At 37.1% G+C, this 576716-nt stretch overlaps 2 protein-coding genes and 1 pseudogene across 6 annotated transcripts; all 3 read right to left on the reverse strand.

Annotated features, from left to right (window-relative positions):
- Positions 1-42962: 42962 nt before the first annotated feature.
- Positions 42963-359732, reverse strand: Rp1 (RP1 axonemal microtubule associated). 5 transcript variants are annotated; one of them, XM_047561198.1, is made up of 30 exons: positions 359626-359732; positions 313595-314221; positions 312911-313082; positions 286348-286511; positions 281922-282008; positions 278520-278652; positions 266732-266883; positions 252617-252695; positions 227406-227481; positions 226490-226566; positions 226356-226387; positions 226057-226186; positions 204107-204210; positions 202131-202307; positions 198719-198931; positions 185879-186056; positions 179327-179458; positions 169758-169957; positions 165607-165693; positions 152141-152273; positions 150608-150759; positions 147422-147576; positions 136507-136565; positions 136140-136184; positions 122463-122626; positions 81546-81765; positions 65974-66128; positions 61517-61595; positions 54820-54901; positions 42963-43693 (listed from the first exon to the last, which is right to left on the reverse strand). In XM_047561198.1, exons 2-30 carry the CDS (start codon positions 314207-314209, stop codon positions 43594-43596), a joined length of 4152 nt encoding a protein of 1383 aa, XP_047417154.1. In that variant the 5' UTR covers positions 314210-314221; positions 359626-359732; the 3' UTR covers positions 42963-43593. The 5 variants fall into 5 exon arrangements, 4 of the variants coding, with proteins under 4 accessions (XP_047417154.1, XP_047417181.1, XP_047417172.1 ...); XM_047561207.1 differs by lacking the exon at positions 42963-43693 and adding an exon at positions 53933-54039; XM_047561225.1 differs by lacking the exon at positions 198719-198931.
- Positions 359733-417068: 57336 nt separating this feature from the next.
- Positions 417069-417574, reverse strand: LOC124984273 (NADH dehydrogenase [ubiquinone] 1 beta subcomplex subunit 9-like; annotated as a pseudogene).
- Positions 417575-453122: 35548 nt separating this feature from the next.
- Sox17 (SRY-box transcription factor 17) lies at positions 453123-455535 on the reverse strand. Its single transcript, XM_047561246.1, has 2 exons — positions 455013-455535; positions 453123-454421 (listed from the first exon to the last, which is right to left on the reverse strand). Exons 1-2 carry the CDS (start codon positions 455317-455319, stop codon positions 453487-453489), a joined length of 1242 nt encoding a protein of 413 aa, XP_047417202.1. The 5' UTR covers positions 455320-455535; the 3' UTR covers positions 453123-453486.
- Positions 455536-576716: the final 121181 nt, after the last annotated feature.

Consider the following 576716-nt stretch of genomic DNA (forward strand, 5'->3'; position numbering starts at 1 on the left):
AATTTTATTCAGCCAAATCTTTTAATGGGTGAGATTTCCAGGGTTTAGTTCTTAGGTAACTTCTGTTCTCCACCTGCACTCATTTTCTTAGTGAGTCTCTCCTGACCCTGGCTTTGTATAACATCTATATGTTGGTAACTCCCAAATCTACCTCTCCCTGAATTGTTGATTTGCATATTATGTTATCCATTCAGTATTTCCAGTCACTTGCCTAAGAGAGATGTCAAAATTAACATTATTCTCATCTCAGGTTGAAGGTAGCCCTGTGTGTCCAGCTAAATAAGTAAATATTGGAACCATTATTGGCCTCTCTGTATCTCTTCTCCTCCATACATAAAATAATCAGTTTTATTGAATCTACTCTCAAAATGTACCCAGAATTCAATCACATTTTACCATCTCTCCTGCTAATGCTTGGTCTAAGCCATCAGCATCATTTGCTTGAATAACTACAAAAAGTAGCCCTGGTTTTTTATTCTTGTCCCCTTAACCTTCTACAATCTATTTTCAAAAATAATAATAAGCAGAGTAGTCCTTTTAAATGATAAACTAGACCATGTCATTTCTCTGTTAAAAAAAAGTGAACAAACTTTGCCTCCCATCATACTTTGTTAAAAGTACAAGTCTTTTTGGTAATTTATAAAGATATTGTCAGGTCCCCCTTACTACTCTGACTTCTAATCCTATGGCTCACTCCCCTTCAGATCACTATAGCAACCCATCTTCTTCATGTTTGTTGAAAACTTCTGACACACAATTGTTTGATGGTCTGTGGTTCTTGTCTACCTGTCCTTCTACCTGGAAGTAACTTTGAGTCTCCTTTCTAATCTTACTTTTTCAAGAATCATAAGTAAATCACTTCATTTATAATTCCAGTTTTTGCCATCTACATTGCTTCTTTTCCACAACCTCTATCACTTTTTAATGTAAAATAAGAATTGATAATTTATCATACTTACTGTTTTTTGCCTATCCCCTACCACTAGATGATAAAATGAAGGAAGTCATGGGATTTAAATTGTTTTATTCACTGAAGTTTCTGAAATCCTAGGACAGTAAATTGTTGGTACTCAATAGTTATTTGATGATGACATTAAATTTTAAAAAGTATTGTCCCATCTCTAAGCCTTGCTTTATTTGCTGAAGTTATGACCAGTTTTAGAGAAAGAAGATAAGATGATTTCCAAAATTTTATGCTTAAACAAGAATAAAGCCATGAAGCAGACGGAATGAGAAAACTGAAGGTGGAAAGAACAAGTAAAAGGCTGAGGCAGAAGGCAAAGGGAAAAATTAGAATCCAGGGAGAAATTAGGCAAGTAGGAATAAGAAACTAGGAAAGTATAAAAATAAATCTTAAACACAAAATATGAAATGAAACCAGAAAATAAAATGCCACCAAGTTCAGATTAAAAGTAGAATTAAACTAAATCTCACCAAGCTGTTTAATGCTCAGCTATTCAATTCTCACCTTGATGTTCTAATCTTTACTTATTATAAAAGAAAGTATATTTTCTTCTTTTTAATATAATCATGGGAAAAATCAGTCTTTAATCTATTCAGTAGGAAATTGTACTTAGTGTTGAAGCATTATAACCTTATTTAAAAGCTTCTTGATACCCAATGTGTATTTATATTTACTCACAAATTTAGCAATTTCCAATGCTCTTCTTTTCTCTGCATGGATCTATTGCCATGTGTGAAGGATTCCCTTTAATATTTCTTGTCCTGAAAATCTGATGCTAGTGAACTTTTTCAGCTTTTGTATATTTTAAAAAGTATTTCACTTTCATTTTAAAAGGCATTTTAACTGTGTATAGAATTGTAGGTTGACCTTTTCCTCTTTCTCGCTCTTCCTTCTTCCTTTCTTCTTTTTTCTTTTTCTTTCATTCCCTTGCCTTTTCTTCCCTTTCTTTTCTCCCCTTCCTTTCTCTCATTTTCTTTCTGTTGCCTGTATTCTTGTTTACCTTGTTTCAAACCAGAAGTCTACTGTCATTCTATTTGTTGTTCCTCTATATGTTATGTGCACTTCTTTCCCTCAAACTGTTTTTAAGATTTTTCTATATACCACTCATTTAAGAAATTTCACTAATAAAAATTTCATAATTCCCTATTTTTTTTCAAAATTACCATTTTCTTTTTTATTCTGGCTCACTGAATTTCAATGCTGTAAATGGTGTTAAAAAGAGCACTCTGCTCAAATTCCTCATTTTTATAGATGGAAACTTAGAATAAAAATCTGTGATTGCCAATGCTATTAACTGATGTAAAGAAATTCTGAAAAGGAATGAATCTGTAATGTAAAGATTAGAAACAGAGATGTAGGTACATGTTAGGTTCAAAATGTTGGCAGAATATTCAAGTACATCTTTGCAATAGGCAGCTGAAAATCTTAGAATGAAATGAAGTCTAGTTTCATATACGTGAATTTCTTTCAATTTCCCCAAATGTATAAATTTATTTGAATTTCCCCAGAGGAGAAAGTGATAGATTTCAGAACATTAACCAAGGAACAAGATCCAAGGTAGATTATAGAACATTAACCAAAAAGAACATCTAAGACTGAGGAACAGAAAGAGAACATTTGAGGAAATGTCAGAAATGTGGAAGACAAAATATAATATAAAAAAATCAAGTGAAGAAGTAGTACTAATTAAAGAAGATGTTCTGAGAAAGAGTGGGTGCTCCTCAGTACTTGGAATAGGTGACAGAGCAGTAAGAAGGTTGAGGTTGAGAACATAATGGAATCTAGCAAGTGATGTTTACTTATGACCTTCAAAATAATAGTGTTTTAGAAGGATTGGAGTAAAAATCTATACTCGAGATTAATATAAATCAATAAAGAGTATCATTTTACTTAGTAACACGTATATAATGCTTACCATTACTCCATAAACTATTCCAAATGCTTTATAAGTATTAATTCATTTAATCCATATTCAGACATCATTATCATCCCCACTTTTCAGATAAGAAAATTGAGGCAGAGATATGTTAAGTACTTGACCAAGACCACATACCTCACAGGTGATAGAACCAGGATTTAGATTCACACCCTTGTGGTCTTGCTTTGCTGCAAATCTGTACTTTTAATCATTAATTTGCAATAACTCTCTGGGCTTGGGAAGAGAAAGCATAGATAAGTCCTGTTTATTACTTTCTTTCTTTGGAAAAAACCTAATTAATAAGAGTTGGAGATTTGAATGTACAGAATGGAAGAAGTTACATCACATTAAAAGGATTTTGTCAGTTTCTGATCAATGTAAGACAAAAATGCCTAAGAAAATTCTGTACTTAATTATTAAGAATCCACAATTTTTATTCCAACCCAAACTTTTATAAATGATATGATTTTTTTTCTAGGTCTCAACTTCTTCAAGATTGTGGGACCAGAAGGTTGTAATTTGTGTGATAATGTTTTGTAAATCTGCAAATAATACACTGAAGTAAGGTATTTTGTTACAAAAATAAATTAAAGAAAGTTCAAGAAAAAAAAGCACAGACTTGTTGACATCCTTGGATTAACATGAGTGGAAAGACTTAACACTTGGGGAAAAGCATGATGGTGAAAGAAATAGACTTAAAACAATAGGGGTCAAGTGGAATTCTTGAACTAAGTAATATAAGTAATTTTCTCCAGTTTAAACAGCTCATCATGTCGGCTCATCTATAACTTCATTCAATGCCAAAGGGAATGAAAACACACAGACCCTGGGATATCCTAACTCCTTACACTTTTTGAAGACTTAATTTTTTCAAAGCAGTTTTATATTCATGATGAATTAAGGGGAAGTACAAAGATTTCTCCCTATGTACTCTGCTGTCCCTGTGCAAAGCCTTCCTGTATGAACATTCCCCACCAGCGTAGTGCATTTGTTACAGCTGAAGAAGTGACATTGACACATCATTTTTACCCAAAGCCCAGAGTTTCCATTAGGCTTCACTCTTAGTGGTGTATATTTTATGGGATTAGACAAATGTACAAGTATTAATTATCATAGTACTTTATAGAGTAGTTTCACTTCACTAATGCTCTTCTGTGCTCCTTTTCCCCCAACCCCTCAAAACTCTAATTTTTTTTTCTTAATATACATTAACAATTAATTTTATTCATCCTGTAGACTGGGATATTGGCATTATCTTTTATTTTTCTTTTAACGCCTTGCTAAATTTTTTCTTAGATTTGGCACATATCAGAATTAAGCACTTCTTAAGAACACCTGAAGGATTTTATAAAGGCTTATTATAATCAAATAACTCACAGTTGGATTATACTAACTACTTGCCATGCATCTTAACCAAGAGCACAAATTGTTAAATACATAATTTCTAACAGTGGCTCATGTTTTTTAATAACACATGCCATCTTTTAAAAATATTTTTATATCTCCCTTTGCTTATCTTGAGGTCCCCATGATAGTTGCAAGACTTTAAAATTGAAAGGATTTCTCTCTTCTATGGTTCTTTCCAGTAACGCTGTTAGTAGTCATCACTGTAGTGCTAGCAGTACTGGTAGTAACAACTACTCTTTTACTTCTACTGCTAGGTCTCTATAAATTCTACAGCTTCTACCATTCTATTGTTGCTTTTAATTGACAAGTAATAATAACACGTTTTGAGGGAATGGAGTGATAATTCTACACATGTGTACAATGCATAATGATCATCAAACCAGGGTAATTAGCATTTCCCTCTTCTTAAATGTTTACCATTTTTTCTATTCTTTCTTCTAGTCATATCTATGTCATAATTTTTTGAAAACTATAAGACCTTACTATGATACATAACATTGAAATTAATTCCTCCCATCTAACTATATTTTGGTACCTATTATTTAACCTCTTTCTATCCCCATTTCTCCTATTCTTTGCAACCTCTGGTGACTACTATTCTGTTCTCTGCTATGAAATGAACTTTTTTTAGCATTCACATGTGGGTGGGAAAATGCAATATTTGTTTTTCCATGCTAGTTTATTTCACTTAACATAATGTCTCTTAATGTGAGAGTATAAGTGGTATTTTCCACTCTCAAAATTATGGAAAAATTGAACTTAGACCCATTATTAACACTGGGAAATACTGCATTCACATGAAAACACTTACTTATGAAAACACATAAGCAAATCTCAAAAGAAGGTGAAAATAATACAATGAAGTACTCCATTGATTTGTGTCAAACTCTGCTTGACAGTTTTCTGTCTTCACTGTTATTTTTACCTGATAAAATGTTGTGGTCCTTTCTCTCTGTGAAGAATGCTTTGACTGATCCTCTGTCTTCCCAGTTAAGACAGAAAGAGAAGCTATAGTCAAAGTGCACTTCATGTTTTGTATGTTGCTTTTTTTTTAATTTGAAAAGACTTCAAATGCTAACCCTCAAAGTCCACTGAGGCATCAAACCCAAACCTTGTACATGTCTCCCACATCCAAGATGCAATCTAGAATAGGGTCCGAAAGAAAGTGGGCAAATTAACTGATCTGTATTAACAGTGGTTAGTGATAATCTCAGACTTTGGAACACCATAACAGATGTCTTTAAAAGTAGTCTTCATCTGATCCTCACAATAGCGCAGCAGTCTAGGCCCTATTGAGCCAATTTTACAAGGGAAGAAATCAGGATTCAATTCTAAACAGAATAATTAATACTTATACTCTGGTCATTCTTGACCCCCAAGAAAACCAGCTGACCAAGCTCTATGTCTATTGCAGTCCGTCGAAGTTACAATTCACATTAGTAGTTGATTGTGTCTTATTAGAATTATTGAGAAAATACTTTATTTCTTTATTAATTTCATGATTAACTGTCTTTTAAAAATCTGTTAGACCAGCAGGCCACCAGAGCAAGGAAGGTCTGTAGCATAGCATGTATTTCTGTGGGTAAAGTATTCTGAAGAAATGCAATTGAGTGGTTCATGGAATATTCAAGGGAAACCCTGATTAGGTATCATTCTACTAACTACTGTTATGTAACTATCTACTGCTAGTTATCACAGTGGGAAGCTTACATAGGTCAATACTTGTGAAGCTGTGTATAAATAAACGATGTTATTCTGAGCTGTTTTAAATTAAATTCCACCAAAATTTTTTTCCATAAAATTGGGGCATTATAAAAGACATCTCTTTGAAAATATTTATGTGCTCTAGGACACAAACAATAAAAGAAAAAAGGAATAAGTCAGTGAATCATCAGAGTCAAAGAGAAGGTCATTGTGTCTAGTTCACATGGAACCGTCCACCAAAAGTTTGGTCTGAAGCTTGCCTTTCTTGCACAAGGCAGACAGAGAAAGTAGCCCAGTTTAGTCCCTTTCTTTGCACTTGTGATTTTAACCATTACGGGTTTGTGTGTTACTTAAAATACATTGAGCAGAGCATGGTGGTTGCCCTTTATGGTGCTGGTGGTTGTTTATGGACAGATTGTAGAAGCTTGTTGGAGAAATGTACTTAACTATTTTATCCAACTAAGGACTTTTTTAATTAAAAGCTCAGAGAATGCCAATTTGTTAGATATTAAGTGGCTCACCAAGATTTAGGTTTCTTACCCATGTAACAAACCATCTGCACACTTTAAATCTTAAATTGCTGGAAAGTATCCAAAGTAAGGCTGAATTGATAAACAAAGTACAGGGCTTCAGTCTCAATCTGGAGGCCAGCATTGAGCAGAAAGCCACCATACACCACCTTTCTCTCCCCACCCCATGGGAATGCCCTGATGCTTCATGAACTTTGAAAAATTGCAGAGGTGGTTAGCACAAATGACCTCACAATTTCCAGGACAATTCACAGATTTTGTAAGTGGTACAGTAGTTTTTGTAGCCTCAGAACCACAGAACCTCAGATGTCTCTGAACTATCATTATTCACCTTGTCTGTGGCCCCATGTTAACAAATCTATGAAGAAGAAAAAGGGTCCTTAAGATAGTGATGGATCTGTTAATTCCAAATGTCTCTTTAGGGACCTGGCAATGTGGTCAAAGACTTGACAATTTTTAGTTAAAATTAGCTCCAGTGCAGTGTTCTTTCTTTAATAAAACATCAGTAATAGAGATTTGTAATCACAAATAAAACTATTCTCAGCATCCTCCCTAACTCCAGCAGTGTCAAGATCAGAAATTCTAGCAGTGTCATTGAAGTTCCAACAACAATTGTTTTGGGGGTCATACTGTTCACTTTTGTGCAAAAAAAAAAAAAAGTTATTAAATACTTTATAGTCATTGTTTGTAATTTTGTTAACAATTCATATATTGAATAATTAACATGCTACTGCTAATCACACCATTATGATAAATTAATCATTTATGGGTATCACAGTCATTTTTTCACCCATTATTAAGCAAGTGTGGTGGCACATACTTGTAATCTCAGCTTCCTGGGTGGCTGAGGCAGGAAAATCACAGGTTTAAGGCTAATCTCAGCTACTTAATGAGGTCCTAAGCAACTTAGCAAGACCCTGTCTCAAAACAAAAATTAGAAGGACTGGGGATGTAGCTCAGTGGTAAAGCATCCTTGGGTTCAATCCCCAGTGCCAATCAATCAATCAATCAATGGAAGAAAGAAAAAGCTTGAGTAGCTTTGAGATATAGACAACTTCATCTTACTACATCTGACCCATCATGACCTGATAAATCATGAACTAACAATGACCATAAGCCTTTAGGAAATGTGTTCTTAGAAGTCACACTTCCCAATAAACTAAATTTTGGCTATTCAGTATGACAGTTATACTCTTTTATTTTACAAAATGGTTTTCAATCAAGGGTAAAGCTAAAAGTGAAGCAAATATTAACAGATTGCATACAAAGGGGAGCAGATATTGAAGCCATGAGTACCAACCAGCACTATAGTTAGCTGTGCCCAGAGAGAGATGGGCTGTCCTCACAATGAGACAAGGAATTTAAAAATAAACTGTTATGTTGACTATCATATTATTATTATGAACATTTTCAAATTCAAGAGCAATTCCATGCACAGCCTCTCCTTTAACATTTGCTGTAAGTCCAGAGAAGTCAATGATATTATTTACATATTATGGGGGAAACATAGAGATGAAATGATTTACTCAAGGCCACTTTGCTGACACATTTTAGGACTGAGAGCAGATCATCATCCTTTCCATCCTCTTGGCCAGTTTTAGGAAAAGTGATCGCTCCCTAACAAAGACTGAAGTGTCTGCTCCCAAGCTCTGGGTGTGGAGAAGGCTGGTACCAGCACATATTGAGGGAGAATTTGTGGGACTCCGAATAAGAACAATTGTAACTAAGGAGTGATTGCTTTTCCCTGCTTAGGGACGATATGCTTTGTTAATAGGCGTTCTGTCACTCAGAATCTTCAAAAGTGTTTTATAAATTAAGGGAAAATTATAAAAAATCACAAAACAGCTTTTTAAAAACAACTATAAACAGAAAAAGTAGTTTTGCAAATGTATACCTAGGTGCAAACAGAGTAATACAGTCTGGGAACATTTTCAAAGGGTCTGTTATGCATTTTCTCCCATAAATATGGTTCTTATTTAAAGGCAAATACATTGAACTGTACATATGCTTCCCCTGGGGACTCCTAAAACCCACATTTTTCACTGTCCTGAACTCAGGTCTCCACTTATATCCCAATGATCACGCTGAATTTTTATGTATTGGAATTTCTTTGTTTAGGCAGATAATGAATCTTATAGTCAGTCCAGTCATGAAGGGAGACACCTTACAACCCAAGAGTCATGCCCTGGGCTTCAAGTTCTTACTAATAAAAGGAATTTTGCACATCGATGTCTTCATGGATTTGTTTCCCCTCTTTCACAAAAGGATGCTGTCACAGACATTGCATACCAACATTGAAAAATACCTGGAAGCCATTTAAAAGAATATTTTGTTGTACTCAGTGACTTGGATTGCTGTCGAAATGGCTTGTTTTGTTTCGTTGTTTTAACTTGGCTCCCCAAAGTCATGGGTTTTACTTGGTATTTTTCACTGCATTACAGGCACAACAGAGACACATTTGCAACAAAACGTCCCTCCTACTCACTGATTCTAAGATGTTCTTAAAAAAATAGATTTTTACGCTTTACTATTTTAGTTAAATCCATCAGCTTTGGCCCCTAGCTATTTGCTAATCACTTCATTTTTTTTTTTGCCATATTTTTCTTCCTTGACACTTAGAACACTTCAAGATTTTATTTCATAAATAAGCTTTCAAAAATTTTGTCTAAGTTACTCCTTCTCATCTTTATTTTCTTAGGGATACATCCTATTTTATCATGCTAGGGCTTTAATCTGTGAGTTAACCAGATCTGTTCATCATGGCATCAGTTTCAATCCACAATTAAAGACCACAATATGCCAAGTACTCCATGTTTCCTTCAGAAATGAAATGAATATTCGAATCCCCGTAAAACCTTTATTGATGAAGACAGCAAAAAAAAAAAAAGAAAGAAAACAATGAGGTAGCATGTGTCAATTATTTCTAACTAGAATGCTTTCCATGAAACATTAACTTAATGTTGCACCTGCTGTTCTGATTATTATATCGTATTTAAACATTGATAAAACATCACAATTCATTCAGGAGGAAAATAATCAGATTAAAAAGCAAACAATCGTGTTGAGGATACAGATGTCCTAGTAGGATCATGGGCAATGACGCAATATATGTCTTTTCCTCCTAGTCTTGACCAATAAGAACTGTGGCATTATGTTTCCTAGTGGCCAGGGAGTTTCCTCTCTAAGTGCAAATGTGGAATAAGAGCAATGTCATAAAGATAAAAGTAAAACAAATGTTAACAGTTTGCTGAACTGTCTCCCCTGAAGGATGATTCAGAGGTACAGAACTGCAGCTGACATCTCCAACCAGAGAGCTATGAGGCTGGGGAAATCTAATCATGTTTTCTGTCCATTCTGTTTTATGAAATTCTCAGGTCGCACACTTTTTATATGACAACCGGACCATGAAATAACCTGAAGTCATTTATGAGAATTTCAGCAACCTGGGAGTAGGGAAGGAGAGTGAGCATCTTACTCCTTGTTACTCTGTAGGGTCTGAATGGGCATGAGAGCGGCAAATGAATGGAGAAAGGACATTTTGCAATAATACCTGAACAAGAGGCGGCTATATGGTACCTCAGTATGGGCCAAGGTCAGTTTCCTTGAATGGCCCTTCATTATCACCCAGGGGAGGAAAGCATTTTCTGACCACAGTAGGAAAGGCCAGTTTTGGTACACGTTAAAGTTTCTATGTTTTAGACTTTGTTATTTCAGCAAAGACAAGTTGTTATGGTTCAGAGATGAGTTGTCCCCAAAAAACTCATGTGTGAGACAATGCAAAAAAGCTTAGAGGTAAAATGATTGGGTTGCAACACCTTAACCTAATCAGTGCATTAATCCACAGATAAGAATTAACTGGTGACTGTAAGAAAGTGGGCCGAAGCGGGTTGGTCACTGGGGGAGTGCCTTTGGGGCATATATTTTGCCCATGGTGTCAGCAGTCTTTGCTTCCTGATGCCATAACCCCAGTTGATTTTCTCTGCCACACACTTGTAGCATGATATTCTGCCTTACCTTAGGGCCCACGAGATGGAGTCAGTCATCTGTGGACCAAGACCTCTGAAAACATGAGCCCCCAAATAAACTTTTCCTCCTTAAAATTATTCTTGTCAGGTCTTTTGATCACATCAGTGAAAAGGCTGACTAAACACAGGGGTTCAGCAGAAGTGGCCACGGACTAGGAGAGGGCTTTGAATAAGGACGCTACTAACCTACTACTTTTCCAGTTTTTTAAAAAATAAATTATTGGGTCTGATTTAAATATGTACATAATTTAAACATTAAAGATATTCAAGTTGGAAAAGGGATGGTTATCTGATCTGCTAATGAGAAATCACCTCATATTCAATGATTCATCAAATATTTATGGGTCCTTACTCTGTGCCAGGCACAAGTCTTAACCTGGTAACTCTGCATGGAGTAGGACAGAATCACTGACCTTACGTTGAATGTGTTATACTGGGGGTGGGGAGAACAAATGAATACTTTAGTAAATATGTACTGTCACAGAAGGTACATTCTACAAATAATATATAGCAGAGTAATGGGATAGGAAGTGACCTTGGGCAGGGGATGACAGAAAGGGCAACTGGAAGAGGCCAGAGAAGTCCTTTCTGTGGAAGCACCTCAAGAGGTGATACCTGATGAATGAGAAGATGGAGCCATGGAGAGATACACAGTGCAGGTCTAAGCAGAGATCCTGAAACAGGGTCAAAATAAGTGCTTACATGTTGACCACCTGTTTTATTAAACACTCCATCAAATGTACCAGAAATTAAAACATGCACATACAACCTTGGAGTTTTCATTTTACAATCCACAAAATATGTACAAATGATCTGAATCTAAAAAACACCAAGTTTCTCCCAATGAACTGCTTCTTTTCATTGATGCCCACAATATAGTATGCAAAGAGTATCCCTTATTCACTTATTAGGAATTCACTGGTATCTCCAAGAAGAACACCTTGTTCTACATTGACTGATAGTGATGATGACAATGCTGCTGCTGCTGTTGATATGATGATCATCCCTTTTGAACTATAAGCAACCTACGTTCTCCTACATTCTCAGGCTTCCACAGCATATTTAACTGTCTTAACTTGGTCAGACCTTTCTCTGCTTGACAGGTATGAATGTTCTTAGTATTTGTCAGCTTCAAGGACTTTCAGGCATAATGATCCATCATTCTTGTAATTTAAGAGGGCTCATAAAGTTGAAAAAATGTGAAGGGGGAAATATCATGTCAAAAATTTAAATGGACTCCAGTTTAATGTTGTAAGTTTAAAATATAATTAGAAAAATATTTTCTAAATATTTATAATTTCTAATTGTGAATTATCAATTATAATTCAGTTGTTCAAAAAGCATGTGTAAGTACTGCATGTTAAAGAGAAAAGGCTCATTTCTGAAGACCTTCAAATCTTATGACGACAATGTTGGCAAACATAAAACTGTAAAATATTCTAGATCAAATTATCCCTATATTCAAAATTTTGTTTGCTTTCTGTGAAGGATATATTTTGAAAAGTAGCATAGATGAAGTATTAAAGAGAAGAAAGACTGAATAAAATTTTCTATTTTTACTCAAAGTCAGAGTAAAGGAAATAGATTTGACACAGATAAAGGTGCTCTGGGGGAAATTTATAATATAGATATTTCCTTCCTTCTTCCCATAGGAGTTTATTTTAATCTCCTTGGATCAGGCATGTGAACTTCCAAAACTCTAATACCTCAATACCTGGTATGTAAATATTGACAGAAAGAATGGAACTGAGGGAGTGAGAACGACTATCTATAGTACGTGAGTTTCCAATTGTGTGTTGAGATCACCAGGATCCAGTGATAGTCCTTATCTCCAGTGGGTTCCAAACAAATTGAGAAAAAGACACAGTAACTGATGAGAAGCAAAATCTGAGCTTTATACTTAGTAAGACCGAATGAAGAACATAGCCCCAGTGCAAGAGTGAAATATAAACCAGGGACTCACCCATGGGGATGCTGGGTAACCAGTGCAGACTCTTCTGAATCAGTTGAGTGGATACTTTCTCACTGCTTGCCTTTCCTCACTTAGTCATGAGGGTAGAAACTAAAAGAAGAGTCTGAAGGGAGAAAAGCTACCCACTCAGAGGCCAAACCAGTCTAAAGGGGAGCAGAGATGACCATTCTCTCCCCCATATGCCCTATCCATATTACCCAACACAACCCACATAAGAAGGACTGAGCAAAGAATGGAGAATGCAAGAGTGACCGCATGGAACACAGTGGGACTGGGGATATGAATCCTGATATTTTGGGTTACAATTTCCAAGAATTCCTTTCTGTTTTTTCATTATTTTAAAAATAGGTATGGGACTGGAAAGGAAAAAATTTTCTCATTTTAAGCTTACAAGAAATCCAAGGATAGAGATATAAGTATATCCTCTTCTTGATCGATCTCTGAAAACCAAGGAAAGATACTTTAAAATGAATTTTAACCTAATGAAAAAAAAATAGGAAAATATTTGCAGTCATACCACCAAAGAAAAGATACAGATGAAAACTAAGCATCCAAAATGCTGCATAATATAATTAGTCACTAGGGAAATGCAAATGAAAACCTCAATGAAATATCACTGCATACTTTAAAAAGGCTAAAACTGAAAGTACCAAGTGTTGTCAAGAAGATAGAATAACTTGAACTCTCATACATTGCTGGTGCATGCAAAATGGTACAACCACAGTGTGAAACAACTTGGAAGTCTCTTCTACAGGTATACATTTATCATGTGAACAGGCAATCCCATCCCTAAATCTATGCTTGAGAGATATGAGAACAGAGATCCACACAAAGACCTGTGCACAAATGTTTATAGTCATTTTATTCATAATAATAGCCCCAGAAAAAAATCAGTTCAAATGTCCATCAACTGATGAATGAATAAATAAATTGGGGTACAATTATACAACAGAATGTTACTAAGCAATAAAAAGAAATAACCATTTATGGGTATTGTCTTAAGTGAAAGAAGTCAGACACAAAGGATTCACACTGTATGATTCTACTTATAAAGCAGTCACAGAAAGGCAAAACTATAGGGACAGAAATAGAAAATAGATCAGTGCTTGTGAGAAGCTGGGATTACGGGAAAGGATTGACTCTGAAGGGGCACAAAGGAAAATTTGTAGTGATAGAAATATTCTACATCTGTTGTGTGGTACATATGTGACTAGATGCTTTGTCAAAATTAATCAAATTCTACACCTAAGAAGGGTAAATTTTATATGCAAGTTATACTTTCCTAAATCTTTTTATTACGACTTTTAAAATATAAGCCTTAAGTGTATCAGATTGCATTACTCAATTAAACAAGCTGTCTTTTAAAGGGAGTTGGGATTTTTTAAGTTAAGTAAAAAGAATACCAGGTGAACATCATACGAGAGAATCGAATATGTTCATCGTGCAGAGCACAGAGCTGGTAGATGCTCTCAAGTGGTCAGGTGAGCTCACAAAATAAACAAGCAAACAAACATTTCCTATCTGTATTTTGACTGTGTGATAAAACCAGAGGATTTCTTTTGATAAATCAGGGCAAACAGTTTGTAGCTTATAGATTGTAATAGGATATATATTTGATAGGTTTCTCAGTAGATTGCTAATGTGACATTTTAAAAATAAATTGTACTTATAACTTATCTCTTATGCTTGATTTAATCTCATGTTGTTTTATTCTTCATAGACTCAGGAGCAATAGACTCTACCATGTATATACCATATAGCCTGGCCCTCAGGGTGGGGCTCTTACCCAGACTTCTGCTCTTATACTGTATAACAATGTCCCTTTAGTCCTTTTAAAATTATTCTCATGCTTTGCTTAATTTTACTTGTCCCTATTCTACCGTAGAATTTGCCCATTGATTCATTTTAATTCTTTATTTATTATTCTCTCTGCAAATTTTCTATTTTCATTTCAAAATTCCCTGATCCTTCTGTAAATATGCAAAAACCGGCCACAATATGGTCATAGTTCATGAGGTTTGATGGTTCTGTCCTCCATTGTTATGGAATGTAAGCTCTTGTCTTTAGAATTCGTTCATAGTACCAAATATAGGAAGATACTTTGCATGAAAGGGCAACTTTTGAAAAGAAATTCATTTGAGAATGTGAAAAGGTGTCTCCTCATTTCAACCTTTCTTACCATTCAATTAATGCCATTGTAATGAAATATATTTAATAAAGACATAGACTTGGAAACTGTAATTTGGAATGTTTAAATAAGAGAAGCTTGTAATTTGGGTGCTGTTCCATCCTACAGGTGACTTACAAAAGACATTTGTTTATTCTCAAAAGTCAATAGTCACAGAGATTCCTCCCTATTGGAATAATGCTCATAAATGGGCCAGAATTGATATCACCAATGGATCATTTTCACCATGTTGTTTTCAGATGAATACGGCAGGTGAGTTGGTACCCATTTCAGGACACTGAAAGCAAAGCAGTACAGATATAGCTCAGGGAATTAGAAGAAATTAAGAAAGATGTCTGTGTTTCTATTTGAAAACAGATTTATTTTTCCTACATGTTATGAAGGGGGTAAAACCAATCAGAATCATGTATTTTGCTTGCAGCCCAAATATGTGACACCTCTGCTATAAAAACCTGAGCAAGTTCATGCCAGGATTGGGGTTGAGGCTGTGCCTGGATTTGCCGCTGTTCTGTATTGCAGTGTCTCCTTACTTTTTAAATTACATTCATGCATCACTTAATGAGGGGACAAGTTCTGAGAAATATTATTAAGTATGCTGTGGAAATATCATAGTGTACTTACACATATCTACCTGTCATAGCCTCCTACACACCTAGGCTGCATGCTAAACACACACACACACACACACACACACCTCTTTATATATAGTAGAGTCTCTTGTTCCTCAGGCCATGATGAACAAACAACATGAGGTTAAAACAAGCATAAAAAGAAAACAATGCAATTAAGAGACTGGTAAATGAGATAGATGAAGTCACTGCCTGTGTGACCTGGTATCATGTTTTGCAGAAAAGTTACAAATAGGAGCATACACTGAAGTAACAATAGAAAGTATAACAGTAAACATACAAACCGGTAACATAATCATGTATTGTCATCAATTATTATGGACTGTACATTATATTACTGACAGCACAGTAGGTTTGTTTGCACAAGTGTCAAGGCAACAAGTGAAAAATGCATTGTGCTATGATGCTACACTGGCTTCAGTGTCACTAGGCAACAGGAATTTTTCAGTTCCAGTATAATCTTATGGGACCAACATGGCCCATGTGATCCCGATCATTGACCAAAACATATTTATATGTCGCATGACTATATTTTTTTGAGAGCACATTCAGTCGAAATAACCTAATTTTAAATTGTTTTAGAAACTTTAATCAAAAGCTGACTTTTTTTTTTTTCTGTAAAAAAAAGCAAATGGTTTAGGCTTTTCAGGCATATTCTTCAATTTTGTTAGCTTGTTCATTTTGCCACCTTTTCAAAAGTTAAGAGCCATTCTTAATCGAGATCCACACAACACAGGCTGCTGATGAGGCCCTAAGAAATATAGTAAGACCCTGTCTCCGAAAAAAAAAAAAAAAAAATAGAAGATCTGGAGATGTGACTCAGTGGTTAAGGCCCTCTGGATTCAATTCCTGCTACAAAAACAAACAAACAAACAAAAACAAAAACAGACTCCTGACTCAATTATGACCCTCAAGTCAGTAACCCAACTCTGCTTTAAATCATGATTATTTTAGTGGTAATATAACCTACAGCCCCTGTTTTTTGCAGAGGTAGTGCACCTTTCTGGTGAATGATACTGGAGGTTTGGAGTTGTGCTTCTTTGACTGTGTGGTCAGTGGGGGTCACAGGATTTCCCTGTCTACACAAAGAAACACATTTTTGAAGCATTCAAAACAAATAGTAAGAAAAAAGTGAAGTCAATAACTAAACTATGGAACCAACCTAGATGCCCTTCAGCAAATGAATAGATTAAAAAAATGTGGTACCTGTACACAATGGAATATTACTCAGTCTTAGAGAAGAATAAAATTTTGGCATTTGAAGGTAAATAGATGGAACTGGAGAATATCATACTAGGCAAAATAAGTCAATCCCAAAGAACCAAAGGCAGAATGTTTTTTTTTAATATGCAAATGCTAATTCACAATATGGGTGGGGCTAGGGAAGAATAGAGATACTTTAGATTAGATGGGAGTCAGATGGTGGGGGTAGGAAAGGTAATAGACTGAATCAGACATTATTACTCTGTGTGCATATATGATTATATGACTGGTGTGATTCTACATCATGTACAACCAGAAGAATGAGAAGTTAAATTCCATTTATGTATGATGTGCCAAAATGCATTCTACAGTCATGTATAACCAATTAAAACAAATTAACAAAAAAAAAAAAAAAAAGAAGAAATCAAAGTAATGAAAAATAACATGCTCCAAATAGAACATGCCTGGTCAGCTATTTCTGTCCTCATTTAACTCTTCATATTTACAGTTTTGGGAGTTTATTTCCCAATGAGGGAAGCGACCTGTAGACAACAAGGACTTTTAAAATATGTGTTCTGTACATCAGTCTTCTATCTTTAACACTAGAGAGCTGGATCAAGAGGGGAGACAGAGCCTGCTCTTCCCAGCTGTCCCCAATGCCCATGAATGAGTAAAGCAGGCAAATAAAGGAATTTACACAAATAGTGCCACTTATTGTTTTGATATGGAATGGCCCCCAAAGGTCCATGTGCTAAAGACTTGGTCTGCAGCCTGGGGCACTAGTGGGAGATGGCAGAAACTTTAAGATATGGGGTCAGCTGGAAGAGTTCCAGTCATTTGGGACATGCCCCTGAAAGGGATTTGGGACCCTGGTACCTCCTCTTTCTCTCTCTTTGTTTCTTGACTGCCGTGAGATAAACAGCTTCCTCTGTCATGTGCTTCCACCATCATGTACGGCCTCACCACAGGTCAAAAAGCAATGGGACCAACCAACCATGGCCTGAAACCTCCAAAACAAACTTTTCCTTCTTATAAGTTGGTTATCTCAGGTGTTTTTTTATAGTAACAGAAGGCTGAGTAATACACCACTTTAAGGACAAAAGCACCTGATGTTATTTTCAGTTTGTCCTAACAATGGAAATACAGTAGTTTAAGTCTTATAAAAGAACAAAGTCTGTAAATGGTGAGAAGACATATATATGTATATATATCTCAGTTTCCTTGACTGAGATCATAATGGTCATTATTACATATACATACATATATTTATATATATATGTGTGTGTGTATATATATATATTTCAAATAATTGATATATACGTATATCTATGTATATATGTGTGTGTGTGTGTGTACATATATATATGTATATATATATTTCAAATAATTTCCCTCTGACAATTGTCTGTCCAATGTATCACAATAAAGAAAAACCTCCTATTAGGAAAAAGACCATGCATAACATGTAATAATGACCATTATGATTTTTGGAATGCTCAGGACATAGTATTCTTTGTTCTTAACAGTCAATATGATTATCATCCCCATTCTACAGTCAAGGAAACTGAGGGAGAGAGATAAAAAATGGCCTGTGTCACCTAAAGATAGGTGGTCAAGCTTGTACTCAAGCCTTAACCATTGCTTTTACAACTCAAAGAGGCTACATAACTATACAGAGACTAGGGTTTCAGTGTTTAGATGAATACATTTATAGGCTGGACAAGAACCTCAAAATGTCATTCCCTGTCGTGTAACAGTGATTACAAAATGCTATCTTAAGAGAAGTCTTTGAAATAATTAATCAAACCCAATCAAATTTGTTCAAACTAATAAAATATAAGCAGTAGAAGTAGGAATATAGTTGCTTCAATTTACCAACACATTGGGGCTGGGGAGATAGTTCAGTCGGTAGAGTGCTTGCCTTGCAAGCACAAGGCCCTAGGTTCGATCCCCCGCACCCAAAAAAAAAAAAATTACTGACACATCAAAAACACTAAAATAATCTAAATTGTAGATCCAGGCTAAAATATTTAAGAAATTAAAAAATCCTAAAAGTTGAATACAATATCAAAATGTACAAAGATTTTGGAGGATATGTTAAAAGGAAATTTCCCAAAACATTACTTCTATTTGTGGAAGTACCTGGTATTGCTGCATTGAGAGTTTTAGGTATTTTTATAGCTTTTTTTGAAATAAATTAGTCTTGAATCAGCTGTACTAACATGCACTGGAGATTAAGATGACTACTGCTTAAGAAGATGACATTTAACCCTTTATGCTAAAGACAGCATCACAGTAGAATCCAAGTTGAAATGGCTTAAATTACTTTTCTTTAAAGTTTGAGATATTTTCCTTTTAACTGTATGGTAGTTCTTTATTTGTGTTAACTTTACACAAAATGTCTCAATGTTTCCTCAGTCATCCTACTCAATATGATATGATTGACCAAGAATATACAGGACAAACCTAAGACCCTGTAAAGGCTAAAAAAACACTGGACTGTTGAATTGTTCACTTAAAGGAATAGTAAAAAGGAAAGTCAGATTTTAAAAGGTAGTGTAACTTTGAAAATGAAGACATTAAAAATGGATTTCTCAAAAAATTAAAAATAGAACTACCACATGATCCAGCCACACCTCTCCTGGGTATATAGTCAAAGGAAATGATGTCTGCGTATTAAAGAGACACATGTACACTGATGTTCATTGTGGCACTGTTCACGACAGCTAAGGTATAGAATCAGGGAATCAGCCTAGGTGTCTGCCAACAGATGAATGTATAAAGAATATATGTGATATATATACACAATTGTATATTATGCAACCATAGGAAGAACAAAATCCTGTTGTTTGCAAGAAAATGGATGGAACTGGAGAATATAATGTTAAACAAAATAAGCCAGGCACAAAAAGACAAGAATTACTTGTTTTCTCTCATATGTGCAAAATAATCATAATGAAAAAGATGATCTGAAAGTAGACAAGGGACAATTAGGGTGGAGGGAGGGTTGGGGGATGGCCACAGTAACAGAAAGTGTGCAAATGATCAATATACCCATCTATGGTAATGTCACAGAAAAATCCCTTCATCTTTACAATTGTGTGTAAAGAATTATAATAATATAAAATGGAAGCACAAATTCCACGTGGAGATTTAAGGAACACTGCCTAGCACACAGAAAGAAGGAATATCACATTCAAGAAGGGTTGATAGTTTCATTTGACTTCAGTATAAAATGTGTAGGAAATTAATTGGAGGTCACTGAAGAGGGAGATGGGGACAGACTGTGGGGTCCCTCAATAAAAGATGAAGTAATCGTGTGTGTATCCCTAAGAAACCACTCCACGCAATGAAGAGGTGTCAAAAGTTTAGCATTGGAAGCAGAAAACCTGAGTCTGAATCCCAGATCTTCAACAGCCAACTACTTAATAAAAAGAGCAAATTTCTTAGTCTCTGTGTGCCTTGGTGTCCTTGTCTTTCCCATAAGTGAGAGTTTATGACTCTTGAATTGCAGGTTAAATCAGATATTTCAGGCACATCATTTAGAACAAGGCCTTAATGCAAAGGCCAATAAGTGACTGTTATGATTTAGATACTAGGTGTTCCCCAAAAGCTCATGTGTGAGACAATGAAAGAAAGCTTAGAGAGGAAAGATTGAGTTATGAAAGTTTTAACCTGATCAGTGCATTAATCTCTGGTAGGGATTAACTAGGTGGTAATTGTAGGCAGGTAGGGTGTGGTCGGAGGAGGAAGGTCATTGAGGGGCTTGCCTTTGGGGTATACATCTTGTCTGTTAGGCAGAGCTCTACTTCCTGGGTGCCATGCCTCCACCACACCCTTCCATCAGGATGTGCTGCCTCACCTAGAGCCCTGAGGAATAGAGCTGATTGTCTCTGGACTGAGACCTCTGAAAACTTGAGCCCCCAAATAAACTTTTCCTCCTCTAAAATTGTTCTTGTCAAGTCTTTTGGTCACAGCAATGGAAAAGCTAAATAAAACAGTGACTGAGTCTGCTCCAATTTGTGAAGAAAATGTGACTATTTTCTAACTCTTATCTGCATCTATGATACAGAGGTGTTTGCAGCACATCTCAGATCAAGATCCATGGAGCATGTGTCACACTGTGATTAAGAACCCTGGACCACTGCAGAAAGGGCTTTTCAATTATCACTGTCTTTGGTAATCCCAGGCACTGTTAGGTCCTTGGGTTAAATCCTTAACACCTTTAAATACTTGACTCCACTAAATCAGTGGCCCCACAGGGCTTGGTGTGGCTCCTATCAGAACCCAAATCATGGCCCCACTGTGTGTGCTCCCAACATCCTGCTCTTAGAGCTCCCAAGACAAGACCACACATGTGTCAATGATGTTCCAGCATCTACCCCAGCAGCAAGCTTATGGGACACACTTTGTACTACTTATTTTACAAGTGATTGGATGAATGCAGTGGCCCCTCTAAGCCTGTGGGTTCCACATCTGTGAATTCAACCAACTGCAGACTAAAACCATTCCAAAATAAAATTGCTTCTGTACTGAACATGTACAGATTTTTCTTGTTTATTATTCCCTAAACAATGCAGTATAACAACCATTTATACAGCATTCATATAATTTGACATAATAAGCAATCTAGAGATGATTTATTAATACTTATCTTTAAAATTTGATTAATTTTTTTCTTTTTAACTCAGTGTGATCATTTTTGTGTGAACTTAACAGATAATGTGATATTATTTCTTTAATAACTATAATTGAGTCAAAGATTTGCAAAGCAAGCCTGAGTCCCTATAAATGGTAAAGGGAGGATGTGCAAAGATTATATGCAAATATTTTGACTATTTGACATAAGTGACTTGAGCATCCACGGATGTTGGTATCTCCAGGGGTCATGGAACAAATACCTCATGAGTACCAAGGGACCACTGTACAGGAAACCACACCAAAAGAGTGTGAGCTGGTTGAATGCTAAAGAGTGACCTTTGTCAATATTTCCTCTGGGTCCCCCATGTCTGAACTCTCAGAATGCTGTGAGGTTTTCATGGGAATTCTCCAGACTGCTCACAGCATTCTCTGGAACCAGGGCTGCAAGAATCAGGGAAGTTGATGGAGAGTTCACACGCTGGGTGGTTCATTTCTTTGTTGATAGAAAACCTTTGAAAGATCCAGACAACCCAGGAGTGGTCAGTACTGGGCTCCTTCAGAAGAGCAACCCTGCATGGTGACAGAGACCCCACGCACCAGGTTTCAACTGCCCCATGTGTGTGAACTATGTCCGTGGTATCTGAAAGGGAGCTCTAATAAATATTCCATCAGGATCAATTCCCAGAGAAATGAGTGTCTTATTGTCTGACACAGTATGGAACCCTCTTTTATTTATTTATTTATTTTTTGCCTCCTTTTGCACTGTCAGTCTTCAAAAGAATTTAGACCACAACCTATTTTAGGAACTACAGTTAAAGTGATAGAGTGAATTCTTTCATTAAAGTAACTGTGAGATGTTCCATGCTTTCGTGTTTAGGGACTTTGTGACTCTTACTTGAATTTTCTAATATTGTGAAGCTGTGTTCTTCAAATTTGTTCTGGGTTCAGGGAAATTTGGCAGTTTGTTAAGAAGAAAAGTAACCTAGTCTGACCTACATGCTTTTCCTTAACCTATCTTCTTTCCAGGTATGTTAAGAAAATAAATCAAAATATGCAAATACAGATGTGCGTGTATGTATTACTAATCTACAATACATATGCATCAATATATTATATATATATATGTGTATCAGAAATAAATCAGAAATTTTGCAAGTTTACAAAATAAAAGCAAACTTGCAAAATTTCTAAATCTTGAGAAATGCAAAGGTAGTATGTGCACATTGTCAAAGTCAACATTTACCAAAGGGATAAGTACAGTGACAGTATCAATGTCACCAAGATGAAGCAGGGAAATTCCTAATTCAATGGTTGCCAAATGCCAGCCCAGGGACCAGCACCTGCCAGATTGCATAGGAATCACTCTGGACACTTCTTAATACACAAACAAGTGAACCAACCAAGCTCTCCAGACTTCACCTCCAGAGAGTCTGGTACCTTAACTTTGCAGTGAGACCTGGAGGTCCATGTTTTAAATCACATTTCCAGGTTGTTCTCATGAATGTACACATTGGGGAAGAATATCTTGATCAGAATCACACAGGGCTAAAAATATAGCCTCTTGTAGGCTTGTTTTTTAAAGTATTTGGAAGCATTAGATATGATTCAAAAGGGATTTAAAAATCTTTTCAAGTGTAGACCCTGATTACCTGCATTTAGAGACTACAAAGAGAAAAAAAATGATAATCTTTGTTTATTAAAACAAAAAATCACATTTCACTGCATAATCATCACAGATGATAGACCCAATTATTTTGCAAAAAAAGTGAGGTGCGACTCTTAAGTAAAGGTTTAAAAATTGTGTAGGTATTACTTAACAGTCATTTATTACTAATCTGTCCTTTGGTGTAAGAATAGGATGCATGGAATACTTGTGAATATTAATGAGGTGGCAAGGATTGTGCAGCAAAATATGGAAAAATGTGCAATAAGAAACCAGAAGTCTTGATTTCAATGGGTGTTTTGGGCACAAAGTTTATTTCTTTTCCTTTGCTTTGGAAATGGAAGCAAAAGTTTGATGAATAAAAGCAAAGAGAATGTGTCTTAAATATAAATAAAACCAAAGCTACAAAACTCAAATGCTAATTGAGATTAAACAAACGTATGAAAGGTGAACCACATTTGACAATAGAATTCTGATCCACAATTGCTACAGCCATCAGCCCAGAAAGCCAAAATACAACTTCCATGGCCATGCCACCAAAAGGCCATTAGATCGATAGCTGTCAGCTTCCCTACATTTTCTTCTCATTTGCAACTTAAAATCAACCAGAAAAAAAAAATACACAATCCTAACCAATTTCATAGGATGTTCCTCTTCTAGTTCGTCTTTCTACAGCTTCCCCAGGTCAACAGACTCCACTTAGGAGCCTCCCCCAAGTTCCAGTATAAAATTTTCCCATTCCTCTCCTGCCTGTGAATCTGTGTCAAAACACAAGTAAGGGTGACTGACTCCCTTACAGCAGCAGGCACAGAGAAAATAGCCTTTGCTTTTCTCATTTGGCTGATCTTTGCTTATTTCCACATATCAAAGTAATAAAAAGTAGCAAAAACCCTTTACCCCTATTATCTAAGAACTTGCTTTCTGAAGTGTACACATTAAAAATTGGAGGTCTAGGAGTGGTAGAGGGAGATGATAAGGGGATAAATAATTGGTGGTGTGAGACAGGAGCCCATATGCAGAAATTCCTGCATGGATGAAGAGAAAAAAGAAGAGATGGTTCAGTAAAGTACTGAGTTAGAAAACTCCAATTGCAAGAAAGAATAACTGATGCTGGATATCCTAAGAATTGTAGGAAGGTAGTTGAGGGGACTAGATGGTGGGTACGAGGATAGTGTCTAGAAAGGACCCAGAAAGCTCACTTGACCTCAGCAAACATATGCTCTAGTTGGGGTGAGGATTAGACTATGCACAAACTCTTCTTTTGCTATAACGAAATACCTGAGGCTAGTTACATTATAAAGAAGTTGATTTAGCTCACAGTTTGGGAGACTGACAATCCAAGATTGGGTGACCCTATCTGTTTGGTTTCTGGTAAAGAGTTCATAGTTGATGACATCACAATGATGAGAATGTAAGCAGAAGAGATCACAGGGTGAAGTAGGAAGCTAAAGATTCCTGGGATCAGATTCTTTTTTTAACAACTTGCTCTTGTGGGAACTCACTCACTGTAGGAGATCAGTATTACTCCCTTCTGAGGGCAATGCCCCCATCATCTAATTACCTTACACTAGGTCAAACCTCTTAAAGTTTCCAGAACCCTACTTCCATCACACTGGAGACAAAGACACTGCATCTCAATCTTTGGGGGACACATTCAAAACATATCCAAACCATAGTAGGCTCCATACTAATGTTTTTTGTGTATGGTTTTTTTTTTTTTAATCTCTGCCATTTGAGATTCAAAGTGTAAGTATTTTCTTTGCTAAGGTCCTAAGCCTTGCCTCTAGCCAAGAGAAAGCAAAGGGATAAAAGAGTACAGTCCATTATGGTTAGAAGAGCTGATTCCTCAATAGTCTGAACCACAGTGCTAATAAAGAAGTCATGGTATTGAATTTAACACATCATCCTCTATTCATACCATTAAATTTAAAGGGTGGGAGGATTTTTCATGGTTATGGAATCCTAGATTCATTTGAAATGTATAAGGGACTTTGTGATGTATAAGTGCTTAAATCTGGTTTCACTCCAACAATCACCAATTTTATTGTTGATGTTAAAGAAGCCAGTAACAATTATTACAGGGATATAAGCAGTAAAATAACTTAATGAAGAGTCTCAAGATTTATGACAATAGAATAATAGCAAAATTAAGCAGAAAAGTCAGAAAGTCTTCAGAAACAGACACTTGATAAGCCAACTTCAGGGGGTCATCAGTGGAATCTAACTAATTGGTACATAACTCCAAGGAGTCAGACTGCATTTTCGTGGATCAGTTAAGATATTATGTTGAGCTTCACCAACCAATTTTATAATTTCAGAGCACTCTCTAAGCACTCTGACCCTCCCTAGCTGGGACTGTCACTTCATGATACATTTTTAACCTCCTAAGTCTTTCTGAAGAACCTGTCCCTTTCTATTAACTGCCAGTGACATTGCTAAACAAGCGACTTCTCGAGTCTCTTTCCTGACAGCATCTCAGTAGATTAGCAAAGAGTCACAAAAACTGTTGGAATAAAAAGAAAGCAATGCTTACATTTCCTAAAACGTAGTATTTCCATTTTCCAGGTCTTCCTATTAATCTCTATGAGTCATAAATATGTCTCATTTCTAATAGTAGGACCATGTGATGATTTTGTGTGTCTGCACTGACCCCAGCACTGAGCTTGAGAAAACAAAGATGAATGAGATAAAAATACCTGCTCACAAGGAATTCATCAAGTGGGAGAAATAGGCAGATACAACAGCAAAATCACTGAGCTATTAATTCCTGACTTCGTTCATTTGCTCCTTCTTCCTCCTTTTTTTCAGGTAGGAGAGGAGGCTAGAATTTTGGAAAGGAGGAAAGTTCCCTATCCATTATGTATGTTGGTAGTGAAGGTACTCCCCACTTGCTCAATTTATTCATTCAATCTCTACTTTTAAATAGGTGGTAAATTCAGTGATTCAAAACAATTAAACTGCATGAAAGACTTATTCCTATCATCCACCATCCTCCCCATTCCCATCCCTCCCTGACCACAAGAAATCTTTTCTTTTTTAAAGTAGTTTCTTGTATGTATTTCTATAGTGTATTTTTCTTTTTATGAGTTATAACATTAAAATCAAAGAGCATATAAAACACATGATAATAAACCAAATATGGCCTAGTTGTACAGTAGAATATTACTTATTTGTCAAAGGGAATGAAATTCTGATTCATGTTTCAGATTAACCTTGAAAACACTGTGCTTACTGAAAGAAGTCAGACATGGAAAGACAAATATTATAAATTCAATTCATATGAAATGTTCAAAATGGACAAATTGGCCAGACAAAGCAGATCAAAGGTTAAGGGCTGCTAGAGGAAAGGGAGAATTGGGGATGGGAGCTTCAATTGAATGATGAAGTGCTAGATGTACATGGTGGCGATAGTTGCACAGTCTTGTAAATCTACTTAATGCCATTGAATTGTACACCTAAAAGTGGTAAATTTTGTGAACTTTATGTTACATTTGTGTTATCACAAAAGACATGTAAGCAGAGAGATCCAAGATGGTGGACTAGAGGGTGACTGTATCTCTCGTCGCTCTAGAACCCAGGATTCAAGAAGGGGAGGCACTGAGAGACTCGGACTAACATATAGTCGCAGGGTGAGTCTCTCCCACCGGGTGAAGCTTGGCTCAGGCGGCAGGCCCAGACAGGGGCAGCCTCTCTGAGCAGGGCAGGGCAACCAGAGTCTTCTCCAAGCAGCCCTGCTCCCTATGGGGGCAGGCTCGTTCCACAGCCAGCTCCTCGGAGCAGACCTGCCCAGTAAGAGCTTTTCCGCACAGAGACAGCCCCCAGACCTGGACCCAGTAGCGGGCTAGGGGCAGCTTTCTTCGGAAGCACTGCATTACCAAGTTCCTCCAAGACTTCAGGCTACTGAAGGCTGGGAGGTGAAACACTGGAAATCTACAGGGACACTATAAGTCAATAGAGGAAATCTGCAATATCTCTAGTCCCACTGACATCTGACCAATATGAGGAAACAAGGGAAGACAATGTCCCAAACAAACCTAGATACTATATCAATAAAACCCAATGACAGCACAGCAGAAGAAATGTCAGAAAGGGAATTCAGAATGTACATAATTAAAACAATCAGGGAAGCAAATGAGGAGATGAAAGAGCAAATGCAGGAATTGAAGGAGGAGATGAAAGAGCAAATGCAGGCATTAAATGATCACACCAATCAACAGTTAAAAGAGCAAATATAGGAAGCAAAAGATCATTTCAATAAAGTGTTAGAGATACTGAAAAAAAAAAAAAAACAGAAATCCTTGAAATGAAGGAAACAATGAACCAAGTTAAAAACTCCATAGAAAGCATAACCAATAGGATAAAACACCTGGAAGACAGAACCTCAGACATTGAAGACAAAATATTCAATCTTGAAAACAAAGTTGGCCAAACAGAGAAGATGGTAAGAAATCATGAACAGAATCTATAAGAATTATGGAATATCATGAAAAGGCCAAATTTAAGAATTATTGGGATTGAGGAAGGCTTAGAGAAACAAACCAAAGGAATGAACAATCTATTCAATGAAATAATATCAGAAAATTTCCCAAATCTGAAGAATGAAATGGAAAATCAAGTACAAGAGGCTTATAGGACTCCAAATGCACAAAATTACAACAGATTCACATCAAGGCACATTATTATGAAAATACCTAACATACAAAATAAAGACAGAATTTTAAAAGCTGCGAGAGAAAAGTATCAAACTACATTCAGGGGGAAACCAACACGGATATCAGCAGATTTTTCAACCCAGACCCTAAAAGCTAGAAGGGCCTGGAACAACATTTACCAAGCCCTGAAAGAAAACAGATGCCAACCAAGAATCATATACCCAGCAAAACTTACTTTCAGATTTGATGACGAAATAAAATCCTTCCATGATAAACAAAAGTTAAAAGAATTTACAAAAAAGAAAGTTGGCATTACAGAACATTCTCAGCAAAATATTCCATGAGGAAGAGATGAAAAACAATGATGCAAATCAGCAACGGGAGGAACTAGCCTAAAGGAATAGCCAAATAAAGGAGAAACCAAATCATGTCAAAAAACAAAAATGAGTCAAATAACTGGGAATACAAATCATATCACAATAATAACCCTGAATGTTAATGGCCTGAACTCATCAATCAAAAGACATAGACTGGCAGACTGGATTAAAAGGAATAATCCAACAATATGCTGCCTGCAAGAGACTCATCTCATAGAAAGAGATACCAATAGACTAAAGGTGAAAGGATGGAAAAAACATACCATGCACATGGACACAGCAAAAAAGCTGGAGTATCCATCCTCATTTCAGATAATGTGGACTTCAAGCCAAAACTAGTCAGAAGGGATAAAGAAGGACATTACATACTGCTTAAGGGAAGCATAAATCAGCAAGACATAACAATCATAAATATCTATGCCCCGAACATTGGCTCATTCATGTACGTCAAACAAATCCTTCTCAATTCCAGAAATCAAATACACCACAACACAATAAAACTAGGTGATTTTAACACACCTCTCTCACCACTGGATAGATCTTCCAAACAGAAATTGAATAAAGAAACCATAGATCTCAATAACACTATCAACAATTTAGACTTAACTGACATATATAGAATATACCATCCAACAAAGAATGAATACACTTTCTTCTCAGCAGCACATGGATCCTTCTCTCAAATAGACCATATTTTATGCCACAAAGCTAATGTCAGCAAATACAAGATGATAGAGATACTACCTTGTATTCTATCAGATCATAATGGATTGAAATTAGAAATAAATGACAGAATAAACAACAGAAACGTCTCCAATACCTGGAGATTAAATAATATGCTATTATATGATGAATGGATAACAGAAGACATCAGGAGGGAAATAAAAAAATTCTTAGAAGTAAACGAGAACAAAGACACATCATATCAAAATCTCTGGGACACTATGAAAGCAGTACTTAGAGGAAGATTTATTTCATGGGGCGCTTTCAACAAAAGAAGTAAAAATCAACAAATAAACAACTTAACACTACAGCTCAAATCCCTAGAAAAAGAAGAGCAGACCAACACCAAAAGTAGTAGAAGACAGGAAATAGTTAAAATCAGAGCCGAAATCAACGAAATTGAAACAAAAGAAACAATTGGAAATTTAACAAAATAAATAGTTGGTTCTTTGAAAAAATAAACAAAATTGATAAACCCTTAGCCACACTAACAAAGAAAAAGAAGGAGAAAACTCAAATTACTGAAATTCAGAATGAACAAGGAAATATCACAACAGACACGAATGAAATACAAATACAAAACATAATTAGAAGCTATTTTGAAAATCTATATTCCAACAAAACAGAAAACCTCGAAGACATCTACAAGTTTCTAGAGACATATGAATTACCTAAAGTGAACGAGGAGGACATACACAACCTAAATAAATCAATTTCAAGCAATGACATAAAAGAGGTCATCAAAAGCCTACCAACAAAGAAAAGTCCGGGATCAGATGGGTTCTCAGCCGAGTTCTACAAAACCTTTAAAGAAGACCTCATTCCAATCCTCCTCAAAGTATTCCATGAAATAGAAGAAGAGGGAACCCTCCCAAACTCATTCTATGAAGCCAATATCACCCTGATACCTAAACCAGACAGAGACAAATCGAGGAAAGAAAATTTCAGACCAATATCCTTAATGAACATCGACGCAAAAATTCTCAACAAAATTTTAGCAAATCGCATACAAAAATATATTAAAAAGATAGTGCACCACGATCAAGTGGGTTTCATCCCAGGGATGCAAGGTTGATTCACCATCCGGAAATCAATAAATGTCATTCACCATATCAACAGACTTAAAGTTAAGAATCACATGATTATTTCAATAGATGCAGAAAAAGCATTCGATAAAATATAGCATCCCTTCATGCTCAAAACACTAGAAAAAATAGGGATAGTGGGAACATTCCTTAACATTGTAAAGGCCATCTACGCTAAGCTCATGGCTAATATCATTCTAATGGTGAAAAACTGAAAGCATTCCCCCTAAAAACTGGAACAAGGCAGGGATGCCCTCTTTCACCACTTCTATTCAACATCATCCTTGAAACTCTAGCCAGAGCAATTAGACAAACCAAAGAAATTAAAGGGATACGAATAGGAAAAGAAGAACTCAAACTATATCTGTTTGCTGATGACATGATTATATATTTAGAGGAACCTGGAAATTCCACCAGGAAACTTTTAGAACTCATAAGTGAATTCAGTAAAGTAGCAGGTTACACGATCAATGCTCATAGATCCAAAGTATTTTTATACATAAGTGATGAATCTTCAGAAAGAGAATTTAGGAAAACTACCCCATTCACAATAGCCTCGAAAAAAATAAAATACTTGGGAATCAATCTCACAAAAGAGGTGAAAGACCTCTACAATGAGAACTACAGAACACTAAAGAAAGAAATTCAAGAAAACCTTAGAAGATGGAAAGATCTCCCATGTTCTTAGATAGGCAGAACTAATATTGTCAAAATGGCCATACAACCTAAAGTGCTATACAGATTCAATGCAATTCCAATTAAAATCCCAATGACGTACCATACAGAAATAGAGCAAGCAATTATGAAATTCATCTGGAAGAATAAGAAATCCAGAATAGCTAAAGCAGTCCTCAGCAGAAAGAGAGATGCAGGGGGTATCGCAATACCAGATCTTCAACACTACTACAAAGCAATAGTAACAAAAACGTCATTGTATTGGTACCAAAATAAACAGGTAGATCAATGGTACAGAATAGAGGATATGGACACAAACCCAAATAAATACAATTTTCTCATATTAGACAAAGGGGCCAAAAATATGCAATGGAGAAAAGATAGCCTCTTCAACAAATGGTGCTGGGAAAACTGGAAATCCATGTGCAACAGAATGAAATTAAACCCCTTTCTCTCACCCTGCACAAAACTCAACTCAAAATGGATCAAGGACCTAGAAATCAGACCAGAGACCTGCATCTTATAGAAGGAAAAGTAGGTCCAAATCTTCAACATGTCAGCTTAGGATCAGACTTCCTTAACAGGACTCCCATAGCACAAGAAATAAAAGCAAGAATCAACAACTGGGATAGATTTAAACTAAAAAGCTTTCTCTCAGCAAAGGAAACTATCAGTAATGTGAAGAGAGAGCCTACAGAGTGGGAGAAAATCTTTACCACTCATACTTCAGATACATCACTAATTTCCAGAATCTATAAAGAACTCAAAAAACTCCATACCATGAATACAATTAATCCAATCAACAAATGGGCTAAGGAAATGAACAGACACTTCACAGAAGAAGATATACAAGCAATCAACAGATATATGAAAAAAATGTTCAACATCTCTAGTAATAAGAGAAATGCAAATCAAAACTACCCTAAGATTCCATCTCACCCCAATTAGAATGGCGATTATCAAGAATACAAGCAACAATAGGTGTTGGCGAGGATGTGGGGAAAAAGATACACTCATACATTGCTGGTGGGGTTGCAAATTAGTGCAGCCACTCTGGAAAGCAGTGTGGAGATTCCTCAGAAAGCTTGGAATGGAACCACCCTTTGACCCAGCTATCCCACTCCTTGGCCTATACCCAAAGGACTTAAAATCAGCATACTACAGAGATACAGCCACATCAATGTTCATTGCTGCTCAATTCACCATAGCCAGATTGTGGAACCAACCTAGATGCCCTTCAATTGATGAATGGATAAAGAAACTGTGGCATATATATACAATGGAATATTACTCTGCCATAAAGAATGTTAAAGTTATGGCATTTGCAGGCAAATGGATGAAATTGGAGAATATCATGCTAAGTGAGATAAGCCAATCTCAAAAACCAAAGGACGAATGATCTCGCTGATAAGCGGATGATGACATATAATGGGGGGTGGGAGGGGTTAGCGTTAGGGTTAGGGTTAGGTTTAGGGTTAGGGTTAAGGAGGTGGGAAGAATGGAGAAAGGAAGGACTGTATAGAGGGAAAAGAGGGGTGGGAAGGGTGGGAGGGGTGGGAGGAGAAGGAAAAAAATAACAGAATGAATCAACCAACATTACCCTATGTAAATTTATGATTACACAAATGGTATTCCTTTACTCCATGTACAAACAGAAACAACATGTATCCCATTTGTTTACAATAAAAAAGAAAGACATGTAAGCAGTGTAAAACATACTTATAAAATTAAAACTCATGTAACTATAAGAAAAGGCCATAAAAGAATACTGTCAGCTGCGTGGCAGGCCTTCCTGTGACTTTTTCCTGGCCAGACCGTCTCTCAGACTTCCTCATCTTTCTGATATTTTTGGTCATAATTTCTAGACTTTGAAAAATAGTCTAATCCATATATGTAATAAAGTATTTTGCCTAAAAACTTTGCCTTATTTTCATTTTCTATCAAAGGAATTATGTTTACATATTAGCATTTCTGGTTTATTTTGCTCAGGGTTGTCTTTATGAAACTTATTTATGTTACTGATTTATCTATAAATCATTCAATTTCATTACTATTTTATGGCCAAATACATGTCCATTTTTAAAAATAAATTTTTATCTGTTCCTTTTAGTCATACATGACAGTAGAATCTATTCTGATATAATTATACAAGCATGGAACGTATCTTTTTCTAAATAGGATCCCAGTCTGATGATGCACACAAAGGTGAGAGTCTCTGTGATGTGTTCACACACATAGGAAAGTTAGGTCAGATTCATTCCCCTGTCTTTCCAAGCCCCTCTTATGTGTCTCTCAAGTTCCTGAGGTTGCTGCCCCCGACCTCATTTCAGTTCTAAGCTTTCACCAGCCCTGGCCTGGACAATGTTGATCCTGCCCCTTGGAATGCTCTTTCTTCCACTTTTTGCCTGACTGATTTCTACTGATTTTTCTCAGGTCTCAGTCGAAATACGCTTTCTCATGGAGCCTCTCCTCGCCTTCCTAATCTAATTGGAACCCTTTTGTGTGCTCTCTTAGTTCCTCCTCTTTTCCTTCATTTCATTTTTGTAATCTATAATTCCAAATGTTACGTATCCATTTACTGACAGCCTTGTCACATGAGTTCAATGAAGTCAGGGATCATTCATGTCTGTCTCATGGTTATAAGCACAACCCAAGTCCCTGCCTTCCATCCAAGGTTCTCAATGTCTCTCTGTAAGAAATATGTACACTCATTGTACTATAACTGAGTACCGTTGGAAGGGGAAGGAGAGATGGTCCCTACAAATAAAAAACACTTAATCATCTCAGCATCTTAGTGGTGTTATAATTTTGCTACAATACCTTAAATGGAATTATTATGCCCTTTCTAATTGTCAAACTCAGATGATGAAATTTCTAAAAACCAAGATCTTCTCTTTTTTAAAAATTTTATCTTTATTTGACAAATGATAATTGAAGATATTTATGGGCTACAATGTGATTATGTCTCTTTTTTTAAACATCCAGTAACCTAATTTATTCTATAGGTTTTAACTCTGGTTCTGAAACTGTCACTATGAGCAAATAGCATGGGCACCACCTAGGAATTATTATGAATACAAATTTAGGATATGTATCTCATTCCATTTGAATCAGAAACAAAGCAGGACCCTGTCCTCTGTTTAATGAACTCCCCCACTCCCCGGGAGATTCTTTTTCATTTTTCTCTTATTTATTCTATTTTCTTTCTTTTTTATTTTTTTTAATTTGTTCTCATTAGTTATACGTGGCAGTAGAATGCATTCTGACACATTGAACACAAATGAAACACAACTTGTCATTCTCCTGGCTGCACATAGAGCAGAGTCACATTGTCGTGTAATCATACATGTATAAAGGGCAATAATGTCCATCTTGATCCACCATCAATACCACCCCAAACCCCTTACTTCATTCCCTCCTGCACAATCCAAAGTTCCTCATTCTTTCCTACCCCCATCCCCCAAACAATGGTTCAGCATTTGTTTGTCAGAGAAAACATTAAGCCTTTGGTTTTGGGGGTTTGGCATATTCCACTTAGCATGATATTCTCCAACTCCATCCATTTACCAACAAATGTCATAATTTCATTCTTCTTTAAAACTGAGTATTATTCCATTGAATATATATACATCACATTTTCTTTATCCAGTCATCTGTTGAAGGGTATTTAGGTCGGTCCCATAGTTTACTATTATGAATTGAGCTGCTATAAACATTGATGTGGTTGTATCACTGTAATATACTGATTTTAAGTCCTTTTGGTATGAACTGAGGAGTGGGATAGCTGTGTCAAATGGTGTTTCCATTCCAAGTTTTCTGAGGAATCTTCATACCGCTTTCCATAATGGTTGCACCAATTTGCAGTCCTACCAGCAATGTACGAGTGTGCCTTTTCCCCCACATCCTCACCAACACTTATTATTGCTTGTATTTTTTATTATTGCCATTCTGACTGGAGTGAGATGAAATCTTAAGAGTAGTTTTTGACTTGCATTTCTCTAATTGCTAGAGATATTGAACAGTTTTCATATATTTATTGATTTTTTGTATCTTCTGTGAAGTGTCTGTCCAGTTCCTTAGCACATTTATTGATTGGGTTATTTGTGTTTTGGTATTAAGTTTTTTTTAGTTCACTATATATCCTAGAGATTAGTGCTCTATCTGAGGTGTGTGTGGTAAAGACTTTTTCCCAATCTATAGGCTTCCTCTTCATATTATTGATTGTTTCCTTTGTTGAGAAGAAGCTGTTTAGTTTGAATCCATCTATGTATTGATTCTTGATTTTACTTTTTGAACTCTAGGAGTCTTGTTAAGGAAGTCAGATCCTAAACCAACTTGGTGAAGATTTGGGCCTACTTTTTCTTCTATTAGGCTCAGGATCACTGTTCTAGTGCCTAAGTCTTTGATCCACTTTGAGTGGATTTTTGTGCAAGGTGAGTGATAGAGGTTTAATCTCATTTTGTTATATATGGATTTCCATTTTTTCCAGCACCATTTGTGAAGAGGTTATCTTTCCTCCAATGTATGTTTTTGGCACCTTTGTCTATTATGAGATAACTGTATTTATGTGGGTTTGTATCTGTGTCTTTTATTCCGTACCATTGATCTACATGTCTTCTTGGTGCCAATACCATGCTGGGTTCTTTCTGTTTTGTTTTGTTTTGCTTAACTATTGCTCCATAGTATAGATTGAGGGCTGGTATTGTGATGCCTTTTTCTTCACTTTTCTTTCTAAGGATTTCTTTGTCTATTCTGGGTCTCATTCATTTTCCAAATGAATTTCAAGATTGATTTTTCTAGTTCTATGAAAACTGTCATTGAGATTTTAATAGGAATTGCATTAAATCTGTATAACACTTTTGGTAGTATCACCATTTTGACAATATTAATTCTGCCTATCCAGGAGCATGGGAGCTCTTTCCATCTTCTAAGGTCTTCTTCAATTTATTTTTTTAGTGTTCTATAGTTTTCATTGTAGAGGTCTTTCACCTCTTTTGTTAGATTGGTTCCCAAGGTTTTTTTTTTTTTTTTAGGGTATTGCAAAAGGGATGGTTTTCCTAAGTTCTCTTTCAGTGGATTCATCACTGATGTGTAGAAATGCATTTGATTTTTGGGTATGGATTATATCCTGCTACTTTGCTGAATTCATTTATTAGTTCTAGAAGTTTTCTGGTGGAATTTTTTGGCTCTTCTAAATATAGACTCATGTCAGCAAATAGTGATAGTTTGAGTTCTTCTTTTCCTATGTGTATCCCTTTAATTTCTCCTAAATGCTCTGGCAGAGTTTCAAGGATGATGTTGAATAGAAGTGGTGAAAGTGGGCATCTCTGTCTTGTTCTACTTTTTAGAGGGAATGCTTTCAATTTTTCTCTGTTTAGAATGATTGTGGTCCTGTGTTTAGCATAGATAGTTTTTACAATGTTGAGGTATTTTCCTATTAACCCTGGTTTTTCTAGTGTTTTGAATATGAAGGGGTGCTGTATTTTGTCAAATGCTTCTCTGCATCTGTTGAGATGATCATATGATTCTTGTCTTTAAGTCTACTGATGTGATGAATTACATTTATTGATTTCTGCATGTTCAACCAAACTTGCATCCTTGGGATGAACCCCTCCTGATCATGGTGCACTATCTTTTAAATATATTTTTGTATGTGATTTGCCAGAATCTTATTGAGAATTTTTGTAAAGTTGTTTATCAGGGATATGGTCTGAAGTTTTCTTTCTTTGACGTGTCTTTGTTGGTATCAGGATGATACTAGCATCATAGAATGAGTTTGAAAGGGTTCCCTTCTTTTCAATTTCATGGAATATTTTGAGAATTAATAGTATTAATTCTTCTTTGAAGGACTTGTAGAACTCATCTGAGACTCCATATGGTCCTGAGTTTTTCTTGGTTGGTGGACTTTTGATCGTGTTTTCTATTCTGTTACTTGAAATTGATGTGTTTAAATTGCATATGCCCTCCTGATTCAGTTTGAATAGATCATGCCTCTAGAAATTTGTCAATATCTTCAATATTTTCTATTTTATTAGAGTTACATGTCCGATTTTTATTATGTTCCATGTGTCTCTCAAAAACAGTGTGCATCTGGTGTTTGTTGGATGCACTATTTTATATCTATTAGGTCATTTGTTAATCATGTTATTTAAATCTTCTATATCCTTAAACTTTTTTCTTATTTTCTCAACTCCTGAGAAATGTATGTCTTAAAAATCTCCCAATATTATTTTATTTGTGTCTATTTTTGCTTATACTTATATTTACTTCATATTTTGAGCTAATAATATGAGTAACAATAATTTAAAGTTTTAATATCTTCCTCACGGATGAAACCTTTCCAACTCACTTACACTGGTTGGAAATTTTATCTTGTTTTCTTTCAGTGGTTACACCAGAAATTCAAACAGACATACCTTTATCTTCCTTTTTGATAAAACAAGGTCTTTAGAAGAGAATGCTTCATTTGCCCCAACCAACTATATTCTAATTTTAGTTTTCATCCAGTGTTATTATTTTAATGCAGTCAGTGTTATTTTGTTATCTTTAGAGTTTCATCTTTCTTTAATCACCATTTTTTTCTTGCTTCTCAGTCCCTTCATTTAAAAATCACTTTCCTTCTACCTCAAGTAACTGCCTTGGTATATTTAAGTGACACCCTAGTGCTAGATACATTAGTGCTGCCTAATGTGTCTGTGGGTTTTTGTATGTTTGAAAATATCTTTATTTCGGCTTCATTCTGGAAATGCATCTTCCCTAGATACAGAACTCTAAGTTACTGTTACAATGTTTCAACACTCAGAAGGGGCCACTCCATTCTCTGGTTTCCTGAATTGTTCTTGAGGCACCATCTGTAAGTGTTTACTCTGCTTCCTTGAAGGTAACTAACTTTTCTCTCAGACTCTTTATTAAATGTTCTAGGTAGAACACTTACTATATTGGCTTTAAAATATGGCTATTTTTTCATGAATACTGCTGAAAATTTCTGGTCATCTAGCAATTGAGGAATCTGTGAAATGATCAATTTCAACACTTCTGGAAACTTCCTAACTATACTGTCTTCAGATATTGCTCTTTACATTCTTTATATTCTTTCTACTCATTAAATTAGATATGTTAAAACTTATCTTTTCGTATCAAAGTCTTTTAAGATCTCATTCTGCATGTTATTTCCTTTTCTTTCTCTACCACATTATAGAAAACTCTTTCTGTCCATATATATTCTGGATAACAAATTATTTTTTCTATGGAGGCCAATTTACTGTTAAACACTCACACAACTAGACTTAAATTCCCAGCATTATATTTTTTAATTTCCACAAATCCTTGTGGTTGGATATTTTTTCAATTTATTAGATTAATTTTATATTTTTCCACTCCAGCAGATATTTTTAAACCTGTTGCTTGTTTTTTAATGTAATACTCTTATTGATTTTTTGTTTGTTTGTTTGTTTGTTTTAGGGCTGCCACATTCCTTTTTATTATTTCTTTTTAACTCCAAGGTTTTTTAAATTATTATTATTTTATTTTTACAGACTGCTTTTTGATTCATTGTACACAAATGGGGTACACCTTTTCATTTCTATGGTTGTGCACAATGTAGATTCATACCATTTAAGTAATCATACATGTACATAGGGTAATGATGTCTGTCTTTATAATCTGTGTTAACAATTCCAGTATCTGAACGTCTTTGTTGCTCTATCTCTGCTATCTGTTACTTTGGCTGATACTCATTAATGCTCCCTAATTATTTTAGGATTTAACTTTTTTATTGTATACTGTTCATTTTCCTTGGCAAGTTATGGGGACTCTTCAAGGCATAATGAGAGGGACCATCCCTACTCAACCATCCTCTACACAGCTTCTACTTGATCTCAACCCTCCTGCATCTACCAGGCTCCATCCAGGTGCCCGTTCTAGCTGTTGTAAATAGAAAGCTTAGCTGTCCTTCCAGTGGACCACACACTCTTTGCAAGTAGTTTCAGTCAGCACTTTCTGAGACTTGCACTGCTTGGTCTCTCAAGCTTCTGTCTGGTGCAGGTATTGGCAGGCCAACCCGATGTATTGGGGAGTTTGCAGGTGTTCACTGCTTCATAATTTCCCTGGAATTGGAAGCTATGCATTTTTAATTTTCTTTGTTAATTTGAGTAAGAATAACAGTCGAAAGATTCTTTTCTCTTCTATCATCATATTCATACTAGAAACAAAGTCCAGTTTTCTAGAAAAGTCAAAACACATTAAAAAAAAAAAAAAGATCTTTTGCTGGTTGTACTGATGAAGGAGGAGAGAGATATGAGAAGTAATGGTGTCAGAAAAGAAGAATTTCATTGACCAGAAAGGGAGGGCTGTGTGCCATGAAGCAGTGGGGTTCCATGAGATTTGTCATTTCCCTGTGTCAATCAGTGTCTGAGGAGAGGGCTGCATAGCAATCTAGAAGGGAAGGACCTGGTACACTCAGCTTTCCAACCTTTCCAAAATTTCTATCACTTTGTAAGTGGCCCAGAGGCTGAGGGAGAAACTTAACAGGACAATGATGGGAGATAGGAAGAAGTATTTCCCTACTTTCAAATAGAACATAAGCCACCAGGATTCTGTTCCTCCTTGGAAAGAAGAACATGCCCCTAATATAGTTGAGAAGGAATTTTCTATCAGTCTATGTGATGGACATAAAGTTGGCATACAAAAAGAAAAGAAGTAACACTTGTCACACCTCTGAGTTTGTGAACTAAGAAACATGCCCACTCTGAAAATGACAGTTTTGAAAAGAGAGGGAGGACAATGTGACGTGGAAACAGAATGGAAAGCCTTGATTCTGACCGATGCTAATAATTTCAAGCTTGGTCTTAGGAAATGAGTAGGAATTTTCTACGCAAGAAAGAAAGGACCTTCCAAATCAACAAACCAACGTGGATACAGGCCTAGAGAACAGTGTGTTTGCAGTTTCAACCAATGGTATATGGCTGAGTTTGCAAATATTAATCTTGGCCTTCTAATAATGTTATTGTCATATTTATAAGCTGACTAAACAATTTAGTTGGTACTCTCTAGCCACCATCAAATAGAGATCCAAGGAAGTTGATGTTGCATCCCTGGAACTTCAGACTCATTGTGGTAGAGAATCCAGATTAACTCTTGCATGTGAGGCATTGTTTCATGTACTTCATCCTATTAACTGAAAGAATTAACATGAATATCCATTTCTAAAACTTCACTCTACTCAGATGTGGAGGGAAGTCTACTTTGTGGGGTTTCTTTTCTTATAAAAATAACTTAAAATGTAACTCTTCAAAAGTATTATCAGTCTTGATAACTGAAATATAGACCTAACTCTGGTGGGCTTTCTGGAAAAGACACTCACTGTATTAAAGAACAATTAACTTAGTTCTCCAATTGCATTACCTAGAACCTCAAAGAAATTAGATTATGGCCAGGCATGGTGGTGCACATCTGTAATCCCAGCAATTCAGGAGACTGGGGGCATTGTGAATTTAAGGTCAGCCTCAGCAACTTAATGAGATTCTGTCTCAAAATTAAAAAAAAAAAAAAAAAAAACAGAAACTTAAAGGGTTTTTGGATGTAGCTCAGTGTTAGAATGCTTGAAGAGACCCTGCCTCAAAATTTAAAAAGAAAAAGGTTTAAGAATGTAGCTAACTGATAGAGAGCCCTTGGATTCAATCCCTAGTCCAAAAATAAATAAATAAAATAGAAATTTGATACAACAAATGTAACACTTGAATGTGTTTGCAAGATTTGTATGAAAACACATCAGAACTAGAAGGCCATCCTCATCATGGCCGATGGTCTTCGATCTGTCTTGTCCTTAATGCAGAAGAGTGAACCCATGAAGAACCAAAAATTGCAGTAGATGATTGTGATGTGCCATGAAATGGACCACACTGTTTCCCACCCTTATTTCTACACTGTTCTTTCATTTCTCAGTATTTCCAAATGATACACATGACAGGTTTTCAGATAAAGGATTCATCTTGTTCTTTCAACAGAAAATGCTTTTCTCCACCCAAGTTTTATTTTAAGAATCTATTTGCTGTCTTTGGGCTATATACTCTGTTAATAATTTTTTGTTTTCTCTGAAAGCCGGAAGTGAATACAACTTCTTTATCCTTTTTAAAATTTTCAGGGAATAGCCTGAGCTACATTCCTAAACCTTTTCTTTTTCTTTTTTAAGTTTTGAGACAGGGTCTCTAAGTACTCTAACATTCAGGTACATCCCCAAACTCTTTATGTTTTTTTCTTTTTTTTTTTAAGGGGCTATATTGAGAAAGTCACCAAATCTGGATAATGTCTAAGAAAATGAGCACTATCCAAATAAAATAAACAAGAATCAACACAAAATGGATCAAATTGGTATTTACACCACCACTCCCCTAAAAGAGACAGATTGTAAATATGCTTCTGGATAGAACTGGGAAATACCCAACTCCAGTCTTCCTGGAGAAGGGCAGGATTATATCAGAACTGCAATATATTATTGTAGAAAAGTTTATTAAAATAGAACCACCAAGTACAATTATTTATGAGTACTAATTGCACACAAATAGGAACTGTATCTGGTATGTAAAATTCTGATCACTGAAACACATATCATATTTTAAGGCAGAGATAATTCATGCATTTAACAGACACAGAGCACTCATTATGAGACAGGTGCTATGCCAAGAACTAGATATTCAAAGTGGAGCACAAAGCAATCTCACCTCCAAAGACTCGAGGTCTAGCAGAGAGCAGTACTACCTGTGTGGAAGAGTGTATTATTCATCCAGGTCCACCAGAATGCCAGCCCCTCTGAGGACAGAAAAATGACTATGTTGTTTGCCTGATCATGTGTCTGGCACAGGGGAGATCCTTAACAAACTTCTTCTAAATTAATAAATATGCTATTTCAGTATCTGCTTTGTGTTGGGCACCATGAAATGAGTGTCAGCAAGGGCTACGTTGATTCCCTAAGCTCTCCCATAGCATGAATGCAAGGACTATTATTTTTACCCTCATCATGGTCTCTGGGCCACTTTATTAAAAATCAGTGTGTTACACAGGTTTCCATTACTATAACAGATACCAGAGATTATAATCTGATAGAGAGGAAAGAGTTAAGCCACGTGCGGTGGCACATGCCTGTAATCCCAGCCAGTTGGGATGCTGAGGCAGAAGGATCAAAAGTTTGAGACCAGCTGCAGCAACTTAAGCCCTAAGCAACTTAATGAGACCCTGTCACAAAATAAAAAATAAAACAAAAAGACTGGAGATGGGGCTCAGTGGAAAAGCACCCCTTGGTTCAATCCTAGTACAAAAAGGAAGAAAGAGAGAGAGAGAGAAAGAAAGAAAGAAAGAAAGAAAGAAAGAAAGAAAGAAAGAAAGAAAGAAAGAAAGAAAGAAAGAAAGAAAGAAAGAAAGTAAGTTAGTGTGGCTCTCAGTTTAAAAGTTTTATTCCATGATACATTTCATGATCATTTCATTCCATGATTGGCCCTGCTGCTTTGTGTCTCTGGCAGAGAGTCATGGCTGTAATTCAAGGTGGAACAGAAGCAAGCACTTATCTCCTGGCCTGGAAGTGAAGGAGAGGGGGCTGGGTTGCACAATTCCCTTCAAGAGCATGCCTCCAGTGACCTAAAGGTCGCCCACTAGGTCCCACTCTTAAGGTTTTCACCACTTCCAATAGTACCATACTGGGGACCAAGATTCTAACCATTGCACTGAGTACATTCCAGATCCAAACTATAGCAAACTGTTAACTGTAAATCACTGAAACTCTATTCTTGACGTGTTTTTATTCTCAGATATAAAATGTGTAATTAGGCATAATTTCTAAGGGCTGGTAAAAGGTAAACCATGATAACAATGATTTATTTAATTGAAATGTCACTTACTGATCACTATGTGCTAGACTCAGAGTGAAATATGCATAGATATGTTCCAAATGATGAAATGCATAATTTTGGATGTTTATAATAAATTATATGTTGTAAATAGATTTACCTAAAAGTTCTATTAGGTATGAATTCATTTAATGTGTTTTAGGAAAAAGTAATATGACATTAAATTAGTGATATCATGGATATTACCAACATGGTTTTGGGCAAGGCTCGGCTCTCCTCTACCACCAAATTACCTGATTTAAACACAGTTTAAAAAAAATAAAAAACAAGATATAATAGTTTAGGTTATATCTGCATATTATAGAAACCATGAAGGTAGTGAACCAGATGGGATTCTTTGATCCCTGCTTCATGATTTCATAGGATACTAAAAACACATGGAGAAGACAATATGGTGGGGAAAAACATGTATGCTCATAGGCTGGAGTCAGACCACTGGGTTCCAATCCCAGCTTTCCTGTTCATCTCATTCTATGAGTTAGGGCTGGTCACTTGGCCCTTCCAAGTCTCAGCTTTCTCATCTGCAGAGTAAGGATGATGAGATAGTCACCACTTCTCAGTGGCAGGATTGACACTGGAACACAGATGTCTGTGATATTATAAGTCATGCCAAGACCTCTCCTGGACTGGCAAAGGGGTTATATCTCATGTACCAATTTGAAGGATTGTATGAATCTGCCTGTGGCACATGACCCATATTTGAGACTTCATGGAGAAAAGGGAATAATGAATGTCAGATATCTGCCTCCACATATAACCCCTGCATGATGCTCTGTTGCTGTCTACCTACAGACCCAACTTCTAAGCTCACAGAAGACCCAGTCCCACTAGGACCAGTGTGTAGGGCCATGGGGACGCAAGACAACCAACCAATTGGTTTCTTTTTATATTTTCTTATTGATACTTCCACAAATTCTAAGAGAGACATACCATCAGTTAAAATTAAGACTTCCACTTTGAAATCAACATATGTTGCAAAATAGTATTTTACATTAATCAAATGTTATTAGTTAATTCTTCACTTACTTTCTACAAAGTATAGCTATCTAAAAATTTCAGTAAACTCAGTAGTCATCTAATTTTCTGAAAGAAGAAAGAAGGGGAAGGAAGGGGAAGTTGGAAAAGGGAGAAGAAGGAAGAAGAAAGAAATAGTAATATGCACAGTCCAGATATCATAGGCTGATCCTGGTCAATCATTGGTTGAAGTTCTCAAAAGCAGAGAATGTGTCCAGCCTGAACTGACCCTCCTAAGTGTATGCTTCAGTCCAAGCAAATGCATGCTCATGATCAGATCATAGCCACTTGAAGCTCAGCGGAGTGATGACCCCAAGTGTCCCCTTTCAGGAGGTGGTTTGTCCTGTCCCTCTGCCTTCACCATGGCTATTTTCTGCAAGCAATTCCAGCTGTGTCTTGCCATCATCTTGGTACTCATCTAGCCATCTGCCATGGAAAGAGAGGAGATAATTAATAGAGAGGGTATTGAAAGAAAACACATTACTGAAGAAAAAAAGTAAAATATAAAAGGCATTAAAGAGGCCTTTGGGCAAAAGCTCAGAATTTTTAAAAAGCATTTGCAATTTCAAGTCACATCAAATTGTCTTTAGTTAACTTCAGTGAAACTGTCCTACACTTGAGTTGCAAGGTCACATTAGTCACTCTAAAATTTTGATTTTTATAAAAGTCCTCTAGCAACATTGCATATATTCTAATACATCTTAAAGTCAGTAAATATGTCTCATTTGGAGTACTGTTTGTGACAGCCCTTATATCTCTCCTGGCATGTAACTTGTAGGTGTATATTGTGGCCAAACCCTCAGACTCTATTATGGCACTCTGCAAGAGAAATAGGACAAAAACCACATATGTGAAAAATAAATAAAATAGGGGGAAATATATATCTTAATATTTTTCATTTTTATAAATTCAGAAAGATAATTTCAACATATAATCAATATGAAGATTGTGCTACATTCTTTTTTGTGCTATGTCTTTAAATTCAAATTAGCCACACTGGAGGAATTTGCTAGATATATGTGACTGTGGTTTCCATGTAGGGGCAGACAGTTCTGGATTTGGACATGTTTTGAGCTGAATTCTGATTCCATCAACTTTGTTTATTATAATTATATAATTCACCAATATTTATTTTTGGTAAAAAAAAAAAAAAAACTTCCTCTTTTGCCTCAATTTCCTTGTCCGTGAAATAGAAGCATCACAGAGTCCACCTAAGCTTTACTGTGAGGATCAAGTTAGTTTGTGTGTGGAGTTCTGGCTTTACCTGGAGGCCTACCCCTTGATAAGAGTTAAGTAAACACTGTGATGAATATTCTAATTTTCTCCCTGGCAATACAGACAGTTTAAATCTGGAATGTCTCCCAAAAGCTTGTGTGTTGGAAAGCATGGTCCCCAGTGCATCAAGGTTCAGAGTTGGGGCTTTTGGGTAGTGATTGGATCATGAGGACTCTGACATCATCAGTGGATTAATTCATTGATGATGGAATGGATTACCAGGCCCTATTTGTTCAATGGGACAGTACCCTGGAAGGGTCTGTCCCCTGGCCCCTTCCTCTCTCTCAGCTTCCCGGCTGCCATGAGCTGACAGCTTTCCTCTGTCGTACCCTTTCATAATGTTCTGCCTCATTTACAAGTCAGAGCAATGGAACCAGATGCCCATGGCTCCATGAAACCTCAAAAATCATGAGTCAAAATAAGCTTTTCCTCTCAGTGATGAAAGATTGACTGACACAACAGCCATGAAACCCTTGAGAGTCTCACAACAGAATAAATCTGTTCTTTTTTTTTTTTAACTTCGCAATAAAGCTATAAATAACTTTTTTCTCAAAGGCCTTTTCAATCCTCATAATTAAAAGGGGATTTTAATTTAAATGACTGATAAACTCTGCTGAGAAGATAGTAAAATCTGGGTCTTCTAAAGTCTCCAAAATGTAATTAGAATTTTCAGACCAAACGATTTTGTAGAAAACTCAGCATTTTGTGTGGAGATCTCTTCCTTAAAGGACAAATACACAAGATGGTGGTGATGTATGGAAAAAAAAAAAACAGATTGATAGACACTGAATTGAAATTCTACAGAGTGCAGGGACACAGAGACCCAGCTCTCTGGCTAACTCCTCTATGAGTTGTGCATGTTACTCATCTCTTGAGAAGTCAGTTTTCTTGTCTGTCAAACAAGGTATGAAGTATGCTGTCTTTGGTTTCTTCCACCTCTGATGAAATGGCAAGAAAATTTTTCTCTTTTTGTACTTATCTAACACTGGGTCCTCAGAGAGAATTAGCAAGGAAAACGGTTAATACTGCCATAGTTTAGTTAAGGGTCACATTGCAATGATAAACCTGTATGTAATATTTAATTTGATGTCATGTTGAACAATAAGTTATCTTGAGTATTTTCATCTGCATCATTTTGTTCCTATAAATCCAATTTCCAAAGTTTATAATTATTCAGAAACATAGGAATAAGTCACCTCCATTTTGACTTCTACTCCTTTTCCTTGCTGGTAAAATTAATTTTGGCTCTGAATAGAATATGACTCTTATTGTCTCAGAGTGATTCTTTACTGTCTTAAATGTGACACACTTAAAAAAATCATATTTGATTTATTTTTTAAATTTTTAAATTTTATTCTAATTAGTTATACATGACAATAGAATGCTTTTATGCATTTTGATGAATCATAAGTCATACATAAATGGAGTGTCATTTTTCACTTTTCTGATTGTTCATGTTGTAGGATCACATCAGTCATGCAATCATTTATTTATATGAGTTAATAAAGTATATTTCATTTTACTATCCTTCCTACCCCCATAAACCCTACCTACCCTTCACTCTCCTCTACCTAATCTAAAGTAACTTTATTTTTCCCTAGAGCATCCCCCCTTATTGTGAATTAGCATCCACGTATCAGAGAAAATATTCAGCCTTTGGTTTTTTTGGGATTTGCTTATTTCACTTAGCATGATATTCTCCAACTCCATCCATTTACCAACAAATGTCATAATTTCATTCTTCTTTAAAGCTGAGTATTATTCCATTGAATATATATACATCACATTTTCTTTATCCAGTCATCTGTTGAAGGGCATCTAGGTTGGTTCCTTAGTTTAGCTATTGTGAATTGAGCTGCTATAAACATTGATGTGCCAGTGTCACTATAGTATGCTGATTTTAAGTCCTTTGGGTATAAACTGAGGAGTGGGATAGGTGGGTCAAATGGTGTTTCCATTCCAAGTTTTCTGAGGAATCTCCATAATGCTTTCCATAATGGTTGCACCAAATTGCAGTCCTACCCACAACGTATGAGTGTGCCTTTTCCCCCACATCCTCACCAACATTTATTATTGTTTGTATTCTTGATATTTGCCACTCTGATTGGAGTGAGATGAAATATTAGAATAGTTTTTTGATTTGTATTTCTCTAATTGCTAGAGATGTTGAACACTTTTTCATATACTTATTGATTTATTGTATCTTCTGTCAAGTGTTTGTTCAGTTCCTTAGCCCATTTATTGATTGGGTTATTTGTGCTTTGATGTTAAGTATTTTTAGTTCATTATATATCCTGGAGATTAGTGCTCCAGCTAAGGTAAAGACTTTCTCCCAATCTGTAGTCTCTCTCTTCACATTATTAATTGTCTCTTTTGCTGAGAAGAAGCTTTTTAGTTTGAATCCATACCATTTATTGATTCTTGATTTTATTTCTAGAGCTTTAGAGACCTTATTAAGGAAGTCAGGTCCTAAGCTGACATGGTGAAGATCTGGGCCTACTTTTTCTTCTATTAGGCTCAGGATCACTGTTCTAGTGCCTAACTCTTTGATCCACTTCGAGTTGATTTTTCTGCAGGGTGAGAGATAGCGGTTTATTTTCATTTTGTTACATATGACTTTTCATTTTTCCCAGCACCACTTATTGAATAGGCTATCTTTTGTCCAGTGAATCTTTTGGTGCCTTTGTCTACTAGACAAAAATGACCATATTTATGTGGATTTGTCTCTGTGTCTTCTATTCTGAACCATTGATCTACATGTTTATTTTGGTGCCAATACCAGGCTGTTTTTGTTACTGTGGCTCTATAGTATAGTTTGAGGTCTGGTACTGTGAGGCCTCCTGCTTCACTTTTCTTACTAAGGATTGCTTTGGGTATTCTGCATCTCTTATTTTCCAAATGAATTTCATGATGGCTCTTTCTAGTTCTATGAAGAATGTCATTGGTATTTTAATAGAAATTCATTACATTTGTATAATACTTTTATATCACCATTTTGACATTATTAATTCTGCCTTTCCAGGAGAATGGGAGGTTTTTCCATCTTCTTATTTCTTTCTTTAGTGTTCTATAGTTTTCATTGTAGAGGTGTTTTACCTCTTTTGTTAAATTGATTCCAAAGTATTTTTTTTTTGAGGCTATTGTGAATGGGGTAGTTTTCCTAATTTCTCTTTCAGTGGATTCATTACTGATATGTAGAAATGCATTTGATTTTTAGGTATTTATTTTACATCCTGCTACTTTGCTGAATTCATTTATTAGTTATAAAAGTTATTGGTGGAATTTTTTTGATCTTTAAATATAGAATCCATGTCATCAGCAAATAGTGATAGTTTGATTTCTTCTTTACCTATTGGTATTCCTTTAATTTCTTTCTTCTGTTTAATTGCTCTGACCAGAGTTTTGAGGACAATGTTGAAGAAGTGGTAAAAGAGGCCATCCTTGTCTTGTTCCAGTTTTTGGAGGTAATACTTTCAATTTCTCTTTGTTTAGAATTATGTTGGCCTTGAGTTCAGCATATATGGCTTTTATGATGTTGATCTATGTTCCTACTACCCCTAGTTTTTCTAGTGTATTGAATATGAAAGGGTGCTCTACTTTGTCAAATGCTTTCTCTCTGTCTATTGAGATGATCATATGATTCTTCTTTTTAAGTCTATTAATATGATGAATTACATGGATTGATTTCTAAATGTTGAACCAACCTTGCATCCCTAGGATGAACCCCACCTGATTGTGGTGCATATCTTTCAAATATATTTTTATATGTAATTTTCCAGAATTTTATTGAGAATTTTTGCATCTATGTTCATCAGGGATATGGTCTGAAGTTTTCTTTCCTTGATGCGTCTTTGTCTGGTTTTAGTATCAGGGTGATATTAGCCTCATAGAATGAGTTTGGAAGAGTTCCCTTCTTTTCTATTTCATGAAATACTTTAAGGATTCTTCCTTGATGGTCAGGTAGAACTCAGCTGAGACTGTCTGGTCTTGGGCTTTTCTTGATTGGTAGGTTTTTGATGGTGTTTTCTATTTCATTGCTTAAAACTGTTCTGTTTAAATTATATATGATCTACTGATTCAGTTTGGGTAGGTCATATGTCTCTAGAAATTTGTTGATGTCTTCATTATTTTCTATTTTATTAGAGTATAAAATTTCAAAAGTTGCTAATTATTTTCTGTATTACAGTAATGTCCATTGTGTTATTTCCTTTTTCATCATATATTTTAGTAATTTAGGTTTTCTCTCTTTTTCTCTTCATTAGCATGGCTGGGGGTTTTTCAAAAATCAATTACACTAACTTTTTGTTTTCTCAATTTTTTCAATTGTTTCTTTCATTTCAATTTTATTAATTTTAGCTCTGATTTTAATTATTTCCTGTCTTTTACTATTTGTGGTATTGATTTGTTTTTCTTCTAGGCCTTTGAAATGTAATCATATATAATAAAGGTCATTTATTTGTTGACATTTTATTTTAACAAACAAGCTCAATGCAATGAACTTTCCTCTTGTTATATCAGTATTCTCATTTACCTCTATGTATTTTTTTAATTTCATCCTACTATCCATTCATCATTCAACAGCATATTGTTTAGTCTCCATGTGTTTGAGTAACTTTTATTTTTTATTTTATCACTGATTTCTAATTTTATCCCATTATGAGCTGATAGAATACATGATATTATTTTCATTTTTTTAATATTTACTAAGAGTTTCTTTGTGGCATAAGATATAGTCTATTTTAGAGAAGGATCCATATGCTGCCAAGAAAAAAGTGTATTCACTCATTGATGGATTAAATATTTTATATTTGTTTGTTAAATCTAAATTATTGATTGTACTATATAGTTCTATAGCTTATTTAGTTTTTGTTTGGAAGATCTTTCTAGTAGTGAGAGAGGTGTATTAAAGTCTTCCAGTATTATTATCTTGGGGTCTATTTGATTACTGAAATTGAGATGGGTTTTTTGATGTACACAGATGCTTCATTGTTTGGGGCATAAATATTTACAATTGTTGTCTTGCTATACTGTACTATATAATGTCCTTCTTTGTCCCTCTGATTGTTTGGCTTGAAGTCCACTTTATCTGATATGAGGATGGAAACCCCTCCTTGTTTAAGCAATTCATGAGTGATACATTTTTTCCACATCCTTTTACTTCAGTCTATGAATGTCTTTGCCTATGAAGTGAGTCTTTCAGAGACAGTATATTTTTTAGTCTTATTTTTTAATCTAATCTGCCAATCTATGTCTTTTGATTGATAAGTTTAGGCCATTAACATTCAAGGTTATTATTGAGATATTATTTGTATTCCCAGTCATTTTGGTTTATTTCTGGTTTTTTATTTGATATACTTTCTCCTTTGATTGACTATTCTTTTAGCATAGTTCCTCCCTTTGCTGGTTTTTACTTTTTTTGTTTTACTTAATCCTCATGCAATATTTTGTTGAGAATATTCTGTAGTGTGAACTTTCTTGTGAATTCTTTTAACTTTTGTTTATCATGGAAGGTTTTTATTTCCTCTTCAAATCTGACTTAATTTTGTGGATATAAAATTTTTGGTTGGCATCCATTTTCTTTCAGAGCTTAAAACATGTTGTCCCATGACCTCCTAACTTTGAGGGTCTGGGTTGAGAAACCAGTTGAGATCCGAATTGGTTTCCCCTTATATGTACTTTGTTTTTTTTTTTTTTTTTTTTTTTTTTTTTTTTTTTTTTTTTTGTGGTGCTGGGGATCGAACCCAGGGCCTTGTGCATGCAAGGCAAGCACTCTACCGACTGAGCTATCTCCCCAGCCCTGTACTTTTTTTTGTTTTGTTTTTGTTTTTTTTTTCCTCTCACAGCCTTTAAGATGTTATCTTTATTCTGTATTTTAGCCACCTTATTGTAATGTGTCTTGCTGTGAGTCTGCTGTAATTTTTAAATGTGGGGTCCAGTAAGCCTCTTGTATGTGATTTTTCATTTTATTCTTTAAGTTCAAGAAATTTTCCAATATTATTTCACTGAAAAAAATTGTGCATTCCTTTGGTTGGAATCTCTTCTTCATCTATCCTGATACATCTTAAATTTGGTCTTTTCATGTTATCCCATAACTCCTGGAAGTTCTGTTCATGAATTCTCACCATCTTCTCTACATGGTCAATTTTTTTTTCAAGATTAGATATTTTGTCTTCATTGCCTGAGATTCTGTCTTCTTAATGGTCTAGTCTGTTGGTGATGCTTTCCACTGAATTTGTAATTTGGTGTATTGATTCCTTCTTTTCAAGAATTTATGCTTCTTTTCTTTTTCAGGATCTCTATTTCTCTATTGATCTTTCACTTCCTGTATTTTCTCTTTGATTTCACTCTTTATACAATCTTTTACTTTGCAGATCAGTTTAACTACATAAATTCTAAATTCCTTCTTGGACATTTCTTCTACTGTGTTGTAAGTGGATTCTCTTAAATATATTGATTTGTTTGGGACACTCTGTTCCCTTGTTTTTTCATGTTGTTTGTGTTTTCCCACCTAGTTGTGTGGATCTGAGGGAATATAGCTTCTACCCCATAGACTTATTTTGTCCCTGAAGGTTTCTAGTACCTTGCCTTTAAGGGGGAGACCAGTATCAGTAGCACCCAGTGTAAACAATATATACCCTTAAACCTAATAGCTCCTACTAAGGTGTTCATTGTTTTCTCACAATAAACAGAAAAGATGAATTCAATCCCTGTCTGCAGTATAAACTGAAAATTTGCTAAAAGGATTTACAATTTCAAATGGTGGACAAAGAGAGAACAGAAATAGTGTAGAACATGATGTTCATGAGAGAGGAAGAGTGAAGCTAGAAGTAGAAATCCACAGGAAGAATGGAAGAAGAACCAACAGGGATTGACTATTAGATGGAGAAAAGGTAGAAAGAGAATACAGGAAAACAGACAAGAGAGAGGAATATGTAAAAAGAGAAAAAAATTTAAAATATAAGAATATACAACAAAACTGCAAAACGCCATTCATACATCACCATCCTCAGCAGATGCATGAAAAATACCTTGCTCCAAATGTGGTGGAGAGAGATGTTAGAAAAGAAAAAAATAAAAATAAAATAAACCTCGATGGCAAACTGAACAACTGTCTCTGTGGGCAATTGAAAGTTTCTCAGCCCTTTCTCTGACTTCTCATGGGATTGCCTGGCCCAAACAAGCCCTGGCAGACCCATTCACTATCCCACCAATCTGGGCTTCAGATATCCCAGGTTTGGCCACATTGTAGTCTCAAGATCTCAATGCCTCTGGAATTTGCACAGAGACCACCAGGGATATGTTCACACAAAAGAGTGACCCTGAGAAGCAGCAGCAATATGGTAGACCACCAGCACTCCCAGCAAGAAGACACCAGGTGCAGCCAAATCTGTAGGCACCCCCATAATGAACTTCCAGGTCCTGGTTGGTGTCCCCAGGCAGTGGTGGCTGGGCCCTGAGATGGCAGTGGTGGCAAACCTGCTAGCACTGTGACTCCCAGGCCCTGGCCCACATCCCAAGAAGGATGCTGCTGTGTGCAACCAAACCTGGAGCCTCCCTAGCAGAGGACCTCTAGGCGATGGTGGAAGCAGTAGTGGTGGGGTCTGTGGCAGCAGGCAAAGTATCAGCAGCAGCTGTTAATCGGTGGCTTTGGCAGCAAGTGGGGGAAGTTAGGGGCAGTGGCGGCAGCTGCAGTGGCACCCAGAGAGAACTTCAGGCGACCTCCAGGGGGCATCAACAGTGTCAGCAGTAGCAGGGTAGAGGGCAGCAGCTTCGAAGAAAAGACCTCCAGCCCTCAGCAGCAAGGTTATCAGGGGCAGCAGTGTCAGGGGTAGCTGCACCCAGAGAGAAGACCTCTGGGTTTTGGTGGCAGTGGTGGAGATGGCAGCCACACCTGGAGAAAAGAACTCCAGGCAATAGCAGCATCAGCAGTGTCTGCTCTTATATTTATTTTTATATCTCATAGTCACATCTCATTCAAAGCAATAAAACTATATTGCATAATATTAAACATAATTTCATATGATATCAAATATCTAGATGTGATATAGAACCAAATGTTATCTGTATGCTGGCCAAATTTGAACACTTAATATGTAGCTAGTACAACCAAATAATTTTAAAATTTGATTTGATTTTAATTAATTTAAAATCAAATGGTCTTATGTGGCTAATGGCTACCACATTGGAATATGCAGATACAGATTTTTTTAAAAAGCAAAAGTTAGTCAATTATTTGGAGAATTCTAAATACGTGATATATTATCTAGAAATAAAAGTGAGTTTTCCTGCATCATTTGGATGTTTGGTCTTGCATCTGAAGATTTCTTATATTTATAATTACTCCTATGACAATGACATTTGCCATCCTAGAGCTTTTAATAATCACAAACCATTTTTGCAAGTACTTACGTACATTGAAATCCTCAAATAACCCTGCAAAATAGGCATCATTACTGCCATTTTACATAAGAATAACTGAAGTTGTCAGAACTAGTTAGTAATGAGTTATTCAAATCTAGTTCTGAAAACCATCAATCTTTGCTCCTTTCACTCTTCTTTAATTAATTAAAAAGATTTCTTGCAAGGTGTCTTCTGAGAACTTGAACTTTGTAAAATTGCAATAACTACTATGATACACATGCATTTTAAATGAATGTGTATTGGGTTGAAAGAAGATCAGAGAAGTGTTTTAAATTTCATTCATAAGGAGCTGGGATGTGGCTCAATGGTAGAGGGCTTGCCTAGCATGCAAGAGGCCCTGGGTTTGATCCCCAGCACTGCCAAAACAAACAAACAACAACAGAGTTTTTAAAAATCATGTCAGGAAATAAATTTCATTCACAGAGAATGCAACTACTTATTAAATTTCAAAAGAGTAAATATTTCCTAGAATCAAAAACAGTAAAGTAAAATTCAGTCAGCCACCCAATGTGCTTCTCTGCAAATCTGATAGAGTAGAAATCACTTTAGGGAACAGTGATGTCAAACCATCTGCTAAAACCAGCACACCCAGCTCTCCAGCTTCATTTAGAGTTACATCCCTCCTCCCTTATCAATCATCAAGTGAGAAATCTTTGAAGATAAGAGATCTTTATTTTTACCTCTGTATATCCAGGACCTCGTATAGTGCCTGATACCAAATATTTTCATCTGCATTATTTTGTTCCTATTAATTCAAATTTCCTTGCCATGGTTTTGAATGAATAATAGATGAATAAATTAATATACAAATTGCAAGGCATGAGTTCTCCAGATTGAAGGAACATGTAATCACATACATGTAACATCCTGAAACCTGAATCATCACAGTATATTCAAGTCTTTCCCATGACCCTTAGGCTAACACTAGTACTCATGTGGGAGGTAAGAAGTCCCTGCTGAGAGAGATAGGACTATCTTATTGCTGGGCCTCCAATTTCTTCTCCACTTCTTGATATGGCAGGTGGTCAATGCCTGTTGCATAGGGACTTAACAAATGGATCAACACATTCAAAAGCCTAGTTGATAATGAACAGAAAAAGGTAAAATTAGCATCAAATATACCACTATGGTAACTTTGAAATAATATTTGAATATTTATTACATTTGCAGATTTAAAAACTGTGGCCTAATGGGTTAATTTTATAATGTCAATTTTTAGTGCATTTTATCATAAGATATACTTGATATTCTATTTGTACCAACTCTGTAAAGTAAATAGGGAAGGTTTAATCTTTCTAATCTTAAGATTTTTTAAAACTGGGAATCAGAGAGTTTAAATGATTCACCTGTGGCCACTTGACCAAGAAATCACAGAGCTGCCCTTGCAGTTTGAGTCTCTTATTATTACTATACCATTTTAGTATAATGGAGTTCAGAGTTCATGCACATAATTTCATTTGAATTTAAATGATTCAAATGAACTAGGGAAATCAAGCATTATTCCTGTCTTACAAATGAGGACAATGAACCTGAGAAAAGTTGAAAGAAGTACCTAAGTTTATAGAACTAGAGGGACCTTAGCAAGTATTTGAGAAACATAAACAAAAATCTTTATTTTGAGTCCTAATCCAGTTTTCTTTCCATTTCAGCGTCTTTATTCCAGAAGATAAAAGTGTTGAATATTACAAATAGAGAACTATTAATGCTTCTAGGAGCAGCTTCCTGAGAAGAGAAGACCTTCAACTTTGGTTTTAAAGGAAGGATTGATGTACACCAACAGCTGGGACCACACAGCTGAAATGAACTGGCCAAGGGAGCATAACTTTGCATAATTTTGCATAATGATAACTGCACACCTGTTGCATGGAAACAGCACCTCCTGACTGCTATCTTCCTCTTCAGACTTAACAACAACACTCTTGAGAAACCATCCATTACCTGTGTAAATTGACAAAGAAGATTACTTTAACTCTTTAGCACAAAATGTACTAACATTGTGATTTTATTCAAACTCTCCAAATGTTCTCTTTAAAGTACACTTGTCAGGCAATTTGGCTACAGAAATATGCACATCTAAATTATACCAGTAAAGAAATGAAAGCATGAGTGAGTGACCTAATTACTCAATGTAGTAAAAGCAGAAGGAAAGAGAAGATTTCCTGTTAGGGACACGGGTTATCTATAAAGTTCAAAAAATACTTAAATACACATGAGCCAAGAAAAAAGAGAGAAGCAAATTCACATAGATATGCTTACATAAATACAGTTTTATTCAGGTATACATGATTGATATGTTTGTACAATATGGGAGGTCACAATCAATCATCATGCTTAATGGTGAAAAATTAGAAGTTCTCACTGATTACAGCATTCGTTAGTGAAATTTAAGAAAGAAAGGGAAAATGGGAGGGAGAGGAAGAGGGAAGGAGGAAGGATGTGGTAGAAAAAAAAAAACTGCTATTACTCACAGATGACAAGACTTAATTAGGTAAGACCCAAAGAAATTACAGAAACTTACTGGAATTAGATGGAAAAAATGGTTAGATACAAAACATATAAATAAAAATCTAGTACATTTCTATTGACCAGCAAGAAACAGTTTAAAATACATAAGTTAATGAAAGTTATTGCCAAATTGCTATCAAAAAGCTAGGAATAAATATAAAAAGAGTTGTACAATTTACAGAAAATAATCTATGTTTAAGGAATGACAGCAAAACACCATGAAGAAGTAGGGCACAATCCCATATTGATAAGTAGGAAGACATTGAAGAGATGTCAATTGCTCATAAGCTAATGAGAACGTAATTAAATCAAGTTCACCACAGTGTTCTACAAGAAAATGAACAAACTGATGATCACATTTATGTGGGTGACAAAGACCCAAGAATATCAGAGGTGCATCTGAATTAGAGTAAGGTAGTGGGTTCAACCTGCTAGTTATTCAAATTTCTTATAAATCTGTACTAATTAAGGCAATACAGAATCAATGCTGGCATAAATAAATTGACTATGGAACAACTAAAAAGATTGACCTATACCATCTGTATATATAAATTTGATGCATGTAGTCCTTGCTCTGCACAGTGGTGTAGAACTACAAAGCAAACTGCAAACAGAAATCATGACAAGCAATCTTAATTATCAATGGGGAAATTTGCAATTGCTAGTTGACTTTTAAATGTTTCTTTCAGAAAATCAAAAACTCTCTTCTGTTAGTTAAAAATGTATTTGAAAATGAAAAAAAGGGTAACACTAATACTTAGTACCCAGTCATTTAAAACATCAAAAATTAAAGAGGTTTTATTTCTTTATGCAAAAAAACTTGAGTAATTGAATGTTGCTTGCCTTTTGTTTTGTTTTTTTTCTGTCAAATAATCTACCATACAGAGTAAACATCTTTTCTGTGTCTTTCTAAATTGTCAAATTCCTTTTTTAGTTTGCATTAGTTTCCAACATTTTATCCTGCATGTTTTCAATGTCATAAAATCCTATGAGTACTCCTTTAATGAAAAGTTTTTATCAAAACTTTCATTCTTTTATTACAACCACTTTGCTTATTCATGATGTTCAGTACTCTCACTGGTTTCTGCAGGTTGCCTAATCACAGCAATGTCAACATACCTAAGACTGTTGAGTTTCTTCTAAAATTCAGTTTATGTTAGATTTGAATTTCACTTACATTATGTTCACTTTTCTTGTTTTTTCACTTTTCACTTCTTTGTTGCACTTTCATCTTTCAATTATACATTTGTTATAAACTGCCAAATGGGTTCATCACATATAAGAAGCCAATACAAGCACACACTTCGCTGTCTGGACATGACTCCAAAACAGCTGTGCAGCGAACCATCCCCAACAGACTTTGAGAGAGGTGACATGATTGGTCATTCAACATGATGTGCATCTGTTAGTCACATAATGATTTGTGAACTGAAAATCTAGAAGCAAAATTTGCACTTGATGCAGTTACAGTTAGTTTAGGATGGTAACTGAAATTTGAACTGTGTGAGTGGGGGATTTGCATTATTTAAATCATCATAACTAAAATTTGTACACACAGAAACTGAAACTCAAGAGCTGCCTATCTACCATAAAGGTGACTTTGTAGAGTATGTGGGTAAATACGGAGTAGTTTATTAACAACTTGAAGGTACTGCAGGGCGCAGTGGCACATGCCTGTATTCCCAGCAGTTTGGGAGGCTGAGGCAGGAGTATCACAAATTCAAAACTAGCATCAGCAAAAGCGAGGCCCTGCATATCTAAATAAAATACAAAATAGGGCTGGGGATGTGGCCCAGTGGTAGAGTACTCCTGATTTCAATCCCTGGTACTGCCCCCAAAAAAACTCACCAAAAAAAAAAAAATTATATACATTCGAGGAAACATGGAAGTGAACTTTTTACCCTCATATCATAGGCAACAATTAATTGCAGATGGAGTAAATATTTAAATCTTAAAAACAAGATTTAAAATATATGCATGTGGGCTGTGGAGATAGCTCAGTTGGTAGAGTGCTTACCTTGCAAGCACAAGGCCCTGGGTTCAATCCCCAGCACCGCAAAAATAAAATAAAATAAATAAATATATGCATGTGTATGTTTAAACATAAATACATGGATGTGAATATTTATCTACCTATCTATCCAATTATCTATCTGGAATACCCTAAGGGCAATGAAGATTTTCTTAAACAAGACACTAAATGTGCTCATCATTCCAAAAAAAAAAAAACTTACCATGTTAAATTCAACTGCACTAATAAATTAGGAATTTCAGTCTTCAAAATGTACCATAAACAGAAGATACTGCAGCAGTCAGTGCTGGTTGCTCTCTGCCTTTGGACATCTGTGCAATGCTAAAGTCCACATTTGCAAGGTGACTTTGCAGGTATAGGTGAACTATGTGACTAATTTCTCAGTAATGAAATGTAGCCAGAAGTCCAGCTTCTATCTGACTTGCTTAAAAAACATTGTTTCTAGGGATTTTCCTTCTTTCTCATGTGCTGTGACCAGCTCTGAACACAAAAGAGCATGTGATGCCATGATGGGAGAAAAACAAGCTGGAAAGACCCCAGATCCCTCGTAGATGCCACAGCAGAGTCTCCACACTGCACACTGGGGCTGTTACCTGAATATGAAGGAAGCTTCTATCTTATCTATTTTAAACTTTGTCCACTGCTTTTTATTAGAGGACTTTTGCTTTTACCATAAATATTACAGACAAGGGTATATATTTCCACATTAGAGGAAATTCAAAATACAATAAAAAGATAAAACAATGCTCGCTTTCCCTAGAAATCAATATAATGTAAATTAAAGCAATAATGAGATTCCATTGTATGCCCACTGAATAAAGGCAAAAATTAAGTGTATGAAATGCTGATGAGAATATAACATGCCAGAAATTCCTACACACTATAGATAGGAGTAAAACTCTATCACTTAGAAACAAGTGATTTGTCTTCTAAAACTGAACATGACCATATCCTTTGCGTTAGCAGTGTTTCTCACCTCATCACAAAAGACTTCATACAATACACCACAAGTTTTTACAAAGCACAAAGGTATCAAAATTATTTTCAAGGGTGAAGACATTATTAGCAAAGCCTTTTTATAATCAAAGATTATTTTTTAAAATCAATAAATGATAAAAAAAATTCAGAACAAATACTTTGGGGTGAGTGTAGGAGAGGCAAATACAGGTAGAATGACTGGTATTGATAAGTCTAGGCTTCAGCTAGGGGGTGATAGTACAGATTTGAAAAACAAAGGAAAAATAAAACAGCTTAAACTCTCTGTTATAGCAATGCTTTTTTTTTTTTTTTTTTTTTTTTTTTTTTTAGTTAAACATGAACAGAATGTAGGAAGGATAGTCTAGTTGAAGAATTTCAAAATCACATTACAATGATTATTTTCAATTTTCCCTGAGTTTCAAATAGCCTAATTCTATCAGTCAGAGATGTTCATCAAAATTCCCAAGTATCCAGCCAACATCTGGCTCTTACCCCAGCCTACACCATCTTCCATCTCTCCATGGAACAGGTTTTCATGTTCTGGACTCCCCTTAACAAAGGCACAGTAGCACTCCAAAGGTCACATTCAGAATATTTATCATACTTTATTATAATTTAATAAAATTATTTCATACGTGTCTGCTACTGCTGGGCCTGCCCATGAGCACAGAGACCACCTGCTTCTTGTTCACCTTCACAAGTCCAGCCTCTGGCAAAATGCCTGGCATATAGCAGCCCTTGATCAAGAGCTTTTCCACTGGAAGCCAGTCCAAGGACCACATCAATCAGGCATTTGTATTAAAACAAACAGAAAAGCATGCATATTTCTGATTACTTAGTACTCACTGGATCAGAATCTCTGGGAGTCGATCCAGGAGCCTATTTTACTTGCTTTCAGATACCCAGATAATTCCTAGATATTCTAAAATTAAACAATGTTTGCTGCAAATTTGGTGTTTTGCTAAAGCTTTTCACTTATCTTATGCACAGATAAACTGCATTCATGTTAAAAGAATGATGTTGCACATGCCTTCTTTTTAAAAAATGAAAAAGAAAAACAAGCCTTGAGAATTTGCTGGAGTCTTTCGCATACCTGAACAGGTGGTTGTTAATGAATGTTTCACAGAAAGAAAAAAAATCAATATTTTATAAGTTTGTTGCTCTCTCTACCGAAAGCCTTTTCTGTGTGAGTAATTGGGTTCTGTAAACATGTTTAAAATCACAGAGTTGCCTTCATTTTTCCTTCCGTAGTTTTCATTTTTTTGTATCAAACATTCTAATGCCTTCTCATTCAAGGGTTCAGTCCAACCCCAAAATAAATCCCTAATTCTTCTCCCATCACCCAGGATAGCTTTCTGCCCTGCTGTTGTCTCCACAGCACCTCAGCTTTGGCTTCACAGGGTGTGGGTTAGGCCTTCTATGATCATTTCCTTCCCTCATCACCAACAGGAGGCTCAGAATCATTTTTTAAGAGTCTGTTTAAGCCTGGAATTTCTACCAACCGCTCTGCTCTGATCCATGCCGAAGTCACAGTCCTCATTCTGATCAGCCATTCTGCAAGTCCATGCCCAGCATGTGGGGGAGATCTGGGGCAGTGCAGGAAAACTCTGTGCACATTTCTATTCTTCATGAAAATAACTAAAGGCACAGATTCTACAGTGCCACTCCTGTGCAGTGACTCCCTCAGATGTGACACACTGTGCAGTGACTCCCTCTGCTGCCACACCCTTTTCAGTGACAACCTTGTGCAGTGACACCCTCTGCCATGACACACTCTGCAGTGACACCCTCTGCCATGACACCCTCTGCGGTGACACTCTGCGGTGACACCACTCTACAACAGCCCCACGTGTAACAGGCAGCGTTTTATGTTATTCCCTCCTATATTCAGTTTTTTCCTCTGCCTCTCTCTAAGACTCTCCCCCATATAATCCTGAGCTTATTTACTTAAGTGTCTCTTTTATTCCTACTGGCTACTCCCTTCGTCTCTCTTTTTCTATTCTCTTTGGGTTTTGTCAAAAACATAAACACTTCTTTCTGAGATGGCCATTTTAAACTTTTCTGATTATTTTTAAAAAACATTACAGATAATCATTTCATTCATTTAAACCATTTACTCAATAAATGGCCATTAATTAAACTATCTATCCTGTCAAGCTCTGTACTAGGTCCTAGGAGGATAAAGATCAGTGATAAGTAAGTCTAGTCTTCAAAAGTCTAAATCGAGCAGAAAGGAAAAGGAATATAGGAAGAAACACAATTAATGGTTTTGCTGCAGTGATGCAAGTTAAAATATGTAGTTGAACTTATCTTTAAAGACTATAATTCCAGAGGCAAACAAACAGAAGTAAATCTAATAGTTCTAAGGAATTAGTTTTTAAAAAGGTATTAACAAGCCATAGTTAACAGGACTCGGTTAACATATGTGTCAGGGTAAAATTCAGTGAGAGTAGGAAGGACCAAGAATAATCCCAAAGCTTCTGGTTTGCTGAGGGCTGAGGGATGTGGGGTGAGGGAACAGGAAATACATCTGTGAACACTGCCCAGTGAGTGTAGACACATGCACACACACACACACACACACACACAATCAGTGTGCTTTTCATTCCTAGGAAATTTCCCTCAGAATAACGTAACTGTCTGCTTTTGTAAGTCATGATAAGCTTAACCTGACAAATCTCTAGTAAACTTTTTTAGAATCAATTATTTTCTTTTTTTGGGGGGGAAGGGTTACCAAAGATTGAACTCAATGACACTCAAGGACACCACTGAGCCACATCTCCAGTCCTATTTTGTATTTTATTTAGAGACAGGGTCTCACTGAGTTGCTTAGCACCTTGCTTTTACTGAGGCTGGTTTTGATCCCTCTGCCTCAGCCTCCTGAACTACTGGGATTACAGGTGTGCACCACCATGCCCGGTTTAGAAGTCAATTATTTTCTAATCTTAGCTTTACATGATATGTATGTTTCACCTATCTTTTATATTATTTTTAATGAATTAGCAAAAACAACTTCTGACCAAGAAACCAAACCTTACCTGGACCTGTGCCATCATGAGTAATCAGAACTTTCCTCAATTGTCCAAGAGACACTGCCTTAATGGAAAATATATCAATCTGCAAAACAAAAAAAAAATGAACTCAGTGACCAATGGAATAGTTCCTTTCTTTTTAGAAAAAAAAATGTTATTACTATATTGCTACATTACATGTTACTATACACTACTGCTATGCTATTATTATTACTACTACTATAAAATTTCAAAGTTTTCATGGATAGTCTTTTCTACAAAATGTTTTGTGAGGCACACAAACATGGAGCATATAATTCTTTCTCTCCTTAATTATACAGTCTGTAAAAATATTTTACAGGTTTAATAACGATAATAATAATTCACTGGACCCTTTCTATGTGACAAACTCAGTTCTAACTTTTTTTTATATATTAATTCACTTAGTGCACAGAACAACCCAAGAAGTGAGTACTACTCACTTTCTCATTCAATAGTGGAAGAGATTAACGCACAGAATTAAGGTACTTGTCCCACATCAGCTGCTAGTGAATAATGGAGCCAGGACTCTGACCCAAGGAAGCTGCTTCTAGAAGGCATCTTCCCACCATTACCGCTCTGCCTCTCAGTATGTTATTTTTTTAAATTAAGTATGTATTCAAATATATATAAATAAAAATATGTACATATAATTTTATTTATATATGCATATAGTTACACATGTATGTGATTATATGCATGTAATTACATACATATGTATGTATACATATGTATGTGTATATAAGTATATATTATATATAAATACATACATATGTATACATACTTAAATATATATGCTTATATATACATACATAGGAAATTTTAAAATGGTGAAATAAATACAAAGTGTACAAATTACAAATGTGCACTCAATAAACATTCCATATAATTGTTGGGGCTCACTACTCTATAGTCTGGCACTTTGGCAGACTGAGCACTTTGAACTAAAGGAGATTGGAAGGCCTCAGAAGCATCCCCAGAAACAAGTTCCTCTGCCCTCCAGTCCCATGTCCCTTCTCTCCCGAAGCAGTTATAGAAACCAGACTTTCTTTTCTACAAGGCAGGTAACGGAAGCTAGAACTTCTCTCCCTTAAAGCAAGCTGTAAAATCTGCAAATATTACTCTCACATCTCCTACCTTTCTGTAGGGCTGGCCATGAAGAAATTCTCTGACCTACTTTGCTTCTAGAGAGGTCCTGTGCCACACTAAAGAGAAAGACATGCTTCACAGAGAGGCCAAGAAGATCTGAACAGACAGACCTTCCTAGGTTGCCCCCTCAGCCCATTAACATCAGATCTCACTCATTTTGATGAATCATATTTCAACACAATTGTCCATTCATAATTAAATTTGAGAATAAAATTGGACAGTTTTCCCTGGGTCTTTGGTTCTTCCACTTATAGTTCCTGTGCCACATAAAATGTTAATTAAGTAAGTGCACTGTGTTTTTGTCTTGTTAACCTGCCATTTGTTATAGGAGTGGCTGCTGTGACCCTTATGATTGGTGAGGAAAGAGATCACAACTCTCCACCCCTCCCATAAGCAGCAGAGCATTAGCTGCATCCCATGACCCTGGCGATGCCCCTTCCCACACACTGTATACCCTAATAGTATCCACTATCCTGTTTTTCAACATGCCTAATTAGTTTTGCTTGATCTGAAAACACTGTAAACAGAATAATCCAGAATAATCCTCTCGTCTGACTGAGTTCATTCAAATGTGTGTAAAATTCATCTGTGCTGTTTCGTTCAACAGAATTTTATTTTCATTATTAAATACTATTTTAAATTGTCCATCCATGTTGCTATTTATAGACAACATTGTTTCTAGAATAATGCCTTGCACAGTGTTCTTGAATATATCATATTATATTTGCATTCATTTCTGTTGGGGAACCGGTTTCATATGCTCAGCTTTCATGGATAGTCTCAGTTTTCTAAAAAGCTTATACAAATGTACACTCTGTATGTGCAGTATGTGTAAGTTTATAGTGCTCCGTGGACTACAATGCTTGTTATTGTCATTCAATTAAAGTTTAGACTTCTTATTGTGCTCAGTAACACTTCATTATGGTTTTCATTGTATTTCCTGATTGCTAACATTTTTCATGTTTATAGGTGATTTGGATAGCCTCTTTCGTAGAGTACAAGGTCAAATGTCATGCCCATGTTTTAAATCAGGTTATCTGTCTTTTTCTTGTTGATCTGTGGGTGTTCTATACACAGTCTATAAACAAGTCTTTTGCCATTACATATTTTACAATGTCTTCTAGTATGTAACTAGCCTTTTTACTCTCTTAACAGTTTCTTGAAGAACAGAAGTCTTTAATATTAAAATAGCATAATTTATCTGTTTTCCCCTTTATGCTTAGCACTTTCTGTTTCTGTCTTTAAATTTTAGTCTGTAATTGTCCACCCATGTTCATAGCAGCCTTATTCACAACAGTCAAAAAGGCAGAAGTAACCCACGTGTCCACTGATGGGAGAGCAGATGAACAAGATGTATATACATATGAGAAAAGTTCTGTCCTATGCTACAATGTGCACAAACTTGAAGGACATTATTCTCAGTGAAATTAGTCAGCTGAAAAAGAGACAAATAACTTCATTTATATGAGGCACCTGGTCAAATTCATAGAAACAGAGGGTAAAATATAGGTTGCCAGGGGCTGAGAAAAGGAAGAATGGAGATGGTTCTCGGATGGCTACAAAGTTTCAGTTTTGTAAGATAAAAAAAGAGTTTTGGAAATGAATGATAGTGATAGCTGTACAATGATGTAAATGCAATTAATACCATTAAAATGTCTGTATACTTCATATCAGCATGTAAATAGTAAATAACAAAATTATATAATTATTATTTCGATTTTTAAAAAAGAGTTATGATAAATTTTATGAAATGCATATTTTGCCACAAAACTTTTAAAATCTTAGTCTATCCCCAAGGTCATGAATTTTTTTTTTCTGTTATCTTCTAGACATCTTATTATTTTACCCATATTTAGACCTAATTTTGTGATGAATTGATTTGGGGAATGGTGTAGAAAAGGGGTCATGATCTCTTTTTTTCTTTAATGATATCCAAGTTACTATAAAAAGTTATTGAAAAGACAAACCTTTCCCTGATGCTCACATTAGAATGTGGGAGCTGTTGCTGGATTGTTTCTCTGCTCTACTTTTTATGCTCTATGCAAACTGACACTATCTTAATTACCTTAACCATATAAGTTTTGATACCTGGTACTGTAAGTGCTCCAATTTTTTTTTCTTTAAGATAATTTTGAGTTTCTGACTCTTTGCATTCACACATATATTTTAGAATTAGATTGTCAATTTCTACTTAAAATAATCTTCCTGAAATTTTGATTGGTTTTGCATTAAAACTGCAGATCAATTAAAGAGAAGCCAGTACTTTCTAATATTGAGTCTTCTTATCCAGGAATACAGTTTTAAAAGAATATCTCTATTAATATATGTCTTTTTAATTTTTTTCAATAGTATTTTATTTTTCCACATGGAGGTCTTGACCATGCCAACCGTGCCTGTTGTACAGTGGTCCCAAGGATGGAGTAACTATGGCAACGGGGCAGGAAGCTCTCTGTGAATGGCCCCAGGACTGATTCACTCTCCCACAACGGCTCTAGTCACTGTTGCTACGGTGCCCAGTCTGTCAAATGAGTTCCTGGAGGAATCCAGCCCCTGCTGTCAACAACAGCAGCCCCTAGAATGTATACTTCTATAGGTCTTCTCTTTCTCTTCCTCATGCTCTCATTCCTTCACTGCTGCCTCTTAGTGTCACCTGCCCTCCTGACAGCCTGAAGAACCTGTCCTGGCTGTTCTTTGGGAGGGTACACATGAAGCTCTTCACTTTTCAGGTGTGGGTTTTTGAAGAACTCTATTCACTGGTGGGGTGGAATCCAGGCCCCATGAGTCCTAAACCTCTCCATAGCATCTCACCCCCTACTGCCACCTTCTGGTTGGCTTCTTGTTTCTAAGCATCTGTTGACAAATGGTGGAAGGCTCTGCCAGTACCAGGTTCTTATCTGCACTCCTTTCTCTTCAGAATCCCGGACTCTCAAACTCTAATTGACTGATAGCACTCCAGTGCCTTTCATACTAATTTGAAAGACGTTTTCTCAAATGTGTCTGGTTGTTCTTAGCAGGATGTTCATTTTGTCACAAGCTTGTCTTCCCTATCTGGAATTTGTTTTGTTTTGTTTTGCTTCTTAACAGAAGAAACCTGAACTCACTTACAGCTGTATCATCTGTGGTAAAGTCCACGCCCACTCAACTCTAGAATAATAATATGCACACTAAGAAATGACCCCCTTGTACCTCCTAAGAGGTACCAAATGAGTATCGCAGGAAATTTGTGTCTCAGTTTTAGCAAAAGAAATTAGAGGAAGACTAGTGAATAAGAAAATTAGTGAAGATCTTTGCATTACCTGTCCACGCTGAAACCTGGTTTTGTTGCTTTTGGATTGATGAAGTTTCCGATTCCCTGAATCTCCTCTGGTGCCGATGAGGTTGATAAATACATTAGACTCTGTTTCTGCCCCTGACTTTGTGCCAGTGTATATGCGAATTTCATAAACCACCACTGAAATGTCAGAAATATGATATTATCTTTCTTGTATTTATTTATATCTTTGAATACACTTAGATATTCTGTATGGGAATCAGAATGTTTCTGAATGATATTTCCCCCAATTCCTTTCCTTATCCATACCCCCATTCAAACATACTCTTGGCTACTTAATGTTTACCTCATTCACAGAGACTCTGGCTATTCCCAGAACTACTGTTTCAAAATAATTATTGTTAGCAATTATGCACTTTCATTAACCACTACACTAACACAGTTATTATGAGAAGTTGTATTTGGTGGAGGGGGGAACCTCCTCTCTCCTAATTAGATGAAAGTGGCAATTTTTCCCCTGAAGTTTGGCTGTTCTAATCACAGCTGGTCACTCGTGCTGCTACTTCTTGGAGATTACTATTCCAGTAATGGAGATTTTTAATAGCCCTCTTGAGAAAGAAAAGATACAAAGATCCTAGAGAGATGCAAATTTAAAGATAATTTTTAAAAAGAGTCCAGTTGAGGTTCTAGAAAATTATAATACACTACATTTGACCTCAGAATTAAGGCCATTTCTGAGACACTGTTAGAAATCACTAATTAGAAAAGAGATTTCTCTCGCTGATACTACTAATATGAATAATATCTTGGGTACAGTGAGCGCTTTGTATTCCATGATCCTAGAACTCTTTATAAATCATACTGTGCAATTGAGCAGTTGCATTTATAGAAATTCACATTAACATTTTCCAAAGAACTCAGACATGAAAATCCAACAAGTAAGAAAACAAGGTAAGTGAGAAACATTGCCTGTTTCTCTCATGCCTGACCTTTAAAAAGACAAATGTGGTATATTGGGAAATGGTATAAGCAGAAAAGATAAATCAGTTTCTTTGTGCAGTCTTACATATTCTAAAATACCCCAGAGTGAAACCCAGCAGAGTTTAAGCAGAAAATCAGAACACTTCTCATGAATTTAGGACAGCCAAAGAAATCTTTCAAACTTCCTACAAAGAAGAACTGGACTGACAAACTCTGAAACTAAATAGAATTAAATCAAAACTTTGGCTAGAATTCTTCATGGAAATAAGCATAAGGACAAGAATAATTTGATGTCTTTGTAGAGAAATCAGGTTTCTGCTTTACTAGAATTTTTCTACTTCATAGGAACAATGAAATTGTACATAACTATGTTATGAAAAACATTGACAGACATAAAGTAAGACAATTAAATGAATAGTTAAAGTTTTTAAAAAGTACATATCAAAAAGTATTTTGGACACAAGCCACACATTTACAGCACCAAGAACAACACTTAGCCTCTCCTCAGCTATGGTTCCTCACCCTAATTCCTGCTAACGTGCACGTGGCCTCAAATACTTCCAAACATAGTGTCCCAGATGCTGCTATAAGTTGATTAGGTTAAACACACACACACACACACCAAAAAAAAGAAAATGAAAACAACATACACACAAGAAAACTTACTTTCCTTCTAAAATTCAAAGGAGAAATAAATGTACCCTACATTTAGAACAAAGTGGTTATCAAAGTTGAACACTTAATTTTTTTCTCAAATCATGTCAGAAAGAGTTACATAGTTTAAATTGGAAGATGGAGGAAAACACAACCTCACTTTCCAGGAGAGGCAGACATTTGCTCAAATCTGTAATGTTGCCTTTATATAAATTATATTCCATAACATAGCTCACGAAGTATTTGCTATAATTTTATAATGCAGTCATGGATTCTTTCTAAAATGTGAAATTCAGAACAATAAATTCTATATCTAGACATTTTCATGATCCTTAAGGCAATATAAAATTCTAACTCCTCTAACTTAACCCAAAGGGAGGATTTAAAGCATGCTTAGTTAACATGTCACTTAGATGCACCCTAAAATATTACATGTTTTAAAGGAGTTCTAGCAAGCAAAGACTGCAGTGAATCCTTCCTTGGACTTTTCTCCTTGGACGTGAAATCTCAATGTTCAAGGTGTTGCTCTAAAGGCAGGACCATATGTCCTAGCTAACAGATAATCATTCTGCTGTAAAAATGTACAAGGCTAACAAATAATCTTTACTCCAAGAGAGGGACACCGTACGCATAAGGAGATGAACTCCTTGTGGAGCCCAGTGATAAGTTTAAAATGTAAGTTAGAGAGAACTTTTAATTTGCTCAACTTCTTGAAAATGACAAGGATGGGTTTCAAGATGCCAGATTTGCAGATGGAAGAGATCATTTTACCTGAACATATTCAAAGGTAAGTACTATTAATCAGTCTTCCTGACAACAAATAATCATCCCTAAAGCACCAGTTTTAAGAAGTTGCAATTAATGTGTCTATTACCATCATTTAGCTAACAGAACCTGAAAGAGTTGACTCATTGGCTTGGGTTACCTATGTATGTTAGACATTTCTGTCAACATATTTTTAATGTTCTTTTTATCATCATTGCTGCAGGTTTTTTTTCTCTTTCTGACAATTAGTTAAGTGCTTCAGCTGCTTCTGAACAACTAACTCACTCTGACAGTCCTCCTGAAGGGCAGAATAAAATACTTGTCTTTCCGTTTGCCACAATTGTCATCCAGCTCAACTGATCGCTACACTACATATTGTCACCAGAGTTTTCACTTGCATCTGCAATGTCATTGTCTCCAATGCTCATTCTCCTATTTACCTATTATTTATTATCATTTCAACAACTTCTCCAACTCCTGTCTCTCAGGGAAAACCTGGGATGCGTATTGGTGTCAAAGTTCAGCATTCTTTTGTTGTTTGCTTTCTTTCACTTATTTATTCTTTGGAACCCATAAAAGTGTGGCCTGTATAATAAGATTGAACATGATCTTATTAGTGACACAAAAATCCTTCAAAAATCTTCCTTGCAAGTTTATTTCCAAACACCTCTGAGGTCCAGAATTTTTTTAAAATGTTTTTATTAGTACATTATAGTTACACATAATAGTGGGATTCATTTTGACATATTCATACATGCGTGGAATATAATTTGCTCCATTTAGTCCCCAGTATTTCCACTTTCTTTCCCTCCTTACCTTCCTCCTACTGTTTCCCTTCTTCTACTTGTCTTCTATTTTTTTTATTGTTTTAATTGGTGCTTTATAGATATGTAATAAGATCAAATTTGCTGTGATTTACTCATGTATATACATAGCATAATTTAGTCAATTTCATTTTGTAATTCTTCTCTTTGACTCTCTCCTCTCTCCCCACTTTACTTCAATGATCTCTGTTCTATGTTCATGGGATTCCTCCCCTTTTGGTTCCCTACTTTATTCTAACTTTCTCACATGAGAGAAAACATTTGACCTTGGACTTTCTGCATCTGGATTATTTCACTTAGCATAATGTTCTTCAGTACTACCCGTTTACTAGTAAAGGCCATAATTTCATTCTCCTTTATGTTTTTTGAGTTAAAACAACAACAACAAAAAAAAAATATATATATATATACAATTTTTATATTTGTGCATTTATATATATTTATATAAACATATTTATATATGTATATAGATACACACACACACACACACACACACACACACACATACACACCACATTTTCTTTATCCATTCATCTCTTGACAGGCTTCTGGACTGGTTCCATAACTCAGCTACTGTAAATTCTGCTGCTCCAAACATTGGTATGTATGTACCACTATCATTTGTTGATTTTAGTTCTTTTGGATAAATACCAAGGAGTGGAATAGTAGGGTCATATGATGGTTCCATTCCTAGTCTTTTGAGGAATCTCCACTGCTTTCCAAAGTCATTAATACTATTTTGTAGTCTCACTAACTATGCATGAGTTCACATCCTTGCCAGCATTTATTATCAGTTGTATTCTTGATGATTGTGCAGAATTTTTGTCAAATATCTGTTAATGATGATATATTAGCCTCAACTTGGAGCATTAATATCTTCCTAATAGTATTCTTAATTCTTGGATTCTTCAGTCTCTGCTAACTGCAGCAAACATGGAGCTTGAAAAAATAAGTTATACTTGCTCAATACAGGAATATTACTGAATCACAAAGATACACTCAAAATGCCACATGTCTGTCAGGAAGTTGGCTAAAATAAATTCCACTAATATGATTTTTTTCACTGGAAGGAAGAGGGGTGTGTAAAGCATTTGTCCAGGAATGACAATTTAAAATTTTTCTTCTAGTCCAGTTTGACTGCAGGAAATGAATAAAAATGCTTAGACTCCTGGTTGGCTATTAAACCAGTAAAAGGTAGTTTTCATGTTTACATAATAATCCACAGATGAAAGACATCTCTCTTTCAAAGTTCCATTGTTGACATTTCCTGAACTCTGCCTGCTTTATAGGCAGTCTTAGCATTCAAGGATGTTAACCTGACGGAGCATCTTTCCAGGCTATAGCTATTAGTCATTATGAATTTCTCTAACAATACAGTGCTGGGAAAGAGCTGGTCTTCATTACTACCATCTCTTTTTTATGTCTTTCAGAATATTCAGTGTAAGTCTTCAAAATTTGGTTTCTTTGCTACAATGTCACTGAATCCAGTTTCTTGGTTTCCTTTTGGAACAAAATAAATAAATAAATAAATAAATAAATAAATAAATAAATTGTGCTATGCAGGGCTTATATTATTTTAGCTGTAGTTCTTATTTTCCTAATGGTCCAGCATTTTCTGTCCATCCATGTGGATGGGGGAAGAGCCCTGAACCAAATACATGTTGTGTCTTCTGCAGCTGTTTTCTTGGACCCTGTTGTCACAGCAGAAGAGATGTCTCCTAAAAATAAGTCCTGGCAATTCCTGGGGAGAAGGGGAACTGGACTTAGGATGAGTGGGGTTGTTTTATGTGATAGAAAAGAATTTCAGCATGCACCAGTCAGAGGCATGGATAGAGGTTTATTTAGGAAAGCTGATACACATTTAAGGGAGAAGTGGCATGATCTTAGGAGAGATGCTGTTTGGGATTAAGCAAGAAACACACATCAAAGGGGAATGGCAGGCCATTTCCAGAGTGAGATGTATTTTAAGGTTCCAAGCTCTTATTTTAAAGGAAATTTGGCAAGGCATGGATATGAAAAGTTAAGTAAGAATGATATCAGTCTGGTGATCTCAACATGGTTTATGCTGGTCTTGTCAGTCAGGGGTCCTTAGGCCAATGTGGCCTCCATCATCTGATCAGTAGATAGCCCTGGAAAGTCCCCTAAATTATAAATTTCTCAAAATATCATATCTCCCTGTTTTTAATCTATTTATTGGAGGAATTAATGAAGAGTGAACAAAATACAAATGAATGGGTTTGTAGCTAACTTTAAGATACACAGATTTCCTAGGAATTTGGAAGTGCCTGGCCTAGCAAAGAGACTGCCTAAGGAGTGACAGGCCAGCAAAAGTTTGCAGAACTTCTGAGTTAAAAATTTATTCCAAAAATAAAATAAAATAAAATAAAAATGTATTTCCTTGTCCTTCCTTCATGTTTTCTTTCTATAGATTTACTTTTTCTATCCTACCTCACAATCAACACCAGATAGGAAAAGAAGGATGATCTTGAGGCAGGAATGCCAAGATCCAGAAAAACCACAGTTCATCTCTCCTTACTATTCCTACAAGCACTCCATTAGGACTTGTTCTCAGACCAGAAGAAGCAGGTTAAGAAGAAACACTCCATAAAACCAAAGGGCTCCACCAGCCTCAGGGGCTCAGCAGGAAATGTGCAGAAGCAGGTGGAAATTTCCCAAGACTTCAGTCCTACATTCTTCTTCAGCTCCTCACACATGAGGGCATCTGCACTCTTCCAATTTTACTGCTAAGGATCCCTGTGTTGCATGTCTGAGTCCTCATTTAGGTGGACCAAGGAGAAACAAGGACAAAACTGAAACAAGAGAAAGAAGGAAAGGAAAAGAGATAGAGCAAATCCATCTATCTGCATGTTGTGGGAAAACTTGTTAAAATTAAAAGCAGATTAAACCAAAAGAAAAGTTATGCAGTTTACAAAACTGGTGTCCACAGAGCCATAGGTTGTAGAAGTAAGAAAAGATGAGCTGGGAGGAGGAAAAGATGCAATTGTTTATCAAGAGGCCAGCGTGGTGCCAGATTCTGAAGCGTGACCCTAAATGGTGTGGGCCACATACCACTCCTAGAAACTAACCACACACCTACCTAGGGTCAGGGTGCTAGGAAACATGGTACCAGTGGCCAGAAAGTGAAAAGGAGCATTGTAGCTGAATGAATAACAGCAGATTGGAAACGACCATAGAGAATCAAACAAGAGAATCTCCAAGGGCCTGGCGGTAGCCAAGAACAACCATGGCATCAATGGCCTTCTCTCAACCACTCAACCATTATGTCGCCTAAAAACTAGGCAGCCAGCACAAAGCTCTGCTTTCTGTCACTCAGTGCTGGAATTCTATCTGTGAAGAGATTGTTGTTCATCATCATTCCCACGAACATCAGGACATTATGGTGAGATTGTAACTGAGAATTTTCTGCATTTTCTTTTCACCCCAATGACATTAAGCCTCCAGGGAGTGGCACTTATTGTTTGGGAGAAGGCTGTTTTGGGAAAGTTCTAGAACAAAAAGGTCATTGATTTCTGGAACAGATTGAATGAATTTTAGGAGAGACATTGTGAGATTCATGACTGAATTTTAAGAGTTTTGGTGAAAATACTATTTTTAAAAAAATGTGAAAGAGAAGTTTGTTTAATCTCATTTCTGTCCCCTTCTGTTTTCCTTCTCTCCTTCCCATCCTCCCTCAATAATTTGGGGCTGGTTGATGGGCCAGAGAATGACTGAAGGTCGAGTCTTAAGGGAAGTCCTGCAACAGAGTCTTGTTTTCCCCAAGCAGCCAGGAGTGGTATGGGGAAGGTAACAGAACTCCCTCATCAACCCTCACCCCATGTTACCAAGAAAAACATGGAAATGACTGAGATCAGGTTAGAGTCCCGAAGGAGTGCATTCTTGGTTCCCCTCAAAAGGAGCACAGGGTTTGTGGGCATGGAAAACAAAGTCATGGTGGGATGTTAAGACATCAAGAGGGAGGATGTGACGCCGAAACACCAGTATGATGAGATGCTTCAAGGAGGATCAGAGAAAACAAAGTGTGTCCCCCATACCAGGTGTCCCCCTCCACATACAAGGATAATATCCAAGAGCTACAATGTCCATGTGCATCAGGAAAAGGTAAAAAAGAATTGATCAGCCTTTGACCAAAAGAAACCAAGCTTTATACAGGAAGTAGCTGACCTTATTCTGAGTTAAAATAATTAATCTTTCTACCATCAGTGGAAAGAGAAGCTTGGATTATTTTTAAATCAAGTTCATGGAAGTATAATTTGTATGTGGTAAAATTCACTCTTTTAAAGTGTACAGTTTGATGAGTTTTGATGAATATTTACAATCTTGGAGCTCCTAGAACAATCAGAGAGAGAATGTTTCTTTCACCACAAAAAGTTTCCTCTTGAGGTGGATGGATTTGGGTCAGTAATGAAGAATGAACCCCCTCAAAGTTACACTTGTGACAATTCAAATCTATCACATACATGATGGTAAATCAATGCCATTATCATAACCTGGATCATATTTACAAACATTGTCTTTTTTAACGAATGTTTAAGGAGTTGAGGCAAATCAACTATGTATAAAGTATATTTAGTATAGTTCTATGATTTTCATTTATATCTCATTTGAAGAATCACCTCCTAAAATCCTATGGTGTTGAGAAGTTTTTCATTCCCTCCGTGACCCATTTCTTGATGACCCAAGGTCAAGTGAAAGCTGCAGATCAGTGATGATAAGGTTCTATGCACAAAGTTAACTGGAATACAGTGCTTAAATAGTTAGACATCACAAGTTCACTTATAGCACTGAATTGAGTCTTTCCCTATAAGATTCCCATGTGTGCCTTTATATACCCAGAGCATTAAGGATCAGCATATGTTTCAGAAGGAAAGAGCCACTGCTAAACCAATCTAAGATGTTAGGACTGAACATAGAAAAGAAATACTGAGGCCAAGATAATGTCATTCCCAGAAGCAAAGACCCAGATTGATATATCATGATATATCATCCACAGTCTGATATTTGTCAGCTTCAGAACATAAATTAGGTGAGGCAGGAAAAATTTCTCCTAGGAAAAAAATTTAGGAAGTTATTGTCCCCCAAAAAATGTCCTAGAAAGAAATGTCCTCAGTTTAGGATGATTTTGAATAAAGCATAAGAGAATATTTGGTCATCCTGTTATTAAAACTTATTAAAAGTCTCCTGAGCCAGGTGTGGTGGTACACACCTGTAATCCCAGTGGCTCCAGAGGCTAAGACAGGAGGATTGCAGGTTCAAAGCCAGCCTCAGCATCTTAGCAAAGCTGTAAGAAACCTAGTAAGACCCTGTGTCAAAATTTAAAAGTAAATAAAAAGGGCTAGAGATGTGGCTCAGGGGTGAAGTGCCTGGGTTCAATCCTGGTAAGTCACCTGAAATTATAGTTGATCTTTCATGCATGCAATGGTGAAATCTGCAGCATTATTTGTAGCCCAAATTGACAAACCAGTAAGAGCTAGCAAACTACTGCAGAAATATGTTTATCTGCTAATGGAACATCCTGGTCTCCTGCTCCTAAATGCCATGCTTCCCAAGTGCAGGTTTCCTATCTTTTCAAGGTTTAACCCTAGTTCCAAGCACATGTAAATATTTACTAAATAAGCGAATGCTTATTTATCCATCCATCATCAAGGATTGTGTACTTCTCTCTGCTGGCTGCCCAAGTCCACTCAAGTGTGAACCATGTGACTGTGCTTCACCCAGAACTATGCCTTTAACCAAGCACACATTCTCAGGCACTATGGTGATGAACTTGTCTCTTCATTTCCAACTTGGATCTTGTTCCCCAGTTCATCTCAGAGTCAACCCAGTTTCTGGCCCTTGAATTTGGTCTCTTGTCTTAGGCCCTATGCATGGGTGGAGTGGGCAAACCAGACACTGACCCTCTCTAAGAAATGCCTTCCACCAGTCCATGAGTGATTGAAGAAGTCAACAAGGAGTTAGAATTAGCATCAAGTGCCCTTCATGCCAGACACTGTACCTGAAGGACATCCTAAGGGAGCTCGTTTTAAAATATCCCCCCATTCCCTTTAGACAGTGTTACCCTGAGGAGTAATTCACTCTTTCTGTCCAACCATCCAAGATTTCTCAATCTGTTCTGAAAAAAAATCTTCATTTGTCAAACAACAAAGGAGTCACTTGAAAAAAACTTTCTTCCAGCTGCATCTCTAATGTTGCAGACTTCCCTTCTCCTAACAAGACACTGTTCAAATTTCATTGGGAAATGACCTATGATACTAACCATGGGCAAACACATGTGCTCACATGCACTCTCTTTCTCCCCTCTCCACTCTCTCTCTCACCTCTCATTCTCTCACCCCCACCACCGCCATGCCCTGATGCCTTGTGCTAGCGACAAACACCGTTACAATCTGAAGACCTCACCTCTTAAGTAGGTCCCTAACTGGAAGATGATATACTCAGGTCTTTCCAAATATTTAAGTTTCCCAATTTAGAGATGGTGGTATGAAAGTTTCTCTGGGCCAGCTAGCTTCCCAAAACTTTCCAGATGCAAATCATCCTAGGCCATGACCTCTTATTACCTTTTCCTCCATTCTGGGAAACAAGATCTGGACACATTTCAGGTCCTCCCAATCTTGGGTGACATGAGCAATTAATGGAAAAGTCAACGAGAAGACTAGAAAGTCATAAGCTTTTCATTTATGCCCAAATCCTTGCCATAGTGCACACAATATTTTTAGTGAATGCCAGTTTGCCTTTTTTCCTGGACACTTTTCTAATCGGAAAAAAAAAGAAATGCAATTACAAATGTTTGAGGAACTTCCCCAGTCCTTTATTTTCACTCATGATGCTCAAATGACCGATGCTCAAAGGTACCTAGGAAATAGTGGAAGACTTTTCTGGAAGGATCTTCATGTAAAGGAACCAGTCCTTCTGTGCACATGGGAGCCTGAGCCGGAGCTGCTGTGCACAGTGCCCGCTGCAGGACACTGCAGAGAGGAGCCCTCGTGGGCACCAGTTCCTGGGTAGCTCCACAGGCAGCACCACTGTGCTTCCTGAAGACAAAACCCTAGGCAGTATTATTTGTTTGATTTAATTAATGGGCTGTTTTAGTGCTTTCTCTCAGGTTTTCAAGAATTAAGCTTTCTCAGCATTCATTGTGGTGGGATCCTGTTGATACAAACGGCCCAAAGAAATCAGAGCTTGGAAACAGATGGTAAATGAGATTCAGCGTTAAGCATGTGCAGACAGTTCAGATCCAGTCTGTGCTGAAGTTTTGTGGCCCAAGATCATAGTTTGGGGCTGAATCTACATGTGCCTCTTGGTTGAAATATTTATCTTATTACTGAAAAAGGACCTCTAACCTGCAGAAAGGAAAAGAGGGACCAGGGTAGGGAAAGGAGTGGAATTTCTGGCTATTTTATGAAAGTTTACCAGGAAGGCTCCCTGGATCACAGTCCTGACCAAAGGTGAAGGATTTGGTCGCTGAGAGGCCTGCAGAGACTAGACAGATGGGACAGAAAGGACAGAGGGCTATGGGAGAGCACGCAGGTACTATCAGGCAATGTTGAGGCTGGAGTGGGGACACGAGTAGGGTAGAGGGCAAAGGATAATTCACTGTGCATTGAGTGCATCCTGTCTGACACACATATTCTCTCCTTATTCTCTGACATGCTTCTATGGAAACTGCATGGGATGACGGTGATTCTAATTTGCCTGGAATGGTCTAAATGTGTACCTGTTGTCCTGGCATAATTGTCTCCAGAATCCTTCTTCACTCTTAAAAAAAGTCCTGGTTTAGATGATAAATAATGTGATGACCACTCAAGAGATAGATATTAAACACCCCCATTTGTCAGATAAAGTAACTGAGACTCAGAAAAGCAGTCTCTCGTGCCCCAAGTCACAAAGCCAGGGATGGAGATCAGGATATGAAGCCAGATTCTGCTTTTCTGAGCCATGATTATCTTGTGGATAAAAGGGTCTCTGTCATCCAGAAGCCCACATCTTGCCCCTGAACACCAGTGGGTATTGGGATAAAGGCAAAAGCATTTTAAAAAAGCTTGAGTTTCTTTCTTTCTTTTTTCTTTTTAAACTTAGTTCGGTTGTTATCTGAAACTTACTGTGGATTGTCAGCAAGTGTTTCAGAAACATGTATTTTTCCTCACTGATAAATGCAAATATTTTGCAGAAGACACATTTTAATTGTGATGGTGCTTTCACTTATCCTCAGGGAGTTATTTCTTGAATTAAAATAAACCACTAAGCACACCTCCTGCCCACTTGCCAAAGTCTAGCATCAAACACTTCATCACCCATAGATGTAGCCTCAAACCTCACCTCCTGTTCCCATCCATCTCTCCTGCAGAGAGTCAGAAGCTGGAACTACTGAAGAGACCACTGTGAGCTGAGTCGGCATTCTTATCAGCCCTGAGCATCCCTGCCAGGCCATTAACTAAAGAGTCTTAAGGACAACAAACCAAGGGCAAGCTGCGTCTCCCTGGCACTTCTCCCTGCCACCACAACAGACGGTGAATAAATCAGAGGAAAGTGTAACTCCAGCTCAACTTGGCAGTGCTAGCCTTGGGAGGAGATTGTTCTGATCCCACCAGCAATCTAGCTCAGCCTCCAAAGAATGATGATTTATGAACTAATGTTCTCAAATACCCTTTCTTTAAAAAACTTTCCAGTAATTTTTTGAGAAGAAGAGGCAAAGTCACAGAATTGGTTGAGAGTGAAAGTGCCAACTGCCTGAAGAGCCACTCTTTGTGCCACTAAATTTTTAAAAAGTGAAAAGAAAGAGAAAATACAACCCTTGAGACTATCTCTAGGATGCTATCCAAGACAGCAACTCCAAAATCAGTACCAATAGTTAAAATTTTTTACAAAAGTAAAAATTCCTCTACCCACCCTCATCATTCCTTATGTTCTTCCTCTGGGCCAGCTTCAAAATGCTTTGACCAGCAAGACAATCTCCAAATATTGAAAGTCAAGCCCCCATTGTATCTATTCTAAACCTCAACCAGAGAAGCATTAGTTCAGAGGTTTGAATCTACTATGCACTTACTCAGTGTCACAGGAATGGTAAACAAGACCCTCAATGGCACCAAGAATGATTTTCCAAAAGGTGACATTCAACCTATACAGATTGCTCCTTGCTCACCAGTAAGTTTTGATCTCCAGTGAATTCCTGAACAATGAGGTATCATTATATTTGCATCTTATCATTTTAATGATGTTCTCCTAAATGAGTAAATATTTCAACCTGGGCAAGGAGCTGCTTGATTGATAAGAAGACTGCATAAAATAAGAAGACTTCATCAGATTGACTCTAAGTATCACTATTCTCTTATATTATTTTGTTGGAGAAAATGCCATAAGAACTGGTTGGTGTGCTTCCTGTAAGAAATTACCCCTTGAAATGGGAAATGCTAATGGATAAAGTTTCATTAGCTAGTTTGGGGAAAGAATGAACAGAAAGATACAGGGAGACATGCTGAGCCTTTATTGCTGCTCTAGTTAAATGAACCCAAAATCAATAGTTCATTTAAAGTACAATGCAGTTTCTTTGGTATCTTAGACTTTTTTAAAACTCACACTAGTGCATTCCACAATTTCTTGCACATAACAAATTGTGCATACATCAAATAAGAGGTAATTGTAAGAAACACAAATAGTTGCCTAATAGAGTTTAAATAAAGTTCATTTTAAAATAATGCAGCCTCTGAAAACACCACACATTGAGAAATAACAATATAGCAGGCCAGTAAGAGTCTTCTGTTCCTGATCAGTACCATGGATTTAAAAGTTCTTTCAAATATCATCTTTTAAAAGCAGAATGGAGATATGACAGGTGTTAGTAACTGGGTGAATAGAATAGATCAGACCTAAGATGTACAGAATAAAAGCAAGGATTCTAGTAGAGTGCTTGCCTAGCATGCATAAAGTCATGGATTCAATCACCAGAACAGAAAAAAAGAGTCAGGATTCTAAATTTAAGACCCTTTAATCTCTTCTACTTCATCCTTGGATGCCACTATGATCCTTGCATGACCACAGGGCAAACAGGGGCATGTGGAGATTCATATGTTAAATGAGATTTTAGTGAGATTTTATATGAGAAAACATGCTTGCAAGATATCAAGATTTATAAAAATTTAAAGAATTAGTGTTATTATAGATTTCTCCTACCATTAAACTAGTTTTATCCCAAGTTGTTCTTCTATACCCAAATTAATCAGCATGTATTTTTCTGGCACACAACCATGTGTTCTGTGCCATCCATCATTCTAAGAAGGACTGAGAATACATATGATGGAGTCCCTGCTGTCTAATCAATATGAAAGTTGTAGAGAAAAAAACTAGACTCTCTATGAAGTTTAAAGGAAACTGGCATTAAGTGGAGGGTCAGGGAAGGCAACTTCAGTTAGAGATGTGGTAGACTCAAAGCATCAGCAAACTACTGAGCAAAGATTTCCAGGGGAATCGAAAAGAAGAAATTGTTTCAAGGGCAAAAAGAGTCCTTAGACTGAAAATGATAATAAGAGCCAAGAAGATGGAACCACATCTAGAGAATAAGAACCACATCTGAATCATCTGTATGCCCTCTGGTGCCCATTACTGCTGGCACACACTAGGTGCCTGGTACCTAGGCATGAGTTTATCATTATATATGTGCAATGGCTGAATGAGTGTGTAATAAAATGGTGCATTGGGCCAGGTGCGTGCCTGTAATCCCAGTGTCTCCGGAGGCTGAGGCAGGAAGATCACAGTTTCAAAGCCAGTTTCAGCAAAAGGAGGCCCTAAGAAACTCAGTGAGACCTTGTCTCTAAATAAAATACAAAATAGGGCTGGGGATGTGGCTCAGTGATAGAGTGGCCCTGAGTTCAATCCCTGGTACCCACCCCCCCCACACTCAAAGAAAAAGATGGTGCATTGGTAAACCACTTAATGAAATACTGGGTCTCTAGGTAAGAAAGAGGACAGAGCTGAAAGTGGAAAGACACTATTCTTCTGTATATAGTTGACAGTAGAAGTTAGGAAGAGGCTCAAAGTTCAGGAAAGAATCAAGCATTTCAACCCTCATGTTTAAGGAAAGATGACCATGTGGAAACAGTGATAGAAATACAAAAAAAAAAAAAAAAGATGGTTGACAAACTGGATGGTATAATATGACAGAGGTCAAGGTTGGAAATACATTTAATAAGGACAATGATGATAATAGCTAATATTTCTCCTGTGATTACTATGTCCTGGGGACACAGCTAAGTACTATATGCTATTCTATATAATGTGTGTGCATTATCTCATGTTCTGAAAACAATCCTATGAAAAAATTACTATTTTTATTCTAGTTTTATAAGTGAGACAATGGTGGCTAACTTGGGCTAAGTAGCTCACCAGAAGTGACCCAGCTCAACACATCACCAAGTCAAGTCTAGAACCCATTTGTCTAACTCCAGAGCCTCTAGAGCTCTCTGCCTCTTCTAATGAGAAATTAACAGTATCAAATATAGCAGAGAGGTCTGGGACACTAAGAACACATGCATTCATACACACTTATGTGCACACACATTCTCTCATACACATGCTCACTCACACACACACACACACACACACAGATACATAGACTGACATGTACATACATATAGTCATTTGATTCTGAGCAAAGAGACCATCAGTGTTCAATGAGAGAGATATTTTCACTACAATGGTGGAAGAATAAAAACAAAGTGATTCTCAAAAACACAGGGAATAGACAGAATGAAAATAAAGGCAATATATGAATTTACTGTTAGTCAACCACAAAAAAAAAAGTGGTAAGGGAATTCAGGTACTCCTAAATTTGAAATTGCTTACATTTATTATTGAAGTATAGCTAAAAAGAAAGTCACATTGCAATGGGTGGCAAAGCAACTTAAAGAAAGATGAGTTGGCCACATGCACTCATTCTTGAATACACTTTCTCACCTCTGAGCAGACAGAAAGCCTAATGCTCTACAGCAAGGGTAGGCAAAGTCATACTTTGTTTTATTTTATTTTATTGTGGTAAAAATCCAGTCACTTGGGTTTTTGTAGTACTGGAGCTAAGAATGCTTTTTATTCTTTATAATGTTTTAAAAACACCAAATGTAAGATACTACTTTTTGACAAGTGAAAATTACACAGAATTCAAATTTTAGTGTCCACAAAATAATGTTTTATTGACAAACAGGTGCCATTTACTTATGCATTATCTACAGCTGCTGCCCCACCACACTGGCAGAGTTGAGAGGTTTTGATGGAGACTTCATGGTCTATAAAGTATAAGATATTTAGTGTCTAGTCTTCAGTTGCTTTAATTTTGAATAAATATCACAAAGGAAATGGAATCATATACCTGGTAATGGAGCTTTATTAGTTCTCACAATGGGCACTTCTTTCCATGTATCTCCATCATTTTCATTCTCGGCTATCCAGGAATCAACTGTTAAACAAAATAGCTCATTTGTGACCAGATTTTCAAGTCTCACTTCTTCCAAATACCACCTTGGATCCTTTCCACTATTGTCATGTCCAATGCGTATTTTATAGATTTCACCAATATCTTTAAGCTTAATCTGCAACATAAAGGTGAAAAGGAAAATAAAAATCCTGTATCTTTGATTTCAATTTTCAAATTCCAAACTCATACTTAGTTTTGAACTCAATACCTACTTTTTTGTCAGATACACTCATACTAATTTCATTAGAACTAGTAGTTACTTGTAATACCATGAAACGGTGTTGTGAATAGTAAAGCTTGAATCCACTGACCATGGACAAACAAATAGATTAGCCTGGCATGGTGACACATGCCTATAATCCCAACAACTCTGGAGGCTGAGACAAGAGGATGTCACGTTCAAAGCCAGTCTCAGCAACTTAATGAGACCCTAAGCAACTTAGTGAGAAAAAAATGGCTGGGGATGTAGTTCAGTGGCTAAGCACCCCTGGGTCCAATCCCTGGTTAAAAAAAAAAAAATCATACCATATTACAAAAAAAATGTTTTATTGTCATTATTGATATGCAATACTTACTGAGTGGTAAGGCCTAAAGAATAAAATAATCTAATTCTCCAGTGTTTATAATAGGTTGTATTTTCCATGAAGATGAGATCCTGAGGAACAGAGACCATTTGTTCTCCTAGATTTAAACTAGGGTTAACCAGACAGCCCTGAAACAGACTGAATTTTGAATTGGACAGACTATGATTTTGCAACAGTGTTGGCAATGTGATCTTACCCCTTTGCATCCTCCCCCAAAGCTTCTAATCAACTGCTATAGTAAATATTCTAATGTATTATTCACTATCCAGAATAGGAAACGTTTTTCTTTTGAACATTCCTACAGGGGTCATATGAAAAATAATCGATCGATTATATACTTCACTAATTTTCCATTTGAACCATAACAAATTATCACAAATTTGATGACTGAAAACCAGATCTATCTATTGTCTCCCAGTCCCATGAGGCAGAATTCAGGCACTGTATGAGTCAACTCAGTTCAGTCCTGTGTATGACCTCACAGGCAGAGATCAAGGTGTTGACTGAGTTGGGCTTCTCTTGGAAGCTTTGGGGAAAGATTCTCCTTCCAAGCTTATTTTGGTTGTTGGCAGAATCTAGCTCCATGGGGTTGGAGCACTGAGGTCCCTGTTACCTTTCACATGGTACACTTCATCTCCAAGTCAACAAGGGCACATCAAACCCTTTTCATGCTTGGAATCTCTGCCTTTCCCTCTGCTACAAGGAAAAAAAATGTTCACTTCTGAAGGTGCATGTGGTTTAGATTATGCCCACTTGTGTAAACCAGCTAACCTCCCAATTTTAAGGTTAGTTGCCTAGTAAATTTACCTACATCTGTAAAATTATTTTGCCACGAAGCATAACATTCATAGAAGTAATACCAGGGCTAAAGATCATAAAGCTAAAATTCTTACTGCTACATACTATAATCAGAGACAGTTTGATCTGCCTTCTGGTATTTTGTCACCCTGCCACCACCACCACCCACAACATCTGTTCTCCCTTTTGATATTATCATAAACGTTCATGTCACCCCAGGAAGTTACTCCAGAGTTGATGCAGATCTGCCACCTTTCTCTACTAAAATATTTTATTGGTAATATAATTTTGGGTTACTGTATTGGTGATAAACGTTCTGAAAAAAACCTGTCCTGTTGCCAAAATGCTCTTTGTCAGGGTATGTAAGGACAGATTTTGACAGTCAAGTTACAGAAATGAGCCCTTCTATTATATCTAGAACAACACAGTTTTAGAAATTTTACCATGTAGAAATATCTTTTTTTAATTTTTTTTTTATTTTTACAGACTACATTTTGATTCATTGTACACAAATGGGGTATATCGTCTCATTTCTATGGTTGTGCATGATGTAGATTCATACCATTCATGTAATCATACAAGTAGATAGGGTAATGCTCATTCCACCATCTTTCATGCCTCCCCTTAGTACAGGTATGTAGACTCCTAAAATCCTCCCCAAAATTGCAGATAATAGAAATACAATGGAAAACCAAAACCAAACTCCAACATGCACCCAAAGTCAAAGTAACATGGGAGCAAGTAACTCAGTTTTGATATCAGACATACCTGGTTTTGAAAGTTCCTTCTGCCCTTGCAGCTCTGCAAACCACAAATTTCTCAACCTTTTTAAGCTTCAGTGCCTCAATCTGAACACTACAATTTAGGTTGAGCATCTCTAATTCAGAAATCCAACATCTGAAATGCTCTAAAAATCCAAAACTTTTGGAGTGCTGACAAAACTCATGAGTGGGAAATTCCACATCTTTAAACTTTATTTCTTATATAAAATTATTAAAAATATTGCATAACATTATTATAGGCTATCTATAAGGTATATATATAAAGTATATAAGAAGCATAAATGAATTTCTATTTAGGCTTGGATACCATCCCCCAAAATATTTTATTATGTACATACAAATATTCCAAACTGTGCAATATGTCTGATCCAAAGCATTTCAGACAAAGGATATTCAGCCTATAGTGCCAATCTTATAAAGTACTACAGTGTTCAATAAGTATTAGCAGCTATTATTTTGTCAATCAGAATTTTGTTCTAATAACAAAGAAAAATGCCTAAAGCTGCATATTCTAAAATGGGACAGAAGATTGGTACAGTGCTCACAGAAGGAAATGAAACTATTATTTGGCTATCATAAGTTAAACAAAAATTAATAAACCCTATCTAACACTGCTGATTAAATATTTGTGAATGCTAATGAATGATGCTCTGGTACAGGAATTACATTACTCATACACCATCCAGACCTGGGTGGACCAATAAAAACTAGAACTAAAATGATCACACCACAGCCTGGCTTTGTGATAAACTGCTCCTAAATCACTTTGAGTCTTTCAGGCAACCTGGTTTGGAACTTTTAGTTCTGGTTTAACTCAGTCAACCTGAATCACCTCAGCCTAAATCAAATAAAAATATAATGTCAAAAATTATTCTTGCACATAACTGTTTTTAGTTTCTGCATTTAACTTCCTACATTTGAGGGGAAAAAAGGACAGTGATTCTAAAATGTAGGATAGCTTTCATCATAAAGATGGACCACACCAGGTCTCAGCAATTCCCCACATAAAGAATGATGCTTAAAATGGGGCACAAGCACAGATTAAAATAAAATTGTTTTCAACCTGAGGACCAAAGGGACATATGGACCCAGAGAGACAGGGTCAGAAAAAGAGAAAGGCAGAGGAATCTGGAAATATAGTCCATTCCCACTGTTCTCATGTCACTACTGAAAGTTGAAATATACCATTAAACTCCTACTATATAACCAGAACATGAAGACAAAAAAATTACTGTTAAAAAATGTCTGATTTGGGCAGTTGAAATGCCTAACAAAAAGGCAATTCTATACTGAATTTAAGGAAGAAAATAAAGCACTTTTTTTCTCTATAAGAGTTTTAAATAACTCTGCTTAATATGTATACTATGCTGTATAATACACAATTATATATAATATATGCAAGAGTGTTATTTATGTGTTGTGAGTAGATACACCATTTTAACATTTGTAAAGTTCATTATGAATGAACCCTAAGTAAGAATATAAAAACTAAAAATACAGGCCAGGTGTGGTGGCACATGCCTGTAATCCCAGTGTCTTAGTGGGCTGAGGCAGGAGGATAGCAAGTTCAAAGTCAGCCTCAGCAACTTAACGAGTACCTAAGCAACTGAGCAAGACTGTGTCTCAAAAGAAAATTTTTTTAAAAAATGGCTGGGGATATAACTTAGGGTTAAGTGCCCCTGGGTGTTCAATCCCCAGTACCAACAAAAAAAAAAAAAAAAAAGGGAAAAAACAAAATAATCAAACCAGAGATACAAGAAAATATGATGAGATGATTTGGTACAAGAAACAGAGACAGCAAGTCATCTAAATCTTGAGGAATCAGCAGTGTCTTCTCAGCAGAGGTAATGACAAGAAACAAGACAAAGAGGAATGAAAGTACTTCTAGAATCTTACTTGAATTTTCCTGAAATTTAAACCTCTCACATTCTTTCTGTTTGAACAGAATCTAGTATACCTCCAAATATGAATAGGTAATTACAAATGTTGTTGCTGCTGCTAAGAAATAAACCTGGAGGAGGTGTTATTACAGTTGTGGGAGATGAACACATCCAGCCTAACATCTAGGAGCCAGGTCTGGAGACAGAGGGGTCCATAAGCAAACCCAAGCATTGAAAACTTCTGGCACTGGGACCCTGGGCAACTTTAGTGTTTTTCTACACTTATTTTTCTCATGTATGTAATAGGATAATTAAAAAACCATTTATTGGGAGGTTGTAAAGACAAGTAATACATTATATTATTAGCAAAATCAAATAAGCAAGCACATATTAGGCCCTTCATATGTAGTGGTGATCACAGTAGTTATCATTATCATTATTACTAAAGGTAATCAGTGGGAAGAAGGTGATTAATACAAAGAGCAACACTTACTTTAATTCCATAGGTGCTTCGGGTTTCAAGGCTTTGACCTTCCCATACTATGATGGATGTTCAGAGGGGATAAAGAAGCTGAGAGAGACCAGTGCCCTCCATCCAGGTATATCCTGACTAGCCCAGTAGCATGGCAGGGGCTCTGAAGGCAATGTCTCTCCATCATGGAATTCCATGATGGGGTAGATCAAACCAGGTCGGAGTCATTTTGGAAAGCAGGGTGTGAGATGAAAAGGATAGAATTTATAATTTAAAAATCTGAACGGAGTTCCAAGTCCTCTCAACTTTAAGTTCTCTGCCTCAATTTCCCTTTTGTGAAAAGAGGGCTTTTATAAGGACAAAATTAGATAACCTTGCAAAAATACTTTGAAATTCATAGAAGGGCATCCTGTGCAAGGTGTAGGGCAGAGTGCAGGGCAGAGAAGAGAGAAGGGTGGAGAGGCTTCTATGGAACAGCTAGAAGACTTATTTTGGAAGCTCATGTTCAGCCTCCATGGGCCTTCTCTTGGAGTTCACTTAATTGAAATAGTTGGAAAAATCAGATAATAATTTGAGGGCTACTTAAGAGAGAATTTGAAGATAATCACAAGAGGACATTTTCGTTTGTTAATGAAAATGGAAACATTTTGCCAAAAATAGCCAAAAAGATTCTCAAAGTTGAAAAATGAACTTCGATAAAATTAATTTCCTTGTCAAATTGCACAGTACACTGTGTATTCCACATTTTCAAATATGGAGCCTTTTCCTAACAAAAATAATCCCCTAACATACTGGAGGATGGCCAGATACAGAAATGTGAAGGAATATCCAGGGTTACTATATATACAACACTGATATAACAAAAATGATGTCATTTTAAAAAATTCAAAGAAAGGATTTTGAAAGTTTTTACCTTAAAAAACTAATAAATGTTGGATATGTTTAACCTGACATAAAAATTACATAATACATACATAAATCAAAACATCACATGGTATCCCACTACTATGTATAATTTTCTTTTTATGGATCAGTTAAAAATAACTTTAAATAACAGTGAAAGAAAATAAGTTTCTGAAAAAATGGAAGATAAATAAAAAAATCAAAGTTTAAAAAAGGTACTTATTGGCAATTCACTATAATTAGTAGAGCCTGGGTGATGAATGACCACATCTACTAGTTAACTATCCTCTGTCACCTGGCTTTTTCACCATGTTCCAGCACACTCTTTCAGTGGGCTCTTGTGGATGTCCATAGGGTTGAGTCAGTTGATCCTTTCTTGTCTTGGTAGAATTTCAACTTTTTCTTGGGATTGTATGAATTACTTACAATTTTCTGTGTTTTTCCCTTCTTCCCACACAGAATACAAGTATTTTTTTTGTACTTATATGCAGAGATACATAATCAAACAAGAAGCAAATACTCATATATTCAAGATATTCATAAAATTAATGTGCAGTTTGAATTTTAATACATTTTAGTCTATAGAAGATATAAATAATTTGCAAAATGTAAAAGTGATGGAGCTTACTTGTGATTTGAACTAAATTATTAATGATTCATTTTTCTCTAAATTCCTTTTTGTAATATTCCAGGTAATAAAAACTATCCTATACTGAATGATATCAGTATCAGTATCCAAAATCATCATGTATAAACTGAAAGATAAAATTCCTACAGTCAAATGGGCTTTTCTCTGGGTAAATTTTCTCTGTAGCATTTTGCAGATTGTTTACATATTTTATAGAACTGAATTTATTAAAATTTTAAATGGCACAGGGCTTTACAGGAATCCCATTTATTAACACTCCTTTATTTATTAAAATCAATAAATAATTAAACATTGTTATTATATATACCCTTTCTTATATTAAACTACATTTTGTACATTTTATACTCACTTTTCTCTTTTGCATATGATTACTAATTCTTGGCTTTTCAGAATATCAGTTTGTTTCAATTAACTAGTGTGACTATTATCACTATTATGATGATGGCATTTGCCTGTTAGCCAATGGAAGATCCCTTTACGCTTGCTCTTCTGTCCTTTACCTCTGCCCTTAACATTTCTGAAGCTATCATTGGTTCTAGACAACGAAAGAATATTTCTACTGGAGAACATGGAATCAATTTCCCTTCCAGGTGCCATGGCTATTTTGAGAGCTTTGCATTGTTAAAGACAAAATATGGGCACTTCAGGATACACGAGAGTAGGTGGAAGGTGAAAGAGCAGCTTCTGTTAACACAATTAATGGTGACAGATTAGAAAATATATCATGAGTTCAAACTGACTTTTCCACTTAATCCATCAAGTTGTTGTCCCTGCTTTTCCTTGAGTCTGAGATTTCATCACCAACTGAGGATGTCCACACTGCAGGTTGATCTTACAACCTGCATAAGAAATATTTATACACACTTTGTACAGATATCCCAAGGTTTGGAAAGTGTTCAATTGGCCTCTATTACGCAGTAAAGCTGAACATGGAGCCCAAACTCAAATTCCTAGAATTTATTTTACACAAGTTTATTAAAATTGGTGTAAGTGTGTTCATGTTAATTAGCTATACAGTTTGGCAGATTTATATGTTTGGGTAGCCCCCTGTATGATTTTCCTTAGCATTCCAAAATTTACCAAGTTTTATCTGAATATACAGTTCTCTTCTTTCCAGTGATTTTTTTCTTGATTTATTGATTGATTGATTGTACCAGGGATTGAACCAGGGCACTTAGCCACTGAACTTCATCTCCAACCCTTTTTATGTTTTGTTTCAAGACAGGGTCTCAAGTTGCTTAGGGCCTTGCTAAGTTGCTGAGGCTAGCTTTGAACTTGCAATCCTTCTGCCTCAGTCTCCCAAGTCACTGGGATTACAGGAACATGCCACTGCACCCAGCTTTTCACTGGTTTTGGAGATAGAGCCTAATAAGCCCTTTTAATCACATATGATCGTCCTTCTATACCTACAGCAATTTGTTCCCTTCATATCTTATGCTTATTACTATGTATTTCATTGTTTCTTCTTCCAAAACATTTCAGTTCTCTTTTGCTCTCAATCCTCTATACCTGCCTCCTTTCTCTATTTCCTCTGTGTTCCTTTTTTTTTCATCCTGGGGAATCATTTCTGGCACATCCTATGTCACTGATTTCATCCTCGGAAGTCTTGCTCTGCACTTGTCTGATCTAAATATGAAGTTTCATGCAGCTTTGTGTTTTTGTTTCTAAGCCATGTGCAGCTTTATCCCTCATCTTGCTGTTTTGTTTTAAGATATTCTCTTCTTGCAGATCTACCAGTGTTCTTACAGATCCACCAGGTCTTCTTTTACTTTTTGGATCACCCCAAATGACCTACTGAATGTGTTCTGGGTCCTGCAGTGCATTTCGCCTCCCCTCTCCTTCCCAGTGCCCACCCCTTCCCTAGAGGATGCTGGTGCAGCAAGCATTGGAAAAGGCAGGTTTGAGATCTTAGCAGTAAAGGATCTCTTAAATTTAAATTTTAAAAAAAAAGAGTAAATAGTAATTTACTTCTAAAACAGTCACTGTTTTAGTCAGCTATTTTGCTGCTGTGACTAAAGGATCTGACCAGAACAATTTTAAAGGAGGAAAAGTTTGAGGGTTCATGGTTTCAGAGGTCTTAATCCATAGTAGGCCAGCTCCATTCTTCAGGGCTCCAGGTGAGGCAGAGCGTCATGGCAGAAGAGTGTGACAGAGGGAAACAGCTCACATATTGATCAGAAAACTGAGAGACTCCACTTGCCAGATACAAACATATACCCCAAAGCCACGCCCCAATTTCCACCTCCTCTAGCCATACCCTACCACTTCAGTTACCACTCAGTTAATCCCTATCGGGATTAAATCACTGATTGGGTTAAGACTCTCACAACCCAATCATTTCTTCTGTGAACCTTTTAGCATTGTCTCACACACGAGCTTTTTGGGGACAACTAACATCCAGACCATAACAGTCACATAGGGCCAGAGAGGAAGCTGCTCATTTCCAGCAGGTATACACCCTGAGACTCAATTTCAGAGAATCAGAACAGGGATACTGACAGTCCTTTTCTCTACTTTTCCTTAAGCAGGCTCTCTTGGTAGGTAGAACTGAGCCTGATGTCCTAGTTCAGCCCCACTTAGAAGTCCTTCTGCATCAAGAGGTCTGTTGTGGTTTTTCTATGTTGGGATTTTTCACTGTTTCTGAATCTTCATATGTTTGATGTGAGATAGAGGCTATTTTGAAAGAGTCTCAACCTAAATAAAACTGATGGATTTTTATAAAATCGCATCTCTTAGGGCTGATGGAAGTGAGAAGATAGGAAATCTCCTGTCAGAGCAGGCCATGGTTAGCATAAGCCTTATTTCAGCTACAGTTTGCATTTTTAAGACACTATTTATTGAATCCATTTCACAGTTGAGGAAATTGAGCTAAAGTAGCTAGTTCCAGGTTGCATAGGAAGCATGCAAATGAAGAATTCTGGCCTTCAGTGAACATTCAGTTCAAAACTGTCAGTCAAATTCACTCCTAATCAAGGCAGCCTAAGATGACCTTGGCATAAAAAATGACCTAAGTAGTTGTTAACATATGGCATCTCTGCAATATTAAAAATAGTTTAAGAGTTTTTGGGACATGTGTGTGTGTGTGTGTGTGTGTGTGTGTGTGTGTGTGTGTGTCTTATTTTATAGAAAAACTCTCATTGTGGATATTTAGTTTGGGCCACCTTGCATGACAGGAAATACAAGCTATATAAGAGACTGTCACATTTCTCAAATATGAAATGGCTTTCATAGTTCCTTTATGAAAATAAAATGAAGTAAGTTGCATATTATGACTTTCTCTTTCAGCAGAATTTTGTGATACTGCACCCCAGCATAATCAATTAAAAGGAAGAGTATATATTCTTTTTAGAGAAAAAAAATTTACTTTATGGATATCATCTGTGAATGAACATCAGTAGAATTATTACATGACATAATGAGGTGTTGTAGAGACATGTAACCAAAAATACTTCCTATAATGGTTAGGAAATTGTTTAGAAATTAATTGTAACATAATTGCGATGAAACTATAACTTAACTTCCTGTGTATTAAACATAGTTTTATTTTGCACACATAAAAATGTATACTCTATGTTCTGTCTAGTTTTCAAATGCTCCCCACCATTTCTCTGACCCCAAACCATTTAGTCACATTCCCCACCAATCTTGGCCTTCCAGATTGGCTCATTTAACATCATACATAATGGCTGTGGACGTTCCTCATTGTCATCTTTCTGCCTACCACTCTCCTAGCCCACACTGCCCAGGTCTCTCCTCCATCTTTCCAAGCCCTAAGCAAAATTCCAACTTGATTCCACCACCCACAAAAACATCCCCAAAACACCAACCCTAACCTGTGCTGATGTCCTTTGTCTTTGAATTCCCCCAGGTCTTTCTTTACCCCCAGTTCTGGGGATCCAACCCAGGGTCTCATACATGGAAGGCAAGTGCTCTACCACTGAGCTACACCCCTGTTCTCAATAACACACATTGTTCTAGGCTCTGGGAAGACAGCAATAAATAGACAGGCTGCCTACCCTTGTTGAGCATACCTTTTGATGGGCTGAAAGAGACAATAAACACATATAAGAAAGAATGCAATGACATGCTCAGTCCTCTACAGAGAATGAATGGATTATGGCCAGTCTAGATAGGATGGCCAGGAAGGCTTCTCAGAGATCTGAGTGACAAAACATACTCATCTGGTGGATATTAGGGAGGAAAGCATTACAAGCAGAGGGACCAGCTACATAATCTAAAGGCCCTACAGTCAGGATGAGTTTGGAGTTTTCAAGATTGCAGCAGATGGAAGTTCCTTAGCTGTTTTGACCCCAAAGAAGCACATAATGTGTGAAGGACAAGTAGGTAGACAGGTACCATCAGGCAGGTGTGGGCCACTCAGGGATTTTGAATAGGAGATCACACAACCTGGTGTATGTTGGCTTCTTTTCCTTGTTTCCTTTTCAGGGCAGTGAGAGAGAGAGGGAGAGAGAGAGAAAGAGACTAGGGCTTGAACCCAGGGGTGCCCTACCACTGAACTACATCTCCAACACCTTGCCCTTTTTAAAAATTTTGATACAAGTTCCTAATACATTGCCCAGGCTGACCTTGAACTTGCAACCCTCCCTCAGCCTCCAGAGTAGCTAGTATTACAGGCATGAACCACCATGGCCCAGGCTGAATTGTGTTTTTTAAAAGATTTCCCTGATGTTCTGCAAAGGAGGAATTGTAAGGAAGTAAAAGTAAAAGCATGGGAACTATTGAAGAGACTGGTGCATTAATCTGGGTGAGAAAGCATGAAGAACCTGACTGGAGTGTTAGAAATGGAAATGGAGGGAGGAAAAGGTCCTAAATATATTTGGGGTCAAATACATTCCACACCATATATTTTATCTAACATTATCCTCGGTTTCTTGGACTGAAATGCTTCTTATTTGCCTTCATATTTCCAGGTTTTGGATCATTCAGTAAACATCCAGGCAGGGTTCAGTAGTTCTGCATTTTCTTGGCTTGCTTTCCTGTTGTCCATTTGACCCAAGCAGGGATTCTGCCCCTTCAGCCCTTCCTTGTTCTTTGCTTTCAGGGGCTACTAGCATTTTCCACATGCTCTCACTGTATAAGGCTTTAGCCTTATGGAGACTTTTCTTCCATGCTTCTGCTCCTCATTTTTATGTGCTTTTAATTTTGCCTATTTATGTACTTTAAGACAGTTTTCAGAACTTTAGTTCTTTGAAGAAAATACAATATAGTCACAGTCTCTTGATTAAGTAATTTCCCCTTTTCTCTTCTTGGAAATATATATAATTGGAGAGTCAGGATGGTACTTTTAAGAATCTACCTTCCTTGTAAGCCAAATCCCCCAAGGTTTCACATTTACACCTGTGAAAAACGAAGTCAGGACCCAGCAGTCATCACGAAGCCAGCAGAGGACAGAGCTGTGACACTCAGACAGTGTTATGGTCAAATTGCAATAAATCAGTATGTTATGGTTTCATATTCATGTTGCATCAAAATTTCCAAAGTAATAATATTACTAGAAGCAATGATAAAATGTGCACGTCTAGGCAGAAGTTAATCCCCTTTAAAACAATTAGCTACGGCTGAGCCAAATATGAAATTTCTTTCTGAAAAAATGTTAACATTAGCCAATAGAACTTTAAAGCAGACATCTATTTTAAAATCTAAAATATTAGACTAGTATTCTTCATTCTTTTTCTTACAACCAGACACACACAGCTGCACACACACACACACACACACACACACACAGGCACATTTTTCTTTTTGTACAAGAGCTCCAACAATTAAAGGGTTGGAAAGGACCTTGTAATGCTATCCAAACCATCTGTCTGCCATTAAGAGGACTAAAACTGGGCCATCCAGACATGAAGAAAATTCCAGACTTCCTTTGTAATTTATCTCAATATTCACATTTTAGGCAGGAATATTATTACCAAGCTACATTATGTGGAGTATAATAAATCAATATTGGCCTTGTTTGTGGGCTAGATTATGAAAAGTGCACTCTCTCCTTGAATTTGTACAAATACAAAATCGTGGTTACTAGGTTATTTCTGTGTTTCTCTTAATAAAAGTACAAGAAGAGAGTTTTCATTTCTAATAGATTTATTGAAGTAAAAATGATGCACAAACCCTGCACATGTTTAACATGTACAATTTGATAAGTTGAGACACATGCAAATGCTCAGGAAGTCACCACCACATCAAAGCAGTAAACATTTCCATTACATCTGAAAGAAGAGTTTTAAGGCTTGATTTTTAACTTGAAAGCTAGTTTTTCTAAGACTAAGAGTCCATTCAACAAGAATGTCGTACAAGTAATCTGAAAATAATTCTGGAAACTACCTGATTTATAAAAGAACAACTTAGTTGCAAAGGATAGAATTTGGTGGCCGAGGTCATGGTGGTGCCGATGCACAGGGGTTTCAGTGTGCACAGGTGAACTTGTCTAAACTAAGATAGAAACACTAGACCATATGCTGAAGTTCTGTTCGCAGGCAAAATTTCCACTTTTTCAATGGAACCATGGGTGCTGTCATTTTGTGATCAGCAGCAAAGCTCTCCAAACACAGGGATAAAATAGCTGAAGCAATTTGGGTGTCATCAAAAGTCAGCTTAACAATGTTGACAACAGACCAAATAAAAGAGTATTAAGTAACCAGAACACCTGAGAGCTTTGCAAACAACAACTAAAGCCCTTACTTCATAGCCAAATTGGGAAACTACACTCCACATCCACTGCCTCCACCAGCATACAGTCCCATTTCAGGACTAATGTGCTACAGAGTTTTCCTGGTGAACTCTAAGAAAATATACCAGACTTTATATGTTCTAATAATTCTCCATCAGGGCATTTCATTTTCTACAGACATAGAAACCACCCTCCACTTCATGCTAAACAGTACTTGTATTAAATTTCTGGAACTAAAACAAAATACCTGAGATAATCAACTTATAAAGAGAAAAGGTTTATTTTGACTCATAGTTTTGGAGGTTTCAGTCCCTGTATGGTTGGACCTATCCTTTTGGGCCTGTAGACAGGCAGTCCATGGTGGTAAGAGCTTATAGAAGAGCAAAACTGCTTACCTCCTGAACAGGAAGCAGAAAGGAGAGGAAGAGAGAGAGGCTGGAGACCCCTTTGAGGGCACATTCCCAATGACCCAGATCTCCCTCTAGGGCTCATGTCTTAAATGTTCGGCCACTGTCTAACAGCGCCACCCTGGGAACCAAATCTGTAATACATGAGCCTTTGGGGGACATTCAAGATACAAACTACAATAGTACTATAATTTGAAATTCTTCCAAGAGATAGAACAGTTACTGAGTTATTTTGAATTGCGTGTTAGATGTTTACTTTTAAATGATTCGAGTGTTTATTCATTTCTGACTGGTGTGTCACTTGAAGGCTCATTCTTAGTATCCTATGAAATTTTTGACACTTTGGTGGGTCCATTTATTTTTAGAATTATAGCAAGAAAATTCCTTAGATATGTGCCTAATGCATCTAAGAATTTTAACTTTTCACTTTCTTACACCCAAATCAGGTCAAGATTGTAGGTGTTTGTTTTAATTTCCCTGGTGGTCTAGTGGTTAGGATCTAGTGCTCTCTCAGGATGCATATCTACTCTAATACAGATAAGAAGGGCAAGAACAGCCAGGGTTCTTTTAAATACAGGAACCTTATAAGAGTCACATAATTCTCCCCATGAACAAAACAGGAAAGTGGGCTTCAGAGAGGTTATGTCATTTGTTCAGAGTCCCCCATTCCCTAAGTCTCAAAGCAAAGACTTTAGCTCAAAAGTGGATTTCATAGTACATTCCCTTTTCACCCCCATGGTACACAAAAATATGATCTGAACCTGGTCTACCTGGAAAACAAAACAAATAGAAACAGTAAACTCCATTGGCATGTCATATGTGTCCATCAGTTAGCTCCTCAATTCACCCTCCCAGTCCCTTCACCTCCTACATAATCCCCCCTGTGTAGACACAGCCTGTGTTCAGCACATGAATGCATGGGGATGCTGTGCACAGGAGTGTATATGTGTGACTGTGCTTGTGAGGGCTGCCTTGCATATATGTTCCAGCATTTTCCAGGGAATTGGGCCATATTTTTTTTGCAAAAACAAATGATGGAACAATGTTAACATTGATTCAATTAAATGTCCATTCTCTCTCTCTCTCTCTCTCTCTCTTTCTCTCTCTCTCTCTCTCTCTCTCTCTCCCTCTCCTTGAGGAGTGGAGATATTTTCCATGTTTCTGAGTTTCAGCAGGCTGAAAATGTCCATTCAACAGTCATCCCCTCCCCAGTAGTGGCCTGGTTTTGCCATGGCATTGTATTTCTAGTTGCACTAGGGGCAAGAGTTAACCATTTTTATAAGTGTTGGCACTAGGCTCCTGCATGCTTTTTAAAGCGTAGTCATGATGCCACAAAAATTAAAATAAATGAGTAAGATAAAAAAAAAAAAAATCTTCTGAGCCAAAGACCCAGCTTGAAGGCAGAAATCTACAGAGTAAAGGGTTCAATGAAGAATGAGCAGATGATTTTCCAGACCTCTGGGCAGACCGACCACTCATGGAACACAGTCCCATAAGACAGTCAAAAGACAGTGTGACAAACCCAAAGGCCAGGATTCTTTTCTTAACATTCTTGATTGCTATGGATTAACACAATCTCTCAGTCCAGCTAAAGGAGAGTCAAAAGAATTCCCTGGGAAACAAGTGGATATTGATCTGATTGCCCACTGTCACATGACTTAGGAAACTGCTTGAGATAATTTAGGTGTAATTAGAGCTCAATGCCTAAGGCTTTGCTTTCATGCTGAACTATAACTCATCTGCCTGGCCTGCAAGCCACAGAAGTTGGACTAGGTTTCCCTGAACACCTCCTCACCATTACCCACAATAAGATTCTCACAGGAAATGAGAGCAAAAACTAAATTTTGACTTGTGGCACAGAAATGTTAATACCAATAAAATCCGTTGGCCAGATGGATTAGCGGGAATGAATTACCACAGGCATTTAAGAAACTGAAATAACTGTAGCAGGGAGCTGCTTAAGTCTTTGTAGGATTCTTGGGCATATCATTCTTACTTCCTTTGCTTTCTACATCAAAATATAAAAGATGATAGATGAGAGAGAGAGAGAGAGAGAGAGAGAGAGAGAGAGAGACCTAGACTTATACAAATCAGCTGCACTGTTATGCTTGAGACCTAGAAGAATTTCAAAAAGGTAAAATTAACATGCGCTTATGAAGCAAAGGAAAACAGAATTGGAAGTGAATACTTTAAAATTAACTAAGTTTTTAGATTTTTCTAAGGTTGATTATTGAGAAACCCTGCATGTAGATGAGATATTTTGAACATGATTCTGTGTATTATTATATGACTGGAATCAAAATAGCAGAAAAATACATACATTTTAAAAGCAAGTAAAAATCCGACAAGGGCACGTACTTCTCATTGCATTGACAATAACTGTAAGTTTGTCTTGTACTTTTGATAGAGCACGATTTTGCCCACTCTGTATTGACTAGTTTTAGAGAAGAGGATACAAACTGTTCTTAACACTAAATGCAGAAATATTGTCCATTTATAAAATGTTCTTATTTAATTAGAACTCAGCTACCTCCATAAAACTCCAGGTCAGGTCTATAGTGAGGAGCAATGAGAAGTTGATCTTTGCTAAATACTTGAAAGGAAGAAAATAAGTTTTAAGTGAGCGTTCTATTTTAATTTATCTACGCAACCCTGAGTTCAATTAAAAAAAGGTCAAAACATCAAAAGTAAGCTGTAAACCTGAATTGATTAAAACCTGGAAACTTTAGAGGATGCTTCTCACACCCAACCTTTCAAATGCCTGGATTCTGCCAATTTAAAAAACATCTAAATGTATCTAAACTTTGAAATAGGTAACCAGCACTCACTATCCCACTCAATTTTACCCCTTTCACAGACATAGTGTTAAGTACTGGAGAAAGAAGTGATGTATGTCACACACACACACACACCCACACACACACAATTTTACATACACACATGTATGGTCATTAATGTGATTAGTAATACAGGGATGGCTGCATAGATATAGAAAAATCTTGACTTAAAATAGTTGAGGGTATTAGGGTATATTACATTTTATTATTAAATTATAAATAGTGTTGATGATAATTTCCGGAAGGTGGGGTTTGGGGATAATTTTGAAAAGTCTGGCTGGAGAACCCTGTAATGTGGATGCTGTGGAAGTGCAGACTTGGGAAGACAGTCTTGGCTTGAATTTGTGGCAGAAACAACTTCAAGCTGCATTGCACATAGCAACAAAGCAAAATGGATAGAACCTCAAGTTATGCACTCAGATAAGGCCAGGGGCATTTCCCTTCTGTATCCTAGGATTTATTTGTATTACTTTAAAATAAGCAAAGAGGAGTAAATCTCACGGTAGCAAGAGACAACAAGCATTTGTTCTGCCACCTTTTAATTCTCTCTGCAAAACTACACTTCGCAGCATTCAAAGATCATCAAATTGGGTCTGACACTCTTTGTGTGTTTCAACCTTTTCCATGTATTTGCATAGATTTGAACCTTTTGCATTTGGGGTGGCAGAAACAGACAAGGCATTGACCTGCTAACAGGTTTTCCCTAAAGCCAGTGGGGTGGGTGGTTCCACCTTTTCTAGAATCAGTCATTGTAGGCGGCAATCATCATGCCATGGTGGACAGATCCTTCCCTCTTCTCCAGAGCAACACTCAGTAGTAAGTAGGCACAAGATTAAATGGGAATGCTCCACAGCAGCAGTGCCATCGTCACAAGGCACACACTCTTATCAGTGGGAACTACTGAGAACATAGTTGCAATTGATTTGCTGATTCCCGATGGGAGGGAAAAAGTATTTCAATGTGTGGTGAATTTCAAGAGATGTCATACCTATGGAGGGAATCTGATTGGCTTTTGGAGACAACAATATGACAATCAAATTTAATAATAATGAAGGCAAGAAGCAAAACTTAGAATTGTGAATTTTTAAAAACTATTTAAAAGTGATCACCTACTCTATATAAGGAAATAATTGCCTAAAATAGAATTAATATTATAAATGTTCAGAAGGAATCTTATTTAAATCATTGTAGTGGGATCAGCACAGTCACCTGAATTCCCATATTTTGTCTCAATTGCTTTATGAGACAGGGCTCTCCAGTATACAATTCATTTAAAAATATTGCTTAGTATCATTTTTATTCCAAAATAATTACAAGTTCATGCTGGTGCCACATGTAAATTATATTTCTTTCTTTCTGAAAACCACCGCAGGGATTTTAGTGATGTTCACTGGAACATATGGTCAGGTGTGTGCATTATTCTGAAAGGTTATACATATATGTTTTCCAAACACAGGTGCATACTGTTCCAAGTAGTGGAAGTGTTCATTGGTCTGAGCTTTCATCTGTTTATTTCACTTTCAGATGAGATTTCACATTGAACTCTCAGCAGTATTGACTTATTAAAATGCTACTGCTTGCCAACTAGAATACTGTCAAGCAGTTTTTTCAGCTTTCTTTTTTACACTGCAATTCAGAAGAAAATGCTCTAACTCTCACACTGCATCACAAATGACTTTCTTATTCCCACCTTAAGTCATATTGCTGAAGTTACCACTTAATTTCAGCAGCAACCTGACCGTTGCAAATACCATGTGTGCAGTCCTTGGTGTCAAGTTACGTTGCCCATGTTGCTCCAGGAGAGAGTGCTTTTTTTTTCTTAGCAATGCTTCAAATGAAATAGATTTTTATTTCTTTCTTTTTCACATGAAAAAGTTGTTTATAAATGTTTATAAAGCGTATAGTACAATGACTGTGAAAGAAACAGTCATCTTTATGTACAGCATGTCTTTCTAGCATAAGGCTGAAACAAATACAAAGAATATGTTTGAATTTAAGGCTTTTATGAACAACAAAGTCCCCTACTACTTACATACTGCATGAATCTAACTTTCCATAATTCCGATGCCAGCAGTAGACTCCAACCCTTCCATTGAACCCATATTGCTGATACTATCTACCAAACTATTTTGATATCCTGTGAGAATTAGGCCTCTTTTGGAAGCATGTATGTAACTCCCACTGATACTGATCCGAGTTCTGCATTGCAGAATGAAGAAAGAGAATGCATAAGTAAGATTTCACCGTGTTTATTTATGACAGCATAAGGTGTTAGCAAGCCATATGTACACCTGAACTTTAGAAAGATCTGCAAGTTAATAAAATCAAATCCAATCTTGCACAGACTCATATACCTTTCTTGATAAAGGCAGTGAAGGAAGCAATGTTTTTGCCAGATTTTAGAAATGAAGACAGGAAAATGCAGGTAAACTCTTAAGTAATTAAGTTTGAAGTATCAAGTAAAATCATTTGTATAAATACTGATGCTATTCACATATTTACTTGCAGAGTTTTTAATTTCATGGGTAGATCATTATTCTTCATTAGTATTATAAAATTATATTATCAATTGCTTTTGCTATACAGCAAATAACATTGGCAGAAATAAAGAACATAACAACTTTAGAGGACTCTGGAAAACTCAACTAGGTAGAATGGGGTGTGACCATCAAAGGCTGCTCTAGGAACATAATGGACTGAGTTTAGGAAGAAAAGAACAGAGAGAAAAGTGAATGAACGCCAGTGTCTGTTCATTAGACCCAAATTCTGTGGGCACTTGTGCTGAAGTAATATTTTTAAAAAATGGTTGACCTTCAGTTGATGAATGGATAAAGAAACTGTGGTATATATATATATATATATATATATATATATATATATACACAATGGAATATTACTCAGCCATAAAGAATGATAAAATTATGGCATTTGCAGGCAAATGGATGAAATTGGAGAATATCACGCTAAGTGAGATAAGCCAATCTCAAAAAACCAAAGGACAAATGATCTCGCTGATAAGTGGATGATGACACATAATGGGGGGCGGGAGGGGTTAGTGTTAGGGTTAGAGTTAGGGTTAGGGAGGGGGGCAAGAATGGAAAAAGGACTGTATAGAGGGAAAAGAGGGGTGGGAGGGGTGGGGGGAAGGGAAAAAATAACAGAATGAATCAAACAGCATTACCCTATGTAAATTTATGATTACACAAATGGTATGCCTTTACTCCATGTACAAACAGAAACAACATGTATCCCATTTGTTTACAATTTAAAAAAAATGGCTGAGTGAAAACAAAGGCTTGGGAAAAGAGTCATGCTCAAGTGTTCTTGATTTATTAGGAATTCCAGTGGTAGAGTCAATATCTAGGGCCCCCACTCCATAGGACACAGCCAAGCGTTCTTAGATCAGGATTGTCTTCTGACACCTCTCCTATCCTTATAAGTTAGCAAGTTTAGTATTAAATCTCAACCATTCAAAGCTCAACTAATAGTGAATCTGTGGAGAATACGAGAGGATGCCAAGATGGCCACACTCACACCCTTAGCTCAGCAATGCTGGACAATGAGCTAAAGGAATGCCATCTCCTTCCATCCCCCCAGACGTCATTAAAGGGTCTATGGAGCGCTATGGGAAGTCAGGCTATTTGGTATGAAGGGGGTAAACCTCCACGCAGTAGATCCCAGTTTACAGAGAACAAAAGACCTCTTGAAGGATCAGACAGTGTCCACCATTTCCCTCATCCTAATTCTAGGAAGAGAGAGACTTTCGGGTAGCTCAACGAACCCCACATTCTATAAACTGCTCTTCGTTTGGTTACCAAAAAAAGAAATTTCAGGATTCTGACAGTTAATTTTATGTGTCAATTTGGCTAGGACATGAGGCTCAAATATTTGGTCAAACATTCTGGATGTGTGTTTTAGATGGAATTAGATTAAATCTGTGGACTTTGAAAAAAGCATATTACCTTCTATAATGAGAGTGGGCCTCATCCAATCAGATGAAGACCTTCATAGAACAGAGACTGACCTCCTTCCAGTAAAAAGCAACACTGCCAGGAGACAGCCTTTGGTCTCAAGTCCCTGGATCTCAAGTCTGCTGTCCCAAGCTGCAGATTCCAGACCTGCACCTCCACAATTGCAAGTTTGTAGAGGTACAAAACCAACTCCTTAAAATAGATAAATACCTCTCTCTTTCTCCATATATGTATACGTATCTGCACATACATACTATTGATTCTGGTTTTATACACACCCTGTTGGTTCTGTTTCTCTGAAGAACCATGACAAATATGGGACCTTACATTTAGGTATCTGTCAAGAAATACAACTCAAACTCAAGCAAATGAACAGCAAAGCGTTTGATATGCATATTCAATACATCATACTTGAGGTTGAAAAAGTGAAAAAACATAGTGAGATATTCAACCTATGTTTATGGCATATTTTAGCAAGGTAAGACTCTAACCATGCCACTACCATGATATCTAATGACTAAAAGAAGAAATGTATTTCCAGTTCAGAAAAGTTTGCTCTTTGAAGAACAAGGAATACTCTCCTGCCACAAGCCCTAACCCAAAAAGGCAATGTGCTATAATGAAAGACTGATGAAATTTGACAGACTTAGACCCACAAATGTGTGTACCCATTGCTCTCTACAAGTTACCTGTTCTTTTGCATTCTACCTCTTAGCAGGCAAAGAAAATATAAATAGATGAGACATGTAGAATACCTCAAACAAACCTAGTTCTTTGCAGGTGATCAAAAAATATTATTATTCACACTCTATCATGAAAACAAGAATGAGATACCTCTGCCACAAAGAACCTGCCTGCTTTATTTTAGTTTTCTCTTGAAAACCTAATTCTGTGGTAAATCAAACTTCAAAGACAAATGCAATTTAAATTGATGCACTCTCAGCTTATTTTGAGCACAACATGGTCAGCATTTGGTAACCTTAACAACGGTATTGTCTCAGAGTGAAGAGAATTTTCCATCTCCTCTTGAGGTACTAAATGTTCCTTCTCATCCATTACTGACAACAATTTGTTTTTCATAAAAATTTAAGAAAGGAAATGGAGGGGAATATAAGTTTTTATGATGGCCAATATTCTTCCTTTAAAGTTATTACCAAATAAGTTGTAAGCCTAATTATATTATGAGTTCTGCTATAGTTTAGATCTCAAATGTTTCCCAAAGGTCCATGTGTTCAAGACCTGGTCCCAAGGGTGGCGTTATTGAGAGGTGGTAGAACCTTGGAGAGGTGTAGCTCATTGGAAAATCCTTAGGTCACTGGATGTATGGATTTGAAGAGGATGGGTGGGACTGCAGTTCCTTCCTCTGTCTCTTTGCTTCTTGGCCAAGAGGTGAGTAGTTTTTCTCTACCATGTGCTCCCACTATTATGAGCTGCCCCATGCCCATCCCAAAAGCAACAGAGTCAATCAATCATGGACTAGAACTTCTGAAACTATGAACCAAAATAACCTTTTTCTAAGTTTATCAACTCAAGTATTTTATTATAGCAATGAAAGCTGACTAACACAGCTCTTAAAACATATGTTCACATAGAGCAAGGTGTATAACTTTAGGAACCATGTTGATGAAACAAATGTTGGAGTGGAAAAAAAAAATAGACACCTCTGTGAAATTCCAAACCAAAGTCAGTACCATACTGCTTACCAGAAAGCAGTTATACTTCCTTGCTAAGATGTAGCCAGGGAAACCTTCTAAAGAGAGACGACTTTTGATTTTTTTTTAAATCAACCATACCTAAGACAAATGTTCACAATTCCACATGGAAATGATATCTATCTTTAAACTCTACAATTGACTCTATATTGAGGTTAAAAAAAAAAGGGACAATCGTTATCATCTTCCTTTTTATGACATAAACAGTCTGCAAAAGAAGACAGGCTCCACTCAGAGAATTGGTGTTTATCTATCTGCACCTAACACGTATCCTGAATGCTGCGGGGAAACACACACTTGATGAACTAGCCATAAGGAGCCATCATTCACAAAGTTTCAGATGCCTTATGCAATGGCTGGATTGCCTAACAGCCTGGAAATCATTGACAACATTCATTTGCCTTCTGTGGCACCTGCAGACAATGAAAAAATCTAAAGAAATGAAAAACATTTCCACTATATGCGCATGCAGCTGGTATCACTGCCAGGATGTTATAACTAATGTACCGACAAAATACCCAGGGTTCAACCAGGTTGCTTGCATTTTCCAGTGGTGTAAACTCAAGTCACTTTTTTGAATGAAGTCCAATTAACTTGGCCCAGTTTCACTGGGCATAATATACAACAAGCAAAACCATTTTTAAGAATAGGATACAAGTCATGGAGGTCATTTTTTTAAATAGTATCATTTTTGTATCTCTACTTTTGTGGAAAAGTTGAGAGCACAAATTTTATTGACTATGATGCTAGAACTCAATATGCAAAGTTAGTAAAGAATGTTAATAATTTTGCTTTGATATAGATATTTCATCTGAAAAATCACTTGGAGTTAGAAATAAATAACCAGCCAGGTATAACTGATACTTAATATAATGATAATATATAGATGCATTTATTTTAAAAATATCCAGAAGATGGTTAAATGATCCTGGCAGAGAAAAATCAAGGAGGCTTATAAATATTCCATCTGAGAGGATCTGAAATAATCTCAGTATCAAACATATTTAGTTTTCTTTCAAAATGCAGACACTACCAATGCTTTGTTGATTCTGTCTCCTTTGTCAGTGAACTTCAAATGTGGATGAAGCTCAGAATAACATAAGCAGCTTTTCAGACCTCAGGATCATATGCTTCTAAAGGGAAACCCAAGCACCTGTACTTGAAAGTTGACAAATGTTTCTACTGGCACCCAAATTTTTAACAATTCCATGCAAATTTGGAAATAGAAAATTCTCCATTGTCAGGATGTAAAGTTTAATATGTAAACTAAAGATCTACTTTACTTATTGCCTTGTTAGATTTTTGAAATATAATTGCTTGCTTTTGTTCAACTTGCCCTGTCTTGAAATGAGTCATGCATTACAAACTGGGTTTGTATCTAAATCCTTGTCACTCTTGTTGTATATAAGTGATTGCTGCATTACTTGATACATTGGTATTGCATCAAACATAGATTTTAACATTACAAAGTGTTGATGATTTTTGGCTTTAATGGTTTTTTGTAGTTAAAATTATAGCCCTTGCTTATCTTTCCTTCCTTCCTTCCTTCCTTCCTTCCTTCCTTCCTTCCTTCCTTCCTTCCTTCCCTCCTTCCTTCCTTCCTTCCCTCCTACCTTCTTTCTTTTCTTTTTTCCTTCTTTCTTTCTTTCTCTCTCTCTTTTTTGTTGTTGTTCTTGTTCTTGTTTAGCTTAGTAAATTTTTGTCTATACCCTTCCATTGCTAAACTTTTTGAAATTACTGAAAAAATTTTAAGTGGTTCTCAATGACACAAACATAATTATTCACATGCTTTATCCCACATTACACATACAACAAATTCATATTGTTCATATCAAAACCACCAACAACCAACTGATAACTATCTATTCTAATAGGGTTATACAGTCAACTTGCTGGGGCTTAAAGTGACCCGGAAAACTTCCTGCTTGTGTGGCCATATCACCTGCATAGATAGGTTCATTTGTTTCATTTTCCTTTCACTTTTAGGAATTACTTTTTCAAAATTAATTTTTAAATTAGATTAAATATTTATGTCTCCAAATCAAAGCTTCAAAACAAAGTTTATTCCTGAAAGTATAGTTTCTGTTCCTGACCCCTCTAACCTAGTCCCTACCTCTCACATACATAATTATTGATGATCATGTGGTATATCTGTCAAATTTTTTTCATTAAAAAATGTATGCATGCATATATGTGTATATGTATGTATATATTCATACAACACTCCTTTTCTTAAATAAATAGTATTATATATGTTTTTCTCCACTTTTTTCACCAAATAATATATTGTAAAAATAATTTTTAGTACATATGAGCATCATTTGTTTTACAACAAGCAACTCTTCTAAGGAAATTATTCAACATCATCTTTCTCTGAATAACACCTGGAGGACAAATACTGTATTATGCATTATTTGTCACATACTTTTCTTCTTAGGCAAGTTATCTCAATTCAGCTGACTATTCTAAGAGTCAAAATAGTTTTCATAGTTCTTGGAAGACTCTTCATAATGCTTGGAGCTATAGGGTAGCCTATGTTGACCTTGTCAACAGCTCCAAAATTCTATACATGTGTCTCTCTCTAATCCTCTCCATAAGATAATATTGTTGGACATATTGTTATGGAGTCTAAGTCCATGTATCACATAGACCCCCTGAAGAGCTGAGAGAACTAATTTGACAATTGAACTCTAATTAGACTAAAATATGACAATTTTTTTTTTTTTTTAAAGTTTGTAATCTTGGTTATCTGGCCAATTTAAGAGGAGGTAAGAAAGAATAAAGGGATAATGGTTGCTGCACTTGGAGTTGAGAATTTTATCCAGGAAGCACAGAGAAAATGTGAACTATGAATCCAAAGAAAATCAAAGCTCTTTTTTTTTTTTTTTAAAAAAAAAAAAAAAAAAAAAGCTCTTTTTTTCTCTTGAGCTTAGTAAGCCACCTTGCTTCAAGGGAACACAGTTTTAACACATCCTGATCCCAAGTTGAAAGATCTACTAGTCAAGTACTAGTAAAGATTACACTTTGACCAATCCAAGAGGGTACTGCAAATCCTTATTCTGAGCCCCTAAAGCATTTTGTAGATGCAATGCTTAATGGGGCATTAACTCATAACATTTCTGGAATGTTACCTATTTAATTTATATATGTCATTTCCCATTGATGCAATTGTTTCTTATTTTATGGTTGTGTACGTTTCTGAGCCCTGTTGAATAAGTGGTGTTTATTGTGTGTACTCTAAAAGCACCTGCTGAACTACAATAAAATGAATAATGACCTTTGAACACCCTGCTTTTAGAAGGGAGTACAAGAGGCTTAAGGTGTAGTTCAGTGGCAAAGAGCATGCTTATCATGCAGAAAGCCCTTAGTTTAATCCCCAGTGTAAAAAAATTAAATTAAATTAATTAAGTAAATAAAAAGAAAAGAAAAGAAACAAGAAAGAATTTGGTCTTCCTACAATGCTTTTTGAGAAGTTGAATAAAACGTTTAGTTTGGATTCTATCTTATTTCTCCTAAGAATTTTGATAGAGGTTTTCTGGTCTACCTACTCCATATTAACATGTGAACATATTTCTCCTTTTGTTTTCTCTTTTCTCATTAAAAAAAAAAAAAAAGCCTGGATTCTCAGTGTTTAATACTTTCTATTGAATGCCATGGTTACACAGTTTTTTTATAGATCCATTTTCTTACTTATAGGTTGGTTTCATCTGAATCAGTACATACTAAAAATGTTCCAATTATCAGGTCAGAGGAAAAAACTACAGTAAATTTTATTCCAAGGATATTTTTCCTTTATTATTTAGAATATAATTCTTGAAAATAGCTTTAATTCCTTTTGTTAGTCTATGTCATTTACTCTCCACTCAAAGAATACAGGCAAATTTCTATTTATGCAACTAGTTATTGAACTTATATACATTTTTAAATTTTGTATTATCTGTAACTCTTTAGTGCCCATAGTTCTATAAAAATCTAATAAAGATGAAATAAATCTACTTACACATCAAAATGTGCTTAATTTGAGCTCAGAGATAAAGAGTTGAAAAGAATGTCACTGTTACCTTTACAAGGAAGAAAAACCTGGACATGCTGCAAATTCATGACTTTCCCGCAGAACAAGGTTTTGGGGAGAAAAAAAACTAATCTAAACTCCTGAGACAGGTTTCTGCAGGGATAAACCAGATCCAAGCATTTGTTCTTCGAGGACAGATGCCAACAGATGTCATGTAAACCAATACAAAAATTCACCTAGAAATGTTCGACGAATTGGTTAAGACTGGGGTATGGACCTATATAAGGATGTGCACCCTCCTGCAGACATTTCCTCCAGGAACCCCACCAGGTACCTGCAGGAAAGATTGGAGTGTTATTGAGAAAGTTTTTTTTTTTTTTTTTCATGGTGCAGGCTGGGAAGAGGAACAGCAGCCCCCGCTGAAACCCTGAAACTTATATCCTTTTTTTCTCCTGTAGAACAAAAGATTTGATCTACAGAGGAAGCAGCAACAAAAATAGTCACCTGAGGGGACTAGTGGAAAGCCACTGAATCTGGGGCAGGGAAACATGAAAAAAAATAAATTGGAAAGTCTCTCATTCTGCAGGGAGCAGCAGGAACTCATACTGGGCCCACTGCATCTGGAAGACAGGTGGAGACATGTGGGAAGGCCACATTCTCTAGGCCTACGTTCACAGTGCCTGGCCAAGACAGGCTTAATCAGAACTTCAGTGAACACATCTCACACACACACACACACACACTCTCTCTCTCTCTCTCTCTCTCTCTCTCTCTCTCTCTCTCTCTCTCTCTCTTGCCACCACGCTAATAAATGTTATATAAAATTAACAGGACAATACAGGTGGGAGGGCTGCCAAAGACAGATCAGAAGGACCAAAGCTAGGTAGGGAGGCCTAAGTCAATTGGGGAAACAAATATTGAGAAAAGCACTCTGGCAAATTAGGCTACACTCTAAGCATAGGTATTGTTAGATGAATGTGAAGGCTATGATATACTAAGGTTAACCTCAGCACCAACATCAGTGACATAAGACAAAAGACGGGAATCTCATAAAAATGGTAGCACAGTTTTACACATGAATAGCTAAGTAACACATAAACGCTACATAAAAGTAGTGCTTTACCTTGAATAGATGTACTGTTTGCTTGTGGAAGGAATGTGAAAAGAATTGTAGCTTGTGAGTTACTGGCAAGTTGTAGAAGAAGGACTATCTGGAAATGGAAGGAATGTTTTAACACTGTATGTGGAGAGGTGCAGCTCCTTACACATGCAGTAAGCTGAGGTAGCTGGTAGGTTTTGAAGTGTGTGCATGTATGTAGTTTCTATGGTCCTGTACAATCCTGTTACTCTGGGTGGAGTTTTTAATGTTCACCCTTGTGATTCTCATGGACAAAATGTATATAAGCTCAAATTGTACTTTAATATATTGACCATGATGAAACAAATTTACATTTTTAAATAAACATTATAGCCAACTGATTACCTGTTATTATATCCACATCTGTTATTATAATTATTAGACAGGTTGCAATCATCATAGAGCATGAAATGGTAAATAACTGCCCACAAAACATTCCACTAGTCAGAATGACAAAATTTGAACCAGGATATCTGAACCCAGTATTCATATTTATCACTTAACAATATGTTCAATAAGTCCTTGGCTACTATATCAGGATAGCAACTGATGGAACAATCAGGACTTTACTGCTGATCTTTGAAAATATGATTTAAATAAGGCAATAGGAGAAAACCCCAAACTATGAGAGATTTAAAAGAAAACAGAAAAAGAGGTGAAGCAACTTGTGTGGATTGGTGTTTCAAAAGTTAGGAAAGAAGAGAGGGAGGAAGGTCAACCATTCAAGAATAGAGTAAGGGTAATGCTGAGAACAGGGAAGATGTAAGTATATTGATAGGCTGGTAGACCAAAGGCAAAGGATAAGCAGAGTCATCCTGAAGATGCAAGAAAGAATAAACAAGCCTGATGAAACAATCTTGAAAGACAAGAGAAAGCAAATCAAGTTCACAAATCAATGTTGGTCATTGGCAGGAGGAGTTCAACAGAGAGGGATTAGACAAGAATATTTTTTTCTTTCTTGTTTCAGCTATGCTAAATTTCAAGCATCTAGCTCAGAGTATATACTAGACTCTTACTTTCTCCTCCATGTAAAAGTTTTGGGCTATAGATAAGTAGATATTCTTTCAGTACTACTCCAGGAAATAAAGAATGGCCAGTAGTGTGTTTTATTTAACTTTAGCCCTTCCAAGAAAAGTTAGCCCTTTTGAAATGCAATTATCTATTTTCCATATTATATTCTGCAAAGGGAGTTTTTAGGGTATATTCTTCTGCTTTACTTAGTAATTTTGTTTTTAAATGATTTTAGTTATTTTTCAGTTTTACTGAGGTTTATTAAACAAATAAACAGTACATATATTTAAGGTGTACACCATGATGGCTGGATGCAAAATCAATCACGTTAGCAAATTTCAGATTTACAATATATATCATTAACTACAGTCTTCAGGCTGCAAATTATGTCTTAGGAACTTATACATATTATAACTAAGAACTTATGTCCTTTGACCAACATCTCCCCATTTGTTCTCCACTCCCAACAACTATAAAATATCATTGTGCTCTCTGTTTCTTTGAATTCAACTTTTTAGATTCTATGAGTGAGATTATATAGAACTTATCCTTCTCTAACCTATGACCCTCAAGTTTCATCTATGTTGTCTCGAATGGCAAGATTTCCTTCTTTATATGGCTGAATAACATTCCCATTTTGACTGTGTTACACATTTTGTTTATCCATTCATCTATCAATGGACACTTGGATTATCTCCATGACTTCACTATTGTGAATAAGGCTGCAATAAATATGGGAGTTCAGACACCACTTTAAGATATTGGTTTCATTTCTTTTGGATATCTACCTTGTAGTGGGATTGCTGGAGTATATGGGAGTCCTATTTTCAACTTTTTGAAGGCCCTCCATCCTGATCCTATAGTGATGGTACCAAATTAATCTCCCCACCAATTAGTATACAAGGGTTCCCTTTTGGCCATATCCTTACCAACACTTGTTATCTCTTGTCCTTTGATAGCATCATTCCTAACAGGTGTGAGGTGGCATCTCACTGTGGTTTGATTTGTGCTGTTCTAGTGATTAGTGATATTTAATACCTTTTCACATATGTGTTGGCCATTCTTATGTCTTCTTTGGAAAAAAAAATGTCTATTCTGGTCCTTTGCTCGTTTTTTAATTGGATTTTTTGACCTTTTGTTACAGAGTTGCACGAGTTCCTGATATATTTATTTTGCCTATTAACCCCTTATCAGATATTGGCAAATATTTTCCCCCATTCTGTTAGCTGCATTTTCATTTGTTGATTGTTTCTTTTGCCGTGCAGAAAATTTTTAGTTGGATGTAGTATCACTTGTTTTTGTTTTTTGTTGCTTGCACTTTGGGCAGCATATCCAAAAAAAATCAGTGCTAAGACAAATGTCAACATGCTTTTTTCCATTTTTTTCTTCCTATGAGTTTTACAGTTTCAGGTCTTACATCTAAGTTTTTAATTTTTTAATCCATTTCAAGTTAATGTTTGTGAATGGTATAAGAGTTCAATTTTGTTCTTTTGCATGTGTGTATCCAGTTTTCCCAGCATCATTTATTGAAATCACAACCTTTCAACATTTTGTATTCCTTGTATCTTTGTCAAATATTAGTTGAGATACATCTGTGAGTTTAATTCTGGGCTCTCAATTCTGTTCTACTAGTCTATGTGTCTATTTTTAAGTCATACAATATTGTTTGGAAGATTACAGCTACTAAGCTATAGTTTGAAAGCAGGAATTGTGATAATTCTAGCTTTGTTCTTTCTGAAGATTGGCTATTCATGGTCTTTTATGGTTCCCCAGGAAATTTAGGATTTTTTTCCCATTTCTGTGAAAAATAACATTGAGATTTTATTAAGGGTTGCATTTAATCTATAGATTGCTTTGGGTATGCACATTTTAACAATGTTAATTCTTCTGATCTATAAACATGATATCTTTCTACTTGTATTTAGTTTCTTTCATCAATGACTCATAGTTTTCAGTGTAAAGATTTTCAATTCATTGGTTAAATGTATTCCTAAATATTTTACTGTTTCAATCCTATTGTAAATAAGGACTTTAAATTTTCTTTTCAGGTAGTTCACTTTCAGTGTATAGAAATGCCACTAATTGTGCAGCCACTCTGGAAAGCAGTGTGGAGATTCCTTAGAAAACTTGGAATGGACCCACCATTTGACCCAGCTATCCCACTCCTTGGCCTATACCCAAAGGACTTAAAATCAGCATACTACAAAGATACAGCCACATCAATGTTCATACCTACTCAATTCACAATAGCCAGATTGTGGAACCAACCTAGATGTCCTTCAATTGATGAATGGATAAAGAAACTCTGGTATATATATATACAATGGAATATTACTCAGCTATAAAGAATGATAAAATTATGGCATTTGCAGGCAAGTGGATGAAATTGGAGAATATCATGCTAAGTGAGATAAGCCAATCTCAAAAATCCAAAAGACGAATGATCTGGCTGATAAGCGTATGATGACACATAATGGGGGGTGGGAGGGGGGCAAGAATGGAGAAAGGAGGGACTGTATAGAGGGAAAAGAGGGGTGGGAGGGGTGGGAGGGAAGGAAAAAATAACAATGAATCAAACCTCATCACCCTATGTGAATGAATGATTACGCAAATGGTATGCTGTTATTCCATGTACAAACAGAAACAACATGTATCCCACTTGTTTACAATAAAACTAAATTAAAAAAAAGAAATGCCACTAATTGATTTTTATGTTCATTTTGTATACTACAAATTAATTGTGTTTGTTAGTTATAAAAGTTTCACAGTGTCATCATTAGGATTTTCTTTATAGAAGATCATGTCATATGGAGAGAAAACTCAATTTCTTCCTCTCTAATTTGGATGCCTTTTATTTATTTATTTATTTTTCTTGTCTAATTGCTCTGACTAGGACTTCTAGTACTATGTTGAATAGAAATGGCAAGAGTGGACTTCCTTGACTTCTTCCTTAGCTCAGAGGAAATGTTTTCAGCTATCTATCATAGAGTATGATATTAGCTGTGGACTTGTCACATTTCACTTATTAGATTGAGATACATTTGTTTTATATGCAAGTATGAAGAGTTTTTATCATTAAAGGATGTCAAATTTTGTAAATAAAAAATATTCTGCATCTATTGAAATCATCTGATTTTTATCCTTCATTTATGGGGCATCTCACATTTATTGAAGTGTGCATATTAAACTATCCTGGCCAACCTAGGAGTAAGTTCTACTTATTCATGGTGTTTTATCTTTTAAATATGTTCTTGAATTTGGCTTCTAGTATTTTGTTGAGGATTTCTGCATTTATGTTCATCAAGGATATTGGTCTGTAACTCCCTTTTCTTACAGTGTTCTTATCTGACTGGTATTAAGGTAATGCGTTCAGAATTTGTTCTCCATTTCAATTTTTTGTAAGTTTGAGAAGGATTAGTATTAATCCTTTCTTTAATGTTTGGTAGAATTCAGTGATGAAGACAGCGTGTCCTAGTATTTTCTTTGTTGAGAGATTTTTGATTGCCTATTCAAACTTCTTACTCATTATTGTTCTGCTCGGCTTTTCTATTTCCTCCTGACTTGGTCTTGGTAGGTTGTATGTGTCCAGGGATTTATCTATTTATCTATTTCCTCTAGGTTATCTAATTTGTTAGTCCATAATTGTTCATAATAGTATTCTGTATTTCTCTGATATCAGTTTTAATGTGTCCTCTTTTACTTACAGTTTTATTTATTTGGGTCTTTTCATTTTTTACCTTGGTTATCAATTGTGTTGATCTTTTAAAAAAACAACTCTTAGTTTCATTGATCTTTTTTATTTTTCTATTCTTTATTTCATTTATTGTTACTATAATTATTACTTTCCTTTCTTTTGCTAACTTTGGGCTTAAATTTTTCCAGGTTCTTGAAGTGTAAAGTTAGGTTGATTATATCTTTCATTTTTCTTAATGCAAGCTTTTCATTTATAATGTTTCCTCTTAGAACTTCCTCTCTTGTATTCCACAAGTTTTATTTCTATCAAGTTATTCTTTTATTTCCCTTTTGATTTCTTCTTTGACTCACTCGTCATTCAGGAATATGCTGAATATCTGCACATTTGTGAATTTTTTAATTGTCATCCTATTATTGATTTCCAGTTTCATACCAGTAAATACACCTGATCTTATTTAAATGTTGAATTTATTAAGGCTTATTTTGAGGCCTAACATATGGTCTATTCTAAATAATGTTCAAATGACCTTGAAAAGATTATTACTCTGCTCCTGTTGAATGAAATGTTCTACATTTGTCTATTAGGTTCATTTTGTATATAATGTCATATGTATATAATGCTTGTTGATTTTCTCTCAATATCTATTCATTATGTAAGGTGAACTACAAAAACCTCCTGATATTGTTTTATTGCTATTTATTTCTACTTTCAGTTCTGTTGGTATTTTTTCTAAATATTTAGGTATTCTGATATAGGAGTTTAAATATTTATAATTTTTAAGTCTTCTTCATGAATTCACCCTTCATCATTATATAATGATCCCCTTGATCTTTTTGTGTTTCTTTTTTTTCTATTTTGTATGATGTAAGTATACCTAGTCATGTTTTTTCATGGCATATACTTCTCCATCATTCTATTTTCATGCTACTAGCATCCTTAAAACTAAAGTAAGTCTCTTATGGGTAACTTTTCACTGGATGTTGTTTTCCTTATCCATGTCTTTTAGCCACCCTATCCATGTCTCTTTATAAAATTTAATCCACTTATATTTAATATAATTACTGATAGGCAAGTACTTACTATTGCCACTTTGTTAATTACTTTGTTACTGTTTTATATTTCCTTGTTCCTCTGTTAACTTTCTTACTATCTTTCTTTGTGACTTGATGACTTTTATATCATAAAATTTTGACACCTTTCTCTTAATCTTTTGGGCATCTATTATAAGGTTTTCCTTTATGGTAACTATGAGGTTTACATAAAATACCTTACAGTTTTAGCATTCTGTTTTTAGGCTGATAATAATTTAACTTAAGCACACACAAACACTCTATATTTTTTACCTCTTCCCCCTTATGTGTCAAGTAATTGATATCACAGTTTACCTTTTATATGTTTAATAGCAAATTATTGTAGTTATAATTTTTTTTCAATATATCTGTTTAACCTTTATGTTAGAGTTGAAAGTGATTAGGCATCACTATCACGATACTAGAGAATTCTGGCTTTAACTTTGTATTTACCTTTACCAGTGAGTTTTATATATTTGTATATTTTTACACTCTTAAATATCATCCTTTCATAAAGAAAATGTGGTACATTTACATAATGGAATACTACTCAGCCATAAAGAGAAATAAAATTATGGCATTTGCTGGTAAGTGGATGGAGCTGGAGACTATCATGCTAAGTGAAATAAGTCAATCTCAAAGAACCAAAGGCTAAATGTTTTCTCTGATGCAGATGGCAAATCACAATGTGAGGTGGTAGGGAAGATTAGAAGTACTTTGGATTAGACAAAGAGGAATGAAGGGAAGGGAGGGAGAATGGGAATGGGAAACACAGTAGAATGAATGAATCAGACATTACATTCCTATGTGCATATATGAATACATGACCAATGTAATTCCAAATCATGTACAATCAGAAGAATGGGATGTTATACTTCTTATATGTATAATATGTCAAAATACATTCTACTGTCATGTATAACTAATAAGAACAAAAAAAAATCATCCTTTCCTTTTATTAATTATTGTAAGGCAGGTCTATTAGTGACAAAGTCTTTTGCTTTTGTTTGTACGGGAAGTCTTTATCTCTTCTTAACTTCTGAAGGACAGGTTTTCTGAATAGTATTTCTGGTTGGCAGATATTTTTTTTCAATGATTAGAATATATGATGACATTCTCTCCTGCTCTGTAAGGTTTCTTCCCAGAAATCCTCTGATTGTCTTATAGGAGCTATCTTATATAAGATAAATTCTTTTTCTCCTGCTGTTTTCACACTAGTTTTTGAGTTTTGACAATTTAATGTCTCAGTGTATAACTTTTTAAGTGACCTTTGGACCTCATAAATCTGGCTATTCCTCTCCCTAAACTTGGGGAGTTTTAGCCATAGTTTCTTTAAATGAACCATCTGTTTTTCTTTCTTTCTTTCTTTCTTTCTTTCTTTCTTTCTTTCTTTCTTTCTTTCTTTCTTTCTTTCTTTCTTCCTTTCTTTTTTTTCCTCATAGTGGAATTGTCTAGGCAGCATAGCATTCAGGAAGTGGCATGAATATTGTTGGTGGCTTTTAGCCAAATTTATGGTGATAGTCAGGAGTAGAAAGCAAAGCAAAAGATTTTAAAAGGTGAATTTGAAAGGCAGGAGTAAAACTATGGCCAAGGAAGTTGCAGCTGTTAAAGACATTACTGCCACTAAAGGAATGCTAAAGACTATGCCTACAGGCAATGAGAAAGAAGGCTTGAGGGTATCTCAGGGGCTGGCAAGGCCACATCCATCTCAAGCTCAGGGAATAAAAGTGAAAATTCTCTTGAGAAGAGACCAGTGGGGCACCCTTCCTGCACAAGGGAGTCTAGGAAGCTTTTTCAATGTGCTCAGTCACCCAGACCCTCAGAGGCTGCTGCAGCAAGGGCCCCTGGAGGCTTGGCTACTGTTCCAGATGGCAGCAGGCTTTGGCATCAACCACAGGGTGCAAGTACTGGAGGAATGCAGGATGCTGGAGTTAGCAGATTATGGAGGCTTCCCCAAGATTTCAAAGGAAGGCCTGGGAGACCCAGCAAGGCGCAGCAGGGTTGAAGTCCTGTGGGCACCCTCTGAGAATTCAAAGTATGGAGATGTGAGGAGGAAACTGGGGGTTGCAGTGGAAACCCCCAAGATTAAGAAATGCCAGTAACCTGGGACATAGTCCTAGGAAAGCTGCAGGAAAAGAGCAGAGGTAAGCCAACAAAAGGCCCCCTTTGGCTGCAACCAACAAGGCCACAGGGGTGGAGCAAAAATCCTTTGGAGAAAACATCAAGATGCTATCCCTGTGCCCCAGGTGCCAGACATGGAGCTACAGGACTTATTTGCCCAGTTGGATTTCATCTTGCTTTGGTCCTATCCCTTCTTTCTATACCCCTATTTTTGTAAATGGAAATGTTTACTCAGTAACTTTATATGTTGGATATTTGTAAATTGCTTTTAATTTTATAGGAGCTCACAATGTGAGATTGCCTTGAACCTCAGAGAAGACTGTGGACTTGAACTCTGAGCAATCTCAGAATTATTCAGACTATAGGGACTCTTGAAAATGGACTAAATATATTTTGCATTGTCAGATGAGTGTGAGCTTTTGGAGACCAGGGGTGGAATGTTATGGTTTGGATGTGAGGTGTCCCCCAAAAACTCACATGAACTCACAGGTTCAGATGAGGAATTATTGGGTTTTGAGAGTCTTAACCTAATCAATGAATTAATCCCTGATGGGAGTAACTGAGTGGTAAATGGAGGCAGGTAGGGTGTGACTTTGGGGTGTATACATTTGTATGTGGCGAGTGGAGTCTCCCTCTGCTTCCTGATCACCTTGGTATAAGCTGTGTCCCTCCAACACCCTCTCCCACCAAGATGTTCAGTCTCACCTTGTGCCCCAAGGAATGGAGTTGACCTTCTATGGACTAAGACCTCTGAAACTGTGAGCCCTCAAATAAACCTTTCCTCCTTTACAGTTGTGCTGTTCAGGTCATTTAGTCACAGCAGCAAGATGGCTGACTAAAACAACTAGACTCCAACATCACCTCTGACCGGGTGGGAGAGTTTACTATTCCCTATCCAGATAGTGCTGTTGGCTGGTCTCCACATTCAGATAGACAGGTTAGGTTCTGAAGCTGAGTGTGGCTAGAGGCTGGGCTCTGTAATTGAGTGGAGTTTCTGTTTGCTGTGCCTCATGGTTAGGCAGAGACACAGGCTGGGTTCCCTGTCCATGCAGAGGCTTGTACTCCACAGCATTCAAGGTTAGTACTGAGCTCCCAAGTTAGTAGGATCTATAGAGTCAGACCCACAGTTAGGCAGGACTATAAGTTGTGCTCAGCAGTTGGGTGGGTCATGGACTGGAATCCCTGCCCCACTGGGTTATGAACTGTTCTCTGCAGTCAAGCAGGGCCATGGGTTGGGTTTGGTGGGGGGGCCACAGTCTCGGGTCCATGGTTAGACATATTTTCTGGTCTTACTTCTTGGTCACACTTGGCCTTAAGCTTGTCTCACAGTGGGCAAGGTCGTGGCTAAGTCCCTACCCTGCAGAGCCATGGACTGGGCTCTGTGTCTGGGCTGCTTGGTCAGGGAGGGATGCAGGCTCTATACTCCATAGTTCAGAAGCCACCAGGTTTACTTGATTCTCTGACAGGGATATAAGTTGGGCTCTGTGGTCTGGCATAACTACTGGCTGGGTAACCAAGCCAGAGAGAACCACAGATTGTATTCCCTGCGCCGCTCAGGTAAGGGTTACAGATGGTTGGGTGATGACAATTCAGCCAGATGCAGTACTACTCTAGATCTGTGTGCTGATCACTCTGAGCCCTGTCTCTTTTCTTCGTTCCTGTCTAGTAAGTCTAGCCCTGCCAATTCCCTCAGTGTTCCTTGTGAGACAACACAAGGGACCTCTTATGAAGCACCCCATAATAATGAGGAAGCTGGATGTTCACTTCAAGCTTCCTTTTACCCACTGGGGAAACCGCAGGCCCAGGGTAGCCCTCTTGGTGTGCTGTGCCAGTCTGAGGGAAGGGCGACCCAAAGTGTCAAGCTCCCCTTACCCTTCTAACGCTGCTGTTCTAGGGTTTTGTGGTCCAAGGTGGGTGCTTCAGCCTCACGCCCAGGTTCTAGAATTTTCACAAAGATGTTCTTGTCTGCGGGGAGTTGCCAGTTGCTCTTTCTGTGAAGGGTACTGGAGCTGGGTAACTCCTATTCTGCCATCTTTCTGGAGTCACTCCATTGGAGTTTCGATGTCCAAGTTTATTCTATTTTAAAGGAGAACAATTCCTTTGACTTCTTTTGATAAGAACTCCTAAGTGAAAATTTGTGACTGAGGGAAAAGAGCAACTTAAGTTGTCCCTAGGATCTGCCCATCCACAGGGAAGTCAACTGTTCTACAGGGCATGGCTCAGTGCTGCAATTCCTAAACTTCTGAATGGAATCAATGTGAAATATTACCAAATTCCAAGTTTCAGAACTGCCATAAAAAAAAAAAACAGGAAAAGAAAAGAAAAAAGAAAAGAGAAAAAGATTTAACAAAAGAGGAGGAGGAGAAAAGAGACAATTAAATGTGAAAGTCATGGAGTTATGCCCAAATCAAAATGACATGCTGACATTCATTTAGCTAATGGCTAATAATTTGTAGGTACACATGAACATCTGACCTTTAAACATTGAAAAGGCCCAAGATAAATGTTCCTGATATTACTTACATACTCAATGATGGGCTAGAGCAAGCCAATCTTGGCTCCCTCTGTTCCTTCCTCCTACTGCAGCCTCCAGACATTTCTACACAGACCCCCATGCCAGCAATAGCCACCTACTAACCATCTGCCAACTCTGCCTTCCTGCCTTCATTCATCTGAAAAATTGTCTTAAATCCCACCCCATCAGGAAGCCTACCCCAATTTGTGGGCAGTATCAGAAGAGTCAGTCTCAATATAAAGATAAGAATGTTTTATACTTTTAAGTGTTTTAATTTTTAACTCTTTCCATCCTCTCAATAATACTACAAGGTAGTATTAAGCCCATTTTGCAAAGGAGGAAATTAAAGCTTAGAAATGTTAAGTGATTTATACATTTCCTTACATGGCCAAGGGTAGAGTGGGAACTCAAATACAGGTCTTCTGATTGTTGCTGATATAAATTGCTTTTCAAAAGGCAAAAATGCATTCTTCAGTCTATTCTAAGGAATAAAATGTATAATTAAATTATTGTGCAAATGCTGTATGAGCTCAAAATTTATATTAAACCAGCTCATCTATAATTTTTATGTACTTTGTTCTTTTCAGATATACATGACAGTAGTGTTTTGACATATTATACATACATGGATTATAACTTATCATCTACAAAATTAATTGACTTTATACAATGGTAAACTACTTTTCAGAATAAATGGCACAGGCTCTAACTTTTTTCAAGCTATAGAAAGTACTATTAAGTGTTTCTATTTGCAAAACTACAATAAAATTCCCTGTGAAATCTCTAGGAAATTCTGTAAGTAAATAATAACCACATAAGATACATGGGATGCCTTTGTGACAGCTGCAGGGTAAGAATTATCACAGGAGGAATTCAACAAAGAGTGCCCTAAGACAAAGCAGCAGATAGTAAACGAATTTTAGACATGGAATTTTCATTAAATTTTCAAGCTTTTAAAAGATGTTATTTCATGTCTAGTCTGTTAGACAGTGGATAAGATTTCTAAATTAACTGCTGAAAGAGGTCCAGCCCCGATCTCCAATACTCCTCTCTGACTGCTCTCTCCAAATGTTCTGCTATTATGGACTTTTAGTTATTAGGAAAATGTATGTGAAAAGCACAGTGAGTGGCTGGGTATGTAGCACAGTTGGTAAGTACTTGCCTAGCATGCACAAGGTCACGTGTTCAATCTCCAGCACCACCACCACCAAAAGAAAAAAAAAAAACAAAAAAACAAACCCACACCACAGAGAGGTACTTCAGTGAGATACTACTTCACACCCACTGGGATAGCATTTTAAAATAAAAGATGATAATGAATGGTGGTGGGGATGTAGAAAAAGAGGAAAACTTACACAATGCTGGTGGGAACACAAATATAGTGCAACTGCCTTTGGAAAATAGTTTGGAAATTTCTCAAAATGCTGAACACAGTTTCCACAATCCAACATTTCTATTCCTAAATATATAACCAAGTGAGATGACAGCATATGTCTACACAAAAACATGTACAGATTATTCATCATAGTACTATTCATAATAGCAAAAAAGTGAAAATGACCCAAATGTCTACTGGTGGGTGATGGATAAAATATGATACAGTCATATAATGGAATATTATTCAATCATAAAAAAGACTGAAGCACTGATACATTCTATTGCCTGGATTAATAACTTAAAACCATTATGCTCAATAACCTGAAGAGAGAGCCTATAGAATGGGAGAAAATCTTAACCACATGCACCTCAGATACAGCATTAATCTCCATGATATATAAAGAACTCAAAAAACTTAACACCAAAAGAAACGTAACCCAATCAATAGATGGGCTAAGGAACTCAACAAACACTTCACAGAAGAAATACAATCAATTGACAAATATATGAAAAAAATGTTCAACATCTCTAGTAATTAGAGAAATGCAAAGAGAAACTGCACTGAGATTTCACCTCACTCCAGTCACAATGGCAATTATCAAGAATACAAACAGCAACAAATGTTGGCAAGGATGTGGGGGAAAAGGTACTAAAAATTGGTGCAACTACTCTGGAAAGTCGTATGGAGATTCCTCAGAAAACCTGGAATGGAACCACCATTTGACCCAGTTAGCCCACTCCTTGGTTTATACCCCAAGGACTTAAAATCAGAATACTATAGTGATGCAGCCACATCAATGTTTATAGGAGCTCAATTCACAATAGTTAAACTATGGAACCAATCTAGGTGCTCTTCAACAAATGAATGGATAAAGAAAATGTGGTATATATACACAATGGAATATTACTCAGCCTTAAAGAAGAATGAAATTATGGCATTTGCAGGTAAATGGATGGAGCTGGAGACTATCATGCTAAGTGAAATAAGCCAATCACAAAGAACCAAAGGCAGAATGTTTTCTCTGATATGCAGATGTTAATTCATATTAAGGGGGAGTGCTAGGAAAGAACAGGAGTACTTTGGATTAGAAAGACGGGAGGGAAGGGAGGAGAGAGAATATGGGGGTGAGAAGGACAATGAAATGAGACACTATTACCTTATGTGTATATATGATTACATGAGCGATATAATTCTACATCATGTCCAACCAGAAGAATGAAAAGTCATACTCCATTCATGTATGATGTGTCAAAAATGCATTCTACTGTCATGTATAACTAATTAGAACAAAAAAATCCATTATGCTAAGTCAGTCAGACAGAAAAGTCCCCATGTTTTATGAATCCATTTATATGAAATGCCCCGAACAGGCAAACTTACAGAAACAGAGAGTAGAGTTTCCTAAGACTGGGGGATGGGGAGTTAGAGTCACTGCCAATGAGCTCTCTTTTGGGGTGAAGTGTGGTGGTTGTTGCAAAAATCTGTGAATGTGGTGAACTTCATGAATTGTACACTTAAATGGGTGAATGTTATGGTGTGTAAATTGTATCTCAACAAAGCTCTTTTAACAAAAAGATAAGAGCTGAGATAATTTCCACAGAGGCAGAGTCAGGTAACATAACTTTCAGGGGAGCTGAGAAATGTTAACTAGAAGATATTAAATGCTACATATGGCAGGAATAAACCATAATTTGGTGTGTAATAGTGATTAATAACAACAAAGATTTATCATTTTTCCCTATGTCCTGGTAGGCAAGATACTCTATAAAGCAGACTCTTTTAAAAAGTAATTTGTAAAAATGAATCAAGAGTAATCCCAGTTCTCATTTCTTCATATTTCTTGTGTAAAATATGTAAGGATTCTAACAAGAACTTGGATGGATATTCGCAAACAAAAATACTCAGCTTGCTGGTCGGATTAGTAGTAAATTTTTCCACATTAAACTCTCTAAAGTGTGTATATTTTTTTGCTTTTTTATGCGAATAAAAATGGGGAAGAAACTGAAATCTTGTATTCTTATGATGACTACTGTTTCCCAACTCTCTCAGGATAGAAGTTTTCCATATAGCAAAAAAATATATAATGCTCATGCAAGACCAACATAATGAAGTCATTCTCGAGTCCATTTTAGGGAATGTATACCATTATATATCTTAGCAAACAAGTTATAGCCTTGTTAGTCTTACCTTGAACATATCTGCACTGTTGGAGCTAAACAGCTGGTGTTTCCCAGATCCCAAAATAATAGGACCTGAACATCTTGTTTCTCCATAGACATAAAGGGATACTGTTGCTGTGGTGCCAGCATTTTCAAGTTCCCCAGTGACAACAGTTACCTTCCAGTCTCCATCTGCAAAGGAAAAAAGAAAGCAATATGAAGTTCTGAAGGAAAACTCTCTTAATATTAGGGAAATGTAGAAATCTAGTTAGGCTCCTTAGTTATGAAATAAATAGTTTGTAAAATCAAGAAGTACTAAAATAGTTGTTTATAAGAACCTCTGCTTTGGAAGTTAGCATATGCAATAGTTTTGGAAATATAGCATCTTAGTTGCAAAACAAATAGTTGTGGGCTCTCAAGAACAACAGAGAGGGGCAAAACAGCTGAGTTGGAGGCAGTTAGCATTCTGGCTGAAAGATCTAGGAGTTTGTTGAGGTACCACTGTTGAATCTTTGGGTGGGGATGGAGTAGAATCGATGTATTAAAAGAAAGATAAACATCTGCACTGGTTGCCCGACTGGTAGAGGCCATTGTCTATACCAGCAAAGAACTCTGTCAGGCTGGTATTAGTAGCACAGTTTGGTGATCCTAGAAGAACAGTGGTAAGGATGTAGAAGACCTTAAAATAAGCAAAAAAGAGCGAAGGTTTTTTTTGTTTTGTTTTGTTTAGTTTTTCCCATGAAAAATTGCTGGAGTACCCTGAAAGTTGGAATGAACCAATGAGCAAGAGGGAAATTCTGTACAACATAAATAGGGTCTAGCAAAAAAGCTGAGCTTGTGGGGAGGAGGATGGAGGGAAAACGAATTGGGAATAAAAACTATGCATCACGTAAGCAGCATAGATAATTGAGCTTCCTGCCACAGTGAAGCGGCAGGAGCACAGAAAGGTTGAGACAAGCTGAGCATGACAGAAAACATCTTTTTAAAAGATCTATGTATTGTTCTGTGATTGCTTTAGTTGGAAAGACAAATTGAGATTGCATTCATTTTAGCCTTTTGAGTATTTCTTTGGGAAACTAGCATCAAGCCCGCAGCAGGAAACCCCTTCGGCACTGGGTTCACACCATACAGTCAAGCATAACAAGGATACAGTTGTGCCTGCCAGAACTCTATGTAGGACATGCATCTCTGCACATTGCAGGCTACCCCTGGAGTGCAGGAGCAATTTGAAGACAACTTTATTGTTATTTTCAAAAGCTCCATAAATACATGCTGCCTTGTGTGTGATTTTCAAATTTACAAAATGTAGTTAAAACCCACCACCATTCTGGACACGCAAGTTCTCAGTAACTCCTCCACTAAGATGTTCATTTTTTCTTTTAATACATCAATTCTACTCCATTTCCCTGCCCGTATATCCATAGACATTCTCTGAAGACTTCTAACCAATTTGCTAAAACTTGCATCAAGTCAATCTTACATAATACTACATTTAACAATAAAGATGAAATTTAAGCCTCAGTACCAAAATACCAAAGGAATAGTAGAGCCCGAAGGGATGAGCTCTGCGACCTCTACTCTGTTGCCACTTTGCATTGAGGAACTTGGACTCAGGGAAAACAGAAATCGTGCATGCTTCAAACTATGATCCCACTGAGAACCCTGTAATGATCCTAATTCTCACCAAAAACCTCACACCTGTGCTTTGATGCATAATGTAAGAAGTTAAAGAAACTCTTTCCTTTTGTATGTCTTATTTCCTACTTCATTTTTGTCTCCTTACCCTGCCATCTGAGCCTGCCCCGGGATTTTGATCTTCTGCTGTTGAGGCTAAACCAATAGCTTTGAGTTTATGTGTAGGCTTGAGTTCTTGTTCTAAAACAAAGACAAATAGCAAGAAGCCACCGGTTCACATAATATTTTTGTGTTCCTCCTTTTTGGAAGTAGCATGTCACCATGACATAAGCTTCAATGGTGGAATAGCTAATGAAATATTTTCTGCAGTTATTTTTGCTAATTTTCAAGTTTCCCTGAGCATATTTTTTCTTTTCTGGCACTAGGAAAAAAAAAGTCTGTTCCATAATTTCTACAATATACTTTTTAAAATCTGATCACTTAACCTCTCTAAGAATGTCACACTATCTGAAATATAAAATGGGAACATTTGTAGAAAACAACAGAGAAACATTCTGAGTTTATATTTAAGTTAGAAGTTTCACTGTCCTGTGAAACAGTTTATTTATAATAGGGCTAAAAATATGTTTGCAGTCTTTGTTTTGCTTATATATGTGTCAAATCACAAGTATTTTTTATAATTTTCTAAAATTTTCTTCACCAAAAATAAAAATGAGTTCAGATATTTTGCCTATACAATCATTTCTTTTTTTCTTTCCTTGTAGGTGCTATTTTATCCCAAATATGCATGTCAAAAAATACTGTCATCTGTTTATCTCTTAAGAAAACAACATCTATTAAAGCTCTCAAAGAATGGAAGAATGGAAATTCCATGTAACTGAAATCTTAATATTTATCGTATATTTACTAGTGTTCTCAAAGGTTTAAAAAATAGTTTATTGGTTATGCAATGAGCCATTACTGACAATTTACTTTAGACTGCCCCACTTCATTCCCTTTTCATTGGCTCTCAAATTTAACCTGATACCATGGCTTCCATTTGAAGAAATCCTGCTGTAAAAAGGGGATTTTTTTTTTTTATAATACATCCTAGGAAACTTATTTTCCTTCTGTGTTAAAAATACTCTAAAAGTAGTCTAAGTATATTCTATGATCTTCAAATATCCCACAATAAATTTAGATTTCTTCTCGATAATGAAATAAAGTTGAATAGGAACTTCCATTTACACAGTGAAAAGTACATGCTCTGTCATTTTCATTATCATGTAGCTGAGTGCAATCAATCAGTTCAGGTGTATTTGAACTAGAAAATCCTAAACTTCAGTATAGTCTGCCATGTCAACCATTGGAATTCAATTAATATTTGCAGAACAGCTGACTTATAGATATTAAATGTCCATATTGTGCACAAGCATTGTGTTGAACATTCAAGAGACTTTAAATGCATATCACAATCAAATCAGACTTAACACAGTTTATAGAGCATACCTGAAACCAAGTTTGCTAATGATTCAATAGCAAGATACAGAGCAAACACTCTTCCTTTGGAGGTATCATAGACCAGGGATTGGCAAACTTTGGCCCTTGGATCAAATCTTGCCTTCTACCTGTTTTTGTAATTAAAGTTTCACTGGAACAAAACCAGGATCATTTGTTTACATGTTATCTATGGGTCTTCTCCCACCACAAAAAGAAAATTGATTCTTTTTAGTTATATGTGACATTAAGATTCACTTTGACATAATTATAAGAGAATGGAATATAATTTGCTGTAATTCAGTCTCAAGTACTTCCCTTTTCCCTTCCTTTTTCCTCCCTCTCTTCCATTCCCCTCTACTTTACTGATCCTTCTGCTACTTACTTAGTTTTTTTTTTTTAATTGGTGCCTTGTGAATATACATAATGGTGAAATTCATTCTGGTATATTCCCATATGTACATAGGAAAGAGTATAACTAATAAAGAACCAATAGAAAAATAAAATAAAATTGGAAAAAAAAAGAAAGAAAAAACAAAGAGATGAGAAATTGCAACAAAGATCAAGTGGCCCACAAGGCCTAAAATGTATATTATCTGGCTCTTTATCATAAAAGTTTGTTGATTTCTCCCCTGGACCACCAATATACCTCAGAATTGTCCTCTCTAGCCTGCATTTGAACCAGTGCTTCATAACATAAAAGCACTTAATCCTACTGAGCTGAACACTTGAAAAGGGTTAAAATGGCAAATTTTATGTTTTGTATATTTCATCACAATCAAAAATAGTCACATCAAGGGGAAAAAATAAATAACTATAATAAGAGAAACACATGACAAACAACAAAAAAGGGCTGGTTCAAATTTACGTTGTAAGGTTTAAGCATTGGACACAGAGCTATTAAATGTCACTGATTTCCCAGCTCACGTAACAGTCTCCAGTCATGTCCCATCAATACATAAATACCAGGTTAATTTACAGTAGGCAACATAGATGGATCAGATATACTCTGCAGTGGAAGAAAAAAATAAGTCCTCATGATATCTGCCAACCCATTTTCTCTTTTGCAAAGTGATCATTTTAGTGTCTGTTAAGAAGTGGGGTTTATTTCCCCTCTTGCTGAGTTCAGGCTGCCCTTGGTCAATACAATGCAGCAGAAGTCACATTCTTGGAGGCTAATCTGCCTGGGTCTGGAATGAATGAATACTTGAATGAATACTTTCCCTGGACCCTGGTCAAGCTGTGAAAAACTAAGGCATGTGGAGAGATGCCCATGTAAGTTTGTAACTTCAGTTCATCTTCCAGTCTCATTGACTGGCAGCATGGGCAATCCATCTCCGAAGTCCAGTCACATTCTCAAATGTCTGCAACTGCAGCACTAGCCAACTAAGATCACAGGAACTTATAAACTTTCCAAGAACAAATCACCTAGGAGCCACAGCAACCCACTGAAAGATGACAGATAATAGCAAAGCATTGTTTTAAGCTACTAAGTTTTGGGGTGATTTCTCATACAGAAATAGATAACTGGAACAGTTGTTGAGAGCATCTCACATATAAGTTCTCTCCATTCTCTTTTTACTTATAATTACCATTAATGCTTTTATCAGCAGGTCTGGTTATTAGCACATAAGCAAAGGGATTTGACTGAAGCACTATTTCATGTGTCCAAAGTCAAGGATAAAATTAGGTCGCAGGCCTGTCATTAACCATTTCCTTCACAGTGTTTTTTTTTTTTTTCTTTTTTATTATTAATTGGAAGTTCATTTTGATTGGAAGTTATTTTGGTAAATAAAATCACTATACCTAGTGAAGTTCCTTAGCCCTTCTTTAGATTTTAACATGTTATCTTTACCCTATTCTATGCATTCTGCTACAGGGGTTGCATGTGTTTGACTTTACAGCCCAGAAAATTAACCCTGTTGTTGAATTTAGAAACATCTGCATCCAGACATATTTTCAGTTACTTGGCAACTACCCATGGAATACTCTGAGAAACACAGAGAGGATACATGTAAATTAAGCTCTTACCATGTAATTGCTAGTATGGAATACTGAGGGGGGGAAAGCTCCTCGCAGCTGCCTGCCCTAAGTCACTGCAACACATAGTAAAAACTGTAGGCTGGCCATGCTTTGCCTGATGGCTTCTTGGACAGAAAATATGGCTCCATAATGCTTTCCCTAACAAAGCAGCACCCAGGAAGTTGCAGGGAACATGAGAAAAACCAGTAGGCCTCTGCAGATTGCAACCTCTGACTCCCCGATTACAATCAGGGGTGGATCACCACAGACTAACGATATCAGTGTGTATACAACGTCTGTTCAGGCTTATTGATGGAGAGGTTGAGTGTTGTGGTGAGGGAAAGGTGGAGAACTGTGGGCAACTTGTGAGGGGAGCCCTAAAGTTAACTAGATCCACCCCCACAAGGCCCTCCAAGGTTTCTCCAGACTCTAGGTAGTGAATCAACCACACTCTGCTCAGTGAAAGAGGTCAGGATAATAAAACTTTCTGCAACATTAGATGGACATTACTTAGAAACATTACCACTACTTACAGATAAACATGCCTAGCAAAAGTTTTCTTCTAGCTCCTCTCGTATACTGATGCCCACTTCCCAAATACACACCACAAAGCACCCTCTGGCCTCACTGGAGCCTCCCTCTCACACCATGAACTACCTTGTCACATCTTCCAGCCATTCTGAAGGATCTTTCTACCTTTAGGATTTTGCCAAAATCCCTCCGCTGTGATACCCTCTTTCCTCCCTTCCCATCTAGTGAACTCCTTATGTTTGCAGGCTCAGCCTGAAGGTCACCTCCTCTAGGCAGCTTTTTCAAACATCCCCTCTTCTGTAACCAGAACAAACCACTCTCTGCTTTGTAACTCTTTTGGATCCTTGTGCACTTCAATCTTTAGCTGTGCAAATACTGTCTGCACAGATCAGGACCCTCCCACCCCTCTACCCGCCCAGATTGCAGGCCCCTCCAAGGACAAGTTCTTTTATTAGTGTGTCTGTGTCATACAATAAGCACATAGCAAGTGAATAAATGATTTATAAAACATTGTGGAATCTGTTAAGGAGTATTTTGAAAAGCAAAAACTGCTTGCTTAAGGAAGGATATTCAAGGTATCATTAAGACTGTTTCAGCACAATGCATAACTATTTCTTAATTAACAAAGAACAAGTCCTTCAGAGGATGTGTTGTGTGTCATGACAAAGCACAGACATCTGTCTCATGATTGGTCTTATTATTAGCACAAAGATAATGGAAACAATATTGGCCTTGTATCACCCCCATTTTGAAGGGCATGTAAATATATTTCAATGAGATTTAGCAAAATACTGCAAACAAGACAGGTTATTACTTTATTCTAATTTTCAATAATGTTATCTCTTAATAAATCTATGTATCTAAACTCACAAGTCCTTCAAAATACAACCTTATAAGAGGATCATGAGATTTTTTTGGATTTTTAAGTACTTTACAAATATTTTTATTTTTTCAAAAGACAAATATCATTAATCCTATTATACATGTAAAGCAATAGAGAAGTTATGGGCTGACTACCACAGGAGCTGGGATGAACTTGACACAGAATTAGAAAGAGTTATGCTTCCTAGAATAAAATGGTTTAAAACAATGCTCAATTTTCTCTACTCTAAATTCAGAAAATAACCATAAAACATTATCAGAAAGGAATCTATTACATATTTTAGTTCAGTATTAGTTTAGGGTGAATCTCTTGTCATTCCTGTGATTCGGTTTATTAGTTATTATTGTTTAATGGGGTAAATGATATCCCTTCTTTATAGGGCTGAAGGAAAAGACTAAAAAAAGTGGTAGAGAGAGACAATGGGTGGGATGTATGCCTCTTCCAGTCCAAATGCATGCTTGGAAGGCCTGTAGCAGCTGGGTGAGGTTGGTGGTACATTCCTGTGACCCCAGCAACTGCGAAGGCTAAGACAGGAGGATCACAAGTTTGAGGCCAGCCTCAGAAACTTAGTGAGACACTGTCTCAAAATTTAAAAAAAAAAAAAAAAATTAAAGGTATGGGGAATGTACCTCAGTGGTAGAGCACACCAGGTTCATTCCTCAGTACTGCAAAAAAATTTTAAGTTTTAAAAAGATTACTTAGAGGGACTTCATCCAGAGAGCCAGAGTGCTCAAAATTGGGATATACTGAAAAACAAAGTTTAAAAACTAACATTAATTGGGCACCTAAGACCTAGAAGACACTTTTCAAGGTGCTTTGTGGATATTATTTTATCTAATCTTCACAGCGACCCTAAGAGACAGTTTTTAGTATTGCCTATGTTCCATAGGAAAGAAATTGAAGCACAGGAAAATCCAGCATATTCCCCAACCTATGTAGGAAGTAGGTGGTGCAGTCCAGATTCAGAATCTGCACTGTTAGTAGGATATCCAGTGGCCTCCCTGCAGGTTGGAGCCTACTACTGAGGAAGGATGACTTGGCTACAGTGTGGTTTACCACTTACACCCTGCTTGTGTCTAGTTCCCTCAGCTCCATTTCAAATCTTGATCCTTGTGATGGAAAATAGCATGGTTGTTAAATACCAAATTTCTACCAAGTGCCCCAGGGTCCCAGTGACCATTTTCAATGCAGAGCCAGGTTCTCAGCAATAGCAGTTCTACCTTGTCCTTACCCCAAATTCCCTTGATATTTGCTGTCCATCTCCTTTTCCTTTTTTCATCATCCACTTTTCCTTGGTTCATATGGAAATCCTGATTTGCCTTTCTTTGGATATATGCTAACAATTCTTAAATACTTTGTGCTCCATCCTACTAAGCTATCAACTTTCAGAACCACATTACAGTGTTCTGGTCACTAGGGTAACTACTCATGATCCTCCACATACTTATAATCCAACTCTTGACCTATGTATTCAGGACTACTTGCACTACTCAGTTCTACTACTAGAGTTATCCATTGCTGCATAATAAAACATCCTAAAACTCAGTGACTTAAAACAACAATCTCTTTTGCCAATGAATCTTCAGTTCGAATTAGGCTTGGTCACAAAGGCTCATCTCTGCTCCACAGTGTCAACTAGGGCAATGTGGGAACAAGAAGATCTGCTTCCAAGGTGGTTCTTATGTTACTGGCATATTGGTGCTGGCTGCTGAGCAAAAGCTCACCCAGGGCTCAGTACAATGACCTTTGTGTATTCCAACCTCTCCAAGTGATCTGTGCTTCTTCAGCATATGGTGACTGGGTTCCCAAGACCAACATCTGCAGAGAGCAAGGCAGGCAGATGTGGGATCATATTTAATGACACAAAAGTGAATAGCAAAAATGACAATAGGATCATTTCTGCTATGCACTAGTAGACAAGACAGACTCAAAGATCTGCCCTGGTTGATTCTGTCTTTTGATATGGGATTGGCAAGTTTCTGAAAGAGCACAGGGGACAGAACATGATGTTGCTGTAACAGACATTTTTAGAAAATAAGATCTGCTATGTCTACCTTCTGAGACTTGCCCCACCTTTACACTCCTCAGCACACTTTACCCAGAGAACTATCTCTCTAGGTCAGTGCTTATCAATTGAGGGTGATTTTGTCTTTTGGGGACATTTGGTAATGTCTGAAAACATTGTTTTTTTTGTCCACCACTGGGTGTGTATGAAATTGTCATTTAATGGGTAGAAGCTAGGTCTGCTGCTAACCATCCTGTGATGTTTGTGAGATTTTTAACAGTTCCCCCACAACAGAGCTATTTGGCTAAAATGCCAATGGTCCCAAAGTGAGAAATTTTGCTTTTATTCATTCTGATTGAATAATTATATTTCACTCGAAAACATACCATGTTCTTGGTGAGTTATCTGTAAATGCAAATTTGTTGAGGAATGGGTTGCTTGTGGCAGTATTTCTCTATGGCTGTGTATGTTCTAAAGATGCTGAGAATCTAGTATCACTGTTTCAATGTCAGTCTATTCATTCCATTGCTATGTTGAATTGTAGGTATTCTGTCTGAGACAGGGAAAGGTATGAACCAATGTTTACAGTCAATGTAGCAGAAATGAAAATTCAAATACTAGCTATTAAATGTCAGGAGAAAATAAAACAAAAGACACAATGAGGCTGAGACAGCACCACATCATCCTACTGGTTGCTCAGTGAACTCTTCCTGGCCTACGCAGGTCAAAGGGTTAGACACCAAATAGGAGACATAGCAAACATCTGCCCTCTGCTGGGGAGAGTTCCTCTGGGTTCCCTTTTTCCTCTTTTGAGCCCAAACTCTTTCACACTTTGGCTTCTCTTTTCCCACTTAGCTGCATGGAATTTGCTAACCCAGTTCTAGGTTCTGCACTTGGGGATGGATAGGACAGTCTAGAAATGGTTGCTCTGGTGCCTTAACTTCACACATCTGAGACGCTGACCTCTCAGGACCTCCCAGGCTCTCACTCACCCATAGAATATCTTTATTGGCAAGAAATGCAACTGACCCAACAGGCAGAAGACTCAAATGCAGGAGGTAGGGCAACCTGATCATTATCCTGATCACTACAGACAAGTGTGCCCTAAATGATTCAGAGCAGGGGCAATTCAAAGCATCTATATTTTATTTCAAATGCATAATGGTGGTTTAGGATATTTTATGTTCTTAATTTTATTTGATTGATACTACTCATTAAATTTAATTTTCTTTCCTTGAGCAGACACTGTTTGGGTAGTGAGGCTAGTCGAGCATGGTTGGGCAAATAGAATTGAGAGGAGAAAATATTTTAATAATCTTTACCACAGATAATCTACCAAACTGCTAATAATCATGCTATAAAGAATTACCACTGCCTGAAAATAAATGGGTAAATGCTCCAAAAATTTTAAATTCCCTCAAGTCAGAAATCCTTGAACATAGGTAGGGAGTAGTTTAGTACTATGGTTAAGGGCTGAATTCCAATACAATTCTTTCACTTACAAACTGCTAAACTTTGGGCAGAAGTTTAGATTTCTGAGCCAGTTTTCTGCCATAGCATTTTTAAAGCCCCTCCCCATAACACAACTAGATTTTGGAGAAATTAACAAGAAATGTCAAAGTTCCATTTTGAAGAAGGTTAAGAGATCCCCCACTGCCAAATAACAACTATGAAAAGGACTATGAGCATAAACTGAGTCATTAGTATTCAGCAAACAAGAAGGCTGAATGTTGTGACTATAATGATGCCAAGGCTGCAGGTCAGAACAGGAGAGCCTGGCCCACACAAGAGTGGGAACTGGACCTGAATTCATGAAATAAGCCACAAGGGATGATAACCTAAGCCAAAGATTGGCCTCCAAGTAAACTGCAACAAAGGAAGCTTATCAAAAACCCAATCTGTCTCCGTAAATGTTCTGAAATTGGAAAAAAAAAAAAAAAGATTACTATGGAAAACAACAATAACAATTACAACCTCCCCTGACAATTAAAAACATCCTTTACCTAAAATCAGCAAACTACAGTAACACAGCCACATCAATGTTTATAGCAGCTCACAGTTCACACTAACTAGATTGTGGTATCAATCTAGATGCCCTTCAACAGATGAATGGATAAAGAAACTGTGGTATATATACACAATGGAATACTATTCAGTCGTAAAGAAGAATAATATTATGGCATTTGCAAATAAATGGATGAAACTGGAGAATATCATGCTAAGTGAAATAAGCCAAGCCCAAAAAACCAAAGGCTGAATGTATTCCCTGATAAGTGGAGGATGATATATAATGGGGGTGGGGGTGGGGAATGAGAGAATAATGGGGGAACTTTAGGATATGTAGAAGGAAATGAGAGGGAGGAGAGTATGAAAAATGGTAGAATGAGACAGACATCATTACCCTATGTACATGTATGATTACACGAATGGTATGAATCTACATTGTGTACAACCATAGAAATGAATTATGTACCCCATTTGTATACAATGAATCAAAATGCAGTCTGTTAAAAATTAAAAGCTAAATAAAAAATAATAATACTAATAATAAAAATCCTTTCACTTGGGTCTGGAACAAGGCTGAAAGCTAAAGAACTAAAAATCTAGCTTAATAAACTAGAAAAAATAACACAACAAAATAAGTCCAAAGACATGGAAGATACATGCTCACACTTTTATATTGCTAATGACTGGAAGCAGTTAAAAGCAGTTACTATAAAGAAAAAAACAGTCCAGATTCTGAAGACAAACTACAAAACTACTTGCATTCAAATTCTAAGTCTGCCATATGACACCTGTGTAACTTTAGGCAAAAAAAAAAAAAAAAAAAAAAAAAAGAGAATTTGAACCCCCAAAAAACACCTCCCAGGTCCTTTAATGATACTACATACCTCATAGGTGTGTGAAGATCAAATAAAATTGATTTAGCATAAACACTTAAGTTACACAGATCTAGCTAAAACATTTAGAGTATGTAGTAATTCCTAGATATATTCAGTATTAATGTTACCATTACTGCTTATATTTCACATTGTACCAGGGACCTCTGTAGAAGATTAAATCAAGAAAAGATGTCATTTTTAATAGATGAGATGACTGTCTTTACAGATCATTCAAAAAGTATTATGAGAAAATTTATTAGAATTAGTTTATTATAAGAATATAAATTTATCAGAATTAATGGGAGAGTTCAGCAGAGTAGCAAGATGTAATTGCAAAATGCAGAAGGCATTGCTAACATGAAATTCAATTCAGTGATGCATATTAAAATACCTACTCATGGTGGCGCATGCCTTTAATCCCAGTGGCTGGGGACTGAGGCAGGAGGATTGCAAGTTCAAAACCAGCCTCAGGAACTTAGCAAGGCCCTAAGAAACTTAGCACCACCCTGTCTCTAAATAATTTTTTTAAAAATGACTGGGGTGTGGTTCAGTGGTTAAGCACCCCTGGGTTCAATCCCTGGTACCAAAAAAAAAATAATAATAATTAAGCAGTAACTCCAGTTAGTTCTACTATGAAGAATGATTTTACCTATATGAATTATAAATATTCAGGGTTATGAGTCTGATTCAATGAACTATGATACATAATTGTATTTAGTGTTTATTACCTCAACATGAGGTTTCCATGAGTTCAGTTGATTCTTTCTTTGTTCCCTCCACTCTTAAATTGAAATAGCATTTTAGTCTTTGTCCCTACCCCAACTGCCTAGAAAGGCATGAATGACATAAACATGCTTCATATACTTTCAAAATCTACAACTCATGCTTGCTTTCAACACTCTAAACCACCATGTAACCCTGCTCCAACAGATTGCTGCACTTAACCTCCCCAGGTTCTTTCCACACCATAAATTAGCTCATTCCCATAACTGTGAGACTACTAATGTATTTCAAGAATCACATCCCAAGAAGTATTAGAGAAAATATTCTTCAGAGTTTAAAAATGAAATAAGAGATCCATTCACAGACAATGATAGTGTCTCATGAACCAAGGCCTGCGAGTCCACTTTTGCATTACAAGAAATGGACATTTTAATGAGGTCAAAAAATAAACAAAGCAACAAAAATAATTACAAGAAAATAGGTAAGAATGTTTTATTTTAATCAAAATTATACTTGATGAAGTAGATCTAACCAACTCCTAGGTAAACACCTCTCCTGTAAAATTCAACTTCATTATGATCAGCATCACAGACATGGATTACGTAGCTTACATTACTGATGAAGGACTTTGGACATTTCCAGTCTCATTTATAATCTTTAATTTAAGATTATTAGTCTTTGTTACTCACATATACCCACCAAGTTCTAGAAGTAATGGATAATTATTTCTACTTAGAATACCATGCAATTTTAAGCCTTTTTTTCAAAGGTTTATTATAAAATACAGACCTTTAAAGTTCCCTTAAAATTACTGAGAGATTCTGGAACACTAGTAAACTTATTCCTATACTAACAGCCATATATATGTATAAACCTTTCCTTATAAAATAAAGAACAAAGTAAAATGGAAGCTGAAATACATTTTCTAATATAAGTAAATGTAAATGTTAGTTTTAAGCTAGTTGTCACAGTGAACATCAGCTATCCTAATCAATAAAAAGACTTTAAGAATATAATAATACTAGTACTGAATCCTGCATAATTTCAAATTACTGAACAAAGTATACATATTTTTAAAATCAAAGGTTTATTAATCTGGTATGCATAATAGTAATCTGTATTCATCCATCTCATTCAGATCAACTTCAAAATGTAAACATATTAATAACACAATTGCAGGTCAATTTGAAGATGATATAATAGAAAAGGCTAATCACAAAAGACTTTAAAAAGAAAACTTAGTAACCAATAGGCAAACCAATAAAAAGTACAATTAATAGAAATTAATCATTTAGAAAATGATTATTTTCCTTATATATTTAAATTATTGAAGGGATACATAGAGAAAAAAAGCATTTGGAGATAAAGTTGCTCATGTTAGTTTTTTTATATAAATCAAACTATGATCTAATGCTTATTCCTGCATTCATTTAAAGTATTTTTTAATCGATAGTTTAAATTCAATAAGAATATGACATAAAAATATGCAAGGCAGGTAATCTGGAAACAGAAATAGATTAAAAGATGAAAAGTGACAACAACATTTACCATTTGCTTCCTCTTGTATTTTAGGTTGATGATTTATTTGCATTTCTGCAAAAATAAAAGTGAAGTGCAGTTAATAATAGATCTGTCTGATGACATTATAAGTGGGGGAAATAGGAAGTGTGAGTTTAACTCTTCAACAGTGGCAAATCCTGAAGTTGATTTTTTAACAAAGAGTAAAGCATGTAACATTACCAAGACACATCTTTACATGTATTTTCACTGCAAGAAACACTCTATAAATCTTATACAAAATGTAAACTAGCAAAGGGGGATATTCTGGGGGCAACGGGAGAATCATCTTCCATGATGTCCAGCTGTACAAAATCATCTTGTACTTTCTTCTACTGATGGTGTCATTAATCCTCACCTTGAAGGTAAAGTTCAATTTCTGAATGAATTATGCCCTGAGACATGAAGGGAAGCCATCTGAAGAAAAGGGGAGCGGGAAGAGAAGAAAACAGAAAATAATTTTTTATCTTATTGATTTTTACAATAAACTTGATTTTGCATTAATTTTGCACATTGGAAGGTAACTACAACCTGTTATCCAACCTGTTACATACTCATCATTGTGCTAAGAATGACATCACGACTGTGGCTTGAAGAATAAAATATACCCCAGATTTAACGTCCACAATCAACAGCATGTAAACACCATTGGGGCTGCAACAGAGCATGCAAAAGACCAAGTTAGACCAGGGGCAAGGATGGGTTTAAGATCTTGTACCTGGTCCCTGGGTCAACTTAGAAGGTGTGACCTGACCATTGATTGGAGGGCAACTTGTTATGGAAAAAATAAAATTTCACCACTTTAATCTTTCCACTATGGAAGTCTCTATCTTGATTTCACATAGCTTCCTCTAAAATTTCTTCCTCAGTGTCTGCAAAAATAATCATAGTACCTTAAGACCTGGTGAAAATCTCACCAACTCAGAAAATGTACTTAGGGTAAGTAATAGCTCATTACTGGTAACTTCCCCCTAAATAAGCCAAACTTCTGTGTTAGAAGTGCCCTCTTGCAGAAAACGAACTTTCTAATCTTTCCTTTGTTAATTTTTTCCCAGATGCTGGGAATTGAACCCAGGGCCTTGTGCATGCTAGGCAAACACTGTACCACTAAGCTACAACCCCATCCTCTTTTACTTTGAGACAGTGTCTCAATAAATTGCTCAGGATGGCCTCCAACTTGTAATCCTCCTACCTCAACCTCCCAAGAGTTGGGATCATAGGCAAGTGCCACTGGGTCCCACTACAATCTTAACCTCCTTAGTTTGTTTGACTAAATTACTTGCCTCAATAGAAACAGAGTGAAGTGGAAATTAAAATACCTCATATATGCCAGACACTTTGCTCTGTGCTGGGCTACAAGAACAACGACAAGGTAGGGAACCTGACCTGGAGGAGCTTCCAAGTAAAGGAAGGGAACTGGCATGTAAAGATATAAATGCAATGAACTGTGGTGAGTGGTGGAAGAAATAATAACAGAAAATAATAGCAGAAAAGGAGACTAGCCAGCACTTAATGGCAGGAATGGGAAAGTGCAAAGGAATGAAGAACAAAAAGAGTTCAACAAAGAGGATACTTGAGCTGAAGGTGGCAAACAAGAGGCCAGAAAGGGCACAATCAAGGGAGAGCGGAGTTGGCTGAGGTAAGAGGATCCAATGGGATCCCATGTAGCTAAAGTACAGGAGCTTACTGGACAGGACAGGCTGTGGGGTGAGTGTGCAGGGAGGTGTAGGTGGTGTGGGGCTTACTTATGGGGAGATATCTGAGAATGTTAAAAAACTAAGAAGCAGAGCTGTAGGGGCAACTCTACCACACTACCCTTGAAATTACCAGATGATGGCCAGATATGGGATGTGAAGGTATGGTGTGAGCTCCTGCAGTCCTACCCAGTGGTCAGGATGGCTCAACTCTGCAGTTTTCAAAAGTGACAAGAGATCTCATTTCCTTCTCACCACTGCAGATCACAGTGTGCTTTCTCTTCCTCCTCTGGAATCTAATGACACATACAATTTATTATATACAGGTACTTAGTTCCTAATTCTGCAGTCTTGTTTACTAGTTGGTTTCTATTCATATATCCCATCTTTCTAGCTAGAACATTTCTATAAAGAGTTTATAAATCAGAATAAAGGCCATTAGCTTTATGCTTAAGAATACAAATTCTGGATTTAATGAAGCCAGACTATCTAACTTTAAAACCTATTAGTTGTACAATCTTAACCCATATTCCTGATCTCTTTAAGTTCCAGTTTCCTAATTTATAACTTATAGATAATACCTATACAATAAGAATACAGAGCTAAATATATGTAAATTTATTATTATGGTTTCTAACATGTAATAAATGTCAGTTACTACTGTTTCTTCATTGCACAACATGGTACCTTGTACATAGTTGGCATTATAGCAAATATATTTGAGGTGACTTTCAGTCAGTCAACAATGATCCCTCCTTTTTCAGATATGTTGTAGAGAGATAGGCCTTGGGTAGTAATGTTTGTGCCAGGGGACCTGGCTTTCCTCCTACTTGTCTGAAAGAGGAAGGGACACCTAACCCAGACTTAGTCAATCAGATGTTCTCTCTTAATCTTGTGACCCAAAAGGTAGAGAAACAACATGGAAGCTCCACACTGTTGTTGAGGAAAATTGGCACTACAGAACCCAAAGTCAGTCACAAGCCAAATATATGGGTAAAAAGAACCTTCCAGAAGAAACTGGTCTACGAAAAGAAAGATGGAAATTTTTTATGAAGAGGCAGCTTGACAATCTAGAGAGTAAGTGACTCTTTGATGGCTTTCTGGTTTGTAATGTCCAGTTTTATTTTTTTCCAGCTTTATTTCCTACTTTCATAAGAGCCACCTTTAAAATTGTCCTTTCTAAAACTGGCTGTAGTGAATTTTTCATTCTTGCAATCAAATCAGAGTTTATTGACTAGTTGAAATTTTCCAAAAAATTGTGCTGTCTTGTCCTGTCTCTTATGTAGTTCATTCCTGAAAAATCTATTCTACATTTTTTTTCTTTTTTCAGAAGATACTAGACAAAGCAATGCTATGACACTCAAAGCTACAGAGATAGTAGAATACTAGGTACCTATTAAAAATGATTCCCTTTTGATTACTCTAGTCTGAGATTTCTTACCTAGATGTCCTTCAATTGATGAATGGATAAAGAAACAGTGGTATATATATATATATATATATATACAATGGAATATTACTCAGCCATAAAGAATAATAAAATTACGGCATTTGCAGGCAAGTGGATAAAACTGGAGAATATCATGCTAAGTGAGATAAGCCAATCTCAAAAAACCAAAGGAAGAATGATCTCACTGATAAGTGGATGATGACTAATAATGGGGGAGGGAAGGGGCAAGAATGGAGGAAGGAGGGACTGTATAGAGGGAAAAGAGGGGTGGGAGGGGTGGGGGGAAGAGAAAAATAACAGAATGAATCAAACAACATTACCCTATGTAAATGTATGATTACACAAATGGTATGCCTTTACTCCATGTACAGAGAAACAACATGCATCCCATTTGTTTACAATAAAAATACATTTTAAAAAAATCTTGAAGTCATGAAACTATCTTTAATTTCCTTTAGTGACCATCATTTCTATTTTTTTAATTGTTTAATATTGCCATTATGTCTTTACTACTGAATCACTTTTTTTTCAAATTTGTCTGAACCATTTTTAATGAAGAAGACAAGATGGATTTTAGTTGCCCTAGATGACAGTATTAGCAGCATGTACCTATTTTCTTCTATATATAGGTTTTCACATACCTTCCCAGGCATGTGTCCAAGCCCATCCTTTTGTATTTTAATTTCTACACCAAATGTCCTGCAAGAAACCAAAAAGAAAAAAAGAAAGAGAGAGAGAGAAACAAAGCCAAAGAGACCTAGCCAAGGTTAGCAGTTAAAGACTGAGGACTCTGAGGACTGTATTTCTGTACTAGGACATTAGACCCCAGCAGATGGGAGAATTAGAGCAGTATACCTTGAGAGAAACAATGGTGATATGAAAAGAACAGGAAAAAAGGCAAGGAGAAGCTAGTTTATCCAAGAACAACATGTATATTATGCAGTCATCAGCAAAAGAATGCCTCAGACCCCCAGAATCACCAGGGGGCTCCCTGTCACTGTCTCACCCAGGAAGCACAAGAAAATTTTCTAAGTCTTACAAGATTTATAGTAAACAAGCCAAAGAATGTGTTTGAGTGGTCCTACCCTAAAACATGTGGAAAGGGGCTTGGAAAGGCAAGGGCTGATATAGGTTAGACATCAGAACATCTAAGGTACAGTTTAGGTAGGGCAACCACTCACCCACATTGAAGATGGTGGAAGAAACGCTTGAAGGTTCTACGTCTCCACCCCCATCCTGAAAAACGAGCAAGACTCATCCCTGCGCCTCATTCTGTCAGTTTCCCACCATCACTACTTGTCATTTTCGCACCAAGGAATGGCTCAAACTGACAAAGAAGAGCACAGAAATCTGCAGCAGCACAAATACATGCTCAGAATAGCAAGAAATGATTAATAGTGGCCTCTTTCAGGAAAAAAAAAAATCAGTAAAGTTAAATGATTGCTCACTGTCTCATGATAATTTTTATTCTGTTCTCCCTATAGAAATAGTATTTTAGATTTCTGTACTTGATCAAAATTTCTACATCCCTTTTTGTCTGTATTATTCATCATTTCCCCCTATTTCCCAGAAAAGGAAAAATGTAACCTTTTGTACATAGGTTAATTATTTTTAATGAGGCATCTGAGGAGGTTATAGAAGGAACTCATGTAAAAACTAGGTGACCTCTAAGTTTTCTTCCAACTTGAGATTTCATTATTCTTTTCCTTCCTTCCTTCCTTCCATTCTTCCTTCCTTTTCCTTTCTTTCTTCCTTCCCCTATTTTTCTGTAAATATTGGTCAAATCCCTTCTTGCTACAAGAAACCATACTGGACAATTAAAAAAGGAATATATGAGACCCTACCCTTAAGAAGTACCTGAGAAAAACACATTCAACATGACACTGGATGATATTATATGGCAAATGTTGCATAGATGTCTAATTCGAGCCTTGGAATATTTTAAAGAGAATAAAGATGAGCCAAGAAAGTTTCATAGAATGGATAGAGGTTTGACTTGGGCCTTGAAGAATAAAGATTTCAATAAGCAGACGAAAAAAAAATAAAATGAACTAAGTCACATGATGTAAGATAGTACCAACATCCTGGAAGTAAGTAAATAAAAGGCACTTTTATGGAGAGAAATGAAAAAGAAGACTGAAAAGCTCAATGGCCAAGGGGTGGTGGTGTAATTCATTTTTGAACTTGTTACTACAAACTAACACCTTCATGCAGAACTGGCCAAGGTGTAAAGTTCCCTTGCCAAGTGTACTGAAGCAAAAGAAGGGTGCTGTTTCAACAGGGATGTCCCTGATTGTATTCCTGTCCTTCTCCACAAATAATACACTCAGTACTAATCTGTATGGGACTTAGTTTATGACATAGTCATTGATTCACTTATTTAATACACATTTCTTAAGCATTCACTATGTTCTGTTTGTCCTGTAGATAATGAAGGTCTTTGGTTATAACCTCCTAAGGTCATGGGCCTTCATGTGTAATATCCTTGAAATAACCACCAGAGTTGGCACAAAACAATAAAGCAAGAAAAATGCTTCATGACTAATGATGGAGTGACATCAGTCTTGCAGAAGTTCAAGAATTTTATACGTCAAGATGCGGCCTTGAAGCTTCAGTAATGGAGCAGTAGAAAACATGACACTCCCTGACAGACAGCCAGGGTGGGACGTCACCATCATTTGCTTGAAAATTTACCTCACTGGATTTTTTTAAAAATGCCTGTGCCATCCAAAGAATAATTCTCTGGCTCTTTGTTATCATTAACACTTAAAATGGGAATTAAATGATCTCTTTGTTTGTATGTGTCTTAGAAAGATTAAGACATAGTTAAACCTTTTAGATTTCATTACCTAATTCCAAATTCATCCTTTACTGTGCTTCCCTTAGGCTTATCCTGTCTTGGTTAGTACATGCCTATTGGTTCAATTAATACACATGTAAATTTAACCTATTTATTCCAAGAACTATGGTAGGAATCAAAAGTAAAAAAAAAAAAAAAAAGTAGGAATCAAAATATAAAACAGATATGAGGAAAAGTCTACTGAAAGTTGGAGATGTAGAGTAGACAAAAAAACACACACATCTAATTCATTATAGTAAGCACTGAATTATCATCATGTGCCTTGCAAAAGATGTACAAGGAAGTGACTTCTTAACCTTGAAGCTTCAGGAAAGACTTCTTGGCCAAAGTGACACAGTTTTCGTCAGTTCACCAATGCATATAGTAGCAAGTACCTATAGGACTCCAAGCATCAGGGAAGGTTCAAGACAGGTGAGCTCAGAGAGGATAGCACCAGCTGAGAACATACTGAAGACCAAGAACAGAGAAGAGCCCTGTCGGCCAGGACCTGGTGTGGCCGTGGTCCTGCTCTGTGGTCAAGGCTGGCTTTAGCTGCCATGGAGTCCTATGTATATAAGGAAGGCTTCTTTGACCTCCCCTGCCCTAGGCTACCTCGTTTGCCCACAGGGACTCACAGGTATTTTAGCTGAACCTCAGTCTCTTTTTTAACAATTTGTAACACATGCTGAGGACTCTGTGGCCCTGAAGTTGGCATTCCACTTCCCATCAATCCAGGATTAACTGGTGGTTGGTTAAATCCAGAGTGAAAACCTCCTTAAGTCTTTTTTTTTCTTCTACTCCACTCTACCCAAGGAAATGATCTCAACCTTTCTGGAAAAAAAAAAAAAGAGTACAGAATGCTAAATAGAAATGAAGCAAGAACATTTTAAAGGTGTTAGTTGAAGTATCAACTCTAAGGAACACTATGCAACATCTTGTCTTCATTCCTTAGGTGAACATGCCCCAGGGTCACTTCCCTTATCCTACTGTGATTTCATTTTGAAAAGACAAAGCTGGTCATGCTGCTCTTCCTGGATGTCACAGTAGCTTTAAAAAAAAAAAAAATCAGTTATTTGCATTAACTTTTCAATTCCTGCATCTATAAATTCTCCACATATTTAGAGAATTGCCCCAGATAGGGCCTTTATTCAAATAACTTGTTCCTGTGAGCTCATGTCAATGTCTTCTCCAATCAGGAGTAATGAAGGGTGACAGACAGACTGGGGGCACATCTTGTCTTCAGGCTAAAGAGTTTGGCTATAACCGTCCGTGTGTCTAGACCCTCCTAGGCCAAGTGGGCTAAGAAATAAATATCATAAATCACATTGTTTCTGTTAAAAGGTACTTTTTTAAAAATAATTTTATCATTAAAGTCAAGGTTCACACATATACACACAAAGACAATACAATAACAAGTTGGTAACACAGAAAACCTGGCGACCCCTAATATGATGTTAACAAACTTTGCAGTGCATTGTACTTTATGAGATTCACTCAAATAGTATACTGGATTAAACACTGTCCTTCCAAATTCATAGCTACCTAGAACCTCAGAATGTGCCCTTATTTGGAAACAGTCTTTGCAGATGTAATTAGTTAAGCTGAGATCGCACTGGAGTAAAGTGGACTTAGTTCAATAACAAATATCCTTATAATAAAAGATACCCAACATACCAAGGGAAGACAACTATGAGACTATAGCAGCAGACACGGGAATGATGCAGACCCAAGCCACAGAAAGCCGAAGACTCTCAGAAACCACCACAAGATAGAAGAAGTAAGGAGGAACTGTTTCACAGAAACTTCAGGGATAGCAGTGCTCTGTTGACACCTGGATTTCCAACTACCAGCCTCAGAAATTGTGATAAAATAAATTTTTGTTATTTAAAAGCACCAAGTTGCTGGGTGCAGTGCACATACATCTGTAATCCCAGTGGCTCGGGAGGTTGAGGCAGGAGAAACACAATTTCAAAGCCCTGTTTGAGGCCCTGTCTCAAAATAAAATATAAAAAGGGGTGAGGATATGGCTCAGTGGTTAAGCATCCCTGGGTTCAATTCCTGGTACCAAAAAAAAAAAAAAAAAAGCACTAATCTTGTGGTAATTTATCTCAGCAGCCATAAGGTATTAACTCAAATAATAAATAAGAACATTCAAATCAATGGATAAAGTCTCTTGAATGTTGACCTTATTTGAATATAAATTTTTCTTGCTCCAAACCTCAAATGGCCAATGCTTCTATGGTAGAAATTCACTGGTTATACAAAAAGCATAAAAACAGTATTTCAGGTATAGAAGTAAAATAAAACCATATGGATGTGGGTGTTCAGTGGAAGAGGGAAAAGATGAGATGAAGGTTAGAAGAAAGCACCCTCCTCACTGGTCGGTTCTGTATTTCACCTCAGCGTTCCCTCAAAAGTTCATAAAACCAATGAGCACGATGCAGTCTTTCACCTTAATTCAGGTGTGCTATAATTTTTTTGCTCTTTGAGGAAGCTCCCAGGAACATGACTGAGATTTTTTTTTCCTTTTCCTTTCTGTATTGTGTTCATTTCTACCTCCTACTTTCCAGAACAAAATTACTCATATTGTGCCCTTCCGAGCTCCCTACCAGGACTACCCAGAGCAGCTCCTGTGTGTACCCAAGGGTCTCTTCCAACTCCATCTGCCTTAGAGGACATTATCCTTGACTTTTCACATGCAGAGAGAAGGCTCCAGGAGCTCAGAAGCCACTGTAATTGGCTTCAGAGTCTTTTTCTATTGTAGAAAGGAACCTGTTGGGCCCTTTTCTGCTCCTGGATCTACACTCTTGTGCTTCTTTAAAAGAATTAGGGAAGCAGGATCTGTCCCGTCTCTTTACAACTACTGAATAGGAAATAATGATTCGGGGCAACTATTTTCTTCATCAGAGTATTGCATGAATGAGCATTGGCTACAATTTCTTTAAGATCTTCTGTGTGCAGGGCCTCAAATGTCAACATTTGATACATCAGGACGGTGCATAACTATTATATTATTATTGTTCACTTCATGTATTCTGTAAATAATTTTTTGAGATACAATCCAATGGCATTAATTAAGCTATCACTCTGTCTCCTCCTTCCAGATGAGACCATGTTAGCATCACAAATTAGAAGTAAGGAATCATTAAGGGGTGGGTGGAGGCAGAGGGGTCACGGTGGTAGGGGCCACACTGATGCGTGGAATGCATGAGCAGTCATACAGTGGTGGTGAATACATCTAAAGGACCCCTGGGAGATTTCATATTTAAGAAATTTCAGCTGAATTGATATGACAAAGTATGTCAGAACATAAGGAGAGAGCCCTGAATGGATAACTCTCTGGTTCTTTGATGTGGCAACTAAGATACATCTGCCACCCAGCCCGCGAAATGCCCAGGCCCTGCGGGTGGCAGCAAGGTCAGAAGAGATGCTCGAGTTCTCTTCAGTGCTGCCTGTCCTTGTCAGATGGGGAGGCCTGTGCTCTGCTAAGCTCTGAGTAACCTTGGAAGATGAGAAGAACTTTCTGGTTGGGCCTCTCATGCTAGAAGCTGAATCGGAATGGGACCTTAAAGAATTGACTGGGTTATGACGAGGATAGGAGCATAAGTCAGGGTGTTCCCGAGAAGCAAAGTAGAACGGAGCTTGTTCAGCTCCTGACAGGTGGTCTGATTTGACTGAGATCTGGTAAGAGGACAGTTATAAAATTAGAAGGGGGAAATGGAGTCAGAAAATAGGAAGCCTTCACTGGAAAGATCATGCTATTAGCTGTTGTTTTTGTTTTGTTTGCTTTGTTTTTTTTGGTAGGTACTAGAAATGGTTGAAGACTTCTGAACAGGGGAGTGACGTAATTTCAACTTTAAGGACAATATTTTCCCCTGCATTTTTTTTTTCTTGAAAAGTCTTAGGGTAAAACTATCCAATAAAAATATTAAACAATAAAATTCAAAATGAAGAAAATCTGGTAAAATCAGAATAATGCTAGTATGTAATCATGGTATAATTAGCTCGGAAGTGCTGGGTAGGGAGGACTGGAGAAGAGTAAGAAGACTCCTGTGATAATCTAGTATTGATGAAACAAGGGCATCCGTAAGGGCAGAGGCAGTAAGGGAAAAGAAGGGTGAACTAACAGGCCCTCTGGAAGAGGAATTGATTGAACTTAATGACTAAAGAGACAAAGAAGAAGGAGGGCTTACTGTGATTCTCATGGCTCCTGCTCATCTAGTGTCATCTCCAATCCCCTGGTGTCTGCAGTGTTGACTGGCATGACCTTAGTGTTTTTAGTTGAATCACCTCATTATTTTTTGTTCAACTTTTTGCTTAGTACTTAAAGTTACAATTGTCTTGGCATCTCCAAATCCATACCCTTGGAATTTCCAATTGTTTTGCTTACCTATCTTTGCTTTGCTTTGTTTTCTTTGTTTTTTTGTTTTTGTTTGTTTGTTTTGCCTTATTTCCTATTGATTATCTGTTTGGAAAAGTGGGTATAGGGCAGCACACAACATTAAATATTCAAAATTTCCAAAGTGTATCCCAGTTTCTTACCCCCACAATAGATTGATTTTTATTGCAGAAAGCTGCTCATGCGCAATCCCATTCTTGAGACTGAGGCTTGCCCATTCCCTGTGACCAAGAGATCAAGAAAATAAAAATGCCAAAGCTGAGAGTTTTCTTGGGATAGCTGGACTCAGCAGACATCTGGAAAGCAAGGCTTCTCCTGAGAAAATAGGTCCTCTTCCTTAAGCAAGTAGATGTTGAATTTCTGATGAGCACAAGGGAGTATATGTGGGCTCTGGGACTCAGGCCTAAAGGCAACAGGGCAAGGTCGGGAATGAAGGAAGTTCCTTCCATGACTTACCTTTATGGGGCCAATGGACAACACAACTTGTCTAGATCTGACTCCCTGTCTTCCACATATTCTGTTCTAAAAGTTCTTCTCTCTAAAATTCTCCAGCCTCGTAACACTAATTTTTTAGTAATGTAAAGAAATCAACATTTTAAACAGATATTCTCATTATTTATGCAGTGATTTCCAGTATTAAACTTTGGAAACTCTAGCGACATATAATATCCTGACACTAAGTAATTACAAAATAAGACTTCCTTACAATGTTTTGCAAAAGACCATTTACTTAAGCAATCAGTGCTGTATAATGTTCAGTACTGAGTAAAAGACACAAATCCATGGACCCACAACCTCACACACACACAAGTGTGCACACACATAAACACACGCACACCCGCATACCCACACACACTCCTTTGAAGTACCATAGGTCTAGACCCATATTACCTCTCACAGATGAAGACAAACTCGGATGGTGTACTGGGCTCTCGGACTATGACCTTGTCACAGTACCAGTACTGTGATTTGTCACTGGCCTCACAGTGCAATAGCACCTTCTGCAGCTTTCCGAGCGACACTGCTTCGACTTGAAATTTATCAATCTGGTGGAAGAGACAGAAAACCCCATGGAAATAACTAGAGTCCAGCAAATGACAAATGTTGGCAATAATAATAGCCCAAGGTTGCCAGAAACAGCACAGTACTTTAAAAGAGATAATGTTACTACCGTTAGCATCAAAAGGGGCAATAAAGGAAGAAAAATAAGCAAATTACTTTTTTATCTATTAAAAATATTTTTTGGCTCTGTTTCTTTTCTCTCTTGCAGTTTTATTTTCTCCATTGTAGCATTATACAGTGTAAAAAACAAACCCTAACAGAAAAGCTTCCAGTCTATGGCTTTTCTCTCATTTCTACCCCTCCCCCTGAGAAGCAATTCACTGGGTGGTCAGGCTGGCAACATGTGGCACAATGTGAATGTTTCCTTTCCAGAATGATGAGATACTTTGAAGCATGTGGACAATTTTCTCTTTCTCACTCTCCTTCCTTCCTTTCTTTAATAAATCCCTCTCATGCACTTTCCTCTGTAAATAAAAATAGAGTTTGTTGTGAAAGGGAATTCTGTAATCCTCATTCCTAAACAGAATTGGTTTGTCATGTCAAAAATGCACTGACGTTTCCGGAGAGATGTAGGACCTGAAGAAAATGCTATTCTGATTGGAATAAAAAAGAACTTCCTACATAGATTCCTCCTATATTGTTGTTATTGAGAATAATCATCCTAAAATTATCTGAGGAAGAGTGATGAATTTCATTAAATTTGAGAAGTATCCAGAAGGCATAGTAAACTGTTAGCCATCATTACCCTGTTTTGTGGTAAAAATAAAAATCCAGTATTGTTTGTGTTGCCAAGATGAGATGGATTGCCTATCCTGTCTGCATTGCTACCAAGTTAAATTTCATTTTGGTAATTTCAGATGCACTACCTGCATCTCAAATTGTTGGTCCGTTATTGTTGATGGAAATTTGCCCTGGTTTGAGCCAGACGAAAACCATTACTAGTTCAAAGGTGATGTTTCTGTAAACCAGCTGAGAATTGTTAATACATCTTCCTGGGTGTGCCTTGATACTCTTATTTTCACTATCTCTCATTCCTACTGTACCTTTGCAAGGGGACATTTTATAACACACATCACCTGTTGTAGCAGATGCAGATGATGTCCCTTCCCATGTCCTCTGGGACCATCCCTAGGTTCATCTGCTGCTTTGGTTGATAGTTCGGGATTATTGACCACTTGCCAACTCAGTCTCCTAGGTCTCCTATTCATTTTTCTGAAGGCTTCACATGATGGGACAGTTCTGAGGGATGTGCCCTGGGTTTTCTCCGAAGGTCCCAAGTACAAAGCCCCACAGCAAGCAGCTCACTAGTGCCTCTATGTTGGCCTCTCTCCCTTTCCTGCCTCACCATCACCACTCCCTCACTTCTGTGGGTTTAGTGGATCATTACCCAGATAAACTACCTGCACCCAAGCCTGTGGCTCATGGTTTGCTTTGGGGAAAACTCAAACTACAATATTTTTCTTGCATCTTAAACCAACCTCAGGTTGTAACACAGAATTAAATAGGGTCCGTTACTAACATTGCTGCCTTTGTTGACATCACTGGACATCATGGAGAGAAAATGACAATAACCAGTCCAATCAGGGTCTTGTGATGTGAGTTGTGGCTGATATGGAATAAAGCTAATAATAAAACACCAAGATTGTTACCATGGTTTCTTGACTACAGGCCTCTTGAAACCATTTGGCAATTCCATTATATTCCATGCATTGAGGGAAAATTTTTTTAAATGTAAAATAAAAAATGAACCAAAGAAGAAAAGCAGTTTTGTATTTCTGATTCTAAAACTTTCGAAATTGATACCATTAAACCCAGACTTTTACTCTTGTTTATACCCTGACGGCAACTATACCTCCTACCCAATTTTAATTTCAGTCCATAAAATACCCTACCAACTCTCTGTTAAATGCTGTACACAATGATGCACTGAAAATCAATCATGAAGATGACTTGCAACATCTTAGCAACTTCACACGATGCGGAGCTGCCACCAAATACTACATGCTGGCCAGTCAGTTAGCAGGAGCCAGGAGTGGCAGAGCCAGCACCATTTATCACAGAGTGGGAGGGCGAGGAGTCTGGGGCTGATGCAAAACTAGCAGTGTCTTTCAGGGGATAATGTCACTGATCATTTAGCATAATATTAATAACATCACAACATCTAGAATTTTGTTTCTGTTCTAAATTAGTTCAGGTGTGATAGCAAAAAATTACGCATAATTTTGTTTTTGTCTCACTCAAAGCAGAACTAGCTTTCCTATTTATTTCAGTGAAAGCTTCTGTCCAATTTATGATGACAAATAAGGGCAGAGATGAGCTTGAAGATCTTTGATGTTTCTTTATACTTCATAAACTACAACAAAGGTCTGGGAGACAGCAATCTCTAACTGGTTTATGGAATTTTCCTTCTTAAAGATATACCATTGGGTAACTATTAATTTCAGATCTCTAAGTACTTCCTTCTTTCCATATGCAACAAGTAACATTAAAAATTAGGTTAATAGATTTCCCATTGTAAATTCTCAAACATCTAATATTTAGAAGGAATTATGCATGCAAAAGGGAGTAATGAAGAGTATTGAATGTAAATAAAGTTTCTTAAAGTCCATTCATATAAAACATGAAATATATGAAATATCCTATAATGGTCCTTCTGTGATCTAACCTTTTAGAATAATGCTTTATAGCTCTCAATCCTGAGACAGCATGTTTTCCTTGACATCTTCTCAATTCACTTTGTTCTTTTTCTTACTTTATCACTATATTTTAGTCTTTTTAAATTTTCAATCTTTTTCATTGTTCCATTATTCATTATAGCTTTAGAGTGTCCCATTTTTCTTTCAAGAAGAATTTCTAAAACACAGCAACCTTAGGAAGAAAGGTCAGGAAACATGTATTAAGATGTCACCAAACTAATACTTGAAAAGTGTCTAACATCTTTTAGATCTTAAATCACATGTGACCAGCAACAGAGAGGATGCCAAGAACCTGGAAAAGCCCTTCACACAGCCTTACCTGTCCTCTTTGGAATCTCATGGGCATGTTGGATTTGCGCAGCAGCCGAAGACCAGAGTCTCCCCTTTCCCCATAAAGACAGAGGGAGACCTCAGATTCCGTTTTGTCTTGTTTTAACAGTCCAGTATAGACATCAACATGGTATCTCACCACTGGCAAAGCAGCAAGGAGAGAAAACAAGAGGAAATCTATTACCTCAGAATTCATACGAACAGAAATCAAATTCATGTGTCCTCAGATTGTATTTTTAAAAACTATATGATAAACCTTTTAATTTGTACATTTTGTATTTATTGAAAGACTTTTGTCCTTGGATTGTTTTCCTCCACGTTTTTTATTGGTGCATACAGTTATACATAATGGTGGGATTTATGGTTAAATATAAGTATATGCACAATGTAACAATATAATTTGATCAATTCCCTTCCTCTCCTCCCAACCCCGGTTCCTTCCTCTATTCTACTGCTCTCCCTTTGCTCTTCATGAAATCACCCCCCACCCTCTATTCCTTTTCCTGCTCTAGTTTCCACATATGAGAGAAATATATGACCTTGACCCTCTGAGTTTGGCTTATTTCACTTAATATAATATTCTCAAGTTCTATCCATTTTTCCTGCAAATGACATTAATTTCACTTTTCTACATGGCTGAATAAAACTCCATTGTGTATATGTACCACATTTCCTTTATCCATTCTTTCTGCTTTTTTTTTTTTTTTTTTTTTTTTTTTTTTTTTTGCGGTGCTGGGGACTGAACCCAGGACCTTGTGCTTTATAGGCAAGCACTCTACGAACTGAGCTGTATCCCCAAACCCCTTTATCCATTCTTGATGGAAACCTAGGCCATAAACATGGGTTATGCATATATCACTATAGTATAATGACTTTGAACGTTGAACACTTTTTTATATATTGGTTGACCATTTGTATTTTTTTCTTTTGAGAAGTGTCTATTTAATTCACTTACCCATTTATTAATTGTTGACACTTGAATTTTATGTTTAGCTTTAAATGGGTATTTTCACATCATGAACAAATGTGCAGAGTGTTTACACATTTTTCAAAAGGAAAAATGAAAGATTTTTAAAAGGCTATTCTTCCACATATGACATAGAAGGACATTTTATGCTTATTATTTTAGAAGTAAGGATGAAGATGATATTGTACACAATGCTTAAAGTTTAAAACGATGTAAGTTTTGATGTGGAAATAAATCAAAAGTGAGGTGATGGCAGGAGGGGATCAGCTGGCCCCAGGCAAAGCCAGGTGAGACACAGCCATGACATTTCTCATCTTTCACAGCCTCAGCCTCTGTGACACTTGTTGGACCATAAGAACCATTTTGAGATGTGTTTAATTCCAGATCCACCACTGACTTATGCTGAAACACTGAAAAAGTCACTTCTCAGTGGATAAAACAACTCTTTTAAGAAGCAGGAAAAATATTCTCCAACTAAATAGTTCAAAAGTAAATTCAAGAAGCTATAAAGCAACTTAAATGTGTAATATATGCTTCTGAAGACTATGAACACACATGGAAAAATAGGTTGTCCATCTTTGATTACAGGAAGCTCACAGACAATGTCCCCATCTGCTCGGATCCCAGAAAGACACACGTTGGCTACAAAATCTAGCTTCTTCTTGCTCCTCATGTGCTGCATAGTTACCTAGGATTAGAAGAAACAATGATCAAATTGCAAGGCTTCCAACCTCTCATAGAACTCAGAATTCAAAATGAACCCCAGGGATTACAGGAGTATACTTTGCACTCTGGTGGTAATAGTGGTGTTTGCTAGTGGCTGTGATTTATTAGATCAATATGTCCCAAGGATATGTCAAGTGATTTTTTAAAGCATATTTTAACTATCACCAAATAAACTGGTAAAATTCTTAAAATTTATTGATAAGAAAATAAAGGCTTAGAAATATGAAATGAACTGTGTCTTATTTGAAGATATCAATTTTGCCTGTGGCCATGACCAAAAAAAGTAATCTGCAGGAGGAATGCCAGAGGAGGCTTCCCGATACCTCGTAAACGTACTTATTCATCTGTAGGCTGTGAGTGAGCCCTCAGCTGCTGCAGACACAGGGCTCATGTGTTCCAGCGGTGCCTTTGCCTTCCTGCCCAATGAATGCTCGCTGGGCGCCTCCTTAGGGCTTGCTCTCTTGGTGGCTATTTTATACAAGTTCCCCTTCCCACTGTCTTCTCCTTCCCACCTCAGCACACTGGCAGAGGACTTGCTTGCCTTTCTTCCCATCAGCGAATGAAATGTCCTTCTCCTTTTAAGATACTCATTAATAATCTAAAAAGCCATGTGTCCCTCCTCAGCTTCCTCTGGGTTCTCTGCACCTGGTGGTACAAATGCCACCACTTCTCAGGTGCTTATTCTGAGTCTGCTGCCATATTGCATTGTCGACCACTCTCAGTCTTTTACAACCCTGACTTTAGGGCTGTTTCAAGAGAGCTTATTCTAAATTTAAAAAATCTTATCATTTTGTACACTGCTCAACACTTTTTCAATAGTCTTACGTATATTATAAAATTTGAAATCCCAATACAGTAAGTAGCTTACAGCTGGGTCCTACTCTTTCTGGACACTTCCTTCTCTTATCCTTTACTCTGGTCCTACTGAATGCTCATGGTTCTACACCATGGACTCATTTCTTCTCATTGGGGTTTTCATCCATATTTGAATCTCTACTCACAACAGTGTTCTTTTGACTCTCCCATGATGAGCTGACCTATCCTTCATTACATAGCTTATGTGTGTCCTCTTCTGAGAAGTCTTCTGTGAGCCTCAGTCTGGTCAGGCAACCCTCCTTTTTGATACCTGGCAGCCTACTCATTTGTGACTTAACTCCCTTTGTTGACTTGAGAGAAAGGACCATGTCCTTCTTATCTTGGTAATTACTCAAGCTCTCAGAAGTCAGTCCTTGGGTGTTTTGCTGAATGAAGATTGAGTAGCTAAATAAAATGGGTATTTATCGATACAGGTAATGAGACTAAATCATACAAATAATTATTAATGCCTGCTTGCATCTCTACTTGCTCCAGGTAAGACATTCTGAAATGAACACTCACAAGATTGTAGAGAATAGATGATATTATATGTAAGAAATGTGGAAAAGTTTATATAAACTATATAAATTCTTCATATTAACATTAGCCAAATTTGTGTGTTTACATGTATAAATATAAAATAACATAATACATGCTACTAAACTTGAAAATGTCCTTTGGACTGTATTACACTTTAAGGAAATAAGATGGAAAAATCTGAGACACCAAGAAAAGGGAACAATCATAAGGATTCATATGCTTTTTGATCTCAATCAGACACAATGCTCAAATACAATTATCTTTACCTTCAATCTAATCATAAGAAACCTCTGTTGTTCCAGTGGTCCTAAGATACAGAACCTGGGTTTGCTTACTTTGAAACTGGAGAGATGGCAGTGGCGAGTGAAAGAAAGAAGAGTGGCCCTCTCCTATACCTGAACTTCTCTGTGTGGCCATCTTGTTGCTAAGGTTTTAGTAGTAAGAGAGGGTGTCTAATCCAATTTATTTCCCTTCCTTGAGCCAGTAAGATCTATCACTTTGCTTTATTTGGAGCAAAAGACATGTTCTTCCCTAAAGATATATAGATGAACATACTCTTTAGGAGCCAGAAAACAAACAAAATTCCTAAACAAAAAGAGCTTCCTTAATAAATCAAGGAGGCAGGGGAATACCCAGACCTAATCTGTCTGTGTTACAGATGACTCTGAGAGGGGGGACACAGAACCTCGACCTCATCACACCAATATTTCTCATGTGGACATACACAGCACTGCACAGATATGGTTGGAAGTTTAGGAGAAATGCTCTGTACCATTAGGGAAATTTTATAGATAATCTGTGAGGTATATACTCAAAATATTTAAATAAATGAAAACTACATTAAAAAAGCATATTAATTAATCCATACTAAGTTGTGTATAGATTTGAAATAATGCAAAGATCAGGACAGAATAATTTCAGACGAATCACATTGTTTCATCATGATGATAAACAGGGGTCATAAACAGATGAATGAGAGTCTTTTAGATTCTGTACTTGAAGATTTCTCCCTGACATACAATGATTTTATAAGTTCAATCTTCTTAAAACTTCATCAGGTTCTTCCTCCACACTAACCCTTCATGGAAACTGGAAGGAAGCCTCAAGTTTCTGAGTCCCACTATGATTTCCACCTCACAGGTACTCACTGGTGACAGTTCCAATTTGACTTAAGCTCAATACTACTACCACCACTGGAAATCCTCTGGGGTGGGAACTCCAGGTGAGTTCCATTTACCCTCAAAATCATAATGCCTCAAAAGAGAAAAACAAAGAATCTAAGTTTATTTGTTCTTTACAAAGCTATAAAAGCACATGGCAATGGATCTCAACCCAGTGAGATTTTTGCCCCCTGCGGGCATGTGGCAGTGTCTTCAAACATTTTTGGTTGCCCCAACTCGATTATGGAGGTTGCTCCTGGCATGAAGTGGATAGAAGCCAGGCATGACACTAAATATTCTACGGTGCACAGCACATCCCCCAACAATAAAGAATTATCCAGCCCCAAATGTCAATAGTGCCAAGGTTAAAAAATCCTGGGACATCAAAACAAACAGTTGCTTAATAAAATATTGCATTAGATAGAGTGATACAGGTAAATACAGGAGAGGTAGACAGACAGACATAGATCTTATCTTCAGTTGTATTTATATTCACATGCAAAAATTTTTTTTCATTAGTTAAAATTAGAAAGGAGGACAGAATTCTTGGAAGAACACAGTGTATAAGCCCAGTCATGTGGTAGTTCATGGCAGGAATCAGAAAAAGGATGTAGCAAGTAGAAGAGAAGCTGGTTTGGGCTCAAAGGGACCTTGCTTTCTCTCCTGATGCTGCTACCTACAGGTGGAGAGCCTTACTAAGTAGAAATTACACAAATGACCTGTGATCCTTAGGTTCTTGTTTAGAAAACTGTCTCACTAGATTGAAGAATGTTTTGTGTATTAAAAAATGAGATGGAAACCGTATAGAAAATAGTTTGTAAAATGATTAGACATAGCAAGTTATTTCCCAAAGCCAAGCTTTCTCAGGAGTGGGGCTTGAAACCCAGGGGTTTCATAAGAGAGTGTCCTTTCAGAACAACTGATTTTCCAGCCTGGCAAGAAGAGGGTGGTACAGGTGCTTGGCAGTCAGACCACGACTTCCTAGATCCATGGACTAGCTCTGTGACAGTGGGAGTGGCTTGTCTTCTCAAATTCTCAATTTCCTCAACTGGGTTAATTATAGTATCTACTTTATGGTGCTTTAAGCATTAAAAGTGGTAATGTAGATCATGAGTGTTCAATATATGTTTATTGTTCTCAGTAGTAGCATCAAAATTAACCATAGAGACATCTGAACTCTTAACTATTATTTGGGATTAGTTGTGGCTCCTCTCTTTCTAACATCCTTCTAGTACTGCATAGGGAAAACATCAGCCAAAAGCTCAGTTCTTTCTAATCAGAAAAAGAACTTCAATTCCAAATCCCAACTTCCATGCTCCTTGGGTGAACTGGCTGGGGTCATTTGGAAGAAAAAGAATGGTTTCCTTTGTTTCTCCTTCCCTAATCCAATCTGAAGCTGCTTCCCCTGTCCCCTGTCTTTGGGCTCCTCTGTGAATTCATTAGTCAAGGGATTCACAAATAAAAGGCAAAATCTCTAAATTCAAAAGAAAGAGACCTGAAAAGTCTTTAGAATTCTCTGCGTGTGCGCTCTCTCTCTCTCTCTCTCTCTCACACACACACTCTCTCTCTCTCTCTCTCTCTCTCTCTCTCTCTCTTCACATTCTCACAATAAAGGTCTCCTGCTTGGCTAGTCTCCCAGATCCCCAACTGCAGAGTCCTTGCATGCCTTCCCTAAGATGGCTCCCATTCTGGTCCTCTTACCTCAGGCAGGAACACATAAGGAAAAAGGTGTCCCTTCCTCTCCAGACTGCAGGTGCTGGTACCATTACAGCTCCCCTCCATGGTTTACTTCTCTTGATAATGTCTTCCCCTTATCCCTTTCCCTAACTCTTCTCTCTGCATATCTTTAATGTCAACCAACGTAACCAGTGGAATAAGGATAGAATCAAGTAGAAAGAAGGGGTGCTATCCCTGTGGCCAGAACACTCAGGGTCATGCAGGCAAAGTAATCAGTCACCCTAGCGTGGTGTCACATCTCTTCTGACTATTAGTATTGAGACTAAATGCTATAGACAACAATAATTATTGCAATCTACATTGTGCTTTGTTTTATAAAACTAAGTATTTATTTAACCCAAATTCATCTTGTCTTTTCTTAGGGCTTAGAGGAAAAAAAGATAAAATGTCAAAGTTTAAACACAGACACACACACACACACAACTTTCTGAGAGCTACACATGTGGCCAGTTGTCTGACACTGAATGTACAATCAAAAATTCATTACGAAGAGAAAGGTTGAGAAAACTGCTTTTAGAAATTCTACTCTGAAGTGTTAGAAACGTTTGTTCTATAAAACAAAAATATGTGTAATATATTCCTGGTATATATTCAATGCATATAAAGCTTTTTCTAAAAAATACTCACCAAGACATGTGTTGGACATTTAAATGTTTATAGCAGTTTACAATATCTGATTTTAGGGAGGGAAGAGGGATTACCAAGTTTAATCATTAGTATTTTCTTTCTGTAGTCAGAAATACAAAAATATAATAAGGCTTCAATGCATTTTCAGAGAACACTTTAAGTATCCCAGCCAATCAGACACAGAGTAAACACTAGACTCTAAATCTCCCCATTTTTCCTCCTGTGTTTTGTACAAACACCCTATTTGTTACAACAACTGGACAAGGAGGATCAGAGATGGTATTTAAAACTGACAGAGGGACTATCAAAAACACGAATTTGTCCTTGGTTCAAATAAGCTGGCACAACTTTGAGGATGTTTCTCTAAACTGCTGGAGTCTTTTGAGATTAAACATTTGACTGGAGATTTTGTGAGAAGAAGCTGGTACTTCCTGTTGCTCACTGAACTAGAAAATCCTCAAAAACAAACTAGTTTTCTTACTGCATATCAGAACTTTTCCTTTCCCTTCAATGGTTCTTTCTGGAACCCTGAAATGAAGAAAAACTGAAAATGAAAAGGAACTAGAAATATTTATGAGATGGCTTAAAACTTCAAAATAAATTAATTAATTAATAAAGCCATATCTTTCCTAGCTAATCTTTAGACTTCCTGGAGCTTATATGAAATAAATTATATCATAACAAGTTCTAGTAGGTTAAAAATACTAACAAATGCACCAAAATCTATGATCCTCTTTAATTCAAAGGCTCAAAAGAATCAAAAGTTTTCAAGAAAGCTCCTATTGTGTATGAATCAATCTATCCGAGTAACATGTAGCATGTGCAGAAGCAGCTGACAAGTGGAAGAAGCAAACGCCAGAGCACTGGTCTCATCTCAATGCTCTCCATGAATGGGCCAGACCTCTTACTCTCTAGCTATATCTTCATTTGCCCCTACCACCTAGGCTCAGCCATGCAAGATTATGCCCCATTCCCTAAAAACCAAGCACAACTATCTGATCCCCCTTCAATTAAAACTAATGCTACAAGATAATCCTCATATAGCATAAACATTTACTAAGTGAACAAAATATGTTCAGTGAAGCTATTCATTCCACAAATATTTATCCAATACCTACTACCTGATTGGCATCATTCTAAGATTTGAGATGATTAAAAAAAAATAAAAGTTCCATTCTTATAATATTCATTTTTTAAATTTATTTTTATTGTAAACAAATGGGATACATGTTGTTTCTGTTTGTACATGGAGTAACAGCATACCATTTGCATATTCATACATTTACATAGAGTAATGATGTTTGATTCATTCAGTTATTTTTTTCCCTTCCCCCCCACCCCTCCCACCTCTCTTGTTATTCATTTTTTAATGGAGGTCAGACAGTAAACAAAATTTAAAATTATAAGATGAATGATGTGTTATAAAGCAAATAAACAAGGCTGATGTGATCAAGAGCCACTGGGTGCTCACTTTGGGTGATAAGGCAAAGACTACTTTGAAACAGGAGACCAGTATGGCTTAAGCATCATGGACAAGGCAGAGAGGTATGAAAACAGTTCAGAGAAGTGGGCAAGGTACAGATCAGACAGGGGAGGATGTGATGGGATTGATGCTCAGGAAAGATCACTCTGCCTGCTCTTTGAAGTGTGGACGCAGCAGGTGGGGGAAAGAAGTTGGAGGACTATTTATTGTGGGAGACTTGAAGCAGCTGTTGAGGAAAAAATGGCAACTTGGGCTAAAATGATAGCATCAAGATGGAGAAAACAGATAAAATCAAGATATACTTCAGTAATAGTCAACAGTTTCCTTAGAGATTGGATTTTGGAGGCCAGAGAAGAAACAGTCTACAAAAATTTGTAGGGTTCTGATTTGGATAGCTAGGGGGATGGTGATGACATCTATTCAGGTGAGTAAGACTGAGGGAAAAGCAGGTTGGGTGGGGAATCAAGGGCTCTAGTTGAGTTCCATTTAACTTTTTCACTTGTGAGATAGAGCAAGCATGATTGTGCTTTATTTTACAACAGGGAAAACTTAGAGAAAATGATGACTTTTGAGAAATTAAACATCTTTCAAGTCTTTGGATTTCAACTCTAAAATTTATTACCCTAATTTAAAATTATCACAGCCAATGGCAGAGAAGAAAAAATAGAAAATTTAAAATTCAAAAACAAGTATTAGTTTTATCTGACAGCATTTGTTAAAATGCATTCCTATTTTTTTCCAATATTCGAAGTTAATTATTCTCTTACTATGTTCAGTTACAGCCATCTTATTTTGGGTCAAACGACCAAAAAGTTGAATTGGAATGAATTTAGTGACAAATTAATATTTTATTGTAGTATTTTGTACTGTAGACAGCAACATTGATTGATGCGTGTTAATATGAGTAAGATAGCAAGTCAGACCTCCAAGAAGACTCCTAACCATATGATCATGGAAAAAGAAAAGTTTGAAACTCAGTATGACATCATAGATACAACACTTAAGACCAAGAGCCTCACATTGCCTGAGCATCAGAAAATGGGGTAGCTGGTCATGCCCAAAATCTAAATATAATGCAGAAAAGTAGGTTTTCACACATTTAACTTGGGATGCAGGAAATAATTTCTACAAACACTTCTTAGAAGCACTGGTTTTCCCCAAATAATAATTTCCCCAAAGTGATCTTACTGGTAACCACAATAAGTCACTGGCTATAAATAGTTCATCACAACCAGTGGGGAGAAAACCCTTATGGCACATACCCTCATAATGGCAGACATTCTGATATTCTCAGTACATAAGAGATAATCCTTTGATCATTACAGAATCAACCATTTATTTTTTGAAACTGGTGTTTCCTATAGGCTTTCAGATTGAGATATCATCTCAAATTGTTTTCTATATTAAAAAGACCCAAAGTCTTGATTTTTGCTTTAGCTCTGATACAGAACCACCAAAATTAAGTAGTATAAAAGGTCAATATGATGGAAAAAATCTACTGATATCAAGCTTCAAAGCCAAACTTAAGGTTGTTTGAAATAAATGAAGGAAAGAAAAAGGGTGAATTTCCAAAAATATTTTCCTTTTAAAAAAATGAATAAAAAAGGCAACAGTAGTGTCTTTATCACATAAAATATTCAGCATTTGCTTTAAATTTCCTAAATGAAAAGAAACAACTTTGGACATGGCCTTGATAGAAACTAGAGTTTATTTGCTGATCTTCCCCTGCTGATATACTATAGCAAATATTAGTTGTTTCACAAGAGAACATTACCATTAGAAACTCACTCCTGGCTTCTTAGAAACTTAAAATTCCTGGATTACTTTAAGAAATTTCAGCCAAGTAGTTAAATACAAGTCCTAAAAATAGTCGACTGGAACAGACATATGGTGATACTTACAATGCCTGAATTAACATACTAAAATTCAACACTGAGGTTATAACACCTCTCAGGTTACCCAACCTTTCTGCTCAGAGCCTGAGAAAAAGGGAGAAATCAATTTAGTTCCTTCCATAAATCTTTCAGAAGACAGATGCAGAAAGACAGATAAAGAGGTAATTTCACTGGTTTAAGAGAATTAAAATTACAACTCTAAAGGAAGACCAAAACACAATGTGGTTTACAGTCAGGTTAATGGTGGAATGAACTCTTTGGAAGACAAGAACTGTATCTCAGTCATGTGGGCATGCTCAAACATCTAGCAGAACACTTCTGCATAGTAGGTACTTTAGCTAGCTTTACTTGATGAAATTTCTGACTATGAGTACAATTATATATACTTTTATGCTATTGTTTATTTTATCATCAAAGCCCAAGGAAAGAATTGTTCCTCTCCTTCTTACACCCTGACACATTGAAATGTAAACAAAAATTGTCTTGGTTCTGACTTGTCCTAAAATATTAAGTTAATTTGATTAGCATAGTTCATACAATAAAAGGAAAATATTAAGAGGACTGTATAGAAGACGTTTTCCTTGGGATCTAGAATTGATCACCTCTTCCAGAACTCTCCACTGGCCTACAGAGCTCAAAAGAACTGATTAGCATATTAGTTGGTCATTTTCTAAGTCATGTAAATTATAAACCTCTCTATATTGTTAACTATGATTGTATTCATACAAATATTAAAGTGTTTTTCCTAGTGTTTAATTGTTATATAAATGAGCCAAAGGTGGCCTGTGTATACTGGTCCCTACATTGTTTATTTCTTCATGCAGGCTGAGACCCATTAGGACAAAAGTTCATGAAGGCCAAAGTCAAATTTTTACATATCTGATAACTTTTTAAATTATCTTAATTTTTGTTATAATAAAATAAGAATCCCCAAAATAAATCTTTAGCTATTTAGAGACTGCCTGCTCTTCACATCTTACAAAAACCTCACCTTGATGCTGTTCAATTTTTAAGATACGGCATGTTGTTATGAGACTCCAACTGTGGCCACAGCCCTACAGACCTCTCCGACACACATACTCCCTGCTATGCATTCAGAGACTCCACCCAGACTCCTGGGGAGCTTCCTTGCCCTCCTTCCTTAAGGAGCATCCAGGCAGGGAAGCTTCTGGATGGGCCGTGCTAGGAGGTACTTCCCCCACACCAAACTTATCAAGGCATTACCCAATAAAACTTGTGTGCTACTGCCTCTGCCCTGTGGTCATATCTTTTTCTTAGATTAGCTCCCAAACACCTCAAGCCCCGATAATAATACATGATATTTATTTCATAAAATGTTAATAGATTTTTACCTGAAAAATATGGCCCCATGGTGAATTTAGTTTTGGAAATGCTGTTAAACAGATTTCTTTACCACAGGGCATCTCAGAGCCTTTACTATATTTATAATGCACTCTGACTCTCTGAGAGAAGAATGAAAAGCTCAGTGTTTCACAAATTCATTTCACCATGGAAACATTTAGTGGGGAGAATCTTGGGAAAGTAGATGCACAGCCAGGTTATCACATCAGAGGAAGTGGCCTCTGGGCTGAGGTGGGTGGGCATTAGAGGGAAAAATAACTTCTCTCTGTATGTCTCGCATAAATATTGGTTTCTGAATACTATTCTGCACTAAAAGAAAGTAGAGCTTCTTGAAAATAGTTGATTCCAGAGCTGGGGAAAAGAAATTACTAGATGAGCCTAAAATGTCTTTCTATGTGAAAAAGTAAAAAAGCCTATATAGAATGGATAGTCAGAGGTCAAAATGATATGGGACCTAAAAAAGCCAAATCAAGGAAGATTTCAGCATCAAAATAAATGATGATAAAGGTAGATTAAACCTATCAAATAAAATAAAAATCTATAAGTAGTTGCTGGTAGAATCATCTCTTGGTACACAGGGGATTGACTGCAGGACCCTGTGGATACTAACACCCATGAATATTCAAGTCCCTCATATAAAATGACATGGTATTTACATATAATCTATTTACACCCTCCCATACAGTTTAAATCATCTCTAGCTTACTTATAATACTACTACGATATAAATGCTACATAAATAATTGTCATAGTATCTTGCTTACAGGATAAAGTCAAGAAAAATGTCTTTGTGTACAGACATAATTTTTTAATATTTTCCATCTGTGGTTGGTAGAATCCACAGAACCTACAGATATCTCTGTCCATCTATCTGTGTGCATGGGTATGAGGGGGGTGCGGAGAGGGAGAGGGGCGGGGGAGAGAGAGAGAGAGAGAGAGAGAGATTTAAAGCAAGAAGAATGGAAAGCTCTATCTTGTAGTAGACTGACAATTAATAAATGGAGAAGTAACAACAGGATCAGAAAATCACCATTTGGCAACCATCATAGTAATAATTGATTCAGGCAAGAATCATCAATGGGTGCTAAACTTGATAAAACTTTTATGATGAATAAGATGCGCACATGCTAAAGTACCATTAGAATTCATCGATAATGTCTCTCAAATGATGAAAATACACATATACACATATTTTAACACAGAATAATAAACTAAATGGAATATAAGGTTAACAACTGGCAAATCTGGGTGAAATCAGGTAATTTTTTTCTATTCTTTTATTTTTTATATAAACTTAAAATCACTTCAAAATAAAAAATAAATTAAATGGTGGGAAATGTCCCTTTTTTCAAAATATTTGATGGTTTAATTATAGTTCTAGATGCTCAATTCACTTGTTGAATCAGTTAATTAATGTCCTACTGACTTTGATCTTTACAGATACCTTTATCACTGAGCAGAGGAATCCCTCCCTTGGTTCTGGGAACTTCCTCCAACAGTCTCTGCTTGAGAAATTTTTCCATCCAATTGGAGAATCCCTGTATGGTGATGTTGCTGTACAACTTGCTATGGTTGAATATGGTTTGTCCCCTCCAAAAGTCATTTTGGAATTTGATTGTCATGGTGGCAGTGTTGGGAGGTGGAGCCTTTCAAAGGTGACCAGGTCATTTGGAAGGACTAATGCCGCTCTCACAGGACTGGATTAGTTACCTCAAGAGTAGGTTATCTTAAAGCAAGATGGTCCTTGTGCTTTGTCCTTTTCTAGGCACTCACTTGCCCTTCTTCCACTTTTTGCCACCATGCAATGGGATAGCATGAAAAAGATGCAGCAACCCAATCTTGGACTTACATCCTCCAGAATCATGAGCTAAATAAACTCCTTTCCTTTATAAATCACCCAGACTCTGGTAGGTATGTGGCCACAAAATTTAAAAAAAGAAAAAAAAATTAAAAATACCCTGAATACTCTTCTCAAAGGCCCCAGAGAAAGTACAATCTACACCAGTTACTACAGGATAACTTAACTCCTAAGTGGCTTTTCTTTTTTTCAAAAATGTGTCTTTCTCAGTAATTCACAAGTATAAAAGTTGAAATTTTACTAAAACTTTGAAGTTTCCATGGGTTTTGTACATTTGCTGAATAGGTCATTCCTTGTCTCTCTTTTGAAATCTTTCAATATATTTTATTTCCTCCCATTCATCAGAGCATCTGGTACATTGTCAGGTGTATATTAGGTGCTCAGAAATACCTGGCTGACTGCAATGTATTCAACTGTTCCTGTTACTAAAGGGAATAAGTTTCATTATATTATGCGTGTGCTACAAAAACTATTCAATTAATATTTCAGCAAATTTAATATTTTCTCATTTTCTTTCAATACACAACCAAAAATACAACAATAAAAATTATAGATAAGATTATGAAACACTTAAAATTGAAAAACATTTTGTCAGATTCTATCAGCAGTATCCACATTTTTAAACCTCAAACATTTTAAAGCAACACATCTTGTACTATAATGGAATCAGTGACATAGTATTTAGAGCCAGAGAGGAGAGATGTTCTATAATTCAAACTATCTTACTCCACTATAATCTAATGCTTCCATTTGGAAAAATCAAGACCACTAAAAGTTTAATTGCCATCTTTTTTTTTTTTTTTTTTTTTTTTTTTTTTTTGTAACAGGAATTGAATCCAGGGACACTCAATTACTGAGTCACATCCCCAATCTGAGGCTGACTTTGAACTTGTGATCCTCCTGCCTCAGCCTCCTGAGTCACTGGGATCATAAGTGTGTGCCACCATACCCAGCAATATCTCTTTTTGAAAACAGACTTAAGGCCAAAAACAGTTTTTAAGAGCTCAGCCTCTAGAGTTCATCATGCAATAAATAAGACAATTTACTAAATGATCTTGGTAGAATTATTTAATTTTATTAGGCCTAGTTTTCTTATCTATAAAACAGGGATATTAATGATACCTAAATCAAATAGTTGTTGTTAGGCATAATACAGTAGTATCTGTAAGTCAGTGGATATATAATAAGCACTGAATAAAAACTTATGATTATGGCCATGATTAAGTAAAAATGAAAAAATAAATAGAATCCAAAAGTGCATACATAGCATAATTCAATTTCATTAAAAAGGAAAAAATAAATTTACTTATATATAAAATATGAGTATAAATACATACATGTGTTTATAAATATAAATGTATATTTACATATTATATACACATGAAATATATATATGCATATTTAGAAAGAATGAAAGTACATGGGCATAAGAGAGAGATCCATAAAAAAAAAAAGATTTTAAGAAAATGAACTACCAGAGTAATCACTTAAAATTAATGAATAACAACATATTTTTGTTCTTGCATTTCACTGTATTCTTCAAATTTTCTGCCATGATGAATAATACCTTTGTAATAACTATACCTTTGTAATCACTATAAAAATGCCATTTAAAAAAACTTTTACAAGAATAAAACATTTTAAAGTGTTATGTAAAACATTTGTTCACATTATTTCCAGCATTTAGTAAAATATGTTATCTTCCTCATTGCTCTACATGGCCTGCTTGCTTTTCATTATAGAATAACTACAAGGCATTAAACAAAAAACAAGATTACCCTCTGCAGGTTCCACTCGGGTTGCCCGCTAGTTCCATCATGTCCTATCCTTATCTTATATATCTCTCCAATCCGTCTTATTTCAACCTGAATGAAATACAAAGGAGAAAAAAATAGCACATTTTTAAAAATTAGGCATGCTGTGTACTTTCTTTTCTTCATATTGAATTTCTGTTCCTTGTTTTTTGTATTGCTAATAGTTGAAAAGCTTTCAGGGACCCTTTCAGGGTCTAGAGATGAAGTCCTCTCAAACTATCAGTGAACTTCACAGACATAGAATATGAGACAGAAATATCATGCAACTTGACTAAAAATATGCAGAAAGAATCCGATGAAAGAATAGGATAAAAAACATGCATATGCTCAGTTCTCTGACTACCACACATTTCTCACTGGAAGCCAACACTTTCCAAATTCCAGTGACAGAAAGATGGGCTCTTATTTTAAGATGGAAAAAAAATCAATTTTCACACACACTCACACACAAAAGCTAAATATATAGCAATTTCTACAATAAAGTCCCTGTGAGTCTAGAACTTCCTTCTACTCCAAAAATCCTCCTTCTTTACCTCCTAGGTTAAGATATAAATGCTCTAAGTTCACAGAAGACAAACAAACCTGCCCACGGGTTGTGTGTACTAGGTTAGTTTTTGAAATGACCCCAGAGTATTTGTTAATCCAGGTAGTATTGTGAGAAATAGCCTTGGAATTAATTTGAGCTCAACTGAAATGCTGGTTGTTACAAACTGAGTACCACATAGGGTTCAGCATTTCTGGTCCTTCCTCCATTGAAGGGACATAAATGCTATTGCACAAAATTTTCATTTCAACTCATAAGTATTTATTAAAACAATACTCTAGACATTGTGCAAGACCACAGGTATGCAAAGATAAAAATGATAGCAGAGTTCCTAACTTGGAGAAATATAGAACCCAGAGAGATAGATTTATAAACAGATATTTTCAGTACAATAAAATGCATCCAGGATACTAAACTGTGAGGATTAAAAACTGTAATTTATCACCTTGTTATTTAATGACTGAATTAATAATAACCATTATCATTATTTCTCCTACGAGTAACCACATGCTGCTACAGACTCAAGATAAATAACCAGGTACTTCTTGCAGGTTATATTTGACTTACATCATTGCCTACCTATGGTCTAGATCCCAGCAGAGTTGAAACAGTCAGGTGACCCAAAAACCATCAAAACTCCCACTTCATACCCATGTTCTCTGCTTTGAGATTCTTTTTTTTTTTTTTTTTTTTTTTTTTTTTAAGGACTCATCACCACATCCTCCTCACCTCACCCCTGGACTTTTGCACCTGAAACAGCCCTGAGCCTGTTTCAGCAAGCAGTCCAGGAGAAATGATGCTGGTGTTGACTGGAAGGAAGGAAAAGTGTTAATCCTTCACAGTCCATTTCAATCTCCTCCCACTTTCTTATTCCCAGAGTTGATCATGACAGAACTCAAAGGCTAGTTCTTCCCACCAGAGGAAGTAGGAAGTAATCCCTCATTTGGGACCAGGTTTATCTCTGAAAGGTAAACCAACCTTTAGATCTCCTTGTGTTGTCCCAAGAATCTATTATGACCTGAGTCTAAACTTCCCCTTTCTCTACATTCTAAGTGAAAACAATAAAGAGATATCTGAGTAGTTGGGGTAGCAGACGTGTAACTTCATGCCTGTCTTCTGTTACCTCAGGAGTCTGAACTCCCATGCAATGAGATGAGCCAGCCAGAGTGCAAGGGCTGGACATGCATGATCTCTTCCAGATGCATAACAGCCCTGGGAAAAGGAAAGTTCTTCAGAGTCTACGTTAACAAATGAAGACATTTAAAGAAGTTCAGTAATTCGTCTAAAGACACACAGCTGGAAACACAGTAAGTTCCAGGAATAAAATTTGAACTCAAGCCTGTTTGATCAGGTGTACCACAATGTCCTCAAAAATGGTTTTATGCTCATTTTGATTGAAGGGAAGAAAAAGAGAATGAAAGATAAATTCAGAGGTGATAAATGATAACAATGAAAAGGAAATCAATGCCCATGGAAGAGAAGAGACAGCAGGAATGAGCTAACTAATCCTAGTTTAGGGTTGTCAGACTATCAAGAGTCCCCACGCCCAATGCCTAGTAACCCCTAACCCAGTGCTTCTCAAACTTTAGGGTACACACAAAATTGCCTAAAGGTCTTGTTAAAATGCAGATTCCATCCCTTTGGATTTGGTGGTCAGATTCTGCAGGTCTAACCAGCTCCCAGGTGATGCCCATGCTGCTGGCCTAGAGTTCATGTGACTCTAGGGTGGATTCCTGGGGGCTTCCACACTTAACCCTGACCTGATCACAGCTGGCAGCTGGAGCTGGATGAGAATTTTTTCTCATTTCATGGTTAGTGAGAGTCTAGGAGGGTAGATATCCTGATACTACTGACCAGGAGAGGGAGAATTCTTGGCAACTGTAATGATATCTTTCATCTGTGGGGTATTTCCCATCTACTAGGCACAGTGAATAGCACATATATTCCTAAATATTCTTTAAATCTCGTAGAAATTGAGAGTATCATTACCCTCTTCTTTAAGAAGGAAACTCAGATTCCTAGGACAGAGAACTAGGTTAGAGAACTATTGAGAGGCTGATTTCAGTTTGGATTTGGCATCCATAACTACAAACCCTCCATTCTTAACCAATTGACTACATTTCCTATAGGACAATAAATTCCTTTTAGGATTTATACATTTTCCCTTTTTGTTATCAGACTACCCTGGAATTTAGAAAGAATGGATATTATTGCCTCCATTCTACACATGCAGACCTGGAGAAATTAAGTGACATATTCAAGATCACACAGCTAACATATGGGAAGCCAGGACTCCAAACCAGCTCACCTGATTCACATTCCGGTGTTGTAATGAGATTTCTCAAGCTTGACTGCACTTTAGAATCACTTGGGGAGCTTTTAAAAATCTCCATGCCCAGTCTGTACCCCAGAAAAAATAAACTAGAATCTCTGGAGGTGGAACCAGTCATCAGTAGTTTTTAAAGCTCCCCAGGTGATTCCAATGTGCAATCATGAGAATCTATACCATTCTAAGATTTAATTCTGAGTAAATTTTTCCAGAAAAACATAGACAGGACTTATCAGATTATAAATACATATACCACAAGGATATTAAGGAAAATAAGGCTTCTCTAGGATGCCCTTGGGACTAATCATAACATATGCACTCTGAGTTCTAAACCATCATCTTCAACTAATCTTTGGAAATACATTGCATATAATGTGCCTTAAGCCAAAGTACTCCTCCATGACTGCAGACAACTGCTTTTCTTGACTAAAAAACTAACTTAATGATTGCAAAAATAGAATGACAGGTTTGGGTCTGAAGATTTAGAAACCATTTGGACATTAGTAAGAAACAAGTTCTGCAGCCCCAAACAGTCTTGTCTTCCTAGTGACTCTGATTGTCCTCTCTCATTCTCTATTTTCTAGTCAGTCTTAGGATGCAAAAGGAGTAATCTCCAGGGATAATGACTGCTATTTCAGAATGCACCAAAGAACTATATAGCTTTCACCCTGCAGGATGTGGGGTGTGAATAAGTAAAGTAGAATGTAATTGTCCTAATTGAAATTTGGCCAAGGCTCTGAGGAACTACATGAGGCAAACAGCTGTATTCAAAACACAGAGTTCTCTGACACTAGGAAATAAAAGGGAAATTAGAATAGGCATAGACAAAGCTTTAGAATATGGTTTATAAAGTTGCCAAGAAAATAATTTCAAACCCATACAGGTGAGCAATATGCGCTAGTATACAAAAGGCAGGTTTTCACTGCCAGAAGAATCTAGATCACTTGTAATCTGGTTATAATTTGAGTTGATGGTTGATGAGGCCAGTTTTGAATCAATGACCTAAAATGAATTGACTTTAAAGAAACATTCTCTCCTACAAGTTTTCTTGCTTATGTAAGATATGTGAGCAAAATGTTTCCTTTGATTATTGCAATAGGAATCAACATAACTAACTGATGGGGATTCTAATAGACTAAAGATTTATTTTACAAGGGACACATACACACGATTACACTTTTCCATGTTTCAGAAATGCCTTTGCGAAGTTCAAAGAACAATGCTGCCAATGATTTTGTTTACCTGAAACTCATCCTCCTGTCTTGGAAGGAAGAGTTGCTCTGGGTTGTCCTTGTTAAGACTTATTGGTCCAGTGACTCCTTCATCTCCATATACCCAGAGTGTGACATTGGCCTGAGTCCCTGTATTTCCCGTCAGCACTATCACCTTCCATTCATCTTCAGACAGAAGAGTCTCACTGCTCTGGGAAAGTCTGATTTCTTCTATATATAGGGGGGAAAAAGGCATTAGTGGCAGATCAGCTATAACATCAAGTTGACAAAATCCTTTGTCGCATGGGAGCCCAAGGACATCAAAACTGGGCAGGGTGTGTGAGGTAAGGTGAGGAGGCACTGAAAGGACTCTAGGGAGTTGATTTGTGCTTGTCTGCTTACAGTAAGGTTCTAGTCAACTGAAACTCAACTACTAATTTAAACTGAATTAAAACAATAAATATTTAAAGAGTCTGGTGAACTTTTACCTATTCTCAATGCAGAGACAGAAGAGGGCAAGACAGTTTGCAGTTCCGTGCCCATGGATTTTCCATAAAGCGGTGGCTGCCTGCCTTATGGATTTTATATATAACTACTGTAATATAAAGTAACAAAAAATGAAATTGAAACATTTTCAAATGAGATATAAAAATATCAAATTGAGAACACAGAAAAATTTCTGAAAAAAAAATCTGGAGAGGACAATGAAAAGCATTTGGAACTAAAGAGGATATTCACATCTGCAAAGGGTTCTTGAGATGCTCAGAGCAGTTGCCTGTCAGAACAGGGGCTGCATAGCACTAACACTTCACAAGGCAGCCTCTAGCAGCCACATTGCCCTAACAGCTAAGAAGTCCCAAACTAGAATGGCTGTCTTCTTCACAGTTCCTTGAGCCTGCTGACCCACGTGAGAAGACTGCAGACAGCAACTGCCAAGCTACTCTGCACTGACTGTCTGGAATTGTTCCAACAATAGCACCTTAGTCCTTAACTGATATTTCTGCATAGAAATATTACATACTCAAGATAATGAGCTAAATTTCCTTATATCAAAGGATTACAAGGTTTAATTTTATGTCCTAACACCGTGGAAATCCTGGATAGCACCTAGAATCTTATTAGTACATCAAGAGCAACAGCAAATAACTAGTTATTTCCTGCTAAGCTATAGCAAACTAACTTGAATTTTTAAAAAATTATACATAGAAAAAAATGCTATGAAAGAATTGACATTACTTTCTCTTAGGTGTCCCAAGTAATCTCCATCATTATAACAATTATAACTTCTGGCATTTTCTCTTCAACTATTGTAACAATCAACATTTATTTAGCTCCTACTATATACTGAGTTCTGTACTGAATGTGTTACATACATTTCTCATTCAAACATCACTACAAATCTATGAGGTGAGTCAAATTATGAAGTCCATTTTAGGATGAAGAGGCAAAGAGTTTAAATAAATAAAATCAAGTCCCATAATAAGTAAACCATGGAATGTTTAACCTCAAAACCCTGTATGTAAACAAGATGAAGGTGTTCTATAATCTAAACACAGATCACCAGGACACAGCAGCAGTACTTAACATTCATTACCATGTCAGTCTTACTCAGTCCTCATCCTAGTCCCATAAGGTACTGCCCACCACTAAGCAGGTGGACACACCTGAGATTAAGTGACTTGCCCAGAGTTCCACAGACAGAAACCTCCAACTCAGGCAAAGAAAGTGTGAGAGTGGGAGGCAGAGAAGGAGAGGGAAGTGCTGGGGAGGGACATTGGTCAAATTATATTGTGATATTGTACGCATGTACAAATATGTAACAACAAATCCCATCAATACATGCAACTACAATGCACCCATAAAAAATGTGGGGGGAAAAAAAGCAAGTGCAATTTCCAGGTCATTCTGGGTATAATACCAAGGATAGCTGACCTAGAAAAGATCACAAAAATTGGTTCAACATAATTTTATGATAAAATCTCATATTCAAGATTCAAATATTACATGTGAATATCTAACAGTTTTTCCTACCATTTCTAGTTGAACACATTTGCAGTTTTCTCAGATGTTGGACAACAGTGTAACCAACCAGATTCCTACCAAAAAGTCTGTAACACACCTTGGAGTCAAGAGAATAATTAGTGATCCTAGGTCAGCAGGATGCTCTTACAGATGCTAATCATTTATTCAATATCTTATGAATATGTTAAATCATGTAAAAGGACCGCTTTTATTCAATTCAAGAAAACATTATTTAATTCCTTTTATTTACTGGGTACCCCTGTTAGGTTTATTATTATCTTATAATGGCACTGATTAAGTCTTGCCCTGAAGATACACGCCATCTAGTGGAGAAAGACATAAATATTTGTATTCAGAACCTGCAAATAAATTCCTAGAAAACAAAAGTACTGCAGAGTTCAAATGTCACCGACAGCAACAAGTGGTAACTGTGGAGGAGTGGGCAGAAAAGGATTCATAGGGGAACAATAGAAAGATGTGTCAAAATTTGGGAGAAAGTTGGGAAGGGACTTCTAGACAGAAGGAACAGCATTCCTGGCATGGCGGGGTTTGCAGCAGCAGGCATGTTGGCAGAACTTTAGGTGCCAATATACAGCTGAAGGAGACATTACATGAGATCATGAAAGGTATGGCAAGTTGCAAGGGAGCTGCATATCTTTGTGCAGGCAACAGAGAGGAATATGAGTCGAGTATTAGAAGGATCAGTCTAAAATGGGTGAGCTGGAGCCAGGAGATACTGAAGCAGGAAGACCAGTGAAAAATGAATACTGAACAGTGAACAAATACACAAAAAAGTCCTGGAATAAGGTCAAGAGTCCTTGGCTATTATAGTCTTTTGGATGTCCATGTGTGTGTATATACTTGTTTATTTGATATCATCTGTGAATGAGTTGATGGTCTCTCTGGCTCCTTCTTCCTGTGCTAATATTTTCTTACATCATTTGCACAAATAAAACATATAGTGAAGGTGTACTCATATTACAAAATTGATGACTTAATATGGCATAATCTATAATATATAATGATGTATTAAAGTTTGGACTGCTATCAATTAAATATGAATACCATCTACTGCCATGATCTTTTGGAAATGAACCAAAGTCCATTAGTCTCAGACTATAAATTTCTCCATCTGCGAACCATAAAAGCAGTTGCTTTTGTTGACTAGAAGTTTAAAATACTCTAAGCTGGGAGAATATTGATGATGGTCAGGTTGGATTAGGCAACAGACTCCTTCAGGGTCTCCCTGAATAAAATCTATGGAACCTAAAACGTATCTGGATGACTCAAAAATATCCTCTGTGTGGGTGACAGAACATTTTAATTAAGCTGCCATCAGGTTGACTCAGAACAAAACAAAAGTGCTCAGCTACCTTTGTGGTGCTGGTCTCTTGCAGGTCTGGAGGAAGAAAAATAACTCAGAAATAAATAACAAATTAACCAATTTTAATAGTTCCCAGGTAGATCAAATGTGAAGTCAGCTTAAGGCATGAATCACCATCACAGCGTGGCCATAAAAAGACAAGCTCATTAACACTAAAATATAGAGCAACAATTGAAAACAAGTGCCCTTAATCATTTGATAGCACAATATCATAAAAATGGTCATGGCTTAACCCTAGTTTCAAAAAAAGTAAAGTCATCTAGAAAATAAAAGAAGTTAAAGCGTTCTCCCTATAGTTAACTTGCAAAGGAAAAAATACTTATTTCTATAAAATTAACGTGGACCGTCTTAAATAGTCCTGATATCAGTTTCTCAATTTGAGGTATAGTAAGCATTTATACAGATCACAGAATGAACAAAGTCAGTATGGATAGCTGACAAAGAGAAAATAAGATCAAATAATCAAAGGTATCCCGATATGCTAGAATGCTGGATAGATACCAGGAAGATAAAAAACTAATCAGTATCAAGGTAAAAGTCTGCCTCTTGATTGAAAGCATCAGTTATATGTTTTGCACATAAAATATCTTAATGATGATAATATATTCAGGAATGCAATAAAGATGACTAAAACATGTATTACAAGCCAAGACAGCATTAACTGATGTATCCACATTAAAGGAATACCATTATTCTAACAGTTCAGATATTATAAGAATAAAGGCTTCTCTTTGAAGATTCACACTTTAAGAGAAATATTCACAGAAATCTAAAAACCATATTTTTAGAGAATACTAAAACAGAAGAGAATATACTAAAAAGAAACGCTAAGAATCCACTTGATACTTTGTTGTGTGTGTATATGAAAAATATACTAAGAAAAAATGAGACTACACTAAGAGGAAAACAATAAGGCAAGGGTCATTGTATAGAGGAGGACACTGACATTTTGTAGGACAAAAGAAAATACCAGTAGGTTTTCTGATCAACACAAAGAGGTACTTTCAAGTGATTAGGATAGCTGATATGAACCATTTATTTCTGCAATCTTGATGTGAACTTCTCCATTGTTTTTGTCATATCAAAGGTCTCTTCAAGTTCTCATTGTATCACAAATGAAAACTGACACTACTTTCACATTGTAATTTACTACAATAACAGCAGCATAAAACATAAACCTATACTTCCTCTGAATGAGGAGTGAGGTTTTTGTAATATTAAAAAGGAGCTAAGACCATAACAGGAAGAGCAATCAATATAATCCATTACCTAGTAATTTCCTTTCTAGAAATTATTCTTAAAAACATGTAAAATATAGATGAGTACCCACTGCAAGTTATAATAAAGGACTAGGTGAATATATTATGGTATATCTATACAAAAGAATTTATAGTTATTATTTTATAAAAGGATACTTAATATTATTTAAAATACTTATGTTTACTACCTTCTATTAACTGAAACGCAGATCACGAAATGGAATACTGAATATAACCTATATGTGTATATCTACACATACACAAATAAATTTTAAAGTGTTTTTTGGAAGTAGTAAGGTGGTATAATTTTAATATTTTCCTTTATGCTTTGTGAGTTCCACATTTTTTTCTGAATAAATTTAATTTACTGACAACTGCTTTTAAGGAATTTCTCAACTGGATAACACATTTCATAATTTTTTGTCCATGCTTCTCTGTGTTTTAAAGGGTTGACACCTAAATAGATTTAAAGAAAGAACATGCCATAGCTGACACCGGGGCATAGACTAGGACTTGCCCTGCGCCATTGTTGAGCATCTGGAACAGACACAGCAAGGACTGGCATGCTGGCCACACTGCCTGCTCAAGTGCCGTGTGCAGACACAGTGCTGGGGTGAGACTGCCATCACGTTCACCTTCCTGGGCCTCAATTTTGTTATTTGTAAAAATAAGCATTTATAGTGAAATTTCTAGGATGGTTTCAGTTCAAAACATTAAATCATGAGTCTTTTTGGTCTATGTTTGGCTTGAATGTGTTTAGAAGCAATGTTTCCAAACTTACAATTATTCAGAAGTAATGTATATTCTCCCTTAAATAATTTTTTAAAATATGAGTTTCCTAAGTGTTTGTAAATGAAGTGGTTTGGTGTCTTGGATTTGCTTTACGATCATCCAGTGGGGATGGTGTGGGATATTGTGAAGGGCCATAACTAAAATAGGATTAGTAAAATGCTGATAATTGTTGAAGCTGGGTAGAAGGTACATGGGGATGCATTCCTTCCACCTACCTATATCAGAAGTTTTTCACATGAAAACACATTCTCAGTAGCATATTACCTAATCTCCAGGTTTTGGATTGTCTTCTAATTTTAATTTTATCATTGATTTCTAATTTAATTCCATTATGATCTGATAGAATGCAGGGTAGTATCTCTACTTTTTTGTATTTGCAAACAGTTGCTTTGTGGCATAAGATATGGTCTATCTTAGAGAAGTATCAATGTGCTGCTGAGAAGAAAGTTTATTTGGTTGTTGATGGATAAAATATTCTACATACATCCATTAAGTCCAAATTATTGATTGTATTATTTAGTTCTATAGTTTCTTTGTTTAGTTTTTGTTTGGAAGATCTATCCAGTAGTGAGAGAAATGTGTTAAAAGTCTCCCAATATTACTGTGTTGTATTCTATTAGATTCTTGAAATTGAGAAAGGTTTGTTTCTACTGTCATGTAAAACTAATTAGAACAAATTTTTAAAATAATTTTCATAAAAAAAGAAGACCAGAGTAATATTTGAAGGCTTTATGGTTTGCTTTGGAGAAGGGGTTTCTCCTTGAAAAGAGGAGTTTGAGTTTCTATGACTTGTGTAAGAAGGCAGGAGAAGAACAGAGGGAGGAAAATGTGCTTCTGAAGCCTTCACTTTGGGTATTTGGGGTATTCTTTTCTGAGCCTCGACATTATCCATCTCCCTTCACAAACTTAACCATTGTCAACCTTTTGAGGCTTTATTCTATGCATTTTAATGTAGTAACATATAAACATATATCTGCATACACATTTAACTGTCTTTTTAAACCAAGTTTAAATATTATGATTTTTTATACAGTCTAATTTTTTAACCTAACTTTTTCATCTAGGATATTATCCTATTTCATTTTATATGGATTTATCTATCTTATATTAGTGTAGAACTTGATAGTATGGTTGTGCTATCAGTGATTAACTGGTCCTTGTTGGTAGATATTTAGACTGTTTCCAAATTCCTGTTATTCAAAAAAATTTTTTCCCAAAATCTTGAATTTTATGATTGCAACTTATGCTGCAGGAAATTATTATATTTCTGTGGATTAGATCCTTAGAGTTCAATGTGTTAAGTACATATTCAGCCATAATAAAGAAGGAAAGACTGTCATTTGAAACAGCGTGGATGAACCCAGAAGATATTATGGTAAGTGAAATAAGTCAGACATAAAACACAAAAAATTTCTCTAAAAAAACTAAGATTCATTCCTTATATCCCCCCATCTTAACAAAGCTACTATGATAATTCAATTTGGACCTAAAGGAAAACCCTGAAATCTAAATGTAATACATCTCTATTTACTACTACAAAAGCAATATTTACTATATATGTGGTGTTGTAAGTTCTAAATCCTCAAGCCTCTTTGATGTACATGAAAAAAGTTCCAGCTTTTTTTAAAATAAATAAGCATTTTGAACAGAGTACAAATTCATTTTGCTATTATTCCTAAACCCAAAGCTATATATGTTGCCCTATCTCAAAAGGGAACTGATAAACATACTATTCAGAAACTTATAGTTGATTTTAGATATCTTTAAAAGTAAGAAATAAGTTTTCTAAAATACTTTAATTCATACATATTTTCATATGAATGACTAATATAAACCAAACTATCTAGTATGACAGCTAAATTGCAAAACCAAGAGGAAGGTATTTCTTGCAAGAAACAATTTTAACTACTTCAACTGTTAATTGAGAAAAGACTACTAAAGGAAGTCATGATCTAATTATTCAGTAATGAATGAGAAACTTCTAGATAACATTCATATACAAAGACTATTTTTCCCCACCTAAGGTCATGGATGATATAAAAACCAGTCTTATTGCAGTCAAATATGTTAAAATTTTTTAAAAATCATGAACATTCATTTTATAGATGGTGTTTGTATTAGAGCAATTTTATTATCTGGATTTCCAGGATTTCATGTTCAAGTCAAAAGATTGTGGTATACCAATGGTTTAAGTAGCTCATGAATAAATTAAGTTCAGACTCCCTTTTCTCAGTCTTTGGCTCAGTCTCCAATTCTGGTGTATTGCCATTAACTACAATGAAGAACTTAGTCTTTTACATTGTATTATGGGTCAAATTTTAATTTGTGTCTAGCATGTCCTGTATGTATCCTTCATCTATCTCAACTGTCAGTTTTTAGCCTTCTGTTTTTGTGTGGTTTAGTGTTTACCTGACCCACTCAGCTGTAAACTTCAAGAGGACTAAGACCAAGTCTGTTTTGCTCACCACTATATTTCCTTACATCTGACTTTTAGTTAAATGCATAATGCATATTTGACGATTAAGTGAAAGAATTATTTGAAAATGTCTATATATGTCACAAAGCCTAATTTTGTCAATTTTGCTAATTATTGATACTGAGGTTTGAATGAGGGTAATAATATGTCTGCCAAAGGTCTTTTTGTTAAGGGCTCATCCCCTGGGCGGCTCTATTGGTAGATAATGAAATCTTTGGGAGATGGTACCTTCTTAGGTCATTGGGGGCAGACCATTGAAGGGGACTGTAGGACTCCAGTCTCTCTCTGCAGCAGTCTCAGATGTGATCTTTTGCTTACCCCAGTACTTTTACCTTGTCATCTGCACCTTGAGGAACAGATGCAGTCAAGGGGCAATCCTTACCAAGCCTATTCCATGTCACTATTTGGGCTCTGAATCTCCAAAACTGTGGTTAAATAAACCTTTTGTCTTTATAATTAGTTGTCTCAAGTATTTTGTTGTAATAGTTATACAAAGGTAATACATTTGATCTCCTTCAATCAAAAATATATACCTACCACTTCTTAAAATTTTAACAATGGTAACATTTTTAAAAATGTTTTTGCAAGAACAGACAAATTTTATAAGACATGTAGAAGGTTTTCTCTTAAGCATTTGGCAACCCATAAAAATGTGTCTATTCCTAGAAACTTCAACTATTTTTAACCACATCTAATTTTATTTGAGGTAGCCATCTCTAATTTAGGTACCACTGCTTCCTGACACAATATTTAATTCTTCTGTGAGAAATTTTAACTAAGCACATGTTTCTCATGCAGTGTAATTTCTCACCCTGCTACATGGATTCATGATGTAACATAGGGAATTATAGAACTGGAACTAGTCCAATGCAGCAAAAATCAAAATGCCAATTTCCCTGTGGTTGATGTTATAATACCATAGGCTTGTCAATGAGACATGTATTATCTGTTCACTGTCTGAGGTAGCACACCCAATAACTAATTTTCAAAAATCACTTTTTTAAAGGTAACATTCTAGTTTTCTCCCAAGATAGGTTTAAAAACATGGTTCAAAGAACCAAATAGCAGTCCACTATTTCATTTTACCCAAGGATGACTAGATTCTAAAACACAAAATTTGTCAGACAGCATACATTTTACTCCAAGTTAGAGGAATGTAATACATTTAAAGGCAAGAAAAATGATCAAACAGGCAAAGAGAGAAATTAGAAATTCAAACCTCTAGGACCTACAGTACCTTATTCATACCTCAGTTTCTGTCAGAAAAATGGAGATTACTTTCTGTTATTGCTTATATTTTGTTGTGAATTTATACTTTGTTTATAAAATATATTCATGAACTATTTTGTAGATAATAGTCCAACTGATGTCATAATTTAATACCATCTTCTTTTGGAGTCATTGTTCTAAACTCAAAATTAAATTTAAGATAAAGAAATAAACATTTTTTAAATGTGTGCACTTTTTCAATATAAAACTAAGCATAAAAAGTTTAAAAGCAGTTCATATGGTATACATATCATATATATTATGTATATATATCATAATATGTATACATATAATATTGTATATATTACACACACATATATATTATGTATGCCATATAAACTAGGAAGAAGTAATGCCATTAAACGAACCAAAAGAGGAAGAAAAAAGTTGGTGCTTACTTGCAGTTGAAGAAGGTAAGAGATCTCCGGCCTCAGGTTCTGATGGCATTACATTCTGGTTTTGTGACTCATGGATCTTTCCTTCCCCTTGGCTGGTAGTTGCAGACATCCCCATTGGGTTTTTTCTGCCAACTGAAATTAAGATTCTAAAAGATGCCATCCTTTCAAAATCACTTGTTTCTTCACAGAATGCTCACCATATGCTCAGCTATGCAAGTTTAAGTTTTCCCATTGTTTCTATTTCAATGCCTAGTCAAATCTTTCCTCTGCTTACATAGTTACTAGAAAATGACTTGTTATTCTTACAAGCAGGCTATGCATGGATGGTATTCCTATAAAACCTATTCACTGCTTTGAAATCCAAGCAACAGTTTAACATCTCAATATGAATCAAATGACTTATTCAAGATGTTTCTTCTTAGATTCTAAATTAATTCCTTTGGTAATCTGGTAGTTTGCCTTCCTCAAAAGAGGAAACTGACTAAAGTATCCTCTAAACAAAACTTTATATGATCTTAGCAGAACATGAAAATCAAAGAAATATACACCTTCAAGTGAAACAAACAAACAAACAAAAAAAAACACCAATTAGCTACTTTTATAGAGAAGCAAGTTGTTTTGGAAACTTGCTCAAAACTAGATCTCCAATTTAATTGAAAAATGACTTCAATTTTATAGTGTATGCTCAAGAGTGCTATCTATATTTAAGATTTCAATGTTGAAGTTGTGTTCATTCTTTAGAATCAGGCATTGGTTGGGCACTTACTTTTTAAGTGACAGCAATTCACACTATTAATGTCAAGTTTGAGAGACCACATGAGCAACAAAAAATTATATAGATGTCTAATTCTATATGAGTTAAACTGCAACTACTTCTTAATACCACAACTGCACTCAACAAATTAGATGACTCATAAGTAAGACATGACAACCTCATAGGTATGGAATTAATGACAATCATAGGGAGTAATGCACAGACTACTCAATACTAATGTCTGAAAAACTGTCAATGAACACATTGTTATATACACCCTTTAAGTATTATAAGTTTCACATAATAATAATCTTTTAAACACCAAACCCTACAAAACATCATTTTCTCCATGTATTTACAATACAATGCTTCGAAACTGGAGATCAATGACAGTGAAGGAGTTTTCAAACAGTAAAAGGAAAATTAGAAATATATTCACTGAGAGTAAATGAACAATTATAGAGGAAAAAAAGATTCCTAAATATAACTAAGGTTCCATTTGCCTATATCCTAATGTCAAATTCAGAACTTAAAAGGGGATATAAACTAATCTTCCAATCACTGCCATACCCTTAGAAATAATTCAGTGCATAACACATGGCTTTTGACATTGATGGGGTTACATCCCAGAGGGGGTACACATCAACAATGACCTCTGATATGCATGGATGAATGTTATAATAGACCCATGTACAAAATGCATAAAGAATAAAAAAGAGAAGATGACGTGCCAGTGCAAAGATTAGAAACAAAGCACAGAAAGGGTTGCACAACAGGATCCACCCAGGGGGAACTGAAATGAGAATGAGCATCTCCCACCTCCCTACCCTTCCCACTGGCTTCTCAACATTCCACCTCAGTCTTTCAAAAAGGAAACTGACATCTCTTCATACAACATGGTGGCAGGAAATTCAGAACACAGAAGATGTTTCTGGAAGTGTCACCAGGATGCTCCTATCTCTTTGTACAAAGGGCTGCCCACTCTACCGTCTGGCCAGATGGGGCAGCAGGAGGTCCAAAATTCAACTATCGAGTTGCCCTCCAATAAGACTGGATTGGAGCAACTCTTACTGTATGCTTTCTTTGCCTAACTTTCACCATTTAAAAGGAATATGAAAATATACCAACAGCATGTAAAATAACACTTGTGATGAAGGTAAAAGAACTGGAATTGTCTAACTGGAAATATTATCAGAAAATATTACATGTATACCTGGATTTGGATGATTATTCACTTCAGATAGCGTCTCATTGTACCCAATATTTAAGTAGTATCAAGAGCCACCACACTAGACAGGTTGTAACTTTACAGTTAACTAGTAAAAATCTTTTATATTTTTATTGAATACAAGCTATTTAGAAAATAAACAGGCAACCTCAAGAGGCTATGGCAGGAGGATTGCAAGTTTGAGGACAGCCTCAGCAACTTAGCAAGACCCTGCCTCAAAATAAAAAAATGAGAAGAGTTAGGGATGTAGCCCAGTGGTAAAGTGCCCCTATGTTCAATCCCCAGTACTATAAATAAGAACAACAAAAAAGTAAAACAGGTGACTACTTACACAACAGTAATTTTTATAATATCAAGTTTTTGGTGCATGCATATTTTAAATCCATGTACTCTGTTTTGTTATCTGAATAATATAATATTTTGTCATATTTTTATGAAAAAGATTATGGTATTCATAAGTTGGATCTACTAAATTGGATCTATGACAGTATTCCATTTAGATTTTTATACTTGAACCATCTTATATTTACATTTTACTAAGATGAAACAAAAATCAATTTTCCAAACATACTTAATATGAACTTCCATAACACTTGAACCTTAAAGAAATTCTTATTGTATAAAAATGCAACATCTAACCCATGTCTCTCATCCTGTGTCTTTTCAGGTTACTAATAACTAGAGCCTAGTTAATAATAACTACAGCCTAGTTATTAGTAACCTGAAATCACTTACTAATAACATGATTTATATACAGATTTCTTTGGATATGAAATCCAAATTTCATGCCATAAAACTGGGCTGGAACTAGAATAAGAGGAGGCAAATTTTGTACATAAGTTTATGTCATAAAGCTTATAAAAATATGTTCACACTTACCTCAGTGTTCTCTAAAAGTAACAGTACATTGAACTTAATGAAAATTTACCAGTTATATTGATTCAAGTTCTTTCAACAATACCCAGCATTGAGGTCTTATATGAAGTTTTAAGTGTTGGCTCATTATCTGGAGCAATGGATATGAATGAAATTTCTAAATGATTCATATATCCAGATTACAAATAGCAAATCTCTCCATAGGCTCCACATAATAACTGGTCATGTAGACTCAAGAGGTTAGATCTTTTCATACTTATTCCTGTATATAAGGTTCATAGTGCTGTGATTATAAATTCATGAAAGAGAATGAAGGGGTTTTGCTGCATAAGCTAGTTAGCACAGCTAAATGGTAGTGGGATAAATTACTTTTATTATAAATTCTTAATACACAATAATTAAACCAAATCCTAACTAAAATATACATGAAGAAATCAAGTCACATAGAAGTTAAGTAATCTATCCAAACTGATTAATAGAGGTGATGAGATGACATTTCTTGTCTTTCAGGAATGTCAACTCTATCTAAGATACATGAGATGCTCTCCTTTGTCTAATAATCATAACAGCAAATACTTGTATAGCACTTGCTAAGTACCAGGATTCGACTAAGCATCTTGCATGTGTGAATTCATGTGATTCTCACACAACCACTAATTTAAGGCAGTCTTGGCCCTCATTTTACAGAGGAGAGGTACAGAACTTGTGAGAGCACACAGTCAGAAAGAGGTCAAATCAGGGCCTGGACATTGACTGTCTAACCCTCAGAACCTGTGTGCTGAAACTCCACTCTTGTCCCTCTACCCAGCTATGCTTCCAAGCCTCTCACCATTTGCTGGGTAGACCCAGTCCATTAGGTCACCCTTGTTCTAGGCAGGACAGGACAGTACCTCCATGTGATCCTGAGCCAAGTCAGACTAAGCAGTGTATAGATGCTTACATGAGGAGCATGTACTTCCAAGGAGGTCAGGCCATTCATTCAGGGTGTGTGCTTGGGGACAAGCAAGTAACTTCTCCCTGGGAAGTTCTCTACCAAAGTCTCTTAAAAGTAAATCTTACTGTTTTCTTCCTACTGCTATCCCTATCCAAGTCCTCTTATTACTCAGAGCAACTCAAAACTTCCACTCTGCTTTCAAGAGAACTTTGAGAAAAAGTCCATGCTGTCAAAACAAGTTACAGAGTTAGCTGCTCTACCTCTGTTTTGAAATACAATTAAAAACTCACAAAAATGTCAAGGGTATTCTTTTCAATGTAGAGAAGTTTCAGTCTATCCTAGGTAGATAGTCTAGTTGGAAAAGATTCTAAAAATTATAAGATGATTTGCGGAATTAACACTAAAGTTCGAATAAATATTCTATCACTCCTGACAAAACCCTATAAGAGTGGTTAACACTCTCTGAGTCATCAATCTTTTTGAAAATTCTAAGGTTTTGTGCTTCTTTCCACCTCCAATGTACACTTATGCACATATGCATATTATTTATGTACTCTAAATATTTTTACTCATAAGTTCAAAGCAGAAAGTTCTTACTGTAATACAATGTAACATTTACAGGTGATGAAACAGAAGTTGAGATGGTAAATTAGGAGCATGATGCTAGCACACAAAAATAACACCCAGACATGAAATCTCCCTCCATCGATGCTATACCATTCATTTGTTCAACAGACACCCTAAGCACACTGTGAGCCAGGCAGTGTGCTGTGCCCTGGAGATACCACAAGGGGGTGCCATTCAGTACTCAATGTACTAAGCACCAAAGGAGTAATAAAAAATTTTAGAGAAAAAAACACACTCCTTTGTTTTTCTGATCTGACAGAAAAGCCAGCATTTCCTAAAGAAGTGAATGTAAAAGTAAGGATAAATATTTACAGAAAACAGAATTTGCAATGGTGCACTCCAATATAACAAACATGAGCCTTGGTACAGGAACCATTCTTTGCACTTTCTTTTGCTGAAGTGTTCAAAGTCTAATGATTAATTAGAGTCAAAATAAATCTCTCAAAAGAGTTATGGTAGCTTATTCGATGGGCATACTTTTCATTAGAGTCCCAAATAGAAAAAATTCAAATTTGCTGTGGAAGCTGAAGGGCTTGAGGTACATACACAGATTTAACATTAGGATTCTCTTTTCATGAACATGGGAAGGTATTATTAAATTAATTATTTTTTGAAGAAATACTAATGTTTCCATACTCTTCCTTAAAATTCTTAGAATTCTAAGTGCTCCAATAAATGATTTCTAAAGTTATGTCTTCTGTATTATTGTCGCCCTTGCTAAAATAGGAAGACAAGAAGTTCTCTCTAGTAAACAGAGCAAAAAATAAAAACAAAACAAAACCACCTGGTCTAGTAGTAAAACCAAATTAAATTATGGAGCTTGTAAAAAAAATTTATGTTTATTTTGTTCCCTGTTTAAAAATGTGCCTCTTGCTATTTATTGATCACATCTTGCCAATATTATTGTTTTCCTTTTGTCACCTGTTCTAATTATTGCTCTCTCTCTTTCTCATATTTTCTTCTCTGACCTCTTCCTTATTATTTCTCCTTTTATCCTGTTGTTTTCCAGCATACTTGATGTCCCTTGCTAAGTATTGCTCACAACTCTTCTTCTTCTCTGCCCTGTACCCTTCTGCATGTATTCAAGTCACCTGCTTCCCTTCTGAGTTCCAGAGGCAGATGGCATGCCCATTTCGTTGAGTGAGAGTGCCACTTCACAGCTTGTGGAGCACCAGAGTGTGGGGAGACTGGTGGTATAGATGACAGTAAATTAAGTTTTACTCATCCAATAATTTGTAAGGTTTTAAATACAGTAACTAAAAGTTAAAAATGAACTGATGCAGGTAAGGGCAAAAAATAGGACCAGATATACTGTCTTGTTAAATCAAGCTTTATGCTTTTGTTTTAAACTACCTTATCTAGGATATTACACACACACACACACACACACACACACACACACACACACACAAGTATAGATGGTCTCCGATAAGAAAAAGAAGCTAAATAAGAGTCAAACTGAATAAAAAAATCTAGGTTTTGATTAAACCAAAACTCACAGAACAACATCAGGCAAAAATCAGCAAACTAAACTTTGAAGTAATTTAAAAACACAATAACACCACCTCATTGACCTTTGTGTGCAAGAAAATATATTTTAAACTTTAATTGTTTAAAAAGTTCTAAGATCTTCACTTCAAATTGCTAGAGAAACTGAACTTAGATATGAGAGAGACCAGTTTCAAAATATTCACATTTCTGTCCTATCCTTGGACTTTTTTCTAAATTCTATTTTTAATCCAAATCCCATTTATTTTTATCTTTATGCCAACTCTTTTTTTATAACTGAGAGCATTAAAAATTAATAGCAATGAAGCTGAGAATTTCTAACAGCCTCCTCTTCTCTCAGTGTATATGGAAATATCCTTAAATAACAAGAGTCAAATATGCACACACAATTTAAAAAGTTATAAAGGAACTCAACAGCAAAATACTCTACACCTAACATTAACTACCCCAAAAATTGAGGCAAATGGTCTTCATTATGTTTTTCTTCTACTTTTTCTAGAATTATTAAACAATAAATTCTAACACCAGAGATTTTCTTAGAAAAATATGTGATGAAATTATCTAGCACTGTGCACAAACCATCATAAAGCAAACCAAAGTTGAAGTACTTTATAATAAACGTACATTGGATGACTTGGGGGTAGAAGCAAACATTCTCATCCTTGGTATAAATTACAGGTTTTGCCAGACCATCTGGTTGAAGTCCAACAAACAACCCTGGGCTCCTTGTGGATTCTAGGCTTATGGATGCATTTTCCAAGTTGTTCTTAATTTTAAAATGACAGTCAATATCTCCAGTACCCTACAATAAAGGTAACATGATTTGATAAGTGTGAGCAAATATGAACGACAGAATTTAATATCAGTCACTTCACAAGAATGTGATTTTGCTTCATTTTCAAATTGTCTTGATAAATGTAGAAACTTTTTGCACAAATCACATCCTGTTCCATAAGATTCAGACACCCAGATCATATGACAGCCTAATGCAAGAGCACATGCCTTTAAACAAAGGGCTCTGAATCAAAGAGGTGCTTCAACTAAAGAGTATGCTGTATGCTGGGTTTCATTTCAGAGTTGCTCACCTCTATAGGTGAGTACAGAACACTAAAATGTGAAATTGCTTAACAATGGATACACATTCTGAGAAAGGCATCATTAGGCCATTTTGTCATTGTGCAAACATCACAGAACGCACTTATACAAACCTACATGGTCCAGCACACTGACTACTTAAGCTATATGGTACACACACATTTATAAGTATACAGACACATACATATTAGCATTATATAAATACACATGCTTGCATGCACACACATACACCCATTTACATAACATTGTCTACTGCTCCTAGAATCATGACAAACAAAAAAAAATTTAGATTAAAAGATTAAATCAAGCAAAACAGAAAATGATGTTATCAGGAGATACAGAAAATACAGGATGGTATAACAGCATACCATTTTAAAGTAAACTGCTTTTTATAAAAGTATAAGAATACTCTAAAAGAATGATAAAAATGTAGTAAGACAATACATAAACCAGTTACATAGCTCTGTTATTATCAAGTATCACATACAGTATGTAATTATATGCACTATACTTTTATACAACTGGCAGCACAGTTTGTTTACAACAGTATTCCACATGTATTGTCCTCCAACATTATGACATCCATGATGTCACTAGCCAAAAGGAATTTTTCAGCTCCATCATAATTTTAAGGTATGACCATCATGCATGCAGTACATCATTGACTGAAACATAATTATGTGACTTCAAATATACTCTGAAATTATAGAAAAAAAGTGCAGTATATCCCAAGTTCATTTACATTTAAATATAAAACAATTTTCAGTATTATTCTGCATTTTCCAGGCTAAGGTTTTATAGGGTGTAAATAAACTTCTCAAAGACTACATACCAAAACATTCAGAAAAGAAGAGTCCAAAAATAATCTACATAACCATCAGAACATTATAATGACATCTCCCTTTTTAAAAGCATTTATAATCTAATATTATAAAATGTTTAACCATTCCTTTTTTGAAAGTTTTCTTATAGGATTTCTGTATACTAGAAAGTGAATTTTGTGGGAATGACTTAAAATTTCTAATAGTAATCATATCTCAATAATAACAATGAATGTAAGTGACCTAAACTCATCAATCAAAATACACAGAATGGAAGATTGGATTAAAAAACAAGATCCAACAATATGCTGTCTCCAAGAGACCTCATAGGCAAAGACATTCAAGACAAGGTAAAAGGATAGGACAAAACATATCATTGACATGGACCTTGTAAACAACCTGGGGTTTCTAGCCTCATATCGGATAAAGTGAACTTCAAGCCAAAGTTAGTCAGAAGAGACAAAGAAGGACATTTCCTACTGCTTAAGGAAATTATACATCAAGAAGACATAACAATCTTAAATAGTTATACACTAAATATTGGAGCATCTCCATACATCAAACAAACCCTTCTCAATTTCAAGAAGCCAATAGACCACAACACAATAATACTGGGTGACTTTGACATAACTCTCTCACTACTGGATAGATCCTCCAAACAAAAAACTAGATAAAGAAGCTATAGAAGTAAAAAATACAATTCATAATTTAGACTTAACAGACATATATAGAATATTTCAACCATTCAAGAGCTGAATACACTTTCTTACCAAAGCACATGGATCCTTCTTTAAAATAGACCATATCTTAGGCCACAAAGCAACTCTTAGCAAATACAAAAAACAGAAATAATACTTTGCATCCTATCAGAGCATAGTGGAATGAAATTAGAAATCAACAATAAAATAAAAAATAGAAACTATTCTAACACCTAGAGACTAAATAATATGCTATTGAATGATGAGTGGATAGCAGAAGAAATCAGGGATGGAATAAAAAATACTTAGAGATAAATGAGAATAGTGGTACAACATATCAAAATCTCTGGGACACTCTGAAGGCAGTGCTAAGAGGAAAGTTCATTGTATAGAGTTCATTCATTAAAAAATAGAGTCAACAAATAAATAACCTAGCATTAAGTCTCAAAGCCCTAGAAAAAGAAGAACAAATCAATACCAAAAGTACAAGACAGGAAATAATTAAAAATCAGAGCTGAAATCAATGAAATTGAAACAAAAGAAATAATTCAAAATAATTGATAACTAACTAAAAAGTTGATTCTTTGAAAAAACTCAATAAAATTGATAAACCCTTAGCTGAGGTAACAAAGAGAAACAAAACTCAAATTGCTAAAATTTGTGATGAAAAATGAAATATCACAAGACACTACTGAAATACAGAAGATAATCAGAACCTATTTTGAAAATTTATACTCTAATAAAATAGAAAATCTTGAAGATATTGACAAATTTCTAGAAATATATGATCTACCCACACTGAAGGAGAACACAGAAAATTTAAACAGATGAATTTTCAGCAATGAAATTGAAGATACCATCAAAACTACCAACAAAGAAAAGCCCAGGACCAGAAGGATTCTCAGGTGAGTTCTATCAGACTTTCAAAGAAGACCACCAATCCTCCTCAAATTTTTACATGAAATAAAAAAGGAGGGAACCCTTCTAAACTTATTCTATGAAACTAGTATCATACTGATACCAAAATCAAAAAGACATCAGGGAAAGAAAATTTCAGACCAATATCCTTGATGGATATAAATGCAAAAAATCTTAATAAAATACTGGCAAATCATTTACCATGATCAAGTGGGGTTCATCCCAGAGATGCAAGGTTGGTTCAATAAACATAATTTGTCACATCAACAGACTTAAAGACAAGAATCACAAGATTATCTCAAAAAATGCAGAAAATTATTTGACAAAATTCAGCATCCATTCATGTTCAAAACACTAGAAAACCTAGGGATATTAGGAACGTACCTCAACATTGTAAAAGCTATATGTTCTAAACCCAAGGCCAATAAATATCATTCTAAATCGAGTAAAACTGAAAGTATTCCTTCTAAAAGCTAGAACAAGACAGGGATGTGCCTTTTCACCACTTCTATTCAACATAGTTCCGGAAACTCTAACCAGAACAATTAGACAGACAAAAGAAATTAAAGGGATATGAATAGGAAAAGAAAAACTCAAACTATCCCTATCTGCTGATGACATGATTCTATATTTAGAAGACCCCCCAAAAAAAAAATCCACCAGAAAACTTCAAGAACTTATAAGTGAATTCAGCAAAGTAGCAAGATATAAAATCAACACCCATAAATCAATTGTGTTCCTATGCATCAGTGATGAATCAACTGAAAAAGAAATTAGGAAAACTATTCCATTTGCAATAACCTCAAAAACTAAAATAAAATATTTGGGAATTAATCTAACAAATGAGGTGAAAGATCTCTACAATGAAAACTACAGAATACTAAAGAAAGAAATTAAAGAAGACCTTAGAAGATGGAAATATCTCCCATGTACTTGGATAGGTGGAAATATTTTCAATATGGCCATACTACCAAAAGCACTACACAGATTTAATGCAATTCCTATTAAGGTTCTGATGACATTTTTCATAGAAATAGAAAAAGCAGTCATGAAAAATAAGAGACCCACAATAGCCAAAGCCATCCTCAGCAAGAAAAGCAAAGCAAATGGCATCGAAATATCAGACCTTATATTATACTACAGAGCTATAGTAACAAAAATGGCATGATATTGGCACCAAAACAGACATGAACATCAACAGTACAGAACAGAAGACACAGAGACAAACCCACACAAATACATTTATCTCATACTAGACAAAACACCATAAACAAATATCAGAGAAATATATGTATTTCAGCCTATTTAACAAATGGTGCTTGGAAAACTGGAATCCTTATGTAGTAAAATGAAATTATACCCTTATCTCCCACTCAACTCAATGTGGATCAAGAACATAGGCAGAGACCCTGTACCTACTAGAAGAAAAAGTAGGCCCAAATCTCCATCATGTCCCCTTAGGAACTGAATTCCTCAACAAGACTCCTAAAGCACAATAAGTAAAACCAAGAATCAATAAAAGGAATGGAATCAAACTAAAAAGGTTCTTCACAGCAAAAGAAACAAGAAAATAACCAGAGAGCCAACAAAATCTTTGCCACCTGCACCTCAGATAGAGCACTAAATTCCAGGATATATAAAGAACTCATACAGCTTAATACCAAAACAAACAAATAACCAAATCAATAAATGGGCTAAGGAAACTAAACAGACACTTCACAGAAGAGAAATATGAATGGTCAAAAAATATATTAAAAATGTTCAACATTTCTAGCCATTAGAGGAATGCAAATTAAAACTACACTGAGATTCCATCTCACTTGAGTCAAAATGGCAATTATCAAGAATACAAGCAACAATAAATGTTGATAAGGATGTGGGGGAAAAGGTACACTCATGCATTGCTGGTAGGACTGAAAATTGGTTCAGCCACTCTGGAGAGCAGTAGGCAGATTCCTCAGAAAATTTGGAATGGAACTACCATTTGACTCAGTTATCCCATTCCTTGCCATATACCCAGTGGACTTAAAAATCAGCATACCATAGTGACACAATCACGTCAATGTTTATAGCAGCTCAATTCACTATAACTAAACTATAGAACCAACCTAGATGCCCTTCCACAGATGAATGGATGAAGAAAATATGATACATATACCCAATGGAAAATTACTCAGTCATAAAGAATAATGAAATTATGACATTTGCCAGTAAATGGATGGAACTTGGGACTATCATGTTATATGAAATAAACCAATCCCAAAAAACCAAAGGCTGAATGTTTCCTCTGATATGTGAATGCTGACCCATAATAGGTAGGGGTAGGGGAGTGGAACAGTGTGGAGGTTCACCAGATTGGACAGGGGAAAATGGGGAGAAGGAAGGAGGGATCTCAACTCAAATGTGAGCTTGTTGTCACTAAGAACCATGTGTCTGTCTGTCTGTCTCTCTCTCTCTCTCTCTCTCTTTCTCTCTCTCTCTCTCTCTCTCTCTCTCTCCCCTGCCTCATTTTATAAGTATGAATTGAGCAGCTTCAATCTCCTATTCTTACTATGGATACAGTAAGACTCTGGCATTAATTTGTTCATTGTCAAGCACAAAAGACAATGACATATACGGATAAAAATAATACAGGTAGTAGAATAAGTGTGTGCCAGAGACAGACTCCTGTAGTTTGGGAATGTTGATACATTACTATTAACTGATATTTTATTCCTATCTACTCAGTTTTTTATCTAGTATCCCTTTTCTCCCTAGCATCCTACCCAGGGTGCTACATTACATTTAGTAGTCATGAATACTTTCTGAAAGTCTGAGGGGCAGAGAGACAGAAAGACAGACACATGGTTCTCAGTGACAAATAAGCTCACATTTATGTTGAGATCATAACATAATTTTCTATTATAAATAAAATAATAGTTGCTATTAGAAATTTAAATTCATTCTCACAAAATTCATTTTCTAGAACTCTGAAATCCTATAAGAAAACTTTCAAAAAGCTTTCTTGACTCCCCTTCAGTCTTCTCTTGGCTCTGATGTTTTCCCAGACTCTGTATTTTTTATGACCTTGAAAGTTTTGAGAAGTACTGGTTAATATTTCATAGGCCACTCCACTATTGGAATCTGTCTGCTTCTCTCATAATTAAACTGGTATTATGAAATACTGGGTGGAAGACCATGGACATAAAGTTCCATTTTTATCATATCATATCAAGCATACCCATTATCAGTATGATTTGTTAACTGTTGATGATGGCCTAATCATCTAAGGTAGTGATTTTCAGGTTTCCCCCCTATAAAGTTACTCCCTTCCCCATGTTGCACACTGTATGCTAACAGAGAAAGTTCTCATATTCAACCTACACCCGAGGAATTTGGAGGAATGGGAAGTTAAGCTCCAATCCATTTAAGGCTGAGTATCTTAGACAATTTATTTGGAATCTTCTGCATAAGAGATCTGTCTCTTCTGCCCCATTTACATATTTATTCAATTATTTATTTATAGTAGTATGGACTCATGAATATTTCAGACTTTGGATTATAATCCAATACTTTTTATTTTGTTGTTCCAATTGTTCCAGTTTTGGATATTGGGAGCTCTTGTAGTTGACTTCTATATTCTTTGACGCCTCTCTATTAAGAATCAGTTGGAAACAGCTGATAACCTTGAGTCTTCTGACCTATGAATGTAGAATCTGTCCATTTTATTTATATTTTCTTTGATTTTTTTCACCAGTTTTATATTTTACATATATGAGTCTTATATACATTTTGTTAGATTTATATCTTTTTGTTAGACCAATGAAACTGTCCATGTTTTTAATTTCAAATTTCAATTTTTCATTGCTAGTGTATAGGAAAGCAATTGAATTTTGTATATTAACTTGTACATTGCAGCCTTGCTATGATAGCTTATTGGTTCTAGGGTTTACTGTCAATTCTTTGGTATTTTCTATATGCCTAATAGTTATGATTTAGATATGAGGTATCCCCTTAAAGCTCATGTGTAAGACAATGCAAGAAAACTTAGAGGTGAAATGATTGGGTTAAGAGAGTCTTAACCTAATCAGTGCATTAATCCTGATATGAATTAATTAAGTGTAACTATAGGATTTGGCTGGATGAGGTAGGCCACTGGGGGCATGCCTTTGGGGTTCATATTTTGTCCCTGGTGAACAGAGCTGTCTCTCTGCTTCCTGATCACCAAGTCTTGAGATGTTTTCCTCCTCCACACCTTTCCACCATGAAAAGTGCCTCACCTCAGGCCCAGAGCAATGCAGTCTCCAATCTATGGACTAAGTCCTCTGAAATCATGAGCCCCAAATAAACTTATTCTCCTTGAAAATTGTTCTTATCAGGTCTTTTGGCCACAGTGGCAAAAAAAAAAAAAAAAAAAATTGACTGAAACCCTAATCATATTATAAATGAACAAAGAGAGTGTTATTTTTTTTTTCTTTCCAATCGCTATACATTCTATTTCCTTTTCCTATCTCATTGCATTAGCTAGGTCTTTTACAATGTTGCAAGGATTAGTGTGAGAAATATCCTTTTTTTTCCGCCCCTAATTTTAGGGAGAAATCATCTAGTTTTTCATGATTTATATGATATTAGTTGTAAGGTTTTTATGGATATTCTTTTTTTATTAATTTTATTTATTTTTATTTTTACAGACTGAATTTTGATTCACTGTACACAAATGGGGTACAACTTTTTGTTTCTATGGTTGTACATAATGTAGATTCACACCATGTTCATACATGTACATAGGGTAACGATGTCTGTCTCATTCCCCTATCTTTCCTACCCCAGCTCTCTCCCCATCCACATTTTCCTCTACACAATTCAAATTTCCTCCATTCTTCTCTTACCCCTGTCCCCATTATGTATCATATCAAGAAGAGAAAGTTCCCCTCTATTCATAATTTGTTGATAGTTTTCCTTATTTTCACTATAAATACTCAATCACCCATTAATACTAAATGTTCCACAATGGTATTTATCAAATTTGATGCAAATCTTCCATTTCATTTGTACTTCCTAGACAACATGCCCCATCACCACATGCCTGGATCACTATAATCACTGGCTAAAATGAGAATCATATTTTTGACTATTAGACATACTTTCATTGATTATTTTTCCAAGGCTCACTTACCTACCTGACCTATAATGCTCCTTGTATCATGGGTAAGTAGAATCCAGGTTAAAACAAAGAAATAGTCCTAAACTTTCAGTTTCCAATTATAAGGGCTACAGGAAGTCTTTAGCAAATAATGAAAAGGAAGGTGTTTTTATTTTCTGAAAGAAAATGATTTCTAAAAGAAATTCCAAAATTGGATTTAATATACCTAGAACCAAACCTAGAGGACTGGAAACCACAGAGTTTAAATGCTGAAAACACTAAATAGGTGGATACTTTAAATGATATAGAGGAAATTTCCACCCAACAGGAAGAGAAGTCCATGCAGAGCTAGGAGTATGGACCTGGAGTAAATGGCCTAAAAGCAGACATGAATTTTCTATTTCAACCTCACATGGAATTGTTTCTTAATGAGAGGCAGTAGAAACATCCATATATTTTATTAGAGAATCTCAGAGGGCTGAAGTTGTCACCCCAGAAATTTACAAATTTCTCTTAAACTATCTTAATGTTCAGCACAGTACTGAAGCTAGAATTGAAGACAGTCAGTGTATAATAGGGAATCTGATCAAATCCAGGAAATGGAGACTAGTTTGGATTCTGGAAGTTGGAGACTGCCTTTGGGAGATTGGAATGTCAGTGTCTCCAGAGCCCTTTGATTACCAAATTTACCTGCTGATACTACCCCTTCCAAAAGGCCACATCAGGGAATTGCTAATTAATGCCCGATGGGCTGTTACCTGCCTCAATCACTCCATTTGGCCCCTCCGCCTGCCCATCTGCTTGTCACATTTTTGCCATCTCACCAGTATCTCCTGAGCCTAGTCATGTAGGCAGGAAGGAGAGAGATGAGGGGGAGAGAGCAGGAGAACAAAGGAAACTTTAGTCTATAAAAGATGCAGGGCCCTCTCACTTCTTGGGATACCAGAATGCCAGTCATGGTCCCTTCTCCCCACCGGGAGCAGTTTGTGTTACTACCTTTAAATAAAACCTGCTCTATATGCTTGCCTCGGCATGCTTCTCTAATGTTCAAACTTCAACATTTGAGGAAGTAGAACTCATCATCGATAACCAGCGGCATCTGTACCAAAGCAAAATGGGGTTGCTCATAAGATGGATTTGAAACATCTGAGGAAGAAATTTGAGTAGATAACATTGATTTAGCTTTCTAGATTCTCCACAGCTCACACAAAAACATCAGGGCATCCAAATGTTATTTTGTGCTTTAATAGCAGACTCAACTACTGAGAAGACGAATGTCTAGGAGAAGGCTATACTTGCTACAACTTGGCAACTGAATTGGGAACCTTGAAACCAGAGGTTACATCTCTCAAGACCCATGTGACCCAAAATGTTAAGACAGCACCTCATTTGAAATTGCACACTCCAATGGTTTGGTTATGGCTTCGGTATGTCCTCCAAAAATTTATGTGTTAGAAACTTGGTCATTGCCCCTTATAGACTGCAAATTTCCTAAGGATGCAGAGAGAGTGGGATGCCTACTATGTTTACTACAGCAATTTCTACTTCCCAGTAGATACTCAATAAATGCTTGTTGGCCCCTAAAAACAGTTCTCTGGTTTGCAAACATCTAAGTTCACAACTTGTTCATGTAATGTCCTCCCCTTTCTTCTTTAGAAATGTGGGATTATTCCTTCTAAAATTCACAATTCCAAGAAACTTCTCCCAATTGTGTTACTCCACTGAATTCAATAGTCTCTCCTAATCCTTCAAACAAGCAGTTGAACCACAATTTAAACGGATTGCAGATTTGCCAGTATTCTCTATTGTGCACATATGTGTTCCCTCCAATAGCACCTCAAGAAATGATATTTTTAACCTTGAATTAAGTGAAATCAGTGACCAGAATGAAAATTAAATGTAATATAACTAAATTTTAAAACAATAAACATTTCAAGTTTCCTATATTCCCCCTTTCCTTTTTTCATTTAAAAATATTTTTTACACCTAATCCAAATATCAACTGGTTAAAAGGATGTAGATGGGAAATAAAATATGTGAGTTCTAAATGCAAAAGTATTCTTCTGTGCCCTCTTAATCATTAGTAGCAAATACTAACTGAACAAAGCTACTTTGGAATGCATGCTCACACCACTGCAGGCTAATATAACATCTAATGCACATTTCTCTCTCTTTGGCCCCGTTGCAGAAGGATAAGTCCTAGTTACCATTACCCAGTTGTTATTTTAACTTCTTTTTCACTCCATATTTGTTAACTACCTACAAAATATCCTTGCTTAGGATTTGTGATATTTTAATGAACAAAGCAAACAAGACTCTTTCATCCTAGTAATACATATTTTGTACAACAGAGTACTGTTAATGCTACTTATCAGCCTTCTCTTTTCCAAGATGAATCACTCAATGATTTATTTCCTTCTTAAAGCATGTTTGCTCCTGAGTGGAGAAAGTCTCTGTTGCTATCCTGAAGGCCCTCTGTATTTTCTTCAAACATTTTTTCATACTTTAAAGATTAGCATCAAATGGCCTGTGGGAGTGGGGTGGATTGTGTTGAGCTGAAGCTTGGGACAGAGTCTGAAGTTCCTTTTCTGGTGATCTATGACATGTACACCAGGGGTCTCTGTGACATACCTCAGTGTCCCTTCTTTGGTATATCTTAGATGAGGTGATTGCAACATTCATTGACCTGGTAAGTCCATGTGTCTGGTGGCTCTGATGTGATCCAATAAGTCCATATGTTGTTGTGCCCCTGATTTAATTTGGAAGTTCACAGGTGGTAATTTTTTATTAGCTCCAATAATTTACTTATCCTTCTGTACCTTAAGCGTATGCTGAACAGATGGTGGTTGTTTACATGCAACAAGGTACAGAGTCATTCTACCCTGGCACGTGTACCCAAATGGAGTAGTTCAAGGCAAGTGCAATCAGGGACAAAATAGAGTAACTCAGAGCAGGTCACAGCCTGCTCTAGACATACATGCATAACAACAAAGAACATCATTTTTCACTTTTGCTGTATCTGACCAGGAATCACTAGACTCTGGAATGGCATTGCTCTTGAAAATAAAATGGTAACAATCCTCTTAATTAGCCTATTTTACATATGTTTAGAAGCTATGGTAAAGCATGCTTATCTTATCCACAGGGATTTAAGATGCATTCAAAGGGAAATGATAATGCAAGCTCCTATCACTGTACTTGAAAAATATAACAGTGCCTCAGTCCTGGTTGCTACTCAAAAATGTGTATTATAATAAATTGAATTTAATGAAAGCACTACTGGTTCCAATGTGTTTGCCATTGTACATTTGAAAACATTTCTTATAGGCAAACACACATTTAAATCAATTGATGCTGATCTTATAACAAATGTTTCTATTTCTGTTACCATAAAAGTCTTATTCTGTAGGAGTAAATCACTTTAATAGATTTTGATGTAGTAGAGATTCAAGTTAGCAACAAACAGCATGCAGTTCACTAGGGACAATTGTAAGGTGGTTAATTTAAAGAAAAAAAAACATGACTCAAAACAACATGGCTGGAATTTGCTAAGGAGTACAGAGGCAAACAAAAAACATGTAGGAGTTGTAGGAAAAATAAGCTCAGTATACCAGAATGATCAGTGTACCAAAGAGATACAACAGGCACACCCCACATTAGCATGACACTTGTTCACAGACAAAAGTTTAGTTTATAGAAATTAGGAAATATTCTCTCATTGCAGTTGATCTAATTTTTCCTCTTCACTCAAAATACACATGTAAAAATTTTAAAATGAAAGGTAACTAATATTTGTAAGGGGTTGAACTATGAAAGCATGTGTGTGCTTACACACACACACACACACACACACACACACACACACACACCTCTTGAGACTCAGGAAACTGAAGTAAAAGGGTTTGTTGAACTGTTATACATATTAGCCAATCAAAGGACAAGTGCTGGCACAGATTCCTTCAACTTCTTAGCAACAAAGTTAGATAGAAGTTGGAAAAATGCCTGGGACTTAGAACTCAGTACTTTTATTAAAAAAAAAAAGTGGGGACGGAAAGCATAAGTTGTTTACCCTGAACCTACATTGAATGTAGAAAAATGTGGACAGGATCATATGAAGTGAAGAAAGTTTTGGAATAGGACAGTTCATAGAAGTACCTTCTGGACTGGTTGGTTGTAAGCTGAATGTTGTGGTACCTGGGGGTAGTGCTGGGATTTGAGTTAAGGCTTTAATATCCATTCAGAAATCTTTTTTTGTTTTGGGCCCTTCGGACTCATCACCTGACAACACTCTTCACCTGACAACCCTCACCAGTTTGCATAGGATTTAAACTTTCTTCCTTAGTGAAGGTATAGGGTTTCCAATGGTGGAAATCCAGGCACTAAAAGGAGCAGCAAGAATGCATTGTTGAACTGGGATTTTCTAGAGCCTTGGTTTGGAAAGTGCAGTTTGTAGATGGACATCAACAGCAAAGACTGAAAGCTTGTTAAAAATGTAGACACTCAGCTCCCATCTCAGTCTTTCAAAATCAGAATCTGCTTTCCAACACAATTCCCAGGTAATTTGTATGCAAACTATATTTCAGAAGCACTGTCCAGAGAGTCGGAATCTCTCTATTATTATACCAGGCATGTGGCTGTCTCCCTACTTATTAAAAATGTCAGTCAAGGGGGATTACCACGTATAACATTCAATTTCCAAAATATCCGTAGGTAAAATGAAAAATCAAAACCCTCAGAAAGCAGTGTTTTTGTGTCTATTACTGGCAAATGTCTTAAACATGTGCTGAGAGAAATAGGAGCAGATGCTTACTGTGCCATCACACCGACCATCCTTGATCCTCAGATACATCCGTGCATTTTTCACACTTTCAAACATGCAAATCCCAGAGCTGATTTTATGCACTTTCCAGTAGGATTTTTCAGAATGGTTTCCTGCGCCAGTGCAGGTCCCATCAGGCTGGAGACACAGGGCCTGGCACACACTTGTAGCAAGTAGAACCACAGCACTGTTGAGGAACACCCCCTTCAGAGCAACAAACAACAAAAAGGCAGTAAATAACAGGTTCAAGTTTCACGGGAGAGATGGCGATAGAATCAATTGTCTCACAGAGGCTGCAGTAATCAGGATATTATCAGAAGTTAAGCAGCTGAGAATGAGCAAAAGAAATTTAACTGCAAAACAGCTAAACAAGATGAAAAGAGGTCAATTTTCTTCAATGATTATTGCAAGTTTAAGGCTGAGCATCAGATTTACAGAGATCTTTTTTAAAAGGTTAAAAAAAAAAAAAAAAAGACCACAAATATTTCTCTTAAGGAAACTCAGTGTGAGAAACAAGCTCACCTGCCCATACCCAAAGAATGGACTAAGAAAAAGGGGGTCAGCAAGACTTTTACTGATGGTCTTGCAAGATCCAGAGTCTGAATGAGCAGGCACATCCACAGTGGTTATAATCAGCATTTTATTCCCTAGGTTGCAAGGTCAATCCCCAGGATCCTCATTGGTCAAGTATTATGAGGTATAGTCTTCCCAAAGTTTGCCTAAGTTTTACTGTCTCCTATTGGGTTATTTAAAGAAATATACCTGTAGTTGTTCTCTTGGGGCTGGAAGGTCTTCTTGGGGTAAGTGCACTTATGCTATTTATCTTGGTTGGTCAGGTCATCCCCTTTCCCCTCACCTCCTGTTTGTCAAGGGGCTGCGAATCTGTCCCTCATGTTAACTGCTAGTAACCATTTGTTCTATTTCCCCTTTGGCTGTTTTGGTTTTTTTTTTTTTTTTTTGGGGGGGGGGGAGTGGGAGTTTTCCGGTTTTCTTTGTTTTGTTTTTTAACATCCCCAGTAATTTTACATTTAAAGTTAAATACAAATACTAATCAAACTTTTTATTTCCCACAATAGTCACTATAAGTAATTTTAATATTATATTAATATTATGATTATTATTATTAACATTGTATTAATGTAGAATAAAAAGATTATGCTATAAGAGTACCTGAATTATGGAATGCACTCTTTGGATAGTAGTTAAATGTATGCAAATAAGAATGAGTGAAAAGAGATAGCAAACACACCAAAGGTATATTTCAGTAAACCGTATGCAATCATTAACTTAGGAGGAAGATATAAAAAGCTCTTGAAAGTTAACTATAAATACACTAATTTTGTAGCAAAATGGCAAAAAACAAATCGTGTTAGGTTGGAATTTAGGCGACTGTAGGGGGCAGAGCAGAGCAGCTGAGACAAAAGCCAGCCCGCCAAAGGTAACCAATCGAGTGGGCTAGAAAATTCCACTGACCCTTAACATCTACCTGTCACTCAACAGGACCCCATCCCATTCCGACCTATAAAAACCCTGGGCAGTCAGGGCCACGTGTGATTTTTCTCCGGGTCCCTACTTGAACTGTACCCAGGGGGTCTGGGAACTTCACCCGAGAGCCAAGTTTCGGCCACTTTCTGTCAGATTTTATTTGGCCGCTAACCGTGCCCCCGAGCTTACAGTAAGATGCAAATATAAACAAGGAAAAGTAATACATACTAGTAATTTTTTTTTAAATGCTAAAATTAAATGTTTATTTCTCTAGAAAGTTGTCAAAGACTTTAGTCTTTAGGAACCATACTCAACACTGAGGTCAATGAGATAGGTATTTGCCTATACTGCAGAAGGGATTTGGGTAGTAAGGAATGTATCCTTACCCAAAGAAGTCTGGCCTTTGCCTCAGCTTCTAAAAGGTAATCTGTCAGCCCTAGAAATGTAGTGCCTGATAGGAGTGTCTTGTTTGCCTTGAGGCCATGATCCAGACACTTAGGGTGTGGGGCTTTGGGTCACAAGGTATCAAGTGACCTTTAACGGGCTGAAGACTGAGATCAGCCACCAGTCACAGAACTTCCGGTATGATGGAACTCTAGTAAAGACTCTGGACACCATGGTTCAAGTGAGCTTCCCTGGACACACACAATACTGTGTGTGTCATCACATCAGTGCTGAGGAAGTAACCCTGACCTGACTCCATGGGGAGAGGACAACAGGAAGTTCCACATTACTGCTTTTTCTAGGTTCTACACTATGATCCTCTTCATTTAGCAGATTTTAATCTATATCCTTCACTGTAATAAACTGTAACTGTGTGCTGAATCACTTTCAGTGATTCTGTGGGTCCTTTCAGTGAAGGATCAAGTCTTGATAGTGGTCTCAGGGAACTCCAAACACTGAGGTTGGTGTCAGAGGGAAGTGATTATGTAGACCCTCTACCTTCATAGCTAGCTTTACTTCCACAGGGGTAAAATACATACATTTCTGGGGGGAAAAATTTGATATGTTTCCAGAGCCTTCAAAGTTTCATAGTCTAACCTTTAAATTCAATATTCAATTTTTGTAAGCTAAGAAAATTAAAAATATGGTCAAAGGCATATGTCAAAATATATATTGCCATATAATATTCCTGAGTAAAATGAAATATTTAATAATTTAAAAACATATATATTTACAAAATCTTTATGTTTGAATATTATTAAATAATATACTCTGAGTTTAAATTATGTTGTTTTGAGAAAAATAACAAGCAGTTATATAGGACGTATAAAATATTTTAAAGACAAATACAGTCTTGTTTGAATTATAATCCACCATTTGCTAACTATAGTATATTAGTCAAGACTCTTAATATCCCTGAAAATCTTTTCCTTCACCTTAAAATACAGATGATAGTATCTGTCAGTGTCTTTATGATTAATTTAGTCTTGTATGTGGTGCAACTCTCAGTAAAGTAAGCAATCTCATACATTTTTAGTATATTAATATGAAATCTTAGTTTTTAAATAAATTCATAAACACTGGAAAGAAAGAGATATAAACTTTAGGAAATTATCACACCACACCTAACAATCAAAGGTACTAAGCCTAACTATCAGAAAAGATTAATATTTACATTGCTTGGCACCCAGATGCAAGATTCTCTAACTTTTAAGAATCTCCATATCTATAGTTTTAAAATCCAACTTCAGTTGGGCATAGGCTGTTACTCCCATCACAGTTTCTTTCACTTAAAAGTGGTGGTCCCTACTGCTTTTCAAAATCTGGGTAAAAAGAATGGAAGTAGGCATCAATGCCACCTAGTGGAAAGAGATTTCATTACTGCAGTCATGATTCAAGTCAAATTTTTTTCTCAATAAAGCAAAGAAAATAGGTACTTAGCAATAAAATCTTTGATGACTTTCTTCCATTTTACCTTGACAAAAATCACAAATTCTTTTGAAAGATTTGCATAGCCTCCTGATGACTCATCAGCTACTTTTCCATGACGATCAAAAATCACCATTTGGCCAGGAATCACTGCTGACTGAAGAAGTGCACGGCGGCTGGGCTGATAAAGCACCTGCAGCTCAGTGGAGGCTCCACCGCTAGGCTAAAAGAAAATGGAAAAAACTTGAAACCCAACTCTGAATTACCAAGAGAAAACAATTAAATTTAAAATGCCTTCACATCATGTGTATATACAGATCTACTTCAAGGTATGCAATCTTTATTCTATTTACAGAATGTCATGCTTTTATAATTTAATTGTTTTTATTCCTTGGTTTTATTGTCCTTATTGTCAGTGACTTACACCAAAAACTTTCTTCTCTTGATTTCTCAGGACCATGGTAGATGTTGCATAACAATAAAAATAACACTAGTAGCAGGATAATTTAATGAGATGTTAATGTGTATTTGATTATTGTTTAATTTTCATTTAATTATTTAAATTCTCCTAACTCAAGACCAAAACCTGAATTTAACAAAAGTCTTATCTCATTTCCAGGTTTTACTTTCAAAACAGTAAACAAATTTAGGAGGTTATGTAATAGGAAGACATTCCTGGTTCAGGGCCTACCCCATCTCCCTACAGTGTCCCAAAGCAGCAGCAGGGCTCACCAGTGCCCCTTGACTGGCTGGACCCAAGACTCTAGGTCTACGAACCTCAGCAAAGTTCAATCCCCCGTATGGTAGGGGAGTAACAGAACTGTTTATCTTTGTTTTTTAAAATATATTTTTATTTGTTCTTATTAGTAGAGCTGTTTACCTTTAAGAAAACAGGTGATGTTTCATGAATATATCATAGCAACCAGCATGGACCACAACTACAAAGGCGGAGATCAGATACTCTAAGGCCCGGTGACAGGTGAAATCTTTGGGGAAACAAACTAAGTCTCATAATAACTTAGATACTATTTCCCACCCATCTAGTGCAACCTGGTGGGATAGAGGCTTAGTCTTAATTTTATTTTAGAAAATTATAATAATGGAACATTTCTTCAACTCTTAATTCAACCGAGTAGACTCCAAACTCAATACATTCATATTTATTAAGTATTCACTATGGCCTTTGTAATGCGATGTGCTATGAAGTAGAATAGAAGATACTTTGCCAAGTCCAAAGCAGAGGAGAAATGCCTTTATGGAGAACATTCAAATGATTAATGACTTAGTCTAAATTTCAGAGCTACAAATTACATAAGTATTTTCCCTTACCTTAAATAACATGTTTTGAGTTCAAATCATTATGTAAAATTTTATAACATTGTATGAGGAAGCTGTAGCTGCAGTCAGATTGTCTGTGTTCAATTCTCGTAAGTACACTTACTACCCTGTGACCCTGGGCAATAGAGCATGTTCAGCTTCTGTTAAACAGAATTCACTGTTAAAGAGTGGATTCTCTCATAGGGCGAATTTAAGGTTTAAATGTTATGATACATAATAAGAATTAGAAGAGTGCATATCAGTTTTTCTATAGTCTCATTTTTCAAAATAAATAATATGCATTCATTCTAAAGGCAGTTTTATATATTAAAAGCTACATTTCATACCTAGACTAAGCAATACAAAGCATAACTAGGCAAGATTATTGCTTTCTTTCCTGATAATATGTTCCCTAAAGGGGCCATTGAAAAGTCAGAAGTCCTTTGGAAAGCTCATTACAAGTTTCAGTGTTACTGGAGAATTGGTATACTTCTTCTAGTTTAAATTTCATTTGCTAGAATCTAGGATCATTTATGCATCAGAATCTCAAAAATTAATGAAACAAAAGACAGAAAAATGTAGAATACAAGTATAAACAAAAGGAAAATATAATTTGATAATTGTATAAAAGTATTATATAGAAAAATATATTCTATGCAAATACAATTCTATTTATATAAGTCAAAGAGAAAATTTACTACTCACCATTCCCGTGACAAAGCCATTGTCAAGCGCAAGAGAAAGATGCCTCATCTCATGACTTTGGAAAATGCATATATTTCCTTTATTGAAAATAACATCAAAGAGACCTAAAAAACATTTTTAAGTGCTAGCAAATAATTGAATTCTCCTAACAGTACATTTTATATCTTTCAAAAAATATTTGTAATTAGTCAAAAGGTAAAATGTATCTGGTATAGTATGTTCAGTTTGTGAAAATACATAATACAATGTATTACTTTTCTGCATAGCTATATTTGGACAAAATGATTTTTAAAGTAGGTGAATCCTTGAGCCATGACTTATTTCATTTCCTAATGAGTTGCTGAAGTTTGTCTTTGTTGTGTGTGTATACACACTAATATACACACGTGTATTTATATAAAATACATAATATGAAATACATAATGCATATTATATAGTGTCTGTAGAATGATTTCATGGTAACAAAATTTGGCTTTCTAAAACAAACCTATTTTTCCTTTCTTACCACTGTCAACAGAGGATTTTGTATTAAGTCAAAATTGTGAGTTAATCAATATCACATGAAGGAGGATTATGGGAGTTATTCCCTAATTCAGGCTCCCCAAATCCCAATTCCTAACATAGAATCATGCATTTGTTTTCTTTTAACTAGTCACCTAATTATAGATATATATTCATCTAGTATTAAGAAATGTAATTAACGAATTCTACCTTTATATTTTTATTCCAATTAACTACTTGGGCAAACACTTTTAAGAGCAAAGTCGTATGTAGAGGGTAACTACAGAATTCCAAATTTTAGGAGAATTTCACCACCTATTTAAATATACTCATTTAAAGTCATATTCTAAAAGTGAAAGGTTTGGAAGATTAGTTCAACATACTATTCCAAATGGAAAACTTTCAGCCTAATTAATCTCTAATTTATATTTTGTCTACCTAATAAAATGCATCTTAATGGTTAAGAATTAAGGACCTTTATAAAATTAAACAGTGGTGATGAGTAATTACAGATAATGCTGGGGGGTCAGGGTGTTATTGAAATGAGTGCAAAACTAAGAGGTAGGAATTTGGCCTTTGAGTCTGACACCGACTCATTAAATAATCTTGGGAAAGTCATTTTGTATCACTCTGTCTCCATTTTCTCATCAATAAAATTGGAGCAGTAATTCCCAAAGAAATGTTATTCAGATGATGCCCTAATCATGTTAACTAATGAGTTGATGGAAATATTTTAAAACTAAGGGACTATTACTGCAAATGCACTAACTATAATTTTCACAGTTTAATTCAATTGTCAAATTGAGTTAAGGATTTTATAAATACCAGAAATTAAATTCATGAAAACTATAAAGGAATTGTTTTTATCAGTTTTTAAAATTATTAGAATTATTTTATTCATTTTTATGTTTTAACAGTTTTATTGAGACATATTTGACATACAATTTACTCATTTATAGTATACAATCTAATGATTTCTAGTATGTTTGCAGCCTGGGAATGTAACCCAGTGGTAGAGCACTTGTCTACCACATGCAAAGCTCTGGGTTTGATATCCAGCATCACAAAAAACAAAAACAAAAACAAAATAAACTATGTTCACAGTACTGTGCAGCCATTACCACAACCATTGTAGAACATTTTTATTACTCAGAAAGAAACTTAGTAATTATTAGCTGTCACTCCAATTTGTCTCCCCCTCTCCTCCCCTCCTATTCTTTCTCCTCAATCCCTACCACCTGGCAATTACTTACCTACTGTCTCCATAGATTAGCCTATTCTGGACATATTACTTTTGTCTCCCACCTAACTGTGATTGTGTATCTTTGACAGCATCTCTCTCTGTCCTCCACACCTCTGTAACCACTCCAGCCTCTGATAACTGCCATTCTTCCCTGGCCCTGTCCTTCTAAGGGATCAGCTCTTTTAAATTTCACCTTAGTCTTTCTGTGCCAGGCTTATTTCTATTTTTCATATCCTGAAGAATCTCGATACTGTTTTTCTTGGTGTTGAACTAGTTTACATTCCCAACAGTGAATAAGGGTTCCCTTGTCTCCACATCTTCAACAACACTTTTTCTTTTGTCTTTTTAATAATGGCCATTTCATCAGCTGTGAGGTGATAACTTATTATGGTTTTGACTTACATTTCTCTGATGATTAGTGATATTGAGTATCCCTTTGTATGCCTGTTGGCATGTCTTCATTAGAGAGGTTTCCATTCATGTGCCTTGCACTTTTATCTATATTTGTTTTTCTTATCTTGTTATTGAGTTCCCTCAATCTTTTGCATATTAGTTCCTAGTTAGATACGCAACTTAAAAATATGTTCTCCCATTCTGTAGGTTGTGTCTTTATTAATTGTTTGCTGTGCAGGAGTTTTATAGTTTGATGTAATCTTGTTTGTCTATTTTTGCTTCTTTTTGCCTTTGCTTTTGAGATCATATCCAAAAATATCTTTGCCCAGACCAAGGTCTCAGAGCTGTTCAGATGCATGTTGTTTAATTTCTGTGTATTTGTAAAGTTTCTGAAGTTATTCCAGCTCTATTTTTATACCATAATACTCAGAAAAGATACTTGATATGATTTTTAACTTCTTAAATTTGTCAAGATTTCTTTTGTGACCCCACATATGTCCTGGAAAATGTGCAATAAAAAAGAATGTGTATTCTGCAGCTGTTGGATAGAATGCTCTCTCTATAAATGTCTGTTAGGCCCATTTGGTCTAGAATTCAATTTAAATCTGGAGTGTCGTGGTTGACTTTCTATCTGGAGGATCTGAACATTGCTGGAAGTGGGATGTTGAATTCCCCTACTATTACTGTATTGTAATATATTGCTCCCTTTAGAACTAATAATATTTGTTTTATATATTTGGGTCCTCCAGTTTCAGGTATATACATATAAGCAGTGTCACTTATCCTTAGGAATATAGTTCTCAAAAATGTGTCCTTAGGTGATATTGTCATTGAGCAAACAAGAAAATACAATTCTATAAATTCAGATGATCTAGGTCAATTGTTTAACATGAGCTCTTGATATAATCAACAAAGGTAAAACAAGAGGAATGACTAGTACCAGCTCAGCATAGCCTCTGATTTTACAGTAAATTCTTTTTTTATAAGCACAAGAAATACATTCTAAAATAACAATAAAAATATATTAAGTGAATAAACCAGTAATGAACTATTAACAAGTATGTACCATACATAATTGGATCTGCTTTTATCTGACTAGAAACACAGGTTTGTTTACAGTAGTGTCACCACAAACACATGAATAAGGCATTGTGCAAAGATGTTATCACAGTTCCAGTGACTACAAGGTTAGCAAGAGATAAGTTTTCTGCTCTATTATAATATTCAGAGACTACCACTGTATATATGAGCTGTCATTTACCAAAATGTCATTATGTGGGACATGCCTGTATTTACAATTGTTATATCCTCCTTGAATTGACCCTTTTATTGTCATATAATAACCTTGTCTCTTTACAGTTTTTGTAGTTCAAATTTAATTTTTGAGATGTAAGTATCACTACTGTTGCACACTTTTGGTTTCAATTTACATGGAATATCTTATTTTATCCCCTCATTTTCAGTATGTGTGTCCTTACAGGTAAAATGATTCTCCTGTAGGTATCATAGAGTTGGGCAGGCACTTTGAATCTATAATGGTGTCAATCTGAAATGTCCCCAAAAGTTCATGTGTTGGAAGCATTGTCCCCAATATGGCGAGGGTTAGAGATGAGACATTTAGGCAGTGACTAGGGAGCTGACCTTATTAGTGGATTATCAATCCATTTGCTGGATTAACTGGATGGTACTTAGATGGAGGAAGTAGGTCACTGTGGGAATGCCCGGAAGGATATTACTAGTTGCAGATTCATTTCTCCCCTACTCTCCATCTCTCTCCCCTTCCCAGTCGCCATGAGCTGAACAGCTATCCTCTGCCATGCCCTTCCACCATGATGTTTCTGCCTTGGAGCCAGCTGACCATGAACTGAACTCTCTGAAACCATGACTACTATTGAGAAAAAAAAACCATTAAGCACCTCTATTTTGAGAAATTTAACACAGTAGAGAATGTCCTTGAATGTGGAAGCTTAATATAGCGAGTCTTAATTAAAAATGTGTATTAGGAATAGAATCTTTTCCAGTAAAATTATAATCAAGTCAGTGTGATAAATGACACAGGAAATTAAAGTATTTTTAATAAAGAAAAAATACACTATTTTTGAGGAACTCTACAATAGTTATGTGGGCCTCTGAAGTTCCATGAAGTACAATTTGAAGGAAAAAGTATGATAAGGGAAAAAGCACTACCATATGAATGAAGGAAATAAAATTAGGCTGAAAACATCTGAACAATCAGCAGCCACAGAAAGAAAGATTATGTAAAATTAAGCAGATACTCCTGAAAATACAGCTGCCATTGACCCCTCTATTGGAAGTCAGTGAGCCTTTTGAACCTTACTACTAAAGCTCTAAATAAGCCTTCCCACTTTTTTGGTTATGTCAAAAAAAAAAAAAAAGAAAGAAAGAAAGAAAGAAAAGAAAAAAGAAAAGGTCTTTTGTTCTTTATTCTTCTTCTCTACACCTCAAATCTGATATCCACTTTACTGCCAGTCTTTCTACTCTACTTCAAATACATCCATTGGCGTTGGTGGTTATTCTACCAACAGGAAGGAATAAGGGAGGTTGCTTGTACACATTGGACTGGCTTTCTTTCCCAGAGCCTTTCACAGGGAGCAAAGAGAAATTAGGGAAGAGTTAAGGTTTAAATTATCAGATGCATTACACTGCTTTGGGCTACTGAGAATGGTTTTAATGGGAGATGGTATGGTTATAGTGGTGGCATAGTATATTAAACTTTCTTAAGGCTTCTAAGGTAAAAAGGAGATTAAACACTTAACTATTGCAAGCACAGGCAGTACATAAAACTTGAAATTAATATTTCTTTTATGAGTTTTTTTATTAACATCTTTTAATTTTTACAGACTGCATTTTGATTCATTGTACACAAATGGGGTACGACTTTTATGAGATCTTAAGTTGAGACTTTCAGCAGTTAGTGACACAAATAACCCTGAATACTAAAGATTGGTAAAGGTATTACCTGTCTTCAGCCACATGCTATAAACCAAAGAGTTTCAGGATATGTTCTAAGGAAAAGTATTTAGACGTGTTTCTGAGACATCCACAATCCTTTTCTCTTACATCTCCTTTCCCCAACATTTCCTTCTGTATCCAGAGACCAAAGTTCTCAGTAAAAGGGAATTGCAGTGACTATGTGTTCCAATCCAGAGCCATTGGTTTCCAATTTAAAACAAAGGAGGTTCTTCACAGTTCTCTCAGAAAATAGGAAGGTAAGACCAATGGTCTCTTGATTTCAAAGAATTTCAGGGACCAATTTATATTGTTATATTGTGTGCATATATAATTATATAATAATATAATAATGAATCCCACATTAAATATAATTATAATGCACCAATAAAAAATTAAATAATAAAATAATAAGAACTGGACAGAAGACAAAGTAACCTCTATATAGTAAGTGCTACACATTAAATAATGAACTTTTTTCATATCCATTATTAGGACAAAGTACCAGAGAATCAGACAGAGAAAGGAATTACTGCTGATCATCACCACATGGTCCTGAGAAACATGACTTAAAAAACTGTCTTTCAACTACCAGCAACAGAAAAAGGTAGAAGAATTTTATCTGTACTGAGTACATGGCTAAGGAGACCAAAGAAAATTCAGAGATGGTAAGTTTTAGAACTGATTATATTTTTTCTTTTTCAAGGTGAATTAGAATATAACCATCCCAAGAACATTTTCTTACAGTTTCAGCACATAGGGAAAAGTTATTATCCTCTTCAGTATACTGTCTAATCATTTACTAAAACAGTAATGAAAAAAAAATTAGATAACATTTGTCATGAAAGCATTTAGAGTCAAGAAGCTATATCCACAATGAAATATCCTCTTTAAATTCACACTTTATTTTAACTGAAACTGAAACTGAAAATTTTAAGGCATTAGCCTATAGAATTGATTGCCCCACCAGGACACTATTGAGAGTGAAAGGGGATGCCAAGCAGGTGGAAAACTGAGTCACAAATAAAAATGGGAAAACTAGAGTATATGGTCTCTTTAACGAAAGTTACATTTTATGAAAAAAAAAAAACCTTAGTCTTATTTTCTAAAATTAGAGAATAAATTAATTTATGTTTCAAATTTACATAAGAATGCAATGCATTTTTTATCATTCTTTTGGTCCTAAGGTAAGGTTATAGTAAGTTGAAGACACTCAGCACAACTAATGAGTGAAAAATTATATAACTTCTGGAAAGAGAGGAGGTAATGTGTACAGAAACTTAACTCTTTATCTTTAATCTGGTAATTCTATTCTTCAGGAATTTTTGTTAAGAAAATAATCTAATAGCATAGAAATATAAACAGTGATGGAACATGTAGGTATGTTTATCAAAATGGGGAACATCATATCCATATAATAATTGAGTATAATTTTAATCTTTTGAGAATATTGAATGCCATGGGAAAATATTCAAGTAATAATAACAAGTAGCAAAATTAAAACACCAAGTTGAATATTCTTAGCCAATTGCACATTCAAAATTATATGAACATAAAGTATGTATATTTCATGTAATACATTTTTTATATTTGTATGTTAAGAAAGACTAGAAGCAAATGCACCAAATTTACTTGTTAGCACTAGGTAATGGGTTTATAGGAAATTTAATTTTTTATATTTATATTTAATGTATTTTATGAATATTACTAATTTTTTTAAAATTAGGGAGAATAGTTATACCAAACATCAAACAGATTAAATTTCTCAGACTTTTAAAAGAGATGATTTTAAACTATGAAAGAGAAAAATAAAGATCCATATAGCAAAAGAAAGGGATCAATTCTCACAGCAAAAGACAGTATAATACAGATGTCATAAGCACTATCACACATATGATTTTTAATGGCAAGTGAGCATAAACTCCCTACCAAAAGATATTCAAAAGTATTTTAATGTAACTTTATTATACATTTTTATAGGAACAGTCAAATTAATAATGCATGCAGATGCAGTGGACTAATGTAAACAACTGGAAAAAAACAAGATATGCAACATTAATATCAAGTATGAAGAATTGAAGACATGGTACATTAATGAGACACTGAAAGCCGCAAGAAGAACATTAATGAAGTAATATTGTTGATGAAATTTCATGTATCAGATTATACCTATCGGAGCAAACATATAAGACCAAATCATTAAACATAAACATAAGATAGAGATTTAAAATTTTAACACAAAACACTACTCAGGCAGAATAAGAATGAATAAGGTGGGTTGGGGATGTAGCATAAGGGTAGAGCATTTGCCTCAGGATGTTGATCCCCAGCATCATAAAGAAATAAAGAATCAATAAGGACAGAGTGGTTATGGTAGCAGCCAGTGGTCAAGGTTGTGACTGGTGATAGACCACCAGAGTTTGTATCCTTGTTCTACCACTTGATAGCAAAGGGATCTAATGTCTTCAATCTCCTCATGTAAAATAAGGAAAATAATATCTAATTCATTAGAATAATTATGAAAATTAAATGAGTTAGTATTAGTGAAGTACTTTAAATGGTGCCTGGTTCATACATGGCATATGTGTGTTTGATATATCAAAACTGTGTAACTGAAATCTTATGTATACATATTTTTCCATATATTATGTGTATTTTGTGATTTTCAACTCTATAAATATAACAAGAATATTCACAATCTTGGGAACATTTATAATAATATACTTTACAGTATACCATTTACCTAAAAAAAAAAAAAAAAAAAAAAAAAAGTTTTAGAGTACAGGAGAAATTCTCTGACTATAATACCAATAAGGCAGTAATAAAACAAGCTTAAAAGAAACAACACAGAAAATAAGAAAAAGAGATTAAGAATGTTTTTCTCAAAACTTTTGGTCAAATAAAAATGTGACCAAAGTTGTAATGAGAAGTAAATGCATAGTTTAAGATCAGTGATTTGCAATTGAAAGGAGCACTCGACCAATATATCAGAATAAAAAGGCAGATTTTTCTTTCACACTACATATATTCTTCCCCCCATGGATTGGTATTTACCACTCTAGAGGCAGGACAATGTAAACTTGACATGAACAGCTTGGGTCCTTTCTATCACCAGAGGCAGCACCTTCCCAATCAGTGGTAAGGGACAGTCATAGAAAACTTGCTGTTACCCAGTACTGCCTGTGCTTGGGTGGGTTATCTTGGGAAGGGTCACCAAGTGCCCTGAGCTCACATATAAATTCAAGACCCCTACTTGGTTCCATCTTCAATGAAGCTAAGGTTGTGATTTCCATTTGCCTGTATACTGTGTCTTATTTTTAACTGACTCTGCACAGAGTATGTAAAGAAAGTGGTTTTACATATAGACTGCTCTTCAAATATTGAACTCTTAATAAACAGTATAAACATCCTATTAAAATTTATTACAAGACAAGAATGCCAATATCATCATTATTTTACTGCCTGAAGCATGTTCTTACCAGTGAAAAAGTGCTTAAAGTCAAAATAAAAATGTAACTATTAGGAAGTAGTAGGTAAATGCATTATATTTATAAAACCTGAAAAAATCTTTAATGAGAATGCAGTAAGGTAGTAAGCTTCAAGATACATGTATAACCAGGCCAGTGCCTGATTCATAGCCGAACTGTAATAAACACTAGATAAACATAAAAATTATCTTTCTATATATTTTCAATAAATATGATTTAGAGAAAGGGTCTATTTACCACCAAAATAGTTTGGTTTCTAGCAAACACCTACAAACAATGATGTTTGAAAATATAGGTACCTAGGTGAATAGTGAGGAACTGCATGTGGGTGTGGGTGCATACGTACATATATCTGAATAAATAGATATAGGACGTGTTTCTGAAAACATTTTACTGTCTTTCTGTTGGAAAATTAATACATATACAAATTTGTTGCAACTACAAATGTGAGTAGTATCCTACTGTTGTACAATGCACAATGGCTCATTTTTTTTTTCTTTTAATTGTGGTAAAATAATATGAAAAAATTTCAGCAATGTAGTAATTTTCCAGTGTTGTGCCCCATATAGTTCCAGAACATTTTAACCACCCCAAAGAAAACCCTGCACCCATTAAGCAATCAGTGCCCATTCCCTGCTCCCCATTCCCTAGCAACCAGGATTCCACTTTCTGTCTATGAATTTGCATCTCCTGGATTTCATATGAACAGATTTGCTGTGACTTTTTGTGTCTAGTTTCTTTCACTCAACACAATGTTTTAATGGTCAGCCATATTATAGCATCCATTCTTCATTCCCTTTTATGCTAAGTGTACCACATTTGTTTATTCATTCATCAGTTGATAGACATTATTTCCATTTTTCTCACTATTGTGAATAGTGCTGCCAGGGACATTTGTACACTGACTTTTGCTTTTAATTCTCTTGGGTATATACCTAGGAATAAATTGTCAAGTCACAAAATAATTTCATTAATTCCATTAAACTATTTTCCAAAGCAGCTAAATAATTTTTACATTTCCACCAACAACTCATGGAAATTTCAATTTTTCCACATTCTCACCCAACACTTGCCTTTTTTCATTATTTTTATTATAGCCATCCTAGTGGATGTGAACCAGTACATCATTTTGGTTTTAATTTGTATTTCCATAATGACCAATGAAACTGAACAGCTTTTCATGTATTTGTTGGCTACTTATGTATCTTTTTTGGATCATTTTCTACATAGGTTCCTTGTTCGTTTTTTAATTGGATTGTTCAGTTGTAAGAGTTTTTAATATAATCTGGGTATTAAACCCTTATGAGTTATATAATTTGCAAATATTCTCCTCTTTTGTGGATTGTCTTTTCATCTCTTGATAGTATCTTCTTGATAGTATCCTTTGATGCACAAAAGTTTTTAATTTGATGGTGCTCAATTTATCAATTTTTTCTTTATTACTCCTGTCTTTAATTTCATATCTAAGAAACCATTGACTGGTTTTCAAGATGGCGGACTAGAGGGCGGCTGCATTTCACGTTGCTCCAGGACGCAGGATTCAAAAGAGGAGATAGTGAGAGACTTGGGACCAACTCAAAGTCGCCGGGTGAGTCTCTCCCATTGGGGAGGCGCCCCGGATGGGGCGGTAGCCCTGGAACGCAGGGAACTTTGTGAAGTAGAGTTGCCCGGCAAGATGCCCCTCCCCCCACTGGAGCGGTAAACAGGGACAACTGGGATCATCGTAGAGGAGGCGGCTCAGCACAGCGCTTGGACTCGGAGCAACCACTGGGGCTCCGGGCAGCTGCCTGAGGAGGAGGTGCGTGGGGAGCTGTTTGGACTCAGAATGAGCGCTCCTGAACACCAGGAGGTTGCCCGGGGAAAGAGGAGGAGTGCAGCGGGTCGCTTGGTCTGGGAGTGACTGCATCAGAGCCACAGGCAGTTGCCAGAGGGGGAGCTGCGTGGCGAGCTGCTTGAACTCAGAGCGAGCGCTCCTGAACACCGGGAGGTTGCCCGGAGGAAGAGGAGGAGCACAGCGGGTTGCTAGACCTAGGAGGGACTGCATCAGAGCCACAGCTGGTTGCCGGAGGAGGAGGCGAGTGGTGAGTTGATTGGACTAAAAGCGACTGCTCCTGAACACCGGTGGCCTGCCTGGAGGAGGAGCGCGGTGGGTCACTTGGTCTCAGAGCCACCGCTCCTGAACACCCGGGGGGGCTACCCTGAGGAGGAGGAGGAGGAACAGGGCGGGTCACTTGGGCTTGGAGTGAATGCCTAGGGCTACGGGCGGTTGGCGGGAGGAGGAGACGCGAAGTGAGTTGCTTGGACTCCTAGTGACTGCATCGGAGGCCGGGGAGCTGTCCGGAGGAGGAGGTGTGTGGCGGGTCTCTGGGTCTCGGAGCTATTGTGCGGGGCTCCAGGTGGCAGCTCAGAGGAGGGGCCAGCCGTGTGGCCGGGAAATTGGGTGCAGAGCAGGGTCCCAGGAACTGGGTGGCTTCTTGCTGGAAGAGCCCCACGGAGACACACTTAGGGGCGGAGCGAAGTTTCCAGGGCTGCGGGCAGATTCTCTGGGAGAGGCAGCCTAAGGAGACTCGCCTGTGGAGGGCTAGGCTCCCAGGCCCAGGACATAGGTCTGGGCCCCTGGGAACATTGCAGAGGAAGACAGCCTAGCCTAGGCAGTAGTTATAGATTGAGGGGAACCTCTAGGAGGGCAACTGACCAGCAAGACGTCCCCACCGAGTGAGTCTTCCCTGCTGGGGGAGGTTTTCCCCAGAGACACAGGCACAAACAGGCCTTGACTCAGCCCGCAGTCTAGTTCCCCATTGGATGACCATTGGTCAACAAGTGGAGGCACCTCTGCCCACTAGCAGGGAATATACACCACCTGAGGGTCACCACCCCTAGAGAGGCAGCTTCTCCGTGGAGCTCCGCATTATCAACTTCCTCCAAGACTTCAGGCTACTGAAGGATAAGAGGGAATATACTAGCAATCTTCAGGGACATTATAAGTCGATAGAGGAAATCTGAAATATCTTAATGACCTGCTGATTCCTGAAAAATATGAGAAAACAAGGGAAGAAAATGCCCCAAACAAATCTAGATGTTACATCAATAAAATCCAATGACAGCATGGCAGAAGAAATGACAGAAAGGGAGTTCAGAATGTACATAATTAAAATGATTAGGGAAGCAAACGAGATGAAAGAACAAATGCAGGCATTGAATGAACGCACCAATCGACAGTTAACAGAGCAAATTCAGGAAGCAAAAGATCATTTCAATAAAGAGTTAGAGATATTAAAAAAAATCAAACAGAAATCCTTGAAATGAAGGAAACAATAAACCAAATTAAGAACTCCATAGAAAGCATAACCAATAGGATAGAACACCTGGAAGACAGAACCTCAGATATTGAAGACAAAATATTTAACCTCGAAAACAAAGTTGAACAAACAGAGAAGATGGTAAGAAATCATAAACAGAATCTCCAAGAACTATGGGATATCATGAAAAGGCCAAATTTGAGAATTATTGGGATTGAGGAAGGCTTAGAGAAACAAACCAAAGGAATGAACAATCTATTCGATGAAATAATATCAGAAAATTTCCCAAATCTGAAGAATGAAATGGAAAATCAAGTCCAAGAGGCTTATAGGACTCCAAATACACAAAATTACAACAGACCCACACCAAGGCACATTATAATGAAAATACCTAACATACAAAATAAAGACAGAATTTTAAAGGCTGTAAGAGAAAAGAACCAAATTACATTCAGGGGGAAACCAATACGGATATCAGCAGATTTTTCAATCCAGACCCTAAAAGCTAGAAGGGCCTGGAACAACATTTTTCAAGCTCTGAAAGAAAATGGATGCCAACCAAGAATCTTATACCCAGCAAAACTTACCTTCAAATTTGACGATGAAATAAAATCATTCCATGATAAACAAAAGCTAAAAGAATTTACAAAAAGAAAGCCAGCATTACAGAACATTCTCAGCAAAGTATTTCATGAGGAAGAGATAAAAAACAAAGAATGAAATCAGCAAAGGGAGGAATTATCCTAAAGGAACTGTCAAATAAAGGAGGAACCAAGATGTGTCAAAAATTTTAAATATGAACCAAATGACCGGGAATACAAATCATATCTCAATAATAACCCTGAATATTAATGGCCTGAATTCATCAATCAAAAGACATAGACTGGCAGATTGGATTAAAAAGAAACATCCAACAATATGTTGCCTGCAAAAGACTCACCTCATAGAAAGAGATACCCATAGACTAAAGGTGAAAGGATGGGGAAAAACATACCATGCACATGGACTCAGCAAAAAAGCTGGAGTATCCATCCTCATTTCAGATAATGTGGACTTCAAGCCAATGTTAGTCAGAAGGGATAAAGAAGGACATTTCGTACTGCTTAAGGGAAGCATAAATCAGCAAGATATAGCATCATAAACATCTATGCCCCAAACAGTGGCTCATCCACGTATGATAAACAAATCCTTCTCAATTTTAGAAACCAAATAGACCATAACACAATAATACTAGGTGATTTTAACACGCCTCTCTCACCACTGGACAAATCTTCCAAACAAAAATTGAACAAAGAAACCATAGATCTCAATAACACAATCAACAATTTAGACTTAACAGACATTTATAGAATATACCATCCAACCAAGAGCGAATACACTTTCTTCTCAGCAGCAAATGGATCCTTCTCTAAAATAGACCATATGTTATGCCACAAAGCTAATGTCAGCAAATACAAGAAGATAGAGACACTACCTTGTATTCTATCAGACCATAATGGATTGAAGTTAGAAATAAATGAAAGAGTAAAAAACAGAAACTACTCCAACACCTGGAGATTAAACAATATGCTATTATATGATGAATGGATAACAGAAGATATTAGGAAGGAAATTTAAAAATTCTTAGAGGTAAACGAGAACAAAGAAACATCATATTAAAATCTCTGGGACACTATGAAAGCAGTACTTAGAGGAAGATTTATTTCATGTAGCACATTTAATAAAAGAAGTAAAACTCAAAAAATAAATGACCTAACACTACAGCTCAAAGCCCTAGAAAAAGAAGAACACACCAACACCAAAAGTAGTAGAAGACAGGAAATAGTTAAACTCAGAGCTGAAATCAACGAAATTGAAACAACAGAAACAATACAAAAAATTGACAAAATAAATAGTTGGTTCTTCGAAAAAATAAACAAAATTGATAAACCTTTAGCCACACTAACAAAGAGAAGACGAGAGAAAACCCAAATCACTAAAATTCGGAATGAACAAGGAAATAGCACAACAGACACGACTGAAATACAAAACATAATTAGAAGCTATTTTGAAAACCTATACTCCAACAAAACAGAGAATTTCGAAGACATCGACAGGTTTCTAGAGACATAGGGATTGCCTAAACTGAACGAGGAGGACATACACAATTTAAATAGACCAATTTCAAGTAATGAAATAGAAGAAGTCATCAAAAGCCTACCAACAAAGAAAAGTCCAGGACCAGATGGGTTCTCAGCCGAGTTCTACAAAACCTTTAAAGAAGAGCTCATTCCAATACTTCCCAAAGTATTCCATGAAATAGAAGAGGAGGGAAGCCTCCCAAACTCATTCTACGAAGCCAATACTACCCTGATTCCTAAACCAGACAGAGACACATCAAGGAAAGAAAACTTCAGACCAATATCCTTAATGAACATCGACGGAAAAATTCTCAACAAAATTTTAGCAAATCGCATACAAAAATGTATTAAAAAGATAGTGCACCATGATCAAGTGGGTTTCATCCCAGGGATGCAAGGTTGGTTCAACATCAGGAAATCAATAAATGTCATTCACCACATCAATAGAATTAAAGTCAAGAATCACATGATTATTTCGATAGCTGCAGAAAAAGCATTTGATAAAATATAGCACCCCTTCATGCTCAAAACACTAGAAAAAATAGGGATAGTGGGAACATTCCTTAACATTGTAAAGGCCATCTACACTAAGCCCATGGCTAATATCATTCTAATGGTGAAAAACTGAAAGCATTCCCTCTAAAAACTGGAACAAGGCAGGGTTGCCCTCTTTCACCACTTCTATTCAATATCGTCCTTGAAACTCTAGCCAGAGCAATTAGACAGACCAAAGAAATTAAAGGGATATGAATAGGAAAAGAAGAACTCAAACTATCACTATTTGCTGATGATATGATTGTATACTTAGAGGAACCAGAAAATTCCACCAGAAAACTTTTAGATCTCAAAAGTGAATTCAGTAAAGTAGCGGGATATAAGATCAATGCACATAAATCTAAGGCATTTTTATGCACAAGCGATGAATCTTCAGAAAGAGAAATTAGGAAAACTACCCCATTCACAATAGCTTCGAAAAAAATAAAATATTTGGGAATCAATCTCACAAAAGAGGTGAAAGACCTCTACAATGAGAACTACAGAACACTAAAGAAAGAAATTCAAGAAAACCTTAGAAGATGGAAAGATCTCCCATGTTCTTGGATAGGAAGAATTAATATTGTCAAAATGGCCATACTACCAAAAGTGCTATAGAGATTCAATGCAATTCCAATTAAAATCCCAATGATGTACCTTACAGAAATAGAGCAAGCAATTATGAAATTCATCTGGAAGAATAAAAAACCCAGAATAGCTAAAGCAATCCTTGGCAGAAAGAGTGAAGCAGGGGGTATCGCAATACCAGATCTTCAACTCTACTACAAAGCAATAGTAACAAAAACGGCATGGTATTGGTACCAAAATAGAAAGGTGGATCAATGGTACAGAATAGAGGACATGGACACAAACCCAAATAAATACAATTTTCTCATACTAGACAAAGGGGCCAAAAATATGCAATGGAGAAAAGATAGCCTCTTCAACAAATGGTGCTGGGAGAATTGGAAATCCATATGCAACAGAATGAAACTAAACCCATATCTCTCACCATGCACAAAACTAAACTCAAAATGGATTAAGGACCTCGGAATCAGACTAGAGACCTTGCATCTTATAGAAGAAAAAGTAGGTCCAGAGCTTCAACATGTCGGCTTAGGACCAGACTTCCTCAACAGGACTCCCATAGCACAAGAAATAAAAGCAAGAATTAATAACTGGGATAGATTCAAACTAAAAAGCTTTCTCTCAACAAAGGAAACTATCAGCAATGCGAAGAAAGAGCCTACAGAGTGGGAGAAAATCTTTGCCAATCATACTTCAGATAGAGCGCTAATCTCCAGAATCTATAAAGAACTCAAAAAACTCTACACCAAGAATGCAAGTAATCCTATCGACAAATGGGCTAAGGAAATGAATAGACACTTCACAGAAGAAGATCTACAAGCAATCAACAAACATATGGAAAAATGTTCAACATCTCTAGTAATAAGAGAAATGCAAATCAAAACCACCCTAAGATTCCATCTCACCCCAATTAGAATGGCGATTATCAAGAATACAAGCAACAACAGGTGTTGGCGAGGATGTGGGGAGAAAGGTTCACTCATACATTGCTGGTGGGGCTGCAAATTAGTGCAGCCACTCTGGAAAGCAGTATGGAGACTCCTCAGAAAACTTGGAATGGAACCACCATTTGACCCAGCTATCCCACTCCTTGGCCTATACCCAAAGGACTTAAAATCAGCATATTTCAAAGATACAGCCACATCAATGTTCATAGCTGCTCAGTTCACAATAGCCAGATTGTGGGACCAACCTAGATGTCCTTCAATTGATGAATGGATAACGAAACTGTGGTATATATATTCAATGGAATATTACTCAGCCATAAAGAATGATAAAATTATGGCATTTGCAGGCAAATGGATGAAACTAGAGAATATCATGCTAAGTGAGATAAGCCAATCTCAAAAAACCAAAGGAAGAATGATATCGCTAATAAGTGGATGATGACACATAATGGGGGCTCGGAGGGGTTACTGTTGGGTTTGGAGTTGGGTTTAGGGAGGGGGGCAGGAATGGAGGAAGGTAGGACTCTATAGAGGGAGGGGAGGGGTGTGAGGGGTGGGGGGGAAGGGAAAAAATGGCAGAATGAATCAAACAACATTACCCTATGTAAATTTATGATTGCACAAATGGTATGCCTTTACGCCATGTACAGACAGAGAATCAACAGGTATCCCATTTGTTTACAATAATAAAAAAATAAATACATAAAAAAAAAGAAAGAAACCATTGACTATTCCAAGGACATTAAATTTACTTTTACATTTTCCTTCTCAGAGTGTTACAACTTTATGACTTATATTTAGGCCATTCTTCCATTTTTAATTAAAATTTGTATATGTAGTGAGATTAAAAATAAAATATAATTCATTCTTTTTTTTAGACATCCAATTGTCATAGCACCATTTGTTAAAGAGACTATTCCCTACTGGATGGTCCTGACACACTTAATGAAAAATAATTGACTATGGATGTATAGGTTTGATTCTGGACTGTCAGTTCTATTTCATTTATTTGTATGTCATCTGTAGGTATTTATGTATGATTTTTTAACTTACTGATTGATTGCTTGCAGTGCTTGGAATTGAACCCAGGGCACTCCACATGCTAGGCAAGCATTTGACCACTAAGTTGTAAACCTAGCTCTTGTCTATACCAATACCACATTATTATAATTACGTTAGCTTTATAGCAATTTTCCAACTGTGTTCTTTGTCAATATTACTTTGGCTATTTGAAGTCCCTTAAAATTCTTTTCAAAATTTAGTTTTTCTATTTCTTCAGAAAAAGTGTTGGAATTTGGTAGTATCACACTGAATCTGTAGTCACTTTCAGATGTATTGCCAGTTTAACAATATTAACTTCAAATACTATAAATGTATAATATCTTTCCACCTTGTCAGGTCTTCTTTCTTTCAAAAATGTTTTATAGTTTTTAGTGTACAAGTCTTACACTTGTTGGTCAAATTTATTCCTAAGAAGTTGGTATTATTAAAAGTAAAACTGTTCTCTGAAATTCATTCTTGGATTATTTCTTTTGCTGATACATACAAATGGTTTTTCAGTGTTGCTCATGATTCTACAATGCTGATGACTACATTTATTAGGTATGATACTTTTCTTGCTGTGGATCCTTTAGGATTTTTTATATATAAGATCATGTCATATATAATTATAATTTTAATTTTCTTTCTCAATTTAGATGCCTTTTATTACTTAATGCTCTATCTACAACTATTAGTAAAATGCTAACTAGAAGTGGCAAAAGCAGGCATCCTTTTCTTTTTTCAGGTGAGGGTGGGGGGAAGTTCAGTCTTTCCCCACTGATAAATACTAGCTTTGAGTATTTAATAAATGCCCTTTACCATGCAGAGGAAATTTCTTTCTATCCCTAGTTCACTGAATATTTTTTCATGAAAGATATTGCTCATTACTTTTATTTTAGAAACATTTTCCCCTAATTCTTGTACTGCATGTTATAGAAAGCATTTTATAAAGTACATCCACAGTCACTAAAAAGGTATCAATATTAACATTGCAGAAAAATTACACAGAATATTCAGGACTTCCCATTGCATTACTGAAGAAGCGAAACAGCAACACAAAAAAGAAGCTGAGGATCCCAATCAGAGTAAGGAGAGAGAACACCCTATCCATTCCTATCCACAACTTAAGTGAAGGGAAAGTGAAGCCATTCTGAGAAAACGCCGTGAGCAACTACCTTACAGAACAATGTATGAAATGGCATACGAGTAATCTAAAGTAGGTCAAACATTACTCTGAAACATCACAACTCAAACATGTATTTTCCTATAACTTCTGTAGGGCGAAAATTTGGGAGCAACTTCTCTGGATGGCTCAGGTCTACAATGAGGTTGCCATGAAGGTGTTGGTTGCATTTGAGGTCATCTGATGGCTGGACTGGATCAGGAGCACCCTCCTACAGGATGACTCGCTCCCGTCGATGTTGGCAAAAAGCCACTGTCATTCCAGCCTCTCTAGAGGGCTGCCTGAATGTCTTTATGACGTGGCAGTTGACTTCTCCCAGAAAAAGTGAGAGCCAGGAGGAATCTGTAATGCCCTTTTTGACAAACTTAAGAGTTAAAACTGACCCAGCATGATTTCACCACGTTATTTGTTAGGAGAAAGTCACTAAATCCAGTTCGTACTCAAGGAGAAAGAAATTAAGGTCTACCTCTGCTATTTGTTATTTGTGGACATATTTAAAAACCTCCACATTGGAAAATGCAGAAACCTCTTGCATATGCAATAGTCTGACACAGCACAAAATAAACACTCCAAAAATAGAAAACAAAAATCTTCTATCAAAATCCAGTAAAACTATTTACATAGAAACTTACGAAGATAATACAGAAGACAGAAGAATATGACACATTACTAACTTCTAGCTATGTGATATATTGAAAACATTTAAAATGCAAATGTAACTAGGTTATGAATTTTTTTTCCTTAAAGGACTATTACTACTATGAAATGAGAAAATGATATGAATCTCTATCCTGAAGTAAATCTTTTGAAATTTTAAGGGATGTGAAGTTTATGAAACTGAACTAGACATACAAATAGTTATCAAGGGTGCAGTGATAAAAAACAGAATAAAACTTTGGTTACTTGGTCCTTCCTTTTAGTTATAGGATCCCAAAACAGAGGCAAGAAGGCCTATTTATGTCTGTCACTATCAATAATGTTATAGTATTATTTTTAGTAACTAAAAGAGCTCATGATCATAAAACGAAGTTTCCTGTGCAATTTCAGAGAACTTCTCATGCTACACATCTGCTTTTAGGTTCAGTGTTGCCAAAAAATGGTTCAGTAGTGCTTAGTGAAATGAGCATTTTGAATATGAAAATAGCTACATTTATTACCAGCTTAATAATGAAATGAAGTATTGGTTCATAATGATAAAAATGTTATTTTGTGGACTAAAAATTATAAGTCAATATATTTCAGACATTCCTAAGATACTTCCTTGAAAAGGTCAGCATTCATCATACCCCTTTCCAGACATGTGAAAATTGATTGATTAGTGTGAATTCAGGGGACAATGTGCAAAACGTCAGGAAGTAATCCTGTGAGTAATTACTGCACATAAAAGACCTCCTATTGTCAAACTGTCAGTTACAGTGAGGAAAATTACTCATACCATCCTGCACCTTCCTTTTTTTAATGCTGTACATTCTGCTTTATGTTTTGCAGGACTAGCATATTAAAATTCTGGAAACCCTGAAAGATAAAAAGTTTATGTAGTTTACTCATCTACCAGTCAGATTGGTCCACACAGACTCAGTGCTAGTTACAGGTCAGGAACTCATCTGGGGTTTCCAGAGCCTCAGTTCCTTCTGTGGGAAAATAACTCCCTGGGCTTCTTCCCGAAATTAGGGCTGAGTTTCAAGAAAGATTAATCCAAGATATAAAAGGAGAAGATATAGATCTTGGAAGCTAAAATGTTGCTTCAACTGCCTTCTCTTAGTCAGAACATGCACAAAGGGCTCGCCCAGCAATGGGGCATCTTTGATGCAGATGTGGCAAGGTTCCTTTATAAACCAGCCTGTGGAAAGGGTGCTAGAAAAAATCCTTCCCAGTCCCAAGATCCTTCATGCTCCTGCACAGTACATTGTCTCTGAGCAAAGGCATTTATAAAATGTTTCTAAGGAAACAGAGACATTGCAGTGCAGTAAAGAAGACATACATGCTCTCCAGCTGTCCCAGGGGAGTAAAGATAAAGACCTTTCCTTTCCTTCCCCTCCTTGGATATTTGTTTACATTCTAGATTAAAGATAGGTCCTAAATTTTCCTCTCTCTCTCTCTCTCTCTCTCTCTCTCTCTCTCTCTGTGTGTGTATGTGTATGTGTATGTGTGTGTGTGTGTGTGTATAGTGTGTGTACTGTGCATCTATCTCATTTGTTGGAAGGAAGGATAGGCAGTCCTATATAAGATCAGAGTTTCCTAATTTGGGAATTTTCTCTCCCTTAATATACCCAACTACAGGTACAGAACCCTCAGACTCTCTCATCACAGCATTACTCTGGCTGCTGCACTGGCTGTAAGAAATAAATGGTTTTAGTTTGACCAGTGGTCTGATTTTTCCTGCAAGTAAGGTAAAACAGCATTCATGCCTTCTGATTTAACACTAGAAGATCATTTTGTGGCCACATTTGCAAATACCATCTACCACACTAATAAAAGACTGTCAACATTGGGAGCAGGGAACAAAGGGAACCAGATATGAAGGGATATTTTTTACTGATCTGACTGGATTAGTAATCTCAGATGGAAACCAAAAGTTAAGGAAAATGTCTAAGGAACAGATTCGTTTTGGAAGGAGAAGTTACTAGGAAACTTTCTTTGTGGGCTGGGATGTGGCTCAGTGGTAGAGTACTTGCCTAGCAAGTATGAAACCCTGGGTTCATTCTCCAGTGCTGTGGAGGAAAAAAAGTAACATTCTTTTATGGTGATATATTTTCACAGAGGAGAAAATTGGATTATTCCCTAGGATCTCTAATGTGAGATGAAAGAGAATATTCTATAGGTTACTGTCTTTAGCACGTTCTAGAGGTTATTTGAACAGCCCAATTTCTAAAAAAAAAAAAAAAAAAAAAAAAAAAAAAAAAAAAAAAAAAAGTATAGCAAAATTACATTTATAGATACAGTCATCAAATTTTATTAAATAGTGAAGTTCTAAATTTCAAAAAGAGTTGGTTTGGGTTTGAAGTCAAAGAAAAGACCTATCATAATCAGACTATTCCTTCTTAGTTAATCCTTGTGTCTATGGCTTCATGTCATGCTAATATTAAATAACAAAATATCAAATCTAGTAATTCTTTGCCTAGTTTTTCCCTTGTATCTTTACTAAGACATTAGCTACAAACTACCACTATTAGAATGTTGCCTGTGCTTGCCTTCATTAAATTAGGAATCTCTGGAATTCAGAACAATATCTTAGCTACTTCCATGCCTATCAAATTAACATGGTATTTTGAAGAGAGTGGGTACTCAATGTGTAGAAGCTTTAACAGTTCCCCAATAATCATATCAGTTAAGAGCCACAAATCACTGCTTTTTATGAATGGTTAATGTTAATTGCCTACATTTTATTCTTCATTTAATTAATATCAAATATAAATTTTAATGGCATACTGTTCTGCATTATACTGTCTGCACATATTTAAAGCCTGTTTTCTATTGATCATTTGTTTTAATGCAGATAGTCAGGTGTTTAAATGGTCTAATACTGGTGTAAAGTCACTCAAAAAAGAAAGAACAAAACTACAAATTATACTGTGCCTAGAAACCTGCCCTCCTTCCACTCCCAGGCCTGCCCAGCACCACGCGCTTTGTCTGCTGTCTTTACCATATTTGTCTGTCTTCTCTCCAAGGGCATCAACTGTGCCATCTGGATGCAGACGGACAAATCCTCCAGTCAGCCTATTGTAGAACCGAAGGGTATTTCCTTTCATAAACTTCCAGCTTTCTGCAGCCCACTAAAAATAAAAACAAAACAAATAAAATTACCTTGTGAGAAGATACCAAGAGAAGAAATTAAAAAGTAATATCTCTAGTAACATTACAAACTCTTCTGCTTTAACACATCAAATAGTTATTTGAACATTGTTTGTACTAAGTAATTTAAAGCCCAAAGCAATATCTTACTGTTTCTTTTCTCTGAAGTTCTAGCTTCTTCCCTGAGAAGATAAAGGAGAGGACCATGAGTTTCAGAAGTGTCATGCTTTCTTCCATCATCATAAAATACAGTTTTCCAAGAAATATTTGTATATGACACTCACTTGCAGAAAAGATACTGTTAGTCCTGGCATACAGTTCTCTGACAATTTTACCATCATCTTCCCCTTGATCCAGCCACCTGTGGAAAGAAAGGTGCAGCAATTGTTTTCAGGTTTAAATTTACTCAAACCATTGGCAATTACACCCTAGTGAGAAAATATATATATATGGATAGCTGGTTCTGGGAAGAGTCCTGTATGTCTAGTTGATAAAGGCAGAATAGTACAGAATGGAAAAGGAAATCCTAGGATGACTGTAAGAGTGAAAGGAAGGAGAAGTTGCTCTCTGGTAAGAAGGAAATGTTTTTCCCTCATGCACAGGTGAGTTCATCAGTCAGCCTGCTAATTGAAAAGGTCATAGATAGTACATCCGTTGGACGAATTGTTTTATCCTGTTCTATGGCCACCAACTACAATTCTGACTCCAGTTATTTCATTACTTGTTCCATAAGAAAAGAGGCAAAATGAGTGTTGACAGGGAAAAATCAATCACCACTACTGGCAAAATTACTAAAAAGTCAAGATTTATTGACAATGAGTCAGCAATGTCACTGATGTTTTACAAAGCCACATGCAAATTTATCAAGCACATTTATTATTTTTTAAACTAATTTGGAACCAAGTTAAACGAAAGTATGTTTTTTGTCAGAGATTTTCACTCTCTTTACAAATATGTAGAGAGAAATCAAAATTTTAAATATATTTTAATTTAGTAATAAATATTAAATTTATATCATCAAGAATGATAATAAACAGATACATTTCTCCATAGAAGCACCAGTCTTTAATGTTCATAAAAATGATGTAAAAAAGGCTCTATTACCAGGAATAAACTCAATAAGCTATCTAGTTCTCAAAAGTACATGAACATAAAATTGACTAATACGAATCTGTTCAATGTACAAACACACCTACAAACCTGTGACAGAAGAAGGCATACTCATGATTTTTTGTGGGATCCTTGACCACAACATCATCAAGAAACCAGCCATTTCCTAAACACAAATTGAAGAAAGAAAAATATAATGTGAATATATATGGCCCAGAGATTTTGAGAAATTGGTTCTTACTTCCAAACATATACAAGGGAATTATGCAACATAAAGCTTTAGTACTTCAAATAAAGCAAGTTATAACAGAAATAAACTGTACAAAACATTCAAGCCTATGTCTTATATATGCAACAAGCACAGCATTATTTTAAAACTTCATACTTTTATAATTTTTTTTTTTTTTTTTTTTTTTTGTGGTGCTGGGGATCAAACCCAGGGCCTTGTGCTTGCAAGACAAGCACTCTACCAACTGAGCTATCTCCCCAGCCCTATAAATATTTTAATATGATTTTCCAAATAAATGAAAATAGAATAATTCTTCCATTGATCTTGATTTTATAAGCCATATTGATAATCCTGAACTTAATCTTTCAAAGAATATACATTTGATGAGTTAGAAATACTTTGTATTTCCAGAAAATTATTAAAGTTTATTAAAGTTTACATGGACTAAGCCTAAATAAATAAAATAAATGTTTTGATCAGATAAAAATGAACAGTTATTCAAAAACACTGTCTCTGCCTGGAAGTTGGGATGGGTCCTCACTGAGGAAGGCATAGTAATAATTATTGCATTTGACATCTCACATGTGTGTTTCTCTTGAGTTCACAAAGAATATACAAACTAACTTGATCCTCATAATTATATTATAACAGGTATTATTGTTCTCAGATCTCCAATTAAAAGCCAAAGACTGGCAGAGAAGATTGAAAAACAGGACCCAACTACATGTTGTTTTCAAAAGACTCATCTTGCAGGCAAAGGCAGTCACAAGTTGAAAGTAAAAGGATGGAAAATAATATTTCATACAGGTAGAGCCTAAAAGCAAGCAATAGTAGCTACTCTCATATCCAACAAAGGAGATATCAAGCCAAAATTAATCAGAAGAGACAAATAGGGTCACTTCATGAGGGTAAAGGGAAAAAATCCAACAAGAATACATAATAAAAATGAATATTTATGCCCCAAACACTAATTGCATAAAACAAACATGATTCAACATAAAGACCTTGATAGAACTCAATACAATAATATTGGGTAATTTCAACACACCTCTCTCACCAATATATAGGTCATCCTGACACAAAAATCAGTAAAAACTTTTTTTTTTTTGGAGGAAAATACTATCGATTTTAATAATCATCTAGAAATTCAAATTAAAAACATGCACAAAGATTACCATGCACCTATCAGAACAGAATGAAATATCTGATGATACTAACTACAACAAGAATATCAAGGAATTACAACTCTCACAAGTATATAAGTGATGAAAGAAAAGGAACTGAACAGGAGCCGGGAGGCATGTTCACTCTAGCCAGGCCTCAGTGGGTTCTTAGAGATCCCAAGTTCACACTAGTGCTATTCTGGAGGGTGTTGTCTTATGGATCTTAGATTCCTTTTAAGAAAATACACAAAGACGAGCACCCTCATGCTATACTCATACATATATACATATGAAAAATATCTCTGAACTCACAGTATACATTTACAATGATTGGTTTAACATCTTTGTCTGCTAATTCTACCATATGTATCAGTTCTTGGTAGATTTTATTAATTTATTGAATTATTACAATAACCTTATGATATAGGTAGTTATTATTATCCCCATTTTATAGAAAAAGAAACCAAGGAATAGAGATCAGTTAGCCTGTTCACATTAAACAACTATAAATAATGGCACCAGTACAGGAGCCTAATCAGTCTGACTCTATGGAAGTGAAAGTAGACAAAAAGGGTTTTTTTTAACTACTTTTTTTTAAATTTAACTTTTAATTTTTTACAGACTGCATTTTGATTCATTGTACACAAATGGGGTACATCATTTCGTTTCTATGGTTGTACATAATGAGGATTCATACCATTCATGTAATCATACATGTACATAGGGTAATGATGTCTGTCTCCTTCCATCATTTTTCATACCCCCCTCCCTCTCATTTCCTTCTATATATTCTAAAGGTCCCCTATTATTCTTTCTCTCATTCCCCATCCTCCCACTCCCATTATTTATCATTCTCCACCTAGCAGGGAGAACATTTGGCCTTTGGTTTTTTGGACTTGGCTTATTTCACTTAGCATGATATTCTCCAATTCCATTCATTTATTTGCAAATGCCATTATATTTTTCTTCTTTAAGGCTGAATAGTATTCCATTGTGTATATATATACCAGAGTTTCTTTATCCATTCATCTGTTGAAGGGCATCTAGATTGGTTCCACAATCTAGCTATTGTGAAGTGAGCTGCTATAAACATTGACGTGGCTGTGTTACTGTAGTTTGCTGATTTTAGGGCCTTTGGGTATAAACTGAGGAGTGGGATAACTGGGTCAAAAGGTGTATCCATTCTAAGTTTTCTGAGGATTCTCTATACTGCTTTCCAGAGTGGCTGCACCAATTTGCAACTCCACCAGCAATGTAAAACTGTGCCTTTTTCCCCACAACCACACCAACATCTATTATTGTTTGTGTTCTTGTTCTTGGATAGGCAGAATTAACATTGTCAAAATGACCATTCTACCAAAGGCACTATACAGATTCAATGCAATTCCAATTAATATCCCAAAGGTATTCCTCATAGAAAGAGAGAAAGCAATCATGAACTTTATCTGGAAGAACAAGAGACCTCAAATAGTCAAAACAATCCTGAATAGAAAAAATGAAACAGGAGGTATCAGAATACCAGACATTAAACTCTACTACAGAGCAATAGTAACAAAAACAGGATGGTATTAGCACCAAAATAGACAGGCAGACCAGTGGTACAGAATAGAAGACACAGAGACAAAACCACATAAATACAGTCACATCATACTAGATAAAGGAGCCAAAAACAGACAATGGAGAAAAGATAGCCTGTTCAACAAATGGTGCTGGCAAAACTGGAAATCCATACACAGTATAATGAAATTAAACCTACATCTCTCACCCTGCACAAAACTCAACTCAAAATGGATCAAAGACAAAGGAATTAGAACGGAGACCCTATACCTAATAGAAGACAAAGTAGGCCCGAATCTTCATCATGTTGGCTTAGGATCAGACTTCCTCAACAAGACTCCCAAAGCACAAGAAATCAAAGCAAGAATCAATAAATGGGATGGACCCAAACTAAAATGTTTTTTCTCAGCAAAGGATACAATCAAGAATGAGAAGAGAGAGCCTACGGAATGGGAGAAAATCTTTTCCACATGCATCTCAGATAGAGCACTTATCTCCAAAATTTATAAAGAACTTACAAAACTTTATGCCAAAAATACAAAGAACCCAATCAAAAAATGGTCCAAGGAACTGGACAGACACTTTACAGAAGACACACAGGCAATTAATAAATACATGAAAAAGTGTTCAACATCTCTAGTAATTAGAGAAAAGCAAATTAAAACAACTCTAAGATTTCATCTTACTCCAATTAGAATGGCTATTATCAAGGACACAAACAATAATAGTAAAAACTCTTTAGATATAAAAAATATAATGAATTAAATGGAACTAACAGACATCTATAGAATATTTCATCCAACAACCACTGAATTACTTTTTTTTCCAAATGCTCATTGAATCTTCTCTAAAATATATCATATTGTAGATCACAGAGCAAATCTTAACAAATAAAAAAAAACTGTCATAAACCCTTGCATCTTATTAGATCATAATGGAATAAAATTAGAAAGCAACAACAAGAAAACCTATGGAAATTACATAAACAAAAAGATTGAATAATATGCTTTTGGATGATTAATGAAAAAAGATGAAACTGGAATATAAAATTTAAAATTTCTAGAATCAAATGAGAGTAGAGACAACATACCAGAATTTATAGGATACTATGAAGAGGATATAAGAGAAAATTCAAAAAGAAGACTGCCTGCATAAAAAGTTTAAAAACAACATTAAAATTATCCCAACAAAAACTAATGTTTCTAATGCATCTTGAGTTCCTATAAAAAAAAAAAAATCCAAAATCAGTATAATGAAGTACTAAGATCAGAGCTGAAATTAATGACAAAGAAAGTGGAAAAGTAATACCGAGGATTAATGAAAGAAGGAGTTGATTCTTTGAAAAGATAAACAGGATTGATAAACCCTTAGCCAAACTAACTAAAAGAAAGGAGATGTAAGAAATTAATAAAATAAGAGATAAATATGGAGGTATCACAACAGACACATCTGAAATCCAGAGGCTCTTAAGAATTACTTTGAAATCTTATATTCCAATAAATGGAAAATCCAAAAGAAATGGAAAAATTTAGACACATAAAACCTACCAAAATTGAACCAAGAAAGCATAAACACACCAACAACAAGTAATCCATTTGAAGCACCAGTAAAAAGTCTTCCAATGAAGAAAAGCCCAGCTGAATCCTATCAGACCTTTAAAGAAGAATCAGTGCCATTCTCCTTAAATTATTCTATAAAATAGAAAGGAGAGAACACTCCTAAATTCATTCTATGAAGCCAGAATCACCCTGAGTCCAAAATCAGATAAGGACATGCCAAGGATAGAAAACAGCAGACAAGCATTGCTGATGAACATAGATGGAAAAATCTTTAATAAAATAAAAAGCAATTTGTATTCAAAAACACATTAAGAAGATGACAAATCACAAGTAATTTGATTTCATTCCAAGGATGCAAGGAAGTTTCAACAAATGCAAATCAATAAACATAATTCATCATACAAATATGATTAAGTACAATTACCATCTCTAGAGATGCAGAAAAAGTCTTCACCAAATTCAATACCCATTAATTTTCAACTAGTGAAGAAATGAGGGATACAAGTAACTTAACATGATAAAAGCTGTATATGAAAAACTCAAAGCCAACATCATACTGAATAGGGAAAAATCAGAAAACATTTCCTCTAAAGTTAGGAACCAGAAAAGGATGTCCATGCTCACCAGTCCTATCCAATACAGCACTTAAAATTTTAGCCTGAGCATTTAGGCAAGAGAAGGAAATAGAATAGGAAAGGAAAAAGTCAAATTATTACTGTTTGCAGATGATATGATCCTATATTTAGAAAACCCAACAACTCTATCAGAAGATTTCTAGCGCTAATAAGTGAACCAGTAAAGTATAAAGATAAAAAAAAATCAACACACAAAAATCAACAGCTTTTATATATACCAATAATGAATTCACTGAGAAAGAATTCAGGAAAACAATTCCATTCACAATAGCCTCAAAAACAAAAAACAAAAAACAAAAAACAAAAAAAAAAACACGGAATAGATCTAACCAAAGAGGAAAAGGACCTCTACAATGAAGATTATCCAATTCTAAAGAAAGAAATTAAAGACATTAGAAGATAGGAAGACCTTCCATGTTCTTGGACAGACAGAATTAAAATTGCTAAAATGACCATATTACCAAAACAATCTACAGATTTGATGCAAACTCCATCAAAATACCAATGATGTTCTTCCCAAAACTTTTTTAAAAATTCCTAAAATTCATTTGGAAGAACAAAAGACTAAAATAGCCAAAGCAATTCTGGGCAGTAAAAGCAATACTGGAAGTGTCACAATATCCAATTTCAAATTATATTATAGAACTATTCCAACAAAACAGCATGGCATGGCAAGAATTAATAAATGGAATAGCATCAAATTAAAAGCCTTTTCACAGCAAAGGAAATAAGAGCATGAAGAGACAACCCTCACAACAGGAGAAAATCATTGCCAACTACTCTTCTGACAGAGGATCAATATCCAGAATTTATAAAGAACTCAAAAAACTTAATATCAAAAATCAACTCATGTAATAATGGAAAAGTGAAATAAACAGACACTTCTCAAAATAAAAAATACAGCTGGCCAACAAATATATGAAATAATTTTCAACATCTTTAGCAATCAGGGAAATACAAATCAAAACTACATCAAGATTTCATCTCACTTCAATTAGAATGAAGTCATCAAGAATATAAATAATAATAAATGCTGGTAAGAATTTGGGAAACAACACTCATACATTGTTGGAAGGACTATATCTTAGTACAACCACTGTGGAGTCTTAGTCCTCAAAAGACTAAGAATGGAACCACCATATGACCCAACCAAACAATTCCTCAGTATTTATCCAAAAGAATTAAAGTGATCCTAATTATAGCAATTCATGCATAGCCATGTTTATAGCCACACAATTCACAATATTCAAGTTATGGAACCAGCCCAGATGTCAGTCAAAGAATGAATGGACAAAGCAAAGTGGTACCTATACACAATGGAGTTTTTCTCAGCTTATAAAGAATGAAATCATGTCATTTTCAGGAAAATGGATAGAACTGAAAAACATCATACTAAGTAAAATACACCAGACCTAGAAAATCATACATGGGAGCTACAGAGAAATTCTACTGATCTCTCATATATGGAAGCTACAGAGATCTTCCTTATCATAAAAATAAAAGGGAGACCAGTAGAATAGGAAATAGGAATTAGGGAATGGAATGGGGAGGGGGAAAAGAGGGAAATGAGGGAATGAATTAGACCAAATTATGCTATGTGCAGGTATAAATATATCACACTAAAGGCTAATATTACATGTAATTATAATTCACCAATAAAACTATTTTAGAAAATGATACTTTTAATTAACAAGTTGGCATAAAACTATTTATGTACAAATATATTATCTACATTTTTCCCCATATGTGAGAAAGACCCAGGACTGAAATTAGAACTAGAAAAGATGAGTTTATAAAGAAAGCCCAGCTATCTCTGCAAGGATTAGGCAGAAAGAACAGGAGCCAACAAAGTAATATTAAATTCCACTGAATGTCTTACTTTCTTAATATAATGCACACAATAAGTAGTTTTATAATATCAAAACATTAATCATTACTTAATATAATGTTTATTTTATACTGGATTGGATTTTTAAAAATAAACCAAAATAGGCATTGAAATAATGTAAAATTTCAGCACCGACTTGAAAAAACACTACAGGTAATTTAATCTATACATTTTCAGTCTTTTTCCATGCCTATGTACAGCATTTCTATATGTCATCAAAAAGAAGCCTGATATGTAAAAGTTTGGTGCTTTCTGTGGAACATGGAAGCTATGTGCTTCCCACATGGTTTCCTTTATCTAGTTAAAAAAAAGGACAACATTTCTGTTTCTCTTGAAATTAGATAGAGATCCATATGACTTATTTGTTTCCAATGGAATGAGAACAAAAATAATGAACATCACTTGCAGATCTAGCCTTTAAATACATCTTTCAAGAATCTCTGACCAACTCCACTATCTGTGGTGATCTTAGAAGGCATACAGCACCTGCAACCTGTGTAAACCCACTGGACCCTGAGCTGTGTGATTCACTGCGTGAAGAATAGCTGTCTGAGAGAATTTCAAACTTGCATCAGACTGCTATGTGAACGACAAACAAACCCATGCTGTGTGAAACCTCTCAACATTTGAGGTAATTTGTTATTCCAGCTAATGAGTATTAATTGTCTGAGACATGCACCTACATTGTTCACTTAACATTATACATGAGTATTTCTACATTTTTCCTAAACATTATTAGCCATTGCTTTTAAAGTTCTGTAGCATTTCTGTATACTGATGTAACACATAAAATATATTTCCAAGAAACACCTGAGCCTGGTACTTTTGTTGAGAAATACTTCTTTTTTTTTTTTTTTTTCTGATTGTTATTTTTTTTTTTTATTGTGAACAAATGGGATACATGTTCTTTCTCTGTTTGTACATAGAGTAAAGGAATACCATTTGTGTAATCATACGTTTACATAGAGTGATGTTGGTTGATTCATTCTGTTATTTTTTCCCCTTCCCCCCACCCCTCCCATCCCTCTTTTCCCTCTATACAGTCCTTCCTTCCCCCATTCTTGCCCCCCTCCCTAACCCTCACTCTAACCCTAAAACTAACCCCTCCCCTGCCCCATTATGTATCATCATCCACTTATCAGCGAGATCATTCTTCCTTTGGTTTTTTGAGATTGGCTTATCTCACTTAGCATGATATTCTCCAATTTCGTCCATTTGCTTGCAAATGCCATAATTTTATCATTCTTTATGGCTGAGTAATATTCCATTGTATATACATGCCACAGTTTCTTTATCCATTCATCAACTGAAGGGCATCTAGGTTGGTTCCACAATCTGGCGATGGTGAATTGAGCAGCAATGAACATTGATGTGGCTGTATCTCTGTAGTATGCTGATTTTAAGTCCTTTGGGTATAGGCCAAGGAGTGGGATAGCAGGGTCAAGTGGTAGTTCCATTCCAAGTTTTTTAAGGAATCTCCATACTGCCTTCCAGAGTGGTTGCACTAATTTGCAACCCCACCAGCAATGTATGAGTGTACCTTTTTCCCCACATCCTAGCCAACACCTGTTGTTGCTTGTGTTCTTGATAATTGCCATTCTGATTGGGGTGAGATGGAATCTTAGGGTGGTTTTGATTTGCATTTCTTTTATTACTAGAGATGTTGAACATTTTTCCATATGTTTGTTGATTGTTTGTAGGTCTTCTTCTGTGAAGTGTCTGTTCATTTCCTTAGACCATTTGTCGATTGGATTATTTGTAGTCTTGGTGTTGAGTTTTTTGAGTTCTTTATAGATTCTGGAGATTAGTGCTCTATCTGAAGTATGATTGGCAAAGATTTTCTCCCACTCTGTAGGCTCTTTCTTCACATTGCTGATAGTTTCCTTTGCTGAGAGAAAGCTTTTTAGTTTGAATCTATCCCAGTTGTTGATTCTTGCTTTTATTTCTTGTGCTATGGGAGTCCTGTTGAGAAAGTCTGGTCCTAAGCTGACATGTTGAAGATCTGGACCTATTTTTTCTTCTATAAGATGCAGGGTCTCTGGTCTGATTCCGAGGTCCTTAATCCATTTTGAGTTTAGTTTTGTGCACGGTGAGAGATATGGGTTTATTTTCATTTTGTTGCATATGGATTACCAATTTTCCCAGCACCATATATTGAAGAGGCTATCTTTTCTCCATTGCATATTTTTGGCCCCTTTGTCTAGTATGAGGAAATTATATTTGTTTGGGTTTGTGTCCGTGTCCTCTATTCTGTACCATTGATCTACCTGTCTATTTTGGTACCAATACCATGCCGTTTTTGTTACTATTGCTTTGTAGTACAGTTGAAGTTCAGGTATTGCAATACCCCCTGCTTCATTTTTCCTGCGAAGGATTGCTTTAGTAATTCTGGGTTTCTTATTCTTCCAGATGAATTTCATGATTGCTTGTTCTACTTCTGTAAGGTACATCATTGGGATTTTAATTGGAATTGCATTGAATCTCTATAGCACTTTTGGTAGTATGGCCATTTTGACAATATTAATTCTGCCTATCCAGGAACATGGGAGATCTTTCCATCTTCTAAGGTGTTCTTTAATTTCTTTCTTTAGTGTTCTGTAGTTCTCATTGTAGAGGTCTTTCACCTCTTTTGTGAGATTGATTCCCAAGTATTTTATTTTTTTCGAGGCTATTGTGAATGGAGTAGTTTTCCTAACTTCTCTTTCTGAAGATTCATCACTTATGTATAAAAATGCATTGGATTTATGAGAATTGATCTTGTATCCTGCTACTCTACTGAATTCACTTATGAGTTCTAAGAGTTTTCTGGTGGAATTTCCTGGTTCCTCTAAGTATATAATCATATCATCAGCAAATAGGGATAGTTTGAGTTCTTCTTTTCCAATTCGTATCCCTTTAATTTCTTTGGTCTGTCTAATTGCTCTGGCTAGAGTTTCAAGGACGATATTGAATAGGAGTGGTGAGAGAGGGCATCCCTGCCTTGTTCCAGATTTTAGGGGGAATGCTTTCAGTTTTTCACCATTAGAATGATATTAGCCATGGGCTTAGCATAGATGGCCTTTACAATGTTAAGGAACGTTCCCACTATCCCTATTTTTTCTAGTGTTTTGAGCATGAAGGGGTGCTGTATTTTATCAAATGCTTTTTCTGCATCTATTGAAATAATCATGTGATTCTTGACGTTAAGTCTGTTGATATGGTGAATTACATTTATTGATTTCCTGATGTTGAACCAACCTTGCATCCCTGGGATGAAACCCACTTGATCATGGTGCACTATCTTTTTAATACATTTTTGTATGCGATTTGCTAAAATTTTGTTGAGAATTTTTGCGTCGATGTTCACTAAGGAAATTGGTCTGAAATTTTCTTTCCTCGATGTGTCTCTGTCTGGTTTAGGTATCAGGGTGATATTGGCTTCGTAGAATGAGTTTGGGAGGGTTCCCTCCTCTTCTATTTCATGGAATACTTTGAAAAGTATTGGAATGAGCTCTTCTTTAAAGGTTTTGTAGAACTCGGCTGAGAAACCATCAGGTCCTGGACTTTTCTTTGTTGGTAGGCTTTTGATGACTTCTTCTATTTCATTACTTGAAATTGGTCTATTTAAATTGTGTATGTCCTTCTCATTTAGTTTAGGCAATTCATAGGTCTCTAGAAACTTGTTGATATCTTCGAAATTTTCTATTTTGTTGGAATATAGATTTTCAAAATACCTTCTAATTATGTTTTGTATTTCAGTCGTGTCTGCTGTGATATTTCCTTGTTCATTCCGAATTTTGGTGATTTGGGTTTTCTCTCATCTTCTCTTTGTTAGTGTGGCTAAAGGTTTATCAATTTTGTTTATTTTTTCGAAGAACCAACTATTTATTTTGTCAATTTTTTGTATTGTTTCTTTCGTTTCAATTTCGTTGATTTCAGCTCTGAGTTTAACTATTTCCTGTCTTCTACTACTTTTGGTGTTGGTCTGTTCTTCTTTTTCTAGGGCTTTGAGCTGTAGTGTTAGGTCATTTATTTTTTGAGTTTTACTTCTTTTATTAAATGCGCTCCATGAAATAAATCTTCCTCTAAGTACCGCTTTCATAGTGTCCCAGAGATTTTGATACGATGTTTCTTTGTTCTCGTTTACCTCTAAGAATTTTTTAATTTCCTTCCTAATATCTTCTGTTATCCATTCCTCATATAATAGCATATTGTTTAATCTCCAGGTGTTGGAGTAATTTCTGTTTTTTGCTCTTTCATTTATTTCTAGTTTCAATCCATTATGGTCTGATAAAATACAAGGAAGTGTCTCTATCTTCTTGTATTTGCTGACATTAGCTTTGTGGCATAATATATGGTCTATTTTAGAGAAGGATCCATGTGCTGCTGAGAAGAAAGTGTATTCATTCTTTGTTGGATGGTATATTCTATAAATGTCTGTTAAGTCTAAATTGTTGATTGTGTTATTGAGATCTATGGTTTCTTTGTTCAATTTTTGTTTGGAAGATTTGTCCAGTGGTGAGAGAGGCGTGTTAAAATCACCTAGTATTATTGTATTGTGGTCTATTTGGTTTCTGAGATTGAGAAGGATTTGTTTGACATACATGGGTGAGCCACTGTTTGGGGCATAGATATTTATGATTGTTATGTCTTGCTGATTTATAGTTCCCTTAAGCATTATGAAATGTTCTTCTTTATCCCTTCTGATTAACTTTGGCTTGAAGTCCACTTTATCTGAAATGAGGATGGATACCCCAGCTTTTTTGCTGGGTCCATGTGCATGGTAAGTTTTTTCCCATCCTTTCACCTTTAGTCTATGGGTATCTCTTTCTAAGAGATGAGTCTCTTGCAGGCAACATATTATTGGATCTTTCTTTTTTATCCAATCTGCCAGTCTATGTCTTTTGATTGTTGAATTCAGGCCGTTAATATTCAGGGTTATTATTGAGATATGATTTGTATTCCCGGATATTTGACTCATTTTATTCATTTATTTGCTTATTTTTGACACGACTTGGTTCCTCTTTATTTGAGAGTTCCTTTAGGATATCTCCTCCCTTTGCTGATTTGCTTCTTTGTTTTTCATATCTTCTTCATGGAATATTTTGCTGAGAATGGTCTGTAATGCTGGCTTTCTTTTTGTATATTCTTTTAGCTTTTGTTTATCATGGAAGGATTTTATTTCGTCGTCAAATCTGAAGGTAAGTTTTGCTGGGTATAAGATTCTTGGTTGGCATCCATTTTCTTTTAGGGCTTGAAAAATGTTATTCCAGGCCCTTCTAGCTTTTAGGGTTTGGATTGAAAAATCTGCTGATATCCGTATTGGCTTCCCCCTGAATGTAATTTGGTTCTTTTCTCTCACAGCCTTTAAAATTCTGTCTTTATTTTGTATGTTAGGTATTTTCATTATAATGTGCCTTGGTGTGGGTCTGTTGTAATTTTGTGTATTTGGAGTCCTGTAAGCCTCTTGAACTTGATTTTCCATTTCGTTCTTCAGATTTGGGAAATTTTCTGAAATTATCTCATTGAATAGGTTGTTCATTCCTTTGGTTTGTTTCTCTAAGCCTTCCTCAATCCCAATAATTCTCAAATTTGGCCTTTTCATGATATCCCATAGTTCTTGCAGATTCTGTTCATGATTTCTTACCATCTTCTCTGTTTGTTCAACTTTGTTTTCGAGGTTAAATATTTTGTCTTCAATATCTGAGGTTCTGTCTTCCAGGTGTTCTATCCTATTGGTTGTGCTTTCTATGGAGTTCTTAATTTGGTTTATTGTTTCCTTCATTTCAAGGATTTCTGTTTGGTTTTTTTTCAATATCTCTAACTCTTTATTGAAATGGTCTTTTGCTTCCTGTATTTGCTCTTTTAACTGTCGATTGGTGCTATCATTCAATGCCTGCATTTGCTCTTTCATTTCATCGTTTGCTTCCCTTATCATGTTGATTATGTACATTCTGAACTCCCTTTCTGACATTTCTTCTGCCATGCTGTCATTGGATTTTATTGATATAACATCCAGATTTGTTTGAGGCATTTTCTTCCCTTGTTTTCTCATATTGTTCAGGTATCAGTGGACTGCAGAGATGTTGCAGATTTCCTCTATTGACTTAAAATGTCCCTGAAGATTGCTAGTGTATCCCCTCTTATCCTTCAGTAGACTGAAGTCTTAGAGGAAGTTGATACTTCGGTGTTCCCCTAGGTAGCTGCTTCTCTAGGGGTGGTGGTCTTCAGGTGGGGTATATTCCCTGCTAGAGGGCAGAGGTGCCTCTACTTGTTGATCAATGGTCATCCAAAGGGGAACTAGACTGCGGGCTGAGGCAATGCCTGTTTGGGCCTGTGTCTCTGGTTTTACCGTCTTTGTGGGAAAACCTCACTCGGCGGGGAAGACCCACCTGGTGGGGAGGTCTCGCTAGTCTGTTCCCCTCCTAGAGGTTCCCCTCAGTCCACAACTACCGCCTGGGCAGGGCAGCCTTCCCAAGCAACGTTTCCAGGGACCTGGACCTACCTCCTGGGCTTGGGAGCCCTGCCCTTCGCAGACGAGTCTCCTTAGGTGGCCCCTCCTCAGAGAAGCTGCCCACAGTCCTGGAACCTTCGCTCCACCCCTCAGCTGGTCTCTGTGTAGCTCTTTCAAGAAAAGGTGCTTAGATCCCCGGCTCGGACTGTGCTTTGCACCTAATCGCCTAGCTATGCGACCCCTCCTCTGAAGAGTCACTTGGAGCCTCGTACATATGCTCCAAGCCCCAGTGACCCGTCACTCGTCTCTTCCTCCAGGCAGCCACCCGGTGTTCTGTGTGGGTGCTTGGAGACCAAGCAACTCACTGCTCACCTCCACCTCCTCAGGACAGCCCCCCCCCCCCCGTTGTTCAGGCAGTTGCTGAATCCAAATAGCTCGCCACCCAACTCTTTCTCTGGCAGCCCCCAGAGCCCTGGCAGATTGCTCCAAAAAACCAAAAAACCAAGCGGTGTGCTGCTCGGCCTCCTCTGCAAGGTTCCCCACTTTCCGAGCTCACTGTTCCAACGGGGGTAGGTGTGTCTTGCTGCCTGGGCAGGGCAGCCTTCCCAGGGGCCCAGACCTACCTCCTGGGCCTGGGAGCCTCACCCTTCGTAGACGAGTCTCCTTAGGTTGTCCCTTCTTAGAGAAGCTGCCCGAAGTCCTGGAACCTTCACTTCGCCCCTCAGTTTGTCTCTGTGTAGTTCATTCAAGAAAAGGTGCCTAGGTCCCTGGACTGGACCTTGCTATGCACCTAATCGCCTGGCTATGCGACCCGCCCTCTGACCAGTCACTTGGAGCCTCGTACATATGTTCCAAGCCCCAGTGACCCGTCACTCGTCTCTTCCTCCAGGCAGCCACCCGGTGCTCTGTGTGGGCGCTTGGAGACCAAGCCACTCACTGTGTACCTCCACCTCCTCTGGGCAGCCCCCTCCCCGTTGCTCAGGCGGTTGCTGGATCCAAACAACTCGCCGCCCCACTCTTTCTCTGGCAGCCGCTGGAGCCCTGGCAGATCGCTTCAAAACCAAGCGGTGTGTCGCACAACCTCCTTTGCAAAGTTCCCTGCTTTCTGAGTTCACTGCTCCAGCGGGGGAGGTGTGTCTTGCCGCCTGGGCAGGGCAGCCTTCACAGGCAACGTTCCCAGTGGCCCGGACCTCCCTCCTGGGCTTGGGAGCCTCACCCTTCACAGACGAGTCTCCTTAGGTTAGAGAATCTGCCCGCAGTCCTGGAAACTTCAATTCGCCATTTTTCGCTCCGCTTCGCTTTCCCGAGAAATATTTCTTTAATAAGTTTCTCTATTTCTTCTTTAGCCTATTTAAAATTTGTAACTCTACCAATTTTGGTAACCAGTAGTTCCCTAGAAAATTAATTTTGGTCAGTAGTAGCTTGTTGATCAATCTCTATAGGGTAGATACTACCCAAATAAGTCCCTAAGACCTGATTAGACCTAAGTACCAACCACAGGAACTCCCCTCATAGAACTCTGAAGCAGTCCCACCCTGGGAGAGCACTGATCTGGGCTATGCAAACAAATCTCCAATTGACAATACCTCCCACTCCACCCTGTCTTACACTGATGAGAAGTGAATCTGAGAGTTATTTTAACCTGCTTGAGTCTTAGGCCACACCCAGTGGCTGCTTGATGAGCAACACCAAAAAAAGAAGGGGTTAAAAAAAAAAAAATCAGCTCTTGTTCTCTTTCTCCCTTCCCCCACTTTTTTCTCTCTTATTTATATCCCAAGAAGAAAAGAAAAGGACAGTGGGGCATAGCAGTTATCATCTATTCTCTTATTTTGACTACCTCATTGGAGACAATTCCCTAAAAATCATTTTTTTTTTCTCTTTTGGTGTCCATTCATAGACATGTACACTTATATATATTTGTGCATTCATCTCATTTTTAGAATTTTTAATGTAGTTATTTTACTTTGCCTTCTCTTTTGAAGGTTAGGTTTTGGCGGTAGTTTATTTTGGTACTGTTTTATTTGTTTCTCTTGTCTTTCTCTCATTGGTTTTCCCCTTTACTTTGTTTTTCCTTTTTTTCTCTCCTCCTTCCTTATTACCATCACCTGCCAAATCTTTTCTGCATTCTATGTGTTCACTTACTGAACACCGTAAACTCTTTTCTACTTTCCTATCACATATTCCTTTCTCTTAACTACATTTTTTACCACCTTTTATAACTACTTGATTTATATAATTCCTGCCCCCACCATTTGTCTTTCAATTATTACTGCTGTGGATAACACAGCTGACACTTGCTATATGCTTTAAAACCAGATCTAGTTCATGGTTGTTTATTGTTTTGTTGCTATTGACAATTGTTGACCTCTCCATTCCTCCTTTTTTTGAGGTAATTCATGTTGTAGATTTCATAGTAGGAATCAGGTATTTATTTTAATACTGCATACCATTTGCATCAGTTGTTACAACTGTTTGTTTTTCTCTATTCCATGAGTTTCTGAGAACCTATAGGGACACTACAAGTTCTCAGGGTAGAGACTTTGCTCCACACACAAATTAATAACACACAAACTTCCACTGTACTTTAATATAAAGAACAAAAAAGACAGAAACCAAAATCAGTGACTAGGCCCCAAGTAGGAACAGTTATAAGTGGGTCCTCTGGTCCTACTCACAGACATTCACTACTACTAAAAAAAAAAAAAAAAAAAAAAAAAATGAACACAAAAATTGTGGATACCACACTTACAAGGGAATCTCAACCTAGATCATTCTAGGACACTTTGGCAAAAGAAGTCTATACCCTAAAAAGACCAATGCATAACAGAGGAAGAGAAACTCATCCTAACAGATGCATAAAATCCATCACAGGAATATAAGAAATATGAAAAGGTAGGGCTGGGGAGATAGCTCAGTCGGTAGGGTGCTTGCCTTGCAAGTACAAGGCCCTGGTTCAATCCCCAGCACCGTAAAAAAAAAAAAAAAAAGAAAAGAAATATGAAAAGGTAAAACAATAGCTCCTAAAGTTCATAATTAACCAGAAACAGGACCAAATTCATCATTAAAAATAAATCAAGGGCTGGGGATATAGCTCAGTTGGTAGAGTATTTGCCTCGCAAGCATAAGACCCTGGGTTCAATCCCCAGTACCAAAAAAATAAATAAATAAAATAAATTTAAATAAATAAATAAATCAAAATGTCAGGAATTAATAAACATTTCTCTATAATAACATTAAATGTAAATGGTCTCAACTCTCCAATTAAAGACATAGGCTGGCAGAAGGAGATTGAAAAACAAGACCTGACTACATGGTGTTTGCAAGAGACTCACCTTAAAGGCAAAGACAGTCACAGGCTGAAAGTGGAAGTATGGAAATTGGCACACCATGAAAATGGCAGCTGAAAATAAGCAAGAGTAGCTACTCTTATAGTCATTAAAACAGACCTCTAATCAAAATTAATCAGAAGAGATAAAGGAGGTCACTTCATATTGTTAAAGAGAACACTCCAACAAGAAGACTTAACAATAATAAATTATGCCCCAAATATGGGTGCAACTGATTACATAAAAGACACTACTTGAATTAAAGCCTCAAATAGACCCTAATACATACTAGGAGGTCTCAACACAAATCTCTCACCATTAGATAGATCACATGGACATAAACTCACTAAAGACTCTTTGGCCCTGAAAAATATTATAAATTCAATGAACTTAACAAACATTTATAGAATATTTCATCCCACAACAGTTGACTACACTTTCTTCTCAGCAGCTCATGGAACCTTCTCCAAAAGACACCATATTTTAGACCACAAGGCAACTTGGCAAAACAACAACAACAAAAAAATTGATATAATTCCTTGTATCTTATCATATCATAATGGAATGAAATTAGAAATTAACAGCAAAAAAAAAAACCTACAGATCCTATAACAACACATGGAGATGAAACAAAATATTCTTGAATGATGCATGGGTGGTAGGAGAAATCAGGAGAGAAATCAAGGAATTCTTAGACTCAGAAGGGAATAGTGATACAACATCTAAGAATCGCTGGGACTTTGTAAAGGCAGTTCTAAGGGGAAAGTTTATAGCAATGAGTGCCTACATAAGAAAATCAGAAAGATCCCAAATAAACAACTTAATAATACACCTCAAGGCCACTGAAAAAAGAAGAACAGACTAATTCCAAAATCTGTAGGTGGAAAGAAATAATATCAGAGCTGAAATCAATGAAATTGAGAATAAAAAAAAAAAAAACAATACAAAGGATCAATGAAATGGGGAGTTGGTTCTGTGAAAAGATAAACAATATTGGTAATTCCTTAGCCAAACTAACCAAAAGGAGCAAATCCAAATTAATAAAATTAGAGTTGAAAAGGAGAAATCACCACAGACATCACAAAAATTCAGCAGATCATTAGGGACTATTTTCAAAACTTACACTCCAATAAATTGAAAAACATAGAAGAAATTGATACATTTCTAGACACATACAACCTTCAAAATTGAATCAAGAGAACACAGAAAATCTATACAAAATAATATTAGTAAGGAAATAAAAGCAGTAATAAAAAGTCTTCCAACAAAGAAAGACCAGGAGAAGATGGATTCTCAGTTGCATTCTACCAGACCTTTCGAGAAGAACTAATGCCAATGTCCCTCAAATTATACCGTAAAATAGAAAGTGATGGAACACTTCCAATTTTATTCTAGAATGCCAGTATCACGCTCATACCAAAACCAGATAAGGACACACCAAGGAAAGAAAACTACAGACTGATATCCCTGATTTACTTAGATAAAAAAATCCTTACTAAAATATTAGTAAGTTTTATTCAACAACAAATTAAGAAGATTATACATAATGACCTAGTTGGTTTTATCCCAGAGATGCAAGGATGGTTTAATATATGCAAATCAATAAATGTAATTCATCAATAAATAAAATTAAGGAAAAATCACTTGGTCATCTCAACAGATGCAGAGAAAGCCTCTGACAAAATTCAGTACTCATTCATGATAAAAAACACTGATGAATCTAGGGATAAAATAAACATACCTCAACATCATAAAGGCTATATACAAAAAGTAAACAAAGCCAATTCTATAGTAAATGAGGAAAAACTGAAAGCATTTCCTTTCAAATTTGGAATAAGAGAAGGTTGTCATTCACTCTTATCACTCCTGTTTAATATAGTGCTAGAAACTCTTAACCAGAGCAATTATACAAGAGAAGGAAATAAAAGGAATAAAAATAGGAAAGGAAGAAGTCAAATTATCACTATTTGCAGATTATATGATTAAAAAATCTCCACCAAAAAACTATCAGAGGTAATAAAAAATTTAGCAAAATAGCAGATTACAAAATCAATATACAAAAATCAATAGCTTTCCTACATAACAATAATGAATATACTGAGAAAGAAATCAGGAAAACAATCCCATTCACAATGGTCTCAAAAACAACAACAAAAATACCGCTAGGAATAAATCTAACCAAGGAGATAAAAGTCCTCTACAATGAAAACTATAGAACATTGAAGAAAGAAATTGAAGAAGATACAAGAAGATATAAAGACCTCAAATATTCATGAAAAGGTAGAATTAATATTGATAAAATGCCCATACTACCAAAAGCAATATACAGATTCAATGTGATCCCCATCAAAATACCAAGAACATTCTTCACAGAACTCCAAAAATTCATTAAGAAAGATAAAAGACCCAGAATATCCAAAGCAATTCGAAGCCAAAAAAGCAATGCTGGAGGAATCACAATATCTGTCTTCAATTATACTACAGAGCTATAGTGACAAAAACTGCATGGTACAAGCATAAAACTAGACATATAGACCAATGGCACATAATAAAAGACACAGAGACAAACACATATATAAGTCATCTGATCTTTGACAAAGGTGTCAAAAACATACATTGGAGAAAAGAGAGCCTTTTAAACAAATGCCACTGCGAAAACTGGTTATCCATACGTAGAGGAATGAGACTACACCCTTATCTCTCACCCTGCACCAAAAACAACACAAAATGGATCAAACACATAGGAATTAGAACAGAAAATATGCAACTACTAGAAGAAAACGTACGATAAAATTCCAGCATGTGGACACAGGCAATGACTTTCTCAAAAGGACTCCTAAAGCTCAGGAAATAATGCCAAATTAAAAAGCTTCTTCACAGCAAAGGAAATAATTAAGAATGTGAAGAGAACCTACAGAATGAGAGAAAATCTTTACTAGCTGCTCTTCTGTCATAAGATTAATATCTAGAAAAAATAAAGAACCCAATAAACACCAAAAACCAACAAATAACCCAATTAATAAATGAGCAAGTGAATTGAGCTGACATTTCTCAAAAGACGAAATACAAATGGCCAACAAATATTTGAAAAAAAGGTTCAACGTCATTAGCAATTAGGGAAATGCAAATCAAAACTACACTGAAATTCCATCTCACACTAATCAGAATGTCAGTCATCGAGAATACAAAAAATAGGCAGGCACAATGGCACACACCTGTAATCCCAACAGCTCATAAGGCTGAGACAGGAGGATCACAAGTTCAAAGCCAACCTCAGCAAAAGCAAGAAACTAAACAATTCAGTGAGACCCTATCTCTAAATAAAATACAAAAAAATAGGATTGGGAATGTGATTCAGTGGTTGAGTTCAATCCCTGGTATACATGCACATGCACACACACACACACAAATACAAAAAGTAATAAATGTTGGAAAGTATGTATAGAAAAAGGAATACTTCTAAGCCATTGGTGGGATTGTAAATTAGTACAACCACTATGGAAATCATTCTGGTGTTTCGTCAAAAGACTAGGCATGTAACCACCATATGACCCAGCTATACCACTTCTCAGCATTTATCTTAAGGAATTAAGTTCATGATACTATACTGGTATATGTTTATAGCAGCATAATTCACAATAGCCAAACTATGGAACCAGCTTTGGTGTTCATTTACAGATGAATGGATAAAGAAAATATGGTATGTATTCACGGTGGATCTTTATTCAGCCTTAAAGAAAAATGAAATTATATCATTTGCAGGAAAATGATGGAACTTGAGACCATTATGTTAAGCAAAATAAACACAACTCAGAAAGTCAAAAGTCATGTTTTCTCTCATATGTGGACACTAGAAAGGAAAAAAGGAACAAAAGGTGGGGTAATTGCATGAAAAGCAAAGAGAGATCAGTGGAGTGGAGGAAGGGGATGAGAGTGGGAGCCAGGGAAGGAAGGGGAAGTGCCAGTGAAGGATATTGGTCAAATTATGTTGTTATATTATTTGCCTATACTAACATGTGTCAACAAACCCCACCATTATGTCTGACTACACTGCACCAATAAAAAATGAAGACAGAAAAATAATATATAAAATTATCTCAAAGTAAAAAGTTTAATTTAAAATGCAACTTAGAATTGTTAAATTTAAAATTATTTATGTCTTCAAATGTTATAAAATATGTTTGTCATTTTCAGTTGAGTTTTTAATATCCATGACTTCTTTATGTAATAAGTCAACTTAAAATCTGGTTCACTTCTTATTGTGTCACTGATTTATCTGTCAGCCTATTATTGTGACTTTTACCAAACTATTTTAAAAGCATCACCTTTAATGCATTTTAATATAAGATTTTTCTTGTTAATCTTTTTCAAAAGTTATAAGTCAAATTTCTCGGTTAGAACTTCTCAATATGGTTTCTAGACAAGGCCATTTTATAAAAAGACAAATGGGCTTGTGTTTATTATTATTGATGTTAACACTTACTATATATATATATATATATATATATATATTTGCTGCTACTCTTATTTTTTCTTATATTTTCTATCATATATTGCTAATATTTAAAACTATCTCCCATTACTATACAGTGACAACATCTAGTCAATTCACAAATTCTCTTCTTTTAATCATTCTTTAACAACTTGTGATATTGTGATTTATAATAAGAAATATGTTGTTTGTTCTTCATCCATATTTCCTGGCACACAGACTCTAAAACCCTTGGAATCTCCAAAAAATGATACATTTTAATATACTATTAAATGATTGGTGGTAGGAGGCTCCTGGATGGGGGCTGATCCACAGAGAAACCCACCTTCAGACCTCTGGATGAGAGAAAAAGAGACTGAAAGTTGAACTATCACCAGGGGCCAGTAATTTAATTGATCATGCATATGTAATAATGCCTCCATAAAAACCCAAGATAATAGAGTTTAGAGAGCCTTCCAAGGTTTCTGAGCATACGGGGTTACCAGGAAGGAGTGGTACCTGGAATGGACATGGAAGTTTAACTGCTCTTCCCAAATATCTTACCCATTGTTCCTTTTCATCTGGCTGCCTTCTGTAACCTTTGTGATATCCTTTATGATAAACCACAAAAGGTTATTGTTTCCCTAAGTACTGTGAGTTACCCTAGCAAATCATTGAACTCAAGGAGAGAGCTGAGGGAATCCACAAATTATAACCATTGGATTATAAACATTTGGTCTGATGTTTTGGAGGCCCAGACTTAAAATTGGCATCTGAGATAGTGGCAGTCTTGAAGAGCTGAGCCCTTAACTTCTGGGATAACTAACTCCAGGTAGATAGGGTCAGAATTTAATTAAGCAATAAGACACCCAATTGGTATCCACCAGAAAATTTCTTTGGAGAAGGAAAAAAACACACACACAATTGGTAAGAGAAGTATTTTGTGTTAAGAGTGTAGTAGGAGAAACTGAATTTCTTACTAAACAACAGTGAAAGTGAGTTTTTGAATATACGTTTGAGCTTAATCACATTATTATTTCCTAATAGTCAGTCATGTATTCTCTATGTTCAAAGACTAGAACTCCACAGGGATAAAGAAAAAAACTTATATTCCTATCCATTTAAATCTGTTCAAAGAATTTTCTCCCTACAACCCCTTGGAGGAAATCTAGAAAGTGTAGACTTAAACCATGATATCCATAAGGGATTGGTTTTAGGACCACCCCCTACCAAGGATACCAAAATCTATGAATGCCTGTATATAAAGTGGCACAGTATTTACATGAGGCCTACACACATCCTCCAAGTTATCTCTAAATATAATACCAAATATAAGGTAAATGCCATGTAAGTAGTTGTTATACTGTATTGTTTTAGGAAAAATAACAAAAAAAATTATATATACATGTTCAGTACACATGCAAAATTTTGGATGCCTACATATTCTTTCCTTCTTTCTTATTTGTTGTGCTGGGCCTCATGCATGTCAAGCATTCTACCACTGAGCTACATTCCCAGCCCTCTGCCTTCACTTTGATCTTGACTTCCCAGACTCCAGAAGTATAAGAAGTGAATTTCTTTTTTTTTTTTTTTTTTGGAGGGGTGCCTAGTGGGGAGGTACTAAGGGCTGGCCTTGAACTTGTGATTCTCCTGCCTCAGTCTCCAAGTAGCTAAATTTACATGTATCCACCACCAAGTTTAGCAAGAAATATTTTTCTGTTCTTGAAATTACCCAGGGTAATGTACTTTGTTATAACAACCTGAACCAGACTAAAAGATAGTGAGGTCTTGCTTTCTATTATTTTATGGTGAGATACAAAAAATATCACCATAACATTGCCTTAGATTGTAATCACAGTCTGTTTTTCAATTTGGTCCAAAAATTATGGAAAGGACTGAAATTTTCTAAGTAATTGAACATTTTTTTTAAACTTTCATTTTTTTAATTAAATTTTGGTTTCATTAAATTGTGATAAGAGGGGCTGGGGAGATAACTCAGTCGGTAGAGTGCTTGCCTTGTAAGCACAAGGCCCTGGGTTCGATCCCCAGCACACACAAAAAAAAAAAAAAAAAAAAAAAATTGTGATAAGAGGCCAGGCATGGTGGCGCACTATAATCCCAGTGACTCAGGAGGCAGGAGAATCATGAGTTCAAAGTCAGTCTCAGCAACTTAGTGAGGCCTTAAGAAACTTAGCGAGATTCTGTCTTTAATAAAATATTAAAAAGTGTTGGGGGTGTGGCTCAGTGGTTAAGCACCCCTGGGTTCAATCCCTAGTGCCAAAAAATAAAAAAGCAGAAAAAAACATTGTGATAAGAGAACATGGCCTTTTTAAGGAAACTGAGATTTTTCTTTTTTTTTTTTTTCTTTTATTTCTTTTAACTTAAAAGAAAAAAAGTTTATTTAATTCCTAGTTTAGAGGCTAAAAGTGCAAACAGCATGACTCTGGTTCTGCTGAGAGCCCTCTTCCCTGTATCACATACACCAAGATGTTCTTTTTGGTCTAATACATTGTAAAAATGTTTCATAAAACTTTAAAAAGAAAATGCTTCTTTTTATATAGGATACAAATACTTAAGGAGAGTAATTAAAGTTCCTGGCTAAACTGACAAAATCTGAGACATATGATAAAATCATATCCTATCTTTTCATTTCTTTTTGACTAAAAACGTATTACTTTATCTATTTGGTTGCAAGGTTACATATTGAATAAAGGCTCATTTCCTAAATGTTTCAAAAAGAAAAAAAATCTCCTTGTACCCTTACTGTGTCTTATAATAAGATTATAACTAAATCCATTTGATATTTTATTTAGATATTCTGGATTGAATGTATCTAAACTTTTCATATTACTGCATCATTTATTTTAAATATATCTCTTGAATAGAATGTATAATTGGAAATGCGTATTTTCAGGCTGAGAATTTTTACCTTTATTTAGATTAACAAAAACTCTGAAATAAGATGACTACATATCTTTTGTACTAGAGCACTGTCTAAAAAGTTCACCTTAGAGACTTCTGGCTCCTGGGATAATGTAACATTATTTGCCTTAATATTTACTGGGGATTCAGGCCCCACTCTGTAAAATTAGCTATCAACTGACCCCTCCCCACCAGAAAAAGATTCAAATGATTTGTGTTGGTCAAAATATAAATGAATTTAGTCAAAGAGAGAAGATGACTACAAAGGTATATTTTTATTATCTGTAGAACATAGGTCATATTTTCTGTCAACCTTATTAATTTTTCTTCTGTTTTCACTGATTATATATCTATGTTTTTGTCTCTTGCAATCATCTTTGAATCAACTTTGTCAGCCTGGTTATCCCTTCATTAATTATTCAAACACATATTTACATGTATTTGTATGAGAATTTTATTCTTAACATGAAAATCACACTTTGACACATTTTAGTCAATAAGTTTTTTTTATTATGTTTGGTTTTTCTTGTGTTTGTTTTTTATTCTTTTTCTGATATGTCTCTTTTACTAAACTGCTTTGTCAAATAGAGTCTATTTATGTTATGACTGCTTTATAGGAAAACTAATCCACTAGGAAGACAAGTCATCTCACAGAGCTGATAGAAAAACTGGGAAGAAACATGAAGGAGATGAGATGGCAGCAGAGGCCATCTGAGCAGATGGCACATCTGAGGCCGCCTCACCAGGGTGATCTTACAGTACCACTGTTGGACAATCACCAACCTTCCAGAGACATCACCACCAAGAGATACTACTGTTGCCACCACTGCCATGCTGGAACGCTGCTACTGCCACAGCATACAAATCCCACATTCCTTCTATTTCTTTGAATCACTCTTTCTAGCATTCCAGGCCCATCCACTGACCCAAGCCTATGTCATCTTGAAGAGAAATACATCTGTTCTAAAGGACATTTGGGTCCAATATTTTTATTTCAGATAGTTCATACTTGGAGGTTTGTTTTCTACAACTTTTTTACATTATTTTCAAGATTTGTACAGGGTTTCACATAAATAGAATGGAATCGGACCTTCATTAACTCTGTGGAAGAGCCTTACCTGGGCCAAGTCCATCATGGCCAATTACAATCTTGTATAAATCTCCGAGGTGTACAGCTTCTAGGAAGAAGGCATCAGTCTATAATCAATCAAAACAGTATAATTAGACATAGATTGTCATTATGATTTCTATCAAGAATATAAATTAAGATGCAGTAAAAGTTAATTGTTAAAAAGTATGTTCATTGAATAAATATGTAAATCTGTCTATATTAGCAAAGTATGAACAAAATAACACTAATTTATAGAATATAATAAATTTTCAAATATACTCTTCTGTTGAAGTTTTTAGTATGGGAGCATGTATTTAGGGACTCTTACAGCTATCTTTTTTCAAATAATCATAGCATAATGATAATGATTATAAAATATTCTAAAACGTATATTCATTTCAATGTAAATAACTCTTAGCTATCCTGGAATGAAAACTTTTAGCAACTTTTATGGGGCATTTGAAAATGGAATGCTTCTGAAGTAACATTCAGATACTAATACAAAAATATTAGAAATTTATAACACTTATCTGAAGTCAAATCTACTGACAAATCAAAAGGTGCTATGGTCAAGTTCCAGTGGTTTATATACTTAGAAAATGGATAAAAGTGAGGATCACAGAATACTTTTGATAAAATCTAAGATAATGCTGTAGATTTCAGTGTAAAAAAAATACATAATATAGCATATCTTTTAAAAATGATCAAGAAAAACCTTCACATTATATAGTATTCTATATGTTTCCAAATATTTTCACATACTTTTGTTTTAACCTCAACAATTTTTCAGTGAAAGAAAAACATCCTTGCTATAGACAATAAAAGTGAGACACAGATCTGGGATTAGAGCTCAGTTTCTATTTTGAGAAACTGAGACCACTTTCCTTTTGAACCACTCTGCCTCTGTAAAAGTGTCTGTTAAAAGTATAAATAACAGTAGCAAAATTAGAATTTGTTATCAAAAAAAAATAGCCCATAGTTGATATATTTTAATGGGTAATATTGTTGTCCCTATATCCACCAAACTAATCTGTCCTAAGTGACTATGAGATGTAGTTTTTTTCTTTAAATGCCTAAAACTCAACAAGAGATCACAAGGCCTAGAGAGGAAAACAGAACTCAATCAAAAGAACAGAATTTCATAGGAATATAGTTCTCTAAGTTTCCTGAAAAAACATTTTAAATAACTATCTTCATGATGCTAAATGACAATACTAATAGATAACTAAAGAAATGAGAAAAATAAGGCCTATATAAAAGATCAACAAAAGACAGAAGCTACAAGGAAGACCCAAAGAGAAATTCTACTGCTGATAATAACTGAATTGAAAATTTCACCAGAAATAAGACTCAGTTAACTTGAAGGTAAGTCATTTGAAATCACTGAGTCAGGAGAACAAGAAAAAAGGAAGAAGGAGAATGAAAAAAGTAAAAGGAACTTCCAGGATACCATCAAGTGACCAATATACACATTATGGGTCATTAAGAAATAGAAGAGAATGGGGCAGAGAGCTTTTTTGAAAAAATATACAACAAATCACACAATCCTATACAAATGTAATGCACCAATAAAAAAAATATGGAAAGAGAAAAAAATAAAAGAGAATGTTAGAAGTTTAAGATGTTTTATATAATCACATTGGTAACTGCAAAGTAAATATCTATAGAATACAAATGAAAAGATGGGAATCAAGCAGGTCACTAGGAAAAAAATCAATAAGACAAAACAAAAGCTCTAAGAGAGAAAAGGGAACCAGGTAAAAGTACAAGACATACAGAAATCTACTAACTAAATGACAAGGGTACTATTGGTAAATCCTTTAAGTGTAAATGGATTAATTTCACAATTAACAATCATGAATAGGCTGAATGACTTTTAAAAAAGAAGATCTAACTATATACTATCTAGAAGAGACTCAATTTAGATCTACAGACACAGGCTGAAAATGAAAGTGGGGAAAAAGATATTCCATGCACATTGGAACTAAAAGAGAAAATGGCCATACTTATGGTCAGACAAAATAGACTCAAAAACTGTTACAAGGGCTGGGGAGATAGCTCAGTTGGTAGAGCACTTGCCTTGCAAGCACAAGGCCCTGGGTTCGATCCCCAGCACAGCAAAAAAAAAAAAAAAAAAAGTTGCAAAAAACAGACAAGATACAATGAATAAAGAGTTGATTCACCAGGAAGACACAACATTTGTAAATATGTATGTGTCTAACATCAAAGCTCACATATATAAAAAGCAAATGCTTTAAAGTAACTCTATTCTTCCCTAGCCCTGCCCCCATTGTGAATTAGTATCTGTATATCAGAGAAAACATTCAACTTTTGGTTTTTTGGGATTGGCTTTATTCTCCAACTCCATCCATTTACTGGCAAATGCCATAATTTCATTCTTCTTTCAAGCTGAGCAATATTCCATGATATATATGTGATATATATATATATATATATAAAACATTTTTTATCCATTCATCTGTTGAAGGGCACCTAGGTTGGTTCCATAGTTTAGCTATTGTGAATTGAGCTACTATAAACACCGATGTGGCTGCATTACTGTAACATGCTGATTTTTAAGTCCTTTGAGTATAAACTGAGCAGTATGATAACTGGGTCAAATGGTGGTTCCATTCCAAGTTTTCTGAGGCATCTCCTTACTGCTTTCCATAGGTTGCACAAATTTGCATTCCCACCAGCAAGGGGATTGAAGGTAGGGGAGGGAGTATGGGGATAGGAAGGACAGTAGAATGAATACAACATTATTACACTATGTACATATATAACTATATGACCAGTGAGATTCTACATCATGTACAACCAGAAGAATGAGAAATTATACTCCATTATATATAAGGTATCAAAGTGCATTCTACTGTCATGTATAACTAATCAAAACAAATTTAATTTTTTTTAAAATGCTGACAGAATTAAAAGAAGAAATAGCTGCAAGAGACTTCAATGCCCCACTTTCAATAATAGAGCAATAAAGTAAAACATCAATAAGGAAACAGAGAACACCACAGACCAACTGAACCTAAAAGCCATATACAGAACCATTACCAATAAGTGAATACATATTCTTCTCAAACACACATAAAAAATTCTTCAGAATTGATCACAAATTAGGTCACAACCAAGTCACAACAAATTCGAGAAAATTAAAATCATACTAAGAACCTTTTCCGAGCACAGTGGAATGAGACCAGAAAACAAAAGCAGAAAAAAAAACCTGGAAAATCTACAAGTATGTGGAAATTAAACAAGTCACTTTTTAAGTAACTATTTGGGTAAGTGACATTAGCAAAATAGGAGAGTCCCAACTTTCAACACTCCCATATCAAAGAAACAACTACACACAGACCAATTCCCTTGGAGACAAGTCCAGAAACCTGTTAAAAGACCTCTACACACGGCACTAAGAAAACATCTACATGGAAACAGGTAGGAAAAATTGAGGCATGTAAAAACTATACCCTGGAAATAGTGCTCCCTGGAGGAGGGAATCTCCAACTCCTAACTGCTCCCTGAAGAGTGAAGTTTTGGGACCATGAATATAGCACCCCTACTTTAATAGTTGCCACCTGAGGGACTGGTTCCTGAATCCACTAGCTCTGGCAGCAGATGGGGCTCAGTATTTGTAAATCCCCTGGGATCACACAGAACCAGTTCACTGTTCCCCTGAACCCAGTGCAATGAGCAGAGAATGTTTAATTTCCATTTCTCCCAGGAAGGGGTTCAACTGCACACTTTACTAGTTACTGACTGAGGGTCAAGCTTCTAAATAACCTATGACAGAGAGCCAGTGCAGCAGGTAACTAGCAAACTTCTAGGAGCAGGAACATGCATGGGGGTACTTCCCATGACTTTATACTAACTCACCCCAGTAATAAAATGAAGTCTCTAGTTTCTGCCTAGAAAGACACTTTCCACACATTAAGTACCCCAACTTCTATAATTACCACTCTAAAGACTGGCTCCTAAGTCACCTAGCTCTGGAAGGTTAGAGTCTCAGCATGTGAAGATTCCTCAGGACCACAGAAAACAAAGAGATGATTTCAAATGGGTACAGGAACACTTTCAGCAGCTATTCCCAGTGCTATTAGACAAAATGAACAGGAAAACTTGTTCAGTTCTCAGACTCTTCCTGGAAGGAGTCTGACCATGCACCTAATGTCCCAGCTTTCCCAGCCGCTGCTTTAGCCTGTATCTAGGAACTGACAGAACAAGCAGTCAGCAGCCCACTGAGCACCTGGACAGGTATATGGATACTTCAAGCAGTTCCTTCCCCTGGCTTACTCCAGAGATAGAACCAAGCCTCCAGCTAACCCCTCTGTCTCTGAGAGCTGATGGAAGCATGCATTTAGAAGGCTCCTGGGGGCAACGAAAAGCCAAGTAATAGACTGAAAATGTGTAGTCTGAACATTAGTGCAGGTATTGGTCACAGATCCTTCCTTTGACCTTAGTACAGGGAGAGCTCTCAGGTTTTCCCTGAGGAGAGAAGGAACTAGCTCACATATCTAGTATCCCAACACTCCCCGCTGCTTTTTGAGGAACTGGCTTCTAGCCTGCTCGTTTTGAGGCACTGATGAACTTGCCATACCCTAATCCTTTGGAGGCTATTAAAAACAAAGCAGTTTGGACAAACATGAAGGTTTGAAAAGCACACTAAATCTCTGACCAAGCTTATGGGTGAGTTCATTTCCTACATGAAATGAATCTGAAAATACTGGGAGAGCTAGTTCTTCTCTGATGTTTAGAAAAAAAGAGAGTTAAGGAAAATTGAAGAAAGGAATATGTTCTAAATGAAAAAACAAGATAAACTTCAAAGTAGCCCTAATGAAATGGAGGTGTAATTTAATCAACAGGGAAATCAAAATAAAAGATTCTGGATCTTAAGCCTCTATTTTTCATACTTTTTCATCTCTTTGTTGACATTCTTAGGGGGACAAAGAGAAAAAGTATAATGAAATAAGGGTTAAGATCCGGAATATAAGACTGGGGAGACAACTCAGTTGGTAGAGTGCTTGCCTTGTAAGCATGAGGCCCTAGTTTCAATCCCCAGCACCACCACCAAAAAAAAAGATCCAGAATACATAAAGAACTTCTATAATTCAACAACAACAAAAAAAGAACAAACCTATTGAAAAGTTGGCAAAGAATTTGAATTAAATTTCTCTAACAATGATATACAAATTCCAACAAGTATATGAAAGATGCTCAATGTCACTAGTAATTAGAGAAATGCAAATCAAAACCACAATTAGATATCACCCATATTCACTCTAATGGTTATTGTTTTAAAAAATTAACAAATCTTGGCAAGAATGTGAAAAAATTAGGACCCTTGTGCACTGTTGGACTTTAAAATGATGTAAACAATATCACAACTGTTACAGCATGCTAAGGATATAGCTCAGTGGTAGAGCACCTGCCTAAAATGTGTGAGGCCCTGGATTCAATCCCCAGCACCAAAAACAATAATAATAATAATAATAATAATATCGCAGTTGCTCAAAAAATTAAAAATAGAGTTTCTGCTAAAGACAGCAGACATGAGCTAGGCAGCAAGTCCCAATCTCACAACACGGAAAGGAGGCAGCAAAGGAAAAGCAAAATTGAGAGGTGGGTGACAAAATAAATGCTCTAAGATTCAATTTTAGAAAGTCTGATACCTGGAGAGATTTGAAGATAGTTTACCAGAGTAAAATAAACTCAGAACTCCCTAACCCCAAAACCTAACCAGGATAGAAGAAGGGGGAGGGACAACAGAGAGAGTAAAAGAGAGAGGGCGTGAAAAAATTCTTAAGCTCATCCACTTAAAGTGTGAGAGTAACACACTGAAAACAGAGCAAACAAGCTCACAACCAATCATGAAAACAAAACTGGGCTGGGGGTCCACAGCCATCTTGTGAAGCTCTCAACCAACCAGTCACCCCCTTAAATCAGTACAGCATCTTCCCACACTCAGCTGCAAATTAAATTGGAGGAAAGTTCCCTGAAGTAGGACCTCTTAAGAATTCAGAGAAACTACTACTACTTGCCAAAAATTGCTGAAGCCCTCCACAACCCTCACCACAAACAAGGGGAGTGAGGCAAAATGAACCATTGCTGGGAGTGAGCCTAACCCTGCTCAGCCTCGTGACCCGGGCAAGGGAGGAAATGCACAGCATCTCCTCAACTCAAACAGAGACAGCAAAGAAACAGCTTTGACCCCAATCAGAGGAAAGTGGATTCACCAGGCTCTGGCTACACTGGAGGGAAGCATAATGGGAAGCCTAGGGACGGTCCCAGGATCACAGCGCCATACCAGAGGGAAGCTGCCTGAATATCCAGTGACACAGAGACCAGTTCCTAGATGGTGGGAGCCACAGAAAGAAGGTGACTAGGATAAGTTCCCCGTATACCCAAGCTGAAGGCACTCACAAAGATAGCCAGAGGGAGGGAGATCAGTGAATGCAGAAAATTACCAGAGCAAAGACAGTAAGTGGCTGCACCCAGCCTTAAGCACACATAGCCTGACCTGTGATCACAACTGGTGAGTAGAACAGCACTGTCTGGATACTGGCAGGACCTTGCATCAAATATAGTAAACAAAAGGAACCAACACCCACCATTCACAAGCCGGGGCAGTGGAAACTAGAGCCCAGGTAAAACCACCCAAGTCTCTTCACTACAGCACCCCTGAGAGCAGCATTGGCTGGCGGAATACTTCTGCACCACAGAACACCTGCAGAAAACCCACGACCAGAGTTCCTGAGCTCACAGTCACCAGGATCTTCACCACCACAAAAAAAGGACCTTGTAGAGAGGAGCAGGTGCACAGTGACACAGAGCAATCACAGGGACACTCCAGAGCCTGCATACTGAATTCCTGCAAATAATTAAATCAAACAAGCCATGACACTGCACCCTCCTTGCAGTCAGCTGCAGGCCCCTGAGCTGAAAAACCAGAACCAGCTGGTGGGAGATTCATAGCAACTAGTGAATTGGTCCTCAAGCCCCTGCAACTCTGGAAAGATCCACAGCCAAAGAATGACGGACATTTGCTAAATGTCCAAACCCCAGTGAAATCCAAATCAAGATTCAACAAGAATGTCCTTCACCTAGACATAGTTTACTAAAAACAACTAACATCAACTAAGATCATATAAATAACTCTTTAACTTGAATGATAGTTGTTACCCTAATAGCCAACATTGTGTCTTCATCCCAATGGAAAGTATTTCATCTAATGGTTTAAAACATTAATTGGAATCAATTTATTCTTTTTTTTTATTTTTTTTAGTTTGTTCTAATTAGTTGTACATGACAGTAGAATGCATTTATTCTTGGTCCTCTTACCCCCTATTTATCCTCTTGTATAGCCTGCTGCTACTTCAAATACCCACGATTGATTTCCCATTTCTAGATTGATGTGAAGTGTTCTTTTATATCTTTTCTCTCCTTTCTTTTTCCCTCTCATTTTTGTCCAATCTTTCTTCTTTTATTTAGTTCTTATTTAAGGTTATAGCAATTTTATTAAATTTAATAACTAACATTTTGGCCTATTCCATAACTTTATTACAAGTTTATATCTGGATTTGAGGAACCATGGAGAACAAGAGCAACATGTTTTTGTTTCTCATAAGGTTGAACAGTGTGAGGCTTGACTCTGAAGTGATTATAGTAAGTAGGGTCCAGTGGCATCTCAAAGTAGTGCTGATATTGGGACCAGCATAGGTCACACAATGACTTAAAATATCATTACCTGGATATTCACCCAACCCAGCACTCTTAAGAAAAACAAGCACACAAAGTAATCCCTTACTTAAAAGATAAAGTGAGAACTATGCCAAGAGATGGGAAGATATACAAACAATATAAAAAAGCAAGGGAGCAAACCATTCCAAACAGCCCATAATGCTTCAACAGTTGACTCCCTGGAAACCACAGTGGAGGAAATGACTGAGAAAGAATTTAGAATGTTCATAGTTAAAATGTTCTATAAGCTAAGAGAAGATGTAAGGAGTGAACTTAGAAAATACAGGAAGATCACTTCATTAAAGCGATAGAGAATCTGAAAAAGAATCAAACAGAAATTCTGGAAATAAAAGACTCAATTAACCAAATTTAAAATTCAATGGAAAATGGGGATTACCTTTCTCACTCCAACAATCCAGAGGGTGGAATATCAGGCTCCTGACCACCCTACCTAAGACTGCTGAGAAGAGAAACTGAGACTCTTTTGAAGTCCAACAGAAAGAATTCCTTAACTTTTCATCCAGACCTTTTGTATTATTATTATTACTTTCCTTTAATTGTGACCTTAATGGTACATGAACATTTATACATATTCCCATTTTTTTATCATGGCAAGCATTTTTAAAGCCAGTTATTTTTCATGGATTAGTTTTTTGTAAATTAGGATGTTTGATTAGCATATTTCAGTTTTGCAGTCTTCTATTTTTTAATTTTTATTTTATATGTTCATTTTTCTCCTATTTCCCTTGATTCTCTCTTTTCTTCTGCTAACAGCCAATCTCTATTGTTCTTTCACCACTCTTCCTTTAATTTTACATTTCCTGTTCTCTCCTCCCTCATAATAATCACATCCTATGTCATTTCTGTTCTCTTCCTGTCCACCATTTGAAATTATAAATCCTTTTGCAAACTTGCTGTTTTTATTGTAGGCAATAACTGATCATGTCTTTTCTGTTTATTGTGATAATTAACATTATAGACATCATATTAGGAACTATTTTGTTTAATACTGTATATTATTTGCATTGGTGGTTGTTATTATTTGTCTCCTCCCAGTGAGGTACTGGAAACCTTCAGGGACACTAAATCCACAGGTTGAAACGCTACTGCCTCAGGTCCATACTGTTATATGGGTAGACACACGAACAACATGAAAAAGCAAATTGCCCAAAACGAACCAAGATATTCTGATAACAGAATCCATTGATGCCACAGTGGAAGAAATATCAGAGGAGGAGTTTAGAATGTACATAGTTAAACTGATCTGCAAAGTAAAGGATGGAACAAAAAATTAAATCAGAAAATACAGGAAGTGAAAGATCACTTCAATAAAGAGGCAGAGATTCTGAAAAAAAAAAAAGCAAGCATAAATCCTCAAAATTAAGAAAACCAAATTAAAAATTCAATAGAAAACATCACTAACAGACTAGATCATTTGGAAGACAGAATATCAGGCAATGAAGACAAAATATAAAATCTTGAAAATAGAGTTGATCACAGAGAGAAGATGTTAAGGATTATGGGATAACATGAAAAGACCAAATTTAAAATTTGTCAGTATAGATGAAGGTACAGAGATACAAACCAAAAAAAAAGCACAATCTTTTCAATGAAATAATATCAGAAAATTTCCCAAACCTAAAGAATGAAGTGGAAAACCAAATAGGGGAGGTTTATAGGACCCCAAATGTACCAAATTACAACTGACCCACACCAAGACACATTATAATGAAAATGCCTAATATACAGAATAAGGATAGAATTTTAAAGACTAAGAGAGTAAAATACCAGATTATGTATTCGGGAAACCAATTCCAATTTCAGTTGATTCCTCAACCTAGACCCTCAAAACTAGGAGGTCGTGGAGTAACACATACCAAGCTCTTCTAGAAAACAGATGCAACCACAAATCCTATATCCAGCAAAATTTGAGCTTCACGTTTGAAGTTGAAATAAAAACCTTCCAAGATAAAAGTTAAAAGAATTTGCAACTAGAAATCCTGCACTACAGAATATGCTCAGCAAAATATTTCATGAAGAAGAAATAAAAAATAAAAGTGAAAACCAACAAAGGGAGGAACAACACTAAAGGAACAGTCAATCAAAGGAGAAACTAAGTCAAGTTAAAAATCAAAAGTAAACCAAAATGACCAGGAATACAAATCATATCTCAATAATAACCCTGAATGTTAATGACCTAAACTCATCAATCAAAAGACATAGAAAGGCAAACTGGATTAGGAAACAAGACCCAACAATATGCTGTCTCCAAGAGACTCACTCATAGGCAAAGATATCCATAGACCAAAGGTGAAAAGATGGAAAAAAACATATTGCTCACATGGACTGTGTAAATAAGCAGGGGTTTCCATTCTCATATCAGACAAAGTGGAGTTCAAACCAAGTTAGTCAGAAGGGATAAAGAAGGACATTTCATACTGCTAAAGGGAAACATACATCAGCAAGATAAAATGATCACAAATATTTATGCCCCAAACAACAGAGCACCTACATACATCAAACAAACCCTTATCAATATTGAGAATCAAACAGACCACAATACAATAACACTGGGTAATTTTAATACACTTCTCTCATCACTGGCTAGATCAACCAACATAAACAAAAATTCTATAGAACTAAAAAATACAATAATGTGTACCTAACAGACATCTATAGAATATTTCCCATCCATCAATAACTGAATTCACTTCCTTCTCAACAGCACATGCAGCATTTTCTGAACTAGACCAGCTGAATATTAAAAAAAGAAAGAAAGAAAGAAAGAAAGAAAGAAAGAAAGAAAGAAAGAAACCTTGCTTTCCATCAGATCATAATGGAATGAAATTAGAAATCAATGATGAAATAAAAAACAGAAACCACTATAATACCTGAAAATTAAATAATACACATTTGGGGAGTTACCGGGGATTAAACTCAGAGGCACTCAACCACGGAGCCACACCCTCAACTCTATTTTGTATTTTATTTAGAGACAGGGTCTCACTGAGTTGCTTAGTGCCTTGCTATTTTTATTGAGGCTGGCTTTGAACCCACAACTCTCCTGTCACATCCTCCTGAGCCACTGGGATTACAGGAGTATGCCACCATACCTGGAAAATAATATACTTTTGAATGATGAATGGGTAGAAAAATAAATAAGGCAGTTCTAAGAGAAAAGTTCATAGCATTGAGTTCATACATTAAAAAAATAGAAAGATATCAAACAAATAATCTAACATTACATCTCAAGGCCCTAGAAAAAGAAGATTAAATCAACACCAAAATCAGTAGAAAATTGGAAATAATTAAAATCAGAGCTGAAATGAATGAAATTGAGAATAAAAAAAAATACAAAGATCAATGAAACAGTTTTTTTTTTTTTGAAAGGACAAACAAGATTGAAAAACCCTTAGCCAAACTAACCAAATGAAAGAGAGCAAAAACTCAAATTTATGAAGTTTGAGATGAAAAAGGAAATATCACCACAGACACTACTGAAATCCAGAGGATCATTGTAAATAATTTTGAAATTTTATACTCTAATAAACTAGAAATTCTTGAAGATATTAAAAAATTCCTGAAGACATATGATATAAATTGAAGCATAAGCATATAAAAAACTTAAACAGATCAATATCAAGTAATGAAATTGAAGCAACTGTCAAAAGCATCCCAACAAACAAAGGCCTAGGACTGGATGGATTCTCAACCAAGTTCTACCAGACCTTTAAAAAAGAAATAATACCAATCCTCCTCAAGTTATTCCATAAAATAGAAAAGGAGGTAACATTGATAAACTCATTCTACAAAGCTAGTATTACCCTGATACCAAAACCAGACAAAGACATATCAAGGAAAGAAAACTTCAGACCAATATCTTTGATGAACATAAATGCAAAAATTCAAATACAATATTGGCAAACTACACACAAAAACACATTAAAAAGATAGTACACCATGATCAAGTGGGTTTCATCTAAGGGATGCAAGGTTGGTTCAGTATAGAGAAATGAATGGGTGTAATTTACCACAGAAATAGACTTAAGGGCAAGAATCACATAGATGCATACAATCTCAATAGATGTAGAAAAAGTTTTTGAAAAAGTATAGCAACCAATCATGTTTAAAACACTAGAGAAATTATGGACAGAAGGAACTTACCTCAACATTGTAAAAGTTATACATGACAACCCAAAGTCAGCATTATACTGAAGCGAAAAAAAAAAAAAAAAACTGAAAGCATTTCCTCTAAAATTAGGAATAAGAAAAGGATTCCCACTTCAGTCATTCCTATTCAATATAGTCCTTGAAACTAGTCAAAGCAATCAAGCAAGAAAAGGAAATTAAAGGGATTCAAACAGGAAAAGAAGAGCTCAAATTATGTGTTTGCTGATGACATGACCCTATATTTTGAAGACCCAAAAAACTTTACCAGAAGACTTTTAGAGCTCACAAATGAATTTAGCAAATAGTAGGATACAAGATCAACACTAATAAATCAATCTCATTCCTGTACTCCAATGATTAATCTGCTGTAAAAGAAAATAGGAAAACTATCCCATTCACAATAGCCTCAAAAAAAAAAAAAATACAATACTTGAGAATCAATCTAACAAAAGAGATGAAGATCCTCTACAATGAGAAATATAGAACACTAAAAAAATTGAAGAAGATCTGTGAAGATGAAGAGATCTCCCATGTTCTTGGCTAAGCAGAGTTAATATTGTCAAAATGGCCATACTACCAAAAGTGATATGCGGATTCAACACAAGTTCCATCAAAATTCCAATGACATTCTTCTCAGAACTAGAAAATGCAGTTATGAAATTCATTTGGAAAAAAAGAGACAACAGAGTAAACAAAGCAAAGCAAGAGGCACCTCAATACTAGACCTCAAGTTATCATTTTGATTTTTATAAGTGAGGAAACTAAGGCACGGAGAGGAATAGCAACTTGGCCAAGATCGTAGGCTCAGAACAATGGGGCAAGGACTGAACACAGGCAATTATTCCTATAGTCTATAAGAGGTGCTTAAGTGCAACCAAACATCCCAGGCATAACTGCAGAGGCTCAAGGTATTCAAGTGTTAGGTACATTGGGGAACAGCTCCAGGACAATGTGGGTGGGTGGGATGAGCAGGAGGAAAGGTGGCAGGCGAGACAGGAGTAGGGCGTGGGTGGGGTGCAGATCATGAGGAAGCTTATGAATTAATCTGAGACTGTGTGGTGGGAATGTTTCATAGGCTTGATCAGAATATGCACAATTGACTTGGTTATACATGTACTTCAAGTCAAAATTAAAAGAGTTTTTTAGGGCAGGAGAAAACAGCAGAAAATTAATCAAGAAAAGTATATAAAACTTTGGGTTAATTTTTGTGATTATACTATATTCTTAAATATTCCCTTGTTCTTTCAAAAAATTTAAAATGAACTGTAATGTAATACAGCAATCTCGCTTCCAGGAATATATCCAAAATAATTGAAAGAATGATCTCAAAGAGATATTTGTACTCCATGTATGTAGCTGCATTTTTCTACCAAGAGGTAGAGGAAATCCAAATGTCCACTGCCAGATGAACATTAATCGATAAACAGAATATAGTGTGTATATAAGTGCAATGGAATATAATTATTCAGTAAAAAGGAAGAAAATCATCTAACATGCTACAACATGGACATTGTGCTAATCGAAAAAAGTCACAAAAAGATAATTGCTATATGATATGAAGTATCGAAAGTAGTCAAATTCCTATGAAAAGAAAGAGTGGTGGTTAGCTGGGACTGCGGGAAAGAGGAACTGGGTAGTTATTATTGACTGGTTATAGATTTCCAGTTTGGGAAGACAGAAACGTTCTAGAGATCTGTTGCACAACAATGTGAATACAGATGCTTCTTGACTTATAGTGGGGTTACATCCCAATAAATCCACTGTAACTTGAAAATACTGAGTTGAAAATTTATCCTACTGAGCATCAGAGCTCAGCCAAACACTGCAGATAGAGTTTCAGTAACTTGTTCTCCTGATAATGTGACTTTGAGGAGCTGTGGTTCACTGCTACTACTCAGCATCATAATAGAGCACCTTACCACAGGTTGCTAGCTCGAGAAAAGATCAAAATTCAAAGTAAGATTTCTACTTGATGCATATTGCTTGCACACTGCTTTTCTGGTAAAGTTGAAAATTTGTATGTCAAACCCATTATAAGCCATGTATCATCTGTGTTCTGAACACTACTAGACTGTGCCCTTAAAAATGCACTTAAAATCTGCTTAAAAATGATAAAGATGGGAAATTTTATTTTGTGGTTTTGTTTTGTTTTGTTACCACAGTGAAAATTCTTTTTTTAATTCAAACAAAGAAATTTTTGTTTACTTACTTGTCCTCTTAAAAAATTAAAGGAGTTCTTTGATCTAAATAGTTGTCTGGATCCTGTGTCTCCTTTTTCCCCATAGATAGAAATGTAGACATTAGCTACTGTTCCAGCATTCCATAGCTCACCTGTTGCCACAAACACTTCATATCTTGTCACTGATAACAAAAGAAAAACAAGGTTTAGGTGTCAAGCATTACTCATATAACTGAAAATTAAGAATGTAAATCTAATCAACAGTTCCAGTTCTAGATAAGTTGTAGTAACACGTGCTACAGTCACTCCCACTGAATGTAGGTATGAAAACTTAGCAGAATGCATGCAACAGCTATGCAAAGACTGTGAGCGCATAGGGCTAAGGAGATAGCTCAGTTGGTAGAGTGCTTGCTTTGCAAACACAAGGCCATGAGTTCGATCCCCAGCACCAAAAAAAAAAAAAAAAAAAAAGACTGTGAGTACATCGTACCAGGAGGACTGGGAAAGAAGACCAGAACGCAAAGAAACACCAAGTGTGAACACATTTATCACTTATCTCCCTCCGTGGTCCTCCAGCCTGGGTTCAGTATGTGGGAAACCTGGAAGCGTTCCCTAGAGCTCAGATACAGAGGACACAGAAGAAGCTCTCTAGTTCCTGGTAAGGTAGCAAAAACGGGAATTCCCAAGACATAGAAAAGGTAAAGTCAAGTCATTCTACCTTCCCACCCCTTCATTTCTATGAAAGACCTCCATGGATCAGCGATGCTTTATTAAGCAGCACAGAGGCACATTTTCAAGGAGGGTGGAGAGATGGCAACTGTCTACAATAAGGGCCTGGGTTTTATAGGGTTTAGAGGGGCTGAGTCCCAGCAGAAAAATGTATTGGTTTCAGCTGGAGGGAGATCTTGGGCAGCCAGGGGAAGGGTCGTAGATAAGGAAAACTGCAAAAGTTCAGAGCCCATTACTCTCCCTTTCTCCTTGATATTTTTCAGGTCATTCAAAGGGTGTGTATAGAGATCATGGGGGCACAGTACTGGGAACAGCCAGTTCAGCTACAGGTGGGGACCAGGTGCAAGTCCCTTCTGGGCTCTCCCCATTTTCCCTTCCTGCCTTCCCTATGGTTGAGACCTGGGCTTGGCTGAGACCTGGACCTGTTTCATCCCCGATGCAATAACAAAAGCTTCAATTTACCATAGATATCTCCCCACACACGTGGCAGGAGGGCAGGTAGAAGAACAGAAATTCCCTGGGGACTATTTTTCTTATACTTCATTCTCTATTCTCCTACACATCAGTGTCTAGAAACAATAGCACACAGGAACCAACACTCTGAAGAACCTTCCCTTCAATTCAGTGAAACTAGGCTAGAATGGAGTGGGGTCACCCCCAATGCTTTCTTTACTTTCTCTGTTCTGCCACTGCTTAGCCCTAGACACAGAAGCCTGCAGAAGTCCACAACACAATAGGATAACAAAAACGCCAGTTTTTCAGCCAAGGACCAAAAAGAGGATCTAGGGAATCATAAAGTCTTTAAAAACTGAACAGACATTGGAAACAGCCCACGGAAGACAGGTTGGAATCTGTGACCTGAAACTAACCAGAAGTCATATGCATGCTAAAATAAAAATAAGAACATTCCCCACAGGATTTAAATAAGAACCAATGTTTCATATAATAACATGTAAAATATTCAGGATATTACTCATATTATTAAGAATCACAAAAAATCTCAACTCACATAGGAAAAGGAAATGAAGACACAATTGCAAAGTCTTAGCAATAAAATAGAAAACTTTAAAAAGATTCAGACAGAAACTTTAGAATTGAAAAAAGCACACTAAACAAATTTTAAGCCACTGACTAGTCTCAAGAGTAGAATGGAAAGCACAGAGGAAAATAACAGTGAACAAAAAGATAGAAAATTACCTTTAAAAAAAAAAAATGACCATATAAGGGCATGGTGGAGCATGCCTGTAATCCCAGCAACTCAGAAGGATTGCAAGGCAGGAGGATTGCTGAGGCAGGAGGATTGCAAGTTCAAAGCCAGCCTCAGGAATTCAGTGAACCCTAGCAACTTAGCAAGACCCTGTCTCAACTCCTTGGTTTATACCCAAAGGACTTAAAATTAGCATACTACAATAACTAAGCCATATCAATTTTTATAGCAGCTCACAGTTTACAATAGCTAGATTGTGGAACCAACCTAGATGCCCTTCAATAGATGAATGGATAAAGAAACTCTGGTATATATCACAATGGAATACTAATTCAGTCATAAAGAAGAATAATATTATGGCATTTGCAAATAAATGGATGGAATTGGAGAATATCATGCTAAGTGAAATAAGCCAAGCCCAAAAAACCAAAGGTTGAATGTATTCCTTGATAAGTGGATGATGATACATAATGGAGTGGGGGAATGGGAATTGAGAGAAGAATGGAGGAACTTTAGATTATGTAGAAGGAAATGAGAGGGAGGGGGTATGAAAAATGGTGGAATGAGACAGACACCATTACCCTATGTACGTGTATGATTACACGAATGGTGTGAATCTACATCGTGTACAGCCATAGAAACGAAATGATGCACCCCATTTGTGTACAAAGAATCAAAATGTAGTCTGTAAAAAAAATTTTTAAATAAAATAAAAATAAAAAGGGATGGGGATATGGCTCAGTGGTTAAGCACCCCTGGGTTCAATCCCCAATACTGGGGGACAAAAAAAAAAAAGGAAAGAAAGAAAAAGACAAGACCAGCCTAAGGCAACTGCGGGACAATAACAAAGGATCTAATATTCATGGTGTGGACTTCCAGAAGGAGAAAAGAATCCGATGCCTGTTCTATGTACTCAGGAACACAATTCCATCCTTTGGATTTTTCACACCAGTGCTGTTTCACACCTGACTCATACAGAAACAGAATTGATAAGCAGTAATCATTGAGAGAAGTTTGATTTATTTTCTAGTATTGTTAACTTGGAAATACCCCTCTAAAGATTAATAACTTTTCTCCACTAAAGACACACCTCAGAGATATTTCAGATTTGGTTCTAGACTATTGCAATAAAGCAAATATTGCAATAAAGTAAATATCACAATGAAACCAGTCATGTGGATTTTTCGTTTACCCAATGCATATAAAACTTATGTTAACAGTAGACAAGATGTGGTGGCTGCAGCTACTGGGGAGGTTGAAGCAGAAGGACTGCTTGAACCCAGGAGTTCAAAGCTAACTTTGACAACAGAGTGAGACCCCATCTCAAAAAAATAAAAAAGTGTTGTTTATATTAAACAATAGTTTAGGGCTGGGGAGATAGCTCAGTTGGTAGAGTGCTTGCCTTGCAAGTACAAGGTCCTGAGTTCAATCCCCAGCACCGCAAAAAAAATAAATTAAAAAAAAATAGTTTATTAAATATGCAATAGCATTATGTCTGAAATATGCACATGCCTTAACTGAAAAACAGTTTGTTATTAAAAAATACTAATGATCATCTGAGCCAATATAATCTTTTTGCTGGTAGGAGGTCTTGTCTTGTTGATGGCTGCCACCTGATCAGGATGGTTTTGCAGAAGGCTGGGGTAGCAGTGGTAATGTCTTAAGATTCACAATAGCTAGATTGTGGAACCAACCTAGATGCCCTTCAATTGATGAATGGATAAAGAAACTGTGATATATATATATATATATATATATATATATATATATACACAATGGAATATTACTCAGCCATAAAGAAGAATAAAATTATGGCATTTGCTGGTAAATGGATAAAGTTGGAAAATATCATGCTAAGTGAAATAGGCCAAGGACAAAAAAGTAGAGGCCGAATGTTTTCTCTGATAAGGCATGACAATATATAATGGGGGGGGGGTAAATGGGGGGGGAAGAGAAGAATAAAGGAACTTTGGAAGGTATAGAGGAAAATGGGGTGGAAGGGGGTGGAGAACAGAAAAATGGTAGAATGAAACAGTATTACCCTATGTATAAGTATGATTACATGACTGATGTGAATCTACATTGTGTACAACCATAGAAATGAAAAGTTGTACCCCATTTGTGTACAATGAATAAAAATGCAGTCTGTAAAAATAAAAAAGATCTTAATAATAAAAAAGTCAAAAAAAATGGAGTTTTACCTCCTCTCATAAAAGATTTCTCTGTATCATGCAATGCTATTGATGAATCACAAGTTGAACATATTACTCACAGTAGAACTTCCTTAAAAGAATCATCCCTCTCCAAATATACTAGTGTTTTATCAACTAAGTTTATGTAATATTCTAAATCCTTTATTGTCATTTCAACAATGTTCACAGTATCTTCACCAAGAGTAGATTCCATCTCAAAACACACACACACTTTCTTTTCTCATCCTTTAAGCTTTTATCATTTGATTTCAGCAATTCAGTTACATTTTCAGATTTTACTTTTAATTTTCTTGCTATTTCTACTTCATATGCAGTTATTTCCTCCACTGAGGTCTTGAACCTCTCAGTCGCCCATGACTGTTAGAAGCAACTTCTGTTAATGTTAATATTTTGAAATTCTTCCATGAGTCACCAATGTTCGTGCTGGCATTTAGAATGGTGAATCATTTCCAGAAGATTTTCAATTTACTTTGCCTAGATCCAACAGAGGACTCACTATCTATGACTATAGGCTCATGGATTTCTTAAATAATAAGATTTAAAAGTTGAAATCATTCCTTGATTCATGAGCTGCAGAATGGATATTATGTTAGCAGACATGAAAACAAGATTAATCTTATTGTACATCTCTATCAGAACTCTTGGATGAATGGGGCATTGTCAATGAGCAACATTTTAAGAGAAACTTTTACTGAACAGCAGGCTTAAAATATCCAGTAATCTATGTTGTAAACAGATGTACTATTACTCAGGCTTTCCTGTTCCATTTACAGAGCACAGGCAGATTCTGTATGGTTCTGAAGAGCTTTAGGATTTTCAAAATAGTGAATAAGCACTGACTTCAACTTTAAGTCACCAACAGCATTAGCCCCTAACAAGAGAATCATTCTGTCCTTTAAAGCTTTGAAGACAGACATTGACTTCTATCTATGGAAAACCTCAATGGCATCTTCTTCCAGTATAAGGTTTCTCAGAGTCTACCTTGAAAATCTTCAATTAAATGTTTATCATAATATAACTGATAATCTTTGTCAATGATCTCAGCTAGATATTTTAAGGATAACTAGCTGCAACTTCCACATCAGAACCTTGCATTTTTATGTTATAGAGACAACTACTTTCATTAAATCTCAATGCTAATTTTTCTGCTCCTGGGCAGGATGGTACGTGCCTATAATCCCAGCCACTAAAGAAGCTGAGACAGGAGAATCACAAGTTGAAAGCCAGCCTTGGAAACTTAGGTAGAACTTGTCTCAAAATAAAAAATAAAAAGGGCTGGTAATCCCACATTTTGTATAATTATAATGCACCAATAAAAATAAATAAATAATTTTTTATAAAAATAAGACTGGGGCTGTAGCTTAGGGTAGACTGCCCTTGCGTTCGATCTTCCGTACCAGTGGGGGAAGAAAATCCGAAAACTTTTCTTCTGGAACTTCCTCACTTGCCTTTATAGAATTTAAGAAAGTTAGGTCCTTGTTCTAGACTAGGTTTTGGCTTTATAAAATATTGTGGCCAATTTGATCTGTCTGTAAGCTCATGGGCAGGTGGCCAAACAGGAGTGACAAAAGCGGCCAAACCAAGCTTTATTGGATTTTGGTTGGGGGGGCGGGAATTCCCAGCCCTCTGGGGTAAAGGTCAGAGTGGAGAGCCAGAGAAAATTGCACGTGGCCCTGGCTGCCCAGGGTCTTTATAGGCCGGAATAGGCAGGGGTACTGCCGAGTGGTAGGTGAAGGTAAGGGTCAGTGGGGTTTATCTGTCCTGGTTTGGTTGGTCGCTCTGGCTCGCTGCACGCCGCCTTGCTTTCCGGGCTTGCAGTGGGTGGATAGTTGTCCTGCTCACTCCCGAGCAGCCACTTAAATCCGACCTAACACTATCCAGACTATTAAAACTTTTTTCATGTCAGCAATAAGGTTATTTCATTCTTATCATTTGTGTGTTCACTGGACCAACACTTTTCATTTCCTTCAAGAACTTTTCCTTTGCATTCACAGCAGGGCTAACTGAAGCTAGAGGCCTAACATTCAGCCTATCTTGGCTTTTAACATCCCTTCCTCAATAAGCTTACTCATTTCCAGATTTTTCTTACTCATTTCTAATGAGAGGATATATGACTTTTTTCAGTTGAACATTTATGTAGCTTTACTAGTGGGTCGAATTTCAATACTTTTGTATTGTGTTCAATACAATTGTGTATTCAATACTTTTGTGTTGTGAAGAATAGGGAAACCTAAGGAGAGGAAGGAATTACTGGTTGGTGGAGTGGTCAACACACACATGTTCATGCATTAAGATCACTATATATGGGCCAGTTTGTGATGCCTCAGAACAAGGACAAGAGTAACATTAAAGATCACTGATCATATGTCACCATAAAAGATATAGTAAGAAGAAGTTTGGAATATTATCAAATACCAACCCTTGACACAGAGATACAAGGTGAAAGCACATCATTAGAAAAAGAGCATCTACGGTCTTGTTTAATGCAAGGTGACAAGAGGCCTTTGGTTTATAAAAAAATGCAATGGTATAATAAAATGAGGGTTGCTTGCATTTTTCTACCCAAAATTTCATCCTTCCTTTTTTTAAAGAAACTCTTAATGAGCTAATATTGCTGAAATTGGAGAAAGAGAACAATGTTAGAGGAATCAGAGTAATAGTGATCTATCGCCTTATTATTCTAATCAGAGGAACTTTTATTTTCCATATGAGAAGACAAATGCACAAGAAAGGTGAACTGGAGTCTCCAAATTAATTGACATATTCATTCAGGGATCCAATGTATAAATTGAAACGCAGAATTGTTGTTTCGCTTGGGTGCCCATAGGACATCAGCATGACAGTGCAAAAGGAAAACCAAGACCCACATTTTCCCAGAGAGATACCATTATAATAACAAATGCAGAACAAGTGTCCTTGTGAGAACTGCAGAAATCAGTTAAGAGGTGTCTGTACCCAGGTAAGCCCAAAGGCAAAAGAACCTCACTGCAGCCAGTAGAAACACTGGTGACATTTTACCCACCTAAGCTCCTCCCTACCTCCAGTACTCACCTCATGACTAGGTTGGGTTTATACCCAGATATGCAAGGATGGTTCAACACATAAAAATCAATTGCTGCTCTGCCACTGCAACTTGTGTTTACAATAGGACATGTTTCTTTCTCTTTCTCTCTCCTTCTCTCTCCCTAGTCTCTCCACCTCCCTAATCTTGGGGAAACAGGATTACCTTTCTTCCCTATCCTAGGCAGAGTTATATGTCCTTGAGTACACACCCACCACAGGAACAAAGTAATTCAGATTTGGGCATGACCCAGAAGATCTCATAAATGACTGTCTCCCAAATTAAGAAGTGAGTTACAACTCCAGCAGAGCACAAATGGAATGTAGCCTTTGAATCTCCTCTTTAAAATACCCCTGTTCCCCATGATGGGCAGGATCATGGCCCGTAGGGCAGGAGTCCCCTGTGCTTCTCCTTGGATAGCAAAGCAATAAAACTTCTTTTTCCTTTTTCTCAAAAAAAAAAAAAAAAATCAATTGATACAATAAAGCATATTATCAGAATGAAATACAAACACCACACAATTATCTCATTAATGCAGAAAAGAAATTTTTAAGTTCATATTCTTTAAGTTAAAAAAAACACCATCAACAAACTGAAAATAGAAGGAAACTTCCCCAACATAATAAAGATTATATATAAAAAGCCCACAGCTAACTCAATGATGAAAGACTACAAGTTTTTCTTCTAAGATCAGAAATAAGACAAGAATGTTCACTTTTGCCATTTCTATTCAACATAGTATTTAACATTTTAGTTAAAGCAATGAGACAAAATAAATAATAAAAATAAATAAATAAAAGTATCCAAGTCAGAAGAAGTAAAATTACCTCTCATTGTAGGTATAACAAGATCTCATGTATAGAAAACCTTGGAGTGTTACACACACACACAGGCAAATTGTTGAAACAACAAAGCTAACACTCAAAAAATGGTTGCATTAGTATACACTAACAATGAATAATTCAAAAAGAAATTAAAAAAATAATTGCCCTCCCAATAGCCTAAAAAAGGAATAAAATACTTAGGACTAGAGTTAGCTGATGCAATAAGACTTGCACACTGAAAACTACAAAACATTGCTAAAGGAAAGTAAAGAAGTTAAAAATAAATGGAAAGGTATTCCTTATTTATAAATTGGAAGACTTAATATTGTTAAAATGTCCACATTATGGGACTGGGGTTGTAGCTCAGTGGTAGAGTACTTGCCTAGCAAGTATGAGGCACTTGGTTCAATTCTCAGCACTGCATATAAATAAATTAAGTAAATAAAGGTCCATCAACAACTTAATTTTCTTAAAAAAATTTAAAGGAAAATATCCACATTACTGAAAGCAATCTACTGATTCAATGTAGTCTCTATCAAAATCTCAATAATATTTTTTACAGAAATAAACAAAAGGCATCCTAAAATAACACACAGAATGTCAACCTCTGAATAGTTAAATAATCTTTAAAAGAAGAGCAAAACCAAAGCCCTATACTTCTTGATTTCAAAACATACTACAAAGCAAAAGTAATACAGTGTGGTACTGGCATTAAAACAGAACGATAGAATAGAAAAGAGAGCCAAGAAATAAACTCTCAAGTACGTGGTCAAATGATTTCAACTAGAGTGTTAACACCACACAATGGGGAGCTGACAGTTTCTTTGATGAACAGTGTTGGGCAAACTGAATAGCCACATAAAAAAGAATGAAGTTGGACCCTTATCTTACATCATATACGGATATTAACTCAAAAAGTACTGAAGACCTAAACATAAGACCTGAAATCATAAAACACTTAGGAGAAACCATGAGAACATTTTCAGGATATAAAGTGTTGTGATGATTTCTCAGGTATGACCCCAAAATCACAGATACAAAAGCAAAAATAGATGAATGGGAACTACATCGAACTTAAGAAACTCTATAGAGCTAAGGAAAAAACAGTGTAAACAAGCATCCAATGAAGTTACAGAAACAACTTCCAATCTATATATCTGCTATGGAGTTAATATGAAGAAAATAAAATCCTGCAAGTCGACAACAACACACACAAAAAAACAAATTCTTAAAATGGGCTAAGAGTTTAAATATAGCTAATTCCCCAAAGAAAAATACAAATGGTCAACAAGAATATAAAAACTCAACACCAAGAATTATTAGAGAAATGCAAACAAAAATTAAAATGATAAACAATTGCTACCCATTAAGTGGTCAATTTCAATAAAACAGAAAATACATGTTGAAGAAAATCTGTAGAAAGAAATTGGAACCCTTGTGCATTGTTGGTAGAAATGTGTAGTACAATTATTATGGAAAATAGTATTCCATAATACTGTTCCTCAAAAAATTAAAATAGAATTACCATATGATCCAGTACTCCCAGTTCTGAGTATATCACAAAGAATTCAAATCAGATTCTCAAAGAGATATTTATTTTTGTACATGCATGTTTGTTATAACACTATTCACAGTAGCTAAGAAGCAAAAATGACCCAAATGTTCATTGCTAAATAAACAAAGAAATTGTACTATATCATTGAGTCTTAAAAAAAAAAAAAAGACTGACCCTTTTATACACTATACCATGGATAAACCTCAAGGATATTACACCAAGGGAAATAACCAAATCACAAAAGTGTAAATACTGTATGTTATACTCAGATGAGTTATGTAAAGTAAAAATCACAGAAACAAAAAGTAGAAAGGTATTGCCAAGGACTGGAGGTGAGGAAGAAGGGATTACTAATTAATGGGTGCAGTACAGAGTTTCAGCTTTGTAAGATGCTAAGGTTCTGGAAACATTTGCATAACAATGTGAATACACCTAACACTACTGAACAATATGATTAAAAATGTTTAGGATACTAAATTTAATGTTTGTGTTAATTATCACGACAAAAAATTAAAATTTTATAAATAGCTCACCAATCTGAGAGAGTTCACTTTTACTCAGTTTTCTTAGCAACCCTTATCCTCTTCAGGAAAATAATTCCATAATGAGAAAACATATTTTTCAGGTACATGTGATAGTATACTGATAAACCAGACAAATTCTGTCAGAGTTCCTTTTGTCTTAAATAACAAATACTACCATAACTCTTTATGAACTTAATGGAACAAAATATAGAAAAAAATACACTGTGCAGCTTTCCTTATTTAAATCACTAGAAATGATGTGTCTACCTCTAGTGAAGGCGGCTGCTTGTCTATAATGGCATCATTTCAGACATCACATCAATCATTGCTAGAATATTAGATAAAAAATATGGGTAGAGTCAGTTATCATTTGCTTTATCTATCCCTGATCCACCAAAGAGTTTACTAAGCACATGATAGAGTATGATTAGACTACTAAGCCAAGTGGAGAAATTGAAAAGCAAAAATGTCCATTTATAAGTACCAAGCACTACAGGGAAAGCAAAGAAAATCAGCATGTGTTCATAGAATATGTCTCTTTTGATCAGAATTTTGGAATTAAAATGGGGAGAGGAAAAAGCAAATATTGCCCCTAAATCATTACTAACAATAATAGGAATAGGGTACCTGGTGAACTTCCCTCAGGTGATGCATTGGAATGATAAAGAAAAATGGTGAGAAAAATAAATGGTGAGAAAGGCTTTTATGAATGGTAAGAACAATGCTCCTGCAATCTTTGCTTTTCAGTAAATACTCTATTCATGTCTTTTCCAAATATATTAGCTTCAGAAACTCAAGAAAATGTATTAGTGCACCTTATTTAAAAACCTCAAAAAAATTATCAATCTCTGCAAATGTTTTACCAGTCTATGTTCCATCAAAAAATTAAATAAATAGGTATATACCTAAGCCAAATGTCAGATTATATGATATTGTGGATCTCTTCTTTTTCTTCAGATAATATTTTTATTACTTATTTCTTTAGAAAACTAAGATATAACAATATGGTGGGATGTAGCCTAAATCGGAGAATATCTGCATTTATCAATTGTCAATTAAATAACTCTCATATACCCTTTTCCCATTCTCTTCCAAAGCAGAGGCTAGTAACTAGATCCAAGAACAAATCGTTTTTATGGACAAGATCACCCTGGATTCTTCTGGTGGGGCACAGTCATTACCTAATTTTGAGTGTATCAAGAGCCTAGTCTCAGCCACACATGAAAAAACTTGAACACATCTCTGCTTCTGGCCAAATGTTTAGAAAGTCATTGAGCAGTGGTATTTTCAATTCCTAATCAAAGAGATAAATTTTCAAAAGCAAGACAGAGCCTTGTGGGAAAAGTACACGTTAATGTGCAGGTCTCAGTCTTCACTTCATTTGACATTCAATTTTCTTGTGACCTTCTAAGAATTAATTTTCTTGTTTTGATTGAGAGGCACTTCAGTTGACCTTCCTACAGGGCTAACTGTGACAAGAACACATTCTTGAATGCCAGTGTGTGAAATAACTAAAGCACATTTAGATGCAGTTGGCACAGCAGCAGAGGTAATTGATAAGAAACTAGCAGTCCTTAATCATTCATTCATTCATTTATTCAACATGCATTTGTCAAGTTCCCAGTCCTTCAACATTTAGGCAAACAAGTTTGTGTGTGTGTGTGTGTGTGTGTGTGTGTGCTGCCTGGATTTTGAGTGTCCCTACCTGGAAGGATGGGTTGTCCTTTATTTAAAAGAGGGAATTCTCGGCAGATTTCCCCATCCTCTTGATCTCGTGCCAGCCATCGCTGTACAGGTATATAAAATTGTTCTCCAGAATTCATGTTCTGCAATTGTATCTACAACAGCAACAACAATGCTTTCAAAAGAATCTTCTATCAAAGTCTCAAACAAAATTTGTCCAAATACTCCACTTAGCTCAGAAACCATTTTTACATTTTTTAATATGAGAAATTATTGATTACTTGCCCAAAAAAGTATAATTTACTCTTTTACTGCCATCTCAAGTACAATGACATTTCTTTTTACTATTTTCTATTTCTAATTTTTCTTCTTGAAATGTTCATATCAAACATGCCAATTTCTTTCCAAATTTTGTTATTAATAGTTTTAATGATGTAATTTAATGTATTTTAGAAATTATGTATTTAAAAGGCACATCTTCAGAACCCAAACCTTTTAAGGTTTATGGGTTTCAGACATATCCAGGAATTCACATTTATAAATGCTTACCAAGTATGCTTCATACAAAATGTCATTTCTAGAAAGTCTCTCTGAGACCATGGAGAGTAGTCATTGGTTTTCAATTAAGCTCTTCAGGTCAAAGAAAATCATTTGAGGAACAGAAAATAAACCAGCATTTTATACTTTCTATTTTGTACTGTTCCCCAACTAATCTTGAAAGTATTAAGTTCCTAAAAGCAATGTGATTCATTTATGAAAATGTTGTATCACTGTTGGTATTGTATATGAAAGCAGAGTTTTTATTCAAATCCTTTCAGGTTATAGGTATAAGTTGGCTTCCTTAAAATGTCAAACTTCAAACTTCTGAACTGAATTATAAGAACTCAAAAGAAAATTCTCAACCCATTACCCAGAAACTTAATTGGGCCAAATGGATCAATTATATGAGGGTTTTATACACTCAGAATAAAATTTGATTTAAGAACATTTTTTTAAATTTTTTAAAAATTTTTTACAGACTGCATTTTGATTCGTTATATACAAATGGGGTATATCATTTCATTTCTATATTTGTACACGATTGAGGTTGGCTCAGTAGTACAGTGCATACTTAGCATCCTTGAGGCCCTAGGTTAAATCCCCAGCAAACCCCTACCCCAAAAAAGGTGTCTCTTCTTCACTGGTACTTAAACAGAGTTGAGGTAAACCTCGGGCAAACAAGTTGCCTTGCAATAAGAAAGTACTTGCCATGGAAAGAAAGACAACAGGAATTTTCAGACTGATTTTTATATCATTCTTCTGCAATAGTAAATAATATTTTCAGACCACTTAATAACTATTTTAGCATCCCAACATCATAATGAATATAATTTTTCTTACTGGTTATCAATCAAGTGATAAGGCAGAAGCATTAGAGATAATTTTCATAAATCAGTTCTTAACAGAGAAAAAGGCAAAAGATACTGAGACTGGTCTTGAACTTGTGATCCTCCTGCCTCCTGAGTCACTGGGATTACAGGCATACACCACCACAGTAAGCATGAATATCATACATCAAAAGCTCTGTATGGCATAAAAGAGAATAATACCTCATATAAAAGCCAGGCAAGAATTTTGAAATCTAACATCTACATTCTTTATTTTCACAAAGTAGATTTTAAATTATTTTTGCATTCTGCTTCAGGATGCTTTAAAACTTTAATGTAGAGAAGATGACATTATTAACAACTATTTATTCTGACCGATGGAATAGAAAGTTCATTCTTAAGTAATCGTTCACCTACCATGCATTTTCCACTACTTTTCTGCATATTCCAAAACTGTAGAAGAACAAGTTAGTCAACAATATCAGGAATATGTAACTAGATATTCTTTGCTCTCTGGGAAATTGTTTAAAGATCATTTATTTTGAAATGATATGTAAATATGTCATATACAAAAATGGATGACACTCTATATTGATTTCAGTGTGAGAGGTCTGCATTTACCAGTGATCATGAAAATAAATGGAATTTTCATTCTGAACAATGTCAAAAGTTTAAGTCTTCTTCTTGTCCTTCTTAAAAATACTCAAGGGTTCAAACAACATTACCCTATGTAAATTTATGATTACACAAATAGTATGCCTTTACTCCATGTACAAACAGAGAAACAACATGTATCCCATTTGTTCACAATTAAAAAAAATACTCAGGGGTTATTATCTTGCTTAGAGTGAGTACACTAAATTCTAGAACTGGAATTCAAGTCTAGTATATCATTAAGTCCCCAACATAATGGTGTATCTTTATAAACTTTTTTAAGCAATGCTATACATCTAGACATCTTTTCATTATTAATACAAGTATATCAAAAAGTTATATGATTGTTGGTGGGAGTGCAGACTACTTCAACCACTCTAGAAAGCAATATGGAGATTCCTCAAAAAAGTAGGAGTGGAACCACCATATGACCCAGCTATCCCACTCCTTGGTATCTATCCAAAAGAACTAAAATCAGCATACAACAGCAATATAGACACCTCAATGTTTATAGCAACACAATTCATATTACCCAAGTTATGGAATCAACTTCAATGCCTATCAAGAGATGAACAGATTAAGAAACTGCAGTATATATACACAATGGAGTTTTACTCAACCATAAAGAAGAATAAAATTATGTCATTTGCTAGCAATTGGAAGGAAAATGTAGAACATCATGCTAAGTGAAAGAGCCAGTCTCAGAAAATCAAGGGCCAAATGTTTTCTTTCATATGTGAAAGGTAGAACAAAATAAGGGAAAGACGGTGGGGAGAAATGGATATCATAAGGATATAGGGAAGATCAGTAGAACAGGAGATCAAGAGGAAGGAAAGAGGGTCAGGAAAGGGGAGGAAATTGGGGAGTTTTTAAAAATCATACTATGTGCATATATTAAATATACCACAGGAAATTTCACCTGTATATAGAAGTAGAAAGAATCCATCAAAAATTTAAAAAATAGATGAGAGAAATGAAGATTAGCAGAGTAAAAGAAAGAGAATGGTGGAGGGAAGAAAGAGAGAATGTGAACTGAAATCAAATTCAATGCATGTATGATTCTGTAGGGATAAACCCAACTATGTATAACTACAATGCTCTTTTAAAAAAAAAAGAAGCTGTAGCTATGTGAGTTTCTCAAGAGTATTATCCCAGTATTTCCTTTTCTTTATAAAGAAGTGAAAGGATTGCTTAATGGAGGAAGTTCCCCCAACCAATTAGATTAATGAATTGATAAGGGCATATGATACTGCTTCCTAGAAAAAGGTACTGACCAAAAAGGTCCAGTTTTGACACCATCAACTCATTATAGACGTAAAATGTCTCCCTGAGAGTTAATTCCTTGGAGAAATTTGCAGAAATTTTTGAAAAAAAAAAAAGGGAGAGTATTGATATATACTTACCTTCTTACAGTGCCAGGAAGGGAAGCAGCCTGAGTTGGTATGACCAATACGAATTTTAAAGACTGTTCCAATGTCTCCAACTTTAATCTATAAAGGAGTTAAAGAAACACCTTTCAATGTGATTTCACAAAATCCACTTAAAATCAGCTCAGAAGAGGACATAATATATTGATAAAGGTGTCAGTGCACCAAGAAGATGTTAGAGTAGAATTATAGACATGCACATCTAACAACAGAGCACTAAAATATACAAGGCTATTTTATTTTGGTGGAGTGAGGTAGGACCTGGGAGTGAGCTCAGGGCCTCACACAAGCCAACTATGTGCTCTATGACTGAGCTACAATCCAAGCCTTATGAAGTAAAATTTAGCAGGACTGAATAGTAAAACAGATAGGCCATGATAATAGTTGGAGACTTTAATACTTGACTTTGAGTAATAGATAGAATAATTAGACAGAAACGTAAGGAAATGGAGGACTGGAACATCATACACCAATTAGACCTAACATCTATAGAACACTCCATTCAACAAGAGAATATAGTATACCTGGACTATTTCCCCAAGACAGATTGTATGTTATGTAACAAAAACAAATCTGGAAATTTTTAAAAGACTAAAATCATACACACTATTTTGTCTAAATGTAATGGATTAAAACTAGAAATAAATATTAGAAGGAAAATTGGAAAATTCATTGAATTCATCAAAGAAGAAATTACAAGGACATTAGAAAATACTCTGAGATAGATGAATACAAAATTATGACATAGAGCATGTAATGAAAGCAGAGCTCAGAAAGAAATTTATAGCTATAAATACATATATTAAAAAGGAGAAACTAAAACACTAAAAAAAAAAAAAAAAGGAGAAAAATCTCAAATAAATAGTCTAATTTTACACTTATGTGGCTCTGTGGCGGATCACTTGCCCAGAACATATTAGGCACTGGGTTCAATCCTTAGCACCCCATACAAAAAAAGCAAATGAAATGAAGGCATGCTGTCCATCTACAACTACAAAAAAAATTTTTTTTAAAGAATTAGAAAATAAAGAGCAAACTAAGTTCTAAATTAGCAGAAGGTAGGAAAAGATAAAGATCAGAGTGATGGTCAATAAAATAGAGAACAGAAAACAATAGAATCATTGAAACCAAGAGTTGGTTCTTTGAAAAATATCAACAACATTGATGAACTTTTAGGGCCAGCTTAAGCAAAATAGGTAACACAGAGAGACCCTATCTCAAAGAAAAAAGATTTGAATTGCTAAAATCGGAAATATAAGTAGGGACCATTTCTAACAATCTTACAGAAATAAAAAGGATTATGAAAAATATTGTGTACAATTATATTCCAACAAATCAGATAACCTCAATGAAATGGGAAATTTTCTACAAACACATAAGTCACCAAATCTGACTCAAAAAGAAAGGAAACACATGAATAGATCTATAACAATTAAGAAGGTTACATTGGTAATCAAAAACCTCCCAACAAAGAGAAGCCTAGGACAGAAGTCTTCTCTGGTGAGTTTTACCAAATATTTGAAGAATTAAGCTGGGCATGGTAGTAGTGCATGCCTATAGTCCCAGCTACTTTGGAGGCTGAGGCAAAAGAATTGTGAGTTTGAGACCAGTTCAAGCAATATGGGCAACACAGAGAGATCCTGCCTCAAAATAAATTGAACTTTTTAAAAATTAATGCCAGTTTATCCCAAATTCTAACAAAACATAAAACATGTGAGAGCACATCTTAACTCATTCTTCAAGATCAGCGGTGTACTCATACCAAAGCCAGACAGAGACAGAGAAGTGCAGACCAATATCATTAATAAATACACACACAAGTATGAAACAAAACTAGCAAACTGAATCCAGAGCCATAGTAAAAGGAAGATATACTATAACCATGCGTAATTTATCCCAGGAATGAAGATTGGGTCGACACACAAAAAATATAATATACTACATAAGTAGAATGGAGGGAGGCAAAACCACAACCATCTCAACTGATGAGGGGAAAAAAACACATCTCACAAAATTCAACACCCTTTGTGAATGGTAAAAACACCAAAAAATCTAAGAATAAAAGGGATTTCCTGTACATAATAAATGGCATCAATTAAAAAAAAAAAAAAACTATAGATAACCCACTCAAAAAGGAAACCCTGAAAGCTTTCACCCCAACTCAGGAACAAGTCAAAGATATCAGTTTTTGCACTTCTGTTCAACAGTGTATTAAAAGTTCTATGAATAGTAATTCAGCAAGAAGAAGAAATGTAAAGCATCCATATAGAAAGAAAAACAGAAAACACTTCATAGGTTGCTAAGAGTTCAAGGAAAAAAACAACAGGAGTTTCCTTTTACAGTGACTATTATGGTTTGGATATGAGGCATTCCTCCAAAACCCACATGTGAGACAGTGCAGAAAGGTTTAGGAGAAATGACTGGGTTCTGAGACTCTTAACCCAATCTGTGATTTAATCCCCTGATAGGGATTAAAGTGGTAACTGAAGTGGTAGAGTGTGGCTGGAGAAAATTGGAATTGGGGTGTGGCTTTGGGATATATATTTTGTATTTGGAGAGTGAAGACTCTCCACTTCTTGATCACCATGATATGAGCTGCATCCCTCTGCCACCTTCTCCCACCATGATGTTCTGCCTCACCTCAAGCCCTGAGGAATGGAGTCAGCCTTCTATGGACTAAGACCTCTGAAACTGTAAGTCCTCAAATAAACCTTCCTCCTCTATAATTGTGCTGGTCAGATCATTTAGTCACAGCAGCAAAATAGCTAAAACAATAAATAAATGTTCTGGAGGTAGATGGTGGTAACAGTGGAACAATATTGTACATGTACTACAAGCCACAAAATTGTACACTTTAAAACTGTGAAAATGGTAACTCTTATTTTGTGCATTCTACCACAATAGAAAAAAGATCTGTAATAAGGAGGTACAAGACAAAAGGGAAGAAGAATGGAAAACAAAGGTTTCCCTAAGAACTCTTACAAAAAAACAATTCACCAGAAGAAATAAAACTATGATCAATATTGAAATAAAATTATTAAACTCAATGAAACTAACATTTCTACAAACAAAGACAAATGTAGCCATGCCAAGGCTCTAAAAGAGGGCAAGACAACAGAAAGCTGAAATGAAGGTAGCAGTGCTCAAAAAAAGAAGCATGTAAATTTGGGAAAAGGAAATGGAACTGAGGATTTAAATGTACTCCTTTTGCATAATAGAACTCAAAACGACTTAGCCCTATAAATTATCTGAATTTATAATTTGATTTAAAAGTAAACGTGAGACAATAAAATAGCAAAACAGTAACAAGAAAAACAGGTCATCTGAGAGTAGTGACATACACCTGTAATCCCAGGGACTCAGAAGGCTAAGGCAGCCACTTAGAGTAAATGGTAAATAAGAGTTACCATTTTCACAGTTTTAAAGTGTACAATTTTGTGGCTTGTAGTACATTTACAATATTGTTCCACTGTTACCACCATCTACCTCCAGAACATTTATTTATTGTTTTAGCTATTTTGCTGCTGTGACTAAAGTAAGTGATGGCCACTTTTACTTATAGTGGCCATCAGTACAAGAAAGAGTTTTTTAACTCAGAGAAAGTACAAAAAGGATAGTTTACACCAATCTAACAAGAATGACAGTTACAAATGATTTGGCCACTCCTGTGACTTGTGACATGTGGGTACAGAAAACCAAGCACTTAGTGTCACCTGGAGGAGGATACTCCATGAAAACTTAAGGTACGTCAGACAACCCTTTCTGATTGCGATTTTATTCTCTCCACCTGGTTTATAATGGTCCTTCTCTGAATCCAGACATTCACTTAGCAGACGCTATGCAGCACCTACAAACTACTAAGTGCTTGGCCCATCTTGCCACTGATGGGTAATATTTCTTACTTCAGTTTAACAACATGACTCTGGTCTCACCTGTTTCATTTTTACTACCTCTTTTTCTTTCTAGATTCTGATCTCAGTATCTCTAGCAATGGTCTACTACCTTCATAGCAAGGAAAAACTAAGAACAACTAATAACTTGATGACAACTTCTTTGCCATCATTGTTTGAGAATTTTATTTTATCCTTTTTGATCTTGACTTTGAACCTTTTCTGTAGAACCAGAAACACATAAGACCTTGCTGCTGATAGCCACCTATATAAGAACAATAAATGTTGAATATCTAGTATTTCTCTCAGGCTACTGTCTCTTCCATATGGTGGATTTACTTGTGTTAAATTTGAGCAAAGACTGCCATGATTTTTTTTTTTTTGATTGATCTTCTACAGGACACATCTGTTATAACAGGAAGAGTCTGGTTTAATAAACTGCACTCATTTGAAAGTACCTACTAACTGTATCACTTCTATTATTTACAGTTTTACTCAGTTTTATTACTTACAGTAAAGATGTCTTCATGGCCATCCTGAAATCTAGCCCCATCTGTTCCATAAAGATATATGGGGGCTGAACTTCTATGTTGTCCATATAATACAATGTAAATCTGTGAGCTGGTCCCTGCATTTGGCAAGTCACTGGTGATTATGGAAACTTTCCAGTTACCACCTACAGAAGTACAAATAATACACAACACTGTGTCAACTTATAGAAATGAAAGACTCAAAACACCAGGTTATCATAAAGCTAGTAGATGACAGGATACATAGAAGTCAACTCCTCAAAAAAAATATAGCAGCACCTCGCAAGCACAAGGCCCTGAGTTCAATCCCCAGCACCACAAAAAAAATAAATAAATAAATAAATAAATAACAGCAGAGGATTTAAGACTTGACTTTTTAAATACACAATAAAATTACTATATCTGACAATGTAACTGTGAAAATATCCTATCATAATTGGTCATGCCTGGACTAAAGAATCATTATAGAACTTCTATGAAGCTCCTAGCATTTTGCCAAAACACATTGAATATTTTTAGCTCTAACTTGTAATATATGCATTCTGAATTATGCTTTTAGTTTTTGAGTTTAGATACTCATTTTCTAAAATAAAAAATAATTTATATAAGAATATAAATAAGAATCAATAAGTAAGAATTTGAGAAATCATCTGGCATAATTTCATTTATTATTTTAAGTATCCTTAATTAATAGATAAAGTAATTGAGTTTCACAAACATTAAGGAAATTTTTTTATCATCCAGCAGCAAATAAAAGCAGTTCTAGAACATATATAGTTAATTGTGAGAATAAATGAGATCAATTATACATTATAACACATTAATAGTGGTAAGATAAAACTTCCTAAGGTTTCAACCTAATTTTGCCAGATTTGTTTAGGGTAAACATCAGAAAGTTGATCTATAAGACAAGTGAAATAATGAGAATTAGAGAACACACTCAAGATTGTATAAAAGAAGCAAAAATACAGGGTAATAAAATTCAGAACTAGGGACTTAAGCAACATTCTACTCATTAGATTGTGATTTCCTCTCTACCATATTTGAAGCTATATATATTTTCCATTAAAATAAGTAATCAAATTCTAGGTTTAGAGTTTACTTATATAACAAATACATTACATTAGTGTATGTTTGTAAAAATCTATTTAAAAACAAAAAATTGTACTTTATTTGTTCCACACATGAGAAAAAGCCATGATAGGCTACCATCCTTTGGTAAGTAAAAACATAACTTTTACAAATGAATAGAAATTGACAGCCTATTTTTACCAGCAGCAGAAGCAGATAAATCACAATTATAAACTTGGAGATGGCAGAATTCTAGTTTTTTTCTGTAGAATACTTGGTATGCTAGTGTTTGTCTGAATAAAATGAAATAAAGCTTTTCAACTTTTTCTCTCTTAAAAATGAGGCAAAGGAGTTTAGGAGAGAATCGATACTTGCTAAATGTGCAAGGACCAAATCAATAGGGAAAGAAATTGCATTCCCCAACAACTAAGATGGAAAAAGGCGAAAAGTGTAGGAATTGAACTAAAGATTAAAATAATGAAATACATTGTCTGTTTACTATAGGTTCTGTACCTCCTGAAATCATTAAAACCTGAATCTTGAGAGGGAATACTTCAAAAAAGTAGAGTATAAGATCACGAACCAAGATTCGTCTTTTGGTTTATAACCTGTACTTCCATTAACCAAAAGGCCACAAGTCATTGAGTCATTACTAGGTACCCAGTGTCAGTGTCGGGGCAGGTGGAGGAGTGCAGAGTGTGGATGAAAAACATAAGATGATGTTTTGTCCCCCAATAGCTGTAATCTCTATGAAGTAATTGTTAACATACCAAAAGGAAAAAAAAATTACTTTCAACGGAAGATTTTGGTGAGGTGAGGCCAGGTTATAGAAAAACTAACAAAATGAATAAGAAAAATTAAAGCAAAAACAATGACAACAACTCCCCCCCGGGAAATAAAAACTCACATTAATATGAACAGAGAATGTATAAAACTTTATGCCATAATCTTTGTCAAGTAGAAACCAAGAAGTGAGTGACAGATTTCAAGATTGTGTAGGGCACCTAACCCAGCTTTCTCAGAAATATTATGAAAGAAGAAAAGAATTCTTAAAATCTTCTTACTACTCATACCCTTTTTAGACCCTAATTTGAAAAAGAGTACATTGTAGGGTGAGTGGATTGGAGAATACAGAGTACAGGTAGTGGGTAATTCGCTTGATAAAAGGCTGAAATTACCATAGCAAACACAAAATAGATTGAAAATCTGAATCCTCTTATGTCTTCTAACAATAATAATAAATTTATAGTTTAAATTATTTTTCACTAAGCACTTCAGGAGATGACTTTGCTAGTAAATTTTCTTTCAATTTTTTTTAAAAATAATAATATTGATCCAACACAAACCCTTTGGAATAGTTCCCAACTCATTGTATTAGAAAAGCAGACCAAAAACAGAAAAAGACATTATCAGAAAACTACAAAGCAATAACCCTCATGAACATAAATGAATATATTCTCAACAAAAATGTTAAGAAACTGTTTTAGTCAACTTTTTTGCCACCGTGACCAAAGACTTGACAAGAATAATTTTAGAGGAGGAAATGTTTATTTGGGGGTTCAGTTTCAGAGGTCTCAGTCCATAGACAGCAGGCTCCATTTCTTGGAGCTCTAAGAGAGGCAGAACATCATGGTCAAAGAGGGTAGTGGAGAGAATCATCTGGGAACATGGCCACCAAGAATCAGAGAAAGACTCCACTCACCAGGGATAAAATATATACCCCAAAACACACCCCAAATGACCAATCTCCTTCAGTCACACCCTACCTGCCTACAGTTACTATCCAGTTAATCACTATCAGGGGAGTAATGCACTAATTAGGTTAAGGTTCTCATAACCCAATCATTTCATCTCCAAACCTTCTTGCATTGTCTCATACATGAGCCTTTGGGGATACCTCATATCTAAACCATAACATTCCCCCACTGGCCTCCAAAAGCTCAAGCCTACCTCACTATGAAAAATACATTTAGTCCATTTTCAAGAGTCCTCATAGTCTCAATAGCTCCAGGAGACTGAGACCTCTGAAACCATGAGCCTGCAATAAACTTTTCCTCTTAAAATTGTACTTGTCAGGTCTTTGGCCACAGCAGCAGAATGACTGACTTAAACAGAAATTGGTAACAGGAGTGGAGCCATACCTGTGACTAACCTGACATGTGGTTCAGAAGACTTTAGAGCTTTTTTGAATTTGTCTCAGTCCATACAAGGCCAATTCCATTCCTCAGGCTTCAAACAGAAGCAGAACGTCATGGCAAAAGAATGTGGTGATATAGCCACTAAGAAGCAGAAAGAGAGAGCTTTCCTCATGAAATACAACTCCCAAAAGCATGCTGCCAGGGACCTACCTCCTCCAGTCACTTCCTACCTGGCTACAGTTACCATTCAGTTAATCCCTGTCAGGGAATTAATTCACTAATTGGTTTAAGGCTTTTATAACATATAAAATTTCATTTTTTACCCTGTGCTAGATTACTTTATCTTTTTAAATAGCTAAATATGTAAAACGAAAAATATATATTATTTTAAGTGATGACTTGCACATTACAGATGAAAGGCTCTTTAGGACGATTTGAATACAAGAAAACCATGTCTGAATTCTTCTAAAACAAAAGAATACTTTTAACTTGTGATTGTAAAAATCTTCTCTGAAATTATTTTTCTATATTTACAGAGATCCTTTTAAACACGTCATCTGTTCTTTCTGCAGACTATAAGCAATTCACAGGCCAGAAAAACTTTTATGACCTATGAGCAATGCTAAACAGGAAGGACAGAGCCATTCCTAGAAATCAATATGCTGAAACTTTTAGCTCCACAATAAATTGTGTATCTCTGGTCATGAAATGGCTTGACTTTTCCATTAGTTTGAATAGTATCATTGTGAAGAGTAGAAAATAACAGTTCTTTGAGGTCACACAGAACAATCTTGAGAACCAGACTCTGAAACTTGGTTTTAGATAACTTAACAAACATTTTTATCTCAGTTTCTTCATTCAAAAAATGGGAGTAATACATTTCTCCTATGGTTACTAGGAGAGCTAAATTAGACAATATTTGTGAAGCACATAGTACATTACCAGGTACAGAATTATCACAAGTAAAGGAAAATTATTTATCATTGAAATTGTTATAGAATTACCTCTTTTGTATCAATATTGCCTCTGCATTCTTAACAGAGGCAACATTACACCAAAAGGACAAAAATTTGTCCTTGGAGGGCAAAAATACTGAGTTACAAGGGTTTGGGGCCCTCTAAAACTCCATGCTATTTAACAAAATATTGTTCCTTGGTGTTTAATCTGTCTCATTAGCAGGAGGCAATAATGAAAAAGGAAAGTTGAGAAATGAATTAATTAAGCTACTTAAAAATTACACATGAAGATTTTTATCAACCTTGCAAATTTCAAAAAATATTATGGTAGATATGATTGTCCCCCAAATGCTTATGTGGTAAATAATTCAAATATTTTCAGAGGTGAATGATTGGGTTATGACAGCCTTAACCCAATCAGTGGATTAATCCCCTGATATGGATTAATTGGGCAGTAACTATAGGCAAGCAGGGTGTAGGAGGAGGTAGGTCACTGGGGGGTGTGCCTTCGGGATTCATATTTTGTCCTGGTGAGCAAAGCTCTCTCTCTCTCTACTTCCTGGGGTCCATCTCTGAGATACTTTCCTCCACCATGCCTTTCTGCCATGATGTTCTGCCTCATCTCAGGCCCAGAGCAATGGAGTCAATCATTTGTGGACTGAGGCATCTGAAATCATGAGTCAAATAAACTGTTCTTCCTTTGAAAGTTCTTGTCAGGTCTTTTAGTCATAGCAATGAAAAAGCTGACTAAAGCACACTTATACAAATGAAAATTATCCTCCTGAAATACATTGTTAGAGAAATAGTGCATGTGCCTGTCTATATACCTGAATGATTATAATTCATAAACCCAGCAATAAAAATAATACATAAAAAGAAACAGGAGAAAAAGGGGATAGCCTTTAGGACACAGAAATGTAGCCACTGGATTACAATGGTGTCTATAAGGAAGCTTATATTGTTGAGCATAAGCCAAATATGAATCACAAATACTTGGGATTAATCCATTGGAAATAAAAATACAAACAAGGCAATAAGTTAAGACTGTTTAATCTTAGCTACTCTTGTTTCAAGATTGATTGAAGTAGCAATAAAATAAATAACTGCTGAGAAGTTCAAGATGTGTAACTAATGAAAAATATTTCTGTTTCTCTTATCATGCCAAAAAAAAGTTTTTTCTGCTCCTTGCCTCCTAACATAGCAAAATAACAATTTGGGTCCAAGGCAATGAGGGACTGCTTCACAAATGCCAGGGTCATTGTGTATAGTTCTCCCTGACACTTTTCATCACACTGCCTCAAAGGAGCGAGCTAATTTGATTATTCCTCCATCTTTCTGTGGTCTCTCTTCTCATCTAAGAATATAGACCCAAGGGTACTTCTCTGGTTGTGGACAAAAATTCATCAACAATGGAAAACCATTCCAAGTTCTAAACTCAAGTCTGCAGTGTCCAGATTCTCTTGAAGCAGAGTTTGAAGCAGAGGTAAATGAAAGAAACGAGAGTGGGCAAAGCAGTTTTGAAAAGAGTGGCAAAATTTTACACTACTCAGTTTCAGGACTTACTATTATAACAACAGTAATCAAGACAGTATGTTTTAGCATACAAATAGACAAATCAATGAAATAGAATGAGAGTGTGGAAACTGATTTTCAACAAAAGATTATCCTTTATAATACAAAGAATTCAATGGGGAAAGGAGAATCTTTTCAACAAAAAGTGCTAGAATAATTGGATATTCATATGAAATAAAATGAATCTTAGTCTTTACCTCCCTCCATGTTTAAAAAAAAAACACATAATGGGACAAAAAAATTGAACTAAAATTATGAAATTCCTAAAAGAAAACAGGAGAAAATCTTGTCATTGAAATAAGAAGAGATTTCTTCAATAGGGCTTGAAAAACATGATCCATAAAAAGAAAATTAACAAATTGGACTTTGCCAAAAGTGAAAACTTTTGCTTATTAAAAGCAAGCTATTAGACTGGGAGAAAATGATGAGCAAAACATACATCAGAATACAGTGCACCCAGAATATATAAGAACTCTTACAGCTCTAGACTTCAACTATCCAGTAGAAAATAAGATTTTTAAAAGACACTAAACCACAAAATTCATAAGAATGGCAAATAAGCAAATGTAAAGATATTCAATATTAAGAGTTATCAGGGAAATGCAAATCAAAATCACAGAAACATAACTAAACACACACCTCAATGGCTAAAATGTAAACAATTTTAAATGCAAGCAAGACTATAGAGCAACTAGAACTCTCATACATTGCTGGGGGGGATGCAAAATAGCATTGCTACATTTTAAAGCAGCTGGAGATTCCTTATAAAGCTAAACATAAAATTACCACATAAGCCAGCAATTTCACTCTTACATATTTACCTAGGAAAAATAAAAAAAGAATTACAAAAAGACTTACATGTGAATATTTATATAACATATTTATAATAGCCAAAAACTGGAAATTAATATCTATTAACTGGTGGATGAATAAATATACTTACAAATAATGTATGTATATATAAAGAACAAACTATTGACTCAAGCAGCAATAAAAGGGGGGCAGGAATTCACTGTAGAGGGACATGAAAAGCCCTTTTTCAGTCATGAAAATGTTCTATATCTTGATCTTAGTGGTAGTTATAAAAATATATATGTTTAGGGCTAGGGATATAGCTCAATTGGTAGAGTGCTTACCTTGCTTGCCCTGGGTTCAATGCCCGGCACCAAAAAAAAAAAAAAGTTTTTCAAAACGCATTAAGTCATACACTTAAAATCAGGGAATTTCTGAAAGTAAATTACACTTCAAGTTCATTTTAAAAAATGGAAGGAAATAGAAAATTAAAGAAATTTATTCCACAGATTTATCATCCTCAGGTGATATTCACAACAGGAATTCCAAAATAAAAGCAAAAAGAAAAAGAAGGGAAAGAAGATCAAAGTAATAATATAAATCAAATTCCTCCTCTTAAGAACTATATATGAGTACTGGATGCCTAGTACAATAAATAAAAAAAAAAAAAACTCTGGAGATATATATATATATATATATATATATATATATATACACACACACACACACACAATGCAAGTGTGTTATCATTGTGAAATTTCAAAATACCAAAATAAACAGAAAGATCTAAAACCTTTTAGTAAAGGGAAGGGGGAGGTATTATAAATACAGGTGCAGAAATGAGACTAGCATAGATATCACAAATTTAGAAAGGTTTTTATTGGTCTAAGTCATTCTTCATATAAAAATCTTTGTTTTTACTGAAGATTCAGATTACATTTGACTATATATTTCAACCTATATTTAAATATGAATCTAAAACATATTCAATATCATTTAAATGATATATTATTCTTTTGGTTTATCTACACTACATTCATGAAAATAAATGCAACATATGTGTATACAAATTGTTGTGATTTTATTGCTATGGCTTTTTTCAGTTTGAGATCTTTATCTCTTGAGAACAGTCATAAGCTCTAGCCCTTCCCTGACTGGGAATCTAAAGGCTTTGGCCTTGGATATTTGCAGTATGCCTTTCATGGGATACTTCTTTACCCTGGCAAACTATCTACTTCCTAAGATTCTAGCCCATTAACAGGTGTCCATCTCACAAGAAAGTTGTTTTTATTGGAAGACATCCTTGTGGCTCTGTCTGACCTATGTTCACTTTATTCCTTTTAACATAACTACCTCAAGAGAACTTTACCAGAACAAAGGTTGAAGGTTGGGTTGGTTTGTGTATGTTATGTGAGACACAATGAAAGAGTGAAATCAAACTGCTGAAACAAGAAATGTATTACTAACAGCTCCCTGAGAAATGAGGGCTGCAGACAGGAGGCCAACAGATGTCCGAAGGAAGTAGGGTGCTGGATGGGGAAGGGGTGCCTGAAGGACATCCACGGGCATTATCCCTGAGGCCTTCCCTTGGAGATTGTAGATTTGCTAGTTCAAAGAAATGTCATATCCTTCACTCCCAAAGGGCAGATTAAGTCACATAACCAATGTTAACCATTACATTTTACCATAGACAATAGCTGTGGAGTAAGCTGGGTTTGGATCAGTGAGATTAGGAGCAAGCAGGCTATCTACATGGAGAGGTGAGGTTTTAACTAGGCCAAAGGTGACAGGATAATAATGGGTTTCAAGCCAGGTATCCTCTACTCAGGAGGTGAGTCAGGAGTATCAAAAGTTCAAGGCCAGCCTGGGCAACTTACCCAGATCCTGTCTCAAAAATAAAAAGAGTTAGAGATATATCTCAGTAGTGGAGTGGCCCTGGGTTCAATTCCAAGTACTGGGAGAAAAAAAAGACTGAGATTCAAATAATGTATTTCTAGTCTAAAACTGAAGCTATGGCAGCAACTAACTATGTTTAACAATTTTAGGATCATAATTATACACACATATGTGAATACTCATACCTAAAACTATTGCATTTAATGTCATCCATTTCTCACTAATCACTTTCAGCACTGATACAAAGAACCCCTTTAATGCATAAGTCTTGTCTTCCTATTAGCCTAACATTCCATTTTAAGTTATTTGATTTTATGGATTTGTCTGAGCTTTAAGCAGTCTTACTTACATAGTAGACTTCAGCTATTCATCAACATTAGTTTTACAAACGATAAAAACTATTCTCAAGAGGAAAAACAACAAAATGATTTTTTACTGTTGCCTTTTGTTGTTTTTGTAGTGCTGCTATTATTGTTCTGATGATCTCTGTTCATGAATCAGAAAGTAAATATCCATATGGTATTGAAATCTCTATTTGTAGAGAAGAGGTTGATGTACACATCCTTTAGGAAGAATTTCAGTTGTTTAAAATCAGTCATTCTATCTTGCATCTAAAGTCTGTGCTGAATATTGTTTATTATTCTGAAAACAGAATGAATGGATATATGCTCTAAACCATCAAACATTCTAAGACTTGTCCCTGTTTGAAAGTTTGGTGTTTTGTTATTTAATTCTAGTAAACTTTTCCAATCATACATTGTTTACTATGACCTTGAATGTTCCTTTAATAACATAGCACTTAAGCCACAGAAGGATACAAATTATGAAAGAAAAAATTGTGAAACACTTGAAGCGAACAGAAAAAAGGTGTAGGGCGACTATGACTTCTCAAACATACTCTCAGAGGCTATCTCTTCACTATTTTTAAATTGTCTTACCATCCTCTAAGTTGTAAATAACAGATAATAATGCAAATTATTCTGTCCATAGAAGTATAAATTAGTTATGTCCAGTGGAATGTAATTAATTATTGTCCCAGACCGATTCATATTGATTCCAGCATTCCTTAGTTGCCTATTTTTTGGTAATACTTTAAATTCTCCTTTGAAATCACTATAATATGCAAATGGTTCTCTCTTTATAAGTTAAATAAAGTTTTTGGTACATGTCCATGTTATATCTATATGTGATTCATGATTTTGTTTTAAAAATTATCCTTTAATGCTTTAATAGACAAAAGAGTATTACAATAGGGAAAATACTCTACTTTGGACTAAAATAACTTTGACTTATTGACATGGCTCCCCAGTGGCTAAGCTGCACAGCTAGCCAGCTAATCCCCGCCAAGTGGCAGCCAGTCCAATAATCTCCCAAGGAGCCCACCATGCCAGTGTGGGCCTGAGGTGTAGTAAGCCAGACCTGTCACACCATGGCAACCCACCCAGGCCCAGTGCAGAAGCCCCCTCCACACAGCACCACAGCCCCAAATCCCCAGCATCTGAAAACACCCAGAAACCACTCCGAACTCAGGAACTCACGCAAGAGATTTTATTAAGCAGACAGGCAGAGTGTCTGCCCACAGGGTGGGAGAGAGAGAAAGAAAATGAGTGAGAATGAGAGTGAGAGAGAGAGAGAGAGAACAAGAGCGAGAGTGATAGTGAGAGTGAGGAGGACAGAGAGAGAATGTTGGTGGAGCTATTCTTAAGTAGTGGAATTTCACGGGCTAATAACAACAGACCAATGACTGCCAAGAATGTTCACAGGCTGAAGAGTGAACCAATGGCTGGTTAGGATGTTCGCAGACTGATGATCTGCAATTGTAAAATGGTGTAGGGGGTGCAGAATACTGGTGGCAGCAAAATAGCAGATATGATGCCTCCCTTTTTGTTTTTATAGATACCCAGGGGCGGGGTGGGACATTTTTCTGTAGCTTCTTCCTGCTGGTTAGGGGTGAAGAGTCTCATTCCCATAAAAAAGAGGATTAGGGAGGGCTTTAGGTGGGAGCAGAGTTTTTGGAGTCAGAGGTGTCAATAGTGAATTGCAGGTCTCGGCTTTGGGTGTCAGAGGCTGGTAGTCTTGAAGGAGAAGTAATTAACTGACTGATCAGTTGGTGAACTTGTGTGTGTCTGCCAGCTCTGGAACCTGTGTATCTGATCTTGTAGGAACTTCTGTAGGCAATTTATTAAGCACGGTCCTGTTTAGTAAGATCTGTAGACCTTAAAACAACCAAATATTTCTGACTCTGGCAGTTTCTATTGATGGTTATCAGGCACTCCTGCCTAAGAATCTCTTTTATAACCTCCAATCTTACTTATTCTTAGGGCTAACACAAGTGAAGCTCTTAAGTTCCAATAAAGGAACTATTGTCTTTCCTTTTAAACCCAGTTATGGCTGTATTTTGGTTATAACTGTTTTTACTAGGTGATCAAGATCAAGCTGGTCAAATTAACCTTGTTCTTATCTGCTGTTAAGGGTCAGCTGAGTTCCCACAGGGGTTACTCATGGAGAACTTGAGAGCAGCTTCTTAGCACCTTTAGTGCTATTTGCTAGTAGGGTCTCCTTGATGAGGCAGCTTCCTTTGGAAGCATCAGGGATGTCTCCCTTTTTCAATGACCTTCTTTGCAGCAGATTTACTGATTGACTTTTCATCCTCTAGTGGTCTCATCAATCTCCCTGATGTTGCAAAGCTCCCTAGAGAAGTTCTCTCATTCCCTGGGTTCCAGCTGACTTAGAGGGCAAGAGTCAAATACTTGTTTTCTTGGCCCTTTTGTGTTTTAATCTCAATCTCTAAGTTTGATCTTAAACATCCAGCAAGCCAGTCTCACCAGTCACAAAGTAAGAATATTGGGCTTTAACTTTAATGTTTATGACTTTACAGTTATTTCCCCTTTTTATTTAATTGGGGTCTACATTATCTGTCCTATAGGTGATGGCTTATTATCTCAAATTAATTTAGGTTGCTTGTTCTTGAAGTAGTACTTCCGCAAAACATTAATCAGGCAATAGTTATAGAGTTTACACAATGACTTTACATCCAAAACATAAATCAAGGAAAGGCTGGGAGAGCTTTTAACTTTCCTTCTGTGTGACAAGTGACAAAATGCTTTCATGTTTCAGGATATTAACCTTTAAACAAATCAGGCTCTAACAGGTTCTGTTATAGAGCATTAAATGAATATCTAACTTATATTGGGATCAGACTATGTTGCAATAGAAAATGAGCCTGCTAAGTTTGAGATCTGTAGTCAAATGGAGAGGCCAAATGTTTCTGAGGAGACAGCCAAGGGGGTGGGGGTCGCAGAGAATTTTAGATTGGGCAGAGCCCATGGCTAAGAGTTCTCAGGTACCTGGACAAGGGAAACAGCAGAGAAGGGGCATCCCCACAACCTCTCTGTTTTCCCACATAGGAGCAGACTATCAGTGAGGGTCGTCACCATCCCAGATAGGTCTGCAGCCTAAGCCAAGGGAGAACCTGACCTAGTGCTGGGCTTTTTGGAGACAGAGAGAGAGAGAGAGAGAGAGAGAGAGAGAGAGAGAGAGAGAGATCAGGGCCACCATAGAAGAGCTCTGAGGATTCACCACCAGTAAAGGGAAGGTTGTCCAGAGTCAAATTCTGTGGTGGGCAAGGAAGTCAGCAACAGCAAGAGGCAGAAACACCCTATGGTGGATATTGGTCAGGGAGGAGGGGGCACAGTCAAGGCAGCTCGGATCTCCATGAGGGGAGAGCCAGCAGGCAATGACCATGGATCCCATTCCAGGTTTCATCTTCTCCCTTCTACTAAATATATTTTTTACCTAGAATCTTTTATTTTTCTTTCCTATGTGTTGACCCCATTTTGTTCTGAAACAACTCTTATGAAATTTCTAAATTTAGATAAATTACTCCATTTTAATAAGATTAGATATTTTGTTATGTACAGTACTCTAATTGAAACACAGTTGAAACTTTGGATCCCTTTGTATATAGAATTGTCCTTGTTAGGACTTAAGTCTTAGTAACCTTGTTTTTAGTGATGACACAAAGCAATTTTAAACACTTTTTATTTACCAATCTATGAAAACATCAATAATGTTTAAGTATGTTACCCCATGGAATTTAAGGAGTTAAGAGTACTCGATGTTACTTAACAGTTAGCATTTTAATTTTGTAAATTAATCAGATGTCTCTAACAAACACATTTGAGTAATCCTATATATATCAAATCTAATCTACTGATTTTATTGTAAAAACCAATATATCAGGTAAGTGTATTGAACAGTATCTTCCATCTCTTTCCTGTTGAAGAAAAGTTCTAGAAACAATTGATATTAGACACTTTATAGACATCAACATTTTATTAATTTGACCACCTGGAGACTTGTGAGGTAAGTAATTTCAAAGACATTTTACTTTCATTTGTTTACCCAATTTAAATTGAACCTTTTTAAATCACATGAATTAAAGGTATCTGGATTCATTTTTTTAAATTTTAATTTTATAAGCGCTATATTTGGACATACATATATAGACAGACAACCCAATATCAGACAATAGGATATACACATAACACAAAAGCAAAGACCTTTTAGCTTTTAGGCATTGCAATGTAACAGATGTCCAAAAATAACTCTTGAGTTGAATAAAAATAGAACTGATCAAAAAATGAACAACCTAGGTATATAGGATCAAAATTGTGAGCTTGAAAAATATAGCATTTAAGGAAAAAAAAAAAGAGTCCTAGAAGAAAAAATGGTAATGGCCATTAATTATAGCATGAGAGAGTGAGAAAGAGAAAGGGGGGGAGAGGGAGGGAGAAGGAGAGAGAGAGAGGGAGGGAGAGGGAGAGGGAGAGAGAGAGAGAGAGAGAGAGAGAGAGAGAGAGAGAGAGAGAGAGAGATCTTGTTGCAGCCCAGGAGAAGTTTAAAATGGACACTTTTTTTTTCTTCAGTCTCAGGTTGGTCCTTGGCTGAGCCTGCTGCAGTCTACATTTCAATGTAGGCTTCAGCAAGGCTAGGCAGGGGAAATTGCCTAGGGCTTTTTAACCCTTTTTCCTGGTTGATAATCAGGTCAGGTTTGGATGCAGAAAATTATGAAACACTATCCCACTACGTTTGAGGAATGGGGCTGCTATGTCATACTCCTTACTATGACATGCCACAGGCTATTGGGCTGGTTAGGGTTACTTCCTCCACACCAGCCACCTCCCATGGGGGGCTAGAATATGTGTGTGGGAGCTTGTGGCAGGAGGACTGGGTGGGCTGGGCAGGGGAATGGAAACAGAAACAGAACGGGGCAAAGGAAATGGAGGAGCAGGTGCCGGAGGGGCCTCTGCTTCAGGGGATGGTATGGGAGTGATCAGCCGAGTTGAAGTCGGAGGAAGAAGAGGGATTAAGAGGGGGAGAAGAAACCAAAAGGAGGTGTTTGGGTTTGCAGGAAGAGCAAAGATCAGGTTTAGTGTGCAAGAAAGGGAAAGCCTGAAGATAAAAAATCTCTTTCCACTTGCCCGCTCACTCACAGAAGTTGTATACCACTACATGGTCATTTTGGATTGATTATCTAAAGGGTAGACACCCCAGGGGTGAATCTGCTGGAATGGAGGACCCATGGTGGAGACTGATATAACCAAGTCAGTGTCCAAGACTTCTCGAGGTCACAGACTAGTTGGCTGGAGGTGAGAAGGCAGTACAGTGATGGGGGTTGTCACCCAACCATCATGTGTGCCATGCAAAAGCCAAGAGAGTCGAGGACATGAAGTCAGGATTTTCAAGAGAAAGAGCAAAGAGGAACCTCAACCCTGGGAGAGAATCTCCACCATAAAGATAGGACCCACCTGTCAGATAAGGTCAACTAAAGGGGCCAGCCCCTTTAGTAAAAGTCGTGGCTGGGGGAACCCCCACTCCTCAACCACCATGAGGGCACCAGACAATCAATTGGTCACATCTCAGGTCAGCAGAGGAGTGTTTAGGTCGACCTAGGGGAAACTCACCAAGCTGAAGCTGGTGTCTGGATATGGAGGAGAGCATCTGGGCGAATGGAAGATGAGACCAGCATCTTGGGGTCTGGGGCGACAGATGGGATTCCACCCACCTAAGTGGTGGTAGAAGAGCCCATCTGAGACACAGCACCAATGAAAGCACCCAGAAACCACCCCAGACACGGGAACTCACACAAGAGATTTTATTAAGTGAACGGGCAGAGCGTCTGCCCACAGGATGAGAGAGAGAGAGAGTGAGAGTGAGTGAGAGAGATTGAAAGTGAGGAGGAGGAGGGAGAAAAAGGGAAAGAGTGGCAGTGGAGCTATTCTTAAGCAGTGGAATTTTGCATGCTAATAACAACAGACCAATGACTGCCAAGAATGTTCGCAGGCTGATGAGTAAACCAATGACTGGTTAGGATGTTCGCAGACTGATGATCTGGGTTGTAAAATGGTGTTGGGGACCAGAATACTGGCAGCAGCAAAATAGCAAATCTGATGCCAATAGTATCCACAATCCATCAAACTCAACTTCCTATATTCCAATGAGAGGCAGGAAAACAGAAGTGGAACAGACCAATATGGAAACTGCAGGGCTAAATAATAGAGTTGGCCCTTTTCCAAAACTTGATTTGGATCAATGGTATTGACTTGAGTGCTATATAAACCCCTAGACTAGCACACTCCAGTGGCAATCTGCTCTCAGGTCCCCTCTCACCCTGCAAGAGTTCTCTTTTCTTCCCACTTGAATAAATTCTATTCCTTTCATCCTTGCCTTCCATTGTCTGTGAATTTCATTCTTTTGGATTTGTGAGATAAGAACATGGAAAGAATTTTCAGAACCCAAAAAGAAGTTGGCAGTGAATTTCTGGGGTCTGCTACAACACTGGAGGGCATGACCCACCATTAAAAGCTGCAACACACCACTCGATAGTACCAGAGAAGAATTCAGCTTTGTTGGCTGCAACCCTCAGAGTTGATGCTGGCAGGCATTCCCTGCCTTGATTAGCTGCTAACACTAAAATGGGCCTTCTCAGCTGCAGAGGCCTACAGTTTAAACAGACCTCACCCTCCAGCAGAAGCAGAGAATCAAGTTTCATCACTATGCTACCCTGAGGAGTTATGGGATCCCTCTTAGCCTCAAAAAACAAGGAATTAAAAGTAATTATGTTTTCAGGGAAATCTACACACAAAAAATCAAACCACAAAACACAGGACTATTTGGAAGAAATACACACATGAAAGTGAAAGTTCTTTACCCAGTCTACCTCTGTGAGACTTAATCCCCCTTTGGCTATAATACTATTACCCATCTGAGGGCATTATTATGAGGGTTGACCAATCAATACAAAGAATCTAAAACAATACTTAACACCAAAAGGGCTCACTATTTTAGTCACCTTTATGTTTTAAAGGATCATATGAATATATGTTTTTATTTCTTTTCTTTTAAATATCTCAACACCCAATACTTCTTGATTGGAAGAACACCAACTTTTGTGAAAAGCCTATCAAAGGCACTAATACTGATGACTTTTTTTTTAATAGCTAAAATGTGTTCAGCACTGTGGTCCATGGTCCATGCTAAGAGCTCTAAGACTATCACCAGTTATCCTCTCATAAGAACTTTAAAGTAGTGGCCCCGTTTTACAGATGAAGAAACCAACACAGTAAGTTCCAGAAAATAAAATGTCATTTCAATACTTAAGTCCAAACATTGAAAATGGAGTACATGTTTTGTGTCACTGGAAAGTTAAGAGGTAAATTATTTTAAAAGTGTCATATAAAAATTACCCCTACACACTGAGATAATCACTCATTAACTCAGCTTCAACTTGGGTGAGGAGTTTTAATGTCTCCCACCACCCTCCCCAAATTGGGTTTTCCTTGGCACAAACTCTGATAATTGATTTTTTCATTACGAACCTCGACTTCTGAATTACAGCTCCTTGCTACTAATGTTTACGGTATCCCTTGGACCATACAAGCCTCCTTCTGAGGGTGCCTGAGCATCGCACAGTGCATTGCACAGCTGCCATCTGGTGGAAATAAGCAAAATTTCACCATGCCATACTGGGACTAGAAACCCTGAACTAAGGTATACAATCATGCCTTGGTTTCTGCAGGGGATTGGTTTATCAGGATGTAATTCTGTTGGAAGTTGAAGAGTACTCTGTATTTCTCTGGGTACAAGAAAGTAGACTCCCTTTCTTAGCCTGTCAGTTATCCCACCTGTAAAGTGAAAAGGAAGTCTATATAAAATTCTTAAATTTCCTTGGAAGCATCACTTACATGCTAAATTTCAGTTGCAAGAGTTTTTTAACGCAAGCTTTATGAAAATAAAAACATCCTTTGATGAATTTTTAATGAAAAAAAATCTTCACATTTTTAAATATGAGTGAAATATTGCTTCATAAAACACAAAAAGAGTGCTATCCGTCCACATATTTGCCTATCCTACAAATGTGGATCTGAAGTTAATAATAGGTAAACAAAAGCACTTATCCTTGTAACACACATTTACTAGATGTTTATGATGTTCCAATAATATTCCAGTTCTGGGAGTTATAAAATGTGGCCCTATATCTCAAAATTCAATGCATATGACCATGTTCATTTAAGTAAAAAGTACATCACAGGTTGTGCACTACTAATTCACAACTATAATTCCAATTTCTTTTTCCCAATATTATCTGGGCCACCCAGAACATTGTTTAATGTGGTATTGCTACCAAAAATCATATGCTGTGTAACTCAAATTTGTAAACCTCGTGGGTGTGATTTCCCAAGACTTCTTAGTGTACCTAAATACCACACTCTTTCCAAATTTAAAAGTCATTTCCTTGTCTCTCTACACTAAGAAATGAAGACTAAATTTTTTAAACATTATATCCCTTCTTCCTCATGTGAAAAAATATACAGTATAAAGAGCAGATTTTCAAGCACAAAAGACTAGGTTCAAATCCTGCCATGATATTCACTCTGTACCAGTGATGAAAATCATCTACTTCCCTGATCCTAATTTCTAGTACGTATTTTTAGAAATGCAGTCATTAGGTCAAATTTACATCTTTATGAGGAAAGATTACATGTAACACACCTATAAATCTATCATAACCCTGAAATGCTATGGGCACAAATTTAACATTAATGATTCTCCTGTATCGTTTTTCAAAAACTTACACCCTTTTATTTTACAGTTTCTAACTGCTCACTACCGAAGCTTACACATTATAATTTGTTCCATATTTTGACTAAAAGAAAGCATCACTTAATATAGAAGAAGCATACTCTATGTAGAGGTAGTCTTCAGCTGGCAAAGCAGCAATTCATAAAATTGTTCAGGATTAATGACTCATGCTGAACTGAAACAAAAGTAATTCTTTATGTAATTAGTTACTTTTTGTTCCTCAAAACCAAATTTATTTTAGTACCTGCATGTGTTGCTGCAAAAACATTAATAAAATTCTACTCTAAGTTCACTCTAACAACAGGGACAGATTTCTAAACCCTTTAAGACTTGTTATACCATCCTATAATCATAGAGTGCAAGGATTCTCAGAATATTTCCTGGTTAACACCCATGCAACATAGTATTATGCAAAATAATTTATAGCCCATAATCTAGTCAAGCTTTTTTATACTTCTTTGAAATAATGTTTTCATTTCTATCAAATAATGTTTTATTAAAGCAGGAAAACACAGAAAGAAATCTGTCAAGTTCTTCACAGCAATAGTCCTTCCATTTGAAGAGAATTTTAAAGTCTCCATTCTTCTTTTTTCCAGATTAAATCATTTCAGCTCCTGTAATTTTCCTTCACAAAGAATGCCTTAAAAATTTTGTCTCCATTTTTTCTAACCTCTTCATATTTTTTTACTTTTAATATTATTTAAAAGATTACAATTTCTAAGTACTAGAGAGGTAGCTTAGTAGTGGAGCATCTTTTTCCAGTGACAAAATGGTGAATCATGTCCTATGGAAATAGATGTTCTGAGGGTCCAGGACTCAACACATTTGGCACAAGAAACTAGGGTATTGTAATGAAGATCTTTTAATTATATACTTTATCAAATCAGTAGTTAAAATTAATAAATGAAGCGCTGTATGTCTATTCCATTTATTCAATAATATATTCAATAAACATGTTATACAAAACCAACTATATAAAAAGATACAATTCTTGTCCTGGGCATATTTTTGATGCCCTAGGCAAAAATTCATATAAACAAGAAATCACAAGCTCAGAACAAAACCACATAAAAACTGTAAATGTTGGAAAAATAAAGAACAGAGTAATAATGAAAGTCAAATTAGTTCATCCAAGGGTGAAGTTTCTAGGGTAAGTTCATTTTTAAAGAATAGGAAATTTACTTAGAGGTCCATCCCAATGCTTCATCTTATTTTGGAAAAAATGAATTAATAAAGAAAGGTGGTCCTGATATTGCAAATTATAAATCATCTTGCTCATTACTGCTTATAAGATCAATTAAATTTAATTGGTTTTCCTCTTCCCAAATGAGAAGATTTTCACCCTCAAAAATATAATGTATTTCTAATATTCTGTTAATAACATTTAAGGATGTCTCCACTTGGCAAATATCTAGTAGGCGGGTTTGACAAAACATTTCAAAGAAGAAATGACAGTCGATATTTTCTCTTACTACTCGGTTGAGATTTGGTCTTAAGTTCTGGAATCTGTCATTTAATAAGTTGTTATTTTCATCAACTGTCTTAAAGACACCATCTGTCCAGTTGCTAGGGTTTTGTTTTTCTGAATTCACATCACCCACAACTAACAATGATTTGTGCAAGAAATTAACACAAAACCTTTTCTTTAAATATGATTGAAATTTCTTTAAATTACTTTCTTCCTCTAAGTCCAAGAACTTAATTCTTTTTGGTTTCCTTCTTTTATCCATCAAGTCAAACATTTTCTTGAAATAAAGTCTACCAAATGGATCATCAAGAGCATTATCAACAAATTCTTTTCTCATACTTGAATTACTATTCTTTTCCTTTAATGTGTTTCTGTTTGACTGTGGCAAATATGGGTATATTTTCATCCATAAATGGAAACCCAAGGAGTTTTCAACATCAGAATCTTTGCAATAAGCAAATCCTCGACCTTCCTCATTTAAAGGTTGGACGATAACAGTTAGTATTGGGCAATGTTGACCACAAAGAGCATAGAGTTTATCCAAAGAGTCACCTTCCTGAAGTGTACCATGAGTCATAGTACTGCCAGGTAATGGTTGGGTTTTAATGGTATCATCACAGACAGGGTGAACTTTGTTATTAGAAGATGTAAAGGCATGAGTAACAGATGTGCATACTCTTTCTGAGTGATGATTACCCTTCTCTGTGTGATCTGGTAGTCTCTCCCTGGCACAGGTTTTATTCTGAACATCTGCAAAATCCTCACAAAAAGGTTCAGAGTCGCTCCCATGAGGCATGTTAAAGTAATTGCATCTCAGTTCAAGAGGTCGAGATAGCTCCTCCAACTCTGAGGAGGATAATTCAGTCATGTTTGGGCCTGGGATCAAATTTCCAAAATGTGAATATGGTACCTCATTGCTGTTATTATCAAGCAGGGTATCGACTGATGTAGTGTCTGCATTGCCATACATGCCAGGATTTTCAGATGACACCCTTAGCAAATGATTTTCTTTCAGAAGCCACTTGCCTTTGTCAATCAGTTTTCCTTCCTCTTTGTCTCTAACAATCTTGTTATGATCATTTTGCTTTCTAGTACCACGATCTATAATGTCAGCCCCATGATAATTGTCCCTCTCACCATTAACATCACATTTACCTTGTCTTTCCTCCTGGAATTCCTGCAACATAGGTGAACTACTAGATACCTGTTCAGAGAAGTCAAATGACTGAGCTTCAGAATCATAAGAATTTGCTTTCCTTGCACACTGAACTTCCACAGAATTATAAGGAGAAACCTGAGATCTGTGTATAGACCCTGGAAAAAGGGGTGGTTTCATAATCTCTGCTTTCCCATAAAGTTTTTCTATTGCCCTTTTAACAAACCCTTTATTATATTCCTTCTCTTGGGCAGGGTCATCACTGTCATTCTGGTCATCACTGGATGTTTTATGTGGCTGCTCACTTTCGCTGTCTGGCCTATAATCTGACCAGTCAGAAGTCACTGGGCTTTTGAAGCATTTTTTAAAATCAAGAGAGGACTCTGAATAACTTCCAGTTTCCATGCTTTTCACCATTTTAGCTCTCATCTTAGTGTCTCCTTCACTGATCTCCTTTTCAGTATTTTGCTTAGAATCATAGCAAAAAACCAAAGATGGTGGTGTCATCTGCCTCCTACTGGTTGTCTCAGAAATTACACCATTCCTTTTTTCTTCTATAATATTCCTACTAGACATGTCTATCGATTCCAAATTTTCACTTGCCTCTGACTTTTTTTGGATGAACTCTTCAGTGGTTGGCTCTTCTGCATTTACCTTTGTGTTAAAGATATCAGTGACTTGGTTTTCTAATTCTTCAAAAGACTCCAATTCTGAAACATTATTTCTTTCACTTGAGGTCATGCTGTTGGTTACTGAACCTGGTTCTTCAGAAGTTCTTGATTCTTCCTTATCAAAGGAAGTGTATATATTTTTATCCTTAAATTTCTTTAGTGAACAATTTTCAAATTCATCTGAAGAACTACGTTCCTTATCAAATTCTAGATCAGTTTTATTTGGGAAAAGGTCACATGGGCTTAAATTACTGATCTTCTGATGTGAAACTGATGTATTAAAGTCACTTTTATATTCAGAGTCTTCCAAAACATTTAGGTCTTTCTGAACTTCATCAACTTTTTTGAACTCCTCATCAAATTCCAATGAATCAGTATACTTGTTTTCTTGAGAGTCTAAAGTATCAACAATATTGAAAACTCTGGTGGGAATGTAGGTCTCATCAGTTAGGCAAGCTGCCTTATAGTTATTGTTTTCCTTTTGAGCATAAGCTTTCTGGGAAAACTCAGCATCAGTAAGTGAACAGATCTGTCCTAGGAAACAAGACTTATTCATGAAGGTCTGATTCACAGCACCACCATCACTAGGGGAAATAGTTTCACTGGGATTACATATATCTGTGGGAGGGTAAGTCTCATTCACTGTGCACACTGCACATGGAGAGCAAGTCATTTCTGGAACACATACCTCAGGGTCACAGACTTCATTGGCAGAACAGCCTCTCTCCAAAGAGATTTTCTGAGTTCTTTCATTTTCACTGCAGTTAGAAACTCTCTGAATGTTGGCTGTGACACAATTTGCAGACAGACCTACTGGAACCATAACCTGTTCTTCCTCACTGGGTCCAGTGCAATTTGTGGTTGCTTCCACTAATTTGGCAACAGCAGCCTTCAAGTCATCAGCTTTCTCTGTGATGGCAATATGCTTTAGAACTTCCAACAATTCAAGTGTCTCTGAAGATCTGTTGGTAATCTTGTGAGCATCACTTTGACAGTAGCTAGTGATACCTCCCTTTAGGTTTATCACCAACAGCCAAGCTAGAAGAAGAGTAGTGGATGAATTACTTATTGAAGAAGGAAAAGAAACGTCTGCAAGTGAACCTGGCAATTGAACAACTCCATTCTGAATCTTGTTAACACTAGAAACTGAAGCTTGAAATTGGCGAAGCAACAGGACTGATAAGAGGTCTTTTGGGGTGTTCTCTTCCATAGGATCTACTTGAATGGCAACCTCTACGCTTTGCCCTTTCGTAGCTAGGTTTATTCCCTGGTAAACAAGGCTCATTTCTGGTCCTGACTTTTCAGGGGATACTTGACTTTTAGTATTATTATCATTAATAATTGGCTGTGACAATGAATGATATTCATTCAGGGAAACCAAGTAGGCATCATTCACAGATCCAACCTGACTCTCATAAAGATCTTCAAGTTTTTCACCATGATCTTTGGCAACAGGAGATTTAGCTGCCTCTTCACAGAGATTATTTCCTGTCAAACTGGCATTTTTAGTTATGTGCTTACTACTTTGCAGTACAAAAGTATTTTCTTTTGCAATATTTGTATGGGGATGATTTCCTGAAGAACTACCATTATTATAATTTACCACTCTCCTTTTATTTTTGCATATTGGAACTGACATTCTAGGTTCTGAAGTTGGATATGGATTTATGTTCTGCAACCATCTCTGTATATAATTTTGAACTGAATTATGGGCAATATCCTCAAGAAAATCAGCTTTTTTCAATGAAGCTAAAGAATTGGTCCTAGTTCTAGCATGGTGTTTATTTACAATAGCACCTGATTTTAATTTAATCCCTTTTCGTTTGGGGGCGCTTTTTGAAATTATGTGTGAATCATTAACTTTTGGAAGTAAACTCTTTTTGGTCATTCCTCTCAAATTCCCAGATGCTATTTCTGCTTGAGACTGTGGAGCACAAAAAACTTTTGATGTTTGCTCAGTGTGGTTAAACACATGAAACAAACTTTGATTTTTCAAAGTACTTTTGTAATATTTAGATTCATTATGGGGAATTACTTTATCTCCCTGACCAATTTCTCTTTTTTTAGGTGCTCCTAAGTTTAATTTCTTTAGTGACCTGGATCTTCTTTTGATTAAAAGTCCTTGAAACTTAGGGTTTTGAATATTATTTAATTTATTTTTATGGAAATTCTTAGAAATTGTGGGATTGAGAATACTTTTGGAAGAAAAATGATTTGATTTGATTACCATATCACTTGTATGGAGGTCTTCCTTATACAGTGTCCCTCCTTTAAGGGGACTGTATGAACCTCGCATCACGGTTTCCTCTGAAATTCTATTTTCTGCATTTATTCTCTTACTCTTATTGGAGATTTTTTTGGTTGCAATTTCCCTATCCTGATACCTGGAATTTATTACTTGCTGCTGAACTTTCTTCTTCTTTTTCCTGGCAACAGATAATACAATCTGCTTTTTATTTTCTGGAAGTTCTGTTAAACCACACTGAGAAAATTCATCAGTTAATCTGTCTATTCTTGTAGTGACAATAGAAGATCCTACTGAAACCGCAGCCTCAGAAATACTTTTGTCGGTACCAGAGTTATTACTTGAAGAGTTAGTTGCATCTGTTGAAATAGGACTGAACCTATCACTGGTGTTATTGTAAGTTCCAAAGTTCTTGATATCAGTTTTGTTGTTCGATATTACACTATCAACTATACCTTCTTCCACAATTGAGTTCTCTGATGTAGCTGATGAGAAGTCACTATTATGGGACATCTTTACCATCTTCTGACTTGTAATTTCTATAACACCAGCACCTATTGCACTTGATTTGAGGAGTCTGCTTTCTTTTGTTCTTTCTAACGATGACTCCATCTGCTCATTCTTATTGATCTGAACAAGTCCTGGTTTGTTAGATACTGATGACATTTTACTGCAAGAATGTGTGAACATGTGATATTCAGATTTGTTTTTCCCACCTTCCCTTTCTTCACTATAGGAAAACTGTTTCTCTTGAACTTCTGTTTCAGATACAAGGGTCACACTCCCCATCACTGATTTCTTTTTTCTTGCTCTCCTTGGTCCAGGTGTAGGGGGTCTATAAAAACGATGCTTCACTTGGTTCTGAGTTCCCTGGATGTTATCTGTGTCCATAGCAGCATTCTCCCAACTAGTAGAACTGCAAGTTTCAGCCTCTCGAACTGTCATTTGAGTGTTTATTTCTTCTGCTAAACCGGCTTCTTGATTATTGCCCGAGACATTTGCAGACAGTGAACATGCTGCAAACTTTAAACTAGGTAATGGATCATCTGTTCTTCCTGGAAAACTACTTATCTCACTCTTTTCATCATTATTAGAAAGATCAGATCTATTGACAGTGGTTATCCACTTAATGGTTTCTTCCTTTATCTTGAATCGAACTTTCATCTCAACTGTCATAGTACCATCTTGATTAAAAATAATTGATTTCTCAATATTGTCTTCAGAAGGATATATTGATAAGTTCTGAGAATCATGTTTTTCTAAGGTCAAGTAGTTTTCAGGAGCAAAAGAATAGTCTGAGTAGCAATCAATGTTATGGGTTTTGTCAGAAGAAACAGAATAAATCTGGGATCTTGGGATTGAAGACCTATGTGTGCTCACTTTCAAGATTTTAAGAGTAAAAAATGCCCATATCAAAACACAGTGTGGAAGGTAGATAAGTTTATAATATCCAATGGAAGAGGCAGCAAAGAAGAGAAAAAAGGAAAAAAATTAGTAAAAAACCCATATTTTCTGGATTTCACAGTAAAATACAGAAATATTACCACATATTTCTAACTCAATATGTTCAATGGTTATTTGAGAAAACTTACTATAATATCACATACATTTTATTAAATCACTCTTAAAAGAAACCTTTAACTCTACTTCAATGAGAAGATTCACATAATTTTAATTTAAACAAACTTATGAGGTAATTTTAATAAAGTAGAAATTACTAAGGGTTCTATTGAAAAGAGGGGCTTTAGTGGTTTGTTGTTTTGTTTACCAATAGTAAAACTGTCATCTAACCAAGCACTGCTTATCAATTTAAACAAGTAGTAAACTATCTGTGTAAATTGAAGATAGACACCTATAGCATTATGAAGGCAGAAAACATTTATAGCATTTAAGACAGGATTAATAATAATAATTTAGTATTCACTTTGTATAGTCATTGCAGTTGATTTAACACATGGTACAAAAAATAACATTAAGTCACAGGTTCACATATTATTTTTAATGTATATTTTTATCATTAATTTTGGCACTCCTCCTTCTTTTTTATGTGGGTGGCGATACCGGGGATTGAACTCAGGGACACTCAACCATGGAGCCACATCCCCAGCCCCTTTTTTGATATTTTATTTAGAAACAAGTTCACACTGAGTTGCTTAGCACCTCACTTTTGTTTGCTGAGACTGGCTTTAAACTCACGATTCTCCTGTCTCAGTCTCCCAAACCACTGGAATTACAAGCATGTACCACCATACCTGGCACTCCTGCTTCTTAAATTCAATCAAATTCCTAATAGTAGTCCATATCAATGTGCACATGCTTGCCATCAAGAATGTTTCAGAGTGCAAATCTAAAAATATTTTTATTATTTTATATGCTTTTACTGAATTTATAGATTAAAATGTCTCACTCTTAATTTTTTGAAGTAAAATATAGCAAAGCCCTCAGATTCCCTGAAGTCATCAAAAAAATCATAATCAGCAAACAATGACAGACACGAAATAATAAAACCACTTTCATAAAATGACCAAGGTGGAATAGCTCTACCCTATACATAGCATATTTTGTAAGCTTAATTCTTACAAAAAAGAAGTATTAATAATTACATATTGGGTATATCTATGAAATAATTAAATGACAATAAATAAATTTCCCCCACATTAGCAATAAGTAGAGGGATTAATACCTCTTAAAATGCATAGTACCTTTTATTCTGTATCTTAAAAGAATAAAATTAAAATCAAGGTATAAATGGCAATCAGTACTTTAGCATAGAGCTAAAGTTTCTCTGGATATACTGAGCACAATAAATAAAGACATTAGGTATCTAACACCCTTGAACCTCAAGAGGTCCTCTTCCTCTCCTATCCAAAGGATAATGTCACACCATGCAACATATCCTAAGGAATTAACTACCTAGATTACTGTCAACCAGAATGATTTGGCAGCATAAAATTTTTTTTAATAAGTAAAAAGTGGTTCTAAAGACCTATGGTTTTTACAGATATAACTTCAGAAGATAGAACATACAGGTAGATTTGAAAAACATAGTAACTGCACTAACCTGCTAAGAACTGCATGAGACTAGAGAAAACTCAGTAACTACCAGAAATGTTATACAGATTCCACAAAATTCCTTTCTAAAGCACTAAAGTCTGACAATTTGATTTAACTAGGTAATTTATGCAAAAACATAAAACAAAGCATACTTCATCAACTAAAACAGATACATCATTGATTTGGAAAAGTCTTTTTTAAATTACCAGATAATCTGTATACTCTTTCCAACTAAAAATAATTTTAGAGTGGTTTTAATTCTCTCATGTTTTCTTTTCTGTGATGAATGAAGTTGGTCATTTAGTAAGCATGCATCTTTTTGCTCTTCAGGCAAAAATTCTTGGGACTAAAAATAAGGCCTATAAATTTTTAAGTGACTTACTCTTTCTGCTTTCTGACTTAGCATTTCCCTTCCGATGCACACGATGGGAGATCCCTGGTAACCTAGCAGGAAGCAAATACTTTTGGATGTCATAATTTCCTGGTTTAAATGGCTCCCTTCCTGCTGCCACCACAGCTCCAGAGCTCAGGATCACTGCCTGGAGACTGGGAACCTAGAAAAAAACATAGTCATGATCCTGACATAAGCAAGTTTTATTCTTCCTATGCAATAATTCTATAATTTTAAATCAATAACCTCTCAGGTTTGAAAGACAAGATCAAGTATTTTCTTAAGCAAAAATTATGTAAAACAATCAATATAAAATAACTGGAAATACAAAACAGTGGGGGTGGGGGTGATTAATACAGACACAAGAAGTTTATTAAGCCTACATGCTAGCTGGAGAGATAGGCTGGTCTTCTGGCATAACTAAAGAAATCTTTAAAAGGTATGGGCCACTCCACACCGAAGTCTGCAGCTGCAGGGCAAGCTGGGAAAGGGTCTGGTGGTTATAGCTGGGTCAGGAAAGTGACCTCTTGTGGATATGCTGTCAGCCCCAAACACCCAAAAGCTAGGGAAATGCTTTCCCTAGCTAGAACATTACTCATGACATTCTCATCCACAAACCCCGCGGGCGCTAGATGCAAGTTCAACATCGTGGATACCCGCAATCTGAACACTCACCTTCCTTCCATCCGTGGCATACAGCTTGGCTACCGGGTACTGCATGACCAGTGTCAGGTGCTGCAGAAAGGCCTCAAAGCTCTGTGTGACCCTCCTGTTCAGGACGACCGCGCACCTGGTCTTCGGATCTCCATTCCGGAAAACCACTAGCCGCCGCGGGGCGCGCAGCAAGCCGGGGGCTGCAGCGGCCACAGGGCGGCCCTGTGTCTGCACACTGGAGGCACGGCTGCTGAGCCAAGGCCGGGGTCGCTGGCGGGCCTTGTCCAGGTCCACAGGCTGCACCTTCCTACCGTGGGAGCACAGGTAGGACTCACCGTCCTCCAGCTCCTCCAGCCTCGTGATGCTATGCCTTCCCCGAGGAGTGCTGATGTTCCTCACCCCGAAAGGCAGGGGCACCTTCCCGGACAAGTTATCCAGCAAAGCATCAAAGCTCTTAAAGGAACGAGGGTTGACCACCACTCTGACCCCGCCGAATTGGGGGTCCCCACTCTTATAGAAGCTGATACGTTTGGCCACAACAGGATGAGTGATGCTTAAATGGCGAGGAGAACGAACTTGACCTTCAGAAGAACTCGGATGAATCACGGAAAAACTAGTGGAAGGAGTCTCACTCATTTTTGTTGAGACCTAGTGAAAGAAAAAAAATTATCTCCAGAATTAACAGCACCACTGTGAAGAATACATGATAATACTAATGCATGTTTATTATAGTTATACACATTCAGAATATTCCTAGGATTTTATTCATTCATTCATTCTCCCTGCAGATTTTAAAAGATAATTTTAGGGATCTTAAAATAGAAAAGACATAAATGAAACAGTTAAATAAAAACATTTATATGCAAATAAAAGCAATCTACAGATACTGATAAGGGCCTAGGTCAGTAAATTTATGATGTATACACCATGTAATGAAAAACTATACAACCATTAAAAACTGCTTTATAGATCTGTATTATGGGTCGTAGAAAGATGATGGGGACATACAGCTAAGTGAAAAAACAGTTTGTAAGACACATATGCTAAGACATGGATTTATATATAAACATACTTCTTATAGAAATAGGGGAAAGTCCAGAAATAATAAAATATAGGCCCATGTTGGTGGTAGTTATCTTAGGATGATACAGCTATGGATAATATTTGTATTTTGTTTGTTTGTTTGTTTTTCCAATGCTACAGATTGAACTCAAGGCCTAGCACATGCTAAGCAAATGCTCTACCATTGGGCTATATCCTATTTGTCCTATTTGTGTTTTCTTACACATTGCTAAACTTTGTGGAAAAAAAAGTTAAATTTAACAAGTATTATTGCGCAACCTTTTTAAAATCAGAAATTATCCAATAAGAAAAATAAGAAATTTGTAATTGATCAATCTAGTCCTGCATGTCCTGGCAGTCAGGAAAAGGGAAAGCAGAGATAGGAAGACGTTTTAAAGTTCATATTGTCTGTTGGATGTAACCAGATGAGTTTGTCTGGAAGACTATGTACCTTACTTTGAGTCCAAGTACGAATGTATCCCATAGATCGTTAAATAAGTCCATATTAAGACACTACCAGATGTTCCCATTGCTGACTGGAGAAAATGCAGGCAAATCATCTGACACACTACTTCTCCTACTTTAGGAAATACTGCAATAAACAAAGGTTCTTTGAAAGAATGATAGCACTTCTATGGAATGCTAAAAGGGTGTGATCTGTGTACTTCTTGCATTAGTGGTTCTAAAATGAAAACTTCAGGAGGGAATTCAAGACGAACCACTTTCAACAAACTATGGACATTTTTCTTTACCACTCCCCAGTGAAGATAGACTGACAAAATGAGCAGCTTGTGGGAGAGTGTATCTGATTCTGGGCTCTTTTTTTTCTTTTCATTTGTAGCATTTTTTACTATTTTCTATTGTGTTAAATCAATTTAATTATTAGTGTTTTTTGTCAGAGTAAGAAAACCCTGCAAGCCAAAGACAAATTGAACAAACAGAATAGATAGAATTGGTATTATGAAGATAGCAAAAGGCATGTTTGCATGCCTAGTCCAAACAACCAATTTAAACGTTTGCAAGCTCTAATTTAAGAGTTTTCATGTATCTCCAAAATAAGTTGCAAATATTACTTATAAATAACTTAAGAAAAAGCATTTGAAATTCAGCTTAGAAATTAGATGTCTCCCCTTTTCCTTCCTCAGAGGTTTAAAGTGATTATACTTCTTAAGACAATAACCATAGCTATAGCAAGCAAGTGCATCAGAAGATCTGGAATCCAGCTTTGCCATGGAGTCAGCAAAATTGCAACCTCTTCTTATCATCTGATAAACTGTGGCTTGACCTTGAGCAGGCTGCTTAATCTCCTTGTCCTCACCAACAATAAGAAGGCAAGAGACTGGTTAACAGGCACATGGTTACAGGTGGATCAGAGGAATAACTTCTAATGTTCTAAAGCATACTAGGATGACTATGACTGATGATTAATTGAATATTTCAAAATAGCTAGTAGAGAGGTTTCTAAATCTTCCCAACACAAAGAAATGATCAATGTCTGAGATGACAGATATGCCATTCAACCTGATTTGATCATTACACATTGTATACATAATATTAAAATGTCACATTGCATCAATTAAAAATAGTTTTTAAAGGATGAATTCTTCAATATTTCAATAAAAGACTAAAGAAATCTTTGCTTCTAGTTACTTTTTAGGATGGTTTACTTATGTGTTTATTTGAAAATATTTTACATGAGCAGTCTTGGAGACATCTTTTTCACCTTATTTTGAAAATACTGTTTATCTATATGGGAGGCTTTTAATGTTGCTAGCGTCCTGACTGTATCTTGCTATTTGGAGAGTTGTTAACCTGGTGACCTTTTGGGGGACATATCTGTGTGAGCCAATGTGCTAAAGTTGTTGACAGATTTTATGTTTGTTCAGTTTTGGCTAAAATATGATGAAGGAGATTTGCACCAAGACCACAAGGGAGAATGTAGAAGACAAGGACAATAGGAGGTAAGAGACAACCCCACTGTCCTTATTTCATGGCTGCCAACCTGGAGCTGGTTTTGAACCCAACGTATGAAGGGCAAAAGCTAAAGTCATCATGGCCTGGAAAGATACCACATGCCCAGCAGTGGAAGAGCATTTGCAGAGAAAATGCCTATAGCAGGGCAGTTGCTAAGCACCTGTAGAAAAAAAAATTACAAATTCTCATGATCTTCATCACATGTAAGAAAATCTTTGGAAATTCCTAGAAGTCACTAGGGGAAATTTTAGGAACCACCGAGGTTTTGTATATATGTTAGTAAGACTTAAGTGCCCATGTTAAGGTGATCCTTGTGTGTAAAACATGGAATATGATGACTGTTCAATATTATTATTGAATAAAAGGAACTATGTTCTTTCTGTGCACGATGCTGTCACTGGGGAAGAGGGTGCAAACCAAATTCCCTCCCAAGGAAGCGGATCAACTCGGGCTCTGACATAATCATAGGCATCTCATGGAGTCCACAAGAAATTCACATAGTAATTCAAGAGTACAACTGGGGATGAGTCAGAGTACCAAGAAAATATTCAAGAAGGGATGTCTAACCTCACTTGAGGGGTTGGGAGTAGGAGTGAGAAGAGATAGCAATTTCTAGAGGAAAACTTTTTAAGCTGATGGGAAGAGTGCTGGAAATGCCCTACAGATTGAAGGCAGAAATAGAGAAGCATCTAGCCAGCACATATGGGCAAGCCCTGTGATGTGGTCACTGAGTTACCAACCCTCCACGACTTTAAATTATCCTGTGTTAATTGTGTTCCTTTCTTATTAATTTTGAAAACTAATCAGAATTTAGATGGGAATTAAGCAATGTTTCTTCACATACATTTTTATGACAAGATATATCCCTCTGAAATTGGGATAAGGCAGTAATATGCTTAATGACTACCTAGGGCACAAACCAACTAAGCAGCCTAAAATGCTTTAAATTCTTCTCCCAGAAGTTTAAACTGAAGGAGAAGTGAAGGTGGAAAAGGGTAGCAACAGGAAACTGTATGATCTTGAGGTCCTCCACTTTCCTCACTACTTGCTTCCTAGCAAGGAAGCTGGTTAATAAAAAACCTCTATCTCCAGCCCAATTTACATTAAAATCTGTTGCTAGTGAAGTTTCTGCTTACCGATATCTTCCTCCCTTTTCAGCAGAGTCTCTTCATTGCCTCAAGTTATACCATGGAAGTATCCTGAAGACCTTCATTGCTTTTTAAGATTAAGATTTTTTTAATACCTTTCATTTCACTCGGTTCAACTATGGATATAATTGTCTGCACTATCGTGAATATCAATCAACAGTGTATTTGACCATGCAGTTCACAGCTAGTTACCACTACCCACAGGACTGCAGCCTTGCTCCCATACTCACTTGAGAGATGACAGATCTACAAAGTGCACATGACATTTTACTAACTACATTTAAATATAATTTTCTTCCACATAGCAGGAAATCAGGTAATTCAGAAAGAATGAAGTAGAAAACAAAATAGGAAGTTGATAAATTCAGAATATTCATTCTTATGGCACTTCAGAGACTTGATGTTGTAAAAAAATTAATTCATTTCACAAATTTTCAAACTCTATTGGATGGGGTTTAGGGGAAGGAGGTTCAGAAAGGATGTACACACCAGTTCTTCATTGTTGTTATCACAGTACTGTTGAATTACAAGCAGCTTCCTTTTACTTTAATGTATTTCGCAGATTTCTATCCTGAGTCTATAGTGATTTTATAATGAAGAAAAAGCAAGATTTACTCATATTTGAATCAACTAGAATCACGTGATTTCCTAATAGTGAAGTTCTCTCTTACTTCACTATCAGCATATGCATATTTGCTGGCATATTTGAGTAAAAGACAATAATTATTAGTAACATTTACATTTTTTCTATTGGTTAAGTATAGAACACAGACATGTACTCTACATCATAAAATGAAAAAAAAATACTAGCCAAAAATGAGATTATTTTCACCCAAAGAAATATTTCAAAAAGTTGAGTACTTACCAGAACTTGAAGAAAAGAAAAACACTAGCTTAAGGTATTTGAATAGTTCACATAAATGTCACTGGATATGTAACCTGTTCATTTCATGCGAAGGAACTAATATCTCTGGATTTATTCTTAGCGTGTCTACCCAGGGATTGAGTATAGCCAATTAATTTAATCCAAGGTGATGCTAATCACCAGACAGATCACCTTAAGGGGACCACAGTCAGAAACAAAACAACTCCTAGCATGCTGTGCATTCCAAAATCTTCCTGACAACCTTACATCCTTATTTATTTATGATAAAAGAGAAAATTATCCTGATGCTAAATCATGAAATAGTTTGACACTTTATCATTCTTTAGTAAGTAATTCTGAGGAACTATTTGCTCCTGGTAGTAATTTAAAAAGAAAAAAAGTAGAATTTTTTAATTAATATTTATTTAGACACTCCTAGACCATGCCACATTGATGTCATTCTAATGACCATAGCTGTAAGTGCCAACGATGTGGCTGCTCAGCATACCTCTGCTTCTGCACACCAGCACTTTTCCACTGCTGCTTAATCACAGTGGGATGTGAACATGTCAGACCCGCCACACATGAAGTCCCCAGATGACACCCCATCCCTCCAAAGACTACTTGGGGTCTAATCAGATTTGAAGATGTCTCACCTAATCCGGTTTCCTACTGGACTTTCTGCCTCAGTAGTGAACAACAACAAAAAAAAAAAAATGATAAGTGTCCTCTAGAGAAAAGGGACCACATTTAACTATGTGCCCCAGAATGTTGTCTTCAAACACATACAACTGCACACTTTGCCCCATAAATACTGACTTTGTCAGAAGTCACTATTAGAAAGTAAAAAAAAAAAAAAAAAAAAAAGAAATAGGGAGGGAGGGAGGATGAGAGAGGGAGTGGTAGATAAGAAAAACAATAGTATTTAACTTGACACAAATCTCCATTTATAATTATCATTGTCCACCCAAATAAATGGTTAATGGATAGATCAGGAAAGTTGTATTTACAAGGCAGCAATAGTAGGGAATGGCATCTTTACCAGCTACAAATTCAAGTACAAAATTTTGAAGTTTGGAGATAGATATGATCTGCTAAGGTACTAATGAAGCATTTCTACTAATTTTACCTTGAATCCTATAATCCATGTCTGATAAACAATTCATGTCCACCAGTTCTATTTCAACACTGAAGGAATTTCAACTAGGGAATTGTTTGAGGACACTTACAGGAAAAGTAAAATTTCTTACATGGAAGACAACAGCAAAGGGAATCTCCTTTTCTAAGCATCTCCCATACTATACATTACACTCCAGGGACATCTAGTTTCCAATTAATGACACCAGGCTGTCTCTCCAGAATTACTTGCTTCTGGTGGGTGCCATGGTGTGTCTAAGCCACTGCTTCTCCAGCTGTGATGTGCGCATGATTCTCCTAGGGCTAAACTGCAGTCTAGCTCAATAGGTCCCAGGAGGGGCCTGCAAGTCTGCATTTCTAATAAGCTGATGCCAATGCCGATGCTGCTGGCCCTGGACCACAATTTGATTAATGAGTCTCAGGATGCCAGAGGCCTGAAAACTAAGATTTTCTTCCCTGCTAATGCCTTTAACAGCTATGAACCCTAAGACTGACTATTCCTCACATCTAAACCCTTAAATCCTATCTGATCACCATGAGAGTAGCCAAATCATGGGAAACCAGAGGACAGTGATTAAGTGCCCATTCTTTGAAGATGGTCAAACCTTAGTTCAAATTCTGCTTCTTTCATTTAGCTGTGTGACCTCAGACTATTTATTTAGCTCCTCTGTGTCTACATTCCTGGCCAGGAAAATGTGGAAAAACACCTACTTTATAAGTTTGTTGTGAGGATCAAATGAATAATATACAATCATCCCTCTATTTTCCTAGGATTTTTTTCCAGGCCCACCCGCTTCCCACTGCAAATACCTAAATCCATGGATATTCAAATCTCGTATATGAAGCACTGTAGTATACACGCGTCCTCCCATATGCCCATATGCTTTATATCACCTCCAAATTACCTACAATTCCTAATAAAATGTAAAGGCTATCTAAATAGTTGTTACACTTCATTGTTCAGGGAATAACAAGAAAAAAGTCTGTACATGTTCAATACAGATGTAAATTTTTTTCAACCACAGTTGGAAATCCACAGATGCAGTACCTGTGGATATGGAGAGCTGACTGAATCCACAGGTAATAGAATCCATGGAAACAGAGAGCTAACTGTATCATGTGTTTACAAAATGTCTAAATGTCTTACAAAATGCTCAGTAATTTGGGTGCAGTAGCACACACCTATAATCCCAGTGACGGGGAGGCTGAGGCAGGAGGATTGCAAGTTCAAAGTCATCCTCAGCAACTTATGGAGACCCTGAGCAACTTAGCAAGACCTGTCTCTAAATAAAAAGGGGGGGCCTAGAAGCTGGACATGGTGGCACACACCTGCAATCCCAGCAATTTGGGAGGTTGAGGCAGGAGGATCTCAAGTTCAAAGCCAACCTCAGCAAAAGAAAGGCACTAAGCAACTCAGTGAGACCCTGTTTCCAAATAAAAATATAAAATAGGGCAGGGAATGTGGCTCAGTGGTTGAGTGCCCCTGAGTTCAATCCCTAGTACCCTCCCAAAAAGGGGGCTAGGGATGTGGCTCAATGGTTAAATGACCCTGGGTTCAATCCCCAGTACTCGCCTCCCCCCAAAAAAGAAAAGAAATGCTCAATAAATAAAAATTATTACTTTTGCCATGTTAATATTTTTTATAAACACTTCATGTTCCTTATGGTCTTTACCAAAATGACCCCACACAGCAGCATACCACACCTGCAGGGGTGGGATCATGTACCCTTTTGCTCTCCTACCTCCATAGATTTATTCCATAGTGTATTTCATGTTGCAATGTCATTGATGACTTCTTACTCAATAAACTCATTAAGAACCAGAAGCATGACTGGTAATCATCTCAGCATTTCCAGAAAAAGCTCAGTGCCTTATACATAGCAGACATACTCAATAAATATTTGTTAAAGGAAGCATCTTCAGCCTGTTTCATAGGTGTCTATATACGATAAGGAACACTCCTTATTGTAACTGCTATAATTTACCTTTCCGCAAGGTTTCAAGGAACTCAGGGCACAGATCAGACCATATTAGGAAGCACATGCTAAGTAACATGTGAATACACACTTTCTTGTTCCACCCAACACACTTGGTGTTTTGTGTATAGGCTGTTATGATGAAATTAAACTGCTAGATGTTGAACTTGGGTGACCTCTGCTTTAAAGACCGATTTCCATCATACAGATCTCTTTGATTCTGAAATTAACACCACCCCCCTTTAGTCTTGGGAGTTTTCATACAACCTTCCTTTATTCACTCATGTGATCATTCTTTCATTCAACAAATTTTTTAATGCAGTCACTGTGTCCAGTCACACCCGGCAACAAACATGACTGGAAAAATAAATCCTTGCATTCCTGGAATTACATAATCCAGCAGAGACAAACTATTAGCCAATAAGTCTGTACTATGTTAACTAATATCAAATGCTGTGGGGGAAAAGGAGATAAACCAGGAGTGGTTGTGGTGGAGGTCAGGGAAGACAGATTGTGAGAGTTACGTGTCAGGAGAGATCTAAAAGTAGTGAGAAGAAAGCATATTCTGATATTCGAGAGAAGAGTATTCCTGGCAGGAAGAGTAAGTGCAAAGATCCTGAATCCAGACTCCTGGGGGTAATATTTGAAATATTTGAGAAATCATAAAGGCAGTGTGACTAGAACAACAGGGAACCCAAATTATATGGGCCTTTTAGCCCTTGGTAAAGATTTGGACTTTAAGTGAAATGAGAACCCAAATAAGGGTTTTCAGAAAATAAGTAATGATCTGATTTGCATTTCAAAGAATCACTTCTGCTGTTGTGGTAAAAACTAAAGTTAAAAGCACAGGTAGATTAGAGAGAAGACTACAAGAGTAGGAGGTTCCAGGAATCCATCTCTCCTCGCTGTCATTGTACTAGCAGGAATTCTCTAAAGTTACTATTTTGGAACTCTGAAGTCTATTTCAATGTTTGAAGCTTCCAGGGGAAAGCTTGACTGTTAAATTATAATTAATTTCTTTTATTTCAGTCATTAACACTGTAGTAGCTGCCTATCCCTTACCCCCCAGCCCCATGATGGACAGTCTTAAGTGGGTCCTTATGTGGAAAATAAAGATGTTGTTCTCCCAATATTGGGATTCTGTGATTTGATTCCTAATTAATACTTCTGATTGAAGAGGTACATGCAGAGGTGGCAGTCATTGTCAGAATATCCACTTTTCCAGGAGATTTAAAGGAACAGCATCTGGAAGGGGGATTCCTCCTTTTTTGAACCCATTTTTCCCTTTGGGAGTGAAGCATTTAAAGACAAGGTAGTAAAAACCAGAAATAACCTCAAATGCCCAGGGAACAACATGGGCTCCAAAACCACATGATATTTTAAGCTTTCACTGCAGTTAGGAGAGATGGATTCCTGGAACCTCCTACTCTTGCAGTCTTCATTCTAGTCTATCTGTGCTTTCAACTTTAGTTTTTACCACAACAGCAAATGTGATTCTTTGAAATGCAAACCAGATCATTACTTCCTCTCTGAAAACAAAAGAGAAAAAAACAAAAACAAAAACTGAAAACCATGAGAAGAAAGAATTTGATTTCAAAAGTTACATTATAAGATTTAAAATACAGTTTAAAAAAATACACCCCATGCACATACACATGGTACACAAAGAAAAAGCATAGCCCATTAAAGGATCAAAATAAATAACAATATGGGCAAAGATAGGAAAATGATATATGAACAAAGTAACAATATGAATAATATAGGAAATTTTTAAAGGACCCAAAAATAAATTCTAGAGCTGAAAGTACAATAACTGACATGAAATTTCACTAGAAGAATTCAAAAACATGTAAAAATAAAAAAAAAAAAAGAGTCAGTAGAACTTGAAGATACACAATTAAAATTTTCAAGTTTGAGGAATGAAAAGAAAAAAGATATTTTAAAAATGTGAATGGAATTTAAGGGACCTATAGAGCACTGTCAAGTAGCAACATATGCTTTATGGAAATTTGAGAAGAAGAACGGAGAAAAGGAGAACTTCTTTAAAGAAATAATATTTGGCCAGGAATGGCGGTCCATGCCTGTAATCCCAGCAACTCAGGAAACTGAAGCACCAGGATCACAAGTTCAAAGCCAGAATTAGCAACTTAGTGAGGCCCTAAGCAACTTCACAAGACCCTGCCTCAAAATAAAATGCAAAAATGACTGGCGATGTGGCTCAGTGGTTAAGTGCCCTGGGTTCAATCCCTGGTACCAAAAAAAACCAAAAAGAATAAGGAAGGAAGGAAGGAAGGAAGGAAGGAAGGAAGGAAGGAAGGAAGGAAGGAAGGAAGGAAAGCTAAAATTTCCTCAAATTTGATGAAAGAATATGAACCTACAATTTTAGAAGCTCAGTAAACTATAAGTAGGATGACCTCAAACTGTATTGAGACAATGATAAAGAAAGAAACTTGAACTCAGCAAGGGGGAAGCATTGTGTCAGGTACAAAGGAACCTCCATGTGCTTATCAACCAGTTTCTCATCAGAAACCTTGGAGGCCAAAAGGTGTAAGATGATTTGTTCAAAAAAGACCTGTCAACTAAGATTTCTGACAAAATAAAAGTCCTCAAAAATAAGGGAGAAATTAGGACATTTCCAAATAAGCAAAAGCTCAGGGAGTTTGTTTCTGCTAGCTTGCCTTGCACAAAATACTAAAAAGGAGTTCTTTGAATTGAAATGAAAGGACACTAAGATTAGATTAGATTGTTAAAAAAATATATATGATTAGAACAATTGGGAGAGTGTTGTAATAATCCAAACAAGAATGAGGATGACTCAGACCAAGATTAGCTGCTGCAAAAAGGGTGGAAACAGATTCTGAACATTTTCTTTGTGAGTTCACACCATTAGCAGACAGCACAGACATAGATTGGATAAGGACATGGTGTGGGGAATGAGAGTAAAAGAATTGTAAAGGATGATTGAGATTTTTATTCAAAGCAATGGAAAGAATGGAGTTGCTAATTAGTCAGATGGAAAAAAAAATCCTAGAAATAACAGTCCAGGCAGTAAACATCATCTTACAGAGCACATTGGACATCCATGTAGAAATATTAAGTAGGCAGTTAGATTTACGTATACTAGAATGTCAAGACAAAGGTATAAATGTGCCTTTCATTGACAAGTATCGGTATTGTTTTAGACTGTTTTCTGTTACTATCACAGAATACCCTAATACTTTATAAAGGAAATAAGTTTGTTTGGGCTCACAGTTTTGGCATCAGGGAAGTTCAACAACACATTGCTAGCATCCTTTCAGCTTCTAGTGAGACTCAAGGAAGCTCAATTCATGAAAAAGCAGAAAAGAAACACAGGTGTATGCAGAAGAACATGCATGTGAGAGAGACCAAGAAATTCCAGGCTCACTTTATGACCAATCTGATCCTCCCAAAAGAGCAAGAACTCACTTTTCTAGGAAACACGTATATACCTCTTAAAGACCCCAGCACCTCAACATGAGTTTTGGTGGGGACAAACTATATTCAAACCACAGCAATATTAAAAGTTTGGATGAATCTAGGTGAGAAATTCTAAGAAGTGAACATAAATAGAAAAGAAAATTGTTCTCAAATCAAAGGCCAGGGCACTCCAAAGTATAACAGCCACAGAGATGAGGAGGAGCCAGCAAAGGAGAAAGTGGGTAAAAAGTACATCAACATAGTGGTGTCCTGGAAGCCATGGAAAGCAAGTGTTTCAAAAAGGAGAACGCAGGGGGCTGGGGAGATAGCTCAGTCTGTAGAGTGCTTGCTTTGCATGCACAAGACCCTGGGTTCGATCCCCAGCCTGGCAAAAAAAAAAAAAAGAGAAAGCAATAAACTATGTCAGATGGCCCCAACATGGGCAAGTAAAAGGAGTCCTGAGAATTAAGCATGATCTCCAGCAATGTCGATTTTATCTGTAATCTTAACAAAACTAGCTGTGGTGGAAAAGTGGGGGCAAAAGCCTCCCTGGGATAAAGATAAAACTATAACTGGCTTGGAAACATTATGTGGAGATGATGTTTTTGATGAGTTGGATTTGTTTGCTTCTTGTTTAATACTAGATTTATTTTGGGAAGTGGGGAGTACATGCACATGCATGCTAATAAGAAGGATGCAGTCCATGGGGAAGATTTAATGCTGCTAAGAAAGGGGGAATTGCTGGAGCTGTGTCCTTGAGTGGATAACAGATATGGAATATAAATGCACAATAAAGGTGTATGTCTTACAATGGCCTACAGAGAAGTTCTTTCCCAGTAGCAGTAAGGGGTGCAGAGAGGCAGTTCAAGGTGGTTTTCCTTTATGTGTCCTTCTTTGACTCAGTGATCTAAGATGTGAAGCCATCCATTGATAGCGTGAGTGAGGAGAAGATATGAATCTAAGAAGGGAGAAGCTGTGAAATACTCACCCAGTGGTGTGGAAGAGGGACTGCAACAGGAGTTCAGTGGGCTTGCAGGCAGCATTAATGACCTGCTGCAGGTTCACAGCCATGAGTGTAAAATGACACTAAAATGACACTAAGGAGCACCAAAACAGGCCGACCACAAAACTACTGTTTCTTGGCTTACACTGCACAGCACCAATCTGCTATGATCTGAAAAGATGGGACCGTTTCTTGGTCTATACTCCGGTTTTCTCTAGAATCCATCCATCATGGCTTACTGACTATTTCCAGTACTCCTGAACCTGGGCATCTCCAACCCCCAACTACAAGACATCTCCCACTCCTCAGCATGCCTATCTGCAGGCAAGAGACCTCAGAAATCAAAAAAGATCCTGATCCCTTCCTTCCACAAACAAGGCAGTCCCAGCCCCTATCCTCACGATGCCCAGAGCTAGAAAGGAGGCAAACATAGCCAAATCCACTCTACAAACCTGAAGGCTGGAGTATGGAATGTTACTTGAAAGGAAGACAAGAACTGGCAAAGGCTGAGAATACACGTCTGTTCTCATTATTACAGTAAATACATTTAAGACTTACTCTAATTTTCACCAGATTTCCCTCCCTTCTTCCTGCTTTTATTGTTGTTGTTTGCCATGTTGAACAAATATATGTAAGCAAACATTTTTTCATGGTCTGTGTGTATGCAAAACCATGTCATGCTGCTCATTCAGCCAAGTCATTCAACCTTTGGTTAGTCAGACACAAATCAGTTCCAGACTAAGAGGGCAGAGTGAATTCCTCTATGCTTCCTTACATTCAATAAATATTTCACCATGATCATCTATTATTTCAAACAATTTAGTGATATATGATATAGATGCCATAAAATTAACCTGTTTGAAGTGGATGGTTCAGTGGTTTTCAATATATTCACAGAGCTATTCCAAACACAATAATCTAATTTACAAAAGAACATTTAGAACATTCTAATTTTAGAACACCCCAGAAAGAAACTTTGTTCCCATCCCACCAGCCCTGACCTAGTTCTAAACATCCAGGAATCTACTTTCTGATTCTGTGGATTTGTCTATTTTCAACATTTCATATAAGTGGAATTATGCAATATGTGGTGTTCCATGACTGCCTTCTTTTATTCAGCCCAATGTTTTTGAGTTTATCCATGTTGTAGCACATATCAGTACTCCAATCCCTGTTATTGTCAAATAGTATTTCATTGAATAGATTTATTTTATTTATTCTTTCACAAGTTGAATGGCATTTGGGTTGTTTCCAGGATCCTATAGATATAATTTCTATGAACTTCTATAAACATCCCTGCTCAAATCTTTGGGGTTATCATTTCTTTTTAAAAATTAATGAATAAATAAATATACAGTACATATATATTATATCCACATATTAAAATCCTTTATGTTTTATTTCTACTTAACATGCTTTTTTATGATGAGATTTTGAAGCTTAATTTTCTTATACATGAGGTATATTTGATAAATCTCATTGAATGCCTTTTTATGTCATTATACAAGTTACTTGTAACATTATATGATGTGGCAAATCAATATATCCACATTATCAAGCATAAGGGAAAAATGAAATTATTAGATTAATTGCCAAAAATGTATAGTTCAGACCAACATGGAGATTAACATTTCTCCCTACTATTAAGTACAACTAAAAACCTTGGTATATACACACACACACACACACACACACACACACACACATACTGAAATATACTGAAGAATACAGCCAAGGACTCAGAAGGGCTGGGGGACACGGTTCCCATGAAATGACAGCAGCGCATTCTCTAACTTTTCTTTTTACCCCATGTATCCCAAACCAGATATTAAGAAAGTCAATAATTCAGAAACACTAATGGGAATAGATAAAAAAAAATCCTCCAACAAAAGTCAGCTCTCGCTTGCCAAATATCCAGAAAAGGAACAATCTAGCAACACAAAAACATTTAGGAAATAATAGCCCTATCCCAGTCAGACACCATGGAAAAAAATATCCAGTCCCCTCCTCTCCAATCCCATCTGTCCTTGGAAGCCTTCACCTCTACCTTTGTCCCCTTATTATGAGGTCTCTCTCCCTTCTCCACATCAGGACGGTATCAGTGAAGACCAAGCACAAAGCCAGGACTTCCATCTCCATCTGGCAGGGACAAGGCACCTCACACCTTTCCTCAGAGAAAGCCCAAAGAGAAACCAGAGCATTCATCACCATGCCCTAGTAATGAAGCCAACACCCCATAGTACGTGAGACCCCAAAGGAAGCCTGAAATACCACCTCTGCCCAGCAGCAATGAAGTACCTCTCCCAGGGCCTCAAATGCAGTAGTTGGATAACCTGGATTTCCATCCATACCTGGTAATAGAGACATGCTGCCTTTCCCCTGAGAGTGTGAAGTCAGAAACAGTCTGCTAAAACCAAAATTTAAATAGGACCCATAATCCCATAACATAGTGCCCAAAATGTCAATTTTTTTTAAAATCACTCATACCAAAGCCAGAAAAATTTCAACTTCAATGAAAAAAGGCAACCAACAAATGCCAACACACATATGACAGAGATTTGAATTCTCTGACAAGGATTTTTAAACATCTCTCCACAAATCTATTCCAATACGAAAACACAATAAGAAATTAAAATTACAAACACACTTGAAACAAGTGTAAAAAGTAGAAAGTCTCAGCAAAGACATAGAAGATATAAATAAGAACCAAATGGAAATCTTAGAACTGAAAAACACAATAGCCACAGTTTAAGAATGCAATGGATAAACTCAAGAGTTTATTGGAAAAGACAGAAAATAATTCATGAATTTTAAGATAGAACAATAGAAATTAATCTGAACAACAGAGAGAACACAGATTGTAAAAAAATGAACAGAACCTTGGGAACTGTGTGACCATAGCAAGAGATCTCAGAAGGAAAGAAGCAGGTATGCCTAAAAAAAAAATTCCCATATGTAATAGCTGGAAACATTCCAAATTTAGCAAAAAATAAAACTATGGGTTGAAGAAACTGAGTAAACCCCAAAGACAATAAACTCATGCCAAGACCATTATAACCAAACTTTAGAAAACTAAAGACAAAGAAAAATATGTGAAGCAGCCAGGAAGAAATGACACGTTGCCTATAGGGAGGAAAGGGGAAAAAATTCAAATGACAGCAGATTTATCATAAGAAACCAAGAAGGCCAGAAGTCTATTGCAACCATTTTTCAGGTACTGAAATGAAATAATTGCCAACTAGACTTCTATATCCAGAGAAAATATCCTTGAGTAATCAAGGGAAACCTGGACATGATTAGATGCTTCTATAACTTGGCTATTGTGAATTAAACTGCAAAGAACATGGGTATGGCATAATGTCTTGGGCGTTCAACAATGTTTTAGCAAATATTAGTATGCTGTGCCCCTTCAGTGCTGAATAGTATTCTGGTGTACAGATATGCTACACTTTGTTTATCTGCCCATCAACTGATGGACACTTGAGTTTTATGAATAATCCTATTAGGCGAGAAATAACAATTTTCAATGTGCTCCATACAAGGCAACAGGCATAGTCCTTCACATAGAAATAATTGGTAATGAGAAATACATGGGAACTGAATAGTAAGGCAGGCATATTTCCCAATTATCTTGAAGTTTCAAGTTCCCAATTCTCAAACATCTAAAAGAGTAGAATTGAACTGATACCTGGTTCCGTAAATAAACATCTATTTACTTGCTCATCTAATAGTGAAGTAATAGTAGTAATAATAATTGTTATTACATTAATAATGCATATTGATTACTTGCTTTGTGCCAAGTACCATGCTTACGGCATGGTGCTAGGGATCAAACCCAGGGCCTTATGCACTCAAGGCAGGCACTCAACCAACTGAGCTACATCCCCAGCCCTACTTAATTCTTTAAATAAGGTATTTCACTTAATCCTCACAATTCCAGGAGATATGTACTATTATTATTTTGTTTTCTGGGTAAGAAAGAAGGAAAGAAGAGGATAAAATAGGAATTTTTCATATAGGCAGTTGGTAACAAGTGAAACGTCTTAGCCACTTCGCAGTAATGTTTCTATCTAATGTTGAAACCTGTGTACCTGTTGAGACCATAATATGGAGGGTGGAAAATGCCAGGCTAAAGAGTTTTGATTTACTCTACTGAACATGGAAATACCCTGAATGTTTTTGAGCAGGAAAATGACAGTAATCAGAACAGAACATAGCAAGGTCAGATGATTTGGGGGGAAGAGACTGTCGTGGTAGTAAATGGTGAGTTGGCTCCAAAAATAGTTAAATCAGGAGTTCATAAGGACTTGACTTAGAGTAATGAGAATATGAATAGAAAGGAAGGAAATTAATCCCAAAAAAATTTTAGTTAGACTCAAAATAACATAACAATGGAATGGTTATGGAAGGAGATAGGTAATTTATTTAATCCTTTGAATGAATAATGTAGTGTAAGAAGTCAGTCCTGTATTTTAATACTACTGTTTTTCAGTAAGGCTATCACAGACCTCAAGAAGTTTTTTATTCTTATGCATGAATCAGAATCTTTCTAAATGTTAATTTAGAGTATATGTTTAGCAACAGTTGCATGAAGCATGAGGGTCACAGATGAAGACAACAAGAGTTGCCTTTTACTGAAAGTTTGCTATGTCCCTGTTTAAAGAGGTAACTCGAATTTTACAAAGCTGGAAAAATTATGGTGCCAGAATAAAAATAGACAGCATAAGAGAAAGAAAATGTTAAATATGAAATTGAGTAAGTCCATTCCAATTTTATTGCAGTTTAAGATCACAGAAAAATGTTCAGGGAGTGATGTCCAAAATGCAATTATTAATATGATACTGAAGGTTGGGAGAGGGATCAGAATAAAAGAACAATGGGATATGTTCTGAGAAATATGACATTAGGTGATTCTATCCTGGTGTGAACATCTTAGAGTGTAATTGCATCAAGATGGTTATGATGTCACTGGGCAGTATAATGTTCTGGAACTCCCAGAACCTATGCAGTTTGTCACTGGAAGAACTATCATTATACAGCACATACTTCAGAGTTCTTTGTGTCCCAAGGATTTCTTAAGCAATATGAAATAAAAATTTATCATTTTTGTTATTTGACTAATACTTATTTTAAATTCAAACCAAATTATTGAGTTATTATCATTTGATCCGAATTTTTTTGAGAGGTACCAGGGATTGAACTCAGGGGCACCAACCACTGAACCACATCTCCAGCCCTATTTTGTATTTTATTTTGAGACAGGGTCTCACTGAGTTGCTTAGCGCCTCACTTTGAACTCACAATTCTCCTATCTCAGCCTCCAGAGCTGCTGGGGTTACAGGAGTGTGCCACCTCACCAGGCTGATCAGAATTTGATAAATACTTGCTAAGGAATGAAAACAATGAATTTCTCCAAAGAATTTGATTGTCAGGGATAAAGTACCTCCTCCAGAGAGTATCTTCCAGAGTATGTGAAATATAATAAAACAGCATAACTTAGTATTAGTGAAAGGAAATACAGTTACCCTAAAACCAAGCTAAATTTAAGAGACAAGTTAATCCACAAAATAGTTCTTATATATCTTGGCAGAACAATAGGCAAAGTTTCTGCTTAATCAGGTAGGTAGACTCTTTTTAATAATAAGCTATTCTTGGAATTTAAAATAAATTATTGGAAATAGTCAGTGGAGAGAATGAGTTTTGATAAGTTTTCCTTAGCTACTTACTCCCTGTACACTGTCATAGGGGAAGATTTAGATGTTGGAAAATTCCAACTTGTTTCAGAGATGACATTGGAAAATCTCATTCTATCCAAGCAATTAGATAAGTTGTTAGTTTAACATTTTTGGAGTATCCTTCTTACTTAGAGGAAATAGCCTAGAATAAAAACGTAATGTGGAGAGTTATTTATGTTAAGGTTATTTTTACAGTGCAAAAAACACCTCAAAATTATTTTAGACTGACTTGACATTTTTACCTTAAAAAGATGTTTAGGTAATTTCCCCCAATGGCAGTTTTATTCTAATCCCTAACATTAAATGGTATTATCAAAAACTCTTCTTTCCTGTTAAAGAATTTTTTTAAATCCTAAAATGTTCTTTTAAATTCATTTATAAAATGGAAAATTCTGAATTCTGGTTTAAATTCCTAGCACATTATTCTGTTTTAATGAACCACTTCTATAATAATTACAATACCTGTAGAGGCCTTTTATTTGTCTTAGAATTTTGTGTTTCTCAAGTTTTTCTATCTAAGTATCCCTAATGAAAGAAGAGAATGAATATATAATCATAGACTGAAATTTTAATCAAAGCTTGAAATTTAAATCTCAATCTTGTCTGAAAAACATCATGCCAATTTTATCTATGACTTTGTTTTACTATAATAATGGTTTAAATTATTTTATCAAACAAATTGAGGCATATCATAATTGTTATCATGACTTTTCAAAATCTGCCTCACTAGCAAAGAATGTATTCATAACAAAAAGCAGAACACTGTACAGGAAGAAAAATGGAAGCAAATGAAAGATTGACTAGTCCCTGCCGATCCAACACAGTCTCACTGCCAAAAATGTGATCCTACAGACTCAGCCTCCCAGCCCCAGATCAACAAGAGCCAAATCAGACTCCATGGGCTGCTGGGCCAACCAGTGAGTTCATGGACATCTACATCACCCTGACCTTCAGACTTCTCCTGTAGCCTGTCTTATCTAATCTGTAATAATGATCCACTGTTCTTAACCCTGGTTTATGCCCTATTTCTCCTCTGGAACAGTGAGACGTCTGGAAGTACCCCCATGGTTTAGACTGAGCTAGTCCAGTTCTGCTGCAGCCCAGTCAGACCTTCTGCTCAGTTGCAACAATGAGACTGCAGACTTCACACAAATTCAGAGTGGGTGGTGATAGGCCAACTGCTCTTTTCCACAGAGCAGTCTGACATGCATAACCTCCACAGAGGGTGTTCCTTATACTGGTCTCATTTACTCCCTTCACAGTTCAGCCTGTTGCCTTTGTCCCAGAGAGCCTATCCCCCTGCATACACTTTTTATGGCCATGTACAGCAGATGGCCCTGAGATTAGCTGGTCTTGTGAGTGATTATCAATTAAATTGCTGGTGTGGGGGAGGTAACAGACCAGTAGTTGGGTCTCAGACTGAGAGTCTGGGATTTACCACAACAGAACTGCAGATGAAACAGCTTTTTGAGGAAGAGAAGGATGAGACAAAAATGGAATTCAAGATGATATACTGCAGCAGAATGTAATGCTCACAGAGGATGGAAAAAACTGGCAAGAGAAACATAGAATGAAAATGAATCTTTAATAATGCATTACGGCATAGAATAAAGTGGTGGTTCTGTAACAAAAGCAAGAAATAAGGCATATTTTGAAGGAAGAATATCCACATTGATATAGGGTTAAAGATCAGCCAGTCTGTCGGTGCATTTTGAAGCCACTATATTAACAAGCATTGTTCTGGGCCCTGAGGAGACAATAATGAATGAAGCACAGCCCTGGCTTTCCAAGAGCCGTCATTCTAAAGTGTGGGGGTGGGGGCAATAATGCAATGGGCACCATTTAACACCTACTTTGACACACACTTCCAAGCTTTCTCCCTTCATGCTTTCATCACAGTTAGAAAACCAAGAACTCACCTCCCAGAGAAGGGGACCAGTTGATCCATTTAGACTGAGACAATGCAAGTCTACAGGAACACATCTTTGAATTTTTTGCTTTCCTGATAAAAGAAATAGGTATAGCCCGTACTGCCCTATTTTCCCCCTTCCTCCCTGGAAGGGAACATGGAAGTAATAATTTGGAACTACCAAGAGGAAACAAGCATGGAGATACAACATTAACACGCTAAGGCTGTCCAATACTGAGACAGAAGCACAGTTCTTGCAGTTGTATAAGCAGGTGGACTAATCTGGCAACACCCTAACTCTGCTTGTTATAGGAGAAAAAGTTTGCTCCATTTTTGGTACCAGCTGCTAAAAACAGAGTTCTTCATTACAAGCAACCATATCTGACCCTGGGGGATTACATTGAGCAGATCACAGAGTCATTGAGAGGGTTAAAAAATAAAAATAAATAAAATAAAAATAAGGCTCAAATTTAAGATTCTAGAAACAGCATACAAAACATAAAACTTGCATGAGAAAGAAATCACCAGAGTGCTGTAGTAGGGCTATGGAAGCTACACGTCTGCCCTTGCCACTATCTCACTAGGAATATAATGGTACTGCAAGTAAGTCAGACCGCCACAGTCATCTCTGATGCCACCCTAACCAGAAAATCAATCCCACAAGAGGCTTGCTACCTCACCTTGCTCACCTCCAAGTGCGCTGTGCCCATAATGGAAATAAAATATATAGCTTGTTCAGCTACATACCTACAGGAAGAGATATTCTTTGACCTATGAAGATTCAGAAGGTAATTTCCCAAATTCAAAAAAAAAAGGGGGGGGATTCAAATGCTGAGTATCCAAAATAAAGTGCAAGTGTGTACCATTGTGGTGGGTGATTTGCAAAAATGATTCGAATTCTTCTCTCCCTGTCTCCATATAACTTTACAGTGTCATCTGTAGCTTCTCCCATTAAGCAACAGAGTCTGTGTTCCTGAATTTGGGTTGCTTTGACCCATAGTATAAGGAAGAAAAAACATTATGCTAGTGCCAAAAGCAAAGTTTAGGAGAACTAGTACACTTCTGTTTCCCAAGAATCCTGTTATTGACCAAGTAATAAGCCTGGACTGGACTGGCCTGCTGGATGAGAAGAGAAACCTAGTCCTGGTGCCCAAAGTCACCCCAGCAAATATCCAGCCAACTCCCAGGAGCAGAGCCACTTAAACCAGAACACTGACATGTGAACAAGTTCCACTAACCCAAAAAATAGCCCATTTGAGCCCAGTACCATTGACCCTCACCCCAAAGAACTGGATGCTAAATAAATGTTTGGTTTAGCCATTACATTTGGGGTGATTTTTATGCCACAAAAGCTAGTTGATACAACTATAGATAACAAAAATAAGCAAATTAGTAAATAAGATAATGTCAGGCACAGAAGTGACTTAAAATGGATAAAATAAGCTGATTTTGTAGAAAGCGATGAGGATGCTCAATTTGATAAGGAAGTCCTCTCTGAGAAGGAAACATGTAAGGTGAAACCTAAATATTAAGGGGAAAAAAAACTTCAAAGACTATTCAAAGACACAGAAGAAATGTTTTCCAGTGAAGGTACAGCATGGGCAAAAACCCTGGGATAGGAATGGGAATATCTCAAGAAGAGACAGGTCAGTGTGGTTGAAAAAATATAAACAAGGTGGAGAGTAATGAAAGACATCATAGGAGAAACAGGAGAGACCAGATTGTTAGGGAACTCTGGGCTGTGGTTAGGAGTTTAGGTTCCATTCTGTGGGAGCATGCTGATTTACATTTTGGAGATCACTCTGGCTACTAGGAGGCGGTTGGAATGTTAGAATAGCAGGAGTATAGGTAGGAGCATTGTCATGTAGTCACTGAAGTAGTTGGAACAAAAAATCTTGGCAGCTTCAGAGTAGGAGTGAAGCCAGGGAAATGATGAAAAGTAGATTATGCAGGGATACAGTGTGTGTGTGTGGAACTGTTGGGACTTACTATTTTAAGATAAAGAAAAGATTTGAGCTTCGACCTGGTGGATAGTAGGACTGTTTCCTGAAATAGGGAAGGCTTGAGTGGATGGAAGCTAGCATCTGTAATTATGTTTATGTTATGATATCTCATACACCTGTCAGATTCAAAATGTAGGTGCCAAGTAGGTAGTTGAATATCTGAACCTGGAGCTCAAGCTATAAGCCACAGATGGAGATGCAACTTTGAGAGCAATGAGCTTACAGATGGTGCTTAAAGCCATATAACTGCAGTGAGGGGAAAGACTGCATAACTGGAGAAAAATTTCTAGGAAAAAAAATTAAAAGAGAGCCTTTAGGCTTTTCAAGGTCTTATAGAGAACAAGCACTTTCAAAAGAAACTGAGTGTGCATGGCCATTAAGATAGGAGGAAAATCAAATAGACAAGGCCCTGAAAACCTGGAGGAAGGATGTTCTCTGGAAAGGGGACGGTTGAGCTAGAAGAGCACCTCTGACTGGGTATAACTCGCTGCTTATGGCAAGATGGAGATCACAGAGGTCACAATGGAGGCCACTGTAGTGGAGAAGTGGGAAGACAAAGCTGTCAGGGACAAGGAGGTGAAATAAACTAAGAGATGAGAGAAATAGAAGGATTCTTTCACGGAATGTACCTGAGGAGGGAAACAGTGGTGGTATAATACTCTAGAAAAGAAATGGGATCAAAGGAGGATTTTCTCTAAAACTGGTGGTGTTAAGCTGTATTTGTATGCTTAGCAGAATAATCAAATACAGGCAGATGATGTAAGGCTGGGAAGGGATAATGCTAAAGGGAAGTCAGCAAGAAGGTGAGACAAGATGGGACCTTGAACCTGGGGGAGGGATGGGCCTGAGGTAGCAGCAGGAGCACTTCCTTCCCAATCACAGAAGGCAGACAGAGAATAGGGACTCCCGTGCAAGGAGTTTGGTTGATTGATCAGGAAGATAGAGAACTTAGGAGATTTGAAGACTAAGGGAAGAAATCATCTCAGAAAAAGAAGATTTACTAGGGAACTATATTAGGAATTTGGGGTCATCTGGGTGCCCATTTGAAACTTGTCATCATTCATTTTAAGCAAGACCATTCTACTGGTAGTGGGAATTAGAAGAAGTAATCAAAAAATATTCCATTGAGAACTAAAAGAACATTAGAATACAAAAATAAAGAAAATACCTTGATTTGGTGGGGAAAGAATGGAAGAGAGATGATAGAATCGTCAGATTTTCACCTCTTGCACTCCAATTAGAGATGTTATGCAGACATCTAAAAATACAGGTGAGAGGGCCGGAAAACAGGTGAGAGGGCTGGTCAGAGTGGAGTTGCAACGCCACATGACGAGGAACACGATAAGAAAGCTGAGTGGCAAAGAAGAGACTACCATGGCGCAGGAAAGTGAGCTTTAGGCATGTGCATTTATGTTGAACTTGAGCTTAAGGAGATTACTTAAGTGCTTTGAGGATCAATCCCCTATTTTTTTTCCCCTCAGAAAAACTGGAAAATATCTTAAAATCATAGATTTCTTGAAAGCCATTATATCTTAAGAATCCAAGAGTCTGGATTTTAAAAATAAGGTACCCTTGCTTAACCCTGTTTTCTTCCCAAAATATCCCAAACTTCCAAATCCAAGATATTATTCTCCTTCATGAAAAGAAAGAGAAAATGGAGGTGACTTTATATCCTAATTCAGGAATTCTAAAGTGTCATCTGAGACACTTTCTAAAAATAAAATAACATATTTTTAAAGAGATATTGAGGAAGGCTGACAGAGGGGAAAGAGTCAATAGCCACTGATTTACTGGGGGCCTGCTGTGTGCCAGGCCCAAGTACTGCAGCCCTAACCTAGACATCTGAAGGAAGCAGCAGCGTAGAATGTAAAGAGGGGGACTTTGGAATCACATGCACCTGGGAGTGAACTTAAAGATCAAAGCTCATTAGTTGTGTGCACCAGAATGAGTGATTTAACATCCAAGCCCGTACCCCTGTGAAGTAGAGTTAACCGTAACCATGTCCTTGGCTGCTGGAACAGTGCATTGAGGAGCATATGCAAAACGTCTAGGCAAGTCCTTTGCATTGGCAGGCATTCTAGAAATGTTCATTTAATTCCCTTTCTCTTTATTTCCCAGATAGAAGATCCACTATCTGAAGAGAAGCTGAATAATCAAAGCATATGGAAATCAAGGTAAGCCCAGGTCTGGTGATGCGAAATCAGCAACCAGCTCTCTTCCTATGCTTCTTGGTCCAGAAAACTCCTACCCAGTATTCTCACTGACCTAGGCCTGCACCTGCAGGCTTCTGACCCCAGCTTTAACTTCTGACCTGGCACCACAATTACAGAATAGCAGGGCTACTTTGAAATGTCAATTTAGTGTCCAAAGCCTTTCCCACTGCCAAAGTCATAGCCTGTCAGTGAGTTCCTCCTTGGGTCCTTCTTTCCATTGTGGTGAGACCCTAACACAGCAGTTACTTCTGCAGTTAGTTCAGATCTTCAAAATGTGCTGAATTCTGAGGCCTTGCTTCTTTTCCTGGACCAGTCCAGACCTTGAGCCCTGCTCTGAACCTCAAAGCTATGATTTACCTACTCTGGGTCCCCCTTCATCCCATGCTGGTCTCTCCTACTGGCATCTCCCTACCTTCACCACCTTACTTTCACTTTTTTTGCCCTACAACTCCCCTTCCTATAGTTACAACCAATTGCAATCTTCCCTGACATTCCATCCTGAAAGTGTTGTCCACCAAGGAGTACTGTTTCTGTAAAATTGTTATTTTATAGCAAAGTTTTCCTTCTATATCTGGACCATTTTTTTTATCCAGGGAATAATTTAAGATGAAATATTCTTCATAATTTTAGCTGTACTCACAGCATAAAGTCACCAGTTGACCTGCCAATGCATGTTAAATTTCTTATCAAAAATGGATTAACTCTACCATAAATGTAACTCAAAAATAGCAACAGATAAAAGGCAACTTTGATGGGGCAGCTTTGCTTTGTAGGAGGAGAAATTTGCAAGATAGAATTTAAAATGGACTAAACTTAATAGGGTATGAAATAGCATTTTTGTTATAATTTTAAGCTTTGACAGTAGAATCTATAAATATATCAGAGGGTGAAATGCTAAGAAGGATAAGGAAAAAGTGCATTAGTAAATACAGAGAAATAATAGACCTTTCCATAAACTCACAGAAATTAGAAATGGAAAAAGTCATTGGGTCACCTTGCTCACTTCCTGCTGGCATAGCTCATTCTCAAGTGTCTCATTTTAGATGACCTGAGACTCTGGACTTCAGACCCTTCATTTGTGAAGCTCTTCTGCTATCTAATGAATCTTCAGAAAAACTGACAACCCTTTCAGCTCTTCAGTCTAAATTTTTGACTTCCCAGTAAGTTCCAAAGGTTTCCTTGGACTTTCCTGGCTACAACTCAATATACAAGACTAAAGGGAGGATTTTTACTACCTTGAGGAATCTGCCTTTAAAATACCTAGGAAAGGTGGGACCTCATCGAAGCCAGATAGGCATTCTCTAAAGATCACTGGGGCTGGGACATGAGAACTCCAAGTTCTGATTTCATTGCTTCCATTATTACCAACTATCCCAAAGTCTAAAGAAATGTCTAAACTACATTTCACTTCACATTCTGTTCAGATAATTCATGAAAAGATATAATAAATGTTCTGAGTTATTAAAGGGTTATTTCATGCCAGGTATTATACCAGGTGCTTTTTATACATTGACTCTGGTCTTACAACAGCTCTGCATCCCAGTTATTCACCTCATTCTAAGGATTAAGAAACTGAGACTTGCCAAGAGTCTCAAAGCCAGGTGAACATGTTAGAATCAGTATTTCAATCAAGTCCATCTGAAAAAAAAAACTTTCTTTTTCTGCTACTGATGCCAATATTTCTGACTTGATGACGGTTAAAAAAAAAAGATATCAAGTCAAGGGAGCACAAATATTAAAGAATGTCTTTAAACTGGGAAAGGAGGTTTCACATCAAGAAGAAGGGGACCACCACTGATTGAGAAAGAAGTCAGATCAGCTCCCAAATGAAGGAAGTAGCCAGCTTTTTATGAAGTTACTAGAGCAGGCTACAGTCTGCCAAAGGAAACTGGCCATGGGCATGTTTTGTTGTTTGTTTGGTTTTTTTTAAGTATTTCTTCCTTGCAGAAGATGCAGATCAGCACTCAGCAGTAGTACTATGATGCAAACATCGTGGCACCATTATGCACCTGATCTTCATGGTCAATCTGATAAGAGTAGGAGGATAGGGAAAGACATACCATGTCTGGTTGAAAGGATGGAAGGGTAGGGAAAGATTTAATAGGTAACGGATTATGGATAAAGACCTTGGAACTTATCTACCCTTTTGACCCTGGGTGATCCCCCACTCTCTCACTACCCTGTGCCGTTACTATGGCACCTTTGTCAGGTGGTGTTGGCACCTGGTTGAGGACTCCAAGTCCAAACAGAAGACTCTCTCCTGATCTGGGAAGAACATGAAGATGAAGATGAGGACAGAACAGAGCACTGCATGTCCCAGGAGACAGGCTGTCTCCAAGAGTCGTCAAAACAAGTTTGGAAAAAAGGAAGTATCACAGCTCTGTGTGCAGGTTAAGTCTGAGGAGGAGACTGATGCATGTAATCAACTCAAAGGAATAAGAAACCAGCTCAGAAAACAGGGAAATGCCAAGGTCTAGCATAAAGTAAAACAGTCCCTGTTTCCGTAACTGTGAGCAGGACAAAGGACTGTGGGTCCCAATGCTCCTCCAGGTTGTAGTGACCTGAAGGACTCTGGACCCATTCAAAGCTTTGAATCAAAATCAGAACAGATTTGGGGATCAGGTATTGTAAGGTACCTGGCACCAGGCCCTAAGAGGATATGAGGACTCATTCTTACAACCAATCCCAAACCCCAGACTAGTCACACAGTATAAAAAGCTACTTAAGTGACAACAGAGGATCAGATTTTCACAGGAAGATGAGTCACTAGTACTTCCCAGCTATTTTGCTTTCAGAATTGATCCTGCACTCAAACTTCCTGAATCTTAACAGACAAAATGTGCTGACTAGACTCATCTTTGGTTCTTTGATTTTTTTCTTGTTTGGAAGAAATGTTAAGAATCATCATATGAAGCTATCTGTAGCTACTGATTTGCAGCTGTGTGTCTACTGTAATAATACAAAGTCAAAATCTGGACACTTCAGAGGCTACAGTGATTAGCCTGGCAGTTTATGAAACAACCCACCAATACAGTTTTGCAAACTTTGCAGCAGACTTTGAATTGGAAAGTATATTGATTTTATCAAAACTAAACTTAGGAATGAGGCATCAGAACAAAGAATGTGCTTATTTTGAAAAGTAGTTTGATTTCCATCACTTTTCAGGGGACCATCAATCTATCACTAAGAAGAAGATATGACAGATGTGGGATGGACTATACAACATGTAGAACTTTTGTTAAGGCACTTAATGTTCCTGAGACTCCTCCCTTAGCTGAAAAAAAAAATGACTACACTAACACCCACTTCCACAGAGTTCATGAGGTTTACATGGAGTAATTTGTTCAACTCAGTGTCTTGTGTTTAACAAGGTTGAAAGCCTTCCTTTGATTAACCGAACAATAGAACAGTCTTTCAATCTGTAAAATCGTGATATAAGACATTTTTATTTGAAAGATTCTAAATGATCTTGGGACTCTCATTAGAAATTATAAAATATTTCACCTGCAGAGTAAAATTCAGAGGCAAAAGAAATAAAATATAGCATAAGATATAGAGATGCTTTTGTAAAATTTTAACTGATTATTATCAACTAATAGTCTTTAAAAATTAGTTGATTCCTCTGAGCACCCCTATAAGTAGAAAATATTTGTATTGCCTCTATTTCCTCCTTTCTGAAAATGTCTAGCAAGTTCCTTATCATTGGAATTTATTCAAGTCTGAGGTTATCAGGCAGTCTGTGAAAAGTCAGTGGACTAATTAAAAGGATGGTTTGATCATGGATACTTCTCAATTTGAGCCTATTAAATTGACAAATTTGGCCTGAGTCTATTTCTGTATTTGCAGGATAAAATTTGACCCAAAGCTGCCCATATAGGTATGAAACTGCAATCTAACTTAATGTTTAAGCAAACTGCAAACTAACCTAAGAATATATTTCTGCAACAGATAGCTGAGTCTCAGCCAATCACAGCCATAGAGCTTCAGTAAATCACAGGCTGCCAATTGTCAGACCATGTCTATAAAAGGAAGATGATGTGACAGATGTGGGATGCCTATAAGGCTGAATGTTGTGAGTGCAGTCAATCGAATTGTTTCATACATTATTTCCTTTTCTCTGGCTGTAAGTAGAACCTGTACAAGGGGCAGGGCAGAGCATTCTAACTCAACTTTGGAATGCTGTCTAGTTCTAAAGCATTTTTCTTGCTCAAATAATCTTTGCAAATTTAACTCACCTCAGTTTCTTTTAACAAGCACCAACATGCACTTCTAGCTCTGTGAGCTGAGTAGTTATACAATCTAAATCTCCATTTTCTCATCTATAAATAGGGAGTTATAATATATATCTTATAATATCATTTTGAGGGTAAAGTAACATAGTACCTAACCAGAAATCATTTTTGCCATCATTATTATTAATAATATGAATTTGATCATTTATTATTCTCAAATTTATATAAGCAATAAAGTATACATTCATATAAAGAAAACCACATACACTATTAACTTTTAATTCAGACACATTATTTTTAGTGTTTGTCTTTCAGTTTTTACAATGACAGTGACATATTCCCCTTTACAAATAAAACACATTTAAATTATTGACACTTTATCCCCAAAATAGGCAATTATTATTTCCCTTCTACTTAGTTAGCTTCCTTTCACATAAAGAAGTTTTTATTTCATTTTTTCTGTAATTTTTTATTTGTCATTTTAGTTATACATGACAGTATATTATATTCCATGTGTTTTACATGACATACACACATAGAATATAACTTCTCATTTTTGTGGTTGTACATATGTAGTTACACTGATTGTATATTCATATATGAAAATAGGAATGTTATGTCCAATTCTTTCTACTGTCTTTCCCACTCCCATCTCCCCTCCTTTCCCCCCACACCCCCCACCCCCGCCCCCATCCAATTTGGTGAATCTCCACTCCTCCCTCCCCACAGTCTATTGTTCAGTCAGCATCCACATATCAAAGAAAGCATTTGGCTTTCAGGTTTTGGGGACTGGCTCAGTTCACTTAGCATGATAGTCTCTAGTTTCATCCTTTTACTGGAAAATGTCATAATTTCATTTTTCTTTGTGGCTGAGTAAAATTCCATTGTGTATATGTACAACATTTTCTTTACTCATTCATCCATTGAAGGGCATCTAGTTTAGTTCCTTAGTTTAGCTATTGTGAATTAAGCTGCTATAAACATTGATGTGACCACATCACTCTGGTATGCTGATTTTAAGTCCTTTGGGTATATGCCGAGGACTGGGATAAATGGTGGCTCCACTTCAGGTTTTCTGAGGAATTTCCCTACTGCTTTCCAGAGTGATTGCACCAATTTGCACTCCCACCAGTAATGTATGAGTGTGCCTTTTTCCCCACAGCCTTACCAACATTTATTGTTGCTTGTATTCTTGATAATTGCCATTCTGACTAAAGTGAGATGAAATCTCAGTGTAATTTTGATTTGCATTTCTCTAATTGCTACAGATGTTGAAAAGTTTTTCATTATTTGTTGACTGATCATATTTCTTCTTCTGTGAACTGTCCGTTCAGTTCCTTTGCCCATTTATTGAGTTGTTTGTTTGTTTTGTTTTGTTTGGATTAAGTTTTTTGAGTTCTTTATATATCCTAGAGAGTAATGCTCTGAGGTGCAGGTGGCAAAGATATTCTCCCATTCTGTAGACTCTCTGTTCATGTTCTTGATTGTTTACTGTGAAGAAGCTTTTTAGTTTGATTCCATCCCATTTGTTCATTCTTGATTTTACTTCTTGCAAAGTAGTTTTATTTCATGTTTTAATTTTTAGTATAGTAGATAAGCACCTATAAATAACAGCATTAGAAAGAAACCTAAAATGCACACTGTATTCTGATTAATCAATTTAGTCAAGTTTTTGGAAATGTTTGTAAGTGTAACTTGTGCTGTTGATAACTCTGTCCCACCAGAATTGCCTGACCACCACATCCCCTTTTGCCAGTGCTATAGAGTCTTATCTAGGAAACAAAATCGATGAATTTCCAGACCTAAAGTTGAAAGAGATTAACTCTTGCCCTAAGGATAAATCACTTCCCATAATTTTCGCTTCCGGTCTTCTAACATTTTGCCTGTCATTTTGGCTGCGGCATCATCTGTTACATGTCGTAACAAGGATTATCAACTGCACTGACATCCCAAGTTAAAATAGGACATTATAGGTTAGAATCTCTTCATTGTGACCCATGTGGCATCTTTTCTTCTTTAACATGGATGTCAATGACTTCCCTGATGTCTAATGTATCTTTGATGAATGTCTTCAGAGCATGAGAAGAGGCCAAATGTAAATTAGGTTGCCATTAAGTAGTGCAGAAGAAGTGGAAACACACTTCCAAGGCTGCTAATGAAGTCGTTAAGCCAGCAGCTAGTGCCAGGCTGATTACCAGCATTAATCAGCATTAAGTCTGATAAATTCATTCTTCCTTTCTCTCCCTAGGACATGTAAACAGCACATAGATTGGGAAATCAGCAACTGAAGAGTGAGAAAACAGTACCTTCCTTCTCTCTGCTTGTAGTGTTGGGTGAGAAAGAACCCCTCTCTCACGAGTTGGAAATGGCTATTTTCCACACTTCCAGTTATCGAGTGCACTGTCCTTTCCACACCTCAATGGCTTTTCTCCATCTCAATAGCTTCGTTACATTAAAGAACAAATAGAACGGGACCCTGTGCTTACCAGTCATCACAGGATTATCCTCCAGTTCAATAGAGTCTTGGAGTGAAAAATTTACTTTTGCAGAATTCCTGAGTCACCATTATTCAGTTTCTATTAAACTAATCTATGGTCAAGTTCATAGTTGAATCACTTTAGCTAAAAGAAAGTTATCACTCATGGTGAGTCAAAATTGGCCTCTGAAATGTCTACCTTTGGTCAAGTTCTGTACTTGACTAAAGTGGTAGTCTCGATGTGAATCAAGAAAATGTCCCCAAAGATGGCCTTTAATGGGGAACCCCCCATGATAGGCTTAGCTGTCACTTTACTCTCTTAGCAAGACCACAGGCACTAAACATGAAGGGCACCTGACAATAGGTGGATGGACCCCAATGGTAGGCTGGGGCACTGGGGCAAATTTCTAAATCCTGACTAAGCCAGACCAGATTGCAGAATCATGAGAAACAGGTAGCTGTTGTTTTAAGTCTATTCACTTTTAAGTTATCTCTGGAGTGGTTTTTAATGCAACAATAGATAACCGAAATGTGCATATATACTCAGAGTTTCAGTAAAAACTTAGACTCACTGAAGCCTAGTCCTCATGCTCCTAGGAGCATGCTCCTAGGTCCCAGCCTGTCAAGTGATAGTGCACCTACCTCCATAGGAAGCGTTCCTGCCATTATGCCGCTCCCTCTCAGCATTCCCTCTATTTAGAGTACCAGTTTCCAAAAATCCTAACTGTCCCTCAGGCCCATCCCTCATACCCCTTCTCCTAACAGGCCCACACAGCATTATTTAACAATTGTATGGTGGCATTTATACTTTCCCTTTTATAATTCAGGTTCTTCCTGAAAGTCCTTCAAGGAATGGTGCTTCCCTCATTTCTGGGTGTCCCAGGCCTAATTCCAGTTCTTCTCCTATCCACCAGTACTGGCCTGGCTTGCCTTAGTGACACTGTTGGAATCAGTGTCACAACAGGACTTTTATTCATCCAGTTCTCATATCTGGATAAAATACTTAGCTGTTTGACTGTTTTTAGATTCCTACAAAATCCACTCTGCCTCATAACAACCATGGTGAGGGGGCAATTATTTCTTTTTTTTTTTTTTCTTTGTTTTTTTAAGAGAAGCAAAACTCTAAAGTCACCTCCTCTTTGAATGTGAACTTAAGCCTTCTTGAATCTGAAGGCCAGGCTATAGTATCAAGAGCTTGTCTCCCGTTTTCTGTGTGGGTCTGTGCTCTTCCAGAACATCATACTAGAACCGAGTGGGTTTCTCAATTCTCTTGCTCTTTCTTCTGAGGTTGTTATTTTTGGTTTCAGTATTCAAGACAAAATGCTGACAGTTTGACTTCCCTTTCTGTTCACAGCAGCAGTAGTCACATCCTTAAAACTGAATACCCCCAGGGCTGGCACAGGACGGTGAGCAGACTTGGACATCTCTGCTCTGTTTGCTTTGGAAAGACAGAATGGAAAGTGAAGTCGGTGCCTCACTTGAGCTGCTAGGCCTCCCTCTTTGTGGAAAATAGAAGGTGATGACTGATATATCCAAACTCACTTAAGACATCTGGTCTATTTTACCTTCTTTGCACAATCAAGGGTCACAGTTTGATAAGGGAAAAAAAAAAAAAAAAAAAACAGAGGATTGTGATACAATGAACATTGTAATAGGCAATATAATAGAAGGAGAGGACATCTAAAAATTTCTAATTATACTCAAGATTCTATTAATAGCAGGTGTTTTTAATGCCAAGATTATAAAGAGTGAGCATTACACCCTGAAGGCTCCCTTGTACAAGAAGCAAGTAATCAACACTCTAGTACTTAAACATCTTACAAGACATGGAAGTAACTCTTCGGGCCTTGGAGTGTAGTTTAGTGGTAGAGCACTTTTTAGTAAGCACAGAGCCCTGGGTTCAATCCTCAGATCCACCAAAAAAAAAAAAAAAGAAAAGAAAAGAAAAGAAAAAAGAAAAAGAAAGAAAAAAGGAAGATAGAAAAATCTCTTTGAAAAAAATCAATTTTTCTAAAAATGAAAACAACACATTTGACCCATGCAAATCTTGTCACTGGAAGGCTGCATAGGGGTGACACTGGGGTAAACTGGGAACAACCTATGTGCTAGTCAACCTCTTGCAAAGGGTAGATGTTGGGTAGATGTTCAGTACACAGAAGTAGACCAAAGCAGGAATCATCTTTCTAGGCAAGGCTAGAACCTACTCACATCTACTGGAGATAATAAAGAAGAAAAGCTCTCCAACAATTAACCTCTTTTTATACTTGTAGAGACCAATTTCATAGAGGACTTTTCTGCCTTCAACACTAAAAGAACAACATAACCCAGAGAAGCTTTCTTCCACCTTCTAACCAATGGTTACCTAATCCAGTGCCAGAATTTTACAGGTAACACATTGAGATCCACACAATTAAGTGACTTGCCTACCGCCACACAGCAAATACTTGGCAAATCCTGAATATTTCTAATTTCAAAGGTTGGGTAAATTTAAATTGTTGACAATGTCACTTTCTAATTGTTTATTGATCCATAAGAATAAATGGACCCCTGAAACTGGGCTTCTTCGTGGCTATGCAGTCAAGTGAGTCTAATATCAGTCAAAAGCATAAAGATAATTTTCCAAACTTAGCCAACAAGCTCCAACTCTGGGTTTGTTGACCAACTGTTAATTTGTAACCAGGCATTCTCTGTCTTCCAATTCTTAACTTACTCACAAAGGGCAACAAATAAAGACTGGGAAATCCCTGGGAAAATAACACAACCTCCAAGTTCTGTAAATGGTTGGACCATCTTTCAACAGTGAGGATGAATTAAATATTATGAATTTAGCTGTTGTTATGGGCTGAATTGGGTCCCCCAAAATATGTTGAAGTCCTAAACCTCAATACCTATGAATATGAACTTTTCAGGGAAAAGGGTCTTTGAAGATTAAGTTAAAATGAAGTCATTAGGATCATTTATACCCTAATCCAATGACTAGTGTCCTTATAAAACAGGAAAAAATTTGCCAGGTGTGGTGGCACATACCTGTAATCCCAGTGTCTCAGGAGGCTAAGGCAGGAGGATTGCAAGTTCAAAACCAGCCTCAGCATCTTAGGAAGACCCTGAGCAACTTAGCAAGACCCTGTCTCTAAATAAAAAATAAAAAGGACTGGGGGTATGACTCAGTGGTTAAGCACACCTGAGTTCAATAACCAGTACCACCAAAAAAAAAAAAAAAAAAATTGTACACAGGCACCACACAGGACAAATGCCATGTGAAGATTGACATTTTGCTGACACAAGTCAGTGACTCTAAAGATTGCCAACAAGCCACCAGAGGCTAAGGCCCATATTCTCCTGCCTAGCTGTCAGAAGGAACTCATTCTGCCAACATCTTGATGTTGACTTCTAGCCTCTAAAACATTCAGACAATGTTTTATTGTCTAAATCACCCAGTTTGGTTTGTGATAGACTTAGGATTCCTTGTCTGAAATACTTGAAACTAGAAATGTTTCAGACTTTGGATTTTTTTTTAAATTTGGGAATATTTGTACATACATAATGAGATATCTTGAGGATAGAACACAAATTTAAACATAAAATCCACTTTACATTTCACATACACCTTATACACACAGACTGAAGGTAATTTAATACAGTATGACTACTTATTTTGTGCATAAAATGAAGTTTCATGGTGAAGAATTTTCCCTTTGTGGATCATGTTGGTGCTCAAAAAGTTTTAGATTTTTTTGGAGCATTTTGGATTTGGAATTTTCAGATTAGGGATATGCAATCTGTATTTGTTCAGCAGCCCTTGCAAACTAATACCATTTCCCCATCTGTAAAAGAGTTGAAATTAGAGTAACCCTTCCAGTCCAATGACTGTGGTTCCAGGCAGACGTGAACAACACAGGGGCGCTGAGGCCATAACTGGCCCTAGGAAACATGATTCTGGTCATGGGATGGGAGAGGCCATACCTCTCAGTCAAGGAACAAATATTTACCAAGCCCCTATTATGCATCAGGCACTGGGTAGCCACAAGCAGGAAGACCTAATCCCCACTGAGGAGGAAATCTGGTTTCCCAGGGAAGATTAGTTTCCAGCAAAGGGCTATAAGTGAGACACATGCTAAGGAAACACGGGTGGCTCTGGGAACATCAGAATGGTCTGTGTGACAGACAGGCTTCCCTAAGCAAACAAAGAGTTATGGCTTGGTTCTTACAGGTTCCCCAAAAATCTCATGTGTTGGAAGCATGATCCCCAATGCAACAAGGTTCATAGGTTGGACTATTAGGCAGTGATAAAGGCTATGACCTCTTCAGTGGATTAATCCATTTGCTGGAATTATCTATTGATAGCTGGTTGGACTATTGGTGGTACCTGTAGGCAGGTAGTGTAAGACTGGAGTCCACAAGGGCATGGGTGTCTGGGGGACTATCTCTGTTCCTGGCTCCTCTCTCATTCTCTCCCTGCTTCCCTGATGTCATGAGCAGAACAACTTTCCCCTGCCACCCCTTCCCAACATGATGTTCTGCCTCATGTGTAAGTACACAACAGAACAGTGGAGTCAATGGAATCAGCCAACCATGGTCTCAAACTCTGAAACCATGAACCGAAATAACCCTTTCCTCTTTGAATTGTTCTTATCATGTATCTTGGTCATAGTGACAAAAAGCTGACTAACACATGAGGTTTATGCAGACAAAGGTAAGAAAACCAGGAGTGGAGGGAAAGAACTAGCACCCCAACAGCAAGGAGGGAAGGGCATGATGTGCATGCTCCAGGCAAAACCAGTACAGAGCTCTCACAGTCTGTCCTCTAAGAGAAGGGACAGTCTTGATGGGCAGAAACAAGAGAATGTAAGGCTGGAACAGAAGGAGCAGGTATATCTATTGTTCAGCATGAGGTGACAGCTACCAGTTCCTACTGAGATGAACCCTGTGCAGGTCAGTTCATGCTGAGGAGGCACTGTTTACAACAGCAGCAGTAACACAATATTTCAAAGGAATCCCACACTTCCAGATTCACATGATGACTCACTTCCAAACTTCAAAGGCGTATTTAGACTTTAGTTGGACCTGATGGCATTCTTTCCATGTTGTACGTAAGAAAGGAGTCTAGCAGACTGGAAACACGAATTATGAATAAACACACATCATTTAATCTAGACCACACAGACAGTTTTTCTTTCCAACACCTTTTGGTTGTTAGGCTCCTGTGAGAGAGTATGTTCCAGATGTTGGCTTATTTTTTTGAAAACAGCAAAGAAGAGTTGGATAAGTGCTCCAAACTACACACTCCCAACTACACAAAAGGAAAGATTCTCAGAACACTAAATACTCAAATTTGAAAAATGACGACATACTGCCAAGATTCATGTCGCCTTGCTGTCTTTCCTCCCGCTACCTCCTGGCAATCCGGGAATAAAGATATTCAGGTCCTTGTGTGGTAGCACCAGTCTTCAGTGGGTGCCACTCAGGGCACAAGTCTCAGGAAGTTCTATAGAACATGCAGAGTGGACAAGAAGAAATTCAAGATGTACCTTCCCCTCCCCTTACCCACTACCCATGACAAGAAGGACAGAGAGAAGCACCCACAGTTCATCTGCGGCAGATGCTGTCTCTGTTCTCACTCTCACTCAAGCTGAGGATCTCAGAAGACTGAGAAGGGAACTTTCTTACACCAACCTCCCCTCCTGCCTTATGACATCCATCTCCCTATCTTCCTACTCTACTTTGACATGATGCAATTCATTGTTTGTGATGGTTTTGTTTACCAGTTCTCTGACCTGCTAGACTATAACCTCCACAAGATGGGGATAGTGTCCCTCTTATTCATCCCCATACTTAGGACAGTGCCTGACAACAAGAAAGCTCTCAGTAAATCTAGCAACAGCATTCTGCAATAATCACTTGGTGTGAAAGCTTTTGTGAAAAAAGTTCCAAAAGAAGTTTCACATAAAGCACATGGTCAGCAGAGACAACAAACATTTTCTCATTTTGCTGGCAGAATCACCTTAACCAACCTCACAGGAAATGATGTATAACATCAGAATACCAATTCTTTCATCTTACAGAGGGAATTGCAGCAGAATTCTCAAATCAATGTGGCACATGCATTCTGTCCTGTGCACAGACCAATAAAGCAAGACAAATTATAATCACAATAGTGAACAAAAAATCAAAATCAAATACAAAGAACGTTCCTGTCCACAATTAAGAGAGCATGGCCACTGGGATCCCAACAATCCAAATCAGTTCATTAAGAAGGCCTCTTTGGGCTTGAGGGAAAGGAGATGGACAGGCAGCTTTGGCCTTCATGTTGTATCCTTTCCCAAGCCCTATCCTGACCAGCCCTCCCACCTCCCAACTTCTGATTGATAACATTCTTCCAATAATTAATCATCCAGTCAGGACTTGCTCCTGTCTGGGAGCATGATTTTCAGTGTTCTCGTTCTCTTCATTTCTGCATTACTGATTCTAGTGACTAATATTTATTGAGTATTTACTATATTCCAGGCACTAAGTGAACAACAACCCAGGAAAGTAGGGACCTTTATTATTCACATTTTTTAAAATGAGGAAACTGAAGCTTAACAAGGTTAAATAACTTATATGGTTATATAGAAACCAAATGGTAGAACTACTTATAATGTCAACAATTTCAAAAATTCATAAGGAAACCAGAGTCTTCCCCAGATGTCATCCCATGTATAGGTGATAAGAAGGAAACTGAAGAGATCCTCAGATTTTTCTCACTCATCATGAGAGCACTTGATTTTTATCTCATGGAACTTGATGGCACTGGTCTCACACCTCTCACATTCACACCCGACCTCCTTAAGGATAAAAGAATTTATGGGGTGTGGGAGTATATGTCTGTAATCCCATTCACTGAGGATTACAGGTAAGAGGATCATGTTTGAGGCTGGCCTCAGAAACTTAGAGAGATCCTCAGGAACTTAGAAAGACCCTGTCTCAAAATAATAAACAAAAAGAACTGGGAATGGCAGGCCTTGGTTCAATCCCCAGTACAGGAAAAAAAAAAAAAAAAAAAAACAATAAAAAGAAGCCAAGAGTAACTTGGGGTCAGTCCAAAATACGTACTCATAATCAGCATTTTTTTTCTCCAGACCCATGCTTATAACATCAAGAGGTATAGAAACCTCCTACCTAATTTTTCACGGAGGAAGATCAATCAACAAAATATCCAACACCAGTTCTGGCCAACTGATCAAATTCAACTGAAGAAATATATTTTGAGCAGCATAGAAAGGATTGCTAGATAGCTCTCTCTCAAAATCTACTCCTCTCTCTTTGTAATAAAAAGTTCTAACTTTGTCTTAAACCAGGCACTGTCCCAGTCTTTGCTACAGCAGATGCCCAATGACCTGTGACCACATCACTATTAGAACCAGTAACCTGGAAGCAGTAGTGTTATGTGTTATTTTCAGAAAGATTCCTGAATAGGGAGGAAAGGTAGTTGAATCTGAGACTGTAAAAGAAATTTCCATATATAAATGCCCACATTACTTGGCCCTTTCGCCAGAATACAGTGAAAATCCCCTGGAATTCTACCAGATGTAGGCATCCTTCTGTCTGCCTGAATAGTCTTTTGGACAAAAGAGACAACATAAGCTGGGCATGGTGGTGCACACCTGTGATTCCAGAGACTGGAGAAGCTGAGGCAGTTGAATCACAAGTTCAAAGTCAGCCTGAGCAACTTAATGAGACCCAGTCTCAAAATAAAAATAAAAAGGCTGGGGATATAGCTCAGTGGTAGGGCACTCCAGGTTCAATGCCCACTACCACCAAAAAAGAGAGACAGACAGACAGACAGACAAAATAGTTGCCCAGACTAAAGAGCTTTAAAAGTTTTGTTAAGAAAAGCAAAAGTCAAATATATTTTAGGTACAAGGACTTAAAAATTCAAGTGAATTGTAGAGCAATCAGCCAGGATTTGTGAGTAGTGTGGCCAGCTCTCCTCTCTGGGGCCTCCCATCAGGGACCCACAGGGAGAGTCCTGAGTCGTTCACCCCACCAATTACTTCAGCTTGCTCCCCACAATGCACCTTAGGTCCTGGGAATCGTCTTACCCTTTAGTTATTGCTATTTCAGTACTCTTTACCTGGCCCTCTGGTTGTTTCGTTTGTGTGTTTTGCAATAATTGCTGGTTTGAGCCCTTTGTAAAAACCTGTCAGCATTAAATCTGTTTCCTTTCACTTTGAAATGAGCAGGGTGAAAGCCCAGGGCTGGGGAGGTAGAAATGACTCTGAACAATTAAAAATAAATAAAATAGGCTGGGGATGTAGGTCAGTGATAAAGCATTTGCCTACTGTGCAAGAGACCCTGGGTTTGATCATCAGCACTACAAAAGATTGATTAACTAATTAATTAGTTAATAAGAATTGGCTCTGAGCTCAGCTGAGAACTGTCCACTGCAGCCCTCCTGGGCCATCCTCAGGTTACAAAACCACCATTCACACTGGAGAAGAATAACTAACCCAACTGATAGAGTCCTAAGAGCCACAGCTGGTGCCAGGCAGCCACCAGGTGGACATCCTGTAATTGAAAGCCCTTGAACTGCCTGTCACCTCTTCCCCTAGAGAGAAGGAAATGGGGGAGGGGGCTTTGCCTTGTGAGAGTCTTCAGAAAATGAGCACCTTCCTTTGATTTGGAAGATGTCTACACAAATAATTTATTATTAAACTTCAGCATCCTGACCTACCCCTAAAATAATTTGGGATAAGCTCACAGCCTTCTGAAACAGGCCTTCAAATTTTCTCATCTCGCCATCAGAGGAACACCAGTAAGGATGGGTCGAGAGGAATTGAAGATTATTGTTAAGAAAAGGAAGTGTTACAGGTGAAACTGCCATGGCTGCACCCTAGCTCCTATCCCTAGAGCCAATTTCATATGTTGAGACCTTAACCCTAGTTCCTCACAACGCATCTTATTTGGAAATAGGCAAATTGTAGATGCATTAGCTAAGACAAGGTCACATTGGAGTGGTGTGGGCCCCTAGTCCAATATGACTGTATCCTCATAAGGGGAAATTTGGACCCAGACCACACATAAGGAGAACACTGCTGGGCATGGTGGTGCACATCTGTAATCCCAGTGGCTCGGGAGGCTGAAGCAGGAGGATGAGAGCTCAAAGTCAGCCTCAGCAACTTAGCGAAACCCTAAGCAACTCAGTGAGACCCTGTCTCTAAATAAAATACAAAAAATGGCTAGGGATGTGGCTCAGTGCTCCTGACTTCAATCCCCGGTACCAAAAAGAAGGAAAAAAAAAAAAAAAAAAGAGAGAGAGAGAGAGAATACCATGTGAAGATGAAGGCAGAAATCAGAGTGATGCTTCTACAATCCAAGGAGTGCTACAAAAAAGCACCAGAATCTTGGGGAGAGGCCTCACAGCCTCAGAAGGAGCAGCCCTGTCAACACATTCATCTCCCCTTCCAGCATCCAGACTGTTGGACAATAAACTTCTGTTGATATCATGCAACTTTGTTATAGCAGCCCAAGGAACTCATACAGAAGGTCTAACAAGACCGTGAATGGCCCAGAGCAATTAGTTTTGTCCAGAATCCACAGCCTCCAAGCCCAGATCCAAAGAATAACAGTGAAGGGCTGTTTCGGTCCAACTCAGTCTGCTGTTGATGGGCTCTGTGAATTCCCTTTCATCACACCCCTATGTGGAAGACTGAGGCAACTCTGATATCTAGGTGGATCCCTACTAGCTAATGGGCTAGTATATAAGGCTTTGAGCCAGCAAGATTTAAGTTGCGTACAGTCAGCTCTGCGATGGCCCTTATTTTGTAGCCTGTAGTGTTCCTGAACCTCACACACTGAATCCCGGTAAACACTCTTCTTTCTAAGAGTGTTCTAAGAGACAGCTAAGAGCATGCATCCCACAGGTCTCTGCCTGGTATATACGCCACCCCACTGATACCTTCCTCCTGAGAAACTGAGGTTCCCCCACATCCAGATGTGCCCCCACAGGTTTTCAAAGTCAATAACCTTGCAAACTCCTCTGGCTCTTTCCAACCTCAAAGATGTGTTCTAGGGTCACCGAGTCCATCCCATCAATTTAACTTGAAGTAGTTTTTCCAAGAATAAGTTTAAATCATTCCCAGTGCTCTTACGAAATTCTGAGACCTGTAAGACATTTGAACTCCTAAATAATATGCTGACCTCTTAAATGATAAAGAATTCTATAAGGAAATAGTACTGGAGGTTGAAGGCAGGGCCTCACACATGCTAGGCAAGTGCTCTACCACTAAGCTACATCCCCAGCCCATTTTATTTTTAAGTTTTTATTTCGAGACAAGGTCTTGATAAATTTCCCAGGTTGGTCTCAAACTTGTGATCCTCCTGCCTCAGCCTCCTGAGTAGATAGTATTGCAGGTATGCACAACCATGCCTGCAAGAAAGGTGTTTTATCTGTGTCATGTTTACGAAATACAGACCAAGAGAATAATGTGCCTAAGAGATGAAACTGACTCATAGGCATCTCTCCTGCATTGCCAGGACCTTGCTTCCTAAGGCCCATCTCTTTGAGAAGCCAGTCCCCAAGCCAAGTGTCCTGGAGGCATTTCTCATATGACTCAGGGGACAAGACTCACCCACTAGTCCCCATCCCCTATTCACTGGCCTATTCCCAGTCTCCTAAGGAAGTCACAAAGCAACTAGCAAGGAGCCCGCAACAAGGAACTGAAATAAATACCTGACACCTGTCCTAATGCATCCTGGACATCGATTTGTTTCCTGTTATCGTTCCTGATCTAGCCAAAGGGGCACCGATTCTTTTATTTTTTAAGAATTTCATTTCTTTGCTGCTTCCAAAAATAGTTTCACTACCCCTTCACTTGTCAACTCACTTTTTTAACACCCTCTTGATCTAGAACTTTAAAAATTATTTTCTAGAGTTCGACTATTAAGGAGCTTAGGTCTAATTGAATGAGTTGAACTTCACATGACCAGAGCCTAAGTCCTGTGGACAATGTATTTTGCACCAAAGAAAACCCTATGACTAGTGAAATATCCTACAGAATAGAAGCCATGTGGGAAGCTAACAGGACTGACTCTTCTGCTCTAGACCCTGAAGGAAAATGATGTTTTTGTCTTTCTGTAGAGTTGATGTAGGCTTAAGGGGCAGATAAGCTTAAGGAAAAGAGGTTGTAACACTGCTGGGACACCTTGAGTGTTGTAGGACTTGGGCACAGCAGGGGCCTTAGTAAAGGGTGACTCCATACAGCCTGCCTGATTCACCTGCAGCTGCGTTCCCCATTGGGGCAAAGTCTTGGGAACCAGAAGGCTTTTATCTGGCTCCACATCCTTCATGCAAAAATTTATTAGAGAGTTTCAGTGGCCTTTGAAAAACTGCTTGGCTCTGGTCTCTTTTGTAGAAGATGCTGTCTGTCCAGCAACTACTATGAAAATGCTTTTTTGATCAATTAATATTGAAACCTTATTAATTATAGATTAAATGTAATATTTTAATAGACTACTATTCCTGAAAATGCATTTTTTAACTTATTCCACAGACTGGCTTATATATTGTAGATGAATGATATCACATCTTCAGGGATTCCTTCTCTGAAATGTTGGGTAACTTCAGATGTGACTCATGAAATTGTTTCCTAAAAAGTCATTATTGGTCTTCATTTTCTTAATGAAAAATATTACAGCTACATTTATTGTTTCACATATGAATATGACCACAACAAGAAATTTGAAATTCTAAGTCCTAATCATTTGAGTTACCGAAAAGCAGCTGAATTTGGTGGAGGGCAAAATTTTGAATTACTTAATATCGTCATGATTTCTTCTTTCTCTACATAAGTAAACGAACCATCCAATAATCTCAAGCTAGTTTCCCAAATATGTGTAGTTATAGTATTTGTTGCAATAAGTGCAATAAGTGACATTAACATCCCTGAAATGCTATAAAACTCTGAAATAGTTTTCAATATTTTTCTTTTCAAAAGGGAAAATTATTTATGTTTTACCATATTCTCTCTCTCTCTCTTTTTTTTTTTTTTTTTTTTTTTTTTGTGGTGCTAGGATTGAACCCAGGACCTTCTGCATGCCATATTCTCATTAAGTATAGTTATTGTGTATAAGATGCCATGGTATTTGTTTGCATGTTATGAGGATATGTAATTAATTGAATTACAGCATTCACCATCAACACATAGAAAACTAAACTTAAAGATTGTTCTAGCAATCTAGATATTTGTTATTCATGCTATTGTTGCTTCATCTGTTTGATATTTACTAAATTTTTTCTTCCACAAAGTGAGTCAACTTGGAATAAAAGAAGCCAGTGGAAAAGTTTACACTTTGCCAATTCATCACCTGAAAAACTACAATTTACTTTTTAATAAGCTGACCATACGTGAAGTTCACTTTCTGTAAGACTTGGCTGGTTAAACCCTGCCTGTCAAACTTCTCCAGCATTTCCTTGTCCTGAAGGAGTCCCTCTGTGGTGGCAATGTCCAGTCCTCTATTGTGTGTACAAGTTTCTAAGGCTGCTTGTTTTGCTTCTATATTATGTTGCTACTAAATGAATCTAAGATACTAAACAAACAGAAACAGAAACCAAACACTTATTGCTATGGTGTTAATGGCAAATAATTTAAATAAGAACTTTGTTTACTCAGAATCTGGGTTACATTTTTTTTTAATTATATTTAAACTCTGGTTGGTCAAAAGAGAAAAGAAAGTGTTTTTGTAGTGAATTCTTATAAAAATATTGCATCTTTAACCCATTATTAAGTCCCATGTTTTCAATTCTGTGAGCACAATAATCATTTCAAAGTTACCACAAGAAGTATATTTGCTTTAAGTTTTTAATAGATGTTCCATATCTAGGATGATGGGACAAAATGGGTTAATTTTCAATTTATCAAATGAAGCAAAGAGTTTGGGCATTTATTAAGAAGTTGTAGTTGTAGAAGCTTTGGGTTGATAGGTTTTTGATCCGTGAGGTCACAGGGGCAGGACTCTCTTCTGAGGAGCCAAGTTTCTCAGGAACACATGACTTATCCAAAGACACATCCACTGCCAACCACTTTTGCTGCACAGCCATCACCTAGTAAGCAGCAATCTGTCTAGCCTCCTGATCCTAGTTACCTCCCAAGGTTGCAGCTTGGCACCTGTCCCCAGTGCAGAAAGGACAAGAGGAAATCATGTAGCAACACTCCCACCTGGAGGCCCCAGTTCCAGGCCCCACCTAACATCACCAAAACCATCAACAGAACCAACCAAAGGCTTCCACACCACATGGAACTCCCCATGAAACCCAAAACAAACAAGATCTACATTTCCAAATTGAGAGTTCACAATGCGCTAAATGCTGAATGTGGTAGTTTACCCAGACTTACTGGTATCATTCCCAATGATAGATTTGGAAACAGAATCACAAGATGTGAGATAAGGTGCATGGGGTCAATTAAACATCTTAAAGCAGGTGTTCTGAATCATATGCAATGCTGCCCCTGACCCCATGCAGACACCCTAGGGACCAGGAACATTCTTCACACTTACAAACCAATGATGTGTCCCAGAGTGTAGAATGAGAACACAGCACTAAGTAAGTTACAAGAGGGACTTCTCACCTGCACTCCTCCAGCACTACTGTAAGGGTTAGGCCTATCTCTACATCTGTAAACAAGATGGGCAGACTCACTAATGCTCCTTCCAGCTCCAACCTTCTAGCAGGTGTGTGTGAAATCCACTATCACAGACAGAGCAGCTAGTAACTCAACTGAAACAAAAACACACACTTTTCTCAGAAAGAAAAGAAATCAAAAACAATAAGAGAGAGTGTGTTCACTCAAACCATCACACCCAACTTGACCATCTCCAACATTCCTGGGAGGTGAGAGTTCTCACCCTCCCTTCATGAGGCACTTGGAGGTTCCTAGAGGAGTAGAGTTCATATGCAGACCACACCCTCTGATTCCACATCTGTGCCCCAGCAGGGATACTCTGAAGCTTCTCCTCTCCAGTTACTGCAGACTGGAAATGTGTCTGTGGCTTGACTTTACTAATTAAACTTTACTAATTTGCAATTTCAACAAAAGAAACTAATATTGTCCAAGTTAGAAACCACAAAGTCCTGGGGCTGGGGAGATAGCTCAGTTGGTAGAGTGCTTACCTTGCAAGCACAAGGCCCTGAGTTCGATCTCCAAGCACCCAAAAAAAAAAAAAAAAAAAAAAAAAAAAACACAAAGTCCTATATAATTCCTCCCAGTTGGGTATTGGGTTCCTAAATATATCCTTCTCCATATTCTTTTCAGACCTTTTGATCTAGCCCTTCTCATGTCCTCAAAGTCTTCCAGCATCAGACTGCCCCAGCAGCCTCCTAACTGGTCTTCATGCATTCGTCTGGTCCCATGCCCCTGTGAGCCACTCTGCTATTTGGCTCCATAATAAATAAGTATCACTGTTACTTTGAAAACCTAAGGGTGATCATATTATTCCTCTGTTTATCACTTTCTAGAATCTAAAGGATCTTAAGATTCATGAATCTTACAGATCAAGTTCAAACCACAAGTGTGGTTCACGGGATCTTGTACCTGACAACATTTTCCAAACTCCCTCTCAAAGCTGGAAGAACTCAGAAATATCTGCATAAATGCCTCATAGGAAAGATAGTTCAATCATCTTCTTTATAGTAACCAAGACCAAAAGGTATTTGGCCCAGACCTTTACTTTCTGTACCATCTTTGGCAGATTTTTCTACCCATTAAGCAATCTTCCACATTTAAGTAAAAGTGAAAGATACCTTCCCTTTCTAAAACCTAATTTTAAAAACTTAACATCTTAGTCACCATTTCCTACTTAAAAAAAAAAAAAAGAAGAAGAAGGAGAAATGCATATATTGTACCTGTGATTTCTAAAACATATGTAGAAATCCCTCAATTGTATCAAGAGAGCCAGATTTCGGAAGGACCAAAGCAAAGTGCTGATCTTGCTGCAGGCCTGTAGCTCAGATGCTGCAGAGGAATGAACTTGGTCTCTACTTGTGTTTGTCACAGGGAACAGAGATGTTGTTTGCAGTGTCACTGGTATTACCTGTAGCAACGGTAAACATACTTCCACACCACACAGAGAACTGGCAGACACAGCACTGGTCTGGAATTCACGACTGTGTTTATGTATCAGTGCGTGGAGTCCTCTCATTTAGATAAAGAAATGTTCCGACTGCAGTGCCCAACTTAGGCGGCAAACAAAATAACTTGTTGTGTTCTTTCTCTATTCAATTCATCTTTCGTGGTACATAAACATAATGTGGCATAACTACACAAGAGTTTTTCCCTTATTTTGAGGTTGATATTTTCAATGGTTGTCTAGAAACGTGTGTTGCAGTTGGTTGGACATTATGAGGTGAAGGTCACGTACCATGGGTTCAACACAACAGACATTTGTCGACTGCCTGTTTCCTTAAAATCTGGGCCTTCAGAAAATAAAACTTCTGATTTCCTAGGGTTCAAAGGCCAGTTATCTTTTATAGAAAGATAATTATCAATGGGCATACATTCTCTCTACTTTTCACTTTTTCTCTCAATAACTGTATAAGTCCCCATTAAGGCCAGCAGTCAAGCACTGAGAGGGATAAGTGACCCAGGGAAGTGGGACCTCAGAACATGATAAACATGTCAGATTACTCAACATCATCATTACCTTGATTTTGGTCTCCAGAAACCCTGGATCAAGGCCTCCTGTTGTTGTGTTTTGTTTTGTTTTGTTTTGTCTTTTAACAACTTTATTAAGGTTTAATAAATATATAAGGGACTGCAAATATTTACTATATGCAATCTGAGGAATTGCATACATTCATGAAACCATTATGAATCAGGTTAAAAAACATATCTGACACCCCCAAAGATTCCTTGTGTCTTTTGTGGTTTGTTATTTGTTTGTCTTTAGTGCTAAGAACAGATAACATGAGATGTACTCCTAACTAATTCTAAAATACACAGTTCTTTATTGTTAACTATAGACACTATGCTGTATGGCAGATCTCTATGAATTATTTATCTTGTATAACTGAAATTTTATGCCCTTTGAACAATATGTCCCCATTCTCCCATCCCCATCACCTGGCAACCACCATTCTATTTTCTGTTTCTAAGAGTTTGACTACTTTAGATCCCTTATATAATGGAATCATGCAGTATTTGTACTTTCTGTACTCGACTTATTTCACCTTAGCATAATCTCCTCCCGTTTCATTCATTTTGTTGCAGATGGCAGGATCTCCTTTTTTAAGACTGAATTGTATTCCAATACATACAGACAAACAGATCACACTTGCCTTATCCATTCAGTTATCAACAGATATTTATGCTGTTTTACTTCTTGGCTATTAAATATAATGTTGCAATAAACATAAGAATGCTAACATCTCAGGGCTGGAGAGATAGCTCAGTCGGTAGAGTGCTTGAAGGCCCTGGGTTCGATCCCCAGCACCCAAAAAAAAAGAATGCTAATATCTCTTAAAGACCCAAATTTCAATTCTCTTGTTTATATGCCCAGAAGTGAGATAGTTGGATCATATGGTAGTTTCATTTTTAATTTTTTGAAGAATCTCTCCACTGTTTTCCATAGCTGCTACACCACTGTACATTCCCAATAGTGTACAAAGTTTGCAAATTTTCCCACATCTTATCAACACTTGCTTTCTTTTGTTATTTTTCAAAATAGTCATCCCAGCAGGTGTGAGATGACATTGTGGTTTTGATTTTCATTTCTCTAATGAAAGATGCTAACCATTTTTCAATATACCTGCTTGCCACCTGAATGTTTTCTTTAGAGAAACATCTATTTGAGTTCTTTGCACATTTTTTCAATCAATTATTTGGTTTTCAACTTTTGAGTTGTAGTCTCATATTGGTTTTAATGCTTAGAGCAAAGGTGAAATCGTTTGGTCTTCTCAAAGCATGAAATAACTTTTTTGTGCAGGGGAACATGCAAGAAGCAAAGTTTCTTCAAGGCTGACCTTGGAATGTCAATTACAGAGGAAGAAATTCTTTCTGGAAGAACCAGTCTTTTGAAACATTTACCATCTCTTGACAATTTAAACAGCAGGGGGCAGGATTGTACAATGGAAAAAAATCCACAGGTGGCCAGTCAGAAACCTAGACTGGTCACAGTCCTGTTGCAACTTTTTAACTTCCATTGGAGCTTTGTAAATTAAGGAGCTGGATCAGATGGACACATTGTTTTTCTTTCATTTAATATTATTGCAGGGTTGGAGGTGTAGCTCTGTTCTAGAATACTTACCTAGCATGCACAAAGTCCTGGCTTCCATTCCCAACACTGCAAAAATAATAGTAATACTATTATGGCATAGTTACCATGTGCTAGATACAGTGTTAGGTGCTAAAACAAACAAACTCCATTAACAAGTTTAAGTTTACTTAAAGAACCAGCAGAAATAAATACATTAATTATATTCTAAGGCTAACAGATAATGAATAAAGAGTGCATCCGGGACCAAAGTGCAGTTTCAACATCCCTAAGAACCACTTCAGCTCAAATAAAACGGAATTTAACACAAGTCTCCAGATTTAACTTCAGGTAATAGTTGGTGAAGGTGCAAGTTTAGAATATTTTAACCACTCTGGCTTCATTTCAAACTTTCACAGACACAGCTCCAACTCTAGGCCACAAATACAACTCAATCAGAAGTATCTATCCTAACTGGAGAGCATCATGCTCAGTGAAATTAGCCAGATTCAGAAAACAAAGGGTCTTATGTTTTCTCTCCTATGTGAATGCTACAGAGGGAAAAAAAGGAATAAAACAGAGATCTCAAGAAAATAACAGGGAGACCAGTAGAGTAGAGGATGGTGATGGAGTGAGAGGGAAGCGGGAAGGGCATAGGGAAGTACTGGGGGGATGAAATCAACCAAACTATGCTGTGTGTATGTCTGAATATACCACAATGAATCTCACTTTTATGCATAAGGCACCAGTTTTTAAAAGGGGATGGGGGTAGCCAGGTGTGGTGGTGCACACCTGTAATCCCAGCAGCTTGGGAGGTTGAGGCAAGAGAATGGTGAGTTCAAAGCCAGACTCAGCAAAAGCAACTCAGTGAGACCCTGTCTCTAAATAAAATATAAAATAGCGCTGGGGATGTGGCCCAGTGGTTAAGTGCCCCTGAGTTCAATCCCCAGTACTAAAAGAAGGGGTGGGTAACACCAGTAGAGGAGAGGAAGGGAATCACGGAGAGAGACAGGAGGGGAGGAAAAAGGAAGGTTCTGGGGAATGAAATTGATCAACTTACATTATGTGCATGTACAAATATTTCATAATGAATCACACTATTATGTATAACCATAATGCACCAATTAAAATTCTCACCAAAAAAAATTTTACAAAGAAATAGCCATCCTTTCTCCCCATCGTTTATATCACTTCATTTTTTCCACCTCTTTTTGGTGGCCGTATTTTGTTCGAAGAGTTCCCAACAGTGTAACCTTGCAATCATGCTTGACTCCTCTCTCCCCATTCCTTCCTGAATTTAATATGTTCCCAACAAAACTGCCTATTTGTACCAAGAAAATGCCCTCTCCCCAACAACCACAATGCCGACCTCCATGATGTAGCTCCCTTTCCCAGGGGAATTCCAGGTGCTCCTGCCCCTCACCCCACCATGGAAACCTGGAAGGGGGGACTGCTCACTCCTTACTCAGTCTCCTTCCTGACTTTCATGGGACCTGAGAAGGGAGGGAAACCACCTTGGCAAATGCTTTCTACCAGTTCAGACTGGCAGGAACCAGGGGCTTTCCCACAGGGCCAAACCAGACCCCAGGCACAAACGTGTCTGCATTCCAAGACTGAAGCCCATCACCATCCTTCCAGTCCCTTCAAAGCTGGCCAAAAAGCCTCCAACCAATGCCAAGCCTGAGAGCTCCTCCCCTTCCACTGGGAAGGGCCGTTTCCTGCCTGCCTTGCACAGCCTCTTTATGAGAGTGGTACATTAACAATCATCTTGCAAAACTTTCACTTTGGACAACAAAATCTAAAAAACTGTATTCAAAGAAGATTTATATGAGATAATACTTCAGATGAGCCAAGACCCATTCCATCCTGAAAGATAATTTTACTAACTAAGCAAAATACTATCATAATATGTTTATTTTTTAAAAAATTGTTTGGAGAGTCTTCCTTCTAAATCAGATTAAATATTCTTAGCTCCTTAAATAACTTCAGGCCCTTCCCCACCTTGACTGTCCTCTGAGCACATTCCAGATTGTTGCTTTCTTTTAAAATGTGGCATCTGAGTAAGAGAGAACACAAGATTTTCTGTGGAACACAAGCTTCTTATCCACACACTCCAATGTTTGCACACACTGACCTAGGTGGACTTCTTTACTTCCTTATCACATGCACTGCACCCAAGTCAAGGTCTTCTGTTCTGGGCTAAGCAGACTGGATTTGAAAGCTTTTGTTTGTGTTTTTGTCTTACAGGAATCAGAGAACATTAGAACTGAAGAGTCTGAAGAAACTGCTGGTGCAGGTTGAGCATCTGAAATCCAAAACGCTCCACATCAGAAACTTGAGTGCTGACATGATGCCACAAGAATACAATTCCCCTTCTGACCCCATGTGACCAATCACAGTCAAAACGCTGACACACTAAAATATTGTGTAAAATTATTTTTATAGGATGTAGACAAGGTATATGTGAAACTGAAATAAATTTCGTGTTTACTCTCAGATCTCACTTCCAAGATATCCTATGATGTAATGTGCAAATATTCCACAGTTTAAAAAAAAAAATTTAGAAATCCCAAACACTTCTGGTCCCAAGCATTTTGGATAAGGGCTACTCAACCTTAACATGTTTTCAAGTTATGGGTTACAGCCCATTCAGGGGATGTGAAATCAATTCAGTAGGTCACTATTAGGATGGACTATTTCTGTGCCCCCATTCATAGAGTGATATCTCAATCATCAGTATTATGATATTAAGAGATGGGCCTTTAGAAGATGTTTAGATCATGAGGATGAAGCCCGTGTGAATGGGATTAGTGCTCTCCTAGACGACCTGCCAGAAAAGTCCTTTGCACTTCTTGCCATCTGAGGACACAGTGAGGAAAAAGTATCATCTTTGAACCAGAAAGTGAGTCCTCACCAAACATCTTTGCCAGAGCCTTGATCTTAGACTTCATAACTGTAAGAGATAAATATTTTCTATTTAAGTCACCTGGCCCATTTTTGTTACAGCAACTTGAATGGACTAAGTTACCATCAGCTCTTTCAGTAAATAAACAAACAAACAAATAAATAAAATAAAAAGACATAAAATAGAATAAAATGTATCAGAGCTAATTGCACATAGAATGGCAAGTGTTATTTCACTAAGTTTTTGTTTCAGATGGGGCACACCTCTGTAATCCCAGCAACTCAGGAGGCTGAGGCAGGATTGCCAAATTCAAAGCCAGACTGACTAGTTTCGTGATACTCTGTCTTAAAATAAAAAAATAAAAAAGAGTGGGCATGTAAATCAGTGGTAGAGCACTCCTGGACTCAAACCCCAGTATTAAAAATAAAAATTTGTTGTTTCATATTTTATGCACAAGTATTTATATACATAATTATGTAGATTATGACCATAGTTGAAATTTGGCACACAAAAAAATTAAAAACCACCAATCTAGTTCAACCAGGAGACAGCAGTCAGCAGTAATAGATAAGCATTTGTTGGAAATTTACAGTCAGAAAATCCCTGGTTTGCAGTCTTGGGTCTGGCATTTAGAAATGGCAGCACCCCAGGAACTTATTTAACTCTACAGAAACCCAATTCAGCTCCTCATCAATAAAATGGGGTAACAACAGTACTTTCCTCAAAGAGTTATTAAGGAGAAACAAACTAATTCATCCTTGCATTGAGCATATATCATGGTGCAAGGAAACAATATGTCCTTCATTGCCCCATACTTTTGACCTTCCTGATGACAACCCTTTATGTTACCAGCCATCCAATAAGGAAAGGGACGCAGTCTGGTCCAGACGTATGTACTTAAGCACTCCACCATACTGGCTCCAAGTACACTACGTCTCTGCACTAACGTGATGATGCATTTGAAATACTTAACACAATTAGTACTAAGTACTAACTACATACTTAGGAGTCTTTAAAATTCAGCACCAAAGGGCAGACTGTCCATGAAGTATAGATTGAGTCCTTGCTTCCTTCACCATAAGTTTTATTTTATCAGTAGTCACACCCCTTAACTAAAGGGGATACAACCAGTGAATGCCTAAAACCATGCATAGTATTGAATTTTATAGAGAGTATGTTTTTTCCTATTTATACATACCTATGATAAAGTTTAATTATAAATTAGGCATAGTGTGAGATTAAAAACAATAACTATAATAAAATAGAATAATTGCAATAATAAACTGTAATAAAATTGCCAGCAGCATCATCACTCTTGCACTTTGGGACAGTTATTAAGTAATGTAATATATAACTTACATAATATATTAAGTAATATAAATATAAACATGAGCACTATGACACCAGGACAGTCAATCTGATAATTGAGAGGGCAGCAGTATAAAGTGTGGACAACTGGACAGAGAGCATGGACTCACATCCCAGGCGGGCTAGGGTGGGACAGAATAGGACAACACCAGATTTTATCACACAGTTCAGAAAAGTGCACAACTTAAAACTTACGAATTATTTCTGAAATTTTCCATTCAATATTATTTGGACTGTAGTTGATCACAGGTGACTAAAACCACAACACAAAACTGTAGATGGGGGCAGGGGAAGTTTTGCTAAATAACAGGCTTCGTGATGAAGTTCACTGACACTCTGGCTGAAGTCTCTTACCTTGCCAAGGACTAGCAATTGGCAGTTTGCCAGCTGGCAGTCCAGAGGCACTGAGTAAAGCTGTTAGATTACATTGTGATATCATCACAGTCCAACCGGACTATTGCTACATTGTCTTGGACACGTATTCAGCTCCCTTATACCATCCACAGCTCTATTGACTACTCCATCAAAAACAAACAACTAATTAGAACAAGTAAAAAATTAATAAAAAAATTTGCTTCTGTCCACATGCACCTGGTCCGTTTCAGCCCACTGAAAGCTTCTAGAACCTTTTCCATCCAAATGCAACTATTATCCTCGCTGGCCTGTGTCATCTCCCCACCTTCTGAATCTTCACCTCTTTATTCAGGAGGGCATCAAGGGCAGGTCTGCTTTTCTTACAATAAGAACTAGCTCAAACCTGCAGATCCTTTGCTACCTGAGCACCTCTGCCTTGTGTTTGTTGCTCTTTCTCAGATTCTCATTTTCCAAGTAGGGAACTGGAGAGGAAGCCCTAAGAGATAAACTGCTTTGAAGGCTCCACCTTGTGGCGCATGTGCATCCGTGCACCTGGTAGACGGGAAAGGAGGAGGAGTTTATGCAGAGGTGAGAAGGAAAGACACAAGGCAGGTAGAGAATGTTTGTATAGTTATCTTGATCTCCACAGTGAATACTTTTTTTCTCTCAACATTTCTAAGTAAAATCAAACTGACTGAACATTTTCACACTGTGAATAAATAAATATTAACACAACATTAATGTCTTAGAAAACAATTTTTTAATGAGCTACGTGGTTAAAGAGAAATTTTTCAAATATGTTTTCACTACCCAGAGTTTTAAGTTTGAAATTAAAATTCACTTTTCTTCTGCTTATGATTTAGAAATTATCTTTAAGAAATCTTTGATTTAAGAGGCTGGGATTGTGGCTCAGTGGTAGAGCGCTTGCCTCACATGTGTGAGGCACTGGGTTTGCTCCTCAGCACCACATAAAAATAAACAAATAAAAGCATGCTGTCCATTTATAACTACAAAAAAAATTTTTAAAGCAATCTTTTATTTAAAATGAGCAGCAATAAAGAGGAGACAAAGCTAAGCTGGCCAAGCAGCTTCCATATGACCTTACTAAGGTCAACACCTGGTCACTACATCCTGCTCCTCTCACACCCAAAGCCCACCATCTCCAGGTAAGGTAGGGTTGCCTTCCCCAGCCACTCTAGCTGTCTAGACTTCTAGGGAAGGAAGAGAGCTAGGGCTGAAGAGACATTTCTATACAACCAGACACATGCCTTCAATGGGGGTTAAAAAGTCATGATTTTAACCTAAGTTGGGGGGTAGGGGATCAGTTGGAGGGCAGTGATCTATCACGTGTGCAGAGGTCTGTTCCAGTTGAGTAAATTGTTATGGTTTGGATCTTAAATGGTTCCCCAATGTCACATATGTTTAAGGCTTGATGATTGACAGCCTGTTGCACTATTGGGATACAGTGGAACTTTTAAGAGGTAGGTCTAGTGAAAGGAGGTTAAGTCACTAGGGCATGCCCTAGAAGGGGATATCAGGACTCCAGCTCCTTCATCTCTCTCTTTGCTTCCCTGCTGCCATGAGCTGAAGTTCATGAGTGTTCCACCACACACTTCCACTATGATGCACTGCCTTACCGCAGGCCCAAAAGCAATTAATGGGTTCAGGCAACCATGAACTGAAACCTCTGAAACCATAAGCCATTATAAATCTTTCCTCCTTTTAAGTTGATTATTTCAGGTATTTTGTCACAGAGACTGAAAGCTGACAAACACGGAGGGGAAGGAAGAGGTGGGAGATGAAAACTTTTAAATTGAGGAGTGATGGGACTGGGAATGTAACTCAGTGATAGAGAATTTGCCTAGTATGCTTGAGGCCCTGGACTTGGTTCCCAGTATGGGGGGAAAAAAAAAAAGTGAGGACAATAGTTTCCTAGGATAACAATATCACAAATATAAATGTTTCTCAAACCAAACTCAGAAGTCATGGTCTGAAGGAGCAAATGTAAGTAAAACAGCATTCAGTCAATACACAGGCACTGGTGGTAAGTTCTCTGAATCAAGAAACCAATGGGACCTAAATCCTGCCCACTGATGTACTGTCTGGGGAACAACAATATAGAAATAAATCACTTAAGGGAGTCCCTAACAGAGTCAGTGGAGGTGAGCAGAGTCCGGCAAGACCTCCCTGGGACTAATGCCCCTCAGGAACTAAACAGAGGCCATTTTATTTGACAATCCTTTTTCCTATTAATGAACTTTTCTTATTTATGAACTCCAAAGTTGCAACATCTTGGCCCCATAATACAGGAATTAAAAAATAGATTCATCGTACTGCCAGATTCAGCATGAGAATGCAAAGAATTGGAAGGAGTGTCATGCCTACCCTTACAACAAGAAAAAGGCTGGACGAATGGTGAAGAAATGACTTCTTTCGAATCCGCTAGAGAACTGAGTTTACGAGAGCAAACAATAAGCGAAAGTATTCAGAAACAGGAGACTAAAAGGAGAAACAGTTCTCCAGCCTGGGGTAGATGCCATTGGACATGATATCAACCAAAAAGAAGATTCAGCTAGAAATTTCTAACGCATTGCTGAAGGACCAGTGTGGAGGCAGAAGGAGAGCGTGAAGCCGCTGGGGTTGTAGACAGAGGTGTGTTGGCAGGAGTCCAGGTTCACTGCCAGGAGTCCAGCTTGACGAGAACCGTCAGAGGAATACGGCAGAGGTCAAAATCCTCCATCTACCAAAGACACAAGGAGCGCCAGAAATGGTAAATAGGACGTTAAAATAAAATTCACTTTTAAATTTTTAATTATTTGAAAAGTGATGGAATTTTTTTAAACATTAATAGGAGCAGCGATTCTTTATTGCTCATTCATAGAAAAGTAAAATATATGACAATGGCACTAACATATGATAATGGTAGGGAAAATTCGAGAATGTACTGCTATAAATTTCTTTACAACATATCAACGGTATACTATTATTTGGGGGCAGATTCAGATTATTTAAAAATGAAAATGATTATTTTAAAATTATATGTGGACCATGGTGCCACAACTAAAGAGTGTTTAAGAGATAAATAACATTAATAAAAAAGTTAAAATGGAATAATAAAAAGTGTTCAAATAACCCTAAGGAAAGCATTTTTTAAAAGGGAAAAATACACAAATAAATATAGAGAAATGGAAAATGGCAAGATAATAAATGGGCAATTTTAATCCAACCTTATTAATTATCACTTTAAATGTTAAGTTTGAGGGAAAAGTTTATTTTATTAGGTAAAATAATCAAGACCTAGCTATGTGTTCTCTATAATAAACCTGCTTTACACACTAAGATATAAATAGGTTAGAAGTAAAAATATGAAGATATATATGTATAATGTATAGAAATACTATACAGCTGGAGTAGCTGTGCTGATTTCAAGCAGGCAAAGTAGACTGCAGAGCAAAGAATATTATCAAAACAACTGGAAAATCTACTAATGATAAGAGTGTGAATTTTCTAAGAAAATTTTCTAAGACCAATCCTAAATGTGTCAGCACCTACCATAGCATTAAAATAGAAGAGGCAAAACCGGATAGGTTCAAAAGGAGAAAGAGAAAAATCCACAATAAGAGTCGCAGAAGTCAAGTCCTCTTTCTCAGTTATTGACAAGGAAAATGGACATAAAATCACTAAGCATTTAGGTGAGATAACAGACTGTTGGCTAACTGACTAGTTGATGTTCAGGGTACACTCAAGCCACCAAAAGCAGAACATGTTCTTTTCAAAGAACATGAAACATTCACCAAGATGGACCAATGTGGGAGTCATAAAATAGACCTTGATACATTTAAAGTAATATAAATCTAATAATGTATGTTCTTTAGAACATAATGGAAATAAACTAAAAGTCAATAAACAAAGAAATTTGGGGAACATCCAAATGTTCAGAAGGTAAGTGATTCAGAAAATAACAAATGGGTCAGAGAGATGGTATGAGGCAAAACTGGAAAATATTTTGAACTGATGAAAATAAAAACACAATATATCAAAATGTGGGTGATGCAGTGGTCAGAGGAAATTTAGAGTATTAAATGCTTAAGTTAAGAAATAGCAAGGGTATAAAACCAATTGCCCAAAATTTCCATCTTAAAAAATTAGAAAAAGTAAATTAAACCCAAAGCGAGCAGATGAAATGAAATAGTAATGATGAGAACAGAAATAAATGAAATTGAAAATAGGAAAAAAAAAAAGATAGAGAAAACCAATGAAACCAAAAGCTGATTCTCTGAAAAAGTCAACACAATGAGTAAACCATTAGTTAAATGGACCAGGATTAAATAGAGAAGGGATACAGATCATAATACCAGAAAACAAAGAGGAGGACTTCACTCTTGGTCTCACTGAGATCAAAATCATAGAAGATTAGAATAAACAACTGTATACACATAAATTTGACAGCTTAGATGAAATAGGTCAATCACCTGAAAGACAGAAATTACCAAATTTCACTGAAGAAGATGTAGAGTACCTGAATACTATCTTCCAACAGAGAAAAAACTCTAGGCCTAGTTGGTTCCCTCAGTGAATTCTACCAGTGTTTAGGAAAGAACAATACCAAACCTAAATGATCTTCTCAAGAAAATCAAATAGGAAAGACTTATTCCATTTATAAGGCTGAGATTAACCTAAATGAAAACTCAACAAAGTCATTACAAGAAAAAAATTGCAAATCAATATTCTTTGTGAATACAGTTGTAAATTTCTTCAACAAAATACCATAAAATTGAATCCAAGATTATATAAAAAAGATTGTACATATGATCAAGTGGAATCCATCTCAACAATGCAAGGCTGATTCAACATTTGACAAATCAATTAATATAATTCATGATATTAAGAGACTAATGAAGAAAACTTTATAATCATCTCAAAAGATGTCAAAATAGCATTTTACAAGATTTAAGGGATAATAGGAACATACCTGAACATTGTAAAGGCTATTTATGCTAAGCCCATGACCAACATCATTCTAAATGGAGAAAAACTGAAACCATTCCCTTTAAAAACGGGAAAAAGACAGGGATGTCCTCTTTCACTACTTCTATTCAATATTGTCCTCGAAACTCTAGCCAGAGCAATTAGGCAGACTAAAGAAATTAAAGGGATACAAATAGGAAAAGAGGAACTTAAGCTGTCACTATTTGCGGATGACATGATTCTATATTTAGAGGATCCAAAAACATCCTCCAGAAAACTTCTAGACCTCATCAATGAATTCAGCAAAATAGCAGGCTATAAAATCAACACGCATAAATCTAAAGCATTTTTATATGCAAGCAACGAAACAGCTGAAAGGGAAATGAGGAAAACAACCCCATTTGCAATAGCCTCAAAAAAAAATAAAATACTTGGGCATCAATCTAACCAAAGAGGTAAAAGATCTCTACAATGAAAACTACAAAACATTGAAGAAAGAAATTAAGGAAGACCTTAGAAGATGGAAAGATCTCCCATGTTCTTGGATAGGCAGAATTAATATTGTCAAAATGGTCATACTACCAAAAGTGCTATACAGATTCAATGCAATCCCAATTAAAATCCCAATGATGTACCTTACATAAATAGAGCAAGCAATCATGAAATTCATCTGGAAGAATAAGAAACCCAGAATAGCTAAAGCAATCCTTAGCAGGAAGAATGAAACAGGGGGTATCGCAATACCAGAACTTCAACTATACTACAAAGCAACAGTAACAAAAACAGCATGGTATTGGCACCAAAATAGACAGGTAGATCAATGGTACAGAATAGAGGACATAGACACAAACCCAAATAAATACAATTTTCTAATACTAGACAAAGGTGCCAAACATATGCAATGGAGAAAAGATAACCTCTTCAACAAATGGTGCTGGGAAAACTGGAAATCCACATGCAACAGAATGAAACTAAACCCCTATCTCTCACCCTGCACAAAACTCAAATCACAACGGATCAAGGACCTTGAAATCAGACCAGAGACCCTGCATCTTATAGAAGAAAAAGTAGGTCCAAATCTTCACCTTGTTGGCTTCACCAAGTCTGGCTTAGGATCAGACTTCCTTAACAGGACTCCCATAGCACAAGAAATAAAAGCAAGAATCAATAACTGGGATAGATTCAAACTAAATAGCTTTATCTCAGCAAAGGAAACTATCAGCAATGCGAAGAGAGAGCCTACAGAGTGGGAGAATATCTTTGCCACTCATACTTCAGATACAGCACTAATTTCCAGAATATATAAAGAACTCAAAAAACTCTACACCAAGAATACAAATAAGCCAATCAACAAATGGGCTAAGGATATGAACAGACACTTCACAGAAGAAGATCTACAAGCAATCAACAAACATATGAAAAAATGTTCACCATCTTTAGTACTAAGAGAAATGCAAATCAAAACTACAGTAAGATTCCATCTCACTCCAATTAGAATGGCAATTATCAAGAATACAAGCAACAATAGGTGTTGGAGAGGATGTGGGGGAAAAGGTACACTCATACATTGCTGGTGGGACTGCAAATTAGTGCAGTCACTCTGGAAAGCAGTGTGGAGATTCCTTAGAAAACTTGGAATGAACCTACCATTTGACCCAGCTATCCCACTCCTCAGCCTATACCCAAAGGACTTAAAATCAGCATACTACAGAGATATAGCCACATCAATGTTCATTGCTGCTCAATTCACAATAGCCAGACTATGGAACCAACCTAGATGCCCTTCAATTGATGAATGGATAAAGAAATTGTGGTATATATATATACAATGGAATATTACTCAGCTATAAAGAATAATAAAATTATGGCATGTGTAGGCAAATGGATGAAATTGGAGAATATCATGTTAAGTGAGATAAGCCAATCTCAAAAATCTAAAAGACGAATGATCTCACTGATAAGCGGATGATGACACGTAATGGGGGGTGGGAGGTGGGCAAGAATGGAGGAAGGAGGGACTGTATAGAGGGAAAAGAGAGGTGGGAGGGGTGGGGGGGAGGAAAAAAATAACGAAATGAATCAAACATCATTACTCTATGTAAATGTATGAATATGCAAATGGTATGCTGTTACTCCATGTACAAACAGAAACAACATGTATCCCATTTGTTTACAATAAAAATAAATTTTAAAAAAAAACAAGATTTAATGTTCATTCATGAATAAAAACTCCCAGAAAAATAGGAATAGAAAAGGATTTTCTTAATCTTATTAAACACATCTACATATTTACATAAAAACTACAAGTACCCTTATAGGAAAAAATAAATAAAAAACCCCTGTATGCTTTTCTCATATGAAGGGAACAAAAACAAGATATTTTCTCACATCACTCCTGTTCAATATCACTTCAGTATCACACTAGAAGCCCTGGCCTTTGCAATAAGGCAAGATAAAGAAGGAAAAGTCATACAAACAGGAAAGGAAGAAATACAGTTGCCTCTACTTTCAGATGACATGATTGTCTATGGAGAAATTTTTTTTAAATCTACAAAAATATCTTTCAAAACCGAAAAGTGAGTTTAACAAGGTTATAGGAAACATGGCCAATATGTAAAAAACAATGTATTCTCATATACAGAACTAACAGTTAGAATTTAAAATTTTAAAAAGAAAATCATTCACAGCAGTACCAAAAATTAAGTGCTTAGGTATAAATGCAACAAAATGCGTGCAGTGTTTGCATTCTGAAAAGCACAAAATACTAATGAAAGAAATTAAAATTTAAATAAACAAAGAGATATACCACAAATATAAATGAACAAAAAAACTATATCTCAATTTATTAAGATATCAATTCTTTTCAATTGATGTATATATTCAGTACAATCCATATAAAAATTTCAGCAAAGTTTTTGGAGATACAGACAAACTAATTCTAAAATATACATGGACATTTGAAAGAACTAGAAAAAGCCAAAACAATTCTGGGAAGGAAAAACAAAGTTGAAGAACTCATTAAAATTTATTTCAAAACTTATTATAAAGTTACAGTTATTTAAACCATAAGATGTTGGTGAAAAGATAGATAGAAATAATAATGAAACAAATAGAGTCCAGAAATAGACCCATAAAATTACAATGAATTGAATTTTGGCAAAGGAACAAAGGCAATTCAATGGTGAAAGTTTTATCTTCTTAACAAATGTTGCTGGAACAATTGGGCATCCATGTGTAAAAAAAAGAACCTTGACATATATCTCATATTTCATATAAAGCTCGAAATAGATAATTGACCTACTTCTAAACCTCAAACTTTAAAACTTCTAGCAGAAATGTAGGAGAAAAACCTGTGGGACCCTCGGTTTGATGGTATTTTTTTTGATGTTCCAAAAGCAAGACTTATAAAAGAAAAATTGATAAATTGGACTTTTAGAAAACTAGAAACTTGTGATTTTTAGAAGACAATGTTAAAAGAATGAAAAGACAAGACACAAACGGAGAAAAGTATTTACGTATCCCATACCTGATAAAGGACTTATAACTAGAATACCGTATTGTTTGAATGATGATGTCCCCTCCACAATTCAAGTTGATATCTATTTGTACAGCTGAATGAGTTTTCACAAAATTAGCATCCCACATGACCTTCCCCAAACCAAGGAAGAGAATGTAAATTTTATATTCCCAAAACTCTCCTTGAGCTCCCTCGCTGTCACTTCTTTTCCCTGTGGATAACTATGGTCCTTGAGTTCTTTCTCCCCCATCCCTGGGGACTAGAGATTGAACCCAGTGGCTCTCTGAGCTACATCCCCAGACCATTTTATTTTTAATTTTATTTTATTTTCGCTAAATTGCTAAGGGTCTCACTAGGTTGCTGAAGTTGTCCTGGAACTTGCAATCCTTCTGCCTCAACCTCCCAAGTTGCTGAGATTATAGGTGCACACCATCATGCCTGACCATTGTCCAGATTTCTAAGGACAGTTTAGATTGGCTGTTTTTGCGCTTTATGTAAATAGAACCATAGAGTATGTATCAATTGTGTCTGATGCTTACTCACTATCGTATTTGTGAACTTCATCCATACTGTAACATGTCATCATAGACTGTTGATTCTCATTGCACTGTACAATACAACTTCTTTACGTATTTTACAATTGATGGCCATTAGGGTAGTTTCCAATTTGGGGCTATCCCAAATAATATTCTGTGAGGTATCTCATACATAACTTTTGGTGAATATACATATGTATATACTCAGTTGTAATAGTTATTTACTAATACTTTTCCAGAGTGGTTGTACAAATAAACAATTCCTCAGAGATGTATGTGAATTCTGATTGCTCTGAAGCCTAATTTTGGTAATCACTATCTTATTCCAATAAAACCATTCTGGTGCATATACAGAGGTATCATCTTATGGGATTAGTTGTCATTTTATGTGATGACTAATAAAATTACTACTTTTCATTTTTTAAAAATTCAGGTTGAAAGTTTAGTCTCGATTGTTCTGATTTGGATATGAGGTGTCCTCCAAAGGCTCCTGTGTTTATGCAGGAATAGTCAGAGGTGAAATGATTAGATGATGAGAGCAGTAAACTAATCAGTTCATCCTAATTTGAATGGACTCACTGGGTGGTAACTGTAGGTAGGTGGGATGTGTTTAGAGGAGGTAAGTCTGAGGGCATGTCCTAGAAGTGTTCTTCCCTAGAGCCCCTTCCCCTTTCTCTCCCTGCTTCTTGGCTGCCATGAGCTGAGCAGCTTTCCTCCACCACACCATTTGACCATGATGCTCCACCTCACCTTGGGCCCAAAGCAATGGAACCAGTCAGCCATGGACTAAACCTCTGCAACCTTGAGCCCAAATAGAATTTTCCTCCTCTCAGTTATTCCTGTGGGGTATTTTGGTCACAGTGATGTAAAGCTGACTAACACATATCCCCAGAACTTCTTCATCTTATAATTGAAAGTTTGTTTCCTTTGACCAACACCTCTCCATTTTCCCCAACTCCTAGCCCTTAGTAACTACTGTTCTCTCTGTTTCTATGAAACCCAGTTTTCAAACACATTGTTAAAAGTAAAAGAGTAGTAGAGTGAACCACCATTTATGTGTCATCTGGTCCCAAACATTTCTGGATTCCTTAAGCCAGATCCTTGGTATTGTGACATTTCACTCTCACTGATAAATTAGAATATGCATTTTAACATGACCACCAGGATGATACTATAACCTCTAGAAAAATTAACAATAAATTTTAACATCATTTCATATCAAGTTCATAGCCAATGTCTCCAATTGTCTCAAAGATGTATTTTTAGCAGGGCACAGTGGCATGTGCCTGTAATCCCAAAAACTTTGGAGACCAAGGCAGGAGGACCTCAACCTCAAAGGCAGCCTTAGCAACTTAGGCTCTAAGAAACTTAGTGAGATCCTGTCTCAGAATAAAAAAATAAAAGGTATTTTTACAATTGGTGTATCACATTATTATGCAAATAAGGACCAAATGTTGGATGTAGTTACTATCTCTTAAGCAACTTTAACTCTATTTTTTCTTTAATATACCATTATTTTGTTGGAAAAGTATTACCATTTACCTTGTGGAATGGTTCAGATTCTGGATTACATTCGTTTTTTTTACTCTAATGGTGTTTAACCACCAAACACTCTCCCCGCCCCATTTTCCATGCCTCATGGGTTTGATTATATGGATTAAATGAATTAATACTTATAAAATACTTAACAGGTGTTTTTATTTGCTAGGGCTACCTACAAACAGGTGGGGTGTGGCTGGAAAAGGTGGGTCACTGTGGATAGGCTCTGGAAGGATCCATCTTCCTTTCAATCCCTTCCCCCTTCCCTCTTTCTGCTTCCTGTTTAAGGAGAATGAAACGACCTTCGGCCTTGGCTTGACCCAGAGCAATAGATTCAGCTACCATGGACTAAACCTTTGAAACCATGAGTCAAAATAAACTCCCTCTTTTAAGTTGCTCTTGTCTGGTATTTTGGTTATAGCATGCAAAGCTGAATACACTAATGCAACAGTAGAGAAGTATGGCCTTGGGAAGGCAACTAAGTCATAAGCCTCATGCATGGGATTGTCATCCCTATGAAACTGCGAAGTTGAAGAAGTGCTGTCTTGCCCTTCCACTCCTTCTGCCATGTGAAGACACAGCGTATATGCCCCTGGAGGATCCAGCAATAGGGTGCCATCTTACAGCAAAGATGGGACCCTCACCAGAACTTGATCTTGGATTTCCCAGCCTCCAGAGCTCTGAGAGATAAATCTCTATTGCTTATAAATTACCTGGTCTGTGGTATTTTGTTATATAGCACAAACAAACTGAGGCAGACTTGTAAAGAACTCTTAAAGCTCAACCATAAGAAATAATTTTCCCTTAAAAATTAGCAAAATATCTGAAAAGATGTTCACCATTCATAACCATTAAAAACATAAATTACAACCACAAAGATATATCGCCACATACCAAAAATTGCTAAAATTCAAAAGCTAATTTGTGAAAACTCGCAAGGATGCATCCATACATTTTTAGTGGGAATACAAATTATACAGACATTTTAGGAAACAGTTTAACAATTGCTTATAAAGTTAAATATATACTTGCCATATGACCCAGAAATCTCACTTTTAGGTATTTACCAAATGAAATGAAAGCATATGTTCACCTAAAAATCTCTATGCAAATGTTTATAACAACTTTATTCATAATATGTCCAAACTAGAAACAACACAGACATACTTCAATAGATGACAGGTTAAACAATCTGTGGTATATCCACACAACAGAATACTACTCAGCAATAAGAAGCAAAAATACTATTGATTCATGCAATACCATGGATAAATCCTAAATGCCTTTTTTGAAGTGAAAGAAGACAGGCACACAAGATTTCATATTGGATGACTCCATTTATATGACTGTGTTAGTCAGCTTTCTGTCACCGTAACAAAATACCTGAATAATCAAGTTAAAAAGATGAAAGGTTAGGCACAGCTCTGGGCACCTTGACATCTGGAGTGAATGATGAAGTTCTCAAAGTTTTTAATGCTATGAAAGTAAGGAAATCTACACAAGAGAAAATCAAAAGAAGAAATAAAGAGAGCAGTAGCAATTCTCTTCTATTTAAGTGATGATGAAAGACAAATAGTTGTAGTGGAAGCAAAGTAGATCTTGGGTTCCTGAAAGTACACTCTTAAAAAGCAGGATGATTTATGCTAGCTTTAAAAATGTCATTAAAAAGAAATTTACAGGAATTAAATAGGAGTGGCAAGTAAATATCTTGAATGATATTAAGGACTGTTTGACACTTGGAGAGAAATTGAGAGGCAATATAATAGTTTCACTTGAAGGAACAACGTTATAAAATGGCAGTCAAGTGCCATCTGGATCTTAAGGGATTTGCATATCTCCACTTCACTCCATTGGAATAGTATTAGGTTCTTTGTTTTTCCCTTTCCACCAGGTCCTTCCAAAACAATGAATGAAGGAGATATCATCCATTTAAGCAGTCTATTAATGATTACCATGAGACTTGTTAATACTTTTATTTAGAACCCAAGAAATGCCTTTCCATCTTATTTTAGCCAAAACAGCTGGGTATATGCCTCCCTTGCAGCAAGCACTACAGTGAGTGTGATTGTCAACATGAAGAGCTTAGGATACCAAAGAGTAAGCACAGTGAATGCCTAGAAAGGATTATCCACAGGTCAGATGGGTAATGTTTTTCAATAGTATTTAAAGTTGCAATTGATGCAGAGCTGTGAAGCACAGCGACATCCACACCCCTCACCTGCCCTGGCAGGCCTTTACTGTGACATGGGAGTAGGGATATAACACTATGCTTTAAAAACACTTGTTTGTAATGAGTTTAATTCCCCAGAAAGAATGTCAAGTAAGTTTATTAACTGTGTTGTAAATTTATCAATTCATCCTAGTGCCTCAGTGTTCATTGCTATTATCTGCATATGTTCTTAAAAGAAATAGCTGCCGTCAATGCTATTTTGTTTCCATTGACGGTACATTACTGAAAAAGTGTAGGAGTTTCATATTTACTTTGTGAGTCTTGCAACACTAAATGTATTTTAAATATCAGTCATAATGGCAATTTCTGTATAAAAGAGTATTAAATGGACATTGTTTTGAGATCAAGCTCTCCACCCTCACAAAAATGACCACAATGCAATAAAACCAGTGGCATATGAAAAAGAGAGGGAGAGAGGGAGAGGGAGAGAGAGAGAGAGAGAGAGAGAGAGAAAGTTGACTTTGACTCATAGTTTCACAGGTTTCAGTGCACAGTCAGCTGGTTCCTTTGCTTTGAGGCCTCTCATGGGGCAGAACATCACAGCAGAGAGTGTGTGGTAGAGTGTGTATCCCTTTCCAGGGCACATCCCCAATGACCCGACCCCTTCCAACTGGGTCCCACCATTTAAAGGTTTTCACTGGCTCCCAATAACACCCATTTGGGGACCAAACCTTCAACACATGGTCCTGTTGCGGACACTCAAGGTTCAAAATACAGCAATGACATTCTGGAATAGACAAAATGACACAAAGAGTAAACAGACCAATGGTTTCCAGGAATTGATGGTGGAAGGAGTTTTTAGCTAAAAGAGGGATACACAAAAACTTATGCCAGAATGGTACAATGATGCTCATTACTTTGAAGAGGAAAGGAACAGTACTGGGGAAAAGCAATAATAATAAATCATATTAATACAAAACAATTTACCTATCCTATAAATGCATTCATGGGATCCTGAAAATTGCCCAGTAAAGTAGGAACCAATATTACAACATTTCAGATGAGAACACTGAAGCACAATACTAAGAAATTCTGTTAATTATAGTGTTCAGAAGGGGCAGACCATATAAACATCAGTGCTCTCATTAGGTTGTTTTTTTGTTTTTGTTTTTGTTTTTTGTAGTACTGGGGATCGAACCCAGGGCCTTGTGTTTGCGAGGCAAGCACTCTACCAGCTGAGCTATCTCCCCAGCCCTCGTTAGGTTTTTGAGTCTGCAAAATTTGAATTATTACCAGGCACACACCTGTAATCCCAGCTACTCGGGAGGCTGACATAAGAAAATCACAAGTTCAGTGATGGAGTGCCCCTGGGTTCTATTCCCAGTTCTGGAAAAAATTTAAATTCTGAACAAGCAACTCATGTATCTGATGACAATTGGGTCCCGTGCCCTCTGATGAACCATAGCTCTGTTGAGGCACACAAACTATGGGACAGAAAGGGCTTCACTTTGAATTTGCTTAATTGAAAACAGGGTGAGAAAATATAAGTGAGATCATTTTATTCTCTTTTCTACCTTCCAAAAATGGGACAGTAGAGCTACCCTAATGAAAGTAGTCAAGGCATCTTCTGCCTTCATTCCTAGAATTACTTTTTTAACATAAAGTATTTTATTCACTCAACACCTTTTGGTTTTTAAGATATTAGTATGACATTATTAAAGTCACATTGAAATATGTGGAATAGTTTTGGCAGATAATTCTTATAGTTGGGTGACAGGTAGAATTTAACTTACACAATATCAGAGATATGCAATGGGAAAACACACTGGGGATGAGTTGTGCTCCTTTACTTTACAAAATGGCTCACAAAAATCACATAAAAGTGAAAACTAGGAACCCTATCCCATTTCCCAATACATATTAACTCTAGGAAAACAAAATAAGCCTCAGAACATTTAGAGATTCTAGCAATAAAAAACTGTTCAGAATACTCAGTAGAGACTGATTTCCTCAACTTTCCATGTGGATGTGCCCAGATGAAGCAACACAATGGCAGTGTGCCACTGGGGGTCAGGCCGTGTGCTCCAACACAGACCCAGCCCACCACTGTATAGACTATTCAGTGACTAATATGGTTTGTCCCCTCCAAAACTCTTGTTGAAATTTGATTACCATTGTAACAGTGGTGGGGGAAGGGCCCTTAAGAAGCGATTAAGTTGTTAAAAGATATGATAATGCCTCTTTCACAGGAGTGAGTTCTCCGTCTTCAAGGACAAATTAATCCATGAAATAGAAAAAGAGGGAACCCTTCCAAACTCATTCTATGAAGCTAATATCACCCTGATGCTGAAACCAGACAGACACATCAAGGAAAGAAAACTTCAGACCATTATCCCTGAAGAACATAGATGCAAAAATTCTCAATAAAATTCTGGTAAATTGCATACAAAAACATATTAAAAAGATAGTGCACCATGATCAAGTGGGGTTCATCCCAGGGATGCAAGTTTCATTCAACATACAGAAATCAATAAACACAATTCATCAAATCAACAGACTTAAAGACAAGAATCACATGACCATCTCAATAGATGCAGAAAACATGTTTGACAAAATTCGGCATCCATTATGTTCAAAACACTAGAAAAATTAGGGATAGTAGGAACATACCTCAACATTGTAAAAGCTATCTATGCTAAGTCCAAGGTCAAATCATTCTAAATAGAGAATGAAAGCATTCCCTCTAAGAACTAGAACAAGACAAGGATGCCCTCTTTCACAACTTTTATTCAACACTGTTCTTGAAACTCTAGCCAGAGTTCTTTCTTCTGTCTAATTGCTCTGGCTAGAGCAACAACTTCATCACTCTTAAGGGCCCTTCTCCCCACCATTGTTACAATAGTAATCAAAGGCACATCATGTTGTCTTAGGACCTAACTTCCTTCATAAGACTCCTAAAGTGCAAGAAGTAAAACAAAGAATTAACAAATGGAAGGGAATCACACTAAAAAGTTTCTTCACAGCAAAGGAAATAATCAAGAATGTGAAGACAGAGCCTACAAAATGGGAGAAAAATCTTTGCACCTCAGATACAGCATTAATCTCCAGGATATATAAAGAACTCAAAATCTTAACACTGAAGGGCTGGGGATATGGCTCAGTTGGTAGAGTGCCTGCCTCGCAAGCACAAAACCCTGGGTTCAATCCCCAGCACTGGAAAAAAAAAAAAAATTAACACTGAAAAAAACAAATAACCCAATCAATAACTGGGCAAAGGAACTGAAAAGGCACTTCACAGAAGAAATACAAATGGCCAACAAATACACGAAAAAAAGTTTCAACATCTCTACCAATTAGAGAAATGTAAATTAAAACTATACTGAGATTTCGCCTCATTCCAACCAGAAAAGCAATTATAAAGAACAAAGCAACAATAAATGTTGGTGAGTTATGGGGGAAATGGTACACTCATACATTGCTGATGAGACTGTAAATTGGTGCAAACACTCTGGAAAGCAGTATGGAGATTTCTTAGAAAACTTGGAATGGAACCACCGTTTGACCCAGTTATTCCACTCCTCAATTCATTCCCAAGGAAATTAAAATCAGCATAATACAGTGATGCAGCCACGTCAACATTTATAGCAGCTCAAGTCACAATATCTAAACCGTGGAACCAAACTAGGTGCCCTTCAACAGATGAATGGATCAAGAAAATGTGGTACATATACACAATGGAATATTACTCAGTCATAAAGAATGCAATTATGGCATTTGCCAGTAAATGGATGGAGCTGGGGACTATCATGCTAAGTGAAATAAACCAATCCTAAAACACCAAAGGTTAAATGTTGTCTCTGATATGTGGATGCTAACTCACAATAAGGGGAAGAGTAGGAAAGAATAGAAGTACTCTGAATTAGGCAATGGGGAATGAAGGGAAGGGAGGGGGAATGGGAGTAGGAAAGATAATAGAATTGACTGGACATTACTATCCTATGCGCATATATGATTATACAACCAATGTAATTCTACATCCTATAAAACCAGAAGAATGAGAGGTACTCCATATATGTATAATATGTCAAAATATATTCTACTATCATGTATAACTAATAAGAACAAATAAAAATACATTTTTTAAAAAAGGACTGAGTTAGCTACCATGAGCCTACCCACCATGTTCTGTCTCTTCCACATGCACCTACTTGCCATTCTACTTTCCACCATGCTAGCAAGCAGCATGGGACCCTCACCAGAATTCTAGCAAATACCAGAGCCATGATCTTTGGCTTCCCAACCTCCAAAATATGTGAGCCCAAATAAATCTCTTTTCTTTAAAAATTGCCCAATCTCAATTATTCTGTTATAGCAACAGAAAACTGGCTAAGTCAGTAAGTATACTGTACAATTCCAAATAGAAAATGCTCCTTCACCATAAATACTAACTGATATCTAAAACTGATTTGTTAAATTTTCCTGTTTCAAAAAATAAAGTATGTTAAATTTCTTATCACTATTAACAGACTTACTTTTTTTAAAAGTTGTGAAGATGAATCTACTTGATTTTATGAACACTTTCTTACTTGAACACTTTCATTCTCTGGCTAGCCCTTACAAATGATGAAACAAAATTATACAACTCAAGTCCCACAAAAAGGCAGAAAACAATGCTCTTAAGACATATATAATGACCTTTAGCATATGTTAGCTGACTTTGTGATGGCATTCCAATGCTGCACATCAGAGTTTGACCACACACATGATTCTTTTTAAATCCTGATAATCCATGGACATTTCCTTCAAATATGTCCAGAAACAAATGGGGACACTATTGTGACTCTCATTAAAAAGAAAAAAAAAACAAAAAAAAAAAACTCATTTCAAAATCCATTAAAATGGTTCTCACTCCTCTTCCTAAAATGAAAAGGAAGACTGTGATTCTAATTACTAAATATAGACAATAAGCACTTCCGTGGGATGATTTCTCAATTCATAAAAATATACACTCCTATCCCAATCAGATGTTAACACTGTCTCACTGAGAAAACAGAACTACCAGAGAGGAGGGCTTTCATCCCCTCTCTACCAAAGTACAACCCACTTGCTTCTGCACCCAGCAAGTCTATTCCATTGCTATCAGTAAAATACCCCATGAAAGGTCATGTTTCTCACTTCTGAATTCCATTTATAAGTTTTATCATCTATTTCTCCTTCTCTATCATATCAAACATATTCTGAAGATGTGGGAATTCTTAAGATAGAATTGTCTACCCTTAAAAAAAAATCTTTCCCCCTGTCCAACTTCATTTATCACACCATTTCTTCACTCCCATCACTGCAGTTTCTTAAGGGAATTGAGCACAGTGATTGTCCCTATCTTGTTATCTCTTCCCTCTCCTCCCTCCTAATCCCCACCAATCTGTTGAGATTGCTCTGGTCAACAAGCTCTATGTCACCATATTCTCATCATCCATTGCTACATCAAAATACCCCAAAACTTAGTGGCTCAAAATAGCAACGTATTCTAATCTCCTGGCCTCACCGGGATGACTCTCACACAGGATCACTCAGAAAGCTGCAGTCATCCGAAGGATCCACAGGATGGGATGACTTAAGATGCTCACTCACCAAGTTGGCAATTGATGCTAGTTGTCTGGAATTTCAGTTGGGACTGTCCATCAGAGCCCTCTGCATGTGACAGAAGCTCCTCACAGCATGGCAGCTGGTTTCCCAGAGAGGTTTCCTAAGAGCAAATAATCCAAAAGACATGGCTAAAGAAAACTCCAAGGTTTTTTATGACCTGGCAATGGAAGTCATAATTTCATGTGCATGACTGTTCTGTTGTTCAGGTCAGAGAAGGCCAGACCTGATTGAAGGGGAAAGAAATGAAATTCTGCCTCTTGATATAAGGAGCAGTACATTCATATGGGGAGGAAGGTGTTGATGGGGGGGTGGTATCAGGGATCAGAACGCAATTCCCCAAAGTATGGTACCTTGGCAAACTGAGTACTTTAAGCTGAAGCACAATGAAAGGAAGAGCCTCAGGAACTCTCAGGTCTCTCTGATCTTCTCCTCCCCTCCTATCTGCAGCCTCTTTTCCTCCCAGGAAACAAGTCATAGAAACCTGAGTTCCTCTTCCCCGAGGCAGGACATGGAAACTACAAACTTTTTCCCCCAAGCAAGCCATAAAACCTAGAAAGGTCATTCTCTCCATTTTCTCTTCTCCTTTAAAGACTCCCATTCCAGAGGGATCCTGCACAATACCTGAGGGGAAGTAATGCTACTTAGAGAAGCCGAGAAGAAGCTGAACACAGGCTCTGCTGGGTTCCCCACTCCATCTACTACCTTCAGATCGTACCCTTTTGTCTAATCACATTTCCACATGGCTGTCCATTCTTTACTGAACTACATACAAAAAAATGAACAATATTCCCTGTGTCTTTAGGTCTTTATTTCTGAAAGACCCTGCATCACATAAAACTTTGATTATATAAATTTTTCATGCTCTTGTTAGTCTTTTTTTTTTTCTTTCTTTCTTTCTTTTTTGGAGGAAAGTCAGCTGTAAATCTTGCTTGAGGTAAAGAACAGATATCATATCTTTTTATCCCTGTAGGGACCATCTTTGAAGACTATCATGGGACTAATCAACAGTTCTTACTTTACTGACTTCAGAGCAGAAAAAGACATAATATCCAACCACCTTTCTTGAAGCACTTTTTTCCTTTGCATTCCTTGGACTCCCACCTCCCTGCTTAGTCCCTCCATCATAGTCTACCTTGGGCCACTTCCTTTGAGGTGTTCCACATTTCTCTTGGGAGTCTTATTCTTTTATCAGTACTGACACCTGGTTAAGAATTTCTCCAATTAAATTACCATAAAGAGATTGAGTATAACAACTCATGCAGGAAACTTAAGTAAGGGGATAATAGTTTAAATTCAGAATGAACCACAAAGCAAAGAGATAGAGAGCTTAAGAGTCCCGGTACTTGGGCCAAAGGCTAGGGCAGGGTCTAGGATGTCCTTTTCTCTAGCTGTTGACACCAAGACAAATTATTCAACTTTTCCACCTGGTGTCCTCCTTTATTCTTATTCCTCCCTCCCCAGCAGACAACCAATGTCCTGAATTTGGACTTTAGTATTTTCATGCATGAATTTTATGTTTCGTAAGTATGAATATACACAATTATAAATAAAATACAACACTGTTTAGTATATTTTACACTTTACATACATAAACAGAATACTCATTTGTGTTTCTGTAATTTATCATTTTATTCAACATCATCTTTGACATTTATCCATGTTAACACAAAGAACATTATTTTCCTGAAAGTATATGATATTTCATTATAAAAAAACAATTTTACTCATCCATTCTCCTGGGGATAGATATTTTGGACATTTCCAACTTCCAGTTTTGGAAATAACACTGTAAGAATCATATGAAATTACAGTATCATAGGTTATTGGGCATTTTTAACTTTATTAAATATTATCAAGTTGCTCATAAAGAAGTAACACTAATTTATAGCCCAACCAGCAGCACAAGTTCCTCTGTCTTACAACTTCAGCAACACTTCAAACTATCAGACTTGTGCATTTTTGACTGCCTGGTGGTTGAGGAATATTACACACTGCACTTCCAGTTGGCATTGCCTGGCAACTGCAAAGTTAAGCATCATATATTAAATTTACTGGCCATTCCAGTTTCCTCTTCTGTAGTTTGTCTACTTATATCTCATGCCTACTTTTTCTGGGGTGGTTTGTCTTTCTCTAAGTGACTTTTAGGAGTTTATTGCATATTCTCTACATTAAAGCTGTGTCAATTATATGCTATGCAAATGTTTTCCTCCAATCTTTGGTTTGGCTTTTAACTTTGCTGAGGGTATCTTTCAGTGTACTAAAATTGTTACTTCTAATTTGCTTGAATTTATCAGTTGTGATTTATGTTTTTTTGTTTGTTCTTTTTCTGTAAATCACTCCTTGTCCTGATGTTATAAGATCTTGCCCTGTTTTTCCCTAAAACATCCAAAATATGATTTTTCTAATAAAATTCTAAAAACCCTCTAGTGTATGTGTGTATGTAATAATGTGAGATGGTTATTACTTTCTTCCACATTACCATTTATTTTCCCTTTCCTTCCAGTTGATAGTATTAAAATTGTCAGATGAAGAAAATAACCTGAAAATATGGGCCCAAGGTCACAAGGTTTGTTGGTGCCTAGAAAAACAAAATGAGCATTTCCATTTAAATGACCCCGAGGCACACTGAGCTCATCATCATTTACATCTGAAGTCTTATCTTTTGCCCTTACCTCACCTCCCCACCCACACAGCTCCTTTCTAGCTTCTCCAGCAGTCCATGAGTTCTGCCACCAAGCCGGGCTGTCCTTTCCAACCCACGGTTGGCTGCACATCAGAATTCCCAAAAGCTGCCTAGGCACCCTCCCCCTCCCCCAACCAGAGATTAGAATATAATCAGTCTGGGTGAGGCCAGACAGTGATAGTTCCTAATGCACCTCCAATGCTTTGAAGATGAAGCCAGAGTTGTAAGCAATGGGGTAGTGCCTACCCACCCACACCTGCATAACTGGTAAAACTTAGAGCAAATTTTGATTGTTCTGCCAGGGTACGGTCCACCTATAGCCAGAGGCCAAAGAGACTGCTAAATATCTAATCACGCCCTGCTCCATAACATAGAATTATTAAAGAAAGAGATTACAGCTAGCTGAGGTTGAGAATCTTGGACTGACAGTGTGCTACCTCACTCTCCAAAGTGTAGTCCAGCATCACCATCACCCACTGGGAAGATCCAAGTCAAGGCAGAATCTTTGGCTTCTTCCCAGGTCTTCTAGTAATAATCTACATCTGAAAGAATCCCCGGTGATTCATATGCACATCAAAGTTTGAAAGCCTTGTACTTGACAATTCCCTCATCTCTCATCCTGCAAATCTAGTTAGATTCAGATCGTCCCCTGCATCACATCTTTACTCTCTGAAATTGTACTGGCCGTCCATCCCTAGGACAATTTCTCAAACCAGGACTTCATGATTTGTCATCTCAACTAGTACAATAACCTTCCAATCTGATTATGCTGTCTGTCCTAGTACAGCTCTTTACTCTTTTTGAGTTGTAAAACACTTTAAGATGGAAGAACAGAGGGGGATCTTCCAAGGGGAAAGCACACACCTGCACCGGCACATATACACACCACTCACGTGCCTCTGTCATATTGCATACAATTCCAAGGGGCTTGCAGAGTCCCTGAAGCTGTCTTCAGATTCTTCCAGACACTTTAGTCTCTGTGTGGAGTGCTTGTGCTCAAATGCAAATACGATCATTTGAATTCTCTGCTGAAAAGACCCAGCTCTCTTGTGTGGACTCCCAGGCCCTTCAGGGTCCCTACAAGTCCCAGACAGTGGAGTACACTAGTCTAGTCAATCATATTCATGGCAGTAGCCAGTTCACCAGTTCTCCGTTCCAACCCAGCGCTCTGCAGATGTTCCCCCTTCCTGGCGCCCCTCCTTTCCTGGGATACCTGGCTTAACCCAGCTCCTTCCAAATGCAGCTCAAAGATCATTTTCCCTGAGAAACCCTTACTGACCACTCACCTCTCTACTCACCTCCCACTCTTCAGGATCCCTTAGTTCCCAGAGCCTCCATCTGCCAGAGCCCTTCCTGAAGTGTGTGACGCCTATACGTGTGTGCATGTGCTGTTGTGTGCATGAATGTGTGTGTTTCTTATGAGTCTGCAATCACACCAATGTCAGGAAGGACATCTTCCATCTCTGCAACCTCAGTGACACAAAGAGAAGGTCATTAAAAGTTGCTAATAAATTTAAAGGAACAGCAGAGCTAGTATTCTTTCCACTCTTATCACAGTGCTTTCCAATTTATGCTTTGGTAGCTTGGTATTTTTCCCTTATAAATAAAATTATGATTTACCTTATGTCTTAATCAGGGCAGCAAGTGTATTCTTTATACAGTCTTTATATTCCTGAAATATTTTATACTTTCTAAGTAAAAAAAATAAATAAAGTTATAATCACAAAAACAATCAAATGCCTGGGTGTTCCCTCCATTCTGTGGAAACCCACCCCCAGATTTGTGCCCTCATAACATTTGTCCAGTACCAACTTCCCCAAGTATCTTTCTCTGGGAAATATAAAACTGTCCACAACAGAAGGTGGGAGGTTAGAATTTAGAAACATTTTTCCATATTTGAATGTTGAGTAAAAAAGTTCATCAAGAACATAGGAAACCAATCTCGAATTAAGAAAAGAGAAAATTTTTGGACCCAGAAATTTGATCACGGAAAACACTGAACATTCCTCTGGAGATTATGATCTACAATATTCTGTTTAATTTAAAGGCATAAGAGCTTCACTCATTCAGAGTCTTCGGTTTTCAAACAAAACCAGACTTTATACCATCAACATCTTCATCTAGAGAAAAACTGGGAAAGTGCTTAGTAAGAATGCGACACACTCATTAAAGAAAGGGCTTTTACAAACAAATAACTTTAAAATATTCTAGGCAGTGTTGTTTTATATCTTCGACCCTTTTGCCATTACAATAACTTATTTCTCTCTGCCCTCTAAAACAAACAAACAAGAAATGTCGTTTGCTTTTAAAATGTCACCTCTTTTTCACTTTGATTTAGTGCCCTTTGGCTACAAGCCTTTGGCCCTAGGCCAAGTTGTCAGACTCCTCTGCATCGCCTTGGCTAGGAAAGGGATGTGGGATTGCAGGTCAGGAAGCCTGCAGGGGCCAGCGTTCCTACAAAGCGCCCTCTACGTGTCTGCTGCCTCCTGTCCCGCTTTCCCTCCTCGGACAGGGCGGATCCTCGGGATGCCCCTTCCCTTTCTCCTGCAACAAAGGCTCTGTCTGCGGCACCCCCTCCCTGATCCACCACCCCCTCCCCCAAAACAGGGTGGGACGGCAGATCCTTCGTGAAGCCCAACTTAGAGGAAACGGCCTGGGTGTTTGAAAGAGTTGATGAGGTCCCATCTGGGGGAAACAACAAGGACAAAACAAAACAACCCTTTCTTTTCTCTTTCAAAATCCTCAATTCTGGAATCATCTCCTCCATGTCTATGTAAGTTAGAATTGTACTGAAACTCACTGCAGACAGGCAAGATCACAGAGGAGATCACAAATACACTCTAGGGACCATCTGTGAAGACAGCATTTTGCTGGTGGTTGGGGCATTGGTATACCTTGTTGAAGATGGGTGCTTCCATTTACTGTCTGGGTCTTGAGGAAGTCACTGGAATCTCCTTGAACATTCATTTCCTCCCCTGTACGATGACAACGAAGATAAAATAAAACCACCTCATAGTAGTCTGCTACCTATTCTCCTTTACTTCATTTAAGGAGAAATTTTGCTTTAATTATTAGAGTAAGGATTTTAAAGATCTAATTTTTTTTTAGATGAAGAGTTTTAACAGAATAACAGAACCAAATTCTTCAGGAAGAACCTGCTCTAGATTATTGTTTTCCTGGATTGAAACTAGAAGAACCAAATATATGGAATATTGGGAAGATATGTTTTGATCCCAGTTGAGCCTATCTACTTTCAATGTACATTCCCCAACTGTTTGGGGAAAAAATAAGAAAAAAAAGAAGTATATTTCTAAGATTTCTAAGATAAACTTTTTTCTTTTTTTTTTTCTTTTCAGCAGTCTTGGGGATTGAACACAGGAGGACTTTGAGTGACATCTTCAATCTTTTTTTTATTTTTTATTTTATTTTATTTTATTTATTTATTTATTTATTTATTTATTTGAGAGAGGGTCTCACAAATTGTCCAGGCTAGCCTTGAACTTGTGATCCTCCTTCCTCAGTCTTCAGAGTTGCTGGGATTATAGGTATTTACTACCACACCTGGCAAGCTGTTGTATTTTTAAGATTATAGCAGAAAAAAATCATTTTAGTTTGAGATATCTGTTCAATTGCACATAAAATCAATTGAAATCAACTAAAGTTATAAAAGTACATGCACATGCCTGCTTGCATACAGGCACACACACAAATATCTATATACACATGTACTAGAATAAAAACATGTTTCTCTTTCCTAGTTTCAAACTGATTTATAATTCAACATTGTGAATACCCTCTCTTCACCAGCTAGCTAAGCCAGTGGATTGACACAAAAGAATCCACAGTGTGCAATTGGAATCTGCTGAATAAAGCATCGATGTAACATTTCAGAAAAGCAAAAACCTTTGTATCCAAGGATCTCATGTCTCTTGACTCTGAGGTCAATTATTCCCTCCCATTAAACAACTTCCTGTTTTGCTCTATAGTATCCTTTATCTCACTGAACTCTTTGCACTATTTTTATTCTGCCTTTTTCTACCAGCAAAATCATTGCACCTGAACAAGAAACTGATTTTTTTTTCAATAAGTTTTCTCACAGAATCAGTGACATAAGAGGATTAATTGTTTGTTTTCAATTCTGACTTTTTATCCTCCTAGATCTATTTTTGAAACTGATTTTATTTTGGGATGTCCTGACTGGGATGATACTAAATTGGAAAGCCTGGTGCAAATTTTATTGACCTCCATTTCCGACTATAAAGGATGTCCCCCACTAATCTGTCATCTTCAGGGCAGACAAAGGCCAGAGGCTAGGGAAGCCAAGCCAGATGGTGTGTACCAGAGGCCACTAACCAGACACTCTATGTTTTGTTGGTTGGTTTTTAAATAGTGACTAGAAGGAGGAAAAAAAACACTTGGGCATCTTTCTTACTCCAAGCTGCACTAACCCGAATATTAATTCCAATATTCATGGTAAACACAATGCTTGAGAATAGGTGTTTACTCAATGTTTATTGGCTATTAGAAAATGAATGAATGATGGAAGGGTGGTTGGGTAGACAGATGGATGAATAAATGATGAATGCATGAACATTATGGATTTTTTTTTATTCAAACAATAAGTTATCACTTAAGAAACTACAAAAACTATAACATGAATGTCCCCCACTTCTCCAGTTTTCAGAGATAAAAATGTCTTCTGTTTATATCCTTCCTGATTTTGTCATGTTTTTATTTTTTATTTTTTTATTTTATCTATCTAGGTATCTCATTAATTTTTCCCCAAAACTATAATCACAGTTCATAGAGATTTATATATCTTCTTTTCTACTTATATATCAAGGACATCTGTTCATGTTATGGTGTAGAGATCCACTTTTTTCCTTTTAATGACTCAAGGTATTCAATTGTGTAGACACCCCATAAATGATTCAGCCAGATTCCTATTGAAAACTACGGCCTAGGGATTTTGCTCAGCAGTGGACCACTTTCTGAACATGCACAAGGCCCAGGATTCCATCCCCAGCACTAAAAAGAAGGAGGAGAAGGAGCAGGAGGAGTTGAAACTGCACTTAATTTACACTTAATTTTTATGCTACTCTCACAAAACTGCAGTACTTCCTTATATATAAAACTAGCCATCTGTATTTTTGAATTGTTAATATCCTTTGCTATTTTTTCTATTGGTTGGTTTTTCTTTATACAAACTCTGAACATTAGAATTATAATATTGATCATTTATGTATATGACCAATATCATTTCTTAATCTGTCACTTTCCTTTTAATTTTGTTTTTCCACATATTTTGCTGTTTAATGACCACTCTTCTGTAGTCTGATCTAATTTTTCCCTTTATTACTTTTTCTTTCTTAGACAATCCTAAGAAATCACCCCAAAACTGAGTTTATAAAAATGTGACTCTATATTTGACATGAATACTTCTAGTATTTAAACATTTAATACTGACTGAATGTCCATTTATACCCTCCCACATTTTCAAGCCTCTTAGAATTAAGTTAAAAGCATGTGACCAAATCTAGCCAACGAGATGTGAGCAATAGTGAGATACACAGGTCTATGTCCTGTCCACCTATTTGACTCTAGCTCTCTCCTCCCCTTGAGTAGCACACCTCAAAGTCAAATGTCCCAAATTGCATAGGAACAAGATGAAAGAAGCTTTGATATCTTAGTCACCACCTGGAAAGAAACTGCCCTGAAAAGTTCCCAGTATCTCTTCAGACTGAAAAAACAAGGTTTCCTATAATAAGCCACTGTAATTCTAAGATATTTTGCTATTGTAGCAGAGTTACCCTAACAGTGTAGGTTTTTCCTACATTTAGATGTTCAATTCATCTACTATATTTATATATAGTGTACAATGTGGGAGTTAGTATTTTTTTCTAAACACCTTCACTATGATAGTAATAAATCCATATATATCAATGTGTTTCTGCATTCTCTATTATGTGCCACTGTACTATTTATCTACTTCCATACTATTATCCAACTATTTTTGTATTCATACTTGTATATCTCAATGTCTTAAGGACTAAATTCTCTTTCTTGACTATTCTTTTTTAAACTCTAGTTTTATTCTTCCACATACAAATAATCTATTCTCCTAAAACTATTCATTGGGATCCTAATCCAATTTGCATTATAGTTTTATAGCAATTTGGGAAAAAGCAACATCTGTATGCCATTTATTCTTCCCAAGAGAAACTACAATATGCCTCTCATTTTGACCCTATCTTATGTCTCTTCATAAGAATAAATAATTATCTTATTAAGTTATTCTTAGATGTTTTAAAAATTCATTTCGCAAAATCTTGAATATGACTTTTCTTATTTCAGTTGCTAATTATTTAGTGCTATTTAAAAAGAAAAGTAATACTTGTTTTCTTTTTTCTTCCTTTGCCTCTATTATTATTGTTAATCTCGGGTGGCTTCACCCACCCTCCTTGTACCCATTAGCCCTGCAGTTTATTCCAAGTAATACTTATTATCGAGATTTGTCTTGCTAATAGGCATCCTATTAATTTTCTTAATAGTCTAACCATTTCTGTTGAATTTATTTGATTTTTAGTAATATTATCATACCATCTGCAACTGACAACTCTATTTCTTCCAAGGTAATTTTTACATTCTTTGGTTAACTAGTGGTTAATATTTGGTACTCTCTCCAAGGTAATTTTCTTCTAATCTCATTTTACTTACAGTTTTGATTTTTTTTTTTTTTTTTAGGAAAGAGAATTTGAATTGGCTCCCAAATTTAATTATTTGCTTTTTGTGTCATCTATTGATATAATTGTGATTATTCCCCTTAAAATTTTTATATAATGGATAAAGTGTTCATATATTTTCATATAATGAGCCATCTTATATTCCATTCATAAACCCTACCTAATTATTCTATGCTTAAATTTTAACTGGAATGGTATAAAAAATTAATTCTAAATACTATAAGCAACCTGTCAATCAGAAATTGAGAGGAACAGTTGAGTAAATGAGTAGAACAACATTATGAAATATTTTATGACTAAAAAGAGACTCATCATAAAAATTAGGTGCATACGTATCTTACACTGTTCAGTCTGCTATAACAGAATGTCATAGACAAGGTGGCTTATAAACTACAAAAACGTTTGTTTCTCATGGTTCCAAAGACTGAAAGGTTCAAGATTAAGTCACCAGAAAATGTGTTATCCAAGGAGGGGCTCCTATTTCTGGTTCTTAGATGGCAACTTCTAGCTGCATCCTCACTGGACAAAAAGGGGGGAACGGGCGCTCTTTAGGGCCTCTTTTATGAGAGCACAATCCCATTCCTCATGATCTAATTAACTACCCAAAGGTCCCACATCCAAACACCACACTGCAGATTGGTTTTAACAGTGAAATCTGATGAGTACAGATATTCAGTCTCTAGCATCACCTAATTCTGAGTTGAAATTTTAAAATATTTATTAGATTTAATGTCCTATGTTACCTAAGAGCCCAACTATAAGATGGAAAATTTATTTGCCTTTTGCGGGAGGGGAAGGATACCGGGGATTGAACTCAAGGGCACTTGACCACTGAGCCACATCCCCAGCCCTATTTTGTATTTTATTTAGAGACAGGGTCTCACTGAGTTGCTTAGCACCTCATATTTGATGAGGCTGATTTGAACTCAAGATCCTCCTGTCTCAAATTCCCCAGTCACTGGGAGCCTGTGCCAAAAGCTCAAATTTTGCTTTTTTAAAAATATAAATAACACCATTAATCTTGCCTTTTCCTGAACAGTCTTACTATAGTCTAGTACATCATTTTAGAAAAAGAGTTGTTTGATGTTAGAAAGAAGTTTGTCTGTTGTTATTAATTATTCCTTAAACACTCATATTATATAAAACCTGTAAAGTATCGTGTAATAGTTGACTTGACTAGACATTTCCTTGAGTTTTAGTGCTTCGCACATAGTACTCTCTTCTCTCCAAACGTAACTTTGCTACGTATTAGTGTCTTATTATTGCTGACATCATTGTAATTGCAAATTTATATAGGCTTTCAATAACAGTTCTAACTGGAACAGGACTGACCTTTCTAAAGGGGTCACTTACTCCTTAACTGTGGTAGTATAACCAAGACTGGTGCAGTGCTAAGACTTTTACAATCTATGAAAAGTAACCAAAGATCTAATTTATTTGAAACCTCTTGAGTTTTGAATGGTCCATTGATCTGGGTCTAGGGTCCTGTTACAAAGATACTTCTGAAATCTAGTCCAGCATTTGATAATTTCACTTTTTTTAACATTTTTGATATTCTGATATGTACTGAAATCTCATTCCTGAAAGCTAGCGATATTGAACATCTTTTTATGTACTTATTTACCATCTGCATACACCTTTAGTGGAATGTCTCTGAATGGTCTTTTGCCCATTTCCTAATTATATTTTCCACTTTTGAGTTTTGAGGGCCCTTTATAAATTCTAAATATGGGTTCTTTATCATATATGTCATTGAAATATTTTCCCTCAGTTTGTAGATTCTTTTTTCTTCCTCTTAACAGGGTGTTTTGCAGAGTACTAGTTTATATTTTGATGAAGTCAAATTTATCAATTTTTCTTTTATGGATTTTAACTCCAATAACTTCACAAGCTGTAGGTTCCAAGACGTTCTCCCATGTAATCTTAAAATGTTATACATTTATGTTTGATTTCCATTTGATTCTTAGGTTTACATTAAATTTATCATTAATTTTTAACTAATTTTGTATAAGGAATGAGGTTCATGTACAGGGTCATTTTTTGCCTATGGATGAAGAACTACACCAGTACTCTTCATCCAAACTGTCTTTCTCTATGAATTGTTTTTGTAACTTTGTCATAATTCAGTTCACTGTATTTCTGTGGGATATTGCTGGGTACTTTATTCTGTTCTATTGATCATTATGTCATTTTCTCTGTCAATACTGTGCAGTCTTAATTGCTATTGCTGGATAATAAGTTAAAATCAGGTAGAGTAGGGCTGGGGATATAGCTCAGTTGGTAGAGTGCTTGCCTTGCAAGCACAAGGCCCTGGGTTCAATCCCCAGCACCACAAAAAAAAAAAAAAAAAAAAAAAAAATATCAGGTAGAGTAAATCCCTTGCACTTTATTCTTTTCTTTTCCTTATAGATTTCAGAATAATCATTTATCTACATCTTACTACAGCTATGATAGGACTAGTGTTTATCTATTTGGAGAAAATTGACATCTTTGCTATGTTAAGACTTCCAGTCCAGGAACATAAACTGTCTCTCCTTTTATCTAGATCGTCTATGATTTTTTATCACAATTTTTTAGTTTTTAGCATACAAGTTCTGTGCATGTTTTTTGTTAGTTACATGTAAATATTTCATTTTTCTTTTTTTGTTAGCCTCAAGTGTATTATATGACCAATAAATATAATTGATTTTTAATATTAATTTTTTATTTAGTAATCTTTCTGAATTCATTTATCAGTTTTAGGAGGACTTTTTTCTCATTGACTTCTATGGATTTTCTACATTATCATATCATGGACAAATGGAAACATAATTTTTTGTTTCCTTTCTGATCTATGTACCTTTTCTTTCCTTTCCTTTCCCTTCCTTATTTCCATTGGCTAGAACTTTCACTACTAGACAGCTCTGTCTCTTCCACATGTTAGGCTGAAAGTATTTCATGTTTTACTTGAAATAATGTTAGCTATAGACTTATTTTATCAAATTAAGATTTCCCTCTAATTCCACTTTTCTGAATTTTTATCATGAATGGATACTTGATTTTGTCAAATACTTTTTTTTGCTTCAATCTATATGATCATGTGATTTTTCACTCTTAGCCTACTAATATAGTGACTTACATCAACTGATTTTTAAATGTTGAACTGTCCTGAGTCCCAGGAATAATCTTCATTGTTCATACTGTCTTATATTGCTGAATTATCTTTTCTCATATTTTGTTAAAGATTTTTGCATCTGTATTCAGGAGTGATATTAATTTTCTTTTTTGTACTATCTTTGTCTGGTTTTGATAGTAGGGTAGTATTGTTTTCTTAAAATGAAATGGGAAGTTTTCCCTCTGTTTTCTGAAAGAGAAATGTGTGCTAATTCTTTTTTATATGTTTGGTAAAATTCTCCAGTGAAAACATCTGGGTCTGGGGATTTTGTTCAAGAGTTTCTATGTTGCAGATTCAACTTTTTTAATAGTTACAATGCTGTTCAAATGTTTCATACTGGATGAGTTGTGATAATATGTATTTTCAGAAGAACTAGCCCATTTTATCTAAGTTATTAAATTTGCGTGTGTACAGTTGCTTATAGTATTGACTTATTCTTTTGATGCTTTAGGATCTGTAGTGCTATCTCCTATTTCATTTCTGATATCAGTAATTTTGTGCTCTCCCCTTTTTCTCTCTCTCTTAGTCATGTTAGAGTTTTTCCAATTTATTGACCTTTGCAAAAACTCCATTTTTTTCCATTGACTTTCTCTATCAATTTTCTGTTTTCTATTTCAAGTTCATTAATATTTACTTCTGTTTATTACTTCATGATTTCTCCTTACTTTTGGCTTATCTTTGTTTTTCCTAGGTCCTTAGGATGGGAGCTTAGGTTACCAATTTAATATCTTTCTTCATTTCTTTTTTTTATGAGTTTTTTTTTTTTTTTTTTTTTCCTGGTGCTGAGAATTGAACCCAGGACCCTGTGCTTGCAAGGCAAGCACTTTACCAACTGAGCTATCTCCCTAGCCCCATCTTTCTTCATTTCTGATGTAAGTATTTACTGCTATGAATTTACCTCCCAATAATACTGTGACTTTAATCAAATTTTGATATATTTTAATATATTTTTATTTTCATTCTGTTTAATGTAGTTTTATTTCCTTTGGGATTTTCTTTTTGATTTGAAGATCATTTAAAAGTGTATTATTGCTCAGTTCCTAAACTGTTTGGAGATTATTCTATTATATTTCCAATATGGATCTCTAGTCTGAAATTTTGTATAAGAGAATATAATCTGTATAAATTACTTGTAGTAAATATTCCATGAACAGTTGAAATGAATCTTTATTTTGCTATTTTGGATGAAATTACTAGTAAATGTCAATTAAATCTTATTGGAGCATGATGATATTGCATTTTTATTTTGATTTATGCTTACATAGTATAGCTTTTCACATCTGTATTAGATACAGATACAGAAATAGACATAGTATTTATAGATATAAATATTTACAGTTATGGAAGTTGCGAAGTCCTATGCAGTCCTGAGAAGGTCTTTATTTGGCAAGCTGGAGACCTAGGACAACAAATGTGTACTTGCAGTCCAAGTTTGAATTTCTGAAAACCAAGAGAGTCAAATGTGTAAGTTCCAGACCCCAAACCAGCAGGTTTGAAAACCAATATTTCAATGTGATTAGGACCGCCAGAAAAACCAATATCCCAGTTCGAATAGGCAGCAGGAATTCCCTTTTATTCAACCTTAGTCCTATACAGATCTTCAGTCAATTGGATGAGGCCCACCCACATTAGGGAAGGCAATCACTTTAATTCAGTCTGTTGACTAAAAGGTTCATCTCATCTATAAATACCCTCACAGACACACCAGACCAATATCTAGTCCCATTTGACCCAGTTAAAATTGGCACATAAAATTAACTGTTACACCATCCTTTTACTTTCAGTCTCTTTCTTATCATTATATTTGAAAGGAGTTTCTCATGGATAGCATGTACTTGGGCCATTTTTTTTACACTCTGACAATCTGTTTTCACCAATTAGTGCATTTAAACCATCTACATTTAATGCAATATCAATATGTTAAGGCTTAATATGCCATTTTACTGTTTCCTGATTGCTTTTTTAAAAAAATTTTTCTATCATCTTTTTCTTGCTTTGTGTGTTATTTGAATATTGTTAAAGAAGTCCAGCTAATTTGTTTGTGTGTTCTTGAGTGTACTATTTTGCATAGCGTTTTTAGTGGATACTCCAGGTACTACATTATATATACATAACAACATAATCTACTATTGTTGACTATTTAGTGTTCAGATGGAGTATAGAAACTTTATATCTCCTCACATCTTTATACTCTCTTCCACTTATAATGTAACTGACAAATATTTCCTATTCATACATTAAGAATGAATTGCATTACATTTTGTGCTTCAAATGTCAAACATAATTGAGAAAATTCAAGAGAAGGAACACCTATTGTGTGCACCCATTTTTTTTTTTTTTTAATAGTGCCAGGGATTGAACACAGGGGCTTCACCACTGAGCTACATCCCCAGCCCTTTTTTATGTTTTTTTTGTTTGTTTGTTTGTTTCTTTGTTTGTTTGTGTTTTGGTGGTGCTGGGGATTGAACCTAGGGCCTTGTGCTTACAAGGCAAGCACTCTACCAACTGAGCTATATCCCCAGCCCTATGTTTATTTTTTATTTTGAGACAGAGTCTCACTAAGTTGCTGAGGGCCTCTCTAAGTTGCTGAGGCTGACTTTGAACTTGTGATCCTCCTGCCTTGGCCTTCTCAGTTGCTGGGATGATAGGCATGTACCACCAGGCCCAGCTGCACCCATATTTTTGTTTACCATGTTCTTTCTTCATATCTGCTGTTCCAAAATTTTTTTATATAATTTTTTTTCTACTTAGATAAGTTTACTTAGCCATTTCTTTTTTTTTTTTTTTAAGCCAAGCTGCGTCTCTTTAAATATGTTTTTAGCTATGATGGACCTTTATTTTCATTCGTTTATATGCAGTACTGAAGATAGAACCCAGTACCTCACACATGCTAGGCAACTGCTCTGTCGCTGCACTACAACCCTCATCCATTTCTTTAAGGTGTGTGTGCTAGAAACAAATTACCTTAGTTTCTCTTTATCTGAGCATACCAATTTCCTGTTACTGTTGTAAAAAATTACCAAAAACTTGGTGGCTTAAAACAGCAAAAATGTATCATCTTATAACTATGGAAGTCCAAAATTATTATCACTGGGCTAACATCAAGGAGACAGCCTTGATAATTCCTCCTAGAGGCTTTAGGGAATATTTTGTTCCTTGCTCCTTCTACATTTCTTGGTTTGTTGCCCCTTCCTCCTTAAAGACAATTGGTAACATCTTCAAATCTATTATAATCTCCCTCTCTCTCTCTCTCTCTCTCTCTCTCTCTCTCCCTCCCTCCCTCCCCCACACACACTTCTCTTCTTCCCTTCCCCTCCTCTGTTTCCATTATCATATTCTCTTCTCTGACTCTGACCAATTCTGCTGCCTTGCTTTTATAACAAACTTTGTGATCACACTGGTCCTACCCAAAATGTCAACGATAATCTCTTCATCTCAAGATCCTGATTGTGAACTTAATTTTATCTGAAAAATCACTTTTTTCCATGCAGGATGACATATTTTAATCTCCAGATTCTAGAGATTAGGGCATGAGTGTTTGGGGAAGAGGCTACTATTCATCCTCACACACTGAAAATGTCTTGATTTCCTCTTCATTCCTGTAGGACATTTTCTCTAAATATAAAATTTTGGAATAAACAGATCTTTCCTTTACAGACTTGAAAAATGTGCTGCTTCCCTTTTGGCTGCCTTAGTTTTTATGAGAAAACCACTGGAACTTCATTTGTTATGGGTAAAGCAGCATTTCTGACTGCTTTCACATCTTTTTCTTTGACTTTAGCTCTCAGAAGATTGGCTATGAATTGTCTTGGCACAGAAATGTTTTAGTTTATCCTGTTTGTGGTTTGCTCTGTTCCTTGAATCTGTAGGTTTATGTCTCTTGCCAAATTCAGAGAATTGTCAGTCCTATTTATTCAAAAACTTTTCAACTCCACCTAGTTTCTTCTCTTCTTTGAGGTCTTTGATGGCATGAATATTAGATGTTTAATATTCCCACATGTACCTGAGCCCTGATTTTTTTTCACTATGCTTTCTCTTTGTTGTTCAGGTTGAATATTATATTTTTTCTTTCTTAAATAGCACATATTCTTTCATCTGTATTTTCCATTCAGCTGTTGAGCTCCTCCATTGAGTTTTGTACTTTGGTTATTATAATTCTCAGTTCCAAAATTTCTATTTGACTCTTTTTTCTTTACAGCATCTTATGCTTTTCTTAGATTTCTTTATCACTTTGCTGAGACTTTCTATTTTTTCATTTTGTTTTGACTCTAATTGCTCACTAAAACCCATTTATGATGGCTACTTTAAAATATTTATTGGATAATTTCGATATCCATATAATTTCAGTGTTGGCTTCTGTTTACTTCCCTTTTTCATTCTAGTTGAGATCCCCCTGGTTCTTGCTATAATTAATGATATTCAATTGACCTGTGAGTATACAATATTTAGAATTCTTTGGGTATTGTACATCTGTATCTTATCTAAGTCTCGTGTTCTAGCAGACCTCTTCTGATATCACATTGGTAAAGGAAGGAAGGTATCATCTTGTTACTGCCAGGTCTCTCTCCCTTGGGTTTTGTTGATACCTAAGGGAAAGGGTCCATCTTTCTTGCTGACCATGTAGTCTCCACACTGAGGAGATTGGGCTTATTCCCACAAGGCAGTGGTGAAAGTCCTAACTCTCTTCTCTGCATCCTCAGACCCGACCACAGCAGGAGAGAGAGGTGGAATCATTATTCCACAAGGTGTTCACTCACACTGCAGGGCAGGGGTAAATGTCCCAGCTCTCAATGCAGCCCTCTCCTATACCAAACTAGTGGGATGAGGGCACCGCAGGACAGAATGGCAAGGGTGGAAATCTAGGCCTTTGCTGGCAGGGAAGTGTAGGGGCAATTGGGACCAGGTATCTTTTTTTTTTGTATTATTTGGCTGAAATAGAGCAAACATTACCTGAAAGTTTTCCTGCTAGAGAGTCATTTTCTTGGTCCTCTGGCTAAGGAGAGCAAATTTTCTTGTCTTTGTTTTTCTACACTCATTGGCATTTCTAGGTTGCCAGTTTCTCTAATACATCTGGAAATACATGAGACAACACAAAAAACCCAGGTCTCAGGGTCTCTAGTCAGTGCTTCAGTTCTCCATCTTCCAGAGTCTTCTAATATTTATTTTATACAAAATATCCAACATTTTAGCTGTGATTATCAAGGAGAGTAGAAAAAGTATGTCTACTCCATCTTCTAGGAGTTGATTGCCTTTTCACAACTTTTAAATGACTATACCCTTATAGCCTATTTTCTAAATGCCTGATATAAAGTTTTAGTCTTTAATAATATAAACATAATTAGATTACATCTTCAACAGCATATCATCTTGTGTGTCCTTCTCTTTTTTCATACCTTACCTTCAATAAGAGATACTTGAGAATATATACAAGTATGTATAATTGGATGGTTATTGTAGCTTTTTATAAAAATAGTCAAACAAAAATTTATTTAAATATCTACCCATACAGAATATGTATTTCACTTTCAAACAAGGGATATTAGGTAGTCACTAAAATATAAAATATAAATTTAGGTATTAAAAAACATCAAGAGTGTATTTCCAGGTTGGGAGTGTAGATCTGGTAGAGTCTTGCTCAGCATGTGGCAGGCCAGGGGGATCAATCCCATCACCACCAAAAAAGAAAAAAGAAAAAAAAAAAAAAAAAAAAAGAGTATATTGCCATGAGTAAAATAATTAAACTGCATACTATTTAAAAATATATTGTTTTTCTGTTTTTATTTTTTAAAAGATCTTTTTAAAAATGAGGCTTGAGCCAAAGAAATGAAAAAAGGCTAGGTGATTTCAAATGATTTATCTTACTTGCTCTTCACAATATATATCCTCAGGGCAGGCATTCTTCCAAAGTAACTTCTAGTCAAACACAGTGTCTAGATACCACACAATTCTGAATAAATTTCCACAGTTCCACATGCAGTCATATTTTCCTCTTTAAGGCCATCTGTCTAAAAACACTTATAAAGTTGCCTAGTACGTTAAAAAAAAAAATTCAACACTGAACAGAGAATTAAAACTCAAAAACTTCTGCTCAGTAACTCTTCAGAATTCATTCTCAACAGACAGGTGTTTCTCCTCTTCCATCTACTCTTCGGACATAACAGAAAAACAACCCTCAAGTTTTTAATCACAAGGAGGTCTATGACATATGACTTTTCTACTTCAAAGGAATCTAATAATAGCACGTGCATAGGAATATCCCCGCTCTGTGCAAAGTAAACAAACACTTCTCTCTCCTGAGAGAGATCAGATGAACCTACTTATGTCAGATCTCTCCCAGAATTCCATTGTTGTCTCTCCAAACAGGCTTTAAGGAAAACCACTGAATCTGGGATCGGGAGCTTTTCTCAAACGTATTTCCTTTAAAAACATAGGGAAACAGGATTTTTGGCCACAGGAGGTCAAGGTCAGCAATCTAACAGAATTGGTCCTTTTGAACTTCCTTTCTAAGAAACACATTATATTATCTGGTGAAAGCTGTTACATTGAAAATGTCTGTTAACACTCGAGTCATGATTAATTTTGTTCATCACACAATGGATGATTTTAGGAAGCACATCTATTAAAATCCACAGATGAGTTTAATAAAATTAAAAAGCATATTTCCAACTTCTGTGAGGATGAGAGCAGTATTTTGTCATTTTTTTAATGTGTGTGGGTGTGTGTCCCACAAAGAAATGTACAGTGCTTACACATGGTAAATAACCAGTAATTATTCATTTTTAACAATAAATATTTCTAACAATTAAAGAAAAAGAAACTTGTGGGAAAAAAATCACAGAAAAGAGAATGCAAAGAAATGCAAATATAACACTCAAGCTGGGCTCCGTGGAGATTGTGCTGTTTTCAGAGACCTACCTTTATTTTATTGGCAAATATGGGCATTCTGTTCAATAAAATAAAAATGCATTTTTCCACTTAGATTATCTTAGTACCATTCTCTTAAATTTGTACAATATTTTTGAGAACCTGAAGAAAATTTCCAATGAGTTACATCATTTCGGTGTTAAAGAACTTTTCACATTATCATCTCCATTATAATGAGGAAATTGAGAAGAGATTTGTAGAAAGGCACCCAATGAGTAAGCAACAGGGTTGACTATGATACAAACCTTGCTCCCATAAGTGGGACTGTCTTTCCTTTTTACAGAGGAAGGTAGTTCTTGGAGCTCCCATCTCAGTTACAGGGTCTCTGCCCACAGTCAGTCCCCAAGCACCTTCATCTATAGTTTGGACCTGCTTTCTCCCTGCAGTGTTACTGAGCTTTAATTTAATTTCTAAGTTAGTTAATTTCTAAGTAGATATTTTGCCACACCATCAGGTTTTCCTCCCATCTGACGGCCACATTTTCAGTTGACACTTTCCTTCCTGCCCAGAAGGAGAATGTTCAAGGAAAATGACTGAAACATCATTTCCTTTTGCTTTAAACTAAATCATGAAAACCCCCATAAAGATTTCTCATTCTACACCAGAATATGAGAAATTCTGTACATGGTCGCAATTCTAAATCAAGGAAAAAGGAAGCATTAAACAACAGAACCGTTTGTTTACATGAAATACCACAGTATTGTTATCCATTACTTAGCCTAAAACCTAAGTTGGCCCATTTTTGTTTAATATAATAAGTTCTAGTTTCTCTCCTGTAAGACTCATTACAGCAAGAATAAATTTGGAGTCTGTTCAATAAAAAAAGGGGTGGGGGACAACATCCGTCATCGACAGGTTTGGAAACTACAATGAGATGAGAAGTAAAAATTGACAGTTACTATGTTCCCTTAAGTAATTTGTTTTTTTAATGCTTAATACAAACAGAAGATCAAGGCAGAACCACATTTTTTTCTTGTGATATGTTAGTTAAAAATGTCTCCAAGAGGGCTGGGGAGTAGCTCAGTTGGTAGAGTGCTTGCCTTGCAAGTACAAGACCCTGAGTTCAATCCCCAGGACTGCAAAAAAAAGAAAAGAAAAAAAAAAAAATGTCTCCAAGAAAGGTGCAACGTGTTTCACCAGCAATGATACCAAGTGGACCCAAATGCTAAAAGCAGTGAGCCTCATTGCAATGAAACAGGCCTCCTAATGGTGGACGCCTCATAGCCATGCACTCATCACCAACACCCCAACCACATGGTGGAAGGCAAACATTCCCTGTACCTTATAAATTGTCCCCTGTCCCCGGTCTTGGCCACATCTACAAGGCCATCCATGAGCCAAACACAACAGACAACCTGACAGGAAGTTCTGTTCCCTGTAAGGGCTCTTGCTTCCTCTCCCCCTAGAATCAAAATTCCCACTAGGGAATTTGAGTTTCAAGGAAATGTAGACTAGCATAAACGCATGACTCCTGCTGAGTAATGTGTACTCTTTATTGGCAGCCATGAAAATAATGTGTCTACCGTCTCCTAATACATTATGTTGCACATGGTACTGACTCAGTAAAGGCATATCCAGTTGAGTAAATTATGTAGGGCAGCATTCCATTAGTTTTTTGTTAGAATTTCTAAAAATACCTGTATTTGGAAAGTTTGTCTTAACATGACATTCTGTTTTGAGAAAACTCTGCATTTTCTTAACTTATAAGTTTTTTTTTTATTTCAAAAGAAAAGCCATGCCTTGAAATCTAGAATTTTATAAATTTAAAGAAGTCCTTAAGTACAATTTCATGTTGTCGCAGTCATTCCTAAAAATTAATCATAGCCAGACATGGTAGTGTACACCTGTAATTCCAGCTACTGAGGAGGCTGAGGTAGGAAGTAAGTTTGAGGCTAGCCTGGGCAAATTAGAGAGATCCTGTCTCAAAATAAAATATAAAATTGAAAGGGCTAGGGATATATCTCAGTGGTAAAGCACCTCTGAATGCAACCCCCCACCCAAAATAAAGGTAACTGAGTGATAAGAAAATGAAGAATTTCCAGGTCAGAAATAAAAAATTTGGAGAGTCAGAGAATTGACCTTATATTGGGACACTTCTGCCCTGGGAAAAGTTGGTAATTCCAGAGGAAGACTGAGACCCTAAAGAACTGAGGCACAAATTTGAAGAGCTCATAGATCTAGAGGTAACAGCTTTGCATTCAGGACAGATCAGGCCAGAGTGAATGTCCCCCACATCCAACTATGCATTGGGTTTGACTTCAAGGATAAGAATTTACTACACAAACAGAGAAATAAGATGTATCCCATTTGTTTACAATAAAAATGAATTTAAAAAAAAAGAATTTACTCCAGAATAAGCGTAAAGTGGAGGCCCTATAGATATTGAAAGAGCTTAAGTTCAAATCATCTGACTGCTTAAAATTGAATTAAGATGATCTCACAGTGCTCTTTTCCCAAAAGGACTTGAAGATGAAACATATATTACTTTGGAGAGGAAAAATTCTTTAGGCCTTGAGTTATTTCTACAAAAATAGTTTGCAAATATAGACAGGGTGGTGCACACATGCACACACACAAAAAATCTGTCAAAGAAAGTAACAGACAACCCCAGAAAATCTCTAAGTTAAAGGTTTTTAAATCACTCTGATAATTTCATGGGAAAAAAAGAACAAGTCAAATTGAAAACAAAGCCAGGCATAGCAGTGGCATTCCTGTAATCCCAACTACTCAGGAAGCTGAAGTTCAAAGTCAGCCTGGGCAGTATAACACAATGCTGACTCAAAAAAAAAAAAAAAAAAAAAAAAAAAAAAAAATATATATATATATATATATTAAACTCATTTATCTAAACTTACTAATAATTACATTAGGTATAAATGGCCCAACACACTAATTAAAATACAGAGGCTATCAGGCTACAAAAGCAAAACCAAAATATATGCTACCTTAACAAACCTACTTCAAATATAAAGTCACAAACATGTTAAGAATAAAAGGATGGAAATACATAAATCATGCTAACACTAGTCTAAAGACAACTGGAAAAGCTATATGTATATCAGACAAAGTAGATTTCAGAGGAAAAATATTACCATAGCAAAAGAATGTCATTTTATAATAATCAAGAAGACATAAAATGCTAATTAACAATACCAATTAACAGAGTGCTTCTAAATATGTGAATCAAAAACTGATATAAAAGGAAGGAGGAATAGATAAATTCTCTATTTCAGTCAAAGATTTTAAGATCCTTCTTTTTTTTTTTTTTTTTTTTAACCTGGGATTGAACCCAGGGGTGCTTAAACACTGAGTTGCAGCCCCAAATCTTTCTAATTTTTGTTTGAAACAAGGTCTCACTAATTCACTGAGGCTGGCTTTGAATTTGTGATCTTTCTACCTCAGCCTTGGGAACCACTGGGAATACAGGTATCCACCTCCTCTCCCAGCAAGATCATTTTTAACAACAGAAAGATCTTTGGAAAATTCTCCCATCTATTTGGAAATTACAAAATGCATTTCAAATAACCCGTAGATCTTACCAAACTCATATATTAGTTCTCTTAGATTATCTGTGAATTCTGTCAGGTTTTCTACATAGATTATTATGTAATTTGTGAATAAAGACAGGTATTTGTTTGTTTTTTGCAGTGTGTGAGGCAGAGCAGGAATTTCAATTCAAACCCAAGTCCAGGGGTGGTAAAGCACCCCTGGGTTCAATTCCCAGAACTGAAAATAAATAAATAAATAAATAAATAAATAAATAAATAAATAAATACTACAGAGCAGATCCCTCAGGGATGTAGATACAAATATTCTTAACAAAATTTTAGTGACTCAAATCTAACAATATATTAAATGGCATCATGACAAACTGAGGTTTATCCCAGGTTAACAAGGCTGTTACTTGAAAATCAATGAGTATAATTCATGATATTATGAAATTTAAGAAAACCTGATTGTCTCAACTGATAAAAAAAAATATTTTCAACAAAATATATCATCAATTCCGTATATAAACTCTCAACAAACTAGGATTGCAAGGTTACATCCTTAACCTTTTATAAAGGACATTTACAAAAAACTTACAACATTGTACTTAGTGATGAATAGGTGCTTTTTTCCCCTAAGATCAGAAACATGACAGGGATGCTAGTTCTGACTACTTCCAGTCAAGATTATACTTACAGTTCTACTCATTGCAATGAGTCAAGAAAAGAAATTTAAAGGAATTGCACATGTAAATCAGTGGTAGAGTGCTTGCCTATCATACACAAGTCCCTGAGTTCAGTCCTCAGGACTAAAACACACACACACACACACAACTGTCTTCATCACAAGCTATACAATTACCTATGTAGAAAATTTGACAGAATTTACAGAATAGCAAAGAGAACTAACAGTGAGTTGGGTAAAATTTTTGGGTTACAAAATCAAATCTACAAAAATCAAACATATTTCTGCATACTATTAATGAAAAATCAGAAATTTAAAATTTATAAAATAACATCATTTTTAATAGCATCAGATAATATGAAATACATGGGGATAAATCTGATAAAAGATATGAAAGACTTCTGCTCTGAACATATAAAATTTTGCTGAGAGAAATTAAGGACTTAAATAAATGGAAAGACAGATCTTGTTCACATATTGGAAAACTGAATATTGTTAAAGTGTCAATTCTCTCCAAATTGATCTATATATTTGATACAATTCCAACCTAAATCCTCTATGGCTTGTTTTGTAAATATTTAAAAGTTGACTCTAAAATTCATATGGAAACACAGAGGACCTCTACTAGCTAAAATATCTGAGAAAGAGGACCAGTCAGGCACTGCGGAGCATCCCTGTAATTCCAAAGAAGAAAAATGTTGGAAAATCAATACTAATTTCAAGACATATTACAAAACTTCATTAATCAAAACAGCATGGTAGCCAGGTACAGTGGTCTACAACTGTAATCCCAGTGTCTTGGGTGGCTGAGGCAGGAGGATTGAGAGTTCAAAGTCAGTCTCAGCAACATAGCAAGACCCTAAGCAATTTGGCCAGATCCTGCCTCTAAATAAAATTATTTTAAAGGGTTAGGGATGTGGCTCAGTGGTTAAGCACCCCTGGGTTCAGTCAAGAAAGAAAGAAAGAAAGAAAGAAAGAAAGAAAGAAAGAAAGAAAGAAAGAAAGAAAGAAAGAAAGAAAGAAAGAAAAAAGAAAGGAAGGAAGGAAGGAAGGAAGGAAGGAAGGAAGGAAGGAAGGAAGGAAGGAAGGAAGGAAGGAAGGAAGGAAAGAAAGAAAGGAAGGAAGGAAGGAAGGAAGGAAGGAAGGAAGGAAGGAAGGAAGGAAGGAAGGAAGGAAACATGCTGTTGTTGTAAAGATAAACAATTAGATAAATGGAACAGAATAGAAAATCCAGAATAACCCCACATACATATAGAAAACTGACTTTTGACAAATAGACAATGCAGTAGAAAAAGAAGAGCACTTTCAACTAATGGTGCCAGAACAATTTGATGTCCATATGCAAAGACTTGAAAATTGATCTTTACTTCACATCATATATGAGAAATTAACACAAAATGCATCGTATACCTAAATGTAACACCTAAAATTACAAAACTTCTAGATAACCCATAGGAAAAAAATCTTCATGATTTGAATCAAAGGTTTATTGGATACCATAACAAAAGTATAATCCATTGAAGAAACAAAATGATAAATTTCACTTCTTCAAAATTTAACATTTCTGTTTTTTAATAACATTATCTATAGAATGAAAAGATATCTACAGACTAGGAAAAAATTTTTTTCAAAGTGTATAGCTGATAAAGAATTCATATAGAGAATACATGAAGAATTCTCATAAGTCAACAAAAAGAAAGTTTTTGACATAGACAAAGATTTGAGCAGATACTTCACCAAAGAAAATATATAGGGGCTGGGGATATAGCTCAGCTGGTAGAGTACTTGCTTATGCATGCACAAGGGCCTGGTTCAATCCCTAGGATCACGGGATAAAAAAAAAAAAAAAAAAAAAAAGAAAGAAAGAAAGAAAATATATAGATGGCACATATATATGAAAAGATTCTCAACATAATTAGTCACTAAGAAAATGCAAATTAAAAACATGACTGCTGAGAATGTAAATTAGTACTGCTATTATGGAAGACTATGCAAAAATTCCTTTAAAAAACAAAAATACAATTACCATATGATTTAGTAATTCTACTTCTGGGTATTTACCCAAAAGATTTTAAATCAGTATGTCAAAGAGATGTCTGCATTCCCATGCTTATTGCAGCACTATTCACAATAGACAAGTTATAGAATCAACCAGTTTCCATCAACAGATCAATCAATAAAATGTGATGCACACACACACAATGAATGCTATTCAGTTTTATAAAAGAAATTCTGTCATTTTCAACAATATCTACAGAACTAGAGAACATTAAGTAAAATAAGCTAGGCACTGAAAAACAAACCTACATGTTCTCACTTACGTGTGGAATTAACAACAATTGAACTCAAAGACACAGAGAGTACAATAGTGCTTATCAAGGGCTGGGGGGATGGGAAGATTGAGGAGATGATAGTCAAAATGTACAAAGCCTCAAATATACAGAAGAAATAAGTTTTTTTTCCTTTGAGATATATCGCACAGCATGATGGATATAGTAAATTATGTATTATGCTTTTCAAATTCACTGAGTGAATTTCAAATGTTCTCATCACAAAAAATTAAGTATTCAAAGTGATAGATATGTTAATTAGCTGGATGTAATTATTTCACAATGTTCATAAATCAAAATGATACTTTTGTATCCCATAAAGATGTACAAATATATTTTTCAATTTATAATTAAAATAAAAATTAAAACCATGATGAGATACCACTCTATTATCTATTGGAATGACTAGAAAGTTAATATTAAAATGACTAACTATATTAAGTATTGTTGAGGATTTTCAAGAACTAGAACTCTCATTACTGCTGGTGGAAATGAATCATGGAACCATTTTAGAAAATAGTTTGTCATTTTTTAAAATTTATATATATACTTTCTTATGAGGTAGTCACTCCACTCCTAGGTACTTAAATCTAGAGAAAATAGATGTCTATACAAAGACGAGTACTGGACTGCTTATTTGTAATCATCAAAAACTAAATGTTTTGACTATTTGTCCAACAATAGATGAATGGAAAAGCAAACTGTGGTTTATTCATACAATAGAATGAAAAATAAATGAGCTACTGATACCTACCACTAATGTATAAATCTCAAATAAGCCAGACCAAAGAGTAGTGTTTACTGTGTGATTCCAATTATAATACTTTATAAATCACAAACTTATCTGTAGTGACAGAAAGTCGATCAGTATTTTGGGGGAAACAGAAAGGAGAAGGAAGGACTGAAAAGAAGCACAGAGACACTTCTGGGTTACATATTTTTATTGGGATGTTAGTAATGATTTCACAGCAGTGTTCATATTTCACTTTTGTCAAATGGTACATGTTAAATGTTCATAGTTAATTTTATGTCCATTATTCCTCAATATAGCTCTTTAAAAATTTTTACGTTGTAATTTGCTTCTCCAAATATAAGGTATATTTTTTATTTGTTTGAATCCTCTATAATTCCCCCAAATAATATGTTCATATAATCTCTGTATGTTTCTTATAAAGTTCATTTCTGTATATTGTTATGGTTATTATTAGAAATAAGACCTCTCTATTAGATTTTCTGATTGGCTTGGGTTTGTTTATATGAAAATTTTTAACTGGCATGGATAATATAATATTTTTTAAATTATTTATTTATTTTTTAATTTTTTACAGACTGCATTTTGATTCTTTGTACACAAATAGGGTACATGATTTCATTCCTATAGAGTACATGATTCATACCATTCGTGTAATCATACATGTACATAGGGTAGTGATGTCTGTCTCATTCTACCATTTTTCATACCCCACCTCCCTCTCATTTCCTTCTACATAATCTAAAGTTCCTCCATTCTTCTCTCACTCCCCACCCCCGCCACCCCCATTATATATCATTCTCCACTTAACAGGGAAAACACTTGGGTTTTGGTTTTTTGGGATTGACTTATTTCACTTAGCATATAATATGTTTTTAGTTAGTACTACTTGATACCTGTTTCTCCATGTGTGAGACCATCCCAGTCAACTTAGTGAGACCCTCAACTCAAAATAAAATAAAAAGGGCTGGAGACATAACTCAGTAGTAGACCTTCCCTTAGTTCAATCCCTAGTACCTAAAAAAATAAAAAATTAAAAAAAAGTAAAACACAGATTTGCTATTACTTTTCCAGACAAGGAACACTGACAACAGATAGACTTGGGAATAGAAAGGAGAGATAATCCAGTTGGGCTTTCAAAGCATCTCTAATGTGCAGGGTAAGTCTCAGAAAAGAGAGTGAGGAGAAGAGAATATGGAGGCATTCACCTGAAGTTGCACCACACTCAAGTTTCTCCCACAATGACCTGAATAAAAATGAGTCAGAGGAGCAGAAAGGTTACCAACCAACTTTTCTCTTTTCAGGCATTCATAAATCATTTCATGGAATCATGTACCACTCAGTGATGGGTACACATTCTGAGAATTGCATCCTTAAGTGATTCTTCATTGTGTGAACATCACAGTATGTGCTTACACAAACCAAGATGGCTTTTGTTGACCAATACATCATTGTGCAAAATGTGTCAGTATTCATTAAGGGCCTGTTTTAGGCCAAACCCTAGGCTCAAAGCTGAAAATATCATAGTAATTCAAATAAATGATAATAACTGCCCTTGTAGATGTTAGTTCCTACCAGGGAGAGATCAAAAAATAAATGAATAATATGTCAGCTGTTGTAAAATACTACAAAAACATATAAAAAGAAAATTCAGGTAGAGTCCAGCAGTTATGTTGAGTTAGAGAAAGGGGGATTGGAACTTGGGAGGTTGAGAAGATTGAAATTTATGGAACAGAGTAGCAGAGGTGAGGGGATGTGCAAAAAAGAGTTCAAGAAATCTTTGAGTCTGTGGCTATTTTTTGGTCTGCACACAGGTGGGAATAAAATCCACAAGACCAAAGAACATGTTGACAAGCAATTGGAAGAGCAATGACTTCTGGGACTTGTCAGGAAAATAACACTCATAGAGCAGGGTGGAGGATCTCATTGGTCACAAGAAATTTGGCAGAGACCATGCCTCTGTTGCATTTGAACTTCATACATGCACTTTTGCTTTTCTGGTGAACTCACAGCTTGCTCTGAGAAGGCTTGCCCTCTTGCTCAGATCCATGTGAACCTTGATGACCACTTCTGGTTTCATCCTTTCACTACTTCTCAGTCTTCTACAATCTTCTCAAAGACATTCTTCTTTCCAGATCAAGTCAGTCCTCTGGCTGTTGATAAGCTGACAATTCAGAATTTCCCATGGTCTTTGAGAAGCCAGGATGAGGAGGGAATATAAATGAGAACCTGAAGACAAAGTCAAAGCAACTTTTTACAGTCAGTCTTAAGGAAAGAAAAATAGTCCATCTACTTAGAAAGGACAGAGGTAGGTTTAAAAGATGTTTTTTTTTTGGGGGGGGGCATGTATGTGGTTTTTATGTTTGTTTGTTTGTTTGTTTTGTTTTGTTTTTTTGATTAGGGAATACTTGAGGATGTGAAGGCAAGAGGACAGGAAAGAGAGAGAGAGAGAGAGAGGGAGAGAGAAAGAGAGAAAGAGAGAGAGAGAGAGAGTAATTAGACAAGCAGTAGCAGAGAAGATGGATAGAGAAGTCTCATGGTCTTAACCCCACAGCACCTCCGGCTCAGGCGATATGTGACAGATGTAAATCACCTGGAAACTGCATCAGAGTCCTGGCCTTGAGTCTCAAGAGGACATTCACAAGTCTACTGTCACTAGGCAATTCTGGAACTCATCTTCTCATCTATAAAACAGGCATGACACTATTTCACAGAGCTGCTTGTGGATAAAATAAACTACCACAAGAAATCATCTAAGACAATCCTTTACATACACCAGATACTCAAAAATTATTTCCTTTGTCCTTCTCTTCCCCAGACATAACTATTCATGCTTAGTATACAAAGGAACAGGAATAGGAGTATTCTAAAGTAATTTATAAGCACCGAGGAAAAAGTATATAGTCTCATAAAAACAATTATCATGTCACTATCAAGACAATTCCTTTATGTAGCCTCCTTCAGGTTGCAAGATAACCCAACATGAAAAGAGTATTAGTCTCAAAGACTATCACTCTCAGCTTTCAAAACCACTTGATTCGATGTCCAAGCATGGCTTGATGCGACACACTTGGATGGAGGGTCATCTGAGTCATGACCCCTCTTTACATTGCAACATCTGTGAGGGCCACTCCTAGTTCAGTACCTTTCCTCAACCTCTTTAGCAGCCCACATTTCAAAATGAGGAACAGAGGCATTATCAAGAGAGAGGGAACCAGTCCAAGCAGCCCTTAGACACAAAGTGGGGAGGTCCACCCTCCCAGGTCTCATCTGATGACCTTCTATTCTATTGTTCACATGTGGAGCACCTTGTAATCAATCCAGTGACTACCGATTAGCACTGTCAAATTCCTGCAGAGAACTGGGATTACACATCAAGATTTTCTAGTTTTTTTTTTTTTTTTTTTTTTTAATCGCTTTGAGGCTAAAGGCCCCTTTGAAAAATCTAAGGAAACGACTGAGTCTTCTCCCCTAGAAAAAGATACACAGGAACTTGGCGTCCAACTTGGGAGGAATTTCACTTGCTCTCAGAAGGTCATCCTCAGGCTGTGAGTTAAAAGCTCCAGATGAAAAGTAACTCCGTGTCCAGGAAGGCTACGATTACGTACATTCTAAAATCCAAGCTTTATCAATCCATGCCTGACATCACAAAAACAGATGATAAAATGCTTTCAGATAAATAGAATTAGAGCACTATCCAAGAGAACAAAAGCAAAGGGAATAAGGATCTAACTTTATACCTCACCCAATTCCACTGAAACACCCCCTTCCCAGGACTTCTTAACAAAAGGTTTAATTTGTAAGTATTTGAATGTGACTTCTCAGGGAGTCCTAAACTCCATGGGAAATGATGAAGGCCAGGCTCTTTTTATTCTTCTACACAGAAATGGAATCACAGGTCTTAAAATAAAAGGGCTTGCTCCAGAACCCCCTCTGACCTGGAGGAAATTTTAAATGAAGCTCCAAACTTAAATACTGGTCACTCTTAATTTTAACCTGGTTAGAAGAAAGCAAGGCACAGAAACCTACTCATGACTGTTTAGTGGAATAAATATTAATATTAAGACACTGTTTTAGGGCTGTGGTTGTGGCTAAATGGTAGAGCACTTGCCGAGCATGCATGAGGAACTGGGTTCGATTCTTGGCACCACACATAAATAAATGAACAAAATAAAGGTCTGTCAATATCTAAAAAAAATTTTAAAAAGACACTATTCTAATTATGTTCATTATATAGGAGAAAGTCAGCTTAACATCCTTCCCCCATTTTTTCCCCATATCAGTGCTTCTTATCAGCCAACCCATTTCTATAAAGAGTTCCAAATATGGTAGCTTCAATTATTTTGCAAAGAAATCATCTTTTCTGCTATATGCAAGTCATTAAAATTATTTTCAGCTCACTGTTCTCACTTACCAACTGTCATTTGTTTCAGAAGAACTGTATCAACACCCAGCCTTCTAGGTGATCCACACTGCTGCCATTGGCATTTTTATATTTTTATTTGGTTCCTCCATGACTATCTAGCACAGTGCCTCCTCAAACATACAGATATAGGCTGGTTACAATAAAGCCAAATGGAGATTTATTATCTAACATAGGGATTCTGACTCAGGAGCCCAAGAATCCGTGTTTTGGTTAAGTCTCACTAGGTGAATTGTCCAAAACTAGGACCCATTGCTTCATGTGTGAGTTTACGTTACATTCCAAAGCAATTTTCTTTATTTCTTTTTTTTTTTTTTTTCCTATTTGTAGACTGCCCTTTATTAGGGAGAGTTTTCCTTTACATAAAAACTAAATCCCACTAATAGAATCCTTAGAAAATCAAAAAAGTATTTTTAAGTTCTAAGTATTTCTTCTAGCTTTGTATATTTTTTCCAGTCACGACAGTTAATTTAGCCTTCAACTGAGTCCTCAAAGTAAAATTTCTATCTGGTTGTGCTGCAAAGTTTTCCCTAAATGATAACATGCTATCAATATGAGTTATTACAGCTGGATGCAACGGCACACACCCATATTCCCACCTACTTGTGAGGTTGAGGCAGGAGATTTGCAAATTCGTGGCCAGCCTCAGCAACTTAGTGAGACCCTGTCTCAAAATAAAAAGGGCTGGGGATATAGCTCACTGGAACAATCCTGGGTTCAACCCTCAGTACTGGAAAAAAGATAAGATTTATTATACATCTGACTAATTTTCTTTACATGGCATAAGTGATAAGAAACAAAGACATTGCACAGTCACTTGGCATCATAATTCTCTTCAGATAGAAGGACACCTCAGTCATACCAAACCATATTTAGTTATTTTTATTAGGGCAAGAGTGTGTATGTTCTATAACTTATTTCACTTGCAAGCATGAATAGTGAGATACTTGTATGTCTCTTCTCTCTCTCTCCATAGGCCACTCTTGAGGTCCGGACACAAAGTGCCACCATAGTAAGGGCAGATCACCATCCTTCCTGGCAGGAGGCAAAGTTTCAGTTTTAGGACCATCAGGTGGGGTGTCCTCCTGCAGCTGCGTAACCTCTTGCTCCCAGCTTTCCCTTCGCAGTTTCTTCCACTGCTCTCTCTTGGCAAAGCAATCAGGATACACTGCCTTTTCAGAAGGATGCCAGCAATCTAAGCACCTTTCCAGAATCTTGTAGCACTCATATCTTCCATAGGAGGTGCCCCCGGGAGAGTCATGGAAGATCTATACGGGTGTTGATTGGGCCAAAATTATTCTGCCTCCCTCAACAGCTGGGTGGCCTTCATCATATCATTTTCATTCCTATGTTCTTCAAACCAGGCTCTCATCAAACAAACAAAGTACCAATATTTGTCCCAGGGGACACACCACAACTTGAGGTGGTATAACACCCAATTAAAGGCTGCAACACTTCTTCTGGTGAGTCGGACAGGCAGTGGGCACTGAACAGGATGCCTCACTCTCCTTGGTGGCTGTGAGGGCTGACTGCAGAGCAATTTTCTTACACCCATGTTTCTCACATACTACCCTCACTTTCAGCAGAAGCCTCCTTTCTACTTCATGTACAGAACTAATGCCATTAGTTTTGAGCTCCTCAGATACCTTTATCATCACCCCAACTTATCTTCTAGACACACAATTCACTATCTGCTTTTCCTCCTGCTCTACTCTAAGATGTCAAGAGAAAATGTGTCTTTCCTCCCTCCTCCCCACCAATGCCAGTACCTCAAATCCCTGAGTTATATCCTGTGTCAGAAAGAGATCATCTTGTGATGATGATGATAGCTTGTCACATGTAAGTGAAATCTTACATTATTGGTCTTTTTGTGACTGGTCTGTTTTACTTTAGCATAAAGTCCTCAAGTTTCATCCATGTTTAGCATCTGTCAGAATTTTCCTCCTTTAAATACTGAATAATAGTCCATTGTACATATTTATAATTGTCCCTTCATATCTGCAGGGGATTTGTTCCAGGATTCTCCCACTCCCATGAATACCAAAATCTGAGGATGCTCAAGTTTCTTATACAAAATGTCATATTTTCACATAACCTACTCCCATATGCTTTAAATCATCTCTAGATCATTTTTAATGCCTAACACAATATAAATACTATGTAAATAGTTGCTACACTATGTTGTTTAGGGAATAATAATAAAATAATCTGTTACAGGTTCAGTTATAGACACCATTTGTCTTTCCCTTTTTTTTTTTTTCCAAATACCTTAAATCCTCAGTTGGTTGAATCTGGGGATGCAGAACCCAGATATGGAGGATAGACTGTATTTTATTTCAGAATGCAAAAGTCGTTGACTGTAGCAGGATAGGATAAAACTTAGATCAATTAAACAAAGATCTGTCCTCCCCACCCCTTCCCACCCTACCCTACTCCATACTGCTGCTTTTCTCTACCACCCTAGCAAGGGCCTCAAAGTTAATGAAGAGCCCATTTCTTGGCTTCTCTGATTCTAAATGGATTTTTTCAAATCTGAAACACAGGCAACCATCTTGAAAGCTATGTTTTATGAGAGACTGATGAAAGAAAAGTTCCTAAACTGTTGTCCTAAACCACTCCTTGAGGATGGCAGCAAAGCATAGTCTTTTAGTGCACCAGAGTTGAAATGATTGATGTCAAGGTCTAGCTCAGTTACTGACCCTGTGACTTTTAAGTGCATTATTAAAACTTCACTATTGCCAGGCACAGTAGCGCATGCCTACAATCCCAGTGGCTCTGGAGGTTGAAGTAGGAGAATTGCAAGTTCAAAGCCAGCCTCAGCAATTTAGGGAGGCCCTAGGCAATTCAACCAGACTCTCTCTCTAAATAAAATGTAAAAAAGGACTAGAGACATAGCTAGTGGTTAAGTGCCCCTGGGTTCAATTCCTGGTACCTAAATAAATAAATAAATAAATATGAAATAAAACCACTTCACTATTAAAACTATTATTCAAATTTCACCATTTTGAACTTCACTATTAAAATGTAATCCCTCTTCCTGGATTTGTAATACCTAATTTGTTTTTGCTTTGTTTGCTTCTGGGTATTTGCTCTTCTTCTGGCCATTATACCTGAATTCTTTCTGGAAGATCACCTACTCCCTCAACTATCAGTCCACATCCTTTTCTGCAATACTGAAATACTGACCAGAGAAATAATTCCCCTGTTTAGTACTTGGTTCAGTGACCAACATGTGACCACAGTACATAAAACACATGGAACATTTTACTGGAAACTCCATGAAAGAGGCAGTCATTTTCCCTGGACTTGGAATCCAAATTCCATGACACATAGGTACTGAAGCCATTTCAATCATCTTACCTCCACATGAAATCTAAAAATGGGTCTACCACCAAGGAATCAGAGCCAATGAAAAAATTGGAAAGAGAAAAATTTGATCCTGGGAATATTGTTGAGTCCCTAGATCCAATCATGCCTGAAACTATTGTTTCTAAACATTTTAGTTATGTAATTCAATAAGATCGCTGCTGACTGAGAAAATTTGATTTTTACTTTCTATTACATGGAATCAGAATCAAAATTATCATTAAAACTATAAATTTTAACATTTAAAGAGTATAGAAGACCAAAACTTGGGTGGAACAGATATAAAAGAAAGAAAATTCCTTAGTTGATGAGGAAACTAAGTCAGAAAGTCTAAATGATGAGTATGATTGGTTGTGGGACTAGCTAGGGAGAAAATCTGTCATCAGAAAAGAAATCAGGGCTGGGAGATAGCTCAGTTGGTAGAGTGCTTGCCTTTGCAAGCACAAGGCCTTGGGTTCAATCCCCAGCACCACAAAAAGAAAAATTAAAAAAAAAAAAAAAAAGAAAGAAAGAAAAGAGAGTGATGGTCATTTTGCTGGATAAATTATCTGACTAGAGAAGCATTCAATACTTAGTCATAATTCCTACAAGGAAAACTAATTTTGAAACAGCAAGTGACACCATTTTGATTAATGGTTTTAAAGGGAATTCACATGGGACAGGAAGCCTCTGCCCTGAGACCAGAGATAGTACAAAGCCAGAGGAGTTTCAGTGTTTACCTACAACCAGAAGCTTCTCTAGCACCTGACCAATGAATGTAATGACCAGAAAAGACAGATGCACAGGGCAGAGAAAGACCTTCTAGATCAAAGTCATAGAGTCCTCCCAGAGAAGCCAAGAGATGGGGTAAGCTCAGGGGGAGGCACAGAAAGCAACAGGGAGAAATGGGTGAGGGCAAGTGAAAGAAGTCACTCTCAGGAAGAAGTTCTATTTCCAGAATGAAAAGTATGTTGATCTTCTGCACAAGATTGGCAATTTCTTAGGGGTTACCTAAGAAAAGATAAGACCTAAAAAGGAAGCAAATCTAGTACTCATCACAGTTCAGTGGCCCTCAGTCAAGGCCAATCAGTATTAAAACTCTTGGAGTGTGCTGGGGGTATAGCTCAGTAGTAGAGCACTTGTCTAGCATATGTGAGGTCCTAGGTTAGATCAGAACTGAAAAAGAAAAGAAAAGAGACAAGGGGAGGGGGAAGAGAAAGGATATGAGGGAAGAAAAAGCTCCTTTTTTTTTTTTTTTTTTTTTTTTTGGTCTTTTTTGAAATTGGAGGTCAAATCCAGGGCTTTGCCAATGCAAGGCAGACACTTTGCCACTGAGCTACACCCCAACCCGAGGAAAAAGGATGTGGACTGTAGACTCCCAACAAAATATTATTCCTTTTGAGGTTTCCTTTTCCTCAGTGTTAACCACTTAAATAGGGTGATCTCCTGAGCCAGTACATAGGAACTTCATTCTTTCAAAGATTTACCACTGGAAAGCCTGACTCCTATTCTACAAGCAGACTTGGAAACTGTGAAGACATGGACCAGATGCCCAGGGTTCCAGGCACAGTGCAGGGAGCCTTCTGCCTTCATCTTTTCATGACTTGAAGGAAACACATATATAACATTAATGAGAGCTTTGGTCAGTATGTACATTTTTTTCCCAAAAAGACATAAATCTACTATAAAATTACAAAGGAAGAAAAATGTGCTGCCCAAGAGATCCTCACCCACACCCCACACCCCCACCACCAGTCTACCTGGGTTGCTCAGCAAGGAGGTGCTGCTCTACGTGCTTATTTCCCCATGATGGATGGGAAGAGGTGCCATCCTCCAGTATACCATGCAGCATAAGGAGTATGCTGCTGTCTTCTGAAAGAAAATAGGAGAGTTGAGTAGCCCTTACCTGAAATGCTCAGGACTAGAATTGTTTGCAATATCAAATTTTTGCAGATTTTGAAATATTTACATATGTAATGAGCTGTGTTAGGGATGGGACCTAAGTCTAAAACAAAATTCGTTCCTGTTTTATGTACACATTGTCAGAATGAAATTTTGTACAATTTTTAGTGTCCCTGAGTTTTAACTATGAGCTATCACATGAGGTCACAAGGTTGGCATTTTCCACTTGTGTGTGGAATTTTCCACTTAGAACTTCATGTCAACCCTCAAAACATTTTAGATTTTTGGAGCATTTTGCATTTTGGATTTTTGGAGCATTTTGCCTTTTGGATTTTTGGATTAAAAATGTTAAACCTCCAACCTCTACTAGGCAGTGTGGCACATGCCTATAGTCCCAGCTACTTGGGAGGCTGAAGCAGGAGGATCACTCTAGCCTAAGAGTTTGATCCTGGGCAACACAGTGAGACCCTGTTTTGAAAAAAGGAAGAGAGAGAGAGAGAGAGAGAGAGAGAGAGAGAGAGCTACTCAACCTCTAAATTCTCTAAATGTTGAAATAGCATCATGATTCTGTACATAAAATGTATACTTCTAAAGCAGAAAAAAAGTAAAGAAAATGAATGAAGTTGGGGGGGAGAAGGAAAAATGGATTTTCTTTCCATTTATACTTGTTAGAACTTATTCAAGACAAATACTGGAGAATTATATGGCCAAATTATATTGTGATATTGTATGCATGTACAAATATATAAAAACAAACCCCACCATCATATACAAATAGAACACACCAATAAAAAACGGAAAAAATAAAAATACAAAAAACTTATTCAAGTCATAACAGAATTACACTTTCCAATGTATATTTGATTTGTGCCCCATTTGGCCATCAATCTGATAATTAAAAGCACCAGGGCCCATTTTCATCTAATATCAAGGTGCAACCAATGCTATAAAGTGCCCATTCTTGCATTCTTTATCTCTACCTAACAGAGGAGAAAATTCTGTTTTAAACAGGATGTGTGCAGGATAAATTTTGTTTTTAAACTGCAATAACAAGAAGTTTTAAAGTAAATCAGACACTGTAAAGCAATTTTACAATGCCTTGGAAAGAGCCCAAGACTGTGGGGTTCTTAAATAGGTTCTCCCTGGCAAATGGAGCTGCCACCCTCTGCATGAACAATAAGTCTATTCCCTTGATAACTCTAAGAAATACCCACTAACATGGATTTTAATCTGATAAGAAAAAGAGTGGAAATATGCTCAGATATTCACCTTAATTTTAACTCATTGTAGGAAAGTTCTTAATAAAAAGTGTCTGGGTCTCTTAACCAGCAGCCGCGGTGTTGCTGTATACCTTAGGCTCCATTCCATTCCAGACATGCAAATTGGCCAGTCTTTCAAGCAGAGGAACTACCTGCTCCATCTCCCGTGTTTCTACACCCATGTAATTTCCTATACCTGGGAGAATAGTAGAGCACAAGTACACCATTGCTCATGGCACCCTTTACAAGTCCATGTTTTCTTTTCAAAGAAAAATAAATGATTCTGTGCTGAATTAAAGTTCAAACGCTTTAGTTTAATTTTCATGAGTCTCTACAATCTCAATCTGTAGCTGGGAGGGTGGCACAACCCTGTAATCCCTCAGCTTGAGAGGCTGAGGTAGGAGGGTCACAAGTGTGAAGCCAGCCTCAACAACTTAGTGAGGGCCTAAGCAACTGAGCAAGATCTTGTCTCAAAATATAAAATAAGGGCCGGGGATATAGCTCAGTTGGTAGAGTGCTTACCTCCCATGCACAAGGCTCTAGGTTCAATCCCCAGCACCAAAAAATAAATAAATAAATAAATAAATAAATAAATAAATAGGACTGGGGATGTGGTTCAGTGGTTAAGCACCCCTGGGTTCAATCCCTGGTACCAAAAAAAAAAAAACTATAATTTCAACTTGTCTTTATATAAATCCTTGGAATTCAAGTATACTTCATTTATTCTACTTCATAAAATTAAAACTGATCAGAATGCACATTGCTGTGACTGGTGGAAAGTACATTTTAAACCTCCTAGGAGCTCTCTCTTATCCTTTTCTTGATCATCTAAGAACTTCAGGGTTTTATGCAATCCAAACAGAGATTCTTCTAACATCTTATCCCAAGCGGTCCAAGACTCCAAGACTCTGGCATCTCTCAAACCACAGCCACTGGAATTATTAGACCTCTGCCACACAGGATTGTCATTGGATGCTGTCCTCCCTTTGTCCAAAGCAAAGGCTGACCTGCCTGATTCTAGTACATGTTGACAGGGACTTTGGAAAGTCGATGCTCCCCCTGCATGCCTCCATCTCCTCAAAACCATATTGCTTCAGAGTTTCTCATTACATTGTCTACATTGTAGCTTAAAGTCCCATCCTCTTAGTTAAAGAAATGGCCATTCTCTTCTGAGTCAAACTGTCCCAAAGACATATTTGTAGTCTATCCATCAGGGACTCATAATCAGCAGGGGTCCACTCCCAGGAGAAGAGTTATCATAAGTATTAAGTTATTCACCTTCTCTTCTCCTGAACCACAAAAATTCACTCTTCCCTCTTCTCTAGTCAAGTGTTTGATTGCCTCTAAATATGAGTGTAATTGAGGCAGATCCTAGAAATAGAAAAATGCATATTTACCCTCTTAGGAAGTGACTTACCAATGAGTCATAACACAATACAAGGAAGGAAGATTCAATTGTTTCTCCTTTTTAGCAGTGCAGAAGGCCCTAACCAATGCAATAAGACAAGAAAAAGAAACAAAAGCTTATGAATTTGAAAAGGTGATTAAAGTTCTGTTGATTTACAGATGACATGCTTATCTACAAATAAAATCTCAAATAATGTACAAAAAACTACTAGAACTAAATGAGCTAACAAAATCATAGCATGCAAGATCATTTTTTTAAAAGTAACTACATTTCCAAATAATTAAAATTTGAAATTTAAAGTACCCTATCAATTTTAATAGTATATGAAAACATATTTAGGAATAAATCCAACAAACTATGGGTAAGATTTAAATACTGAAAAACACAAAACTCAAAGGAAACCTAAGTAAATGGAGAGAGATGCTCATGAATTGGAAGATTCAATCTTGTTAGAATGCTAATTCTTCTCAAATTGACTTTTTGGCTTAGCTCATTTTTAATGTTAAACCCTAAAAGATTAGTTTGAAAAAACTGACCAACTGATGGGTATAATTTATATGGAAAAAGCAGAAGACCTACAGTAAAGTCACATGAAAAAAACAGTGAAACTTGACCCACATATAAAAATTAACTTAAAATTGATTATAAACAAATGTAAAACCTAAAATTATAAAATTTCTATTAAAAAATAGGAAAAAATAAATTTGAACTTTGGTTAGGTAAAGATTTCTTAAGACACAAAATCCAAACCACAAAATTCATAAATTAGACATTAACAAAATCTAAAACTTGTTTTCTTTAACAGATAACATCAAGAAATAAAAAGGCAAGTCACAGATTGGCAAAAATACTTACAATACAAATATGAGACAAAACGCTTGTATTCAGAATATACAAAATGCTCCTGACTCACTACTAAGAAGAAAATAAACAACTCACCTGAAAAGAAGTATGAAGAAAATTTGAGTAGACACATAAAAAGAAAACCCAGGGATGGAAAATAATCACATGGAAAATGCTCAATATCTTTAGTTATCAGAGAAATACAAATTATTATTATTATATTGTTATTGTTGTTGCTGTTGTCATTATACCACCACATGTCCATTTGAAAGGCTAAAACTTGGATATAAAAACCAACTGTTGATAAGGACTTGAAGTAACTATAACTCTCATTTACTGGTAGTGGGGTGTACAATGGTACAATGATTTAGGAAATAGATTGGCAGTTTCTAAAGTGTTATATATATATAACATTATAACATATATTGCAGTTCATACAATACTACTTTTAATATAATTTATCTGAAACAGATAAAAGTGTATGTCCTGTAATAATTTTGCAATAAAACTTTATGTTTATTTTTACTAGTCAAATCTGCAAACCCTGATGTTCATCATCTGATGAGTGTCTAAACAAATTATGGTACTTCTATACCCTGGAATCTCGTCTTGCAATAAAATGAAAAGAAAAACTGAAATACTCATTAATATGGCTTAATCTCAAGAACATTGTTGAGCAAAAGAAGTCAGACATAAGAGTAAATTCAATATTATTCCATTATTTATAAAATGCTAAAAAAAGAAAAACAGAAGCCAAATGTGGTAGTATATGCCTGTAATCCCATCTACTCAAAGGACAGGAGGATAACAAGTTCACAGCCTGCCTGTGTAATTTAGCAAGACCCTGTCTCAAAATAAAATAACTTTGGAGGAGTAGAGTTACTTTATATTAGATAGAGGGGAGTGGAGGGAGGGGAAGGGACATGGGGGAAGGAATGATAGTAGAGTGAAACAGACACTATTACCTCATGTACATGTATGACTACATGACCAATGTGATCCTACAATATGTATAATCAGAAAAATGAGAGATTACATTCTATTTATATATGATCTATCAAAATGTATAAATGCATTCTGCTGTCATGTACAACTAATCAGAACAAATAAAATTTTATTTTTTTTAAAAGTCTATTCTAACAATTTTTTTAAAAGACTGGGGAAATAGTTTATAGGTAGAACACTTACCTAGTGTGCTTAAGGACTGGGCTCACTCCTTGGTAACACACACAAACACACAAATACATAATAAAAAGTCAGGTCAGTGGTTGTTTAGAGCTAGGGCTGAGGAAGGGATTAAAAGGGAAGAGGGATAGGGAATTATTTGGGTTACAGATATTTAGGTAATGGTAATAAGGATATATGTTGGTTCAACTTCAACCAATGTAAACTTAAACTGAATGCATTTGTTGTATAAAAATTAATTTCAAAGCATTTGACAAAATTCAGCACCCATTCATATTCAAAACACTAGAAAAACTGCAGATAGTAGGAACATACCTCAACATTGTAAAAGCTATGTATGCTAGACCCAAGGCCAACATCATTCTAAATGGAGAAAAATTGAAAGCATTTCTTCTAAAAAGTGGAAAAAGACAAGAATGCCCTCTTCCACCACTTCTATTCAACATCATCCTTGAAACTCTAGCCAGAGCAATTAGACAGACCAAAGAAATTAAAAGGATATGAATAGGAAAAGAAGAACTCAAACTATCCCTATATGCTGATGACATGATTCTATATTTAGAAGACCCAGAAAACTTCTAGAGCTCATAAATGAATTCAGAAAAACAGCAGGATATAAAATTAACACCCATAAATCAAATGCATTCCTATACATCAGTGATGAATCAACTGAAAGAGAAATTAGGAAAATTACCCCATTCACAATAGCCTCAAAAAAATTATATATTTGGAAATTAATCTAACGAAAGAGGTGAATGACCTCTACAATGAAAACTACAGAATACTAAAGAAAGAAATTGAAGAAGACCTTAGAAAATCAAAAAGATCTCCCATGTTCTTGGATAGGCAGAATTAATATTGTCAAAATGGCCATACTACCAAAAGTGCTATACAGATTTAATGCAATGCCTTTTAAAATCCCAATGACATTCTTCATAGAAATAGAAAAAGCAGTCATGAAATCCATTTGGAAAAATAAGAGACCAAGAGTAGCCAAAGCAATTCTTAGCAAGAAAAGTGAAGCAGGAGGCATCACAATACCAGAATTTAAATTATACTACAGAGTTATAGTAACAAAAATGGCATGGTATTGGCACCAAAACAGACATGTGGACCAATGGTACAAAATAGAAGACACAGAGACAAACCTACATAAATACTGTTATCTCACACTGGACAAAGATGCAAAAAAACATACACTGGAGAAAAGATAGCCTTTTCATCAAATGGTGCTAGGAAAACTAGAAATTCATATATAGAAAAATGAAATTAAACCCATGTCTCTCACCCTGTACAAAACTCAACTCAAAGTGGATCAAGGACCTATGAATTAGACCAGAGACCCTGTGCCTACTAGAAGAAAAAGCAGACCCAAATCTACATCATGTCAACTTAGGAACCGAATTCCTTCACAAGACTCCTAACACACAAGAAGTAAAATCAAGAATCAATAAATGGATGGTATCAAACTAAAAAACTTCTTCACACCAAAGGAAACAATCAAGAATTTGAAGAGAGAGTCTACAGAAGGGGAGAAAAATCTTTGCCACCTGCACCTCAGATATATAGCATTAATCTCCAGATACATAAAGAACTCAAAGACTAAACGCCAAAACTACAAATAACCCAATCAATAAATGGGTCAAGGAACTGAACAGGCACTTCAAAGAAGAAGAAATATGAATGGTCATAAAATATATGAAAAAATGTCCAACATCACTAGCAGTTAGAGAAATGCATATTAAAACTACACTGAGATTTCACCTCACTCCAACGAGGAAGGCATTATCCAGAATACAAGTGACAATATGTTGGCAAGATGTGGGAGAAATGGTCCACTCATACATTGTTGGTGGGACTACAAATTGGTGCAACTACACTGGAAAGCAGTATGGAGATTTCCCAGAAAACTTGGAATTGAACCACCATTTTACCTAATTAACCCACCTCCTCACTATATACCCAAAGTACGTACAATCAAAATTAGCATACTATAGTGATGCTGCCACATCAATGTTTGTAGCAGTTGAATTCACAAAAGTAAACTATGGAACCAACTTAGGTGCCCTTCAACACATGAATAGATAAAGAAAATGTGGTATATATACACCATGGAATATTACTCAGCCATAAAAAGAAATGCAATTATGGCATTTGCCAGTAAATGGATGGAACTGAGACTATCATGCTAAATGAAATAAGCCAATCCCAAAAAAACCAAAGGCCAAATGTTGTCTCTGATATGTGGATGCTAACTCACAATAAGGGGGGTGCTGGAGAATAGAAGTATTTTGGATTAGGCAAAGGGGAATGAAGGGTAGGGGGACAATGGGAATATAAAAGATGATGTAATGAATCAGACATTACTTTCCTATGTTCACATATGAATACATGACCAATGTAAATCCACATCATGCACAATTCAAAGAACAGGAAGTTAAACTCCGTGCATATATGATATGTCAAAATACATTATACTGTCATGTATAACTAAAAAGAACAAATTTAAAAATTGATTTCAATTCATTTCCATAAAGTTGAAAAATTTTAATCCCAACATGCTTTGTTTGGAATTTGGCATATCAATCCTAAAATTAATAGGGAACATAAAGGGGTCAAAATAATCAAAATAATTTTAAAAATGAACAAAACAGTGCATCTTGACCACAAGATATCAAGAGCTTCTAGAAAGAGAAACTAATTAGAACTATGAGATAGTGATTGGCACAAAATTTAAAAGACAAATTACTGAAAAAAACAGAGACTGAAAAGACATCCACTATCAAAGAAACTCATGTATGAAAAGTGGCTGCAACAAAAAGCAAAAATAAAAAAAAGGATAGACTTGTTTAGTCGTATTTCCATTGTGACAAAAATACCTGAGATAAACAACTATAAGGAGGACAATTGTTTTGGTTCATTGTTTCAGTCCATAGTCACTTGGCCTCATTGCTTTAGGCCTGTGATGGCACAGCACGTCCTGGTGGGAGCACATGGCAGCCAGGAAGTGAAGGAGAGGAAAAGGCCAGTGCCCCACCATCCCCTTCAGGAGCCTGCACACCTCCAGTGACCTAACTTCCTTCCACTAGTTCCCACCTCCTAAGGTCCAACCCCTCCCAATAGCACCTCAGGCTGGTGACCGAGCCTTTAATGCATTGGCCTTTAGGAAACATTTAATACCATAATTGACTATCCAAACAAATACAAGTAAAACAACTAGTTGATAAACAGAAAGCTGAATATGCATGGGTAATATCAGATACACAGCTTGATATGTAAGTTTTCAGCTCAGGAAAGAAATTTTGATTAAATACAGAATATTTATGCCTAAATCTTATATTTAAAGTCATTATATTTGAGTAACAGGAAGTCGCAGAAATTGCTCCTATAAAGACTTGAGTACATCTGAAGAAATAAACAGTGCACAACTTTCTCTGAGGGAAAGTCATCTTTGGAAACTTCTCACTGGACTAGAAAATTATGCAAAGCCCAAAGTACATCTCTAGGATTAGAGAAATCCAAGGCAAAGACCACATGTAGCTGAGCTCTCTCGTCTTTCCTCTGTCCCATTTGTGAACTACAAACTACATACACAGGAGGATTGTGAAACACCTGCCACAGGGTTGCAAGGAAGATGTGTAGGTTTCAGAAATGTTGGAAGAGAAAACCTGAAGAAGTAACAGTGGAAGTCCTGTCATGTGCAGCAACATGAGTGAACCTGGACGATATTATATTAAGTGAAATAAGCTGGTTTCCCCTCAGGACAACTAAAAAACTTGGACATTCTACCTAAAGCAATTAAGACTCTAAAAGTTAGAGAGAAGACGAGAGCCCAGAAGAGAAGGTGGAACCCAGGAAATGACATGGCAGTGACCTCCATGGGTCTTCTTTTTTATCTCATATCACAGAACTTCTAGTCAAAGAGGACAACATGGAAATGTCAACAAGACAGGAAAAATAACAACAGTGACAACAGCAAACAATGAAAGTCTGTTTTCCCTAACCAAAGGACCAAATAAGGCACAGCTTAGCAAGACAATACTTTTAGACAACAATAACTTTACTCTGGCCAAACACCACAGAGAAACCAACTGGCCCAACCCCACACCCATGAGCAAAGCCCATCTGGGGAGTCTACTCCTACTTTCTCAAGGCTGTAATGAGGTGTGCCAACACTCTACTGGGGTCAAAAAGGCCAAAATAGAAGGCAAGGATTCAACCCTCCTGATAGGTAACAAGCCCCACCTAGCAGTAACAAGGCCTCCCTCTCCCACAGCGGTGTGTCTCAGAAGGTCTAGTGGAGAGCCAAGAGTTTCACAATTGCCAAATGTGTTAGTCAGCTTTACATCACCATGATCAAAATACCTGACAAGAGCAGCTTAGTGGAGGAAAAGTTTATTTTGGGCTCACTGTTCAGAGATTCAGTCCCTGTTCAGCTGGCTCCACAGCAGAAACAATGGTGAAAGGGCATGTTGGGAGAAGCTGCTCAATTCATGGCAGCCAGAAGCAGAGAGGGAGAGAGCAAGGAGCTAGGGGCAAAATATAATCCTCAAGGACAAGCCCCCAGTGACTGCTTCTTCCAGCTATGCCTCATCTGCCTATAGTTACAACCCAATAGTTAATTCAAATTATGAATTCATCATGTGGGTTAATCAACTGATTAGGTTACAGCTCTCATAAGCCAATTGTTTCACCTGCGAACATTTCTTTATCACCTAACACATGAGTTTTTGGGTGGACACCTCATATGCAAACCACAATATCCAATAATAATGAGGCCACCTTCCATACCACTAGGGTGTGAGTGGAGACCTCACTGGGAGCCAGAACTCTAACCCCACCAGCAAGTCCCTCTCAGTGATAAGGAGTCCCTCTCAGTGTCAGTAGAGGTCAAATGGGGAACCTGGGCTTATGCCTCCACCTGGTATTTAATGAGGAGGAACCCTCTTTTATCCTTCCAGATCCATATTTTAAAAAGTAAATTGAAACAGAAGGCTTATTATAAAATCCAGACTATCCTATAATATTAAAATGTCCAGGTTTCAAATAAAAATTTTTAGGATACTAAGAACTAGGGAAATCTCAAACTGAACACAAGAAGAGAATGAACAGATATGAACATGATAATGGCAGAGATGTTAGAATTATCCCATCCAGATTTTAAGGAATCATAATAAGTACATTTCAGTGAATAAAACCTTGAAACAAATGAAAATATATACAGCCTCAGTAAATAAATCCAAATTTGCAGCAAGGAAATAGAAGAAATAAAGAAGCACCAACAAGGAGTTTTGTTTTGTTTTTGTTTTCTGAGATAGGGTCTTGCTTTGTTGGACTGGAATTTCTGGGCTCAATCAATTCTACAGCCTTGGCCTCCTGAGTACTGGAACTGCACAAGTGTGCCAGTCTCCTGCCAAAAGAGAATTAATTCTGAATTCATAAATACAATACAGTCTAGTAGATAGACTGAAGAGTAGATGGAGAGGACAGAATCAGTGAACCAGAAAATAAAGCAATGGAAATTATCCAATCAAAACCAGAAAAGAATATAGGCTTAATAAAATCAAACAAATGAACATGAGGACCTAACAGATAAGCTAATGTTTATATGATCAGAGTCCCAGAAGGAGAGGAGAAAGAAGACAAGGCTAAAAAAATTACTCAAAGAGTTAACAATTGAAAACTTTCAAATTTGTCAAGAGAAAATAAATCTACAGATTCAAGAAGCTGAGAAAATCCCAAACAAGACAGACTCGAAGAAATTCAGGCCAAGACATATCATAATTAAAAGGAAAGTTATTGAAAGCAGTCAGAAAAATGACAACTTAACCTACAAAGGAGATGCAAGAAATTAGTGAAACTGAAGCCAGAAAAACAATAGAAAAAATAAATGAAGCAAAGAGTTGGTTCTTTGAAAAAAAATCACAAACTTCTAGCAAGACTGACAAAGAGAAGATACAAATTACCACACCAGGGTGACATGAGTGTAGCTCAGTAGTAGAGAACTTGACTAACATATGTAAGACCCTGAGTTCCATCCCTAGCATCACAAAAATTTTTTAAAAAGTCAGGAGTGAAACGGGATATCAATACAGATCTTGCATCAAAAATATAGTGAGTGAACACCAAGAACAACTCTACAAAATTTGCCAGTTTAAATGAGATGGAACATTTCCTTGACAAACACTATCATCCAATATGAAGCAAACTATCAGTCAATATAAAATAGATTATTGAATAACCCTATAACTATTGAAAACATGAATAAACCTTCCAAAAAAGAACTACCCAAGCACAGATGGTTCACCAGGAAATTCTCTCAAATAGTCAAAAAGGAATTAACATCATTTCTACACAATCTCTTCCAGAAAGCAGAAAAGGAAGGAAGACTTCCCAATTCATTTTATAAAACTAGTATTACTCTGATCTCAAAGCCAACAAATACAGTACCAAAAATATATCTATATAGTGACCAAAGGTGTAACTCATCAGTAGAGAACTTGTCTAGCAGGTGTGAAGTCCTGGATTTAAATCCCCAGCACCTAAACATTGTGTGTGTGTGTGTGTGTGTGTGTGTGTGTGTGTGTGTTTTAATTGGTTTGTCTTTTTTACTATTGAGTTTTAAATGGCAGATAATAACTGTGTTGTAAACTTTTTTTCAAGATTATTTTGGCTATTTGGGGAACTTTGCATTTTTATATCAATTTCAGGATTAAGTTATCCATCTCTGCAAAAAAAGATATTTGGAATTCTGATAGGGATTGAATTGAATCTCTAGATTAGCTTAATAGATATTACTAGGAACACATCATATAAATGAAAATCTTTTCCAATATAAATCATCGAATATAAGTACACTGTGACCTTGATTTGAATTTTAATTCTTTTTAAACTGGACAAATATGATTTCTAACTTAAAACAGAATAAATGTCAGTGAACATAAAAGAATCTGTGTGGGAGGGAGATGCTGTGGATTGAACCCAGGACTTTGCACATGAGAAGAAAGCACTCTACCATTGTTCTACATCCCCAGTCCTTTTAATTTATTTCTGAGACAGGGTCTTGCAAAATTGCCCAAACTTGCCTGGGACTCATGAAACTCATGCTTCAGCCTCATGAGTATGTAGGAGTACAGGCATTCTTTAAATAATAAATATTATTAAAGAATAATAATATTATTCTTTAATAATAATTAATGTTAAATAATTAATATTTATTGATATTAATAAATAATAATATTATTAAATATTATTATGAATTTGTTATTTAATAATATTATTAAATAATAAATATTTTAAAGAATTCTTTAAATAATAATGGTGAATAGGTTAGCCTTACATATATTCAAAAATGCTATGAGGTAAGTAAGATTGAAGATATTGGCAGAAATTAACAAATAATGTAGAGAAAAATAATAGAGAACCCAGAATATATCTAAGTATGTTATATTAATACATGACAAAGATAGCATTTCAGGTCACTGGGAAAAGAATGGTTTATGTGTTAAGTGTTGTAAAATAATTATTTTCTATCCTATACAAAAGTATAATCAGGTTATACAACAAGAAGTAAAAATAATGGACACAAATATGAAAAAAATCAGTCATAATAATAAAATTTAACACAAGATGTCCCTTTTTTTCCAATAATATTGGCCAAAATTAATAGGAAACTGTAATCTGACTATAATCAATTGCAAAAATGACCACAGTATTTTGCAGTTTCTTCCATGAAAAGGTGTGGTTTACCTTTCCAACCCCTGGATTCTGGGCTTGGCCATGTGACTTGCTCCTGCTAAAGGGGCAATAGCAAATGTTACCCAGACACAGGCTTAAAAAGTCCTCATGCAATGAGACTTGCTATCTTGTTCTTGGGAATCCTTTGGTCACCAGCAGTAAACTAGCTGATCAGTATGGATGGCCCAGTTGTCTTCATTACTCAACCAGCTCCCAGACATGGAAATAAGGCCACTGTCCCCAGTAAACTGGAGCACTGTCTTCAACAGGGATGATCCATCCCAGCTGAGTCCCACCTAAATTGCTGACTTTTGGAGTGGTAGGCAAAATAAATCACTGTTTAAAACCATTAAGTTTTAGGATAGTTTGCTATGAGGCACAAGTTAAGCCATACATTGATGTTGGTGGGAGTACAGGAAGACAAGCACCGTCACACAGAAAAGGAATTAGAAGGCAATTTAATAATATATGTTAAAATTTTAAACATATATACCATTTGGCAGCAATTTCATCTCTAGGAAATTACCTTATAAAGAATATCTATACATGCTCACAAAAATAAAAGAATGTTATTGGAAGCATTGTTCATAATGGGAAAAAAATGGTAACAACTTTAATATCCATCAATAGATTAGCAATGGTACAACCCTAAAATGGAACACAGTGATGCATTTTAAAGAATGAAGTGCATCTCTACAATGACTATTCATTAGTACTGAGCATCCTCTCATTCTCTAATAAAATAATTTTATTTTATTAGAAATAAAATACCTATGGCCACACATGGTAGTGCCTATAATTCCAGCAACTGAGGCAGGGGGATCGCAAGTTCAAGGCCCTAAGCAACTTAGTGAGACCCTGTTTCAAAATAGAAAATTAAAAAAAGAAAAAAAGACTGGGAATTTGGCTCGGTGGTTAAGTGCCCCTGGGTTCAATACCTGATACCAAAAAAGAAAAAGGAAAGAAATAAAATGCCTATGTTTGACAATCCAAGCTTAGCCTAATGTAATACTTAGTCCCCACTGCACAATAACTAGTTGAAGGACAGGCAGAGGACTTTCCTGGAATTTTTCTGGTTAAAGCTGGCAAAGACCACATATCCTATCTGGTAAGGAGGCTGTGAAGAGCTGGGACAATAGATTCATTCTTCTGCAGATCCACAACCTGGGGTATGAAGTCAACATGCCAAGAGAAGCTCAGAGGAGAAAAAGGTCCACCTGCCCTTTCCATGACTTAGTGACAGAGCCAGTGTTTCCCCTCACCTCCACTTTTCATCAGAGCAGTTAGAGTTGGGTTTCTTTCATAGTCAAACAAAGCATCATGATAAACATGATCCAGATGCAGTACTAACTGAACACATCTAATGGATCCAACTGTAGAAGATGTTTTGTTTCTCACAGGGAGTGACAGGTGAAAAGTGTCTATTATCTGATGTGTGTGATTCTAATGTAGTTTTGAATGCCTTACATATTACATGATAAATAATTTTAAGTTAAATAAGTTTTTTAAAGGAAGCCAGAGGTTGCAGAGGATGCAGTGAAGGAGAGTTAAATTCTGACACCTGGTTTGACGTCTAAGAACCAGACTTGATGATCTTACCTAAACAGAGAAAAGAGCATTCAAGAGGGAATGACAGGGCAGAGATGGGGGACAGCAAGGGGCAATCTCACTACCTGCAGGGATGCATGAATTTCCCTGGGGTTAACTGGATATCATGGAAAATAGCCAGGTACACCAAGAAGTACACCAAGTGTAATTTCTTCTTGGTACACCAAGAAGAAAATTGCCTTCTAGGTGAGGGCACCTCAGCATAAAGACAGAGTTCTTCCCAGTGCAGGCATCAGAGGACCAGCGGAGGCAGAAGAGACTGCAGCAGCCCATCTCCCACATCAGTGTAATGGGCCCACAGTACCTCTGAAGTTCTCTGGGTCCACCAGAGAACAGGTTCCTTCCATATAGGGGGTTTTAATCTAGTGAAGGATTTGCAAAGAAGCATCAGAGAGAACTACAAAGTAGCCCCCTTCCGTTTTCTTCCTCCACACCTTCAACACCCAACACAGCCTGGGGAGCCCACCTTAAAGATGGAGGAAAGAAGGGACAACTGCAAGGCAGGCGTGTCCCTCCTCTTCCATGATAGGGTCCTCCACTAAGCCCCCAAAGAGAGGAACAGAAGGTTGAAGACTTTAACTAAGAGGGGGGCTTGGTTTGGAACAGCATTCTTTGGTTTTAAGGATTAGATTTTAACAAATAAAAGTAGCTAGGATGTAATAAAAGCTTCCCAAGAAGTCAGTGGACACCAAACAGGAAGATTTAAGAGAGCATAGGTTAAATCCATACTTGGAGATAAACAAAAACAGTTCACATTTAGGTCCCGGTGAATTAAGACTGATCAATCAACTGGTTACTAGACAGGTTCAGGCTGCATTAGGTAGAGCTGGGCTGGTGGAACAGAGCCCTGCCTGCTCTCCCCTCCCTGCAACTCCTCTGAATAGAATTACCAAGTGCAAGAAATAGGATACACAGATCTTCTCCTAATACCATCGCCTAGATGCTGCCAGTAGTCATTATCCACATTTTACAGATGAAGAAACAGATGCTCTGAGTGGTTGGGGGACTCACCCAAGTCCACAGAGCCAGCTATTTGCCTGTGTGGCCCATGTCTTACCCAAATATGTTACTTGTCTCAACTCTCATCTGAGCCTCTCAGTCAACCTCTCAGAAGCCTAGGGGGCTGCTCTCTCTACAACACAGAACACAAAGAGATCCTGCCTCTTTCCCTATTTTTGGTGGCCCTTTGCCCACCTTCACCAATGGATTTTTCAAATCCCACCTTTCCCAGAAATTTTCTTTCCATGGTTCAGACTTACACTGATCTCTCAGCTTTCAAATCTCCAGTATCCAAGACCCTGAATGCAGTATGTTTGATGTGATAACGGAGGGGCAGAAGAATCATTTCTCCAGGAACCCCTGAAGCTAAAAAACAGCCTCCAGCTCAGCCTGAGGGAGGAAGTGGGGTGGATCAGCTAGAAAGGATGTTGACCCCCACAGGTCAGCCAGAGGAGGGGCAGTGGTCAGAGGGAAGTGAAAACAGGGAGTGCCTGGAAGAGATTGTTCATGCTTTCAACCAGGGCCAAACAATATGAGTAAGGAACGGCTGGTTGGGCAGCTCTATAAATAGCTGCACCTAGAGACTCCCTCCCGCCAGGGTAGAATCCTGTGCCCTTAAACAGTCTTGGGGTCTACGCTTTGGCAATGGCTCCAATGACAGCACGGAACGAACGAGAGCCCCATCTTCCCCTTTTCCTATCCCCATCAATGGGGTCAGTAGGACAGGATGCGGGCAGAGCCCATTTGGGAAGAGGAAGGCCTGCCTTCCGCTTCAAGCATGGAGTCCCTGACTCCAACCGGAGAACTGATTGGCCAGCTCACTGCAGCTGCGCAAGGTCTGAGTTTGCTGCTGGCATCCAGCGATTTGAAAACCGAGTTTCTGACCCTGAAGGTCTGTGGACGGTTCTATCTCTAAATAGGAGATACATTTTGCAGGACCTATATGCTGTATTTTGGAAATCTTCAGAATTCTCTGGAGGACTTGGATTCTGGAAGGACTCCTATATGCACGGTTTCCTGCCCATGTGCATCTCTCTCCACGCCCCCAGGGAAGTTCTGGGAAAGCCAGTGACATTCTGGAGTTCCAGTATACTTCGCGGTCAGATAGTGACCCTTTTGACATAAGGTGTTGTCCTTGTGTTAGTCAGATAAAGAGGCTGGTCCTATTGCTCAATAATGGGATAAAGGAAGGTTCCAGAATCTGGGGGAGGGGAAGGGAACCCGGGAGTCACCCTTCCAGGGTATTACTTTAATTAATGCCAGGTAAATGGGGCTTTGCCTCAAGGTATCAATATTGAGATCACTGAGGAAAAAAAAATTTTTTTTTTTTTAGTGTAAAAATCATTGTTTTTAAATTTCAGCACCTAGAGATCAAGTACAGTTAGTTCTAACAGGAAGTTTTCAGAATCAATGCATTGCTAATAACACTTATCTGCAAATCCTACCATCAATTGCAATGTCGATAAGGGACCCCCTCTTTCCCTTTTGCTTGACCTTGAGCAGCTTTTTTTTTTTTTTTTTTTTTTTTGCCAATAGCTAGTTTTGTTGTTGTCTCCAGCAGTTTAATTCTAGAATTAAGAATTAATTAATTATAGAATTAATTCTTAATTCTTTTACCCCCAAATTAAAAAAGAAAAGAAATTCATGTTCAGGCCTCCAGAGGAATTTGCAAGTCTTCCTTAAATCACTAGAAATTTTTTCACCTTTTGCCCCCCAATCTTTTCCAGTCTTGAGTGATTTTCCTCTTTCACCATTGCTGTTTTGCATTTCAATGTCATGTGCTCTGTATTCTCTTCTTCCTCCCCTTTCCCCTTCTTTTATATCCTGAATGATGGGTTCAAATCCATTCCCACTGGACAGATAGCCTTTACCTTACAGTGGACCCACTGACAGTGTCTCATGAATTATACAGAGAGGATCACAGTCCTCCTGCCTCTCCTCCCACCATGGAGGATTCATCCCAAATCCCTGAGCTCCACTACTGCAGTGACTTTCTCCTCCGCCCCTTCCACAGCTACCCTAGCCACACCCTGCATTTTAGTCACCTCGGCCTACTTCATCTTTGAAATCCCCCACAGATATATTCTCTTATATTCCCACTCTCTCCCCGCCTTTATTCCAAACCTAACAGCTTCTTCCAGTCTCTTCAGGTCTCGTTTCCTCCATACTCAGCTTCACTGAACTGGAACCATAATCTCCCCAGCATTCCCAGGGCTCTTCATCTGCCTCCACCACTGCTCCTGAATGCACAGCTGTGAACGAATCCTAGTTTTATGACTCTCCACACGGGAGGTGATGTGCAGCCTGCTACAGTGGATGACAGGACTCACTGCCCTTCTCAAGCTCACTGCTACCTACTCCCCACCTCTGTACCCTATCAGGTCATGACTCCACTCTGATTTGCACAAAAAACAGATGAAACCTCCCTCAGCTTCCTTACTTCTTACCACACATCTCCCCCAAAGACAACCCAGAAATAACATTCCCTATACCATTTCCCACCCATATTTACCATTGTATTCTCTACTCCTTCAAGACCTCCTACCAGAATCAGCACTTTCCTGAAGTCTTCTTGTTCCATAGTAAGTGCTCAATAAGTATCAGTTATTGTTATTTTTACCCCTTGCCCCCCACTGAAATCTGTCACTTTAACTTCTGTGAGAATAATACTTTTTATATTTTATGTTATTGTAGTAAGCATGCCATTATAATTTTTTGTCTATATGTTTTTCTGTCCTATCAGATCATAAAATCCCTTAGGAAAAGGGAATTGCTTTGTACCTTTGGAAACAATGCATAGTGTCTAGCATATAATAGATGCTCAATAAACATTTAATGAAATAAAATATGTTCCTAAATAAAAACTGACTTCTCAGGTAGTCCTGTGATATCAATATGTTCATCTATCCAATAGCCACAGTCAGAAGCACTTCAAGAAATTTTAAAATTGAAATGCCATGACTGCACCAAACCAATTAAGTGAGAATCTCAGAGGGTCAAAGCAGGTCTTAATCTTTTTTTTTACACTTCCTTAAGATTCCAGTGTGCAGTCTACTTTGAGAGTAGCTGGTTTATAGAAGTTAGCAAGTCTTGGTATCTAATTCTGATGTGCTGTATTACAGGAAGAATCTGATTCTAATCTAGTAAGAGAGACAAGCAAACAAAAAATAGATTCATGCAATGTTAAACAATAATGAGTTGGCAGCAAGGTCAGTGGAAATGCATGGTGGGGGATGGGGGCTCACTGCCCATCAACACTGTGGACTTCTGACTGGTTCCTCCAGTACAGTCCTTTAAGACTTTGGAGAAAAGAAAGATGACCTTTGCAAGTTAAGAGGTCAGGTTGGGCAGAGGTGGCAGGCAGGGCAAACATGCCTCAAGGCAAGAAATCACCCAACACTGTCTAGTGGCTTTTCTGAAATGACTTTTCAGTGTCTGCTCCTGAACTTGTCATGTTTTAAGTCAAGGATGGTCCCTAAGATTCACATACCTTACTCGCAAGAATATTTTACTAACTTTATGAAATAATGTACATGAAACACTTATCGCTGAGCAAGAAAAGTTCCTCAGTAAATGTTAATTTCTCTATTCAGAAACAAACAAGCAAACAATAACCGTCCCTAAGAAGTCAGTATGGGTCAGAGATCTCAGGCCTTGCTCTCAAAGTGTTGTGTGTCAGCCTTACTGTGAACTTGTCAAAAGTGCACAATTTACTCAGAGGTAGCATTTTAGCAAGATCTCAAGATTTGTATGTATATTCACATTTGAGAAGCACCATTCTAGACCAGAATCAATCCAGCATTTCTATTTCTGCCAATCTCCCAGACATTGCAAATGGTGATTACTGGTTCAAAGATGTCTCATACAGGTATTTCCTTCTGCCAGAGATCCTCTGTTTGTTATGAATTCCTTTGTTTCAAGTGAGACAAAAACTGCTTAAAGTGGTTTAAATCATTCATGGACTGCACTTGCTCACATAACTAACACATTCAGAGATCAGGCTCATCTCCCAGGAGGCTTGATTCAGGGACTCATACTGTCACATAGGATCTGGTTTCTCCAGTGCCTCCCCCCCCCCCCCCCCCCCCCGCCCCCCGCCGCCTTCTACCTCCCACCACAATAGCTTCACACCCAGGTTTTATTCAGTACCTTCCAGGCTGTCCTTTAGTAGGCCAAAAAATGACTGCTGGTCACAGTCCATCCCCCACGTACCCAAGGAAAGCCCCTTCTACTCGCACCCTCTCACCCTAAATTGAGTTGTATGACAGCTCAAGATATGCAGGGATCCCCTGAGAAGTGTAACCTCCACACAGACCTCATGGCTGAGGATACCAGAAACGCAAGTACTAAAGTTCTACTGGTAGCAAAAGGGAAAAACAGAGGCTTTGGGACACCAACAAACGCTACCATCACATCCCAGCTGGGGAAGGGAGTGCCGTTCCCAGTTCAATACAGTGCTTATCATGTGAGTGCTGATCTGTTAATTTGAAATGTATTTAACTAAGATCCAGGTAGCTGCACCTTTGACCACAAGAATGCTTCCTGAAGAGCCAATTTTAGAAATCCTCTACAAAATTTTGTGTTTTAAGGGGTCAAATACAAACTCCTAAGAGGGTGTTGCCTGAACTTTCTAGGAAGTGATGTCAGACAGAGAAAGGAGGAGAGGAACCTTCTGCCTGACAACATTGGATTGTTATTCATTTTTTCCTTTGTCCCCACATGGGCCATAAATTTCCTGAGAATAAGAGCAGAAGCTAAGATTCCTTCCCACTGTGCACTGTATTTCACACAGTCATACCAAAGCCTGGTCCCTTCAGTAGATCCACTCTCCCTTGTCTCCCAGTGTCTGTATCCACTGGTCTCTTGCTCTCTGGTTTGGAGGTTACATTTAGCCAGGAAATCAGGAGAGCAATAGGGTATTCTCCAGGATTTATTTCTAGACTCTATCCTTCTGGGCCACAATTGGCAGTCACTTTATTCCTCTTCCTGAGGACAGAGACTTTGGCTGGCAGGACTCCTAAAACTATAGTCTCCTTGGGTTCCAATGACTACTTCCAATCTGCCCAGTTAAGGCTGATGAGTAGTACTTTGAGCTCTTGGTGCCCTGGTGATTTTCCAGTTCCTAGACAGATTTACCAATACACACCATGTAATGATTTGTCTTCACTAGCCTATTTTAAATGTCTTCCATTTCCTATTGATTGACATAGACATATTTCATATAATTTTGCAAAATATAAAATGTACATATGCAAAGAATTTTTAAAACTTTATTTTCAAATTTACAAAGTTGTCAATAATCAAGAACTTTAGAAATAATGACATGAAATGTAAAAAAAAAAATGCTAGGAAAATATTTAAAAACCAATTGGAATGAGATCACTTCTGAAGGAAAAAAGGTGCTTTCTACCATGGCCCGTTAATTTTCCACTTTAAAAAAAAATTCAAATGTAATGTAAAAATGTGTGTAAACAGAAGACACAAAGATTGACTTTGTGTTTAAGCAGAACACATTGCTGTGTTGCCTCCTTTGAGATGATAAAAGTGTTAGAATTGTCCTTACTGGAAAGTTCATTCTGAGGATAGAAGCATTTCCCATATTATGACTGTTGTAGTAATTGATAACTTGGTAATCGGACAACGGAACTCAGACGCTGAAGCAGAGGAGTTAAAGTCAGCAATGGCTCCTGATCTGTATCCCAGGGGCTGGTCAAGTTGGCTGGGGTTCGTGCAGTCCCTTCAAGGCAGAGCTTCCGGAAAGGATCACTGCCGTCCAACCGGCTGGGGATGCTGCTGCTGTTGCTGGTGGTGATGAAGATAACCACGACAAAGATGATGCAGCTGCCTTCTGGAAATCGCGCCGGCAGGTAGTTAACCCATGAAGCCTTAGTAAGTCCTGGGCGCTGGGGGGCGCCCGGAGGCCCAGCATTGCAGAATCCGAGGGCTCTTAATTGGAGATGTATGTGTAGCTGTAGGGCCCGGCTACCCGGCAGTATTAGGGCAGCTGGGCGGTGAAATGACCGGTCAGGCTCAATGCTGTCTGACCGGGACAGTCGAGTGTGAGAAGTGATAGCAATGGAGCGAGAGCGCCCTGTCCCTAATGGTTGAGGGACTGGCCTCCCAAGGGTCGCAGGAGCATCCAGCAGAGCAGGCGGACGGGGAAGCCCTGTTCTGGGAAGTGCAGGCCCAGGTAATCCGTGTCCAAACTGCTGGTGATTGGGGAGTGGGTCCTGGTCCTGCAGGACCCCCTCACAGTGCCGCTTCCCATAAAAGGCAGCCCCTCTGTCCTTGCCCACCTGGCTGAGGACCCAAGTCGCTTCCCAACCCCCAGGGCACAGACATCTTCCAAGCCAGCAGGAAGTCTCAAAGCAGTGCCCCTCACACTTATCACCCAAGTGCAAGTAGTGGAAGTTAACGTTAATAATAACCATGAAACCTGAACAGAGGTACCAGGAACCCTATCAACCTACCTTTATTATGGCAAGATCTTATCACTCAACTGAATCAGCTTCCAGGGACACATCTCAGCCTTCTGATTCTAGAGCCTTGATTATGCCAACAAGGCATCCTGTAAAGCCAACACCTGTCCCTCCTAGGCAGGCAACCGAGGGACAGTTCTCCAAAAGGTAGTAACACTCCCAGAGTTTTTGGACACTGCTTGGTTAAAAGCACCCACAAGGCCAATACAAAAAGAACCTGTCCTGCGAAAAATTTGCACTTAGAGCGTGCATAAATTGCATACCTTTTTGAATGAAATGTGCTTCCCACCAAGTCCTCTATATTTAAAGTACAGGTATTCTCTGTTCTGCACAAGTCAGGTTTTGCAAGTCTGTGAGAAGGTCTTAGGGCTCATGCTGAACATAAAAGGATTAAGTCACTGATACTAACTTACATCGACCTGGAGACCTAACCAATGAGGCTGACCTCGTGAAAGAGTGGGAAAAGCCACCAACTGGTAAGTGATGTCCATCTTCTATGAGAATGCCAAATATATTATAGCTAAATGGAAAAAAACAAAAAACAAAAAACCAAGTTTCGGTCTAGGAGGAAAATGAGATCCCATTAGTGACAAGAAAGTACCCTAAATATGTATGATGATAGGTACAGAGACACTGTGTTCAAGGGAACACAGAAAATATATAGTAATGACATAAGCATTGGGGCAGAGATGACTGTTTTTCTCTTCATTTCATTTGTTTACATTTTATGAAAAAATAAGTTTTTATATGGAACATGATTTTTTTTTTTTTTTTTTTTTTTTTTTTTTTTTTTTTTTTTTTTTTTTTTTTTTGCGGTACTGCGGATCGAACTCAAGCACTCTACCAGCTGAGCTATCTCCCCAGCCCTAGAACATGATTTTTTACGTTGTTTTGATGAAATTAACCCTGGCCATTTTGTTCCTTCTATAAAAATATTTTTAAAAAACACACAAAAACCTCCCCCTCTTAACTTCAAAAGCTTTTGGAAGCTCCAATGGTTTCCAAGTAGAAGTCACCCTCTCAACTTCTGTGAAATAAATTACAAAAGAGGGGAAAAAAACATTCAAGAATGCAATCTGACTAGCTTGAAATTGTAAAAAGCTTTGGGTATTCTGTGGGTGCTGTTGAATGCATTTCTAACTTCATTAGCAGTTTTATCCAAAGCAAAACAGTACCTCCTAATCTCTCAATTCCTCACCTGAGAAATAAAGAGCAGTTCTAAAAACAAAAATAAAACTTTGAAATAAAAAATTCATTTTTTTCTATTTTAGAGAACTTTGACTGGACAGTACCTTAAAACCTTCCCCAGATTCTCCAAATCGCTTGTTCTGTTTCATTTATACCTGGATTTGGGTTGACAACTTGGTTTTGAACCCAAATTGGGTTCATCTCCGGTCCCCAAAGAGGACTCTGTACCTGTCACTGTTTCCTCAAAAGATTTACTATATATGAGAGGTGGTCGGAAATAGAACCACTAACTCACTAGTGCATATTTTCCAGGAGCCTGTCGTCTCTCCCCTTGCAGAAGCCCACACTACACTTTCCAGAAGTTTTTTGGTTCTTCGCGCCTCCGCCCCGGTACACCCCCTTCGCAGAAGCTGGGTTCTGCGGGACTGGCAACAAGGTTGGGTTTCATGGTGAGCCGCTGGCGCTTTGACCTTAGCCACACCTTGAAGCCTCAGAAACCTTGAAGGCGGCGGATGCAAGATTCGCCCTTGGCTCTGCCCGCGGCTACAGCCAACTCTCAGGTGCTGGCCGCCACCACGCCCTTCACCTTTTAGTCCCCGAGAGGGCTCAGAGACACAGCCCAGGGGCAGAGGACCAGCCCCACCATGACTTCGGGCAGCACACTCCGAGACTGGCTCTTGTTGTCACAGTCGCATCCCGCATCTGGGGTGCTCGGGCCGCACCATCTTGCCCAACGCGGGCTACCCTCCGCGGAACCCTTCTCCTCCCCCAACCTGGGAGCAGGTGCTGGGCAACGAGGTAGGAGATGCCCCGAGGGCTGCACGGGTCCCGAGGCCGCTCTGCTGCTGGTGTTTCGGGCTAGCCCCAGCCCACAGCGCAGCCAGCGCCCCTGCTGACTCTGTCCGCATCCTTGCGACGCGAGGCCTCTACGTGGCTGGTAAAAACCCTGCTGCTCCTGCGGCACCTGCGTTACCTAAAACGCAGAGAATCCGGACGCACAGCCACCCGCTCACTAAAGGGCAGCGGACAGTTACAGGGTTTGGTTTTTCCCTTCAACCGAAAATAACTTGCTGAGACCCAAATCCCCACCCCTCCTCCAAGGAAAGTCAGTCCCGGATGTCACGTTGCGAACTTCTAAAGTCTCAGCTCAGCTGGCTGGCCCCTAAAAGGATACACAAGGGAAGCCCTGTTCTAACGTTCAATTCGGATTCGTTTGGGGCTGTGTTCTGGAGCACTCGTTCTAACGCCGGGCGGGTACCCCGATGCAAAGTGGAGGTTCGTCTGGTAAGAGTGGAAGCCGGAGCATGAGGTCCTGATCTTTGCATCTTGGTTAAACTGGGGAGCCGGCCGCTCTGGCCCTCCTCTCCTAGACCCACACTCCAGGTCTCCGCCCCCACCCCATCCCTGTCCTCCATCAGAGCGACGATGTTTTACCTTCTTAGTTAATATCAATTCAGAGTCTTGTTTAAGAAAAAAAAAAAAAAAAAATCCCGATTAACAGCAGCCAGAGTGCGAATTCCCAGCGAGCGGAGTCCGCGGCCTCCAGAGCCTCAGGTGCTAGGAGTTTCCCGCCGGCGTCAGGGGGGATCCTGGCTGCCGGGGACTTAGAAAATCGGCGGGGCGGGGGAGGCGGCAAGCAGTGAAGGGATCTACAGCAGAATTTAGGATTTGCCCCTTTCACGTGATTTTATTTTTCCTTTTTGTAAGACTTTGGAAATATTCTCTTTCCTAGTATCGTTTAAGAAGTGAGTAAATGTGAAGGAAACGCCACGGAGATAAGAGATCCTGATTTTCTGGGATTGATTGAAATGCTGAAAATTTTTATTTTTCATAAGATGCATGAATCAATACATCTTTTGTCCCCCCCCAAAAAAATAGATCAAAAAGTACCCACCTTTGCAGAAGACCGCAGGGGATCGGTGGGAGTCTGGACACCCTCACCTTTCCGGGTGGGGAATCTTCTGCCTTCGCGGTGGTACAAGAAGAAGGCTGTGTAATCCCAGTGTTTTGAAAGGCAGTGGTAATCCATAAGAGAAATGGAAATAAGGATTTGACCATATTCGCAGGTCGGAGGAGAGTAGAAAATTCTTCAGTTACCATAGCAGGAAGTAAATATCTAAAACTGATAGATCTAGAATTAGTCATGCGGGCATTTTAACTAATTAAATGCCAGGTGAGCAGAATTATTAATGTAAATCGTATCATAGAGAGAAATTTTTTTTTTTTTTTTTTTTTTTTTGCTGATCTGTGGAACTGACTCTGGCGAGAGAGAGCCTGAACTCTTAGTTTATAGAATTTGCCCATCTATAATGTTGCTTGAGTTTTTTTGCAAGCACATGTGCAATTTAAATTTTTAAGTTATTTTTAAGGTGAATAAATAAAAAGTATATATTTTCCATATCTACAATCTCTTTATTGAAACTACAAATCCGAACTTTTTCTATTAAAAATGTATCCTATAATCTTATCATCTCAGTAGGTCTTTTCAATTTAATATTCTTGGTATGTGTATGCACCTGAAATCCCTAGTATTGTATTCAAACATTCAGATAGATTCTTAATTTTTCTTAAAGGCAAAAGAATCTACTATATAGAAAATAACCAAAACCGTTCCTTCATTTTTCCTGTATCTCTGAATATTCTCTTCCCATAACCCATCCATTGTTACCCTAGGGAAATAACTTGAGGACTGAGTAATTTAGAAATTTATCAGATTTCAGCATTACTTGGAAGTGCTGTAAGCCAGAATTTTTTTCTTAACTTGCTGCCCTCCTTCATTTCACTCTGCTTATTTGCCCTCAAATAATCTGACTGCTCAGTTTTTAAAAAGCAAATGACGTGGAAATACCATTCAGGACTTTAGAAACCACTATTAGAGAGTGGGAGGAGGTGCTGGGCAGTAAGGTAAATGTTGGCAGCCTTGATATTGCATTCAGTATGTCCTGGTTAGCTGTTTCTTTTATAAATACCTTGAGATTTTCACAAAAAAATGGGAGTTCATAGGTATTGAAATATTTTATACAAGTTCTTCAAGTTACAATTATTTCTGTTCTCATTTTATAATCAAAGAGGCTGAACTGTCCAAGGTTCAGAGTAAAACAGATTATCTATGTCTCCAGCAGTTATGAACTATCTTACAATTTTATAAATTTTAATTCTATTAGGCAAAACACCCAGGAGATGCGAGTTTTTGTCTTCTCTTTCCCAGTGGAAGGGTAAGTTCCCCCACCCCCGCAAGTCTCTGCTGGGGTAGAGAAACATGATATCAAAAAAGAAAGAAGGGGAACAGAAAGAGATCACCTTCCATGACAAGGACACGCTACCTTCAGCATGATCTCATTGGATTTCTGCAACAATCCAATGAGGTTTTATCATTATCCAAAGAGCTTTTATCATTATCTGTTTTTTTTTTTTTTTTTTAAACAGCTGAACACCAGAGTTCACAAAAGGTTAGTGACTCCTCCAAACTCGCAAAGCTAAGTGGCTGAACCAGGTGAACCTCTGACAAAATGCAGAGATTTTTCTTCTTTGTGGAACACTTCCTCTCCTGGCTTTTATTCAGCTGTCCTTTGCTTCTTCATCTAATAGCTTATTGTCTTGTGTTGTTAAATTTTTATGCTCCAACGCATTATTTGGGAGAAATTAATTATAGCCACCAGGTGGACTGTCTCAGATAGATACACAAAGCAAGGAATTTCTCGATTCTCCAGGAACCCCCATTGGAAAATAAGGTAAAAACAATCACGCAGGTTGTTTGATTAGTTTTCTGAGCCCTTACCAGGTGCCAGGTAAGAGACACAAAGCATAAAAGCTCCCAGTCTCTGCTCTGGGAGCTTTCTAGTAGCCAGAGGAATGCTTCAACTACTGCATGTGTATCACAGTTCTCCTTCCCTAACAAGTTGTCAGGTTTATGGGAAAGCACTGACTCCCAGCAAGCCAAGCAATTGTGGACATACATAGAGGTCTATTGATGTGTCTGCTAATCTGAATCTTCACACACACAGTGACTTCACAAAATCATCTTTTTAACATCATTAATTTTGGGAATATTGGTTGTGATATCAACTTTAGCAAAATGTTTAAGACTTTGATTAAGGTAGATCATCAAACCAAACTTTCTTCAGCAAGAATAATTGGATTTAATTTTTTTCCTTTTATTCAGTCAAATTGTTTGAATCTGAGCTATAGAAAAGTGTGTACATTAAAGAGCACAATTATTATCACAACTCATTAGTTCTCAATATGTACCAAGTATTCCACTCATAAATTTTAATTTGTAGTATCCTCAACAAAGTTGGGAGAAATGGCCAGTGGAAGTTTTGTCTGTGTGCAGGAGATGGTATAAATTGAATCCTTTGGCTGACTGGCTTTTTGTTTGTTTGTTTTCCTTTCACCTTTTAGGTGCTAGGGATCAAACACAGGGCCTCATAGACACTAGCCAAAAACTCTACCTCTGAATTATAACTCTGGCCCAAATGGAATTCTTTATTCTCATAGAGGTAATCTATAGTTCAGAAGACAGCAGACATCAAACTTGTCATTAGAAGGAAGGTAGGAACAGATGGTACAGTGAAAATTAAGGAGACATGACTTGATCCCAGACCAGTAGACTTTTTGAAATACTCAGTTGGACACAGGCTTATTGTGTGGTGATGGACTAGAACCAAAGGAACATATTACATCCTACTCCAGATGGAGATACAGTAAAGACATTGATACCATTTTTCTTCAGATGAATATTCTGGGCCCAGAAGGAAGCACCTTGTAAGCAGGAAGAACAAATTTGTGCTGAAATAATGGGTGTAAAATGCCTTTCTCTGTCTACTATTGTCAAAACAAAGAGGAACAGGGGGAGGAAGAGAATGTCGAACATCTATTATGTGACAGGCACAGTTCTGCGTATTAAAAACAAAATGAAATGAGTTATGTAAAAATGTTAGACTGAGGGCTGGGGATATAGCTCAGCTGGTAGAGTGCTTGCCTTGCAAGCAGGAGGCCCTGGGTTCAATCCCTAGCACCGCGGGGGGGGGGTATATATATATATATATATATATATATATATATATATATGTTAAATTAGTCTTGATTTATTCTGCTGATTTATTTTAGAAACAAATACAAAAAGAATACATTGTTTTCCCCCATTTTTACTTTTGAGGTACTTTAGAAACGTGTCAGGCCAGGAGCATGCCTGTCATCCCAGCAGCCTAGGAGGCTGAGATAGGAGGATCACAAGTTCAAAGTCAGCCTCAGCAACTTAGCAAGACTCTGTCTCAAAATTAAAAATAAAAAGGGCTGGAGATGTGCCTCTGTGGTTAAGCACCCCTTGGTTTGATTCCTGGTAACAACAACAAAAGCATGTCAGGAAGTAAGCATCTAGCCATTTTGTGGGCTAAGACATTCATACTGGAGGCCAATATAAAATTTTTGCATCTTTGGGAATAAGGAAGAAGGTACCTTTTTTCCCCACTGAGGACATTGACTAATTGCTATTTAAGTTACCCGGTGGGTCTGATAAATTTCAGATAAACTGTAAATTACTTATATAAGTGGTTAAGAGATGATATCACAATGAAACTATTTTCATATATATATTTTTAAATCACTAACTAGGGGGTGGGAAGGATGCAGCTTAGTGGTAGAATGCTTACCTAGCATGTTCCAGATCAGGCCCTGGAGTCAGGGCATCACTAACAAGTAGGTACCTGTAAGTCTACTTACAGAAAGAGCAATGATGGTATTTGGTGGTGTTCTTAAGTTCTCCAACCTGGGTCTAAGTGTTACATTCTCTACTTTAAATAATAATGATGTCTCTGACAGGCCCCAAAGCTTTTTCCTGATTTTGCCCCCAGGCCTCCTGTTCCCATATTTAAAAATGAGAGAGGCTTAAGGATAACAACTCTTTAAGTAATCTGTTGCTGCACAACAATATACTCCTAAACTTAGTAGTTTAAAACAAGTTCCCTCCTTATTCATTCATTCATTTACTCTGAATTGCCCCGACACTTCTGAGTTTTGTTCTTTCTTGTGGCTTTTGGCAATCCTAGGAATTAAGCCTAAGACTTTCTACATGCTAAGCAAAGCACTCTACCAGTGAGCTATATCCACAGCCCCTTTCTTCTGGGTTTTAAAAATTCTGGTATCCCTTGAGTTCCAATAAGATGCTCACAGTTGGGAGTGGGCTAGAAGGAAGGCTGAGCCCTCTCTCCCTTTGACAGGAGTCTCAGGACTCATATCTCCATCCATCTCCATGTGGCCTCACCCACTTGGTAACTGGACTTTTCACAGGGTTGCTCAGAACTCCCAAGTGCCCATGAAACAAAATCTGCCAAACCTTCCCACAAGTTGGTCCAGGAGTTGGCATATAATCACTTCTACTACCTTCTATTGGGTTGGAGTAGAAAATCCAACCCAAATTGAAATACAAAGAGGGTTATTCAGGTATATAAATACTCAATTATTGTTCAACCAGGCCATTCTTGAAGGCTACCTACCACTATCACAACTGCACAAAGGTAAAGATCACATCTTCATCTTGACAGGACCGTGTGAGTTTCTTTTACATTTGAAGGATGGACATACTATCCCCTCATGTTTCTTGAATCACATGTCACAAGAAAGGAGAACTCAATATAGGGAGGGTTCTTGATATGTCACTTTGTGTTTTCAAATACAGGAAAACTTGCTTTGATGCCCAGGCTTCATACTTCCCAACAAACCTTTATCACTGGTATTTCTAAACCTGAGACTGTTAGATTCCTACAACTCTTGAATGGTTAGAAGGGATCACGAATTGCCTGAAATTTTATCTGAAATTTTATTACATGTAGGTGCATGTGTGAATGTTGGGGGGGGGGTTTCCTCAGACCAACATCTCCAGGAGAATTCAAACATGCAAGATATCTAAGGGTGATTAGAACCCAACCAAAAGGTACCTGGATTCTTACCTCCTGATGTAATCATACAGTGTCTCAGAAGATAAGATGGGGGAGCAATATGTCCTCCATGTATTTGCCTCCTAAATAAAACAGTAAAAAATTAAGAATATTAAAGAAAACAATCACTACTGGTACTTGTGAATGTTTGAGAAAGGGAAGGATTTGGCTTGATGCCCTTACCCGCAAGAACCATCTGTGAGGGTGCATGACTCTCCATTCAGATAAACACATTGAAATTACCTTAAAAATTTTAGTTATCATTTCCTATCAGTGCTGGATGAATAGTTAAAAATGTAACTTAAAAGGACTTTGAATTCTTTCCCCTATGCACTTTACCTCCTTTTCTCCCTTTCTTTTTCTCTATTAATCTTCTAAATTTTTCTAAGAAGTAACATCCAAGGGCACAACTACATCTCCATGGGCACATGCACTAAAATGCCTACAGTAATCTGAACTAGCCATATGCCCTTGAACCAGGGCAGGTGAGACCCTGATGCTCATTTTATCTACTGGCAACTCTTGGGACATCCTGGTGAAGGAACTCAGACTAGAAGAATAACTGTCTCTCTGAGGCCAGAGGAAGAAAGAAGATAAAAAGAAGTGGAGCACTCGATTGAAATTAATTGGATTAGATGATTATCCCAGGTTTAACTTTGTAATTTTTATATTATTTTTAGCCTGTTATGTCTAAAACAGACTTAGCCTTTCCATCCCTCATATTTCTAGTATCCAGGAATCCCTTCTAAAAACATACCCTGTTATTTCTCAAGAGAATCCAGCTAAACATTTCAGTTCAGCTCTCTCCTATATAAGCACTTTAAACTCTTCTCCAGTCGTTTTTCTCTACAGCCCATACCAGAATGAAGAATGAAGAATTACATAGTTTCTCACCACTCAGAGACTAAATTGTCCCAGTGCCCATAGATACACCCTGGCACAAAGGAAAACAGTAAACAAATATTATTTAAGAACTGTGGTGGGACTGGAGAAGAGGCAGGGGTGCATGCAGTTCAGTGTACTAAAGCACTTACCTAACATGCACAAGACTCTGGTTTTCATCCCAGCACTGCAAAACGAAACAAGGGACCAATACCAAGCTTTCGTGTGTGTGTGTGTGTGTGTGTGTGTGTGTGTGTGTGTGTGTGTATGTGTGTGTGTGTGTGTAGCACAAAAGAGCTTAGTGTATTCTTTTGTCACTTGCAAAATGGGGAGAATTGCACCTGAACTTGCAATTCAAGCTCAAATTCTGTGCAGAAGAGCACTGGAGGAAACATCTGGCACAGGAAATACCCAATAAAAGTTATATGTTCTCATTTATGTCCAATCTGTAAAACGTTTGAAAAGTGCCACAGCAATCAGCACTTCAGATTGCAGGGGCTGATCTACTTACAACCCTGTAACTCAGTTTCTTCCAATCAGAGTGTGATAGTGATGCACTAGGGCTGTGGTTTTAGTTCACATGGGTAAAGCATGTGACACACAAATCACCCATGGATTCTCCCCAAAGTTGAGGAACCTCACATGTCATTAGATGCTAAAGTTCACTGAAAGTCACAATGCAAATTTAATTTTGTTTAGTTTCCATGAAAGCTTCAAAGTATTAACCCAAACACACCACTTCCAAAGGTATAAAAATGCGAGAGTCAAAGGCAAGTTGTGTTGAGGGAGAGCACAAAATTCTTGGTAGAATATAGACTACATATTTATATCCAAAAGTCTCTTTAGGCAGGTTTCTGTGACAACTAGAAAACCAAAACTATTTGAACATCCCCTCTGGCTAAAGTGATCTACTGGAATTAAAAACATTTGCAATATTAACAATTACTTTTCATAGATCAAGATCACTTAAAATGTATAAAGTAGGCTCGTTCCATTAGGTGCTTTTTTTTTCCCCCAACAAGAACAATTACATCAAACTTGCATATTCTAATGTTCATTTTTAGAACTCCATGAAAGCATTATGGTCTATTATTGTAAGAAAATGAGAAATCTATAGCTTCGTGTATTTGTAATTGCATTAATACTTAACATTGATCTTAACAACTGATTTCTGTTAAGACTGGAAGAGAGGCACTGCTAGAGTGAAAAAGCAGGTTTTATTTTTTAAAAGGTTGAAAAACACATCTGGGACAAAATTTCTTCAATCAATAAATTTCCAAGAAATGGAGTAAACTGTTGTGGGACTCATTCAGAACAAGTTAAATTGAAATTGCAAAGGGGATTTTTGACAATGCTAAGGGGAGAAAGCCCCTGAATAAATTTTAAACAATACTTCACATACCCCCAACTGTTCAAGTGGCAGAGAAAATAAATTACCATAAATTATATGCCAAGGCAACTTAAAAACAAAACGAAACATGAGGCTAAGATTTCCTTAGCTTTTCCAGGAAGTGTGTAACACTGTGCTTCTAGCCTGCAGGCTGGGGCGGATTCAGGACCTGTCAAACGTCAGGATAGTTGCAGTAATATACCGCTGAGCTGGCATCAGACACCACGGAGGAAATGGCTCCGTGGCTGTCTGGGAGATTCATACTGGAGTCATGTCCCTGGTAAGGGAGACCCATTTCGGGTTTGCACACAAAGTGCAGATACTGTTCAAATTCCGTGCGGTCCACCTCCCCGAGGAGCTCGGCGGGTTGGTTGGGGTCCGTGCCATCCCGGCAGGGCAGCGCCTCGGGAGGGGGCGAAGGCTGCCCGGGGCCTGGCGGAGGATGCTGCTGCTGCTGCTGCTGCTGCGCTGGCTGCATGTGGAAACCGCGCGCGCCTCCCGCCGCCGGCGAGCCCATCGCGCCGTAGTACATATGTAGGGCGCTGGGGGGCGCCAGGAGGCCTGGCATTGCAGGGCTAGAGGGCTCTGGACCCAGCCGCGGGTGCATGGGGCCAGCGGGTGGCTCCGGAGGCATTGCGTAGTCCGAGACCTGCGCATAGCTGTAGTTGCCCGCAGCGGGGCAGTCCCCTGGCAGAGGTGCAGCGAAGAAGGCCGGGTCCGGCTCCACGCCATCCAGCGGGGACGTGTCGGGCGTGGGCAGCGGGTAGCTGTCGAGCGGGGGCGCACCCAGGCCTTGGCAGTCACGGTAGTGGCCACCCATGTGCGGGGGCAGCAGCGGCGGGCCCGCGGGGAAGCCCTGCTCTGGGAAGGGCAGGCCCAGGCCGTCCATGGCCACGCGGCCGCCCTCGGGACCCAGAGCCGCAGCCTGTGGCTCGGCGAGGCCGTGCAGGAAGCCTCCCTCCACCCGCTTCAGCCGCTTCACCTGCTTGCGCCGCCGCGGACGGTACTTGTAGTTGGGATGGTCTTGCATGTGCTGCACGCGCAGTCTTTCGGCCTCCTCCACGAAGGGCCTTTTCTCCGCCAGCGTCAGCGCCTTCCATGACTTGCCTGTATGGGCATGGGAAGGTGGACAAGAGAGCAGCGCTTACTCACTTGTGCTCCGGCCCCACGCCCTACCTGGTCCTAACTCTTCCACCCAATCTTGAATTCTAAAACCAGAGGAGAAACCGTGTCAAGTTAAAGAGTAAAGGTTTGGAACCCCAAGTCCCAGCACTTGGGAGAAAATACTTTTTCTAAGGGCTTCTGAAAGAGGCTTCTCCTCTCACTCATCTGGTCGTTCGAAAAATGTTCCCTGGGCTGGAAAGGGGTTGATTACTGGCACGACTGACCCGACGAGTGATAGGGGTGCTCTATCACAGCTCAGAGGCACCGGGAAACCGCCTCCTCAGAACCACTGCACTCGCGCCCAGGCCATCCGGGTAAAGCGAGGGCGGACTAACAAGACCGAAAACCCGTTTGGGAAGAAAGGGAGCAGAAAGCGGTAAATGAACAGAGTGCTCCCAGGGATGGACGAGGCTACAACACACACCTGGTCTCCCAAGCTAAGCAAAACAAAACAAAGTGGCTTTAGGCTCAAGGAAGTGGCTCAGCGATTCGCACAGGAGAGTCTGGTAGCCTGGGTCCCCGGCTTGGACTCACCTAGCATCTTGCTCAACTCAGCATTGTGAAGGTCCGGGTTCTGTTGCGCCAGCCGTTTTCGTTCGTCCTTAGCCCACACCATGAAGGCGTTCATCGGCCGCCGGATGCGAGACTCGCCTTTGGCTCGGCCGGCAGCCCCTGCCGGCGCTCCGCTACTGGCCGCCGCCTCGCCCTTCACTTTCATGTCCCCGAGGGGGCTCAGCGACTCGGCCCAGGGGCAAGGGCCAAGCCCGGCCATCACCGCTGGCAGCGCGTTCCGGGGCTGGCTCTGGTCGTCACTGGCGTACCCCGCATCCGGGCTGCTCATGGCGCTCCAGCCCTGCCCCGCGCCCCGCTACCCTCCGCAGGACACGCCACCTCCCCCAACCCGGGATTTGCGGGGACGGGGTGGAGAGCGAGGCAGGAGATACCTCGAGGGCTGCGAGAGTCTCCCGGCCCCAAGCCGCCACCTGCGTCCCTGGCCAGTCCCAGCCCACTGACTAATCAACGTCCCCAGTCCGCCCAGTGACACTGCTAGCAGTCCCAGGCCGCGGGCCCTTTTCTGCACAGATGTGGCCAATAGAGCAGCGGGGGCGGGCCGGGTCCCGTCGTTAGGCCCACGCCCAGCCTATGGTCGGAGTCCCAAGTCCCAGTTAACCCCAAGCCCGCCCTTTTCCCCTCCCCCGACCCCACGCTCAGGGCTACACCTGCTCCCGGGAAAACTGGCTGGAGCCGGGCTCTGGCGCCAAGTCCTCTCGGACCCGGGAAGGTGAACAACTGAAGAAGTTTCTGGGGGCGCTGACTACCGCAAGATAGAGGTACTTGCCCAAGATAGTTCATATTAGCTGCTAAGCATCGGTTCTATTCTCTTTCAAATCACATGTTATTATAGGAGTCAAGAATATTTCAGTGCTGGATGAACTTGCTTCCTTCCAAGGGACAGCATGGGTGTCTTCTTCAAATTTATTTTCTCTACTGCTGAAAATAAACGAATGCAATCTCTCCCCAAGAACCTACCTTACTTGCATTATATTAAAAATGTTATGTTCAAGGTAAATTCTAACTTTTTAAAACAAGATTTAAATAAGAAATGACGTTCATTTTTCAGCCCATCACCCTGAAGAATTTAACGGTTTTATTCATGATTTTAAAAACCCTTGAAAATTTAAAAAACCCATTAAAATGTGTAAGATACATATACCAAAACTGTTTCTCATGTGTTTCATACTTTTGATTTCTAAAACGTGAAGACTTGCACGGGGCCCTAGGTTTGATTCCCTGAACCATACAAAAATTTTAAATAAAGATAAAATATAAAGATAGCAATATTTGTCTTAAGTGCCCAAATTTATTAAGGGAAAGAGAGTAATAGTTTGAGCAGCAAAATAGCTGTATCTCTTAGTATCTAAAGTGGCTACCCTGGCAGTTAATCAGGGCATTTCTACACATCTCTTTAGACTGGAAAGAAAATGTGAATGACTATTGAACTTCTATTTAGACCTGAAAAAGGTTTTCTATGGGATTTTTAAACAAACCCTTATATAGTAACTATATACAACACAGAATTCCACTCAGTATTCTCTTATTGCACTCCAAACCTTAGCAAACTAGTATCTTTCAACCAACCATATGAGTTAGACACTTATAGCTTAACCAGAAGGGAAACTGAGATGCAGAGAGGTCTTTCAGGAACGTGACTGGATGGTGAAATTTGCAACCAGCAGTTGACCTTCAGACCAGGAGCCAAGATACCTTCTTCCACCCCCTCCCACTCCACCCTGTAATGTTTGTGTATTTGTGTTATTTTCGAATGTAACCAACAGGGCCACTACTACATACATTTGATAAAAAGAAAAAATCAATGCATCAATCTCCAGAATAGATTTACATAGTTTGCTAAGAAGGGGCAATGAAAACCATAGCCCTTACATCCGGGATCTAAGAGGTAAAATGCTATAGCTTTCTGTGTGATATTTCAGTGACAAACTCATCTATCATGTCTGGCTCATTAGAGGCATCCATAAAAACACAGGGCTTTTGTTAACTCCTGGCCTTCAGTTTCTGTCATTGCTTTTTCTCCAAAGAACGAATATATAACTGTTTTTAACCAACTTTTCTTTAACAAGGATTTGTGGAGCTTCCTTGGCTCTCCCTTCCTTTAGCACCCAGTCTTCCTACTGGGACTGTAGGATTACAGTTCTAGTTTACAAGTAACTACGGTTAAAACAAGAAAAAATAAATATATTTGCTTAAAGAAATCATGGAGGAATGTTTTTAATTGATAGTTTAAAGCAGTTTATCTTAAATTTGATGGTGAGTTTTCCTTTCAAGTTTTATTTCTTCTGAAAAAAAAATCGGCTTGAAAATAAAGCAAAAATGCCTTGCAAATGGTTATATAAATAAGGAAAGTATAGGAGTAGAGACGGCAATATTGGCTGGGCTGGGTGGCCCAGGCCTATATTCCTAGTCACTCAGGAGGCTGAAAAAGGAGGATGGCAAATTTGAGCCCAGGGTCACCAATTTAGGGAGACTCTGACTCAAAACAAACAAACAAAGATCTGGAGTTGTAGTTCACTGATGAAACACTCCTGGTTTGATCCTCAGTACCACAAGTTTTTTTTTAAAAAAAATTTTTTTAAGACGGACAGCAATATTACCAGTTAATCCCCTAAAACCTTGCTCCTTGTTGGTTTTTTAAAAGATATTGTCCACCTTTTCTAGATTGTAATAAATATGTTTTCAAAGATCTCAAAGCAGAATTTTCTCTTAGTGCAAAATCTTTCATGAACTAGGAGTTTTTAGACTGGAAACTGAAAAACTAAACAAAACCAATGCCTGTGCCAGAATCCATTTTCTCTAGATTAATCTATTGGACTAATTTCTTCAAAGACAAGACAGACTACCGGAAATATAATCCAGTTGTGGTTCCAGAAAAAGTACAAGAACAATTTAATCCTTGTTCACCCTCCTCTTCTTAAGGTTGGGAAACTGATGGATGAAGAAAACCTAAGGATTTCACATCGTTATTTGTACCGGTTCCTGGAGACTAATTTTTGTCACTGATTTTTGTCAGATAAGGTTACCCGGAAATAAAGTGAGTGAACATCCGTAAGAAGGAGTTGGAGCTTCAGATTTTGGCACTTCTTTCTTTACTTCTTAAAACACCCTCCTTGGGAGTCATATCGTAGCAGTTTACTTAAATTTACCAAAAAAGGATTGTGGTGCCTTTCCAAGACCAGTCATCTTTTACATACTAGTTACCTAGGCTTGATTTCTTTTAATCATTCTCTGGACAGATTTTTTTGGGGGAGAGTGTGCGGGGGAGCACTGGGGACCGCGGCGCAGCAAACTGGTGTGCGTAGTGTGCGGACTCGTATTTCAGTCTCTTTACTAAACGCAGTGTTGGAAGCCGAGCTCTCGACGTTATCGGAGCCAGCCACAAATGCCACATGTAAAGAAGCAAACATCCGGAGTGGCTTCCTGCAAGCCTTGCTTTTCTCAACACGAGATATATACTGGGATCGGGTGTGGGGGCGGCGTAGAGGGATAAGTTTCACGAGTAAGAGCCTTGTACGCCAGCTTTGTAAGCCGGCGGTGGGCTCCTGATTGCGCTTATACTCCCCGGGTTCCCAGGCCGTACCCAAGGCTCCAAAGGCTGGGCGAGGAAACGACTAATGTAGCAAGAACCTGTGCCTGTTACCACTTGGGGCCTTTGGCCAGCGGGCGCAGAAATTAATTCGGGTAGGTGGGGAACCGTGGCTCAGACCTGAAATCAGGGCCAAGCTTTTCCGAGGGCCTCTGAGTGAACAGCAAAGGCTGGGTGATTTCCGGCGGTCTTTTGTGTTTTCGATGCTCGGGAAGCGGGAGCCGGACAAAGAACACTCAAGTCAATCGGGAAGGATCCGCGAGCACCCAGGCAGATCTGAGGTGGCTCTAAAGAGCAAGTTCGTGGGGGCGGAGAGTAGAGCGTGCACAGCAAATCCAGGAAAAACTCAGGTGCGGCAATAGTATTCCTAGAGAAAAAAACAATAAGGGTTTTGCATTTATAAATCGTTCAGGGTCGGCTGCCTCCCAGAACCGAGAGGGAGGTGGTCTGCGGCGGCGGAGCACAGTCCAGGGCTCCGCATCTCCCAGGTAGGGTCACGCAGCCCGACTGCGCCGATTGGCACTTTGGGTTCGGGCGCCCACCGGGCGGCGCCGCCGCCGCTCCCCCTTGCTACCTTTCGCGTCTCCTCCCTGTCCCTGGGCGAGTAGCCGTGGGTCCAGGATGGAGGTCGAAGGTCGCGGGCGGGAGGAGATTGGTGAGGAGGAAGGAGTGACCGGGACGATAGCGGTCACACGCTCAGCTGAGGCCGGCGCCGAGCGCCTCCGGGCCCCAGAGGTTCGCCCCAGACCTTGCAACCTGTGCTACACCGATCTGTCCTTCCGAAAAGCGAGACTGAGAGAGTGGCTCTGGGGACGTTCGTTTTCCGCAACGATGAAAGCGTTAATTTTACTTTCATGCCCTCTCCCATTCCTCCACCAGCATCCCTTCCTAGTGCATAGTCCCTCCCCCCCGCCCCCACCTCGCGGCGGTGGGAACCCCGCCCTGGTAGCTGGCGACTCCTCGACGGTATCCTCGTTCGCTTTTGGCCCCGCCTGGGGTTTGCGCCGGCGAAGCAGGAAATGCGCTGTTCCGGGTCCACTTTCCTGCTCAGAACTGGTCCGCAGGGGTGTTTCTTATGATCCCCCACCCCCAACTGTGGTCTCTGGGTTGATGTGTGGTCTCCTTCCCTTTATGGCCTGACCTTTGGAACCTCAGGTTACCGGAGTGGGGCGGGGAGTGACGTTGGGGTGAAGGTGAGAGCTCATCTCCGAACCCATTACAAGTTACATACACACAGCCTCTCTGGTACCTTTCATGTCTGCCTCCTACTTTAAAGGAAATTTCAAATACAACTTGGTTTCTAGGCAAGGCTGATTCTATGGCTGGTGATCTACTACCCCTCAGAATCAACCACACCTTGAAAGACACCAGGGATTCCATGGAGAGTTGTATCTTCGAACTGACCAGTCATCAGTAGCAGGTCCCCTGCGAACAGAACACTTACATTCCCACCCAAAGGAGAGCAGATGCAGCCCCTGCCTCGAAGGAATGTACATTACACTGTCGTTAGGTTTCTTCCCTGATTTATTAACATCCACCTGGGTGTTCTGGGTCTCTACCCTGTAATGATTTGTTCCTGGCTTGTGAAGGTGATGCTAACATCAGTAGTCAAGTACTTTGAGATTTTTTTTTTTTCCTAGTTGAGGTAAAAGATTGTCTTTCCACCCTGAAAACTCTGCCAGGTTTCCCTGGGAAACAGAACTGGCCTGTGCCAGATGGTTGGTTAGGGCAAGGTGTGCATTCTGTGATCATGGAAGTGATCAAAGTTAAACAGGTCATAAGACAGGCCATTCCTGACAGCACTCATTACCTGCTCTTCTGTGCACTTTAGCCAAAGCGTATCAGATTTTGAAACAGTACCAGGGTAGCTGAGTTGACTTTCAAAGTTTCTAAATAGGAGGAAAAATACTAGGGATCCTTGCTGGAATCTATTGCTGTTAGTTGCAGTTGATCTTTGTTATCAAATTTTTCTTTTCTGTCCATTTGCTGGACCTTGCTAACAGCCTTGGCTTTCTTTCATTTAATAGCAATACAGGGTCTTTGGATCATTTCATTTTTATGTCCCTAGAGCACATACAATTTATAGTTCCTAACGAATGCCTATGGATACATAGTATAATAGCTCTTTCCTTCTGGATGGAGTCATTGGGAGTCATTGGTGTCATTGGGTGCTCTCCCTTCTAGACAAGGCACTGAGAACCATCTCCTAAACCTCAGTAAAGACTCTGTTCTTATTGCAGTCTTGTCTATGTAGGCCTGTGATCAGATGACCTCAAGCCAATAATATTATCTCTCACCCTCTCCTTAGCCAGGAGTTCAGTATTTCAGTATCTGAAATCCCACCCATCCCAAGGATTAACTCAAAGTCTGTTACTTTCAGAACCTATTTGACTTGGAAGTACAAGCCAAGAATGTACATGAATAATTTTACCCATGGATATAATGCAAAAGCAACTATCTCCAGGAGATTTTTCAAGACCAATCTTTAATATTAATTTCTCCACAGTCATTAAGTAAAGTATACAAAATAGTTTCTCTGATTCATTTGAGACTCTGAACAGTCTTGGAGGTGGGCTCTCTTTTTTTTTTTTTTTTTTTTTTTGTGGCAGTACTAGAACTCGAACCCAGGGAACACTACACTGAGCTATACCCCAAGCCCTTTTTAAGACAGGATCTCACTAAATTGTCTATACTGGAACTTGAGATCTACCTGCCTTAGCCTCCCAAGTAGCCAGAATTAAAGCCATTTCGCTGGGCTAAAGCCTTGTATGTTTGAGGAGACTGAGACTAAAGAGGATCAATGACTCAAGGGTCATATGACCAGGTGCTTGGACCATTTATCAGCCCTTACTGTTAATAGTAGTTGATCTCGTTTTGAATTTCTTCCCTTGCCATGTTTCTAGCTAATGCAGGGATCCAGTGAAATTTGTGGGAACTAAATAGAGACAGCAGACAGTTAGGGACTGATCAAGGATCCTTGGCACAGAAACTTTTAATGTTGTCCCTAACTGGGTCATGATGATTTTTAAAGCCAGAGCACTTTAAGAAGAAAAGCATTTTAATTTATAGTATTTATAATTAGTTTTTTAATGGTACTGGGGATTGATTGAACCCAGGGTGCTTTACCACTGGGTTCAGTACCAAAAAATAAAAACATAACAGCAGTTAGATAAAGTAGATTCCATCTGTTCTTACCATTGTTAGGAATAGAAATGAATGCAAGTATTATCAATTCTCTTTTACAAAACGGGAAATCAAGCCATAGAGAAATTGGGTAATTTGCTTAACTGTTCCAAATTATCCTGTGACAAGAGAATAATCTATTCATTTAATCAACCAATAATTAACTATATGTGCAAGGCTTAGCATATTGCATAGCATAGCATATTGATTATGAACACACACTTGGGAGTTGAAATGTGTTGATTTGAATTACAGTCACAGCTTCAAAGTGATATCTTTGGACATGTTACTAAATCTATTTATACCTCTTTCGTAAATTGGAGGATAAGAATAGGAATGACCAAAGAGCATTTCATGAGGATGAAGTGAGTTAACTATTCATAAATATAGGGTCAGGCACATAGTAAATGCTACATAAATATTTGATAAATAAAATAAAATTTAGGTTAATGCATGATAGCATATAAAACATGCTCCAAGAAGAAGTAAGAAAAAGTTACCATAGTATTGAAGGTAAATGCATTTTAACAACTAAACAAGTAAGCAATTTCATAATGTGTTAAGATCTATGGTAGTAATAATTAACATTGTTGTAATTTAATCACAATTGTCTGTTACACTTACAAATCACATAGGGAAGTTTCTGTAAACTATTGTGCATTTTCTGATTACATCTGAATGTGACCATTTTTACTCTGATAATTTTAAAAAATTCATTTAGTGCATGTTAATCTTCTGAAATCAGAAGACTGGAAGGGACAAAAATACATAGAATTGTAAAACATTCAGCATTCTATCAGAAAATTTTTAGAATACAAAGACACACCTTGCAAATCAGCTTACTTGAGTGTGTTAAATTCTTTTCCTAAAGATATATAAGCAAAATTTAATCTCAATAACTGCTCAGTACCTACATATTTCAAAGAATGAAGTATATATATCCTAACCATACCCTTCTGTGTTATATAGTTGAAAGTTCCTAAATTCTAGTCACTCGTTCAGCGACTTACTACTAGGAAAACTGCAAGTCACTTAAACTGCCTTATACTTAATTTTCTCAAAAAAGTGTGTTTGGGGGAAGAATCTGATCTCTTCCCAATTTTTTCAGAAATGAACAAATAATCGCAACATCTTTGCAAAGCAAAAGTACTGAATAAAGGGTACTACTGTGTGTGTATTTGACTTTATGTGGCTGTGGGTGTCTGGCAAGAAATGAATTTAGTGAGGATTCTTTGTATAGAAAAATAGCAAACTGGGATGAAATGGAAGTCAGGGATTATAATAAAGATTTGCAGCTTTGGGTCATAATAGAATGTTATTGTATGCAGAGGAGAAAAACTCTTTGTTATTCTTTTACTGGGAATTGAATTGAACACTGGGGAGGGGGAACTTTACCACTGAGCTACACCCCCAGCCCTTTTTATTTATTTTTTTTATTTTTTTGGGTTTAATTCATTTTTTTTTTTTTAGTTTTTTTTTTATTGTAAACAAATGGGATACATGTTGTTTCTCTATTTGTACATGGCGTAAAGGCATACCATTTGTGTAATCATAAATTTACATAGGGTAATATTGTTTGATTCATTCTGTTATTTTTCCCCTTCCCCCCACCCCTCCCACCCCTCTTTTCCCTCTATACAGTCCCTCCTTCCTCCATTCTTGCCCCCCTCCCACCTCCCATTATGTGTCATCATCTGCTTATCAGTGAGATCATTCGTCCTTTGGTTTTTTGAGATTGGCTTATCTTACTTAGCATGATATTCTCCAGTTTCATCCATTTGCCTGCAAATGCCATAAATTTATCATTCTTTATGGCTGAGTAATATTCCATTGTATATATATGCCACAGTTTCTTTATCCATTCATCAATTGAAGGACATCTAGGTTGGTTCCACAATCTGGCTATTGTGAACTGAGCAGCAATGAACATGGATGTGGCTGTATCTCTGTAGTATGCTGATTTTAAGTCCTTTGGGTATAGGCCAAGGAGTGGGATAGCTGGGTCAAATGGTGGTTCCATTCCAAGTTTTCTAAGGAGTCTCCACACTGCCTTCCAGAGTGGCTGCACTAATTTGCAGCCCCATCAGCAATGTATGAGTGTACCTTTCTCCCCACATCCTCGCCAACACCTGTTGTTGCTTGTATTCTTGATAATCGCCATTCTAATTGGAGTGAGATGGAATCTTAGGGTGGTTTTGATTTGCATTTCTCTTATTACTAGAGATGTTGAACATTTTTCCATATGTTTGTTGATTGCTTGTAGATCTTCTTCTGTGAAGTGTCTATTCATTTCCTTAGCCCATTTGTCAATTGGATTATTTGCATTCTTGGTGTAGAGTTTTTTGAGTTCTTTATAGATTCTGGAGATTAGTGCTCTCTGAAGTATGATTGGCAAAGATTTTCTCCCACTCTGTAGGCTCTTTCTTTGCATTGCTGATAGTTTCCTTTGCTGAGAGAAAGTTTTTTAGTTTGACTCTATCCCAGTTATTGATTCTTGCTTTTATTTCTTGTGCTATGGGAGTCCTGTTGAGGAAGTCTGGTCCTAAGCCGACATGTTGAAGCTCTGGACCTACTTTTTCTTCTATAAGATGCAAGTTCTCTGGTCTGATTCCGAGGTCCTTAATCCATTTTGAGTTTAGTTTCGTGCATGGTGAGAGATATGGGTTTAGTTTCATTCTGTTGCATATGGATTTCCAATTCTCCCAGCACCATTTGTTGAAGAGGCTATCTTTTCTCCATTGCATATTTTTGGCCCCTTTGTCTAGTATGAGAAAATTGTATTTATTTGGGTTTGTGTCCGTGTCCTCTATTCTGTACCATTGATCCACCTTTCTATTTTGGTACCAATACCATGCTGTTTTTGTTACTATTGCTTTGTAGTAGAGTTGAAGATCTGGTATTGCGATACCCCCTGCTTCACTCTTTCTGCCAAGGATTGCTTTAGCTATTCTGGGTTTTTTATTCTTCCAGATGAATTTCATAATTGCTTGCTCTGTTTCTGTAAACCCTTTTTATTTTTAATTTGGAGACAGAGTCTGGGTAAGTGGCCCTGACCACCTAAAACTTGGGATTCTCCTGTCTCAGTCTCCCAGGTTGCTAGGACTATACACATGCATCACAGTGCCTGACCACATGTATTCTTTTAAAATAACTTATTTTAAAATAATTTAAAACTTGCAGAGAAATTGCAAGAATAGTACAAAGTACTGTGTCACCTTCACAGAGATTCTCCAGTTAGTTACCATTTTATTTTTTGACCCCTCTCTCCTTAAATATAAACACTTACCCACATTTGTTCCATCTTGTTTTCCCTTTCTGAATAGACATAGATATATAGAACAATATAAGTATACAGTACATTAATATATAATACAGGTGCTGTCATATAACATTAGTACATACACATAGATTATAGATCATACACAAATATATAGATGTATATAATGTTACATATGCACATAATATATTGTTGATCTTTTATATATTGTTATATATTATATATAAAACCATATGATATATAAGGTTATATAATTGTTATATAAAATAATATATTCTTATTGAATATATACATAATGTATTGTTATACATTAAGTTGTATGTATGTTATCAGTCTCTTTCTGAACCATTTGACACAAAACAGTAGTATGATGTCTCTTCACTCACTTAACATACTCCTATGTGTGTTTGCCTAAAATTAGGACACTCTCCCAATAGCCACCAAATAACCATACAAATCAGGAAAGGAACCATTACCACCTTATGTCACTACCCCCTTAGCCACATATCAAATCTTGCAAACTGCTCTGGGAGAGTCTCTTTTCTCTTTCTGGTCCAATACTCTGTCCAGGATCACATATTACATTGTGCTGTCAGAACTCTTTAATCATTTTCTGTCTCTCTTATGACTTATATAACTTTGAAATGTGTAGGTCTTTTATTCCAGGGATGTCCCACACAAGGTCAGGCTGTTGTAACTCATACATTCTTTGCAGGAGACCAGGGAACCACAAGGGAGACAGGAAGTCAGCATCTCATCGTCACTAATAATGTCAATCTTGATCATTTGGTCGGTTGGTGCCCAGGGTCTCCACCTACAAGTTACCACTTTCCCCTTAATAATTGAGAAATATTTTTTAGGGGAACTCGGCCATTATATGAATAATCTTGCTCATCATCAAACCTCCACTCATCTGCCTTGGCATACACTGGAGAGATGACAGATAGTGACAAGTGCTGACTTTCTGTTCCCATCATTCCTTCTGTATTCATGTATTCTATTTACTGTATGGCAGTTTCTGCTTCTTTTATTTGTTGTTTGTTTGTTTGTATCAGTATATACTTATGTGTTCCTTCTCTATTCAATGGCTTGTCTTCCTTAGCATGTGATCTTATGAATTTCCAGATTTGGCCAGCAGGTCACCTTCAAGCTGGCTTCTATATCTTTCTGATATGCCCTTCCATGCACTTTGACAGAACAAGATATTATGGACTCGTCTTGTACTCTCCCTGCTTCAACCCTGTATCCAGCCATTTCTCCAAGGAGGCAGGAGCATCTTTCAGTGGAGGATGGCATTTAGAAGCAAAGGTCTGGGCTCTCCCAAATACTGTGGTATCACTGCTTCTAGCCATCTGCAGCAGCCAGATGTACAGCAGCCATATGTACACTGTGTATAATGTACTCTCCTTTATCCCTGGTTTCACTTTCCAGTTTCAGTTACCCAAGATCAGTCACAGTCTCGAAGTATTAAATGGAAATTTCTACAAGTAAACAATTTACACATTTAAATTTTATTGTAGTATATTGTTATGTTTGCTTTATTTTCTTATTAGTTGTGATTGTTGAAGTCTACTACTATGCCTCCTAATTTATAAATTAAACTTTATCATAATATGTATGTATAGGAACAACAGAATGTATTGTTCAGAGTTCAGTACTGTCCTTGGTTTCAGGTGTCCACTGGGGGTCTTATAATGTATTCTTACAGATAAAGGGAGGCTGTCATATATGTATAGAAGTCCACATACACACTTGTCTATTCACTTTTTATATCTACTTACAACAATTTCTGCATACACATATGTACACACACATATAAACCTTGAGCTAACTGAAGATACTTCCAATTGCAATACAAAACCTTACAGCACTTTCTAGCCTGTCACACAGTGAGAAACATGGCTCCTATTTCCCCCAATATGTATGTATTTTCTCTGCAGTGACTCTCCCAACAATTCCATCTGCCTACTCTCACCCCATTTTCTTGGCTTTTAGGTGCATCAGCACCTCTGTGATTACCCATTCGTGCCTTGCTTCCTCCCTGTCCCTAACCAAGGGAAAGAAAGAGTTACTGGTTTAAATGTATTTTAAAAAATATATTTTGGCACCAAGGAAGAAGCCCTGGGGTGCTTAACCACTGAGCAACATCCCCAGCCTATTTTGTTTTTAATTTTGAGACAAGGTTTGGTGAAGTTGTTTAAGGTCTCACTAAGTTGCCAAGGTTGGCTTCAAACTTGTTATCCTCCTGGCTCAGCCAAAGGTGTGGAATCACTGGGATTGCAGGTGTTTGCCACCACGCCCAGCTTAAAAATTTTTTAACATATCAAAAGTGACAATAAACTATTATTTTCTTCCTTGCTGTCTCCACCTGCTGGAACATCCCTTAAGAATAATTTTAAAGCAAAATTGCAAGACACTAATTTGGGGTATTATATTATTATTATTATTCAGAAAGGGTCCCTCATAGTTTTGAAACTGCAACATTGTGCCATTAAGAACTAAAAAATATTCCTTGGACTTTCAGTCATGCCTAAAGCAAAACTCAAATTGACTTGACCTCACAGAATGACTTTTACTCAAAACTATAAGGTGGCTGGGGTGTTGGCTCAGTGGTAGAGTTGCTCCCCTAGCACGGGTGAGGCCTGGGTTCAATCCTCAGCACCACACAAAAATAAATAAGCAAAATAAAGGTATTGTGTCCATCTACAACTAAATTATGTTTTAAAAAACTAAAAGGAAGAAAGAGGAATAAGTATTAAAAAAGATTTTCCAGATGTGTCAATAAATTGGGAGGGACCCTCAGAAAATACTTAGTAAATAATTTGCCTCTCCCCATTGTCAGCCACCCCCTCCACACACAGCACTCTCCGTGATCTCAAATGAAGAAAATAATGTGTAACAAGCCAGATTTCATGACTTGCCCCAAATGCAGAGGTTGGTCAATCTAATTTATACTGCTTCTATGCATGACTGAATTCCCATGAGTCATTGAGGTCTTTACTGTGACAGAAAAAGTTCAACACGAAGACAATAAAATGAAGACCAACCACTGTGTCTCCAAAACAGGCTCTATTTCTATTTGAAATCTGCATCCATCATGAGGTGCTTTCCCTTAGCAAGCAGAGCTCCAGAGCTGTGCTTAGCCTGTCCTAGAAAACCTGATAGAAATGGTACAGGTTCAGCTGCTATGAACTACCCAGGGCATGTACGAGGGCTCTTCTTTCCTTGACAAATCTCTCTCCCTTTTCTGGACCTAAAAAAGGAATATCCAGTTGGGTGGTGTTTGCAGAAAAACTGATGAGAAAACATCCCAGAAGGGGCAGCTTCTGGTGAAGCAAAGACTGTAAGCTTGAAGGATTTAATAAATGTCAATCATGTATGGCACTGGGGGTACAGCTTATTGGTAGAGTGCTTGCCTAGCATGCACAAGGCCCTGAGTTCTATCCCTAGCATCCCCCAAAATTTTAATCATATACACATGTATTAACTGGTTTGGTCATTGTATGTAGTGAAACTCATACCGTGTATTTAATATATCAACTCAGTTGTAAGGTGGTTGCTCAAATTGAAGCTTTAATTCTTGAACAGTTCAAATCTTCCTTAGTTGGAGGACTTGTAAGTCTGATTTTGCCAGTGCTTATTTTATTCTATTTAATGAATGAATTATAAATTGCCTATTTCTAACGATAATTTAGGTAAATAATTTTTAATATTTTAACTAAAGATTTTATTTGGCTACCTTGTGTCGATGGGTGGAGGGGGGTGGGTAATAGGGATGGAACCCAGGGCCTCGAACATGCTAGACAAATGTTTACCCCTGAGCTACACCCCAGCAGAATGTAGGTACATTTTAATAGAGATTGGCCCTTATACTGTTCAATACGGATTTGTAACATCACAGTCATCAATGCCAGTTTAATCCTATATAAGCATCCTGTCCCCATGATGGCCTTGGTCCACACACACAAATTTGTTCTTTCTTTCTACTCTCATGTTCTAGGACTGTCTGTCTCCATTACAACTGGCTTCTGGGGTTCCTAGAACTTGTCAAGCTCTTTCATTCTTAAAACCTGTGTCCTCTTTGCTCCAGTACTTTCCTATGGCTAGCTCCTTTCTTCACCTATTCTGAGACCATCCTACCTATAATAGTCAATTTCCATCCTCTTCCACAAATTGGAGACGTTCTGCTCTCTCACCTACTTTATGAATTTTTAAAGCACTTATTACACTTATTACTCAGCAGGCATCATACTTCATATTTATTTGTTATCTCTCCGCTGCTGTTAGTACTAGTTCCCTGAGATATTATCTACAATGTTTATGACTATGCCCACCCTGTGCCCAGTACTGTTGGTGACTGCTCATCCCAGGAACTCTGCATAATTCGTTGAGTGAATAATGGGTCACTGAGACTGAGCACAATAAAAGAATTTCTCTGTGCCCTCAGTTGGCCCAAAGCTGGGGAAATTTTGATTACACATTTTCATGTCTTTTTCTTGAAAACACTCATCCCCTGTGTGCCTTTACTACTTTTTTCTACAGCCTCATTATGTCACTTTAAGAAGAGGAATGTCCCTGAAGGGATACCCCACAGGCATGTATTTCATTAACAGAGTATTATCTCACAGAGAAACTAAGGACTTCCCAAAGACGGGTGATGCTTATAAGAGCCTCTCAATAATTTTGACTGATTAGGTATCTTAATCCAGTTGCCAGTTAATTGTGTTTGTTTGTGATTAAGAATATGATTTTCACCTACCCCCACCCCCACACACAATCTCCCTGTGTTTGGAGAAAGCCAATCTCCCTGTCCACTTCATATCTGCAGCGCACTCTTTGAAGGTGTTTGCTGAGGGGATGAGACCCTAGCTATCACCTGGAGCCAGGAGTTGGGAAGAAGGAATCCCTGTCAAGCCACCTGCAGGTTGAGTAAGAAAGATTCCTACGCCCATGGCAAACAAGATCTGAGGACAGGCGCTCCTTCCCCACCCCTCGCCCTGTCCCAGGTCACTATTTCTAGGGACAAAATGACTCAGTTATTAAAATGCTGATCACAATGAAATGGGCTTCTCAGAGACCATCTGTGTATCAAGTTTTCCCTTCATTTTCCATCTATCATACAGTGATACTTTTAAAATACAGCAAAAATAAATTGCTACTAAAGCAAAACAAAGGCACACACAATACAAGCTCACATTTTGTACTCTAAGTTTCCCAGGCATCAAATTTACTCTCAAATGGCTCCCAAAGTTCCCTTGTGTTTGCTTGCAGTTTCTGTCCTGCAGGTGAGGTCCTCTCACTAAAAGACCAAGGGTCTTAAAACAGCAGCCCTCTTTTATTTTTGTAATTTTTTTACAAATCATTTTAATAAGGAAAATAAAAGGAGATACTGAACTGATTAAAAACTTCTATCACTCATATGCATCACATCAACAACAATTTCATTTATTGATGGTGTTAACTGTTACACAACCAGGCGATTTGCCTGGACACTCAGATGGACTGAGCCTCTGGAAGTGGCGATATGGATGCATTCAGCTTCTCTGCTGGGATAGTTTAGGTGGGGCTGGAGGGAGAGGGCTGAGAAGCAAGCTCCGAGGTAAAGAGGAAAGGGGAAATCGAAGCTTCAGATTAACTTAACCTTCCAATGACCCGCTTCTCAACCACAGATTTGAATTCTTTATTCCACTGCCAAATATGTAAACCTATTTTACTAACCATAGCTACTCCTACACACTGACCATTTCTCTTTCTGAAGGGAAGTTTATAATACTAAGTCAGTTTGGGGGATCTGGTAGTGGAAGCTAAAGTAAAGGGTAGAGTCTTTTATCCACAGTGTTCACAGTTGGGAAAGCACATTCTTTACAGTCGACTTGCCCTATACTTTCAAAGTTCTGCTTATTTTTCTATTGGGATCCAGCTTTTTGATTAAACTCTCTTTCCCTAGAAATTTCAAGGCATGGCTTCTACCCTATCTTCCAAATGATCACAACTTCTAAATTTTTAAGTACATTTGGGATCCTGGCTATGGAGAGGCCCTAGGGTTCCCATCTTCCCTTTGTTCTCACCATAGTCAAAGAGCTATAGTTGCAAGTTTTCACATACTGAAAATTATGATATATATAAAATGCAGATTTTTATTTACCACTATTACCATACTAAGGGCTTTATTGAGACAGAGGGTTTTAAATGATCTTACATAGTATTGTATTTTCCAAGCAGACATGAACCATTCATCTGTAATTCCTTTTATTTTAAATTGCAACTAGTTGTAGTCTCAAGGAAGCTTAAACCAAGTAGCCATATTCCCTCCATTTTAGATTTCTTTCTAAGTACCTTTCATGAATTCAGATGATCTGTAAATTATGTTATTTATCTGTACATTTTCTCTAAGCCAGATATCCATAACCAATCCTTAAGTTAGAATGAGAACTTTCTCTGAAGAAGAGGTATAAAATTGTGATACTATCAAAATTGCTACAGTGCGCAGGAAAACACAAAGAAGATAGTGGTTTCTTTTAAAGATTTATATTCAGATATAATGGACTTGGCAAAGTGTATTTTAAATGGTATATTGCTTTGTGAAAAAAAAAAGTTATTATAATAGTTGGTATAGTTTTGTAAAGGTCACAAATTTGGAGAAATTATTTATTGTTTTAAAAAATACAATATTAATATGCAGATAAATGGATACAATTGGAGAATATCATGCTAAGTGAAATAAGTCAATCCCAAAAAAACCAAAGGTTGAATGTTTTCCCTGTTAAGTGGATGATGATATATAATGGGGGTTGGGGGTGGGGAATGAGAGAAAAATGGAGGAACTTTAGATTAGGTAGAGGGAAATGAGAGAGGGGGTATGAAAAACGGTGGAATGAGACAGACATCATTACCCTTTGTACATGTATGATTAACGAATTGTATAAATCTACCTTGTGTACAACCATAGAAACAAAATGATGTACCCCATTTGTGTACAATGAATCAAAATGCAGTCTGTAAAAATTTTAAAAGTAAAAAAATACAATACTATTTATACAATACTTGCAGAGTTTTTTTGTATATGTACTTGATTTACTGTCAAAATTATCCTAACAAGTTAGATATTCCTACTCCTTCCTTTTTTTTTTTTTTTTTTTGGCACGAGGAAAGAGGAAAGGGAGTTCAGAGAGATGAAATGACTCACCCAGAGCCACAAACAAGAAGGATTTACTAGTTCCATTCCACAGTTTGTGCTCTCTCTGTGTTCCACACTATTAATATGGTTTTACACATGCAAAAAAGAGACAATTCCACCATCCTCCTGTGAGCCACTGTATTGCTTCGTGCTACTTGAATGACTTGAGTTCATTACCATTGGTGCTCCGGCCAGGGTTGAAGACATACCACAACATGCCTCCTATAAAATATTTTTGCAATAATACTTTCTGTGTCCGTAGACTAAGAGTCAATTACAAATATGGTAATACAGAATGTCCTAAATTTAGCTTATAGACTCTGAGGGGAGCATGTTTTAAATAGTTTTCCAATATCCTCCCAACAGAAGTCCTCTCAGTGGATCTGCTGAGAGTCCTGGGAATTTGTATCACAAGCACCCTAGGGGTCCTGTTCCCTAGCCAGCCTGGGACACATGGCTTCAACATATTAAAAGTATTAAGATAAGGGCTGGGAATGTAGCTCAGTGGCAGAACCATTGACTAGCTTGCATGAAGCTAAGTATTCTATTCACAGCACTATTTAAAAAAAAGGTACTAAGCCATTAATGATACGTCTGCAATATATCTAACAATACATCTGTGCAATATAAATGAAGACTATAATGCATACTAGGTTTAAATTCAGGGTACTGTATTATTATTTCTACAAAAACAAAACCAGAAGATACCTTTGTATCCTAGCCCTCTGATTATTAGTGAAATAATAAGTCTTCTAGGAAAGGAGCACCTTCACTTCGTTTTATCACCTTTCCCATAAAACATATATTCTTTAATGTCTTTTGCCCTAAGGGGGACAATATGACAAAGCTCTCTTGAGGGACTTTATCTTTTGTGATGAAAGTAGTGTCTTCCTCACAGAAATAAATATTTATATCTTCTATAGCTATGTCTTATAGTTTAGCTAGCAGAATTTGCTAGCAGTATATGGCAGTTGGTTGTTTTTGTAAAAAACTGACATTTTCCTCTTTACATTCCTTTATTTTCATGTATTCCTTTCATTTTCATATATTATTGAATATCGCCGGGTTCCTACAAAAAATCAATATGCCTGTATCAAGTATACATCTCCCCTGAGTTTCCACAGTCCCTAGGTTCAAGTCATTTTCAGAAAGGTTTAAAATGGCAATTCAAATTATTTATAAGCATTTTCAGTTCATTTATTACATAAAGAAAATCATTTTGGGGTATCTTATTTCTAGAGTAACAATTAAAAATCTTTAGACATTTGATTAATAATAGATTAAGAATGTATAAGGGGTTTTATACAAATTTTATTTTAGCAACTATTCTGTAATCTATTCCCATATAAAAAGTTTTTTAAAAAATTAAACATGTAACCTGAAAAATACGAGTAAAAAAAACCCATCACAAATGACACAAATTACAAGATTTCATTTATAGGAAAAGTTCAGAACAGGCAGATTTATTGGCAGAAAATAGATTATGAGTTGCTTGGGGTTGGGTATTACAAAAGGATTGGTGTTTATTTGGGGATGATGAAAATGTTATAAAAATTGATTGTGGTTATGGTGACAAAGCTCCAAATACACTAAAAACTATGGAATTGAACACTTTAAAGTTCACTTTAAAGTGAACTTTTAAGTAGTTTTCCAATAAAACTAAAGTTCACTTTAAAGTGAGTGAATTTTGTGGTATGTGAATTATATCTCAATAATGCAAAATTACAAGTCAGAGACAATATGGAAAAGACACAGATACTAAGGGTCTTGTTTGAAATTGAAAACTAGTTGAAAGAAGCAGTCCCTTTTGATAACACCAATCAGGACCTTATCCCTCCCTGCTCCTCCCCCACCCAGCACATTCCACATTAGCAATAAATGGATTATCTTCTCCCCACAAAGTATTTATTTAATAGAAAAAAAATGTTCTGGAACATAAACTTTTAAACTTGTAGATTAAAATTTTAAACTTTATTTTGTCTTATTTTAATCCAAATTCATAGATACTTCTGAAAGAGCTTTTACCTATAGCATTGTACAAATCTATTTCAAAATCCTAAATGAAATGCTTCCTGTCCTATATTCCTGCCTTAAATAGTTAAAATGAGTTTTCACCCTCTCATCCTTTCTCTGTTTTACGATTAAGTGGCAATTAGGGTTTGTGCAGGGATTCTGACCACCTTAAAAAAGAAAAAAAAAAAAAGATACGTTTACCTTAAGTTAACGAAGTTAAAATGACATGTGGGTAATTGCAAGAATGGAAAAAATCTTTTTAACATAAAGCTCTTCTTTGTTCCCTTGATATGTATGGGTTAGTGTATTTTTAATCAAGCATTCTCTTCCTTGTTCATTTAGGAACTTAAGGAAATAATCCAGAAGAATTTAACCTGATGTTCAGTGATTTTATGTAAGCAAGGAGTTGAATAAGCTTGAAAAATATTTGTGTAGGAGAAAATTTTCATTGGTAGTCAATGTTTTGTTTTACTCCATAAAAAATGAAGCTATTTTATTTAAATGAATTTAAAGGCACATATTCATAATCTGTGTGAAATGTTTTCTTTAGGTGCCTGAGAAGTTATTACAGAGAATCATTATTTTTTCTTTACCCTGAGCTCTGTATTAACCAGATTGCTTTCATTTAAGCATGATTCTGTGACAGTATGCTAGAATGTGGAAATCTGGATTGGGGATGTAGTGATACAGTGACCGCCTAGCATGAGTGGGCCCTGGGTTCAATCCCAGCGCTGCCAAAATTAAAAGAAAAAGACATGGAAATTACAAGAAGTTTTACCTGAGTGCAAATCAGTGGTTTCATTGCAAATGGAGGAGTGAGGGATGTCTTCCTACCACCGAGGGTTAGCAAATAATTTCACAGCTGCTGCTTAAACCTATTATCTTTCCTGCCTTTAAAGGAAATATTTTATAAACTTGATTGCAGTCATTTTTCTGTTTCAAAACATTTGTTAAAAGAGAAAACAAGAGTTCCTCTAACATTGTGATAAACCGAAGACTTACTATTCTGTTTTGAAATCGGTGGACATTTTTTTTCCTACCAAAACAAATAGGATATTGTAGTCAGAATGAAGAGCTTTGCTCATTTTTGGTTCTTTCATTACCTCCAAGTTTTGGAGAAATTAGTCATTTTTCTTTTGGCCTGGGGGAAAAAACAAAAAACAAAAAAACAAGGATTGTAGCCTTGTAAAAGAATCAGATTTATTGACAGCAAAATGCATAATGGTTTACATTTGTCCACTCTAACCTACTTTTCCAAACTGGAATAAAAATTAAAATGGAATCCTCTGTTTTTATTAAACCAGATACTATAAACAGAAAATCATAATGAACAAAATTTAAGATATAAAGAAAAGCAGAGTCCTTGTATGGTTCCCAAATAAAAAAACCAACAAAAATGACAATTTAAGCTAAAAATTGTGTTGATACTTTTATAATTATTCATATGTAAATGCCTCTCCATTTCTGAGTTTGGACAGTTAATCCATGAAGGTCAACTTAATAATTATATTCTCTATAACGTTCTTATTATTCAGATATTTTTAAAAAGTTTATCCATAATTTCAGAAAATAGCCTCATAATGCTGTCTGACATCATATTTAATGCAAATGGTATGAATGTCAGTAGAACAGATATTGGTTCTGCAGTATTGACTATACTAAATATTTCCATGCTCTTGTTTACAGCTCCAATTTGAACTTTGATTCATTGAAGGTGAGAGAATTTTCTGTAAGGGCCAATTCATTGAGTTTTACTCAGAATAGCTTCTGAACGTGATTCTGAACACTTATTTATCTCACAAATCTACCTCGAAGTATTAGTAGACCCACAAATATCATATAATAAAATATCATCTTTTACCTAATTTATGATCATCAATTCCTTTTGAAATAAATGCCATTTATTTCCGTGCCAAGAAGAATCTTGAATTTTCAAATGTAATCATTTGACCTACTCTTTACCCAGGAATTACCTTATTAAGTAAGATCAAACACAGGTTCTTTGCCTCAACTAAATGGACATGCTAAACTGGCTCCAAAGCTGATTTGTGGAACTTATTATGGACTTCACAAAGTGTTCAAGGTTACTTTTCAATTTGTGTCAGCCAGAATCAATAAATCTCTCACCTGGTCTCTTTGCTGTACGGTTTGTACTGGTTAATCATGTATATACACAGCATAGCACATTAGACTTGGAGAAAGAGTTTTCTGATGGGAGCCAATTTTTAACTACCATACTGTTGAAAATCGAAAACAAAGGAAAACTGCTTCTGTTTATTATTAAGGTGTGATGTGAACCAAGAGCCATAAAAAATCCTGCTGGCCAATTACCAGGACCAGAAGAAGTAAGGGAAGGGGTAGGGGAAGAAGCTCTCTTCTAAAATTGTTTTGTTGAGGAATTGCAACATTTAGAAAATCCTTAATGTTAGTAGGGAGACACAGTGCCCAACGAGAAAAGGGGACTTAGTCAACTCTTCAAGTATAAAAGTAAACTTTCTTTCTTATATATATATACATTGAAACACTTTTATTAAAAATTTTTTTTTCTTAACTTTTTTTCATGTTTTTTTGTAGTTGTACATAATGATGGAATTTGTTGTACATGCACATAATATAACAATATAATTTGGCCAATATCATTCCCCAGTATTTCCCCTTTCGTCTTCTCCTCCCTTCCCCTGATTCTTCCCTCTCTTTTACTGATCTCCCTTCAATTTTCATGAGATCCTCCTCCTTTACCACCTTTCTTTTCCTTTTTCTTCTCTAGCTTCCACATATAAGAGAAAACATATGATCCTTGACTTTCTAAGTTTGGTTTATTTTACTTAACATAATGCTCTCAATTTCCATTCATTTTCCTCCAATGACATAATTTCATTCTTCTTTCTGGCTGAATAAAACTCAAGTATGTATACATATCCCATTTTCTTTATCCATTCATCCATTTATGGACATCTAGTCTGGTTCCATAGTTTGACTATTGTGAATTATGCTGCTATAAACATGGGCATTCATGTATGTTGCATATGGTCATAGCAGCATTATATGCATAGTATGTTGACTTTAGTTCTTTAGGAAAAATACTGAGGGTGATATTAGCTGGATCAGATGGTGGTTCCATTGCTAGTATATTGAAATGCTTTTAGGGACGAAATATGAAACTCCAAATTTATGTGGGCACATGGAGAAAAACTGTGGCAGAGAAATTTAAAATTTTTTTTTTTATTTTTACAGATTACATTTTGATTCATTGCACACAAATGGGGTACATCTTTTCATTTCTATGGTTGTGCACGATGTAGATTCATACCATTCATGTAATCATACATGTATCTATAGGGTCATGATGTCTGTCTCATTCCACCATTTTTCATACCCCTGCCCCCTCCTCCCTCTCATTTCTCTCTACATAATCTGAAGTTCCTCCATTCTTCTCTCACCCCCACCGCCATTATATATCAGACATTAAAAAAAAAAATCTCTACAGTAATCCCTTTCTCATTCCAGCTCACTTTTCTCTGTGTTATGCTCTTTATATTTAGAACTAAAATTGGAGGTTCCATCTAATGGTGAATAAATGTAGCATGTACTTCAGTGGTGTCCAGTCAGCCTAATTCTGCCCCAAGTGAGCTAAGGACAACTAAGTGTGTCAAAATACCTAAGCTTCATCTTGTCCAGTTACATCCTGTCCAGTTCCATCTTGTACTGGTTGTGCAGTTACCTGCATGAATTTGGGCTAACCATCTTGTTTCTTTCTCCACAAACCAGGGGATTGCACCAGATGACTCTCAAGTGTTTTTCAGTTTTTATATTCTAGGTTCTCATTCGGTATATGGCAATGAGATTTCTCAACTCCCCTATTTTTTTTCAACTCCCCTATTTTTGATGAGGCAGGGAAGTGTAACATTTTTAAACCTACCACATTCTAGTGTGCATAAAAATCACCTGGGGATGTGGTGAATTTGAGGTACTTCTCTGAATCTGCCTTTTCCCCTAGCATTCAAGAAATTCTAACCCAGATGACGAGTAAGATCAGATTTGGGGAAGTGTTGCCCTGGGTTTTTAATGAAGAAGAAGGCTGTGAAAATCAAGACTTTATCTGTTTTTACAAATTTTATTTGTTTGTTTGTTTGTTTATGTGGTGCCGTGGATGGAATTCAGGGCCTTGTGCTTGCCAGGTTGGTTCTCGACCACAGAATTACATCCCCAGCCCAAGAATATCTAAATGAATCGATCTAAAGGTATCTTTACATACTGAATGAAAATGACAACTTTTACATTCAGGAAATTAACAAATATAAAAGGCAATTCCAGAAAGAGAAACAAGAGTCATAGTTGGGAGACATTTCTAAACTAAGTCTGTTCATGTAATTTATTAAAAATAAGAGTATAGGAGATAAAGAATAAACAATGTATCTATCATTAATTTTAGCAGAAACTATTTACTGTAACAAAATAAATATTTAAATGTACTATTATGAAAAAATATTTACATATTTAAATTATAAAGTTCTGTTCATTTAATATAAACATTAATAATTTTATATATTTTAATACCAAGAATGTTTAGTATTTCCTTTTTTTAGTCTTTCCCAGTCTAAAACTATTTTGGTAATGACATTGATTCATTCACTCTCAAATAATAGCTTTTTTCAAGATTTAATTCACGTACCAGACAATTTTCTCTCCCTGTCCCCACCCTCTCTCCCTCTTTCTAGATGGCATCTCAAACTCCTGGGCTCCAACCATCTTCCTGCCTCAGCGTAGTGAGAACCCTGGATTATGGCTTGCACAACCTTACCCAGCTTGGTGAGTTTTTTTTTTTATTATATTCACAGATATATCTACAACCATTACCATAATCTATTTTAAATATTTTCTCATCTCCCAAGAAGGCTTTAGCAGTCATTCTTATCCCCCCAGATCTGGCCCTAAAAAAGCACTAGCCTATTTTCTCTCTGTATAATTTTGTCTGTTTTGAATGTATCATATGAATGGAATCAAATAATATAATGTGTGGTCATATATTTGGTCATATACTATGTGGTCTTTTGTGACTGGTCAGTGTTTTCAGTGCTTATCTGTGTTGTAGCATGTGTCAGTTCTTCGTTTTCTTTTATGGCTAAACAAAATTTCTTTGTATGAGTATACCGCATTTTATTTGTTCCTCTATCAACTGAGACATTTGGGTTGTTTCTATTTTTTGACTATTTATTAATAATGAATAATTTATCATTCACTCTCAAATAATAGCTTTTTTCAAGATTTAATTCACGTACCAGACAATTTTCTCTCCCTGTCCCCACCCTCTCTCCCTCTTTCTAGATGGCATCTCAAACTCCTGGGCTCCAACCATCTTCCTGCCTCAGCGTAGTGAGAACCCTGGATTATGCTGCTATGACTATATGCATACAATTTTTTTTAATTTATGTTTTTAATTCCCTGAGGGTAGAATTATTGAACCATATGGTTACACTATAGTTAATCATTTTGAGGAGCTGCTAGACTGTTTTCCAAAGTGACTGTACCATTTTGAAATCTTACCAGCATACAGTGCATCAAGGTACTAGTTTCTCTGTGTCTACACTGGTACTTAATACTATTCTTTTTTGTTGTTTTGTTTACTGTGACTATCCTAGTGGGTATGAACTGGTATCTCATTCTGGTTTTGATTTGCATTTTTCTAATGACTAATAGTATTGAGCATCTTTGCAGGTACTTATTGGCCATTTCTCTATTTTTGGAGAAACATCAATTCATATTTTTATCCATTATAAATTGAGTTATCTTTTTATTATTGAATTGTAAGAATTCTTTATAGTCTACATATAAGTTCTTTAAGAAAGATATGATTTGCAAATGTTTTCTCCTTGGTTGTCTTTTTATTCTCTTAGTAATGTCATTAAAAGCACAAAATATTAATTTTGATCAAGTTCATTTGTCTTTTTCTTTTCTTTGGTTGCTTATATTTTTTGTGTCAAATCTAAGAAACTGCTGCTTAATGTGAAATTATGAAGATTTATTCCTATGTTTTCTTCTATGAATTTTATAATTTTAGCTCTTACATTTAGGTTTTTGATCCATTTTTAAATTTTTTATTTACTATTTATTTATTTTGGTACCAGGGATTGAACCTAGGGGTGCTTAATCACTGAGCCATATCCCCAACCCTTTCTTTATATTTTAATTTTGAGACTGGATCTCACTAAGTTGCTTAGGGCCTCACTAAGTTGTTGAGGATGGCTTTGAACTTGAGATCCTCCTGCCTTAGCTTCCTGAGCCACTGGGATTATGGTTGTGCACCACTACACCCAACTTAATTTACTTTTAAATTGTGGCAAAGCATACATAACATAAAATTTACTATCTTTACCATTTTAAGTGCACAATTCAATTGTGTTTATTATATTCACATTGTTGTGCAACAATTACCACTATCCACCTCCAGAATTATTTCATCTTCCTCAACTTAAACTCCATGGAAATTAAACAGCATATCCCAATTCCACCCTCTCCCCAGCCCTGACATGGAGTCTTCTACTTTCTCTCTCTATGCATTTCACTACTTTATACAAGTGTTATAATAAAGTATTTGTCCTCTTGTGACTGGCTAATTTCACTTAGCATAATGCCCCTAGGGTCCATGCATAATGTAGCATATGTCAGAATTTCCTTCCTTTATAAGGCTGAGTAATATTCCTTTGTGGGGATACACCATATTTTAAGTAGTTGATTTGTTTTGATTTGTGTCATTTATGATGTAAGGTAGGGGCTCAATTTTATTCTTCTACGTGTGGAAATCCAGTTGTCTCAGCATAATTTGTGCCCATTCGTTCCTAGCACAGATAAGTAACTCAATTTAAATGACTTTATTATTTCAAACTCTTAAGTGTCAAGGGAAAAAATCCAAAGCTGTTTCAAAACATACAGAGCATTATTAGGACACTTTGTCTTGGAGGTAACAACATGTACTCAGGACAAGTATAAAAAACATCATGTGATGTTATATTGTTGTTTCTCCCTTGTACTTTTTATAATTGAAAAGGAGACTGTCACTGCCTATACCACTTTAAAGATAAGGTGAAACTAATACAAACCATAACGTAGGACAATTTAATATTATTATTATTATTATTATCTCCAACATTTAATTATAATAGTCTTCATAAAGCGTGCAGATGCTTTGGATAAATTGGAAGAAAAAGAATTATGAAAATCACTAATTTCCTCTTTAGAGGGAATGTCAGTCACCAAGAATCAATATATACTTGACCGCCAACAGGTGGCGCTAGACATTTAGTCAGGATTGCATTCATTTTTATGTTGTCCATAATATAGGTAATTACAAAAATCTCTTAACTGGAAAAATAAGACAACCTCTTGAAAGATACAGAATGATTGGATGAAAATGGTCTCTTTTCCTCATCACCAACAGGGACCAGTTTATAGATCTGAGATACCCCAACCTTCAAAAACAAAAGGCAGGACTTCTTACCAATGTTCAGGAGGCCCTTAAGGTAAAGGACAGCATCAGAATCTCTTGAATTCATCAAGAAGTATCCAGAAAAACTAGAGGATTTTTTTTTTAATTATTTAAATTCTTGAGAGAAAACAAATGAAATTATAGCAGAAAAAGATCTGCTACTGTCCCCCAGATGGATTGCTATATAACCAAATGTAAATAAATGATTGACAACAGGACAGAATGAGTTTTTTTCTATATATTTCCTGTGTTATTTGGACAGTTGCCAATCTTATTTCCTGGTAGATTAAATTTATAACATATAAATGTCTATGTCTATATAGACTTGGTCCCATATATACACTAGTGATTGTTACATTAATATTGAACAAACTGGAATTATTTCAAACTAGTCTTCTATAATAGAAACTTACATATTGGACATAGTATATTTTTCTTTTTTTTGCAGGGCTGAGTATTGAACCCAGGGCCTTGTGCTTGTGAGGCAAGCACTCTACCAACTGAGCTATATCCACAGCCCCTCAACATAGTATTTTGAATCTATTTTTATTTATGGTGTCTTTTACCATTGAGGTATTGCATATTGGTAACATCTTGCAAGACTACCATTTATTCTCCAAAGAATATTGGAAGCTCTCAACCCTCAATGACACCAGGAAGACAACTGAGTACCTCCCTATGACTAAGTTTTCTATAGGAATTTTATTAAAGATTGTTTAATTTTGTTTTCCATTGGTTTGGTTTTTGTTGGTGGGGGGTTTGTTTTTGCTTTGTGATGCTGGGGATCAAACCCAGGGCCTGTGTTTGCTAGGCAAATACTCTGACACTCAGCTACATCTCCAGCCTCTTTGTTGTCCTTCTTAATGTTTTCATTCAATTAAAAGATGAACTGGTTTGGGCTGTTAAAAAAACCTGCAAAAGACCCTATACTCCTCAACCCATCATTATAATGTGTTCAACTCTTTATAACTTTGGATAAAACTAAGATGATTTTGGCATTGTCCCAGAGTCTGAACCAAATATTGAACCTGAATATTCTCTGAAACTTCACCTAAGTCCTAGATTCACTTATGTGGATGTGAATGATAAGACTAAAACTTTTCCAGCCTTATCTAAAATAGAGAACTTTCTTCATTGATTTTTCAACATATATGATAATAGTTAAAAAAGAAAAAGCAAACCAATAACACAACAACAACAAAAACAGGAGATTTTTTGTTTTGTTTCATTTCTTTTATTTTTACTTTTTAGTCTTTCTTGAAGTGCAATTTGCTACCAAACTAGATCACCATCCTGTCTTTGGAATAATATCAGGTCTAGCCTTCCACAATAGATAGGAGCACTATGTTTATTCTCACTAAATGGAATATATGTGGATAGGATAAACAAAATATTTTTCATAGATCCAAATAATGCAATAAATGACGTTTGTTCATGAATTTCCCCCTTCAGTAGTAAAATTTGGGCATTTCAAATGAACTCAGTTCCCCCAATTAAATACATTTATTGATTTATTTAAAATGTTTATTGAATCATTTTAATTCATTCCAGTTGTCTTTAGCAATTTAAGTTTAGTATTTTATTTAGCAGTTATAAGAGATTATTGCCCTTCTTGGCAAAAGTCCCTTGGATGGCAAGTATACTTACATTTTTTACCACACCCCAAGGAACTCCTTGAAGGAAGGAAAGCTGAGTAAATTCAATCTTATGCTTGTAGAGCTTTGAGATGATACAATGTTCTGGGATTAGCTTGAGACTTCAATTCTTCTTTTGGATTTCACATGTAATAACAGAATTCTTATAGTATTTTTCAAAATAGGATTCCCAGGCCTTAGGAAACCTCAAACATTCTACATGATTTTATAGTTTTTAATTTTTTAGTTGGTTTAAAAAACCAGCATAGATATATTCTAAGTCATGCAGATAACCACCTCCTAGCCAATACAGTTTGAGTCTGCTGTTTGACTTTGTGTTTGCATACAATGGCTCTTTAACAGTCAGGAGATAGTGGAAAAGAAACTGGGGGAGGAGAAGGTTAACAATGCTATTTTGCTGTGAAAATCACACTCCTGTCGTTTGTTTTGTTTTATTTGCAGTGTTGGGGATCAAACTCAGGGCTTCACTCATGCTAGGCAAGGGCTCTACCACTGGTGTACATCCTAGCCCTCAAAATAATTTTTTATTGGTGAAAGTTATATTTAAGACATTTGGTAATAAAGGATTACATGGGCCCTTTGCTCTTTCATGAACAAGTTACAGGACTTTAATCTTTCTTTAAAGAGTTTGGGCCAAGAAGAAAGAATAGAATATTTATGTCATTTATTAATCAATAATCCAGATGGGCCTGAGAAAGTACCCTGTAAACAAATATATTAAAACTTTGGCTCAAAACATGAATATTCACTTTTAGTGGATGAATGAAATTATAAAGAGCCCTCCACATCAGGCCTTTTCCTCTTAATAAGATGTAAAAATCACTTTGATTTTCAGAGTCGGATTTGTTGTTGGTTTGTTTATTTTAGAATTGTGTTTTCATGTTGGACTTGCTATTGCTATTGTTACTGGTGAGTTGGTTTTAGAATTTCAGATGAAAGACTTATGACCTGCAAATAAAAGGATTTGTCCATCTCACATGGTTTTCACAACAGAATACTGGGGCATCCATTGTAGAGAGAGCTGGCCATCTTGTGGGTGCTCTTTGGAGTACAGACAGGGAGGGCTTCCCAGAGGATAGAAGACCAGACAGTATAAATATATATTTTTTTTTATCTCTTGCTTAATGTGTGTGCATTTGGGCAGTAATAATCCCAATATTTGCAAGTTTGCCTGAGAGGAACTGTATAGCCCCCATCTACTGCCAAACACTGGGAACTATTGATATTTATCAAAAAGAACATCAAATGGTGGATGACCATATGAATGGCAGACTCATGGCAAATGGGTGACACCTTCATGCCCATTATTGTGGGGAGGAGTATGGGATTGTGAGTCATACTACACTGAATTTTATAGAAGTAATATGCACGTAAGTAACTGCAGATCAGGCCAAGCCAGAGTTCGGCTTGTAGTTTATAGAGTGGTCTGAATCTCAAAACTGTGGATAAGGAATGATGGAGTTCTACAGGATCTAGCACTTGTCAGTCCCATGATTCTCCATGGGAAGGAATCATTTATAAATTGAGAACTGATTTATCTTGAGGTCAAAAGCAGTTGCTGTCACATACAATGTCCTGAATTTTTTATTTATCCCAAATATGCATTCTTTCAATCTAGCTACAGCAATCAAAACTGGTCAATTTATGCAAGAAGGGAATGGATTGGGGTAATGTGGGACAAGTTGAATCAAGAGAAAAAGTGGAATCCAGAAAAGAGAAGTAGGGTTAATATGGAGAATTGGCTTTCACATTTCCTTTGTACATTGTTGCAATTAAAATGGGGAGCCCTGGGGCTGGGGATATAGCTCAGTTGGTAAAGTGCTTGACTTACAAGCACAAGGCCCTTGGTTCGATCCCCAGCACCAAAAAATAAAAAAATAAAATAAATAATATAAAATGGGGAGCCCGGTGGAACCCTGTTTGCAAAGCTAAATCAGATGTGAGCCACTCGTCCCCAGGGGGAAAGGGGTGTCAGCTGTTTGCACTGGGAACAGGGCATTTTCCATCCCTCTACTCAGACAACTGCCATACCAAAACTGTGTACTGTAAGAACCTACTCACTTCCTGTGCTTTCCATTTTCAATAAGTAATGCATCATAAACTCGTGGAGGAAAGAGGCCAGAGAGGGATAAGTATCATTTATGTAGCGTAAAGGAGACCTAATATTTAAAAGTCTAGTTTCACATCATGGCCCTGGCACTTATGCTTGACTTTGGGAAAATCACTTCTAACCTTCTATTTTTAAAGCAGGTCAGGTGCTGGCATCCTGGGGTCACTGTGAGATTCAGTGTGAAGGGGGACACCAAGCACTTGGAACATGGTAAAGCTCAGTAACTTCACCAGTATTGGTACTTTCTGTGCACCTGCGCAGAATCTGACATTGATCTGTTCCTTGGCAGATTTTTAACCAAACATCTAACTGAACATGGTGAATCTTCAAGTCCTCTTCTCTAGCTACCCTTTGGAGGGAATGCAGTTCACAGAGATAAATGCAACAGCCTGGAGAATGAAAAACTCCAAGTGGAAGCCACTCTCAAGGAGCAGGTCCACCACAGGTGCTGGGTAAGCGCACAAAGAGGTTGGCTCAGGGCACATTTTTGCTTTCTTCCCGCCTTCATTTAGTTCATACCATCCCCAAGGACTGGGTAGGCTCAATCAACCATGCTGGGAATGCTGGGGGCTTAGGAATATATTTCAAATACTGTTGTTGTTTTGGTTTGTTTGTTTTGTTTTCTTAATTTATTTTTTAAAAGAAATTTTTAGTTGTTCTAATTTGTTGTACAGGACAGTAGAAAGCGTTTATACATTTTGATAGATCATACATAAATGGAGTGTAATCTCTAATTTTTCTGATTATACATATTGCAGGATCATATAGGTCATGTAGTCACATATGTACATGAGGTAATAATGTGTTTCACTCTACTATCATTCCTTCCCCCATACTCCTTCCCCTCCCTTCACTCCCCTCTACCTAATATAAAGTAACTCTATTTGTTTTTTTTTTAATTCATTTATTTATCTTTTACTTGGCTGTACTGGGGTTGAACCCAGGGTGCTCTACCACAAAGCTGCGCCCCCAGTCCTTTTTATTTTTTATTTTGAGTCAGGGACTTGCTAGTTAGTCTTGAACTTGTGATTCTCCTGCCTCAGCCTCCCAAGCAGCTGGGATTTACAGGCATGCATCACCAAGCCCAGCTTCAAATATTTTTAAGATGATTCTAACTGAATCCCTCCCTTTGAGTATCAGTTACTTCATTATAATAACCTGGATAAAGAGACATAAATTTAAATACCTGCTCCTGTTATTTAAAAATCTAAAAATACTACACTGTAAGACAGAAAAGGGCATGTTCGGAAAACACTGAAATCGTGTTTGGTGTATTTGAGCTGATAAGGATAATTGATAGGAAAGCTCACTCCCACTGTTCCCTGTAGCCTTTCCTTATTTCTAAAAAGACAATGCAAGTCAGGAGTTGGAGAGTATCAAACTTGATAAGTTCGGGGGATAAAGGAAACTGGAAAGAAAAAGGAAGAAAAAGTGGCCGCAAAATGGTAGAATTTTTCTCAGAGAGAACGACTCCCTTCCTTTCCATGTCCCCAGTGCCTGCCTGGACTCAGCAGATGCACAGACAGTCTGGAACTGATTCTGAGTGCCTAACTCTGCCAGGACAGAGGGGAGGGCAGGGGCAGGGAGGGGGATGCTTGTCATCACGTGGAGGGATTGTAGAAAGTGACAATGGCAGAATGTGCTTCCCGGGCAAGGTCTGAATTTAAAGCCCAGAATCCAGATTCAAAGTGGAAGAATATTCCAGACAAGGAACTTCTCTACAATGAAAGAACACTGGCAACCCCATCATGGTGTTTATTCTTTTCTGGGTTAAGGGGTTAGGTTTTCATCATCTGGAAAACCAATGAGGTGTAGCTGTAGATTCTACATCTTAACTTCCACCCACAAGAATGCTTTTTCCACTATTATCTACTTTCTCTCAAATAAACAATTAAAGGTGATCACCAAACTCACCCAACAAAATTACATTATTATACTATTAAGGTCTCAGCTAAGAGAGTCCTTTTCTGAACAAAGTAAAATTGACGGTGGTCTAAGTGTCCAGGAGGCATAAGCTGTGGCACTTTGTTCAGGTGGTAACAAAGACTAAGAGATGACAGGCCTCAGGACCCAGCTTAAAACCATGAATGTGGTAGGTCCCAAAAGCAAGGAAGGGGAGGACAGTGAATGGAGGTGGGCACTCTGCCACTCCTTGGGGAGAAGACACTCCTCAGAGGGCAGGGGCTGCTGCTCTGCCCCACAGTAGAGAGGTTCCTGTTGAATGGAAAGGGTCAAAGCTAGCTCCACACTCTGCCCTCTCTTGGGGATGAGAGTAGCTGAGAAGGAAATAGGGAAACGTGGAGAGCCATTGGGAGGGGCAGGGTGCTGAGAAGAGCCCACCAGAATGACAAGGAGATAAAGTCCAGGGCTGAGCACCAGTTATTTGCTCTCTCTGCTGTTCTGTTCTGAAGGCAGGCCAGATAGAGAGAGTTATATTCAAGATCATTGATCACAACCCATAAGAAAACAGCAGTACTGTACAGTAACGCAGTCATATCAATGTTTATAGCAGCTTAGTTCACAATAGCTAGATTGTGGAACCAACCTAGATGCCCTTCAACAGATGAGTGGATAAAGAAACTGTGGTATATATACACAATGGAATATTATTAAACCATAAAGAAGAATAATATTATGGCATTTGCAGATAAATAGATGGAGTTGTAGAATATCATGCTAAGTGAAATAAGCCAATCCCAAAAAAACCAAAGGCCAAATGTTTTCCACACTAATAAGTGGATGATGATATATAATGGGGGCGGGGGGTGAGGGGTGAGAGAAGAATGGAGGAACTTTAGATTATGTAGAGAGAAATGAGAGGGACGGGGGTATGAAAAATGGTGGAATGAGACAGACATCATTACCCTATGTACACGTATAATTACACAAATGGTATGAATCTACATCATGTACAACCATAGAAACAAAATGACGTACCCCATTTGTGTACAATGAATCAAAACACAATCTGTAAAAAATTTAAAAAAACAGAAATCAGCAGTATGGAAATATATCTGCCCCTTGCAAAAGCATGTCCCAAACTTCTCAAACTTATAAAAGATTACCAAGAGCACCGCCTTTTCTTCCTACTATTCTGTTACCTCTTACTCCAGTGTATGACTTTTGATTTGACTGTACACACTATAAGTATATTAGTGTCTGTCCTTCGGAGTTTTAGTCTCCACAGTTCACATATGAGTGGATTCAACTTGTTTGATTCAACACCCAGGAAGAAGAGACCAGTTCTCTCTGTTCTCTTAGAACTGCTGGCCATTGCCTCTGAAATTATGCTTTGAGATGCATTCTGTTTTGTATATTTATTATACTAATGTATGATTTTTGGTTATATTTATGATAGGAAAACCAAAATGATTGTCTTTGAACTATGCAACAAAAATAATTCCTGCTGTGAAAAAGGGACATTTATTAGGATCCTGATCTAGCTCAAAAGAGAGTCAAATTAGAGCATGAGAAAAATGCTTAAATTTCACAAATTAGTTTGACACAAAAACCATTTTTAGTTTTAACAACACACCAAATATCCTTTCCTGTTTTGGAAAGATCTTCTTTAATAACTTTGAGAATGAAAATAATATAACCTACAACTTAAATTAAGATTTGTGATAATTAAGCTTCATTTAGAGACAATCTAAAGATATGTTATATGAATAGGTAGTTAAGTACATCAAATATACAACTCTTATTAATATAAATAAGATCTTTAATAATTTATTTTTTTGATGAATATTGAACTTCTTTCTATCTGTCTGTCTTTTGGGAGGGGTACTAGGGACTGAATCCAGGGGCAACTTACCATGAGCTATATCCCAACCCTTTTAAAAATGTTTTGTTTTGAGGCAGGGTCTTGCTAATTGTTAAGACTGGTCTCAAACTTGCAATCATCCTACCTCAACCTCCAGGCAGCTGGAATTATAGGCATGCACCACTGTGGATTTTTTTTCTTTCAGTATGATTGGTAAATAGACATAGATAAATTGACTGATCGCCAAATGACTATTTCCAATACAAAAAAAATATAAATATCATGCTTTGTGTTATGTGTTTAAAAGTAGCTGCATATATTTAAGCTTAAAATTCTTGGTACATCATCTTACCAAAATTTTAGTAAGAAATTCAGAAAAAAGGGTAACCATGTGCTATACCTGTTTCCTATTAAAAACAATTCTTAGATATTGCTGGAGACCAAAGTTTTGAATCAAAATTTTGAATTGGTTTCCTACAACACACACACTGATTGGAATTCAGGCCTGGAAGTGTGGTGAACTGCATGGACATTCTCTGATGGAGAATTCCCTGGCAATGGGGCCTGAAGCATCTTCTGGAAAGCTGGTCCTATGAGGAGATAAGCCTCTTCAGGCAAACATGTCTTTATCCAGCACTGGAATGCATCCAGAGGAAACAAGAAAGCCTTCTGACATCAGAAAACACCTGTTGACTTTGGAGCATCCACATCAATAACGGCACAACACGTGGCAGATGTGCTGGTGTGGAGCCTCCTCTGCAGAAGCAAAAGGAATGTCAACTGTGAAAAAAAAACAAGAGGAAATGGAGACAGAAACTTCCAAATTACTTTACCTCTTTGTCTACATGCCATTAAGTGGATTTTCTTTTCTTTTTTTTAATTTGACCTCAAAAATAATTTTAGGATGACAGTCTTAGATTTTCATTCTATTAAACAAAATATGATTTTAGATACTCGAAAAGATCCATAGTTATGGAGACCTCCCAAACCCATCCCAGATACTTTCCTTGAACCCTTTGTGTTCAATGACATACTTGATGTCTAAAATTTAATATTTCAACAATGGAACTAATATACCCCCCAAATCAACAGAGCTAATAAATAAATTCAGCAGGTTGCAGGATATTTTTTTGATGTTCTTCTTTTTCTTTTTTTGTACTGAGAGTTGATCCCAGGGTCTTACGCATGTATAGCAAGTGCTCTAAATTTTATTTGAAGACAAGGCATCACTTAGTTGCCAAGGCTGTCCTCAAGTTCATGATTCTCCTACCTCAGCCTCCTGAGTAGCTGAGATTACAGGCATGCACCACCATGACCCCCATGAGATCAATTTTTAAAAAGTCAATTGTGTGTCTATACAATAGCAAAGAATAATCCTGAAATTATGAAAACTACTCCATTTACAATATCATCCATAACAGTAAGAAATATATTAATTTAACAAAATAAGTGCAAGTACAGTGTTACAAAACATTATTGAATGAAACTATTAAGTAAATTGAAAGATAACCCATGTTCATGAGTCAAAAGACAATATTGTTAAGAATGGCAATATCCCCAAAACTGATTCAACACAACCTCTCTCAAAACCTCACCTCACTTTATTTATATAAGCTGATCCTGAAATTCATATGAAATCCACAGGATCCAGACTAGCAAAAACAATCTTTTTAAAAAAATTAACAGATGAAATTCAGATGTGGAGGCCTCACACATCTGAATTTCAAACCTTTCTAGAAAGTTTTAGTAATTAAAACCATCTAGTAGTGGCATTAGTATAGACATACAGTTAAATGGAGTAAAATAGAGAATTCAAAATCACTTGATTTGGGTCTAGGGTGTCACGACAATTCAATGGGGGAAAGAATAATTATTTCCAACAAAATGATACCAAATATCCACATTCCATAGAATGAAGTTATAACCTCTTCTTCACATCATATATAAAAATTAGTCCAGAATGAATGATAAACCTAAAGGCAAGATTGAAATCTGCAGCACGTCTAGAAAAAAACGTAGGTTTAAATCTTCACAATCTTTGATTTGGCTGTAATTTATTAGAAGTGATACCAAAAGCACAAACGACAAAAGAAAAATAGAAATATTGAACTCCACTGAGATTTTCTTTGAAAATTTTGTGCTTCGAAGGACACTGAAAACAAAGCAAAAAGATAATTCACAAAGTCAGAAAATATTTGCAAATCACTTATCTGATAAAGGTCCAATATTCAGAATTTATGAAGGAGTTTTATAGCTCAATACCAAAAGGACAAATAATTCCTTTCAAAAATAGGCTTATGAATGTTCAAATTTGTTTGCTTTGTTTGAGAATGCATTTACTTAACAATAAAAGCAATTCAGGTATAAAAGACACTTTTAAACTTGAAAATAAAAGAAATCTAAAAATTAGGTAGAAATAATCCTATGACTTTAAAGTTTCCTTGGCTAATCCACACAGTGTGTAATTCAAATATTGATAAATGAGAGTTAGCAGTACATTACTGTGATAACTTTATATTTTTCAGAAAAAAGTAAAGCATATTCCTATGACTTATTTTCCCCTTTTGAATTATCATGATTACCTCTGGGCATTTTATTGTTACTGGAGTTCTATTTTTAGAATAAAATTTTGTTCTCTTAAAAAAATATTATAGCCGGGCACAGTGACGCATACCTGTAATCCCAGTGGCTTGGGAGGCTGAGGTAGGAGGATCTTGAGTTCAAAGCCAGCCTCAGCAAAAAAGGGAGGCACAAATCAACTCAGTGAGACCCTGTCTCTAAATAAAATTTTAAATTGTCAAAAAACCTGAATAGACATTTTTTTCAAAGAAGATACACAAATGGCCCAAACACATGAAACACTACTGAGCATCATTAGTCTAGGGAAATGCAAATCAAAACCACAATGAGATAAACCAGTTCACATTCACTAGAATGACTATCACCAAAACAACAGAACATAACAAGTGTTGAATAGGATTTTTGAACATTTGTAATTTGTTAATAGGAATGTAAAGAGATGCAACCAATTTGGAAAATGACCTGGCAGTTTCTCCAAAAGTTAAAAATGGAGGACTGGGGATATAGTTCATTGATAGAGCATGTGTCTATCATATGCAAGGCCCTGGGTTCAATCCCCATTACTGTAGGGGAGCAGAAGTTAAACATAGAGACACTATATAACCTAGCAATTCCACACCTAGGCATTTGCCCAAGAGAATTGAAAATACACGTCTTCAAAAAAACTTGTACATAAAATGTTCATAAAAGTATTATTCATAATGCACAAATGATGGAAACAACCAAGTGTCCATCAACTAATGAATGAATTAATGAATTGTGGTATATCTATACAATGGAAATAATATTAGACACAAAAATACACAAAGTACAAATATAGGAATAATACTTAAAAATATGCTAAGTGAAAGAATCTAGACATAAATGACCACAAACTGTATGATTCTGTTTGCATGAAGTGTCCAGAAGAGACAAATCTATGGAGACATAAAATAGATCAGTCATTGTCAGAGGTTGGGGAAGATGGGACCATGGGAAATACCTGCTAATATGGGCCTGGGATTTTTTGAGAAATGATGAAAGTGTTATGGAATTATATAATGGTTATGGTTATACTGTGGATATACTACAAGTGAATGAATTGTACATTTTAAAAGGGTGAATATTATTGTCTAAAAATCACATCTCAATTTTAATTTAGAAAAAAAAAAAAAAAACACAAAAAGCAGAACTTTCCCTAACTCCAGAACTCTTTCTCCTGTGTGTTTCCTGTCTCCAGAAACCTTGAGTCACCTGGCCTCTCCTTTTCACCCCAGATTGCCTCAATATTTGATGCTTACATCTTGAATATCTCAAGTCTATCGCCTCCTCTCCATCCTCACGTTCACACTACTGTGGTTCATTCATCATGCCAACAGTTCTTGCCTACATACTTAAATAGTCTTAGAATTTCTAAACCTGTCTTTGCCTCAGACCACTGTGATTTACCCAAAGGAAGTGATCTTTCTAAATATGCAAATCACATTTTATATTAAACTGAGATCATTGCTTCTTTTTTCTCTTTCTTTGAGGCTTTAATTGTTCTTTCAATACATGCAAGTGAATATGTGTGGTTCTGAAGATATATCCATGAACAGACAAGGTCCGACCTTAGAGACTCCCAGAGAGAGTCCCCAGCAACTAACCAATTAAGGAATATGATAAGTGCTGTGACAGGTTTGTGAGCAGGGAGCCTTGGAGCAGTCAGGGGATGCTTGTTGAAAAATTTTAGCTGATTCTTGAATAATGAACAGGAAGTACTTTGTGCAAAAGTCTGGAGGGAAAAGAAAGTCAGGGAGAAGCCTAATCATTAAGGGTCTTACAGGGCCATAAATAAAAATCAAGTCTCTTTTGTTCTCAAGTTTTAAAAAAATCAACTCTGAACTGATTTAAACAAAAAAGAGCCTGAATAACTGAAACAAACAAACAAGCATAACTAGAGGTGAAGTGGCTTGAGCAAGCCTGGACCCAAGGACACTGACATGTCAGAGCCTGTGTGACTTATCTCCTCTGTCAGCCTATCTCCAGCAGGCCTGGTGTCCACCATGCCCAGATGGCTACCAGCAACCAGGACTAGACTTGGAGTCCACTGGTTTGTAAACCCCACAGAAGCTGTTCCTGACCAGTAGTTCCTAAGACTACTTTTTCACTGGGTTGACAGACAAATGACCAAGCCTAAATCAATCACTGGGCCAAAGGGACAACATTTCCTCGTCTCCAGTCCCTAGAGCTGGCCAAGTCAGAGGGGGTAGAAAAGGATGGCAGAGATCAAAGCAAAAGGAAGGAGGGTGCCAATTTCCCTGTAGAAAATCAGGCACTGTGCCCAGAGGTAGGAGAAATGGTTGATAGCCGTGCAAAATAGCAGCAGCAGCCTGTGAAGCCATCCTAAGACTGCCAGGCTCCTTGTAACAGCAACCAGTGAAGGATATGCAAGATATGAACCCTCATGGAGACTATGAGAGAAGGCAGAGGCACTGAGGACAAGGACGCTGATTTGGAAGCTGTGGTATTAATTTAGTAACATAATATCATTGCTGAAATTAAGGTAATGTCAGTATAAATAAATAAATGAATAAGTTGGCAGGTCTTAGGTAACATAAAAGGTGGATATTATGATAGGGGAGAGGGGTGTTAAGTGAGGTGGAAACTAAGTATGAACCTGGATTTAAGGCTTGGGCAACCAAATGAATAGGAACTTGTTGACTACAGACCAGAGAGCAGGAGTAGCTGGAGATGGGGGAAGGAGAGCTAGGTGATTTTAATGTACCCGTTGAACATCTGTTATCCAAAATGCTTGGAACCAGAAGTGTTTCAGATTTCAGACTTTGGAATATATGCATATCTATAATGAGATGTCTTTGGGATGGGAACCAAGTCTAAACACAAAATTCATTTGTTTCATGTATACCTTATATGCGTTACCTGACAGTAACCTTGCACTCTATTTTTAGTGCACCTGCATTTTGACTGCCACCCATCACATGAGGTTAGATGTGGAACTTCCTATTTGCAGCCTCATGCCAGTGCTCACAGAGTTTTGGATTTGGGATCATTTTGGATTTTGGAGTTTCAAGGTAAATATTCTCAACCTGTGTCTGTGTGATATGCAACCTGTATTTGTGTAATATCCAAGTGCAGCTGGTTAGTAAGTCATCAGAGTCCCTAGTCTGAAGCTCAGGGAAGGACCCAGTTGTATGTCCTACTCCTGGGTACACATTCATTTTGTGTACCCTGCTAAGTGATGGAATGTGGAAGAAGATCCATTTCTCACTTTCAAGGCTCATAAGTTGCAAGGGTTGAAGGCTGTGTTTACAAATATCAGACAGCCATGGTATTGAAATGTGGATGAACTCCAGACCCCCTCCTACCCTATTCTGGAGTCACCTCTTGAGCCACGACAGACTTTTTTCAGAGTGAAACCTTGAAGTAGAGTCATATAGAACAAGACAGAAGCAAAACACTTCAGGAGACTATGAGAATAAATTTAATTTGTTAAATCATAACAGTATCTGGAAATCTTTCTTTTCCCTTTGAAATTGGTCTATCTATACAACTAAATATAGCTAGCAGCAGATCCCTATCATGGGAGGTAGGAACCAGTAGCAGCCAGGAAGGACTGTGCCTCTACCAAGTGGCCAAGGGGCAGTGCTGGACACCACATGAGGCAGCTACATCTGACATCCTGGACTTCAGGAGTGCTACGTCCTTACCACTTCTACAAGAAGAGCCAAAAGATATTCTAACAGGGTCCTGAGTATCTCTGAATGAAAGGACTCATTTGATCAGAGACCCTGAAAAGTAAGACGCTCCCAAAAGTCTCCCCCAAATTAAGCCTACTTTCTCCTTTCGGATTTTCACAGAAGATTAACGATTATCAGAGTGTATATGAAAACTGGTCCCTGGATGGCAGTAGAAATGATGTGGCAGGCCTTTGTCATGTGACTCTGCATGAAGCCCATTGGCAGAAAAGATCTGGGAGTGAATTAGAAGGCGAGGCACTTTAACATGCTGCAGCCCTATGAAGCTTGGTCTCATCCCAGAGCGCTACAGTATTCTTATTTGTTTTCCTACTACATAAAAATGTCAGTCTAGGGTTTATGAGATATGCTCTAACACAACCTAAGAAGAAATTTAAAAAACAACTCTTACTTCAAGACTGAAAACTATCTGGAAAACTGGAGAAGCGCTGAATGTCACTGTAAGGAAATGAAAAACAGGAGGTGACATGTTTGTGTTGGGCAGATGGGAAGTGGCTTTCTGTATTTCCATAGGTAATTATAACATCGTCAAGGAAATATGAGAAAGCCATTAGCATTGCACAAACGCCTGCTAATCTGTTTTTGAATGTTGTTCAATTGAACTCAACCACAGCTGTACGTATACTTTTTCAAAGTATGAGTGATATTTTAGTTTTGCTAATTCATTATGAGTTAAAATATGTTATTTCTCTTCAATATTCCATGTCTAAATTACCTCTAAAATTAAGACTAAAGTAATGAATTCCTGTAATGCTGACACTTCAGAAAAGAGCTATACAATTGTTAATAGTAGAATTTCTCAAACTAAGTCCTTTTGTAATAAGCAATATGTACTGTCAATATTTATTTGAATAGCCAACTGACTATTTAGAGGATGTGTATTTTCTTGCAAGCCTAGGGTGCTAGAAAAATAAGGAAGCATAGTGCTTCCTTTCTCTGGCAAGAACAGTATATCTGCTGTCTGTGTGAACCTGTTGGTCACTGAGCAAATCACTGTTCTATGTATAGCCTTGCTGATTCGTGTGATTCACTAAAAAGCACACACCCAGGGTTTTGTTTCAAATGCATAATATTAGCAAACAACCTGTGTAATAAACCTGAAATGTTGTCCAAGGAACTGGAGAGAAAGGAAAGATATATAGGTAATTTAAGTAGTTTTTCTCCTAGACTTTGGAGTCCTGTCTCAAATCTATTTGAAGTTTGGAATTGTGTTCTTAGGTTCAACTTATGAATGCATGAATGGGAATGAGGTCACTCCTCCCCCAAGCTTTATAGAGACATAGGTGAATTACTCTTGAGCGTCTGTGTGGGTTAAATGAGCTGGCTCTTTTAGCCCTAAAAAAATCTTAGGTTCTGTTTCTATATGAATCTCTTAGGGTCACACTGAAAAGTGCAATTTAATGGTACCTGCTCAACCTGACTAGGACCTTAAAAGGATGGCATAGAGAATGCCCCAAGAGAAAGAGATGATGGAAAGACCACATGTCTTTACAGATGAGCGACTCTACATTACACCTTTAAGTGCCACCAAATTATATAGGGCTCTTTCTACAACAGCTAGCATATGTGTGCTTACCATGTGCCAGGTCCAGTTGTAAATGCTTTAGTTCACCTAGTCATCACAGAAATACTGCAACAGAGGCTACAGAGGTCAGGTCACTGGCCCCAAGTCTCACAGTAGTTGGCATAAGGCACAGCTGGAAGAGGAAGCCAGGCAATAGGAGGCCAAGTCCTTGCTCAGAAAAATGCTAAACTCATTTGCTTCTATGCCAGACCATCTTACTCTTGTCCATCTACCTCCTTCTCTCTCCTTTATTACTTGTAAACATAGACAAAAGATTGTTGAGTAGTTAATTCTATCATTGGGAACCAACACCAAGTCTCATAAACCCTACGGTTCATGCATCTGAACACGTGTGTCCCAGACTTTGAAGAATGTCAGTCATACAATTTTTTCAATGGACGATGAACCTGAGACAAAGTGATGGGATGGGATGTGACAGAGGTGGCTGGAGCTGGAAACCTGGATTCCAATCTGGGCTCTTCTCCAGGTGAGTTGGTGATCTTGAACAAGTCAGGAGCTGGTCCACATCACTCCCTTCAAACTCACTCTATAATCCCATGGTACAAGGTTTGAGAGACTTGGATACAAAATTAAAGAAAGCAGGTGGCAAATAAGGGGAAATGAGCATTACATTTGACAGAAATGTGTGTTTCTGCCTATTTCCCGCTCACAAATCCATCTCCCACCACAGGAAAATCATTGGGCAGAACTATTGAAGTCTTAATTGGGTGATAGAACTTGTGAAATTTTTTAAATGCTTAGTGATTAGTTTGGTATTTGAAGAACACTAAAAAGAAAGATGAAAACTAATAATTCTGACTTGAGGATTTAGACATGAAAGATTTTCCTTCAGGCCTTAATAATAGGTGGGATAGTACTTTGAAAACACACCCGTAATCCCATCAACCTGGGAGTCTGAGGTAGGATGATGGCAAGTTCAAGACCATCCTGTGCAACTGGGTGAGACCCTGTCTCAAAATAAAAAACAAAAGTTGTGGGAGTGTAGCTCAGTGGTAGAGTGTCCCTGGGTTCAATCCACAGTACTGATTCAAAAGAAAAAAGAAAGGAAGAAAATGATGGTTATTATAATTCATATCTTTGCAAACCATTTAGCTTTCTGTATATTCTTCTGATTTTAAAATGATAAAATGTGGGGTTATCTTCCAATACCAGGAAAATATTACAGTAGTTTCAATAAGAGAACATATTTTACCTTTAAGAATTACCACAACACTCTCCTTAATTTTTTTTTTTTTTTTTTTTTTGATACTGAGGATTTCACCCAGGGGTGCTTAACCACTGAGCCACATCTCCACCTCTTTTTATTTTTTCTCTTTTGAGACAGGATCTTGATAAGTTGCTTACACCCTCACTGAATTGCTGAGGCTGGCTTTGAACTCATGATCCTCCTGCCTCAGCATCCCGGGCCATTACAGGTATGTGCCACCAAGCCCAGTTCTTCTTAATTTTTGAGTCTAGTTCATTCAGTATGCAACTTATTACTAAACTAATAAATTCCAGTTCTGGAGAAAGCAATGATTTAGAAAATGAGGGATTTGTACATTCAATTCTTACATTCTGCTGCAGTTTTAAAATTTTGATTAAATTTATAGTTCTGTCACTCTTTAACTGACAAGATTACCAGCTATAGCCTTGATCTCTTATATGTTCTTTGAATAAGAGTTACTTATGATTTCAACATCAAAGAGTATTACAATTTGATATGGTTTCTTATTAAAATCTTACATAAGTGCACCAGATGAAAGAATTGGAGTACAGTAACTGGCGTCTCTGGGTATCTCATCAGTATCTTAAACCACACTCATCATTTCTGGAGCAATTTCATCAAATGATTGGGGTGTTAGCCGGTTTTATTTCGAAAACAGTACCTATATCCAGAAAAGACAGTTTCCTCTTCGAATGTAGGGGCTCTGCCCTTTTGACCTAAAAATTCCTTTCAGAGAAAGCATACATGGATCTGAGCGTCAGGGTGAACACATAGTTTGGAGACAATATCCAGGAGCCTGCCTGAGCTTGAACTCTGAAAAGAATTGTGAAGCTGCATCCTGTCAGAGCTTCCTCTCATTCCTGTATTTCTTTTTCCCTGTTGCGCCTTATTGGCAGCAAATGGACTATTCTTTGGTACTGTTTCTGTACGTTCTTTCCCACAATCTTTTTTTTTTTTTTTTTTCCTATCTCCCTCATCTCCTTTGGTACCTTTCTTTCCAAGGCACTCACCTGACTTTTCCTTCTCCCCATGGGTTCGGTCATCCCAGCATCTTTTTTCTTCCTAATCTAAGGGAAGAAGCAAATGACGAGACTGCAAGGAACATTTCCTGGTGCCTGTGAGAGGGAACATTCCCTGGTCCCTGTGAGAGGGAAGCTTTGTTTCATCTGTATCATTGGACTGTTACTTGGTGTACACTTTTCTGCATGATGAAGGAAGTCAGTATTTACTTCTGATTTAACTATGGAGAGAAATCAATGTCTCCGTAGCTGATTCAGAGAGAAAGCAAAGAAGCCTCTTCTGACTTTCCCCACAACCTAATCTACCAGCATGTATACCAGTGGTCTTAGACACTATTTAGGCACCAAGGAGACAGCCCTACACTCAAAGTCTAGTGGGAAACTAAAGACACAAGCAAATACCTAAGTTCAATGAGGTGTGATAAGGGATGATGAGCATTGATTTGAGAATTTGCAAAATAAAGCAAGCAAATTTTTTTTTTTTTTTTTTTTGGTGCCAAGAGAGATGATTTCAGAAAGGAGATGACCTTTAAGAAGAGACCTGGGGGGGAAAAAAAACAGCAAAGAAGAAACCCATATGATGAGCTCTGCTGACAGAAAGCTTTGGACACCTAGAAATCACTTGGGCAACCAGAGGCAGTGGTGCATGCCTTAATCCCAGCTACTCGGGAGACGGAGACAGGAGGAGTGCAAGCTCGAGACCAACCTAGGAAACATAGGCCTTTCCTCAAAAATAAAAGAGAAAAGTAGAGAGTCCCTGGATTGAATCCCCAGTGTGAAAGGAAGGGAGGAAGGAAGTGAAGGAGGGAGGGAAGACACATTTAGACAAAGGCACAGTTACACAAGTCATGGCTGGGAAATAGGGTATAATTTGGGGTGGCAAGACACACAGCTGGAAAACATGACAAAGAGGACTTCATGTATTTTTGCCTGCTTATGGAGTGTGGATATTATCCTGTAGGTGGAGAGGAAGCATAGAAGAATTTTAAACATTCAAATGCAATGGACACTTGTGTATGCTTGAAAAAAGAAAACTCTGGCAAGCAATTGGGAGGAAAATTGGAGATATGCTGATCGCCTATAATGGAAAAAGGATAGTGTAAGCATAAATAAAAGGAGGAAAATCAAGGACTAGACAGGAGAGGTGGTTTAGAACTAGAATGGTTTTGAAGAGCTACTGTATATTGGGGGAGGGGCATTAAAAGAGAAAGTGTCAAAGATAACCTCATGAGTTTTTTTTTTAAACTATTGTCTTGAGTTTCCAAATAAATGAATAATGATATTACCAAAATATGCATGCAAGTCAAAAGTGAGTTTGGCAAGGGAAAGTCATATGCGTTCCAGTTACACATCTTTGGTATGTCTATATGGACATTGGTATGCATGTGGAAATAACTGATATCAAGTCCAGGAAAGAAATGCAGATTTTGGAATCACTGGATAGTGGCAGCAAAGGAAGTCACAGATTTGAAGAAGACACCCCAGGGAAAATAACCTAGAGCAGAGAGAAAAGAAAACCTAAGTTGAAACCTTGAGAAATAGCTAACATGTCAGGGCAAGGATCAAGCAAAGGGATTAGGAAGAAAGAAAGGTAGGAAGAGGTATTGAGGTGGGTGGTGTCACAACATCAAAAGGAGAAAGATTTTTAGGAAGGGAGTGGACAACAATGTTCGAGGCTTAAGGGCAGTCAAATAAGATAAGGAATGCAAATGTGAAGTGGACTTCAAAATTTGGAATTTATAGGTAATCCTGCTGGGATGAGCTTCAGAAAAGTTAATGTAGACAGAAATATCAGACAGCTGAGGAAAGCCTGGGACTTGAAGTCAAGATGATAGGGGTGTATTCCTTTTGAGAATTCCCTCAAGAACCCCTATACTTTACAAATTACTGAGAACCCCAAGAAGCTTTTGTTTATGTGGGTTACATCTGTCAACACTAACCATAGAATTAAAATTGAGAACTTAAAAAGTTATTTTTTCATCCATTCTAAATAAATCTATTATACTCAACAAAAATAATTTTTTTTGCAAAAAATAGTTTGCCAACACAAAATTGGTATTTGCAATGCTACATGCTCAATTTATAAAGCACGTTGCTAATCTACAGGTAATTGTGCCTCAACCTTTTCATGATATAAAACCTAAGGAATCCACTCACGTATCTCAATCCATCTTCTGTCCAATTGTGCCAGAGCAATGGGTAGGCTGCAGGAAAGCCAAAGAAAGTGCCTGGAGACAGCATGGGAGACATGTGGTTTATTGGGGAAAGTTTTCAAGAGATCAGAAACTTCTGCAAGAGTTCATGGGTGACAGAGTGACAGCACCTCTGTCCCTCATGGTGCTTGGCCAAGCAGCACCTCTTTTCCCTCCCAGTGTTTTGTCCAATGCAACCAAATGGATGAGTGGCACATATCCTTTCCATGGTGACCTCAGTTCCATGGCCATCCCCACTCAGAGAGGGACTGTACGTGTCAGGCTGCAGAAGCAGTGACTGCATCAACATCAGCTTGCTTAGTTTGCTTGTCTCACCAGCATCCCAAAGAGCGACTGTCCTGGTGTGCATGCAAGGAAGTAACTTTGCACAGATAGCACTACCCTGCCCTAGTCCAGTGTGTATAAAAGAAAGCCATTGTCCTTTAAGATAATACTTATCTGGACTTTCCAGCCCAGATTTACTTTCATTGTTCCTTTAACTTAGCTATGTTTTGGGGAGTAGAAAGGGGACATTCAGAGACATGGTGTCTTACTATCCCTCTTTGCTATAGGGATGACACAGGGTTGGTGCAGGAATTGACTGCAAATAGTCACCAGGAAACATTTTGGATGATGCAAATATTCTACACTGAATGGTGGTGATCTTTGGACAACTGTACACATTTACCAAAAAGTTATTGAATTATACTTCTCAAATGGATGTATTTTATGATATAAAAATTGTAACCCAATAAATTTGCTTTTTTTTAAGGCAAGAAGACTGGGGATGTGGCTCAGTGGTAGAACACTTGCCTAGCATGTGTAAAGCTCAGGGTTCAATCCCCAATACTGCAAAAAAGAGGGGTGGGAGGGAGAGGGAAAGGAAAGAAGGAAAGGATAATAAAATTCTATACTACCTTTTTTTCCCCACAGAGAATAAAAAATGGCCACTCTTGACTCCCAGAAAAGTGATCTTTTTTAAATTTTATATTCACAACATTTTTAAAATTTATATTCACAAATATGAGGGAAGTGAGAGCAAATTATTAAGTATTCTAAAATTTCTCAATAAGCATTTACAAGTTGGTACTTTAATCATGTCATAAGTATATCTCAAGCACCCAGTGCTTATTATTTTTAAGTCATTTTTTAAAAATAAAATTCACAGACCACACAATTCATCTACTTAAAGAATACTATTTAGTGGTCTTTAGTGTATTAGGAGTTATGTATCCATCACTGTGATCTGTTATCAAATATTTTTATTTAACCAAATAGAAACCCTTATCTCACCCCTGTCCCAGAGTCCTCACCCCCAGATCCAGGCAACCACTGTCTGTATAGATGTGAGTTTATTCTGGTCATTTTACATAAATGGAGTTTTGCTATATGTAACTGGTTTCTTTCCTTACCATAGTGTTTTCAAAGTTTCATCCATGTTTTGACATGTATCAGTACTTTATTGTAGTATCAGTACTTTATTGTATGTATACTGCAATTTGTTTATTCATTCACCAGTTGGCAAAAATGGGTTGTTTCCACATTTTGGCTATTGTGATTCTTCTAGGAGCATTCATGCACAAGATTTGTGTGGCCATATGTTTTCATTTTTCTTGGGAATATACCTAGGAGTGGGATTACTAGATTATATAGGAACTCTATGTTTAATTGTTTAACTGTTGAGGGACTTCTTCGACCATTTTCTTAACTTGTTCAACCCTTTTATATTCCCATCACTAGTATATGAGAGTTACATATCTTCATCAGCATATTATGTCTTCTTGATTAAAATCATCTTAGTAGGTGTGAACAGGTATCTCATGATGGTTTTGATGTTCATTTCCCTAATGATAATGTATACTTATTGACCATTTGTATATAGATATGTTAATATTCATTTATATATTAATAAATATATAAATATGTTAATAAATATATATATATATTTGTACTGGGAATTGAATCCAGGGACACTTTACCACTAGCTACATCCCCAGCACCCCTCTTTTTCCCATTTTTTATTTTGAGACAGAATCTTGCTAAGTTGCTGGCCTTGAACTTGGATTCTTCTGTCTCAGTCTCCTGAGTCTTTGGGATTATAGGCATGTGCCACTGTACCTGGCTATAAAATAATTTCCTTAGCGAAATGTCTATTCATATCCTCTGCCCCTTTTTTAGTTGGTTTCTTTATCTTTTTATCATGTTTTAATTCATTCTTTCATTGTGCTAAATGTGCATATATATAGGTATATGTTTACACATAAAATAAAATTTACCATCTTAATCTTTTTAAGTATATCGTTCTGTGGAATTAAGTGTATTCAGTGTTACTTAAATCATAGCCATCTTCAGACCTTTTTCATCTTTCCCAACTGAAATTCTGTATTCATTAAACACTAACTCCCCTTATTCCCTCTACCCAGTCCCTGTCATCCACCATTGCACTTTCTGTTTCTATGAATGTGACTACTCTAGGTACCCCATATAAGCAGAATCTCATATATTTGCCCTTTTGTGACTGTTTTATTTCACTTAGTATAATATCCTTATGGTTCATCCATGTTGTAGCATTGCCTTTCTTTATAAGGTTGAATAATATTTCATTATATGGATATGAAGAGACACATTTTGAGTATCCATTCATCCATCAATGGACACTTGGATTACTTCCACATTTTGGCTATTGTGAATAATGCTGCTATGAATATGGCATACAAATATCTGTTTGAATCCCTCCTTTTGCTTTTTTTGAGTATTCTTAGAAGTGAAGCTGCTGGATCTGGTGGTAATCTTTGTTTAAATCTTTTGAGAAGTCATCATACTACTTCCACAGTGGCTGCACCATTTTACCTTCCCACCAGCCGGGCACAAGGGTTTCAATTTCTCTGCATCCTGATCAATGCTTGTTATTATCTGTTTTTTGTTTTTTATAATACTCATCCTAACAAATGTGAATTGTCATCTCATTGTGACTTGTATTTGCATTTCCCCAATTATTAGTGATGTTAAGCATTTGTGTATGTGAGGATGGAACCCAGGGACTCAAGCATTCTAACTATGTGCTCAACTACTGAGCTAGACCACCAGACCTTTAAACATCTCTTCATATGCATATTGACCATTTCTGCATCTTTTTTTGAGCAATATTTGTTCTAATCATTTGCCCATTATTAAATTCAGTTGTTTGGAGTTTTTTGTTGTTATCCAGGTATCTTTTTATTATATAATTGTAAGAATTCTTTATATATTCTAGATGCAAGTACCTTATCAATATTTGATTTGCAAAAAAAATTTCTTCCATTCTGTGTGTTTACTCCCTTTATCCTGACCTTTGAAATACAAGTTTTAATTTGGGGGGGGGTGGTGGGAATAACTGGGATTGAGCTCAGGGACACTTAACCACTGAGCCACATCTCCAGTCCTATTTTGTATTTTATTTAGAGACAGGGTCTCACTGAGTTGCTTAGTGCCTCATTCTTGCTGAGGATGGCTTTCAACTTGAGATCCTCCTGCCTCAGCTTCCCAAGCTGCTGGTATTACAAGCGTGTGCCACTGCACCCAGCTTGAATTAATTTTTTGTGTGATGTGATATAAGAGTTCAATATCATTTTTTGACATGTAGACATGTAGTTCTCACAGCACTGTTTATTAAATATACTATTCAATGCGCAGGACAAAATAAGTTAAAAATCAAAAATAAAAGATAACATTATAATTTCCCCATTGAATTACACTGGCACTCTTGTCCAAAATCAATTGATCATAAATGTGAGGGCTTATTTCTGAACTCTTATTTATATTCCCAACATAAATGTCTAGCCTTATGCCATTATCACACTGTCCTGATAACCATTGCTTTGTAGTAAGTTTGGAAATTTGTAAGTGTGAAGTCTCTAATTTTGTTCTTACTTTCAAGATTGTTTTAACTGTTATCAGTCCCTTAAATTTCTACTTGAATTTTAGAATCAACTTGTAAATTTCTGCAAATAACCCAGCTGGGAACTTGATAGAATTTGAGCTGAAGCTGTAGATCAATTAGAAGAGTATTCCTATTTTTTTTCATATTTATTTATTTATTTTGGTACTAAGGATTAAACCCAGGCGCACTGAGCCACATCTCCAATCCCTTTTTTAAAAAATTTAATTAATTAATTAATTAATTTTTTAGTTAAAAACAATTTTTTTTCCATACATGTATATAGGGTAATAATGTTTGTCTCAATCTAGCTGGGCCCAATGGCTCATGCCTATAATCCCAGCTGCTTGGGAGGCTGGAACAGGAAGACTGAGAGTTCAACAGCCCCAGCAAAAGTATTCCTATTTTAACACTACTAAGTCCTCTGATACATGAACATAAAATGTTGCTTTAGTCAGCTTTTTTGCTGACCAAAAGATCTGACAATAACAATTTTAGGAAAGGAAAAGTTTATTTGGGGCTCACAGTTTCAGAGGTCTCAGTCCACAGATGGTTGGCTCCATTGCTCTGGGCCTGAGGTGAGGCAGAACATCATGGCGTGAGAGTGTGGGGGAGAAGGTAGCCCAGGACATGGTCAAAAGGAAGAAGAGATAACTCTGCTCAAGAGGCACAAAATGTATACCCTAAAGGCACTCCCCCAGTGACCTACCTCCTCTAGCTGAATCCTGGTTGCCTACATTACCACCCAGTGAATCCATTCAGGTGGATTAATGTACTGATTGGGTTAAGGCTCTCATAATTCAATCATTTGACCTCCAAACTTTCTTGCCTTGTCTTGCACATGAACTTTTAGGGGACATTTCCCTATATAAACCATAGCAGATGTTATTTTATTTATTTATAATTTTAAACTTTTCTTTCAACTGTGTTTTATAGTTTTCAGGATACAAGTTTTGCATTTCTTTAATTATACTTAAAAAATTTATACTAAGTAGAACCATTTTCTAGAGCAACGGCAACCTCAATATATAAGTTTCACTTCTAGTTTAAGTAAGAAAGCTTCAGATGAGGACATCTCAATTAATCCTGAGGTTCTTATGTCTGATTAAAGAATAAAATTACAAATTGATTCAATGTCTTCTAAAGATCTCAGATGATAAGAACATATTTGGATGTATTTTTAAGTACATGCATCTAATATTAGAAGAAGAAATAGGAATACACTGCTATTAGGGTGTGACTTCTTAGAAGTGCTGTGGAAAAGCTACAGAAATTGGCAAGGTCATGAGGTCACATGATGAGTCCAGCAACCAACACCCTGTCCTACAGAAATGAGCTTGGGCAAAGACCTCATCTCTGCATGCCTCAATTTGCTCATTTTCAAACCAGAGATAATAACCATTTGTGCAGTATTTGCAGACTAGTCCTCAAACTCAGGTGTCCACGCTCCAGTAGTAGAGAGTCTACTGTTATGCAAGAAGAAAGTACAAGAACTTCTGATGTGGGGTATAGCTCAGTTGTAGAAAATGTGCTCAGCATGCACAAGGTCCTGTATTTGATTGCTAGCCCCCAAAACAAAAACAAAAACAAAAAAAAAAAGAAGAAGGAAAAAGATTAAGAACTTCTATTTATATTTGTGTCACCTTTTTCCTTTTCATTTTTGTTTATAAGTATATTAATATCATAATATGATGGCATATTTTATAATAAATTAGCAAATACTACTTGTTGGTTCTTATTCAAATAATTTTATATGAATGGAGACTTAACTCACTGCTTGACACATGGAAAGTGCTCAGTAAATGTTAGCTATTATCAAAATAATATTTATGGGGCTGAGGGTATAACTCAGTGGTAGAGCATGTGCTTAGTAGCATACTTGAGGCCCAGAGTTCAATCTTCAGCACCAAATATTGCAATTGTCAAGGTATCATTATGACTACATCCAAAAGTATAATACCTTTTTTGGTGTTGTTGTTTTGTTTGTTTGTTTGTTTGTTTGTTTGTTTTTTGCTACCACTGATGATTATGAAGTGCACAGAAATCTAATACCAAAATTATCAAAGTGCCATAATTTTATTATTATTTATGGCTGAATAATATACCATCATGTATATAACACAGTTTCTTCATCCATTCATCTATTGAAGGGCATCTAGATTGGTTCTACAATCTAGCTATTGTGAATTGAGCTACTATAAACATTGATGTTACTGTTACTGTGTTACTATAGTATGCTGATTTTAAGTCCTTTGGGTATAAACCAAGGAGTGGGATAACTGGGTCAAAAGGTGGGTTCATTCCAGATTTTCTGAGGAATCTCCGTACTCCTTTCCAGAGTGGCTGCACCAATTTGCAACTCCACCAGCAAAGTAAAAGTGTGCCTTTTTCCTCACATCCACTCTAACACTTATTATTGCTTGTGTTCTTGATAATAGCCATTCTAATTGGAGAGAGATGACATCTTAGGATGGTTGATACATAATGGGGATGGGAGGGTGGGAGGGGTAAGAGAAGAATGGAGGAACTTTGGATTGTATAAGGGAAATGAGAGGGGAGAGGGGATGGGGTTAGGAAAGAGTGGAATGAGACAGACATCATTACCCTATGTACATGTATGATTACATGAATAGTGTGGATCTACATCGTGTGCAACCATAGAAATGAAATGATGTACCCCATTTGTGTACAATGAATCAAAATGCAGTCTATAAAAATAAAAAAAATTATCAAAGTGGCTGGCACATCAACTCAACCACAAAAATAGTGCTTTATAGTATTATCATTTTAAAGTATTGGAAAATCTTAAGGTCTAAAAGAGAAGAAACTATGTTAACTTCCATATCCTTAAGGTATGAACACTAAGGGTTCTGAAAATAATTGCTGTTTGACTAGAATTCATTTGTACAGAATCAATTTGCTTTTCTTCTATTTTTAATAATTAAAATATTATTTATTTATTTAAAATAATATGTTATGATTATGATTATGATTATGTGGTGTTAGGGATGGATCCCAAGGTCTCACACCACTGAGCTCTCTATCACTGAGCTACACCCTTAACCCTTCTTCTGTTTTTAAAACCCTGCTCATTTGTTGCACAGAATCCCTGAATTGTGGGAATTCCAGCCATCTCTGGGTTCCTCCAAGCAGCTAGGTCCAAGATTGAGGCGTCTGATCTGGGAATGGTCTTCCGAGCCCGAGCCCAGCCAGCTTCCCTGCCATTCTTTGCAAGGACTATGTGTATGGCACTGCACTTACTTTCCCAGAAGTGCTTCTGGGACCGAAGCCTGCACAAAGGAGCCGTTAAATGTGTTTCCCTCCCTTCTGGCTCAGCTGGCTCCTGAGCCTCAGGTCACACACAGCTCATAGTTCCTATCAACTTTTCCCAAAGGACCCCTGGGCTCCTGCAGGAGCCAGCACTTCCCTGGAACAGGAAGCTCTATTTACACTGTCTTGGAGCCTGGTGCTCATCCATAAAAGGGAAAAGAGTCCTTTAGGAAAAGGGCAGGGTGCTTGGAAACTCTTTAAAAGTGAAAGCTTCCCAACCGGTTTCTGTTGTTTTACTCTGTTGCTTGATACAGTTTTTCAGAACATAAAAACACATGCTGTTTGGACCAGCAGAGCAGCATATCTGAAAGCTGACATCCAATAAACAAAAAATATGGAGAAAATGTCATGGGAACCTTCCAGATTGCACACCTAGGGCATATATTCTTTCTTTCTTGCAACATAATTCCAGACAGCCATATTGGTTTGTTTGTGAATAACCCAACTGTACTCTAAATGAGGAAACAGGGCTACCTAGATTTTGGAATATCATGATCTTTAGATCTGTGGGTGATGCATGTACTTTCCCATACTGGCATCTGTCATGTAAATTCTGTTTCATTTGCTAACAGACCCACTTGATGGAGCAATGTGTGTCCAAAGTGAACAAAAAGTGAGCCCTCAAATGAATGCATTTTGGGGTATAAGAAAGGGCTTTAGGAATCAGAGCTCTTGGGGGAATTGGATCATAATGCTCAATAATTATTTCATCATAATTTAAATTATTAGTAATAATGTTCATCATTTGTTAATGGTGATTTTGAACAATTACTGTGAATTGTTACAAGGCCTTGGGCTAGCTAGGTACCTTGTACTTATAAACTCATTTTACCCTCATGATTATCTTGCGAGTTTGGTGCTGTCAGAATTTCCAGTGTACAGATGACACAAAGAGATTTAAGACATACTTCCAAAGTCATAGTAAATAGTGAAGCTGGGACAGGAACCTAGGTATCTATCTCACTAGATTGATGTTCTAACTATTTTGCTTCACTGCCTCTTATACTTTGCCTGTGTTCTAAACACTTTAAATGTATTCTCACTTTTAATTTAAACAGCATGAATAATGTGTATTAAATTGAATTATGAATAATGAATAGAGTTTAATGATCTAAAATAATCATTTATTCATCTTCATTTATTTAGCACCCAGGACCATACCTTGGTTAAACACAGAGATTCTGGTTTCCCTGGGACTGAAGTAGTAGGTCAGAGGCCATGATTCCAGCACAGTGCCTTCTAGCTGAGGGACATAAGGTTGAAGGATGGCTTTTGTTATTGTCTGTCCAAATGTTGCTATAATTGTTAAGATGATGGAGACTCAAAATACTGAAGGAATAGGCAGAGAATATTAAGGAACAGGTAGAGGGGAAGGAGAGAGAGAGAGACAAAGGGAATAATTGAGAGCTTAAGATTTTAGAGATAGTAGTAATTAATGGCTTCCCTTCATAATCAAAATTCTCAAACAAGATGTCTGAAACTGTTTTGTTTCTTCACTTTCTAGTTCCTTCTCATCTCATTTCAGTATGACATTTTTGATGGGGGTGCTGGAGATAGAACCCAGGGGTGCTCTAACACTGAGCTACACCCCCAATCTTTTAAATTTTATTTTCACACAGGGTCTCTCTAAGTTTCCCAGGCTGACCTCCAATTTGTGATCCCTCTGCCTCAGTCTCCCAAGTAGGTGGAATTACAGACATGCACCACCATGCCTGGTTCAGTATGACTTTTATTAAGGTCACCAATAGAGCTGGAAATGTGGCTCATTGGTAGAGCAATTGTCTAACAGGCACAAGGCCCTGAGTTCTATCCCCAACACTGAAAAAAAGAATCACTGGTGACTTCCATTTTGCTGGAATCATAAAATCACTACTGAGTATGTTAGGTCTAAGCAGGATGGAAGGTAAGTCTGATCTTAGATGGGGAGCAGGCACTCTGTGTTAACAAAAGGATTTGAGAAGAAAACTTGGACAGATGCTGGTTGTGCTATAGATATGGTACCAAGTGAGACATTAGAAATTAAAATAGATAGAAAATGTAAGCAGGGAGTAAGGTAATCAGGATCATGGTGAGATAGTCAACAGAACTGAGTATCCTATGTAGCTGGTAATCAAGAGTTTGTAGTGATCTCTATGTGTCTGGCTACAACCACTCCTCAGCAGTACTCAGCTGCCTAATGCAAGACCAGACAATGAGTGTAATTGGTTCATTCAGATTTCAAGTTTTCCAGGCATGTGCAGCAAAAACAGTGCACAGGAGCTTGGGGTGTTTGCAAGAAAGTTCTTGATGCCATTGGCCACATATCCAACCTGAACGTCGGGACAGTTCATAGAGGGTCCACGAATGTGGAAAAAGGTGGAGGTGGAGGAAGCAGAAGTGACTCGGAGGTAGGTGGTGGGGATATCTGAAAAAGAAGCTACAGGGTCAGGGTTTAGGGTCAGCTAAAAGGATGTTTGAATCCATGATTCTGGAGGTGGAGCCATGTCAACATGGTTTAGATTTCACATTCTGCACCATGACAATGGGAAACCATGGCTGAGCAGAAAAAAATGTCCTTGGTCAAGGAGCTAAGAGGTCACAGATTCAGATGTGCCCCAAGTGAAGGCAAACATGAGGATGGAGAGAAGAATGAGGTTCTGAGGTTCCATGAACAGCAGCAAGTGTCAAGGGGACACCTTAGCAAAGCTCCCCATCCTTCTCACTTTCAAAGCCTTACTGTTAGTGAGGGAGCTGTCATGGAGCAGGCCAGCCTTGAACAGCCTAGGACGTCAATTTCCCAATTGAGGCACATACACCTGAAAAATGATCAGCTAAGCATGTACAGTACTGGTGCCACCAAAAGATGGCAAACCCTAATGTAAAGTGTGAATTCTGGGTGATAATGATGCATCATTGTAGGATTGTCACTTGTTGCAAATAGAACATTCTTTGGGGGATGTTCATGTAGGGAGCCATGCATCCACAGGGGAAGGGAGGATAAGGGACACATCTGTACTCTCCACCCAACTTTTCTATGAAACTAAATCTGCTCTAAAAATAGATTTGAGACAAAAGATGCTAGGAAACCACCAAAAAGTTGGTAGGAAGTTAGAGGAAGTTAGGTTAAAATGAACTCTACTTATTTCACAATCTCAAAAGGAGCCAGCTTCAAAAATGTGGGAGAAATAGTACATCCACTGGACTGAAAATTAGTACAACCACTTTGGAAAGCACTATGAAGATTCCTTAAATAAATAAATAAATAAATAAATAAATAAATAGGAATAGATGACCCAGTTATCCCACTTCTCAGTATTTATCCCAAAGAACTAAAATCAGTAAACTATACTGATACAGACACATCAATGTTTTTAGCAGCACAATTCACATTACTTAAGTTATGGGACCAGCCCAGGTGCCTGTCAGCAGAAGAATGAATGAAGAAAATGTGGTATGTATACACAATGGAGTTTTACTCAGCCATAAAGAGGAATGAAATTATGGAATTTGCCGATAAATAGATGGAACCGGACAACATCATGCTAAGTGAAATAAGCCAGGCTCAGAAAATCAAGGGTCGCTCTCATATGAAGAAGCTAGAGCAAAGTAAGGGGGAAAAAATGAACAGTGGGGTCAGATATCATAAAGATAGAGGGAAAATCTGTGTAGTACAAGAGGATTAAAGAGAAAGGACAGAAAAGGGGAGAAAAAAATGGAATAAATTTGATAAAATTATGCTATCCATATGTACAAATATACCACAGTGAATTTCACTTTATATATACATCTTTAAAGTACCAATTAAAAAATAAATAAATAGAAGAAAGATCAGTAAAGGAGAGAAAGGAAATAATGGAAAGGAGGAAGGGAAGGGATGAGGAAGCACTGGAAACTGAAATAGAGCAAATTAAAATCCTGCATGCATAATTATGTCAAAATGAACCCAACTATTATGTATAAGTATGATGTACTAATAAGAACATTTTTAAAAAAGCAATGTCACTCCCTGTTTTCCCCTCACCTTTCTGGGTAGAGTGAACCATAAAAGAATTCTGACCTAAGACCCCCCACCTCCGTGATGGGTATCCTACCCTATGCCCAAGGGAGCAATGAAGACACAGATATATGGAGAAGAATCTGAACAAATAAGCATTGCTGAGTTCACCCACGTTGCTACCATGTGATCATCCTGCTTTGTCTTCCGCTAGTACCCTAGGGGACTCCTCATTAAACCTGAGCATACCAAAATGTAATTTTCCCTCTTTCTTTGTGTCTTCATTTCTGGAGTCTCCTGTATCATGGAAAAGTTTGCTGAAATAAATTTGTTCTGCTTTTCTCTTTAAAAAAAGTGGAGGAGGGGGATGGGGCCAGCTTGGTGTCTTAGTCTGTGTTCTGTTGACATAATAGATTACCTGAAACTGGATAATTTATAAAGGAAAGAAGTTTCTTTAGCTTATAGTTCTAGAGGCTGAAAGTCCAAGATCAGGCAGCTGCATCTGGTGAGGGTCTCCTGCTTTGTCATAACATCACAGAAAATCAGGTCATCCTGGTGCATGTGTAAAAGACAGAAGCAAGAAGGACTGGGCTTGCTTTATAAAAACCTGCTCTTGCTCTTGTGTCAACTAACAAAATTTGGAGAGAAAAGCATGAATCCCTCTTGATAACTTCATCACCTCCTAAAGACCCCACCTCCCAACACTTTCACAATAATAATATTAAGTAATTTTAAAATTTCAACATGAGATTTGGAGGGGACACTACATATTCAAACTATAGCATACTCTGGCATTGTAGATTGAACCATACAGAAGGAAATATTTAATAACATCTTAAGGGCAGCAAACACTCTGACCTTCCAAGCCTTTGCCTCTGTCTTCAGAAGGACCTTTCTGTCTTTTGCTCTTCTTGCCTATGTACAAATTTCTTTGCAACCTCAGGACTCAGTTTCCTAGGCTTAACTCAGAAGCATTCCTTAAGATCTCCATAATACTCAGCACACTGAAAGGCAATCCCTGATTCAGTGTCTGTAGCCTCCCTCCCTCAGTCAACTCCAGAGAATAGGAGCTGATTCTGATCATCCTAATTCTCCTGGTGCCTAGCAGAATTCCCTGAACATGGTGACCAGGTGCTCAGCAACTATTGTTGGAATAAGTAGTGAAAATGGAAGCAATGTGAGACCAATGACTCCTCAAAAAGTTCTTTTGTCTTATGTTTGGAGGATAAGTGAAGAGCTCATCAGTACCCAAAATGCAAAATGGAAGGTACACCAGTATCTATGGATTATATACCTGTTATAATCCAAGTATTGTCTAGACCCAGAACTTTGGACATAGCTCCCCACTGGGACATGGCTTTATCAGGGTACAGTTTGCTTTTTTTTTTTTTTTTTTTTTTTTTTTTGCAGTCAAGTAAGGAATTTGGCATATGTTTGTTTAATGAAATGAATAAATAAAAGATCTCTGATCCTTACAATGCAACAAGGTCACGATTAACATCTCCATGATACGAAGAAACTGAAGTTCACAGAGGTAATTTAAGTATTAAAGACTATCCCAGAGAGTAGCAAAATCAGAATTGGACACCTTGTAACTTTCTTAACTGTGAGAAATGTTCACTCAATTAAAAAAAAACAATGGGGCAGATTTTTTTTTTCTGTTTAAAATAAGAAAATGCACCACCTATAAAACTGAATTAGTCAAAGAAAAACTGAGAGTGGATTTAGTGCTGGATGAAGGTGAGTTTGGGTATCATAGAGAGAGGACTTTCTAGCCCCAGTGGCTCAGCTCAAGGGAGCCCAGCGCAGAGAGGCTGCTCGCTCTTTCCTGAGCATGCCATGTCTTGGAGAAGCCAGCTAGAGTGACAGCTGTTTAGTGGTGACTGTTCCATTTCTTAGCCAGCATCTAAGAATCAGAATTAAGCCAGGCTCTTTTTTTGTTTTTTAATGGTCCACAAAGAAGGTTTAAGAAAAATCCTCCATTTGATTTTATATCACTTGAGAGTCACTCAACTCCCAGATTTCTTAGATGAGGAAATGGGTGTTTTTTTCCCCCTTTTTATCTGAAAAAGTCACAATTTCTTAGTAAAGATTACTCAGCTAGTCCTTACCATAACCTATGAAGATATTCTATATTTTTAGTTTCATATCCACAGCAAGGAAACACACTCATGGATGGAAAATGATTTTCCTAAGGTCATGAGTCAGTTGCAGGACTCAGGGACAAATTAGGTATCCCCGTCTTAGTAATTAAGCTTCAAGTTCCTACTCAAATCTGAGACAAAGAAAAGCAATCTTACAGTATCATCTGAAAATAATTTTAATGCCAAGTTCTGTTGTATGTTGACATCTGTTAAGCAACATTCTTTCTAACTGAAAAACTCCACTCAGTATTGCCATAGCGATGACAAGAGACAATAGATGGGAAGTGCTGAGAACAACATATAAGATGTAGTAACTGCTCAGTAAAATATCCCTGTGTGCATCTATAGGAATTCTGTGTCATTTCCCTCTTCTCCTGAATTTGAGGAAATAAGAGCTATGCCTACTAATTTACTGATATCTGTAAGATAAACGTCATGTGCAGAAAGAGTCATGCGTAGCCAGCTCACTCCACTGGCTGATTTCTGTTTCCTAAAACATGAACAAACTGAATTGAATTCATTTGTTAGCAGCATATTCTCAAATAGTACTGGATAGTTATAAAAATAGCTCCTATTTAGTGTTCTTAAAAATATGACAAACACAAATGAAGAAATGAAAAATTTTATTTAAAATTTTAAAATAAATCAAGATTTCATAGTCTCCAAATTGATGTCTAATTATTTTATTTAAATTTGATTTTTTTCAATTTTTACTGTTGCTATACATAGTTATGAATAGTCTGTTTAATACTTTTACTTGTTTTTATGAATTTCTATCTTTTCTACTGAGTTTCAAAGTTAAAGAAAAGATAGATTTGGGTCTAGAATCAGATTTCATAGCTCTGTAGCTCCTTACGTGACCAGCTGCAGGATGCTTTACTAGATTTGAGGACACCATCATAGAATAACCCACTTTTGGAAATTGCCACAGAAGGTCTTCTGACTTCATTTACAGCTGACTACTGCATTTCAAAGTTTTCTTGCAGCCTACACTAAGTGCATGTGTTCTAAATCCTCAAAAATTAGATTGCAAAAGTTTTAAAATAAAAAAGCTAAAATAGTACAAAAAAGACAACAATAAATCATTGTACAAGAAAGAAAAAATTAGATTGTGGCATCCAAATAAAACTCACATATATTGGAATAAGAAAAATATGTTTTTACTTGTTAGTACCCAGTTGGGCTTTTAAAAGAAGGAAAAAGTTGCTTGTCTATTTGTATATTTACTTGCAATATTATATACATTTTTTCTCATTACATCATGAGGTCTTTTGCATCTAGATCAGGAATTTGATTTGAATAAAGTTAGAAATTTAAAAATAATTTCACCTGTAATACCAGTTGCTCAGGAGGCTGAGGCAGAAGGATTGCAAGTTCAAGACCAGCCTGGGAAACTTAGTGAGACACTGTCTGAAAATAAAAAATAAAAAGGGCTGGGGCTGGGGATGTAGTTCAGTGGTAGAGCACCCCTGGGTCCAATCCCCAGTGTTAAAAAAAAAAAAAAAAAAAAAAAACAAAAAAAAAAAACAGGGAAAAATCTTTCTGGCAGGTTGATATTGAGACACTTCCCTCATTTTGTCAAAGTCCCACACAGAGAAGCTAAATGACTTGTCCAAGGGCAAACAGCATCCAAATCAGGAAGTTCAACTTTTAAAACAGACTTCCATTTAAAAATATCTTCAGAGGACGAATTTTGCTCTACTCAGCTGAACGAGAATTTATAGTAATTGGCAGTTGTTGGGCACTGTGCTGGATTTCAAGGTTATACAGATGCCCAGGGGACTGTCTCCAGGGGTAAAGTCATAGTCAGCAAATAATTTCTCTGGAATGTGGAACACACAGGTGCAAAGGCACTAAGCACATGAAGGGAAGGATTCTTGTAGAAAAGGTTACTCCACCAGTCACAAAAACAGGAGTCTGTTGCATAAAGGCAGTCTAGATTATGACATTTATCCAGATAATTGAAGAGTGAAAAGAAGGCATGAATAATTCCCTAAGCAATTGAAATAAATCCACAGGTTATTTCTGTGTCCATAGACATGTCCCAGAACATAGAAAACTACTGAAGTGTATACGACCATCTACAAAAGTTACATTTTTATAAGACATGTGGTTACTCTTGTCCACTATTTTTAAATTCAGTTTGACCATGCATTGAAGTAGAACTACATTGATTCTACATCCAATTGAAAGCACCTAAATGGTCTTCAACTTTTCTTTGGCAGCTAGGCTAAAGTCTAATATGCAAGATAGATAAAATGTGCAGTGTCTCCAACTGGGAAAGAGGCAAAAGCCACAGTCTTCCCTCACTTCCTTGGCTAAGGACACGATTACTCAGGATCATACTAGCATGCCAGATACTGGTTGGAAGTAGGGTACACAGGGTTCTCTTTAGATCTGGCAATGCCGAATTTCTTGATCAGGGTGCTGGCTATGTAGGTGTGTTCAATTTGATAAAATTCACCAAGATGCACTTTAAAGATATGCTAAATGAAATAAGTCCTTCACAAAAGGACAAAACTGTGTGATCCCACTTATGTGATTTACCTTGGGTAGTCAAATTCATAGACACAGAAGGTAGAATGGTGTTGCCTGGGGATGGCAGTGAGGGAGAATTAGTGTTTAAGAGAAATGGAGCTCCAGGTAAGAAGATGAAAAGTTTCTGAGATGGATGGTGGTAATTGCGCAACAGTGTGAATGCACTTAGTGCCAGTGAACTATGCACCCCAAAATCGTTAGACTTTCCTGTTGTAGATATTTAATCACAACTATTTTTAAAAAAGAAAAAAAAATGGATGGAGCTGCATTTTGTGATTTGTATACTTTTCTACATGCAAAAACTTTTTTTTTCAAGAAGCCTAATCAAATATTAGTTTTGTGATCATTCTCAAGAAACTCTTGGAAGCATGGTGTTTTTCCATTGTCTCTTCCATGAAGGACCAAAGGCTAGTTCCTGCTATTTCATCTCATCTCCAAAATCAAACAAACCAAGATTTGACAACCTTGGTGACTCCCCTCACTGTTATTTCCTGAAATGTGTCTGAGGTTCTTTGTGCTTCTGTTTGGCTTTCCCTCTTCCCAAGAGGTCTGTGCAGGCAGGCATGCCCTCCAGTGATGGGGACACTCCTAGATCGAGCTTCCTCTGCCCTCCACCAGGGAACCCCAGGGTTAGACCTGACTGAGTGATGTCCAGGCCAAGCTTTCACAGATTCTGTGATTATCAGGAAACTTTAGCAGAAGGACTTTTTTTAAACTTCCCTGGCAGCAGAAATAATCCTCCTAAAATAAATTATTCACTTTGGGCATCAAAATCAAGGGAAAATGTTAGAATATATTTATCTAAGATATTACTGATGATTTATCACTGTAATTTGCTTAATAAATATTTATGAGTTCCTTTTATTTGAATAAAAAATTCTTACTTTTGAACAATATGAGTTTTGGTGACTTTATAATTATTTTTATTCTTTATAATAATGGTTGTTATAGAAGAATTATTATAGAGAATAAGTTTTTTAGGGAAAACAAATTTGGTACAATTATGATCTGAAATGGCACTATCTAAACATGTTGATTTGAAGGGTTGTTTGTATGTCACTAATTCCCTTCAATGATTAAAAATCTAAAAAAAAAAAAATTCATTATAAGTTGTTTAAAACCCTACTTACTTAAATATAGATTTGACAGTTTCTTAATGGTATATATATATGCATATATATGCATATATATTTCCAGTAAGTTAAAAATTCAGACAGTTAAAAGATGAACTCCCTGTATTTTGAAAAATAAATTTTTGGTTAGTTTGTATTTTAAACTTTAATTTTCTGCTATTTAAAAAAATTTTGTGTTGCAATAGTAGCATGTATGTTTTCTAGTTTTTAATATTTATATGAATCTATAGACTATTTCTGTGTCCACTTATGTATCCTGAAAACTATTCAGATTTATGAGTTTCTTCCAAAACTACAATTTTATATGATATATAAAGTTACTCTTGTCCTTTATTTTTAACCTTAATAAGACCATGATTGAGAAGATCTACATCAATTCTGCTTCAAATTTAAATTTTCAAGATTTATTCAAACAACTTTTGGGCTACATCAAAGACTAATTTATTTTCCCCCTCATTTTATTGGTTGTATTAACCTTTATTAAGCATCTTTTATTTTCTAAGCCCTTTTTTTGTGCTTTCCATGTTTAATCCTGTTTCATCCCCCCAGAATCCCTGGTGGGTAATGCTATTATTATTCTCAACTTACAGACAAGGGAATTAAGCACAGAAAAATTAGAAAACACAGGGCTATACGACAGAGCTAAAATGCTAAGCAGAACTAACCCGGGTCTCCTTAATTTCATAACTCCCTGAGAGGCAGATACTACCAGCAGACTCTGAACACCAGCAGGGTCTGCAAAGAAGGACATTTTCATTCTTGGCCAATTTTTAACTTGTTCCCATTTGGTGTGCTGATTCCACATCTGCACAGCCCTATATCCACAATCATCTTGTTACAAACCCTATGAAACTGACAGACAAGCACAGGCCTGGGAACAGAGCTCAGAACCTGTCTCCATGCCCAACATCTCTTAGTTTGAGGTGCTTTTTTTTTTTTTTTTTTTTTCTCTTTCCAATTGCTCTTTTTTTTTTTTTTTATTGTAAACAAATGGGATACATGTTGTTTCTCTGTTTGTACATGGAGTAAAGGCATACCATTTGTGTAATCATAAATTTACATAGGGTAATGTTGGTTGATTCATTCTGTTATTTTTCCCCTTCCCCCCACCCATCCCATCCCTCTTTTCCCTCTATACAGTCCTTCCTTCCCCCATTCTTGCCCCCCTCCCTAACCCTAACTCTAACCCTAACACTAACTCCTCCCACGCCCCATTATGTGTCATCATCCACTTATCAGCGAGATCATTCTTCCTTTGTTTTTTTGAGATTGGCTTATCTCACTTAGCATGATATTCTCCAATTTCATCCATTTGCCTGCAAATGCCATAATTTTATCATTCTTTATGACTGAGTAATATTCCATTGTATGTATATGCCACAGTTTCTTTATCCATTAATCAACTGAAGGACATCTAGGTTGGTTCCACAATTTGGCTATGGTGAATTGAGCAGCAATGAACATTGATGTGGCTGTATCTCTGTAGTATGCTGATTTTAAGTCCTTTGGGTATAGGCCAAGGAGTGGGATAGCTGGGTCAAATGGTGGTTCCATTCCAAGTTTTCTAAGGAATCTCCACACTGCCTTCCAGAGTGGCTGCACTAATTTGCAACCTCACCAGCAATGTATGAGTGTACCTTTTTCCCCACATCCTCGCCAACACCTGTTGTTGCTTGTATTCTTGATAATCACCATTCTAATTGGGGTGAGATGGAATCTTAGGGTGGTTTTGATTTGCATTTCTCTTATTACTAGAGATGTTGAACATTTTTCCATATGTTTGTTGATTGCTTGTAGGTCTTCTTCTGTGAAGTGTCTGTTCATTTCCTTAGACCATTTGTCGATTGGGTTTTTTGTAATCTTGGTGTTGAGTTTTTTGAGTTCTTTATAGATTCTGGAGATTAGTGCTCTATCTGAAGTATGATTGGCAAAGATTTTCTCCCACTCTGTAGGCTCTTTCTTCGCATTGCTGATAGTTTCCTTTGCTGAGAGAAAGCTTTTTAGTTTGAATCTATCCCAGTTGTTGATTCTTGCTTTTATTTCTTGTGCTATGGGAGTCCTGTTGAGGAAGTCTGGTCCTAAGCCGACATGTTGAAGCTCTGGACCTACTTTTTCTTCTATAAGATGCAAGTTCTCTGGTCTGATTCCGAGGTCCTTAATCCATTTTGAGTTTAGTTTCGTGCATGGTGAGAGATATAGGTTTAGTTTCATTCTGTTGCATATGGATTTCCAATTCTCCCAGCACCATTTGTTGAAGAGGCTATCTTTTCTCCATTGCATATTTTTGGCCCCTTTGTCTAGTATGAGAAAATTGTATTTATTTGGGTTTGTGTCTGTGTCCTCTATTCTGTACCATTGATCTACCTGTCTATTTTGGTACCAATACCATGCCGTTTTTGTTACTATTGTTGAGGTTCTTTTAATCAACCAAGTTCCAACGGCTACACAAGGTAGCCCTGAGCTCCATCCAGAGATGAGAAAAAGTTGAGGCCAAGAAAATGTGGCTCAACCTGGAGTTGGCACAATTTTCAATGAAAATCACTTTGGGGCTGAATTCTCAACTTTCATCACTTCAGTGAAGTAGACTTTGACACAGCATCTTCATATTTCCTGATTTCGTCTTTTACTCTGGAGGAGAACACTCCATGGTATAGCTGAAAGGACCAATCATCTTTTATTAAACTCCCAAACCTTCTTGGCTTTCGGAGATTTGCTGGAGGGAGATATCCAAAGACTCTAACAGTTATTCTCAGAGCTTAAACTAATATAACCATCTCTGTCTGTAGAAGTTTCTGGAATACAGCTAGCTGGGATATGTGAGGTAGGGTTCGTCTCCCAGGTTTCTGGTGAGAAGCACAGTGCTATGGTTGACTCTGAGAGTCACATCTGTCACAACACACTTTAAAAAAGTATTTTGTGTTAATTAAGGAATAAAACGTTGATATGTATTCCTCAAAGTTCTTAATATTGTTCTCATCATGTGGTTTTAAAGTTATGATTCTGTGTTACAAATAATAAAACAACTCCAGCAACTCATCTGTCCTTCCAAGACTTACAGAGCTTAACAGTTATAAGGCTACATCTTAAAAACAACAATGAGTTCTGATTTCAGGCCCATCTAAATATCCATAAGTCTCAAACACTACCAATTATTAGCAAATATGTCCTATACTGAGATTTCTAGTATACTTCTGGTAAAAAAAAAAAAAAAAAGAAAAAGAAAAATATTCTGACCATATTTAATAAACCTGTACATAGACATTCTCCAAAGTTCTGGTATTTCACTCCTAGGTGATCTACCTGACAGACATTGAGAATGTGCCTCCAGTAACATGGGCAAGAATTTTCATGGTGGCATTGTTTATCATAGCCAAATACTGGAACCAGTCCACATTTTTACTGACGGGAAAATGGATGAGTAAATAGACCCACAGTATTAATACTATTGAGTGCTAGACAGCGGTGAAATTGGTGAAAGTTAATGTACTTATGTTCCATGTTTTTACTTGGATGATTCTAAAAGTTTATCAACCTAAGAAAAATTTCAGAGGGTTATGTACAGCACAGAACACCATAAAAAAAATGAAGAGTAGTCCAGAAAATGGGAGAGAATATTTGCAAATCATATATACAATCAAGGATATATATCTAAAATATAAAGAACTCTTATACCTCAATAATAAAGGTAAGTTTTTCTATTTAAAAATGGACAAAAGTTCTGAATAGATGTTTCTCAAAAAAACACACAAATAGCCAAGCTATTGAAATATGAAAATATGTTCAGTTTCAGCAGTCATTATGGAAATGCAAATCAAAATCATCACACTTTCTCAGCTGACTATAATCAAAAAGACAGATATAAGTGTTGATGAATATATAGGCAAGTCACAATCCTCATACACTACTGGTGGGAATATAAAATGATGCTACTTCTTTGGAAAGCAGTCTAACAGGTCCTCAAAAGATTAGATACAGAGCTGCCATATGATTAAGCAATTCGGCCCCTAGATACATACCCAAAAGTATCAAAACATGTATTCACATAAACTCAAACAGAAATACTGATAAAAGTATTATTTACAATGACCCTTATGTGGAAACAATATAAATATTCATCAGTGAATGAATAAATAAATAAAATTAAATGATAAATAAAATGTGACACTTCCATACTAGGGAATATTATCTAGCAATAAAAAGGAATGAAATACCAACATATGCTTCTGTAGTGCGTGAGTTACAAAAAAAAAAAAAAAATTACTGTTTTGTGAAAGAAGCCATACAGACCCAAAAGGGTCTGTATACATTATAGGTCTGTCTATATACATATTGTATGAACCATTTATATGAAATGACCAGACTGTGCCATTCTCTAGAGACAGAAAACATGTTCGTTCCTGGTTGCTTGTGTGTGGGAGTGGGAATGGGGAGAAGTAACTGTTAATTGATGCAGGTAGGTTTTTAATGGCAGAGTCAATGGGTAGTGTTAATGAAAATTTTCTAAAATTGTGATGGTTCTGCAACTTTGTGAACATATTAAAAACCTTGAGGACTGGGGAAATAGCTCAGTTGGTAGAGTGCTTGCCTTGCATGCACAAGCCCCTGGGTTCAATCCCCAGCACCACAAAAAAAAAAAAAAAAACTTGAATTGTATACCTTAATAAATAAATTGTATGGCATGTGAACTATATCCCAATAAAACTTATGCAACAGATTTGTACATTATAACATGATTTATATTTAAAAATTTAAACATGCAAAATAATGTTATCTATTACATATGAAAACGCATATTTGGAAATGTGGGCAAAAGTGCTATTTAAAATATTTAAAGTCTGCTTCTGGCCTGGAGCTATGGCTTAATGGTAGAGACCCTGGGTTCCATCTCTATGCTGCCCCCGACACTCACACACAAACACACACACACACACACACACAGTTTTATTTCGACATGTTGCAGGGAGACAGGGGCTCAAACAATCTCACTTTTTTTTCAAAATAAAAGGAACTGTCACGGAGTTTTCAGGTTATTAAAAGTTGGGTGGTGAGTACATGAATTTTTGTTGTATTATGCTCTGTATTTTTCTTTTCTTTATACTTGAGATATTTCAAAGGTTTCTTTAAATGCTATATTTCTAGACCTCAGGCTCATGAAAGTCCATGGCAAAGATCTCCAAGCAGGACCGTTTGCTTCAAGATCTGGTCATTAAACATTTGTCAGTATACTACCGCCTGGAGGCTAAAACAGTCTGCTCGCTTGAGTGTGAGAGGGTAAATCTATTTGGGCATGTTCAAGTTCAGTCAAGGGCCACATTAATTTTTATTTATTTATTTTCATGGTGCTAGGGATTGAACTCAGGCCCTATAGCAGTGCAGGCTCTCTACCACTGAGCTCCACTTCAGCTCTATTTATTTATTTTAATTTTTATTTATTTTTTTTATTTTTAATTGGTTCTTCTTAGTTATGCATGACAGAATTCATTTTGATACAATTATACAAGCATGGAATATATCTTATTTAGCCCTATTTATTTATTTTGAGATGAGATCTCACATGTTACCCAGGCTGGTCCCGAACTCCTGGGCTCAAACAATCCTTCTGCCTCAGCCTCCCTAGTAGCTAGGCATGTGCCATGCACCTGAGGGCCACTTTATTTGAAGCAACTGTCATTCAGTTATATTGAAAATTGGGTTTGCACTGTACTAGCAAGAATTCCCAGAAAGTACAAAGGAGTGATTTCAGCCCAGAGAGCCCTGGCTTCCCCCGAAGCACGTCTTAATCATCCCTTAGCACCACTCCACAAGTTCACTCTCAGGTAAACAGTGGCCTGCCAAAAACTTCCTGACCTGGAAGCAGAAGGTTTAAGAGCATTTCTGGTAACTGTTAGATTAAACTCTTAACTTCTGGGAGCAAGTTGCTAAAAAAATTTTAAACTTTTTGGCATAGGCACATAGTTTAAAAGATTCAGTTAGATGATTTTTGCCCTAATTGAAATATTCCAATGCCAAGATCATCAAATAAACTCATTTTTTTAAAAGAACCTTACCCTCAATCTCTCATCTTTTTTGACACATTGGTAGTACTATAGTTTAAAGGCCTCTTAAAATTTTTTTTGCAGTTTAATACAATGGCTGTGTTTGAGAGTAACAAATTTAAGTCAAATCCAGCTGTGGGTGTGTATAGCTTAGTGGTAGAGCAGTTGCATAGCAGGGTCAAGGCCCTGGGTTCCACCCTTACTACGTTAGTAGTAGTAGTAGCAGTAGTAATATGTGTGTGTTTAAAGTAGTTATTAGAGATTAGCAGCAATCTTTCCCCATCACGCACACCTAGATTTTCCTCTATTGCAGACTCCTTGTTTTCCTTGTACAAAAGAGTCAGAGGTTCAAAAGTGAGAAAGAGAATAAGGCCATAGTCTCCCAGGATTAGATGTTGTGTGATGCTAACACGACATTAAAGATCTTTTTGCTCTTCCTTCTACAAGGAGCTCCAGGCATCCCATTACATAAACTGCTTTGAGAGTTAATGCCTTTCCCCTGTGACTCATGATTGTGCCGGTCCTTCCAGAAGGGATAAAAATACAATGGATTACAGCATTGCAGCGTCTGCAATTCCCAAGGAAGAAGTGGCTCTAGACATTTATACACCGAGCCTGGCGGCCGAGTGCGGCTGAGTGTGTCCGAAAGCAGTTGGAAGCCGGACAGTTTGTGCCGCAAGGCAAGGACAGGAAGCATTGCGCGTTTCTGCAGCCGTGGTTGGCTTGAGATAATACCATTGTATACCCAGGCCAGCGACCGCTCCCATTGCTGAGAGCCGGGGTCTGGCGTCTGGCTCCTTGGCTGCGGGCCAGGCTGAGGTCCTGCCGTCTGAAGGCAGGGTGTGCGTCCCCTCCCAGGCGGTCCACACACACAGTGCCGGCCACACCTCACCTTCCAGAGGAAATCTGGCCAGAAAGCCAGACTTCGTGACTTCTCCTTTATGAGCTTTACCCACCCCCCAACCCTTTCCCGGGTTTTTTGTTTTCCGCTTGGGTGCAGTGCGGGTATTCACCCTGCGCCCAGATGGGGATTTAAAGCCCCAGGCAGCAAAGGAGCTGATGACAGGGTTATTGGAAAGATACAGTATCTTGCTGCGCCCTGCTGCCTTGGACGGGCAGCGCCCGGCTCTCGCTTCTCAAAGAGGCTGGGCTCTCATCACTTCTACAAACGCCCATCTCCTGGAGCCTTCCAGGCAAGAGCACTCACCAAGGACTATTTTAGACGCATTTAGCAGCAATATTGTTTGATTTTAACTAGACATTGTTCTAAATACACAAAAGAGTTCAAGGATGTGGCTGCTGGGTTTTGTTCTTCTCCCTCCCCCTTCCCTCTCCTCCAAGCTGTCAGGTTTCTCTGGGAAAATGGGATGAAACGGTTTGGGGACATTTTCACATTAAAACGCTTTAAAATATAAGTTTTTTAAAAGATTTCCTTTCTAGTCATTATAACTCAAATCTACAGAAGTCAGGAAATTCCAAATTTTATGTTGACAATTTTCCCTTAAAACCTTCACCAGATGAAAAACAATGCAAAAATTCTGTTCCTTTGCAAGCATTCCCAGTATGTCACTGGGTGCCAGACCCTCCCCTTGAGAAGATGTTTCAGGGTGAGAAAGAATGGCCCTTTTAAGAAGCAAATATAATCTTTCAGTCCAACATTTTTTCTAAATGATTTCTTAATATAGAAGGCGGTTTCTTTTTTTTAATTTGTACTTTTTAGATATGCGTGACAGTAGGGTGTATTTTGACGTATTATGTATACATGGAGTATAACTTATCCCATTCCTTATTCCATTGTATGTGACGTGGAGTTTCACTGGTGGTATATTCATATACGAACATAGGAAAGTTATATCCAGTATAGAAGATGGTTTCTTGATTTAATTTTTACAAGTGGAAAAAAAATTAAAGACACAAGTAAACAAAAATGTGGTGGCATTTTTGTATCCACAAAATTCATGGTTCTGAAGGTGGATTCCCACCCCAGTTCTGCTGGCTGCCAGTGATAGAACAGAACAAACTATTTGATGTGTTTAAGATTCAATTTTATTGTGTATAAAAAGGAGGAAGAGGATGATAAGAAGCTACCTTGTACATTCTTTGAGATGAAATGAGATAATCCATGTCTTGTAAGAGAATGTTTCCAGAAATTCTCACATAAACAGTGAAAATGATACCTGGATAATAATATTCATGGTGTTAAAGAAAGTAAGTGTAGTTGGCATGAACTTCAGAAAAGCATATTTCAACATGCTTTAGTTATGAGCAGAAAGAACCACTGAAAAAATCTCAGAGATCAAGTCTGACCAGGAAAATAGAATGTAACTTTGTGTGTGTGTGTGCACGCGCGCGCACGTGTGTGTATGCTGGGAATGGAAAACAGCATTGCATATGCTAAGCAAGCACTCTACATCCCCAGCACTGAGGAGTACTCCCTGCATCTTTAATTCTGGGGATTGAACCCAGGGGTCTCTACTGCTGAGCTACATTCCCAGTCCTTTTTAAAAAGATTTTCTTTTATATTTTTGAGTTCAGATCTCACTAAGTTGCCAAGGCTGGTTTCAAACTTATGATCTTCTCGCCTCAGTCTCTGAAGTCTCTGGGATCTCTGGGATTACAGGCATGCACCACATTGCCCAGCTTGGGATGTACTTTTTTTTTTTTTTTTTTTACTTAATTTTTTTTTTAATTAGAGCATTACACCTATACATAGTATTTGAGTTACTTTTGACATCATTACACGTACAAGGAATCTTATTTAAATCCCCATTCCCTCTTCCTTTTCCCCCCTCCTCCCTCCCTTTTTCTCTCCTGGAATGTACTTTTAATAGACATTTCTGAGGTCACAGAAATTATATGAACAGATAAAGACAGTGATATAAGCAAGATATCAGCCTGCTGTCCAGGGTCTGAAAAACCCATTGTGCTTCAGATAAAGAAAGAAAACAAAAAGAAATAGCATGTGGTTTCCAAGTCATAATCAAAGAACCAAACCATAAAAACAGATGGACCTTTTAGGAGATGAGGGCAGTAGCAGAAAAAAGACCTGGAAATTTTAGAAGACCAAGTAAATTGCTGCTGAGAGAGAGGGCCGTGTGCAGCAGGGCCTCTCACCCAACTTGGCAAAACCGTGAGCCGTGAGTTGAGAGGAGTTTGAATATTCCCAACACAAAAAAATGATAAATGTCTGAGATGATGAATATGCCAATTACCCTGGTCAGATCATTACACACTGTATACATGTATTGAAATGTCACACTGTACCTCATAAATATGCACAATCACTTCATGTCAATTAAAAATAAAAATATATTTTAAAAAAACAATGAGTTGAGATTAGTTAACTCAAGGCCTGGAACCAGGAAGAAGGGAAGTCAAGATTCAGCAACATGGAGAATGCAATCCCCACATGTTTCCAACATAGTCAGATGACCCAGGGAAATTAAGTCACTTTTTTAAAATGATAAGTCTTAGAGAACTGCAAAAGACAAATACATTGTCTCTCCAGTTACAATGGAAAAAAAAAGAAGACAGTGCTGGATGTTAAATAGAAAGATCAGCTTAATTTTCATATCTATAAGGATATAATATTTAAAAGTCATCTATCAATAAGCAGCCAAGAAGACTGTGGGAAGAGGAAACCATTCCAGACCAATTTCATTTCCGTCTATGATAGACAGTGAGACCGAGTCATAAAAACAAAACAATAGATGTGAAATCAGCTCCCAGGGCTAGGGCTAGGGAAGCTGGGAGCCCAGGCTGGCCTTCCTGGACGGCTTTCTCAGGCTGATCCTTCTCCCTGCCCACCTGCCGGTGGGAGCTGCTTCTCCCCCAAGCTCACTGGTGCTGTTTGCTTTTAGATTTGTTTCCAGAGTCATGTGTTTTGCTTCCTGGCTTTATGTGGCAATGAAGATTCTGTAGGGATGTGTGGGTAGGTTTGGGGTCAGAACAATAAAGGATGCCTGGCTGTCATTCACTGTCACGTGGATTCACGTGGATTCACGTGGGTCCTGCTCCTTTCTGGCTTTGATATCCTGTCCAGTCAAATGAGGATCACAATACCCCACTCTTGTGATAACTACAGGAATTGAAAACCAACAGCTGTCATGGTGTGTGGGTCAGCCCATGTTTCACTGATTGCTAACTGGAGTGCACATCTTCTCCAGTTCTGGGCTTCATCTGGGTCCTAGACTCTTTCTGAGAGGTATGTTTTTAGGCTTCCAAAAGTGACCTAAATAATTTGATGTGTTAGTTTTTTATTCTTTCCATGGGCCCTGGCCATTCCCATGTTGTAGCTTGGAACAGGTGAGCAACCTCCAGCTCAGGGGGCCTAGAAGATCAAGGAAACAAGTATATCCCCTCTCAACCAGTCACCCACCTCAGGAGACTCTTCCCTTTCTCTCTACATTCTTCTTCTCTTTTCTTCTCCTTTTCCCTTCTTTTCTCATTCCTAGGCCTTGATGCTAACAATACAAAAATTCCTGGAGGTCACATACTTATCCCTGCTGTCATCCTTGCTTTCCAGCCTGATTTCCTGAGGGACCAACTGTCAACAGCATTTTAACACCTGTTGGACTAAACCTGGAGTCCCAAAGAGCTAACTCCTCTCCCCGTCTCTGCCACTGACTGTCCAACTCGTCTGACCCCAGACTGACTTGGCCACACGTGGCCGTTTGCCTGTTTCATAGTGATATACCTGGATGTGTGCAGAGCTGGTAAATATTTGCCTGTGCAGGAGCAGAGAGATGGTGGTACTGCACAGTGTGGGTGATGAGGCAGCTCATCTCTCTGTGTCAATAGTGTAAACAAACAATGGCAATGTGCAAAGAGGACAGACTGTCCATTAAGCTCAGAGAAGGGGGCTGCGGATGACCAGTCTCCATCTTCTGCCTTCTGGAGCGACCAGCTCAAAGCAGGCTACTTTCTACCCTCAGTGTCAGCTCTTGACTTCAGGATACTGTCCTCCCTCCCCTGGAGGAGCTGCAGGGACCTTTCAATTTTTTCCAAAAGGGGTTTAAGATTAAACATATCTATTGCTTTCTCATTGTCTGTTTGCTTTTTACCTCCAAGCTATAACACTTTGGCAAAGATAAAAGTAAAGAGATGCAGAAGAGATGTTCAGATGAATAGATTAAAAAGCAGTTGTGCCCAGGAAGAAGCAGGACTAGGCTTCTGGAAAATGCCAGAAGTGTCTAATACAAAGTTTGGGAAACTGCCCACAAATTGTACATCTGAGACAGGTGGAGATAACTTTGCCACTGAAGAAAAAGAAAACCAGTATAATTTCCAATAAACCAGTATAGTTTCATGGACTTACTATCCAAATTTCTGTTCTACTGTTCCTTGCAGTTTGAGTAAATATCATCTCAAAATATAAATGGAATGGACACAGTGAACTCTCAGTACATCTGACTAAACCACTCATTTCTCTCTGGCATATGAAGTTTTTTAGGACACGATAATATTAATTTGTAACAAAAATGACTTTTGATGAAAAAGAAAATTCAAGTAAGCAGTACTAGGTGTTGCTAGCTGAAATGCAAAAAATAAAACTAAATAAATAATATTGCTTTTTCCCAACCAAAATGTGCATTATAATATAGATGTGTTTGTTTAGAAATTAACAACATGTAAAGGTGATTTTTTAAAATTATATCATGAGGAAGGATGCAAAGAAAGTTGAGGACAAAATAACATTCAGATGCCAAGTATTAGATTTACTCCAATGAAAAACTCATAAGCTCATTGACTGATTTTAATTATTATTTGTACAACAATCTCACTAGCACACTTGTGTTACTTATCTTTACCTTACATGTCTTCCTAGAAGGTAGTATAGAATGGAGGGAGCCTCCAGAAGAGCGATTGGCCTTTGGGTTGCGTGATGGGACAATCTGGCTTAGAATACTAGTTTTGCTACTTTGCAACTTACTAGCTGTGTGACTTTAGGCAAGTTACTTAATCTCTCTGTGTGTATGTCAGATGGAATGAGTAATGGTATTTTCTTCACAAGGTAGTCATGCACTCTCAATCAGGTCAATCATTGAAAACGGACTTTTTACATAGGAGACAGAAAAGTTAAATAATAACATCATATTATTAAATGAAATTATCAAATAAAAACCATTTATAACATGCACAATTCTGTTGCAGATCAGTTGTTTATAATCATTATTGATATTATTTATTGAATGCATGCCACATGTAAGGCAAATTCCAAGGTTCAGAGGAACAAAGAAGTCAACAGAAAATTTACATTAAAAATAAAAATAAATACACACTGTATGGTGGTTCCTCAAAAAAATTAAATTTTACTTCTGAGTATATACATAAAAGGAATGAAATTGGCTGGGCACTATGGCACACACAGTAATCCCAGCAACTTGGGAGGTTAAGGCAGGAGGACCATAAGTTCAAGGCCAAACTCAGGAACTTAGTGAGTAGTGAGACCTTGTCTCATAATAAATAATAAATAGGGCTGGAGGATAGCTCAGTGGAGAGCACTCTGGGTTCAATCCCTGGTACAAAAAAAAAAAAAAAAAAAGGAAAATGATATCAAGGACTCAAAGAGATAATTTGCACATTTGTGTTCACAACAGCATTATTCATAACACCCAACAGCAGGGAATCAACTCAAGTATCCAATGATGAGCAACCCAAGGGTCTCAGTTTACTGAGAGCGTCTTCAAGTTTCTCCCTGTTGCAGCATGTGTCCAAATTTCCTCCTTTCTCAGGGCAATAATAGCATTTCATTGTATGGCTGTACCACATTTGGTTTAGAATAATATTTTTAAAACAAAAATAGCTGCTGGGCGCAGTGGTGCATGCCTATAATCTCAGCAATTAAGGAGACTGAGGCAGGAGGATTGCAAGGTTGAGATCATCTCAGCAACTTAGGCCCTCAGCAACTTAGTGAGACCCTTTCTCAAAATAAAAATAAAAAGGACTGAGCTAAAACTTAGCTCAGTGGTGAAGCACCCCTGGGCTCAATCTCGGATACCAAAAACACACACACAAACAACAATAGCTAACAACATAATGATCACTTATTACTTGTTGATTATTAATTTATTGAATTCATAACACTGCCCCAAGAAGTTACTATTCACATTTTTCAGCCAAAAAAAACAAAGCACAGAAAAGTTTAGAAGCCTGCCCAAGACGTAAACCTTCTAAACAGCGGAGCTGGGTTTTCATGCAGAAAGTGTCCTGGAACCCACACCTATTTTTTGCTTTTGCTTTTGTTTTTGTTTTCAGGGCTGAGGATAGAATCCAGGACCCCACTTATGCTAGGCAAATGCTCTACCACTGAACCATACTCTGCAGAACCCACACTTTTAATGCCACTCCTATCCATCTTTCTTCTCTGAAAGCCCTATTCACCCTTCTGCACAAAGCTGTCCCCAGGTTCCACACACCAAGAACAGCACCCAAGCTAAGTCTTTCCATGATCCTGGGCCCTGGGCCCTTTCTCCTCCGCACCACTCTGGCCTTCCTCCTTCACATCCCCAGGCTCTCCAGCTCACCCTGCCCTTCCCCAGGCGGGGCCTTGTCATCAGGACAAGGACAGCACTTCCAAGAGACCTTCCTGGTAGGGGCACCCCACCTTCTCTCATTTTGCACAGCACACATCACCTTCTGCACTGCAAGTGCACTACATTGTCAATCTTGTGGATGAGCAGTTGTCTGTCCCTTGTCCCCAGTAACGTCCTCAACACCAAACAAGCTTCTGGCTCCTAGCAGGGATTGGTAATTATCAATCAAAAGAATAATCAAAAAAGACAGTCGCTGAGGATTGGGGAAGTAGCTCAGTGGTAGAATGACTGCCTAGTATGTGTAAAGTCCTGGGTTTGATACCCAGCACTTCACAAAAAATAAAGTTGTCACTTCTGCAAAATTTGAATTATTCACTTGTGCTATGCCTGGATTATCTAATTAGTTATTTAAATGCAGATGCCTTTTAAAATAATTAGACTCATTTAATTTTGAGGTTATCTCCTTCAGCATTATTTTAAGTATATTTTGATGATCCACTTAGGTATTCATATGAAGAACAAGTTTTAACCATGATCTCATTTCCTATTTTCTGATGTGAGTTTCTCAAGTGGAATAAACTTTACAGAACTTAAATGAAGCATAGAATGCATGATTTCTTGTTTTTAATGTCTCAAAATGAAGTATTTTAAACCAGAACTGATTTCATGGTTGGTTACAGCTCATTCCTCCTAATAGCCTCTTAGGAATGAAAGTTACCTTCCACTTGTAAGTGTTACAACTTGCCATACAATATACATGCGTCTGGTTTTATTGCCATCTCAGTAGAGGACATTATCCTAGGTCTTGAATCCCTTACAAACTCACTATTCATTCATCATGCAGCTCATTCTAACATCATCCTAACCTATTAAATTTGCTGCTTTAAAAATATTTGTTAAATGTCTTCAGTGTACCTGAGCTCTGTTCTTGATGGGGGATGGACAACATATGGTCCCTGCCTTTAAGGAACTTGTCATCTCAGACAGTTCTGTCCATTTTATGAGACGATGTAAATATTCTGGAATTTGTTCTGGTGATACAGCAGCAGTAGCCACATTTTAAGTGTTTGATCACCATGTGTGGTTATGGCATCGGACCATATAGTCTCCTATGATCTAGAAGACAGATATAGACAGGAAACCAAATGGGATCAAAATGTTGCTGTCACTATGTTTCTGGAGATTACTGTGGGTGGGACAAGAAGAAAATCATGGCCACATTTACCTGAGAGGTTAGTCAGGTATGGCTTCCTTGATGATATATTGGAAGGATGAGGAGGTGTTGGGGGAATGTGTTAGTCTGTTTGCTGTTGCTAAAAATACCAGAGACTTGGAAAGTTGTAGGGGTATTGGGGATTGAACCCAGGGGTGCTTAACCACTGAGCCACATCCTCAGCTCTGACCCCCTCTTTTTTTTTTTTTTTTTTTTTTTTTTTTTTTTTTTTTTCTATTTTTAATCTTGAGACAGGGTCTTGCTAAGTTGCTCAGGGCCCCACTAAATTTCTGAGGCTGGCTTTTAACTTGCAATTCTCCTGCCTCAGCCTCCCAAGTCAGTAAGAAAAGAGGTTTATTTTGGCTCACCCTTCTGGTCCAAGGACGAGGAGCCATGTCTGGAGATGGCCTTCTTGCTGGCAGAGTCCCGAGGCAGCTCAAGGCATCACATGGTAAAAGATAGTGCACAAGAAGCCTAGCCAAACCAGTATTTAGAGCAAACCCACTCTTGAGATAACCATAAATCCTTTAATTGCATGAACACATTAATCCATTCATGAGAGTAGAGCCCTAGTCACCTCTTGAAGGTTCCACCTCTTAGCATCTCATAAGGAGGATTAAATGTCAATATGAGCTTTCGAGGGGACACATCACTTTTGCAGGGAGAGGCAGAAGGAGGAAGAAGGAGAGAGAACTTGAGTAAAGGCACTGAATTCTCAGAGGCTGGTGCAGAGGGTCTGCAAGGCGCAGATGACACGTAAGGCTCAAGGGTGTTCAGTGCTTGCAGGATGACTGACTTGGGGCCACTCACTGGACTTGTTAGAAAGGTCATTCTGTATTGAGTCAAGAACTGATTTTCTGTAATTGTGTCCATGAGAGGTAAATTTTCCCCCTTTCCTCTGAAGCTTTAAGGAAAAATAAAATAACAAATCTTTTTTCCCATTTGCAAGCTAGCCCCTCAAATACAAGTAGGCACTATTTCTTTCCTCCTGTCTTTCCTTCTCTGTCGTAAGTACCAGCAGCTCTTGCTCTATCAAGATATCCAGACTCTTCGCTTTCTAGGCATCTAATGTAAAGTCATCATGGTTGATCAACTCTTTCTTAAGAATAAGATTATATAATTCCAAGACAGGTGCAGTGGCACACACGTGTAATCCCAGCAGCTCAGGAGGCTGAGGCAGGAGGATCGCAAGTTCATAGCCAGCCTCAGCAAAAGTGAGGTGCTGAGCAACTCAATGAGACCCTGACTCTAAATAAAATACAAAATGGGCAATATGAAAGCAGGCTGGGAGACAAAAGGGAAGGAGAGAGGGAGGAAGAAGGAAGGGAAGGAGGGAAAAGAGGAAGAAAAGAAAGAAGAGAAGAAACAAAAGGAAGAGAATGTTCTTCCTTAGTTAGAGTTAGCAAATGTAAAGAAAAGATGAGGTTTTTAAAACATCATTTTGCAACTGTTATAGTAAAAACTAACTTGGGAAATAAAATTTCTATACAAGGAGTTTAATGAAGAAAAAGATAGTCTCAAAACGCTCTCCAATGAAATAGTTAGCAATTAAGAAAGTAAAATAGCAGCATTTTACTAAAAACCAAACAATATGTTAGTAACTTAGTGATCACATCAATAATACGAGGTAAATGAAAGGACAACAGGTGCCTCCAAGCAGGATGTCCTTAGGTGACATATTACTAATGCAGACTTCTAGCCAAAAATAGTCTGAAACTAACCATGAAAAACATCAGAGAAACCCAAATTGAAAGACATTCAACAACTGGCCTGTAACCGTCAAAGATACTGATGGTAAGAGACAAAAACTAAGACAAAAACTGATCCAAACTTTGGAAGAGTCACAAAACACAGAAACTAAACATGATAAATTATCCTGGATCTGGATCCTATTCCAGAAACAAACTGCTATAAATAACATTACTGGGATAATTGAAAAATTAGAACATAAAATACAAATTAGAAGTATGGTATCAACTTAAAATTTCCTGAATTTGATAGCTAATTTGTGAATACATAAGAAAATATTTCCACTTGTAGAAAATATAGATGGATGAGGGGAAAACAACCAATTTTTAAATGTTTTATAAAATATATAGATTTAGATTTAGATATGTAAGGTAAGGTAAGGTATATAACACAGAGAGAATGACCAAGTATATGTGCCAAAATACTATACCTTGGAGAATTGGGGTAAAGGGTATATAAGAGTTGCTGGTACTAAGAAATTTTCTGTCAATTTGACATTATTTTGCAATAAAGAGGCTCATAAAAACAAAGCTTACATTTCAAAATATACCCTTGGATTCTCAAAAATAACCAAGTCAAATTATTGAAAAAGAGATAATCATTGAAATAATTAAACTGATAGCTAGTCAGAGCACAGGTAAACAATCACATGACATAGAAGTGCACCTTTATTCTTTGAACATTCTTTCAACCAATACTGCTGAGCCCCTTTGGAAACTGGGTGCCTCTAAGATGCTGGGGACATGACTGTTGGTGGCTCTGCTCACCAACAACTGACAGCTAGAGGGAGAGGCTAACACAAGTCTGGAAAAAGTCACAGTGAGGTACACTCTCAGTGTACCATGGTGATGGGTGTTGTCCAAAATGAGGCAGAGAGAAGGGAAAGGAACTTCTGCAGTGTCCAGGCCTTCAGGAAGGCCTCTGGGAAGCAGCATCATTGGGCTTGTCAGAGTCTGTTGGTGAGAAGAAATCCTGGAGTGAGCATCTGCCCTGGGTGTAATAAATGCAGTATGTCTGGGCAGGAACAGCCTGTGGCTAGTGGGACAGCAAAAATTTCAATTAATTAATTAATACATTGATGAGCTAATGGAATAGACCTGAAGAAAATATGTCCAGGGAATAGAGGTGAATTGTCTATGTCACCTAAGTCAATAATAGGCGAAGTAAAAGAAGCTCTAAATTCTTTTTGGAAGTGGGACGTGATCTTCCTTCCGTGTCTCCCAAAGTGTATTTCTCTTTATTTCTTCACTTTGGTTCCCCAAGGACATCTTCTTTGCTGGACTCAGCAGGAACCTCCCCAGATTCGTCTGTAGTGAAGATCAAACAAGAATTAAATAAGCAAGGAATAAACACAGTATTGACTTAACCTAACCACACCAGGTTAATTCTAAAGGGCACCTCTTACTGACTGGTGACATGATCTAATGGAATGAGTTTAGATTCCATCATATGCTCATTGGACAAGCAGTGTTCACATGCCCAAGTGTTGTTAATTAGTGATCTAGAACTGCCGGACAAATAGGAGGAGCCAACCTTCAGCAGGCTTAGGAGCAGAATTTAAGGTACAAAGCAATCGCATCTTGACTGACACTGTCTTCAAAGGTCTCCTAATCTTCATATCTATGTGAATTGTTTTATGACATGAGTCAGGTTACCAACTGGGATTGATGTTGATGGAAAATACTCTAAAACAAATAGAATTTAGATTTCTTGCTTATCATGATAAAGATTAGTATTTGCAGATAGACCCTTGAAAGCCTGCCTAATTCTTTCCTGATATCACTAAATTGACGCTGGGTCGGTAGAGAAAAACTTTCTTTGCTACCATGTTAACTCAGGCTAGTTTCTCACAATCTAAAATATGGGTAAATGGAGCTTCCATGTCATTCTTTTTATAACAAATTTTCCCCAAAATGACTTACATTCCATTAATGATTAAAATGTTCAGAAAAGTTATATATAACAATGGAAATTTAAGGAAAATGGAGAAATGTGGATTTGCTTCTAAGCAAATCTGTGTGATTCTCATTTCTTATTAGGACCACGTGTTGACCACTTTTTTTTAATGTTTTTATTTATAGATGGACACAATACCTTTATTTTGTTTATTTAGTTTTTTATGTGGTGCCAGGGATTGAACCCAGTGCCTCACTCATGCTAGGCAAGCACTCTCCCACTGAGCCACAGCCTGCTCTTGACCCCCTTTGCCCATAGAGTTGATCACATCTGCACCTTGACCAAGGGGTGTCTTGTACTTAGTTTAGTTAGTTATGCTCAACTGGTTATGAAATAATTTCCAATTATATTTCTGTACACAGGGATTTTGTCTAGGGTGCAAGCAAGGCAGTGAATGTTTCCCTGCTGCACTGGGTGCAGGTATGGCTACACACAAACACACCTGTTCCCTGGCTTCCATGTAGGTACTGAGGATAAGGAGAGGGACCTTCTGTGTGATAAGGAATTAGATGGGAGAGTTTGGGGAACTGTTTTTCCAGAACAGGAGACTGTAAACTATTGCTTTGAAACCAGAGAAAACTGCCAATTTTTCTCTTTGTTTACAGGAAAATGGATAGAATAGAGAGAGCAGTAAACAGAGAAGGAAGCGAGGAAAGAGATAGGAGATGCTCTTGGCCCAAATAATAAGTGCATTATGCCCACTTACCACCCAGCCCTACTGTGATTACAGGACACATGAAGATTCACTTTTATGATTCAACTAGACTCTGCACATTTATTTCCTCTCTGCAGTTCATTGGTATGTTGCCTAGTCATATGTTCGAAGCACTTAAAACTAGAGAGAACTCAGGAGACATGCATGCAATTACCTCCCCTTAGTTGATCAGTAAGAATACAAAGAACTCCCTCTGTGAGCATGCAGGAATCTGAGCCATATTGTCAAGGCATACTAATACTAACAGACAGCTTCTGTCTTGTCTCAGGATTACCATTTCCACTATGAATTCTTTCTTCAAGTATCAGTTTGAATTGAGGGCCTGAAAGAAAATGAACTCAGCATTCCACTGAGTCACCCCTAGAAATTGAACCAGTATACTTTTGTGTGCACAAGTCCATCCGCCTAATTTAAAATCCTGCCACTACCGCACACTAGTTAAGTGATGTGGGCAAGCAATTTGATGTCTTTGTCCCTTAGTTTTCTCATCTACAAACTGGGTTTCTTGTGTTTGTTGAGATAAAACATGATACATAAATCCCTCAAGACAATGACTTGTACATCATGTCCGTTTGATTAAGGTTGGCCACTACTAGTATTAGATAAATTATACGATGTCATTTAATGACAATGTCCTAGCTTTGATTCATTCATTCATTCTGCATACATCTGATTTGCACCTCATGCATGCACTGAGACTATAGATTTGACAGAAGCTACCTTTGTTATCTGGGACCTCAGAGTCTGCAGTGGGGAATGAACAGGGAATAGGCATTAGGAAAGTTTAAACAGCATGGCTGCCACGGCAAAGTTAAGACCATGTGGCTCCAGTTGCTGTGAGACCTGAAGTTTATGTAAATTTAAAAGGCTTCCTGTTTTTGAAAAGGATCCAAAACAATTAAGTGCCATTAGATGCTGGACTTGGGTAGGATGCTTGAAGTGAGGTGTCCTAAAACTTCAGCTGCAGTAGGTTCACCGCAAATCTGCCATTGGTTTGGGAAGATCAGGGACCAGGATTCCACTGTAGAGAACAAGACTCTGTTTGCATGGAATCAAAAGTGAAGGCTATTGTTTACCAAGCCAGGGATTCTGGTGTTCACACACCTAAAGGTAACTGGGGGCTACTGAAAGGATTTCAAAAGTAGGACCCAGGAGAGTAAAGGAAAAGCATATTGTCATAATTCAGATGAGAAATGCATCAAGGCAATAATCTAGGATAAAAAAGGAGAGACTATATATGAAATGTTTACAAAGAGATACCAGAATTTCACGACCTGATCTTGTTTTTAAAGGCTAGTTATTGAGTTAGCTATAAGGGGGATGGGTTAAGCCCAGGGCACTTGACCTCCTGAATTTCATCGTGCCATTCCACACATGTGGATAAGTAATCACTTTTTTCTGGCATTCTATCTCTTAGTTTCACAAAACCCCCTTGACCCTCTCTGCTCTGATTCAACAATGAAATCAATGTCATCACCACAACTTAAGGGAATTAAAAAATCCCACAAGCTCTCCGTGTCCCATTTCTCAGAGGAAATTGATTTGGGTGTTCTTTGGTCCCTGCCTAAAAGCACTGAGGCTGCCGTGACAGATGAAGACCCCACAGTGCAAGCAACAAATGAAGGCACCCAGGAAGCACACACTTTTTACCTAAAAAGGTAACCCAGCTCCACAACAAACAATCCATCTGTCCCAATGAGAAAAATGCAGGAGATAAGGGTTCTGCTTCACCTACGCCCACGCATAGAACTGGGAGTAAAAGTTTTCCATCTTAAACTCCAGGGACAGGTGTAAACAGAAACTCAGTGACTTCCCAGGAGGCTGACTACAAAGAAGAACTAATCAGAAGCCTTTCATCTCTGACCCTTTACCTTTATGTCTCTCCTGGGGCATGGAGGTGATGGGGCTGCTGTCCTTTGCACCCAAGGAAGTGACAGGGGGTCTGCTGATCAATAGCCCTCTTTAGTAATGTCTTCAGAGCTTAGTAGAAGAGCCAAAAAATGAGGCAGAAATCAATACTCATGTCTGGTGAGGAGGTTATCATTATGTTAATTCCACCTATTAAAAGAGAGCAAACAACAAAGGTAAGATGATCACCTTCCTGTTATTCCAGGAATTGCCATCATTTCTAAGGAGACAAGGAACTGGGAATCTGAGAGTTTACTGTCATGTTGGAGCTGAGATGCTGCATTCTCTGTGCTATCACCCAAGCAGTATCACTTGATTTATCTCCAGCCATCCCTAGGTGGATGAAAAACATAAGAGAGGAATTTCTGACAGCAAACTTGAGGCTTTAGGAAGGAGCAGTTCAATAGATAAATGGAGATGCTTGGAAGAAATCAACAAAGCAATTCAGAGAATGGAGGGATTGATTTATGGGGAAGATCATGCCTTTGATGTTTAGTTTGGCTAACCAATGATTCTTTTTTTTTGTCCTTTTGGACATGGATTAGGGGACAGGAGTAAAGGATTAAGATGAGTAATTTATGAATGCCTGAAATAAATAATTTCATAGGCGAGAAAGGAATTCCTTTTACATTAGCCAACAGAGCTGAATAGATTTAAGAAATTAATTCAGAGTGTTTGTGCCACAACCAACCCAAACTTCTTTAGTACTTCTTACATAGAATATACTTTAAGTGGTTCTTTGTTAGTTTAAAATAGAAAAAATAAGCCAGGAATGGTGGCTCACACCTGTAATTCCATTGATTTGGGAGATTGAAACAAGAGGATCATAAGTTGGAGGCCAGTCTGGGTAACTGAGAAAGATGTGTCTCAAAATTAAAAATAAAATAGACAAAATAAATTTAATTTCTTAATAGGAGGATTTTGTAATATAAAACCACACCCGCCAGGCGCAGTGGCGTACACCTGGAATCCCAGCAGCTCAGGAGCACGAGCAGGAGGCTCACAAGTTCAAAACCAGCCTTGGCAATTTAGAAAGGCTCTAAGCAACTTAGCGAGACCCTGTGACTAAATGAAAAATAAAAAAGGGCTGGGGGTGTGGCTTAGTGGCTAAGCACCCCTGGGTTCAATACCTGATTAAAAACACACACACACACACACACACACACACACACACACACCTTGAGATATTTAAAATTGCATCAACATTAGACAGAGGTGAAAGAACTGAATTTGTCTCTCCTATCTTTGCTTTATAAAATATTTCTTATGGGAAATGTTTAAAATTGTTTTAAATTTATGTCCCTATTGATCTTAGAAATGCAATAAACTTACTCTTCTAAATTATACAAAAATTAAAATCAAGATTAAATTAAGATGAGGGTAAGTTTTTAAAAAGGTTTTTAAAAGGTTTTTATGCCTGTCTTATTTGATTTTTAAAAATTAAACGGCCAGCAGAGAGGCCAGCACTCAGGAGCTGCCTCCTCACAGTGAGCACCAGCCGATGGTGCTGCTCAGCAGATGTTTGTGGAGCAGCTGCCCCTGTGCACCCTGCGGCCATCCATCCAGTCTTCCTGCTCCTCCTACACGTCGCTACATGCTTCACCACAGTGAATATACAATCATGTCCCTTGCTAACTTGACTGTATCCCTGGTCCTGTAAGTGGCTTCCCATCATGTTCAGGGAAGAACCCCAGCTTCTTGCCACACCTGCTGGATCCAAAAACATCCACCATTTGCTCCTGCCCCCTCCCTGACTTCACCTCTGACGCATCCCCTCCACCCCGCTGCAGTTCACCCCACATGCATTTCAAGCCCAGTTCTGCTTCTGGGTCTTGGCTGTTCCCTCTACCTGGACTGCTCTTCCTGTGGTTCTCCACAGGGCTGACATCTCTTCTTCCTTCAGGTGTCTTGTTCAGGTGTCACCTACTCAGAGGGGCTGCCCTTGAATTGTATTATTTTTCTTGAATTGTATTATTTATTCACTTATGTGTTTGTGGTTTGCCTTCCCCATTAGATAGTACACCCCATGGAAGGGGAACTGTCCTGTGCATCACAGGATTCTAGGGTTTAGTGGTGCCTGGCACAGGGTGAGCAATTGATATATGTTGGGAGAACCAAGAAAGGAAGGAAGGGAGGGAGGAAAGAAAAGAGGGGAGGGAGACAAACCTGTAATCTCAGTGGCTGGGGAGGCTGAAGCAGGATGATCTCAGCAACTTAGTGAGGCCCTAAGCAATTTATCAAGACCCTGTCTCTAAATAAAATATAAAAAGGGCTGGGGATGTGGCACAATTGTTAATTACCCCTGGGTTCAATTCCTAGTACCAAAAAAAAAAAAAAAAAAAGAGGGAGTGAGAAAGTAATGCACTGTCCCAAAAACATGGGGCTCTAGAAAGAAGCATAGATACATGCTATGAGCTCCTGAAAAGTAGAGGCAATGTTTTTGTCCCATTGTACTCCTTATGCCTAGCAATTAGGCATTCAAAAATATTTAGTAGAGAGTAGAACCTTAACAAATGAATTAACATTATAATCCAGTTGAGATGATAGCAAAAAGGTAATTGTACAATAATAACTGAACACCATGGTCCAGTGGAAACTTCTTTGCAGACACAATGTAGGACTGATATGCACAACAACCCAATGTAGGTTACTACACTAACATACCCATTTCACAGGATGGTTACTATACTAGTAGGTTACTATACTAACATTCCCATTTCACAGGATAGTTACTATACTAGTAGATTACTACACTAACATCCCTATTTCACAGGATGGTTACTATACTAGTAGGTTACTATACTAACATTCCCATTTCACAGGATAGTTACTATACTAGTAGATTACTACACTAACATCCCTATTTCACAGGATGGTTACTATACTAGTAGGTTACTATACTAACATCCCCATTTCACAGGAACTGAAGCCCAATCCACATAGGAGCAACTTGTTCCAGGTCACAGGCAAGTAAGTGGCAGAGCTGGGATCTGAGGAAAGGCCATCCATACCTACAGGTAGGCACCCCACCGGCACTTGAAGATGAGGCTCACAGAAGTAGGACATGAAGAATGAGTCTCCACAGTGTACAAGGTAGGGAGGGTGCCGGAAGGTAGAGGAGAGCTCTATACCAAGTTCCTGCTTGCCTGCTGGTGTCTTTCCTGCCCTTTCTATTATCTGTGTTCCCCAAACACAGTACTCATCCATTGACCTGACAAGTAGGATGGATACAGGGACTAGCCGAAGAAGTAAAAATGAGGCAAGAAGCGTTGGTTGATCTTAAGCCCTTGAGGGGCAAGGCTTTGGGAGACATAGAATAATAGAGCAATTAGATGCCTAAGAAACTTACTCAGAGGGTGCCATGGGATGAATTGAAAGAGAAGACTCTTAAGACAATGGGACAAACCAGGAAATTAAGAGAACTGCTGTGCCAACAGGAGTAAGGGAGTAATGATAAACTAGTAATTAGTTAAAGTAATGAGCTATTAGAAATGTCCATCAATAGATCAGTGGGTGAACAAAATGTGCTCTGTCCATACTATTAAACAATCTTGGCAAGGAAATTCTGACATGCCACAACATGAATGAACTTTGAAGACATTACACTAAGTAAAACAGGTCACAAAGGACAAGCACTTATATGAGGTGCCTAGAGCAGTCAAATCCCTAGAGACAGAGTTGGGACTGGGGCTGTAGCTCTGTGGTAGAGTAGAGCACTTGCCCAAAACGAGTAAGGCCCTTGGTTCAATCCCCAGCACCAAAACACACTCGAGTGGTGATTGCTAGGGGCTGGGAAGGGAGGAATGAAATGAAAAGTTGGTTTAATGGGTGCAGAGGTTTAGTTTGGCAGCATGAAAAGGTTCTGGTGGTGGACATTGACGGTGGCTGCACAGCAGTGTGGACATACTGAATGTCACTGGAGAGTACATTCATTGAAGTATGGCTAAAATGGCAAAGTTTATATTATGTGTATTTTATCATGATGATAAATAAAGAACTATTAGATATGGGACAGAGAAAAGGGAGAGATGGAAGAGAGCTCTCTGTCTTTGGATTTGAATAAACAGAGAATGACCTAATAAAAGAATCAGGAGGTTGGTTGACATGAAGGATAGGAGGTCAGATGGGGGACGCAGGAGTTTCTTGGCACACATGGATTTGAAGGTGCCTGTGAACATCCCAACTAAATCTCTAGCAGGCATTCGGCCATCACCTGGCCCTTAGGTGAGATCACCTGTGATGGAGGAGATCATGGAAAGGTCAGGATGAAGACACTGGGTAATAGACTCAGCCAGAGGTACACTGAAGGCACTTAGTTCATTAATTTACTACTTGCGAACTTCTAGGGGAATTAATTGACTGTTAAAAGGTCATCTGGGTTCTAAACTTCAGGGATGCATCTCTAAGGCTGCTTTGATGGAATTGATATACACAAGAACATTCACTGGTGCCAAGTGCCAGGCACTGCCCTGAAAATGTTTTCTCTGTGGCTGATTCTGCAACAGCTGAGATCTTTCAGCTTAAAGTACATTCACCTGGCTCCAGGCTCTGCAGATCTGGCATAGCTCAGCCCCAATCTACCCACCACTTAAGCACCAAAGGGCCCAACAGGATGGTGCCCTTGGCATCATCCTGAGTGATCTTGATAAAAAGGGTGGTTGCCTCACCCCTTCTTTGGGCCCACGGAGAGATTTCCAGATGCCTTATCTAGGCCCTGGAATCAGCAGCTCAGGCCTGACTCACCCCACACTTGCCAGCAGATCCTGGAGGCCCACAATGTGAGGAAATAAGCAATACACAATTGGGGAGGTCTTTTGTATGGCAACCAGCTTCACTTTTCCTGGCTCTAAATAGCACCTATGCTATGGCAACATGACGTGCAGGATCACTTCTATTTTCAGTTCTTCAAGACTAACCTTGTTTTATGTTAAATTGACTGTCAAGGGATGCTTCTTTACTTCATATTATGGCTTCATCCACAAAGTGACTAAAATACGCATCCTTCTCAGGAATTTTGAAGAACTACCTCTCTGCTTCATTGCCATCCCAACTTTTTATCTTAAATTTAAATTGTTGCAAAGGATATTATTTCCAGTGTATTGGAAATGTTCAAATATTTAAATTTTTGAACAAAATTATTTATCTCACATTCAAATGCATCTGGTGGCATAAAAGCACCTGTCATTTATTACTGGCTGTATTTACTCTGTAAAATACTGGAACCAGACTTTGAGCAATGGTCAGAAATTGTACATCAACCCATTTTGTCCTGGTCAGAAATCGTACATCAACCCATTTTGTCTTCAAAAGCTATATTCTGACCTGTAGATGTAGCTCAGCGGTAGAAGAATGACTAGCATGCTTATGACCCTGGTTTTGACCAATCCCCAGTACTGCAAAAAACAGAACAAAACAAAAAAACTATATTGCATTCTATGCCCTTTCAGAATTTTATCCTATACAATATACTTCAATATCTGAGAATTTATTTTATGGTTACCCATTATATGTCCCTGAAAAAAATGTACAAATTTAAAACTTTGTATTTTAAATAATTCTTGTGTTCAAATGACTAAATGTTTAAAAAATTATTTGGGATGTAATAACCTATACAATTTTTCCTATAAAATTCAGCTGAACATAGTCCCAATTTTTATAAATACTTATTAACTACGAAGGTAAATTTTCTTAGGAAACATATCCATTCACAAGATCTATAGGTGGAGATGTCAATTTGTTTAAAGAAGATGGTATTTCAAATAGTTAAATTTTTTTATGCCTAGAATGTTTTTACACCTCCAAGCAATGTGTCATAGGGCAATGCCTGCCTCTTGCCAATCAGAGTCATAGTTCATGTGAAACAGAGATGGGAAAGGACACTGAGCATGTTCAGGTCAGTTGGCCAAAGAAGCCAAATGTTAGCAAGTGTGCAAGGTGACTCCTTGGGACCCACCATACTGAATATACTTGTGGGGGAGGGTATGTGCCCAGTTGTAAAGACTACTGTCCTAGAAAATCAAATTAGTGCACTGGAAAGAAATACACTGACTCATATAGGGCACTTTTACTACTTTCTGACTATAGACTCAGACTTTTTCAAACAAATGACAATGACTCATTGCACTACTAAGGATGTTCGGCATATGAAATGCTGCAAAAACTTAAACAATATCATTCTTTTTTTCAACAAAAAGGCATTGAGCATTTACTCTGTCAGGCACTACACTACTTAAACACTGAGAATGAGTGCTGCAAAAGAAGATCCAGGCATGGTGGCACTTGGGAAGTTGAGGCAGGAGGATCTCAAGTTTGAGGCCAGGCTCAGTAACTTAGTGAGACCCTATCTCAAAATAAAAATAAAAATAATAAGGATTGGGGACTTGCTGAAGGGTAATGTGCCCTGAGGTTCAACTGTAGTACAGAAGAAAAACAGTGTTGAAAGGAAGAATGTTGGGGACTGAGACAATAGAACATGGGGAGGTGAGATAATAGGAAAATGAAGGATGAGGGGTATAGAGGTTATAAGATGGTCCCCATAGTTCAGTTCAAGGCCCCTAAAGGAAAGTCAGAAAAACAGCATGGGTGGAAGGAGATGGTGACGAGTTTGGTCGGTCTTAGGACAGAGATGCTTAGAGGCAATGCAGTTAGATACAGGTGGTGTTATGGTTCTGGGATTTAATTGGAAGATAAAAAGATTATATTTCATTTTAAAAACTGCAATGCAAAGAAGGCTCACTGAGGATGTATTTTAGTCCATGTAGTGTGTAAATTTTGTGAACTTCAAAGATGAAGAGATGGTCCTTGGTATCCTGAAGCTCACAGGTTAGTAGATGAGTCAGGTATGGAAAGAAGGCATCTCTTAGATCAGACCTGGGCCTGGACTAACCAAACTTCAGAGAATTAGAACACCATTAGACAGAAGAGCATATCTAACTCAACCCTCTTATTTTACTGATAAATTTAAAGGTGGTTTCTCCCAGCACTGACATTCAGGTTCAGTTGATATCCAAGGGATTTTTTATTTTATGCACTGCACATTCTTCAGCTCAGAAAATCTCTAAGCCACCAAGAAACACTGAGGGACCTTCTACAGATGAAAAGGGTCACCCCATACCAGGGAAGAGAGCTTTATAGGGATCACTCTGCTTGCCATCCAGCAATTCAGGCAGAACCTGGGTTATTTTCGAGGAAAGTACTCTAAAGCCACCTTAAATATTCTCCATATCTGATCATGGGGAAATCTAAGAAGAAACTAGTTTACATTTAAATGTAGACTATATTTTTCCTAAAAGGCAGCATGGAAACTTCATTGTGAACAAATTCACTTTTAAGGCAAGAGGGGATGAACAAACATCTGAAATCAAACATAAAAGATGACAAAATACCTCAAAAATGCTCTTGCCCTCCACCTTCCCCTGCTCTGCTTTCTAATGATTCCCTAAGTTACTCACAAACATCAAGAGATGGGTTATTGCATTCTCCAGCTCATCCTTTTCCACAGTGACCAGCAATTCATCCCTCATTCCTTATAAGAACCTCACCTGCATACCCTCTCCCAATTGTGGGCAGGCCATGGGGACATGGATACTGGATTCCCTCTAGGTCACCATTTGGGTAAGGTCAGCAGTACCATGTCATACCAATACACCTCAAGAGCCTTTTTCAAAGTTCACATTTCACAGAAGCTCAGGTCACTTCCTTTACTGGCTCATATACAGGCATCAGCTTTTGTTATGTTGCATGGGAGGATCTATCAAAGACTCAGCTCAGGCAGACTATTTCCTTCTATTCTCAGCAGGATTGTCTGACTTTAGGACACCAAGCCTGGCTGGACTTGAACTTCCCTCATTGACAAATGGATCTCCTCCTAGCACATTGTTTTGGGTCCCTAGAGCCTATTTTAAAGCATCCTTAATTTTCTTTCATTTGCTTCTAATGATTTAATATTTTTTTTAAAAGAATGAATATGAACTCCTATTCATATATACTGAAATAAAATAGTTTTGTTTCCTTTTTTCTTAACTTGGTATTTTTCCCATAAGAATCCAGATTGTAAGTCAAGGCCATATTGGCTGACTGATCTCCAGTAGATGCAGGCATCATAAAGAGAGAGAAAGCAAGAGAATAGTTTCTAGAAGGATCAGCAAGTTGTAAGATGTATGGATTCTGATAAACTATCCACTTCAGTAGAATACTCAACAACCAAAATTGTTAAGTATGGATTTCATAAACAATTTTCACAGAGAAAGTTAAAGATAGAAATGTGAAACTAGTTCACATTACTAGTGTTACTAGTTCATATATGTTCTATTGATATTTGTTTTATTTTTTAAATTTTTGTAATTTTTTTGTTCTAATTAGTTGTACATGACAGTAGAATGCATTTATACATAAGACCAACTACTGTTTAAAAACCTGTAATTGTGCTGGAGAAGTAAAATTGTGTAGCCACCATAGAAAACAATATGGCAGCTCCTCAAAAAATCAGAACTACCACATTACCCAGCGATTCGACATGTGGGTATATACCCAAAAGAAGTGGAGGCAGGGTCTCAAATAGATGCTGTAGACTCATACTCATAGTAGCATTATTCACAGCAGCCCACAAGGAAAAGCAACTCATGTGTTCATCAACATGTGAATGGATAAGCAAAATGTAATACGCTACAAAGGAATGTTATTCAGTCTTAAAAAGAAAGGAAATTCTGACACATGCAACAACATGGACGAACCTTGACATTATGCTAATTGAAATGGACTAATCACACAAAAGAAAAATACTGTCGATTCCACCTATGTTAACTAGAGTAGTCAAATTTATAAAGACAGAGAGTAAAAGAGAGGTTTCCCAGGGTTGGAAGGAGAGAAGAATGGGGAATTGTTTTAGGGATGAAAAGGCATAGAAGTTGGGAGTTGAACGACCAGTGACCAGAAAAAGCAGAGAGTAGGGAGAGCAGGGAAAGGCTGATCAGTGTACACCAAGTTACAGTTAGAAAGCCGCAAGAAGTTCTGCTGTGCTATTACACAGCAGGGCAACTACAGATTATGAGAACATAATGTACCTTTCAGAAGGCTAGAAGAAAAGACTTAGATTTCATTTCCATAAGGAAATAAAAATGTTTGAGGAGACAAGTATGTTTAAACCTGGTTTAAACATTGCACTATCTATACGTGTGTTGCAACATCACGTCACTCTGTTAACATGTGCAATTTTTATGTTTTTATGAACCAGTTAAAATAGCTTTAAGTAAAGAGATGATATACAAAAAATAAGATGAAATATGTTCTAGGGACTGACTGTACAACAACATGAATGTACTTACACTAAACCGCATGCTTAAAAATGATCAAGGTGGGAGCTCAGGTTGTACAGCACTTTCCTAGCATGTGCAAGGTCCTGAGTTCAAGCTCCACCACCACCACAACAAAAGAAAACTGAAAAGAAAAACAAAGGAAAATGGTTCGTGTGGTAAATATAACATCATGTGTATTTAACTATGATTTGTGTGTGTGCACACATGTGCTAAGGATTGAACCCAGGGCCCCTACTGCTGAGCTACATCCCCAGTCCTATTATTTTTAAAAACCCACCATCAACTTTGAATTAAGATGTCATCCCTAGAGGAATTTTGTGTACTAAACCACCTCAGAAAGATAACAAACTAATTTTCTCTAAAAATCATTTTTTAATCAGAACATTTCCGATTGCAGGTAACAGAAAATCCAACTGAAACCAAAGAAAACACACAGCCTCTTGCTCATGAAGTGGGAAGTGAGGGGAAGGAATCTGGGAAGGAACTCCAGGTCACAGCCTGCTTTCTTCTGTGGTGGCTAGAGTCTCAAGAAGTGCACCCTCAGGATGGCAGGTCTGCTTCCAGCAACTCTGAGATTATGACTCACAACTCAACTTCAAACCCATTGAAAACTTGAGTACACCTTTCAACCACCCAGTGACTGACTCACAACTGTTATCTCCCGAGTTTGGATGAACCCACTATCCCAATACCAAGGTACTGCAGCCAGAGTGATGCTTGTGGGCCAGGGCTGAGTTGAGGGTGCTGGTTAATTAAAAGAAAAAGAAATAGATAATGATCAGGGAAAGCAAATGCCTGATGCTGTGGTTCAAATATGGTTTGTCCCCTCTAAAACACATGTTGAAATGCAATCTCTGTAAGAGATATTAAGCAGAGGGACCAGGTAGAACCTTTAAGAAGTGATTAGGACTCTGCCCTCATATACGGATTAATGTATTGATCTAATTAATGAATTAATGGGGTAACCTCAAGAGTGGGTCTTCTATAAAAGCCAGTTTATCTAGGTATTTTGTGTTCCCTGTCTCTCGCCTTGTGATACCCTACGCTGTCTCTGACAGCAAGAAGACCATCACCGAATGTGTCCCCTCAACCTGGGACCATGAGCCAAAATAAACCTCTTCTTTGCAACTTTCCCAGTCTGTGATATTGTGATATTAGGAATAAAAAGACACTCACTATGATCATGAGCTGTAAAAGGGGATATCAGATGTAAAACTTGGGCAAGTTATTTTGTAGGTGCTGCTTCTAAGACCTTTTTAAAAAATTTTTTTGCTGTGATTTCTATGTTGAAAATAAAATGTGCACAGGAATATATCCATGATGGTTAATGGAGTTATAGAATCCTCACAGGGCAGTCAGACATGGAATTCAAGTGAGGTCATAGCTAAATATTGCAGCATTATTAATTAGATCAGAAAAGAGGTCAAAAGAAGCCACCTACCAAAGCAAATAGTACAGGTGTGGGTGGGAGGGAGAAACAGAGATGGCAGAAACCAAAGTGGGCACGCTGACATTTCCTGCGGTTCACTAACTCGACTTTGTGGCCTCCATAAATTTCACTCAGAATTACTGTCATTGAAATTAATGAAATCACAGGCGGCTCAACAAAAGAAGGATCAATCTACAGTTTTACATTGGGTCAGAGAGACCTAAAGAGAGGTGTGCTTCCTGTCATTAAAGGTTCGATGCCCAGATTGCTTAAACTACCTAGAGGAATTTCATGAAAATTCTATATCAGTTTTTAAAGCTGGAAATCCTGCATTAAAGACAAAAATTAAGTCTTTGACTTTTGTAAACCAATGTACATATATATGTATATACATATTGTATCAAAAGAGAAAACAAGGGTTCTTTGACACATATTTCCAAAATTCAAGATGAAAAATAGACATCATAAAAATGTTATTATATGTGTTTCCTAAAGCAATTACTCATTGAAGGTGTACAAATACATAGTTGTGTTTAAGTGAATAAATAGCATTCTTAAGGTATTAAGAAAATTCCTATTAGCATACTATAACTGTTTTGTACAATATTGCCCAAATTTTTGAGCTGAGCACTGTGGCACATACCTGTAATCTCATTTACTCAGGAGGCTGAGGCAGAAGAATCACAAGTTGAAGGTCAGCCTGGGAAACTTAGAACGAAGCTGTCACAAAATAAGAAATTTACTTGCCTTCAGATTGACGACGAAATAAAATCCTTCCTTGATAAACAAAAGCTAAAAGAATATACAAAAAGAAAGCCGGTGCTACACAACATTCTCAGCAAAATTTTCCATGAGGAAGAGATGAAAAACAACTATGTAAATCAGCAAAGGGAGAAACTACCCTAAAGGAAGAGGCAAATAAAGGAGAAACCAAGTTGTGTCAACAAACAAACAAACAAACAAAAATGAGCCAAATGACTGGGAATACAAATCATATCTCAATAATAACCCTGAATGTTAATGACCTGAACTCATCAATTAAAAGACAGACTGGAGGATTGGATTAAAAAGAAAGATCCAACCATATGCTGCCTGCAAGAGACTCATCTTATAGAAAGAGATACCCATAGACTAAAGGTGAAAGGATGGGGAAAAACATACCATGCACATGGACTCAGCAAAAAAGCTGGAGTATCCATCCTCATTTCAGATAATGTGGACTTCAAGCCAATGTTAGTCAGAAGGGATAAAGAAGGACATTTCATACTGCTTAAGGGAAGCATAAATCAGCAAGACATAACAATCATAAATATCTATGCCCCTAACAGTGGCTCATCCATGTACATCAAACAAATCCTTCTCAAATCCAGAAATCAAATAGAGCACAACACAATAATACTAGGTGACTTTAACACTCCTCTCTCACCACTGGACAGATCTTCCAAACAAAAATTGAACAAAGAAACCATAGATCTCAGTAACACAATTAATAATTTAGACTTAACAGACATATATAGAATATACCATCCAACAAAGAAGGAATACACTTTCTTCTCAGCAGCACATGGATCCTTCTCTAAAATAGACCATATTTTATGCCACAAAGCTAATGTTAGCACATACAAGAAGATAGAGATAATACCTTGTATTCTATCAGATCATAATGGATTGAAATTATAAATAAATGACAGAGTAAAAAACAGAAACTACTGCAACATCTGGAGATTAAATAATATGCTATCATATGATGAATGGATAACAGAAGACATCGGGGGGGAATAAAAAAATTCTTAGAGGTAAACGAGAACAAAGATATAGCATATCAAAATCTCTGGGACACTATGAAAGCAGTACTTAGAGGAAAATTTATTTCATGGAGTGCATTCAATAAAAGAAGAAAAAATCAACAAATAAACAACCTAACACTACAGCTCAAAGCCCTAGAAAAAGAACAGAGCAACACCAAAAGTAGTAGAAGACAGGAAATAGTTAAAATCAGAGCTGAAATCAATGAAATTGAAACAAAAGAAAAAATCGAAAAAATTGACAAAATAAATAGTTGGTTCTTTGAAAAAATAAACAAAATTGATAAACCCTTAGCCACACTAACAAAGAGAAGATGAGAGAAAACTCAAATTACTAAAATTCGGAATGAACAAGGAAATATCACAACAGACACGAGTGAAATACAAAACATAATTAGAAGCTATTTTGAAAATCTATACTCCAACAAAATAGAAAATCTTGAAGACATCAACAGGTTTGTAGAGACATATGAATTACCTAAACTGAATGAGGAGGACATACACAATTTAAATAGATCAAATTTGAGTAATGAAATAGAAGTCATCAAAAGCTTACCAACAAAAAAAAGTCCAGGACCAGATGGGTTCTCAGCCGAGTTCTAAAAAACCTTTCAAGAAGAGCTCATTCCAATTCTTCTCAAAGTATTTCATGAAATAGAAGAGGAGGGAACCCTACCAAACTCATTCTATAAAGCCAATATCACCCTGATACCTAAACCAGACAGAGACACATCGAGGAAAGAAAATTTCAGACCAATATCCTTAATGAACATTGATGCAAAAATTCTCAACAAAATCTTAGCAAATCACATACAAAAATATATTAAAAAGATAGTGCACCACAATCAAGTGGATTTTATCCCAGGGATGCAAGGTTGGTTCAACATCCAGAAGTCAATAAATGTAATTCACCATATCAACAGACTTAAAGTCAAGAATCACATGATTATTGCGATAGATGCAGAAAAAGCATTCGATAAAATATAGCATCCCTTCATGCTCAAAACACTAGAAAAAATAGGGATAGTGGGAACATTCCTTAACATTGTAAAGGCCATCTACACTAAGCCCATGGCCAATATCATTCTAAATGGTGAAAAACTGACAGTGTTCCCCCTAAAAACTGGAACAAGGCAGGGATGCCCTCTTTCACCACCTCTATTCAACATTGTCCTCGAAACTCTAGCCAGAGTAATTAGACAGACTGAGGAAATTAAAGGGATACCAATAGGAAAAGAAGAACTCAAACTATCCCTATCTGATGACATGATTGTATATTTAGAGGAACTGGAAAATTCCACCAGAAAACTTTTAGAACTCATAAGTGAATTCAGTAAAGTAGCAAGATATAAGATCAATGCTCATAAATCTAATTCATTTTTATACATAAGTGATGAATCTTCAGAAAGAGAAGTTAGGAAAACTACTCCATTCACAGTAGCCTTGAAAAAAATAAAATACTTGGGAATCAATCTCACAAAAGAGGTGAAAGACCTCTACAATGAGAACTACAGAACACTAAAGAAAGAAATTAAAGAAAACCTTAGAAGATGGAAAGATCTCCCATGTTCTTGGATAGGCAGAATTAATATTGTCAAAATGGCCATACTACCAAAAGTGCTATACAGAGTCAATGCAATTCCAATTAAAATCCCAATGACGTACCTTACAGAAATAGAGCAAGCAATTATGAAATTCATCTGAAAGAATAAGAAACCCAGAATAGTTAAAGCAATCCTTAGCAGGAAGAGTGAAGCAGGGGGTATCGCAATACCAGAACTTCAACTATACTACAAAGCAATAGTAACAAAAACAGCATGGTATTGGCACCACAATAGACAGGTAGATCAGTGGTACAGAATAGAGGACACAGACACAGACCCAAATAAATACAATTTTCTCATACTAGACAAAGGTGCCAAAAATATGCAATGGAGAAAAGATAACCTCTTCAACAAATGGTGCTGGGAAAACTGAAAATCCATATGCAATAGAATGAAACTAAACCCCTATCTCTCACCCTGCACAAAAATCAACTCAAAATGGATCAAGGACCTCGGAATCAGACCAGAGAACCTGCATCTTATAGAAGAAAAAGTAGGTCCAAATCTTCAACATGTCGGCGTAGGATCAGACTTCCTTAACAGGACTCCCGTAGCACAAGAAATAAAAGCAAGAATCAATAACTGGGATAGATTCAAACTAAAAAGCTTTCTCTCAGCAAAGGAAACTATCAGCAATGTGAAGAACGAACCTAGAGAGTGGGAGAAAATCTTTGCCACTCATATTCAGACAGAGCACTTATTTCCAGAATATATAAAGAACTCAAAAATCTCTACACCAAGAATACAAATAACCCAATCAACAAATGGACTAAGGAAATGAGCAGACACTTCACAGAAGAAGATCTACAAGCAATCAACAGATCTATGAAAATATGTTCAACATCTCTAGTAATAAGAGAAATGCAAATCAAAACTACCCTAAGATTTCATCTTACCCCAATTAGAATCGCCATTATCAAGAATACAAGCAACAATAGATGTTGGCGAGGATGTGGGGAAAAGGTACACTCATACAATGCTAGTAAGGCTGTAAATTAGTGCAGCCACACTGGAAAGCAGTGTGGAGATTCCTTAGAAAAATTGGAATGGAACCACCATTTGACCCAGCTATCCCACTCCTTGGCCTATACCCAAAGAACTTAAAATCAGCATACTACAGAGATACAGCCACATCAATGTTCATAGCTGCTCAATTCACAATAGCCAGATTGTGGAACCAACCTAGATGTCCTTCAATTGATGAATGGATAAAGAAACTGTGGTATATATATATACCATGGAATATTACTCAGCTATAAAGAATAATAAAATTATGGCATTTGCAGGCAAATGGATGAAATTGGAGAATATCATGCTAAGTGAGATAAGCCAATCAAAAAACCAAAGGACGAATGATCTCACTGATAAGCGGATGATGACACATAATGGGGGGTGGGAAGAGGGCAAGAATGGAGGAAGGAAGGACTGTATAGAGGGAAAAGAGGGGTGGGAGGGGTGGGGGGAAGGATAAAAAATAACAGAATGGATCAAAAACTATTACCCTAGGTAAATGTATGATTACAAAAATGGTATGCCTCTACTTCATGTACAAACAGAGAAACAAGATGTATCCCATTTGTTTACAATAAAAATAAATTTTAAAAAATAAGAAATTTTTTAAAAGGGCTGGGGATGAAGCTTAGTGATAAAGCACTTCTAGGTTCAATCGCCATTTAAAAAAGATAGAGGAGGAGGAAGAGAAAGAGGAGGAGAAGAAAAAAAGAAGAAGAGGAGGAGGAAGAGGAAGAAAACTAGAATCTTTGTTTTACTTAAATACAAATTCATTCACATACAATATGTAAAATACATTATCAAGTCTTATATTAGAGAAAAACCTAGCATGCTTGTCCCAGATCAAAGGATGATAATAAGAATAATGGGCAAAATTTCCACTAGGATTTGACATTTTAATGTTTTCTGCCTGGTCTGCAATTTGCTAGATGGAAATATAATTCAGGTATATATTTCTATTATTCTATTTCTCTATGTGCAGAAGTCTATTCTTTACTTAATTATTCTAACATACAAAAAATAGCAATGATCCTAAGGGAGGAAGAATTAATGTTCTGTTCTATTGGAGAATTTTGTTTTCCTTCCCAGCCCAGGTCCTCTGACCTCACATCTTGGCTGAACTTGTCATGGTCTTACTCCTGCCCTTATTCTCACCTTTCAAAAACAGAACAGTTTCTCTTCAGTTAGCTTTTGTTGCCAAGAATTACTCTCATCTTACATACATCGGTCTCATCTCCCAGGTGAGACCAAAATTAAATCTCTGAAGTTCCTGCGTATGTGTATATTTGTATGGTGAATGGACATTTCAAAAATGGAAATAAAATCTGCACTAGTTGAATGAACAAACTATGGCATTCTTTTTAAAAAAATATTGTTAGTTGTAAATCGACACAGTGCCTTTATTTTTTATTTATTTATTTTTATGTGGTGCTGATGATCAAACCCAGCACCTTACATGTGCTGGTAGGCACCACTGAGCTACAACCCCTCGTGGCATTCTTAAATAAGCATTTTCTTAAGAAGAAAAGCTCCTTTGGTTCTGTCTTTTATGACTTAGAGAGACACTAATATTCTTACAGTCCCTGGAAAAATGGCATCACTTAGTTTTCTTCTCCATTTTCTCTTCCTGTTCCTTAGTCCTCTAGCTTTCTCTCTTTTTGTCCCCATCCCCTCCATAATTCCCTCCCACTCCCCACCTCAAGGAAAGAAGCAGGAGCTTAGGGGTGCAATCCTGCTAACACCCAAATGTCAGATGTGAACTGAGGTTTAAAAATCTGGTATTATGAACAGATGAGGACTTTTTGGGGGTGTGTAACATAAAACAACTGTTTTATTTATACTCACGAATTCTGTGGGTCCAGGATTCAGAAAAGGCACCATAAGGATAGGCTGTTTCCATTCTATGATGCCAGAGGCCTCAGATGATAAGACGAGGGATGACTCAGTAGCTGACAGGTTTGGAAACTGTATTCACTCATGCACTTGTCTGGTGCTCTCACTGACAAGCAGCGGGGACCTCAAGCCTACAAATAAATTGACCCCCGGGTATGAATGGTTCAGGTTTTCTCCTACAAAGTGACTGAGTTCCAAAAGCAAGAGACCCAAAAGAATGAGGACAAAGCTGTACCTTTTCTGAGCAAGATGTAGAGGTCAAATAGCATCACACGGTTGTCACAAGCCCAGCCAGTTTGAGGAAATGTCATGCAGGAAGAGCATGAATGATGGGAAGTATTTTTCTCACTATCTTTAGAAAATATAATTATGGACAATAATATTTTCAAATTAAAGGTACCATAATTCCAGCAGCTAAATTTGTTAGGAATCCCCAAAACGAGGTACCATACATAAATTATAAAATTTGTGAAGAGCTTACTAGAGATGGTTTACAAATATTTCATGATGATGTAGGAAAATTATGAAAGATAGTGTACCATGCACACCATGACTCTCTTACCATGCTGAAGTTTGAAAGAGAACACCTGGTTTCGAATCATACGACATGCATTATTTTATGCCCTGCTCCTCTTTTCAATAGGATATTTGTAAAATTCATCTGTGTTGCATGTAACTCAAGTTCATTTATTTTCCATATTGTATAGCATTCTCTTTTATGAATACATTATAATTTATTTATCCATTTCCCCATTGATCGGCAATTGGTTTAGGTTTGACCATGATTTGTATATGTGCATGGATTTTCCAGGACATATACCAGGAGTAGAATGTACCCAGAATACATAATGACATCTGACAAAGTAAGAAGAGTAAAATGGAAAAATAAATGGAATATTAAACAGAAGACTTGAACTGTATAAACAGGAAGGTCAAATGGCTAATGCATATTTAAAAATACACAATCTCATTAGTTACCAGGATAAAAATCAAACCAAATCACTTTACCAGAGTGGTAAGCAAAAATAGAAAAGACAAACAATACTGTCATCAAGGATATGGACCAACCAAAATATACTCTTGTTTTATTTGGTGGGAATGTAAGTTGATTCAATTATGCTGGAAAATGTCTTGCCATCATCCAGAAAAACCAAAGACACACATGTATGTCTGTGGTTCATTCTACTCCAGGTGCAGGACTTTTTTTTTACCAGTGTTATTAGCCTCACTTGGCATACCCACAATGCACTCTCAAAAATCATCAACTAAAGTTGCCATTTACAAGTTCTTTGTGACCAATGCTGTGTAAGTACTTCATAATGGTTATCTCATTTAAACTCCTTAATAATCCTTCAAACTAAATATTATGATGTTCAATTTATGTATAAGTTGACTGAAATTCAGAAAAGTTACAGCATTTGCCCAAGGTTATACAGTTAACAGACACCACACCAAAAGTCGAGTCCAGTTGTGTTTCCATCACAAGGCTGAGCTTAGTACTACTATTTTTTTTTCATAATATCTCAACATCTAATATGTTTAAGAATGAAAGTAATATGTCTTCCTTAATAGCAATTACATGTGTGTCTGGAGACACTTAGAAGTCAGACTTGCCAAAAGTGTTGGCAAGAATGTAGAAGAATTGTAACCTTGTGCATTGCTAGTGGGCATGTACAATGGTGCAGCCATTGTGCAAAACGGTATGGTGATTTTTCAAAAAATTAAACACAGAATTATATAGAATCACAAAGAATTACCAGATAATCCAGCAATTCTTCTTCTGAGTGTATAACCCAAAAGTGAAATTAGAAACTCCAAGAGATACTTGTCCACCCATATTTATAGCAGCATTATTCACAATAACCAAAAGGTGGACATAACCAAAGTGTTCACTGATGGGTGAGCAGATGAAAAAATGTGGTATAAATATACAGTGGAATAGTACACAGTGGGAGGAAATTCTGACACATGCTACAACATGGGTGCACCTTGAATACATACACTGTGTGGAATTAATATGTCAGTCAAAAAAAGGAGAAATATTGTATGATTTCATTATCTGTGGTAACCAGAGGTGTCAAATTCATACGAACAGAAAATAGATGGTGGCTGCCTGGGAGTGGGATGTGTAGTTATTGAGTAATAAGTACAGAGTTTGGGTCTGGGAAGATGGAACAGTTCTGGACAGGAATGGGAATGATGATTCCACAACACGAATGTGCCCAGTGCCACTGACCTGAACAATTAAAAATTATTATGATGGCTGGGTGCAGAGGTGCCCACCTGTAATCCCAGTGTGGCTTGGAAGTCTCGGCAAGAGGGTTGTGAGTTCAAAGCCAGCCTCAGCAATTTAGCGAGGTGCTAATCAACTCGGTAAGACCCTGTCTCAAAATAAAATATAAAAAAGGGCTGGGGATGTGGCTCAGTGGTTGGGCATGCCTGGGTTCAACAACCAGTACCATTAAAAAAAAATAATAATATATATATATATATATATATATATATATATATATTATGATGTGTTCTTTTACCACAATAAAAAAGGAAGACACCAAATCTCAGCAAATTGTTATAGAATTCCAGCCACTTCTCACTGAAGTCTCACTTTACTTATTTTTAGAGCTACTCGGTATGAAGAGTCAATAATCAGATTTTATCTGCTCATCACGCTAACTCTTCTTTTCTTCATGTCTGTTTTGTGAACCTTGGTACCATCCAAGTTGATAAGTCTCCCCCTAAGAGCTTATTTGTGAAGACAAATCCTGCCCTTGGCCTCATGTGGTCACATAGAATATGAGTTTGCAAGTAACCTCACTCCAAGGTAGGTGACAGGTGACATGCGCTGACATTAGTAGGCATCAGTCACATGGCAGAAACTGCCCTAAGCCCTTTACATCCACCAATTCCTTTAATCCTCCTCCTGATTTCAGAAACCAGTTTCTATTACCTCCCTTTACACTCGAGGCACCTCTCGAAAGACAGAAACTAATTGTAGAGAGTGAAAAAAGATTCACGAGAAAAAGAAAAGGTGAAGTTCAGATGTGGGAAAAGTTTTCCTAAGGCAGGATAAAATTTGAAGGGTTGGTATGATCACCAAGGAAAAAAGAAATGAAACAAGAAAATGAGTACATTTAACTTATTTAAAAGCTAAAATCATACCTACCTATGAACACTTGGAAAACCATTTTGCAAGATAAACGATGCCAGAAAACTAGGAACATAAATGAAGATACAATTCCAACTAAAAATAATGAAATTGAGTCCTAATTTTAATATTAAAAATCTGTAGTCTCTGACTATGACTTAGATTAGTTACATTTTCCCCATATTTTTAAAATAGTGAAACAAACACTGAGAAATACACAATGACATAAGAAAGTTTCTTGTATCCATTATACATTTGGCCAATTTTTTTCATTTGCTTTGGTTGTGCATTGAATTTATCTAATATCTATTTAATAGGTAACATTGTAGACAATCCACACCAAAAATTAAAATGCCCCAGCTTCATTGCATCAGACTTGGGAACTTACAAGGAAAAGAGGTGAATTTAGAATTCCAAAAATAAGATCATGGGAATTTAAATAAAAGAACTACCACTTAGAAGAGAGGATGTAGAAGGAAAAAATAGAGTGATGATCTGTGAGTTATAAAAAGATGGTCACTAAGGGGTATAAGGTTAATTTTCAAAGATATATTCAATTCTAGATAGCTAATACTCTGTAGAAAGCAGAATTTAATTAACATAAATTCCCTTAACACCTTCTTTTGTGAGAAGTAGTGACACACATTACATCTAAAATTCTGTACCTAGCCCACAAAGAATGGAATAAGAGAAATCTCTATTGAATGAGATGGTCTTACTACAAAGCCACCAGTCGAAATGAGTGCCCACAGAGCACCTGCTGATACAGTGACACTTTAAGGCTCAAAAAACTTGAAATTTGTTAAGATTTATGGAAGTTTTATTTTGTATTTCCTGTGAGAGCATTCACTAAGGAAATTTTTTGAAGTAACCCAAGTAACCTGCCTAAAAGCAGAGTCCATACCAGAAGGAACTTCTAGAAAATCATCATGTATAAATATTGCTGCTAAACCACCTATGTGATAATCATGATGATTTTTATTTTCTTACTAGGTAATAATAATAAAGAATATTACTATATAGCTCTATCTACATAATCGACTGATCTTTATATTTATTAAGTAAAATTATCAAATGTGTTCTAATCTTCCCTATTAGTAGAATTACTCTATGAACATGAAAGCAATAAAATTATATTTCTTTCAAAATATTCTGCTATCATTTTTTATCTCTCTCTAGTTAAGGAAAATTTCTGAAATTTTAGTATAATCAATGGAATCTGCCCATCCTTTCACAGATATTTTTCAAGATATATTTTATGTACATAACCATTTCTTCAGTAATTAAATATCTATTTATCTATCCATAGCTATATCAACAAAGGTGTATATTTTGTAAAATCTTCCATAATGATCTATGCCAAAGAACTGAAGTCATGGTTTCCTATAGTGGTCAATGTATAGTATAGATGTTTATAAACCAATGACCACTACCACAGTTTGAACCTGTTTTGGTTTTTTTTCACTAAGTAGACAAAATCTTAACTTTTAAGAAGGATAGGTATGTGGGGTGATAGAAGTGTTCTGGGACTAGATAGTGGTGACATTTGCACCACTATCATAGTGAATTTACTATGTGCCACCGAGTTGTATATTTTGAAATTGTTGAAAGGTGAATTTTGCCACAACAATAAAATAAGTAAGCATACTTTGTTCTGCTTGTGAAGTACACCCTGCTCAACTTGACTGTTCCTTTTTTTCTTTTCTTTTCTTCTTCTTCTTCTTCTTTTTTTTTTTTTTTTTTTTTTGGAGGGGATTGAGCCCAGGGACCCTTAACCACTGAGCTCCATCCCTTTTTTTCTTTTTTAATTTGAGACAGGGTCACACTAAGTTACTTAAGGCCTCCCTAAATTGCTGAGGGTGTCCTTGAATTTGCAATCCTGTGCCTCAGCCTCCTGAGTCACTAGGGTTATAGGCATGTGCCACTGCACCCGGCCCTTTTAAATTTTTCTGGTAGAGGTATCTGGTCTGAGGTGTGCTGTACCTAATTTAAATCCTAATTATAGATGATGGTTTAGAGGATCATTGCAAGAGGAATGGGAAAATTGGTAATTTGCCAGAAGACTGAAAGTACTTTAGCTTTCTCTGAGGGAATTTTGGCTTAAAATATTAATTTTGTTTTAAAATACTGGGTTCCCTTCTAGCTGAAAAATCAGAAAGAGACCAGATGCTCTGTGGTCTACCCCACAGACATGTCCCAGGCAGGCTGACCTCCCTGCCTGGCGGCCAGCAGCTTCTAGACAACACATAAACAGTGTCTCTGACAGAAAGAGCAGCGGCTCCAGGCATCGATGATAGCGCTCAGCAACAAAGCAGGGAAGTGGAGACCACGGTTTATTTACAAAGCGTACGTGCTAGAAACGACAGAGATAAAGTCGTTCCCAGGAGGAGCAGCATCTGCACTACTACGCTCGCACAGAGATGCTCCCCTTTCTCCTGTTTCCAAGCTGAGCAGAGAAGCCAACAACAACAACAAAAAAAAAAAAAAAAAAAAAACCAGCAAACAGCTACTGGTCTTGTCACAGGAGAGGAGAAAGTCACACTCTAGCCCTTGTGGGATGACACTCCAGAAACCCAGGGAGAGTTTCACCTCCCCACTCCACCCATCCCCAAACTGGTCTTCAGTGTGCATCTGTTCAAATGCACATGCAAATGTGCATGCACATGTGATGCAAATGATCTACAGGTGCCAACATTCTAAACTCCATCAAGCAGGCAAAGGATGCTGCTGGTCCAGGTTGATAATGAGCACCATCCAGAAACTTTAAAGTGATAAACTTTTGACCTTAGAAGAGCTCCTTTCCCATGCACAATGGAATATCTCTGCAGACATGAAGGACTTGGGAGGTGAGCCTGGAAAGACCAGAAACCCCAGAGCTTATCCTCCCTATCCAGTGACCAACGGATGCTGTAACAAATTCCCCCAAGGTTCGTCTCCTTTATTCACATGTATGACAAGCAACCCAGGTTCCATGTGGTCCACACGCCCCTTCTGGGAGACAGAATCAGTAGTAGACTCTTCTCTACCTATACTCTTACATACTCTTAATATTCTTCCACCTCCTCTTCTTTCCCTCTCGCTCTCCCTTCAATTTTCTTTGTGCCCTGTTATGTGATAGGTGCTAAAATAAAGCTATGAATAGAAAAAGTTCCTTGCTTCTAAACTTTAGTCAAGGATGAAGACATGTTAAAGAGGTGTTTAAACAATGGTGTGGGAATTTGGATACTATGACCTGGAAGTGTACAGAGGCCAAAAGAACCCAGGGAGAGCCAGCCTACCTCCCAAAAAGCTCTGTGATCGAGTCAAGTTTGTGGAAACCATTGGTTCCAGCTACCAGGATGGAAACCTGGGTGCACTGGAGCCAGGGTTGTAGGAAAGATCTGGGGAAGTGCCCAGAGCCCTGTCTGTGGTTTGGATGAGGAATCACCCTCCACAGGGTAGACTTACCTTGTAACCCACTGCTTACACATGAGTCTTCTCAGTCACTGTGACTACTGTCACTTCCAAAATAATGAAGTCCCACTACCTAACATTCACAAGGAAGCTAGAAACACTTAAACAATTATGACAAAAGGACAGTTTGAGTAACTGTCAATATTAAACCTTAGTTATCTATTTGTTTAGTTAGTTAAACCTTGAATCCATAAATAAAAGTGCAGAAATGGCTATTAGCCCTCTTTTTCCTAGCTTCTGCAGTTGAGGATTCAGCCAATCACACATCAAAAGTGTAGTCACTTCAGTACTGAACTTGTGCAAATGTTTCTTTCTTGCCATTATTCTCCAAACAACAGAGTATAGCAATATTTACATAACATTTACATTGTGTTAGGTGTTATAAGCAATCTAGAGATAGTTTAAGATACTTAGAAGGATATTTGTAGGTTCTATGCAAATACTATACCACTGTATACAAAGGATATGAGCCTCCTTGGATTTTGGTATCTGAGGAGACCCTGGATACTGCAGATACTGAGGAGTGACTGTACTTGTCTTTTCTCATTTACAAGAAAACAAATATCCAGCTTCCCTGAGTTATAGAATCTAGCTATGGAAAATCAGAAAAAGTAGAGAAAGACAATAGGGGAGAGAAAGGGGAAGAAGAGGAGAAGGAAGAGGAGAATGGGGAAGAGGAGAAGCAAGAGGAGTGGGGGGAGATGGAGAATAATGAGGATGAAGAGAAGGAGGGAGGAGAAGAAAGAAGAGAAAGAAGAGGAAGAGGAAGTGGGACCAGGAGAAGAGGTCTCATACCCACCCACTGATCGTATCTTTGTTCAGGACTCAAATTCCTCTCAACTTCAAAGGGAACTAACATATAGTGAAGCCTATCTCTTGGACCATTACTGGATTATCGTTATCATACAAATTATAAATTGAATTCCCAACTCCGTGAGATACTATCCAGCTATTATTTATATATTAAACATAAGAAAATAGACCTATGGAGGAATTATTTTTCCCAAGACATAGATAATAAGTGACAGAACAACTGTTGCTAACTTACTGGTGTGAGATGCTGTATGTTTCAGTTCATTAGTCCTGCGGTAACAAATACTTGAGCCTGGGTAATTTGTAAAGAACAATTTATTTTCCCACAGGTCTAAAGGTTGGGAAATCCAAGATAAAGGTGCCAGCAGGTTCTACACTGGGCTACACTGTTTCCAAGATGGCACTTGGTGGCTACGTCCTGTGGGAGGAAGAACATTGGGTCCTGACGTGATGGAAGTCACAAGGAGCAAGTCAGTGAAATGCTACATGAAACCTCTTTCATAAGGACTTTAATCCTATTCATGAGGGAGGAGTCCTCATGGTCTAATCACCTCTTAAAGACCCCAACACTTAAAACTATCACATTGGAAACACCTAAATTTTATAGGGGACACATTCGAACCACAGCACAGCAGAAAAACAGATTATTTTAAAGCGAAATTGGATCTCTTGGGAAATGCTTTTGCTGACACAACATTTATATTACCTTCAATTCAACCAATTAAACCACTACCTGGTTGGTCTCCCAAGCTAAACATTGGGTATTAGCACAGCTTCAAATCCTAACAATCATGCCTTAAGTCCAAGTCTGCCTCTACCTGCAAGCTCTCAGGCCCTCAGCGCATGTCCACTGAGGACTTCCTCAGGTCTCTCTGAGACTGCAGCCATCTTCCACAATGCCACCAGAAGGGATGCAATGGCCAGGCTGCTAAAACAATGCTCATGGCACACTGGTTTCAAACTTCAGTTGGGTCCCTTATACCTACAGTGTTCATCATTCAACAGAATGCAGCTCCCAGATGCCATCTAAGAAGCAGAGCATAACCCTCACCAGAAAAGCAAACCTGCCACAGACCTTGATCTTGGACTTCCCAGATCCTAGAAGTACAGAAAAATAAATGTCTGTTCTTTGCAAATTACCCTTTCTTAGGAAGCGTCAGGGGTCCAGAAAATAAATGGCCACTTGTGGGCAGTCCTAGGTCATTTTTGTAACAAGTAGAGTTAAGCAAGAAATTAACATCGACAATCATTAACAGTCTGGCTAGAACTTGCCTCCTAACTGCATTTACCACCTCTCCGTCTTCTCACTTCCCCTCTCCTCCCCATTTGTCAACCTTGAAACTGACAGATTGACCTCATGATTCCTTTTAAGGTTCACTGTATTTGCTCACACTGCCCTCTGCCCGGTATCCTCTTCCACTACCTTCCTCACCTGGCACATACCTGCTCATCCACCCTTCATGAGCCAGCTCAGGATGGTCTCTGTGGAAGGATTGGCTCTCCCCTACCAGAGTAAAGTGAGCTTAAATATGTAGTAATGCTCCATCCCTCAATCCCTAAAGCACAGAACAGAAACACACCCCCAAAAGGCACTTACTACACTGTTTTTTAAGCTTTGTGCCTGTCTTCCCAACCAAATTGTACATTTCTAGATTGTACCTTACTAACCTTTTACTCCCACATGCAAGTCTTTGGCACATAGAAAGCGTTTGGTAAGTTTGCTGAATGAAGATAAGCTTGAATAACTGAGACCCAGAATCCGGTTTTTCCCAAAACAGAACAGAGGGCTGCCTACAGGATGCGCCTGTACTTTTAGAACTTAATGAAATAATTTCATCACTCTTTTACTATATTATTAATATTATTTTCAAAGAGGCCTAGGATTTTAATTTCTAGCACAGTAGAGAGCTGGTCGTTATTCTGTGAAAACCTGGGAGTAAATTCAGCCTTCAGGTGATGCCTCTCTAAGGAAAAGAAAGTCTCAGGCGTGAGAACAGGTGCCCCACACCTCCTCGGAGGCACCACACACCTCCTCTGAGGCACTACCTGCCCAGAGGCGGACCACTGCGGCAAACCCGGACCACTGCGGCAAACCCAAAGGCAAACGGATCCGAGTTTCACCCGCCCATTTCCCTTCTTCCTTCCCCTTTGCTCTGCCACTTACTCTTCCTATTCCTCTGCTTGTTTTCTAGTTCTATTTCTTCCCCCTCTCTCACTCCTATAGAGAAGGGTGAGGCCACTCTATGCTGCATCAGAACTCAGAGAGACAGGACTTCCAGCCCCACTCAGCTCCTCCCTAGCTGGATATCCTGGAGAATATGCTCAACTTCTCAGAACCTCAGAATCCCCATCTACCAAGAAAACTTCAGGCAGTATCCTTGCTGTGTTTATCTTACTGCCCTAAGCTTTTTAATTTTTCCCTTGACCTCTATTTCTTTAGTTTTTTCTAACATTTTTACATTATAAATTTAGTAATCCATTCAAATTATTTTCTTTAATCATATAGTAAATAAATATACAAAGCAAGTCTTTAAGGATTATGAGGATTTCTTGAGATACATCTCTAACGGGTTTAGCTCAGTGCCTGGCAAAGGGAGTTGATGCTCAATTAGATTAACCAATGATTTACTTCTCAAAATTATCCTAAGAATTAAAGGAACACCATGAGAGGTAAAATACATGAAATTATCTTTGCTCCTGACCAAAAAGTTTCCTGTTTTCCTCTTTTTATCTTCTGTATGATCTTAATCACTCAAGTTCTTGCATTATAACATGAATTATTTATAGAAATAGACTTCTATTTATTGCTGTGTGATGCCACGTTGTAAGACTCTAAAGGAATTCTTAGCTCATTTAATCCTGCAAAGGATCTTCCTAAGAACCTTTGGAAGTATTACTATTCTCATCCTTGTGGTTTCTTTGTCTGAGACCCTGGGGATGGAACCCCGAGCCTCACACATGGTAGGGAAGTGCTCTACCACTGAGCAGCATTGCCAGCCCTTTTTATTTTCTCACAAAGTTGCCTGGTCAGCCTGGACTTTGCAATCCTCCTGCCTTTGCCTCCTGAGTTGCTGGGATAACAGGTGAACACCACGGCACCCGGTTTATGCCTATTTTTATAGGTATGACAAAACAGAAGCAACACAATTTCCAAGGTAGTGTGAATCTGTGTAGGCTCCTCTTTAGCCTGAGGTTTGGATTCCAAAGCTGAGTTTTCCCTATACAGCAACGAGTAGGGATGAATCATCCCTGTCAATAGCAATTCCTCCCTATGTAGGTAAAGGAACACGTTTTGGTCTACCCAATTCCAAGACACACTCAGGAATCCTCTGCTACACTGCCCACAGCAAGTGCAGCTACATACTTTGATTTAACTTTTCCTCCTTATCTCCAAAAGCTTAAATCATAATCCATAGACTCAAGCCGACTGCTGACTATGCAAGAGCTCACTTCTCGGGAATTGAATCTGACAGCTCAAAGAGCTACCAAGGAAGCCCCGCACGGTGAGCTGAATGGAAGTATACTCCTGACCTGGGTCAGGAGAGTTGTGTAGGGAGACAGACCCTGTGGAACGGTGCTGCTGTTCTTTCTTCTGGTTTACCAACTGAGGCAGCTTTCCTGCCACCTCTGTTGTCTGGGTAGGGTGAGCATGAAAGCTATTTGGAGAAAGGACTCTGATATGGAATTCCTGGTTTCAGTCAGAGAAGGTAGTCCCTCCTTCCTCTTCTTTTGCCCCATTCAAGCTCCCTTCCCATAGGAGGAAAGGTCATCCTTTTCAAACCGAAAACCTCTAGAAATGAGGATTAACACCATTCACATGTTCAGGTCTCCAGCCTCAGAAATGGGCCCACTTATCTCCTGCCACCTTCACTGTGTCTCCTGGGCTCTCCCCCGACTGCCCAAGCTGTTGGACTCGCTGGAAGGAGAAAAAAAAGGGGGGGGGGGTACATTTTTAGCAGGTAGAACTATAATAATCGATAATCAAAATACAAAGTCCGCACACACCATTGCACCGTCAGAGCAGTTTGAAATTTGGGGTGCCGACAGATTAAATTGAAGAATGTTTTCCTAATATGATTTATAATTCTCATCTTCAGGCCTCATAGGCACGTAGCTGGGCAGACAGGTAACTTGCCTGAGAGGAGCAAAAGTTTTTATCTCACTGATGCTGTGAAACTGTTAAGCAAACCCTTTCTCCTTAGATTTGGTAGGTTGCATGCAGATGAGGTTTTGTGTGGCTTCCAATAAGTAGGATCTTTATTAATAATGTTCAATATGTTAGTCTGTTTCTACCCCTGATAACGATCTGCAGTAAGCACAGGATTTGATTCTTGGTCAGCTTCTTGCTCTGAGATCTAAAGGCAAAGTTGAAAACTTTGAACTCTATTTGCCCAGTATAGAGAAAACATGCTATGTACATTTTGCTGGAGATGAAAAAGATGCAGATGTAAAATAAAGAGGAAAAGGAGGTGGAGAACAAAATAAAGGTGGAGAAAGAGGAAAATTATCATTGTAGCTTCGGAAACATAAGCCAAAAGTCAAAATTATTCACCATACTCATTGATCAGTACATATTTTAAACAAGTCAGTTTTCTAAATTTTTTAACTATTATAAACCCTTCAGGATTATAAGGAATCCTAAACATACCATTAAATTCACAATATATAAAAATAAACATGAAATATACCTTTTATTACTTAGACATACAATGTAATTAGATAATTAACACAGTTATCAGATAAGATCATCAAAATGATGCTTCATACATTTGGATAGAAATAGGATAAGACTGTAATTTTAGAACACTAAAAAAAATCTATAAAATAATTTTTGTGAGGTTCACCCAAAATTATAACCTTCAAAATCTAAGATTAGTTATACATGAGAAAATATGTTGTGGTTAAATAACTGTGTAATTTTCACTTGAGCAAACTTTTTATATGAATGTGTTTCTTCTTAAATATCTGAAATAAAATAAGAACACTAAAAATTCCCATAAAACCAGAAAAAAATTTCTGATGACTACCTTATTTTCATTATTTTTTTTTAGAGGCATGCTGCTCTGAATATCTGGGTGATTACATACCCACTCATGTATTTCCCCTCTGTGTTTATTTTGGAAAGGTGGCAGGTTATTTTGAAAGAAAGGAAGAAAAAACAGACTGCAGAGGAAACAGAGTTGCCTTGTATCTCATAGGGCAACGGATTACTAAAATTACCAGACTCCACGTAAGGGAACAGAAAATTCATTGCCTTTGCACATTTTCTTAAGTTTCATAAGAGTACTATTATGGTGATATGCCAAAAGCATTGAGAAAAAGACCCAAATACTAATAATAATTATAATTTGAGGAATTTTCCCTCAAGCATAAAACCAATGCTGATAAAGAGAACTTTCCCCCCTGAGCTGTGAGACAAAACTTTCTTCTAATACTTTTCAGACTAATTCAGTTTTATAACTGATGACAGCATTGCTAAATCGGAGTTTAGAGATTAATATGAAAAATATAGTCCAAGTATTATAAGTCAGATTTGGTTTTAGTTGATATTCTTGCCTAGTGTGTGTTTATTTGAAACTTTTATTCAGTCAACAGAAATTTACAAGGTACTTACTCCTCTGCCACAGAACTATACCCAGCATATGAAAGTGAACAACATAGAGCCCCTTGCTCAGGATGCCCAGTCTGCCCAGGTGGTTTTGGATATGACAGGGAAAGTTATGTGAGCAGCAATTGGGTACTGATGTGCGTAATAAAGCATCAACCTTCATACCATTCATTGAATAAACTAAAAATAATAGTTTTTATCTTTTTGGAAATGAGATAGATTTTGTACTGATTTACCTCTATAAAAAGTGTCCTTCCTCCAACAATGAAACATTCCTACTGTACAACATTTATTTAATTGTGTCTCTGCAGGAAGGAACAAGTCCAAATGATCAAGACGGTTGTAATCCATGACCTCTTCCAAGATACCTTGAACTTTCTTTTGTTGATAGGACCTTCTAAAAGTGCCTTGGGAGTCAAGTTCTCCTGGCTTACACCCATTTTAAACATCGCTTAATCTCATGATGCGACAATTTGTTATCTGATGACCTGTGCTCATACACAAACACAGCCACTATCAGGCACAGACAGGCCATAATCTGGCAAAACCTTGATGAAACAGAAATAAACACAATGTGTAGTGCATATTAATAAACTCACACTAACATTACAAACACCCTTGAGAGGAAAGTGCTGTGAGGTTGTTTCCTTATATGAACCTTTCCATTTATACAAACAAGGACAGAGAAAAGGGAAAGAGGTGAATCTTTGGAAATAGTGTATCTCCTCTTCAATCTTGGAAATAGCAACTCCCCTCTCAAAAACTAATTGTTTCCGTAGAGTGTCATTTTTTTCAGGACAAGGTGATTAAGGTACAACCAGCCATTCCCCTCCTGTCTGGGATCTTGCTCATTTAAAGGTAACTGGAGAGTAGATTAGGATGGAAGTTCTCAAAAACCAATTTTCAGTCTCCAAAGAAAGTTTCTGTTGGTCCAAGACAAAATGAAAAACAAAAACAGTGGTGTACACCTGGAATCCCAGTGGCTTGGAGGCTGAGATAGGAGGATTGCAAGTTCAAGGCCAGCCTCAGCAATTTAGTGAGACCCTAAGTAACTTAGTGAGAACCTATCTCAAAAGAAAAAGAACTGGGGATGTGGCTCAGTGGTAAGCTGCCCCTGGGTTAAATGCCCAGTAAATCCCTATCCCTAAAAAAAAAAAAAAAAAAAAAAAAAAAAACAAAGACATGAGAATAATTTTTCACCAGGCTTATTTTTAAAATCAGATTTATTTATTTTTTTTTAAGTGTACATGTAAACTTCAAAAAGTGTAAAAGGATATTCAGTGAAAAATCCATCCTCCAGTTCACTTGGCAAGCTCCATTAGTACCAGTTTCTCACGGACTCATTCATGCATCCCTATGAGGGTGGATCTTTTATATATTTATCCTACATAATATGTTGAACCTTGCCTTTTGTTGTTCTGTTTGTTTGTCATTTGTGTATTTTTGCTTTTGTGTTGTTTTGTTTTTCAGTTCTGGGATGGAATTCAAGGCTCATGCATACTGGGCCACTACTCTACAGCCCTCATCCCTTTTTTTCTTTTTTAAATTAATTTATTTGGAGAATCTTACCATAAAGTTAAATGTACTTGCATAGTTTTGTATAATCATTCCATTTCTTGGATCCAATTTGACTATTAATAAGTGGAGCTTTTGAAAAAAAATTGCTCCTACTTAGTATGATCAAATTATCTTACATGCATGTATGAACATGGAAGAATGAATCCTACTATTAGTATAATTATAATGCACCAATAAAAAATTTAAAAATTTTTTCAATTAAATAAAGAAGTCAGCTCTGTGCTGGGACAGTAGAGAAAAAGGTCCAAAGAGCAACAGGACACCTATGCTTTCAATCAGCCAAAGTCTTCTTAAGATGTGGAAAGACCTCATATGAACAGAGGGAAAATAACCTCATGGTTGTGATAATGCTTCAGAAGCAAATTAGTTAAAAAGCTGAACCATATGGTCATAAACTGGTTGAACTCATCAGTCATTTAATCAAGGAGGCCAAAGGCTTATTTTAGGAACTGGTCTCAATAGCAAGAAGGACATCCCTAATTTCTCAAAGATTCCCTGGGAACTTTTGACAGCTTGTGTTCAATAGTGTGTATGTGTGCTCTTTATCCTTTCACCAGGTAGAAAAGCACATTGTATACTGTGAAAGGAAAAGAGAAAGGGGGAAAGTCTCATGATAGCTAGAATTATTGAGCGCCACCATTGATTAATAGCTGAAGATGAACCCAATTGTAACTCAACACTTTATATATCTCACAAGATCCCATGAAAGAGATATTATCCCCATTTTATAAATGAAGAAAAAGATTCAGAAAGGTTAGATAATTTATCTGGGGTCACACAGCTAATAAAGAAACAGAACTAGGATTCAAACCAAGGTGCAAATTCCAGTGTTGTTTATTTTCTTTCTTGTTTTGTTCTCTTCTGGTTTAAACCCTGTTCCTCCAAAACACCCAGAAAAAGAATCCCAGAGAACATGACCTGTCTTTGACAAAGAATTCTAGGCCTTTAAAACCATAATGTTTTTAACTTATTCTTTGGAAATAATTAGTTATTCAAGTAGTATATGCACACTAAATTGTCAAGAAAACTGGACATTTAGGAACAGAGCATCATTCTAGTCCCTAAAGTTTGGTGTTATCTCCCTAACAACTCCCTGAACACACCCACCTCCACCCTAAATTACCAAACCATTCTTTCTCTAGAGGGCTCTGATTTTCTCCAGAGGTAAAACAGTCACTCAATAGTCATTGCAATCATGATTTTAAAAATAACTACTCTTTCTTAAACTAGGTCCTGTACTAATCTGTCACAATACACCTCAGATACACGCATCATGTTTTTTGATGTTTTTGTTGTTATTTTTGTTGTTGTTACTTGTTTACAGATGGTAAAACTGAATGTCAGGGAGATTAAATTAGCAACTTGAGGACACCTTGCTGGTCAGTCAGTGGGTTCAAACTTGTTTGTGTCTAGTTTCAGAACCTCTGTTCTTAACCTTTATGTTGCAATGACCTTCTCTTCTGGTTCATCCTTATCATCATCTTAGCATCCCTTCTCTTGTACGAATATCTCTGTATCAAGTAATCAAAAGAGAGCAGTGCTCTTGTGTAACATGTTCTACATATTCATTGGCACCAAGGCCTTTTAAAGGAAATAGGTTCACTGCTTCCCAGCAACAGACAACTGGATTCACTGAATTCCATTAATACGACTTCTAAGAGAGATTCTCCTTTTAGTTGTTGTCCATCTCATTCTAAATTAGTTGTTTTATTTATTCTCAAAAGTTCTCCAAGTTTTGCATTTTAAACTTCACACCTATATGGAGTATGTCTCCCTTTTATTGCTAGAAACTTTCCCACGTAGATTAATAATATCATTGGTCCAAATTCCTGGAGATTGAGCTGCTCTTATTGGAAGGGAATGACTCAAAATAGATAAGACCAGGCTAAGACAAGAAGTTTGCACCTTGACTCTGTTATTTGCATTTTGTCTTGTCTGATCTTAAGTTACTTATGTAAACTTTCTGAGTTGGTTTCCCTACTTCCCATGCTAACGATCCAATTTTCTGTTTCTTGAAGTTTTCATTGAATTGTAGACCATTTGCTTTCCTTTGGCACAAGACCCTTTCCCCTGAAACTAGTACCACAACCTACCCACTTGTTTATACCACAAACCTCAAGTCATTGCTGAATGTCCTCTCTCTCAGTCACCCCCATATCCAATCCATCTCCAAGACCAACAGATTTTACTTTTAAAGCATATCTTGAATCTTTCTGCCTCTCTTCTTCCTCAAAACTACTATCTTAGCACATGGCACCATCATCCCTTTCCTGGACACCAAAACATTGTCATAATTAGTCTGCACAGTTGCTTTCTTCTGTCCCTTTAGTCTATTCTATATCCAGCAACCAGAGTGACTATTTTAAAAAGAAAAGGAATTGCAGCATTCCTTTGGTAATATCATGCAATAGCTTCAAACTTAACAATTTGAAACTCTTCTTCACATCCATTAGGATGGTTATTATTAAAAACAGATAATCCCAAGTGTTGACAAAGATATGGAACAATGGGAACCCTCGTATTGCTGGTGGAAATATAAAATGGAGCAGCCGCTGTGGAAAACAGTTTGGCAGTTCCTCAGAAAATTACCATGTGATTCCGCAATTCCATTTCTGAGAATGTACCCCAAAGAATTGAAAGTGACGACTCAAACAGATATTTATATACCAATGTCTGTACAGCTTTATTCATAGTAGTCGAAGTGTAGGAACAACCGAGATGTCTAACAGATATTCATGCAAAATATAGCATGTATGTGAAATATTATTTAGCCTTAAAAAGGAAGAAATTCTGCCACATTTGACTGAGTGGATGAATCTTAGGACTTTGTGCCAAGTGAAGTAAGCCTGTCACAAAAGGACAAATACTGCATGATCCCACTTACACAAATGACCTAGAGCATCTAAATCCAGAGAAACAGAAAGCAGAATGGTGGCCACCAGGCACAGGGAGGGGAAAAGGGGAGTTTAGTGGGTATGGAGTTTCATTTTGGGGAGATGAAAAAGTTCTAGAGATGGATGGTGAGATAGTTGTACAAAGTGTGAATGTACTTAATGTCACTGCACAGTACATGTAAAAAGAGTTAAAATGGCAAATTTTGTATATGTTCAACACAACAAATGTAAATATCCCAGATCCCTGCCATGACCTAGGAGGTGAATGGGATCTAGCCCTTACCTTCCTCCCTGTCATCCCCTCCCTGGTTCCCACCCTGAATACACTCTGGGCTCAGGCACAAAGTGCCTCTGAACCCACAGGCTCCTTCCTGCCTTCCAACCTCAGCCTCCCCTCCACTCCACCTTGGTAGGTGGCTTCTCCTTCCTTGGGCCTCAACAGATCGTATTCTGCAGAAGAGCCTTCCCTCACGGTTCAATCTTCAGTCCCCCCTTTTTTTTCAGTCATGTTCTACTCCTTCATAAGAGCTCAGATTCACACTTAGAAGCTTATTAAAACGGCCTCTTCTTAAAAGAGTAAGTCCAAGCCCTATGCCACCGCCATCCTCAAGGTCCATGGGGCTTCCTCACAGGATTGAAGGAATGTTCACCCGGAAATAATAACTCAGGCCGGTTGTGTGCCACGAAAGGGAGTTTTTAGTACTGGTCACTTGTTTAATTTACTCATCCTGAGAAGGAGACTTCAAAATATTTTCCCTGACTCTGTCTTTAATAGTTTCCACAGGCGGAAAAAAAAAAAAAAAAACTGTTCAACTTTAAGGCTAAAAAATAAATACATTTCAAAAGGCTTCCTCCATCCCCTGCCCTCCATCGTGGGAGTTGCTCTTCAAGGGGGAATTCCTCTGAAATAAACTCGGGAATGGCTCCAAGAGAGTTCATGTTTCCAATATTAAGTCTTCTGACTTCTGAGGACATGGCCCCGCCCACTCTTTAATCATATCTGAGGAAATTCCCCTGGCCTGTGTAAAAGATCATAATATCTTAAGAAGGCTGATGAGCTCATGAAAGGCAATTGAATTTAGAAAGCCAAGACACTCCCAAAAGCCTCCTTTAAGTTGCTTGTCCCTTTTATTAACCCCTTGTATTTTCCAGATCCAGACCATGCCAAATTTCAAATTATTTGCAAAATGTCTTTTACTCAATACATTGCAAAATGGAGAGTCACTTTTCTTTATTGCCCTGCATCTCTTTCTATTGCACAATTTTCATGAATATTAACCAGTGCAGGAAAGCAAGCTTTAAAAAGTCTTAAGAGCCCTATCCGATCTTTAGTGAATTTGGCATTATAACCTCAAATCTTTCAGTGTGAGGTTTAACTCACATCCACCTTGAAATTTTATGAGAGAAAGTAGTACAGCAGATCTCAGATGATGGGAAGCAGAAAGTGCCTTCTGGATTACTAAGAGACTTAAAATATACGAGGGAAGCCAAAGATACCAATGTATTTGTTCACATCACATTCAAAACCCATCCACGTACCTTACTCCTTTAAGGAAGGTGGGTAATAAAATGAAGGAAATGGCATAAAGTATAAGTCACATGTGTGGGAATCTATTCCCCAAAGCTGCAGCTTCTCATCACTTCTTTCAGATTGCATCTGACTTACACAGATGCCACGTTTATTATTTATTTTCTTGGTTCATAAAATAGAAGATTAAAACTACAGATGCAAATGAGAGGGAAAAGTGCACTACAGGAATCCTACTCGGCTAGAGTAGAGAAAGCGTAAATATGGGAATAAAGAATGTGTTTGGTGGATGACAGTTATTTGTAAATGTAGAAAGCAAGAGATTTCCATTTATGGACCATGAGTGCATTCCAGTACAGCGTCAAGTTTTGTTGGGCGATAAGGCCAGAGCAGGAAGCCACGCGAGGCCAGGAAGGAAGTGCTATCAAGCTTGTAGCAGGCAGGGTTGAGCTGTGCGCTGGGCAGCCTCAGGGCTTTGGTTGTGTAATCACTGCCCTATTTTTAAAAGATAAACAGCCTGAGTAGCACAGAATCACCATGGTGGGCGCTTCAAATTCATCCAAGCCACACAGGAGCTCACTCTTCACTTTTGCCAGACTTTGCAAATCTCCCCCAAATGTGCACAGGGCAGAAATTGCTTCTCATGATTTGATTATTGACTTTTATCCAATATCCACAGCTGGCCTGAGGGCCTCTTGTTATCCTGGCAGATTTCCAGGGGTCCTGTTTCTCTCAAGCACCACCACCAACACCTCTATGTTAGGAAATAAATCCTAATATGAGTTAGTGATTAAAAAGAGAAAATTTTTCTCATCCATGAGACAACAGGCACCTCTAAAATGTAGTCAGTCAATCAATGCTGACAATGTTGGCAACGC

Source organism: Sciurus carolinensis, chromosome 1 (genome assembly GCF_902686445.1).
Source record: "Sciurus carolinensis chromosome 1, mSciCar1.2, whole genome shotgun sequence".
Lineage (NCBI taxonomy): Eukaryota > Metazoa > Chordata > Mammalia > Rodentia > Sciuridae > Sciurus > Sciurus carolinensis.

Bases quoted from the DNA above. Each gene is read 5' to 3' on its own strand.
- Sox17 (XM_047561246.1), bottom strand. From the start codon at position 455,319: ATGAGCAGCCCGGATGCGGGGTACGCCAGTGACGACCAGAGCCAGCCC. The intron at 454,422-455,012 runs GTGAGTCCAAGC...ATGCCCATACAG, and splicing joins TGAGTTGAGCAAGATGCTAG to GCAAGTCATGGAAGGCGCTG.
- Rp1 (XM_047561198.1), bottom strand. From the start codon at position 314,209: ATGAGTGAGACTCCTTCCACTAGTTTTTCCGTGATTCATCCGAGTTCT. The intron at 227,482-252,616 runs GTAAGGCTCTTC...ATTTGTGTTTAG, and splicing joins CCATGATGGACTTGGCCCAG to GAAATGGCTGGTTTCTTGAT. The intron at 202,308-204,106 runs GTGAGTAGTAAA...ATTTTCTTTTAG, and splicing joins ATGGCTTTGTCACGGGAATG to CCTAGCGGTGGAGCCTCCAC.